This window comes from Canis lupus, chromosome 7, assembly GCF_003254725.2.
Source record: "Canis lupus dingo isolate Sandy chromosome 7, ASM325472v2, whole genome shotgun sequence".
Classification (NCBI taxonomy): Eukaryota; Metazoa; Chordata; class Mammalia; order Carnivora; family Canidae; genus Canis; species Canis lupus.
In genome coordinates this window covers 20,890,199-21,466,914 of record NC_064249.1, presented here as the reverse complement: position 1 = coordinate 21,466,914, position 576,716 = coordinate 20,890,199, and the positions used below count along the sequence as shown (strand labels likewise).

At 40.4% G+C, this 576,716-nt stretch overlaps 5 protein-coding genes and 2 long non-coding RNA genes across 44 annotated transcripts; 3 read left to right on the top strand and 4 right to left on the bottom strand.

Annotated features, from left to right (window-relative positions):
• Window positions 1–13,225: 13,225 nt before the first annotated feature.
• Window positions 13,226–69,635, bottom strand: SEC16B (SEC16 homolog B, endoplasmic reticulum export factor). Of its 5 annotated transcripts, XM_049112210.1 has the most exons (27): window positions 69,517–69,617; window positions 60,592–60,682; window positions 51,604–51,957; window positions 49,697–49,809; window positions 48,638–48,728; window positions 47,808–47,916; window positions 45,952–46,096; window positions 45,140–45,291; window positions 44,710–44,771; window positions 42,884–43,019; window positions 42,179–42,413; window positions 37,658–37,751; window positions 35,688–35,769; window positions 31,388–31,505; window positions 30,064–30,175; window positions 28,147–28,252; window positions 26,066–26,206; window positions 24,239–24,352; window positions 23,119–23,191; window positions 21,134–21,418; window positions 20,252–20,319; window positions 17,095–17,250; window positions 16,816–16,911; window positions 16,362–16,470; window positions 16,147–16,226; window positions 14,958–15,056; window positions 13,226–14,314 (listed from the first exon to the last, which is right to left on the bottom strand). In XM_049112210.1, exons 3-27 carry the CDS (start codon window positions 51,897–51,899, stop codon window positions 14,246–14,248), a joined length of 3,141 nt encoding a protein of 1,046 aa, XP_048968167.1. In that variant the 5' UTR covers window positions 51,900–51,957; window positions 60,592–60,682; window positions 69,517–69,617; the 3' UTR covers window positions 13,226–14,245. The 5 variants fall into 5 exon arrangements, with proteins under 5 accessions (XP_048968167.1, XP_048968168.1, XP_048968165.1 ...); XM_049112211.1 differs by lacking the exon at window positions 60,592–60,682 and having other exon boundaries at window positions 69,517–69,635; XM_049112208.1 differs by lacking the exons at window positions 60,592–60,682; window positions 69,517–69,617 and adding an exon at window positions 53,834–53,982.
• A 16,196-nt stretch (window positions 69,636–85,831) lies between these two features.
• On the bottom strand, window positions 85,832–132,668 carry LOC112648551 (quinone oxidoreductase-like protein 2). Of its 3 annotated transcripts, none has more exons than XM_049112207.1 (10): window positions 132,518–132,668; window positions 111,176–111,272; window positions 109,411–109,469; window positions 108,794–108,859; window positions 107,813–107,922; window positions 106,658–106,739; window positions 101,755–101,936; window positions 98,918–99,088; window positions 98,585–98,813; window positions 85,832–87,742 (listed from the first exon to the last, which is right to left on the bottom strand). In XM_049112207.1, the coding sequence occupies exons 3-10, from the start codon at window positions 109,465–109,467 to the stop codon at window positions 87,674–87,676; spliced, it is 966 nt and encodes a 321-aa protein (XP_048968164.1). In that variant the 5' UTR covers window positions 109,468–109,469; window positions 111,176–111,272; window positions 132,518–132,668; the 3' UTR covers window positions 85,832–87,673. The 3 variants fall into 3 exon arrangements, with proteins under 3 accessions (XP_048968164.1, XP_048968163.1, XP_025285985.1); XM_049112206.1 differs by lacking the exon at window positions 132,518–132,668 and adding an exon at window positions 113,456–113,722; XM_025430200.3 differs by lacking the exons at window positions 98,918–99,088; window positions 132,518–132,668 and adding an exon at window positions 113,456–113,715.
• A 28,748-nt stretch (window positions 132,669–161,416) lies between these two features.
• Window positions 161,417–509,209, top strand: RASAL2 (RAS protein activator like 2). 13 transcript variants are annotated; one of them, XM_025430191.3, is made up of 19 exons: window positions 161,417–161,655; window positions 324,645–324,772; window positions 342,476–342,602; window positions 421,810–421,916; window positions 448,079–448,188; window positions 468,050–468,203; window positions 470,354–470,452; window positions 471,015–471,569; window positions 474,399–474,543; window positions 480,205–480,349; window positions 481,026–481,262; window positions 482,953–483,154; window positions 485,263–485,462; window positions 486,244–487,105; window positions 494,543–494,677; window positions 496,342–496,544; window positions 497,931–498,018; window positions 501,021–501,051; window positions 503,415–509,209. In XM_025430191.3, the coding sequence occupies exons 1-19, from the start codon at window positions 161,454–161,456 to the stop codon at window positions 503,555–503,557; spliced, it is 3,873 nt and encodes a 1,290-aa protein (XP_025285976.1). In that variant the 5' UTR covers window positions 161,417–161,453; the 3' UTR covers window positions 503,558–509,209. The 13 variants fall into 13 exon arrangements, with proteins under 13 accessions (XP_025285976.1, XP_025285979.1, XP_025285977.1 ...); XM_025430195.3 differs by lacking the exon at window positions 161,417–161,655 and adding an exon at window positions 161,883–162,073; XM_025430189.3 differs by lacking the exon at window positions 161,417–161,655 and adding an exon at window positions 269,100–275,939 and having other exon boundaries at window positions 485,284–485,462.
• On the bottom strand, window positions 505,305–527,955 carry CLEC20A (C-type lectin domain containing 20A). The gene is made up of 12 exons (XM_049112975.1): window positions 527,744–527,955; window positions 526,104–526,215; window positions 524,931–524,975; window positions 523,350–523,715; window positions 521,766–521,831; window positions 519,159–519,524; window positions 517,795–517,970; window positions 516,329–516,555; window positions 515,693–516,092; window positions 512,755–513,040; window positions 511,784–511,869; window positions 505,305–509,956 (listed from the first exon to the last, which is right to left on the bottom strand). Exons 2-12 carry the CDS (start codon window positions 526,141–526,143, stop codon window positions 509,876–509,878), a joined length of 2,139 nt encoding a protein of 712 aa, XP_048968932.1. The 5' UTR covers window positions 526,144–526,215; window positions 527,744–527,955; the 3' UTR covers window positions 505,305–509,875.
• A 10,223-nt stretch (window positions 527,956–538,178) lies between these two features.
• LOC125755410 (uncharacterized) lies at window positions 538,179–540,908 on the bottom strand. Its single transcript, XR_007411897.1, has 2 exons — window positions 540,663–540,908; window positions 538,179–540,140 (listed from the first exon to the last, which is right to left on the bottom strand). It is a non-coding gene; the product is annotated as an uncharacterized LOC125755410 (long non-coding RNA).
• On the top strand, window positions 539,291–550,561 carry TEX35 (testis expressed 35). 18 transcript variants are annotated; one of them, XM_049112201.1, is made up of 9 exons: window positions 539,291–539,428; window positions 541,810–541,860; window positions 542,298–542,366; window positions 543,274–543,330; window positions 544,206–544,265; window positions 549,102–549,166; window positions 549,392–549,584; window positions 549,958–550,001; window positions 550,311–550,561. In XM_049112201.1, exons 1-9 carry the CDS (start codon window positions 539,423–539,425, stop codon window positions 550,375–550,377), a joined length of 612 nt encoding a protein of 203 aa, XP_048968158.1. In that variant the 5' UTR covers window positions 539,291–539,422; the 3' UTR covers window positions 550,378–550,561. The 18 variants fall into 18 exon arrangements, 16 of the variants coding, with proteins under 16 accessions (XP_048968158.1, XP_048968156.1, XP_048968150.1 ...); XM_049112199.1 differs by having other exon boundaries at window positions 541,810–541,914; XM_049112193.1 differs by having other exon boundaries at window positions 541,810–541,968.
• Window positions 550,562–556,851: 6,290 nt separating this feature from the next.
• On the top strand, window positions 556,852–560,628 carry LOC112648547 (uncharacterized). Of its 3 annotated transcripts, none has more exons than XR_007411894.1 (5): window positions 556,852–557,553; window positions 557,907–558,044; window positions 558,758–558,793; window positions 559,867–560,070; window positions 560,223–560,628. It is a non-coding gene; the product is annotated as an uncharacterized LOC112648547 (long non-coding RNA). The 3 variants fall into 3 exon arrangements; XR_003129119.3 differs by having other exon boundaries at window positions 556,854–557,553; window positions 558,754–558,793; window positions 560,490–560,628; XR_003129117.3 differs by having other exon boundaries at window positions 556,863–557,553; window positions 558,754–558,793.
• The last annotated feature ends 16,088 nt before the right edge of the window (window positions 560,629–576,716 follow it).

The following is a 576,716-nucleotide window of genomic DNA, read 5'->3' as shown; positions in this document are numbered from 1 at the left end:
CTTGATCTTTTCCCCGCATCTGTTCTTCCTGTGGTCTTCCCTATTTTCCTGCTGCTAAACCCAAAAACCTTCATTTTACTCCTTTGTTTCTCTCACACCCCATAGGTAACCCATCAGCAATTCTAATAGCTCAACCTTGAAAATATATCCAGAATTCCACCGCTTTCCACCACCATCTCTACAGCTATCACCTTCGTCCTACCACCATGATCTCTTGCCTGGTTTGTTGCAAGATTGAGCATCCTGTCTCCCACCTGTACTCTATTTTCCACCCACCACTCAGAGTGAACCTTGGAAAGTATTAGGTAGGGTCATGTCAGTCATTCCTCTGCTCAAAACCCATCAAGAGTTTTCCTCTCACTTGGAGTAGAGGTCAGAGACGTCCTATGCCACCTGCCTTCATCTGTTTCTCTGAGCTCTTCTCCTATTGCCCCCATCCCTTGCATCACCCCCAGCATGCTGGCTTCTTGACTGCTACTCACACACTAAATATGCTCTACCTCAGGACTCTTACACTTGGCATTTTCTTGGCCTGGATCTTGAGATGAGAGATTATTCTAAATTATCCAGGTGGGCCCAATGTAATCAAATACTCTTTTTTTTAAGAAGGAGACAAAGGGGCAGCCCCGGTGGCTCAGCGGTAGTGCCGCCTTCAGCCCAGGGCCTGATCCTGGAGATCTGGGATCGAGTCCACGTTGGGCTCCTTGCATGGAGACTACTTCTCCCTCTGCCTGTATCTCTGCACACCCCCTCTGTGTCATGAATAAATTAATAAAATCTTAAAAAAAAAAAAAAGGAGATGAAGAGAGAGATCTGATAGAGAAGAGGGGAAGGCCATGTAATAATGGAAGCAGAGGCCAGAATGATGTGGTCACAAGCCAAGAAAGCCAGGCAGCCCCCAGAAGCTGGAAGAGGCAAGGAACAGTCTCCTTTCCTCCAGAAGAAACCAGCCCTGCTAACACCTTGATTTTAGCCCCCTGAGACCCATCAGGCTTCCGGCCTCCAGACCTGTAAGATAATAAATTTGTTGGTTTGAGCCACTGAATTTATGGTCATTTCTTACAGCAGCAAGAGGAAACTCGCACAACTGGGGAACCATGAATGTCTGTCACAAGTAGAAAGGACACTGGAAATAGGGATTACCGGCTCTCCTTTTACTCTGAAAATTCTAAGAAACTAAAGGGACTCTAAAAAACAAAATCATTGTAGCTTCTCTGGCTTCTGGCTCCTTCCATGGCGAGATGGCAGAGGCAGAGGCCAGCTCTGTGCCAGTCCCTGTCTACTCGGTTGGGCCTCTTCTGTAGCAGGAGCTTTAGCAAACACTATCTCTAGACCTGACATAGAGCAATCATCTTATTTTTTAAGAGCATTAGCTTCCCTAGCATTTTCTTTCTTTCTTTTTTCCCTGATGGGAGGAGGAAAAAGAGAAGACTTCATGCCCTGAAGTAAAAATAATTACCTTCAGGACTTCAAGACCGCATTCCCACTGCTTATGCAGTTCTGATCAAAGTCACTCATGAATTAAGCACAAACTGTAGCCTTCTATTCACTCTTTCTTTAAATAATCTTTCTGCCTCTCCCCTTTGAGGAAAAAATTTAAAAACTGAAGACCAGCATTAACCATAATGATAATGTTTCACATTTATATTCTCGAAGAGCATTAGCATCATTAGGCAGTTAATGCGTATGACACTTCTCCCTGTGAGGCAGGTCAGTACTGTCATTCCCTCTCAGTGACAGAGATCTGGGGTATATGAGATTCAGCACTCGCTTGTACAGTGTCATCCATCCGTCACAGAGCCAGGGCTGGAAACCAGGTCAACAGAAACTCACATCTCCATCATGTGTAGAACCACGAGTGGCCAACAGCCTCCAGAAAAGATTGTGTTTTCAAAAAAAGAAAAAAAAGTTTCTCAATTAATAACATGATTTGAGTTGTGTGTTCCTAGGTTTTCGGAGATATAAGAATAATAGACACACAAGAGATGACAGTATAAAAACCAAGTGCTATGCTGTGTGGCATGGACAGTGAGAGCTTTGGGAATTTGGAGAAAGGACACATGATGTCTCCTGTGTCTGTGTCTGTGCAGAGCTTTCTTTTCCCATAGTTCACACCAACTAGAATCCTCATTGCTCAGAGAGGTGCTCTGCATTTGCAGTCGGGGTTCATATAGGACCCACCTAAAGGCAAAGCAGCAGCTACATCTGCAGCAGAAAAGAATGCATTAGAAATTAGTATCCTGGCCTCTGCTCCTCTGTCATAGTGACTGACCTGGATCTAAGAAATTGCCTGTGGGGCACCTGGGTGGCTCAGTCGGTTAAGCATCTGCTTTTGGCTCAGCTCATGATCTCAGGACCCTGGGATGGAGCCCCACATTGGGCTCCCTGCTCAGCGGGGAGTCTGCGTCGCCCTCTGCCCCTCCCTGCCTCATGCTCACTCTCTTTTTTACATGAATAAATAAAAACTTTATTTTAAAAAAAAAGAAATTGGGGATCCCTTGGTGGCTCAGTGGTTTGGCACCTGCCTTTGGCCCGGGGCGTGATCCTGGAGACCTGGGATCCAGTCCCACATCAAGGCTCCCTGCATGGAGCCTGCTTCTCCCTCTGCCTGTGTCTCTGCCTCTCTCTCTCTCTCTCTCTCTCTCTGTGTGTGTGTGTATGTGTCTCTCATGAATAAATAAATAAAATCTGAAAGAAAGAAAGAAGAAAGAAAGAAAGAAAGAAAGAAAGAAAGAAGAAAGAAAGAAAGAAAGAAAGAAAGAAAGAAAGAAAGAAAGAAAGAAAGAAAGAAAGAAAGAAAGAAAGAAAGAAAGAAAGAAAGAAAGAAGAAAGAAATCTCCTATAGTTTAGTGATGGCATCACTACCAGATTCCTGTGACCCAGCCTGGATCCCTGCTCCAAAGAGAAAAGACAGAGAGATACTTTAGTACTTGACTTGACTTATCATTTGCTGAAATGAGCCAATTTTTTAAGTAGCCCGGCAACTCACTTAAGGCCATGAGATGATTTCAGTGAATATTTTTTTCAAAGGGACAAAGACAAGTTAAACTAATGGTTCTAGACTTCTGGATTTCACAGAACAATTAAACTTCCCCTCCCTACAACCAAAAAAAAAAAAAAAAAAAAAGTCAGACACTCAGGAACTTTTGGTTTGGGCAAGTAAAGGCATTTTTTTTTTAATGCTATTGTCTATTACCATAACTTTATAAAAGAAAGGGCATTTCAATGTCAAATAATGTAGAAAGACCTAATCGCAGAAATGTAACAGAAAATTCATAAAGCTCTATGCAAATGCGCTACGTTGTGCTTGTTTTTCTCATTTCTTTGAAGGCTGGTGAAAACCTTGCACCGTTGGGGCCACAGCTCCAGGCCTGTGTTTGGGAATCTCTGCCTTAAGTGCTCCCTACGCCTCCGACAGTTCTTAGAGCTCTCATTTGCCACTTTGCCATTCATATGAAAATACGAGGAAAGCTGTGCTGTCTACTTCTTGAACCACTGTGATGGGTAAACTGTGCCTACAGAGGGTGGGCACTGAGGGGACGCTTCTTTTTTTCTTTTCTTCTCTTTCTTAAAGTACAGTTGGGGAAAACACACTTGCATCTATCTAGCTAGCCACTCATTCATTTCATTCATTCATTCATTCATCCATTCATCATTTATGGATCACCTCCTGAATGCCAGGGTCTTTTAGGAAATGGGGAAGCAAAGAGGAAGTTTCCAGCCCTACTGACACAGACATCATGAAACCAGGAGACAAAGTTGCAAAATGCAGCAACACAGCCAATCCCAGTGCCAGCGCCTCTTCTGGCAGAGTCAGAGATGAGGGGGGTTGGGGGCATGGGGAAGGAGGGACCATGTGCACACACAGGACCCACCAAAATTCCATTTCTATTGTGCACACCCTGGTAATGAGGCCGACAGCAGGCATCTCTTCAGATAAGGCAGACAATGATACATCCCACTGTTCTAATTCTGGAACCGCTATGCCACCTCATTAATATGTGAAAATGTGTTAAAAAGCTGCTGATAAACAGCTGCACAGAGGCAGAAATAGTGTCTCCCATCACATTTGCAAGCTTTATTGGCTCTCAAACATGGCATGAGAAACGAAGCTTTGCCTGCATGTATAAACTGGGTAATTTGCTGTAATACTCCACTTTATTGGTAGACATTTTGCCCTATCATGTCTCCCCAACCACAATTTCAGGACACTTCTGATTTACACAGCTCCGTTAACTGCCTCTTTCTTAGAAAGAACCATCATATCGACGGGTATAGTTGTTTTAAAATTCCAACTTATCAATAAAATGGAAGATTGACTAGTTTTCATGCATTGCACAATTTCTAATAACGGAATTTCTATTCACTCCAAGAGCATTTGATTAAGGAATTAGATGCAAGTTATATATAAATCAGCATGAGCCCTGAGTCAACTGAGGCCACGGAAAGTGCATCTCTCAGGCGGGAGGAGTAAACTTCTCATCCCAACCCAGGATGAGACCAGGAGTTAGCAAAGAGGCTGATCTGAAATGTTATAGCCAGAGCAGATTTTCATTTCTCACCACACTGCTCCCCAAGGCCGGGGCGAAAGCCCCAATCGACCTTACCTTAGGGATGGCTCTGCTCCATATTTCTCTAGCTACCCTTCCCACTGGAGGGAAAGTCCCAAGTTCAATTCCAATTACCTCCTTTCCCCACCCTCATCTCTCCTTTCACATGACAGATTGATGGTCTCCTCGGGTGCCTCCTGAATGCACCTGAAATGAGGGGTGGGGGGCAGCCACACTGAGCTGGCCCATGTGATTTCCACCATGTCCCTATTTAGACCAGGCCTGTTCAGGTGATTCTAATCACTGACCTCCCCACCACCTCCCCCGTCCCATGGAGGAATTACGGCCTATTGGGGACCTTCTCTTCTGGATAAATATTAAACTGCCAGCTGGCAGCTGCTCTTTTCCTTCTGGGTTGGGGATTATGTATTTGTGTAATTTTTATATTGTGTTTGTTTTCTTGGCAAATGGCTTACTTCTCATTATTGGGTGACATGGTGGGGAGAGGAAGGATGTAACTCTAGGGGCATGTTCTGCTTGTAAAAAGCAGATAATAAAAAGGTGGCTTTTTTTTAATGCACAGAGTGCGAAAGTATATAATTTAACTAAACGCAAAGAGCCTTGGATCCTGCAATTATCCAAGCAATATCCAAGCAGTGCTTGGAGCAGAGGAACTCAGAAATGGGATTTTCTTTTTAGAAGAATTTAGGCGATTCTTTTGACACATACATCTCCTTTCACTTAGCTCTCCTGGGTCCCCTCAGCACCCCCACCCCCTGGGAAGAGAGCAAAAACAGGCTCTGGGTCAGCATGTCCCACATCTAGAAAATGTGAATGTTTCCTGGCAGTGCCAAGAGTATGGGACCTTAGAATTGCAGATGCAGGAGGATTAAGTTAAAGCCCTTGGTATAAAATCTGACCTAATTAAGATACTACCGGGGCAAAGCATTCCAACAGCAATTACACAGGTTGTAAAGGGGTGAAGTAGCCTTCAAAACCAAGAAATGCTTCTGCCAAAATTATGCACCCCTGAGGATCAAATGAGCATTTGTAAATGCAGGATATCACTTGCCTTGACCTCAGGTGGGGGCACCTTCCTTCCATCAGCTGCCACAAAGGCTGCTTGCCTGGGGGTCTCTGCAAGGGGCGCCAGGCTCCCTCTTCCAAACATCTATCATCTCTCCCGTGGACAGCTTCTCAAAAGCTGCAATGATCCTCTCATTTGTGCCCCTGGCTTCTCCTACAAAACCATTCATTCATTCACAGATTTTTTTCTTTTTTACATTTACTATATACTGGGCCCTATCTCAGCTTCTAGTGATTAAGAGATGGATCATATTCAAACAGTAAGGTGACCCCCACACAGCAACCTCTAGGCCAGAAGTCATTTGGAGGTATTTTCTTAAACAGTTTTGAGGTTCTCATGATGGGAAATTATTCATTCAGGTCTATTTTGAATTTTGAGCCCTTATAAGGCATATGCATTATGCAAGGTGCAGGAAATCTAAAGATGAGTAAGTTACTCACCTGTCCCTGAGAAGTCTCAAGTCTAATGGAGAAAATAGACACAAGATAATGAGTAATATCCCTCTGTTGCAGATGGGAAACGGAGGAACAGAGATTCCCCCTGGCTGAGGCTGGGAACAAGGTTCAGTAGTCCTGTTGGGGTTTGCAAAACAGGCACAAGCATCTTAAACTAAGTAAACAAGAGGTAAGGGCCTTGGCTCTGGGGCCAGATGACCTAGGTTCAAATCCCAGCTCCTCCAAGAACTGTGTGATCTCAAGGAAGTTACTAACCTCTGAGGCTCTACTTCCTCCCCTAGGAAGTGAGGCTAATAAATCTACCTCTTCGAGTTGTTTTAAGGATTAAAGAAGAGGCACCAAGCACAATGCTTTCCCAGCTCCATCCTTGCTGTGCAACGTTACACACAAGTTATTGGAACTCTGTGCTTCATTTCTACAAAATACCCTCTTCATTGTATGTTAAGATAATTTAATGAAAAACACACGTAAACTTACACTCTTGTATCAATGCCTAGCATGAAATATTATTATTGATGTTTTTATTATTCCAAACACACCCCTAATGCAATACTAAAAAGCTTTCCATTTTATTTTTTAAGATTTTATTAATTTAGAGGGAGGGAGCGAGTCAGAGAGAGAGAGAGAGAGAGAGAGAACACAAGCAGGAGGAGCAGCCGGCAGAGGGAGAGGAAGAAGCAGGCTCCCCTGGAAAGGAGGGAGCCTCATGCGGGACTCCATCTTAGGACCCTGGGATCATGACCTGAGCTGAAGACAGACTGAGCCACCCAGGTGCCCCCCAAAAAGCTTTACATTTTAAATTATGTTTTCATATTCAAAGGAAAAGCTCATCGGCTTGGAAATCAGAACTTTAATTAAAGGGACTTAGGAAAATTGATCAGCCTCTCTGGGCTGGGTCTTTTCGTGATAAAGTTACCTCTTCCAGAACCTTCCCCATCACCTCCTCCCTGGGAGGCAGAATCAGGGTGCCACACACCAACAGCACCTGAGGCAACAATTATCCTGAGATATCCTTGGTCACTTAGCCACCCAACTCACCTGTGCATTCTGAGAGCTAGTACTTGACTTTCATTTATCTACCCCATGGGAAGTCCTGAATAAATGTTCGTCGGATGGGTGGATCAGAGTTTTCGACTACGAATTTTGGGGACGTTGAGAAATTCAATTAACTCATGTCAAGTCACCAGTTTAGCCAGTGGGTTGTGAGCCCAGAACTGAAAGTCTTCCTACGCTTGCTGCAATGCCTTCCCCAAGACTACAAAGTCAGCCTCTACAGAGTGTTAAGTCGGGAGTGATTGTTTCCTTCGCAAATAATTCTTTATTTTAGGCGGCAACACCAACTACCTTTAAATTGCAAACTACTCTAGTGCATTTAAAAACCGATTTAGCAAATGTCAGCGTATCTGTAACTTGTTGGCAATATACCTGTTCCACAAAGTACATGCAGCAGGATCCTGAATCAAGATATTAACTGACATAAGTTACCGGGATAGCAAACAGCATCTGTGGGCTAGGGGAAGGAAGGATAGGCGCTGTTGCCGACTGCTAAGAGAAGAAGCTGAAAACCTACATTAAAAAGTCATGACTTTTATATCCTTGGTCACTTAGCCTGGGTGGCTCAGTGGTTGAGCATCTGCCTTTTTCTCGGGTTGTGATCCTGGAGTCCTAGGATCGAGTCCTGCATGAGGCTCCCCACAGGGAAGCTGCTTCTCCCTGTGTCTCTGCCTCTCTCTCTGAGTCTCAAATAAATAAATAAATACATACATACATACATACATACATACATACATACATACATAAATCTGATGTCTCCTATTTTTAAAAAAAAGTCATGACTGGGAGGCCCTGCTTAATTCTTTACTTCTTGAGTATTTATTTAAATATCCAAAGAAATGGCAATGAAATCTTGAAGCCCAAAACTCGAATTATTTCTGTTCTAGGACGACAAAGTCTCCTTGTGATCCTAAATTATGATTATAGAACATAAGAACGGTGAAAAATTAAATCAAGAAACAGTCAGTGATCATCTTTTACATTCCCAAATGGGCTCCTAGAACTCAGAGACAAGTTTTAAAAGTCAAGACTTTAGATTTCCAAGAACCCAGTCTGCAAGAACATAAGAAATTAGCTAACATTTTCTAGCCAAATGCCTGTATTTATTGACACAGGATCTGTTACATCCTATTCTAGTAAGTGGGACTCCATGGGCATCTACATAGTACCAGCCACATGGATGATGTGTAATGAAGAAGCTTCTAAATAATCCTCTCTTGGGAGTAAACAATAATTGTGAAGAAGAGGAAATCAAAGGTGGGGGTGGAGCCTAGGTGAAGAGATAAATTGAGAAGGCATCTTCACGGGATGGTGCCCTGTATATGCCCACATGCAAAATCACACACATGCGCCACCTGGCACCCTTCTCTGTAGAGTTCCCCTGCAATACTCAGTCTTTTCCTGCTTCAGAATCCTGCAAAGGGCAGGAAGAAGCCAGAGGGGACTCTGCGTGGCAGTCTTGGCAAGTCTAAATCAGATTCTCTCTTTCAGATGCCAATGCTCCATGGTCCTTGTGATCACAGTGCACTATTTCTCTTGTTCCTTCAGACTTCCTGCACACCTACCCTAAGTGCCACTTTAAACTTTGGCAAAAAAAAAAAAAAAAAAAACCTTTGGCTAACAGGGTGCCTGGGTGGCTCAGCCGGTTGGGTGCCTGCCTTTAGCTCAGGTCATGGTCCTGGGATCGAGCCCCATGTGGGGCACCCTGCTCGACCAGGAGCCTGCTTCTCCCTCTCCTACTCCCCCTACTTGGGGCGCTCGCATGTGCACTCTCTCTCTCCCTGTCAAATAAATAAATAAAATCTTAAAAAAAAAAAAAAAAACCTAGCTAAGAGATTTGCTCTCGTATACACAAGCAGCGAACTGACCTTTGATCTTAGCCTACGAGAGGTGATACAATTTGAACATATTACATTTAAGCCCCTAAGTTATATCAATAGATGAAACCCCTACATTATTAAGGGATATCAAAGTACTAAGTTCTTTGAACATGTTTTTAAGTATAAAAGTTCTTACATTATGTAGTAATTTCTATGTCTATGTGTCTGTCTCCTTCAGTAGACAATGAGTAGTTTAAGTGTCAAAAGTATTTTTGTTGGGAAAGCAGTACAGTGCCTGAAACATCATTCAATTAATATTTGATGAATAATGGAGCAAATAAATGTATGTATGTGTGTCCAGGGACAATGTGGCTAAAAGCCCAGATTCGGAGCACTTGATTCAGACTACCTGGATTCTAACCCCAGTTCCCTACTTACCAACTGTGTGCCCTTGGACAAATTGCTTAATTTCTCTGGAGTTTCCAGATTCCCCACCTATAATATGTTACAATAATACTAGACACTTTGTGGGATCCATACCACAGTACCTGACGCAAAGTAAGTACCAATACTATTACTATTATTGAATTCAGGATGCCTGGCCATTGTAACTACCAGGAAACTCCAAGCTTTTAGGTAGTTATATCCCCAATTTTAGGCAAGAAAACCCCATTTTGTGAACCTTCGTTTCATAAGCTCAGACTGGATTTAATGGCCTTCCAGAATGTGAAAGAGCTCTGGGCACAGGTGGTAGGAAGCAGCTGTTCCCTATCTCTGCTGAGGACCAGCCGAGTGTCTTAAAGAGCCACATGAGTGATTTGGGCATAAAGTATTATGGATGATTTCCTAATGTTCAAGGGTGTGAAAGTCTGGGCTGCCTCAAGGGCAGCCATGGAATCCCCCTATCTTGGGATTCTTTTAAAATTGGATACTTAATCGGCTCTTAAGATAGATAAAGACCAGGGAAGCACCTCACTTGCAAGGAACAAGCATTAGGTCAGTCCAGTTGGGCTGCTGCTCACCTAGTTCCGGTGAAGAGCTATTACCTGGAGATTCATACAAAAAGGAAGAAAGTACGGAAAGCAGATTCCTCTACTTAGCGAGATTGTAATAAAACATTTTAATACGCTGTTAATCAAAATAACTTCACATCTCATTATGAAACCATTTCTGGAGGACCCCAAAAGGATGATGCCTTGTTCAAGTACTCACGAGAGCCGCCCGCGCTGGGGACCACGTTTAGCGGCCAACTCAGGTGAGTGCCCAGCATCCTGTGGTGTGCAGATCACCCTCTTTGCAATTTCCAGCTTACGATGGCAAAGAGGAGAAAAGTCTCTTCCCTTCCACTCAACCGGAGAACTTCTGTGAGTGCCCAGACCCTAATTACATACCTATTGTTCTCTTCAAGCAGTAGACTGTTTTGCATATTTCCTCTTGGGAAGAAAATATTCTGATTTTAGTGAAGAGGTGGATGCAGTCTCTTGCTCTCCGTCTTGGCTAACCAGAGGAAGAGAGCAAAAAGGAAAAAAAAAGATTTCCAGGGGGAAGAAACGCTTGCAGCCAGAGGCTTTGATCCCGAGCAACCTGAAGCTTGAGTTAAGGCTGAAAGGGGAGGATGTATAGGTGGCTGAGGAAGCCGGACTGGTTTGCAATTTTACAGCCATATAAGGGGATTAGACGGAAGCCTGGAATGGTGATATATGATAAAGACACGTAAATGGAATTTAATGGTTTGTTCTCTTCCAAATTACCGAACATTAAGTTTAAGTGTTTTCATATAAATATTAAATTATACGTATATTCCAGGATCTCAAGTTTGCACATCTCACCACTCAGTTTAAGGCAAATGTAGCATCTTTGTTCTCCGTTTCTTCCTCCAAGCTCACACCCCATTGAAGAGGAGGAGAAAACAAACTTGCCAACTGATAATGTCTCAGGCTCTTCTTTTTCAAGCAGTGTCTGTTGGTAAAGCCTTCCCTTAGAGAATTCGGCTTGTTCTCCCTCCCCACATGGCTCCCGGTGGTGGGAAAGCAGGCCTACGGCTGACAGGGCGCGGGTGGCTGCTCTGGCCCAGCCCCGATCTGGGTCTGCTGGGGCACAACTGACTCCCCGTGACCCTTAGGGACACTGCGCAGTCATTCCCTGCAGGCATCCACGTACACCAGGCTGCAGGGAGCTAGCAGCTCTGTCTCAGGCCAGGGCCATCCATAGCAGAGGCCAAGCTGCTATGACTCTCCAGCCACATTGGAGGTTGCCGGACCCACTGCTCCTCCAGGCCGGCTGGCCGAGTGGCCTTCCCTGAGGATGAGGGAGGGACCCCAAACCCCGTGCTCTCAGGTTCCCCATCCCAGCAGCTCTGCTCACAACCTGCTCTGCTCCCTCCAAGCTTTCACCTTCTAAAGAAGACCAAATGTTTCCTGCTCACAGCTGCACTCACTTTTGTTCACAACTGGCTTTTGCCAGCTGAAGCTGTAAAACCATCAGGACCTTTAGCAAACTCACCACCATCACCACCACTAAAAAAAGCTGATAAACAACCAAGAACTCTGAGTGACCGGTTCATCAGACCTTCCTGCACCCAGCTGAGGGCTATCTCCTGCCCAAGGAGCAACAGGATTTGTTTTAGCCAACCATATATAGATTAATGGATGTGCCTGACTTTGCAGAGCACGAGCTGTCAATCGAGAATTAGCATAAATATCATGACCTCCTCCCTTTCTAGTGCATAAAGCCCCCTGAGTTGCCCTCAGAAACATTGTTCACTGCTGCGTATCCCTTTGCCTAGGAAGTAACTCAGCTCAGTGCTGGCTCTGGTGATGCTTCAGTCACTGATTTTGCAGGAATTATTCCAATGGGAGGAGGAAGTGAGTACCCAGGCATCTGATTCTTTGCCTTCCTCTTTGGTCCTCACTCTCCTCTAAAGAGGTTCTTTTTATGGGGTTGACCTTCTCCTGTCATTGTTCCCAGGGGCACTAAGCCACATGACTTAGCATTGGTGGCAGATAGGATGCAGGAAGAAAAAGTAGCTTGGTAATAAGGACACCTATTGAAAAGTAGGGATTTTTTTTTTTTTAGATTTATTTATTTAGTAGTGCCTGTGAGCAGAGGGGGGAACAAAGGGAGGAGAGAGAATCTCAAGCAAACTTCCCACAGAGCACAGAGCCTGATGCACGGCTCAACCATGAGATCATGACCTGAGCCCAAACCAAGAGTCTGACGCTCAACTGACTGAGCCACCCAGGTGCCCCAAGAAGTAGTTTTAAATTACTGTTCCATTACCTATACTGTGAATGAAAGACCCAGAGTTTAATTTGGTAGGCACCAAGGCAGTCTATACTGTACCTATTAGGTTGTTTACTAATAATTTTTTAAGAACACTTGTATATATAGAGGCACCTGGGTGGCTCAGTCAGTGAAGCAGCTGCCTTGGGCTCAGGTCATGATCTCAGGGTCCTGGGATCAAGTCCTGAATCGGGCTCCCTGTCCAGTGGGGAGTCTGCTTCCCCCTCTCCAGCTGCTGCTCCCCCTGCTTGTGCTCCCTTGTGTACTCTCTCTCTCAGATAAATAAAATCTTAAAGAAAGAAAGAAAGAAAGAAAGAAAGAAAGAAAACCCCTCATCTAGCGGTAGCATGTAGCAGGTGCTTTTCTAAGACTTTGACTAATTCTTGGATGTCCCTATGTGGTAGGGACTATCATACTATCGTAATTAGCATCCTCATTTTATAGTTGAGGGAACTAAACCACAGGACAGTTACATAACCTTGCTCAAGGTTACGAGATGAACTGTGAATCCACTGAGATCCAAGTTGAAACCACTTGGTTCCTCTGAAACTCACACGCTGCCACCATCATGCCACCACTGGATGTCAGCGCACCAAATGGCAGGAGCAGCTGTCTTTTAGGGGAAGTAAGGAAACGGCATTTACCGAGGGCCTTCTTGGTCCAAAAAACACTTATGCATACATTTCCTAATTTAATCTGAGAGACGAATAAACTTTTCAGAGAACAGAAAATGCAGTATTTAGTTAATGGAGTGACTGATTTGCATCAGAGGCGCTTTTGTCCATATTTTCTAAATTGAAAAAATAACATTAGAGTAGACTTGGAAGTTAAGAGGATCAGTCCCCAGATTCTCCATTAACAAAGGGCTCTTTCCAGCTGCACGCACCTTATCACACAATGAAACCGTTATTAGAAGCACTTCAGGGAAGTGTGTTCAGTGTGCTCTCTCCCTCCGCAAAAATCAGCCAGAGACAAGCATTTGCTATAAAATCATCTGTTTTAATCGCCATCCACATCAGAACTGTAGTACATTAGAGTACAAAACCTGTATGTACAATTACAGATAGAAAAAAATGTTCTTTGTGAGGAGCAATTTGCAGCAAATCTGACAAACAGCAAGAGTCATCCCTATTTTGGGTTTGAAAAGAGAACTGGAAATTTCCAAGATGTCCCCCTCCTCCCTCTGGCTGCACTGACCCTCCAAACATCCATCTGCAAAAGCCTGAGGTAGGAAGGGTGGTATTAACACTATCAGGCACTCCTCCTCCTCTCTTAAGGAAGGGGTGAATTTTTAGGAAACATTTCCCATCATTTATTATACTGATGTTCCATCCATCTGCATCATTAGGTTCGGTAGTTACCATGACAATATGATGCCTACAGCAATCTAACTTGATAGCCAGATGCCAGAATGTGAAAAAATAGGACCAGCTAAGAAAGTGAGAGAAATATAATTAATCTGAAGCACATAAAAATGTGCACAAAACTAGGACCAAGAGGGAAACTGCTGAAATGTCACTGAGGAGGGAGTTCTGACGGGAAGCAATAATCAAGTTTCAGTATATAAACTTTGCTAACTAGAGCCGTGAATTGGTCTAGAACTAAGATTGAGGAATGTGTCAATGTTAGTCATGGAAATTGCTCTGGGCACCTCCCCCAAATAATTGCCTGCCACAGAGCCCAGTGGGTTATCATTGATTCCAGCTGAGGGGTTCTTAGGCTTGACTTTCCTGAGGATCTGAGGCTGTCACCCTGAATACTCCCACCATGGCATTCTGCTCCCCTCCAGTCTGCTGTTCTACCCAGCTTTTCCATCCAGCCCGTGTAGTACCATCCATCATTCTGAAGCTAATGTTAAGAGACTGGACTGGGCTGTGTCCTGGAAGACCCTGTCCTAGTAGAGGCAATAGGCCAGCATGACCCTTTTGGGGGGCCCAATATGGCAGAGGGGCTGCAGATCAAGGAAGGAGACCAGCCTGGGATGGGTGACCATTCTCATCATGTCTGGGTTGGATAGCGGCGCTGAGCTAGGCGATTCGGTCGGTTCAGGCTGGTAGCCATGGAGAGCTGGAACAGAACAAATGTTGCATGAGATTTTAGCCCCAAGAAGGACTCCATCTAGGGCTGGCTGGTTGGACTGAGTTAGGGCATCCTGAGTCTAGAACACTCAAGCTGCATTTGGCTTCCTGTGGTGATATTCTAATTATTTACTTTCACCCAACACCTTCACCTCTTAAATATGGCAAAAGAAATTCAATTTTATGAAGAGGAGAGGCCAAATGAGTACATGAGAGCAGTCAGTCTACCCCAAGTCACTGAAGAGCAGGAAGTTTAGCTTTTCTCAAAGTTTGCAATGATCCCCTCACCCCCAGGATGGAGTGATGGTATCTCCACACCATTGGTACCAACACTTATGTGTCTCTCAAAGACTCAAGACCTGTGAAAGGGCAAGAGTGGTATTAATAATAGTGACATTGAGCATTTTCTGTGTGTGAGGCCCTTCACACACATGCTCCCATTTAATCCTCACACCTACACTTTGAAGTAGCTACTGCCTACCCCACTTTCCAGATGTAGAAACTGAGTCTTACAGACAGTAAGTGATTGCTCGAGAGCCCACATACAGTAAGTGGCAAACTACGATTAAAACCTTGGATCGCCTTCATCCAAAATTTGTGCTCCTAACCTCTCTCCTTCAGGGATCCCTTACCTGGGGCACCTGAGATGGGTTGTAGAGAGGAACGCTTCCTTTCAAAGGGGTTGGGGGAAGCAGAACACCAGGGTTGAAATAAAGCTCAGAGGAAACAGCCTGTGATGGAAAATAATAGAAAAACCCTATTAATCACCACTTCTGATTCCAGAACATCAAGGGGTTCCCTGAGCATTAACTTTGGTCAAGGGATGCAGATGAAAAAGGTTTCCTGATAGACCTTGGGGAATTTAAGCAAACAAACATGATTCAAGTGGGCACCGCCAACCCCTGGGTCTGGGGTGGCGATGCAGAGGCAATGCAGAGGCAATGCCTAAAGCTCAGAAGAAGAAAAAGCCACAGTTATATTGGTAGCATCATAAAAAGTAATATCATATTCTCTGAAAGGCCTAAAATACTACAAGAGTGCTCTAACCCAACCATAAGAAAATAAAAATGTTTTCCTGGCAGTCGGCATGAAATCCATACCATGTGGACAATTCATCAAGAACTTTTTACAGTCCTTGCCAAAGACACTGGTGAACTCTGGGACAGGGAAAGAGGCAATTCTCTAGACTTCACCTGGAGAAGTCATTATGGGCTACATTATGTCTCCTTGAAACTTCCTATGTTGAAATTGTAACCCCAGTAGTACTCCTGAATGTATTTGGAGGTAGCGTCTTTAAGGAGGTAATTAAGGGGGCACCCAGCTGGCTCAATCAGTAGAGCATGTGACTCTTAATCTCGGGGTTGTAAGTTCAAGCCCCACATTGGGTGTAAAGATTACTTTAAAATAAAACCTTGAAAAAATTTTTTTAAATAAAGGGGTTATTAAGGTAAAATGAGGTCACTAGGGCCCTCAGTCATTATGACAGGTGTCTTCATAAGAAGAGGAAATTTGGACACAGGTGCACACAGAGGGAAAACCATGTGAAAACCATGGCCATCTGAGGAAAGGGGCCTCAGGAGAAACTAACCCTGCCAACCCCTGCCTCAGACGTCCAGCCTCCAGAGCTGTGAGGAAATAACTTTGTTTAAGCTGTAGACTGTGACATTTCGTCATGATGGCCCTGGCAGACTACTACAGAAGCTTTCTCCAGTTCCCCATGAGTCCCTCACAGGATGGCACCTCCAGCCCACAATGAATATTCAGTCCTGACACACACAGGCATCTGGTTGGGCCCCAGGCTCCAGCCTGTGGGCTGCTCACCTCAGGCCCAGACACGCCTCCACTCCCAGTGCCCTCGGCTGCTCCCCCACTGGACGCTGATCCTCCGACTTCACCCTCGCCTAGAAAGCAATGAGTCAGACAGAGCAGTTTCCACTGCTCAGGGCGGAGGAGGCTCCACTCCCAGAAGGCACCCCCAATACCTGAGGAGCAGAGGGAGCCCACAGACAGCCCAAAGGACATGAGGTTGGTGTTACCTGTGGCCCCAGACAAGGTGCTGGTGCCTGGCAGAGACTGGGGCGCTGGGAGAGAGGTCAGTGAGAGGCCGGGGCCAGCCTCAGGAGGAGAAGATGCTCTGGAGGTCTCCTGCATAGTGGAGAAAGACAGGCAGTGTTAGGGGTACTGACTGTTACCAAATGCCGGCTGCCCCTATTCCCACAGTGCCCACAACTGCAGCCTCAACCTCTGACCTTGCTGCTGGGTACTCACCCCGAAACTCCACTTGCCACCCCAAAACTCTAGTGCCACTCTTCTACTCAATAATCAACTACTGGCCTCCTAAAATTAATATTCTCCATCCTGATTTTTAAGACCCAGCTGGCCTTTGCCGATTGCCAGATGCCAGCTCAGGGTCTCAGAGGTTCTGAGGAAACTTCCTCCAAAGGGCCAACAAGTGAGGAAGAGTCCTTGCCCTCACACCCTCACGCTTACCTCAGAGTTGGGACTGTCGGATGAGTCTTCTCCAGAGCTAGATGCGTTGTTGGTGGGCTTCGAGCGAAACCAGCTAAACCAGCCAAACCCTGAACTCTGGAAGGGAAAGAAGGAGATTTAGGGCCTCCAGGTGTGCTTCTCCCACTGACTAGGAGACAGGCCCACTCCAGTATGATGGTGGAGAGTCAGAGGCCCAGCCAAAGCCCAGATTCCCAACCCTACCCACCCCACCACCACCATTTGGAAAGGGAACAGCGGCAACAGAACGAGACCCTCCACCTTTGTGTTCTCTTTCACATCTCCTAGCTTTCCTTTCTGTGTCGGGTTTTGGGAAGATTTTTTATCTGCCTCATCGGAGGACTCCTCCTCCTCCTCCTCCTTGACTGAAGAAGTGGAACTCTCAGAAGTATTTCGTGATCTGGGAATCAGTGGCTCCTGGAGTTAAAGAAAATAAGAACTAACGTTTTTATGGCACTTGACAGGTTATGAAGGCAAGTCACATGTTCTCTGTCACCAGCCCCACTCAGTTAATCTGTGGGATGGCCTTACAGGATCACATTTTACTGATGAGGAAAGAGGGCTTAGCTCTGCAAAATAATGTGCTGAAGGCCTCAAGACAAGGCCAGAACCCAATCCCAGTCCTTGTGTCATCCCTAATCTGATGGGCTTTTAGGCCAGTGTTAACTCCCCACGTTAGCATTCCAGAACTGTGCTGAAGCCTGGAGCAGAGGATGTGGAAGGCTCCTGGTGGAGAAGAGGTGAGATAGGAAACACCCCATAGGGATCCACACACCCAACCACCGACCCTAACTCATCCTAGAGCTCATTCCCAGAGAAATTGCTCACGATCAACTGCAAAATGCACCAGTGGGAAGCAAAATATGCCCATGGGCCTTAAGATTTGTGTGTGTGGTAAAATATATATAGCATAAAATTCACCAATTTAACCATCTTTAAGTGTATAATTCAGTGGCATTAGTACATTCACAATGTTGTATAACCACCACTAATCTCCATTTCCAGAACATTTAATTGACCTCAACAGAAACTCTCTGCCCACTAAACACTAACTCTTCATTTTTCCTCCTCAGAAACCCCTAGTAATCTCTAGTCTTTCTGTCCATGAACTTGCCTCTTTTAGGTACCTCCTATATGCAGAATCACACGATATTTGTGTGATGTAAATGTTAGTATATTTACATTTTATTATTTTTTTTAAAAAAAAAGCATAATCGGTACAACCTTTGGAAAATACTTTCCCAAAAAATTGAAAAAGCTTCAATTTTTGAGTCTAGCACTTAATATGTAGTAAATTCTATTCTAAGCACTTTATGTAGAGTGATTCATTTAATCCTTACAACAGTCCTGTGAGGTGGGTTATTATCATCCTATTTTACATATGAGAAAACTAAGACACAGACGGATTAAACAACCTGTCTGAGGCCACACAGCCAGTACATGGCAGAGCGAGGATCCAAACCTAAGCAGTCGGACTCTCCTTCTAGGAATTTTTCCTGGTTGCATAATTCAAGAAATAGACAAGGCTTGCGCGTCCATCACTAGAATGCCCACCACTGGGTTTTATACACGAGGGGAAGGGAAGGGAATTCACAGAGAGGAGGAAAGAGAGAAAAGGAAGAGAGACACACTTGAAATGTTTAACCATGTGGGAATGATGAACAAAACCTGGAGCTCCTCACTGTGGCCTAGAAAGCCCTGTGTGATCCGGCCTCTCTCTACGGCTCTGGCCTTGCTTCTCAGCCCACTCTCCCCACTTTCTACACACAATGGGTCCCTTGTTCTTTCCTCCCTGCACCAAGTCGGTCCCATTCAGGGCCTGTGCTCTTGCTATTCCCTCCACCTCGCACGCTCATTCCCCTGGCTCTTGTCTGCCCTCATTCTGACCTCTGATCAGGCCTCCCCAGGGGTGCCTTCCCTGGCCACCCCATCTAAAGTAAAACCTTGCATGCACACAGTTGTTTATTTGCCATCAACTCCACTGAACAGAAGGGCATGAGAGCAAGCTTGGTCTGGTTTTTGGGTGTCCCCAGGGATCATACTGGGGACATTCGTTGTAGGAACTCGGGATTTGTGAATGAATGAATGAATGGATGGATGGATGGATGGATGGATGGATGATGGTGCTTTCACACAATGGACTTTATCTATCAATATTAAAAATCATTTGTGGGGGCACCTGGGTGACTCTGCCTTCAGTTAAGCATCTGCCTTTGGCTCAGGTCGTAATTCCAGGCTCCTGGGATCGAGCCTCACGTTGGGCTCCCTGCTCAGTAGGGAGCCTGCTTCTTCACCCTCTGCCTCTGCCCTCTGCCCTCTGCCCTGTGCTCGCTCGCTCTCACTCTCTCAAATAAATAAAATAAAAAGAATTAATTTGAAAAATAAATGAAATAAAAATTAAAAATAACTAAAAATCATTTATGAATGATATGGAAAACCTCATTTAATAGTGTTAACAGGGATCCCTGGGTGGCGCAGCGGTTTAGCGCCTGCCTTTGGCCCAGGACGCGATCCTGGAGACCCGGGATTGAATCCCATGTCGGGCTCTCGGTGCATGGAGCCTGCTTCTCCCTCTGCCTATGTCTCTGCCTCTCTCTCTCTCTCTCTCTCTCTCTGTGTGTGTGTAACTATCATAAATAAATAAAAATTTTAAAAAATAATAATAATAATAGTGTTAACAAAATGAAATAAAATTTTATATATACATTTAGAAACATGAGTGATATGTGATTATTTATGATGCTTTTTCTTTTTTAAGTTTTTTATAACAATAATGTACTACTTTTTCAGTCAGAAAAAAAACAAGGAAAGCATGGAAGTTTTTGAGGTCTTGCAGCGCCTACTACTTGAGACATGTATACAAAGTGGCCACTATTTATGTGATCAAAGGTATACAATGCACCCTTCAAGCCAGGCAAAGCTCAAATACCCATTGTTGGCAGAAGGGTGCATCCATTGGGAAGCTAGCTAGCCGGATCAGTGAGACAGAGCCGCATCCTCCACGGCCTTCTAGCCTAACTGAGGAGAAAAGACACAGCTGCCATTGATCCTTCTTGAGAAAACAGTGAGGTAAAAATTACAATAAAGACATAAACATCCAGAGTCTCCCATGACAGGGAGGGGTGTGGTGGTGCCTGGTGCAAGGTGAGGAGTGGATGTGAGAGGTCTCTAAGGCCAAAAGGAAACTCAGCCTTGCCGCTCCTCGCCCCATGGACACTGGCTGGTAGGATTGAATATAAACAAGAACATGGCCCCCGTTCCCACCAAGATGTGGCATAGAAAGAAACGAGAAGAAACAAGGTGCAGTGTGGAAGGGACAGCTAGAGCCAGGTGGAGGAAGGCTAAGAAGTCTGGGCCACTGGAGAAAGCTTGAAGCATCAGAGTAGGCATTGGCATCTGCTGTGCTTTGTCCTCTCACCTGCGGTTTGGAAACGACCTTTTGACCATCAGGATGCTGGAAACTTCCTTGAGATACCGTGTTCTCTACTATGACACAAAACACAAACACAGTGATTGGAACTTGGGCTTTTTCCTTCTAACCTGAGGAAGGAAGGGGATGCAGTCAGCTTTTCTAATCGCAAAGTAGCTGGAGGTCCAAGCCCATGATCCCAAGTGGGTCACGTAAACGCCAAGTCCACATGCACAACCCTCTCGATCCCAGCCGCCCCAAGGCATGCTGGTCACCTGACCTCTACTTAGAACCAAGTCCATTCCTTCAGAATCCTGGAAACCAGGGCCACACGGATCTAGATCACAGGGATCCTCCTGACCTTCCCCTCCATTTGAGCCTCCTGTCCTGGACAGGACACTATCTTAGAAGGTCTAAGATCTAATCCTCTTGTTTGGTTGCCAGCACTCCCCTGGTATCACTCAGCCCTGCTCATCAGGGCCCTGACATCAAGCCCCTCTGTCTCCCATCACCTCATTTGGGGGCAGGACAGAAGAGTGGGTCTCTGCTAGCAACCCCTGACAGTGAGCTCTCAGGTGCAGTATGACAGCTTCACGTCCCTGTCATTCTCCTTCCTCTCTTCTAGGGACTCTGCATTGAGAGGAGGGACAGTAACTATTGTTGGCCTTGTTATGCTTTCCCAGTGGAGAGGCAGACCACAAAGGAAGGGAACAATGTCCCTCAGGAGCATGCAAAGTACCAGCCCCAGGGCTGCTGAATAGTAGGCCATCCGTGGGGCCCGCACCCACCATTCAGGGCTTATCGGCTCTGACCCCACCTCTCTCTTCTCCTTCCTCCCCTCAAAGCGCCCTCCCCCACCCCCAGGTTTCCAGCCTTCCTGATAGCTCTTACCAGGGGGTGGGTGCATCTGCTGGGTTTCCTCCCAGGTTCCTCCTCCAGGAGTTACTACCGCTGCCAGGCTACCACTGGTCCCGGCAACCGAGTAAAGAGGCACTGGGACACCCATCTGCCCCACACTTCCTCCTGCTGGGTGGGAGCCGGGCTGGTAGAGAAAGGGCTGTTGTGGGCTGGGCTGGGCTGGGCCCATCTGCTCCAGTGTTGGCCACAAGGCTGAGCGGTCCCCAAGGGCTTCTGAGTCGCTTGGATGTCCCGAAAGATCATGGTAGAAAGTGCTTTCTGAGGACATAGAGCAAAAGGAGGAACTGAGACCTGCAATGTGGCATCAGAAAGGACCCATCACACCAGGACCATTCCTGCCCATGCCCTCTTTGGAAAGAAGTCACAGAGATAGCCTGCTTGATGTGGCTGCCATGAGTGTGATGTAACATCTCTCACTGCTTATGACTTAGAGTTTACAAAATGATTTCCCTCACTACCGTGTATGATCTCCAAGCCTTAAACAAGCATATTGGGAGAAGAGATAGTATCACCTCATTTAACACCACACTCTTGCTTTTGGATAAGCTTTCTCATTTAAAGGATTTCCTGGGACGCCTGGGTGGCTCAGTCAGTGGTTGAGCATCTGCTTTTGGCTCAGGCCATGATCCCAGGGTTCTAGTCATCAGGCTCCTTGCAGGCAGCCTGCTTCTCCCTCCTCCTGTGTCTCTGCCTCTCTCTCTCTCTCTTTCATGAATAAAAAAATATTTTTAAAAAAGGATTTCCTAACGGATTGGGGTGTCTGAAACATAGACAGTTTCCAGTTAAAACCTGAATCAGACCACAGACATGATGGGCTTGCTTTTAAAGAGTCGGAGCATCGGCCCTGGAAGCGAGCGTGGCTGCATTCCTCCATGTGGCCGATGAGATGGACCGTGGTCTAGACATGGGCCGTGATCGGCCCAAGGTCACGGGGCTGGGGTGCTGCTGACCCACATGCTCAACTGGGTGACAAGAGACATAGCTGCTTCCTAGGAGAAACATCATTCAAAAACTCCCAGCCTGGTTCCCTTCCAGTCCTGACCTTCACAGGTTCCATGACAGAGCGGCAAAGCCGAGAAACAGAAACCAAGGCCTGCCTTCTTTGCCCTCCCCTTGCTCACCCGTGAAGGAAGTGCTAAAGGGTGGGAAAGGGCTAGAAGTAAAGAGATGAAGCCCTGTCCTGACCCCACCATAGGAGGGGGGTAGCTGGGCACAGAACCATCTGGGTTCAGTGGTAATACTTTCTCCCCAACCCAATGCCCAGAGGGAGCCTGAAGGGAAAGGAAGGATGTGTTGAAAACATCGTGAAATGGGGGAATCCCTGGGTGGCTCAGCGGTTTAGCGCCTGCCTTCAGTCCAGGGTGTGATCCTGGTGACCTGGGATCGAGTCCCGCATCAGGCTCCCTGCATAGAGCCTGCTTCTCCCTCTGCCTGTGTCTCTGGCTCTCTCTCTCTCTCTCTCTCTCTCTCTGCATCTCTCATGAATAAATAAATAAAATCTTAAAAAAAAAAAAAAAGAAAACATCGTGAAATGTATGGTGCCTGTGTGTAGCAACTGAATGCTCAAAACTCAAAAATGATAGCTCAAAATCAATCTTCCTATGTCCCCAACACCTACATGAAGTATGAACAATCCACCATCTGTGGCCTCAAGAAATACATTCAGCTGGGAAGAAGCTACTAGGGCTGGCGAAACCGTGAGATCACAACACGCTACAATGAGTATGAAAGCCTGAACGTGAGGCAGAAACTCCCATAATGAGGGAACTTCGACGGGTCAGGATGCCTGATGCGCGCCAGAGCTGTAGGGAGAGAAGGTGCCTGGACCAACCGATCAGATTTATATGGGCAAGGCCATGCTCCAGGGAGGGCAAGGTGAGTGTTTTCTCATTTCTGTGTCTCGTATGATCAGGTCCTGAGGGTCAGCCATTCACACGTCAGGTCATCGGCACAGGTACCTGCTGTTTCTCTGGCTCCCGAAGTGTCTGAGTGAGCAGAATGAGGATCCGCAGCATCTCCTGTTACCTTGTGCTATTCGAAATAAAGTAAAATCTCTTTAAGCCACACAAAGAAAAGCAAGAACAGGGAACAATGGTTTAAAAATTAAGCCCAAGGAGCACCTTGGTAGCTCAGTTGGTTAAGTGTTTGCCTTTGGCTCGGGTCATGATCCCAGAATCCTGGGATCGAAACCTGCATTGAGCTCCCTGCTCAGTGGAGAGTCTGCTTCTCCCTCTCCCCCTGCCTATGTGTGCTCTCCCTCTCTGTCTCTCATAAATAAGTAAAAATCTTAAAAAAAAAAAAAAAAAAAAAAAAAACACTAAGCCCAAAAGAAACTTCAGAGGGAGTGGTGAGTTAGGGGAGCCTCACCTGATTGCCGAGGGCTCTTGGGTGAGGCACAAGAGCAGGAGCCAGGCCTCAGCCCTGCTCAGAGCTGGCAGGGACCAGAAAACCAACGCCATCCATCGTCTCCCCAAGAAAGGGAAAGTGGGAGGGATCAAATTGTGGAGCCCAGGGTCCCATGTGCACGGGGCATGGTGGGAGTCAGGCCACCGGTGCCTTGGAAACCCCACCCTGTCCTGTCTTTAGAGACGGTGGCAAAAAGAGAATGGAGGTAGTAGCCCTGTTCCAAATATGTTACAATTACTGCCAGCAGCTTTTGCACTTGTCAGAACAAAAACGAAAGGCCTGGAAATCTTTTAAGCAATTGCCCTACATTACATGAAAGTGACACAGGTCCACTGTGATCCATTGTTCCTAACAGAGAGATGAAAGCTTTAATGGTCATAAAATGCATCTTCTAGGACCACAGAGAAGGGTGGCAAGGGAGATCGGCAAGAGGGCCCCAGGGCCTCACAGGCAGACACAGAAAACCATTTCCACCAGAGTCAGGGGAGCAGTGGCTGGGAGGCTGAGTGCCATCCCTTCCCAGGTCAACCTGTGCCTCGTGGGTGCAGGGGGACTTCACGGCCCACCACAGGGTTGGGGATTTGCCAAGGTCAGTGCCTGGCTACCGGGTCCTAGGGGAAGCAAAGAGAGAAACAAAGGTCTCAGCCCCTGGCCCGGATCCAGCCCACTCACCGCTAGCTCCTTGCACCGCCTGCGCAGCTTCACCAGCCAGTCTGGCTCCAGGTCCCTGTCTCCACGGCGTCTCTCTACAACCAAGGGGTCTGACAGCTTCAGTTTCTCTGCTAGCTGTGCCAGGTTTCCAGCCGGGTCAGGGGCGAAGGTAAGAGAGGAGAGAAGGAAAAAGAGACATGGGGAAAGAGGCAATAAGGGAATAAGAGAAGGACAGTGTTAACTCCTTTGCAAATTAGATTACAAAGGATAATTAATTGACGGGTAGCCATTCAGCAGTTACCTTCCCAAAATTGCAACATAAATAAGCAATTAATCCATCTTGGTGTTAGATGGTCAATAAGATATATAAGAAGAAACTCTCGTTACCCAGCTTTACGTCCCTGCAACTGTCTGCTCTAACAGTGCTTCCCAAACTTTGGTGCTCCCAGGAACCGCCTGGGCTATTGTTAAAATGCTAATTCTGATCCCAGAATTCTGAGTAGGGCCAGAGTCTGCATTTCATTTTTTTTTTTTTTTTTTTGCATTTCATTTTTATTTTGTTTTGTTTTGTTTTTTTTATTGGAGTTCAATTTGCCAACATATAGCATAACACCCAGTGCTCATCCCATCAAGTGCCCCCCAGTCACCCAGTCACCCCCACCCCCCACCCACCTCCCTTTCCACCACCCCTTGTTCATTTCCCAGAGTTAGGAGTCTCTCATGTTCTGTCTCCCTCTCTGATTTTCCCCACTCATTTTCTCTCCTTTCCCCTTTATTCCCTTTCACTATTTTTTATATTCCCCAAATGAATGAGACCATATAATGTTTGTCCTTCTCTGATTGACTTATTTCACTCAGCATAATACCCTCCAGTTCCATCCACGTTGAAGCAAATGGTGGGTATTTGTCGTTTCTAATGGCTGAGTAATATTCCATTGTATACATAGACCACAGCTTCTTTATCCATCATCTTTCGATGGACACCGAGGCTCCTTCCACAGTTTGGCTATTGTGGCCATTGCTGCTATGCACATTGGGGTGCAGGTGTCCCAGCATTTCACTGCATCCGTATCTTTGGGGTAAGTCTGCATTTCAAACCAGCTTCCAAGGGATGGTCGAGGACTACTTTGTCTTGCAAGATTCTACTCCATCATTAAGTCCCAAAATTCCCAGGCCCCCTATTCTGGGTCCCTGAGCTCGCTGTAACCGCCAGCCTGCGGGCGGACACTCCAGGGCCAGGGGGCCCAGCGCTACACATTGGTTGGCTACAGAATCCAACACTCATCTAAAGCAAAGCAAAAATTGACAGTAGGCTGCTGTTTTACTCTCCAGCTAATGGATTTTTCTTTAGTTAATTGGAACAACTATTTGCCTGATTGTTTTCTTCCCCAGGAACTAAAAGTTGATTTGTTTTTGTTTTCTTTTTAAAACGTATCCCACATGTGATAAAATATTCCATGCATTTAAAAGCATTTTAATAAGGATCATTTCCTGTTTTAATCACTAAACTATATTTTCTAAGTCCAGAGTTTATAATTAGAACGGTTCTCCGTAACGTGCAGTTTTACTGTCCCAGAAAAGCAGTTGCAAGAACAAGTTTCTGGCAGAGCACACGCCTGGTTTCCAGGCTCCCGATCCCACCACCCTCCGCCCATTGCCTGCTTCTTTGTGTGGTGTCAGGACTCTGCTTATCACACCTGGGCATGCATATGTGGTCAAAGACAGCCACGGGCTCCAATTTTCTAGCATGTTCAAAAGAGATGGGATGCAGAGTCTAAGCTGCTTTACAATAGCTTTCTCTGAACACCGAAGATAAAACACCTGCAGAGAACCCTTTGAGAAACTCACCTTGATGAGTTCCACTAATAGCACAGGGTGATCGCTCTCTTCCTGGCTGAGGAGGGCCGTGCCAATGGCTTCGCAGTAATGCAAGGCCTGGGACACGAGGCCATAATCTGCCAGACGGGAAGCATAAAGGAGCTTATATACCTGTGAAGAGGAACAGGGCCAGTGACTCGTCCACCCAGGCCAGGACAGGAGAGAAGCGTAGATAAGACTTCCTGGAAGTCAGCTGACTGCCAGCTTCCGCTAACTCTGCCATCCAAATATCAAGGAGGGCCTCGTGCCATCCTATCTGGGGCATTCTATCTGGCTATGGGCACAATTTCAAATCCAGCCTGCAGGTCCTGCATTGTTGAGAAAGGGATGAGAGTCACATCAGCGCAGTCTCCGTAGGAGACCCGGTCGCCATGGAAATGCGCAGACAACTTACTTCTTCCCAGGAAGCCCACCCATCTGGAAACCCTGGTGGGTGCAGACCCTAGGACCAGGCACCAGCGGGGGGACATATTCAAGAAGAAAGGACTCAGGCGCAGGGCCGGCAAGTATTCGCAGAAGCGTGCGTGGCAGAGCAAGACGGAGCATGAGGCTCTGGGAATCAGACAGGCCCGAGGTCAAATCCCAGCTCCACGCTGGTGTGCCACATTGGGCTGGTCACCACACCTGCCCATGCCTCAATTTCCTCACTATAATATGGGGCTAATAATACAATTTACCCCGGGTTGTTGTAAAGATTAAATTAGATAAACCACATAAAGGTCTTAGAACAAATGGTAGGTACGCAAGAGATGTGAGCCAGTACCATGGAGTTCCTCTGAGCTGCCGTTCGTTTGCACAATGGGGGTAATGGTGCCCACCTCAGGGGATGAGAAACAATCCTCTAAAAACACAAGAGCACAATGCCTGCACCTAAAGCACACTTACTAAAACTCGCTAATCTCCTTACCCTCAGCCCAGAGGTGACTGAAAGGTGGGATGACCAAAGAGGTGAGAGAGAGATGAGAAGACTATTCTGGAAGGAGCTGCTCTGGCACGGCTTTGCTGGGGAAGGACAGTCTTCGGTAAGACACTGGAAGAAGATACTAATGGGGTCACTTCCCTTATCATAACTAATTCAGTCATTTTCAAGGTTTGGTTTTGTGCCTTGTGCTGTGGGGTGTGAGTGTGTGTGACTGTATGTGTTGTGAGGTGTGAGGGTATATGTGGGGTGTGGAGTGTAAGTGTGTGTGTATGTGTGTTGTGGGGTGTGAGTGTGTGTGACTGTGTTGTGAGATGTGAGTGTGTATATGGGATGTGAGTGTGTGTGTTGTGTATGTGAATGTGTATGTATGTTATGGGGTGAGTGTGTGTGTTATGGGGTGTGAGTGTGTGTGACTATGTGTTGTGGGGTGTGTGTGTGACTATAAGTGTTGTGAGGTGTGAGTGTGTATGTGGGGTGTGGGGTGTGAGTGTGTGTGACTGTTGTGGGGTGTGAGTGTGTGTGACTGTAAGTGTTGTGAGGTGTGAGTGTGAGTGTGTGTGTGTTGTGGGGTGTGATTATGTATGTGAGTGTATGTGTTGTGGGTGTGTGTTGTGGGGTGTGAGTGTGTGTGTGGGGTGTAGAGTGTGACTGTGTGTGTTGTGGGGTGTGAGTGTGTGTGTTGTGGGGTGTGTGTGTGACTACGTGCTGTGTGGTGTGAGCGTGTGTGTTGCCGCGCACCCCGAGCAGAGCAGGCCCTGGAGAAGCCCGAGGGCCGCCGCGAGGACGCAGAGCAGAGACTGGAGCCCCGCGCGCCCCCTGCCGGCCGGAAGCCCCGCGGGGCGGGAAGAGGGCGAGGGCGGGGCGTCTGCGGGAGCCCCGCGGGCCGAGGGGACGCAGCGAGCAGGCCGCCCGCCCGCCCGGGCCAGGGGAGCAGAGCGGGGCCCAGGGCGCGCGCTTCCCGGGGCAGGCGAGGCCCGGGCCTGCAGCAGGGCGGCCGCTTAAAGGCAGCCCCCGGGCCCTAGCACCCCCGCAGCCCTGCGCCCGAGCTCAGGGGACCTGGCCCCGCCCTCCGTGCCAAAGAGCACCCCTGGAAACGCGGCGGCTGGCGGCCTCCCCTGGGTGCCGTTACCTGGAAAGAAGGGATGAAGGATTGGGGGCGGCCCAGCATCTGACAGTACTCGAAGATTTCCGTCCTCTGGATAGCCTCGGTGGTTGCAAATTTCAAAAACTCTTGACTACAACCAGGGAACAATAATAAAAGAAATTGAGGAGGGGGGCGGGGACATCCTGGCGGCGGCACCAGCTGCCCCATCCACGGTGGGGCTTCTGCCCTGGGCTGGTCCTTCTGCCCTGGTCTGCCGCCTGGAGAGACACTCGGGCCTCCTCCGGAGGGAATGCTTTGCCTCCTCTCGCTCCACCTCCTTGAGGCTGGGGATGGGACGGAACGGTGTCCTGCACCACCCGGGCTGGGGGCAGGGATGGCAGGAAGGCGGGTTCCTCCACCTTCTTTGCTGGAGGGTCCCCTAAGGCAAGCTGCTCCCCCTCCCACCTCGGCGGGGCACTGGGTGCTCCTCTTAAAGATGCTGAGAGCGAACCTAGTGCCCTGAAGGCCTAGACCGTGCACCTGCGCGAGGCCGCACCTGGCCTGAACAAAAGAGAAGAGGGAGTGATGCGGCACCCCAAGAGCCCCGATAAAGGAAGGCGTGGCCGGGAATGGGGCCAAAAATCAAATGACAGTCCCTATGCTGGCTGTCCATTCAGCCAAGGAGGAAGCGGGCTGAGCAACTGTGATCCAAGGGGCTGCCAGACCCCTCCACATGCCCCAACAAAAAGCTCCGTCTTTGAAATCAGGGTCACCCCTGGCTACCTCCAGAAATGCCCTTGGTCGATACAAGTATAAGAGGGAGACGGATTAACCCATAGACATTTACTGCCGCATTTGGCACAGATGGGATGTGACAAGCCAACTATATGCCATCAAAGGCCTCGATCGGAGAGAGCTGGCGGTAAGACTGTACGTTCCCCAGAGGTAGGCAGCTTGGCACAACAGTTAACAGGCTTCGGTGGGTGGGCGATGGGGTAACTGGGTGAAGGGTACTGGCTGTTATATGCAACTGATGAATCACTGAAATCTGCCTCTGAGACTAATGATGTACTATAGGTTGGCTAGTGGAATTTAACTAAAATAAACGAATGAATGAATGAATGAAATGTAAGGGCTTCTCAGCCTGATGGTCTGGGTTCCAAGTCCAGTGTGACCTCACACTAGCTGTGCTATCTTAGGTAAATTATTTAACCTCTCTGTGTCTTGGTTTCCCTCCTATACAAAGAGAAGATTTAAAACATACCTTATTGATAGGGTAAATTTGTATTGATTAAAGGAAATCGTGCAAATAAAATGACTGGCACCATGTAAGAGAGCCTAGGAAATCTTAACTATGACCAGGGTGTGGAGAAGAGAGATCCAAAACATGGAGGACTGCTAGGAAGCAAGCTGGTCTTTTTGTCCATATTATTTACTGCCTATGGGATTATTAAGATCCTTCTGCGTGAAAAGCCTAATGTGATGGCCAGCAAAGAATAAGTAACAGGTGGGACTTGGAGTAGCTTGTGCACCAAGCCAGTGTAGGGGTGTAAGGAGTAAACATAAACTTCTTCCAATTTCCAGTTCTGCCCAGGGCCGACTCTGAGACAGGCCCAGGGCTGCGTAACAGAGGCAAGCCGCCCTGACTGCTCAGACAAGTCAGAAGAGGTGACCTCTGGTCATGGAGCCAGGGTGCCACCCAGTGGTAAGAGGGGCACAATACACCCCAAAGGCACAGGAGCACAGTTCTGGGAGCAGGACTGGGGCCTGAGGCCCCCTGCTGGTGTGATGCAGCACCCACTGGGCACCTCCCTGCCCAGACCCCTGCAGAAAAGACCCAGAAGAGGGGAGAAGCTGTAGCTGAAATTCACACAGGAAGATGGAAAACGTGAAACCCAGCAAGGGCTAAACCAATCCCCTGGAAAACATCCTTCCCACTCCCATCCCCAGAAGACCACGTACCTGTGACTGCTGCCAAGCAAGGCCAGATGGTCAGTCTTCACGGTGTAGTGACCGAAGGGCACGTGAGCCACGAGGTAGCAGAAGTGAGCTGCCTCCACCAGTCCCTTCCCAGCTGCAGGAGGAGGAGAGCCAGCCTCAGTCATGGAGCATGCCGTGTGGGGACCCACTCTCTGGGCAGGATGAGAGAGAGATGGCACGGCAGGCTGGGGGCGGGGGGGGGGTTGCCCAGGGGAGAGTCCTCATGGGAGTCAAGGAGTGGAGGGCTCAGGAGTCAGAGGCCGTAAACCACAACCCCCCTCCCACCCACATTCTTGGCTTCAGACATTCCATTTCAGCTCTCTTTGGCCAGAATAGGTCACTAATTCCTGTTCCCCTCATGTATTTGTGATGAGGAATTTACTAAACATGTTAGTCCCTTCCTGGGAGTGAAAAGGAACAGGTGCATACACCTGAGCAAAGAAGTGGGCCATGGGGGAGTAGCAGATTTTAAATTCGGCTTCTTGGGGCACTAATGCTTCTCCTGCAGAAATCAAACATAGGAAACTTTTCCCAGAACTCACAAAAATCATCATAATTACCCACTGGCTCCCATTTCCAGAATGTTCTCCCATACATTTCCCATGACCTCAAAATTGAATTAAGTACTGCGTACGTTACCCAGCACAGTGCCTGGCACCTAAGAAGGACTAAACAAAACCTACCCCCATCTCTAATGGTGCCAAGCAGCGTGCCAGCCGACTTGGCCCACGACCCTACATACTGCTACTTCAGGTTTAACAGAGCGATATGTCACAAAGTTTATAAAGACTGTCATGATTTCTGGCTGTTCTTCCCCTGGACCAAATTTGAGAACCACCGATCTGGAACATCCAATAACCCCTAAGTGTTTGTAAGGCCACGTTCACTGAGAGAGAACACAAACCACACAATTCCCCAGGGTAGTTCGGGCAAAAATAGAGTTTCCTATCTGTCTGTGCTGGGTCACCGTGCAACCAACCATAATAGGCGGCGAGGTTCCCCATGTGTTAACTCCATCTTCAGGGCGATCTGACCAGGGATAGAAAGCCAGCTGCTGAGAGTTGCTTCCTACGGCAGCACAACCTGAATCTCGAATCTCAGGGGCCTGGCCTGCATTGGCCTGCAGCAAAAATGTTGGGAAATGGAGAGGCAAGAAAGATGCTCCTTTCCCTGGAGTTCCCCAAACACGGAGAGCACAGACCCAGGCAGGCCCTGCATAGCGCCTTAAAGCTTCGGGATAGATGTTTAAAGCTGGCCTGGAGATGCCCGAGAGGAGATGAGGGCAGCTGGGCTGGCTTCTGCTTACCCAGGGTGTCCCCCATGGTGATAATCGCACGCTGGTGCAGCTCCAGGTCCCCGCCCTGATTGGACAGAATCACAGCCAGGTGAGGCCTCCAGTCTCCCCACTGCTTGTCCCCACAGCACTGAAAGACAACAGGCAAAATGGGAGACAAATGATCATGATAGCACTGGCCAGGATGTAGGTGAAGAAAAGTGGTTGGTCTCCCAGATTGGAGTTCTGGGGATGTGCCCGTGCACTGCCCACAGTGCTGCCCTTCGTGGATTTTAAGATCTCCTTTTAAAGGGTCAGACTCCTTGCAGGATGGGTAGGGACACAGACACATGCTCATAGGGACATCCACAGGAATATCAGGGAAACAGGTAAATAAAATGACACTGTTGATCACTTCCTGATTTTCACATTTCTTCCTGGTTGCCCCACCCCATCCCAACAGCGAGGGACAAAACCCAGAAAAACACAACAAACCCTGATGTTTCGGTGGGAGAAGGGAGACAAGACATCCTTGACTCCTAGGAAGAATCCACTTAGCCCGTTAGGAGTCAGGGGAGCCCTAAGCCCCTTAATAACTTTCCAAATGGCTTGTGTTTTCTGGTTTTACAAAGGCCTTTCACACACGTCACCTTAGTTAACTTTCACAACAACCCTAGAAGTCGAGTTCCAATTGCCACCTGAAGAATGAGACAGGCCAGGTGGCCCAGCCCAGCACCCAGACCCCATTCATCTTGTTCCCCGGCTGAGGGCTATGCCTCCTCCCTCTGGTGACAATGCAGCGGCAGCAGAGCTCCACAAGCGGGCAGTAGGGTGCATACAGAGCCAAAAATACCCCACACAAAGGGTGGGGCTTGGGCCTCCCTTCTCTTGAATATAGGGGGATTTCAGGACAGAAAATATCATAAAAAACAACATAACATCACAGAAACAAACAGGCCCTGGATTCAACTGGAGTCCTGCCTCTCTTTAATTTTAAGATTTATTATTTATTTGAGAGAAAGAAAGAGAGCAAGTGTGCACAGGGGTGAGGCATTGTGGGTGGGGGGCAGAGGGAGAAGGAGAATCTCAAGCAGACTGCCTGCTGAACGCAGAGCCCCAAGTGAGGCTGGATCTCATGACCCCAAGAGCATGACCTGAGCCAAAATCAAGAATGGGCAACTCAACTGACTGAGCCACCCAGGCGCCCCTTGGAGTCCTGCTTCTCACTAGCTGTGTGACCTTGAGCAAGTTTCTCAAACCTTTTTTCCTCATGTCTTAAGTAGAGATCATCATTTCAACCTAACAGGGTTAGTATTGACAATAAAATAAGATAGCTAGGTAAAAGCACATAGCATAGTGCTTCGCACTTAGTTTGCTCTTTATAAATGACACATAGGTGCAAATACACACACACACACACACACACACACACACACACACACAGATGAAAACCCAGCCAAAGGAAAGAGGTGATTTGCAGACCAGTCAGTCCATCTTCCAGTTTGTTACATAGAATGGGTAGAGCAAGAGATTGACAATAATCACTAAGATTTGGAAGTCAGAACAATTCGTAACTATTTGGTCTTTGTAATTATCCCAAGGAACAAAGATGCTTTAACCAACTCCACTTAGTGGTTACTCTTTGTTTATCTGGGTGATGCAACATGAATGAGGGGGATGATGATAGTCAATCGCAAGAAGAGCAGTTCTCACTCACTGCACTCTGACCATGAACCATACCTGGTGCTAAATGTTTCTCCTGTGAACAATCACATGCATTGGGTACTATTATCATCCCCATGTAAGCAGGCCCTTTCTTGCTGGAGCGAAAAGAATGAGCAAAAGAAAAATCCTTGCTGAAAAGAACAAACACTTAGAAGTCATTCTTCTGTCTCTTCCCCCAGGTGATCTGAAAAAACCCACTGTAAAACAGATCTATGGAGAGAAAAAGTGTTCGAGAGACTAGCAAATACCTAACTAACTTCAGTGGGTCAAGCATGGTGGTTGATATGTGTTCAGATATTCTCCCTCCTGTAATTTTCACAATAACTCTATTGGTGAGCCATCAAAATGCCCACAAAGAGGAAAACCTGACATTCTGAGATAGGAAAACCTGACATTCTGAGATTAAGAAGGCCAAGTCCACAGAGCAGTAAGGAGCAGACTCTGGATTAACCCGTGATAGAAGCCCACATCTGTGTTTTCTGGTTGCCATGCTTTTCCCACTCATTCCAAGTAACTAAAGACTGGCCTTTTACTGGATGCCACAATGTGAGGAAACTCAAACACTAAGATCAAATACTTAGTGTTTGCACCAAGATGTGCATTGGCATATCACCTCTGACTTCTCAGTTTTCTCACCTAAAGCAGGGAGCATTTAGCTAACTCTACCATCGCAGGGAGACCCAATGGACCGTAAATTGATTACATCATTTCCTGCTTCATGACATGGTGCAATTTCATAGCTGTGCACAGCCATTCAGCTGAATTGTGAGCACTCTGTGTTCCCATATAGCCAGTGGGCTTTACGATGGGGCATGAAACTCATCATTTCTCTTTTCTTTTCTAAGAATTGTCCCCAAGCAAGAAGAACAAAAAAAGCAAAAATGTGGAGTCCATTTTCATTAAAACTAGGTGTCAGCAAAAACTCAACCTCGAAATATAAGAAAAAGCTGCCAGAAGTAGTAGAGATTGAAAAGAGGTGAGTTCAGGAGGAAGCAGAGAGAGAACTCCAGAAGGAAAAGATCCCACAGTCATCTCCGCTGGCCTGGGAAGAATCAAAGCCTACACAGATACCCACTGAACACTCTTAATCATGCAGAAAATGCCAGGTAGCCTGCAGCATGGCCCTGGCCCCTCCACATCACAAACCTACCACAAACAGCTGGCCCAGGGAAGACTTGACTCCTGTCAAGTAATATGCACAAAATCTGTACAAATTCATTATACAGATAAAAGAAGGGCAGTAACATGGAAAAATAAATGGAAGCTAGAAAGAATACTCGCTGGAAAACTGTTACCACAAAATGAATAAAGAAGTATCACCAAACATTTCATCATGAATTTAAGTAAAATAACGAAACAATTTCTTATGAAGCAAGGACCTAAAGCTGAGTTATAAGAGCCCAAGAAAGAGACTATGGACAACAGGAAGAGGTAAATGTGACCTTCAGAACTCAGGGAAGAAGTGGAAGAAAAGTCAAAGAAATCAAGACGAAAATGGCAAGAGCACAAAAATGAAGAGACATTGATGAAAAAACAGTAAGGGATACACAGGATGGAAATAAGAAAAGAAGGACAAGAAGAAAGAGAGGGAGGGAAGGAGGAAGGAAAGAAAACAAAAAAGTGTTTTTAATTAAAGAGAAAAAGACATATAATCTGCATTTGTATGTGTACATATTCATAGATATATGAAAGTGTACGTACATGGAATTCCTGAAAGAAAACCAGAACATGGAACAAAACAAATATTGAAGATAGATATAATTCAAGAAAACTTTCCTGAACTGCACAATATGAATGTAGATATCAAAAGAGCATGCTTTGCGCCAAGAAAAATGACTGTCCCAGACAGTCAACACTAAGAGACATCCCAGTAAAGTTATTGACTTCCAGGATAAAGAAGGATTCTTTGGGGCAAAAAGATCAAGTCTGTTTTCATAGGAAAACCATCAAACTGGTCTGGGACTTCTGAGCTCTATCCAACTCTAGACAGCATGTAAAATCGAATATATCCAGCTTTGCCAGCTCAGTGCACGGTGGTGGGAAAGAAGGGCAACCTAGCTCTGGGAAGCCTGGGAACGCTGGGCTCTCTCGCTATCCATGCATGCAAAGCAGGCAGCCGTGCTTTGGAATCAGACAGACCTGAGCCAGTCCTGGCTCCGCTTCTCCAAGCTCTGTGATCTCGGGTCATTTTACACCTTTGCACCTGTTTCCACATCTGCAAAATGGTGATAAGAATTCCTACCTCTGTGCATTAACTGAAACGATATGAAGCAAAGTGCTCAGCACAGGGCCAAGTGCACGATAAGTGATTAACAAACAATTATTATTTATTTTTAGTTTAAAGTCATCACCCCTTGGGACACCTGGGTGGCTCAGTTCGTTGAGAGTCTGACTCCTGATTTCAGGCAGGTCATGATCTCAAGGTGGTGAGATCGAGCCCTGCATCAGGCTCTGCACTCAGGGGGAGTCTGCTTAAGATTCTCTCTCTCTCTCTCCCCCACCCACCCCCCAAAAAAAGTTTAAAATAAAAATCGCTAAAGTCATCACCTCATTCCCAAGCGCTCCCCACCCTCTAATGCCCTAGGATGCTGGGGTATTGAAGGAGTACCGTGGCTGCTTGGGGGATCCTCCCCGACATGAACTGGAAGAGGGTCTGCAGGGGGTCGTTGGAAGCCAGCGTGCTGGTGAAGCTGCAGAGAGAGAGGTGACCGTTAATGGTGGCCAAGCCAAGAGGCCTTTTACCTCTTGCCAGTGGGGCAAAACTCCCATACATTTCTATTTGATTTCAGCAGCTTCTTTTGGAACATGGATTTCTCTTTGCTTGTCAGTTGTGCCTCTGCTACATCCCATTTCTGGGGGGCTTGGCAAGATCTTCATTCCACCATACACCCCACATTGAGCTCACTGTTGGGGGTTACTTCCTGATCTTTGGCACTGACACCCTAACTCTGGAGTAACCATTTCTCTAGGCTTTCTTTGTCATGGAAATGATACCCCAACATTTCATAGATCCCTGGAGAACCCCAGCATTTAACCCAAACCTCCCCTCTGTGGGGCCCCCTGCCCAGCAGATCACCCACTCTGACTTCTACTCCTTTGAAGCAGCCCCCTCGTGCCCTGCCCACAGCTCTCAGAGCTGGTTGCTCTGGCTCAAGACGAGCCTGGTTCTGCAGTGCTTTTCCTCACAAGCACTAAATAGCCATTTCCAGTAACCAAAGAGGCGTAGAACAGGGACCAGAAATGATCCTGCTGATGACAAACCGTGGGATATGCTTAACAAGGATATAATAAGCTCTATCGCTGATTTGAGATTTAAGCACACTCAGTAAGAGAGATTTTTCACAATTCACTGGGCCCCATCAAAAATCAATGGCCCAAGGCAAAAAACTATAGCAGAGATGTATGCTCTAACGTGGGGTTGTGGGATGTTCATTTCCAAAACCCAAAGGAAAATCATCCCTCAGAACACGGTCTTTTATTTAATAGCACCCTTGTCTTGGGAGCTCGGAGTGCTTTTCATAATAAAACTCCAGTGCTCCTCACCAGGCTGAGCATAATGAAATGCGCAGAGGCGCTCCTAGTCCTGCGAAGACTGAGGACTGGGGTAGAAAAGAGAATCCATGGATGCCAGGGTGCAGAAGGGGAGTGTGACAGCCTTGAAGGGAGGTGTGATCTTCCCAGCCAACTGCCCGACAGCCAATTTATGGCCAATTTAAACTTGAGTTAAAGCTGAGAGCTTCACAGCTTCACAGCTTCAACCAACACAGGAAGATGAACATTTTGAGGGACTGTCCTTCTCACTGTCTGATCCAAGCCTGCCTCTTACAGGAGGGCCCCCCAGCCCTCCTTACCTCCCCCCTACATCTGTCCCTGCTCTCCCATGGATCTGGCTACAGCCCAACGGGCTTACTCAGAAACCCTTCTCCAGCGCCCCTACACCCAGCTTCTCCACGTAATCCTTCTTGTTCCAAACCTCTGGCCATGTAGTCAACCTCCCATCCTGTGTCGTCCCCGTCTCGGTGTGCCAGCATCTCTGACCAAACATCCCTTCAATCTCATCATGTCCCTCTGCCCTAGATGAAGGCTGCTGCCTCCAATTCCCAGTCCTATGAAACTGTTCCTAGCACAGCTTCCTGTTTCCCCATATCCTTACCTTCCTCTCAGCACCCACATTCCCCACTGCAAGACTAAACAGTAGACAGCTCCTAACTAAGCCCCTGTCAGTTCACCAGAAGGGGTCACCTATTCCCTCACCTATGGAACTATCTAGAATAGCCTCTCCCAAAGAGAACTGCCAGATTGTAGAAACCTATGGAATTTTTGGAAACTCACACTCTGAGAAATATTATTAAAATGTTTATTTAGCAAGGCAGGTAGAAAGAATGTGTCTATGTCTAGGTTATAAGAACCTAGAGGAGGGATATCCTACATCTGGGTCAGAAAAGAGAAATTGGAAGGATGCTTGGTGTAAGGGTTTCCCTGATCATCCTGCATTTCTCCCCACCACCCCCTCCCTTGGGGGTTGGAGGAAAAGTCTCTGCTCCAATGGTCTCCTTTGTCAGCGCCCAGCTCACTCACCCACTCATAACCCAGCTGTAGGTCCTTGGGTCCATCTTGCTGGCAAGGAACAAAGCGTGGCCCCACAAGTGGTTCTTCATGGCCCACTCCAAGGCTTCCTGAAAACAAAAACATGTCACATTCAATACAACGGTGTTTGGGTACTGCTACCCCTGAGCCACAGAGGCTAGGCTTCCAGGGGACCCAGAGCCTCATCTGCGAGTGGAACAAAAAGCAGGGGGTAAATGGGCTCCAACTGGCACATATTTCTGAAATGTCCCTTCTCCAGCCCTCACTTAATCAAACCCATTATGCTATTAGCTGCCCCTCAAACAGTTTCCAGTTAGCCTTATCTCTTTAGCGGATATCACACGATGCTTTTATGAACCTAAACACCTCACCCCAAGGTCTGAGCCTCAAAATACAGGCAGCAAGATGATATTTGTGGGGGCACAGTTTCTTTTTTGCAACTGTGGCAGATATTGCTCGTTCCCCACCAAAACGTGCTCCCCTTCTTGACCTGCATTTTGCCACCTCCCTTGCACCTGCAAGTGGCTGAGTTCCGAGGCTGTGGAACAGGAATGGAAGTGATGTGTGCCACTTCCACAGTCTGGCTCGTAGAAACCCCTCGCCTAGTCCTCCACACCCTTTTCCCCATCTGGATGGTTGGATTGAAGATGCTCAGATGGTACAGCCTCCTCCATGCTGATTGCTTGAACTACTACTCCATGGAGGAGGCATGCCCCCCTGTTCCATTCACCCGCCCAGGACTCCCATGTGAATAGAAAGAAGCTGCTACTATGTTTAGGACAGTATGCATAGTGGTTAACCTGCTCCACCTAATAGTATAACTAATTGCTTGTTAACTATCAAGTGTTTGTTAACTACCAAATTCATATGCCAAATTAATAACACCATTAACTTGGTGAGATCAGTTAGAAGCTGCAAATTTTAACATAGACATACCAGACACACCCACACTCATCTTTTCATTCAATTTTCAGAATTATTTAGTAAGAGCTTAATTTATATTTGAGGTTTTGACCTGGTATTAATAATTTCCTTAGTCCTCAAAAATAATGTGATTTCTGGACAGGAAGTCACTAATGAGGTAACTCCACCTCCAGGTGCAAATTTCTTTGATCATCTCAGTATCTCCCACACTATCTTATTTCAAGAAAGAGAACAAATTTAAACAACCACCATTAGGAAGTTCAGCCTCACATCTGCTACAAGGAAAAATGACATTGAGTTACTCTTTTCATATGTTTCATATTTCACAACAGTATTTTTAAAGGGAATTACTAATAATTGGTTGGGAATCATGACTTTGTTCAAAAATTTGCATCTCCAAAAATATAATTTAAGAATAAGTGAAGAAATTGAGAAATTACATTGATATTAATCTCACACAGTGCCAGAAACAAGGCACCAGTCAAATATTGATAAAGATATGAGAGATATTTTGGTCTCCAGCTCATGAGCCACTCTCAACTCCCAGAATACTCTTTCTATCCCCTGCTTACCTTTGGGTCCAAGGAAACAAGTGGTGTAGGGGATGATTGGAGCCCGAGCTCAGACATCAGGCTGCTTTATTACTCAGTAACTTTCCTCATTTGCAAGTACATAAAACAAGACAGGGCAGCCTGGGTGGCTTGGTGGTTTAGCTGCTGCCTTCAGCCCAGGGTGTGATCCTGAAGACTCAGGATCAGGTCCCACGTAAGGCTCCCTGCATGGATCCTGCTTCTCCCTCTGCCTATGTCTCTGTCTCTCATGAATAAATAAATAAAAATCTTAAAAAAAAAAAAAAGAACTTAACCTACAGGGCCTCTGTGAAGATAAATGAGATGATACATGTAAGATGGTAAGGAAGTGCCTGATACATAGAAATTATTTTTTAAATATTTGCTTTTGTTATTGTTATGTTATTATTTAATCTTTCTTAAGGAAAGAGATTATTACTGATTTATCTCTGTGTCCCCCACTGGATCCAATGCCTTAGGAGTAGTGGCTGCACAATAAATGTTTACTGAACAAATAAATCATTGCTGAAATTGTAGGTCCCTACTATTTAGTGAACAGGAGATGGCTATCATATGATCCCATTGATCTTCACTGAGTTTCATGTCTTGTACTCATTCAAAATATAACATCACTGAGGTGCCTGAGTGGCTCAGTAGATCAAGTGCTTGACTTCAACTCAGATCATAATCTCAAGGTCCTGGGATCAAGCCCCACATTGGGCTCTCCACTCAGTGAGGAGTCTGCTTGTCCTTCTCCCTCTGTCCCTTCCCCACTCGTACTCCCTAAAATAAATAGATAAAATTTTTTAAAAATAAATAAAATATAACATCACATACAAATAAAATAAGATTAAAGATTCAAATGTAAAGGTGAAGCTACAAAAGTACTTGAACTTTATTTTCAAAATTTAATTTTGAAGTAGGAAAGCCTTTCTAAATATCACCCCAAAAAAGTAGTTTTATAGAGAAAGTCCTTAAAAAGTAAGGAGCTCCTACAAATCAATAAATTGGAGATAAAAAATCCAACATAAAAATGTAGAAAATCTATGACAAAAAAATTCACAGACTATAAGATATTAGATTTCACTTATAATAAGAGAAATGAAAATAACTACACTAAATTATATTTTTTTAACCTCTCAGATTGGCACATATTAAAAGCTTGGAAACACTAAGTTGGTGAGAGTGGAGAAATTGGCACTCTCAAATATTGCTGGTAGAGTAATTGGCACAACCTCTAAAAAGGTAATTTGTCACTATTTCTCACAATTCCAAGCCATATACCCTTTGACTCAACACTTCCACTTCCAGAAACTATTCTAGAAATCATAGGTATATTCTCTTATACAACAAAATGACATTGGTTGTTACTACAGTGTTACTTGTAATTGCAAAAGACTGTAAATCATCTATATGTCAATCTATCAAGGCTTAGTTAAATTAATTACATTTATCTTTAGGAATCTATGGAGCTGTAAAAAATAATGAAGGTAGTATTTACATGTTATAAGGAGCAGGGGTCAGGAAAATATAGCCTAAAGACCAAATTCAGCCCACTGCCTATTTTAGTATAGACCACCAACTAAGGATAACTTTTCCTGTTTTTAAAGGATTGGGGAAAAAAATTTTAAAAAAGAATATTTCATTATACACGAAAATTATATGTAATTCAAAATCTATGTCCATAAATAAAACACAGCCATATCCATTCATTTACATATCATCTGTGGCTGCTTTTACTCGACAATAGCAGAATTAAGCTGTTGCAACAGAGACTCTCTGACCTACAAAACCAAATACATTTACTGTCTGGGCACCTGTCTGGCTCAGTCTGAAGGACATCTGACTCTTGATCTCAGGGTTGTGAGCTCAAGCCCCACATTGGGTGTAGAGATTATTTAAATCAATAAAATTTAAAATATATATATAATATAATATATAATTTTATATATATATAACATATAATATATTAATATAATATATAATATATGTAATATATAAAATATAATATATAATATAATAGTATATGCAATATACTATTATATTATATATATCATGGGTGTAGAGACTACTTAAAATGATACCCAATGATATTTGTATATCAAATCATCACATCATACACACTAAATATCCCAGAATTTTTTCAAATACATCTCAAATAAATTTTTTGAATAAATAATATAAAGATTATTATTGTCTAATTTACATATCAAAAAATAAACAAGGCATCACTTCATCTGTTGAATTGAAGTATTCAATATTGGTAGGCATACATTAGCTATAGCTGGTGGGGACACTATTGGAAACAAACTTTCTGGTAGCTAATTTAGTGCATATGTAAAGAACTTTTACAAGTTTAACCCATAGTTCCATTCTAGGTATTTATCCTAAAAATTAAGAAGATAAGTCAAAGATTTATATAACAAGATGTTCAAAATGTATAATTTATAATGGGTGACAGCATTGTAGATAGCCTATATATTCAAAAACAGTGAATTAGATAAATAAAATATTATAATTCATATGGTGAAACATTTTTTAAATGGTACATTTTAATGCCATGGGAGTATTACATCATATAATCTTAAGTGAACAAATAGAAATAATTTTATATGTAATTTAATTTATTTGTAATATATATGCATGGAAAAATGCCAAAAGTAAATATATCAAGATATTAACAGATGTTATCTTTTTTAAGGATCTATTTATTTGAGAGACAGAGCACAAGTGGGAGGAGGGGCAGAAGGAGAAGCAGACTTTCCACTGAGCAGGGAGCTGGATGCAGGGCTCAATCCCAGGATCCTGAGATCATGACCTGAGCTGAAGGCAGATACTTAACTGACTGAGCCTCCCAGGTGACCCTAACAGATGTTATCTTTAAATGGCAAAACTATATAATTTTTTTCCTTGTACCTTTCTGAACGTCTCAAGTGCTATAAAATGGATGAATGTTACTCATTATAATTGGAGGTGGGAGCCTGGTTACTTCTTAAAAACAAGCCTGGAGGGGCCACACTTGCCTTCTTCCTTCCGTAGTAGAGCAGTTTAGTGAATTTCTCTACGATCTGTGCAGGTGTCTCCACGCTGGGGGGAACCTCCCCAGTGAGCAGGTTTGGGGTCCCTGAGCTCAGCACAGGCCAATCCTCATCGGTCAGGTTGATGAGGTTAGCCACCGGCGGCTGCCTCTTATACTTCTCCAGCTTCTTGCAGTCTTGCATCAGCAGCTCAGCGATGTCAGACCCCACCATGGACTGAAAGGCAAAGAGGGTCATCCTGAGGGAGAATCCTATTGCCCTCATGGTGGCAGCCCAGGCGCCGATGCACCTGCCTTCTCCGTGAGGAGGCCAACATGCAAACACAAGACCGTCCTTTCTTGAATTGTTGTTACTTCAAACTTCGGCTTCACTCTCATGATATGTTCTGCCTTCTGGGAGCCACAGAGATGACCAGAAATACACATACCTTTGTAGGTGTATCATGTGGTTCATACAGTAACCCCAAAACTGCACAATAACCCCAGGCCAGTGGAGAAGGACAGGGAAAAGGTTATCAATAGCAAATGGGGTTAACATCTGAGCAACTTTTTCCCTTAGGGACATCTGTTGCTTCTTTGACATTATCTTTTACGATCATGCCGTAAGCCGAATCTTCTCTATCCAGGGAAGACTTAAATTTCAATGCAGCCTGCACCTGCCCACCTGTCAGAGCCGTAATACTTTACCCCATTCTGCCGACAAAGGAGAACCAACAATTGCCACAGTAGAGCTGAATCTCTGCTCCTTTGTGTCTCTGATTTTCGGCTCTGAGCTGCTTTCTGCTGGCAAAATGTCATGATGTCCACCTTGTGTACATCCTCCCTAAGGAGAGATTTCAGGGAGCAAAGAGTGAATGGCATACTCTTTACCTGCACAGGACCACAGGCTCCTGCATTGTGAGGGTGCTAGCAGAAGCCGGGGGGCGGGGGGTGGCTGAGAGAGAAGCCTGAGTCTGTAGTTTCCTTGTAGAACAGGAAGGGACCTCAGAGAGTCTCTCATTCTCCCTCTCCCTTTTATAGATGAAGAAACTGAGGCCCAGGGATGGCATAGGGCAGTAGGCCAGAGACTTCGGAGTCAGACAACCCTGGGTTTAAATCCAGCCTGCCACTTCTCAGCTTATGTAAGGCTCTTATCCCATCTGAACCTCTGCTTTTCCCCCTAAAATAGGGATAATGAAAGAAAGAAAGACCCCACCACCATATAAAAGGAATTAGCAAATGTTATAGTGTATACTAAAGTGCTCGATAAATGGGTAATATTGTTTGCTCCAGGTCATGCAATAAATTAGGTCAGCCCCCTAGTGTCCACACCCCCAGCTTGGTGCTCTACCCCACATCCGAATGCCTGCATAAGAGATTCAATGCTCTTACTTGAAGAAACTGTCATAATACTATGGGTTTTTCTTGGAGGGGAAAGTTTCAGGATAAGAATAAGTTTATAGAGTAGCGATGATATACATACAGCTTTCTTACACTTAAAGCAGATGGAGAGGTGTTACATAAAGAGAGCCCTAAGGCTGAGGGAGGACTAACTGATCTGTCCACCATGGGACCTCTACTTAGTAGGATGCTCCGGCCAAGGACCGGGTCCTCTGACTCCCACCAGGACTCTCTCCAGGGTAACATGTCCTGAATATCCATCAGAAATGGGACTAGGACATTTCTATGACTTAGAATATTGAATCACTCAACTTGTATGTATGTATGCATGTATGTATATACACACATATATATAACAAATATGTATTGATGTTTATTATAATAATGTCATTTATTGTTCTCTTCCATTGTTACCAATTAAATAATACTGTTTGCTAAAAAGAAAAAGAAATGGGACTAGGAAATTAAAAGCGGAATCCCTGGGTGGCGCAGCGGTTTGGTGCCTGCCTTTGGCCCAGGGCGCGATCCTGGAGACCCAGGATTGAATCCCACGTCCGGCTCCCGGTGCATGGAGCCTGCTTCTCCCTCTGCCTGTGTCTCTGCCTCTCTCTCTCTCTCTCTCTCTCTCTCTCTCTCTCTCTCTCTCTCTGTGACTATCATAAATAAATAAAAATTTAAAAAAAAAATTAAAAGCAATACTAGCTCAATCCTGCAGAGGGCAGACTTGCACACCATCCAGGAACACACACCGCGCTATTTCTCCAGAAAATGGCAAGAATCATTTTCCCACTCTGATCCGCTTGTCTATAATTTTCCAGGCTGTGCACCACCTTTCTACCAGTATCTATTCAGTACTCAGAATACAAAAACCTCCTACTCTGTAGCTCCTGCAAAATAGAACTGTCTTCAGATTTTTAATCTTAATTTTTCTTTCTGCCCCTCGACTCTCCATTTGCTTGTCAAAAGAGATCAGGCCACATTTGTCTCTATCTTGTTGCACAGAGTATTCTACTCCACAGGGGATAGATATTTTCTTTCAAGGAAGCCAAGAGCAAATCCCCAAAATGCTGATCTGGGCAGGCAGATTTTGTAGATTCAAAAGCCCTCACTTGGCAGGTCTTAAGATAATTTACCTGATCAGGGGTCCTGAGAAAGTTCTCAGCTCCTCTTGCTCCTCAGAATAATTAAGAATAATCTGGAATGAAAAAATCAGATTTGGCGTTCGAGACCACGTCCACCCAATGCCCCTGTCAGTGAAGTCCAATATCAGAACCCGTGGCTGTGGTCCTGGGATGTGGCTCCGTGCTTTGTGGAGAACACAGGAGGTTTAAAGTGGGTTCTCCGGTTGCTGAAAGTGAGCCAATAGCATCTCAGAAGAAACTTAAATCTAGTATCACTTCTTTGAGAGAAGACTCCTACCCTTTCCTTCACAATACATGCCCCAATCCACGGAGTGCATGGCCCAGTTCCCCACAAGAGCATCCCATTCCCGGAGATGCCCAGGCTCAGGCAAAGCGAAACAAAGCCAAGTGCCAGCTTTCTGCAACACAGAATCTTGTTTACCTCCATGCTGTGCAGTTCAACTAGGGCCGTCTGTCCATCTCTGGGGGAGCTGGGACTCACATAGACCAGCTGACCTCCTGGCCCAAAACTCACAGGCACATGAGGGATGTAGAATTTCATGGGCTCCTTAGGACCTGCTGCCGAGACATTCTCTGACCAATAGACACAGGGGGACCTGTTAGCATTACTGCTACTACTTATCTTTAGAAGTACACCACAGACATGTTTCTACCCAAATTCCACCTGGGCAAGATAAGACTCTGGGTGGGTGGGGTAATTAAAAGAAGCCTACGCTCCAAGTCAGAGTTAAGCCTCTCAGAATATGTTAAAATACAAGGTAAGGATTCAATGGTTTGGTCCAAATGGTAAGGCACCAGGCCCAGAATCCCCCATGATGGCAAGAGACCGGGGATTCTGGCTCTCATAACCCCAGTACTCATGACATGTGTCCTACATCCAAACAAAACAACCTTGCTTTGTGGCCTGCCTTTGCTTTATCAAACTGACTCTGGTCTTCACTTTCTTCACCTGTTACATTAAAGTATTTCTGGATGTCTCCTCTCCCAGCCTGACCCTGATGGCTAGAAGCAGTGTTCCCTTCTAAGAATTGCCTATGATGCAATCTCTAGTACAAGAGAAAAGGTAAAAATAGAGCCAAAACGGCCTCTCTGCCCAGGAGACTTGCATAAGTAAATGAGGCAGGCAATGATCCACTCTTGGAAGTACAGAGGAAGGGTGACTTTCCAAGAGGTTGCCAACTAGCCCTCTTCTCACCAGACTTAACCAGTTGCTCAGATCACTTCAGTACCTACCAGCCTGAACTGGACTCCAAGCTGCTGGTGCCATGGGGTTGTACAGCTCAGAGGCATCTCCTATATACTGACTGAGCTCGTAGGTGCTGGAGGTGAGGCCAGACTCATGCTGCTGGAGAAGGTTGGACTCGTCGGCCAGTGGTGGCTGGAAGTTAAAGATAATGAAAACACACGGGAAGAATCAGAAGCACTTTCAGACAGATGGACCTCCCATGTGTTCCTTCAAAGCAACAAAATCAAAACTTTCAAATAAATACATCTAATGTGGATGTGTTGCAGGGAACAGAAGTGCGCATTTGATCAATGAATGATGGCCTAGTGAAAAGGGTGTAGGGGATCCCTGGGTGGCTCAGTGGTTTAGCGCCTGCCTATGGCCCAGGGTGTGATCCTGGAGACCCAGAATTCAGTCCCACGTCGGGCTCCCTGCATGGAGCCTGCTTCTGCTTCTCCCTCTGCCTGTGTCTCTGCCTCTCTCTCTCTCTCTCTCTCTCTCTCTCTGTGTCTCTCATGAATAAATAAATAAAATCATTTAAAAAAAAAAAAAGAAGAAGAAGAAAGAAAAGGGTATAGCACAGAGGTCAGGGGACCTGAATTCAAATCCCAGCTTTGTTGGGATACCCAGCTGGCTCAGTGAGTAGAGCATGTGACTCTTGATCTTGGGGTTATGAGTTCAAGCATCACTCTGGGTGTAGGGATGACTTAAAAATAAAATAAATCTTCAAATCCCAGCTCTGTCAATACCTGCTGTGACCTTGGAAAAATGATTTAAGCTGTCTGAGCTCAGGACTCCCATCTGTAATATAATCATATTCGTCGGGACTCCTGGATGGCTGAGCGGTTAAGCTCTACTTTCAACTCAGGGCGTGATCTTGGAGTTCAGGGATCAAGTTCCACATCAGGCTCCCTGAGAGGAGCCTGCTTCTCCCTCTCCCTCTGCCTATGTTTCTCTCTCTCTTTGTGTCTGTCATGAATAAATAAATAAAATCTTTGAAAAAATCATCATATTTGTCCTATAGATTTCAAGTACTTACTCATGTATTCATTCACCATTATTTAATGAGCACCTACTATGCTCCAGGCACTGTGCTTTCCCTGGGGACACAGGTGTACAAGAAATTCATGGAACTTATATCCCAGGAGGATGAAACAATAGATGCAAAGCTGTAAAGGGCTGTTCTCATGTCTGGCTGCTGTTCCTATGGGCATATGTTACATAGCATGTGCCCTGCCCTGTTAAGTGCTAGGTATACAGAAGAAAATGTTCTCAAAAAGCAGACAGATCTCATCATGGAAACAAAATTAATATAAGACTATCAAAAATCAAGAGCTTGTCTCAGCAGTATTTTTACCACTTTTCCATAAACCTGAAATTATTCTCAAATTAAAAATTTATTTTAAAAAATTTAAGAACTCCATTTTGTGGCCTGGCTGGTATACCCAGTAGGATTTCAGAGGAGAGAGTTGGAAGAGTCGAGAAAGGTTTCAACTCTGCTTTTCAGACCTGAATTGAAAGATTCCAGCAATTCCTCACTCCCTGAATAAACTAAATTGCCAGTCCCCTGGAGTACTGGTGACAGCCTCTCCTTTTGCTCAGCACCTCAGAGTGACTTGGGTGACACTTCCTGGTCCAGCCAATTTGACAAAAATGCAAAAGGGACAGATCGGGGCCCCAGACCCGTAGATTGAAACAGGAAGGCAGGAAAAGGGGGAGGCTCTGCAGAGAGGGGCAGATGGAACCTCTCAGACTGCTGGTCACCGGACACCCCCCTCCCAAGGGCCCCCTGCCCTGCCACAGCTTCGGTGTCAGTTGTGATGTACTGTCACAGCCCACCAGCCCCCATGTCACTTCAGATTACCTCATTCTTCTGGGTTCCAGTTAGCAGACTCTCCAGAATCATGTCCCCAGGCCTCTCCTGTCCAGTGTTAGAAGCAGGGCTGTCTTTATAAGGGTTCTGACTCTTGGATCTGAAGCAAAATGACAGGAGCAGGTAAGGGGGGTCCTGGGCGAGCCAGCAAAACTGAGCTGCTCTCTCCTGGAGGCTGTTCAGCTGTGAAGCATGGGCAGTGTAGGGTTGGCCTGTGTGCCACAGGGAAAAGCATTATCCTCCCTTTTCTCCCCCAATCTATTGATTCCAGAAAAACAGGAGCTCCTGGGTCCCCTAGCACAGCCACTAGAAGTAACTCCAAAGCCCGCAGAGAAGGGTTGGTCCCTGCAGCCTTACAGCCTGAACTGACTTGACATCAGAGCAGTTGGGTTGGCCAGTTGGTTGTACAAGGTAAAAGCACCAGGCCTAAGGGCACCAGGACAGATGTTTGTGCAAAAGACTCTTTTCTTCTCTCCTTATCCCAGGGGATGAGGGGGGAGGAAAGACTCCCCAGCCTCAGCCAGGACCCAACTGAACACTTCTGCAAGACCACGTTTGCTCTGAGGCCAACCTAGAATTAAGGCCTTCCTGTAGGGTGGACTTTATGCAACTTCAACAGGAACTCAGGTGATCCCAAGTCTGGGAGTCTCCTGTCAATGTTAAGACTCCACTTAAAGCTGGCTTGGGCCACTCTGGGCTACTCCACAACCAGCAGACAGCATTCTAGAGATAGAGACAAGCACTGGGATGCCATAAGACTTGCCCAACTTAGTCTGAGTTTGGCCGAGCCATGTTGAGCTGGCCTTTCCTTTCACACTTACGGACTATTCTGGTTTTCGTGCTGATGCTCACTGAGGTACTTTTGATCTCGGTGATCTTCCTGCCAGATATAAGGACTCTCTCGCCTTGGCACTGCACCCTCAGAGAAAACAAAATGAAGACAGTCACTTCCTATTCCTAAAAGTTTAGAAAGACAGCCGCCAGCTGTGAAGATGAGTTACTGGGATCCCTGGGTGGCGCAGTGGTTTGGCGCCTGCCTTTGGCCCAGGGCGCGATCCTGGAGACCCGGGATCGAATCCCACGTTGGGCTCCCGGTGCATGGAGCCTGCTTCTCCCTCTGCCTGTGTCTCTGCCTCTCTCTCTCTCTCTGTGTGTGTGTGTGACTATCATAAATAAATAAATAAATAAAAATTTAAAAAATAAATAAATAAATAAATGGAGATGAGTTACTGGAGCACCGTAGGTATAAAAACATATTTGCCAAATTGGATAAAATGAAGAAGTGAGAGCTAATGATGGAAGTCAACAGGATGCCCCTCAGTCCTCCCTGATCCAGGTAGCATGGCTCAGAACAATTGTATAACCATCGGGATCGTGTGTGTGTGTTTTCTGTGTTGAAACAGATTTCCCTTGGCTGGCAGGTCAGAAGCACCAGTAGCATATCCCTAAAGCCCTACTATTGGTAAAGGGTATAAATTCCTGTGAGTGCATATCTGCCACTGTCACGGTCGATGATGGTCAGACTCATCACACCCAATCACACCCTAGACAACTTCATTGTCAAGAATTGCCTTCACTGTTCCTTGGACAGAGACTATAATCTTGGCTATAAGGAGGAGTGGAAGAAAAAACTGTGATTGAAGTGCAAACTGTCCATAATACTGAAAACGTAATGGTAGATACAGCACTATCACTGACACGTACGAAGAAAAATGATTCCTTTCTATCTCTTCTCCTCAAGACATCTAGCAGTAGTATCTTTGCTGTGGCCTCACATGGCCAAGAAAGAAGCAAGTGAGGGGCTCTATGTCAGCCAAGCATGACTGCCAGGGTGAGGCCCTGAGCACCATCCCAAAAGCTCTTCGGAAATTATTCCGTACCTCTTTCTTCCTGTAGCTGCTGCGGGTGTCTATGGTAGTAATAATGTCCATAAGCATGTTCTTCCCTTAGGGTTGAAGAATGATAGCTTTGATATGGATCCTCAATGCCCGCCCTAAAATGCCAAAAAGAAAGCCAGCCAGTCAAGGATGGGTGTGGTAAGGTGAGAAACCAGTGGAGGACTTGACACCTTCATAAGAGACAACTGTCACCTCCGTCTAGAACCCGCTTTAAAACTACAGTTTCATTCTAGATCCTATAAACAGAAGATCCAGAATCAGAGCACCGGTAGGGCCATTGTTTCAGTATATGTGCTGCCGAAGCGAGCACAGGGCCTTTGTTTCAGAACAAGCCTGGGCTGTTGATAGCAACACCATAACCAGTGTCTCATTCTCCTTCCCTGTGATTCCCCTACTCCTCCAATACATCCAACAATACATGATGTTACCTTAGAAAACCCTGCCCTGATTTTTTTAAAAAGATGTTTTTATATGTTTATTTGTTTGAGAAAGCAAGAGAGAGAGTAGAGGGAAAAGAAGAAGGAGAGGGACAAGCAGACTCTGAGCTGAATGTGGAGCCCAATGCTGGGCTTGATCTCACCACCCTGAGACCATGACCTGAGATAAAATCAAGAGTCAGATGTTCAACCAAATGAGCCACCCTGTGCCCCTACCCTAATATTATCCTAGAATACCCTCTCCTGAAATGATGTGTAGGTACCAAATATGCCATTGTAATTCCCATGCATATTATGTACAGATGGAAGTGAGATAAAGAAGTCATGTTGGACTCTCTTGAATCTGATTGCCTTTATTGCCTTTGTCCTTAACATACCTTCCTTCGAGAATTCAACAATACAAAAAGATTGGGGAGAGGAATGTCATATTAGTCTCTTTATCAATTAGTAATTCCTTAGCATCTCATAGGAACCGATGCTTTACAATAACTGTCATAATTTCAACCCTAAATCTGTAGGCAGGCAAATTATCACCCCACCTGGAAAAGCTGAAGTGGAACGTAGATGACTTCCAATATTTCATAAAATATTAAATCTTCTGCTAACAATTAGAATTCAGGAACAGGAATTCCAGATTCCCCTAGAATTACCTCAGAGACCTCTTTGTTCTGTACTTAGAGACTGCAACGTTCTATCTGCTTTCTCTGTGGTTGATTTCATTTTTTAAAATGTTCCCATGTATTCATCCAACACATTTTTTTCTGTGTGTCTATTACACCCTAAGCACTGTTGCACACCCTAAGCACTGTTGCACCACCACCAACTGGTAGTGTCTATGCTCACAACACTCAGAATTTTTTAGAGGAGGGCAGCCCTGGTGGTGCAGTGGTTTAGTGCTGCCTACAGCCTGGGGTGTGATCCTGGGGACCCGGGATCGAGTCCCATGTCGGGCTCCCTGCATGGAGCCTGCTTCTCCCTCTACCTGTGTCTCTGCCTCTGTGTGTGTGTGTCTCTCATGAATAAATAAATAAAATCTTTTTTAAAAAAAAGACATTTAAAAAAAAAAAAGACCTTTTTAGAGGAATTCCCAGGACAAACCTTTCCGTAATCTATAAATATTACCTTTTTGCCATCCCAGAGTAAGAAGGGCTCATCTACTGCCTTGAATCCACGATTCTTTCTGCCCGCTGCCCTGGCCCCAGCACCCAGTCACGCTCTCATAGCCTCTTTAAGAAGCCCCACAAGGGGACAGAGAGGAGGGAAATACTATTGTTGGTCACCTCAATCCAATTTGGGAGAGGAAAGGGTTTATAACTAAGTCGATGTACTAGGGTAGAGAAGGAACTAGAAGAAAAAGAGCAGGAATAAAAGGAAAAGGAAGAAGGAAAGGAACAAGCTACAGAAGCACTTAAGTGAGGTGAGTTGGGTGAATTCCAGCTTCTAGAACCATACCTTGAATACAACTGGCTGGGATAACCACTTTTGTAATAGTCAGCCCCGGACACAGGCTGATGCCTTTCCCCAGGCCTGGACGCATAACGGGGCTGCTGGCGGTCTGTCCTGGGGTCCTGCTGTGGCAGGGGGCTCCTGTGGGGATCTTGCCACTGGTGATACCTCTCTCCATTGTGCCAAGAGTGAGGAATGGGCCAATGAATTCCGTCTCTCCGAAGCCCACGGTCTGGGTCCTTTGCTGGAGCCGTGGTCCTCCCCTGTGGCTGAGGTGGCCACTGGGGAGCCCAGAATTCCATCCCTGACCCTCAGAATTTCTCTCGTGTTTTTAGTGAGTTGTGTAGCTATTTTATCTTCCTGCAGACAAAAAAAAAGAAAAAAAATCACCATTTTAGGCCTATCTCCAAACATGATGATTGATTAGTTCTTGTGAAAAAAAAAGTACCTACGGTCCTCAAAATCTTTTATCTAAAACAACACACAGGCACTGTTAATAGAGCTATCTGGGGGAAAATGTCAAGCAGACACATGAAGTAAATAACAGGCTAGACAATTATATTGATGTTGCTCTAAAAATTAAAAAGTATATTTGAAGCAACAATAGATGTGAGAGGCAGGGGAGACACAGAACAATCAGATATAAAGCTCCAAAACACTATCGAAGAATTGCAATTAAATACGTGTTCGTTCATTTATCCCACCAGCAATTATTCACTCAACAATTACTGTGGAGGCGCTCTGCTGTCAGAGAAATAGGTGAGCTTAGAGCTATGCCAGAGTTTAAATCCTAACTCTGTCACTTATTAGCTAGTTAATTTTTTCAAGCCTAAATTTCCCTGAGAAACAGAACAGGGATGATAAGGACAAGTTTGCAGGATTACAGTCAGAGTCAGTGATAACTTGCAAAAAAAAAAAGTGCCCAATACACTGCCTGGTATATAGTAATTGCTCAATTTAATGGCAGTTAGTATTATCAGAGACAAGATCAGGGCAGTATGAATGGATGAAGACATTTCCTAAACAAAAAGAAGTTTAAATTGACCTTGAGAGACATCTTTTCTGAATCCTTAAATTATCCTCTTAGAAGAATGAGGCCCTATTATATGGCTATGCCTGCCCATCTTCCAAGGGGGTCAAGTTTGGGATTGTTCTCACGACAAACTAGACAGCCATGCCTCAGTAATCTTCCTGGCTAGAAATTTTAAAATCTGGAAGTCTCTCCCAGTGTCAAATTTATTTTCCCCTCTTATTCTTCAACATGAGAAATGCCTCTGAAGACATGATGCCCTCCAAGTTCCTCTGCCCTGTATCACAGAGGAGCACCTGCATCCAGCTGCCTCCAAAGAGAAAGCACACGTCAGACCTTACTGGTGACTTTGGGATTCTCTAATGTCAGGAGAAATATATTAGCTCAGTCAGACCCCATGTTTTTTCTCCTTTGGGAACTGTTTTAGGTTGAAAGATTTTGATAAAATACAGTTAACTTGCTCCCACTCCAGAAACTCCCAGCCTAATATAAAAAAAAACAAAATTATATCAGAACAAAAGGTCAAAGGGTATATGTTGAAATCAAGATACCACTCTGCTTGAATGCCATGGATCCAGGGTCCACAGCTATGAGCCAAGAGCTGTAAGCAGAACATACGAGAAGAGCAAGGCGCAGAAGTACCTTCCACCTCAAGATCAATTACAGCTCAGAAAAATTCGTACCTTCCTTCCTGTGTCAGCCCCCTCCCTTGAAAACAGTCAGGTACAATGAAAGCCTTTTCCAGCAAATCCCAGCAAAAGCCAAATGCTCCAACACAGTGAAGGGTGACATCGGTCTTTCCTGAAGGTCCACAAAACTCCTACCTTTCAGATGCAAGAAAGTTCAACAAGAAGAAAGCCTCTTTTGCCTTGTCCCCAGATGTTTTCACTAGACAGCCCTCCTTCAACCACAAAGACACAATACCCTATCTCTCCACTGAAATCACATTATTCTGTTGCTCACATATCAACTCCCATAGGTTAGACCTCAGGTTATAATTAAGGACACCAAATGTAAAGCACCCAAGATTCTCAAAGGGGAGGCATCACATCTACAGCAACAAGCCACACTTTCGCATTCATTTAAGTGACCCTCCCCAGCCCAGCAAGGGTGAAATTGCCTTTCCTAATGTGACAGTACAGCACAGCCAAGAGAAAGAAAGCAAGGGAGATAGCGTCCCCCCACACCTGCTCGGTGGCTTCCCACCTTCTTTCAGCACAGCTTCCTTCCGAGACTGTCTCTCTCCTCTTTAGAGAATGTCAAAGTCCATGTGCCACATCTACCAAGACCTACCCGGCCTTCAGACCTACAGCCAGTTAGTTACCTGTTCAACTGCCCAGCCTCCATGGAGCTGATTCACTAGGGCAAAGTCCAGCCCAACTACCTCCGTCTGGGACAGGCCTGACTTAGCGAATTTGCTCAGAACCTGCTGGAGGCTTGTGCTTCTATTTGCCTGGTCACTGACTGAGCCCGGTTTGCTTGTATCCAAATCCCAGAGCAAACAAGGAAAAAGACAGCAAGAGGAGGAAATCCAGAAAGCCTGAGGCGGCCTGGCCTCTGGGGTGTTGACTCAGGGCTCTGTCACTGCTGGCTCTAATGCTCACCCTCTAAAGGAGGAATAAGAGGGGTGCCTAGGTGGCTCAGTCAGTTAAATGTCTGCCTTCGGCTCAGGTCATAATCTCAACAGTCCTGGGATCGAGCCCCACATCAGGCTTCCCGCTCCTTTGGGAGTCTGCTTCTCCCTGTCCCTCTCTCTTCCCCTCCCCCACACGATCTCTCTCTCTCTCTCTCTCTCTCTCTCTCTCTCTCTCAAATAAATAAAATATTTTTAAAAAAATAAAAGAAGGGGCAGCCCTGGTGGCGCAGCAGTTTAGCGCTGCCTGCAGTCCGGGGTTTGATCCTGAGGACCCTGGATCAAGTCCCACGTCGGGCTCCCTGCATGGAGCCTGCTTCTTCCTCTGCCTGTGCCTCTGCCTCTCTCTCTCTCTCTCTGTGTCTCTATGAATAAATAAATAAAATCTTTAAAATAAATAAAAGAGGAAGACTAATACTTAGCTTCTTTTTTTTTATAAATTTTTATTTATTTATGATAGTCACACAGAGAGAGGGAGAGAGAGGCAGAGACACAGGCAGAGGGAGAAGCAGGCTCCATGCACCGGGAACCCAACGTGGGATTCGATCCCGGGTCTCCAGGATCGCACCCTGGGCCAAAGGCAGGCGCCAAACCACTGCACCACCCAGGGATCCCTAATACTTAGCTTCTGAGAGTCACTATGAGGATTAGATGTTGGTAAAGTGGCACATGATCTAGAAATATATATGCTCTATAAATAAGTATGATCCTTCCCTTTCAAAAAAGATGAGCTAATTCCACTGGTGGAGGCAGGCAAGCACTCACTGGTGGGTAGTAAACACCTGGTTTGTCTGGTTTGGGGTTTTCTCATTCATATTTTTCTTTGCTGGGGTTCTAGTTGTGGATCAATTGTAGCAACAGACGGAAGGCAAATTTAATGGCCAATACTGAACTGAAGGCACTGAGAAGTTTTCTATTACAAAAAGAAAATCATTGTTCACATTTAAGAAATACATTTCTTCAGGCAAACATAGAGAAGCTTATGTCCACTTTTGAATTACTATTTTAAAATTCAGCAAATCATCATGTTATATACCTTAAGTTTATATAACGTTATATTTCAACTATAGCTCAATAAAGTTCTGGAGTTGGGGGGATAAAATTCAGAGTTTGCTCTAAAAGGGCGCAAATCACTTATTTCTTTCAACAAACATTAATGAGGGCCTCTTAAGTGTCAGGGCTTGAGACATATAACTATGAAAGACACAGTCCTTGACTTCAAAGAGCGGAGCAAATTAACCTCTCATGTTGTTACTACTTGTTCCAGAGAAGACTGCATTAGGTGGGTCTAATGGTCAGAGAAGGTAATGTACCTAAACTATAAGATTTTGTCTCAGACCCTCTACAGACTCCTGGGGCCTGACAGCTGGGTGTAGAATTCTCTGACCGAGGTAATGGTTTCTTCCCCCTCGTGGTAAGCCATTGGCTGCACTGCTATTTTTAATCCTCCTGAGAAGAGGCAGTAGAAGGAGACACACATTACAGCAGGAATCAGAAGAGGGTTGATTATGACAGACCCAGTGGATCACAATAACATTCGTGAAAACCTGACGTAACTCTTGTGGCTTATGACATGATGCCAGTCTTGCCTAAACACCAGCTAGCTACATTACTGGAATGTTAACTCTGGAAGGGACCTTGAGGTTATTTTAGTGACTTCACTTCTAATGATAAAACTAATATCCCAAGGAATGAACTGATTTACCTAAGACCACAAGACTAACTGGAAGCTCCGTCAGGATTACAGTGGTATGCTGGAGTTACCTTGCACCGAGCTCTCAAGAGCTGGTTCTTAGGCATTCAGGAACTGTGTGCCAGTAGTTAAACCATCAGTAATCTGGAATCCACCATGGTGGGAGGATTTACACAGAGACTCTCAAATGCTACAAAGCAAGGAGATGGTGGTTGATTTCAAAGGGCCATGTTAGCAGCATAGTGAGGACAACCCCAAAGTCCTCCTTCCTGATTCAGTGTGCTTTCAACTACAGAATTACCATTCTGTTCCTAGCTTTCATTGCACATTTCTGGTTTAAACATCTAGCCCAGTTATTCCAAATGCTCCTTTTGTGACATCCCCAAGCATGTCTAATTATCTCAAGAGTTATTATGAAACTCTTCAAATGCTCACCAACCAAAATTAATTTTAATTAGCTTTAATTATTTTCTATCAACATATGGCATACAACAGTTATATGGGTCATGGAATGAAATAGATCGTGGTGGGATCTCACTGGTGCAAAGGTTTGGGATTTATCGATCTCTGCCTTTCCCGGCCCCACATACCTAAAGTTACTAAATCTTTCAACCTAGCAGCTCAGTTCCTCCTGGTTTCTAGCCAAATCTGTCCAACTTGACAGAATACATTAGCAACTCATCCCCACCAGGAAGTGGGATAAAATTAGTCCTGTCACCCCAAGTCCTGGTGGCAATACCCTTGCATGATCCCATAGGCTTTCTCATGCTGGAACGGCTACAGTCTTCACATTACCCCCTTCCCCAGGTGTCTGTCCTCGTGCCTGATTCCTGCTCTTCCTTCCAACTATCCACTGGAATTGGAGCCTGGGCTACTTGCTAATTTATGTGAATTTCCTTTCCTAATCTCTGTTCCCCGTCCAAATGCCAGGCCACTGATAGAAGTCCTGCCTCACATGGGTATAAGTACCCTGGTTTGACATCTGTCTAATGTAAGTATCATCAGTGCTAATAATGTAGTTAATTTCTCCCCACCGGACTAATGCTGAAGGATGCTGAAGGATGAACAACCACCTAGATCCAGGTCAGATTTGCCATGAAGCTGTGAGCACTATGATTTAGTGACTGCTTACTCTTGCAAGGGACAGCCCAGTGGCTAAGACATACCCCAGGCTTGACCCCATTCCTTTACTAAAAGTAAAAATTTAGAAAACAGACTGAGAGGCCCTATGTCAATATGTTAATAGTAATTATTTGTCAGGATCACAGGATTATGGATATTTTATTTCTCTCTTCTTCCTTGTCCATATTTCCTAACTTTCCTACCATTAACATGTTATTTTTAAAGAAAAAAATCAACTAACATTATTTTTAACCAATACTCTATCCAAATGTGTCATTGTCATGTCAGCAAAAATTATGTACCCATATGCAACAATTATGCTAAAATGGGATAGTAACTCTCTAAAGTGTCCAAGATTGGTTAACCATGCTCAGTCTACTCTTCTGGAAAGAAGATTACAGAAGTCATTCATTCACTAAACAAATGTTTATTAAACATTCACTACAGGGGCACCTTGGGTGGCTTAGTCTGTTAAACATCTGCCTTCAGCTCAGGTCATAATCCTGGGGTCCTGAGATCCCCCAAATTAGGCTCCCTGCTCAGTGGGGAGCCTGCTTCTTCCTCTCTCTCTCTCTGCCTGCTGCTCAGTCTGCTTGTGCTCTCTCTCTGTCAAGCAAATAAATAAAATCTTCAAAAAATAAATAAACATCTACTATATGCTCAGTTTTGTCACATGCATGGGAGATAAAGATAAATAACATATAATCATGCTGTATAGAATCTTTCATTCCAGTGGAGCAGTAGACATTCAAACATGGAGGAGAGGGGAGAAATAAAATATACATACAGAGACTCTGTGTGTGTGTGTGTATCATATATACACATATATGTATTTATGTTTATAAAATAGAATCGATATGAAATGATACTCTGTTAAATGTAGAAAATGAAGAAAGAGAAGTGGAGGACATTCCAAGCTTCCAGGCTGTAGAGAGGGGACCACTCTGCCTTTTTTGAGGAAATAATGATCTTGGAAGAGGAGCCAGTTTGGTGGGGAGACAATGCCTTCTGTGTTTGACTTGCTAACTAAGGGGCCTGTCGGCAAAGGTAAGAAGGTCAGGAAGTAGTAGACATTGAGAGTCTAGAGCTCAAGACAGGGGTCTGAGGAGGGAGGCAGGGTGATTGAAGCCACAGGCATGGGTAGTATTGCCTTAAAAATGCTGGGAATTAGAAGACAGTTCCTTGGAAGGAGCTCTGAGGCATTCCAACATCTTAGAGCTGGATACAGAAGAGGAGGCCATGAAGGAGAATAAGGAGGCGCTGGAAAGGTGGGCGGAGAGCCAGGGCTGGATGGTGTCCTAGGAGCCAGGTGAGGTGATGGCTTCAAACACAGGAGAGTTGTCAACAAGGCCAAACTTCAGGGAAATGTTGAGAAAGGCAACAAGTGGAAATGTTCTCCACATTAGTGAATTTAACAACCATGAAATTTGGTGATCATAACACGAACAGTTTCAATAGAACTATGGCCAAGGGAGTGAGGATTTTGACACAGAAGTCACTTATGCAGAGAATGGAAAGGAAAAGGAGACTGCCGGGAGAATCCCTCCAGCTAGAAGCCCAGATGTGAAGAACAGGGGCAATCGCTGGGGCTGCCACAGGGCCCTCGGCTTGGAAGAACCGGGTCAGTGCAGACAAGACAAAAGAGAGTTACATGCTGATTCCCGTGGAGATACAGAAAAGAAGCACAGTTCCTGAAGGCACAGATCCCCAAAGAGCCTGGTTAAATGGGATCTGGAGTAGAGGAGCACAAAGTGAACCTAGCTAAGAGGAGGAACCCCTCTTCCTTGAGAAAGGGGTAGGGAGGGGGAGATGGGCACAGATGGGGACACACTTATGCATAAAGGCACCAGCTATGGAGAATCCTCTATTGAACAGACTGCCACGTTCCACTGGCTAGAGAGCAGGGATTATTTGGTAAGAGTCTTGACTCCTATGTGGAAGGTGGGAGTGGGCTTTCACAGGCATGGGTGCTCAGAGGAAAAAGTGGGCTGGAAATGCAGCTGTTCCTGGACACCTAGATGAGCTTGAAGCTCCACAGGTGCCCTAACCAGCTGTACTTTCTTCCATGGGGCATTTGCAGTGCTCAGCACCGTGCCTGACACATGACACAGTCTCGGTAAAGATTTTTCTTACAGATGAGTGGATACCTTAAGTTGACAGCGTTCGATTCTAACCAGTAGTTTTCACATCCTGAGCATAGAACCAAGCATTGAGGTGGAGTTTCTAGAGAAAGGAAAAGAGAATGTTGGAGCAGTAAGTTCAAGGGACTGGCCAGAGAGTGGTTAAAGGGCATGTGGGACATAAATGAGACAGAAACAGGTGCAAATTATCTGCACACCTTGTTAAGCTGAGGTCTCTGCATATACTTAAGAGACACGCTCCAATGGGATGATGGGGGAAAAAAGAATATTAAATCACAATTAAAAAGAAAAAAAACACCTCCTAGTCACAGTGGGAATGAACGGATGACGCCCACACCTGCATTTCCAACCATATCTGAGACTCTGAGACATTGAGCCTCTTTTCGTCAGCAAGAATCTCCTGTCTCAGAACACGAGAGACTCCTAACTCTGGGAAACGAACGAGGGGTGGTGGAAGGGGAGGTGGGCGGGGGGTGGGGGTGAATGGGTGACGGGCACTGAGGGGGGCACTTGACGGGATGAGCACTGGGTGTTATGCTATATGTTGGCAAATTGAACTCCAATAAAAAAATAATAATAAATAAAGAATCTTCTGTCTTTGTTTCTGAGCATAAGTCAGGGGGTGAAGGTTTAGTGCAGAGCAGCCTCTGGACTCCAGCAAAGCCACCACTTGGAGTCAGCCTTGGAGATATGGGGCTCATGGCCTCGGCCAGTCGCTGGCTGCCAAGGCTATGACCCCTTCCTTCAGGTAAGTCGGGCGTCGGGCAAGATGCGGAGCAGCGTGTGCCAGTCAGAAGTACCAGTTATCAGGAAGTTCGTGTGCCAGGAAAACATGGTCTGAGGCCCAGAGACAATTAGACTGGCACAGACACCATAAGCCACCCTGCCAATCCGGGGACTGTTGCTCTCACCACAGCCTTAGAAGTGAAGGTTAGGGCACAAAGCAGATTTCCTACAGGGCCAAAGAACACTGTGTATGAACACTTTGAAATGCCACCTACCTGGCTGCCTGCAAACCTGCCCGTCCTGCATCCGCCTCTGCTGCCAAGAGCTAAGAAGTACATCACTCAAGAAAAAAAAAAAAGACTCCATTCTTCCTTATCAGCCCTGGGCTGGCAGAGGTGACCCACCTTCCCCTCACCTTACCCCCCTGCATTTTATCAATGCCCCCAAACCAGGATGAATGGGTGGCAGATGGATGCTGCTGTGACTTCTGACCTCACATCAAGTGCCAACAGGCAGGTGTGACTCACGCGCCACTAAACAAAACAAAGGGCTGTAATATCCTCAGAGCATCCTCTGAGCCAGCAAAGCTAATAGGACATAAATTCCCTAGAGGAGCAGGACAACTTATTTGACCCCAAAATAAGCCTACCTGGGAGTGAATCTCAGCTCCAGCTTCACTATCTGCTGGCTGCATGAACTCGGCAAGTTCTATGTTCTATTCTATGTCTCCTTTTCATCATCTGTAAGATGGAGATGATAATAGAAGTGACCTCACAGAGTTAATATAAGGGTATATAATTAGATAAGTACTTCCAAAGTGTTTGGCATATAGTAAATGCTCAATAAATGTTAACTGTTTCCCTGGAAACGCTAATACAGTGCCTAAGAACAGTTCTTCGCAACTCATCAGTAAGGGATTAACTGAGTATCCATTACTGCTGGGAAATCCACAGGTTCTTCATCCAGTGCTCCCCACTGAGCCAGGAGATCAAGGGAAAATAGAGAAATTATGTCAAATGCCACATAGGACAAAAAGAATGGATTGAGGTGAGATCATCAGAATTAGAAACTTTGATAAAGTACAGCCCTGTGCTTGTCACACCAAAGTACTTGCAGCCCCAGGGACAATGGAGGATGCCACAGGATAAGCACCAGCTTTTTTGTATATGCAATCTTAAAATGTATTTTAATTTTAGACACTAATATTGTATGATTGAATATTAAGGACTAAAATTCAAATTTGTATTAATTTTTACTATGAAGCATGAGACTTCAAAGAAATTTCATACTTGCAATGGGACAAATAGACACACACACACTCACATAGTCACACGCATGTACCCTGCACCCCCCAGATCACCCCTACCATTTGCTGGAAATGTTGAAGAGACTCATTCTGAACAAGAGCAGACGTTCAGACACATAACTGATGAGCTGGAAAGAAATCTCTAGAAAGCATCCATCCCTGCAAGTGAAGCAGTATCTAAGCCAAGGAGACTTAGGCCAAGTCCTCGCTTGCATTCAGCTCTTTGCATTTACAGACCTGTGCCATTCCGAACTCTCCTGCTGGCTTCAGATTCTCTATTACATAAGACTCTGTAGGGACCCAGGAGCTCAGCAACTCTCTCTCTGTTTACCTGGGGTAGGAAGTGTTGGCTGTCCAGTGAAGGTGAATCCTCAGGCTCCTCACAAAAAGACATCCCAATATTTTAGAGCCAACAAAAAACCCTGATGTATAACACACATGTGTGACTCAAACTCTCGAACTCTTTGAATAGGGGAAAGCAGTCATCATGGCATTCAGCAGCCTTCTCCTCCCCAGACTACATAGCCCCAGTCCTGTTGATACTTCCTTATAAAATTTCCTTCCCTCAATCATTTTGAGCAGCAAAGGCCCAGGGAAAAGAAAATAGGAACTGAAATTTGTATTTAGTTTTAATTATGCCATTTCCCATGCCATGTGCCTTGGCAGGGGCGGGGGAGTATATATGAATCATTTAATATCTAGAAGACCTCCTCATCTTTAAAGTGAAGTCTAGAAATTACCTCACAGGACTGTAATGTGGGTGAAATGAAATGATACACAGACAGACACCAGACACCAAAGTGCCTGTTAAATGGGGAAGTGGGTTTTTATTTTTTTTTAATATTTTTATTTATTTATTCATGAGAGAGTGAGAGAGAGGCAGAGGGAGAAGCAGGCTCCATGCAGGGAGCCCGACGTGGGACTTGATCCTGGGACTCTAGGATCAGGCCTGAGCCAAAGGCAGGCACCAAACCGCTGAGCCACCCAGGCATCCCGGAAGTGGGTTTTTAAAAAACCCACTTTGCCTTTCCTCTTTTAGGTTCCTTAGATTCTGTTAAAGGTGTGACAAGCCAAACTCATGAGTATGGTACAGAACAGCAGTGAAGAGTTCAGGCTTGGCGGTCAGAATTGGATCTAAGCCCCAGTACCACCATGACTAGCCGGGAGACTTCAAGCCAGTTGCTTAACCTCTCAGGAAGAGGGTTCTTATTTGTTAAATGACTGTATAATAATGGATATCCTCACAAGGTTGTTGTAGGAGAAATGAGATAATGTACTGTTCATGGTATGTCATACGTGCTCGATTAATATTTGATGAGTAAATGCATGCATACTTAGGAAAATCACTTAGCACAGCACCTACACATAGCAAGTGTTTGACAAATGCTTATTGTTGACATTGTTGTTTAAAAGAGCATAGCAGGGGGATCCCTGGGTGGCGCAGCGGTTTGGCACCTGCCTTTGGCCCAGGGCGCGATCCTAGAGACCCGGGATCAAATCCCACATCGGGCTTCCGGTGCATGGAGCCTGCTTCTTCCTCTGCCTGTGTCTCTGCCTCTCTCTCTCTGTGACTATCATTAAAAAAAAAAAAAAAAAAAAAAGCATAGCAGTAGACTTAGCTTCTGGGCTGTTCAGGGCATATGTTCTTACTGAGCTGAGCGTTCATCATTGCAGTTCCTATCTAGTGTTTAATCCTAGCTGCTCCTTATTATTGGCTTAGGATCTAATCTGAGGTTATTGGTTTCCATTTATTTTGCCATCTCTTTCATCATGGTTATCCATTACATTCAAGCTTGTCTTCCCCAGAGATGCCCATCCTTGGCTCATGGTCTTCACTACCCAGTGGCATCAGTAAAGAGTTTGTCCCTTTGGAGACAATAAAAAGCAAACCAGAAAGGGTAAGAGGTTTCAGCAAACTCACACAGTGTCATTATGTCATCAAGTGGAGGAAAATCAACCATAGGACTTCTGGTCAAAGCTTTGTTCAGAAAAGCACACTTGTTAGGAAGAGCCCTGTGGCACATTTAAGGCAAAAATGCAGTTATTTAAAAATCTATTCCATGAGAATACAATGGTTATAATCTTCAACGCAATCAGTCAGTGTAAATAGGGTCATTCAATCCAATATATATATGTGTGTGTGTATATATATTCATAAAAAATAAGAACTCAAAGATTAATTTCTGTATTTTCTCCTTGTCCCATTTGTTAGTCAATAAAGGTGCACAACATTTTGCTGGTTCTCCTCCTCTGCCCACTGTTCTGTGGACAGAAATAGCCTATGCTTATGCAGAGCGTCAGTAAACACACACATATTTTAGTGGCACTCATATCCCTGTTCTCTCAGTTTGGAATAAGTGACTGCAGATATAGCAAAGATCCCCAGGAGTGCTGTTCTAATGCTGAATTTAGCACATCAGGGCAATTTCCATAGAAGCCACTTACGATGCCAAAAAACAAAGTTTGAACTTCAGCTTCTGGAGGACATTGAAGGGTATGTCAACATGATGGAGAAGTTTCTTTTCTAAGCAGAGATGTCTGCAGGTATCACAAGGGAGATGGCCCAAAGTTCATTATTTTCTGGGAGGATCCCATAAACAAACGTTGGAGACTCTCGGCATGCTGAGTAAATACTTAAATGCCTTTCCCAACATTGCTTCTGTGATGTTGTTTCTGTACAAGCTTCCTAAGAACATTTCCTTTCTCACTAAAGATGCAATACTTTTTATGCCCCATGACATTGACATTATGCCACCATTACCTGGTACTGGTCCAAATGTCCCTTATTGAATGAATGATGTCATTAAGTGAAACTGGGGTATATAGCCTTACCCCAGAGTAAAAAAAAAAAATTATTCCCATCATTCAACAAATGATATGTTAGACAAATATTAATCCAGTATCTGTTGTAATAAATTTTTTTCCTATGTAAGCTAACTCTACATAGTTTCTCTAATAAAGCAGAAAGACTAGGGGCACCTGGGTGGCTCAGTGGGTTAAGCATCTGCCTTTGGCTCAGGTTATGATCCCAGCATCCTGGGATCAAGCCCTGTGTGGTCAGGCTCCCCGCTCAGGGGGGCTTCTGCTTCCCCCTCCCTCTGCTCTTGCACTCTTGCTCACTCTCCCTCTCTCTCTCTCTCTCAAATAAAAAATTAAATCTTTAAAAAAAAAAAAGGCAGAAAGACTACACAGAAAGAACCCCCCAAAAAAGTCCTTACTCCTACTTAATAACCAAGAAATGAGTGAGAAACTGACTATATTAGCCTAGAAGGAAGGGAAGGAGAGCAATAGAGAATGTGTTCCCCACAGAAGGATGGATAGGATAAGGGCTTGGGGGTAAAGTAGGGCCTGTGTATTCAGCATATCATCAGTGGGGTTTATGTGCAGGGTGGTCAGAGGTTAGAATACAAAGAGAAGTTGCTGAAGACTATGCCTGTGTCCCCCCACAATTCACATGTTCACATGTTGAAATCTAATCCCCAGTGTGGTAGTATTTGGAGATAGAGCCCTTGAGGTGATTAGGTCGCAGGATGGAGCTCTCTTGAATGGGATTAGAACTCTTTTTCTTTTTTAAGATTTTATTTTTTTGATTGAAGGAGAGGGAGAGAGCACAAGCAGGAGGAGCTGCAAGCAGAGGGAAAGGGAAAAGCAGACTCTCTGCTTAGCAGAGAGCCCCACTCAAGGCTCAATCCTAGGACCCTGGGATCATGACCTGAGCTGAAGGCAGACACTTCACTGACTGAGTCACCCAGGCGCCCCGGGATTAATACTCTTATGAAAGAAGCCTCAGAGAGCTCCCTCACCCCTTTTGCCATGTGAGGACACAGACACAAGGACACAGGTTATCTATGAACCAGGAAGCAGACCTTTACCAGACACCAAATCTGCCAGCACCTTGATCTTACACTTCCCAGCCTCCTAAACTGAGGAATAATTTTCCATTGTTTATAATCCAGCCAGTCTATGGAATTACGTCAGAGCAGCTCGGGCAGCCTCAGACAGCTGTGATAAGAGCTGAGACTGAAGGGATGTCCCAGCTGCCTCAGCCAGCCTCACAGAGCAGACTGTTGCCCCAGCTCTCCCCAACACCTGGATTGTTTGCACACACTAGGGTGAACATTGCTGTTTCTGCCCGCCCAGCATCCTATCCCCTGGCTTCTGGTAATAAATCATCAGTTTTTCTTTGATGAGCTTCCCTGCCTTCTCTGTTTCTATAGCATGTATGGGACTGACCCCCTCCCTCGTTCTAAGAATCAACACAGAATTCATACCTGGACGGTAACAGTCTCACAGCTCCCTGGCCACAGTAATTCATTTGGCAGTTAGCATGTGCCCAGGGACATGTCCAAGAAGCATCCTCTTCGAACTGATGCTTGGATGACTGAGAAAGAAGTGTGTTTCCCATTGAGTTGACTGAGATAATAGAATACCAACCTGGAGCTGCAGGCAGCCATCTGTCCACAATTCGTTCATTCAACAACAGTTATTGAATAACAATTATGTGCCTCATGCTGTTGTAGGCATTTGGGATACAGAAATAAGACATAATTCTGTTTCTTAGATTTTCACCACCAACCGGAAAGGCAAATAAAGTAAATTAACCACTTTAATAAAATGTGATAAATGTTACAAATATTAACATATAATCTGAGGACAGCCAGATAAGGCTTCCCGAGGTAGAGATGCTCACTGAACCTTGTTGGATAATCAGCACTTGACAGGGTGAACTGGGACATGGGGATGGTTCCAGAAGAGGAATTCACAAGTACAAAGGCACAGAGGGAATGTTCAGCTGGGCAAGCTCTGGTGGCCCACCATATTCAATCAGACTAGAGGGTAATTAATACCCATTCAGGGGAATGGGAGAGAGGAGTCCATATGGCCAAGCTGGGAATGAATCATGAAGATCTGGAATTTTTGCTGAATACCATGAGGAGCATTTTTTTTTTTTAATCCCACAAGTTGCCATGTAAAGAATGGTCTGGGGAGTGTCAGACTGAAGGCAGTATGAGCCTTCAAAAGCAGTTGCCAACACCTTCCTTGTTAAGGTCAATGCAAGCCAAACTAAAGTGCTGGCGGAAAGGCAGATATGAGCAGGCAATAGGCATCAGATTCAAGAGAGAACAAGGAAGCAAAATAAAGGAGATTTAGAGGGTAATTGGATTTACACAGCTCTGGCCTGGTCATGTCCCTGATCAAGACTGAACTGTATTTGACTAGAAGAAGCAGGTGTTGTGTGGAAAGGAAAGTTCAGGTGGCCACAGTAAGTTGAGTTGCCAGCAGGACGATGTACCAGAGATGTCTCAGGCAGTGAATTAGTCGGGAGCTCCTGAGGGAAGCCTGCAGGAACTCAAATTGGTGGTGGGTGGGATTTATTTGTTTATGCGTTGCTTCTTTCCTGAAGATTTCTATGTGCTTTGATTGAGGTGTTATCAGCACACAAGTCATAATTAAAATTATGGATGTGGATGAGATTGTCAAAGAAGAGCACAGACTTTAAAATTTTTTAAAAATAATAATAGCTTAAGGTAAAAGTCAGAGAAAGACAAGTTCATGAGGATTGAGAAGGCGTAAGTTAGAACAGCATCAAGAATGTCAAGAAAAGAGGAATTTAAGAACCAGAACAAGTAAACATAGGGGAAGAGAAGGAAAAATAAAATAAGATAAAAACAGAGAGGGAGAGGCACCTGTATGGCTCAGTGGTTGAGCATCTACCTTTGGCTCACGTCATGATACCCAGGTCCTGGGATTGAGTTCCGCATCAGGCTTCCCATACGTCTCCCTCTGCCTATGTCTCTGCCTCTCTCTGTGTCTCTCATGAATAAATAAATAAAATCATTTTTAAAAACAAAACAAAACAGAGAGGGAGGCAAACCATGAGAGACACTTAACCATAGAGAATAAACTGAGGGTTACTGGAGGGGAGGCAGGGGGGTGAAAGGCTAAATGGTGGATGGGCATTAAGGGCATATGTTATCATGAGCACTGGGTGTTATAGGTAAGTGATGAATCACTAAATTCTACTCCTGAAACTAATACTACAAGATATGTTAACGAACTTGAATTTAAATGAAATCTTGGAAGAAAAAAATAAAAGAAAGTCAAGAAAGGAGAGTGTGTCAAGAAAGAGGAAGAGGTAAAGAGAAAAAATATAGTAAGAGATCAAGTTATGTAAGAACTTGAAAGCATCCCCTGGATTCCATAGAGTTGGTGAAATGGGTCTCAAAAGGGATAGGACATAAGGAGAATCCATGAAGGGTTTTCATTGGCTGATTGGTTGGTTGGTTGGTTGGTTGGTTGGTTGGTTGGTTGGTTGACTGATATAAATGGCAGACACTACAGTGGAAATCCAGTTAGAGGAGAGACAGAAGAGATGGGGTAAAAAAGGGAATGAATGACTGATGGACATGGCCCCCCAGGACAAGGGGTATGGAGCTCATATCCTAAGAGAAGGGATTACTGAGGGGTCAGGAAGTACATTTATGCCATTCAGAAGGGAGAGGGCAGCATGGATGCTTGAGTGTCCATGTGGATAATTTTGTGAGCTAGGCTAAGCAAGGCTGATGGAAAAAAAATGCATACTAATTATATAAAAGGAATTGATTTTATCCGTCATTCTATTAAAAAGTATGTCAATGAAACTCCCACAATTTTTAAAGCCAAAAATTAATGAGCATGATAAGTTTCTTGCACACACTAGGATGAGAGGATGCAGCACTCAGTCACAAATGATGGGTATTTCTATTTTCTCTTTCTTCTTCTTCTTTTTAATGGTTATTTTCTATTCTATTTGAAGCCACAGCCTGGCTTATTTTTTACTCAGTTTAATTTCTTTCAAGCTGCAGCCTGAGAGTCACACCTATCTCAAGCAATTTTCATTTTCCTTAGTGTCTGACTTCTGTATCTTGTCCCTTGAAAACTTAGCAGCAGTTGGAAAGGTACTTGTTCTAATCAATAACCATTTGAAAATAGAAACTCAAGATATTTAAGATGAGTCTGTATGCAATTGCTACCTTTAGGACCTCTGTCTTGGAAGCAACCTTTTCTCCTCCAACATCATACTGTCCTTCAAGTTTCTGTTACAGAAAATCACAATCTGATGAAGACCGGTTGGTGATATGTGAGGTATGTTTCATAAAGAAAGTAACCCCCCTCTGCCCCTGCCATACTGCCCCATTCCCAAATGAGATATGGAACAAATTCAAGGCCGTGTGAAAATCTGTTCAGTAAGGGAAAAACTCACACTGGGTGAGGAATCAATTACTGAAGTGGCTATCCTTTCCAACCCATTCATTTTCTAGCACGTAAACCAAAGTGCCCAGAGTGCCGTCTGGTTCACTGGGATCAAGGCCAGGACCCGATTCCAGGTCTCCTGACTCCCCACCCCACTGTTCATTCATCCTTTCATAACATCTGCTTCTCCTGCTGGGCAGCAAACTCCACGGGGCCAGGAACCTCTTCCATATTATTCACTTAGATAGCCCAGCATAGAGGTGACAAGCAAAAATATCTGTTGGTTAGTTAACCACACTCAGGGTGGACCACTACTGGTCATTCATGAGGTGTCACACAGAGCTAAACATCAGAGTAAAAGGTCTCAACAGAAAGAAAGAGAAATCACCAACCCATAAACACATGGTTTATGAACTCGGAAACACCAGAGACTCCGGACATGCCTTCCAGGGTGGAAGCCTTGGGAACAGGGGCTGTAGAGCCACCTCTGGCTAAAGGATCCATGCCAGGGTTTCATTTGTCATTGGGTTGGCAGACACCACACCCCAAGTCAGAGCTTGAGAACACAGAAGTTTCCATGTTGCCTCCACGTCGGCTTTAACTAACCTGAATCCTCCTTAAAATATTTAAGAGGTTCTCTCCTCTCCCCCAGACACTGTAACTGCTGAGGCTCTTTTCATCTTCCCATAATCAAACCTGCCTAAAATTGTTATGTAAGTTGAAATCCCATGGTCCTTTTTGCACATTAGCAACACATGCCATCCCACGGGGGACAGCCCCCACGGCAGTATGCAGGCACTTTAAGGGGTGGGAACGTGGCATCAGCCACAGCTGAAGTTTGTTTTGTAAAACAAGACCCTGTGAGATTCTTCATTTTGCTGAAAAACCATGTGTCAGTTTGATGCCTTTCTACTCTGGTTGAGACCAAATGTTTCTCACCGAATCTGCTAGAAGAGTCTCTGGTGGGAATTGTATTCCCCTTTAGCATTCTTCAGTTTGACTTTGGTTTGGTTAATGGTGAAAATAAGTACTTACATCTCTTGCCCCTAACTCAGGAGCTGCTGCTGCTTCTGCTGCTGCTGCTATATCCCATCATGACTGCTGTTACTCACAGCTGGCAGACACTGTAAACCGTGATGCCACGTCAGCCGCCCAGAACCGTTCTGCCTGAGCAGCAGTTTCCCAACGGAACGATTCTCTGTGTGGATCCTGAGGCTGGAAACATGATCTGACCACCATAATGAGAAGGTCTTAATAAAAGAAGCCACTACTTCAGATTAGAGAGAGAAACCACACATACTCCTTTGTGTGTCTGATTATCAGGTTGACTGTATAAACAATCATGACAGCAAGTTAACAACTGACCAAAGAAGTCAGGGTTAGAAAGTGAAAGGGTAAGATTTAGAGACTTTGAATCCGTATGATAGATCTTAGTTCATTAAGAAATCATGAGCTTGGAGTGAGATGAGTTTCATTTCAAAAAAGTAAATTTAAAAAAAAAAAAAGTAAATTTCATTTCTAAAAAAATGAGAAAGTGAATGCTCACGAATAGGCAACTGCTTTGCTAGATTAGGAGACATTTATGTCATGGAATATTTGAATATCTAGTAAAAAATAATACATTAAGAGTTGTAGCAGTTCACTTGGAGGGGTTTCTATGGCATACTAACCAAGCCAAAATATATATATATTTAATATATAATATTTAATATATTAATATTTAATATATATAATATATATAATATGGGATAATATATTCCCTTTCATCGAAGAGATTTTGTAATAACCCCAAATGGGATAATATTATATATATAATATATAAATAATTATATGAGTATGTATCTACATAGACAAAAGTACAAAAGATACATATCAGGCAGTTAAAATACTTCCTCTGATTGAGGGAGAGAATGGGTAAGGGCAATGAATAAGGGCCACAAGTAACTTTTTTAAAGACTTCATGATAAGCAGCCTTGCTTATGTCACTCCTGTAAAACTATCTGTATGTGAATGATGTGTGTGCTTAAGGAGAAGTACATGTTAAGTTTAAAAAGTGTTCATTAGATGTCTTCAGGTGCTGGAATGCCCTCTGGCTTTAATTTCAATCTTCATCATTTTATGTATACTTCAATTTTTAAAAGATTTTATTTATTTATTTATTTGAGACAGAGAGAGAGAGCACACAAAGCGGGAGGAGGAGTGGAGGGAGAAGCAGGCTCCCCAATGAGCAGGGAGCCTGACTCGAGGCTGAATCCCAGGACTCCAGGATCATGACCTGAGCCAAAAGCAGACGCTTAGCCCACTAAGTCACCCAGGTGCCCAATGCTTCAATTTTTTTCAAGGAAGAACTTTTCATTTTTATAATCAGAAGAAACAATAAAGCTGTTTCTGTTGTATAAAAACAAATAGTATCTTGCCTGAACTATTATGAGGCTGAACTATTCAGCCCCTGTGCTGAATCTTAAATAGACTTGGGTTTTTATTTTCTCTGTGTGTCCCCCAAACACTCAAGAATTCTAAAGATATTCTTGTGCTTCTCTGGAACAGACAAGCCATGCCAAACAGAAATATAAAACACCTTTCTAACCCAGACCTCACACAGCCCTCCTCTCTTTGAGGTTGATGTCAGAGGTGGTGGCTCACTTCCTCACCCTTCTGTGATGTGTAGTGCAGAGGGAATTTCCAGAGCGCACGCACAGAGATATTGCCGAGAGTGCTGTGATCCATACTCTCAGGTGATGTGCATAGGGGTGGCCAGAAATCACTTAGGAACATGCCAGGAGAGAAAAAGAAAGAAGCTGGAATTGACCAACCAATCCCCACATTTCAGTAACAGAGCCAGAAAGTGGGAAAGGAGCATTTATTGATCAGTGACCAAGTAACCAACATATTTTACATAATTAAAACATGGAAAAGGTCGTGATGCATTCACTGTCCACCTTTTCTGAATTAAAATGAAGTGAGAATATATGAATATATTTAGATATTAAATTATCTTAATTATGTAAACAATAACACAGAGGTTTTTTTAACTGGAGAAATCATAGAAAATTCAAGATGTCCCATCACCACAAGGGCTGTGTAGCAAGTAGATATATGGATGAATCAGAAGGCATATATTGTTTGTGTTTATTTATAATCCTGGAACTGGGGAATCTCCTGATTTCAAACTTAAATGAGGAAAGCAAGCGATTTAGGTAAAATTGCTGAATTATAGAATTGTCTTAAAAACAACTTTTTTTTATAATTTAGAAGTTTTTATTTTTTTATTTTTTTTTAATATTTTATTTATTTATTCATGAGAGACACAGAGAGAGAGAGAGGCAGAGACACAGGCAGAGGGAGAAGCAGGCCCCATGCAGGGAGCCTGACATGGGACTGGATCCCGGGACTCCAGGATCACACCCTGGGCTAAAGGTGGCGCTAAACCTCTGAGCCACCAGGGCTGCCCCAAAAACAACTTTTTAAAAAGAAATGTTCTTTCACCTTCAAATACAAAAATCCACAGTAGAGTCCAAATTTTTTTAATCCTAGAAGGATTTTTAATTCCACCCATCATTTTAGACAGGAAAAGAGTCAGAAAGGTTAAATAACTTGCCCAAGGTCAAGTAGAAATTAGGTCTCTGATTCTCAGAGATCATTCCACAACATTATGCCATAAATATTAAGAATAGAGCCTGCCTAACATGACTTGTCATAACTAGAGAAGACACTCCTAATTACCATATTCTTGCTTCGTATGCAAACAGCACCTCCTTAGATTTATGCAAAGGATAGTTAAATACCAACTGCATTTGCCATCTTGTCTCACAATTTGTTTACTGTCTTTTATCTTGATAGTAATCTTTCAACTATATGAAATGAAGGATACATATAGATATCCATAAAAAGCAGAATGTAAATATAAGCCAAATGTGGAATGTCAGTAGTAAATGTTGTAAGAGATCAGGAGAGGGAGAGAAATGTAAGGTAATTTCAAGGCGGGGGGGGGGGGGAATCAGTGCTAAAAGAGATAGATGAGAATATTCAAAATATGAGCTTTCTTACTTGAGAATACTTCTATTGTTCAGGCTATTATTGCCATATTGGGCCTTAAGTGACACAGGACTCATGACCCTGATCTGAAGGCAATCCTACAGTCTCATTTTCCCCAACTTAAAAAATACACATTTTGAAAATGTGCAAAAAGCATACATCCATATATTCATAAACCTGCGGTTTCCTTGGCTCAGACATCTTGGGTAAATTGGGGAAGTTATATAGACCTATCTGTATGTAACTAAACAACAGAATAAAAGGTGGAAAAATGCAATGACTATTATGTCAAATGCATACCTTTTGGGTCTCCTAGGCACATTCTTTCAAATATCAGCAGCAGATTGGAGGTATTGGCTCTGACTTTGCTAAACCAAAATTCATGGCAGAAAACAAGTACAAATGTTTCTGCTTGAAAGAACTGTAAGCTCTGTCCCTTAAATTAAATTACTTATATACAGCAGACCAAAAATCTTATGTTTACCCACCACAAGACTGAGCCAAGTGATGGGAAAACATCTTGAACTCCCCAGGAGAGATTATGCAAAAAAGATTTTGAGCAGAGTTAGTATGTCACAACAGTTATGTGCATGGGCTCCAAAGCCACACCATCAAGCTGGGGTCCTGGCTTTGCCACTCTCTAGATCCATTGATGTCAGGGGAATCACTGAATCTCCCTTCCCTGGACCTCAGTTTCTGTATCTGTAAAATGAGGTTAGTAGTAAGTACCTCAGGGGTTGCTTTGAAGAGTACAGTTGAACTTTGAGGAACACAGAGGTTAGGGTGCCCACTCCTCAGCCCCCTGTGCATTCGAAAGTCCACGTATGACTTTTGACCCCTCAAAAACTTAACTACTAATAGCCTACCACTGACCAGAAGAAGCCTTACCAACAACTGTCAATTAACACATATTTTGTATGTTATATGTATTACTATACATATTCTTACAATAAAGTCAGCTAGAGAAAGAAAATGTTATTAAGAAAATCATAAAGTACATTTATAGCACTGACCTGTATTTATCCAAAAAAATCCACAGATAAGTGGATTTCAAACTCATGTTGTTCAAGGGTCAACTGCAATTGAATAATTATAGGTAAAGCACTTAGAAAAGTGCGGCAGTCTATGGTTTATAATAATATTTATTATTATTATTATTATTATTATTTAATTATTACTATTATTATTTATTCCATGCACTCTCCCCGCATGCCACTCTCCCTGTATCTCCGCTTGTTCACCAACTGAGAGATGCTCCCCTCTTTACAAATAAGAAAATGGAAGCTTAGAGAGAGTGAATAATGCACTCTGTGTCCCACAGCTAGCACTGATCAAACCAGACTGTTTCCACACCCTTCCAAGTCAGTATTCAAATTTATACAACATAGACCCACTCTTTTGTTTATTCATTCACTCATTCATTCATTGAGAGCTTACTGTGTGCCAGGCACCATACCTGATGTTGGGGATCTAGACATGAACTCAGCAGATCAGAAGGCAATTGCCTTCAGGGGCCTCTGGCTGGCTCAGTCGGTAGAGTGTGCAACTCGTTATCTTGGGGTCATGAGCTCGAGCCCCATGTTGGGTGTAGAGATTACTTAAAAACAAAATATTAAAAACAAAAAAACAGAGGTGCCTATTAGGTATCTGCCTTCAGCTCTGGTCATGATCCCAGGATTCTGGGATCAAGCCCCGCATGGGGCTCCCTGCTCACTGAGGAGTCTGTTTCTCCCTCTACTCCCCACTCGTGCTCTCCCTCACTCTCTCTCTCAAATAAGTAAATAAATAAAATCTTAAAACAAACAAACAATAAACAAAGAAGGGAACTGCCTTCATAAAGCCTGTATGCTTGTGAGGGAGACAGATAAGCAAACAAAAATAAATCTATCATGTAATATCAAAAGATGGTAAGTGCTATGAAGAAAATAAGAATGAGCAGAGGATGGAGTGTCAGGGTCAAAGTGGGAGGCTTATTTTAGATAGAAGAGGCAGGGGTACTTCCCTGAGAAGGTGAGATAAATCCAGTGAGGGGGAAAAGTGTGGAAGGCAGAGAGAACAGTAAGTGCAAATGTCTTGAGATAGCAATGAGGTTGGCCTAACAGAGGAGTGCGAAAGTTGGATGCTGGGGGGAGCTGATTTGGAGAGGAAAAGTGTGAAAGAGCCTCTCAAAGAGTAGAGAAGAGAATTAACTGGAGAAATAAGACAGCATTGCCCGGCAGCACTGTGAATCCACTTGAGCTGTGAGCTCATAAAATTAAGACCAGTAAGCCTGCTGTGCATTTTTCTCCAGCCACATTGGAGATTTGGTGCTTAGATGCAAACACGAGTAGGTGAGTAGTGTGTTAGCAGACCTGGGGGGCTGACAAGTAAAGGCAGAGAGGGGAAAGAGGCAACGGAGTTGAGCTTACTCCATGGACTCAGACAGCTGAGGTGGAAGGCAAGGCCTGAGAGCCGCGATGCACAGTGACAGGGTATGGGGATGATGGCCTGGTGGACCTAGTGAGACCTAACAATGGCTGGAGTGGGGTTCCAGAGGGAGCGAGCTGCAAGTCAGAAGGCTGCGGCCAGAGAGGGTTGCCAGAAATCGACAAGTACTAGTACTAGTATTAGGACAAGTACACTCATGAGGAACACAGAGCATTACTGAAAGACTAGTTGGCAGAGGTGGTAAAAGGCATTGTTGATCACTTGTACCAGTGGTCTCAAACCTGGCCATGTCCTAGAATGACCTAGGGAGCTCCTAAAATACACACAGACCTCTGATCCTCTAATTCTTCCTCCACTGGTTGGGAGGTGGGGGTGGCAGTGCCTGAGGTTTTTTAAAAGTTTCCCAAATTATTTTAAAGGGCAGCCAGGGCTGGGGCTCACTGATTTGAGCAGGCCAACCATCACGAGTGAGGACAGAGGTGTGGTGACGAGCATGGACGTGAGGCAGCAGGGTCCAGGCTGCACTGGAGGAGTGACCTCACACTGCTGGCTGCCCCAACAAACGTGAGAGGCTTATGGAAAATGGATGGCCTGTCCTTCAGAGCTGGTGGGGAGGTTTCAGGGATGAACAATGGTCCAGGAGTGGCCACGAGGAGAAGCGACATCTGCCCTACCATCAGGCCCTGGGACTTTTGAGGGGTATGTCCACATCCTGAGGAGGGAGCCGGGTATCAATCTGAGCAGAATGGTGAGAGGGACATTCAGAGAAGAGGTTGAGAACATAGTGGGAGGGTGTGGGGGTCAGAGGGTGGGAGATAAAGCCAAATAAGGATCTGTACAGAGCCATGTGGGGAAGGAGGCCCAGGAGTGTTGGATTGAGGGAATCACAAGGGTAATCACAAGATATGATGGGATTGGTAGCAAGGCCTTGTAGGGGAAGATGGGTAATTGTCTTTAATTAAAGCCTCCCTTTTGTATTATATTTAGACTCTTAGGTAGTGTATTAGTTTCCTAAGGCTGCTGTAACAAATTATCCCAAACTTGATGGCTTAAAATAATAGGAATTTATTTTTTCATAGCTCTGAAGTCTGAAATCAAAGTATCATCAGGGCCATGCTCCCTCTGAAGACTCTAGGGGAGAATCTGTCCTTGCCTTTTCCTAGGTTCTGGTGTCCCCCATAAACTCCTGGCAGCCTTTGACTCATGGCTGCATCACCCCAATTTCTGTGCCTGTCTTCACATGGGCATCCTCTTCTGTGTCCAAGTCTCTCTCTGCTTATAAGAATAGCAATCATTGGGTTAGGGCCATTCTAATCCAGTGTGACTTCTTCTTAACTTGATTACATTTACAGAGACCCTATCTCCAAATAAGGTCATAGTCATGGGGGGCAGCCCGGGTGGCTCAGCAGTTAGCACTGCCTTCAGCCCAGGGTGTGATCCTGGAGATCCAGGATCAAGTCCCACATCAGGCTCCCTGCATGGAGCCTGCTTCTCCCTCTGCCTGTGTCTGTGCCTCTCTCTCTCTCTCTCTCTCTCTCTCTCTCTCTGTGTGTGTGTGTGTGTCTCATGAATAAATAAATAAATAATTTTTTTAAAGGATCATAGTCATGGGTACTGAGGGCTAGGATTTCAACACACCTTTTTGTTGGGGGTACACAACTGAACCACAACCATTCATGGAGGTGATGTGACAGCTGAGGCAGTATCCTTACCCAAAGAATACGTGCTCTTGGGGCTGCTATTAAAGCCACTGGCACCTGGGTGACTCAATTGGTTAAGTAGCCAACTCTTGATTTCTGCACAAGCCATGGTCTCAGGGTCATGAGATCGAGCCCTGCATCAGGCTCCACACTCAAGTGGGATGTCTGCTTCAAGATTCTCTCTCTCCCTCTGCCCCTCCCCCTGCTCACTCGCTCTCTCTACCAAATAAATAACTCTTTAAATGCACTGAGAGCCTGTCACCACAAAAGAGGGCAAGCTATAGGCCTGCTTTAGAGACCTCAGTTCCAGGGCAGAAAAAGGGAAGTCTCACCAGGCACACATGTAGCTTGGTGGGCTGTCCTCAACTCTGTCTGAGTGAGAAAACAAAGCTGATTCAGTGGAAACCCATCCTTATAGTGGATAAGCAATTCAAAAAACTTTGTGTTTATGGCAGGTCAGCAGTATCCTGAACAAATGAATAGCACACATTTGATGAGAAGCTAAAATTGACAAGATAATGAAAGCCTAAAAGATTTCCTACCATCTCACTATTAGCATCAGGCAGTGAAATTGGAGAGATAAAGACAAAGGAAATAACCTCTGGTATGCTACAGAACCCAAATTTAGTAAGATGGATGATGTATATCAATCAATGATCAAGGACTAAGTACCTATTATTGCAACATTGACACAAGAAAAATAAAACGTGTGGCACCATCCTGCAAAGAACCTATCCACCAGTTAAGGATGTGAAAACACTAGAGCCACATATTAAAGACAAGTTCCAGTTAACTGTTAAATTGTATGGCATAGACAGGCTCAGTAATGCAGAAATCTCCAAATAGGAGAAATTAATGATTCCAGGGTTACTCAAATCGGGCTTTCTGGAGTTTGATAAGTATTTCCTTGGAATTTGTTTTGTGTACCCCAGGCACTGGGCTGGACCCAAAGTCTTCAATCCTCACTCTCTGAGGCAGTCAGCATCTCAGTTTTCCAGGGGAAGAAACCAAGGTCCTCACTAAAGCGACTTGCTCAAGGTCAGACAGCTTGTGTCAAGTTAGGGACTGAACCCAATCTTTTATCCTCAAGTCCATGGCTTTGTGTACAATGCATTGAAGGGTGAGTAGAGTTTGGATTGGCAAGGAAAAACAAGGAGAGTGTTTTATGTGTGGGAAATAGGATGAATATTTTATTATTACATTTGGCTAATTGGCTCCTGAGAGCCAGCCTGTATTCCCAGATGATGAGCTGCTGTCATTCCCCCAGCTCTTAAAATATCTGGGGCAGTGAGAAGAGGATCACAAGGCCTCCTTATGGTTATTTTTAACTTAAAAATAACCTTTAAAGAAAAGGAGAGGATAAAAATGAAAAAAAAAAAGTATCAGAAATTTTACAAGCTGAAGTCAAAAGGGAGCTGTTCAATGGGAACAGCTAGGTTATAGCCCCTGACTTCGAAGCTGCAGGGAGGCGTCCCTGGTGGGTCACGGTGGTTCCTGGCTCCATCAGCACTGAGAACGGTGGCCTGGAATCTACATCAGAAAGTAAACCCGAGACAGGAGCAAAGACTGAAGGCAGGAGATGTACAGGTGCTGGTGCTACTTCCCCAGACCTGCCTTCAAAAAAGACTTTGCCCTTGATTCTTTTTCAAAGAAGTAATGGAGAAAGAGATTCAATGCACCTCGTCCAGCTTCTACCACCAGCTTTTGCATATTTCAGGACAAAAGGAAAGCAATTATCCTCTGTAATGTGAAAGTGGCACCGATTGACATGTGACTGATGCTCTTATGAGAAATAAAAATATTCTGGGTATTGCTTTATGTTTTTTGAGACAAATGAGCCATAATATAAACCCCCTGCACAGCTTTCACATCAACTCAAAGACACAAGGAATGAAGAAACCCTAAGTGCCAACAAATATGTCTCCCAGGACCTCAAAGTGAGAGGTTCCTGCAAAGCATCCCACTGTGTCACGTGCCCAAAGCAGCATGTAAGAATACTGAGAAGGGTACTTTCCTACACTGGGTCCCAGGCGGGGAGGAAAGTGTCAGATAAAGGTCCTGAGACTAAGGAACTTATTTGCTAGTTGCATCTATGTATAAACCAAGACCCTGATCATAGCAAATGTTCACAAAATGCTGAACATCGTTGGAGGCTAAGACTAACAGATACCATGCAATGAGACAACGATGCAAATCCATGGGTCTCTAAGGCTACATTGTGTGCTATGGGAGTTTCTATGAGAACAAGATGAAAATGAGCTGGTTTCACAGAGGAAATGAGCCTTCAGTGGGGGTCCTGAATGGATATAACTTGCATGGAAAGGGAATGACGGGAGATTGGTGCAAAGAAATTCATTTCTTTGGGCGCTGTGTACGTGCACCAGACACACATGAGCAAAGCCCATCCTGGTCCCCACATTCACGGAGCTCATCATCTAACAATCCATCTCCTTAGAGGAGAGGACTGATAGATCATGACAAAGGCCGATGTTTATTTAGGGCCCATGATGTGCCAGGCTCTTGACTAAGTGCTTCACAAATATAACCTCATTTGACCTCACTGCAACTCAAGGATAGAGGGGTTACTATTACCATCATTTTGTGGACTGGAAGCTGAGCCCGCACAGCTAATTAGTGCTGAGGCCAAAATTCAAATCCAGAGCTGTCTTGGCTGTGGGCCTTTCTCCTTCCACTAGGACTTACAGGAAATGAGGTCAGGGGAGGTTGTATGGTGGAGTGCTTGGAAGCCAGGCAAAGTAGTTCATATTTGCCAAGAAGTTATTTGATGGGGCGCCTGGGTGGCTCAGATGCCTAAAGCGTCTGCCTTTGGCTCAGGTCACAATCCCGGGGTCCTGGGATTAAGCCCCACATCAGGCTCCCTGCCTAGCAGGGAGTCTGCTTCCCCCTCTCTCTCTGCTTCTGTCCCCTCCTTCTGCTGCTCCCCTTTGCTTGTGTGCTCTCTCTCTCTGTCTCTCTCTCTCAGATAAATAAAATCTTTTTTAAAAAAGAATGGTTATTTGTTATCAGTTCTCTCTTCCTGCTGTTCCTGGATCTCCTCTGCCAAAGTCAGATTCCCTAGGGATACACATGAGATCCAGAGGACCCTCCGGGCAAGACACACTCTCCCTCCAGCTCTCCATTGGCTTTCCGGCAGAGCCAACTGCAATGGCCGTCTTGAAAGGAAATTTTAGAATCGTTACTTTTCTCTCTCCCTTAAATTCTAAACCTATAGATGCTATTAAAAAAAAACAGTCCTCATGGTTTTTCTCACTCGGCACTGTACTCATCTTTTTTAGTTTTCCTAAGATCTGCAAGAACCCTCGAAGTCACCCAGAGACTGGAACACCCCAGGGTTTTTGTTTGTTCTCAATTCTTTTTTAAGATTTCATTGTTTAATCTCTACACCCAACATGGGGCTCAAACTCACAACCCCGAGACCAAGAGTCGCATACTCTACCAACTGAGCCAGGCAGGAACACCCCAGTTTTTAGGTGGCATCTTACTACCCAAAACATCCAAAGGAGAAAGATGCTTAAAGTTCTCCTTACCTATGATTTATCGTTACTTCTCCACCTTCAGAGAGGAAAAGGGGGTGAAAGAAGAGCAATCTGCCCACTGTCCCCTTCCCTCAAGGACGAGGGATTGTCCCTGCCCTCTGAGTTCTTCCTTTCTGAGCTGGGAAGCACTGCTCCCTAATGAGGCCCGATTCAGGAAGGACAAGGTGAAGGGCAACCCACCTAAAGGAAATGGAATTGGCAATGCAACAATAAAAGTGGAAATTCTCATGCCCATATGAATATGTTTACCAACTATAAAACACTTTCACAGACATCCCTTCAGCTGAATCTCTCACAATAGTTAGGCAGGTTTCAATGTTGATATTACCTTTTTTTTCTTTTTGCAGATTAGGAAACTGAGGTAAAAAAAAAAAAAAAAAAAAAGAAGTGACTCCCTGGGGTCAGAGAGGTAAGACTTGCAGCCAGGCCAGCTGAGCTCCAATTCTATGCTCTATCCTCTCTGGCACATCCACTCAGGAATCTTGATCTGGACAAGGACGCTAGATGGGTACAGGAAAACTTCATGGCCATGCTCTATGGTGCCATCCTCCAAGATCAGGGAGATTTACCCAGTTGTTTGGTTTTTTTTTTTTAAGATTTCATTTATTTATTTGAGAGAGAGGGCAGGAGTAGAGGGAGAGGGAGAAGCAGGCTCCCCGCTGAGCAGAGAAACCAACTCAGGGTTCCATCCTGAGACCATGACCTGAGCTGGAAGGAAGATGCTTAACCAACTGAGCCACCCAGGTGCCGCCCAAATTGTTTTAATTTCATTTTATAATCTCCTATGAATCCATCTTCCAATACACATCTTTCTCTTATGTTTGATTTTGATCCTAGCAATCTTTAAGAGTAGTAAGTTCCATATGTGTACTATTCCTATGTAACAAAGTGCTATTTTTACTTTGCCCTAAAACTATTTCTTTAAAATGATAAAGTTGTCCCTAGCTCTGGGATTTAATAAGTTCATATTTTTATCCTATGATTTTCATTATTTTAAAATTTTCAATCATCTTCCCCTCTCAGCCTGTGTCTTTCCAGAATGAAGAGCCCTAATTCTTTTATCATCCCTCACAAAAGAACCCTTTCTACCCTCTGGATCAATTTAGGTGTCCTTCTCTAGACCTTGTCTGCTTCTGTATGTCTTTGAGGTACATCAGATCATCGGGCGTGCATCACTTTGTCCATTATTCTATATAAAAGAGCACAATGACTTCAGCTAAAATAGAGTGTAGAAATATTTGAGAGATGCTTTTAAAAAAATCAAACCATTCCTTTGCTCCCTGTCAGCCCAACAAATGCTGAAAAAAGATACATTTTGCTTCAATTCTGAAATGAATTTGAACACACAGGTACTAGACAACCTCCCAATCTGTTAGGAGAACGACAATTCACAAAGTGCTTTCACATATATGATCTTATTTGACCATCACATGAACCATGCAAGGTAGAAAAAACATATCATGATCTTCATTTTTGACATGATAAGATTGTAAAGATGAGTCTAGCACAAAGTCAAACCGCTGGAATCAGAGCCTGAGTCACTGGTCCTCCGTTGAGAGAATGATGCTTTATCCACTGTGCAAGACAGCCTTCCTGATAACCTCTTGTGATTTATGTTAAATCACCAAACTATCCCTCTCAAACTAACTCTCTTTCAGTGGTCCACCATGCAGTCACGAAATACTCTACAGTCCTACTGAGAGGAAGGATGCTTGCAGTTGGTCTGGACCCTCTTCCCTTCTCTCTCCATGCTGCCTCTACAATCTCATCACAGGCACCAATAGTACCTCCACCCAAATGACACCCAAATTTGTATCTGAGAGGCCACACCTTTCTTCCGAACACTGAGCAGCTACATAAAATTGCATAGTTGACATCTGGATGTCTCAGTATGTACAAAACCTCATCTTCTGACCTTATCACATCCTCTGCCGCTGCCAAAACCCAATTCTCTTCTGATGTTTTTCCTCTCAAATACCTATCTGGGAAGCTAGGAATCATCTTGACATTTCCTCCCTCTGTCCTCCACCAATCCTGTCTATATCCAATCTAATACCAAGTTCTTCCACTTTTACCTTCTGCAGAGCTCTCTATCCTTCCATTTCTTTCCTTCCCCTTATCAGCACCTTAGTCCCAGATAGCCTCCTCTTCCATTTGGACTTTTATGGATTCTTAGCTGGTCTGTTCCTCTCCAATACTCTCTCCCCACCATAGCCAGGAGGATTCTTCCAAAATGCTGTGTTGGTCATGCCACTCCTACCCCACCCGTGCTTAGAGCACTTCATGGCATCACATTTTTTTAAGGTCAGGGCACAAACCCATAACTGGCTCACAGGTCTCTGCCCTATCTGGGCCTGCCGGCAGCCTCATCTCATAACACCTGCTTCCTTTTCTCCCATTCCAGCCCCACTCCCCTTCTGTCTGCCCCTCTCACTCACAGGCTTTCATTTGCCACATGGCTGGCCCTACAAGATTCTTCCCTGCCTACTTAAATTCCTAGAATTAAATGTTCTAGAAGCCTCCATCTTCAGACAGTCTCAAGGGTTTTTCCTCAGAGAAACCTTTCTTGACCTCCTTGAGTTACATTCCCTCATTATACTTTATAGGGCACTAATTTGACATGGCTTTGTGGTTTTTATTAATGTCTGTCTCCTCTACTAGATTTGTAAACTTCTGTTCACCATCATATATGCCCTGTGCTGTGCTAAGCTTGGCACATAGAGGCACAACCATGTTTATTACATCAAGGTGAATAAATGAATAAGACCACTAAGGAAATGGTTGCATAAATATACATCCTCATTATGGAACACTAAGCAGCTGTTAAAAAGAATGAGACATCTGGGCAGCCCCGGTAGTGCAGTGGTTCAGTGCCGCCTGCAGTCCAGGGTGTGATCCTGGAGACCTGAGATCGAGTCCCACATCAGTCTCCCTGCATGGAGCCTGCTTCTCCCTCTGCCTGTGTCTCTGCCTCTCTCTCTATCTCTCTCTCTCTCTGTGTGTCTCTAATAAATAAATAAAATCTTAAAAAAAAAAGAATGAGATATCTATATTTACTAATATGGAATGACGTTCATGGCATATTACTGATTAAAAGCCGTACATTACACAACACTGTGCATACTATGACCAGTTATTTTTTAAATCTATGTATGCCTTTATTTTAAAAACAACAACAGGGGCATCTGGGTGGCTCAGCCAGTTGAGCATCTGCCTTCAGCTCAGGTCATGATCCCAGGGTCCTGGGATCGAGTCCCACATTGGTCTCCCTGCTCAGCAGGGGCCTGTTTCTCCCTTTCCCTCTGCCCTTCCTCCCTGCTCATACTCTCTCTCTTTCTAATTAATTAATTAATTAAAACAAAAAAACCTCTGGGTGCACCTAGGTGGCACTTAGTCAACTAAGAGCATCTGCCTCTTAGTTTCGGCTCAGGTCATGATTTCAGGGTCATGAAATCAAGCCCCACATCAGGCTCCACATTCAGTGTGAAGTCTATTTGGGATTCTCCCTCCTTCTCCTGCTGCCCCTCCCTATCCCACACTTGAGCTCTCGCTCTCTCAAATAAATAGATAAATAAATTCTAAAAAGAAAAAAATTACCTCTGTATGTATGCATAGGTGTGTATGTGTTTAAAGGGCCTGCGAGACCAGTGGGAAACTGCTATAAGAGAATGAGAATAAGACAAGCTAGAGAAAAACAGAATAATTTCTATTCATAAACTGCTTGCTGCTTTGACATTTTTCATGTCATGATTTTAACAATACCATTTTTAAAAATGAGACAATTCACTAAAGTTTAGGAAACAGTTTCTAGTTACAGCAAAAAATAATAATAAAAACAATAATAATCACTTTGTATGTGATTCCTCAATAATAGCAAAGTTCCAGAAGCCAGCATACTTGCAGAACAGAGCTTCAATCCAGCAATAAGCTGTGGCAAAGATGCCAAAGGAAGAGAATAATGAGACATGCCAGCATTTGTTTGCTTAATTTGCTTCCCTTCACATGACTTTCATAAACAATAAATATTTTGAAAAATCACTGCTTAGTGGTTCACTTAAACAATCTGAGAAACAAAGTAAGTAAAGAAATAAGAGTGTACATTTTCCTGAGTTTAATTTTTTGGTGAATACAAGTGGTTATGTGAGGACACCTTTATTTCTCTTCACTTGCTAAATAACAAATCTTTTTGGTCTTTGCCATAGCTCCAAAGACAAAATAGCTTCCTAAAGCCACAACCTATGTGGCTTTAGGAGCAAGGGCAAATATACTGGCAATGTATAGACAAGATGAATCCATGGCTAATAGCACAAAACCTCACTCGGGTTGTTGAGAGAAGTGCTTGCAGGTGGACAGACCCATAGTTAGTGAAAAAGAAGAGGTAGGTGCGTGGGAGTGATTTCTCCAGCAGCCAGCCTGCAAGGAAGAGCTGGGGAGTCTGTGAATATAGAATAAGTGCTGTCACTTGGAGCCGCATTGATTCTTTTTTCAGACTAATGGCTCAGATGGTGGAAAAACCAAACGATGACTAAAATATGAGTCAAATGCTTTCAAATCAAATCATTCCAATGAAGCAGGAATATGGCAAGCAGAGAGCAGGTCATTAGAGGTTCTAACCAATACTTGTTAAAACCGATGAAATTCACTCACCTTAATGATTGCCTCTTTCAATCTAAGTCATTTTGACATTAGTGGGCTGAGGACAATCGATCTTTATTGCTAGTGACACCAACTGATCAGCTCTGAACAGAGGGAAAGGTAGCTCCTGGCTGTGCTTGTGCACTTGTCCCAATCCTGATTTGTCTCCCTTTTCTCCTGGGGTCTGTCCAGCATGTCTTCAATTATCCCAAAGGATGTCAGGAAATTTTAAAATTGGCCTCAGAGTTGGTGTCTCGATATTTTTGAAAACCAACTTTCATTTAAATACAAAATAGCTCATTTTAAGAAGAAGTAAGGTTGGGGGGAAGCATACGGAGAGGCTTATCATTAAATGGAACCTCAGGGCACACAGCTCCCAGAAGGTGTGGAAGAGGCGCAGCATGGGCTCTGACCCTCACAGAAGTACCACATGGCCCACAAGAGACCCAAGGGGGCTTTCCCCTCTCCCTCCTTCTGCTACTTTCTGAGTTTCAAATTCTTTCCCCCAAATGTTCACTCCTTATTTTACAATTCAATTTTTCCAGAAGCTTTTTTGGTGAGATCCTGAGAAGACAAGTGTTTCCAAATGGCCTGAGGTACTTCTCAGAAAACAAAGCCTCTTACCACATTTATTGGAATAAGACGTCATGAAGAATAAGTAAAAGTACACCTATCCCTGTAGATGTGTCAGGTATCTCTTTTATCACCATCCCACCACTCTTGTTTTTTGGGAATATCACTCACAGAGTAGGAGGAGTAGAGAACAAAGTTTGGCATCAACAAATGTAGAGGGCTTCACCCCATAGACCAGAGACTGTGAGCAGAGACTGGAGCTTATTTCAGCCTAAGCTGGACACTCTATTCACACTCTCTGTTCTCTTCCCTGAATGTATTCATTTAGGTGTGACGGTAATATGTTGTGGGTTTGGTGTTTTTTTTACATTTTTATTGTGGTAAAACATACATAAAATTTTTTAAATAACCATTTTAACCATTTTTCTTTTTTTTTATTTTTTTTAATTTTTATTTATTTATAATAGTCACACAGAGAGAGAGAGGCAGAGACACAGGCAGAGGGAGAAGCAGGCTCCATGCACCGGGAGCCCGACGTGGGACTCGATCCCGGGTCTCCAGGATCGCGCCCTGGGCCAAAGGCAGGCGCCAAACCGCTGCGCCACCCAGGGATCCCAACCATTTTTCTATGTATAGTTCAATGACATTAAGTACATTCACATTGTCATGCAACCATCACCACCATCCATCTCAAAAACTTTTGTCTTCCCAAACTGAAACTCTGTACTCACTAAATAATGACTCCCCATTTTTCGCCCACCCTACCCCCAGGCTCTGGCAACCACTATTCTACTTTGTATCTCTAGAAATTTGACTCTTCTCAGTACTTCCTGTGAGTGGAATCAAACCATATTCATCCTTTTGTGACTGGCTTATGTCACTTAGCATAGTGTCTTCAATGTTCATCCATGTTGTAGCATGGATCAGAATGTCCTTTCTTTTAAAGACCAGATAATATTCCATTGTTTAGCTATTCCACATTCGTTATACCCATTCCTCTGGGATGGACATTTGGCTTGTTACCAAGTAATGTATTCTTAACTTATTCCCACAATTTAGATTTGTATATAATTTAAAATTAATTCAATTTATTGAGTGTTTAATAAGGGTAACTCACTGTGCTAGGTATTGTGGGAGATACAAAGGTGAGTCAGACACAGTACCTACTCTCGAGGAACTTAACGCTACATTGGGAGAGGAGAAAAAGAAGGAAAAGTGACTAGCATTTGCTAATAGATTACCACACACCAGGTACTTTGCCCAATCACTGCATGTGTGGCTCATGGCAACATTATGAGGTAGATACTGTAATATCTACTTTCCAGTGAGAAAATGAAGGCTCGTGGAGCTTCGGTAACCACCTCTGAAGTGGTGAGACTGGGATTCAAACCCACATCTTAGATACAGAATCCTGTGTTCATTCTATTAGACCAGCTGCTCCTTTTGGTGCAACACAGAATGTGACAAATCCTGAGAGAAAAGCTACAGGAAGGTGGAAGGGAAGAATTGAGCACCCTCTTGAGGCAACAGGCCAGCCTTGGAGGACAGGAGGGCTTATGTTTGACAAAGTTAAGGAAGAAGAGGAAACCGCCTGAGCAGAGCAAAGGAGGATTGGCAGGAATCTCTGTAAGTGTGTACAGAGAGGCCGAGGTGTTGTGTGACATAAGGCTGCGAGACAGAGCAGGCACAATCAAGGGCATAAAGAAAGGCTAGCTCGAAGAGTCTGAACTCCACCATGTAGACAATGGGAAGCCATTGCAGGTTTTGAGTCAAAAAACAGTCACAGCTGTCCTTTGGGAAGGTCACCATGGCAACAATGTATAACAAAGATGGAGGAGTGGGGCAGTAGTTTAAAGCCAGTTAGGAAGCTACTGGAATTAGCAAATGAGACATAATTAGGCAGAATGGGAAAGAGGATATGGATGTGAGAGATTCTCTTAGAGGTTGGGATGACAGAACCTGGCCATTGATGCATTATGAACCGGATGACCATACAGCCTGCTTTGCCTGGGACCCTGGCTTCCCTGGTTTAATTACAAATAGCATCCTTTCACATTCAGACATCCAAGTTAGGACAATAAAGGATATGTCACACTAATTACAAGGAATAAGAAAACAGAATCAAAGGTGACTCTAAAAGACTTTGAACCTGGATTAATAAGGAAAGTGGTTAACACCTTTAGAAACACAGGAGGGAAATGAGGTTTTTTGGAAAGATGATAAATTTGGATTTGGACATGCTGAGTTTGCTGCTGAGGCGAGGATTCATTTAAGAGAGATAAGCACCTTGCCCGTGGATTTGCGCTGTATCACATGAAGGAAGGCATCATTGACCTAAAAAATTAAAAAAAAAAAAAAAGTGGTCACACTCGCATATTGCAATAAACATTTATTGGTAGTCTGAATCTTAAAATAGTTAAATATTAAGATGTGTCTCCAATGAACTATATACAGCTAACTATGCAATACTAACTAAATAATTAATCACCACAAACTCAAAGGAAAACAATAATATTTACGAATAACCCAACCTCAGAATTTTTCGGTCTAAAGTATAATTTTCAATGATGTCAGATAAATGGCAGCAGGTAAAAAGCCTCCAAGGCCTGTCCATAATCTTTTGCAATATTTCTTTGTCTTCTAGTTTTTGAAAGAATGCAGCCACTGCCAGAAAAATCAATAGTTTAATATTTTACAACTTTTATCTTTTTATTAAAATTGTCCTGTTTCCAATGTAACTGAAGTTGCAATCTATCTCAAATCCTATTTTTTAGAAGAATAATGTTATAAAACATAAATTAAGAAACAGCCGCAGTAATCAAGACAGTGTGATACTGGCAAAAGAATAGATAAACAGATCAATGGAACAGATTAGAGTCCAAAAATAGACCCACACAAATATAGGCAACTGATCCTTAACAAAAGAGCAAAGGGAATTCAGTGGAGAAAAGAAAGCCTTCTCAAGAAATGTTGCTAGAACTACCGGACCTCCATATGTAAAAAGAAGGAGAAGGAGAAGGAGAAGGAGAAGGAGAAGAAGAAGAAGAAGAAGAATCAAGACACTATACATCTTTCACAAAAGTTAACTTAAAATTAATCCTACACCTAAATGTAAAAGGCAAATCTATAAAACTTCCAGGGGAAAAAAGTCCAAGGCACCTTGGATCTGACACTGAGCACCAAAGCATGAACCATAAAAGAAAAATTGTTTAAGTTGGACATCATAAAATTACAAACTTCTGTCTGCGAAACACACTTGGGAAAATGAGAAGACCAGCTACAGCCTGGGAGAAAAAATCTTTGTAAAATGCTTGTCTAATCAAGAACTTGTATCTAAAATATACAAAGAATTCTTCAAACTCAACAATAAGATGGGTTCCCTAGCTGGTTCAGTCAATGAATGTGCAGCTCTTGATCTCAGAGTTGTAAGTTCGAGCCCCACGTTGGGTGTGGGAATGACTTCAAAATAAAATATTAAAAAAAAACCCTCAACAACAACAACAACAACAAAACAATTAAAAAGCAGCAAAAAATCTGAACAGACAACTCATCAATTAAAGACAGATGGTAAAAAGCACATGAAAAGATGTTAAATATCGTAGGTCATTAGAGCAATGCACAGTAGAACAAGATACCACCACACACCTATCAGAAGAGCTAAAATCCAGAGCACTGACAGCACAAGATGCTGGCAAGGATGTGGAACAATAGGAACTTTTCATTCATTGCTGGTGGGAATACAACATGGTACAACCACTCTGAAGGACCGGTTGGTAGCTTCTTACAAGGCTAAACATAATCTTACCATGGGATCCAGCAATCACATTCCTAGGTAATAGATTGAAAACTTATGTCCACACAAAAACCTGGACACAAATGTTTACAGCACCTTTATTCAAGATTGTCAAAGCTCGGGAGCAACTGAGATGAATGAGAATGAGTAAACAAACTATGGTACATCCAGGCAATGGGATATTATTCCATGATAAGAAGAAATGAGCTATCAAGCCACGAAAAAACATGGGAGAACCTTAAGTGCATACTGTTAAGTAAAAGAAGCCGGTCGGAAAAGGATACATACTATATGATTCCTACCATATGACATTCTGGAAAAGCCAAAGCTATAGAGACGGTAAGATCAGGGGCCTTCAAGGGTCAGGGTAGAGAGCAGGGGTGAAAACGTGGTGCCCAAGGGATCCTTTAGAGCACTGAAGCTATTCCGTATGATACTGTAATGATGGATACATGACATACATTTGTTTTGGTAAAACCTATACCACTATACAGTACAAAGAGGAAACCCTAATGTAAACTGTGGACTTAGAGTTAATAATTATGTATCACTATTGGTTTGTCAATTATAGCAAATGTACCACACCAGTGCAAGATGTTAACACTAGTGGAAACTGGGTGGTAGGAGAAGAAATACATGAGAATGCTCTTTACTTCCTGTTGAATTTTTCTGTAAACCTAAAACTGCTGAAAAAGTAAAGTCTCTTGATTCTTTTTTTTTAAGATTTTATTTATTCATGAGAGACACAGAGAGAGAGGCAGAGCCATAAGCAGAGGGAGAAGCAGGCTCCCTATGAGGAGCCCCATGTGGGACTTGATCCCAGGACCCCAAGATCACACCCTTAGCCAAAGGCAGATGCTCAACCACTGAGCCAACCAAGTGCCCCAAATCTCCAGATTCTTAATAAGTAATAAATGCAAAAAAATAAAATTGGAAAAAGAAAAGAATGGAGGAAAATAGAAGTGTCATTATTTGCATACAACATAATAATCTACGTAGAAAAACTAGTCAAAGCACAGGCAAGCAAATAAGAAAAGTCAGCAAGATTGTGAGGGATGAGATCAACTAACAAAAATTACTGACATTTCTCTGTATCGAATATAATCAACCAGGAAATATAACAGAAATAAAATAGTACTCTCCAAGGCAACATAAACAGTAAAGTACTTATAATTAACATAACTAAGAATGATCCACAAGACTTTATGGAGAAAAACTTTAAGATTTAAAAACTTGAAAAGATAAATATCAATATATCCCTGCTCACAAATGAAACAACCTAACATTGCAAAAATATCAATATCCTCCCCAAATTAATCTATAAAGTCAATGCAATTCCATTCTAAATTTCAGCCAGATATTTTTTAGGAACTAAATAAATCTATTCCAAAATTTATCTAAAAGGATAAAGATTCCCAAAGAGCTAAATCAAATTTAAAAAACAACTGTGGTAGAAGAGTGACCCTTCCAGATATTAAAATATACTTCAAAGCTACAAAGATAAAAACAGTATGATACTATTATAGGAACAGAAATCTGAACCAAGGAAATAGAAAAGAAAGCAGAGTGTATCTGGGAACCTGAAATAAGATGGAGGTAGCACCACATGAATCAATGGAGAAACAATGAACTACTGGTCCAGGAAAACTTGCTCACTACAAGGAGAAAAATAAAACTTGATTACCTGATTTATATCCAATACAGAGGTGAATTCAGATGGATTAAATCCTTAAGTGTGAAATAAAAGTATAAAGTTAGTAGAGAGGGGTGCCTGGGTGGCTCAGTCTGTTAGGCAGACTCTTGGTTTCAGCTCAGGTCATGATCTCAGGGTCCTGGGATCAAGCCCTGCGTTGGGCTCCATGCTCAGCAGGGAGCCTGCTTATGATTCTCTCTCCCTCTATCCCTCCCTCCACTCATGCACTCACTCTCTCCCTCTCTAAAATAAAGCAATATTTAAAATAGAGATTAAGGGGATCCCTGGGTGGTGCAGCGGTTTGGCGCCTGCCTTTGGCCCAGGGCGCGATCCTGGAGACCCGGGATTGAATCCCATGTCGGGCTCCCGGTGCATGGAGCCTGCTTCTCCCTCTGCCTGTGTCTCTGCCTCTCTCTCTCTCTCTCTGTGACTATCATAAAAAAAAAAATAAAAATTAAAAAAAAAAAAAAAAAAAAAGAAATGCACAATCTGGAGTCCCCACCCATCTTTACCGAATCATAATCTGCATCTTAACATGATCCCCAGGTGATTCACATGCCCAGTAAAATTTGAGAATTACAGATTATAAAGGAACTTCTGCAAACTAGAAAGGGACAGGAAGCCCTGTAGAAAACTGCATGAAGGGCTTAAGTTGCTAAACCTGAATGTTTACCAAATCTTACATTGATTAGAAATCAGGGAAATGCGAATTAAAATCACAAGATGCCACTTTATGCCTATTAGTTTGGAAAAAATTAGAAAGTAGGACAATGCTACATAGCAACAGGGTGGCAAAAAAAGAATCCACGTGCACTGCTGGCACAGGCATAAACTGGTCAAGTCAGCCTGGAGAGCAGTTTGCTGTCAAATTAAGTATGCATACATCCTGTGACCCAACAACCCTACTCCTGGGAAAATACTCCCAAAGCAACTTTGCACAAGTCCTGACTGTGAGCCTGTGAATTAGAGTGCTGATTATGGCGGCAGGGAATCAGGTCAACCCCAGAGTACATCACTAGGAAGCAGATCTGTAAACTACGGCAGGTGCACACCCCAGTCTCCAATGCAGCAGTGAGACGCAATGAACTGGATACAGCACCAGCAGCACAGGTGGATCTTAAAAAGACAGCACTGAGTGAGAAATGAAGAAACAGAATAAGGCCTACAGCACAACCCTATGCTGTTAAATCATTTGTGTAGCTTGAAAATCAATTAGCACACAAAAACATTATGTTTTACAAGGAAATATAAATCCAAGGGTATTTACCAAACACATCATAGAGAACAAGTTGGAGGGGAGGAAGAAGTGCAGAGGGTGCTAGTGGGCAGTGAGGATAAAGGGAAGAAGTCAATACAGACCTCCAGAAATACACACGCGTAAAAACAAAGGTCCAGCAATGCAAATGTGCTTTGAAATGAGGAATATGAATAACCAACCCTCCCCACTTGAAATCCTTCCCCAGAAAAGCATAGAAAAAGGTAACCAAATAAAAATAAACAGAGAAACCAATCAGTCAATCAAAGAAATCAATTCTCTGCAGCATGAAATCTCTGGTTTCAAAAACATCTATCTTGCGGGTCTTTGTACCTTACAGAGACCTTTCCAATCCATGTAAATTAGACACACTCCAAGGAGGTGAAAGAGGTCTGAGACACATGGTTTGAAACACGCGTCCCTGCCCTGTCGATCACAATCACTCAGAGGCACAGCTCCAGGTGACTCACAGCCGCATCTTTCCCTGTCAGGTAGAAGCCACTTGTTCCCAGAGATCTGTCACAGCCCAAAGACAGAAAACACTTGGAAAGCAACCATGATTCAAGATAGTGACACTTCTTTTACCCGGCATCCTAGAGAAATAAGGAATCTCCTAGATATAAATCTTCACATAAAAAAAGTTGTCCCTTTAAATGGTAGAGCTTACTTTTTAAACATTTTGCATGTAAATATTTATAAAAATGTAGCACACATTTACCTAACTTCTTTGGAGGGTAATATTGGTGGGAAGCATAAACTTTTTGTTCCATGATTTGGGAATCTCATAATTTTGAACATCCGTGATTCTCCCTCCTGCTTTTCAGGTGTTCTGTTATTTTTTTTTCTTTTTCTTTTTTTTTTTTTTTTTTTTGTTCTGTTATTTCTATGTCCATTTGCCACTTCCACTGTGACTGTAGATGCTTCTAAAAATAACCCAACTCTGTCCCCTTTCTACCTTGTGGTTTGTATCTGGGCTGGGAAAACAACCAGTGGCCCTAAGGACTGGATGTTTAATAAGTGTGATAAGGCTCTGAGTGAGAAACTGAGAAGGAAAGTGCAGGGCATTAGACCAGAGTCTTTTGAAAGCTAATTCAGATGCCTGGGGACATTTTGCTCCTGTTTTCTACAGGCTGTGCCACGGAGAGAGAAGCTGCTCCATACTGCTCCCCAGAGGCATCCAGAGACTGGTTTCCAGAACCCTCCCTCGCAGTGGGTGAAGCTATAATTAAATTTGTCTCTGGAGATATGCAACCCAGAATATGAGGACGGGTAAGGATATTGCTTTTGTTTTAGGTGCCGCTGCTGGAATTTTTAATTACCTTATCAAGCAGGAATAATCAGAGTAAGCTATGGCTCCCTAAATATATCGTGCTGATTCACGCCTCCTTAGAAACCAGTTCTTCCCCCTATCATAACCCTGTCCTGAGAGCTTCCCGACAAAACAAAGGAATTCCTTAAGTCTTAGTTTTTATTGACTGGCATCCAGAATGTACCCAGTGAATGTTGATAAATAAAACAAACTCATGAATGAATGAATATACCTGGGACTGAGTGGGATTGTTTTTAAAAGGTAAAAATGTTTTGTTAGTGATACACAGTCACAGTTGAATTATATTCATCACGTCACTGCTTGAATACCAGTTGATCTGAATCTTCTTTTAAAAGTCAGTCAAGGCAGTTTACCAAAAAAGAGATACAGATGACAAATAAGCATATGAAAAGATGCTCAAGATCATTATTCAATAGAGAAATGCAAATTAAACCCACAATCAGATACCCCTAGATACCTATTGGAATGGCAAAAATTAAGGAAAAGAATCTGTCAGTATGAAGTTCTGACAGATGCCCAACAACTAGACTCTAATATTGTTGGTGGAAATGCAAAGTAATACCACCTCTCTGATATGCAGTTGGTAGTTTATTAAAAGTTAAATGTAGGGATGCCTGGGTGGCTCAGCGGTTGAGCACCTTCCTTCGGCCCCGGGAGTGACCCCGGAGTCCCAGGATCAAGTCCCACATCAGGCTCCCTGCATGGAGCCTGTTTCTCCCTCTGCCTGTGTCTCTGCCTCTCTCTCTCTCTCTCTCATGAATAAATAAGTAAAATCTTTTTTAAAAATATAAATAAATAAAATAGAGCCTGGGACACCTGGGTGGCTCAGTCAGTTAAGCATCTGCCTTTGGCTCAGGTCACAATCTTGGAGTCCTGGGATCAAGTCTCAAGTGGAGCTCCCTGCTCAGCAGGGAGTCTGCTTCTCCCTCTGCCTCTGTCTGCCACTCCCCCTACTTGTGCTCTCTCTGTCAAATAAATAAATAAAATCTTAAAAAAAAAGAAAGAAAGAAAAGAAAATAGAGCTTAGTCAAAATGTATGCCCTAGGGGCACTTGGTTAGGCTCAGTAGGTTAAGTCCCACTCTTGATTTTGGCTCAGGTCATGATCTCAGGGTTGTGGGATGGAGCCCAGGTCAGGCTCTGCGCTCAGTGGGGAGTCTCCTTGGGATTCTCTGTCTCCCTCTGGCCCTCTCCCTGCTCGCTCTCTCAAATAAATAAATCTTTAGAAAAAAAAAAAAAATCTATGCCCTAATGCTTCACTGGAATCCCAGGGAGACAAGGGTGAGGGAGAAGGTGAAGTGAATCAAGGAAGGAGGTGTGTGTTACTGATCCTGAACTGGTCACAGCTCCGGGGGGACATACAGCTAGAGGACCTCTCCAGAGAGGCCATATAGAACCCACTGCGTGTCAACATACTCTATTAGAAGAAACAAAGGCAGCAATTTGTCTCCTGTCTTTCATTTGTCAAATCCTGTCCCATGCAGTAAACTCTATCTACAACTTCCCAGTTGCATTACCCAGACCTCCATATCCAATTTCTGGGGAAGCCAGTGCTTCCTTAAGATCAGAACTGTGCACCAGGTCTGCAGCAGCTCCCACCCGCTGAAAGGCACAGTGGAGGCCCTGCCTAGGATCGGACCTCCTGCCAGAGAAAGCACGCAACCACCAAGTGTTAGGAGATGAGTCTTAGGGAAAGGGTCTGGCTATATGACAGCAGGGATAAGTGGTGTGAGCCATCTGTAGAAAAGTGTGACAAGTGGCCAAGGCGTGGGGCAGGTGTCACTGGCAAGTATGGAGGACCCCAGAAAATAGGTATGGAATAGTGGATTCAAATTAATACATTACCTAAACTTAAAGAGTAACTTACTTTTTAAGAATATTCCACAGAATGGGATGCCTGGGTGACTCGGTGGTTGAATGTCTGCCTTCAGCTCAGGGTGTGATCCCAGGGTCCTGGGATTGAGTCCTGCATTGGTCTCCCCGCAGGGAGCCTGCTTCTCTCTCTGCCTGTGTCTCTGCCTCTCTCATGAATAAATAAATAAAGTCTTAAAAAAAAAAAAGAATATTCCACAGATACACTCACGAAACTTAAGTAAACAATTTCTATCTATCATATCTATTCACATAGTGACCTCACCTGACCTTTACATGATAAACAAGTTCAGATCTCTGAAGAGTAAGTAGTTTGTCTAGTTGAGACGTGTGTGAGCATCTCCCTACAGAAAGCAGACTTGGCACATCTGAATAAGGCCATCTCCTTGGACAGATCACGGGGCTCATTCCTGGCCTACCCATCATGGCACAGATGCAACACTTCAGGAAACAATAAATTCTAGTTAAAATTCAAAATCTAAAGACTGTCTCTCTAATCCTGCCCATGAAATGTTAACGTAAATGTGTTACATTTCATGCGAACTGAAAAAGCTCAACTCTGTATTTTATCATGGCCAGGTGTTTTGCTTTAAACAATATATTGTTTGCTATGTACTTTTATATGAGTTATCTTATTTGATCTTCACAAAGACCTCAGTAGACAGAGTGTATCACTGCCCCCATTACAGATGAGAAAACTAAGGCACATAGATGTGAGCAATTTGCCCATAGCCAGTCAAGTGTTAGGGCCAGGATCTGAACTCAAGTGGTCTGACCTGATAGCCCCCTATTCTTAATCAGTCATTCAACAGATACATGAGTACCTGCCAGCATCTGGAGACAAGGAGATGCATGGCCCCTGCCCACATGGAGTTTATGGTCTACGGGAATGACAAGCATTGAACAATGACAAGTAGGCAAAGAAAAAGCACTGAGTGCTATGGAAGTTCATACCTCATGTCTATTAGGTAGGTTATGGTACAAAGTATGTAGTCATACTATACTACTGATAATATCAACTATCAAGGTCAAATCTATAAGCCCATAGATTCAGGAGAAAATCAAGCTAGGAAGCACTGGTATCTCTGGTCATTATACGTCTATACTTGTTTACATATATACAGTGGTCATTTTCTGAGTCTAGGCAGGTTCTGATAGTTTTTTCTAATACGTTAACTGATTTACATGAAAAATATTACCCAGGTTAAGTGAAATTAACTATTTACATTCATTTAATCATCTTCATTTTATTTTTTTAAAGATTTTACTTACTTGAGAGAGAGAGAGAGAGAGAGAGCCAACTGGGAGAATGGGCAGAGAGAGAAGCAGGCTCCCCACTGATCAGAGAGCCCAACCTGGGGCTTGATTCCAGAACCCTGAGATTATGATCTAAGCTGAAGGCAGACATTTAACCGACTGAGCCACCCAGGTGCCCTTAGTCATCTTTAGTGTAAAAGAACAAAATATATAAATTCTGGTAGTGCTTGGAAAGTTCAAGGTTTTTGGTTGTTTTAACTGTAAGATAGCTCTTTCATATAGACAATTCTCTGATAGATGGACAAACTTTATACTCTAGAATAAGGTTTGTAAGAAGCAACTTCCTGGCTTGTTTGAGAAGAGTCCGATATAGCCATAAGGCGCCCAATCTGGTGTCGAACCCACCTGGCCTGGATTCCAGGTCTGTCACTTACTACATAATACCAAGCAGGTTTCTTAGCCTCTACGAGTCTTGATTTCTTCCTCTATAAAACATGATAAAAATGGTTCATACCTCAAGGGAGCATTATGAAGATGAAATAAGAAAATAGATGTCAGAGTGCCTAACCCTCAGTATGCACCTAAATGTATAGGAGCTGTCACTTCTACTACCTTCCTCTAAGTAGTTTACAAACTGGAAAAAGAGAGAGAGAGAGAGAGAAGAAATGGTCAACAGAGGGTATGTGAATGAGATGAAATCGTTAGGGAGAATGGTTTCAGAGGACCCAGTGACAGCAGGAAGGTCAGCAGGCTGGGAAGGACCAGAAAAACCCTACATTCCGAGCAGTCGATGGAAAGGAGCAGGGCAAACAGAAGCTGACAGGGAGTCAGTAATTAAATAGCTAATTCATGTTTAAGAGAAGAGAGAACTTCAACGTGAGTGATTAGAACAATAATCCAGGGGCGCCTGGGCGGCTCAGTGGTGGAGCGTCTGCCTTTGGCTCAGGGTATGATCCCAGGGTCCTAGGATCGAGTCCTACACTGGGCTTTCCGCAGGAAGCCTGCTTCTCCTTCTGCCTGTGTCTTGCCTCTCTCTGTGTGTCTCTCATGAATAAATAAATAAAATCTTAAAAAAAAAAAAAAAGAAGAAGAAGAAGAGGAGGAGGAGGAGGAGGAAGAAAGTAAACCAGGTTTGAGAATATGCCCCATCCTGGAGAAAAACATAAAAATGGAAGCCATGGTGAGCAAGGAAGTCTGGCACTGACAGCTCAGCTCCAGGCCCCACTAATCTGCATATGAATAAAACATCGCGCCCAAGGATAGCTGACTGGAGTTACCAAAACAGTTTTTTGAGCATTAAACAAATGAAACCAAAAAGAAAAAAAAGGACTTCACAGTGAATGCCTAACAGATTCACATTTACAACTATATTGCATATGCAATTACACTTTGGAGGAAGTTTAAGCCACATTAATGGGGCTGAAGGGGAATGAAGAAAGGGAGTGCATAGCCAACAAAATTAACTACGGTGACTAATGGATGAATTACAGTCCTATGATGCAGGGCATGATTTAGTGTTTTGTTCACAGAACCTCAGCTTAGATCATCTGGCTGTACTTTAAAGCATCTGTTTTCTAAAATCAAAGGTCAAGTTAAATGCTTCCTTCTAAGACTTGTATGTTATGGAGTTCAGAGTTCATACAAACACGGGTAAATTATTTTCTAAAGTTCCATCACGTCCTTCTGTTTAAGAAACCAATGACGGAGGTAGAGCCCTTGAAATCTAGCTCCTTTATGGCCGGTGCAAATTCAGTTTCCCAGGTGGCTCATGAGGCCTGAGGCAACAGCCACACAACCCTGAAGACAAGGAGAAATCCTGTCACCCTGCAGCCTGTGAGACCCCATAATTCTGCACCGTGTTTGTACCTTTTCAATCCATAAAAGGAGGATTTATGGAATCCAGAAAGAAACTATCCAGTAGCTTGACACCAGAGATGTCCTGGCGTTAGCCACATCATATCCCTTCAGAGTATCTCACCTTCTCCAGCTTAAAAACTGCTCCGATGTGTGGCTGAATGCGCCCTTGCTGGCAGTACTGAAGAGCCGAGGACAGGGTTCTGGAGAAGATGGGAAAGTTCTGCTCTTTGTATCGGCTCCAGTACAGCCCCATGGCTGAGACATTCTTCAGGAGCAGAAGGTTGGCGGGCACAGAAGCAATGGTTCCTCCAGCAAAACCCACCACCACGATCCTGCCCTCCCACGCCAGGCTGGGGCAAGAAAGGACAAGGAATAGAAATTATTTTAAAAATTAGCAATGTATAGTCACACTGATCAGAATGGCTACCATAAAAACAACAACAACAGAAAATACCAAGTGTTAATATGGAGGTTCCTCAGAAAATTAAAGAGAGGGCAGCCCGGGTGGCTCAGCAGTTTAGCGCCGCCTTCAGTCCAGGGCCTGATCCTGGGGCCACAGGATCGAGTCCCACGTCGGGTTTCCTGCAGGGAGCCTGCTTCTCCCTCTGCCTGTCTCTCTCTCTCTCTGAATAAATAAATAAAATCTTTTTTTAAAAAAAAAAAAGAAAGAAAATTAAAGAGAGCTACCAGGGGCACCTGGGTGGCTCAATAGATTAAGCATCCGACTCTTGGTTTCAGCTCAGGTCATGATCTCGTGGTGTTGGGACAGAGCCCCATATGGGATCAGGCTCCCTGCTCAGCGCAGAGTCTGCTCCAGATTCTTGTTCCCTTTCCCTCTGCTCCTCCTCCTGCTTGCCTAAGTGTACCCTCTCTCTTTCTCTCTCTAAAATAAATAAATAAAATCTTAAAAAAAAAAATAGAACTACCATATAATCCGGCAATACCATTCTGGGTCTAGATCCAAAATGACTGAAAACAAGGCCTTGAAGACATAGTTGCACTCCCGCATTCTCAGCAGCACTATCTACCATAGCCAAGAGGGAGAAGCAACCCAAACATCCACCAACTGATAGATGAATAAACAGAATGTGTTATATACATACAATAGAATATTGTTCAGCCTTAAAAAGGAAGGAAATCCTGTCTCATGCTATGACATGGATGAACTTTGGGGACATTGTGCTAAATGAAATAAGCAAGTTACAAACACTGTAAGATTTCGAACTTCAGAAGCAGGAATGAAGATAGACACTTTCATGAAGCATTATGTGCTTCACACAAAGACTTACTTTAGGACTCCTTAAGTTATGTGCTGCTCTAGAGAATTTTGAAGAATCTGTAAAAATTCATGCAAGTTTTCTGCAACCTACCATGAGAAGCACTATACAGTTTCACACTAAGTAAGAAGTTATAAAAATAAATTTTGTAGGGACTCCTGGGTGGCTCAGCGGTTTAGCACCTGCCTTCAGCCCAGGGTGTGATCCCGGAATCCCGGGATCGAGTCCCACATCGGGCTCCCTGCATGGAGCCTGCTTCTCCCTCTGCCTGTGTCTCTGACTCTCTCTCTCTCTGTGTCTCTCATGAATAAATAAATAAATAAAATCTTTTAAAAAAATCAAATAATTTTGTAAACATCTTTGATAAAGAATATGTGTATCTTTGTTTGGCTTTTGCCTTTTGCTTTTCTTCTTTAGAGAAAAACAAGAAGCCTTTGTGATAACACTATTACCTGTTACCCAGAAGGCAAGAAAAGCATGAGAGTTAGCAGTTCTCTGGCCTGGCTCCCCACTGAGTCAACACACTCCTTCCTTTGCTTCTCTGAGCACAGTACCACAATTCCACAGTACCACCCAGCACAGTACAGTGATGCTCAGTGGCCCTAGAGCCAACTGGGTCCCTTCCGTAGGAAAGCTGTTCTCTCTGCTTCTGTTTCTTCCACTTTAAACTGAGATAAACCACAAAATTGTGCTTGCCAGGATGACATGAGAAATGAAACTAGTATTATCAGAACACTCTGGAGTCCCTGGTTAAAAGCAGAATGAGAGGGGCTCAGTCAGTTGAGTGTCTGTCGTCGGCTAGCGTCATGATCTCAGGGTTCTGGGATCTAGCCCCACATTGGGCTCCCCGCTCAGCATGGAATCTGCTTATACCTCTCTCTCTGCCTCCCCCCCCACTTGTGCTTTCTCTGTCTCAAATAAATAAATAAAATCTTTAAAAAAAAAGACAGAATGAGAATTGGTGTGGATACGACAGATCCACTAAAACTCTAATGATTTTATTCTATTTTTTTTTTTTAATGATAGTCACAGAGAGAGAGAGAGAGAGAGGCAGAGACACAGGCAGAGGGAGAAGCAGGCTCCATGCAGGGAGCCCGACGTGGGATTCGATCCCGGGTCTCCAGGATCGCGCCCTGGGCCAAAGGCAGGCGCTAAACCGCTGCGCCACCCAGGGATGCCTCTAATGATTTTAAATAAAACAAATCAAGGAGATACCTACACTGCTGGCTGCCTCTGAAAGCAGTGAGATCAAGAGTCTGTACAAGAAAGAAAGAAAAGAAAAGAAAAGAAAAGAAAGAAAAGAAAAGAAAAGAAAAGAAAAGAAAAGAAAAGAAAAGAAAAGAAAAGAAAAGAAAAGAAAAGAAAAGAAAAGAAAAGAAAAGAAAAGAAAGGAAGGAAGGAAGGAAGGAAGGAAGGAGAAGAGAAAGAAAAGAAAGAAAAGAAAGAAAAGAAAGAAAAGAAAAGAAAAGAAAAGAAAAGAAAGAAAAGAAAAGAAAAGAAAGAAAAAAGAAAAGAAAAGAAAAGAAAAGAAAGAAAAGAAAAGAAAAGAAAAGAAAAGAAAGGAAAGAAAGAAAGAGTCTGTACTTTGGTGCATAGTGAACCAGGGCCTGCCACTCAGGTCATTCTAACATCTGAACAATGATCCTGAGAATCACCCACACTATATATATATATATATATATATATATAAAGTAGTTAATGGGAACCGCATAGCTGAATTTAACACGTGCATAATTTCTAAAGCATTCAGTATTGCCAACCAGAGAGTCTGCAGTCATTTTTTGGATATTTTCCAGCTGGATATCTTGTTTTTCTATATTTAAGCATTTCCTGATTTTCCCTCTGCTTCTATTCCTTTTCACCCTCCCACTCAGCTGTTCTCGTTGAAGCCAATGCCTACAAGAAAAGTGAGCAGCTAAAATGGAAGAGAAGTAAGACTAGAAGGAAGACAGGTCTGAAAAGGCTTTAGCAGAGCCCCAGGTCCAGCCCCCTCTGGAAAGACCATCACATGCACCTGCGGAGTGCCTCCAGGAAGACATCTCCTCCCACTGTGTCGATGACCACATTCACCCCAACACTGCCCACCAGCTTCCTCACAGCCTCCTTCAGGCCGCCCTGACTATAGTTCACGACGGATTGCGCGCCCTTCTGCATCACAAGCTGGCACTTCTCATCACTTCCGACGGCAGCTATCACCTGCATAGAGAACACAAAGCTTCTGGTGATCCAGGATATATGTACCAAGAGAGGCTCATCCTACCCACCCAGCTTTCAACCAAAGGGAATAACCAACAAAACCAGTGTGACCAAAAAAAACAAAAAAAACAAAAAACAAAACAAAACAAACAAAAAAAAACAGTGTGACCTTGCTGCCCTAGGACCAGCCCCAATCCTACACATCAGGGCCAACACACAGCACCATCACACTTGGCCCTCCACACCCACTGGCCATGGGATCCACATTTCCAGGAATCCTGGAACCCCAATGAGTCTAGCTAGGAGATGGTTCAGGAGATAATCAGAAAGTCTTTCCCAAAAATAGATTAAACCATCATTTATTGAGTACCTGCTATGAGTCAAGATAGCAAGATACAGCAGTGTGATGGTGGGGAAGTACAGATGGTGGCAGAAGTCCAAACGAGAGGTATCCAACCTAGTTTGAGATCTCAAAAGGCTTCCCAGAGGGTAAAACACAATTCAGTGGAAAGATCTTGAAGTTAGAAAGACCTGAGTTAAAATTCTGGCTCTGCTACTAACTAGCAGTGTCACCTACAACAAACTACTTAATAGGAACTAATTTACAAAAAGCTTACTATGTGCCAGGTACTATTGTAAATGCTTTGCATATATTAATAACTCTCTTAGTCTTAGTAGCCCAATGATACACACACTATTAGCATCCCCCATTTTAGAGATGAAGAAACTAAAGCAAAAGAAGTTAAGGAACCTGCCCAAGGTCACATAACTAATGGGAGGCCCAACATCACACAACTAATGAGAAACAGAACTGGGACCCAACCCCAGGTTGTCCATCTCCAGACTTCATACTTTTAACCTCTGTGCTGTCCACCAGCTTCCCTAAGCTCCAGTTACCTCGTCCGTAAAGCAAGATTTATTTTAAAAAAGCAAATGCAATACTGTCCGTAAAGCACTTGGAAAACAAAGTGTTAGATAAATTGAATTTATTGCTGCACATACACAATCATTTATTCTATTTAAGCCTCATAGAACATTATGGGGGAGGTATAATTACTCCCATTCTATAGATGGAGACACAGACCTAGAGGTTAAGTAATTAACTCAGGATTAGCCAGGAAGTAGGTGGTAGAAAACCATTCAAACCCAGTGGTGCTGCAGGACTCCAAAGCCCATGCTTTTCCATTCCATCACCCTGGGAGAAAACCATGCTTAACGCCTGGCAAGGATGACCATGGGCCAGACTGTGAGGCTGTGTGGGGTTTGGAAGCCTCCAGAAAAGCTTCAAACACGTAAGCACTGCCTAGAGGTGCCTTGTTACTGGATAGCACCCACCAGCCCGAGCAGTTTGGCCCCAAGGTGACATTGAGAACTTGCATTCAAACACACAGCACCATCAGTGCCCTTAGAAGATTGCAAACTCACCCATAACTATTTGAAACTGAAAGCCACCCTCAAGTACTCCCCAGAGGAACCCTCAAGTAGCTTCACACAGCACCACAGAGGGCAGACACCAGGCTAGGGTCAGGGACTTGACACCAATCTTGATTCTCACAAGGGCGCCATTGAGACCTGCCACAAACCATTGTATCCCCTGGTGCCTCACTTTCTTTATCTGTGAAATAGGGATAATAAACACATTACCCCTCTCCCAGGGGTTTGTCAGGATCAGGGGTATGATAATTGGCGTGGAGGCACTTTGAAAGCAATATGAAACGCTGCGAATAGAGGTTGTTCTCAAAATAACCTGTTCCAAGTGGGTGGCATGATGACACTTTTAAAGTTATTTTTATTATTTTGTTGTTGTTTGCTTTTGCTTAAAACCACTATGGTTGGGGTGCCTGGGTGGCTCAGTCGGTTGAGCATCTGCCTCCGGCTAGGGTCATGATCCCGGGGTCCTGGGATGGAGCTCTGCATCGGGCTCTCAGCTCAGCAGGAAGTCTGCTTCTCCCTCTCCCTCTGCCTGCTGCTCCCCTCTGCTTCTGCTCGCTCTCTTTCGCTCTCTCTCTCTGTCAAGTGAATGAATAAAATCTTAAAACACACACACACACACACACAAACCATTATGGCTACTCAAGAAAATACAGCTTGGATTAATTTTAATATCTGAATTGAAGTCAATTTTTCTCTCTACTTAACCTACTATCACTATTCAAAACAAATGGTGCAATTTTATCTTCCTAGGAATGGTAGTCAGCAGTTCTAGACAATGAGACTAATTTTGGTCTCCCCACTGAGAGGTGCTAAAAGCCCTTGCTTTGACATGAAATGTGTTAATATTCCATGGAGAGCTTCTTGATATCTAAAATTGCTTTCAGAACTCATATGCCCTTCCCAAAAAGAACTTAATGCAAAACAGGAGAGACACCACCTGAAGAAATTCCAGAGCAATCCAATTATCTCCAAACCTGGGTATCTCGGTGCCTTCTGGATATCCCAACTGCATGTTCCACAGAAACCTCACACTTAATACTTCCAAAACTGAGCTCACCATTTCCTCCTGTGTTCTCAACTGCAATAAATGGCAAATCCACAAGTTAACCTAGTTTGCTCCTACCCACTCAATGTCTAATAATAACAGGAATCCTTTTTAAGAGATTCTTACCAACATGCCATGCCCTCTAACAGGCATATTGCACGTGTAATTTCAATATTCCCACAACGACCCCATATGAGGAAAGGTTTATTGTACCAAAGAGGAAAGCGAAGCAATTAAGCTAGAGGCAGTGTTGGGATCTGAACCTAGGTCAGACTAGCTTCAAATTCCTTGTTCCTTCAACTGTATTAGGATCAAACTCTCTATTTTCTTCTACTTTAGTATCTCTCAATTCATCGCTTCCAGTGCTTTGGGTCAAGTATCATCACCACTGGACTGGCTTGGATTGCTCCAAGAGGCTGCCCTACTGCCTCCAGACTACCCCTGACTTTGCCCTATCCTGCATCCCCACTGCTACCAGAATGAACTTGGCAAAATGCAAACATGACCATGGTACTTCCTTGTTTAAAGTCCTTCATACCTCCTGATAGCTTCCACTAAGGGTTCAAATTCTTCAGTACCTCCTGATCTTGTCTCTGCTCACCTCCCTAGAGTCATCTTCCACCATTCTCCCACATACCCTTTGCTCCATAGACGCTACTTTGCAATTCCAGGGAATGCATCGTGTGAGATCCCATGTTTCTGATAATATGCCCTCCCACCACTGAAATGGCCTTCCCTTCCTTCCTTCCTCCATTCAACTGCTACCAGTCCTTCAGAAGTCAGCTTAAATGTCTGCTGTCTCTAAGAAATCCTCCTTATCTGACACCTACCACCTCAGAATGATGCCCTTGCAGAGACCTCGGTCTTTCTTTATTTATTCTTTCACTCAAGAAATAGTTTGGGTTTTTTGTTTTTGTTTTTGTTTTGTTTTTGTATATTTTTTTATTGGAGTTCGATTTGCCAACATATAGCATAACACCCAGTGCTGATGCGGGACTCGATCCCGGGACTGCAGGATCATGACCCAAGCTGATCATGCCTCAATAACTTTCTCCGGGGTGCCTGGGTGGCTGAGCGGTTGGGCATCTACCTTCAGCTTGGGGCATGATCCTGCAGTCCCAGGATCGAGTCCCACATCAGGCTCCCTGCGTGGAGCCTGTTTCTCCCTCTGCCTCTGTCTCTGCCTCTGTCTCTCTGTGTCTCTCCTGAATAAGTAAATAAAATCTTTTAAAAAGGATCCCTGGGTGGCTCAGCGGTTTGGCGCCTGCCTTTGGCCCAGGGCACAATCCTGGAGTCCCGGGATCGAGTCTCGCGTCAGGCTCCCCGCGTGGAGCCTGCTTCTCCCTCTGCCTGTCTCTAGAGGCCTCTCTCTCTCTCTCTCTCTCTGTGTGTGTGTGTGTGTGTATCATGAATAAATAAATCTTTAAAAAAAACTCTTTAAAAAAAAAAGAAAAGAAATAGTTATTGAGTGCCTACTATGGTTTAGGTACCATGCCAGCTGCTGGGACTACAGTAATGTGCCATGCAGACACTGTCCTTGCCTTCAGTGGGATTACAGTTGAGTAGGGGGGAGACATTAATCCAATCATGACACAGGTAAAAGATAAACCACACACTGAGGTTCGTACCACGAAAGAGAGATGTATAGCATGCTAGGAGACCACCTACAAACAACTGGGGAAGTGGGGGAGCAGGGGGATGGAGGAGAGATTAACATCTCCTATAGGATAAAGAATAATTCCCTGAAGAAATGACATCTGAGTTTGTTTGAAGTCCAGCAGGGGTTGCTGGGTGGCTCAGTGGCTGAGAGTCAGCCTTGAGCTCAGGATGTGATCCTGGGGTCCTGGGATCAAGTCCTGCATCAGGCTCTCCACAGGAAGTCTGCTTCTCTCTGTGTCTTCAAGAATAAATAAATAAAATCTTTAAAAAAAATTTTTTTTGAAGTGCAGGGGAAGACAGTTCAGAAGAGCATTACAGGGGAAGGGAACAGAATCTGCAGAGGCCATGAAGCAAGTCAGCTCTCACCAGGTTCTAGTAACTGGAAGGATGAGTGATCTACTCCCAGGTCCCCTCACCAGTCCGCAAGCAAATAAGATGGCAAGACCCTACTCTGGATTACTTTATATCTCAGTGCCTTACCTATGATATTTATGAATGAACAAATGAATATATTCTGTGTTTGAAAACTGGAGGTGTGGTGCTTTGTGGTTTTTTTTTAATGCAGACCCTACCATGCAAGTACCTTAGCCTGAAGAATATTCGTTGCCACATCAATCACTGCAAGGCCGGTGGCTCCAGCAGCTGCCGTCACTAAAACAGTTTCTCTGCCAGAGAAAGGTGGGCATTACTTCAGAAACCTTCAAAAATCATCCAATCATATGATTTCATGACCACTTTAAAGCAAGAAGAGAACTTAAAGGCCATTTCATTCAACATTTCATGGAGACCCATTCTCTAGACGTTAGGGCTGGTTTATGTCTGTGACTGCTTGATTGGTGAGAATTTGGTTGGGTTGAAGACTTCCTAAGAAAAATATTCCTTAATCCCTCTAGGGAACCTCTTCATCATGCCAGGAGCAACCCTTCTTTTGAGCTACCACTCCAATGTCTGCTTCAGAAATTGCGTCCTAAAATCATTCTCATACTAAACATTGCTGCATCTTTGATGGTGGTGATCAAGGAATGGCCACAGTTCAACTAAAGTCACTTATCTGGAGCAATTCCGAGTCTCTCTGAAAAGGGCAAAAGGCATATATTTCAGGTGAAGTAGGAAATCACTGCACCTTTGAGTTTGAAATACCACCGGTAGGCACACCCAGTCACGCCTCACAAGAACAAATACCATAGGATTCCACAAAACTAGATGGAAACAAGTTTACATAAACCAACTCTCTCACATGTAAGAGTTTCTAGGAGGTGATCTCCAGAGTGGCCAGGTTTGAAAGAGGTATTTCTCCAAATTCATATTGGCCAATTTCACAGTCCACCATTCCATCTCAGACAAAAAGATAACCCCGCTGTCACCAGACCCATCTGGTCATTACCTTCCTTTGGCCTTTCCTCACCCAAGCTGAACAAGAGCTAAAGGTCAGGGAGGGGAGGTGCACCTGTGTGGCTCAATAGGTTAAGCATCTGCCTTCGGCTCAGGTTATGATCTCAGGTCCCAGGATCCAGTGCTGTATCAGGCTCCCTGCTCAGCGGGAGTCTCTTCTTCCTTTCCCAAGCCCCATCCCCCCACGTTCATATTTTTTCTCTCTCTCAAATAAAGAAATAAAATCGTTAAAAAAGTTAAAAAATAAAGGTCAGGGAGGGGAAAGGTGGGGGCAAGGTCTTGCTGGGCACTTCTGATATCAGAAAGAGATACCATCTAGCTCTGACTGGTCTACACAGCCTCTTACCCAGGCTGAGTGCATGCCCGATGCTCCAGAGCCAAAAGAGCAGTGCCATAGGATACAGGCAGGGTAGCGGCTTCTCGGAGGGAGACTCCTTCTGGAATCTGCCACAGTGTCTATAAAAAGAGATAAGAGTAACTTAGAGATTAAGCACATGTAACCTGTTCCTAAAAGCTGCTCAGTAGGGGCACCTGGGTGGCTCAGTGGTTGAGCGTCTGCCTTTGGCTCAGGTTGTGATCCTGAATAAGTAAATAAAATCTTTAAAAGAAAAGGAAAGAAAAGAAAAAAGCTGCTCAGTAAATATTACGATCTGATTGAGTGACTGATACACCAATGAACCAAACCTGTCAGGAACCAAAAGCCACCGGAAGTCAAAACCAAGCAAGCTGTGACAGAGTTCAAAACTTGGGTGTATGGGTCTTCACAAATCCCAAGGCTAGTATCTGGCTCAGGAAGGAATCAAGTTTCAGAGAATGGAACCCATTCAGAGATGGTTCTATGGACATTTTACCTCAATAAAACTGTGGGAAAAACTGCGTACTCTTCACCACTAGGGGCCGCCATTCACATCCTGAGCAACCCTAGCCCACCACCCTGGCTGGCTCCATTCCCAGGACTCTCTCTTTCACAAGCTGCACGTCCGGGAGAAACCTATTATATCCAGCTCAATGCCCCAAACCAGTTTTTCTACCAAAACTACCTATACTCCAATGGGACAGCCAGTCAGTTGCTCCAGGACTCAGAAAACAAAATGCCCTTCTTCGTCACACCGCTCCACACAAACAAAGCTCTGTGCAGGGTTGTCACACGGATACAGAAAAGGGTTTAGCATTTGAAAGAAGTGTTGGCTGAGGAACAAATACAAAGACAACAAATACAAAGAAGGGGGAGAGAAGGGTAACAAGGAATGAGAGCTAGGTGGAGATTAAAGAAAAGAAATGAGGAAAAAAAAAATCTCCAAGCATCAATATTGAGAGCTAGGGATACCTTTTGGTCAATGATGCATTCTTCAGCCATACCATTAAAGCCACTCACGCCAATAACTCGATCTCCCTGAAGAGAAAATACCATTAAGGGCTTGTTCAAATGCATGGCCTTGCCTTCAAGCAGACCTCTTCCCAAATTGATCAAAAAAAAAAAGAAAGAAAATCTTTCTCTCTGACCCCATAAGACATAGGTTTGCCGTAATCACTTATTCAGAGTTAATGTTTGGTAAATAATTCAACCATTTTCTCAATACCCCCACCGGGATGCCAAGATGTTATGAGCACATTCTGGACAGGACAGAGTATGGAAAAAGCTGAAGTAAATTAGAATCCCAGAATTTTTTTCACAAGAGGCTGAAATTTGAGAATTTTCTATCCTCTCAGTGACTGAAGACTAAGGTACTGCCTTCTTTAGTAATAAAAGGTTTTACGAAGCCAGGAACTTCCACTGGCTTCCTTCCTCCAATTCAGAATTCATTTCTTCCCCCTTCATCTCGGTTTCCCCTCTGGTGTCTGTTGGCAAAGGCCAAGAGAAGTGAGATCCTTTGGCTATAGATGAGGTTAGCACATGTCTCATAGCTACACACACATCAATTCCTTAGATTTCAACTCATTTACCTCTTTCACTGTGCTGACATCTGCGCCTGTCTCCAATACAATCCCAGAGAACTCCATTCCTAAAACAAATGGTTTAAACACTAGGTTATCTAGAAAGCCCAGCTCCACAGAGACAGTAAAAGCCTGATCAACAGGCCGTTCTATCCGTTTTCTAGAGCTGAGACGGTTTTAGTGTCCCCCTACCGCTCAAGGAAGAACATCCTACCTAAAACACAGGAAAGGGAACTTAAGATTTATTTTTCTTTAATATTTTATTTATTTATTCATGACACAGAATGAGAGAGAGAGAGACAGAGACACAGGCAGAGGGAGAAGCAGTCTCCATGCAGGGAGCCTAACGTGGGACTCTATCCCGGGTCTCCAGGATCATGCCCCGGGCTGAAGGCGGCGCTAAACCGCTGGACCATGGGTGCTGCCCGGAACTTAAGATTTAATGATCACAACCTGAAAAGCTATGGCAGTCCCATTCTTACCAAGACACAACTGAAAATTTCAAGAATGGGCAAAAACAGAATCACAGATACACAAGTAAGTTTGATCCTGCTCACTGGGGCCTTGGGCGCTTTACAGTACCCCAATTACAACATTCATCATATTACATTTATCTGTTTCTGTGTCTCCTCTTGTGGACTATGAGGCCCTCAAGGGGATGAACTATATTTATCCATAAAGTTCTTGGTTCAATTTGGATGAACTGATGTCCGCTCTTTACTATTCACCTCCAAAATTTCTGAATTTAACGATCATACATTTCCCACTTGAGCTGCCAGAGGAATAACTCAATTGAGTATGACATTTCCCCCCATCCAGCATGTCAGCAAATACAGAGGGAAATGGTTCCAAATGTTGAGACACAACCAAACACCCTGAGGCCAAAACACAGCAACTATTTTGCAATCAGTGTATCCTTAATAGTATATGTCTGTATAAAATATACATGTACTATATACACAACAGGCTATACTTATATCTCTTTAACTAAATTCCAGTAACAAAAAGCAGTCATTTGTCCGCATACTTGAGATCTAAATGTAATCAGATTGGGCATAATTAAAATCAGACAGTGGACTGCTAGAAATGTATAAACTCTTTTTCTTCTTTCTGATCTTCTAATATTCGGTTTCTTTAGGAATGTGTTTGTGAGGACTGAGAGTTTTAGCTGCAAACAGATGTTTATGACCCTTCAGTGAAAAAACAAAACTGAGGCACTAACAAGGTATGAAAGGGGATGACAAGGGCCGAGGATTCTGATCAGAATTCTGCTGAACACAATATGTAAAAATTCATTTGTTCATTTATGCATCATTAAAGTTTTTGTTGAAGGCAGCTCGGGTGGCTCAGCGGTTTAGCGCCGCCTTCAGCCCAGGGCGTGATCCTGGGAACCTGGGATCGAGTCCCACATCAGGCTCCCTGCATGGAGCTTGCTTCTCCCTCTGCCTGTGTCTCTGCCTCTGTGTGTGTGTGTGTGTATGTGTGTGTGTGTCATGAATAAATAAATAAAATATTTTAAAAAAATAAAATAAAGTTTTTGTTGAGCATCTACTAGGAGCCAGGCACAATGCTAAGATAGGGGATAAAACTAGGAGCGAGACAGTCATAGAACCTTCCCTCAAGGGGCTCACAATCTAGTGCTTCTAATTAGCGGCGAGGCTGACAGAGCCGAAGCATCACTGCCAGCAGGCAAGCATCACCAGTGATGAAGCACACGGTTCTGAAAACTCTGTAGCTTCTTTCCCAACCAGTCATTTGGCCCCTTCATACTCACCAGGTGTGAAAGGAAGTTGGGGTTTTTCCTGATACTGACCACGGCAGACCAAAATATCAGCAAAATTAACTCCACAAAAATGGACATCAACCCTGACCTGCAAAGGAAACATAAGAGCAGAAAGTGCCTGGGTGCTTTCTCTTTTACTTCAGGCTTCAGCTCAGGTGGTCATCCCAGGGTGCCAGGATCAAGTTCCACGGTGAGTTCCCTATTGAGTGGGGAACCTGCTTCTCCCTCTCCCTCTGCAGCTCTGCTCTGCTGTCTCTCTCAAATAAATAAGTACAATCCTTAATTAAAAAATAAAAAGGAAACAGCAACAAAGCAGAGTTCGTGTCTGTGGGACGAAGTTCATTCAACTGTACCAAAATATTTCCTGAATGTTATATGCCAAACACTGAATTAAGTGCCAGTGTGTAATCATGAAGCAAAATGGACAAGGTTCTTGCCTTCATGGAGCTAAGACTATGGGAGAGACAGACATCAGATTACGGCCGTACCACCTGAACACACCCGATCTCATCCAATCTCGAAAGCTAAGCATGGGTAGGCCTGGTTAGTACTTGGATGGGATTAGTCAGACATCAGCCAAGTAACTGTGATGCTTTGTGTGTTAAATTACAACTCTTACACAAAATGTTAGAGAGAAATACATGGTGCTATGAAAGTGCATAATAGGGTCATCTGGCCTTTTGTTATGATGGCATGTGCAAAAGTCCTGTGATAGGCACAAAAGAAAAACCAGCGAGCTTAGAGCACAAAGAGGTGAAAGAGATAGGGCTACAGAGCAGAGACCACACCATCCAGTGGTGTGTAGTCTTTACTGAGGCTCTGCGTCTTCACAATAGGAACAGTGGGAAGCCATTAAAGGGTTTTAAGCAGAGGGGTAACGTGACCAGCTATTTTCTAGGGATCAGCTACCATCCTGGAGGCCAGTTGTAGGTCTCAAGCTTCTGTGTTTCATGCCCATGCCGGAGCAGAGGCAGGCTTGCACAGTGTAGCCAGCACTTTTTCTAGACCCTGGAAGCCAGTGGTTCTGAAGGTCTGGTTCCCAGACCACTGGCTTCAGTGTCACCTGGGAGTTTCCCTAGCCATTCAGATTTTCAGGCGTCACCCCAATCTATGGAATCACTCCGGGGACAAAGCTCAGCAATCTGTTCTAACGAGCCCCAGGTGATTGTGACACAGGCTGAAGAGGGAGAACAGGGCCGAGAAACAGGAGAAAACGAAGGCTGAGAGAGAGAATCACTGACATTCATTTATTTGTTTGCTTACATTCCCAATTTAGTACAGAGGAAGCCATGTTGGTGAGAAGATATTTCTATGGACAAAATGCATCCATTCAGCGATGTTTTGAGTGTCTGCCATGTGCCAGGCACCGTTCCAGAGCATGAGGATTTGATGGTGAGTAAACTCACAGGGACCCAACTCTCCTGAGCTAATTCCTACGAGGCAGTGCCTGGGCAAACACCAGAACCAAGAAGCCCAGCCTTCAACCTGTGCACCCTGTGTGCAGGACACATCGGTTGCTGACATGTGTGGCGCACACAGGTCCTCAAGCCGCTCCACCTCGATTCGAGGATAATTCAAGAATGACCCTCCTTCAGCACACGAATCCCAGGAAGCAGACCGGCTGCCATCATATGCCCGCTCAAATAATCCATTTCACAACAGGGTCCCTGCAAGCGAAGTGACACTTCAGGACTGAAGCTGCATGGCTCCCTCTCACCAGGGATCCCTGACACGGAGGCTCACTGCTTGCCTGGCCTTGTCAGAGGTTCTCATTCTCCATTCGAGGTGACACTGTGTCACCAGAGGGGTTACCCGGCAGGGCCAAAGTGACCTCCACATTTCACTGGAAATGGCCACGATCCTAAATAACCCCACCCCAAATCCCTGCACTACACCAAAGGAGGGCACCAGGCACATACTCAGAATTACGGGACAGACGTGACCAGACTGGTCTGGGAGAGGAGGGAGGACAGATCATTAAATGCTGACACCGAAGCGGAAGCCAAGGATGGGGTCCATTTATGTGTACTGAACCAATACCCTGCAAGTGCTTATGCAAAGTCGCGTGCGACTCAGAATTGTCTGTTTCTAAGGCAACAGCTCTGGGGCTTGGGCAAGAGGCCTGGGGGGCAAAGGAGGCCGCTGCGCTCGGGGCTCCCGGGCGCCCCCTAGCCGAGCACTCGGGAACTCCGAGCAGGACGCGGCCTCCCGGGTGGGGTGTGCGTGGCGGCCGCGGGCAGGGTGACCGCGAGCCCCGGGGCCCCCCCCTACCTCGTGAGGCCGGACAGGCCGGGGGCCCACCTCCTCGACGGCCAGGGGCTGCTTGGGCTCCACGCAGAGTGCGGCGCGGTAGTGACGGCCGCGGCCCGGGCCCGCGCTCCTGCAACACAGCGAGGGGCGCGTCCCTGGGGGAGCCCCGGCCGCCCTTGGGGCTCGGGGGCAGTCGGGGCCGCACCTGCGGAGCCACGCCCGAGGGAGGCGCCGGCCCCAAGCCGCCGCCGCCATGGTCCGGAGCGGGGAGTCACGCGAGGGCTGCCCCGAGGAGGCCCGGCCCCCGGGACCGCGGAAGAGCGTGCAGGAGCGCGGGGCGGGGCGCGGGGCCGGCGGTGGCGCCCGCTGCGGGGGAGAGAAGGCAAATCAAAGGAACAGACCGGCCGGGGTGGAGCGCTCTTGACAGTTTACTAGCAACTTAGGAGACTTTTTTTTTTAATATTTTATTTATTTATTCATGAGAGAAACAGAGAGAGAGAGAGAGGCAGAGGGAGAAGCAGGCTCCATGCAGGGAGCCCGACGTGGGACTCGATCCCGGGACCCCAAGATCACGCCCTGGGCCGAAGGCAGGCACTAAACCGCTGAGCCACCCAGGGATCCCCCAGGAGACTTTTAAAACCAGGGTTGGTGGGGATGTCTGGGTGGCCCAGCAGTTTAGCGCCGCCTTCAGCCCGTGGTGTGATCCTGGAGACCCAGGATCGAATCCCACGTCGGGCTCCCGGTGCATGGAGCCTGCTTCTCCCTCCTGCCTGTGTCTCTGCCTCTCTCTGTGTGTGTCTCTCATGAATAAATAAATAAAATCTTTAAAAAATAAATAAATAAAAATAAAACCACGGTTGGTGACAGTCAAATAGCACTTCTTGGGTCCTCTGCGCTGCGAAATCCTAAATGTTCGGGTTAAAGGCCGCAAGGACTGCATCAACACCTTACCGGAGCTCAGTTCTTCTTGTTACTAATTTTTCTCACATTTGCAGGACTATTTACACTAAAATTATTTGGTTACTAGTAATCCACGGTTGAGGGATCCCTGGGTAGCGCAGTGGTTTAGCGCCTCCCTTTGGCCCAGGGCGCGATCCTGGAGACCCGGGATCGAATCCCACGTAGGGCTCCTGGTGCATGGAGCCTGCTTCTCCCTCTGCCTGTGTCTCTGTCTGTCTCTCTCTCTCTCTCTCTCTCTCTGTGACTATCATAAATAAATAAAGATTTTTAAAAAAATAAAAATAAATTAATCCACGGTTGAATGATCTTACACAGATCCAAAGAATACTTTCAATTAAAGGCAGGCCCAAAGCTGGTGGTTTTTATATTCCTGATGCCTCTGTTATGCCTGGTACATAGTAGATGCTCAGTAATGGACTCAGTCACTACTTAATTCCTTGGTGAACACGTATACTCTGGAAAAACACAACCATGTGATCTGTGAAACATTATAAAACTGGGTAGATTTCTGTTGTAACAGTAACCAAATGTTTACATGTTAGCAAGGTAAAAGAAGCTCTTAATCCGAGGAGGAAGAGTAGTATATCATTTGATAGATGGCTTTTAAACACAACTTGATGTCTTTAAAAGACATCTGGTCAAAAAACATAGCCTCTCGGGTTCAAGTCCAGCTCTACCACCTATCTGTGTGGCTTTGGCATTACAACTGATGGCTGTGAGCCCCAGTTTCCTCCTCTCTACATGAAAACATGGGACAGGATAAATCCAGAATTGCCCAATTCTTTCAACCTTTTGGTAGAAAATAGCCCAAGATGGCAAATGACCTGGAAGGAATGATCAGGAGTGGAATAAAGGGAAATTAGAAAGCGAAAATGAAGTAGCAATGTACTCCTGAATTCTGGTCTAGAAGTTTGGGTAAGAGAGGAATCCAAAGGGCAGGGATCCCTGGGTGGCGCAGCGGTTTGGCGCCTGCCTTTGGCCCAGGGCGCGATCCTGGAGACCTGGGATCGAATCCCACATCGGGCTCCCGGTGCTTGGAGCCTGCTTCTCCCTCTGCCTGTGTCTCTGCCTCTCTCTTTCTCTCCGTGTGACTATCATGAATAAATAAATTAAAAAAAAAAAAAAAAAAAAAAAACAAAGGGCAACTGGTTGGCTCAGTTGGTTAAGTGTCTGCCTTCTTTCAGCTCAGGTCATGATCCTGGAGTCCTGGGACTGAGCCCTACATCGGGCTCCCTGCTCTATAAGGAGCCTGCTTCTCTGCCTCTGCTTGCACCTCCTCCTGCTTATGCTCTCTCTCTCTGTGTCAAATAAATAAATAAAATATTTTTTAAGAAATTAAAAAGTAAGGGATGCCTGGGTGGCTCAGCAGTTGGGTGGCTGCCTTCCACTCAGGTTGTAATCCCAGGATCAAGTCTGTATCCGGCTCCTGCAAAGAGCCTGCTTCTCCCTCTGCCTATATGTCTCTGCCTCTCTATGTCTCTCATGAATAAATAAATTAATAAATCTTTTTTAAAAATAAAAAATAAAAAGGGAGAGGAAATCAAGAATCAGGTCCCCACCACAGGTGTGCAGTAGAGGTCCCTGCCAGAGAATTTGAAAAGTCATTTTAGCCCTTGACACTTTCAGGAGGGAACTCAGACCTAAGAGGAGCAAGGACTAGAGAGCAAGAAGATGAAAAAACTTTATTTCCAATGAATGCTTTGTGAACTCTTAGTCATGAAGCACATAAAATCAAACCAGGAATCAAAATGAACATTCTGGTTGCCAAATAACAGTGAGCAACAATAAACCTCAAGTTTATGAAGTGTGAAACAAGGATTGATTGTTCTGAGGATGAAATGAGTTGCTACATATGGAAAATGTTTTATAAAATATTAGGTATTTGTACAAGATATAAAGCAAGCAATTTTTAATTGAACTCCTTGAAAGTAGCAACCATTTCTTAATCTCTTTTATGTTTGAAGGGCTCTGCACATACAATACTTTTAGGCATTTAATACATGTTTATCTAACGAATTGTTAAATGAGCACTCAATTATCTCATCAATTTTCCAGATAATTGGAAGTATCTTTAAGCATCAGGTCTTTTATTTTTGATTAAGTATTTTTATGGAAATTCTTTCTATTGTGGTTTTCATAATATCCTTGTCACTCTCAGGGAGTATGAAAATCAGTGAGTTTGGGGGAAATCTATCAATACGGCATTCTACATTTCTAATGATATCTGAAAAAAATAGTAAAAGTCTCTTTAAGAAGAATCTTGGAGGGAGATGAAAGTGTCTTCACTAAATGAGGTGATTTAAGCATTTACATGCAAAACCACTTCCACATTTCCAAAGAGTTTCAAAGGTAAGTGACAAGGCATTCAATAGTAGTTGCTATAGTAGCAAAAGAAATATTTAGCCTATCCATGGATTGATCGAAGTGCTGCCACCACACTGCACTGTCTAGTTATTGTTATCATTTCTGGTTATTTTGTCTTAATTGAGGGCCAAGGGGCAGAGTGGACAGGAAAAATAAAATTGGAGCCCTGGGGAAGACTCAGGCCAAGCAGCCATATCTCAACTGATCTGTCCTCTGAAAAGAATAAGAAAGAATCCAGAGCTGCCCTGCAAACCAGTTCAAGGGGCTCCTAGGAAGTAAAAGAGTAATATATGACTCTTCCTTCTGGTACCACTCACATGAAGAGATAATATTTAACGTCCAGAAGCTGCTGGAGGGCTGAGGGTGGAGAAGCAAAGTCAGAGGTGAATACACAAGCAGCTATATTTTTACAGAACAATGGACAAATAATCTATGAGCAATATTAGCACTATACAGGATTATACCGAAAATGTAAAGGTATCCCCACCATTATAATGCTTTATCCAATAGTTTGTCAGCTCCTCGGGAATAGAGACTGTGTCCCAGTTTAGTATTGCCATTATAGATAGAAATTATTACTTTTGAGTTTAGTATTGCCATTATAGATGATAGAAATTATTACTTTCTGCCACAGTAATGTCCTCCAAGATTCCCGAGGTGTGGCAGATTAGTTTGCCTTTTCACTGAATTCCCCCAGATTGCTCTTTCTGATCGCTGCAGTTGGGGTTAACTTTTATCAACCTCAGGCATGAACCACATAGTATGTATTGACCTTCCACTCTATTCCAAAAACTGTGTAAGCTGTGCTATGTCACTTATTTGCTCCAATATTCATGGAATCATAGAATTTCAGAGCTGGGATTGATCTCAAGATAATCTAATCAAACTGCTTTACTTACAAGCCAGAAAGCTGAGGCTCAGAAAGAGACTGGCCCGAGGTCACAGTGCAGGGTTAATGGCAAGAGTAGCATTAAGATCTGGCTTTCCTGGGGTGTCTGGGTGACTCAGTCAGTTAAGCACCTGCCTTCCGCTCAGGTCATGATCTCAGAGTCCTGGAATTGGGCTCCCTGCTCAGTGGGGAGTCTGCTTCTCCCTCTCCCTCTACACCCTCTCCTCTGCTCCTGTGCACTCTCTTTCTCTCTCTCAAATAAATAAATAAAACCTTTAGAAAAAGAAAGAAAAAGGATCCAGCTTTCCTGATTTCCTGCTTGTTTCTCTTTCTACCAAGCTCTTTGGCATTCACTCAACACTAGACACCATAATAATACTATTTCACATTTTCACAGAGCTTCATAGGTTGCAAATCACTGTCACCCAGATTGGTTCATCCTGCCATTGTTAAGTGTAATAATAATTATCATTACAACTAGCGCTTATTGGTAACATTACAAACCAGTCAATAAGTGCTTTTGCATGATTTCATTAGTCCTGCAATCATCCTGCTACTGGTATACTATTATTTTCACTCTTTCATGGATCAGGAATGTAGGCTTAAGGAGGTGAAGTCAGTAACTTGCCCAAGGCCACAGTTAGGAAATGGAGCCAGTTAGGGAAGCCTCCGGATTGCCCGATGCCCGAGCCACGACACCGGTATCTGGGTACCAGCCGCCCACTGTGCCTCCCCACACATCCCCCTCCAGAGCAAACAAAGAAGCTTTTGTAGTGTACGTTTTAAAGCCATGCTTTGCTGGTGGTTTTAAGCTTAATTTTATAGGAATTTTACAGTAGTTCTAGCCTAGAAAAGAGAGGAACTCCCTGAAGGAGAGAATATAGAGACAGCAGCCTCCAGGGATGTGTGCAGTTGAGAGACAGGAGCAGGCAAGGAACACATGATTAGGAGTTACTACCCTATTCCAGGTAGCCATAAGCTTGAAAATGGATGGTTTTCATTTAGATTTGAAATATCATATGTGAGATGAAGACTGTGATTATGTGAAGTAGTTTTCACACACACACACACACACACACACACACACACACACACACACGATTTTAATGAAACAATGTGCTGACCGGGTTGCCTGGTTACCAGCCATCACTTCAGCAGGTACCAGCAGGCATTTGGGCAAAATTCCTGGCACCCTGACGGGCCAATTTGGAAGCAGTGGTGGCCCGAACAAATAGCTGCCATGGCCCCCAAAACTAATCACCAGTATTTGATGCAGGGATCTATTTTCCATCTTAAACTATAATTATGGAACCAGTTTACAAGTTCCCAAGCATTCTGGCAACTTTATGAAGCTTTTCCAACCCCTCCTCCCCGAGGGAGAACAAATTCTTCCCTTCCGTGTGTTTTCCCAGAGAATGTCGTATAAACCTGTATTAGCTTGCTAATTTCTTTATTCAGGTAGTATTTATCTGTCTTTCTATCCCAGCAGCTGAGCTGTGAGCATCATGGATAGGTCTGATGCTAGCATAGCAAAGCAAAAAGAATTGGGGCCTTGAAATCACACGTACTTATGTGTGATTCCGACTTAGCTGCTTACTTATGATGACTTTGGGAAAGTTATTTATCCTCTCTGGGCTTCCATATCCTCATATGGGAGGCAAGAACAGTAATCCCCACCTCAGGTGGTGGTTGAGAATTAAGCAAGGGAAGGGAGTACATGGCAGCACTCAGTAGATGGCAGCTCCCACTACGAAGACAGTCCCAGCCCTTGAACCTCTCACCATCTAATGGAGCGAGGCACATTTAATTAGGCATCAAAGATGCCTGTGATATGTCCTGTGACAGTGGGCTGCAAAGGGGCTGGGGCAGCACAGGGGAAGGTCAACCTACCCCAGCTGGAGAGCATCATTTCAAGAGAGCCTCCCAGAGAAAAGAAGAGGAAGAAATCAGCAGACAGAAGGCACAGCTAAACAAGTCCCAAGCAAAGGCGCACAGGAGAGAGAATGTGGCATGTTCAAGACACTGTAAATGGTCAGCTATGACTAAAATTATGGCTTGAGCTAGAGAATGTGGAGAGACCAGGCTGGAGAAGCAGGTAGTATGTAACAAGGGCATATAGGTTTCCAGCTTCACCACTTCTCAGCTGTATATCCTCCTCCAAGCATCTTCTTTCTGAGTCTCAGTTTCTCCATTTGTAAAGTGATTGTGATTACTATTCTATGTAAAGTGCCTGGCACAGAATATACATTTTTAAAAAGATTTTATTTATTTATTCAAGAGAGACATCGAAGGAGAGGCAGAAACAGGCAGAGGAAGAAGCAGGCTCCCTGTGGGGAGCCGGATGTGGGACCAATCCCAGGACCCTGGAATCATTATCTGAGCCAAAGGCAGACGCTCAACCACTGAGCCCCCCAGGTGCCCCTACATTTTTTAAAAAGTAGCAAGTAGGGATCCCTGGGTGGCTCAGCGGTTTAGCACCTGCCTTTGGCCCAGGGCGCGATCCTAGAGTCCCAGGATCGAGTCCCAGGTTGGGCTCCTGGCATAGAGCCTGCTTCTCCCTCCTCCTGTGTCTCCTCTGCCTCTCTCTCTATGTCTATCATAAATAAATAAGTTAATTAATTAATTAATCAATCTTAAAAAAAGTAGCAAGTATTACTTATCTCTGTTTATCTAGGATGGGCTTGGTTAGGACACACTCATAGGACACACTCATTTTGATTGAATCGATGAAAGGATGAATGATTGGGTGAATTCATTCACTTTACACATATTTAATAGATACCATCCATGTGCCAGACACTGTTCTAGTCACTGGGGATACAGCAGTGAGCATAACATACAAAAAATCTCCGCCCTGGTGGGACTCCCAGTTCATCCATGAAGAAGGAAAAGGATGCCACTTGTGTCTGTGATGGGCCAGGCTACTTCAGAGTCCTGATGACCCAGGTAGCTCTGGGGTTATCTATCCGATGAAAAGCCGATCAACTGACAAAGCAAGTTTCCAAGAGGTCTGGACGTGAGCCCCACCTCTTAACAATAAGAAGGCTTGAGCCCCTCCCTTAATGCTTCTCACTTATCAGCCCCCAACTTCCTGCCGTGATCCAGAGGAACTGGTGAGTTGTGTTGTTGGCAGGAAGAAATGTCGAGAAGGGCTCAGTTCATTCTTGGGTTCTCGGTCTAAAGTGGTGGCAAGAGGAAATAGGAAAGCAGCACGCACACAAAAAGGCTACCGAGAGGGAGATTGGCCTCTGAGAGCTGCCAAGTGATAAGGGAGATAAGGGAGATTTGCCCAACTCAGCAGCCTTGCGCTGCGTGGAGGTTTTATTTCAATAGCAGGATAATCATATTTCACATGTGTGTATCTCTTTACAGAAAGGGTTGGCCTGGGGGTGGATCTCATTTAATCCTCAGAAGGACTACAAGGTAGGAATTAACCCTATTTGATCCCATCTGGCTGCTTTAAATTAACTCTTCCCTCGCCACCGCCTCCCGCCCTGGGGTATAGAACCATACCAAGTTTCAGTTAGAGACCGAAACAAGGAAGACTTTCCTTCATCCCTCTTCCCTCTCCAGCTAACACTCTATTCATCTCCACGCACCGCCCCCCCCCCCCCACCGCAGCCCCATTGCTCTTCTTCCCTTCACTCACTCTCCCCTGGGATCTTCCCCTAAGTGCCCTGAAGTTGTTCTCGGTACCATCACTACCGATGTCCATATGTCCAGTCCAATCAGTCCAATGGATGCCAGTCCGTCCACACCATCACGAGCCTCTAGCAGCATTTGGAGCCAGTCTCTGCCAGTTTCCTCCTATTGAGCCCACTCCTTCTCAGCCTTGCCCTTGCTACCAATGTTTTTTTCTACCAGCCCTCTCTCTCTACATGAACTCACTTTTCATCTTCAAAATCCTGCTGGAGGGACGCCTGGGTGGCTCAGCGGTTGAAGCTGCCTTCCGCACAGGGCATGATCCTGAAGTCATGGGATTGAGTCCCACATCGGGCTCCCCACATGGAGCCTGCTTCTCCCTATGCCTGTGTCTCTGCCTCTCTCTTTCTGTGTCTCTCATGAATGAATAAATAAAATATTTTTTTAAAAAATCCTGCTGGAGCTTCCAATCCATGGGACCTCCCTAACCACAGTGTCCCCACCTCTCACCTTTTTCTTGCTCTTCTCCCCCTCCTCTTGCCTTCTTGGCCACTCTTCCATGGCTTCGGGAAAGCACGGAACATGTTGTGTTGGGACTATTTGTGTGTCCATGTTCCCCAGATTAGGAACAAGTTCAGGATGGATTCAGTGACTTCTCCATGTTTACATTCTTGGTGCCTGGCTCCGGGCCTGGCACATGAGAGATACTTGGGTTTGGAGGTGTTTTGCAAATTCTCAAGAGTCAAACAGCTAGGGAGCTCCTGGCTGGCTCAGCTGGTAAAGCATGCCACTCTTGATTTCAGGGTTATGAGTTCAAGCCCCATGTTGGGCGTGGAGCCTCCTCTAAAAAAATAAAAATAATTTTAAAAAATGGAAAAGAGCCAAATATGTGATAGACCCTCGTCTTCTTACTTTAAAGGAGTCAGTCTCTCTCCCTCAGCACAGAAAAGAACCCCATTGCAAGTATTTAATCCTAAGTGCTTCAACCAGCAAATTATAGAAATCAATAGGCAAGATGGCAGGAAGGATTTCCTTCTTCCCCACAAACAGTGCCTTGCTACCAGGTGTGGAAGGATTGTTTGGTGTTTGTAGCCTTCCTTTTGCAAACTCCAGGATAAGAGAAGAAGGAAGAAAAAAAAAAGAAAACCACCTCCCATTTCTTCCTCCCAGTGGACAGTCACTGCCATCACTTCCTTTTGAGCCAGGAGGCAGGAAGTCTACCCTGGCTCAGGAGACTCCTGATTGGAGGGGTTAGAGAAGGACTTTGCAGCTGGGCCGGCTCTGAATAGGACCACTACCATCCTGAAATAATCCTCCAGAGGAAACTTTCATAAGGTAGCCACAGATACACCTGGAAGGAAGGAAACGCCCCTCTGCACCAGGAATAAACAAGCTTTCTAGGGAGAGGCTCTGAAATCAGACAATGTGTGCATGGCCAATTACAAGCTCAAGTTCCACCCAAATACACACAATCAAAGGCTTTATAAGGCCATCATTACAAGCACGAGGCCCTCCTGCTGTTTGGGCAACATTTTAGTGCTGCAGTGAAGCAAGATAAATGTCATCAAAGCAACAAGGTAAAGACAGACCCATTCGGCAGTGCTTTGTTTTGACCCGATGAGTCACTTCGCCTTGTCATTTCTAACCCTGGGAGGGGGAGAAGGAAATGGAGAGGAAAGAGGGGACTGTGTTGTGCATGTAATTTGTTTCCCCATTTCAGACGGCTTTCTAATGAGCTTTCTCATTAAGGGCTCTGCGAGCCTATGCTTAAAGTTTTCCAGACAAGCAAATGAACAGGAGAGAAATCAGATGGTGTCAGGCCAGCACCTAATGTTTTGTTTTAAAGATAAAATAATGGGGGTGGGGGTGTGAAAGACAACATTGCTATTTTGGAGAAGAGAGATTTGAGAACTCTTGTGTCCAAGATCATTTGAAAATGAATGACACGGTTTTATCCAATTCCTCATGAAAAATACTAATGTTCATCAATTATTAGAATATTAGAGTGGATCTGTGATAGCATTTCTCTATCAACTGGTTCCCATGGAGAGTCGTAATTGTCCTGTGCTATCCTAGCCCTGGGTTCATGTTTCTGGCACGGTACTCATTACACTGCATCAGAGGTAATGTCCCCTCTAAGCCCCGACCCTGGTGGGGTCAGCACTCAGGCTTTCCTAGCTTCCTTTATATTTCCACAGCCTAACACAGTGTCCAGACACATAGGAGACACTCAATAAATGTGGTTTTACCATTTAACTGAATTCATTAGGTGCTATTAGTACATGAAAAAGCACATAAAATAATGAGACTTGAGTATTAGATTGCAAATCATCAGAGTGATTTATCACCTTTCAAAGTTCAACAAACATTTTAATGTGCTAACAATCCCTAATTAAAGCAGCAGCCTTTAATTGGGAAATTATTAAGCAGGAGGAAATACTGATGGGGACTCAGATACAATTTTTCAAAAAATAGTCTACTGGGGAGCGCCTGGGTGGTTCAATCAGTGAAATGTTTGCTTCGGCCCAGGTCATGATCCCAGGGTCCTGGGACCAAGGCCTGAGTCCAGCTCCCTGCTCAGCGGAGAACCTGCTTCTCCCTCTCCCCCTACTCCTCCCCCTGCTTGTGCTGGCTTATGCACTTTCTCTCTCTCTCTCTCTCTCTCTCTCTCTCTCTCTTCTCTCTCTCTCAAATCAATAAAATCTTTTTTTTAATCAATAAAATCTTTATAAAAAATTGTCTACTGGATTTCTGAGCATCAATTAGCTCTTTTTACAATGGAGAAAAGGATGAGGTTGTTGCTTTATCTTTCTAGCATATTGGCTTAACAGGACAGAACACACAAAAGTAAATTCTAGCAGTTGCCTATGCTTGAACCAGTTGTCCAGCAATCCTTCTCTCTGCTTGTATGGCATAAGGAATACCTCACTTGTGTTGATTCCAGGGACTTTCACAAATATACGGGAACAGTCAAACATAGAGTTGGCCCTGGAACATGTGCTCAATAGAAACCAGGTGCCCATGGCCAGCAAAGGCACAAGAAGAAAAGAGGGGCGTCCTTTCTCTTGATTGGAGAATAGACATCAAGAGAAAGTAACAGTCCTTTTTAAAACATTTACTCAATGGTCCAGCTAAAAATGCTGCTTGCTGCTCTTGTGTGTCCCAGACCGTACTTTATACCAGATCTAGGCCACCTCTGAGTCTCTCTCTTTCTCACTGAGGTCCACACTTGACCTGTGAGCAAGGATCACGGGATCCATCCCTATAAGCAAAAGAATGACATTGGGTGTCCTCAGACTGCATATCTGGAACATTTTCTCTAATGGGCATCACCTAGTTGATATTTTGCAGTGTGATCTGAAGACTGTGCATCAGATCCTTAAAAATGCTGATTAAGAGGATCGGTCTCCCCGATGGCTTGGCATCCTGGTGTCTCTAGTGTTATCAGCTCCCACCATGATTCTGCTTCCTGCTGAAGTTCAAGAGCCTCTGGTCCTGGCTGCTGACCTAGTGGTGCCTTGGATCGCTAGAGGGCACCCTGGAACAACATTTTTCCCAGGCTGTGGGCTCTCAGCTTCTGCCAACCGACCAGGGCTGCACATAGTTCTGGGTTACAATTTCCAAGCCCATCCTGGAAGCACAGTTTCCTTTAAGAAACTTTTCCCAATTGCCACATCACCAAATACATTGACCATGCATTTCCACGGCGGGACTGTAACAAACACAACATGTAAAGAAAAATGCGACTTCAAGTCATCCTATGTTTACTCATTAAATATTTAAAATTGGGCAGCCCGGGGGAGGGGGGGGGGTGAGGGAAGCTCAGCAGTTTAGCACCGCCTTCAGCCCAGGGTGGCGTGATCCTGGAGACCCAGGATCGAATCCCACGTCGGACTCCCTGCATGGAGCCTGCTTCTCCCTCTGCCTGTGTCTCTGCCTCTCTCTCTGTCTGTGTCTCTCGTGAATAAATAAATAAAATATAAAAATAAATAAATATTTAAAATTGTGTACCACACTGGGTACTAAAGAAGGGATTGATAAAAGAAGACATTCTTTCTACTCTCGAGAAAAATGTGGGAAAGATAAGGCATACATATGAAATCACTTAAGATATAACTAATATTAAATTAATTTTCAGGGACGCCTGGGTGGCTCAGCGGTTGAGCACCTGCCTTTGGCTCAGGGTGTGATCCCGGAGTCCCGGAATCGAGTCCCATATCGGGCTCCCTGCATGGAGCCTGCTTCTCTCTCTGCCTGTGTCTCTGCCTCTCTCTCCATCTCTCATGAATAATAAAATCTTTTTTAAAAATTAATTAACTAATTTTCAAATTAAAAAATATATAACCAATAACTAACTCTGAGACAAGTGTCAGTCTAGACACAAACAAATTGCTCCATGAGGGGCCCTAAGCTGACTGGGATAACTGGGGAAAACCAAGAATCTTTGGGAAGGAATTGAGGAAAAGGTGGGATGAGAAAGAAGGAAGAAGGGAGGGCAGGCCAGCTCAACTGCACCATGTCTGTCTAATTCAGGGCCTTTCCTTGTGTCTCAGCAGGGACTTAACTCAAATAAACATGGTAAATGCAAACATGGGAAGGACCACTGGACCTTCTGTTGTCATACTGGCATAATGCCCATGTGTTCAACAAACACTTGTAGAGCACTACCGTGTGCCAGGCACTGGCCGTGCCCTGGGAAAACAACGGTGGGCAAGACAGATGACTTCGTGCTGCCTTCGGGTGTTTACAATCCAGTTAGGAGAGACAGACAAACGTGTAATTACAAAGTAGTGTGTAAGTAATCAGTTAAGTAGGAGGTCTGTGGAAGCTCATAGAGAAACCTCATCCAGAGTGGGGGGGCGGGGGGGTGAAGGACGGCTCCCCTGGGGTAGAAATGTTCAATACAAGTTTGCAAAAACTTGCCGATGAGTTAGGAGCAGCAAGAAGAGGCGTGTTTGGAAGTTGGGGAAGAGAGGAAGCAGACCACATTTGAGGAACTGAAAGAAATTCAGTGGAACTGGTGGAGTGGTGGGGTAAGGGGGCGGGGTGAGGTGGGGCACAGGGCAAGCAGGGCCAGCTCCCGTAGAGCCTTGTAAATCCTCTTGGGACATCCCTCAGGGTTACCCTAAGGACTCTGGGGAGCAATTGAAAGGTTGTGAGCAGGCTTAGTGCTGTGACCAGCTCTGCCTCTGCCAGCCAGGGTCAGGGCTACCTCAGTATATTAATAAGCCAGCAAAGCCGGAGGTATCCGCCTCTTTCTTCAATTGGAACTTTCTCGTTTCCTTCCTCCATCCTCAATCACTGGCTTCCCAGGAAACGCTTTAAACACAGAGGTCTCTTTTTAAGTGGGCCTCACATGCCAGCTGACAAAGGAGGCAGAAAAGCCCCAGAGATGTGGCTGTCACAAACCCATCGGTCCCTCTGGCGTGCACTAGGATCCTCACAAAAGGCAATTTCTGGCAAAGAGGGGAGGGGGCAGGGCCACCCCTGGATGGAGAGGAGGAGCCACCTGAACCCCTTGCCCCTAGGTTGGAGGCCCTCAGCACCGCCACCAAACCAGTTCAAGGCAATCCAGAGGGGAAGCTACAGACCTGTGAACTGATGCACAAAACTGACAGGAACAGTCCAAAGAGAGGCCTTATCTAGCCGGGTAACTGCTGTTTTATTGCTCTTATTACTGACTTACTTTCACTTGGCCCACACATCAAACCGCAGGCTTCTGAATCAGGCCTCCCATCCTTATCTACCTGGTAGCCGAGAGGCAGGTGAAGGCAATAAACCCACAGGCCCAAAAGAAGCAGAATACTAATGCAGCTGATTGAGCCTTCCAATTAAAGCCGAGCTCCACGACTCCACGACTGTTTGCCTAGAGCTTCATCAGAGAGGCACTCCTTTTCTTTGCTACGAGCTCCACCCTCGGCAGGTCCCAGGCGCCCTGAGCCCTCTCCTCATGTCCTAAAATGGAGGCCTTGTGGAGAACAGGCCTTCGAGTAACACAGTTCCTCAATTCCGGCCTCCGCGGAGACAGCAGGCCTCATGCCCAGTTTCCTTTGCTTCAGAGCAAGGAAGGGTCTATGTGCAGCGCCTGGAGCCTTGGGCACAAAAATAGAATATTTGAGCGTTTCGATTTTCCTTTCCTGACAGTGGACACGCTCAGGAAGAGGCACTTCAACGAGATTGTTTTTTTTTTTTTTTTTTTCTGTGTTTTTCAAAAAACACATTCAATGGGAAGGAGCAAAGTTGTGGAGAGAAGACTTGTCAGCCTTATCCTTTTCCTTCCCCAGACAGGCTCAGGTGAGGCGGACCTTCCCCCTTCACTGCCTTCTCTGCTGCCACCCGCTTCCTCTCCCGCCCCCTAGCTTCCAGACTCTTTGCACGGCCCCCCACTAAGTCCTATAAGCACCCCCTCACTTCGGTTGTTGGGCTCATAACTGAGACTTCCCACACAGTGATACGAAGAGACATATGATTCAAGCATCCCCATTCCAGAAATATTATTATAGTCTCAGGAAAAAAATAGGGGCCTGCTCAATGTCTGTCACCTGAAATAAACTCCCTGTTCCTTCCCTATTGCTCCTGCAGATGCTCAGTTCTAAAGATCAGTCCCGTTTATTTGGCCACCCTCGAGGCTCCTAACCCCAGCTAGTGGCTGAGGGAGAGGGAGGAGGGAAGGGGCCCTCTGAAGTTGGTCACCTCAGGGTATGTGGAGCACATGCCTGTCACGTGGATGTAAAATGTGCCGCTAACCTCTGCGGCTCCCTAGAGAATCCACAGTTTGTGTCTCTTTGCAGAGCTCAGAACAGCCTGTATGTTCTCCTCTCTCTGTTGTGTGCCTGGCGCTTCCCCAATGAGATATCTCCTGGAAAAGCTTTTCCGGTGAGGGGTGGGGAGCTTTTGTTCTCTGGGAAATGTGGTGCCGCTAATTAAGAGCATTGTCCCAGGACGGGGGAGGTTCTAGAGACTGCTTCCAACTGGGGGTGAGTGCTGCTCTGCTGTCTCTAACCACTGTTGGGATGTTCTTGATCTTTCTGCCCGGCGGCGGGGCTAACCGTTCTGAGGGGAGATTGTGACACAGCCCAATAAAATAAAAATAGATCTGTGAAGTGCGATCTCTCTCTTTTTTCTTAACATTTTCTCTGTGGTAAATGGAGATTCTATTACTAACTCATTTCAGAGAAGGACTCTCCAACAGTTTGGCTTTTGACCCCTACCCACCTCATAGGAGCTGGAGGTCACAGGACTAATGACATATTCTGTTTCACCCCCATTTCTCATGTAACAACACAGAGGCCTGCAGCTAAAGTGAAATTTCTAGCAGCTATTTAAAAAAAAAGTTTTAATTGAAATATAGTTAACTCCAGCAACTATTTTTGATTTAGCTGTTGGTTGTCAGCATAGAAGTAGTTCAACAGCTCTGAGTTCTTGATTTGAAAACCGGGAGTAGCATATTTTATGGTATCCTACCCTGCACTGCAAAGTTTAAAAATATCACATAAGCTCTGATTGTCCTCACAGTGGCAAATACAATTAGGATCAAACTCTGTGGAGGCAGCACTCTGCAAGGTAGATCACATTCCTGGTTTGCTCTCTCAGGATTTGAGAATCTTCATACATTAAGTACTACAAATATTTATCAAGCATTTACTATGTACGAAGTAGTGTTTTGAGTGCTTGGGCTGTACTAGGAAACAAACAGATTCCTGCCCTCATGGGGCTTATTGATATTCTCCCTAGAGAAGGTAATAAACAAAATACAATAAATAGATTATGTGATATATTGAAAGGTGATAAGTGCTTTGGGAGAAAAAAACTGGATCAGAGTAAAGAGCACTGGGGAGAGTTGGGGTGAGGGGCTGTGATAGGGTGGCCACGGTATTCAGAAGCTGGCCATTGAGAAGGTGATTGTTGGACAACTCAGAGGAGGTGATAGAGTTAGCCCTGTGGATGTCTATGGAAGAGAGGAGAGCCAGTGCAAAGGACCTGAAGTGAGACCATGCCTAGAACAGCAGAGGCCACCGTGGCTAAAGTAGGATAGTATAGGAGGAGAGGGCAGACAAGTGGCAGGTTCTAGGTCCAAAGAGCCCCAAATGCCATGCTAAATTGATTTTGCCTTTTACTCTGAATGAAAGGAGGAGTAAACCACAGGAAGTTTTTGAGGCAAGGAATGAAATGTTAGGCTTAACATTTTAACAGATTCACCCTGGCTGCTATATAGGAATAAAAGACTATATCAGAGGGATGTCTGGGTGGTTCCGTGGTTGAGTGTCTGCCTTAGGCTCAGGGTGTGGTCCCAGAGTCCAGGGATCAAGTTCAGCATCAGGCTCTCCTGGAGGAGCCTGCTTCTCCCTCTTCTGTGTCTCTCATAAATAAATAAAAATCTTTAAAAAAAAAAAAAAAAAGACTATATTAGTGGGACCCCTGGATGGCTCAGTTAGTTGGTTAAACATCTGCCTTCGGCTCAGGTCATGATTCCCTGCTCCCCCCTCCCAACCCCCACCCCCTTCCTGGGATAGAACCTGCTCCCTGCTCAGTGGGGAGTCTGATTCTCCCTCTTCCTCTGACCCCACCCCCTTCATGTTCTCTCTCTCTCAAATAAATAAATAAATAAACAATCTTTTTTTAGAAAAAGACTATATTAGAGTATCAGCAAAAGTGATGAGCCCTAAGTATAGAAATATATATATTTTTTTCTCTGAATATATTTTGAAAGTAGAGACAACAAGATTTGCTGATAGATGGGACATGGGGTATGAGAATAAAAGTTAAGTCAAGGATGAGGCCAAGGCCTGTGGCCTAAGCGGCTGGCAGAAGGAACTAAGCATTACCTGAGAAAGGAAAGGCTTTACCAGGGTTACCGGGGGCCCATTTGATGTAAATAACATTTTCTGTGGTTCTCCTCCAAGCGTGCTCATCACAATCACATGGTGGCAACTTCGCCAATTATACTTACCCCAAGCCCCAAAGATTCAACCTTAGTAGATTTGGAGTGAGGTCCAAGAGTCTATATTTGATGTACACTTTGAGAATCACAGAATTGTAAAGTAGTATTTGGTGCCAGGATGCCCAGGTGGCTCAATGGTTGGGTGCCTGCCTTCAGCCCAGGGCCTGATCCTGGAGACCCCGGAATCAAGTCCCGCATCGGGCTCCCTGCATGGAGCCTGCTTCTCCCTCTGCCTGTGTCTCTACCTCTCTCTCTGTGTGTCTCTAATGAATGAATAAATAAAATCTTAAAAATAATAATAATATTTGCTGCAGTTCTGCATTTAATTTGGAACTTCAGAATAAACAAGTAAAAGGGTTCATAGACCATTTTCTCATTGGCTGGGATGAACTAGGTACCACAGGTCGGTCCTTCCTTTTAAAATTTATTCAGGATGACTTCCTTTCGGCCGGAACCGCTATCTTCCAGTAATTCGCCAAAATGACCAACACAAAGGGAAAGAGGAGAGGTACCTGCTGTATGTTCTCTAGGCCTTTTAGAAAACATAAGAGTTGTTCCTTTGGCCACATACATGCAAATCTATAAGAAAGGTGATATTGTGGACATCAAGGGAATGGGCACTGTTCAAAAAGGAATGCCCCACAAATGTTACCATGGCAAAACTGGAAGAGTCTACAGTGTTACTCAGCATGCTGTTGGCATTGTTGTAAACAAACAAGTTAAGGACAAGATTCTTGCCAAGAGAATTAATGTCCACATTGAGCATATTAAACACTCAAAGAGCTGAGATAGCTTCCTGAAGCGTGTGAAGGAAAATGATCAGAAAAAGAAGGAAGCCAAAGAGAAAGGTACTTGGGTCCAACTGAAGCACCAGCCTGCCCCACCCAGAGAAGCACACTCTGTGAGAACCAACGGAAAGGAGCCTGAACTGCTGGGACCCATTCCCTATGAATTCATGGCATGATAACTGTAAAGAAAATAAAAGACCTCAGGATTGTTAAAATATATATATATATATTCAGGATGAACTACATAGAGTTTATGAAACAGTTAAAGCTTAAGCACAGAAAAATGATAAATGATATGGGATGAAAACCAGGTCCAGCTCCAATCTCTGTCACTAGAGAATTGGTTATGGGACAGTCGTGTCTTGAATAGGTTCCTCTGATGCTCTCCTCATGGGGGATATATAAACAGGAAGCCAAGCACCATCCATCCTGCAGTGACCATGAGGAGACACAGGAAGGTAAGCCTCCAGTGTGGCAAAAAAAAACTGGAAGGCAAAAAGTATCTCCAGGGAGGTTTAAGGGATGATTAATAAGGGGCATTTTAATTGCACTACTGGGCATCTACCCCAAAGATACAGATGTAGTGAAACAATGGAACACCTGCACCCCAATGTTCATAGCGGCAATGTCCATAATAGCCAAACTGTGGAAGGAGCCACGATGTGTTTTGACAGATGAATGGATAAAGAAGATGTGATACACATACGCGCACACACACACACACACACACACACAATGGACTATTACTCAGCCATCAGAAAGGACGAACACCTACCATTTGCTTCAACATGGATGGAACTGGTGGGTATTATGCTGAGTAAAATAAGTCAATCAGGGAAGTCAATGGTCTCACTTATATGAGGAATATAACAAATAGTGAAAGGGACTCTAAGGGAAAGGAGGGAGACTGGGGAAAACTGGAGAGGAAGACAAATCATGAGAGATTCCTAACTCTGGGAAACAAACAGAGTTGCAGAAGGGGAGGAGGATGGGGGGATGAGGTGACTGGGTGGTGGGCACTAAGGAGGGCACATGATGAGATGCGCACTGGGTGTTCTATATGTTGGCAAATTGAATTTAAATAAAACATTTTTAAAAAATAAAGGGGCATTTTGATATCGTCCGTCCCCTCAGGCACTATCTATAAACACTAATGGCAAAGGTTACAGATCCCAGTTTCTAGATTTAAAAACTGGGGACTCAGGCGGCCAAGTTCACATGCTTACACTTAACCAACAATCCAATGATAAACTGGGCCTCCAAGCGACAAATCAAAGGCCAGCTTTGCAGGTTCCCAGGGCTGTCAGCCTTTCCTCGTCATAATCGGTTCCACCAAGAGTTGGAATCCCTCAATGAAAGGAAAAGTTGCATAATGAAGCAGCATTCAACGGGGACCTTCTATTCAGCCTGACGCCCAGTCCTCCTGGATCATTTTCTCCAGCTCTTTATTCCTGTGCGGTGGGGGTGGGAACACTGGAGACAAAACGGCAGCTACTTACTCAATTTTGCTGCTCCCAGCGTGTCTGACTCACACCTGCTGACAGGAATGAGGCTCAGCGTCTTCATTCCCCGCGGAGCTGGAGGTGGATTTTAACTTGCCCTTGCCTTCCCCCAGGAAGACTGTCAGCTCGGTTCTGGTTTCAAAACAAAAAAAACAAAAACAAAAGGAAAGAAACAAAGCGACTCCACAAACCTTTATTACTCAGCAGGTCACTAGAGGCGGAGAGGGAGCAGCTCGGTCCTTAGTCTCACGTGGAGGAACCAGTGCTGGCAGTTGAAAGGCCACCTTTTGACTTGTAAAACAGCAGCTAAATTGGCCACAGAGGCGCTTTCTTATGCAACGAGGAATGAGGGGCTCCCCTTTCTGTATTCAACTTTCACGCTGAAAATATTCTTTTCACTGGGGGGAATGTCCATTTGGTGACATTTATTGCGGAGGACTGCTCATCGTTGGGTGCAATTGAGCATTCATTTGACCTGAAAAATAATGCTCACGTCCGAGCAGAGTACAGAACAAATGACTGTGACTCGCTATTCTTAGCGCCAGTAGCTGCGATTGCGGGTTGCTACTTTGTTTTCCCATCAGTGCAGATAGGCTGGTACTTAGGCTTAGCGGGCCCCCCCGCCCCAGACAGTCTGGAGGACTCCCAGCCGCTGCTAAGACGGCTGGCCCAGGAGTTAGGGCTGCGCAGGTCGGTCTTGCAGAGAGCAGAGGTGCCTGTCACGTGCGGATGAAACTCCTAACCTGGTTTTCCTTAGTATGTTGCTCTAGGACACTGAGACCATTTGGCAAAGGGGCACTGCCTGTGGGATCTGTTCAGATTTAGCCGATCCTGGAAACTAACTTTCTCTGGATCCAGGACTCAGGTAATTTCCCCACTGCATTGGAATATTTGACCTTTACTTGCACACTCCTTAAGTGGCTAGTGATTGTGCTTTTTTGCCTCTCTCCTAGAGTTGCTTTGGGATATTGAGAAGGGGGGCACAATTCAAGAGCAAATTGCTCTGATTAATCGTATATTTATAGTTCAGTCTATCAAGGTCATTTCCCTAGATGCTAGCCTTTCTTTATGAAGACAGAAATACTGTGTCAGTGTCTGTCTATCCCTAGGAGAGGCGGGAGGCCAATGAGGAAGGCAAGCAGTTATGAGTGGGATGAATATTTATTTATTTACATGTATGTGTATATTTGACAGCTTGGTGCCACACGTGTATCTGGTTCGGCTTTTTCTCACTCTGAAACTTCTCATAGGTCACCTCAGCTCCCCTCAGCTAGACTATTTTTTGGGGAAACAAACCTACCCCATTAAACAATTTTATTCTCTTTCTGTCTCACCCCTGACCGAACTAAGCATCTGGTGGCACTACTTTTTAAAAATTGACTTTTATGGGCACTTGGGTGGCTCAGTTGGTTAAGCGTCTGCCTTCAGCTCAGGTCATAATCTCAGGGTCCTGAAATCATGCCCCACTTTGGGCTCCCTGCTCAGTGGGGAGTCTGCTTCTCCCTCTCCCTCTCCCTCTCTCTCTCTGATCCGCCCCACCCACTCTAGCTAGTGCTCTCTCTCTCACTCCCTCAAATAAATAAATAAAATATTTAAATAAATAAAAATAAAAATCGACTTCAAAATCACACAAGCTTGTGATGCTTGAGAACTAAAGCCTACTTCTATGACTCTGAAAGGAAAGACACCCACAGAACACAGCCCTCTCCTTGAGGGAGATTACAGGTGTCTATGACACTCTGAGAATGGAGGGCCTAGGAGACTTAAATTACTGGAAAACAAGTTAAAACAGTTACCTTCATGTTTCCTTGTTTTAACAGGCACATTTATGTAAAGAAGACATTACCTCAGAATCAGTCATGCCGCCTTCAGGAACCTTGAGGTGTCCTGTTCGATTCCAACATCCCTTCTCAAGGGAGTATAATTCCCTGAGTGCTTGGGTAGAAATAGAATGACCTCATTTCCAAAAAGCTCCAAGAGACCAGCGACCATATCAGTGTACTTTTTATGCATAGTGCTTAGAGTAATGTATTTAATATTTACTTTGGGGTTAGCCTTAAGAATTTTGGTGACAAGTTTAGATACAAACATTTCCTTCATCTATTCACTTCATACATGTTTAGTAGCTCTATAGAACTAAATGTTATCGTACCTGCCTTCAAAAGTAACAACAGCCTTCTTTTTGAATGCTTGCTGTGTGCCAGGCACCATTTGAAATATTTTAGTAACTTTTCTTATTCAGTCTTGTTTATAACAGTTCCATAAGATAGATCTTATTATGACCTCCAGGTCAGATGACAAAACTGAGGCACAAGTTAGCCAGTTGTCTAACATCCTAAAACTAGGAGGTTGCAGAGTCTAAGTTGGAATTCAGGCAGTCTTGCTCCAGAGCCTGAATTCTGAACCATTGTACTTGACTGCCATGGCCTCAAGTGCCTTGGGTCCAAAGAGAAAAAACAGACAATGTACTATGATTGAAAGAAGTGTAAGTATTTGATATATTGATCCAGGCTACTTAGGACCATGACATGCATTTTTCAACCAAATTCCCAGCTTTGTTATGAGTCTAAAAACCATGCCTGGAAAGTACATCAGCCTAATCCACATTAGGTAGAAACATGCAGGCATACAGGTTGTTGCAGGACAGATGTCCCAGGGGAGTAGTTATATTGAGACCAAGGACAGAGTTCTAACAGAGAATCCAGTATCAGTTCATCAAGGCCAGATACAAGACTGTGTGGGAGACATGGAAGCAAGAAGAGTTGGTGACAGATGGCCAGGTCACAAGAGGCCAGGCATGCCGTGCCAAGAAGTTAGGGTTTTATCTTGAAGGATTTGCACTTTAGAGAGATCACTCTGGCTGCAGGATGGAGAGTAGATTAGAGAAAGACAAGACTGAAGTCAGACAGTCAGATCCGGAGATTTTTGCAGTCATCCTGGTCAGAGGAGGTGGGGGCTTGGAAATGGAAATAAGTAAATGGATTCCAGAGATATTTAAAGGTGTAATTGTCAGACTTGATTGGAAATGGGACACAAATAAGGGAGAAGAAGTTGAGAATGACACCCACATTTCTGCCTTAGGCAACTGGTTGGATGGTAGGACCATTTGCTGGCACAGGGAACCCAGCAGGAAGAACAGGTTGGGATGGAAAACCAGGTGAGTTTGGAGAAGTTGAGTTTGAAGAGCATGAAGTGCCTATAGAATATCTAAGTGGAAATGTTTGGAAGATAGATTGATATGCTATTTAAATATGAAGCTCAGAAGGGAGATTCAGGACAGAATTATAAATCTGGGAGTCACAGGCAAAAAGATGGTAACTAAACCCAAGGGAAAGGATGGGGCCACCTAAGACAAGTGTGTATATTGGGAAAGATAGAGGCCCCAGGGCAGAATCCCAAGGAAAAAGGACAGCCAGTGGAAGAGGAGCTTAAAAAGAAGAAAGTACAGCAAAATAGGTAAAAAGAAAATCTGGGGGAGGGGGGGATCCCTGGGTGGCTCAGCAGTTTAGCGCCTGCCTTCTGCCCAGGGTGTGATCCTGGAGTCCCGGGATCCAGTCCTACATTGGCCTCCCTGCATGGAGCCTGCTTCTCCCTCTGCCTGTCTCTGCTTCTCTCTCTCTCTGTATCTCTCATGAATAAACAAACAAAAAAATCTTTTAAAAACAAAGAAAAGCTAGCTGAACAAAGGGAACAGTTCAAGAGATAGTGAATAATAGTGCTAAACATTAAGAAGTGAGAAAATGAATGGAGTAAGCAGCGTCCCTAGGATTTTGCAGTTAGGAGGTCACTGGTGTCCTTGGTATCTTCACTGAGAGAAGTATTGATGGCATAAACTGAGATGTGGTGGGGTGAGGAGCAGGAAGTAACAAAATCATTAGACCAAGTGTATATAATTCCTTAAGACCTGTGGCTGAGAAGGGGAAGAGAGAGAAGGGGCAGGGGTTCTTTTGTTTTTATTCATTACACAGAGACGAGCATTTCAATATTGATGAATGGATTTAGTAGATTTTCCTCACTGTAGGTGAGGAAAAGGCAGACAATGAAGCAATAGTGCAAGATTCTTGAGAAAGTGGGAGGGTTTGGAATGCAAACCCCAGCTTCTACCCAGGAGGATGGGATAAGCTTGGTGAGGGGTCAGGGCTTAGAAATGGTGGTGGGGGATCCCTGGGTGGTGCAGCGGTTTGGCGCCTGCCTTTGGCCCAGGGCACGATCCTGGAGACCCAGGATCGAATCCCACGTCGGGCTCCCTGCATGGAGCCTGCTTCTCCCTCTGCCTATGTCTCTGCCTCTCTCTCTTTCTCTGTGTGACTATCATAAATAAATAAAAATTAAAAAAAAAAAAAAAAAAAAGAAATGGTGGTGGGAAGTTGAGTTGGTTATCATTGGGTAGCTTGTATTTTCCCCATCAGCAGATCTTGAGTCATTTGTTAGGAGTAAAGGAGAAGTGACATGTGTGGGTGGGAGGGATGGTGGCAGATTTGTGGAGAGCAGAGTCCATGTGAGAGAGCTGCTTTGGAGAATGGAAGAGAACATGTCACAAGGGTCCCACCTGGGTTGGGAGTAAAGTCAGAGGGCCTCTCTGATTGTGATGTCACTTTTAGCCCGATTTTCTGCTTTGAAGGAGACCAAGGAGCTTGCCTGGGAAATACATTATCCTACTCTGCAATTAAGTTTGAAGCATGGGTAGACATGTCAGCTACTTGACTAGTCTTGGAACAAATAAATATTTCTTAGAATTACTATTCATTAATTGTTCATTAATGATTCACTTTAAGTGTTGTGTTTATAGTGGATATGCAGATTCCACAAATTTCATCTTTTCATTAGATTTTAACATCATAACATTGGAATAACTGATGCAAAGAGTTGATATTGCCTGATAGCTAAGAGCACAGGCTCGAGAGTCAATGAAACTTGGGGTTCCTGATTAGGCTACCTGCCAGCCATGTGTCCTAAAGCAAGACTATCTCTTGTGTGTAAAATGAGGATGAGGGCAGCCCCTGTGGCTCACCGGTTTAGGGCCGCCTTCAGCCCAGGGCATGATCCTGGAGACCCAGGATTGAGTCCCACCTCAGGCTCCCTGCATGGGGCCTGCTTCTCCCTCTGCCTGTGCCTCTGCCTCTCTCTCTCTCTCTCTCTCTCTCATGAATAAATAAATAAAGTCTTTAAAAAATATTTTAAAAAATAAAATGAGGATGATAAGAAAACTTATCTCTTAGAGTTGTTAGAGGAGATAATGTATTTGGTGGGATAATATTGATATATTAACTTTTAAGTTATTAACAAATTTCCTTCCTGGAACTGTTCCTTGTGATCTAATCCATGAAGTAGAGTTGGGAACAGGAGAGTGAGGACCAGAGAGGAAAAAGTAGAGAAAGGGTGTTTTCCTAGTTTGAAAATCCCTAAATCAGGCAGCCCTGGTGGCACAGTGGTTTAGCGCTGCCTGCAGCCCGGGGTGTGAATCTGGAGACTCAGGATCGAGTCCCACGTCAGGCTTCCTGCATGGAGCCTGCTTCTTCCTCTGCCTGTGTCTCTGCCTCTCTCTCTCTCTCTCTCTCTCTCTCTCTGAATAAATAAATCTTTAAAAAAGAAAATCCCTAAACCATTTAATAAGATTATTCCAGGCAGGGATCCTGGGAAGCTCAGTTGGTTAAGCATCTGCCTTTGGCTCAGGGTGTCATCCTGGGGTCCTGGGATCAAGCCCAATATCAGGCTTCCTGCTCAATGAGGAGTCTGCTTTTCCCTCTCCCTCTGCCCTTCTCCCCACTCATGCTCTCTTATTTGCATATTTTCTCTTTCTCTGATAAATAAATAAAATCTTTAAAAAAAATTATTCCAGGCAATACTTCTGAAGCCAATAGCAAGAGAGATTGTCTCTGGGGCAAGTGATTTTTTCCCCAAGGAGTAGAAAAGATTCCCTCTTTCCTGGAAGTAAGGAAAAGGAGCTGAGAGAGAAGGATGTGAAGGGTGAAGATTGTCACTGAAGAGAAGTCTAGACTTATCAGAACCAATCCTGTAGGACTGAGGGCCAACTCAGCAAAGAGGACAGTCTACTAGTTATCTATGCTCTGTAACAATTTGCCCCCCCAAATTTGCAATCAGATGAAGCAAACAGTTATTATTTCATAGTTTCTGAGTGCCAGAAACCTGGAGGGGCTTAACTGAGTGATTTTAGCTCAGAGTCTCTCATGAGATTGCAGTTGGCTCACTGCCATCATCTGAAGACTTGAACGGAGCTAGAGAATCTACTTCCAAGTTCACTTACATGGGTGTTAGCAGGAAACCTGTTTCTCAGCATGTGTACCTCTCCATGTGCTCACGACATGGCAGCTGGCTTTCCCCAGAGTAAGGAATCTGAAAGAGAAGAGGAGAGAAATCAAAACAGAAGCCACAGGGTCTTTTATTACTTAATCTTGGATGTATAACATCATCACTTCTTCCCTATTCTTCCACAGTATTATGTTCCTGGTACAACGTGGGAGGGGACTGTATAAGAACATGACTCCTAGATGAGGATCACTGGGGATTATTTTGGAGTCTGACTATCAGAGACACAGTGAGGGTTTTGCTGAAGCAGCCAGACATGAGTGGGAGCAGACCACCTAACCTTCCCGGAACTTTGTTCCTCATCTATGACTCTGTCAGTTCAACTTCCCCTTGGCATCATTTGAGTACTTCTCTTTAACATCAGACTTCCCATAACACAGGGCTTTCCATTAGAAGTGATGGCCATGGGACACCTGGGTGGCTCAGTGGTTGAGCGTCTGCCTTTGGCTCAGGACGTGATCCCAGAGTCCTGGGATCGAGGCCCATATCGGGCTCCTTGCATGGCTCCTGCTTCCCCTGTCTCTGCCTCTCTCTGTGTCTCTCATGAATAAATAAATAAAATCTTTAAAAAAAAAAAAAAAAAGAAGAGGTGATGGCCATGATGCTCTGTGATTTCACTTGTTCCTGCTTTCACTGTCTACATGACCCCCACCTTGCAATGAGCCCCAAGAAGGAATTATCCATGAGCAGGTGTATTCAAGAAATTCCCTTCTTCTCTGGGACTGTAGTTAAACATACTTGAACTTGGGGGCACCTGGGTAGCGCAGTTGGTTGAGCATCCAATTCTTGGTTTCGGCTTGGGTTGTGGTCTCAGTGTCATGGGATTGATCCCCAGTGGGGGCTTCGTGTTCAACACAAAGTCTGCTTGGGACTCTCCCTTCCTCTCCCTCTGCCCTTCTCATTCATGCTCTCTCTCTCAAATAAATAAATAAATCTTAAGAAACCCCCCCCCCAAAAAAAACCCACAAACCACACTCTAACTTCATAATGAGAGCTAATTTTCAAAGGTGTGTATTTGTCAGACCCCCATGAAGTGACTCACTTGCCTTTCAGATGAGGAGATTAGGGTCTAGAGAAGTTAAATGACTTGGTGAAGGTAATAACAATCGGTGGTAAAACCAAGATTTGAAACCTATCAACCTGGTTCTAAATTCATGATCTCATCTTCTATTCTATGTATTCAGCACAGAGCCCAGCATTAGTAAGTGTTCCATAAATGTTGGTCAGTATTATTACTTTTCCTCAGGGGAAGAAAAGATATCTTCTGAATTCAAGAACCTGAAGGATTGGGACACCTGGGTGGCTCAGTGGTTGAGCATCTGCCTTTGGCTCAGGGCATGATCCCAGAGTCCTAGGATGGAGTCCCACATCCGGCTTCCTGCATGGAGCCTGCTTCTCCCTCTGCTTGTGTCTCTGCCTGCCTCTCTCTGTGTTTCTCATGAATAAATAAGTAAAATCTTAAAAAAAAAAAAAAAAAAAAAGAACCTGAAGAATTGGTGCAGTCCTTTTAAAAGGTAAAGGTTATGTTTTTATTACATTTTTTGTTCCTCTCATTGGCAACCCAACAAAGGGTATAAAAAGTTGTATTTATCAAATAGCCATTTTGATCCCTGTGCCCATTGAAATTGCTCAGTGGTGGCTCTAATGTGGCTATAATTCCCATTTGTTTTACCTTCTGTTTATATGGCTTTAATAATCCCAAGTCATTCTTTCTCCTTTTTTTTTTTTTTTCAAGTCACTCTTTCAAGCATTAGTATCAAGAGCTGCCAATTCTGTTGCCTCAACTGTAGCCAGTACCGCTGCCTTCCTTGAGGGGTCTGAAATGAGTAGGGTGTCTTCTGGGTTTGAAGTTGGCCTCCACACCAAATTTGAGCTGTGTGACCTTGGGCAAGGTACTTTGCCTTGCTGAGCTGCTGTTTCCTCTTTGGAAAATGGGACTGTTGGGAGAATTCAATGAGATAAGATATGTGAAACACTTAGCACAGTGCTTATCACAGAGGAGACTATCTTAGTTAAATGCCATTCTCTCTTTCTTTCTCCCAGTAGGGTTTAATTTCTCTAGTCATTGTGGTCCCAAATCATTTTGATTATGCCAGCTTATGGCATCTAAAATTTATCAGATGATATTTAAAAGCATAAGAGTGCCTAGAGATACCTCTATTTGTTTTTTGTCTTGTTTATACTCAAACCTGATCTCTCCCAATATATTCCCTGAGAGCAGAAGCTATTTCTTATTCATATTTATATTTCTGTCCCCTGTTGTGCCTAGTAAAATGGCTGGCACATGGTAATATTTAATACATACCTGCTGACCTAAATTGAAATCAGAGTGTTTGAAAGGGCTTGGAACTAAAACAAAATAGGAAATGCTTGAAATGAAAGGTGGGTCTTGGGAGAGAGGAATCTGTATTTCCAGAAACATTTCGTGTGCTCTGTATAGATTTTCTTTTTTGTTTGTTTAATTTTTATTTATTTATGATAGTCACACAGAGAGAGAGAGAGAGGCAGAGACATAGGCAGAGGGAGAAGCAGGCTCCATGCACTGGGAACCCGACGTGGGATTCGATCCCGGGTCTCCAGGATCGCGCCCTGGGCCAAAGGCAGGCGCTAAACCGCTGCGCCACCCAGGGATCCCCCTCTGTATAGATTTTCATGTTATATATCATGCAGTATCCTCCATGTACATCTTCAAATCAATTAAATAACATCTTAAGTCTTTAAAGGGAGAATGGTGGCAGAAATAGAGATTCATCTTTTGAAAATATTTAATATTTTATTTCACAAGCTGAAATGATGTGAACACCTAGTACCGGAGAAATTATAGCATTAATCATATTAATGATTTAACTGGTTTCCCAGAGTAAGTATTTCAGTTCTATTATTGCTTAAGGAGAATTCTTAGAGAGAAAAATGTGCCTAGAGGAAGTCAATTTATATTCTCCATTCAACTAAAAGGACGCTTGATAATAGATACCCGATTATATGAATGAGACAAGGAGCCCAAGGCTTTCTCTTCTCCATTGTCTAGTTATACCTGAATAACAAAATATCAGCCTTGGATCAACCCAACAATCTGATTCTTCTGTGCCCACATCTGTCACTTGGCAGCCTGGGGTTGCTGCCTCCTGTTTGGGTATGCAGGGTCCTGGTTCTTTTTAACCCTCACCCCACCCCCACCCCCCTCCTCTCCGGCTCACTGATACTATCCTTCCTTCAATGATGTGTCCTGTCCGAGGAATGCCCGATTAAAATTATTTAGCTTTCCTAGGTATCTCCCATGTATATAGGACATATACATGTTATTTGTTTGGTTTTCTCCTGTTTCAGAAAGAAAGAAAAGAAAAGAAAAGAAAGAAAAGAAAAGAAAGAAAAAAAAGAAAAAAAAGGAAAAGAAAAGAAAAGAAAAGAAAAGAAAAAAGAAAAGAAATGCCTGGTCACGACAGAGCTCTTGCAACCTTTTGGGACAGGCTGGGGTGCTCTCCACACCTTCCAGTATTGTACAGAAACACTGACTTTTTAGAAGGGCTGAATCAGGAGAGAGCAAAAACAAAATGATTTTTCTCTTTCTTCAGGTTATATTATTGAGTTGGGTCCACTGTCCCAGCCTTCTCCCTCCTTCATAGCAATTTTCTTCCTCCCAAGATTCCTACTGTCCATCTCTGCAGTCTGGTCTCTACAGTGGTGGGAGAGAGTGAGACAGAGCTCAGGGAGTGGGGGAAGAGATCAGTCAATGCACATTACTCAGTAATAATGTTTTCTGAGTGAAAAGTTTATTGGTTTGTTTTTAGGCACAGTCAAAATGTTCCCATATCAAAACAGCCACTTCAAGGCAGCCACATCAAGATGTTCCTGGCATCAAAATGACTGTGTCAAAGCTGTGTGTCAGCAAATTGACTATAACAAAACAGCCTGTATCAAAATGGCTGTATCCTACATTGGCACAGGACTTGCCATCAAAGGAACGCTTTCTAGAATGTCAGTGCTGTTTATAGTAGGATAAGATGAAAAGTTGTTTCTTTCCATCGATGCTCCCACTTTCAGTTGGGAGCCGGACTTCACCACATGGAACTGGAAGACAAAGAGGCACCACTCTTTATTCCTAGTGACCAGTGCCTTCTGTGAAAAAACAGTAGGCACAAATCCCCAAAGATGATCCTGCTTTCATCATGGAAATTGTGAAACTTCCATACTAATTTTATAATCATGCCTTTACACTTTGTTCTCATCACAAAAATCTTTTTGGAATTATCTACTAAGAATTAGCCAAAAAATGTATGCCAATGTGAAATGAAGGCAGACTGGAGCCACTTGTTCACTGTCTACCACGACTATGTTCAATCACAAGCCAGGAAGACCCATACCACATGCAAATGCCTGGAACTACTGTTCCTTCTGACCCCCAATTAGGTTACAAAACCTTACCTGGAACATTTGTTATTGTTTTAAGATTTATTTTTAAGGTTTTATTTATTTATTTATTTATTTATTTATTTATTTATTTATTTGAGAGATAGACAGACAGAGCAAGAACTGGTGGGGGGCAGAGGGAGAGGGAAAAGCAGACTCCCCGCTGAGCAGGGAGCCTGACATGGCACTCCATCACAGAACCCTGAGTTCATGACCTAAGCCTAAGGCAGATGCCCAACCGGCTGAGCCACCCAGATGCTCCAAGATTTTATTTTATTTTAATTTATTTTATTAAGATTTTATTCATTCATTCATGATAGACATAGAGAGAGAAAGAGAGGCAGAGACACAGGCAGAGGGAGAAGCAGGCTCCATGCCGGAAGCCCGAGGTGGGACTCACTCCTGGGACTCCAGGATCATGCCCTGGGCCAAAGGCAGCTGCTAAACCGCTGCCCAGGGATCCCCAAGATTTAATTTTTTAAATCATATCTATACCCAACGTGGGGCTCAAACTCACAACCCCAACATCGAGTTACATGCCATACCAACTGAGCCAGCCAGGCACCCCCTGGAAGGTTTGATATTAGAAGGTTTCTTGACCTATCTCTTTAGACTCAGAAAGTTTTTGGACTGGGCGGAATCTTGCATGGGATTTGTTATATAGACTGAGCAAGGCTCTGTCCCTAACTTAACCATCACACCTCTTCCTTGACTTTTGAGGTATCATACTCTCTTGGCTTCACCTTGCCTCACTGACTGATCCTTCCCAGTCTTTTCTGTCTTCATTTCCCTATCTGACCTCTAAATGTTGGAGTGCTTCAGTGCTCAGTCCTGGGCTCTCTTCTCTAAGAATAACTTTCTCCCTAGGAGAGCTCATTCAATTCTGTGACTTTAAATAGCATCTGTGTGCTGATTGCTCCAAATATATATTTCCAGCCCTAACCTTTCCCAGGATTCCAGATTCATATATCCAATATCCTTATTTGAGAGTCTATGAGAAGAAAAAAAAAAAAACAGTATGAGTATCTCAATTTATAGGTCCAAAATGGAACACTAGATTTCCCTACCCAAGTCTGCTCTTCTTCTAGTCTTTTCCGTCTTGGTGTCAAATGAACTACATAGCTGCCTAAGCCACAAACACAGAAGTTATCCCTGATTCCTTTTCTCACCATATATATATAAAACCTATCAGCAAATACTATTAAAAAGATAGACCTCAATTTATGATGGTTCGACTTAAGGTTTTCCAACTTTACAATGGTGTGAAAGTGGCACGGATTCAGTAGGATCCATACTTTGAACTTTGAATTTTGATCTTTCCTAGGTTAGTGATATGTGGTATTAAACTCTCTCATGATGTTGGGCAGCAGCAGTGAGCTACAGCTCCCAGTCAGCCATGGGATCATGAGGGTCAACAACCAGTATGCTTACAACCATTCTGTACCCATACATCTATTCTGTTTTTCACTTTTAGTACAGTATTCAATAAATGACATAAGATAGTCAACACTTTATTATAAGATAGACTTTGTGTTAAATGTTTTGCCCTATAGTTGGACAATGTAAGTGTTCTGAGCACACTTATGATAGCCTGGGCTAAGCTATGATGTTTGGTTAGTTAGGTGTATCAAATGCATTTTCTACTTATAATATTTTTAACTTTTAGGTTTACTGGAATGTAACCCTATTGCAAGTAGAGGTAAGTCTATAATTCCACCTCCAAAACATATCTGGACTATATTGCCTTCCTTTGCCCTCCACTGTCACAATCCTAATCTAAGCCACCACCGTCTCTTACCAGGACTATTGCAATGGCCTCTTAGCTATTCCCTCTCTTCCTTTTCTGGCTCCTTCTCATCTCTTAGGTCTCAGATAACACGTCAAGGTTCACAGAGGACTTCCCAAACAATCCTATTGGGAATACCTTTCTTTCCCCTGTTCTCCATCAACTCACCATGATGACTTTCTTCGTAGAACTTATAACAATGTATAATTATCTGTTTCCTTCCTATTGACCATGTCCCCTGCTAGAATATAAGCTCCATGGGAGCAGGGAGTTGAACTTTTTCTTCTCCACTATGTTTCCAGGGTTTATCACAGTGCCTGACCCACAGTAGGCTCTTGACAAATATTTGGTGGAAAGAATGAGTTCAAGTCTTTTTAAAGGAGAAAATTTCATTGGGGTTCCAGAAATTTAGGAACCATCAATATTTACTGTTGCTCAAAAATATCTCATTGAGAATGAATACATATACATGTATCAAATATGAGGAATGTTGTTTTAAAGGCATTAAGTTAAGACTATTTTAAGGTCTAGTTACAAAATAATTATGTAAAGTCTACTGCTTGGTTTGTCTCAACCTGAACACCAGGATGGTGACTATCTGTGTTTGTTGGTACCACCTGGTTCAGTTACTGATCATTAGCAGTAGCTAAAAGTGTTCTTTTCATAAGTTTTATAAAAAATTTAGTTGGGAAGAAATAATCACATGGATTAGAATGAACAATATTGAATGTTTAGTTACTTGACACAAAAATGACACAAAAACATATGTACACTATACATAGAAATGTAGTTGAGAAATTAGAAAATATTATTTTACAAACTGGCCCAAGAGTTTTCTTTAGATAAGTAAGGAGTTGTCCTGGTTTAGAATAATATCTTAAGAGATGCCTAAGGCATGAAAGTAGAGGCTCTGTATGGGTTGGAAAGAAATGGCAAAAAGATCACAAAATCATTCCACATAAAAAATTGGGAGATACAAAAGGAAAAGAGAAAAAGTAAATGAGGAGGAAGAATGGAAAAGATTAGGCAAAGTGTAAGGGGGCTTAACTTTGGGTTGGTGGAAATAAAGGAAGGAAATCGTTTTCAATTTTAAACTGGCTACTGAAGAGTGTTATGTACTTGCCAAGTAGCTCCCCTATATGGCGCACGTTATCTTTGAATCTCCAGGAAGAGTCTTTTACACACAGCTGCCTCTCATGAATTTAAGGTGGGAAATTTAGGAAGAGAAGCTGTAACCCACCCTTGGGTCAGGGCCAAATGAACATAAAGGAACAGCTGCAAGATTCAGAGTGCAGAATGGGAATTCTACAGAAGCCAGAAATCAAACTCTGGGGTTACCAAGAGAATGGAGAGCTCAGAAAAACTACAGGGAGTTTGGGGAGAGCATTGGTTTTCCCATAAGATGTGGGATGGGGTTTCAGATAGGTTTATAGAAACCTCAAGGTGATATCCCTTTTTTTAAAGATTTTATTTATTTATTTATTCATGAGAGACACAGAAAGAGAGGCAGAGATACAGGCAGAAGGAGAAGCAGGCTCCACGCAGGGAGCCTGATGTGGGACTCAATTCGGGGACTCCAGGATCACACCATGAGCCGAAGGCAGACACTTAACCACTGAGCCACCTAGGCATCCCAAGGTGATATCACTTAACAAATCCAGGAGCTCCTGACTATGTGATTCAGCTCATAAATATTAATCACTCTTTACCATGGTATTAGTGAAAACCCTCATTAGGGGTGATAGGTACTGCACATTCCTATTTGGATCCTCTCCTTTCATTATCCTATCTTGCTTTACTTGTTTCTATTTTCCCCTATGGTCCAATACTCCAATCTAGACCGTAATAGCCATACTGATAGGTCACTTTTTTTTTTTATTCCTAGAACTGGTTAGCCAGAGCAAAAAATTAAATTTATGAACTCTATATGGTGAAAGAAGTCTAGTGAAAACTAAATTTTAAGCAATAATAGAAAACCAAAAAGTTTTTATAAAGAGCATATTCAATTCAACTAAGTCATTTATTCATTGAACTCAACAAATACTTATGTGCCAGATACTCTACTAGGTTGTTAAACTTTAAATATGACTAAAACCCAAATACTTCTCTTGATAAGTTCACAGTCCTGTGGGGATATATAAACAGATAATTACAATGCAGTGTGGTAAGCATAAGATACAGTAATGATCCCAGTATTTATGAGCTCATTGAAGAGAGACACCTAGTGAAGCCTGCCAGAGGAGTCAGGATTAGGGATGGTGCTTTTTTTTTTTTTTTTTTTTTAATTTTTATTTATTTATGATAGTCACAGAGAGAGAGAGAGAGGCAGAGACACAGGCAGAGGGAGAAGCAGGCTCCATGCACCGGGAGCCTGATGTGGGATTCGATCCCGGGTCTCCAGGATCGCGCCCTGGGCCAAAGGCAGGCGCCAAACCGCTGCGCCACCCAGGGATCCCCTAGGGATGGTGCTTTGAATGAGCTGACAGCTGAGCTAGATCTCAAAGGATATAGAGTTAGTCAGGTAGAGATGGTTTGGGGTTGGAGTAGAAGAGGTGAATGAAAGTAAAGATGGACCTTCTAGAAAGGATACCATTGGCAAAGGCACAGAAGGAAAAAATGCATAAGCTACATAGGGAACTCCAAGCAGTGTTGGGTCGCTAGAGACAAGATTAAGCTGTAAATGAAGTTAGAGAAAAAGCTAAGGGCTAGACAATGGTGGGCTCTGAATGCTATGTTATAAAGGGTAGACCATGCTGTCTGCAATGGACAGAAACTAGCAGGATTTTAGGCAGAACAGTGACATGACAAGAGTGTCAAGTATATTACTTCAGTGACTTAGAAAAAGATTGTAGTGGCATCTGTGGTTGTACCTATGTTTGAGGCAGACAAAGCAAAAGAAATTTATTAGCAAATTACTGTTTTTTTTTTTTTAAAGATTTTATTTATTTATTCATAGACACCGAGAGAGAAAGGCAGAGACACAGGCAGAGGGAGAAGCAGGCTCCCTGCAGGGAGCCCGACGTGGGACTCTATCCCGGGTCTCCAGGATCACGCCCCAGGCTGCAGGCGGCGCCAAACCGCTGCACCACCAGGGCTGCCCCAGAACATGCAACTCTTGATCTCGCATTGTAGGTTTGTGCACCTACAATGTAGAGATTACTTAAAAATAAAATCTTTATTTTTTTAAAAAAGATTTTATTTCTTTATTTGACAGAGAGAAAACCAGAGCCAAGTAAGGGGAGCAGCAGGCAGAGGGAGAGGGAGAAGCAGGCTCCCCACTGAGCAGGGAGCCAGACTTGGGCAGGCCTCCATCCCAGGACCCTGAGATCATGACCTGAACTGAAGGCAGATGCTTAACTGAGCCACCCAGGGGCCCCCAAAATAAAACCTTTAAAAATATATAAAATAGGGGATCCCTGGATGGCTCAGTGGTTTAGTGCCTGCCTTCGGCCTGGGGCGTGATCCTGGAGGCCCGGGATCAGGTCCCACATCGGGCTCCCTGCATGGAGCCTGCTTCTCTCTCTGCCTGTGTCTCTGCCTCTCTCTCTCTGTGCCTCTCATGAATAAATAAATAAAATATTTTTAAAAAATAAAATAAAAAATATATAAAATAAAGTATGTGAAAGACTTCATGCCAAGAATAGGGAGGGCAATTTTGAAAAAGAAAAAGAAGAAAAGGTAGGGATTAACATAGGAATTAACACAGTGTGGTACTAGAGCATCAACAGATAAATGGACCAATTGGATAAGACAGAAAGCAACACATATGAGAGAACTTGGTATATGATAGAAGTGAAAGTATAAAGCAAAGGGAACAAGCTGGACTATTCAATAAATGATGTTGGGTCAACTGGCTATCCATATGAGGAAAAATTAGATCTTTCTTACCATACATATAAATAAATATAAGTTGAGTAAAGACTTCAATGTGAAAGGCAGAATAATAAAAGTTTTCAGAAGATAATACAGGAGAATATATTCATTACTTCCAAGTAGGGAAGGGTTTCTTAAGACATGAAAAACTTATACCATAAACTAAAAAGATGATAAATTAAAATTAAAAATTCAGAAAGAATGCAATAAACAATGTTGAAAGATAAGACAGAAAGTATTTGCAATTCAAATAACTGAAAAAAATTAGGGCATGGCGTATATGGAGAGAGAACTTTAAAAAATCATTAAAAAGGGTGCCTGGGTGGCTCAGTCAGTTAAGTGGCTGCCTTTGCCTCAGGTCATGATCCCTGGGTCTTGGGATCAAGCCCCACATCGGGCTCCCTGCTCAGTAGGAAGCCTGCTTCTCCCTCTCTCTCTGCCTGCTGCTCTTCCTGCTTATGCTCTCTCTGTCATATGAATAAACACAATCTTTTTAAAAAGTCAATAAGAAAAAGACAAAAATGCAATAGAAAAAAATCATCAAGGAATGTGAATAGGTAATTTATAGAAGTGAAACCCAAAATGCCAATAGCATATGAAAAGATGCCTAACCTCTCTAGAGGAAAATGCAAAATGTAAAATTGGATTGCGTTTCATACATATAAAAATGGCAAAATTTAAAAATCTGATAATGCTAAAATTGCCAAGAATGTGAAGAAACTCTCATACTCTGCCGATGGAACAGTAGATTGGCACAACAATTATGGAAAGCAATTTGCCGATATCTTGTAGCATGGAATAAGTGTGCACTTTACTATACAGTAATTCAATTTCTGGACATGTATCTAGAGAAACACACATATGCACGGGAAAATTGTTTCAAGGATGGTCACTGTTTTTGTTTGTAGTCATAAAATATTGGAAACAACCACCAATAGTGGAATGTGTAAATTAATACTGAACTATTTATATGATGCAAAAGGTGGACTAGACCACAAGCAGTAACAGATAAATCTTAAAAACACAATACTGTGGGCAGTCTTGGTGGCTCAGTGGTGCAGCGCCGCCTTTCGCACAAGGTGTGATCCTGGAGACCAAGGATCGAGTCCTACATTGGGCTCCCTGTATGGAGTCTGCTTTTCTCCCTCTGCCTGTGTCTCTGCCTCTCTCTCTCTCTGTGTCTGTCATGAATAAATAAATAAAATCTTAAACAACAACAATACAATACTGAATGCAAAAAGAAATTCCAGGATATATTATGTATATGACAATGTCAAGAAGACAAATCAAACACAGAAAAACTCACTGAAGGATTTGCCTACACTCATGTGCATGCATGGGAAAGATACATACCAACATTAGAACAGTCACAGTATAGTATTGGTAGCCAGGAGAGAAAGGGATTGGATGCGGTATAAAGAGGACTTCAACTGTATTTACAACACTCTCTCTTTTTAAAAGATCTGAATCAAAAATAGTAACTGGGAAGTGAAGAGGTCGTGGAGACAGTGAGTATATCTACTTTTTCAAAAAGTTCACATGGACAAAGGAAGAAAAAGACTTGATGGTAACTTGAGGAGGCTGCTGAGTTGGGAGGCCCTTCCCAACATTTTTATTATGACAAATTTTTAAACATACAGATAAGTTGAAAGAATTGTACAGTGAACATCTATGTATTTACCACCTACATTCTACAAAGAGGATTTTGTTATATTTGGTTTATTGTGTATCTATCTATCCGTCTACCAACCCATCTTATTTTTGGGGTGCATTTTATTTGCAATGGAGTAATGGTTCCAGATGGCTCAGTGGAAAGTTGCAGACATTGGTGTACTTCATGAGTGGGGAGCTTTCTTTTTCTTTCTTTTTTAAGATTTATTTATTTATTCATGAGAGATACAGAGAAAGAGAGAGGCAGAGACAAGCAGAGGGAGAAGCAGGCTCTTTGCAGGAGCCTCACGTGGGACTTGATCGGGAATCCTGGGATCACGACCTGAGCCAAAGGCAGACACTCAACTGCTGAACCACCCAGGTGTCCCAGTGGGAAGCTTTCTGATTAGATGTGAGAGATTAACATGTAGGTTGAGGAGAGGAGCCAGTGTTGAAAAATTGTGGTTGGAAAAAAAAGAGAGAGAAAAATTATTGCTGTAAGCCTTGAAATTGGTGAGAGAGTTTGGCTTTTGAAAAAGGTGAGGGATTGCTGATCCTTGAGACTGAGGAAAGGATGGCGAATGGGGTAGGGATTTTGAAGGAGGTTCAGTGGCCTCCATTTTTCTCCTTGAAAGAGAAGGCAGAAATATTTGTTAGGGGGATGCCTGGGTGGCTCAGCAGTTGAGCCTTTGCCTTTGGCTCAAGGCTTCCAAATGCAGGGAGCCTGCTTCTCCTTCTGCTTATGTCTCTGCCTCTCTCTTGGTGTCTCTCATGAATAAATAAATAAAATCTTTAAAAAAAGAGAGAGAGAGATGGGATCCCTGGGTGGTGCAGCGGTTTAGCGCCTGCCTTTGGCCCAGGGCGCGATCCTGGAGACCCGGGATCGAATCCCACGTCGGGCTCCCAGTGCATGGAGCCTGCTTCTCCCTCTGCCTATATCTCTGCCTCTCTCTCTCTCTCTCTCTCTCTGTGTGACTATCATAAATAAATAAAAAATAATTAAAAAAAATTAAAAAAAAAGAGAGAGAAACATTTGTTAGGAATGAGAACTGGGAGTTGACTAGGTCTTTTGGAGAGAAACAAAGATTAGGTATATTTACTGAACAGAACAAGAGAGGGAAGGACCAAAGACCAGCTAAGGGAATGACACAGTATCTGAGTGGCCAGCTGAGCTTGAATCTGTAGCAGCATAAGAGTCTACTAAAGTATGTGACTTTCTCAGCCGTTTGAGAAGGAGGAGCAGAAGAAGGCAGATTGTGGGAATGATCCAGAGTTGATGCAGCAGGACAGGGAGCAAGGGAATGGAAGAGACTGGTGTTAAGCTTTTGGATGGGCAATCATTGTCCCAGGCAGGGCTTGGAACTGAGTTGAGGAGTAAGACAAAGAGATCAATAAATCTGAATTCTCATGAAATGGAGAAATGGTCCCTTTGCTGAGTCACAAACTTGGAAAGAAACTTTGTTCTAACTAGGCTTGTTACTACGATTCAAACACAGAGACATAGCTCAGAAGACATGGTTTAGGAATTGTCCTGTTGCAGTCCTCACCACATCTCTATTTTTTTTTTTTTTTAAGATTTTATTTTTAAGTAATTTCCACATCCAGTGTGGGGCTTGAACCCATAATCCCGAGGTCAAGAGTCACATGCTCTACCTACTAAGCCAGTCAAGTGCCCCACATCTCCCTATTTTGACCGAATCCAATCAGGGCACCAAAAACATATGCCAAAATTCAATATTTGAAGCCCATCTCTCTCTCACCCCCGTAATCCTTAGTCACTGGTTGAAAGGGAAATGCTTCTAGCCACCTATCTTCTCTTTTATCCTTCTCCCGTTAACGGTTTAGTACTTTCTCACTTCTTCAGCTTATCACTATGAACCCCCTCTTTCTCACCTCTTGTGTCTGTCACTGTTAATCATCCTTTCCACTGAGCCATCTGGAACCATTACTCCATTGCAAATAAAACATTCTGCATTCTTAATATTTCTTCTTGGAAGTGTACTCTCCACTTCTTGCCTTGAATTAAGGAGCCTTCTTCAAGGCTAGGATTTGCCTTGCAAATTCCCCTGGTTGAAGCTGTTTATTCCCTTTCTTCTGCTGTGCTGTAGAGGGAGTGGGGAAGCAGGGGCTGGCATTTGGCTGACCCCCCAAATGTTACTTCCAGAACATCACTCTTTCAGTCTCTTATAAAGGCTCAACCTTCTCTTAAGGATGAAGTCTGCCCTCTCCTCCTTCCTGCCACTAACTAACCTCCTCATTGCTCCTTTTCATTCTCCAAAACCTTTGAGACTAAATTCACAGTTATCCTCTTTATACCATCTCCTACTACCATCCTAGGAGTTCAATAACTTAGCTTCTTATTTTTGTTACTCCTTAACCCTAGTGATCTTGTCCTCCACTCTACTTCAGTTATCTACTTCCCAGGACCACCTTCCATTACGCGTCATCACTCAGACATTGCACCTCAGCAATCTTAAATTCCAGTATCCCATTTTCTGACTACTAGCTTCTAAACTTCTAGCTCCTCCCTTGTTGTTCTGCTGAAGATGTCCTATTAGAGATCAATGGGGAAATGACCAAAACAAATTTCCAGATTTCTTATTCTTTTTTTTTTTTTAAGATTTTATTTATTTATTTGAGAGATAGAGAGAGAGAGAACATTAGTGGGTGGAGGGGAAGAGGGAGAACCAGATGCTCTGCTGAGCTGGGATGTCCTGAGACATCCAGGAGCCTCAATTTCTTTCTTTCTTTTTTTTTTTTTTTTAAGATTTTATTTATTTATTCATAGAGACACAGGAGAGAGAGAAAGAGGCAGAGACATAGGCAGAGGGAGAAGCAGGCTCCATGCAGAGAGCCTGACGTGGGATTCGATCCAGGGTCTCCAGGATCACTCCCTGGGCTGCAGGTGGCCCCAAACGGCTGTGCCGCGGGGCTGCCCGAGCCCCAATTTGTTATTCTTAATACTAGCACTCATCCCTGATCAGTAATGGTGAGACATGGGATGCCTGGGTGGCTCAGCAGTTGAGCATCTACGTTTGACTCAGGGCATGATCCTGGAGTCCCAGGATCAAGTCCCACATCGGGCTTCCTGCCTGGAGCCTGCTTCTACCTCTGCCTGTGTCTCTGCCTCTTTCTCTCTCTCTCTCACTGTCTCTGTCTCTCATGAATAAATAAATAAAATCTTTAAAAAAATAATGGTGAGACATTCAGGTGCTAATATGGTCATTTTCATACATGTTTAGATGACAGGCAACTGGGGATATATTTTGATCTTTCTTGTCTTTGCTCACAGGAGTCTTTTTTTTTTTTTGTTAAGGTTTTATTATTCATGAGAGACAGACAGAGAGAGAGAGAGAGAGAGAGAGAGATTGAGAGGGAGAAGCAGGCTCCATGCAGGGATCCTGATATGGGACTTGATCCCAGGAATCCACGATCACGCCCTGAGCCGAAGGCAGCCGCTTAACTGCGGAGCCACCCAAGCATCCCACTCACAGGAGTCTTAAATAGACTTTGGCTATTATAATTGATGCCTTGATTATACCAGAGGCAAAATGAAAATGGGCCAGTATAGCCTCCACATGTTGACCAATTGTAATCTTGCTCTCAGGGTAGCATGAGAACAGTGGAATCATTTTAAAAATCTCTCCTCTAGACTCATTTGGCCTTTTTTTTTTCTTTTGCATCTTTTGAGGACTCTTCAGAACCACAAAACTAAGGAAGTGATCATTTTCTTTGGCTAGGGTAAAGTAAGTTGGTGTTTCTATAGTTACCAGAGAAACACAGAAATTAATTTGCTAAAGATTATCCCCTTCATAGATTGTGTTCGTTAATAGATGGTTGGTGCTGTGTACTCCAGACAGAGCTGGATTATTCAAAAGATGTGGTGTTTAGAGCTCTGGAAGAAGTAGGAGCACAAAGAAACACATACAACATTTTTAAGAGTTTGATGTTTGCCATTTCTAAAACAAGTTCTGTACTGGTCATCACTGAAAAAAAATCAGAACTTTGCTGCTCTAACAGTTTGCAAAAAATATATTTTTTTAATTACATGGGGAGAGAGGGGAACCTTATTATTTTCAGTGCTTAGGACCTCTAAAGGTTTTAATTAGGCACTGATGTCAGGCGCCCTTGTGGTTCCATCTGAGTGTTTTTATTCTTTTTGCATTCCTGTAGCTGAATGCTGAGGTGAGATCATTATTTTGGAGGAGTGTTTGCCAAGAAGAAACGACTGGTGGACGTCTTTTTGTCTCTGGTCTGTTCCATTGCTTTCCCAAATGATACTGTTATTGGTCGGTACAATAGTGAATTTCTCCTAGGGGATGTGGGGTCAGGTATAAAAAGCACTCACAAAATCCAGGAAGATTCCTAAGCATTTCTTGTACTGTTGAATGCCTAAGATCAAACATCTTCTAATTTATGCCACTATCAAATGTTGCTGGAGGAGAGTGAGTGCTCCTTATGTTCTCTACATCAACCTCAGTTTCCCCATTTAGAATACTCTCTTTCTACCTGACCTGCTTCCAATCTTGACTCATGCCCTAGCTTAGTTTCCCATCCAACTTCTTTGTACCCAGAATGCAGTAAAACAAATGGCAGCCACCCAACCACTTGAGGCTTGCTGTCCTATGTTCCTCAACAAAGAGACTGAGAAAGTAAAGAAACAGTTTCTTTCAAATCCAGACCTCTTCTAGGGAATAGGGAATATATTTTCCTTTATTGCATTAGATTTTGTTTAAGACTCAGGATGCAGGATGCTCTCTTGATGAGGGACAGACAAGGTTGAAAAGGGGAACATACTGAGCAATGAGGAACAGCTGAGAGCTACAAAGATAGGGCTGTGCTCATATATAAATAGAAATGTTGCTGTTACCCTGATGAATCAGACCAGATGTTTCTCTGATGTCTCTGTTTGGTCCTTTGGTTTAAAAAAAAAAAAAAAAAGTATAATTTTGCTAAAATTATATGTGGGGCCAGGAATGTGGCACAAATGCTTTAAGCTTAAATAATATGTAAAAGAATAAAATTACTTTAGCAAGGAAACCTTTATCAACAAGAAAATTATCCATTTAGAGAAGGACAGAAAAGAGCAGGAAGCAAACAATCTGTTGGTGGGGTTGATGCATTGGGATTCAGGAGCTCTGAATTCCGATCTTTTCTCTGTCACTTGTTGTGTGACCTTGGGCAAGCCATATCATTTTCCTGGATCTAAGTATTTTTATCTTTTTTTTTTTAATGGGGGGCAGGGGAGAATGGGGGTTGCATGTCTGGGATGATTGAATTGATTTTTTTAAGTGTCTTTTGCAGCCCCAAACATTTATGAACCCAGCCAGATTTTCTTTTTCGTTTAATTTTTTGCTTCCTGGCTTCTGGCTTAATCGAAGGGTTGATATGTGAAAGACACTGTGGGGGATGAACATGAATAATGCAAGCCCTCTGCCCTCTAGATGCTTATGACCTAATAGCAGATATTAGAGTTACATGGAGGACTATACCATAATATATACATGAGTGGTTCCAGCAGACAGATAAGAACAAATGCCATGGGAACTCAGGGGGGCGCGGAGATCATCACCAGCTTGCAGGCTAGAAATGATTTGCTGGAGGATGACACTGGCATTTACTGGGGAGGTGGGGGAAGGGGAGCTTGAAGGTTGGCAAGTTTTTAGCAGCCAGAGATGAAGGAAAGGACATTCCTCATATAAGAAACGAAGAAAGGCAAGGAGCAAGGAAAGTGCTGGATGTATTTGGGGAAGAGTGGGCCATTTGTGTGGGCTAGACATAGGCAATGCGGCAGGTAGCAATGGTGGCTTGGGACCATATTTGATAGGCCCTTTTAATCTTGGTGGAACATACATTTTACTTAATAGGTAGCAGGGAGCTCTTTTTTGAGCTTGGATGTGACCTGGTCTGCACTGTGCTTTAGGATAATTCATTTACTGCAGAGTGTAGGATAAACTAGAGGTGGAAAGGCCTCAGGGGAAGGAGGACAGCTGAAGAGCTAATGCTTTTAGCACGGTGAAAAGCTAGCCAGGCCTGAGCTAGAATGGTGTCACTAGGAACAGAAGGCAGGGGTTGGATTTGTGTTAGTGTGGAGGAGAAGACTGAGAGGTATCTCCGTGTTTAAGCAAGTCTGAGGCAGAACCTACTAGTTCCACTGACATAAAAAGGAAATCCAAGAAAGGAAGGGTGTTTGGACAGAGGACAGGGGGAAAGAGCACTTTCTATACACTGAGTCTGAAGTACAGGAAGCGTATCTTAGTGGAGGTGTTCAACATTTACAGATTCCTGACTAGACCTCAGTATTGTGGATGGGCTTGGGGATGGAGAACTTAAAGTCAACATTATCCAAGTGAGAGTTGAAACCACAGAAGTGAATAGATGACCAGGGAAGTGGAGACTTAGGGAGGATCAAAATAAAGACAGGGACAACAGAATCTTGAGAAATGTCTAAATTCTTCCCTTAACGATGAACTGGGCATGGTCAGTGTTATAGAGTATAATCAGAAGAGTGCTGCATCACTGTGTCCAAGGGGAAAGAGAATATTGAAGGGGAGCAGCTGGTGAACCATACTTTAAATGTTGCATTACTGCTTGGGGGATTAGCTGCTTAGAAGTGGTGTCTAGAGAGCCTAAAAGGGATTGCCTTTAAGAAAATAGTTAAGAGCATCTGTGATGAGGGAACCTCTTAATGTGTGTGTGTTTTCTGACAGGTGAACAGAGGAGAAAATTGGACACGTACCTGGTCCTCAGTTTGTGATAGCCAAGATTCTAAATCCTCGCTCTCCTTAATATGGGCGTCTTTCAAATTTATTGAAAATTCACATTATGCTACTTTGCTTTTATGAAAGACCTACATTAGTACCTGTTTTCACCAACTCGAGGAAATCGGAAGAGGATTTTCACTGTATGAAAAACGGAGAAGAGCAAAAATAATGTTCAGCGATTGCAGTGAGCCGCTTGATATACAGGCAGTGTGCATCCTGATCAGAGTGGCACTCCCAATCTCCTTCCCCTGGAACTACACTCAGCATCTCAGCATCAAGCCACCATAGCTTTGAACTGTGTCTGTGAGCATCTGTGCTTATCTTCATTTATTTCATGCATCCGTTAGCAAGATGGGTCCTAATAAGCCATCAGAAAAGTCTAAGAGAGCTTATTTTTTGGGTCTGGGAATGCTCAAAAATTTTTCCAAATATATCAGTGGTAAGTGCTTCTTTGCTTTATGTCATTTCAGTTTATGAAAGTAGATAGAAACTCCCTATCTACTTTAGGATAGGGACAGGAAACCTGTACTGGTAATAATGTACTCAGAACCCAAGGCCTCTTTCTTTCTTTTGAAAATCTCAGCCTCTGTTTTTCAGCTTATTACTTGGGACATTTATTTATTTCTCTTCCGTAGTTCCCCAATTTTTTTAGTTCCCACTTTGTCCTGGGGCTTGGGTTTGATTCTTGGAATTGAATTCCAAAGACAATAAATATGTAGATCACCTCTGAGAGCTCAGTGTCTGAAACTCTAGAGGGAGGAAAAAGAGGAGGGGGTAGGGCAGGCTGGGAAATGAGACTTTAGCTCTATTGTAGTTCACACACAAAGGCCTGTTTGCAAACTACAATGTAAACTAAGACTTTATCAGCCAAGGATTTATGTTCACATTAAGATCTGGGATTACACCAGGGAGATACCACTGGTAGAAATCTAAGTAGGATTAACTGCTTCCCTGCAATGCAAATTGGCTTGTCACTTGTGTTTGTTTGTTCTCCAATATTTTTCTTAAGTGATAATAATTTGCTTTTTTAAAAAAAGAGTATTTGAGAGTGAGAGCGAGCGAGAGGGAGCAACAGAGAGCACAAGCAGCAGGGAGGAACAGAGGGAGAGAGAGAAACAGACTCCTGGCTGAGCAGGGAAGCCTGACACTGGGCTGAATCTCAGGACCCCAAGGTTGTGACCTGAGCCAAAGGCAGGCGCTTAACTGACTGAGCCACCCAGGTGCCCCTTAAGTGATAATAATTTACAAAAACTGTGGATATTTGCTTTTGTCTCCACAATTGTTAGTACAACTCTATCCACCCAAGGGGGGAAAAAAACCCCCAAACCTTAAGGAATCCATATCCATCAATGAAAAATTTAGACTAGGGTTTTAATCTATTGACCAGCCTTTTTACTTTAGGTAGGTTGCTTAATAGAATTCTATGCTTCCATTTTTTTTCATTGGCTCAATGGTGATTTAAAAATTCCTGGTTCTGCTTATCTCAGAGAACTATTGTTCAGGTCGTGAACTATTTTGTCTTTAAGTTATAAACATTAGATAAATTCCAGACATACTATTACTTAGGCAATTACTTAGGCAGCTAGTCTGGGGGCAGGATGGGGAGATGAAGGAGGGACTGGGGATTTGGAGAGTCTAGATGAAGAAAGTAGGATTACTGAGAGATTTTTCTTCAGCTTAACAATGGATGACGTCATCAAGCCAATAAGCTTGAGAAAAAAAACCTCTGTGAATGTTTCATACACCACTCCTCACGCTGCTTTGAGATAATTGCTTGGCTAAATAAATACCTTACATACTGACTAATAAAGAATGCTCAAACTTGTACACCTGATGCCCATTATCCACTTGCTCTCTGACTTCTGTAACCATGACTTCAGCAGTAATTTAGTATAAATAAAAATGCTCTAGCTCTGTTTAGTGCTGGGCCCTGTATCTCCTAGCTTCAATACCTTCCCATGTCCACTCAAGCACTGAAGAATATGAGGATTTAGACCTGGAAGTCTGACCATGCAGTCAGATAGTCAGAAATCGAGGCTTTAGATACCAGAAACGATTGCTCCAATGCATCACCACACCATGCACCACCACGCTTAATCACAAAAGGTTTGTGAGGGAACAAAGTTGAAATAGGCAATACCATTGAGACACTGCAGACCTATCTGTCCTGATGGTTGATTTGTCAGGTAACCTGGCTGCTCCTCAGTGTCCTCAACCATTCAACAAAAAGGCAGAATGAGGTTATCTTGAAGGTCACTACCTGCTTTGAAATACTATTTCCCTAAACAGTTTGGGGAAAATTATAAAATGCATCCTTAGAGCTCTTGATAACCCCAAACAACATACCAGGATACCACAAGACCAGAAAACAAAAATATCCCCTTGCGGACCAGTCTCTTCGCAAAGTAAGACGAAAAGAGGAAGGGAGGAAATGCCCTCCAAAGTGGTAACAAAAAAGCGCACCGTATACTTGTGCAACTCCTGCAGCATTTTAAGCAGCATGTTCAAGAAACATTGGTGGAGACCTACTATGTGCAGGGCCCTGTTGAAGTCACTACTTTTCGGCTTAAAAATTATCATCACTTTGCCAGCAAACTCTATAACCTGAACTAGCGAATGCCGCCTTGGGTGGGCAAAAAAGTTAAAGCCAAGGTCAAGGGAGACAGTTTCCAAATAGGCCAAAAATAAAACACTTGTGACATCATTAGAGGAAAAAAAGCCAACATAAATTGCACCAAGATCAAAGGCAAAAAAAAAAAAAAAAAAGAAAGAAAAAAGAAAAAAAAAACATGTTTGGTTAATACTGGGCTCTTGAGCATTTCTTGCGCTCGCGAGGCCCGTCTATCCATCCACACCACACTTCGTAACCCTGCTATTCTAGACCGATGACAAGTCCAGCTGCGGCGCAGGGATCCCGCAGGCCAGACCCCGCCGCCAACTCCGGCCTCGGGGCAGGAAGGAGGCGTTTCCCCGAGGGCAGCTGTAACATAAAGCAGCCTCTCTCCCGTCTTCCGCCAGTGAGAGAGCGATGTCGGTGCAAATAAATAAATGAATACATGAATAACGACCTGAAGGGGAAAGGGGTGGAGAGCGGGGAAGGGAAGCTCTTTTCTTTTTAAATTTCCCGCACCCCTCCTCCTCCCCGCCTCCCCGCGCCGTCCCCACTTCCAGCGGCCGCTCGGGAGCCGCGAACCGCGCGCGGCGGGGCGGCGGGCTAGAGGGTCTCGGAAAGTGGGCGGGGCTGGCCCGATGAATAGTTCGGAGTCCGATTCTTCCTGCCTTCGGTGGCAGTTCCTCCTCCGCGTCGTTACTCGACTGCACACGCGGCCGGGCCCTCGGCCCTCGATTGCTCCGGCCTATCACCCTGGGATGCCGCCTGCCGCCGCCACCGCCGCGGCTGCCGGGCTTGTGGGATCGGTGGCGGAGCCGGAGCCGGAGCCGGAGCCGGAGCCGCAGCCGCAGCCGCAGCCGCGGCGGGACCCGCGCGTCCCGAGAGTTAGGGGGGCGGGCCGGCTCGTTCCTGGGGTGGGGGCCGAGGACTGGCGGGCGAGACCCCGGGGCCACCGCCCCCCTTCCCTGAGGGAGCCGGACGCTCGGAGGCGCGGCGGCGGCGGCGGCGGCGGCGGCGGCGGCGGGAGCCGGTCGGAGGGGGCGGCCCCTGGCGGCGACGCCCCCAGCCCTGCCCCGCCCGGCCGCACTCCATCCCCGGCCCCAGCCCGGTCCGGCCGCGGGGGACGCCGGCGGCGCTGAGCTAGGCGGCTCCGCGGGGGGGGGGGCAGGCGGGCGCGCCGCCCGTCCCGGGGGGGACCCACACCTGAGCCCCGGACCCGGACCCGGACCCACCCCCGGCCCGGGCCACGCTGGATCCGCCTCCCGGCCCGGGTCCCGCCCGCCGGCTGCAGGTGGGCTGCGGCGCCCGAGCCGCGGGCAGTGGGCGGCGGGGAAGGAGGTGAGCCGCTCGGGTCGTTGCCCCGCCGCCGCGCGCTCCTCCTCCCCTTCCCGCAGGCCGGGCGCGGAGCCGCGCGCCCGCCCCGCCGCCGCCTCACCCGCCGCCTCACCCGCCGCCTCACCCGCCGCCGCTCCCGCCGCCGCCCCCGCCGCCGCCGCCGCGTCCCTCCCGGGCACCATGGAGCTCTCCCCGTCGTCCGGAGGAGCCGCCGAGGCGCTGTCCTGGCCGGACATGTTCCCGGCGCTGGAGTCCGACTCGCCGATACCGCCGGAGGAGCTGGAAGCGGTTCTCCCCGTCGGCGGGGCCGTGGCCGGGGGCATGCTGGATCGGATCCTTCTGGAGTCGGTGTGCCAGCAGCAGAGCTGGGTCCGGGTGTACGGTAAGGACCGCAGGCCGTCGGAGGGCTGGCGTCGGCGCTCCGGCCGATCCCGCCCCCGCCCCCAGGCCCCCCCGGGCCCCCGGTCCCCCGACCCCGGCCGTCCCGGGTCGTGCCCCGCACCCCCTCCCTTTCTGTCCCGGCGTGCGCGTCCGCCAAGTTTCTCCAGAGTAGCGCTTGAGCGGAGGCGTCCTGCCGTACGGTCTTTGGACCTTTTCGGACGCCCGCAGGACGTTTTCAGGTGCCGTCCAACCACGCAGACCTCAGAGTCAGGCGCTAAGCTGGAGGGGGCACTGTCACCCGGTTTCAAGGAGGTCGGACGGGGACGCCCCGTGAAATCAAGCGAGCCGAGTTTTCATGTCTTTCTCCTTGAGTGAGGCGAGGCTGCAAACCGAGCTACTACGGAATAGCTTAGCAGTGGGTAAGACGGCAAAATAAACATAGAATGACCGAAAATATTAATTTGGTGGGAACAGACTGGCCCGTAACCTCTTTCCGAGACTCACTCTCCCAAAGGCCACCAGTTAGTCGGTCCAAGGGGTGCGGGATGGTGTCAGATGGCACTATTGTTTCTGGTTCTCGTTTTGTGAAAGCGACCGGGCTGCGGCTGCGACTCAGCAAGTTAAAAGTGATGAACACACTGAAACTTTCCCTTTCTGCATTCCTAGTAACCACCTCTTTAATTAAAACTGAATGATGAGATTCTATTAGGGTGAGCCTTGTGGCAGCCTTGAAGCCGGTGCTGGTTTTCAGAACTCCTAGCCCAAGGATTTATAGCTTGGAATTCAGGGATCGAGCTGTGGCTTTCCAAAATATCGAAACAGTCAAGATGTTTATCACTTAGCTCACGTGGGCACAAGACATTAGCCATGTCGCTGACTCCAAGAGGGCAAATTTGAAGCACCTGGGATCAAAGACGACGTTAAGATGTTATCCTCCAGTCATGTGCATTGAAGCCTATAGTGATCAGTACATTATGCCTTTTTCCTTCATCCTTCTGAAGAAGGTATGTGATTACTATTCAAGAGGGACCAAGACTTAGAAGTTCTCTCTCTGGATGGTTTTTGGTTGATTTCAAGACTTCAGGTCCATCATTAGGAGAAAGATCACAGAAAGAGGAGTCCAGAGACTTGAGTTTTTGTCTTGGTTCTGCCAGTAAGTGGCTATGTGATTTGGGGTAGATCAGGTCACTTTTTTTTTGAACCTCTGATTCTTCATCTGTAAAACGAATGAATTGGATTAAATAATCTCTTAATGGCCCTTTCAATTGTAAAAATCCTGTAGTTCTTACAACCACTTCTTAAGGATTTATGTATGTACCACTTTATATTTTGCTCGGTGCTTATACATGGTCTTTGATGTTGTTCTAAGTAACTGAAAGAATTAAAGCAAAGAAGTAGGAGATGATGTAAGGTCATCCAGTTCATTCTCAGCAGATTAAAAACTTGAGTGCCTGATTTCCCATCCACCTGCTGATCCCATTTATCCGATAGCTTATAACAAAGGTTGACAAGAACCTGAAAATGAACTCGAATTGGAGTATATTGTAGTTAGAATGTTTTTCCATCCTATCCTCCTCTTTATCATTACACACTTCTCTGGCACATTGCTTTTTACATAAAGTCAGAGATAGGGTCGTGTTACTGTGAGAATATGTATTTATGATAATTTGGTATTTCAGTGTCCAAAAGTATTCTGTCTGGGTATTCCAGACCTTGCGTAATTTTTTTTTAAAGATATTTATTTATTTATTATTTACTTACTTACTTATTTATTTATTTATTTATGATAGACATGCAGAGAGAAGGAGAGACCTAGGCTGAGGGAGAAGCAGGCTCTGAGGGGAGCCTGATGTGGGGCTCGATTCCAGGACCCCGGGATCTGAGCCAAAGGCAGATGCTCAACCACTGGGCCACCCAGGCCCCCCCCCCCCCCCAAGACCTAACATAAATCATTGTTCTTTGCATGAAACCCATAAAAATAGGTGCATGTTTTTGTTGCTCATTTTTAGGGGTAGATTTGTGAGTGGTGTGTGGTGTGTATGCATATATATACATACAGATATGTGTATATTTTTAAGTATATATAAATATGCATACATATATTCTCTACTCACATGTACTATGCATGTCAGTGTCAAGTTGCAGACTTTCCACAGCATTGTAACTTTTTTGCTTTTCCTATCAATTAACCAGATGTTTTAATTTACTGTTTAGTGTACTTATACTTTCCTTCCTCTAAGGCAGTTCATCCTGGATACTACTTTGTTGTCTTTAGTTTAATGTAAATACTCCAAAACTATCTGAATGATTCTTGGCTTCTCTGTGTCCTTAGCTAGTTTTTAAGTTGCCTATTGCATAACTCTTTGAAAAGCTTTTGAAATAAAAATAATAGAATGTGGAAAATCGATTTGGAAAACACTAGTTCATTTTGGTTTTTTTTTTTGTTTACTTGTTTATTTTGTGTGTTCACAATCTTGATTGTTTTGGAACACTTAGGTTCTTCTACACAATTTAAGGAGACTTTGATGAGTGTCGGCTAATGTTTTTAAAGGAAATTCAGAAACTGGGAATCTAGTCTAGAGTATACAACTGGGGATTGAGAACTGGAGTTTTCATTCTCTCTTTGCCACAAATTGGTTGTCTAACTTTGGGTAAGTAATTTTAACTCTGTGGCTCTAGGTTTCTACATAAAATGTAAAATCTGGACTAATTGGCATCTGTGGTCCATTTTAGCTTTAGAGTTGTCTGATTCTGTGGCCTGCCCTATTATTTTACCTATTACTTGGCCTACCAATTCCAGTCTGACTCTTGGGGACAAGCATCAAGAAAGCCTCTCCCCCCTTTTGTTTTTCTTAAAGATTTTTATTTATTTATTCAAGAGAGACACAGAGAAAGAGGCAGAGGCAGAGACAGAGGGAGAAGCAGGCTCCATGCAGGGAGCCCGACGTGGGACTCGATCCTGGGTTTCCAGGATCACGCCCTGGGCTGAAGGCTCGCTAAACCGCTGAGCCACCCCGGCTGCCCAAGAAAGCCCTTAATGAGTTTAAATCATGATTATCAGGGGCTTCTGAGGAGCACTTTTATCAAAAGGTCAGTGAACTTAGTTGTGAAAGCAGGAATGTTGAAGGCAGATGTATATTTGTTTGGAATGTTTTGACAAGATAGGAAGGTGGAGAAAATGGGGATCTTGTTTAGGTGAAGCTTATTCAGTTTTGAGCACTAACCTGAAATAGCCATGTGGACTTTAAAAGGGTACAAAGTAAGAGCTGTATTAAGTGCTCCTGGCTTCTGGCTATGGTACACATTCTCTACAATATGTTTGAAATCAACATGCAAACATGCAAAAAAAAAATCAAAATGGCACTAACACCCCTCCCCCCCCAACCTGAATATCTTAACAGAAACTTTTGGAAATAATATTTTGTTAGTTCGCCTCATGAAATTTGAAGACTAGGCACTGTTTTGAGTTTGCTATCGACTGTTTTGTTGATAATACCTGTATTCAGAGTTTTGTATATTGCCAGGATTAGAAAACTTTTTTTTGGAATCTGTCAGAGCTTTAAAATAGGTAGATGTATATTTAGAAGACAAATGCATCTCTTTGAGACATAGCTAAAAGAAAATATTTATGCTGCCCTGTCCTTCATTTTCTTTTAGTTGTAAAATGTTCCATTTGTTTTATTACAGTTTTATAATAAGTTGTGCCTGTGCCCTGTCAAGACTATAAAATATTTGATACCAGGAAGTCTCTCTTGTTTGTCTTTGTATTCCTATCTTGCCACCCCCTTCATTGTCACCATGTCTAGCAGATTGGTACCTTGCTCATAGTCAGTGTCTGTTGGATGTTGATACATGTGTCCTTTGACCATCCAGATCTCAACCTGACTGATTGTATGGGTGGCAGAGTAGCTTAAACAAAGGCATGCCACAAACAGCTAAATATGGATGCAGAATCCAAGAGCATCAAATGCAGAACATTTTTCAGATATTTATAGCCTCAAAGCAAAGTCAATTGGCTGAAAAAGCGCAGCAGCCTAGCAAAAGGAAACGGGAGCGGCAAAGCCAGCCTCACTGTCTGTGCTTTCTGGTAAACAATGAGAACATTAAAATTAACTACTTTACCATGAATGGATGGCGAGTGCAGGACACTGTTTGGGAGAAATTGAAGATCCCAGTCTCTAGTAGGGCCTACATTGGAGCTTTGCACCCATCAGCATAACAGGTCTGCAAGGGCATGCACAGATGTGCTCTTGTATAGCTAGAGGGGAAATACAGTTATCGCACTAAAGTGCTCACCAAGAAATCATATGGTTTTGATTTTAATAGTATAAGCAGGACTTATCTAAAATATTCACTTAATAAAATAAATAACATCCACATTATTGCTTACCATTAAGCTAGTGTATAACTCACTGTTTATTGATGACTGATAGGGAGCTGCTGGAAATTTTCTAAAGGCTGGTACAATTTCAGCAAGCAGAACAGAAAGAATCATACTGCATCATATGCCATATAATTCTAGACATGTGATAATGAGAATTTGGTAAAAATTTCTCATGAACCTAGAAATGAATTGATATAGGGGGCGGTTTCCCCTGTTTGTATTAAATAGTTTTGCTTATGTTTCATGAATAAAGACAAAGATGAGATATATTTCATTGCATTTTTAGATAATATGCCTCTATATTTGCTTAAAACACTGCAACCAGTAACAAGTTCAGGAAATTGTTTCATTTTGGTCCAGTATGAATTAGATGTGACTAATTCACTGGCCTTATACGAAATGTTCTTAACATAATTAACTTTGCATATTCTCAGTGAATCACTCATTCTTACATGTCTTAAATATGTACCCCAGGCATGACTCCCTTTTTGTATTAATGTGTGGATGAAAGTTGTTTTAAGTTTTGTGCTCTAGCTAATTGATTGCTTGAAGAAAATCAGTGAATGTGTACCCAATATATCCCAAAACATGTTCACGTTGCTTAAGTGTCTTAATTTCCTCAAATACTATTAATTGAACTTTTATTATTATTATAATTATATAATAATTGTATTATAATTATTATTAAATTATATTAGCAATTCTTGGGATCTTTTAAATTTTTATTTTTATTTATGATAGTCACACACAGAGAGAGAGAGAGGCAGAGACATAGGCAGAGGGAGAAGCAGGCTCCATGCACCGGGAGCCCGACGTGGGATTTGATCCCACGTCTCCAGGATTGCGCCCTGGACCAAAGAAAGGCAGGCGCTAAACTGCTGCACCACCCAGGGATCCCCAATTCTTGGGATCTTAAGCTTGAGTTCAGTACTTAGATTGTGGCATTACCTTTGAATGTTGAAATGTTAATTTCCCAATACATTTTATGTACATTAGTAGACAGTTCGCTGAAACGAGAGATAACTATCAAAAGAATGGCTAGGCATATACTGTTTATTTTAAATTGTGGTGTTGATTTCCAATAGCCATCCCTTTTTTTCTTTTGAGAGAAAATTTGTATATCTCATTTAAATTTTCTGTTCTTTTAGTGTTTATAGACATGGACAATTTCCTTTATCATATCAGTATTTTTCTACCCTCTATTATGTTGCTTTATTGCTATTTCATTTTCAAAGATTGAAAATATTTTTGAAGAATAGAACTATACATCCATAGTCTCTTTTCCATAACCATTTGGACTAGAGTGTTTCAGAATCCAATTTTTTTTTTTTTATTTTAGAAAATGTGCTATGTATACAGTGACATAAGCCCCTTAGTGGGATCTGGAGCAACATCCAGGAATCAATCATGCTAATATTCCTACAGTTCAGTAAAAATCCACACAAAGTATGGTATAAGGCTATATATAGTGGTGTGTCATTGAAGGTCAGATTTTACTGCTGAAGAAGTTATGAAGAAAGTGTTTTCACAGCTTTTTGGACTTAGGAATTACAGGTATGGAATTGAGGGTATGTACAAATTTTCTGAACTAAATAATGCAAAGTTCTAGACTACACCTGTTTGAGAATAGTTCACTTAACAGGAGTGCCTTTATCTTTTCTACATTGTAAAAATCAGTGCCTGTACTTTAAAAAATGATGTACAATCGTGTGTCATTATGTTGAATGAAATAAATTTCTCGGATTTTCTAAGGAAGAAAAGGAATTCACATGACAAAGCAAGTAGGTTTTACTAAGATTACTAAGGAAGCGGTGGCAAGGCAGTGGTTTCTAATGCTTTCTTTCATTAGAAAGAAGGATGAGGTAAGTTGAAGCAGAGGATTTATGTAATTGTTCTTTGCAGTTGCTCTCTTCAGTAGCACAGAGTGATTTGACCACCTTTTAAAGTAGGTGAACCACAAAAAAGCATTCAACTAATGCCCGAGTTAATCCAGAAAAAATTCAGTTGTCTGCTCCCTTGTCCCTCCCTATTGGAATAACTTTTAAGTAACAAGAGAGGTGTTTGGTCTTGTTACCAGGAGGAGGAGTTTAAAGTGTACTGAGGGCACTACCGAAATTGCTTCACTCTGTCTTGGCAGAGGGATAATTGCTCTCTGATGTTGGTAAAAACACCTTTCTTCCTAAAAGCTATCAAGTGCTTCGTAAGACCTGTAGGTAAAGAACCCATTATAGATTTAATGTAGCTTATTTTCTAATGAAGAAGGCAGCCATCAAAAAGTACCTGATATGCAAGTGGTAGAAAAAAAAAGATACGCCAAGGTTCAGGTAATAAGTAGGGTTAGTGGGTCTACTGTAAACAATAGAAAAAAAATGGAATCCTTGAAGGCATGACAAAACTTCATCTGCTAGACTGTGATACAGAAGTTGTCATCTTCCTTATCTCGACAGCAGATTTGGATGTTAGAGTCTAAGTTTTGACTTCCCTTACCAAGTGTTGGTTACATTAGTTAGTTGCCTGATTCTCCTCTGCTCATAAGAGTCCAATTTAGATCCTGATTGCATTCTTATGCCTCCATAAATTGTCAATACTTAGATTGTGGCATTACCTTCGAATGTTGAAATGTTAATTTCCCAATACATTTATGTACATTAGGAGTAGACAGTTGTTCGCTGAAACAAGAGATAACTATCAAAAGAATGCCTAGGCATATACTGTTTATTTTAAATTGTATTGATTTCCAATAGCCACCCGTTTTTTTCCTTTGAGAGAAAATTTGTATATCTCATTTAAATTTTCTGTTCTGCGCCTGGGTGGCTTAGTGGGTTAAGCATCTGCCTTTGGCTCGGGACATGTTCTCAGAGTCCTGGGATCAAGCCCCACATCGGGCTCCCTGCTCAAGGGCTAGTCTGCTTGTCCTTTCCCCTCTGTTCCTCTCCCTGTTTTCTCTTCCTCTCTCTCAAATAAATAAAACTTAAAAAAAATTTTTCTATTCTGTTAGTGTTTATAGACATGGACAATTTCCTTTATCATATCTTAGTATTTTTCTATCCTCTATTATGTTGGTTTATTGCTATTTCAGTGTTCAAGTTCTGTTCACATTGTATCGTTGTCAGGCTTTCTAAAAGTACTCCTTACTGGACCCCTGAGTCCAAAAGGTTGGTAATACTTGCAGATACTGTTTGGGAGAGCAAAAATTTACAAAGGAAAACATTTTAACAAAAGGCAAGAAAGCAAAATTCAGAAGGATGCTGTGGAAAGTTAAGAAGAAACATTTATTTATTTATTTATTTATTTATTTATTTATTTATTTATTTATTTTTATTACAAAGAAACTTTAAAGTTGATAGTCCTAAATATTTTCAGAACAATCCTTTAAGTTACCTCATTAAGGAAACTGGATCAGGAAGTTTAGCTTATTCCCAAAATTGGAGAACAAATTCCACAGTTTGCCAGGATTAGAACTCTAACCTCAGATTCCTCAGCCTCCTGTTTTAGCTTCTAGATCTTACTGCGTGCCCTTAGGGAGATGGCCTTTCAAAGCTTAAGGTCAGGAAAGCTGGACAGTGAGAAATACCAGATTGTTAGTTTCACAGTCTTGAAGGGAAATGCTGGAAGTACCATTACCTAGGTAACAGAAAACAAAAATGGACAAAACATTCAGAAAGTAGGGGGATGAAATAATCTTATAGTGTGATTCTTAAGAGGTAGAGTAGAAGACAGATTAGATATTTTTCATCTCTAAATTTTTTATCCATAAATCCTCTATTTTGTAATTGGAAGTAATGTTTTAAGGAAATTTAAATGTTTCATTTGTGATGCTTAGAAACCTGGATGATACCTAATAAGTTTCTACCTTCTCTTTTAATTTCTAACCTCTCTGATTCACGTTATAAATTAATGCCTTGGGATCCCTGGGTGGCGCAGTGGTTTAGTGCCTGCCTTTGGCCCGGCGCATGATCCTGGAGACCCAGGATCGAATCCCACGTCGGGCTCCCTGCATGGAGCCTGCTTCTCCCTCTGCCTGTGTCTCTGCCTCTCTCTCTCTCTCTCTCTCTGTGTGACTATCATGAATAAATAAATAAATAAAATCTTTTAAAAAAATAAATTAATGCCTTTTTTCTTACTATGAATATAATAGTGCTTAATGTAAAGAATTTGAATTATAGGAAAATCCAAAGAAAATTAAAGTCACTTGTAATTACACTTCTGAGAGATAACTATTCTTTTAATATTTTGTTATATTTTTATCCCTGTCTTTTCTGTGTAAAAATGTACTTCTTTGTATGTATTTGCTATCATATTGCATATATTTTACATCTTTCTTTTCTTTCTTTTCTTTTCTTTTCTTTTCTTTTCTCTTTTCTTTTTTTTCTTTTCTTTTCTTCTTTTTTTAAAAGATTTATTTATTCATGAAAGACAGAGAGAGAGAGCAGAGACATAGGCTGAGGGAGAAACAGGCTCCCTGCAGGGAGCCCAATGCAGGGGGAGAAGGGGGACTGGATCCCAGGACCCTGGGATCATGCCCTGAGCCTAAGGCAGATGCTCAACCACTGAGCCACCCAGGAGTCCCTAAATTCTGCCTTATTTCTAACAGTGTGTTTTCTTAGTTGTTAAAAATGTTGAAAACTTTTCAAATATATTTTTATTTATAAATTTAAGTAAAAAAATAGGTAGACATTTGCATCTTTCAATATTCAAAAGATATAAGAGGATATTCCATGAGGTCTCTCTCACCCCCTCCTCCTTACCCCTCACTTACTTACCATCTGGCTCGCAATCATTGTTCACTCCACACAATCAATAAATGTTTGAAATTCTTGTGTATCTTTCCATACCTATTCCCTGCCCAGAAAAACAGATAAATAGATAGGTATATAAAAATTCTACCAAGAGTGGGATCCAAAAAATTTCGTTCATAAAAATGCAAGGTCATGTTTTTTTTTGAAGTTAATGAATGGACTGGAGCAGGCCTGCAAAGGAAGTTGGCTGGGAGTCCTGGGGGTCTGGAGCCAGTTGTTAATTGCTTTATATCTGAATTGATATTATCATAGTTTTTACTCTGTGTATGCTTTTTTCTCCTTTTTAACACAAATGATAACCCGTTATAAGAATTTATCTGCACCTTGTGTTATTTCTGCCTCATACCCTCTCTCTATACACACTTATTAAAATATTTTTGACATAGTTTCCTGTCAGTTTGTAAAGCAGTTCTTCATTCTTTTTGTGACTGAATGAATCATAATTTATTTAACCAGTCCCCAAGTTTTGCTGGTATAAGTGATAATACAGTGAATAATCTTGAATATAAGCCATTTTGCTTGTGTATAAATATTTTTGTAAGAAAAAGTCATAGAATTGCTAGGTCAAAGATATATGTACTTATAATTTTGAAAGATATTCACAAGTTGCTCTTGTTATAGGTTGTAACTATTTATATTTCACCAGCAGTGTATCAGGATGCCTGTCTCTATACATAGGGAATTATCAAGAATTTTTGAATATGTGACAATCTAAATGATGAAAATAGTTTAATTTTTCATATCTCTTACATTGAATGCCTTACAGAGCCATTTAAATATGTCCTTGTCTGTGAATTGTACATATTTTTGCCCATTTTTATTGGGTTGTTGGATCTTTTTCCTAGTGATTTGTAGAACTCCTTATTAAATAAGAAGGCTTTTACCTGTATTGAGTTGCCAGTATCTTCATTTGTCTTTTCTTTGCCTCTCTACAAGAAATTCTTTTCATACAGTTGAATGTATCAGTCTTGTTTTTTTATGGCTTTTGGACTTTATGCTATAGTTAGCATGGCCTTTCCTATTCTGAGGTTATAAAATAATTCTTCCATGGTTTGTCAAGTACTTTTTTGTTTTCATTTTTTACATTTATTTAATTAAAAAAATATTTTTATTTATTTATTCATGAGAGACACAGAGAGGCAGAGACATAGGCAGAGGGAGAAGCAGGCTCCCTGCAGGGAGCCCAGTGCAGGACACATTCCAGGACCCCAGGATCATGACCTGAGCCAAAGGCAGTGGACCTGAGCCTAAAGCAGATGCTCATCACTGAGCCACCCAGGCATCCCCACTTTTTACATTTAAATCTTTGATCCATTTGGAATTCATCTTGCTATAAGGTTTGAGATATAGATACAATTTCATTTTTAGAAAGATGGTTTTCCAGTTGTCCTAACACTATTTGTTGAATAATCCATCTTTTCTCCACTGATTCAAGATGACTTCTCTATCGTCTAATAGACTACCATTTATATTTTGGTTTCTTTCAGGATTTCCTACTCTGTTCTAATGGTCTGTCTATACTGATGTGTCAGTATCACACTGTTTTATTACTCAACTTTTATAATATAAAAATATAATTTATTAATGAGTCTAATTTAACACAACTTATTTAACCATTATCCTATTTTAGACATTAACATTTTCCTAAATTTTTATATTCATAGTCTGATTGTCTTTGTGCACAAATCTTTGAATTGAACTTCTGTTTTTCTTAGGCTGAATTCCTAGAAGAGTGTGTTTTTTAAAGGCCTGAGACTTGGTGCCAAATTGGTGTGACCTTCCTAGAGAGCAATTCTACCACAAATATGTGAAATTATGGCTCATAATTTAAATCCTACTTTATATATTGCTACTTTCAGCACATTGAAGTATTTTTATATAGATTTCATGTGGTGCCTTAAGCATTATTTAGCACGTATTAAAAGTCCTCAGAGTAATGCTAATAACACTGCCCTTCAAAAATGGAGTTGCTGGGCGGCCCCTGTGGTTTGGTGGTTTAGCACCGCCTTCAGCCGAGGGCCTGATCCTAGAGACCCAGGATCGAGTCCCACGTCAGGCTCCCTGCAATGGAGCCTGCTTCTCCCTCTGCCTGTCTCTGCCTCTCTCTCTCTCTCTCTCTGTGTCTCTCATGAATAAATAAATAAAATCTTTAAACCCCCCCCCCCCCCCCCAAAAAACCCACGAAAACAAAAATGGAGTTGTTTTTCTAATGGTATTCTTTTTCATTAATGGTGTATTTCCAAATGAAGGAGGGAAGGACATGAGTATAGATAGAGTCAAAGCAATTGGTCTGCTAGAGGGTCAAATCCATGACCATGGCTTTATTTATATGCTACGTTAGAATCCAGCTGAAATAACCTGACATATAGATATATAATGGTTCAAATAACTCTAAGAACGTAGTTGGTGGCTTTCATCTCAGCTGTTGGTGTCCTCCTTCTACTCTTTGTTTCTTAGAGTATTAAGAAGGAAGTGACATTCATGAAAATTCTTTTGAACATGATTTGAATATAGGGTCATTTAGTCTTAGCTGGATGAACAACTACGTTGTATGTCTTATATAGTACTTATATAATTAGTGTCTAATTCAAGGAGTGGCAACAAGAACTAACATTAAGGACAAAATTAACTGAAAATCTTTTCTTCAGAAAAAAAAAGAGTAGAAAAATTAGTCTCTGCAAAATCATAGTTTATAAAGACCATTAATTAACCATTAACCAAATTTTCTTTTCTCCTTCCTTCCTTCCTTTCTTTCTTTCTTTCTTTCTTTCTTTCTTTCTTTCTTTCTTTCTTTCTTTCTTTCTTTCTTCTTTCTTTCTTTTCTTTCTTTCTTGACTTTTCTAGAGCAGATTTAGATTCACAGTAAAATTGAGAGGAAGGGGGCAGTCCCCGTGGTGCAGAGGTTTGGCGCCTACTGCAGCCTGGGGTGTGATCCTGGAGACCCGGAATCAAGTCCCACGTCGGGCTCCCTGCATGGAGCCTCCTTCTCCCTCTGCCTGTGTCTCTGCCTCTTTCTCCGTGTCTATGAATGAATAAATAAAATCTTTAAAAAAAAAATTGAGAGGAAGGTATGGACATTTCCTGTATATTCCTTGTCCCCACATCTGCATAGCCTTCCCTATTATCAACATCTCTGACCAGAGTGGCACATTTTTTACAGTTGATGAACCTATGTTAACGCATCATTTGTAGTTCATATTAGGGTTCCCTCTTGGTGTATACATTATGTGGGTTTGGACAAATGAGTGGTATGTACCCACTATTTTAGCATCATACAGAGTATTCCCTCCCTCCCTCCTTTCCTTCCTTCCTTCAATTTTATTTTATTATTTTGTTTTATTTATTTTTAAAAAATATTTTATTTATTCATTCATGAGAGGCACAGACACTGGCAGAGGGAGAAGCAGGCTCCATGCACGGAGCCCGACGTGGGACTTAGTCTTGGGTCTCCAGGATCACACCCGGGGCCAAAGCCAGTGCTAAACTACTGAGCCACCCGGGCTGCCCATCTTCAATTTTATTTTTTAATTCATCTCTATACCAACATGGGACTCAAACTCAACCACAAGATCAAGAATTGCATGCTCCACCCACTGAGCTGCCAGGTGCCCTTCCTACAGAATATTTTCATTGCCCTTTATCCTCTGCTCTGTTTATTCACCTCTCCATATCCCCTACCCCCTAACCCATGGCAGCCACTTACATTTCTGCCTCCTTGGTTTTGCCTTTTCCAGAATTCTATATAGTTGGATTCATATCCACATTTTTTTTTAATAAACTTTTTTTTTAAGATTTTATTGGTTTATTCATGAGAAACACACACACACACACACACACACACACACACACACACACAGAGGCAGAGACACAGGCAGAAGGAGAAGCAGGCTCCATGCAAGGAGCCCGACGTGGGACTTGATCCTGGGACTCCAGGATCATGCCCTGGGCCGAAGGCAGGTGCCAAACCACTGAGCCAACCAGGGATCCTCTTTATCCACATTTTCTTTTATCAGCTAGCTGTTTCATTTAGCATGAATTATATATAATGAATAATATGATTATTATATAATTATAAGCTTGCCTAACTAAGTCGGAAAGGAGCAAATAGGAACAAAGTAGTTTACATTTTAAAATGATATAGAACAATTTGAGTGTGAAACTAGGAATCTATATCCAGTTAATATTGTGGAGGCTCTTAGGAAATTGTATTTGAATTAAATTTGAGCAGGATATAATATATATTTATTTTGCTTCTGTGATTCCCTTAGGCTTCACTACATACAATTCTTAGTAAATTTCAAGAATGCCTCTGAGTGAGGAACCCAAGGCCTTTCTACTGCATGTTCCTATTTTGAAATGGGTTTGAAATGGGCTTGTTTTGCTCAGGTGGTTGGTGACTAGTTTGTAGCAATAAACAGACCTTGAAGAAGATAGCCAGGACAATAGCTACTAACAAAATACATGTTTCAGTATCTAAGAGAAGACCTTATCTTTCATATTTTCTGGTTTCATAAAGACTTCATAGTTTTCCTTTTTATAGAAATGAAGGTTTACATGCTTTTTTTTTTTTTTTTTTAAAGATTTCATTCATTCATGAGAGACACAGAAAGAGAGGGAGGCAGAGACATAGGCAGAGAGAGAAGCAGGCTCTATGCAGGGAGCCTAATATAGGACTCGATCCCAGGACTCCAGGATCTTGCCCTGTGCTGAAGGCAGGCGCTCAACCACTGAGCCACCCAGGTGTCCCTATATGCTTATTTATTAATCTAGCTTGATAACATGGTTAAGAAAGAACAGTATCATCCTGTGGTGATTTCCTATTGATATGGAAAGGTAATCCAGAAGATTTGACATGGCCATTTTTCTTACTGTTTTAAGTCAGAAAGTCCTAAGAGGAGATTTTTAGTTACTTGCATCCCAGATTGTGTTTTTGGTATATACCTTGATTGTCAGGCCAGAGTGTCACCTTGAAGAGGTATTATTATATCTATTGGCCAATAATCTTTCTTTTTCTGAAGCTTACCTAGCAATGATGTTTCTCTTATGTAATTGGTAATGTTATTCCATTTACCTATAAGCATATTATATAAAATTCTGTTTTTACAAAATTGCTTTTTTTCCCTGTAATCTCAAATATCCTGTTTTTCTTTCAACAAATTTATGAAACATGGTAAGTAGTTTTTTGGGGAAGAAATCATGAAATCAAGTAGGATTAGAATCTGGGTAAGGTTGAATCTGAGTTCCAATCCAGTCCCCCCCCCCCCTTTTTTTGAAAGATTACCCTATCTCTTTTGTCTAAGCTCATAGTTACTGTTTCTAATTTAATATATTTGTGTTAAAATGTATCACAAACTGTTTAAAGTAGCATTTTAACTCTTTTCTAAATTGTTTTAGATTTTGCAGTTGTTCTTAATATATCTCTGCTCTTTCAGAGTCATATAGTTAAGAATGGATATCAAGTTCTTGAGTGGTGAACTGCAGCAATAAAAGTGAAAATGTTGAGTGGAATAACCAATAGATCCTTTTTCTTTGTGTGTGGTAAAATATACATACTAAATTTCATTTTAACCATTTGTAAGTGTACAATTCAAATATAATCCTGGGGCACCTGGATGGTTCAGGGACTCTTGATCTTGGGGTTGTAAGTTTGAGCCCCATGTTGGGTATTGTAAAAAAATTTTTTAAAAATGCAGTCACAATGTTGTGTAATCCTCACACTGTCTATACTCAAGTTTTTTTCATTACCCCCAACAAATACTATGTACCTAGTAAACAATAACTGTCCCTTTCCCCTCCTACTAGTTCATGGTAACCTCTGTTCTACCTCCTGTCTCTATAAATTTGCCTATTGTGGGTACTTCATACAAGTAGACTCATACAATATTTGTTCTTCTATGTCTGGCTTATTTCACTAAACCTGTCTTCAAGGTGGCATATATCATCTTCTTGTAGCTTATATCAAAATTTCATTCTTTTAATGGCCAAATAATATTTGTTTGTTTATCCATTCATCTGTTGATGGATACTGAGTCATTTCCATCTCTTGGTTATTGTGAATAATGCTTCTATGAACTCTGGTGTACCAGTATCTCATTGAGAACTTAATTTCAGTTCTTTTGGATATATACCTAGGAGTAGAATTGCTGGATCTTGTGATAGTTCTGTTTAACCTTTTGAGAAATGGCCAAACCTTCCATATATCTGTACCTTTTTTTGTTTTCCTACTGTAATGCACAAGGGTTCCCATGTCTCCACATTCTTGCTCACACTTATTTATTGTTATTTTCCATTCCTTTTGATATAGCCATCCTAGTAGGTGTGAAGTGGTGTCTCATTGTGGTTTTGATTTTCATTTTCCTCATGATTAGTGGTGGTAGATATCTTTTCATGTGCTTATTGGCCATTTTTATATTTTATTTAGAAAACTGTCTTTTCAAATCCTTGTTTTAAATTAGTTCTTAGTAGATATATTTGTATTTTTTAAATTGTCAGTGATAGTGTTAATTATCCTATGTATTAAACTTAACTCTAGTAACACTGCCAATCATGACTATAATTGTAGCAACAACAATAGTGACAAAGTAAAACTTCTTGGGTGCTTATTATGAGCCAGGCACAGTTCTGGGTGTTTTATGCCTATGAATTTATTTAATCTTCATGAATACACAATGAAGTAAATGCTGTTATTATCCTTATTTTGTAGATGAGGAATCAGAAGCATAAAGATGTAAAGGAACTTGCTCATGGTGTATAGCAAGTAAATGGCTGATGTAGGATTTTTTTTTTTTAAAGATTTTTATTTACTTATTCATTCATGATAGACACACACAGGCAGAGACACAGGCAGAGGGAGAAGCAGGCTCCTTGCAGGGAGCCCGATGCGGCTCGATCCTGGGTCGCTAGGATCAAGCCCTGAGCTGAAGGTGGCGCTAAACCGCTGAGCCACCCAGGCTGCCCTGATGTAGGATTTGAATCCAGGTGGTTTGCTATTGAGTTATATTCTTAATTGCTATATAATTTGGCTTCTCATCTATAAAAATTCAAAACTGTTACTACAAGGAGCATAAAGTGTGGTGTTTTTTAATTTGAACCTTGAACCTGTAGTTTATCTATATGTTTTATATACCACCATAACTGTAAACCAATGACATTTGATTGGCTAGCTGTGCTTTGGATGTTATGATGTTACTGAATTTTTTTGTAGAGTTGTCCAAGTTCTATTAATCGTAGATAACATAAGAAAGCTGTGTGTGGGTGAGTAGTGTGATATTTCTTTCTTTTCCTTTTCTTTTTAGAGACAGGAAGAAAGCACATGAGCGAGGTGGGGGGGGAGGGGGCGGAAAAGAGAATTCTAAACAAGCGCAGAGTCCAATGTGGGGCTTGATTTCATGACCCTGAGATCATGACCTGAGCTGAAATCAAGAGTTGGATCCTTACTGAACCATCCAGGCGTCCCATGATATTTCTGTATTTAAAAAAAGATTAAACAAGTCCGTTAGCTATCTAAAATTTATGTATTTTTAGCAGTAATACAAAATAGGAAAATTGCGTGTTTGTTTTTTGAAGAAAAGCATGCCTTTTTAGGCTTGTCTGTTTAACCAAGCCACTGAGAATGCCAAAATTTAAGAGACCACATTGTCTTAAGAACCACGAGTTAGGGCAGCCCCAGTGGCCCAGCAGTTTAGTGCCGCCTTCGGCCTGCGGGTGTGATCCCGGAGACCCGGGATCAAGTCTCATGTCGGGCTCCCTGCATGGAGCCTGCTTCTCCCTCTGCCTGTGTCTCTGCCTGCCTGCTTCTCTCTCTCTCTCTCTCTCTCTCTCTGTCTCATGAATAAAAAAAAAAAAAAAGAAGAAGAAGAACCACGAGTTGTGTTCATCGGGGTCATAGCCTTATTAATTCCAGGATGTAAATTTCAGGTGGCTTTCCAATTTAATATTAATTCTAAAAAGAGGATCCACCTTTATAGAGCCAGGCAAAGCCAAACATTGATCAGAGTTTGGCCAGATAGCATATATTTTAGGATATTTATAGAATTCACATGTTCTTCTGTAAAAGCCCAGGACCCGTGGCCTCTTGGTAGGTCTTACCTGCTTTCCTCTTAGTTCCTCTTCAGTCTGGCTTTCCTTGTAGTATATATGCTTTATGATTATTATAATTATAATACTTTTTTAAAGATTTTATTTATTTATTCATGAGAGACACAGAGAGAGAGAGAGGTAGAGGAACAGACACAGGCAGAGGGAGAAGCAGGCTCCATGCAGGGAGCCTTATGAGGGACTGGATCCCGGGTCTCCAGGATCACACCCTGGGCTGAAGGCGGCGTTAAACCGCTGAGCCACCTGGGCTACCCTATGCTTTATAATTAAACCTATCCTGAGGCTTGTATTTCAAGGACTCAGAAACTTAGAGGATGATTCATACATGGTAAAATGTGTGAATTGGTTCTGAAATTTAACTTATTTCCTGCTAATAAATTATAATTTTTCAAAATCTGTGATTCTTTTGAGCTATGGACAATGTAGCAAGGGGAAGTGAGGTATAATCTTAAGTTCTGATCAGTTCATTTTTTTTTTAAAGGATTTTATTTATTTATTTATTTGACACAGAGAGCTCACAAGTAGGCAGAGTGGCAAGCAGAGGGAGAGAGAGAAGCAGGCACCATGGAGCAGGGAGCCTAATGCAGTGCTTGATCCCAGGACTCTGGGATCATGACCTGAGCCAAAGGCAGATGCTTCACTGACTGAGCCACACAGGCACTCCTGTCAGTTCACCTTTTGATGAACATTTGGATTGTTGCCATTTTTTTGACTATTAGAAATAAAGCTTCTGTGAACATTTGTGTACAAGTCTTTGTATAGATGTATGCTTTTATTTTTCTTGGGAAAATACTTAAGAGTGGAACAACTGGGTCATATGGTAGGCATATGTTTAACATTTTAAGGAACTGTTAAACTGTTTTCCTAAATACTTATACTATTTTACTAGGTACAGTATGCAGAGTGTGACAGTTCGAATTTCACTGCCTTACCAACACTTGGTATGGTCAGTCTTAAATTTTAGCCCTTCTAAAAAGTATGTAGTGATACCAGTTGTGGTTTTAATTTGCATTTTTTTCTGATGACTAATGATTTTTCTGATGACTAATAATCTTTTCATGTGTTTATCAGACATTATTTTAGTTAGATGTAAAATCTTTTGTGCATTTTATTTTTTATTTTTTTAAAAAGATTTTATTTATTCATGAGAGACACAGAGAGAGAGGCAGAGACATAGGTAGAGGGAGAAGCAGGCTCCATGCAGGGAACCTGATGTGGGACTCAATCCTGGGACTCCAGGATCATGCTGTGAGCCAAAGGCAGATGCTTAACTACTGAGCCACGCAGGTATCCCTCTTTGTCCATTTGAAAATTGGGCTTGTCTTATTGAGTTACATGAATTCTTTATATATTCTGGATATAAAATCATTGATCATGTATGTGATTTAGAGTTGTTTTTCCCTGGTCTGTGACTTGTCTTACCATACTCTTAACAGTGTCATCAAAGAATACAAGTTCTTAATTTTGATGATGTTGATTTTTTTTTTTCCTTTTATGAGTTGTGCTTTTGGTATTTGATATCAGAAATCTTTATCTCAGGGTCATGAGTTTGAGCCCCACGTTGAGTGTTGTAGAGTTACTTAAAAAAAAAGAAGAAAAATATTTGTGTGGCCCAAGATCACAAAGATTTTCTCCTATGTTTCTTTCTAAAGGTTTTATAATTTGAGGTCTGTGACTTATTTTTATTTTTTGTGTGTATATGATGCAAAATATTGAAATTTGTGAACAAATATGGACATCTATTCTAGAACCATTTTTTGGAAAGAGCATTCTTTCTGCACTCAGATGCCTTTCCATCTTTGTTGAAAATCAAATATATGTATGGGTCTATATCCGAACTCAATTATATTCTGTTGTTGTCTATGTTGACTCATGAGCATACTATTTTGATTACTATAATTTTATAATAAGTTTTGAGATCAGATATAAATCCTCTAACTTTGTTTTTCTTTTTAAAAATTATTTTGGTCAGGGCTTCTGAGTGGCTGAGTCAATTAAGTATCTGTCTATTCTGTTTAGGTAGTGATCTCAGGTTGCATTATTATCCTTCTCCCTATTCCTCTGCTGGCCCCCCGCCTCCCCTACTACCACTTGTGCAGGTGCGCTCTCTCTCTCTCAAATAAATGAAGATATAAAATCTTAAAAAAAGAAAAATGTTTCTGACTAGGCCATTTGAATGCCCATATAAATTTTAGACTGAGCCTGCTGGGGGATTTGATTGATGTTGTGTTGAATCTATAGATCACTTGGGAGAAATACCTTAGCATTATCAAGTCGTTCAATTTAGTACATCTCTCTCTCTATTTTGTCATTAATTTCTCTCTACAGAGTTTTCAGTATATAGTCTTGCATATTTTTTCTTAGATTTACCCCTAAGTATTTCATAATACTGATGATATTATAGATTGTATAATTTAAAAATTTTAATTCAGTTATTTGTAGCTAGTATACAGAACTATAATAGATTTTTGCATTTCATTTTATATTCTACAGACCTGCTAATAAACTCGTTTGTTATTTCTAGTGAAATTTTTTGTAGATTAAATTGGCTTTTCTGTATATTGTTTGCATATAAAGACGGTTTTACTTTTTTTTTCCAATTAGGATGCCTTTTATTTTTTTCTTGCCTGATTACATTGGCTAGAACTTCCAGGATGATGGTTAATTGAAGTAATGAGAGGAGACATCCTTTCTTATTTTAGGAGAAAATTTTCAGGGGTCCCTGGCTTGTCAGTCAGTAGAGCATGCAACTCTTGATCTCCAGGTAGTTCAAGACCCAGAATGGGTGTAGAGTTTACTTAAAAGAAAAAAAAAAGAGAAAAATTTCAGTCTTTTTACCATTTAAGTGTGATGTTAGCTTTAGTTTTTTTGTTTTTGTTTTTGTTTTGTTTTTCTGTAGATGCCCTTTATCGATTTGAAGACATTTTCTTCTATTCCTAGTTTCTTGAGAGGGTTTTTTTTTTTTTTTTTTTTAAGATTTTATTTATTCATTCATGACAGCACACAGAGAGAGGCAGAGACATAGGCAGAGGGAGAAGCAGGCTCCTCACAGGGAGCATGATGTGGGACTGGATCCCTCAACTGGGATCATGCCCTGAGCCAAAGGCAGACGCTCAACTGCTGAGCCACCGAGGCGTCCCAGTTACATTGATTTAAAAAAATTTTGTTTTTCTTTGTTAGAGATAACATGAGAGCGAGAGACTATCAGCTGGTGGTGGGGGGGTGTGGTATAGAGGGAGAGGGAGAAGCCCGAAGCCTGATACGGGGCTCAATCCCAGGACCCTGTGATCATGACTTGAGCTGAAGGCAGATGCTTAACCAACTGAACCACCCAGGCACCCCAAATTACATTGTTTTTTGAAACCAGCTTGCCATTCTGGCATAAATTCTACTTCTCATGTGTTGTTATCTTTTTATAGGTTTGATTTGCTAAAAGGTATGTTAAATAATTTTCCATCTACATTCATTCAAGAATATTGGTTTATGATTTTCTTTTGATATCTCTCTGGCTTTGGTTTCAGAGTGTGCTGAAATCATAGGATGCATTGTAAGTTATTCTTTTTATCTTTAATTTTCTGCAAGTTTGTATAGAATTGGTATTATTCTTTGTACATTTGGTACACTTTATCAGAGAAAATTTTGTGGGAAGATTATTCACTTCAAATCTAATTTCTTTAATAGATATAAGGCCATTTATGTTACTTATTTCTTTTTTATTGTCTGTGTTTTTGTAGGATTGTGTTAGCTTTGTCTCAGTTGTCAAATGTATCAGCATAAAATTGTTCATAGTATTTCCTTATCATTTTAATGTCTGTAGAATCTCTAACAATGTTACTTCTCTCATTCCTGATATTTTAAATTTGTGTCTTACCTATTTTATCCCCTATCCGTCTGGTTTAGGTTTATCAATTTTATTGATCTCAGAATCTGCTTTTGGTTTCATTGTCTTTTTAAATTTCTTTTCTTCTGTGTACTTTGGGTTTCATTTGTTATTCCTTTGCTAGTTTTTTTTTTTTTAAGATTTTATTTTTTTATTCGTGAGACACGCAGGGGGGGGGGGGGCAGAGACACAGGCAGAGGAAGAAGCAAGCTCTATGCAGGGAGCCCGACGTGGGACTTGATCCCAGGACTCCAGGATTACACCCTGGGTTGAAGTCAGGCACTCAACCCCTGAGCCACCCAGGCATCCCTAAAGGTAGACTCTCAACCACTGAGTCACCCAGGTGCCCCTCAAGGAGATTTAAGTAATATAAGAAAATAATAATTTTAGTTGCTTCAGGTAGAAGGGTGAATCTAGTCCTTGTTAATCCATCTTGGCTGATAGCAGATGTCCTTCTGTATCTCATTTGGGCCTGAATAAAAATGGGTCTAAGAGCAAGTCAGTAATAGTATTCTCTTTCTATAATTTCAAATCTAATGTTTGTACATCCTCAGATATGTATGATCTTGAGCTCTGACAAGTTGGGTTTCTTTAGTGCCTTTTATTTAAAGTCAGTACTCCAAGAAGGTCAACACATCTCTTTCCTGTCACTCACATACTCAATACAACAAAAAAATCTTCATATGCTACTTTAAATTCCTCTAAATGAGCAGCCCCGATGGCACAGTGGTTTGGCGCCGCCTGCGGCCCAGAGTGTGATCCTGGAGACCCTGGATCGAGTCCTGCGTCGGGCTCCCTGCATGGAGCCTGCTTCTCCCTCTGCCTGTGTCTATGCATCTCTCTCTCTCTGTGTCTCTCATGAATAAATAAATAAAATCTTTAAAAAAAATAAAAAAAATATAAATCCCTCTAAATGTGCCACAACTATTAATGACATAAGCCCTGACTATAAATTTCACAGCACATCTCTTCCTGTAAACAGTGGAGTGGAAGTTTGGAATGCTTATTTGACCTGAATAAATCACTGAAATATTTTCTTCCCTTCTTTGAAGGTGCTGATTTTTGGCAAGCAAAGTAAATTTTTCTAGGTTTACACTAAACTTCCTAAGCTTCTTATTAGCAAGTAATTAGCTACTAAATCATGCTAACTATTAGGTTTTAAAACAGCCAGTTTTGCTAAGTATATAATGGTAAGCAGGGATGTGGGGAGCTGGTGAAGGGGATGTACTTGGCTCCCAGACTACATGTTGTAGTGCAGGCTGGGGAATGAGGTCTATCCTTGTAGGTTCACCATAGATGTATAGACTGAAAACAAATTGACTTAGGAACAAATATGTATGTTGGCATGTCTAACCTAAGGCAAAATTACCATTTTTTAAATATTTATTTATCTGAGAGAGATAGAACATGTGCATGAGCAAGCACAGGGGGAGGGGCAGATGGAGAAGAGAATCTTAAGCAGACTGTCTAAGTGTGGAGCCTAACCTGGGACTTGAACTCAGGACAACCTGAGCCAAAACCAAGGGTCAGAAGCTTAGCCAACTGTGCCACCCAGGCACCCTGAAGACAAAATTATTATTATTATTATTTTAAAGATTTTATTTATTTATTTGTGAGAGACACTGAGAGAGAGAGAGAGAGAGAGAGAGAGGCAGGCAGAGACATAGGCAGAGGGAGAAGCACACTCCCTTCGGGGAGCCTGATGTGGGACTTGATCCCTGAACTCCAGGATCACGCCTTGAGCTGAAAGCAGAGCTTAACCACTGAGCCATCCAGGTGTCCCGTGAAGACAAAATTATTATCATTATCATTATTATTATTATATTATTTTTATTTATTCATAGAGACACAGCTAGAGAGAGAGGCAGAGACACAGGCAGAGGGAGAAGCAGGCACCATGCAGGGAGCCCGATGTGGGACTCGATCCCGGGTCTCCAGGATCACGCCCTGGGCTGCAGGCAGCGCTAAACCACTGCGCCACCGGGGCTGCCCGAAGACAAAATTATTTATGGGCCCTATTATTCTAATAGGGATTATAGTTTAGTCAAGGAAGTAATTATTAATCAAACATAGAATAAATATAAAATTACAGTGAAAGTACATAGTGTCTGTTCTAGTGTGTATAACTAATCTAATTTAGTTTGGTAGAATAGAGAAGACTTTCTTGAGGAAGTGACTGAGATCTAAACGATGAATGGGAGATAACTAGGTGAAGGGTATTAGGAGTGGGGGAAGTCCCAGGTGGAGAGGACTGCATGTGCAAGGACCTGATCCTAGTGAGCTTAGGAAGTTTGAGAAACTGAATAAAGACCAGACTGACTGGATCTCAATTAGTGAGAGGGCACATCGTATAAGATGAGGCTTATACCATGACACATGAGAAGTAACTATGTGTCAAGGATTTGGGTCTGGAAGATGATGCCTGGTCCATTTGCTTTAGGAAAAAATCACTCTGGCTATAGTATAGCCAGAGAGATCAGTCAGGTTATTGTATTTTGGGCAAGAGATGGTGATAATTTAGGCTAGGGAGATGATAGTGGAGAAGAGAGAAGTAGACAGACTTGGGAGATATTTAGGAGATTAAAATGGATAAGATTGGGTGAAGGATTAGTTTTGGGACACTTGATATGGGGAGAGATGGGGAGATGTGTCAAGGGTAACTTCTAGTTTAATGGTGAAGAAAGATTGGAGGGATGTTGGTATTTACTAAGATAATGTTTTTTTTTTTTTTTTTTTTTTTTTTCCCCTAGTGAACTGGAACCATTTTTTTTCTTTCAGAGAAATATGTATTTTATTTAGGGATGTTTCCAAATCCTTGTATCCTTTAGGACCCAGCATAAATATGATTTCTTTCTTGAAGTCTTTCCTGACATTTCCTTCTTTCCTTTCCATCTACTTTCCTCTATATAGCTAGGAATAACTTTTGTCTTCTTTGAGTTTCTCTTAAACTTTGTTTATATTTCTGTTATGGAACTTTTCTTCATTTAACTTGTATTCTATTTATTTGTGTATGTTTCCTTATTGACAGCTGCTGATTGAAGGGGAGTTTTGTTCATTTTGATATTTTCATAACAGTAACTGTCTCTTAAATGAACATATACTCTGGCCTTATGAAGGTGTGGATTCCATGAGGGAGTATACTGTTTCAGTAAAAAGTCTTGTGTTTATTAGGGTATCAACATACAAGAAGAATTCACTAGGGTAATATAATGATAGGTCTTTTATTACTCCATTATTTCAATCATTAACTATTATTAAACTTTTAAAAAATAATTACTTCAGTTAAATAATACTATTGAAAAATATGAATACTTAGGCTGAAAGTTTCTTAAAACAGGTTGTTAATTTTTATAATTATTGATTTAATTCATAAATCTGCAGTTGAGCTAAACATAGGCTAATACAATGCCTAACATTTGTGTAGGACTTAATAACAGTTCAAAACATTCACACATAATATGTCTCAATCTGATCTCATAACAGTCCTATTAGCAGTAAGATAAGTATTATTGTTCTCATTTTGCAGAACTATGCCATATATTGGAGGATACTTTTGAAGACCTTGGAATGAGACTATTTTGTGTTTTTAAAGATCAAAATATTCCCTTTGACTTTCCTTATAGAGTTAAAACTAGAAGTCTTTGAGAAATAAAGTAACTGTTACTGTTTGAATCATAATCTTTTTGAAGATTTGACCAGAGTAGATTTATGGGCTAATATCTCAATCAAGTTCAGTTTCTGAGATGAACTCAACTCTAACCCATTCTGATTAAGTATTGTATGATGTTTTCATATGTTAGTTAAAAAGGGCCTTAAATTTGTCTTGCAAGTAACTAGTAAACCTGCATTTTATTTTATTTTTAATTTAATTTAATTTTTAAAAAAGGTTTTATTTATTCATGAGAGACACAGAGAAGCAGAGACATAGGCAGATGGAGAAGCAGGCTCCCCTGGGGACCCTGATGTGGGACTCAATCCCAGGACCCTGGGATCATGACCTATGCCAGAGGCAGATGCTGAACCACTGAGCCACCCAGATGCCCGTAAACCTGCATTTTAAAATAGATTTACTTATATTTAAAATAAAATATAACTTCAGTGAAAGAAATAGCAAAATCTTTTAAATAAAGCCCAGTTAAGATTTGGAATATGATAATATTCTTTCAAATTCTTTTAATGTGTTACAGAGAATCAAAGCAGGATCCCAGCAACCGCCTTTTCTTTGTGTTCCCCCCCCCCCATGTTTTTACAAATCATCTGTTTTATAATACATTTTCAAGTTTTTCTAGCTGAGTGTCATTAGACTTACTAGTCTCTAGTTTCTAAGATCTATCCCTAACTGCTTTTTGAATATCAGTACGATATTTTCTTTTTTAAAGATTTTATTCATCCATTCATGAAAGACACAGGGAGAGAGAGAGAGGCAGAGACACAGGCAGTGGGAGAAGCAGGCTCCATGCAGGGAGCCCGACATGGGGACTCGATCCTGGGTCTCCAGAATCACGACCTGGGCCGAAGGCGATGCCAAACTGCTGAGCAACCCAGGCTGCCCCCTGTACGATATTTTCTTGATAGAAAATCACCTTTGGAAGTTTTGTGAATACATTTTTTAATCTTTTTCCAATTTCTTCTTAATGTTCCTTTATAAAAAAATGTATTTTGTTCACTAAAGGATTAAAAATATATATTGTGCAGCTATTGGAAATTTGTGATATCCACTTCCCTTCATGTTCCTCATAACAATTTTGTGAAATAAATCGAGATAAGGAAACTGGATCTAAAACAGATTGTGACTTTGCTCATAGTTAGAGACCCCAATCTAGGGTTGAATTTATTATCTCCTAATAGGAATCAAGTAGTTTTGCTTTGTCATTGTTACTTGTTGTCATTATACTCTTTTTTTCCCCCTAAACCCTAAAGCTTTCTCCACTTTGTTCATGATTCTCTGTACATAGCTTAAAACAAATAATAACAAACAAAAAACTCAGCCAGGGCACCCTGAGTCTTCTAAAAGAGCATGGAATCTATGTAGCTGATTCCTGTTGCTACTGCTGAAAAAAAAATCAATGACTAAATGTGCCACCAGTCTGAGACTCATGAAATGTTGAACTGAATGGGATTGAAATGTTAGGTGAAGTGTGAAAACATTAGTGTGCTTTATCAGCAATCCTATTTTTGTCTGGTATAAGAAAAAAATAGATCAGTATGGGACTGTTCATCAGTTTTCTAAAACTGACGTCAGAGTTGAAAAAATTGAGTATTTTGGAAGGCACTTTAAGTCAAAAAGAAAATGATGCTGTCTGCTTTAACTGTGCTTAAGTCAAAAATGGAGAAAATAAAATTGACATGGCCATTTGCTTAAATAATATTTTGGGTCCTCGGGAACGAAGGAATGCAGTAAAAATGATTGGATGTCAAAAGTGACCTGAGAAGTCATTTTTCTGTTTACATCCTAGCATGTCATCTTAATGTGTATCCAGAAACAGAATGAATCAAAATGACTGATTCATGAACTGACTGTACTATTTGTTGGAGACAGGTATATTTGTGGTGCATGAAAAACCATTATTGGAGAACTAGGATTTTTTTTTTAAAGATTTTATTTATTTATTCATGAGAGACACAGAGAGAAAGAGAGCATGTGGCAGAGACACAGGCAGAGGGAGAAAAGCAGGCCCCATCCAGGGAGCCCGACATGGGACTCCATCCCGGGTCTCCAGGATCAGGCCCTGGGCTGAAGGCGGCACTAAACCACTGAGCCACCCAGGCTGCCCATAACTAGGATTTTTATAACCAGTAAAGTTTTATTTATTTTTTGGTGTATCTTATATAAAATTATAGCTGGGATAAGTGTAATTTTTACATGAGGGAAGAGTTAATGAAGAGATTTGTCGGATTTTATAGTCTAGCTATTGATCATAAAATGAATCTATAATATTTTCTTTTTCTTTGTTCACACATTACTCTGGACCATTTAATTGCACAGTATTCAAAAATTTATTTTTATTTTTAGATCTTATTTGAGTTGACCAGAGACTAGTGGTAATAAATACCAAATATGGTATAGTCTGTGGATAGAGAATGCTAGAGTTTTCTAACATATGATATTGGTGTCAAATTCAATATGTCAACTAGTGTTATTAAAAATGAGATTTTTAGACCATGCATAAGAATCACTGGAAATGCTTTTTAAAATGCAGATCACTGGACCCTTCCTACCCCCATTTCCCACCAGTCAAAATCTCCAGGAGCTGTGGCCAAGGTATATATTTTAACAAGCACCCAGGTAATTTTGTTGCACATTAAATTTGAAGGTTTCTTTTACAGAGGATTCAATGTGATATATATACATATACATATATATATATATGTATATATATAAAATATAGGATCTCTCTATATATATTGATTTTTTTGTTTAAAATGGTTAAATGAGGAGATCTTTGAAGGCTGGGAAGAACAAGATTATTTTCATTTTAAGAACCAAATATGCTGTACATCTTATGTAGTGATGTGTGTCAATTATTTCTTGATAAAACTGGAAATAAAGTTTGTTGCCTGGGGGCAAAAAGAATCAAATAGCTTTTAAGAGGTTTAAAACAAAGCAAACATATAATTTCAGCATTAAGTTAATTCATCAGTTTCTCCTAAGGATGCAAGTTGGATTTCAACTTTTATAATTCAGGCCTTTGAACATCTGATGTTTGCTTAAGCAAAGTAGAACATACTACTACTGTAAGTCTTCTAAAGACTACATTTCGTTTTCTATTGGGCTGAAGAAATACAAATAAGCTGAACATTCAACGTGCCTTCTGGTCCCCTCTTCACTATACCCTCTCATAACCCAGTGTTCTTCCACCTGTCTGTTTTTCCAAAATTGGCCTTGATGTAAAATATAAAAAGACAAAGGAGGGAAAATATGAGGTTTTTCATTCAATACTGTATGAAATTTGGTATTATGATATGTTTCTGTCAGGATTTTCAAATTCCCTGGACTCCCTCAAAATACCCAGAACCCCAGAAAAAATGGAAGTGGATCAGCTCAGGTTATACCCCATGGGTACTCCTGAGGTACTTCCTGGGCACTCAAGGAGGGCTTGGGGTATAAAATTTGCATATAAAATTTGCAAGTCACTGAAAGAAGAGGTCGTTAATATTTATTAAATTATGAGTAGAGAGAAAGGAAAGTCTGAAGTGCTGTCAAGGCTGTTCAATCTTTAGATCAATGGTTCTTAAGCTGGGTTCATTTTGATCCCCTGGGGACATTTGGCCGTGTCTGGAGACTTTTTTGATTGTCACATCTGGGGTGGAGGGAGTGGAGCCTAGTGTCTAGTGGTTGAAGTCAGAGCCTTGTTACACATTCTGCAGTGCCCAAGATCGCCCCTACAGCAAGGAATTGTCCTGTTCCAAATGTCAGTAACTGCCTAGGTTGAGAAACCCTGCCTCAGTGAAACAAGTTTTCTTTTTTATTTTCTTTTTTAAAGATTTATTTATTTATGATAGACATAGAGAGAGAGAGGCAGAGACACAGGAGGAGGGAGAAGCAGGCTCCATGCAGGGAGCCTCACGCGGGACTTGATCCCGGGACTCCAGGATTGCGACCTGGGCCAAAGGCAGGCACCAAACTGCTGAGCCACCCAGGGATCCCCGAAACAAGTTTTCTGAAATGTGATTTGGTTTATAGAGCATATTCTCTCCACATAAGAGTTCAGTGGACAAGAGGCAAATGTTTTTTTTTTTTTAATTTTTATTTATTTATGATAGTCATACAGAGAGAGAGAGAGAGAGGCAAAGACATAGGCAGAGGGAGAAGCAGGCTCCATGCACCGGGAGCCCGATGTGGGATTCAATCCCGGGTCTCCAGGATCGCGCCCTGGGCCAAAGGCAGGCGCCAAACTGCGCCACCCAGGGATCCCGAGGCAAATGTTTTTATAAATGAGTACCTGGGTAGATTGTCATGATATTATGGTTAGATGAATCTTTCATTAGGGTGTTTATTTTGCAGATATTTTGTTTAAACATAAGTTTTCTGGGCAGTCTGGGTGACTCAGTGGTTTAGCACCACCTTTGGCCCAGGGCCTGATCCTGGAGACCCGAGATTGAGTCCCATGTCAGGCTCCCTGCATGGAGCCTGCTTCTCCCTCTGTCTGTGTCTCTGCCTCTCTCTGTCTCTTATTAATAAATAAATAAATAAAATATATAAAAAAAAGTTTTCTTTCAACAGTTTCAGCAAAATCTTTAAAAAGAAAATGGGTCATTTCTATTTTATTTTTGGTAGCCTGTTAGATGTGTGCACTGTAAGACAATAGCCTGTCTCTCTCTTTTTTAAAGATTTACTTTGTTGGAGAGAGAGAGGGAGCAGGACCAAGTGGACACCAGGGAGAGGCAGAGGCAGAGAGAGAGGGAGAGAGGCGGACTCCCCGCTTAGGGAGCATGACTTGAGGCTCAATCCCATGACCCTGAGATCATGACCAGAGCCGACCAGAGCTGAAATCAGTCAGATGCCACCAGTTCCCCTAGCCTCACTTTTAGAATTACCCTCTTCAGGCACCTGGGTGATGCATTTGCTAAAGTGACTCTTGTTTTCAGCTCAGGCCATGGTCTCCCTGAGCAGGGCTTTTCACTCAGCACAGAGTCTTTTTTTTTTTTTTTGTTAAATTTATTTATGATAGTCACACAGAGAGAGAGAGAGAGAGAGAGAGAGAGAGAGGCAGAGACAGAAGCAGGCTCCATGCACCAGGAGCCTGATGTGGGACTCGATCCTGGGTCTCCAGGATCACACCCTGGGCTAAAGGCAGGCGCTAAACCACTGTGCCACCCAGGGATCCCCAAGCACAGAGTCTGCTTAAGATTCTCTCTCTCCTTCTGCCCATCTCTCCATGCTCACTTGTGTGTACACTTTCTCTTTTCTCTCTCTCTCTCAAATAAATAAATATATCTTTAAAAAAATGTTTCCAAAAAAAAAAAAAAGAATTCTCTCTCCCCTTTGGGAGTGGTTCTCTTATTTTATGACCAGCTTTTATCAGCTGATTTTACTTTTTAAGAAATTTTAATCATTTTTATTGAAGTGAGTTGACTTTTTTTAAAGTGGAAATATTTCTAGTTGTGGAATCTCTTTTCTATATAAACTTATTTCTATTCATGCACCATCATTTTATTTTATTTATTTATTTTATATTTTATTTTATATTTATTTATTTTATATTTATTTATTTATTTTTTTATTTTATTTATGACGGAGAGAGAGAGAGAGAGAGGCAGGCAGAGACACAGGCAGAGGGGGAAGCAGGCTCCATGCGAAAAGCCTGATATGGGACTTGATCCCAGAACCCTGGGATCATGACCGGAGCCAAAGGCAGACACTTAACACACTGAGCCACTCAGGCGCCCCAGGGATGATATCTCTTTATAAACAATGTAGAATATATACTTATTAACCTCCATCAGGAATCTAAGAACTAGGCATGGAGTTTCTCATAAATCTTATAGAAAATTCAGCACTTCCACATTTTCTATGGATGCAGAAAACAACAGCTAGCTATTATAATTTTAGCCAGTTTTATGGTCAGTTACAGTGGTTAACACAGGTTTTACCTAATTTTCTTTCAGCCTTAAAATGGTGGAGAATGATTTTATTAAGTAGAAATAGAAGATACATGAAAAACAATAATTTTGCATGCAATAGAATGCATTATCATCCTGTTTGATGTTATATTTGCTAGTTCAGTATATATAGGCGATTACTTTTGAATTCATACTGTATGGAAACTGCTACCTCTGTCTGGTTACTATGATTTGTAAGATAAGTTCCCAAAGAACTATTTATATTATGATAGACCATTTATTCCTAGGGTATTGCCATGATGAACTCAATCCCTTCCTTGTCTTTAGAAATAAAATGTGGAGGGCACCTGGGTAGCTCAGTTGGTTAAGCATCTGACTTTTGATTTTGGCTTAGATCATGATCTCAAGTGTCCTGGAATCAAGCCCTGAGTTGGGCTCCATGCTCAGCAGGGAGTCTGCTTGAGGATTCTTTCTCCCTCTATTCTTCCCCTGGTCATGTGCTCTTTCGCTCTCTAATATAAGTAAATAAATCTTTGGGGAAAAAAGAAATAAAATGTAGGGCACCTGGGTGGTTCATTCGATTAAGCATTCAATTCTTAATCTCAGTTCAGGCCTTGATCTCAGGGTTGTGAGTTCAAGTTCTGCATTAGGCTCCACACCCAGTGTGGAGCCTACTTAAAAAGAAAAAAAATGAAAGAAAAAACCCATAAGTTTGGAGTACAAAACTAGAAACATGATTTTTTTTAAAAACTCTGTTCTATATGAACAAACTAGTACAAAATTAGATGGTCAGTTGACTTATTTCACTTAGCATAATGTCTTCAAGGTTCATCCTTATTGTAGCATGTATCAAAATGTCCTTCCTTTTTAAAATGGAATGATATTCCAGTATACGTTTAGATTACATTTATTTCTCCATTTATGTCAGTGGACACTTGGGTTGCTTCTGCTTTTTGACTATTATGAATAATGCTGCTGTGCACACTGGTGTATACATATCTGAGTCCTTGCATTTAGTTCATTTGGGTATCTACCCAGAAGTGGAATTGTTGAATAATATATTAATTTTGTATTTAATTTTTTGAGGAACCTCCATACTGTTTTCCACCATTTTACATTCTTACAACAAAGCACAGGGATTCCGGTTTCTCCATAACCTTGCCAACACTTGTTATTTCTGTTCTTTTGATAATAGCCTTCTATTGGGTGTGAAGTGTTATCTCATTGTGGTTTTAATACCATAAGTTTTTATTTTTATTTTTATTTTTTTATTATTTTTTAATACATAATGAAAAATGTCTGCAGATATCTCATTTTGTTTTGCTTTTGAGATTAAGAAGTTCAACTATTTTTCACAAGAATATATATGAACTTTCCCATATTCTGATAATGTATGTGATATTTTAACCAGCTTAAAATTGGATTGCCTTAGGTTTCCTGCTCACTCATACTTAGTAGCTGGCACTGTTGAACAGATGCAGAACAAATAATTGAAGAATATGTTCTGTGCTTTAGTGGTTATTTTCCAATTCCTCCTCCTCAAACTCTCCCAGCATACATATATCTGCATCTTCTTCACTGGGGGTATCATCTTACTCAAAAGCTGTAATTCTAGTTCTATTACTAAACAAATGATTTTTCTCACATCTCTCCTAGTGCAAAATTTTGCTGTGACTAATTATTCTTTTCAAACATCCCATGAGTTTCAGTTCTTAGAGACTATATTGTCTTGTGAATCAGAGTCACGAAGATATTGGGCTGGGTCAAGTGTAATCTCTCTACTATAGCAAAAATATTACACCATATTTAATATTTTCTATCATAGTAGTTTGCTATTAAAAGCTATGTGAGAGGGACGCCTTGGTGGCTCCATGGTTGAGCGTCTACCTTTGGCTTGGGTTATGATCCCAGGATCGAGTCATGCAGCGGGCTCCCCATAGGGGGCCTGCTTCTCCCTTTGTGTCTCTCTCTGCCTCTTTCTATGTCTCTCATGAAGAAATAAATAAAATCTTAAAAAAAAAAAAAAGCTATGTGAGGAAAGTATTCTAGCACTAGATTGGAAAGTAGGGATGTACATTTTTGATTGAGAGAAATATGTTGAACAATTTAGGTATTCTTTTTTGTTTTTTAAGAATTTGTTTTAAATAATCTCTACACCTAATGTCGGACTCCAACCCACAACCCTGAGATCAAGAGTCACACACTCCACCAATTGAGCCAGCTAGGTGCCCCAAGAAGGTGTTCTTGAACAGTAGAGACTTCATTGTTCATAAATTATATGGTGGTGATGAGAGAAATTGTATTGCTGATATAGTTGTACATTTTGTAGCCAGTTGGGAGATACTTGAACACCTATTAAAGGAGCAGGGTTTGGTGCTAGGTATTGTAGGGGATACAGATAATTATAATAACCTAATATTTTGTAGTGTATACTGTGTACAAGACACTTAAGACATTTAGAATTTATAACTCATGTAAGTTTTACAACAGCTGCTTGCTGTTATCTTTTTTTGCAGATGAGAAACCTGAGGCATAGGGAAGGTAAATATTTTTGTCAAGGTCACAAAGCAAATGGTGGAGGTTGGAAATGAATCCAGGTAATATGACTCCAGAGCCTCTGCTTTTGCACTTGTTATGCTAGAAAGTAAAAGACATGGTTCCTGCCCTCAAATAACCTATAGTCTAGTCGAGGTTGATAAGTCTCAACTAATAAATAATAAAATATATTTATTTATATATTTCAAGGTTGTATATTATATATTACAAGGTTGTAAACTGTAAATAAATGCTGTAAGTGGGAAGATGGGTATAATTTAGTTGACCAGTTGGGTATAGCAATACAGAGTCAGAATTCTAGACTTCAGCAGTATTGTTGCATAATAATATCAAGCAGTTGGGATGGGCTATGCACTGTGCATATGCACTCTATGAGTAGGATTGAAAGAAACACCATTCTTTTAGGCAGTTTATTTTTTTAAATTAATTTTATTTTATTTATTTTTTTATTTTTATTTTTATTTTTTTTAAAGATTTTGTTTAGTTATTCATGAGAGACACAGAGAGAGAGAGAGAGGCAGAGACACAGGCAGAGGGAGAAGCAGGCTCCATGCAGGGAGCCTGACATGGGACTCGATCCCGGGTCTCCAGGATCACGCCCCGGGCTGAAGGCGGCACTAAACCACTGAGCCACCCGGGCTGCCCTAAATTAAATTAATTTTAATTTAATTTTATCTTATCTAGATTCCACACAGGGCTTGAACTCACAACTCTGAGATCAAGACCTGACCTGAGACAAGAGCCAGATGCTTAACTTACTTAGCCAACCAGGCATCCCAGTATTTTTTGTTCATTTTAAAAGAATTTAGTCATGTATATATAGTTACATTGAATACTTTATTAAAATTCTCTGGTTTGTTTTAATTTATTTATTTTAAAAAAGACTTTATTCGTTTGAGAGAGAGAGTGAACATGAGTGGGGGTAGGAGCAGAGGGAGAGGAAGAGAGACAGACAGGCTGACTCCCCACTGAGCACAGAGCCCGACTCAACTTGCTGCTTGACTTGGGGTTCGATCCCAGGACCCTGAGATCATGACCTGAGCTGAAGTCAGATGCTTAACCAACTGAACTACCTAGGCACCCCTGTTTTTAGTTTATTTAAATAAAAATGCAGGAAAGCTTTAAGAGTATGTATATTTTATAACTTAGCTGCCTTTTTAAGAGATTTCTACTTCTAGTACCCCTTGAAAATTGTTCTTTATAACTCATGGGAGATGATGGGAAGCTGGGAAAGAAGGGAACAGTTGGATTCATTCAATCCCGTAAGTGACTTTTGTTAATGTTGTTTGAATGCTTCAGATCTATGCTCAGAAACGGTGTGTCATGCATTACACAGCATGCTGTCATGTGCAGTCGGCCTCCTCATGACTGTCTGAGTAAAACTGACTCAGTGGTTTGATGGAGGCCTGACCTTCAGTACAAGGGAAGCAAACATCCACTTGGAGCAGCTAGGAGAATAAGATGGTTTCTTATTCTTTGGTCTTCATTGTATAGCTTCTTTTCCCTTCTGTCATATTGTGACCCACAGATTATAATTTAAGTCCACTCTTCTTTGATTAATTTTATTATTTCCAGAATGTGTCATGGATAGGACACATTCTGAAGATAGGACACATGGTTTGAAGATAGAGACTTACCAAAGGCTATTCATGTTTTTTTTTTTCTTTTTTCTTTTTGCTATTCATGTTTTTTTAATTTTTTAATTTTTATTTTTTTTTCTATTCATGTTTTAAAAGCAATTTTATTCTAACAATCACTGTTATCCAGTACTTAATGATAGTATATTTAAGTTCAATATTTTCTCATGGCTTTGAATTATTCTTAAATTTTAGTGAGATATACAGCCTCTTAAAAATGATGCAGCATGAAAAAAATGCTTTCTTTTCTGAAATGGAAGCATTTACAATCACAAGGAAGTGGCAGTCTCCCTTTTCCTATGGGAATAGCAAGAACAGCATTAACTTTTTCCATCCCCTAAATAGTAAGTAAAAATGATCTAGCATTCCTTTGTGTCATTGATAGTGCTGCTCTGCTTTTTAAAATTTCTAGGATAGAAATTTGGGAAGAACACATCTTTCTGGAACTTGAGATACATATGTGATAGAAAAGAACTCAAACTTACAGAGGAAATGGAATGAACATTTTGTAACTTTGTGTTTTTTAGGCTGGAGATACATTCCTACAGTAGTGTTCTTTGTATAAAAAGCGGTTTGTTAGTGTGTTTGTTTTCCTCAGTACTTAGTGTAGAATCTAGACTTTTCATGCCTGTACTCCCCTAGTCCATAGATACATTTCTCCTTCAGTCTTTGACCAGGACAGTTACACATAAATTAAATTGGATTCTGTCATTATTACTTTGTTTATAAAGAATAGAAGTTTGAAGTGCTTCTGGTTGGCTCAGTCAGTAGAGCATGCAGCTCTTGATCTTGGGATCATGAGTTTGAGCCCCATGTTGGGGGTAGAGTTTATTTAAAAAAAAAAAAAGAGAGAAATGTGCAAAGAGGGACACCTGGGTAGCTTAAGTCGGTTAAGCATTTGTCTTCAGCTCAGGTCATGGTCCCGGAGTCCTGGGATTGAGTCTTATGTTGTGCTCTCTGCTCAGTGAGGAGTCTGCTTCACCCTCTGTGCTCTACCCCCACTCTCAAATAAGTATTTATTTATTTGACAGAGTGCACTCACAAGCAGGGGGAGCTGCAGGCAGAAGAAGTGCCAATTTCTAACCTGAAAGTGATTAGTCATGAATGTTAATATAAATTACTACATAAGTTACCTTCATATATGCAGATCATTATTGAAGTAAGATGTCATGTAGGACACTTAAGATTTTTTTTTTTCCAGGGAAGCCTGGGTGGCTCAGTGGTTGATCCTCTGTTGCCTTTGGCTCAGGGTGTGATCCTGGGGTCCTCACAGGCAGCCTGCTTCTCCCTCTCCTTGTGTCTTGCTTCTCTCTTTGTGTGTCTCATGAATAAATAAATAAAATCTAAAAAAAAAAAAAAAAGTTTTTTTACAGAAGGATCAAATACTTCATTATTGTATTTAAACATGTATTTTTTTTCTGTTTATCTTGTTGGTGCTATGACATGATTTTTGTAGATTTATTCATTTCACATTACATGAAATGTGTGTAAACAAGCAAAGTTTGCTTATTGGAATTGTTAATTCCAGAAATAAATGAACAGCAGGTATTTTGTAGTCACAGTTAAATCCACAAATATTTATTTTCTACTATATGCAGTGTGCTGGGTGGGATACAAAGAAATATAAAGCATGGCTCTTTTCTTCAGAAGGAAGTAGAGTACAAGCATTTGAAAAGTAAATAATTTTTTTTTAAAGATTTTATTTATTTATTCATGAGAGACACAGAGAGAGGCAGAGACATAGGCAGAGGGAGAAGTAGGCTCCATGCAGGGAGCCTGATGTGTGACTCGATCCCAGGACCCCAGGATCATGCCCTGAGCCGAAGTCAGATGCTTAACTGCTGAGCCACCCAGGCTTCCCTGGAAAGTCAGTAATTTCTAATTGAATGGATACACAAGAAACTGTTGATGACCATAAGCTGTGGCAAATAGATCTAAGGTTTGGATGTAGGAGACTATAGCTTTTTGTACTCTGAAATTTTTGCAGTGAGCTTATTTTATTTTCACAATATAAATAAATGCTTAAAAAAGAGAAAGTAAATAATAACTTTAAGTAATAGTTCAATACTTTAGTAGAAGCCAGTGATGAACTGATGCATACATGTTTAAAGTGGGGGAGAGGGCAGCGGGTGGCTCAGGGGTTTAGCGATGCCTTCAGACCAGGGCGTGATCCTGGAGTCCCGGGATCGGGTCCCACGTCAGGCTCCCTGCATGGAGCCTGTTTCTCCTTCTGCCTGTGTCTCTGCCTTTCTGTCTCTGTGTCTCTCATGAGTCAATAAATAAAATCTTAAAAAAAAAAAAGTGGGGGAGAAATCTCTTTAGGTACTTAACTTGGAGATAGAATTTGAACAGCCAAATGGATTTTGCTTGAGGTTTGGAGGATGAGTGGTATAACATGATTTGTACATCTTTTATGTTGCTTTCATTCATCTCTTGCAATTTGGAAATTTAATGGATATATTTACAAAAGTGATTGGGGCAGGGAAATGAAATTCACAAGATAAGTAAGAGTACAATTTGGTGTGTATTAGAGCACAGTCCACTGTCTACTGTCATCCTTTACTATATCCCTCTCTTCTCCCCTTGCTCCTTAGTAAACTTGCATGAGGAATTAGCCCAGTTGATCTTAAATGGCATGACACTGCACACCTGTTGTCTGCCTTTCCATGATTACTTCATGAGTAAACCTGGCACCTTATTAATAGCAGGACAGACTTGAATGTGGCATGTGTGAGAGGAGATTATTTGCTTTTCTTAACCTTAAGAAAGTGTCACCAGAATATGCTTCCTATTTTTTTTTTTTTTTTTTTTTACAGGGTGGGGCGTATTGGTGGGACGGGTAGTAATTTAAATAGTTCTATAACTTACAACTTTGGAAACTTGTCTTATGTAGAATTAGGCATTTTAATCTGTTAGGGTTTCTATAAAAATTCTGGGTGGGGCTCTTGTCCTGCTATGAAAGCCTATTCATAGGACTCAGGGGAAAGAGAAAGTAGGAGAAATCCCCCTGAGGGTTAGATAAATCATCCCAGTTGGAAGTCCAAGTAGAGCCTGGGTTCTGTCTGAGTCTGGCAAAAGCTCTTATTTAACTTACTTTACTCAACATCTAGAGGGTACTTACTGTATTTTCAGTTCATTATGTTCCTTATCAGTGATTATCAAATCAGGGTGAGGTGTGAGAGGATCGTGTGGCAGGGCCTTTTCTAAATAAATAAACTACCTTAATCTCCAAGATTCTGATGAGTGTTGAGGAAGGAAAAAGGTTGAGGCAGATGTTCATGAGAAACAATGTCAGGAATTTAATAATTGAGATTTCTTAAATCTTTATCTATTGCTATGTAACAAACCACCTCCAAAACTTAGTAGTTTAAAGCAACAGTGACCATTTTTTATCTCACACGGCTTTGTAGGCTAGAGATTCAGGAACCAGTGAGCAGGGTTGTTTTGGCTCAGTGTGTTAATGTTGTAGTCAAGATGTTGGCCAGGTTGTAGTCATATGAAGGCTTGTTTGGGCAGGAAGATGCCTCACTCATCTGACTGTTGTTAGGAGCCTTTACACCCTCACTGGCTGTTGGCAGGAAGCCTTTGTCCCTTGCCATGTGGACTTCTGTGCAAACCCTTCGAATGTTCTCAGTACATGGCTGCTAGTTTATCCTGCAGTGACTAATCCAAATGAGGGGGAGCCATGAGGAAGCTGCAGTGCCTTTTATGACCTAGTCTTGGAAGTCATATACTGTCACTTATGCCCTGTTCTTTTTCTTAGACGGAAGTCACTAAGTCAACCCACCCTTAAGGAGAGGGGATTTTGGTTTTGTGTTCTAATGGAAGGAATACTAAACAATTTATGGACATATTTAAAAACTAACACAGGGTATACAAAAGAAAATTGATTTCTTTTTTCTCATAATTGGCATTTAAAAATATTTTGAGAGGTTGTCTGGGTGACAGAGTTGGTTAAGCATCCCACTCCTGTTTCTGGCTCAGATCATGATCTCAGGGTCCTCCATCCAATGCCTTCTTCCCTTGGCTCTGTGCTCAGCAGGGAGGCTGCTTGGCTATTCTCTCTCTCTCTTTAAGATGAATAAATAAATCTTAAAAAAATATTTTGAGTCCTTCCATTGCAAGTATTATGGATATAAGTTAAAGAGCTTGTCTTCTGGAATTTTGTAATCCTGGTTGAGAAAGTTAGGCAAGTATGTAAACAGCAAGAAGCCAAAATAGAATATATATTTCCAGAGTACTTGGGCATTGCTTTTTCAAATTAACTTTGCCTCAGTATTGTTCCAGTTTATTAACCTTAATTGGAAAATGTTAAAAATCTTGGCTCTTCATTAAAAAAAAAAATGCCATTTTTGAGTACATATTACCTGATCTCCTTGGAGTAAACTCAGAAATTCTGTAATTTAACTACTTAATTTACCTGTAATACCAAATATATAAAGTACAGAAGAAAAATAGCCACATTTTAAATATATCTTATGAAATCTTTGAGTCTTAGGAGAAATAACTGTTGTTCCTTTAATGATCCTAGTTAGCTAATTGGTAATATAAAAGAAATACAGATACCAAATGAGGGTTCAGATACAGAGTTAATTATCCATACTGTCAGTTTATAGATCTTTATATAGACTATAGTCCTTTTTGTAGCTTTGTATTTAATTAAGCATTTCCTCCTAGTAAAATGGTTTCTCTTTAAACAGAGAGGCAATATAGTGCAGCAGAAAGATTGTGGGTTTGGGATTTGACAATGTTGGGCTTGAATCTTTGTTATATATTACCTATTTGACCTTGGACTAGCTATTCAATCTCTGCATCTGTTTTCCTCATATAAGAATAATATCTCTGAGGTTTATTGTGAAGATTAAATGGAAATCATGTGAAAGCTTGCCCAGCGTTTCTTAGATACTCAGTAAATCATAGTTACCTTAATTTTACTCCTGTCCCTTAAAGAATGGAAAGATAAAGGCAGTTAGGAAAGGTTTCCTTGAGGAGATAAATTTAAACTAGGGATCCAGCTCTCTCCAGGCAGTGGAAATAATGCTCAAAGCTATAGGTGAAAACAAGCTTGACAGTTTTAATTACTAATCAAAGCTTTGTGCCTGCACATAGTGGGAATGAAATTGCAGAGGTGGGTAGGAGCCAGATCTTAAGGCTCTTTGAGGTTGTGGTAAGCATGTTTTTGTATTTAATTTCGAGTTTAGTGGAAACCATTGGAGAGTTTAAATCTACTAGATCCCTAACACTAATTTCCCCAATTTTTTTTTTTAATTTCCCAAATTTTGAGACAGCAGGCTGCAGTTAATCCCAGAGAAGGGATTAATTTTTCTTTTATTATTCAGAACCTGAGAATTAAATGTTTATTACTTGGTTTCAAGATTTTTTTTTCTTTTTTCAAAATCCAATGAATATACTTTTGTAGAGGAGATCCATGTAGATCTATGATCATTTCTCAGTAAGAATTTTAAAATAACTACAGGGATGGAGAGAAACCTCCCTTCCTCTCCATTCTGTTTCTGCTCTAAGAAATAAAGTTCTTTTTCCCTCTCTCCTGTTTCTTCCAATTACTGCATTTTAAAGGAAGTTAGGAACTGAACTTTGATGTGAGTTCTGCTGTTCTCCCTCTGTTGTTTTTCTGTGGAGTTTTTACTGTTGGCTAAGCAGATTTTCTGGAATACTTTTAAGGCACCTACCCTTCAATCCCCTTTTTTCTCTTCATGCTAATAATGTTTTATTGCTCAGTCTCTGTCATCTGGGATAAAAGTAGGGAATCATATTGGGGATTAATTTATTGACCTTTTTAAATTTTTTTTTTAATTTTTTTAAATTTTTATTTATTTATGATAGTCACAGAGAGAGAGAGAGAGAGAGAGAGGCAGAGACACAGGCAGAGGGAGAAGCAGGCTTCATGCACCGGGAGCCTGATGTGGGATTCGATCCCGGGTCTCCAGGATCGCGCCCTGGGCCAAAGGCAGGCGCCAAACCGCTGCGCCACCCAGGGATCCCTCCGACCTTTTTAAATTTTTAAATGACTTTAAAAGTATGGGAATTTTATTTCACATAATAATAAAATGTGTACTGACAAGGAAGAGCTTTTCAGAAGAGTCAACCCTAGATGCTGACTGACATTTTAAAATACTCAATACTCAATTATTTTGACTTTCAAAATAATCAACATCACAGTTAAGGATTTTGTGAAATGATTTGTGGCCAAAGATGATGACTGTGACTTGGATGATTTGATTAAACCAATACCAAATACTTTTTGAACTACATAAAAATACATAGTGTGTCTAGAGTAAGTACCAGTTTCATTCACCATTTCTGCTCGTGTGGATTGCCAAAGACATTGTGGAAACAGATGCTCACTTCTCTCCCCCCTGCACTTTCTAGAAGCACTTAGGAGAAGGTATGTTTTCCTACTTTCTGTTAGCTATGGAGAAAGAAGAGGATGAAGATGACTGTTATATTGGAGATTATAATGGAGATGAGGTTATATGAAAATCTTTTCTTGATGCTTCTGGTAAGATCATAGCATCCAACTACTCTCATAGATTTGATGATAGTACTTTCCTCAGAGTTCTTTCAAGGATCAAATTAGTTAACATATATAAAGTACTTAGAACCTGACACCTAGCAAATGCTGTGTAAGTGTTAGCTATTTTTAATATCTATTAGAAATATGACAACAGTGGTTGGGTGATTTGTTTATAATTTTAAGATTAGTTTTGTCTATGGAACACAAGCATTTTCCATTGGACATTTTGAAAAAGAAAATTGAAGTTCCTTAGTGTTAATAGATATATAATAGATACACACACATATAAAATAGATACAAATGAGAGAAGATTACTGGGTAGAAGAGGTAAATGAAAGTGATAGAAGTGGGGATCCCTGGGTGGCGCAGTGGTTTGGCGCCTGCCTTTGGCCCAGGGCGCGATCCTGGAGACCCCGGATCGAATCCCACGTCAGGCTCCCGGTGCATGGAGCCTGCTTCTCCCTCTGCCTATGTCTCTGCCTCTCTCTCTCTCTCTCTCTCTCTCTGTGACTATCATAAATAAATAAAATTAAAAAAAAAAAAAAAAGAAAGTGATAGAAGTGGTAATAATAAGCCAGTGATTCATACTTAACACAAGAAATAGAAGTTTCTGTTGTTTTTCTGCTATTGATATTAGGGAGTAGATTTTAAGAAAATATCAAGTGGAACATGACTTTTGGAAGTTTGTCATTCTTTAGTAGTATCCATTTTCTATTTAGATTTCTTTTGTTTCCTGAGGGGAATAGAACTTTTTTCTTTAGAGGACCATGTTTGTGAAAAATTGAGCTTAGAATTTTTGCTCAAATTGTGATTTTTAGATGAACCAGACTAAGTCTAATAGATTATTATTAGCCATTATCTGATTACGTCTGCTTTTTTACTGGACTCTTTCCTGATATATGCACTGCTTCTGACTTAAAAAATAGAAATCCAGAATGATAACAAGAGCTTTTGAATTTTTTTTAAAAAAGATTTATTTATTTTAGAGGGGGTGCGAGGATGGGAGCAGGGGGAGAGGCAGACGTAGGAAGAGGGGGATAGAATCTCCTGTGGACTCCCTGCTGAGCTTGGAGCTTGATGTGGGGCTTGATCTAGGGACTCCAAGATCATGACCTGAGCCAAAACCAAGAGTCAAATGCTCAATGGGCTGAGCCACCCAGGTGCCCCAGAAGTTTTTGAAGTTTTTTAACAGTAACTCTTTACCATTGTTCCATTCTTCATTCTAATTATCAGTTTGGCACAGAGTTTTAGACAAAATTCTCTTTAGTTTTTTCCAAGTAGGATTGTTGCCTGTGATAGAGGAAAAAAATACAGATACGTTATTATGGTACTGTACTATTCACTAAATCATTGAGCTCTACATCGTATTATAATTGTCATATAAAGCTACCAGTTGTCATAAGTTTTTAAATTTTTCTTTAAATTTTTTATTTTTTGAAGTTTATTATTTTCATTTTTAGTAATCTCTATACCCAGTGTGGGGCTTGAACTCATAACCCCAAGATCATGAGTTGTATGCTCTTCTGACTGAACCAGCCAGGCTTCCCAGTTTTTTTTTTTAAATGTGTATTTTTTTCAGGGTGATTTTCTTTGCAGTAAATTAAAGTAATGGTAAAATAGTCTTAGAGGCTTTTTATTACCTTTTATGGGAATGACATATATAGATTTTGGTATTCATGATCAAAAAGTAGAGGAGTACCTTTTACTGAGCTACTCTGTGTCAAAGCCTGAGCACTTTGTATGTGCACTTGCATTTACATTGCTATACATAACATTTTAAAAAATATACCCTATGTAAAGTTGGTATTTTTACTGCCATTGTACAATGCTGAAAGTAGTTAAAGAGCTTGTCACCTTATCAGTAAATGCCAGGATTGAATCCAGTTCTGCATTATTCTAAAACCTCTGAAAGCTAATTAAAGTTTAAAACTTAAGTAGCTGGAGCCTTTCTTCAGGCTAGATCAGTGCTGCTTAACCTCTTCTCCATTAACTTCCCCCTTCCTGCCAACCCCACCCACTAGTCCCTGCCCTTTTTAAAAATACATTTTACTTTTTAGAGCACTTTTAGGTTTATAGAAAAATTGTGTGGAAAGTAGAGTTCTCATTTACCCTCCACCTCCTAAAACATGTACAATTTCTTCTATCATTAGTGTGGTGCATTTGTTATAATTGAAGAACCAATATTGATACATTATTACTAACAAGTTTAAGTTTCCTTTTGTTATATAGTTTATGGGTTTTGACAGATGTATAATGTCATGTATTTACCATTATACAAAATAGTTTCACCCCTCTAAAAATGCCCAGTGTTCAATCTCTTTATCCCTCCTCCCATCTCCTCTCCCCCCGATTGATGGCAATTATTGGTCTTTTAATTGTCTCTATAGTTTTGCCTTTTTCAGAATATTGTTTGGAATCATGTAATATGTAGCCTTTTCAGACTGGCTGCTTTCACTTAGCAAATTGCATTTGCTAGTTCTAGTTCCTCCATGTCCTTTAGTGGCTTGATAGCTTATTTCTTTTTATTGTTGAATAACACTCCACTGTGTGGATGTAGCACAGTTTGTTTATACATTTACCTATTGAAGGACATCTTATTTGCATTTAATTTTTGGCAGTTATGAATTTCTGAGATCTCATATGTTGGACTGGAAAAAAATCTTTTTTTTTTTTTTAAGATTTTTTATTTTATTTATTCATAGAGACACAGAGAGAGGCAGAGGCAGAGACACAGGCAGAGGGAGAAGCAGGCCCCATACAGGGAGCCTGACGTGGGACTCGATCCTAGGTCTCCAGGATCACGCCCTGGGCTGCAGGGTGCACTAAACCGCTGAGCCACCTGGGCTGCCCTGGAAAAAAAAATCTTAGGAAGTCTTTCAGATCCCATTGTGAAATTTTAGTGTCAGATATAATGTACATTTATTTATGTGCTGTGGCCCAATGGAGGACCATCAATTATTTTAATAGCTTTTTTTTTTTTTTTTTTGTCTTCCAGGAAACATTCTTAGGTGACTTTTTTTTTTTTTTTTTTATCACTGTGATTGCAGTTTAGTTATTGTGTCAGTATTTCAGGTAGCAGCAAAGAGAAAGGGGGAAGGGCCTAAAGACCCATCTTTAAGTTGAGTCAATTACAAAAAGGCAAGTTTCCCAGGAAGTCCTTCACATTTCTACTTGGTCTCATTAGCCAGAACTTAGGTATGTGGCCACATCTAGGTATAATGGAAACTAGAAAACTAAACTAGGTGCTTTGATGCTCCAAATAAAATTAGAGTTCAATTATTTAAAAAAAAATTGTTTGAGTATAGTTGACATACTTGGTTTTAGGTGTACAACATAGTCATTTGACAAGCTTATGGGGTCTCCATTATTAAGGAAGGAAGGGAGAGCACATATTGGGTGGGAAAGTAGCATACTCTGTTGTATTGAGGAAAAGAATAGTTTTTGTTTCTACTGAGATACAATAGGTAACTGAAGGGATCCCTGGGTGGCGCAGCGGTTTGGCGCCTGCCTTTGGCCCAGGGCGCGATCCTGGAGACCCGGGATCGAATCCCACATCGGGCTCCCGGTGCATGGAGCCTGCTTCTCCCTTTGCCTGTGTCTCTGCCTCTCTCTCTCTCTCACTGTGTGCCTATCATAAATTAAAAAAAAAAAAAAAAAAAAATAGGTAACTGAAAATTTAGTTCATATTTCCAATTTTAGTCATCTATTAGCAAGACCTGTGTGATGAATTCCTTATTGGAAAGAACATGGACAGTTGCCATGGATAAAAAGATACTTCTGGGAAATAAGACAGATTATACTTTGATTTTTCACTATGGAGGAGACTAATTTTACTCCTCATACTCAAGCCCTTCAGTCCTCATGGGGTTCTGAAATTATCCTTTGCAAATTGATGTAGGTGTAGCCTTGTAAGCTTATTTAGCTTTTTAATGCTTACCAGTTCTTTTCAGATTGCATTCTTTGTTTTCTGATGTTCAAAAAGAAAATGAAAGAAAAAAAAAAACTTGGGATATATAAATTATTCCATGAGACACTAAAAAAATACTAGTTGGGTCCATTTTTGCTTGTAATCATGTTGTTTTCAAAGCTGTTGCAAGTTTTATAGCCGAGATACTTGGGAAACATGTTCCTGTCTCATTCTATTATTCTTAGATGATTGAGCTGGAAATGTTTATGCAGTTTTTATAATGGTGACTTATTGGCTGAGTATGTGTGCCTGCTGCTGTCTTTGGCATTTGAATAATGAATTAACTTGTAGGTGGCCATGGGAAGGGAATGTTATGAATGGATTTTGCCTACGCGTTTTTGGTAGCAAATTATATTTGCTACAAGGTTGCTGTGCCATACCTTTATTTCTTCAACTATTATAAAGCTATTAATTTTCACAGTGATGGATGGCAGTAACCTTTCCCACACCAACCTAGTCTCAGCATGGTGTCTGTCAGGCTAATCTGTGGGTGGAGATGTCTATATAAAGGCTTGGTATGAATGCCAAAGTTATTTAATAGCATAAAATGCTTCCTTTTAGCAGTAGCCTTTGGCTATTTCCACCATTTTAAGATTGGTTCATTGATTTCATACAACTTGGATTATTTATAAAGTTGCAAATTACAGCTGTAATTAAATCTCCCTTTAAATTTTGTATGTGAAAGTAGATATTTATGTTAACTCAAATTATTTTATTTTGAACTTTATATTTTATGATTGGATATTTTAATTGTCTTTATCTTCCATTCAACTCTCCTTACATTAGTTTATATGAGAAGTAAACCATTAAAATATAAATGAACGCACAGACCGTTTTTGACAAATAAATGAGATTATACAAGGCTTTCCTTGGTGGTCTGAGATGCAGTAATAAAAAGAACTAGGTTATATGCATATGTACATCCAGAGAGCTCACCTTACTGAGTGACTTATTCCTGAAGTGATGTGGATTTCATTGTTCAGCTCTACCGCAAAATGTTGAGTTATCATAAGCATCTACGCTGAAGCAGCTGATTTCTCTAGTGTTCAGTTGTTGTTGTTTTTTTTTACTCATTTTTTAAAAAAGGGTCCATGTTTTTCATTGTTTACTGCTAACTAGCTTAGATTTTAGAAATTTGGAGTTGTTCATAGCCGCCTAAGACTGTTACCCTACACTTACATGAATATCAGTGTGTCAGTATGTGGATTTATTTAGGTAATCTTGGAGATTGCCTTTGTAATTCTGCAAATTATGTTTTCTTTTACTGTAATTTTCCACTTACATTCTCTTTCTCTGATCTGGGGGAAAAACAACCCTCAGCTACTGTGACAGGTTCTTGTTCGCTCTCTGTTTCAAACCCACCTCCTTTTTCCCCCTTTCCTTCCCTTCCTTCCTTCTTTCAAATATACATGATTAGAAGTGTTTCATCACGGAGGGTTCTGCCAATGTGAATGATCTAAACCAGTGTGAAATGTCCTTATTGAGCTACATTGTTCTAAGACCTAAGCTGTCTCTAAACTATGCATTAATTTACGTGTTAGGTACGCAAGAAGCCTTTCAGAGGTTCCTTATGAGACTAAGATAGGAAGTATTTATGTTCTTAGGTATTTTTTGAGTATCTCCTGTATGCAGGGGAACATACTAAGTGCTTGTAGGAGTTTTAACCTCTTAAAGAGCATGCCAAAATCTGCTTAAGTAAAAGGTGTTGTAAGGCAGATTTTTTGTTTGTTTGTTTCTGGTTGTTGTGTACATCGTCAATATAAGAAAATCTAAAATTGTGATTTTAATTCATTTTTTTCCCCTTCATGTCAATATTCCCATCACTGCCTCTTCTACCACGGCAACCTTTCCTTCTCTCTTAATTTTCTGTTATTTGCTTTATAGTGTTTGTGGCCTTTGCCTTTTCCCATAATTTACTTTAGTTATTAATTTATGTTTTTGTCAAACTTTTTGTGTATCCAGTTGGAGAGAGATTCCATGTTCTCTCTGTGAACCACATTGGAACAACATAGTCACTTTATTTATTTTTAAAGATTTTATTTATTTGAGAGAGAGAGAGAACTCATACCTAGGAGCAGGGGCTAGCAGTAGGGGTAGAGAGAAAAGGAGAAGCAGATTCTCCACTGAGCACAGAGCCTGCCGTGACCTCTATCTCCAGACCCTGAGATCATGACCTGAGCCAAAGTCAGACTTGACCAACGAACCTCCCAGGCACTCCAACATAGTCATAAAAAGGATGCTTTTCTTTGGGATCAAAACTGTCCTGTATTTTAGTTAAATACTTTTCCAATCATCTTTCCTTCCACCACCCTCCTAAATAGAAGGCAGATTTGATCAAATAGTGCAGTCTGAATGACTTTCTGTTGCACTTAGGATAAATTACATTTAACATGCAAATAAGATCACTCTGATACTTCATTATCTCTTGCCTGACCATTGGTTATCCTCCCTCATTAGCTAATGGAAACAATTTGACTAGGAATGGCTGTTACTGGACTGGATTTGGAAACTGCTACAACCCCAAAAGTATAAGCATTGTGAGTTCATGTTTTGTTTTGGTTTCTGCTTTAGATGGTTCAACTTGTAGTTTTCCCAATTTTTTTTTTTTTTTTAGTTTTCCCATTTTTAAAAGTATTGTCCTATTTTAGGAGAGTTACAAATGATAAATTAACCCCTTATCAGGGCTTTAGAGCTTGCTCCTCAAACTTCCTCTTCTATAGATTTTTCAGGATTTTGTAAAAATTAAAAGCCGTGTTTTGTTGTCTGCTTACATTAAGAAATTACAGCATATTGGACTTAACTGTTGTGTGTTTTAAGCCAAAATAAGAATCCACTGGTATCTTCTCCATAAAGGATAAAATATTACCTGTTGTTACATTGATGGGACATTAGGGATTACATTCAAATATTGTGGTATAGAAACACCGAATACTTCTTTTTTTTTTTTTTTTAAACACCGAATACTTCTAAAACTTGTTGCTTCTGTTGGGATTGTGTGCAGTTCAAAATTCTATACTCTTCCTCCTCATTTTTTTAAACTCTGGTTTAGGATCTCTCAATTCATAGATGTATTACATTTACCCGAACTTTTGGGAATGGGGGAAAGGGGAAGAGAAAGAGAAATATGGTTTGTAAGAATCTGTGAGCAGGGAAGAGAGATACCTTCTTCATTGGAAATTGTTGTCATTTGTGGATGTTGCAAGCACAGTTGGCTTAGAGATAATATTAAATGTAGATCTCTATAGGTCGAGGATTCTTGCTATATATATAATGTATGAAGAAGTAAATGTAAAATTATAGATTTTTCAGGGTCCTTAGTACAGTTCAGTTTTTATATTTCAAAGAAGGAAATTTAGGTCCAGAGAAGATAAATACCTTGACCAAAGTTCGTGTAAGAAAAGCCAGTGCAGTGATCCATATCTCCTGAGTACAGTTCCAATGTTCTTGCTGTAGTAGTGCAATGAACACTGTTTTGAATGAGCTCAATATTTATAAAGACCTGTAGCTTTCTGATTTTTTTTAAATGTGGGTTTTGTATCCAGGTTTTAAAATATGTGAAGTTTATGTGTAAAGCTTTAAAGCTGTGCCTTATGATGATGGTTTTTTTTTTTTTTTTTTTTTTTTTTTTTAAAGAGTGAGAAGGGGTGGAGGAAGGTACAGACGGAGAGGGAGAAAGAGCCCAATGTGGGACTTGATCTCACGACCCTGAGATCATGACCTGAGGTGAAATCAAGAGTCTGAGGCTTAACCAACGGAGCCATCCAGGTGCCTCATTGTAATGATGCTTTTTGAAGATTATATTTTAGTTAGTGTTTTTTTATTTGCTTGCTTTTTAGAGTTGTGGGGGCTGAATAAAAGGCCATTTGTACATTATCTGTTTTATGAGTGAATCACTGTCCCCAGTTCCTGGCACAGAGTTTCTGGGACCCTTGAAGTTTCCTGAGAGGTAGGAAAGTCTTTTTTATAATGAGCCCCTTTTAATGTCACCTCTGGTTTTACAGAGGTGACTTAGGGTGGAGCCCCTGGTTGGCTTCAGGATGGGGCTGGCCACCAGAAAGACCAAGTGATTAGAAAATAGGAAGTTTTAGCTCCACCCACTTTAGGAGTTCTTGAATAATGAGATTGGGTGAGCTTCCAGATTGGTAAACCTGTGGAGGTGCTAGGAGGGTGGTGTGCCTGGGAAGGGCTTAGAAGCACTTTCCTCACTTCCAATACCTTGCCCTTTGTGTCTCTTCCATTTGACTATTCCTGAGTTGTATCCTCTGTAATAAACCATTAAATGTAAGTAAAGTTGGTTTCCTGAGTTCAGTGAGTTGTTCTAGCGTGAGGAAGGGGTTGTAGGAACTTCTAATTTATAGCCAATTGGTCAGAAGTATGGATGACTTCTTCTAGACTTGTGACTAGTACTTGAAATGGAAACAGTCCTGTGGGGTCTGTGCTAAGTCTGAGTTGTTAGTGTTAGAATTGAATTGGATGGGGCACATGGGTGGCTTAGTGGTTGAGCATTTGCCTTTGGCTCAGGTCATGATCTGCGTCCTGGAATTGAGTCCTGCATTGGGCTCTCCGTGAGGAGCCTGCTTCTCCCTCTGCCTATGTTTCGGCCTCTCTGTCTCTCATGAATAGATTAAAAAAAAAAAAAAAAAGGAATTGAATTGGATACCTGGTTGGTGTTGGGGAAAAGAAACCATGCATTTGGTGTCAGGAATAAAAACTCCACACATCAGCAATTGGACCAACTTGTCAGTTAGGTGAACTGATCACCTTGGAAACTGACCTTTCATATCCTATCAAACCCTAAGCTGACATCTGACTATAACCACGTGAGACATCTTCTCAAATTCTTGACACACACATGCTGTGAGACTAATAAATGATTATTGTTTTTTTTTTAAGCCTTTAAATTTTGAAATACTTTGTTATGCAGTCATAGAAACTGATACATATCTCTTTAAAGAGAAAACTGTTTTGATAGAAAATTTCAAATATAAAAAAGTAGAGAAAATAGTATCATAAGTCCTATGTAACCATCAATCAGCTTCAACAGTAATCAGCTCACGGCCAGTATTGTTTCATTTATACCTGTTCACTTCCCACTTTACAGATTACTTTGAGGCAAATCCCAGACATCTTATCATCATCATCATACTATACATTGTAAATATTTCAGTATTTCTAAAAGATAAACATTCTTTATAATATCATTTATATCCTTCCAAGTTAATAATTTTTAAAAAATTTCTAATATCCAATCAGCATTCACATTTCCCCTATCTTATAATTTCATTTTACATTTAGTTTATTTGAATGGGATCCATATGTGTTCCATATATTTCAGTTGTTATGTTTGTTTAATTGGTAGGTTCTTCTTATATCTCTTTCCTCCTTATGCTCCCCTTTGCATAGGTTTCATTGAAGAAACCATTGGTTTTCCTTTACAGTTTAACTATAGTCTGGGTTTTTCTTATTGCATCACTGTTGTGTTATTAACATCTTGCCCCTACTCTTCCTTTATGTTTGTACGTAGAACCGTAGGCTTGATCTTATTTAGATATTTTTTGCAAGACTTTTTTTTTTTTTAATTTTTATTTATTTATGATAGTCACACACACACACACACACACAGAGGCAGAGACACAGGCAGAGGGAGAAGCAGGCTCCATGCACCTGGAGCCCGACGTGGGACTCGATCCCAGGTCTCCAGGATCGCACCCTGGGCCAAAGGCAGGCGCTAAACTGCTGCGCCACCCAGGGATCCCAAGACTTTTTTTTTTTTAAATAGCTCTGTTGAGGCATAATGTAGATACTATAAAATGTTATTAAGTATTAAGTGAACAATTCAATGAATGTGTATTTACCATTACACAACTAGTACAACAATCTGATTTTAGAACATTTCCATCACCCTAAAAAGAAAACTTGTACCCATTTATAATCATTCCTCATTTCTGCCTGAGGCCTACACAACCACTGATTTACTTCTGTCTCTATAGATTGGCCTTTTTTGACATTTCATATAAATAGAGTTATACAATGAGTGTTTTTGTCTGTTTTTCACTGCACATGTTTTTGAGGTTTGTCCATTTATATCATGTATCAGTAATTCTTTTTTATTGCTGAATAGTATCCCATTATACAGATATACCACCTTTTGTTTGACCTTTCAGCCAAAGTATTGATATACTTTTTTGACTAATAAGAATAATGCTGCTTAGCAGAGCCAGTATTGATTCCTGGTTTGTAGAATCCCATTTCCCTCCAATGTACCTTCAGGTTAATTCAATTTTGAATAAAGGTTAGAGATCAAATATCAATGAGTGAATATATTCCTCACCCTAAATTGGTGAGTTAACAATAAAAGGAAGAAGGTAGGTACAGTTATAAGCTGTTCAGTCTATCTCAGTTTGGCATAGGATTGAGTTTGGGTGCAGTCCTTTTTTGTAATTAGAAAATGGTCAGTAAACTGAAAATTCTAAAATCTGAAAAAACAAGAATGTTGCTTCATATAACTCAATAGCAAAAACCAAACTGATTAAAAAAATGTACAGAGGAACCAAATAGACATTTTCTTTTTTTTTTTTAAAGACTTTATTTATTTATTCATGAGAGACACACAGAGAGAGGCAGAGACACAGGCAGAGGGAGAAGCAGGCTCCACGCAGGGAGCCCGATGTGGGACTAGATCCCGGGTCTCCAGGATCTCGCCCTGGGCCAAAGGCAGATGCTCAACCACTGAGCCACCCAGGCATCCCGAAATAGACATTTTCTAAAGAAGACATCCGAATGGCCAATAGGTACTTGAAAAGGTGCTTAACATCAGGGAAATGCAAATCAAAACCGCAATGAGATATCACCTCACGCTTATTAATGACTGTTATCAAAAAGACAAGAAATAAAGGGTGCTGGCAAGGATGTAGAGAAAAGAGAATCCTTGTACACTTGGTGGGAATGTAAATTGGTGTCTTCCAGCCACTGTGGAAGACAGTATGGAGGATCCTCAAAAAATGGAACTACCATAAGATCCAGCAGTCTCAGATCTGAATATATATATATTAAAAGGAAATGAAATTTGGATCATGAAGAGATATTTACACTCCCCTGTTCACAACAGCATTATTCGCAATAGCCAAGACACGGAAACAACTTCTTAATGTGATATGTGTGTAATGTATAGTATACATACTGTGGAATTATTCAGCAATGAAAAAGAACATGAATGTGACATGTGGCAACATGTTTGTGACAATATGAATGAATGGACTGTGGGGGCATTATGCTAAGTGAAAAAAAGTTGACAGAGAAAGACAGGTATTGTATGATCTCACTTTTATATGGAGTAAAAAATAAACTGAAGATAGAGAATAGATGGGTGGTTGCCAGAGGTGAGGTGAGGGAGGGGTGTTTGGGGGTGGGTGTGGGTGAAGGGTAATCAAAAGGTAAAAACTTTACTTGTAAGATAAATAAGTTCTGGGATGTCATGTGTAGCATGGTGACTGTAGTTAGCATTGTATGTCTGGAAGTTGCTAAGAGAGTAATCTTAAAAGTTCTTGTTACGAGAAACAGTTTTGTAATTGTATGAGGTTACTGTTGTTACCATGGTAATTTAGCAGTGTTATATTGTACATCTGTGCCAATTATATCTCAGTAAAAAAATAATATTGCTGTGATCTTTTGTATACAAGTTTTTGTGCAGACCTATGTTTTCAGTTCTTTTGTATAGCTACCTAGGAGTGGAATTGCTGGTAATGTTACTATTTCATAATTAACTTTTTAAGTCTGCCAAACTTTTTTCCCATTACATTCCCATCAGTAATGTATGAAGGTTCCAATTTCTCCATATCCTCAGCAGTACTTGTTAATGTGTGACCTTTTGATTAGAGTTATTCTAGTGGGTGAGATATGATACAATATTGTTTTACATTGCATTTCCCTAATGACTAATGATGTTGAGCATCTTTAGTTATGCTTAGTGGCCATTTGTGTATCTTCTTTGGAGAAATGTTGTAAGACCACTTCCTAAGTTATGGTGTGCTTCCATCAGGAAACATACTGTAAGATGGTCTCTCTTTTGGGGATGTTATCAGCCATTTTGTAGATCCATAATCCATCCATCCATTCATTCATTGATTTTGATTCTGTCCTTCCTTCTTCATTTATTAGCTCAAATACTTTGCCTGTCCCTGTGGCACAACAGTTCTTTTAGTTGTCTAATCCTTATTCTATAACTAAAAACTGACCACATAGCTATTTAAATGAATGAAAATAAGATAAAAATTTAGTTATTAGTATACTGACTACATTTCAAGTGCTTAGTAGTTACATACGGCTAGTGGTTACAATATTGGACAGCATAGAGAACATTTCCATCACTGCAGAAGTTTTTACTCGACATTGCCATTTTGTAGTATGTTTTCAGAAAGGACTCAGGGGAACAGTATTCCCTGGGTTCTTGCATATTCATGAAAGTATGTGCCAATATACTTTAAGGCCAGTTTGTGTTATTATACATGTCTTGTAGCTGTTGGTGTCATTTCCTTATTTGCTTACATTTTGAGGTTCACAGGAATACTTTATCTAGTTTTGTTATAAATATTGTTCGTAAATGATAACTTAGGCATCCTAGTTGTTCTGTTTTTATGGAGGAATTTAAGGAAATTTAGAAGTATGCAGCCTTCATTACAAGCTTCCCAGAATCTCTTCACATTGATTTTAATCGTCCCTGTTAGTGAGGATTTTAAGAAGTTAGAGCTAGAAGGAACTGGGAAATCATTTACTCTGTAAAGCTCATTTTATCTATTGTATTTGTTTATTTTTAAAGGTCTTAGGGGAGTGGGGGTGACTGAGTGAGGGGCACTGAGGTGGGCACTTGACAGGATGAGCACTGGGTGTTTTTCTATATGTTGGCAAATGGAACACCAATAAAAAAAAAAAGTAAAGGTTTTATATATTTATTTGAGAGAGCACAAGCAGGGGTGAGGAGGGGGAAAGGGAGAGGCAGACTCCCCACTGAACAAGGAGCTGGATATGGGAGCTTGATCCCAGGACCCTGAGATCATGATCTGAGCTGAAGGCAGATGCTTAACTGACAGAGCCACCCAGGTGCCCCATATAGTTCATTTTACTTTGTATTTCCCTTAATGAGTAATGATGTTGAGCATCTTTAGATGTGCTTAGTGGCCATTTGACAAAGAATCTAAAACTTGGATAAATTGTGTTGTTATAAGCAGAGTCCTATCCATGCCCCAGTTTGCTTGACTCTCATCCAGTGCCTGTCCCCACATCTGTAGCACTCAGACAAAGGATAAGATATAAGGAGAGATAGGATGACTTGCAAAGACAAAATGAATGCTTGGGTTTAATTGACTTATAAAGTCAAATGAAGTGAGAGAAAGGGAAGCAAAGTGAGTAATTCAAACAGTTATAAAGAATCAGATATAAGATAGGAATATATATAGTGTGTGTATAAATATAATTTTTAAAGACTTTAAAAAAAGATTTTATTTATTTATTCATGAGAGACACAGAGAGAAAGGCAGAGACACAGGCAGAGGGAAAAGCAGGCTCCCAGTGGGAAGCCTGATGCAGGACTTGGATCTTAGAACCCCAGGATCATGACCTGAGCCGCAGTCAGACACACTCAACCACTGAGCCACTCAGGTGCCCCTTTTAAAGACTTTTTTAAAGAGTGGTTCTAAGTTGACAAAAAATTGAGAGGGAGGTGTAGAGATCTCTCATATACCACCTACTCCCACACATGCATAGCTTCCCCCATTATCAACATCCTTCAACCAGAATGGTACATTTTTACCAAGGACAAATCTACATTGACACTTCATAATTGCTCAAAGTGTACAGTCTACCTTAAGATTCATTTTTGGTGGTATACATTCTGTGGGTTCGGAGGAATGTATAATGATATAAATCATTTATTATAATATCATACAGGATATTTTTACTGCCCTAAAAATTCTGTGATCTGTCTATTCATCCCTTTCCTACACTACAACCACTGCTCTTTTTACAGTCTCCATAATTTTGCCTTTTCCAGAATGTCACACAGTTGGATTTATATAGTATAGAGCCTTTCCAGATTGGCTTCTTTCACTTAGTAATATGCATTTAAGGTTCTTCCATGTCTTTTCATGGGTTGATGGTTTGTTTCTTTTTATTTATTTATTTATTTATTTATTTATTTAAATTATTATTTTTTAAAAGATTTTATTTATTTATTCATGAGAGACAGAGAGAGAGGCAGAGACACAAGCAGAGGGAGAAGCAGGCTCCATGCAGGGAACCTGACGTGGGACTCGATCCCGGGTCCCCAGGATCAGGCCCTGGGCCAAAGGCAGATGCTTAACCGCTGAGCTACCCAGGCTGCCCCAGTTTCTTTCTTTTTATTATTATTATTTTAAAAAATATTTTATTTATTTATTCATGAGAGACACGTGGAGAGAGGGAGGCAGAGACACAGGCAGAGGGAGAAGCAGGCTCCACGCAGGGAGCCCGATGTGGGACTTGATCCCTGGTCTCCAGGATCACACCCTGGGCCGAAGGCGGCGCTAAACCGCTGAGCCACCCGGGCCACCCAATTTGTTTCTTTTTAGTGACAAATAACATTTTATTGTTTGAATGTGCCACAATTTATTTTTCCACTCACAGAAGGACATCTTGGACACTCTCAAGTTTTGGCAGTTAAGCTGCTTAAGGTTTTTGCGTGAACATAACTTTTCAGCTCTTTTGGGTAAATGCTAAGGAGTGCAGTTGCTGGCTTAATAGAGTATGCTTAGTTTTGTAAGAAAGCACCAAACTGTCTTCCAAAGTGGCTGTACATTGTACATTCTCACCAGCAATGTATATGTATGAGAGTCCCTTTTGCTCCACATCCTTGCCAGCATTTGGTGGTGTTGGAGTTGCAGATTTTGGCTATTCTAATAGGTGTGTAGTGGTATCTCCTTGTTTTAATATGTATTTCCCAGATGTGGGGAAATGATATGGGGCATCTTTTCACACGCTTATTTGCCATCCATATACTTTGGTATATGTGGTGAGGTGTCTTTTAAGGTCTTTGGTCCTTTTTTTTTTAAAGATTTATTTATTTGAGAGAGAGTGTATGCACTGGGGGAGGAGCAGAGGGAGGAGGAGAGAATCCTCAACCAGACTCCCTGCAGAGCATGGATCCTGAGGCAGGGTCCTGATCCCATCCATCACCTTGCTCATGACTGGAGTGAAATCAAGAGCTGGATGCTTAACCCACTGAGCCACCCAGGCTCTCCAGCCTTTTTTTTCTCCCCAGGTTTTTTATTGTTGAGTTTTAAAGAGGTCTTTGTATATTTCAGATAACAACCCTTTGTCAGATGTGTCTTTTGCAAATATTTTCTCACAGTCTGTGGTTTACCTTCTAATTCTCTTAATAATTGTCTTTCACAAAGCAGAAGTTTTTAATTTTAATGAAATCTAGCTTATGAATTTTTTCTTTCATAGATTATGTCTTTGGTGTTGTGCCTAAAAAGGCATCACCATTCCAAGGTCATCTATATTTTCTTCTATGTTATTTCCTCAGAGTTTTATAGTTTTGTGTTTTATATTTAAATCTATTACCTATTTTGAGTTAATTTTTGTGAAGGATGTAAGGTCTGTGTCTGGATTCGTTTTTGCTTGTGGATGCCTAGTTGTTCCAGCATCTTTTATTGAAGAGACTATTTTTTTCTTCATTATATTGCCTTTGTTCCTTTGTCAAAAGTCAGTTGAGTATATATATATTTATTTATAAAAATTTTTTTCAGTTGACTATATTTATGTAGGTCTATTTGTAGGCTATTTATTTATTTATTTATTTGCTTTCTAATTCTATTTTATTGACCTGTTTGTCTATTCTTTTTCCAGTGCCACACTCCCATGATTATTGTAGCTTACAGTGAATCTTGAAGTCAGGTATCATCAGTCGTGCAGAATCAGTCTACTTCAGTATTATGTTGACTCATTCTGGTGTTTTGCCTTTCTATTTAAATTTAGGATCAGTTCACCGATATCCATGAAATAACTTCCTGGATATATTTAAAACATATTTATTTATTTTTTAAAAATTTATTTATTCATTCATGAGAGACAGAGAAAGAGAGAGGCAGAGACATAGGCAGAGGGAGAAGCAGGCTCCATGCAGGGAGCCTGATGTTGGACTTGATTCTGGGTCTCCAGGATCGTGCCCTGAGCCAAAGGTAGATGCTTAACCACTGAGCTGCCCAGGCTTCCCTAAAATATTTTTATTTTTATATTTATTTTTTTTTCCTAAAATATTTTTAAAGTTAGGTAGAAAATTACTTGTCCACTAAAATGGACTGAGAAAAGCTTCTTTGCAAAGGGAAGAGTAAGTTTTCCGGGAAACGTCATAGGGTGTGTTAAGATTTGGGAATTCTGTTACCACTTCTTCCCTTCTAGATCAGTTGTGTGTTTACTGTGCCATTTTATAATATCATCATTTATAATTAATGAGAATTAACCAGCTTTTTTATTTAAGATTTTATTTTTAAGTAATCTTTATGCCCAACATGGGGCTTGAACTCTGAGATCAAGAGTCATATGCTCCACTGACTTAGCTAGCCAGGCGCCTGAATTAATCAATCAGTGTTTTCAAGTGGAAACAGAACTAATTTAGATTCTTTTTTTTTTTTTTCTAATTTAGATTCTTAACTATTGTCAGGAGTAGATACGTAATTACTGGGAAATATATGTGTTTTATATAGAAGATATGATTAAATATTTAGAAAACAAAAAATCGATTGAAGGAAACCTATTAAAATTACTAAAAAAGTTCACTAAAGTGTTGGAAAATGAGATAAAAATATACATAAACATCATATACTTAAGATTGTAAATCTTCTAAAAGCAAAATCTATACTATACTTCTCTTTTAAATCCCTCATTATTGCCCAGAATGCCCAGTATTATTGCCAAAATAAAAAAATTTAAAATGCCATTGGTATATGATTAAGATAAAAAAATAACTATCTCTGGTCCTGGGTGGCTTAGTCAGTTAAGCATCTGACTTCGACTCAGGTCCTAGATTGAGCCCTATGTCTTCAGGCTCCCTGCTCACCAGAAAGTCTGCTTCTCTCCCTCTCTGCTCTCTCTGCCCTTCCCCCTGCTCCTGTGTTCTCTCTCATATAAATTAATAAAATCTTAAAAAAGAAAAAAATATCTCTAGTAGAGCTGTAAGGTTAGTGAAAGGATGACTGGCTGTTTTGCAGATGCCCTTTAATGATAGGCTTAGTGGTAAATAATACTGAGGTACTTAAGAACCATTTAGTTTTGATTAGGAAAGTCAGTGGTTTTTGAGTAGGGAGATGATAGAAATTCTTAAGATTGATCCTTCAGTGTATATCAGATAAATCAGGGCAGATCCTAAAGACATGGGCATCTGGAAAATCTCTGTAATAGGGCCTATGAGCTTGAGTGGCAGCTCTCTAAAAAGGGAGGATATGGTTAAGAAATTGAAAAAAAATAACCCTTATATTAAAATAATTTTAGATTTATGTAAGAGTTGTAAAAATAGTACACTGAGCTCCCATATTTCTTTTTCCCAGCTTCCCCTAGTGTTAACATCTTACATAACCATAGATCAAAATGAGGAAATTAACATCAGTACAGTTCTATTAACTGAACTACAGACTATTTAGATTTCACCAGTTTTACACAAATATCTTGTTTTTCAAGATCCAATCCAGGAAACCATGTTGCATTTCACTGTCATACCTCCTTGGTGTCTCCTAATCTATGATGCTTTCTCAGCCTTGCTTTGTTTTTTTCTGACCTTGATACTTTTGAAGAGTACTGGTTGGATACTCTATAGAATAGCAGTTTGGGTTGGGTTGATGTCTTCTCATGATTAAACTGGACTTATGCATTTTGGAGAAGAATACTACAGATGTGTGGAGAGCTCCTCTCACTGTGTCATATCAAGCTCCACCTCCTGGAAAGAGCTGTATCAAACACAAGTTAAACCTACTACATAATTGATCAGTATTTGAGGGGGATGTTTTGAGGCTGTGCTGATTAGATAAACATTTTGAGAGAAGTCTTGTTTTAAATAATTATAAAGCATAAAAGAAAGGAAAAGAAACTCTCAGATTTTGAGCCTAGGTGGTTATATGGTTAAAAGAAATAGCCATTCACTTTGATTCTGTCATTAATTCAGTTTTCTACACTAAATTCTGGTTCTGTAAACTATAAACAAGGATTTAGACAAATCATCTCCATATAGTATCAGGAAACAGGTCCTTGATTCCAGAGGTCGTTAGGCTATTTCAGGGCATACATGCTATTCTGATGTTAACAGTACAATTCTGAGTCATGGTCATCAGGTTACATGCTTTGTCTTCCAACAATTTTCTTAATTATAATTTATATATATTTCCTCTACTAACCTTACCCCTTATTTTTAAAATTTTGAGGAAGTTCACCCCCCCCCCCCAAGACTAAAGCTCATTCAGTGCATGATAAACCAGAAGAAATAAAAAAAAGAATTGGAAATGTGGTGGTGATATCCTATTGTTATAATTTACATGTTACTTTAAAAAAAAAAAAATCTGTTACTGTCTTCCAGGGGATTTTTTTAGTCCGTTCTCAAGCAGCCTCCTACATCTTTTGTAACACAGGAGACAGATCTTGCTGGTTCACTGTCATCTTGGCAGCCGTATTCTTTAGAGAAAATGCTGAATATATTGGACTTCCTCTCTCAGTTCTACTTCAAGCCCCCATGAATGGCTTTCCCACTGATGTCTATCTTTCAACAGACTGTGGGTGTAACCTACAGGACTTTGTTGAGAATATTGTACCTCTGTTCTGTGCAAGGAGCAATTTATTTAGGTCCTGTTACATTTGTATTTAAATTGTTACAGAGATTCTTGGAACCAACATCCCTTTCCTTTCTGGTAATTAGTAATCTGCCAGTTGAGTTCATAGTTTCCAGAAACCTGTTGTAAAGTAGTGTTTGTTTTTCTCCCCCATAAACCTTATATTTCTTGCCTTGTTTAATGATTACTAGGTATTTAATTGTAAAGAGCATTTTAAGAAGTTCTGTTCAGGTAATATTTACTTCACAGCCAGGAGTTCCTAATTACTACCTTGTAATAGAAACTTGCAGCCCCCCAATTTTTAGCTAGAAGTTAAAAATAGTTTTATTTGAGGCAGATAAAATGCTGGACTGGAGCCACCAAATTATTCACATTTGCTTCTGAAAGTACCTACATAAATACAAAGAAATCAGGCTATTGATTTAGGAAAAATAATAATATCAATTATTGTTTGTTTTGAGAATTTTCCCTCATTTACCTTTAATTTTCATTTTGTACATTATAAAAGTTATTCATCTTTAGGTAAGCATTAATTGTGATTTCTACCCTCTTCCCTTTCTCATTATATCAATTATTTCTAGAATGCATATGAGTAAAGTTACTTTAGTGGATTCTTTGTAAACAATAAATTTAGAATATATATGAGTGTTAGGAATTTTGATGGTTATAATAGTTGTGGGTGAGATTAGGGGATGAATATGTATAGGTTTTGTATTTTGTTGTCATAATGTCAGCTGTGCTCAGATACATTATTTTTTTTTTTTTGAAAGAAATATACATGAAATGAGAGTGGCTATAAATTAGTAGTGTCAGCTAAGTGTTCCTTAATGCCGCTCAACAGTTTTGTGTAGAAGAATAAGTGATGGATATTTAAATGGGTAGCATTTAACAGCCTGTTGAATGGGTAGGGAAGAGAAAAAGAGCTGAAAGGATCAAACATTATTAGACTTTCTGATAAAAATGATGCTTAAAAAAAGGTCATTGTTATAAACCTGATTCAGTGATGGGTAATACTAAGTAAAATAAAATGTAGTGTTAGAACAGGTTGAAAATGTGATTTTACATATATATAAGATACTTGGCAGTGTCATTTTGTGAATATCTAGGCCAGTGTAGTATTTCGTCTATAAATCAGCAATTCTACTTAGCCTAAATATCTATTCATAAATACCTACTGTTCTTATAATATGGGTAGCCTCCTCTGTATATATAAAATGATAGTACATATTTGGTGGGTCTTAACTTTCATAAAAACCTATTTTTGAACATTATATTGACTTCCTGAACTCCTATATGTGGAATTGAGTCTTTCATATTCGATTTCCTGAGACTTGATAATTTTGAACGATTGCGTTATGGCGTTTCTTGCCCCAGATCATTGACAATGTTTTTTTAGCTTATCAGTTGGGCTGATAGTGCTCTAAATATTTTCACTGTGTCCTGTCTCATGAAGGGAACCTCCCAGGTATCCTAAATAGCCAGGTGCTTCTCTGGATCACTGCATTACCATAGTTTGGAATTTGTTTGCTTATAGTGGTGGCTGTCTACCTGGGATTCCCCTGTTCCTTTCTGTTACCCTTCTGCCATTTTACCACCCAGGTTTTGTTCTTGCAGGGGAGTGAGGCTTGATTAATGGAAGCACTGTAGGCCTATAGGAAGGAGAAATACCTGGTTCAAATTCTCAGGGGAACAGAGGGTTGAGATGCCTGCTGCTCCCTGGGTTGTTGGTCTGGGGTACGAGTGGTGTTCAGGAAATAGGTAGTGCCCTCAAAGTCTTAACTAGGGATTTGATTATGTCATTTAGTACTCTGTGAACATATCCACCATTGTAACATATATGTCTGTTTTTAGGTTTGTATACTTTCAGCCTTCAAATTTATCTCTGAAAAGGCATATATAAAAGAGGATTGCCAATACTAAGTGATGTTTTACTTCAAAGTTTATTATTGCTACAGGTTTATATATAAGGTTCAAAAGTAAAGGAGTCATCATAAAATATATGTAAAGTTTATTATTGGTACAGGATTTTTTTTTTTGGTACAGGATTTTATATAAGGTTCAAAAATAAACAAGTCACCATAAAAGAATGGTGTTCAATGATGAATGGTTTTAGTCCTACACATTTAATGTGAAGATCACTGATGTTTAAAAAATACTTTTTTGCTAGGATTGCTTTTTGTCTTCTGCAGATTCCCAAGTGGTGTGTGTGTATGTATGTATGTATGTGTGTGTATATATACATATATATATATTATATATATATCATACATATATTATATATATATAATATATATATACATATCTCCAGCAGATTAGTGGCCAGTAAACATTTTATTTGGCTGCTTTGTTAGCTTGCATGATGTGTACCAGGTTAGATAGGCAGGTATATGCTTGGTTGGAAAACCACCTTATTCTCTATTTTTTTTTTTTTAAACTCACTACGTATACTTCGTTTTATTTTTTTTTTCTTTTTTTTTTTTTAATTTTTATTTATTTTTGATAGTCACACAGAGAGAGAGAGAGAGAGAGGCAGAGACATAGGCAGAGGGAGAAGCAGGCTCCATGCACCAGGAGCCCGATATGGGATTCGATCCCGGGTCTCCAGGATCGCGCCCTGGGCCAAAGGCAGGCGCTAAACCGCTGCGCCACCCAGGGATCCCGTATACTTCGTTTTAATTGCAGGGCTTCTGTTGGCATTTGGGTTTACAACCCTGCTGTAGAACAGAAGGTAGGATATTATAGCCTAGTGAAGGAGTGGATTTTGGAATTAGACCAACTTGGATTCAAAACCCTGTTCTGTTTCCTACCTTGCGTATGTCCTTGGACAGAGTTACCAAGTTTTATTTACCTAATTTGTAAAATGGGGAAAATTGTATTATTTTTAAGGATTAAATGAAATAATTTACATGTAACATCTAGCACATAGTAGGTACCCCATAAATGTTAGTGATTTTTATTGTAAGAGTCAACAAAAGGACCTTAGTATCATGGCATCTTTCTCAAAATATTTATAGCACCTGTTACTTTGATCCTCCATGTGTTCTCTCCTTATAATTCAAGTCCTTGAGTTGCTTTTTGTGTAAATATGTAAGTGGATTTTCCCTTAAAATTTACTTGATGCTTCTTTTAATAGGTATCAACTTCATTCTAATATTTCTGAGATCATAGGGCATGTGACAACATGCAAGTGTTAAAAAGTAATAGAAATGTTTCTTGATGACTTCTAAATTCTGAGTCTTAAATTCAGACTATAGGACAAAGCTTTTTTGAGCTCTATATTGGCAAAGTATAGTCTTTAAAAAGTCTTAATTATACTGGAACCAATAAGATAAAATATAATTTGAAATTTGGAATATAAAAAGAGAAGACTTAATTTAAAAATTATTCTTTGACTCTAAAATATAGTTTTAAAAGAGTGAAAGTTTAAGGCTGTGCTATTTGGTGTTTCAAACTAAATTGTGCAGATGGGTATTACACTAGATATCTTGAGTTTTTAAAAAAATTCTTTATCATTCATATTTTAATCTTTCTAATTTACTGTACATATCATTGCTTCAGGAAACATTACTCAGGAGATGATGACACCATAGCATCCATATTGATGATGTCTGTCTATTATGTATATACATCCTCTAACTAGGCCAGTCACATAATACAGGAGGGTAGACCTGGCATATCTTATTTCAGAGTAGTGCCAAGACTTTGTCTTGGCTGACCAGACAGTCTGCTTATAGCCTACTAGTTTTCAGATACCCTGGAAAGTAAAATTAAAGTGTGATGCAGGGAAATCCAAACAAACTGATTTACATATGCATATACTCTTTTTTTCCAAAATGTTCTCACTTATCAGACAATTATTGAAAATTAAGAAAATCTCCCCCCCCTTTTTTGCTCTTCTGCATATATTCCATAAAATACCATTTTATTTTATTATATTATTTATTTATTTAAAAGCTTTTATTTATTTATTTCTTTATGAGAGAGAGACAGAGACATAGGCAGAGGGAGAAGCAGGCTCCATGCAGGGAACCTGATGTGGAACTTGATTCTGGGATCACGACTTGAGCCAAAGGCAGATAGATGCTGAACCACTGAGCCACCCAGATGCCCCCATAAAATACCATTAAATTTTTTTAAAATTTAAATTCCAGTTAAGGTACAGTGTAATATTAGTTTCAGGTGTACAATATAGTGATTCAGTGCTTCCATACAACACCCAGTGCTCATCGCAAGTACACTCCTTAATCTCCCATAAAATGCTGTTTTGGATGAGTATGTCCAAAGCAAAAATCAAAATGATTAGAACTTTTAAATTTCCAGTCATTCTCTGGGAAAATTTTTCTGTGGTATTGAAAACTACTACTATTACAGTACAGAACTTTTGCAGAGGAAAAAAGAAGCATAATAACTTAAAACAATAAAGTAATAAAATTATTACTTTATAAACTAGTCCAGAGAATAGATTTTCTTTTAATAACAATTCATGAAATGAGATCAGGATCAGAATGGTAATAAAGGGATCGCATTTATATTATGCTTATTGGATAAACATTTACTAATCCCATCTAATGAAGAAAAGGTCAGATAGTGAAAAGCCTGACTTATGGAACATTTTGAAAGAAGATAATGTACAGAATTGGCCCTAACTAGAGAAAGAAAGTTTAGGGTAATAGCCAGGCTTCTTTTTTAAGAGAGAGAACTTAAACTGGGTGAGACTTCATTGTATTAATAAGCATGTTCATCACTCTGAAATCAGTTCCCAAAAGAATTTGACACTGCTGACTGTGTGTTCTTTTGGATATAATAAATTTTACATACTCTGATTGCTTCTCTGGCCTCTTTTTCCTTTTTTGTTCCACACAGGTGAGAGTTGCCTCAAGTGTCTGTTCTGCAGTTTTGTTTTGTTTTTTTCTTTCTCTTTTCATCCACAAAGGTCTCAGAGACATTATTTTTTTGTTCTCAAATAATTTAAAAAGTTGAGATATGATTCACATACCATAAAATTCACCTTTTAAAAATGTACAGTTAGGTGGTTTTTCATATTATATAGTAACTTGTGCAACCAATACTATTATCTAATTCCAGAATATTCGTCACCCCCCCAGTGCATTAATAGTCACTGCCCATTTTCCCTTTCCTTAGTCTCTAGCAACCACTAATTCACTTTCTGTCTTTATGTACATTTCGTAAATATGGAAACATATATTTAGATGTTGGTGATTGGCTTATTTCACTCAACATAATGCTTTCAGGGTTCTTCCATGTTATTTATATAGCGTGAATCAGTGCTTTATTCTATCTTATGACTGAATAATATTCCATTATATGAATATGTCATCTTTATCAGCCGATGGACATCTGGTTGTTTATACTTTTTGAGTATTATGAATAATGCTGATATGAACATTCATGAACAATTTTGTTGACCTGTTTTCAGTTTTCTTGGATATATGCCTAGGAGTGAAGTCTTTGGGTCATATGCTAACTTTATGCTTAATTTTTTGGGGAAGTGCCAAAACGTACCATTTTACATTCTCACCAGCAGTGACTGAAGATTCATTCATGACAATCTTGTCAATAATTGTTACTGTCTTCCTTCTTAATTATACCCATTGTAGTGAGTATGAAGTGGCATCTTTTTGTGGTTTTGGTTTGTATATTTCCTTTGTGACTAATGATACTGAATATCTTTCTATATGCTTATAAGACATTGTATAACTTCTTTGAGAAATGTCTGTTCAAGGCCTTTGCCCAATTTTTAGTTGACTGTTGATTTGTAAGAATTTTTAAATATATTCCAAATACTATATCTTATCAGATATATGATTTGCAAATATTTTCTCCCATTCTCAGGTTGTCTTTTCACTTTATTGATGATGTCTTTTGACACACAAAAATTTTAGATTTTGATGAAGTCATGTTTATTTTTTCCTATTTTTGTGTCATATCAGAGAAACTTGTCTAATCCAGTGTCACACAGAATTATGCCTGTTGTCTTCTAAAAGTTTACTAGTTTTAGTATCAAAAGTTATCAAGAAAGCAAAAATATTTTCTTTTTTTTAAATAAAGTGGTTTATTTATTTTTTTTTAAGATTTTATTATTTATTCATAAGAGAGAGAGAGAGAGAGAGGCACAGACACAGCCAGAGGGAGAAGCAGGCTCCATTCAGAGAGCCTGATGTGGGACTTGATCCAGAGTCTCCAGGATCATGCCCTGGGCTGCAGGCGGCGCTAAACCGCTGCGCCACTGGGGCTGCCCTTCATCAGTCTTTTATATAATACTTAGTGTTTATTATATCACGTGCCCTCCTTAATATCCATCACCCAGTTACCCTATCACCACATTCCCCTCCAGCAACCCTCTGTTTGTTTCCTATGATTAAGCATCTCTTATGATTTGTCTCCCTCTCTGATTTCGTCTTGTTTTATTTTTTCCTCTCTTCTCCTAAGATCCTCTATTTTGTTTCTTAAATTCCATATGAGTGAGATCATATAACTGTCTTTCTCTGATTGACTTACTTCACTTAGCATAATCCATGTCATTGCAAATGGCAAGATTTCATTTTTTCTGAAAAAATGTATTATTAATAATGTAGTATTCCATTGTGTATATATACCACATCTTTTATATATATATATATATATATATATACCACATCTTCTTTATCCATTTATCAATGGACATCTGGGCTCTTTCCATAGTTTGGCTGTTGTGGACGTTGCTTCTAGCACCATTTTTTGAAAAGACTATTTTTTTCCACATTGAGTTGTCTTGACACTCATGTCAGAATCATTTGTTAATAGAAGTGTGGATTTATTTCTGTTTTCTTCATATATAAACATATGGGGGGGGGTATATGTGTGCGTGGTATTTAGACCATATTCCTCTTACTTGTTCTAAATAGTTTCCTAAAAATAAACTGTCATTAAATTTGTTGATGCCATTTTCCTCTATGAGTACAGGATTTTATTTTTCTTTTTAAAGGGAACGAAATATATATTGGTGGTTATTGAATATGGTACCAAAGGCTTGTTCTTTGGCAATCATGCGGTTGATTATTTATTTTGGTGGAGTAATAATGTTGTCAATTTTCAGTTATTTTTCCTATTTCATGAAACCAAAGTTTTAAATTTTTTTCAGAGCTCAGACTTTTGTTCTTTGAATATTTCATATTTATGTGTGTGTGTGTGTGTGCGCGTGTGTATATATATAAAATTATTTAGGAATAGTAAACATGGTGATTAAGTTTTTCATCAAGTTAGCCTTAAGGGCAGAACTATGTTATATTCATCTTTATATTCCTAATAATTGATATTCAATGAATATTTGATTTTTTTAGAACTGAAAGGGACCTTATAAACTAAAGTAGACATGCCTAATGAAGAAGCTGAGTTCCTCTCCTGCCTTGCTTACCTAGTATCTTAACCACAACAAACATCAACTTACTGCTTGGCCTGATGCACTTTAAAGGCTTAGTTGTAAATGAATGTGAGAGTGGGACTGCATACTTTGCCTCCCCTTTACATGTGTACACATATGTGCAGACTCACAAACAGGCTGTCAGACCCATGGTACCCATCTCCATTGCAGGGGCCAACAGACCCAACTTCCCATTAAGTATTCCCTGATCTCACCAAAGGCAAATTCATCTGTTTTCAGCTTCCTGAAAGTAAAACAAAAAAAATCTGGTTTCCTGAAGGTGCTAGAAACAAGGACTTAGGAGGAATTTTTTTTCATGGCTCATGTGCTTGTGATCAATTTCAGTGTTGCAAAGTGTGAAAATAATAGCTGTGTGACAATACCAATGTGATCATATTATGAGTTTTAAATTAATGCACTTCAACAAATTTTAGTTATGTTATCCAAATAGCAATGATTTTAAGGTGAGAGTTTCTCCTGAGATGACATATTCTTATGGAATTAAAATCAGTAGGTACCTAATATGATCCAGATTTGTCCAAAAGTTTTATATAGTCTTAAAAGATATAGAGGTAGATTATCCCATTATTAGTATATTTATTCACAGAGGAAACAAAATTTAAAAAATTAGTGGATGGGGATCCCTGGGTGGCGCAGCGGTTTAGCGCCTGCCTTTGGCCCAGGGCGCGATCCTGGAGACCTGGGATCGAATCCCACGTCGGGCTCCCGGTGCATGGAGCCTGCTTCTCCCTCTGCCTATGTCTCTGCCTCTCTCTCTCTCTGTGTGACTATCATAAATAAATGAAAAAAACAAAAACATTAAAAAAAATTAGTGTATGGAGGTCACTTTTTATTTTAAATTAGAGTTTTAGTCATTTACATGGATTTTTACAGTGTTTTATTACAGGTCTTTTTAGCTTCTGTTCAGAGGAAGGCATTTCTAGTTGTCATTCAAAACAAATCAAAAACTTTCCTGGTCAGTACAGTCCAGAATCCCTTCTTCCCCGTATCTGGCAAAATATTTACCAACTTTAGTGTATTCTTTAGGCTTTTAGTAATGTGCATAACTAATTTAAAATGTGCATCAGCCAGTAGTTATTGGTGTTTTATGCTGTCTTTAAATACAATGACATCATAACAGTGGACTTTATCCCTGCCCAGAAAACTTGAAATTTAAATTAGATAGATGAAGCAATTACAGGATGAGAGAATCAGGGTTTATATTTTCTATTTGACTGTTGTATGTCATAATAATGTACATGATTTTGCTCTGCTTTTTCTTGTTATTTGTTGATACTTGTACGATAAAGGATAGAAATAACTTCCAGTCTAATAGATGGATGAACCAATTTTTCAGAGGATGAATCAAGATAATAGATTTTTGGTAACTTGGGAGTATCTTGAAATCAGTGGTTTTCATAATTCAATTTTTAAAAAAGTAGTCTGAGGGAAGGATATAAAAACAGCTACTTTTAGAGGGGAAAACAAGTTTTTAACTACGTCTAAGATCACTTTAAAAAATAACAGTTCATCTTGGATTTACAGTGTGTTTTCAATGTTAACTAAACAACCAGATTTTCTGTCAACTTTGGAGACTGCTAAGGGTTAGCTTGATTCATGGCACAAGCAGATGGCATCCTGCTTCTGGCAAAATGGGCAGAAAATTCCTTAAGCACCCACCTGCATATGTTCTAGTTTTCATAAAGTCTTGTGCACTTTTTATTTTTCATTTTTTCAAATATTTTATTTTTTCCAAAGATTTTATTTATTCATGAGAGACCCAGAGAGAGAGGCAGAGACACAGGCAGAGGGAGAAGCAGGCTCCATGCAGGGAGCCCAACATGGGACTCAATCCCGGGTCTCTAGGATCACGCTCTGGGCCGAAGGCAGGCGCCAAACGATGAGCCACCCAGGGATCCCAGATAAAATCTTTTAAGAAAAAAAGTTTTCACAGCTGATATATGAGAGGGCATTTCTGTTTTGAGTATGATGATATTCTCCACTACGATTTTCATGTCTCATTTTAAAATTTAGGATTGTGGTATGCTTTATCTTTAATGTGGCCTGCATGGTTTCAACAATAGTACTGCTAATTCTGGAGGCAAGTTGAAATGTATGTTGGGCCCTGTATTTTTGCCATTTTTGCTTGAAAGTTCAACCTCACAGCAGTCAGTGGCACTATCTATACCATAACTTGAGAGTGGGTAGCAGATCACATTTTATAGTCATTCTTTTATTTTTAATGTCCTTTCTAGTAATTTTTATTACTGCTGTCTAATAGGTGGAGTTTTGTCAAGTGTTGTATAGCTTATATATGGAAACCGACGTCCTTAAGTATATTTTTTAACATGTATGATATTGTCGAAGTTAACTTCAGCTCTATAAATTTATTCTTTTAACTACAAAACTATTTTCCATTTAACATTTAAGAATTCTGAGACAACAAAGAAAAATCAATGAAGCTATCCTTAGTTTTCATCTTTTTTTATAGGCCAGGAATAGATCAATAGGAAATATAATCTTTCACCTTAAAATTATTTGCAACATTGATACACACAGTTGCCTACCTGCCCTTTAAAAATGTGCCATTTATCAATTTTTTGACATTTTTATGACTTTTCCCCCCTTAGCTATTGAATATCTAGTGAAAAAAAATCTAGTATCTATTCTGTATATTTGAATATCTTTTAGTCTTTTTAACTGTAGTAGTTGCTTTTTCTTCCCTTTATGATTGGCAAGTTCTGTTTATAGTTTAGAAAAACCCGAGGGTAGCTTTGGTGACAATTCTTATTAGAAGATTTTTTTTTTGGTGAAGTGTTCATTTATTTTTATGTATCTTTTAGATAAGGGCTTGCTTGATATTTTTTTTTTTTTTTTTTTTTTAGCAGGTTCATATACTTGGATGAAGTCACTTTTAAAAGGTGTTTCTTTAAATAATTACAATTGACACTAACTGCCTTCCTTTTTGGGTGTTTAATGAGGATGCTAACTACTGAATAGGTCTAAGAACTGATCTTTATCTTTTACCCTTAGAGGAGGTACATTCCAGTGGATATGCTGAAGGCTTATTGGTCCTTTCTTATGTCACAGCTATCAATTGAAGATTTCTTTCTGTAATTCTCAAGTTTGTGCCTTTTCCCGATCATTCAATTTATTATTGAAATAGCCTTTTAGAGTTTGCAGCCATATGCTGAATTCTGAATGTAGAAAGCAGTTGCAATTCTGCTTTCAACCTTTAAAATGCGGGCTATAGTATTTAATTATGGGACGGAACAGTTTTAAAAATGGGGATGGAGTTAGGTGGGTGGGCCTTTCCAAAAAGCAACTTGTAAAAATTACTAGAGGGTTTATGCTTGCCAGAGTGCTGCCTTCTTAACATTCCACTTTATATTTTAAAGAAATACACATCATGGAAGAATGGAAGGTTTAAAATAGATTAGCAGTTTGGCTAAGTGATTATGAATACGTTTGTTTCCACTCTTAAAATCTTTAATGTATGACTTTTCCCTTACCATCCTCCTCACCTGATTTTTTTAGATTTGTCTTTTTTTGTTTAAACTATTCCTCATTTCTGAATAAATTGAAAATAGGCAATACTGTGTGTTGCTTAGTTGCTAAGAAAGATTCTAAGACATTTGAAAGTAGATTCTTGGCCTACATTTTATAGGGAATAAAATGTTGACCAGAGAACTAAACATTTATGAAGTAGACTAAAGGATTTCCTTTCTCTATTTTAAAAGAGAAAAAGATACAGTAAATTGCCCCAGTAACTAGCAAAGTTGATATAGAGACATTCTGTGGTCTTTCCCTAGAAGAAGTATGTTAAGTATACATATATAGTATACACATGTTTTGGTAGGAGCATAAAGGAGGAAGCTCCTAAGTTAAATCTAACAGCTGCTATTGTGGGAAGAGCTAAGTCATAGTTAATTCTGCCATTGCAAAAAAATACATAATCAGAAAAGGGAATGTCTAATTAGAAACACACTTCTTAGAAGGATTAAAATATTTTTAATATTCATTCACATGTGCAACTATTTAAAATTTTCTCTCCTGGTTTACAGCATACTTTTCAAGGGGAGTTCTTTGGTGGTTCTCTTCCTTACAGTTGGTCATTCTGTGTTCCTGTTTTAAGCTGATTTTGTTGGTTGTTTTCTTGGAAAAAGACATGCTACTAGTCATTCATATTTCATGCTCTTTTCATATATCTTATTTATTCAGGAATTCTGATCTACATTTAGTTCTTTTTCAGACCTTCAGGTTTCAGATGTTATTCATGCATCAGCATTTGTTTACAATTAAACACACACACAGTTATATGCATGCACGTATGTATGCACATACATACCAGCCTGAGTGTTTTTCTGTTTAAAATTATCAGCTCTTTTTTTAGTTTTGTTAATTTAAGTGCTTATTGTTTCTAATTTTTTATGACACTTTATCTTGGCTGCTTGGGGTAGTGGATTCATTTTGGCTGAATTTCTTGGCACATACTCTTGTTTAGCATAATTTTACTTGTTTTTTATGTCCTTAATAAGTTAATGTTCAATTAATTATTACTTAATCAGCAGTCAGTAAATTTTTTTTTAAGATTGTATTTATTCATGAGAGACATACAGAGAAAGAGAGGCAGAGACACAGGCAGGAGAAGCAGGCTCCATGCAAGGAGCCCGACGTGGGACTCAATCCCAGGTCTCCAGGAACAGGCCCTGGTCTGAAGGCAGTGCCAAACCGCCGAGCCACCCAAGCTGCCCCAGCAGTCAGTAAATTTATATACCACTCTGCAGCAATAGTTTCTGAGAGTATGGGGTTATTTTTATCTGGGTATTATATGTGTGGAGTATCCAATTTTTAATCCTGAAGATATGAGTTGAGAAGATGAGGGATGAAACATAGGCCTTTTAAAGTAATCCAACCTATCAGCAAGCACATTGTTCTGTTCACTCTTTCACATTGGTACTGGTTTTGTGTTGAGAGGCATCATTACCATGGAACTCAGGCAGTTTAATTGGTAACTAACTTTCTGTCCACAAAGTAAAGGCTAAGGAAACATTAATAAAACCTGCAAACCTCTTGTATTATTTGAGCAGCTTTCTCTGCGGAATGAAAATAATAGTTGATACCTGAGTAGCTTGCCTAAAATATTGTCCTGGGAAATTTAGACTTGAATCTGGGTTTGAAGGAAACAGGACTATTTGAAAATGTTGCGTTGTCTACTCACGCAATATTGTACCAGTGTAGTTAGGATGAACGGGTTTGTTGTAGATGAGATCTTAGAGAATAGGTTATGAACAGTTTCTGTGGTAAAAGTTCTTTACCCAGTTTAATGTAAGCTATTTTAATCAAATCATAAGCTTTTTGAATCAGATGGCCCCTTTGGAGATGCTTTATGAAGTTTTGGCCTCATGGGGAGGGGGAGTTTTCAGAGTGAAGTGCTAGGAGCAGTAACACTCCTGAGTGTTAATTGCTCTCTGTTTTCAAGGGAGTGTGAATAACCATGTCCATAATTTTGCTGTCTTACTTGATACTATTATTCAGTGCTTTTAAAAAGGATTTATTATGTCTCATAGTTTTGAATAATAAGAAGTTAGTAGGCATATACATTTTATATGTTCCTGCATGGTCTTAGTCATATTCTTTTTTTTTTTTTTTAAGATTTTTAATTTATTTATTCATGAGAGACACAGAGAGAAAGGCAGAGACACAGGCAGAGAAAGAAGCAGGCTCCCTGCAAGGAGCCTGATGTGGGACTGGATCCCGGACTCTGGGATCAGGTCCTGAGCCAAAGGCAGATGCTCAACCACTGTGCCACCCATGCATCCTTCTTAGTCATATTCTATTTCACGTATTTGCCTTACCAACATGAGCAACATTCTTTTTCTTTTTCCCTTTCCCTTTCTTTTCCTCTCTTTCCTATTCTTCTCTTTCTTCCATTCATTTGTGACAATCTTTTGTTCAAACCTTGAACTTGAGTAAGGCTTCACTGAATTTTAAACTATTATTGACCATTCCTGTTTGGAGATGTTGTAAATGAAAAATTGATAGTAGATGAAAGAGATGTCTCTTTCATGTATTTGCAAGTCCTTTTGCCATTTTAATTTTTCCATTCAGTTTCACAAAATCAATTATACCTATGAATTGACCAAGGTGAGAGCATGCCCAGGGGTCAAGGTAAAAGGAATGCCACATCTGACTATGGCCTAGATAACTTATAGAAATAGTTGGGATCTGAGAGAGAAGCTGACTCTAACCCTAGCCTTTATCATAATGAGATAGATAAAATATACCCTACAGAGGTGCTTGGGTGTCTCAGTCAGTTAAACATCTGACTCTTGATTTAGGGCTTTGAGCTCAGAATCATGAGATCAAGCCCTGCCTTGGGCTCAGCTCCTTGTTGATTTGGAGCCTCCTTAAGATTCTCTCCCTCTCTCCCTCTGCCTCCCCCCCACTCCTGTCCCACTCATGCTATCTTTATCCCGCTCAAAAACAACAACAAAAACTCTACAGATTAATCCCACATGCTACCATTTAACATTATTAAAAGCTGTTAAAAAAAAAAAAAACCTTTGCAGGTTTTCCATTTAAATGTAGTATTACTATTTCTAGATTAGTGATTTTTAACCCTATAAGACACATGGTCCACTTTTACAGAATATTTTGTGGTGTTCTCTTTATCTTGAGACAAAATTTATACACACACACATATACCTATTAGGTAGTGATTAAATATATCTATATATTTATATAGTATACATTTATAGATTTATCTCACATGTAAGTTAAAAGTAGTTATAATGCCCTAAGCAATAAAAATGAAGAATAAGGAAAATAATTTAGAGTAAAATAATATGTACTTCAATATGTAAATGCTCAAGTGTGACTGCACTTAAGACACGATAAGGTACTTGATGCTTGGCATCTGTATATAGAATCATCATGATTGCAGCATTCTCAAATGCAGATTGATAAAGATGTGTTTCATTGGCAGTTAAAATACTACAAGTAGTATTGCCATTGAACATGATTTTTCAGAAAGGTAAGCAACCATGGTGAAGTTCTAAACAAAAGAGTACAATCTTTATCTATTTACTTGAGAATCACATTCCTAGAAATTCAGTGTATGTTAAAATTTTGCAAAAATACCTTTTGTTTATGCGTAGAACAGATTGAAGTTTTAGGCTTACATAATTATGAATTGGTTTTAACCCACATGAATTAAAAGGAGTCTGATAGGACATCCTTTACTGCATGGGAATATCCATGTATTCTAAGAATGTCTAACAATATATGTCTCGTTCTTTATCCTTCTCTCCCCAGGACTGGGGGGAAGAGAACTGTAAAGTTCAGTGGCAACCTTACTGTGGTAACTGAAACACCCTTACCGATTTCCAAAGTACCTCCTTTGGGTGCATAGCCCCTTTTTTGAACCACTGCCCTAAGGGAAAGGTCAATGGGAAAGGAATTCTAACAATCTAATATGTCTCTAGTAAGGCATTTGCAGTCCGTTTTTGATATTCCTGTTTCTGGAAATAGTTATCTTTACCATGAGTTACATAGAATAAATGAAAAGTCCATCATTACTTTGAAATATAGCATTTGCCTTGGCTGAAAGTATATAAATCTGCTATTCTTTTTTAGGCAGTGTCCTAATCTAGAGTTTGTGTACTCCCCGAAATTATACAATTTGTGTGTATTTCCTTTTTGGGCAGATGGTCCATAGTTTTAAGTAAATCTTTAAAGGTCATCCTTGGGGGGCAGTCCGGGTGGCTCATTGGTTTAGCGCCACCTTCAGCCCAGGGCCTGATCCTGGAGACCCAGGATCGAGTCTCACATCGGGCTCCCTGCATGGAGCCTGCTTCTCCCTCTGCCTGTGTCTCGCCTCTGTGTGTGTGTGTGTGTGTGTGTGTGTGTGTGTGTGTGTGTCTTATGAATAAATAAATAAAATCTTAAAAAAAAAAAAAAGGTCATCCTTGGGGTCATCCCCAAGGTCAGGATAGAGTCTAACAAACGTGGAAGGAGTCCATTCTACTACTGTGAACCTTGGGACACAGTGTAACTCCCTGAGGTTGACCGTGAGTATAGTACCTTTATTCTTACCACTACTTCTTTCCTTTTTGACCAGAAGTATGGATTAAAATGCTATAATTGAGGAAATCCATTTTTGAAAATTTAGCTCTCTTGAAACTATGGCATTAAAACTCAGAAGAAAAGCTAACATATTGTCATTGAGTCTTAATCCTGCCACATTCCAGGAGAGGAATTTTAATTATTGTGTAAAGCTTTCCAGGGTATCGGTTATGACAAAGAAACTTTTTTTTTTTAGTATTTTATATTGTGATCAAGTCTAAACATTTAAAAGAAGGAAATTTTAAAAAACAACTCTTTTACTCTCAACTTTCCCTTCCAATTACTTCCATATGGGTGACCGTAGCTCAGAGCCTATGGAAATTACTTTTAAGAGAAAGAGAGTCAGTGCATTGGGACAAATATTACTTAGTTAATTCAGCCTCTTCTTTTTGCTTGTTACTTCAGGAAATTTCAAGAAAAATCTTTGCCTCTTAATAAACAAGGGTGATATGAAAAAAAAGCATTAGTGAATATATATTTTTTTCTCCTCTTGGAAAATGTCAGCAACATTCTTTGACTATCTATCTATCTATTTATTTTTATTTTTAATTTTTTTGACTTCTCTTTAAATGCTTAATTTAGGTTATAGAGTATGTTCTACTCCTGTTTCTTATTTGTGTCTATTTTTCTATGCCCTATTTGGGAGTTGGTTTTAAGATTCTTTCTTCTAATATTCTTCATATTCACCATCTAAAATTAATGTTTACCTGATAATACGGTTTCCACTCTATGAAGCTGAAAAAATCCAAAAGTATTTATCAGTTTTTACTGAGACAAATGGTATCCTTTCCTAACACATATAATTTGAATGATGCCCATATATATATAGGCTTTCAAGTGAGAATATCATGGAGAAAGAAGAGTTAATAGAGACTTCTCTTATCAGAGTGGTACCTGAGTTGTGAATTCCATAGGTTAGATGAAGCTAAACTGTTTCTAGACCAAATTCCCTAAATGATTAGATTGCATTGGAACGAGTTATAATTAGGTCAGTCAAGAAGGCCTAAACAGATAATAAATGAGAGGCTAATTAGTTTCCTGCTCTTGCCTCTAGATTTAAGCAGTGTAAAGAGTTCATGCATGAACCCTTTGACTTTGGCATTTACTTTCCAAGGACAATTGCAGGCAGCAGCTAGTTCCTTCTTGAGCTAAATTCAGCTGCTTCCTGAGCTTGCTTTAAAAAAATAACCATCCTTGCCAGATTTCAGCTTCTGAGTTGCCTGTTTTCAAATCAGTAAAAATTATTGTCAAATCCTGATTGTTGTATATTGCTCTTACCTCGAGTCCCAGGAAGCTTTAAGGAAAATTTTACTGTTCTGTGGAGGTTTTGACACTTCTGTAATGAAGATAACTGAGACCGTGAGAATCACGTGGCATGTTGTTGAGAATAAGGAGGTTCAAGATTTTAGAGCTAATGTCACTGACTTGACTTTGGGAGAACACAATTTTAATTTTTCAGTTTTCTTCTTAATAAAATTGAAGAGAATGATCTTTGGTCCCTTTAACTTCTGTGATTTTAACCTGTATTTTTTTTCTTCGAGTTAAGTTATAGAAATGAATAATTATTCCCATTTAATCCCATCCATTTAACTTTGAAAATTTTTATTAACTTTTTTTGAGGAAAAGTCGTAAATGAGTCCGGAAAGCATTTTAACACGTACAAGGATATGTGATAACAGGGAAACCAACTTCCTACTCTGGACCTCCCGTTTCTTAGGCCTGTCTCCCAGAGCTATCACTATTGCATTTGTAGCCATCCAGAAATATTCTGTGGGTGTACATGAGCACAAATGCATGAATGTGTGTGTCCTCTTTTTACCAGCTAAACATATTTATTTTTACCGTATTTATTATATTTTGTATTTATATTGAGTATTGGCATTCTTTAAAAAAGTATTTTTTTAAAGTAATCTCTATACTCAAGTGGGGCTTGAACTCATGACGTTGAGACCAAGAGTTGTAAGCTCCATCGACTGAGCCAGCCTGGTGCCATTAGTATTGGCATCCTTTTGAAATAAATTACACGTGAATAATAATAGCTATAATTGTTTAATTATAACTAAATTATTTAATTAATGCAGTTTATTTTGCTAGACCATTATTACACTTTGATCCTTGTTAGAACGTAATTCTCTGTAGCAGTAGGAATGCAATGTGATATCATTTCTGAATTTTCACTTTTATTTATTTTTTAAAGTTTTTTTTTTTTTTTTTTATATTCAGAGAGAGATAGAGAGAGATACTGAGAGGCAGAGACACAGGCAGAGGGAGAAGCGGGCTCCATGCAGGGAACCCGACGCGCGGGACTCAATCCTGAGTCTCCAGGATCAGACCCCAGGCTGCAGGCGGCACTAAACCGCTGCGCCACCGGGGGTGCGCTGAATTTTCACTTTTAAACAACGTAATGATGGTGATAGCACATTAAATTTTATTTATTTTTTTTAAAGATTTTATTTATTAGGGAGAAAGAGAGATAGAGAGAACATGAGCAGGAGGAGAGGAAGAAGCTGAGCAGGGAGCCTGATGTGGCGCTTGATCCCAGGACCCCAGGATTGTGACCTGAGTGAAAACAGACGCTTAACTAACTGAGCCACCTAGGTGCCCCAGTACATTATATTTTATAATGTTTTTTTTCCCCCCACATAGTTCAAATGTGTTAAAACCTTCTATTTCATATGGCATAGAAAGTGAGATGACACTGTTAATATCTAAAAACAATCTAAGTCCAAGAAACTTGTCAGAGCTAGTTATGTGGTCGTGGTCTCTTTGCTTCTTAATCCATTGTTTTGTCTAGACAGTAATATAGGTAGCTAATAGTTTCTCAATACACCATCTTTTTACCTTTCAGCACGATGTCCTTTCACATATGTTATTTTCCCCTACTGGCATTTAGTCCAGTTATCCATTTGGATGAACATATTTTAATATGATTCACAAAATACTTTAAAATTTTTAATTCTCTCATAAATATATTCATGCTATTTAACCAGGATTGGCAAAAACATAGATGCCACTACTCCCTGGGGCTTCTGCGCTCCTGGCTGATATTTCATTAATACTCCTTCATAGCTCTCTTTTCCCTGAGCTTAGATTCAACTTCAGGATCTTTCTTCATGTGTGCTTTAGATAGCCAATACCAACTCATCAGAGTTAGTAACCATATAATAAAATGGTTAAACCATATATATTAAATGCCATTTTAAAGATGTATTTAGAAGATTCTGTCAGTGTAGACCTTTATAGAGAAGTCAATCTAAATTTTGCTATCTTGGGGCAGCCCCGGTGGCTTGGTGGTTTGGCGCCTGCCTTTGGCCCAGGGCATGATCCTGGAGTCCCTGCATTGAGTCCCGCATTGGATTTCCTGCGTGGAGCCTGCTTCTCCCTCTGCCTGTGTCTCTGCTTCTCTCTCTCTCTCTCTCTTTCTCTCTCTGTCTGTGTCTCTCATGAATAAATAAATATTTTTTTTAAAAAAAATTTGCTATCTCCAGAATCTTCTTCATCTGACTATTTCCTTCAGTTTTTAAAGGAACAGTAATCTGTGTAGTTGAGAGAACAGTGTCATGAATACAGGGTGTGAAACTGCCTGAGATTTCTTCTTTTTTAAATACGATCTTAAGTTTTCATAATACTTTATCCAGATCCGTGTTGTTTGGGATTCTGTAATTATGCTGTGAGCTTGAATTACATCTGATGTTACATATATCTTGAAGTTCCTTTTGTAGTAATTTGTGTATACCATTCACTCAGTCATTCACCTACTGTGTGCCAGAGACCATACTATATGTTGAGGTTATAATGGTGAGCAGGAATAAACAAGGTCCCTGCTCTTGGGGCATGAAGTTGAGTTACACAGACAATGAATGTATAAATATAAACTGGTAATTGCTGTCCAGGAAAGGAACATGACCTTCTCAGAGAGATGGTGAAAGCCTTCTCTGAAAAAAGGATATTTGACACTGGGACAACATTCCATTCTGAGGGAACAGCATGAGAAAGGGCCCTGTGGATTGAAGAATAGTGTATTAGGAAAACTAAAGAAAGCAAATAACGTTGGGTGTGGAGGGTAAATGGAGGAGTGGTGTAAAATGATTCCAGAGAGGTAGGCAGGGAACAGGCCTACAGCTATAGTTTAACTAATTTAAATGACCACAGGGCATTATTATTATTTTTTTATTTTTTATTTTATTTTTATTTTATTTTATTTTATTTTTTAATTTTTATTTATTTATGATAGAGAGAGAGAGAGAGAGAGGCGCAGAGACACAGGCAGAGGGAGAAGCAGGCTCCATGCACCGGGAGCCCGAGTGGGATTCGATCCTGGGTCTCCAGGATCGCGCCCTGGGCCAAAGGCAGGCGCCAAACCGCTGCGCCACCCAGGGATCCCTATTTTTTTTTTTTTAATAATTTTTTTAAAAAATTTATTTATGATAGTCACAGAGAGAGAGAGAGAGAGAGAGAGAGAGGCAGAGAGAGAGAGAGAGAGGCAGAGACACAGGCAGAGGGAGAAGCAGGCTCCATGCACCGGGAGCCCGATGTGGGACTCGATCCCGGGTCTCTAGGATCGCGCCCTGGGCCAAAGGCAGGCGCCAAACCGCTGCGCCTCCCAGGGATCCCGACCACAGGGCATTATTAATTTTAAATTAATTAATTTCTGGAATTAATAATAATGTCATATACTACAATTATGTTTTAGACCAGAAAAACATGTCCAGCTTTGATGTTCATTATTTCCATAAAGTTTCTTTTTTTTTTTTTTTAATTTTTTTTTATTTATTTATGATAGTCACAGAGAGAGAGAGAGGCAGAGACACAGGCAGAGGGAGAAGCAGGCTCCATGCACCGGGAGCCCGATGTGGGATTCGATCCTGGGTCTCCAGGATCGCGCCCTAGGCCAAAGGCAGGCGCCAAACCGCTGCGCCACCCAGGGATCCCTATTTCCATAAAGTTTCAAATTATTCATAGTCAGACTTGAGTTTCACATTGAAGGGTTTTATTATCTTTCTTGTGATTACAGTTTTCAAGTTTTGTGTTTAGTGTTGCTTATTAAATTGAGTTTTGGCTTTAAGAGAATTAGTGATCTTAAGACTCGTGTTAGTGGTAAGAAATGAATTTGGGGGCTTTTCAACATACGAGGGCAAACATTTAGAAATTAGATTACAATAAAAAATTTAACTTCAATACAGGTGATAAATCAACATCAGAGGGCATATAGGACTAAGTGGGAAAGTGGGTACTAATCACTTAAAGAATGTAAAAATAACTATTTTAATAATTTATTTCACTTGTGTGATGTTTGCAATGGGAAATAAAGACCTGATATCTCTTTATAAGCTAAAATGAAATACCACTGAAATCATTATTTAGCAAAGGGAGGGAAAATGGCAGTTTTCTAGACGATTCATAAACGTTTTTTACTCTAAGACACTTTGGAGGCCTTATTTGCAAGTCAGTTTATTATGCATAAAAATGTAGGCAAGTGATTTTGCTCAAATTTCTGAAGCCTTCAGTAAAACGAATTTGTGAAAGCCTCAAACACAAGTCCCAGAAGTAGAGATTATAGTCCTATTCTCTTGCCCTTCTCATTTAGGATAATGTCACATTTATGTGTGTGTGTGTGTGTGTGTGTGTGTGTGTATACACACACATACATATACATACATACATGCACATACATACTGTTTTCATGTACTTTTTTAAAAAAGGATTTTATTTATTTATTCATAAGAGACAGAGAGAGAGAGAGGCAGAGGCACAGGCAGAGGGAGAAGCAGGCTCCATTCAGGGAACCCGACAGGTCTCCAGGATCCCACCCTGGGCTGAATGTGGCGCTAAACCGCTGAGCCACTAGGTCTGCCCTGTTTTCATGTACTTTTTTTTTCTTTCTTTCTTTCTTTCTTTTTTTTTTTTTTCGTGTACTTTCAATGAGAGAGAAAAAGCTCTTGAACATAAGAATGAGTTTTGGGATTGTTTTGCCACACCTCATCTAAATTTCCTTTTTTTCCGATGGAAGCCAAAATATTGGTTCAGCTGTCAGAAGAAATGGTGAACAGGTGGTCACCTAAGAGTTCTTTAGATGCTTAATTTTAGTTACTAAATTGATTCTTTTTACAACTTTACTCTTTATGGTACTTCCCTCACAGATCTGTGGTTATCTGAATCCTTCCATGTCACTATTCAAAAAGTTGCACTTATATGAAGTTTAGTGGTGACTGACAACTTGAACAGAGGTGATCATAATTAAAAGGGAACATGGAAGATAGGAAAAAACTGCAAAATAAATTGTTCTCATTAACAATTATATAGACTATTATATAGAATATTGTGCTAATTTTTTCTACGTATAAATTCTAAAGGACTCAACAACTACTGAAATCAAATTCAGTTGCCTTAATATGCTTTTATATTATTGATCTCATGGCTTATAGAGGTTTCATATAGCCTGACTCTATCTGTAATACCATAACAATATTGGTATCTATAACATACTAAGTATCTTCTGTGTATATGGCATTTTGCTAGGAGTTTTACTTAAATTATTTGAAATTCCTACAACAAATTTGCAGGGTTGATGTTATTATTCCTGTTTGAGAAATGTGGAAATTGAGCTTATGATGTGTTGGTGAATGTTTTTAACAACTGGCTTCTTGGTTTAAAAAAAAAAAAAGGTTTCTAATTTGTAGCATTTGATCATTCTATGATATAAATGCTCTCATAAAGCTGCCAACTGACTTCAGATGAAGTTAGTGGAGGGGACTGGGGGGAAAGTTGGCTCTCCAGCAGCAGTAAGAGCCAGCTCTAGCATACTACTTTCTGAGACTCTTCAAAACTTTGCATTGAAAAAGCCAAAATTCACTCCGATCAATTCACTTATAAACAATGTGTCCTTTTTATAATACTCTTTTTCCTTTCTGGATAAAAAATAGAAGGGTACTGCCTTTTTATCTTGAGAAGGACAGAAAGCTGGAAGAGACAGAGCGTGGACGAGCAGGTAAAGAAGGAGTGAGGGAAGGAGGAAAAAGGAGCTTTAAGGTTGAGAATTGAGAGCAACCAATTCAAACCATGTTGGAGCTGGGGGAAGAAGCATGTAAGTCTTACGAAAGTGATAACTCCTGTTTTATCAAAATAGGCATTCTGGGGTTTTGTCACTCTCAAAAGACACAGCAAACAGAAGTGATAATAATGGCTACCACGTCTTAAGTGGGATTGTGTTTAGACAGCCCCCTTCCTGTCACTGATCTATTCTTGCCATTCTTAGTCACACCAGCTTCAACCAGTGACCACATCACTGGGTACAAAAACAGTCGAACAAAGTAGCTAATGTGGATAATAAGTAAAAATCTCTTATTCATATGATACAGAAAATAACCATAGTTTTTTTGGGGACAAAAAAAAAAGCCAAATATGCTGTTGTGCATTCAGCATTTACAAAATTGCTTATCGTTATAAATAACAGGGAGAGAGAAAACTTCATCTGGAATGAGTGTCCATTCACTTGAATTTTTCAGACTGATTATGAAATATTTATCAATCTGGATGCTCTGCCTACAGTAAAATCTTCTTATATGTAGCTTTGAGATGTTTAAGGTGCCAGATAAAGTTTTTCCATACCTACCTTTCTACCTTTCTTTCTTTTCTTTTGTTTTCTTTCTGTTTTTAGTTTTTCTGTGTGTTTATAACCAATCACATAAAAGCCACATATTTTACTGAAATGGTCTGAGTTATCTTAATGGTATATAGCTTTTTTTAATAAAGCATATAAAATCTAAGTTGAGCCGAGTAGCAGCAGTGCTCAACAAGAAAGACAACACGTTAATTTTATAAATCTTTCCTTTCCTCACTCTTGCAAAATTATCTGGTACCAAGAACGTGACATTGGAAGGAGGGCACCATTGCTACTCTAACCACAAATTTTAATTAGTTTTACACCTGGAAGTATCTAAAATGTTTATGCACAGAAAAATATTAAAGTAATCCAGAACAGGGACTTCATAAGAAAGTATAGTTGACTCTGTTACAAATAACCATAACTCATAACAAGAGATACCAATTGGAACTAGAAAAAAAAAAACCACTGAAATTTAATTCTGCTGGCAAATTTTCATATCAGATAAGAAATAGATACATATTCCCTTTTAAGTTGTTGGATTTCATAATATAGAGTTATTCATAGTATTTCCTTATTTTTTTAGTGTGTAGACTATAGTGATATCCCCATTTCATTTCTGATATTAGTAATCTCTATCTTTTTTCTTGATTATCTGAGTAGATAATTGAAATTTTATTAATTTCTTCAAAGAACCAGCTTTTTGTATTACCAATATTTTTATGACTTCTTTAAATAAACTTCTGATACAGTAGTTTTAGATTTATAGAATTGTAGAGATATCGCAGAGTTCCCTTATATTCCATACCCATTTTTTCCTATTCTTAACCTCTTACATTTCTAATGCACATTTGTGACAATTAATGAACCAGTTAGTATTGATACATTAACTGGAGTTCATACTTTGTTCATATTTCCTTAGTTTTTACCTAATACACCATTTCTAAGGGTTCTAGGATCCTGTCCAGGATACCACCATTACATTTAGTTGCCGTATCACCTTAGGTACTTCTTAGCTGTGACATTTTCTCAGACTTTCCTTGCTTTTGATGACCCTAAGGGTTTTAAGGAGTAATGGTCAGGTGCTTCACTTGGGATTTGTATATATTGTTTTTCCCATGCTTAGACTGGGCTTAGGGTTTTTTTTTTTTTTTTTTTTTTTGAGATAGACACATTCATAAAGTGCCATTTTCATTTTAGTATGTCAAGGGTACATACTATCAATGTAACAGCTTTTTAAGTTTTATTGAGGCATAATTGACAAAAACTGTTTATTTAAGATACACTTGATTTTTTAATTTATTTATTTATTTATTTTTTAAAGATTTTTTATTTATTTATTCATAGAGACACACAGAGAGAGAGAGAGAGAGAGGCAGAGACACAGGCAGAGGGAGAAGCAGGCTCCATGAAGGGAGTCTGACGTGGGACTCTATCCAACGTCTCCAGGATCCCACCCTAGGCTGCAGGCGGCGCTAAATCGCTGCGCCACTGGGGCTGCCCCACTTGATTTTTTATTGAAGTATAATAGAAATACAATGATAGTTTCAGATGTACAACATTATGATTTTGACATTTATATATATTGCCAAATGATCACTACATTTAGCCTGTTTACTGTTACCATGCACATTTACAACATTTTTATCTTGTGATGAGAGATGAGAGAGAGGAAGAGAGACTCTTACATACTTCACATTGGGCACAGAGCCCCACATGGGACTCAATCTCATGACTCTGAGATCACAACCTGAACTGAAACCAAGTCGGACATTTAACTGACTGCACCACCCTGGTGTGCCCCTCCTCTTTAGTTTTTTAGAAGAGTTTTAGAAAGATAAATATTAAATCTTTGAATATTTGGTAGAATTCACCAGTGAAACTATCTAGTCCTGGACTTCTGTTTACTGGGAGTTTTTTGATTACAGATTCAATATCCTTATTAGTAATCAGTTTATTCAGATTTTCTATTTACTTGGGATTCAGCTTTGGAAGATTACATTTCTAAAAATTTATCTGTTTGTTTTAGGCTGTCCAATTTTTGGCATATAATTTTTCATAGTGGTTTAGTGATTCTTTGCATTTCTTTGTTATTAGTTGTAATTTCTCTTTTTTTTCATTTACGGTTTTATTTTTTTGTGTGCCCTCTTTTTTTCTTAGGGAGTATAATTAAAGGTTTGTCGATTTTGTTCATCTTTTCAAAGAACAACTTCGTAGTTTCACTGGTCTTTCTACTGTTTTGTCAGTCTTGTTTCAGTTATTTCCACTCTGATCTTTACTATTTCCTTTCTTCTGCCAATTTTGAGCATTGTTTGTTCTTCTTTTTCTACTTTCTTTAGGTTTAAATTAAAGTTAGATTGTTTACTTGAGATTTTTCTTATTTCTCAAGGTAGGTCTGCATTGCTATGAACTTGCCTGTAGAACTTCTTTTGCTGCATCTCAGAGATTTTGGTATGCTTCATTTCCATTTTCATTTGTCTCAAGGTATTTTTTTTGTTTCTTGTTTGATTTCTGTCATTTACCGATTAGTCATTTCATAGTATATTGTTTAAACTTCATATATTTGTGATATTTCCAGTTTTCTTGTAGTTCATTTCTGATTTCATATCATTGTGGTCTGAAAAGTTGCTTAATATGATTTCAGTCTTCTTAAATTTATTAAGACTTGTTTAGTGGCCTAACAAATGATCTGTCCTGGAGGATTGAGAATAATGTATATTTATATATCTATTAATTAATCTGGTTTATATTTCCATTTTAATTTACTTGTGGATGATCTATCTATTGATAGATGTGGGGACTAAAATTCTTGCTATTATTGTATTGTCAATTTCTCCCTTTAGGTCTGCTAGTATTTGCTTTATATATTTATGTGCTTCTGTGTTTGGTGCATAAATATCTACAAATGTTATATCTTTGTTGGATTGACCCTTTTATCATTATATAATACCCATCTTTGTTTTTTTATTACAATCATTGTTTTAAAGTCTACTTTGTCTGATATGAGTATAGCTAGTATAGTAATCCTGATTTCTTTCAGTTTCCATTTGCATGCACCATCTTCTCTTATTCCTTCACTTTCAGTCTGTGTATATCATTGTACCTGTTTTAAGTCTCTTGTATTGTAGATGAGTCTTGTTTTTATCCATTCAGTCATTCTGTGTTTGAATTAGAGAATTTAGCCCATTTACATTTATTTTTTTATTTTTATTTTTATTTTTTAAGATTTTGTTCATTTATTAATGAGAGATACAGAGAGAGAGAGAGAGAGAGGCAGAGACACAGGCAGAGGGAGAAGCAGGCTCCATGCAGGGAGCCTGGGTCTCCAGGATCAGGCCCCGGGCTGAAGGTGGTGCTAAACCACTGAGCCACCCAGGCTGCCTTAGTCCATTTACATTTAAAGTAATTATGCAAAAAAAAAGTAATTATGCATAGATATGTACTTATTGCCATTTTAATTGTTTTTCTTGTCTCTTTAGTGGTTTCTTGCTGTTTCTTTCTTTTCTTAGTTTCTTCCTTTGTGGTTTGATGACTTATGTAGTGTTATGCTTAGGTTTGACTTTTATTATCTTTTGTGTATCTACCATTTGTTTTTGCCTTGTGATTACCGTGACGTTCATATATAACAGCTTATATATGGTTTATACAGTATATATATATGGTCAATCCTTGAACAATACAGGGCTTAAAAGTGCAGAACCCTTGAGGGGCATATATAACTTTTGACTCCCCTCAATCTTAACTGTTAATAGCATACTTTTGGCTGGAAGCCTTACCACTAAAGTAAACAATTGATTAACACATATTTTATATATTACATGTATTATGTACTGTATTTGTACAATAAAGTAATCTAGAGAAATTAACATGGTTTTGAGAAAATCATAAGGAAGAGGAAATACATTTAAAATACTGCACTGTATTTATCAGAAAAAAATGTACTCATAGGTGAATCCATGCAGTTCAAACCTCTGTTCTTCAAATGTAACTGTGTAACAATGTACTTTATGTTGATAGCAGGTTAAGTTTGAAGGCATTCTAAAAATCTACATTTTACTCCTTACCTACTCACACATTTTATGTTCTTGATTATCACATTTTATATTTTATTTTGGGTATTCCCTTAGTAATTATTGTAGCTATAATTATTTTTGCTACTTTGCTTTCCTAAAAAATATTTTATTTATTTATTCATGAGCAACAGAGAGAGAGAGAGGTAGAGACACAAGCCGAGGGAGAAGCAGGCTCCATGCAGGGAGCCCGTCATGGGACTAGATCCCGGGTCTAGGATCACGCCCTGGGCTGAAGGCAGCGCCAAACCGCTGAGTCACCCGGGCTGCCCACTACTTTGCTTTTTTAACCTTCATAATAGTTTTATAAGCGATTAGTCTCTTTGCTATATATTTACTTTTATCAGTGGGACTTGTCTTTTAGTGTCTTTTCCACTGAAAGCAGTCTGTTTTGTTGTATGTCTGGTTTAGTGGTGATGAACTCCTTTAGCTTTTGTTTGCTTGGAAAGCTATCTTTCCTTCATTTCTGAACGATACTTTGCCAGTTAAAGCATTCTTGGTGAGATATTTTTTTTTTCCTTTTAGCACTTTGAAAGATGTCCCTCTCTTTTGGCTTGTAAATTTTGCTGAGAAATCTGCTGGTAGTCTTATGGAAATTTTTTTAATATGAAACAAGTTATTTTTCTCTTGCTACATTTAAGATTCTCTTTTTATCCTTACCTTTTGACATTTTTATTACAGTATTTCTTTGTGTGAGTCTCTTTGGGTTTATCTTTTTCGGAACTTTCTGGGCTTTGAGGATTTTTTTTTTTTTAAGATTTTATTTCTTTATGTGAGAGTACAAGAAAGAGCAAGAGAGAGCATGAGCTGGGGTAGCAGCAGATGGAGATGGAGAGACAGACTCCCTGCTGAGGGGGGAGCCTGACATGGGGCTCTGATCCCAGTACCTTGGGATCATGACCTGAGCCAAAGGCAGATGCTTAACTGACTGAGCTGCCCAGGTGCCCCAAGGACTTGAGGATCTTGATATCAGTTTCCTTTCCCAAGTTAGGGAACTTTTCAGTCATTATTACTTCAAATAAGTTTTCTGCCTCTTTCTCTTCCTTTTCTGGGACCCCCATAATACAAATGATGTTCCACTTAATGTTATCCTATAGGTTTGTTGAACTGTCTTCTTTCTCATCTGCTCTTTTTGGGTGGGTTCCACTACCCTGTCTTCTAGTTCACTGATTCTGTCTTCTGCTTCATTTAATCTGCTGTTGAACCTCTTCAGTGTATATTTTGTTCTTCAGTTCTGAGACTTCTGTTTGGTACTTCCTGTTTTCTGTTTCTTTGTTGAGGCTCTTGCTGTGTTCATTCAGTTTTCTCCTAAGTTCATTGAGCATCTTTGTTACTTATAACTCTTTATCAGGTAAATTACTTATTTTCGTTTTTTAAGGCCCCCCCGCCCCCCCCGGCCCTGAGATTTTATCTTGTTCTATCATTTGGGACATATTTCTCTGTCTCCTCATTTTACTTGAATCTCTATGTTTGTTTCTATGTGGTAGGCAAAAAAGTTATCTCCCAGTCTTGCATGAGTGGCCTTAAGTAGAAATGAACCATATCATTTAATCTTGTCCTAACTCCTAGTTGTCTCTTGAGCCTTTGTGATTGTATAAACAGTCTGATTTTTTTTCTTGATGGTCTCAGTTGTTGAGGGTGTGTCAAGACTTGTTCCAGAGGGAAGGATCTCAGCACCTAGTTTCAGGCTGATTGGAAACTAGACCTCTAGGCAGCAGCTTTTGAAGTATGCAATACATATAGCCCTGTGGGACTGCAGTCATAGGCCCTGCTGGCCTCTAGACAATCTGGAGGTATCTTCTTAGTGACATTTGAGAAATTTGAGGCTCTAGACAAATGCATGAGCTTCTGTCTGTGAGGTACCAATGAACTGTAGTGAGGCCATGTGAGAAATCAAAGATAATATCCCCTGGCCTGTTTTCCATGAGATCTGCTAGTATACCTAGGTATACTGGGTAGTGCTATACCTTAAGCCTGCCCAGGTATACCTTCAGCCTGCTTCAGGCTGAAGCTCCAGGTTAAGTAAATAGGCCTTTTGTACAGGAATGCTAAGTTTGTGTTTAAGTACTGTCTGTAGTGCCTGGGGATTGTAGCCTGCCAAAAACTCTCTCTCTCATTTTTTCACACCAGTAGAGCCCAGAAACTAAATTTGCATTTGCCACTGGAGCCAGGCATTCAAGGGATATCCTTTGTTTGGGTGGGATGGGCCAGCCAGCTTTAGTGGGCCACGGTGGAATGGTGTGTGGGGGCATGGTGCTCCACCCAGCCGGAAACAACTTGATGTTTAGATAGAGTATACATTGTAAAACCAAACTAACATATCCACCACCGTGCAGTTATCTTTGTGTGTGTGTGTTGAGAACATACGAGATCTACCTTCTTAGCAAATTTCAAGTATACAAAACAGTTTTTTGTTTTTTTTAACCTTTATTTCTTTTTAGTACTCTATCCAGTGTGGGGCTTGAGCCCACAACTCTGACATCAAAAGTAGCATGCTTTTCTAACTGAGCCAGCCAGGTGCCCCCGAGAACAGTATTATTAACCATAGTAACTATACTGTATTTTTGATCTCCAGAACTAATTCATCTTGTATAATTGAACCTTTGTACTTGTTGACTAGTATCTCATTTCCCCCAATCCTTGATCCTTGGCAACCACCATTCTACTCTGTGTTTCTATGAATTTGACTATTTCAGATTTCATATATGAGAGATCATTCAATATTTGACTTTCTGAGTCTTTTTTTTTTTTTATTCATGAGAGACACACAGAGAGAGGCAGAGACACAGTTAGAAGGAGAAGCAGGCTTCATGCAGGGAGCCTGATGTGGTACTCGATCCTGGGACCAGGATCATAACCTGGCAGACACTCAACCACTGAGCCAACTAGGCATCCCACTGTTTTGTTGTTGTTGTTGTTGTTTGTTTTTTTACATAATGTCTTCTAGGTTTGTCCATATTGCAAGATTTCGTTCTCTTTTAAGGTTGGATAATATTCCACTGTATATGTGTCTCACATTTTCTTTATCCATTTATCATTGACATTTAGGTTGATTCTATATCTTGGCTATTGTGAATAATGCTGCATTGAACATGGGGGTGCAGATATCTCTTCATGATCCAGATTTCATTTCCTTTTGATACATACCCAAAGGTGAGATTGCTGGATCATATGGTAGTTCTATTTTTCATTTTTTTGAGGAACCTTCAGTCTGTATTCCATATGGTTGTACCAATTTACATGCCCACCATCTGTGCACAAGGATTCCCTTTTTTCTACATCCTTACCAATGCTTGTCATCTCTTGGTTTTTGTTTTTGTTTTTTTTTTTTTTTTTTGATAATAGCCTTTTTAACAGGGGTAGGTGAAGTCTGGGATACCATTGTGGTTTTGATTTGTATTTCCCTGATGATTAGTGATGTTGAACACCCTTTTATATATCTTTTGGCCTTTTCTGTGTCTTCTTTTGAGAAATGTGTATTCAGGGTCTTTGCCCATTTTTTATTTTTTTATTTTTTAAATTTTTATTTATTCATGAGAGACAGAGAGAGAGAGAGAGAGAGAGAGAGAGGGGCAGAGACACAGGCAGAGGGAGAAGCAGGCTCCATGCAGGATGCCCAACGTGGGACTCGATCCGGAGACTCCAGGATCACGCCCTGGGCCAATTCAGGCGCCAAACCAATGAGCCACCCAGGGATCCCCCTTTGCCCATTTTTTTATATTAGGTTATTTGAAGTTGGTGTTCCTTATGCATTTTGGATATTAACACCTTAGCAGATTTAGTTAGCAAATATTTTCTCCCATGTATAGGCTGCCTTTTCACTCTGTTGTTTCTTTGGTGTGTGAAAGCTTTTTAATATGCTATAATCCAGTTGATCAGTATTTTTGGTTTTGTTGCCTATGCTTTTGATGTCATATCCCCAAATTCATTACACTGACCAATGGGTCAAGAAGTTCTTTTGCTGTTTTCATCTGGTACTGTTACTATTTCAAGTCTTAGGAAAGAAAATGATGTAACATTTTTGGTGCTGACCTTGGTTACCTGACTGAGGTAGTGTTTTTTTAAGTTTCTCCTTCATAATTACTTTTTTCCTTTATTTTTTATACTGTTCTGTACTGTTAAAGGAAGTCCAGTGGTCATTACACTTAAGGAATGATGAGTTATGTTCTATCTCCTTGAAGATGGAATAGCTACATAAATTATTTGAAATTTTTGTGCATAGGAGATTTGTTATTTCCTACTTGTTCATCACCCCTCCCCCTCATTTATTTATCACTATAAATTCATGGATATTTATTCATTCTTGGGTTATAATTCAGTAATACTTTATATAATTTGTTCTCCACATTTTTTCTAACTTTGGCCATAGAGAGCTCTTTCAATTAGCTTCTTGTCCTTTTGACATACCTCATCATTGTGCTTCTGTCTGAACACTTTACTTTCTGGCACTACAAGATGCTCCAGACCCATCTAATATATTTCCTACCCCTGTCCTAAAATTAGCCATTTCCCCAAAGAGCCCCATTTCTTTTATTGGAGAATGGTATTAGAACTCAAGATTTGAGCACTGTGTGTGTTTATTTATATTGGGACGCTGTTGCTTCGAGGCCCTCTTAGTGGATAGAGCAAGGAAATAGATACATATATACTAACCTGTGTATATGCACATTAATAAATATTTTAAATGTGACCATGTGTATCTATATACACTTATAAGAAACATGAGTTCATGCTGATGTCTCCAACTCCCTTTTTACCTCATAAATCACTCTCCTTCTATGGCTTATCTGTAAACTCTGACTCCAACCATGAGAAACCTTGCTCCCACAATCTGATGACCACTCGTTCAGTTCCAATATACATGTATAGAGATCTCAGAATTGTTAATCTAGATCCTTATGGGAAGCAACTTTATCTGCTAAAGTATGGTGTAATTTCTTTTAGTGTTACAGACTTCACTAATTTCCAAAGTTACTTAGGGTAACATCTGTCTCCTCTCCAACTTCAGTGAGATTGTTTCACACATTCATATTAGAGATAGATTGTTTTTGTCACATTCTGCATTTAATCCTGGGATCCCCCAACTGCCTAAGTGGTTTATTTTTGATATGTATCCTTTAAGATGCACTCACTTACACTGTTTACTGATGCAGGTTTTGACAAATGTAGTGTCATGTATTGACCTTTACAGTATTATGCAGAAGAGTTCTGCTTAAATTTCCTGTACTTTAGCTGCTCAACATCCCCGTTGCCTCAATTTTCAGGCAACTATTGATCTGTTAAGCATCACTATACTTTTGTTTTCCAGAATATCATACAATTGAAATAATAGATTATGTAGAATTCTCAAAGTGGTTTTGTTCACTTAATGTACATATAAAATTCATGTCTGTGTGTGGCTTGATTGCTCATCCCTTTCTTTTGTTGAATAGCCACTGTTGAAAGACTTCTGGTGGTTTCTAGTTTTTGGTGATTACACATAAGGCTGCTTTGAACATCCATGTGCAGGTTTTGTATGGACATAAGTTTTTAAATAATTTTGTAAAGACCTAGGGACATGATTGCTGGGTTGTGTGACTATGTAAAATTATGTTTAGTTTTGTAAGATATTGCCAAGGTTTATTTCAAAGCATTTGTACAATTTTGCATTCTTACCAGCAGTGAGTGAGAGTTCTTGTTGCTCTGCATCCTCACCAGCAATTGGTATCATCAGTTTTTTGGATTTTAATTATTCTAATAGGTGTGTAGTGATATCTTACTGTTTTCTTTTGAATTTCTTTAATTGAAGATGTTGGTCATTTTTTCTTATGCATATTTAATATTTGTATGTTTTTTTTTGGTGAGGTGTCTGTTCAGATCCTTTGCCCACTTAATTGAGTTATTTTCTTACTGTTGGGTTTTAAAGGTTGTTATGTATTTTGAGTACAAGCCTTTCTATCAGATATGTCCTCTATAAATATTTCTTCCAGGTATCTAGGTTCTCTTTTTTGTTTGCAGTGTCTTTTGCAAAGCAGTTTTTAATAAAGTCCTACTTAACAGTTTTTTTCTTTTCATCGAACCTGGTCATGTAGAATTTTTCTTACGTTTGCTCATAGAAATTTTATAGTTTTGCATTGGCATTTTTAGTTAATTTTGGTGAAAGATATTAAACCTCTAAGTTCATTGTTTTACATGTAGACATCCAGTGTTCCAGCATCGTTTGTTGAAAAACTGTCCTCCCTTGAATTGTCTTTTTAGCTTTTATTAAAGATTGGTTAATTATATATGTGTGGGTCTGTTTCCAGGCTCTCTATTGTGTTTTGTTGATATGTTTGTCTATTCTTTTGCCAGTAAGATGCTGTCTTGATTTCTGTAGCTTTATAATAAGTCTTAAGACCTGGCAGTATATGTTCCTATATGTTTGTTCTTTTTTCAGTATTATGTTGGATATTCTTAATCCTTTTTATATTACATACAAACTTTAGAAATAGTTTGTTGGTATCCACAAAGTAATTTGCTAAGAATTTTACTGGAATTGGATTGAATATGTAAATCAAGTTTGGAGAATAAACACTCTTCTAATAATGAATCTTCCAGTTCATTAGCATGGAATAACTTTCCTTTTATTTAGATCTTTGATTTCTTTCATTGGTATTGCAGTTTTTGCATACAGATTCTGTACATATTTTGTTAGATTTATACCTATTTTTTAGGTGGAGGGGAGATGCTATTGTAAATAGTATTTTTAAAGAAATTTCCAATTTCAGTTGATCATTGATGATAGAAGGGGAAATAATCAGCTTTTGTTTATTAACTTTGTATCCTGTGACCTTGGTATACCTGCTTATTGGTTTGAATTTTTTTGTGAATTCTACATTTTTCTTCACATTCATGTCATTTGTAAACAAAGGCAGTTTTATTTCTATCTTTACACTAGTTAAAACTTACAGTAGGATGTTGAGTAGGAATAGTGAGAAAGCTCATCCTTGCGTTATTTCCCATCTTAAGGCAAAAGTCTCAGTTTTTCACATTAGATAGGATGTTAGCTATAAGTTTTTTTGTAGATGTTCTTTCTGAAGTTGAATAAGTTTGCTGAGAGTTTGTTTTTTATTATTTATTTATTTAAAAGATTTTATGTATTCATGAGAGAGAGAGAGAGGCAGAGACGCAGGCAGAGGGAGAAGCAGGCTCCATGCAGGGAGCCTCATGCAGGACTCAATCCTGGGTCTCCAGGATCATGCCCTGGGCTGAAGGTAGCACTAAACCACTGAGCCAACCAGGCTGCCTGAGAGTTTGTTTTTTTTTTTTTTTTTTTTTTTGAGAGTTTGTTTTTTAATTCATGTATGAGTATTGGATATTTTTTCAAATCTTTCTTTTCTTTTTGTCCTTGGATGATCTGATTGTATAATTTTTCTTCTCATCCTGTTTATATGGTAGGTTTCATTAAATAATTTTTAGATGCTGAACTAATTTTGCATGTCTGGAATCCCATTTGTTTATGGTGTACAGTTGTTTTTATACATTGTTGGATTTGACTTGCTAATATTATGTTGAAGATTTTTATGTCTATGTTTATGAGAGAGATTGTTTTTTCATTCTGGTAATGTCTGATTTTGGAATTGATGTAATGCTGGCTTTATAGAATCAGTTAAAAGTTCCTTTGCTTTTGTTTTACTAAAGAGATTATGGAGAATTAGTGTTACTTGTTCCTTGTATGTGTGGTAAAATTCAACATTAAAACCATCTGGGCCTGATTTTCTGTTTTTGGAAGATTCTTAATTATTTATTCAATTTCCTTTATATCATAAGGCTATTAAGATTATCTATTGTGTTTTGTGTGAGTTTTGGTAAGTTATGTCTTTCAAGAAATGTTTTATATGTTACCATTTTTGTGGGCAAAGAGTTGTTTGTAATATTTATTATTCATGTGATCAGCAGTTACGACTTCTCTCTTTTTTTCCTGATATTAATAATCTCTGTGTTTTGTCTCATTTTTGGTTATCCTGAATAGAGATTTATTGCTTTTGTTGCTTTCAAAGGACTAGTTTTTGGTTTTGTTGATTTTCACCCCCATTTTTCTCCTGTTCTCAATTCCATTGATTTCTGTTCTATTTTTATTTTTCTTTGCTTCTTTTAGGCCTTCATAAGGTCTAGTGACAGTGAATTCACTCAGCATTTGTTTTGTTTTTGTTTTTTTTTTTTTCCCCACAAATGTCCTTTTTTTGGGCCTTCATTTTTAATAGGTTTTTTGCTAAACATAGAATTTAATATAACAGTTTTTTCTTCTGTGCATAAAAATGTTGTTCCATCATCTTGAAGCTTGATTTTTTCTGATGAGTAATCAGTAGTCATTCTCATATTTGTTCTTCTTCCTGTTATGTCCCCAAACTCTCTGGCTAACTTTATTATTTTTCTCCTCATAAGTGTTTTTTAGCAGTTAAATTATTATATGTCTTGGTGTGTGTGTGTGTGTGTGTGTGTGTGTGTGTTTGGATTTATCCTGCTTTGGGTTTCTTGTTGGTTTTATGGATTTTAGTAAAAAATTTAAAAAATTTCAGTCTATTTCTTCAACTTTATTTCTGTTCTCTCTCTTTTTATTCTTTCCTTCAGGAATTGCTTGATATGGTTCCACAGACTACTGGTCATTATCTTCAACTTCTGTTTTTTATTTTTTTTTTATTTTTATTTTTTTTAACTTCTGTTTTTTAATTTGTATGTTTTGAGTTGCTGTGTCTTCATGTTCACTGATATTTTTTTAATGAAATGTTATCTGCTCTTCTATTACATAAAGTTTTCATTTCAGATACTGTTTTTTCCAGTTCCATAAATTTCATTTGGTTCTTTAAAACATATCTTCCATTTCTTTCTTTGTTATCATCTCTTTCTTTAAGTCCTTAAACATTTACAATAACTTTATATTGTCTTGGCTCCTCAGTTTACCTCCTCTTATCATTTCTGGCATATTATCTACTGATTAATTTCCCTACTGTTTTGCTTCACATTTTCCTACTTCATATTATGGGTAGCCTTTTTTGATTGGATATTGGACATTGTGATCTTTACGTTGTTGATTTTTTGCTTTTGTTGTCTTTAATTATGATTGAGATTACATTTCTTGAGAATCAGCTGTTAATTTTGAGGCTTGATTTAAAGTTGTATATGGGTGGGTCTAAAATAGCCTTTTTTCTTGGTCTAACTAAATTCTACCAGTGTATTACTTTTTGAAGATATGTACAAATGCTTTAGGTATTAAACAAGGTTTCTTCTTTTGTTTGAGGGATTTCAAATATCCTCTAGTCCTGAGTGAGCTGTGAAGATTTTCCAGCTTATAGCTCTTTTTTTTTTTTTATTTTTTTATTTTTTTTATTTTTTTAATTTATTTATGATAGGCACACAGTGAGAGAGAGAGAGGCAGAGACACAGGCAGAGGGAGAAGCAGGCTCCATGCACCGGGAGCCCGATGTGGGATTCGATCCCGGGTCTCCAGGATCGCGCCCTGGGTCAAAGGCAGGCGCCAAACCGCTGCGCCACCCAGGGATCCCCAGCTTATAGCTCTTTAGCAGCTTTCTTGCTAGTAGTTGTGAAATTTAATCCTATGGATATACAACTTAATTATGCAACCAGTAACTCTAACAGATCCCCATGCAGATTTCTGGATCTCTTTGTGTAATTTCCTTTTCTCTAGTACTTTACCCTGCAAATTCCATCAGCCTCAGTTCCCTTGAACTTCCACTTCTGTCTTCTCATATTCAGTGAGACCATTGTGTTCTGCTTGTGTTCCTCTCCATGTGCCAATAATTAGAAAGTATCTCTAGCTTAAAATCCAGGATTATCGTAAGGTTTATCTGTTATGTTTTCCTTCTACTAGGGATTGCAGTCCTGTGCTTCCTGTTTTCTGATATCTGAAAAACTTGTGTCAAATGTTTTGTCTGGTTTTCTTGTTTACAGCAGAATAGTAAGCTCAGTATCAGTTACTTGGTCATGGCAGGAAATGAATGACTATAGTTTCATTTTTTAGGAGAATATTAATTATGTTACCAAAAAGTCTGCCACTAAAATAATTTGAATTCACACATTGTTTAAAATATTTCCTACCACAAAGCATTTTTAAATAAAACCTAGGAATAGTAAAATCCTCTAACAACTTTCTGATTCTGTTTTTAATTCAACAAACGTTTATAGATTATTACCATTTAATAGGAGGTAAATTATACTTTGTGTTTATGAATATATGTATATTAGCCCAATTTTGAACTAAATTATATTGTTCTTGGATGAACAATTACAGATGCCATGAAAAGTACCTAATTTCTCATATTTATAACCCTCAAAGTTGAGTGCTGTCCCTTAGATGTTTCTTTTATTTTGATTCAGTGATTCCTAGTTGAGAACATTAAGTTTGCTTAATAATGTGGTGCCTCATTCATTAGACACCCATTATAAAATTAAGACCCATACGGCATTTAGAAGCATCTAAGATAAAGACAAGTAACCATGGCAATTATCATCATCTAGCCCTATACAGGGCTCCATCCCAAGACCCTGAGATCATGACCTGAGGCGAAATCAAAAGTTGGTTGCTCAACAGACTGAGTGAGCCATCCAGGCACTCCTCAAATATTGATTTATATTACCTTTGTAATATCTGGAGCAGTTAAACAGATACCAACTACATCATTGTCAACCATGAGTTACTCTAAGCAAACATTCATAATAATCTCCAAAACCACTGTTGTATGGCTACAGTATTATGGCATACGTCAGGGGACGTTCAGCAATAGCCATAATTATAGTTCTTACATTCCTTGGTATATATACCCAAAATATTTTTAATAAAAATTGTTATGTGAGGATAAAATAACTAATTGCTGGTCCAGTAGTGGAGTTAGTTTGAAAATAAGGATTGTGGAACTTTGTGGGAACTTTGTGGTATGAATATTGGCATATGTCTGTCACTTTTTGAGTCAGAAAGAAGTAAAGATCATAGTCAACCAGAGAATTTATCCTGAGTTCTTGGTCTCAAGGTCATACTTCTTAACAATATCAAGAATTTAATTAATGTATTTTCATAGAAACTTTAGTATTTTCACTTTTCAACAAAGATCAAAATATCTGTTGTACTATAAGTTATATTTAGTTTATAAATGGCATGAATATGTAATAATCAGTAATGAAGCCAATAAAAGAAACAATTCTATCTGTGAGTATAATCTATACCATTTGTCTCAAGTGTGGTATATACATAAGATAATCCTCTGGGGTTCAAGTTATAAATGTGCTAATATATTATTTGCACTTCTATTAATATATTTTTATTCCCTTCTATTAAAATATTTCTAGCACAAAATATATAAATATATTTTTATTTCATTATTTTAATTTTTAAATGAATTTATATCTTATAATGTATATCACATTAGTACAATAGTCTATGAATATACCTTGTAAATAAATATACCTAGATAGAGATGTATGCTCTGGATTTTTTTTACTGATGGTATGTGTTAGGAAAAAAATGTGTGAAACTATTATTCTATATTGTTGACCAGAGTTCTCAACTGGGGGCAGTATCTAGAAGCATTTTTGATGGTCATGACTAGGGAGGTGAAGGTATGCTTCTCATACCTAGTGGATAGAGGCCAGGGATACTGGTAATTGTCATTCAGGTCACAGGACACTTCTCCCCAGAACATATCCTAAGAAGCTCAAAAAATCACATCTAAAATGAATTTGAGAAACCTTGCTACACAGACTGTATTTCCTATTCTTTGTTAGACAGAAAGCAAAGAAGTAAGTCTAGCTTCTGTTTCTTTTATTTTTCATCTCACTATAGACTACTTGGTTTTCCTGTGTGTGTATCTATATTTTCTAATAATTCAAGAATAGGTACCAAAAGAATTGGAGGTGCTTATGAACATCCAGAATTTTGTAAAGCCAAAATATATTTTGAATAATTAGAGGAAAAGAGGTAACAAAATATATGAAACCCTGCATAGTAGTATCTTAAATATGTGTATGACTTCATACTTCTGAGATTACCTAAATATGTTTATTAAGTTCTACCTATGTATTTGTGTCCTACCAAACCTTTTGATATTTTATAAGTTAGTTAAATTGGTATCCTGACTGACTGTAATCTAAAAAGAAAGCAGCTACTGATAAGATTGATTATTGGTAGAAAAGAATCCATCATCAGCTAGAATGAACTGTTTTGCAAAGTAGAGAGACTATATGATCTAATGATTTTGGAGAAAGATTGAACTTGAGTTTTTATTTCTGAGTTTATGTGTCTTTGGTACAAGATCCTATGCATATTCAAATTTGTTTGGGTTTCAACCCTGGGGAGGCGGGGGGGGGGGGTGGTGGTGGTGGTGGTGGTGGGGAACCCTATTTAAATCAGGAATAAGCATTCACTGTGAATTTTCCATGTTAGAGCATATGTTTTTAGATAGTGAAGACCTGCTCTTATTTGAGTTTAAATCTGAATCAAACATGTCTTATTTCTATATGTACTTGTATGCTTTAAATAAAGATAATTCCAAAGAAGTACAAAAGTCTACTTCACAAAAGTGACAAGGATTAATGACTTCAAGTATTAGAAAAATTAAGTAGAACAATATTCTATCACCAGCTTCTACTTTTGATAATGTGCCAAAGAATGTGAACCAGCTGCTCCTCCCTCTACTGAAATGTTTAAGAACTTTGGTCAGCATAGCTGAATTGTTAGCTAGATCCTTTAATTAAAATAGATCATCTAATTGATACATGAAGTTCTTCTTAAAGTCAGGGGATAAGCCTCTCAGAGTTCCCAGCAGATCCAAAAAGAAGCTTAAAATAGGGAACAATACATAAAACTAACTAAAATACAAAGGAAAATGCATTAGTGCAATAGAAGGATGAAGGAAGAAGAAAATTTAAAAACATATAAATTGCAATTAAAAGTGTTTATAGCATCTTTCTCTTTCTTTCTTTCTTTCTTTCTTTCTTTCTTTCTTTCTTTCTTTCTTTTCTTCTTTCTTTCTTTCTTCTTTCTTTCTTTCTTTCTTTCTTTCTTCTTTCTTTCTTTCTTTTTCTTCTTTCTTCTTTCTTTCTTTCTTTCTTTCTTTCTTTTTCTTTCTTTCTTTCTTCTTCTTCTTTCTTTCTTTCTTTCTTTCTTTCTTTCTTTCTTTCTTCTTTCTTCTTTCTTCTTCTTATTCTTTCTTTCTTTCTTCTTTCTTTCTTTCTTTCTCTTTCTTTCTTTCTTTCTTTCTTTCTTTCTTTCTTTCTTCTTTCTTTCTTCTTTCTTTCTTTTCTTTCTTTTTCTCCTTCCTTCCTTCCTTCCTTCCTCCTTCCTTCCTTCCTTCCTTCCTTCCTTCCTTCCTTCTTTCTTTCTCTCTCTCTCTCTCTCTTTCTTTCTTTCTTTCTTTCTTTCTTTCTTTCTTTCTTTCTTTCTTTCTTTTTCGATTTTATTTATTTGAGAGAAAGAGAAAGTGAGAGACAGAACATAAGCAGAGGGGTGAGGCAGAGGAAGGAGAAGCAGACACCCTGCTAAGCGAGCGGGATGTGGGGCTCTATCCTAGGAACTTGGGATCATGACCTGAGCCTAGGGCAGACTCTTAACCGACTGAGCCACCCAGGGGCCCCTACAGAATGCTTTCATATTTTTATGTCTCTTCCAAGTCAGTATGAGATAAGTTTAGGACAGCTGTTATGAAATAACATATATCCATTCATTCTGTAATGAAGTGGATTTAGTATTTTCTTTAAATAATAAAACCAATACTTCAGAGATAGATGGATAGATATAGATTATATTTACCTAGCTTAAGCAACCAATCAATAAGTGACAAATTTAACTTCCAAAGCTAATAATGAAAATGGGAAGGAATTTAGAGGCCTGCAGTGACTAAGTAGGCAAATGGATGTGTAATTTTCAGTACTTGCCTCTCTGAGGCTGCACAGCTATTTCTTTTGCATTCCATCTCCTAGAGACTGGTTTAGGAGAGGAAGAAGTACAGAAGTCTGAAGTCCTAGGATGCTGGCACTGCCCTTGGGGAAAGTTCAGATCTTGCATCACTTCTTGGGTATGCACACATTTCCAGTTCCCACAGAGAAGCTGATCCCTGGCAGAAGGCAAATAGACACAGTGAGACTGAGTCACAACTTGAGAATCAGGGAAATTATTTTTTAAAGGAATAAAGGCTCTTAGTAGGATCAAATTTCTGTATCTGAACAGGAAGCAGTGAAAAAATATATTTAAATCTGGATCACTTTTGAGGGAATCTGTTCCAACAATTTCAGATTGCTCTGCCATGACATAAATCAGTGTAGATTCATCTTGGAATTACTGTTATTGGTTCTCCTTCACAAACATTGACTGATAATCCTTCATTGCATTTTAACTCGACCTGACAGCTCTATATTATACCCTTTATATATGGTTAATAGGATAAACACAGGTCATGTATTAAGCGAATGTTAAGACCACAGTAAATGCCACAAATCTTTTCTGTCTTTTTTTCTGATAAAAAGTTCATTTGCTGGAAAAATCTTACAACAGTAAAATAAATTACTTTTGTTTATAATTTTATGAGTCCTCTATATTGAAAAGAATGAAAATTAATTAATCAGTACTGTCCTGAAAAGCAGAGGACATGATTTTATGACATTATGCTTCATAAAACTTAATTCTATTTGGAAATTCTTTAACTCGCTTTGTTTCTTTAAAGTTTTTCTTCTCTCTCAGTAGCTAACAGAGGTATTTGATATACCATTTCTCTACTTAGATTGACGTGGCCTTTCTGAGAGGGATCTACTCTCTTTCCTTATAACTAACGACCTATATTGCCTCAAACATGCATGTGTCTTAATAGTTTCTGCATCAACTAAATTTGTATTTCTAGAAAAAAAAACTTGTTAACAACTAAAACAGTATTTCATGCTTCTTTCTTGTCCTTTTCCCATTTTACATTATTCTTGTTTTCCCTTCTTTAATACTTCTCTCAATCCATATACTTGAGGAAATAAGTAACTACTAGGTTCAAGGAAAACAACTGCCTGCAGTGAATTATATGACTGTTTTCTCTCCCTGCTCTGCCCTCCTTTCCCTACAGTGTATGTTTTGATGTGATTTCCATGGTATCAGAGATAATGTTAAGCAGGTGCTATTAGTCTGAGGTTAGGTACTTTTATTCTAGATCTTTCTCAGATTTTATTAATTAATTTAACAAGTATTTATTAAGTGCCCCTCCTTGTCAAGCAGTGGGATCACTATGGATAATAGAAACAGGCATGGAGGTTATAGCCTTATGGGTAAAACAGGTATTGATTAATAGTCTCACAAGGAAATGTCCAAATACAAGTGTAATTGTAATAGAGAGATGCATGAGTCTGTGAAGGCCTGTAATAGGGGAGTCAGGAGTCAGGACAGGCTTCCTCCAGGAGGTTATACTTGAACTGCAATCAGAAGCTTGAGTAGGCAGGTGATAAGGGGAGGAAGATCCTTCTAGAAAGTGGGAGCAATGTGAATAAGAACCCTGTGGTGGGTAGGAAAGTGGCTAATATGAAGGACTGATGAAAGGATTTAAGTTTGTCTTTAAGAGGGAAGCTGAAGGGGTGGGGTATGGGACCCCAGGGTATGTCAAGGAATTATGGCTGGTTTTGTGTTGCCTTTTATAAGAGTAGTGGGAAACCATTGAAAGGTTTTATTTATTTATTTATTTATTTATTTATTTATTTATTTATTTACATTGTTTTTTAAAATAATTTTTTTATTTATTTATGATAGTCACAGAGAGAGAGAGAGAGAGAGAGAGAGGCAGAGACACAGGCAGAGGGAGAAGCAGGCTCCGTGCACCGGGAGCCTGACGATCCCGGGTCTCCAGGATCATGCCTGGGCCAAAGGCAGGCGCTAAACCGCTGTGCCACCCAGGGATCCCCAAGAAGAGATTTAAAAAAAAATATTTTATTTATTTATTCATGAGAGACAGAGACACAGGCAGATAGAGAAGCAGTTCCCCTCAAGGAGCCTGATGTGGGACTCGATCCCAGATCCCAGGATCAGGACCTGAGCCAAAGGCAGATACTCAACCTCTAAGCCATCTAGGCATTCCTGAAAGGTTTTAAACAGTATGCCATAAATTTGTATTTCAAGAAGATTCTTCTGACTATAGTAAGAATAATGGTTTACATAGGGCCATCGTAGAGGTAGGTAGATGAATTTGGGAGGCTGTTGTAATCCAGGTGAGAAGTAATAAATAGTAGGTTAATTTAGGGGAAATGGCAAGAAGTAGATAGATTAAATAATACTTAGGAGAAAAAAATCAAGAAGACTTACAAATTGTATATTGTGCGGTAAAGGAGGAAGATGAATGAGGTTTGGGACTTGTATAACTAAATGGATGTAGTGCCCTTTATTAAGATAAGGAACACTGGAATGAGAACAAATTTTAAAGAAAAGACCATGGGTTAGGTTTTATACATTTTGAAACTGAGATCACAAAATGTCAAATTGACTATATGAGTATGTTGCTCAGTGGAAACAAGGTCTGGACTGGAGGTATAAGTTGATATGGTAACAGGGAATGATGAGGTGCGTGGTGAGAATATGGGGAGAGGATGCTAAGGACCCAGCTTTGAAAAACTCCCAACATTTAGACTAGATAGCGAAGGTATGATCAGAGAGGTTAGAGGAAACCAGAGTTTTTATTTTATTTTATTTTATTTTATTTTATTTTATTTTATTTATTTATTTATTTATTTATTTATTTATTTATTTATTTATTTTTTTAAATTTATTTATTCATGATAGTCACACGGAGAGAGAGAGAGGCAGAGACACAAGCAGGCTCCAAGCACCGGGAGCCCGATGTGGGATTCGATCCCGAGTCTCCAGGATCACGCCCTGGGCCAAAGGCAGGCGCCAAACCGCTGTGCCACCCAGGGATCCCCAGAGTTTTTATTTTAAAAAAGACTTTAATGATGGCATTAGCGATCAGTGTTTTTTATTTTAAAATGCCTTCTTATTTTAAAGGATGGTTGATTCCAATATTGTCTGTTAAAAATAATCATTTGACCTTTCTAGACATATTTTTATCTCTTCAACAAGAAGTGGATATGTGTATGTCAGGTGTGTCTTTTACTTCTACTACTTAGAAGGGAGGTAGTTTTTGCCACAGGAAGTGTTTCATCAGGAAGCAGATGTGCTCCAGTGATAGGAGATGGGAAAGGGATGTTTTGTTATTAATTACTTAGCTCTGTATAAACAAAGACGTTGTATTTTTGAAAGATGTCTTCTTCTAGTTGGTAGAAGTGGCTCCTATTCTTAAAGCATTTCATGAATCGATCTAAGAAGGAATGTACTCTCTTGTTCAGTATCAGGACTCCAGAACTCTTTAATTGAGCATATGTCATGTCTTCTAAAGCATATGGGATATATAGAATAGGATTTCAGTATAGAAAAGGTATGTCTTAAGATAGGAAGTGATGGAAGACTATTTGTAAACTGAGAAAGCTCAAGTTCTTCCTTTTCATCTTTACTTCCCTTAGTTGAGGTAAATCTAAAAGGACATTTTAATGAGAAAATGATAGCATATTTTAAACTTTAAAAAAACAAAGACTTTTAGCATTTAAATAACACTGCAATAACTGGTCTTAATGTCACACTTATGCTCTTTAACGTTTTCAACTGTGTTCTTGGGAATGATAATTTGGAAAATGCTAATTTAAGGAAGTTATAGAATCCTGAACTGGGATTGGGATACACATGGGTTTGTTTGTTTGTTGTTTGTTTTGCTGTTAACTAAGTAATTATTGACAAATCTCTTCACTCTGACCTTTTCTGATTATGTCAAAGAGTTAGTTAAGTTGATCTGTGATGACTTTTCTAATTCCCTGTTCTCTAATTCAGAATCTGTGGATTAATGTTAAGGTTTTCATTTTTGCTGCTTGTAGGTTTTATGTATATGTATATATATTTGTATAAAGTTCTATATATATGTTGTATAAAGTTTTATATGTATATATATATACTTTCAAAAGGAGCAAAATACACATTCTCATTGTAAAGTTTATTATTACAGAAATTAGTATAAAAATGAAAATCTCTGGTAATAACAAAAATAACAATAGATTTTATTGTTAAAAAAGAAAATGACTGAAAGAAAATAGAAATAAAGGAGACAAGAATATATGATGGGGAAAAGACAGTCTCTTCATAAATGGTGCTGGGGAAAACTGGACAGCTAAATGCAAAAGAATGAAACTGGACCACTTTCTTACACCATACACAAAAATAAACTCAAAATGGATTAAAGACCTAAATATGATGGCTGAAGCCATAAAACTCCTAGGAAAAAAAATAAAAACATAAGCACTAATCTGTTGGGCATTGACCTTAGCAACATCTTTCTAAATACATCTTCTCAGGCAAGATAAACAAAAGCAAAAATAAACGATTGAGATTACTCCAAAATAAAAAGCTTTTGCACAGCAAAAAAACCACTAACAAAATAACAAGACAGCCTACTGAATGGGAGAAGATATTTGCAAATGATATATCCAATAAGGGATTAATATCCAAAATGTACAAAGAACTTATACGACTCAGCCCCCAACCCACAAATAATCCTTTTTTTTAACCCACAAATAATCCCGTTATAAATGGGCATAGGACCTGAAGAGACATTTTTCCGAAGAAGAAATGCAGCTGATCAACAGCACATGAAAAGATGCTCAACAACACCAGTCATCAGGGAAATGCAAATCAAAACCACAGTGAGATAGCACCTTCCACCTGTCAGAATGGTTATACTCAAAAACATAAGAAATAATGAGTGTTGGCAAATATGTGGAGAAAAAAGAACTCTTATGCATAGTGGGAATGCAAATTGGGGCAGCCAATGTGGAAAACAGTATGGAGGTCCTCAAAAAGTTAAAAATAGAAATACCATATGATCCAGTAATTCTACTACTGAGTATCTACATAAAGAAAATAAAAATACCAATTTGAAAAAATATATGCACTTCTATGTTTATTACAGCATTATTTATAATAGCCAAGATTTGGAAGCAACACAAGTATCCACTGATAGATGAATGGATAAAGAAGAAATGGTGTGTGTGTGTGTGTGTAAGTGTGTGTGTATAAAAAGGAATATTAGTCATAAAAAAGAATGAGAGATTGTCACATGCAACAACATGGATGGACCTAGAGTTATCACACCAAGTTAAAAAAGTAGAGAAAGATAAATACTTTATGATTTCACTTATGTGTATAATTTAAGAAACAAGTGAACAGAAAGAAAGACAAAAAAACCAGACTCTCCAATATGTAGAACAGACTAGTGGTTGCCAGAGTGGAGAGGGTTGGGGGGATTCATAAAATAGATAAAGGAGATTAAGAGTATACTTACTTGATGAGCACTGAATAATGCATAGAATTGTTGAGTTATTGCACACCTAAAACTAATATAACACTGTTAATTACACTTCAATTAAAAATAAAAAAGAGCCACTTCTCCTCTGCTGCTAATCTGCTTTCCAGTGGTAATGTCTCCTGTAGATTTTTTAACCTTCTTTTTACAGTTGACTCTTGAACAATGCAGGGGCTAGGGGCAATGACCCCTGTGTAGTCAAAAATCCACATATAATTTTTGACTATCCCAAAGCTTAACTAGTGATATCCTACTGTTGACCCAGAAACTTTACCGATAACCTATTTGGTATATGTGTTGTATACTGTGTACAGTATAATTCAATACAATACTTTTTTACAATAAAAATAAGCTACGGAAAAGAAAACGTTATTAAGAAAATCACAAGGAAGGGAAAATGCATTTGCAGTACTGTATGTATATTAAAAAAACCCTATGTAAAAGTGGACCTGTGGTCAACTGTATATGAAAGGGGAGAGGAAATACAGTCGGTTCTGTTAGCATGCTCGTTTTCAAAACCAGAACTTGTACCATGTGCTTGGTATTAAGGAACAATTTGAGTATTGAGTAAATTTTGTGTTTGCTTATGTCCCATTCGTCTGAGAGACACTCTATAAACACGGAAAAGTATATTTAGTTAAACTATAACATATAGGAAATACTCAGAAAGCATACATTTCAACCCGCTAGAAGCTACCTCCATTTCTCTACTGGGTTTATGAGCCACATCCATCCACCCAGGGTACTGCGGCTCTCTTTCAGATTTCAGATAACCCTCCTTCCACTACTTCAGAGAAAGCAGAAGCTGCAACCCTTTTGACGCCCACTTCCATAGGCAAACAAAGTTTTTTTTTCAAAGTAACCTGGCAGATTTATTTTAGAATTTAGGTGTTTCTTAACGAGTTAGCATGTATAAAATGGCCTATAGTTTTAGTTTCCTTTCCTTCTTATGTGTCATTGTTGCAGTTTCTGTGTGTGGCTCCCCAACCCCATCTTCCCCATGAGCCCTGTAGTTCTATTGTGCAATTTTGTATAGTGTGGGGATTTTTAGGAATGCATGTCACATTATAGTAGAATTGACTATAATAATAGAATCTCGAGATCAAGAGAATCTCAGAAGTTAGTTTTATCTTTAAGCCTTAGACTTGTTAAAAATCCTCTTACTACATACTCCTCTAACACCTTGTATACTTTTCCCTTTTTAATGTAAGCATTTCCTGATCAACTGGCAGTTCCAAGAGGATAGGGATGAGTGTCTGTCCTGTTCTTTTTTTTTTTTTCCTGTAGTCTGATACAGTGACTGATACATGGTAGATGCTCAATTACAATTTAAAATACTATTCTATACAGCTATAAGTACTTGTATATTTATTTAGAGAATTCATGTTGCTTTTGACTTAGAAACCAGAAGCGTTCTTAAAGCTGTGCTTTAAATATTTCATATTATTATTGTGAAAATTTTAAAGTAGTTCATTGAAATTTGAGGTGGCAGAAATGTTATTGTACTGACACTTCAATCAGCAGCCAATTGTTATAGTAGGATTTATAATGAATGTAGTAGTTCAGTGGTACTAGTGTCATTGTTTCTAATTTTAAGAAACTATAAATCCTGTAAATATTATCTTAAAAATTCATGAATTCGTCATTATATTTTGAGAAAATTCGAAAATGTAGAGTGGCAGGTTATTGTCTTAAATTCAGATGAAAGATAAAACTGGAAAAATAAATAACATAAGTTATTTATTAGGCATAACATTAGGCTTTCGTAATGATAAAAGTTATTTGAAGCATTTGACTCAAGCTTTAGCAGCCATGAGAGAGATGAGTCTTTTCCTTTATTTCTTTAACTATCCTTCTTAGAGACTGTCACTTCCTCAGTCTGTAGCTATTTTGCTTTCTGATTTCTCTTGGGTCTTTTTCTGTATTTATTATTTTCCAGTTCCATGTTCCTTAAATAGGGAAGTTTTTCGTAAGAAGGTTTGTGGTACTTCCTCAAAAGAATTGAGCTGATGATTTAGAAAATGTGATAATTATTTTTACCTTACCTATTTAGTATATAAAAGAATTTTCTCATTTAACATTGAGTCTCTGAGTTTCAGTGTTGATTACAGGGCTCAAGTTCTACTGTGCAACTTTATTATAGCTTTAAAAAAAAGATTTTATTTATTTATTTGAGAGAGTGAGAGAGAGAGAACACATGACTGGGGGAGGGGGAGAAACTGATTCTCCACTGAACAGGGAGCCTGACCCTGCATGAGGCTCAATCCCAGGACCCCAGGATTATGTCTTGAGCTGAAGACAGACGCTTAACTGACTGAGCCACCCAGGTGGCCCCTCAAAATTATAGTCTTAGTTTAATTTTCCATTGAGGTATCTCAATAGGAGATGATCTTGATTAACTCCCCTCTCCCATAAAACCTGTGGATCTAGGGATGCCTGGGTAGCTCAGCAGTTAAGCGTCTGCCTTTTGCCCAGGGCGTGATCCTGGAGATTTATTCTCATGAATAAATAAATAAAATCTTAAAAAACCTGTGGAACTAGATTTTTTTTATATTGGTTACAAGATACTCTGAAGTGGTCTTTGTATTATAGACCCAAAGGAAATAATTGCAAAATTAAAAAAAATTGTTTAATATTTTATTTCAGTGTAATTTCAAGCCTATAGAAAATTTGCTGAAGTGCAAAGAATGCTTATATATCCTTTACCTACATTTAATAATTATGTATTTTGCCCCATTTGCTTTATCATATTTATCTACTTTTCTATGCATAGTTTTTTCTTGAATCATTTAAGAGTAAGTTGGAAACATCATGCTCCTATGTCCCTAAATACTTCTGTATGAATTTCCTAAGAATAAGAACATTCTCTTTTGTAATCGTAAAATTATCTAAAATCAGGAAATTTAATGTTGATATGATTCTATTATCCATAATCCATATTCTATTTTGTCAGTTCCAATAATGTTCTTTATAGCTGTTTTTTTTTTCTTTTCCCAGTTTAGGCTCCCATCCACAATCATGCATTGCTTTTAATGGTTTCTCTGTAGTCTCCTTTGAATTACAACAGTTTCATAGCTTTTCTTTGATTTTCTTGACCTTGACATTTTTGAAGCAAGGACAGTTATTTTATAGATCTGTGATTTGAGGTTTTCTGATATTTCTTGTGATTAGATTAGATTTAGGTTATGTATTTTTAGAATAATACACAAGTATGTATCTTTCACAGTTCAATATTAGGAGGTACATAAAGTTAGTTCCAGTATTAGTATATATGTATGTATGTATGTATTCATTCATTCATCCATCCATTTATTCTCTTCCATGTGTTTTTTATCCTTTCCTCACGCATAAAATACACAGAAAGTAGTTTCAGAATCACCAACCTGTAACACTGGCTAAGCAAACTACTAACTAAAAGTTCAGTATTGCTTACGATTTTTTAAGGTAAAATTTAATTATGGGAAAATGCATAAATCTTTTTTTTTTTTTTTTTTACGAGTTTATTTTGAGAGAGTGAGCTCATGTATGCACAGAAGCAGGAGGAGGGGCAGAGGCAGAGGAAGGGAGAGAATCTCAAGCCCACTCCGTGCTGAGCCAGTACTGGGGAAGATCTCACAATTCTGAGATCCTGACCTGAGCCAAAATCAAGTCAGTTGCCTAACTGAGCTACCATGGTGCCCCTCAAAATGCATAAATCTTAAGTACGTGGATAGCTTTTTATAAATACATAAACCCATATTCCTATCTCTATCAAGACTTAGAAAGTTTTCATCACCCCAGAAAGCTTCCTGGTGCCTCTTTCCTGTTAATAGCGTCCTCTACCACTGACAACTGTTTTTCTGAAATTTTTCCCCATCATAGATTAGTTTATCTGGTTTTAAAATTCTGTAGAAATGGAATCATACAGTATGTACTCTTCTATGTCCAGTTCCTTTTGTTGGCATAGTATCTGGGATATTCATACACATTTTTTTTTTAGTTGTTGTTGTTAATAGTTCATTCTTTTTCTGGCTGAGTAGTACATCATTGTATGAAAATACCACAATTTAGTTTATTCATTCTACTGTGATGGGCATTTGGGTTGTTTCCAGTTTTTGTCTGTTCTAAATAAAGCTGCTGTGAACATTGAAGTATAAGTATGTGTATTTTAATTTCTCTTGAGTAAATATGCCTGTGAGTGAAGTGGAACTGCAGGGTCTTGGGTAGATGTAGGTTTTTTTGTTTTTTTTTTTTAAGATTTTATTTTATTTATTCATGAGAGACACAGAAAGAGAGAGAGAGAGAGAGAGAGAGAGAGAGAGAGAGAGAGAAAGGCAGAGACACAGGCAGAGGGAGAAGCAGGCTCCATGCAGTGAGCCTGATGTGGGACTCGATCCCAGGACACTGGGATCACGCCTTGAGCTGAAGGCAGATGCTCAACCGCTGAGCCACCAAGGTGTCCCTAAGATGTCAGTTTATAAGGAAAATGTTAAATTTGTTTCATAGTAGTTGAACCATTTTATGTTCCCATTACCAATTATGAGTTTTCTGGTTGCTCCACTTCCTCACCAACACCTGTACTGTTTGTTAGGTCTTTAAATGTTAGCCATGCTATTGGATGTGATTGATATTTCATTATACATTTAACTTGTATTTCTCTAATTACTAATGAGGTTGATTATTTTTTCATATGCTTATTGACCATTCATATAGATTTCTTTGTGAAGGGTTTGTCCAACTTTTTTTGCCTATTTTTTAAATATTAGGTTTCTTTCTTTTTTTCTTTTTACTAATTGTAGTTCTTTATATATTGTAGTACAAAGCAGAAGATAATTGAATTGTGAATATTTTCTCCCATTTTGTGACTTATTGATTTTATAATGTCTTCTACTGAACAGACACTTTTGGTTTTTGTGCAGTTTTATTTATTTATTTATTTATTTATTTATTTATTTATTTATTTATTTTTAATTTATTTTTTATTGGTGTTCAATTTACTAACATACAGAATAACCCCCAGTGCCCGTCACCCATTCACTCCCACCCCCCGCCCTGTGCAGTTTTATTTGTTTATATTTTCCTATCATGGTTATTGCATTTTTGTATTCTAAGAAATCTTCTACCCTCAGTTCACAAACATAGTCTATGGTTTATTTTCTAAGCATTATAGTTTTATATTTTACATTTAGGTTTATTTTCATCACAGATAAATTTTGTAGATGGTGCGATGTGCCATTAATAGAGATTAGAACTTAATGTTTATTGTTTTTGTCTGTGCAGAGTCAGATTTCTGGGGTTTTTTTCTTTTTGCTTTTTTTAAAGAGAAAATTTTGTGATTGTAAGACACTCTACTTTGATGTGTATTGCTTTTGGGAAAGCCAAATACTTCAGCATTTCTTTAATATAGACATGTATAAATTTGGAGCCTATAAAAACAAACAAAAATGGGATTATTTCCTTATGATAATGGAAATAACTAAAACACTTTAATATGTTTAAAAGAATAGATAAGGTACTATAAATTTCCTATTTCTATAGTAGTAACGAGACTGTGAGAATGGTTTTTCATTGTACGTGTTCTACAACTATGTTTTTACTTTTCCAGATGAAATTATTTTTTCTAAAACTTGTAAAGTGATTTGATTATCATGTTGTATCTCTTTTATTGGTGGCCTAAAGTCTGTCAGGCTTTCCATTTGAAACCCCTGTTTTTAGGGTTTTATGAGCAGACATTTGAAGAAAAAAATTAACCAGCTGGCAACTTGGCATTCATGATCTTGTTTCACTATAAGGTACTTTGCTTTAAGAAGATTTTAAATAGTCAGCTCTTTTTTTTTTTTTTTTAAATTGTAAGCAGCACAAAGAAGAGGCAAGGAATTTCTTTGTTTAAACAGATAGGGAATGTATTTCCAGACAGCTTATCCCAATTAGATTTACAAAGGAAACTTTCCCTTTTAGAAGTCATTTAGTATATATGTTCCTGTGTTCTGGTTCCCACAAGATATTGCCTCAAGACTTTGCTTTTCCTTTGCTGCAGTTCATAGTAAATATCCTCTGTCCCCGTTTTCTTTTCTGTCCATTTATGCTTTTAAAATTCTCCCTACTATATTTATCTACATTTAAGATGGCTTTAAATTTTGGCATTTTTTTGGCCATCTTGACTTGTCCTTGCACTGTCTGCTTGAGTAAAACAGTGTATGACTTTACCTATTGGTTGAAAAACAGTATTAATTTTGAGTGAAGTGGTGGTGTAAATAGCAATGATTTTCTTGAAATTAAATTTCTAAACTACATATTTTTAGAAACTATTCTGAAGAGTTGTCACTTCAAGGGCAGGCTTAGGCAAGTTTTCTTTCTTCTTCCGTAAAATGTGGATGTCAGCCTGACTACTTTCACAATCTGTTTTTAACCCACTATCATTTGCATGGTGAACACTTAACTGCTATTGGTCTACAAAGGTGTTTGTGGGTTTTTTTTGCCGTTTTTATTTCACTTCTTATTTTCTTTAAAATCATTTCCTGAAAACTTAGCACAGAAATGTAACCTACAGCAGGAAGCGAGATGATCTTCTGGAAATCTTTGCTTTTGTTGCACTCTGAAGATTCTTTGCTGCAGGCAAGAGAGTTTTGGGTGCTGCTAAAATTTCGGAGATCTGGGAAAATGGGGTAATAACATGACACCAGCTCTTAAGCAGCAACATCTGCTGTGGTTCAAAGCCACACAAAGAAAGCTGCTTAAGCAGTTGAATATTTTGGACTGCACGGACAAGTGTGGTTCAACTGCAAAGACTGCAGAGTAGAGGAAACTTAAAGTTAAGAGAAGTTGGTAAAAAATGGAGTCGTGGAAGATGAGCATCTTTAAGAGACAGACATCACCTTGTCCTCCAAGCTATCGAAGATCTTTGTCAGAACCTGCTTATGCAAAATCAGAGATAGGAATAAGCTTAAAGAGTTATCCATGGCGTGGTCCAGTGAAAATCAAGAGGAAGAAAAATGAACATGCTGTTTCCAGTCTAGGAAAGCCACTGGGTGCTTATCGGTGGCAAACACATCCCAGCTGTAGGTGGAAAGGGGGCAAAAGGGAGAGGTTACAGACTAATAAAAGAGACTTGGATGAACGGCAACAAAAGGTCCTGCCAGAGATGGTTGGTAGTAATGCTTCTTCCTCTGCTATTGAGGTCCTTGGAGCACCAACAGAGAAGCTGAACCTGGTCAACACCCGGTCACTTCGGGTTCCATTCACCAGATCTATTTCAGAGCCAGAACCTCGCTGCAGTATCAGATTTGTTAGATCATGGCCGACTACAGGAAGGTCAGAGGAGTCTGAACAGCAGGGATATTTCATCCGTGGCATTTTCTCTACTCTTTCCAATGGCTTCTCCAGGATGCTGAGTCTGAAAGGAGAATCAACCAATGAGCCAGTAAGAGAAGGTATATTGTGATGAATAAGGGGATAAAGAAGGGATGGCTCAATTTTAGTTACTATTGGAATTTTAATTATTTCTGTTTTATAATAAGATAAACCATTCTATTTGATCATTATAAAATGAATTTGTACAGTTTTTATTTTTTTATTTTTTATTTTTTTAAATTTTTATTTTTTTTTTATGATAGTCACAGAGAGAGAGAGAGAGAGGAGAGAGAGGCAGAGACACAGGCAGAGGGAGAAGCAGGCTCCATGCGCCGGGAGCCTGATGTGGGATTCGATCCCGGGTCTCCAGGATCGTGCCCTGGGCCAAAGGCAGGCGCTAAACCGCTGCGCCACCCAGGGATCCCACTTTGTACAGTTTTTAAAGTGATAAACACTGCTTCAGAAATCCTTTTTCAATGAATGATAGTAAATAATAGTAAAGAATACATTGTTTAAATTAAGGAATTTTTCCCCTTTATGTTATATTCTTGAATTCTACTTTGGAGCCTATGTAAAAGTGTTTTGTATCATTTTGTTTCATTTTGTTTTTTAACCCTTATCTCCACTGATATACTTTTGCAAGTTAAATGAGATTTAGAGGAGATATAATCAAATAATTTCCTCATGAGAAAGTTGAGAATTAGAAAATAGAATTATTATATTCTCATAAAAATAAATATTATTAGAACTATTTAGAGCAGAATTGTATTGAGAGCTTTAAATTGGTTAGAATTTTCATTTGCTTGTGTCATAAAACTACACAATTTGAAGATGAAAGCAAGAGATACAAATCTTTTTTTTTGATACAAATCTTGAATGTGTTCAGATGATAAAATAGAAGCTTATGTTTGATTCATTTTTTTTTTAAACCTCATGTGGGACTTATTTAAACTTAAAAATCTTTTATATTGATGGTAGCACTGTTAAATACAAAAAAAGAACTCTTAAAGTTTTATGTGATTGCCTTGGAAATGATTGACCTTATCTGCTAAACTATTTCAGTTATGTGTTACGACCATGTTTGTTTGTTTGTTATTTTTGGAAACTTCAGCACTAAAACTGATAATATCTCCATCCAGTTGAGGTCATTTTTGAGCAAGCTCTTACTATTAGAATATTTCAGCTTATCTTTACTGTAAGGTTGACCACATCAGGAAAAGTTTAAACTCTTCAGAAAATTATGGGAGTTGTTGAAGAATTATGCTGTTGGAGTACAGTTTAATTTCTTTTAAAATGAAGATGGAGAATGCAAAGGCTGACCTATCAGTGAAAAATTAAATAGTTTTCCAAATATATGTGTGCCAGTAATTCGGCATTCCTTTTAAACTTTATCCTCCCTAGATTTTCCTTTGCTCAGTGAGTTTTAATGATACTATTAAGTGTATCTATTTTCTTCTTACCCTTGACTTATAAATAATTACCAAGAGCAAAATCTTTTTAATATGCCTGCATTAACATTCTGTTGAAATTTCTGGAAGATGATGTTGTTGGATTTCCTTGGATGCCAGTGTGTGTGCTTCCTTATCAGATGATGACAGGATGATGTAAAGGAGTAGTAATTTCCAAGGAAATTAAGAGTTTGAAATAAATTCTTAAGATCAGTGCCTCTCAATAGTTAATATGTGTGCATTTGATAAAAGAAAGCTATAGGGTTTTGGGGGTTTGGGTTTTTTTAAAAAAAATGTTTGTGTTCATAAAGTTTTTGGGCTTTTGTACTTAACTTTCAGTTTCTAGTATATTTGCATATTTGCCAAGCTATTGGCTGCCTAGTATGAATGATGTGCTCAAAGACTGTCCCTACTTTTTACACATTTATGGTTTACTTAAGAAGATACAAAATAGTCTATATTTACTGTATTCCTAATATATTTCCTAATATTCTTTATTGCTTATAAGCATATAATAACTATATATTTGGAAGCATAAACAGTTTAAGGTGCTATGAGAAGGGATTTCAAGTCCAGTAATTAAAGAATAGTACACATTATTCTTTCCAGTCAAATCAGCAATTTTTATTAAATCCTGTGATCCTCCCCTAAGTGCTTCACCAGTGAAGATTCAAGCTCTTAAAACTGAAATACTGTTTAATACAAAGATTGGAGCTCATTCTTGTCTGGAGATATTTTCTCTGTGAGCAGTAGCACATGCCCAGCAGAGTCCATGTCTGTACTTTTCAAACCTTCTGGAGGTGTAAACTTTCTTGCATTTCCATTCCCCACAATAGAAGGAATACAATTGGCTCAGAACACCTGAATTCTACTTCCATCTGTGCCACTTATCATCTGTGAAGTTTCATCTCTGAATCTCTCTTTACACTTTATAGAATAATAATTCCTTCTTCACAAGTGATAAATGAAATTTGAAAATGCTATGTACATTATAGTTTACATAACATTTATTCATAGGTGCCATGTGAATAAAAAGTGTTCTTATCAGAGTTGCTACTATACTATTGTAGCAAGATATGGAATATTAATCCATAGGTGTCTTTAAGACTGTGTTAAGAAAATTAATATATTTCTTAATTTGAAGCCCACTAGTGTTTGTTACTTTTCTTTCTCAGTATGACTGCAAGATACAAGAGGCATTAAGTAATGTAGTATGCATTTAAAGCATATAAAACAATGTTTGGCAAATGGCATTTGTTCAATATATATTAGATCTTGTTTCTGTTAGGAAAACGAACTTAAATTGATAGAGACCTTTTTTTTTTTTTAAACTAGGAAGGAAAAGGAGATACCTGATTGTTGAGTGTTGTAATTAACAAATATAAGTAAATTGCAATGTTCTTAAATTCTGTGTACCCTCATTTGTTCTGAGCGTGTGTATGTTCTGAGCATAAACAAGTTTCTTGTGTCACAGCTGACCATAATTACCCTCATGCTTAAAGCAGTGAAATATATCATGCTCAGGGTCCCTAAACAATTTAAGAGGGAAAAACTCAAAGGCTTCACTACTATTCCAGTTGTGGAGATATTCATTTATCTGATGTAGGTCAGATAATATATAGGTCAAATGACATGATATAAAAAATATGATATACTTTTTATAGCTAAAAGTAATTCCAGCTGCTGTGGGGCCCATGTCTAAGCACTGAGTCAACATGTTTGCAATAGTGGAAGTAAATTGAAACACCTGATAAATGAGGAGTAACAAACCTATCACAGCATATCAAATCAACAAAATGTCATAGGGCCTATTAGTTGCCACTCACTAGCTATGTGAAACTTAGAAAAATATATATATATTTTTAAAGATTTTGTTAATTTATTCATGAGAGACACAGGCAGAGGGAGAAGCAGGCTTCCGCAAGAAGCCCGATGCGGAACTCGATCCTGGATCTTGGGATCACACCCTGAGCCCAAAGCAGATGCTCAACTGCTGAACTACCCAGTCATCCCGAAACTTAGAAAAAACATTATGTAATGGTAAACATACATGGGGTGTAAACTCTATGTTACTGGGAGGCAATTTGATTCCTAAATTATCATTCTTCCTCAGGTAGGCTTAACAAAGAAAAAAGGAAAAAAAAAAAAGAAAAGATAGTAGGGAAGAAAATTAAATATACCCTATGTAGCTCACTTTTTTAAAAAAATATTTTATTTATTTATTTACGATAGACATAGAGAGAAAGAGAGGCAGAGACACAGGCAGAGGGAGAAGCAGGCTCCATGCCGGGAGCCTGACGCGGGACTTGATTTCGGGACTCCTGGATCATGCCCTGGGCCAAAGGCAGGCGCCAAACCACTGAGCCACCCAGGGATCCCCTGTAGCTCACTTTCTGGTTACAGTTTATGTCTGCTTAAAATGACATTATAATATCATAGTGGTAAGAATATTCTCTCCCCAGTGTTAGTTTTTAAAGACCTCTAGCTTGGGAATTAGAAGACAATTTTTTTTTCCTACATAGTTTTCTTTTAGCATGCTCATTCAATTTTTAAGCAAAATTTTTTATGAAAAATCCTATTGGAAAGGGCCTCATACATTAATTCAACAAGAGTTTGTTGAATTCCTAAGACGCAGTTCTTAGTGCTGGGAATAAGCACATTATTTTATTAAGTAACTAGCAGCTTCCTCACTTATTCTAGGAAATCATTAACCAATTTAGAAAAAAAAAAGTACTTTAAGTTCCTAAGATGTACATCTAATAAATATTGATGAGGATTAATTAGTATAAGAACTTATATAATGCCTCAGATCTTCTCTATAATTGGACCTTCTCTTTTTCTACATTGTCATTAAAAAAGATGTCTGCAAAATACAGAAAAATATGTTCCCTTTATACCGTTTTTCCTAAGGGTCACTGCATTTCTGTGATTGAGTGTAACACCTACCTAGCTAGGATATTAGTTATTAATTAGCTATTTATAGTTGCAGGATTAATATTTGCACATTACATATTAATATGTACCAAATTATTTTTTTCACATGACTTCAGCATAGGTTTAAAATATTCAGGGCAGCCCTGGTGGCTCAGCAGTTTAGCGCTGCCTTCAGCCCAGGGCGTGATCCTGGAGACCCGGGATCGAGTCCCACGTCAGGTTCCCTTTGTGGAGCCTGCTTCTCCCTCTGCCTGTGTCTCTGCCTCTTTATCTCTCTGTCTCTCTATCTCTCTGTCTCTGTGTGTCTCTCATGAATAAATAAAATCTTTTAAAAAAATATTCTGAGTGTCTCTATGCTTAAAAGTGTTTCCTGGAATTTCTCTTATTTCACAGATTTTTCTATTTCTGTAAGCAATAAGTTTTTTTTTTTCACCCTGCAAAATGAAATAAACTTTTCTCCAATCATAGAAGTAAAAAAATCATTGCATAAATTTTTAAGAGAAAAATGTAAGGAAGACCATTAAAATGAATTATAATCCTTAGTAGCAAACTAAGGATTTTAATCTTAATTGTAATTAAAATTTCTAAATTTATTTTCAGGTACCAAACAGGTAGATGATAGTTAATGTAATATACTGCTTAGTCTTTATGTTGGTGTTATATCTGAGATTAAATTCTGGCTCTCTTTTTAGCTGTGAAGTAGATATAACTACCTAATTCTGTTTTCTTTATAAGAAAATAATATTGTCCATCAATAGATGAATGGATAAAGAAAATGTAATATATATCTTTACACTGGACCATTAAACGAAATCTTGCCTTGTGCAGCAACATAGGTGGAGCTCGAAAGTATAATGTTAAGCAAAATAATTCAACCAGAGAAAGACAATCACTTATGTGGAATTTATTTATTTATTTATTTATTTATTTATTTATTTATTTATTTATTTATTTATTTATGATAGTCACAGAGAGAGAGAGGCAGAGACACAGGCAGAGGGAGAAGCAGGCTCCATGCACCGGGAGCCCGACGTGGGATTCGATCCTGGGTCTCCAGGATCGCGCCCTGGGCCAAAGGCAGGCGCCAAACCGCTGCGCCACCCAGGGATCCCACTTATGTGGAATTTAAAAAACAAAACAAATGAGCAAAGGGGGAAAAAGGGAGAGAGAGACAAACCAAGAAACAGACTCTTATAGAGAATGAACTGGTGGTTACCAGAAGAGAGGTGGCTGGTGGGAATAGGTGAAATAGGTGATAGGAATTAAAGAGTGTACTATATCATGATGAGCACTGAGTAATGTATAGAATTGTTGAATCATTATATTTTCTAGCTGAAACTAACAACATTGTATGTTAACTATACTAGAATAAAAATTTAACACAATAAAAATATAGAGCTGTAATATAGATGCTGTAGTTGTAACAAGGATTAAATGAGATAGCCTGTGCCAATTGCTTTGCCTAACTTATAGTGAGAGCTCAATTACTAGTAGCTTTAGGGGCACTTGGATGGTTCAGTCGCTTAAGCACTTGACTGACTCAGGTCATGATCTCAGGGACCTGAGATTGAACCCCACCTTGGGCTCCATGCTCAGCAGGGAGTCTGCTCATCCCTCTCCCTCAGTCCTCCCCCCCCCACTCATGCTCTCTCTGTCTCTCTCAAATAAATAAATAAATAAAATCTTTTTTAAAAATAGCATTTTTAAAATAAAAATAAAGCTATCTGTTCATGAGAATACATCTTGGAATTTTCTTGGAGTAGGCCCAAGAAATGTTATAATCTTTTTTTTTTTTTTAAGATTTTATTTATTTATTCATGAGAAACACAGAGAGAGGCAGAGACATAGGCAGAGGGAGAAGCAGGCTACCCATGGAGAGACTTGGGGGACTTAGGGACTAAGTCTACAGGCTACCCATGGAGAGGCAATCCATGGGGGACTTAGGGACTCGATCCTGAGACTCTGGGATCATGCCCTGAGCATGACACTAACCACTGAACCACCCAAGCGTCCCTACAATCTTAATTATACATTTATAAATCATTTCTCTTTTTAAAGATTTATTTATTCATTTTAGAACAACAGGGAAAGGGAGAGAGAGAAATCTCAAGCAGACTCTGCGCTGAGCATGGAGCCTGATGTGGGGCTTGATCTTATGACTCTGAGATCATGACGCCAGCCAAAATCCAGTCAGATGCTTAACCAACTGAGCCACCAAGTGCCCCAATCATTTCATTTCTTTTGTTTTGTTTTTTAAGATTTTATCTTAAAGTAATCTCTATACCCAGTATGGGACTCAAACTCAAAATCACAGGGTCAAGAGTTGCATGCTCCACTGACTGAGCCAGCCAGGCACCCCTATAAATCATTTCTTAAGATAACAGTTTTGTCTAAGTGGTACTTTCTAAATGTGTTCTCAAATTCTGGGAGTACTTCATTTTAGCTTCTTATTTACTAACTGCTTAGTTAGTAGAAGAACCATTGCAATTTTTTTTTTAATAATATGTAGACTTCCCAACCAAGAGCTATGTGTGTATGTACACTTCCATTTGTTTATGACTTCTTTAATTTTTTCATCAGGATTTTGAAAATGTTTTTAAGAAAAATTAACTGTCACATGTTTTATACTTGTGATTGATCTCTGTTTTTATTGCATACTTTACAGTTAATTTTAAAGATGATGGCCGGCCTGGGTGGCTCAGCAGTTGGGTATCTGCTTTTGGCTCAGGGCATGATCCTGGAGTCCCCGAGATGAAGTCCTTCATCTGGCTCCCTGCATGTTGCCTGCTTCTCCCTCTGCCTATGTCTCTGCCTCTCTCTATGTGTCTCTCATGAATAAATAAATAAAATCTTAACAATTTTTTTTAAAGATAATAAAGTATGTTGGTTTTTATACTGAGCTCTAGTTTATTACTGATTATTTATCTGATATTTAAAATCAGCATCCCTTATTTTAGAAGCAGAATATTTTAGAGCAAAGAAGATCATTCTTTGGGGACATGAAGACCTGTTTCCAAACTCTGTATGTCATCAATAATAGTATTACAGCAAATTTCAGTATAACAATATTGGTTCATGTCATGATTTGATTTTTCTTATCAAAAAAATATTGATGCTTATTGTAGTATTACAAATAAGGCAAACGCATGAGTTAGTTAATTTAAAAATTAGACCATGTATGACCCATTAATAACAATGGGTCAGAATGAAGAATGATAATTAAAATAATTAAAAATATTTTTAAAATCTGGCTGTGCAAGATTAGTGATGTCATTAGTGATGTGACCTTGGGCAAAATATTTTCTCTCTCTGAGCCTAGTTTTCTCATTTATAATGAAGAAATATACATACTTCGTAGGTTGTCCTGAGGTTTAAATGAAATGGGCTGTGTAAAGTCCATAGCACAGTGCTTGTCAAGTGGTAAGAGCTCAGTGAAAGTTAACGCCCAGTGATGTAACTAGAGCCAGCTTGCAGACGCCAGTCTGTTAATGTGTATCTATTCTCAATTGCCATGTAGTGACATTACATTGATACCCTCAAATTAACCATGGTGGGACTATTAATACCTCAGAAACATTGCAAATCAAAAGCTGGTGATGGTGGTGGGTGGCAGCGTTTCAGAAGTGGTAGCTATTAAAGTTTTAGCAACATACCACTGGTAACATTATTATTTAAAATTTTAGAGTTAACCAGTATTAGAAAAAATATGATTTTGACTCTAGGTTTAAATATATTTATCACATTAAGAAATTTTATATTTAATGTTTTAGAGTATTAAAGTTGAATACTGAGTTGTATCAAATTGAGATCTATTGAGATGTATTTTTTTTAAAGATTTTATTTATTTATTTGATAGAATGAGAGAGAGCACAGGCAGAGGGAGAGGGAGAAGCAGGCTCCTTGCAGAGCAGGGAGTCCAATGTTGGGGTCGATCTCAGGACCCTGAGATCATAACCTGTGCCAAAGTCAGATGCTTAACTGGCTGAGCCACCCAGGTGCTAAAGATCTTTTTTTTTTTTTTTTAATCACTTTTTTCTATTATTCTACTAGCATTGAGATATATGGGATAATCTATGTATGGTGGACAATTATTTTAAGGTGTTTTTTGCTGAAATATGCTAGCAGTTTTTGTTAAAATCATTTTTTGTTTTGTTTTGGTTTAAATCATCTGTGACTATAATCCTACTTCTCAGATTACAGAGTAATATTTTTGGATCCTACTATCAAGTGATTTTGAGATAAAAACTGTATATTGCTTTTTTTTAGCCCATTGAATAAAATATAATCCTTTTCTAAATTTTAGAATATAAATCATGCTTTAGAAATAAACTCTAGTGGGGACACCTGGGTTATTCAGTCAGTTGAACATTTGGCTCTTGGTCTTAGCTCAGGTCTTGATCTTAGGTAGTGAGTTCGGGCTCCATGCTGAGCTTTATCCTTGGCTTGAAGACTACTAAAAGATAAAAATAATTATGTCTAGTGAATTCATTCATGGTACTTTTATTATTTAGTAATTTTACTTTGAATTGATTAAAATTTTTGCATTCACTATTATTGATAACTTTTTCTGCTTGTTTCATTTTGGTACTTTATGTTTTAAAAATTATTTTAACCTGGATTTTTAGTTTATTAATATGTGCTAAGTAATTTTGTTACCTCCAGTGTTAATGAAACTAGTAATCCAATGAACATAAAAATTCAAACTAATTATTAGGTATAATTGATTTAAAAAAATTTTTTAGGTTACTTTACCTCATTGAATTTGCACCAAAGGTTCCAATGAAGCTATTCTTGAAAGTAAAATTTTCTTGTTTTTTGTCTCATGCTTCAATGATCAGATTTCACTCTTTCCATGTGGTTTTGCAATTTCTGAGCAATCTGACAAATAAAATGAAAAAAATATGTGCTTATGTGCGAAGACTTTCCTTAATAAATAACTGGCTAGCTTGACTTCTTTAGCTAAAACAAAGATATTTACTTATATTCACCAAGTCATTAAGTTGAGAAGTAAAACATATGAGAGCCAGTATCCTAAGTATTAAAAATTTCTTAGCCAGTTTATTTATCTGAAATATCCTGAAATGTCGATTTCCTAAAAAAGATTATTAACTGTTATCCCATGTTCTGGCTGCCAGTATCTTTTTTCATGCTAGATTTCTTGAAATTTGAGTTGTTGAGCTTTTTATTACCAAACCCTGAGATAATCAGAAGATGTTCTTTGTTGAGATGTTAAGTGCAAAGGATCCAGCCTAGTGTGGTCAATGGTAATTAATGGTGACATCAAAGAGTAGTTTTTCTAGACTATGCCTAAAGTCTTGAGTGCTGAGCCATCTCTAACCTAGGATGGAATTTATTTCTTCATAGGTCAGTAATCTGGTGGTTCACTTAGGGGCATGATGCCATAAATATTTAACTATCTCTCCGTGTTAGAATTTGCTATTAATCTTCGTTTCTAAAATGAGAGATTCTAATGTTAGGGTCTAGGCTAAAAACCAGTAGAATTCTCAGTTTCTAAAACTTGCCTTGTTGTCCAAGTAATATTTTTTGATGTATGTTGCAACTAGGTCATTTTTTTTTACTACTCAGTTTACAACATGGTGAGGAAGCAAATATGTAAGCAAATACATAACACAAATAATCCCTGACAACATGTCATTTGGGATAGGTTTGGATTAATAAAAGTCTCCCAAGGTAAGGAAAGGCATTAGGGGTATTTTACACAGGGAACAATGGTAAGTGTTAGGAGTACACCTAGGGAATGGTGAGAAGTTCACAAAGTGAAAAACATAGATGGGAACGTGAGTAGATGTGACTACAAAGGAAAATGAGTTAGTGTTTGAAGAGTTCTATGCTGAGTACTAAGTTAAGGCTTTTGAATTTCAAAAGTAACAGATTTAATGTAGGAGATAAGTTTTATTTTTTGGAGGACAATTTATGTTAGCATGGATGGTGGACTGATGATGAAGAGATACAATTAAATTGTGTCAGTTTAAGTGATACATAATAGAAGCTTGAATTAAAGAAGTGTCAACAGTAAATGAAGGTAGAAATTACAGTAAGAAGGCATTTCTGAGGTAGATGGGTAGAATTTCTAGAATATTGCAGAAGGCAAATAGGGATCCAGAATAATAAGGTTAATAATTTGGAAAATGGTGATATCCTTACCTGATTTTGAGAATAAAGAAGGTAGAGCAAGATCAAAGGGGAAGGCGGTGAACACGTAGTTAGTAATTTGTATATGCTTGGTTTCACAACCTCTGAGTATTTAATATGCATTTATCTGGTTTACTTTTCTGAATAATCCTATGAGGGTAGTTGGAATGATTCTCCTTTTGAAAGTAAGGAATTAGAGAATCAGAAAGGTTCAGTTACTTCTCTAAGACTACATAGCTAGTAAGTGGTAGGTCCCAGGTCTCTGACTTCAAGCCCCTGTTCTTACCTCTCCATTTTGTGACCCTCTTTGAGAAAATGATGCCTCAGAAGTTTTCAAGAACCTGGGAGCATCTGTCCATTGAGCACTGAGAAATGGGGCAGCAGTTCAAGAGCAAAGATCAGTTTCCATATGAAGATTTACATTTGGGAATCAGAAGCACAGGGATGCTGAAGCCACAGGAGTGGGTGAGATCACTTAAGGCAGGGGCTGTGAGGGTCGTGAGAGTGTCCAGGCTAGCACTCTGACCTTGGCACATCTGGCCATCTTAGTTGAGGCTAACCAGAGTCTCTTAGCAGAGCTGCTCAATGTTTATGATGAGGAGTTTACCCATTGTGGTAGCAGGCTTACAATTCTTTTTTTATGCACACACACACCTTAGTTATTTTTATTTAGTGGCTTTATTGAGATATAATTTACATACCATAAAGTTTATTCACTTGAAGTATACTGCTCAACTGAACTTTTATTTTTTATTTTTTTACGATTTTATTTATTTATTCATGAGAGACACAGAGAGGCAGATACACAGGCAGAGGGAGAGCAGTCTCCATGCAGGGAGCCGGACATAGGACTTTTTATTTTTATTTTTATTTATTTATAATAGTCACAGAGAGAGAGAGAGAGAGAGAGAGAGAGAGAGAGAGAGAGAGAGAGGCAGAGACATAGGCAGAGGGAGAAGCAGGTTCCATGCACCGGGAGCCCGACGTGGGACTCAATCCCGGGTCTCCAGGATCGCGCCCTGGGCCAAAGGCAGGCGCTAAACCGCTGCGCCATCCAGGGATCCCTCCGACATGGGACTTGATCCTGGGTCCCCAGGATCATGCCCTGGACTGAAGGTGGCGCTAAACCACTGAGCCACCCAGGCTGCACTCAACTGAACTTTTAAATTGTGGTAACATATATATACCTTAAAATTTACCATTTTAATCTTTTTAAAGTGTAGAGTTTCAGTAGAATTAAGTACATTCACATTCTGTACAACCATCACTGCCATCCATCTCGGAGTATTTCATCTTCCCAAACTGAAACTCTGTGCCCATTACAAGGTTGTAATATAATGTAACTCCCCATTCTTCCTTCTCCCCAGCCCCTAGTAACTAGTGTACTTCCTGTCTATAAGAATTTGACTACTTGAGATATATCATGGATGTGGAATCACAGTGTTTTCACTTTTGTACAATTTAATTGTTTTTAGTATATACAAAGAGTTGTGTAACCACACTGCAATAAATTTTATAACATGAGAAAAAAACTGTGTTTATTAGTAGTCACTTTTCAGTCACCCATGGCCCTGCCCCAACCATAGGAACCACTATTGTGCTTTCTGCCTCTACAGATGTGTCTGTAGAGTTCATGTAATGGAATCCTGTAACATGTGGTCTTTTATATGTGGCCTCCTATTAGTACATTGTTTTCCAGGTTCATCCGTGTTATAGCATCTGTCAGTACTTCATTTCCTTTTATGGCCAAATAATAGTCTATGGACATAACACATTTCGTTTATATATTCATCAGTTGGTAGACATTGGCTTGTTTTACTTTTTGGCTATAATGAATTAGACTTCTATGAACATTCACGAACGGGTTTTTACATGGACCCGTGTTTCATTTCTCTTGGGTATCTACCTTTGTATTTTGTAAAGGATCTGTCCTTCATCTAAAATAAGGATATGGTGTTCTGAGACATGCAATTTGCCATTGATTATCTAAACGTTGCAGTCTTGCTATTTGATTCATGTTTTATATCTGTTCATTTAATGTTTCTTTAAGGTATTTATAAGATTTCAGTCTTAATTTGAATACTTTCAGTAATTAACAATTTCCTACATCTGTGCTGTTAGTTTAGTGTGATCTAGTGTTTCCTGCTGGTTGTTTGATTAATGAACATGGCGATTTGTCTTCATTGCCAGGATGATTATCATAGTTTTATTTGTCCGAGGAAGTTTTTACTCAATTTCTCACGCTCAAGACTGGTATATCTTTGAGAGGAGCAAAGAGAAGAGTAAGATGAGTAATAACTCTGAATCTATGATTATGAAACCTTATCCATATGAGTATACAGGTTCTTAGTGACTGAGCTTGAGTCAGTAAACCACAGGCATTTTTTCCTGCCATCTCATGTGAATTTTCTTATTGAGATATCCTTAGTTTGTGTCTTAGTTTCCAATATATGGATTTGATGATGATTGTTTATTTATATGCTTTTACAAAACAGAAATCCTGTATTCTATCCCTTTTTTTTTTTTTTTTGGATATTGTCACCAAAATATCAAAATAGTTTGAGGCTTTAAGGGATACCAATTCAATTATAACTTAGCACAGTATATAACCATAACCTTGGCCAAAATAAAGAGTATTTTGAATGCTATGTGTGTGGTTTGTTGTTCTGAAGAAAAGTGGTATCTTGTGGTTAGAACATATGAGTTGCTGTCAGCATTTGTGGGTTTATTCCCAGATCTAAGCTTTTTTAGAAGAGAGAGCTCATGCCTGGTATATGTTTAGTACAGTGTTTTATATACTATAGATCTACAGTAAATACTAGTGATGATTTTATTTTATTCTATTGGCAGAATATATACAACAAATTACTGACAGTAAATGTAAAATAGTGATTACAGGTCTGTGGGTATTTAGTGATTCCATTTTTAAGCTTTCTTTGAGAAAAGGATGATTAACATTCCCAAGTAGTAGTGATGGAATTTTAAGCAACTTATAATGAACATTTTTTATTCAAAGTATTTAGACATTGTTCTCTATCCAAGGGACTACTGAAAACTCTACCTAATGCAACTCACCAATTTCACAGTAGAACTTGCAAGAATCTTAGAGTAAGGAACATTTTTAAGATTGTGTGATGATTCTAATGTATGAAGATTAGGCATTGATGTTTTAGTATTAATGTTTTATTTACCTCCATCCTCTCGACAGCATCCTAAACCAGGAGTTTTAATCAATAAGCCTTTTTGTAATATTACTGGTCCTTGAGTTGGATGGAGGTGTTCTGCTTTTGAAATAAGGTAATAAAGGTCCCTTTCTAGTTAATTAAAAACAGATGGATGGCATTTAAAAGTCGTTTTCAACTTAAAAATTTAAAAATATTTCTTAACATTTTGATACCTGGCTTAGTCTATAATAAAATATAAAGTAATTCAGATTTATAGATTTGATTATTTTATATTTAATAGTAACTTGTTGAGTTGCTTTTTTTGCCAATGAATTAACTTTAGGGCATAGCTTTTCTTTTTTCTTTTTCTTCTTCTTCTAAGTTCTTTTTTCAAATTCCAGTTAACATACAGTATAATGCCAGTTTCATGTGTAGCATTCAGTGATTCACCACTAATATACACCACTCAGGCTCATCACAACATATAAGGCATGGCTTTTCAAACAATGTTTTATGAATAACTGTTGTCCACAGTGAACAGGGGTTGGTTGCTAGTAGATATTATGATTGTAACTGATTTATTAATCCTTTCTAGTCTTTATTACAATTTACTGGAACGACCTTTATGCTTCAGATATTGCTGTTAGTCTCTAATTTGAGATTGTATGCCTTTGAATAATGCATTCTTGTTCCTGTCCTCTATTGAATTCTAAAAGTATCATTTTATTCAGCCAAAGGGAACTTAATATTTTCTTCAGCCTAGTGTTCATTACATTTTTTTAAAACAATGAGAAATCTTCATTTAAACTATTAATAGGACCATTAGGACCATTTTTGTTATTTTTAGTCCATTTTCTTTGTCAGTATTAGATTACTTCAAATATTAGACACAAAGGAACCTTTGATCCAAGAGTAAATAGTATTGGAAAAATACCACTTAAAGTAAATAATTTAAAACAGTTGCCAGAATTTCATACTAAATAATATATATGTGTGTGGGGGGGGGGTGGGAGGAGAGGAGGTAGTCAATGATTGAGAATTGATCTTGAAAAAGTATGGAGTAAGAATTTATGGAAATTTTTTATTTAAAACATAATTTGGGTTATAATTGCAATTGTAACTCTACACTAATTATTAAAATAAACCCAGAACTAGAAGTGAAATTTTGTTTGGAATATTTTTTTCTGAACGAAATTGTGCAATTGTGGAATGACATCTTTTTTCACATTTTATTTTCTCTGTGCAATTATTTTATTATTATAGATATGTGTGTGAGTGTGTGTATATATAACAAAATCATTAGAAGACTCTATTAGTTTTTTCAAGGCTCCTTTTTAAAATTTATACCTAGGGATCCCTGGGTGGCGCAGCGATTTAGTGCCTGCCTTTGGCCCAGGGCGCGATCCTGAAGACCCGGGATCGAATCCCACGTCGGGCTCCCAGTGCGTGAAGCCTGCTTCTCCCTCTACCTATGTCTCTGCCTCTCTCTCTCTTTCTCTCTCTCTGTCTCTCTGTGTGACTATCATAAATAAATAAATAAAAATAAAATAAAATTTATACCTATTTCAGTATATTTGGAAACCAGGCCCTTCTGTTATATCCCGTTACTGCGTTGTTTTAACTTAGCAACAGTTTTTTTTTTTTTTTTGAAGCAACAGTTTTAAAATAAAAGTGTAAGACATAAAGCACAAGGTAGAATTCTGGGGAAAGAAAAAATAGTTTACAATTCATAAATAAAATAGGATGAATTTATGAATATATCTGAATATTTCAATTTTGATAATATGCTTCGTTGTGGAGTGCTATTTTTTTAGTATGTATATATCCTAAATGAATTATTAGTGTAAATTGTGTCTACACTTGGAGTAAAATACAGAGTGCTGAGTTAACTATATTAAAGAATGAAATGCTTTCTGTCTATAGATACCAAAACTCTGAGCTATGTTATAAAATAAGCAATAAAAGCAATAAAAGTACTGCATATTTTGGGGGTTCTTTGTAGTTACTAGACCCTTTCACATGTGGTATTTGATAATAAGTACATTGTGGAGAAAGTAATAAGTTTATTTTACATATGGGAAGAAACACTTTGTATGTGGGGATAAATATGTTTTTTGAAGGAAGCTCTTTCCCCCTTTTAATGCAGCTTTGAATTTAGAAGTGAGAGATGGGAGATCCTGAGAGTTAGACCTGAATCTTCTAGTAATTTACTATCTCTATTCTTCAATCTTTAACTAGAATAAGTTGAGCCTTGATCATGGTAAGATTCAGTAACTTTTACTGAATACCTCCCCTTCTTCTGCCAGAGGATTACAATGGGATAAGTGAGCAGAGGGTGGCAAACAACCTACCAATATTAGTGCACTATCTTGGATGACTTTACTATCTTGGATGACTTTACTTACTCTTCATTGGCTGTTATTTTTTTTTTTTTTTAAGATTTTATTTATTTATTCATGAGAGACACAGAGAGAGACCGAGAGACATAGAGGGAGAAGCAGGCTCCATGCAGGGAGCCCGATGTGGGACTGGATCCTGGGACTGCAGGACCACGCCCTGGGCCGAAGGCAGATGCTTAACTGCTGAGCTACCCAGGCATCCCTTGGCTAACTGTTAAATGCAGACGATAATGGTACAGATGAATTTTACTTCCCTCCCCAAACACATATGTATATGCAGAGAAGTACTGTAGAGGCTGTAGTTGGACTGCTTAGTCTGTAAAGTTCTTTCCAAATAAATGGAGTTTCTGTGTTCTCTTTCTATGTTGTTTATTTGAGCTCTCTCCTCAATTCAGCTGATCAGTCAGTCACTCAGGGAGCACTATCCAGAGCATCAGGATTGAGAACTGGCTTATTTGAACCACAGCTTTGTTTCTTGATTTGCTCACAGTATTTTTGAGTATATTACTTTGTATAGTTTCCTTAGTGATTGCTATTACAGTATTCATATGTGACATCACACATTACTGGTGTCATATTTTACCATTTTGAGTGAGTGAAGTATAGAAATCTTTTCTTCCATTTAGGTCCCTCTACCCTTCCCACTTTAAAATATCATTGTCTTAAGTATCAGATGGTATTGTAATTTTTACTTCAATCAAAAAATATTTATAAAGCTTACGAGGAGAATAGATTATTATATGTCCTCATATTCTGCTTTTCCATTTTTTCTTCCTTCCTGATTCTCTAAAATTCTTTTGTCATTTTCTGTTAGAAGAACTCCCCTTTGTTATTAAGGGTACATCTGTTAGTGAAAAATCGTTTTATTTTATTTTTTTAAAAGATTTTATTTATTTATTCATGAGAGATACACACACACACACACACACACACACACACACACAGAGTGAGAGAGAGGCAGAGACACAGGCAGAGGGAGAAGCAGGCTCCATGTGGGGAGCCCGATGTGGGACTCAATCCGGGGATCATGACCTGAGCCAAGGCAGCCGCTCAACTGCTGAGCCACCCAGGTGTTCCGAAAAATCATTTTAGTTTTTCTTCAACTAAGAATGTTTTTATTTCCTCTTAATTTCTGAAGACTAGTTTTACCAGGTATAGAATTTGCAGTTGACAGTTTTTTTCCTTTTAGCACTTGAAAAATGTTTCAATTCCGTCAGGGCTTCAGTGGTTTCAGATAAGAAATCCACTGACATTTGAGTTGGTGTTCCTCAGTAGGTAGTATCTCTCTGATTGCTTTTGAGATTTATTCTTTGTCTAGTTCTCAGAAGTTTAATTATGATATGTCTTATCATGGATTTCTTTGGGTCTGTCCTATTTGGGTTCACTCAGCTTCACAAAGGCTAGGGTCTTTTACTGACCCTTCTGGGAGGACTTCAGCCATGATTTTTTCAGATATTCTTTTATCCCTGGTTTTTGTTTTTTTAAAGATTTTATTTATTTATTTGAGAGAGAGAGCTAGACCATGAGTGGGGAGAGGGAGAAGCAGGATCCCCGCTGAGCAGAGACCTCGATGTGGAGCTAGATACCAGAACCCTGGGATCATGACCTGAGCCAAGGCAGATGCTTAACCAACTGAACCACCCAGGTACTCCCTATCCTGTTCTGTTTCTCCTCTACTGGGACTCCAGTGATATGAACGTTGATCTTTTAATATTGTCCTGCAGATATTTGTTCTTTTGAAATTTATTTTTTCAGGCTGTTTTATCTCTGTAGCTCATTTTTGAGTACATTTTTAGTACATTCTGTTGCTCTGTGCTCAGGTTTGCTGAATCTGTCTTCTTTCATCTCTATTCTACTGTGTTGTTCCAGTGAGCTTTTTATTAGTTATTTTATTTTTCAGTTCTATAATTTACCTGTAATTCTTTATTATAACTTCTATTTCTTTGCTGTATTCTTCTGTTTTCCTCATTTGTTCCATGAGAATTTCCAATTGATTGTGAAGCCCTTTATGATGGCTGCTTTAAATTCCTTTTCAGACAATTTAAACATCTGATTCATGTCAGTTGATTGTCACATTTAAATTGTAATATTCCTGTTTTTAGTATGATATGGAAGATTTTTTTTAATTGAATATTGAACATTTAGCTGTTAGGAAAATCTGGGTCCTATTTAAGTTTTTATTTATTTTATTAGACAAAATTTAAAATATCTTGTTTTAGCAGGTAGTCACCCTATTTAGGTTAGCATGTAGCTACAGGCTTTCTGTTAAATGATATGGTTCCACTGACAATTTGTTTAAAATCTATTGCAATGCTGTTGAGTCTCCTTGGTTTATCTGGGTCTCCTGACAGTCCCTGCTGGTGCTGGGTGAGGGATTGAAATGAGCTTCCTCAGAATAAGCCATCTGTAGGAGGGAGAGAGTTGTTTCCAGCCCTAGGGACAAAGGGGGTTTCTAGGCTGGGCTGCTATGGTAGGATTCTCCTGCCTGTGGGAGATGGAGAATGGTTCCCAGGCTGGGCCCATGTTGTGGTGGGATACTTTTCTAGTGCCCTACTTAGCTACCTAGTATGTCTCATCATGGGAGGGTAGTGTTTTTCTTGGGTGCTCAATTTGTACTTCCTATCAATATGCCCTCACTGGTGCTGTTAGGCTTGCCTAGTGTTGTCAAAGGAATGAGCCTACGTAGGCCACTTTCTGTTTCTAGGTTTGGGGCAATGCCTGGGTCACCTTCTCTTAAAGAAGAGTTATAAGATGTCCTGCCACTGTGTTCTTCCAGTCCTAGGGCCCTCAGCATGTCAGCCTTATTTACATTTTCAGAGTTCTGTGGCTTCCTTTTGACGTTTGGAAGTTTATAGTGATACTTATCAGGGAGCAGTAGGAAGAATTGAGCCTGCACTGTCTGGCCTGGCCCAAAACTCTTTCTTAATCCTTTGTTACTCATATATTCTTTAGAGAGACTAGCTTGCCATCATCCAGATAAATTTTCTGCAGATTAAATGGTATAATTCTTCTGTATCCTTACTTATCACAAATTTACATGGGATCTGAGCCCTTTTCCACCATAGATCTCAGTAGTTTTATGAAATTCTCTCTCATTGGGAAGAGTAGCAGTTTAGCTCTGCAGTTATTTTGCCCTCATACAGTATTCAGCAGTGATCAACAAAGATTCAGGAATCAGGAATTCAGGAATGTGTAGTGTTTAAGTGGGGATTGATTTTTATAAGGTGTCAGTTAACTAATGAACATTTTGTGTTTGATAAATTTTAATTTTTTTTTTAAGATTTTATTTATTTATTCATGAGAGACACAGAGAGAAAGGCAGAGACACAGGCAGAGGGAGAAGCAGGCTCCATGCAGAAGCCTGACATGGGACTCGATCCTGGGACTCCAGGATCACGCTCTGGGCCAAAGGCAGGCACTAAACTGCTGAGCCACCCAGGGATTCCCTAAACTTTAATTTCTATGTGAAAATTTATAACTGTGAGGCCTACAGTGAATATTATGTAAGTAAAAACCTTACATAAATATTAGATACTTATATCTTTGTGCTTTTTAAGTTGTTACATTATTGAAAGTCCTCTAATCAAACTACACTTCAGTAAAATAAAGAGAAAATAAAACATGTCCCTAATATTAAAGTGACCTTGTAATTTATAATCTAAATAGGCTTGTGAAGATCAAAAAGGTACCACTAACAATTACTTAGGGACAGCAGGTATAATCTAAGACAAGTGGTCATTCTACTTAGACCAAATTGCCAGTAAGTACAAAATCTAGTTTAATGAAATATCACGTCTTTTGACTCTTCTGAGTAGTTCAGATGTAGCATATGATTGTGGACTATAGAGTTAAACTCCTTTGGTTCAAATGGTAACTTTACTCACAGTTTGACTGTGATCAGTTTACTAAAATATGAGAGTAGTGATAGTACCAACCTCACAGGGCTGCTATGTTGCTTAAATGAGATTATGCATGTGAAGTCCTTCAAACAGCAGTAGTTAGCACTTTGTAAGCATCATGTTTGTTGGTGCTTTCATAATGTTAATTTGTAGAATTCTAGGATCAGAAAAGACCAGGGTTAAAAATGAGGTCTGGTAGCTTTAATATGAGATTAAGAGTCACTATGAGGTTCTTTTTCTGTTTTGCTCCTGATTCTCTTGGAATCTTTGGGAAACTGCTTAACCTTTTTGTGTCTAAATCTTGCCATCCAAAGCTAGAACAGTCTTGCCATCCGCTCATTTCATGGAAGATGATAAAGAAAAGTTTTGAAAATGCTATGAAATCTTTGGGAGAAAGGTGCTGTATATGAATTGATTGCTTTATTTGTCTGTATTGACATTAACTTGCTTATTAAATATGTATACAGTTTTTTTATGTATACAGTTTTTAATCAGCTTAACTAGTAATTCAAAGCTACTATATATGTATAATGTGGGAGTGTTGATATTTCTGTTAGAACATTTCCTTTTGTGTTTTCTTCATCATTTAAAAAGTGTAGATCCGGGCAGCCCCGGTGGCGCAGCGGTTTAGCGCTGCCTGAAGCCCGGGGTGTGATCCTGGGGACTCCGGATCGAGTCCCACGTCGGGCTCCCTGCATGGAGCCTGCTTCTCCCTCTGCTTGTCTCTGCCTCTCTCTCTCAATCTGTGTGTCTCTCATGAATAAATAAATAAAATCTTAAAAAAAAAAGTAGATCCTTGTTGCCACATTATAATAGAAAACTATGAAAAAAAAAGAAAACTATGTAAAAATCAGTATGTATAAGTTATAGATACTGACTGAATAATTCCTTATTTTTCTACTTGGTTTTAATTAAAATATAGTTTTGACTCTTTTAAAGAAACAAAAAAGGATGAAAGTGGCGACAAGGAATGGTTGAATAATTATAATAACAGTAAAATAAGGGCTAAAAAGTATGTTAAGAGAACATTTAGCTTCTGCTGCCACAGAATTGTATTTTAATGAATTTAGTTCGATTAATTATTGATCAAATAATATTGATCAACAAATGGCTGTTGTGTGCATAAAAAAATAAGACAGTTCCTTTCCTCAGATGCTTATAGTCTAATAGGAAAATAAAAATAACTTTTTCATTATCATTCGTGGTATAGCTCATCTTTTCAAAGTTGGTTGGAAATAGAAGTAGTATATGAAATAAAATCTTGTGCAAGAGTTTGACTATTTTAAATTAGCTAGCTTTATCTAAATTTTTTTATAAGGTTCAAAGAGTCAAATGGTCAGATCAGAAAGCATATACATAAAAGTTTCAAATTTGCCAAATTGATTTCTCATTGGGATCCAGATCCATGCTAATTTTACTTTTTTTTTTTTTAATTTTTATTTATTTATGATAGTCACAGAGAGAGAGAGAGATGCAGAGACACAGGCAGAGGGAGAAGCAGGCTCCATGCACCCGGAGCCCGATGTGGGATTCGATCCCGGGTCTCCAGGATCGCGCCCTGGGCCAAGGGCAGATGCTCAACCACTGAGCCACCCAGGCGTCCCCAACAGGTCCTTTCCTGAAGGGAGAACTGTGGGGTACATTTCCATGTTCATCACAAGTCACTCCTTGAGCCACTGGATCCAGTCCATATATATTGAGGGAGCCTTTTCTCCACGATTCTGGTGGGCCTCTCCTTCTGGGGGAATCCTCAAGAGCTGGTCTAGGCTGTTTACTTGGTGACACAATCCAGCTGCGTCACCCAGGGATCCCAGATCCATGCTAATTTTAAAAAAGATTTTATTTATTTAGAGAGAGCACACAAGTTGGGGTGAGGGGCAGAGGAAGACAATCTCAAGCCAACTCTGGAGCTGATAGGGCTTCCATCTCATGACCCGGAGATCATGACCAGAGCCAAAATCCAGAGTCAAATGTTTAACTGACTGAGCTGCCCAGGTGCCCTGAAGAAAAAAAAAATTATTATTATTTTTAAAGATTTTATTTATTTATTCATGAGAGACACAGAGAGAGAGAGAGTGAGAGAGAGGCACAGACACAGTCAGAGAGAGAAGCAGGCTCCATGCAGGGAGCTCGATGTGGGACTCGAACTCGATCCCGGGACTCCAGGATCATGCCCTGGGCTGAAGGTAGTGCCAAACCACTGAGCCACTGGGGCTGCCCCCCAAAAATATTATTAAAATGTCTATGTTACCCAAAGCAATCTATACATTTAATGCAATCCCTTTCAAAATACCAGTAGTATTTTTTTATAGAGTTAGAACAAACAATCCTAAAGTTTGTATGGAACCAGATGACCCCAAATAGCCAAAGCAATCTTGAAAAAGAAAAGCAAAGTTAGAGGCATCACAATCCTAAACTTTCTAGTTAAGTTATAAAGCTGTAGTGATCAAGACAGTATGGCACTGGCACAAAAATAGAACATAGATCCACGGAACAAAATAGAAATCCCAGAAATGGACCCATAACTATATAGTCCATTAATCTTTGATGAAGCAGGAAAGAATATCCAGTGGAAAAAAGACGGTCTCTTTAACAAATAATATTGGGAAAACTGGACAGCAACATGCAAAAGAATGAGACTGGACCACTTTCTTACACCATACACAAAAATAACTTCAAAATGGATGAAAGAGTTGGGGAAAGGGGCAGAGGGATAAGGAGAAACAGACTCTCCACTGAACAGGGAGCCCGACATGGGGCTCGATCCCAGGACCCTGGGATCTTGACCTGAGCCAAAGGCAGCCACTTAACTGACTGAGCGACCCAGGCACCCCCAGCAGTTATCTCTGACAAAAACCAATTTTTAATAAACCTAAGGTTGAAATCATATCAAGCATATTTTTTATTACATTTTTGTGAAAGTAGAAATCAGAATGGAAAGACTGGAAAATTTGCAGATATGTGGGGATTAAACATGCCCTTGAACAATCGGTGGGTCAAAGAAGAGATCAAAATGTCTTTAATCAAACAAAAATGGGAACACAACAAAACTTATGAGATGCAGCAAAAGCAGTTCTAAGGGGGAAGTTTAAACCAGTAAATGACTACTTCAAAAAATAAGTCACAAACAACCTAAGTTTATACTTGAAGGAACTGGAAAAAGAAGAACAAAAAGCCCAAAGTTAGTAGAAGAAAGAAAATGAGAAGGATTTAAATAGAAATAAATGAAATAAAGAATAAGAAGAATTGAAGAGACCAATGGAACTCAGAGCTGGTTCTTTGAAAAGATAAACAAAAATGACAAACCTTTACGTAGACTGATCAAGAAACAAAGAGAAGTCTCAAATTCAGAAATGAAAGGAATGTTACAGTTAACCACAGAAATACGAAGGATCATAAGAGATGTGCTCAGATACATCCTAACAAATTGAAAAACTTATAAGAAATGGATAAATTCCTAGAAAACATAGAATCTATGAAGTTTGAATCATGATGAAATAGAAAATCTGAACAGAGCAGTTACTAAAGAGATTGATTAGTGATTGAAAATCTTCCAACAAATAGAAGTCCAGTACACGGCTTCACTCGTGAATTCTACCAAACATTCAAAGTATTAATACCAGTCCTTCTCAAACTCATCTAAAAAGTAGGAGGGAACTCTTCCAAACCCGTTTTACATTGACATCAAGACCAGACAAGCATGCCAAAAGAAAATAAAATTACAGGCTGATGAACATAGATGTGAAAATCCTCAACAAAATATCATAAAACAAAATTTAACAATATATTGAAAGGATCATACATTATGATCAAGTAGAATTTATTTCTGGCATACAAGGATAGTTCAGCATGCCCAAGTCTGTAAAGTTAGTTCATTCACATTAATAAAATGAAGGATTAAAATCATATGATTATCTCAATAGATGCAGAAAATGTATTGACAATTCAGTACTCTTACATAAAAAGTCTCAACAGCCTAGGTATAGAAGCATTGTGCCTCAACATAATAAAGACTATATAACTGCCCTGAAGCTAACATACTCAATAGTGAAAAGCTAAATTATCTTCCTGTGAGATCGGGAGCAGGATAAGGAAGCCTACCTTTATTACTGTTATTTAACATAATACTAGAAATCGTAGCCAGAGCAATTAGGCAAGAAAAATAACTATTAAGTATCCAAATTAGGAAGAAGTAAAATTGTCCTCGCAGATGATATGATCTTATATCTAGAAAACCTTGAAGACATCATCAAAAAACTGCTAGAACCAATAAATTTCAGTAATGTTCCCAGATACAAATGGATACAAATAGATATACAGAAATCAGCTGCATTTTTATATGATAACAATGAACTAATAGAGATATTAAGAAAATAATCTCATTTACAATAGCATGAAAAAGAAACATACTTAGGAATAAATTTAATCAAGGAGATAGAAGATCTGTATAGTGAAAAATATAAGACATTGATGATAGAAGTTGAAGAAGGTACAAATAGATTGAATGTTATTTTATGTTCTGGATCCAAAGAATTAATATTGTTAAAATGTCCAAGTCACTCAAAATGACTACAAATTCAGTACAATCCATATCAAAATTCTAATGCATTTTTCACATAAATAGGAAAAGAATCCTAAAATTCATATGGAGTCCAAGAGACTCCATGTATCCTAAGCAATCTTAAAAAGAGTGCCCAAACTGGAAGAATCACACTTTCTGTTCAAACTATATTAGAAAGCTATAGTAATCAAAATAATACAGTATTGGCATAAAAACAGAGACAGATCAATGGAGCAGAATGGAGAACCCAGAAATAAACTTATGCATACATGACCATTTAAATTTCAACTAAGGAACCAAGAAAAATAATGGGGAAATGATAGCCTCTTCAATAAATGTTGTTGGGATAACTGGATCCTCACATGTGAAAGAATGAAACTGAACCCCTATCTTACACCATACATAAAAATCAACTTGAAATTGGTTAAGACTTGAACATTAGATTTGAAACTGTAAAACTTTTAGTAGAATAACAGAGGGGAAGCTCCTTGACATTTGTCTTGATTTTTTTTGGATTTGACGCCAAAAGCAACAAACGGGAAAATTTAAAAATGGGATTACATCAAACTAAAATGCTGCTCCACAAAAGAAATCATCAGTAAAGTGAAGACACAGACTATGGAATGGGAGAAAATACTTGCAAGTAATTATCCAATAAAGTATTACTATCCAAAATATACAAGGAACTCATAGAATTTGGTAGCAAAAAATCCCATTAAAAAGTGGTCAAAAGGGGATCCCTGCGTGGCTCAGCTGTTTAGCGCCTGCCTTTGGCCCAGGGCGCGTTCCTGGAGTCCCGGGATCGAGTCCCACGTCGGACTCCCGGCATGGAGCCTGCTTCTCCCTCTGCCTGTGTCTCTGCCTCTCTCTCTTTCTCTCTCTCTCTCATGAATAAATAAATTTAAAAAATTAATTAAATTTAAAAAAAGTGGTCAAAAGATTTGAATAGACATTTTTCCAGAGAAAACATATAAATGGCCAAGAGTTGTATGAAAAAGTGTTAAATATCACTAATATTCAGGAAGCTGTAAATCAAAACTAAAATGAGATAATCAAGGGCTCCTGGTGGCTTAGCCAGTTAAGAGTCCAACTCTTGATTTCAGCTCAGGTCATAATCTTAGGGTTGTGGGATTGAGCCCTGCATCAGACTCCGTGTTCAGCATGGAATCTGCTTGTCCCTCTCCCGCTGCTCCTTATTCCCACTTGTGCTCTTTCGCCAATAAATAAATCTTTAAAAAATAAATAAAATGAGATAGTCACCTCTCTCCTGTTATGATGGCTAGTATCAAAAAGGCAAGAGATAACAAATGCTGATGTGATTAGAAGGGGACCTTTTACACTGTCTATGGGAATATAAACTTGTATAGCCACTATGGAAAACAGTATGTAGGTTACTGAAGAATTTAAAAATAGAACTACCATATGATCCAACAATCTCACTTCTGGATATATAACCCAATGAAATACATACACCTGTACTCCCATGTTCATTGCATCTATTATTTATAATAGCAAGGATATGGGAACAACATAAATACTTGCTACAGATGAATGGATAAAGGAATAAATATATATTTAATATGTATAAGTATATATACATATAAAATATATGTAAAAATTGATTTATAAAATATGTATAATGGAATATTCTTCAACTTTAATAAAAGAAGGAAATTTGCCATTTACAATATGGATAAACATGGAGGGAATTATGTTAAATGAAATAAACCAGACAGAGAAAGACAAATGCTGCATGGTATCACTTATTATATTTGGAATCTAATTAAAAAAACAAAGTTGAACTCACAGAATCACAGAGTAGAATTATGGTTGCTAAAGTTTGGAGTTGAGGGAAATAGATTGATAAAACTGTATAAACTTCCAGTTATAATATAAATAAGGCCTGAGGATCTAATGTGTATAACATGGTAACTTCGGTTGATCATACTATATTGTATAATTGAAAGTTTCTAAGAGAATAGAATTCACAAAGTTCTTATTTTAAAAAGGTAAATATGTGAGGTGTTAGATATGTTAATCAACTTGGTGGAATCCTTTCACCGTGACACATATATCAAATTATCATGTTGTACACTTTAAATATATTAGTTTTGTCAGTTGTATTGATTAAAGTGGGAAAAATTCCACAATGAGATATCACTTCATACATATTAGAATGGCTAGATTAAAAAAGAAGTCAGATAGTAATAATTATTGAAGAGGATATAGAGAATCAGAACCTTCATACATTGCTAGTAGAAATGTAAAATGGTAAAGGTGTTTTTGCAAAATGACCTGGCAGTTCATTAAACATAGAATAACCATGTAACTCAACAGTTGCATTTCTAGATAACTACCAAAGATAAATGGTATGACCAAACATTGGTCAACATAAAGAAAAACTTGTACATAGATGTTTATAACAGCATTATTCATAGGAGCGAAAGGTTGGAAACACCTCAAGTGTGTGTTAACTGATGCATGGGGAACCTAAGGGGTATGTCCATACAGTGGTGTACTTAATGCTACAACATGAATTTTTAAAATGTTATGGAGACTGAAAACCTACAGATTATGATTCCATTCATAGCAAATATTTAGAATAAGGACATACATGGAGGTAGAATGTAGATTAGTTGTTTCTTAGGGCTGAGGGGGATGATATTGAGAGTGATAGTTAAAGCATCACTAAACTCTTCTGAGGTGATGAAAGTGTTCTAAAATTAACAAAGATCATGATTGCACAGATTTGTGAATATATTATAAACCATTGGATTGTACACTTTATTTTTATTTATTTTTTTAAAGATTTTATTTATTCATGAGAGACACAAAGAGAGAGAGAGGCAGAGACACAGGCAGAGAGAGAAGCAGGCTCCACGCAGGGAACCCGACGTGGGACTTGATCCCAGGTCTCCAGGATCACGCCCTGGCCCAAAGGCGGTGCTAAACCGCTGAGCCACCTGGGCTGCCTGCATTGTACACTTTAAATGGGTGGATTTTATTCTGTTTGAATTATATTTCAACAAAGCTGTTATAAAAGAAATGTCCATCTTCCCGAGTAAATTACAACATGTTTTGATGTCACAGGTAGTGTTTGTTTTATAACCATTATATTGCTTTTTAGGCTTTATAATATAGAGTACAGCCCTAAATAGCCTTAGCAGTTTGAGTTACTAAAGAAAAATATCTTCTATTTTAGACTTAGTGATCTTACAAATTGTCTAAATTGTGAGGCTTCTTTTGTCATCATAAAAGATTATTTATTATTTTTATTATTTTAAAAATAAATTTGATAATAGTTGTTTTAGCACACTCAGAGATCCAAGAACATTTGCTGTCATTTGTCTTGTCTGTACATGTTTCTAGTTTTATCTTCCCCTACAATCTTCTGTTAGTTTTAGAGTTCTCATTAAAACTTCTGCTTAGTCGAAATCAAGTTGTGTTTAACAGTGACATGAGAAAACATCATTTGTCAGGTAGAAATTTAAACCTTAATATGAAAGATTATATGATAGTAAACCTAAGAAAGATATAAAAGATAACTATTCTTTAGAAAAGGGTATAATAGGAAAGTTTGCTTTTTTTTTTCTCCCCAGTTTTGGGGAAAGATGAAATATAATCATAGATATTATGATTTTAGAGTCCTTTTTCTTCATCTTATTTTTTATTAAGGTGATTTAATTATGGTTTAATCACAGTATATTCATTTAAAGACAACAATGAAGTTTGCCATATCAATGGACACTTCCTTTCTTTAACAATTTCTCTTTGACATTCGACTGCTGTTTGACAGCATTTTACCCACAGTAGAACTTCTTTTAAAATTGGGGTCAGTCCTTTCAAACCCTGCCGTTGCTTTATCAACTACGTTCGTGGAATATTCTAAATCCTTTGGAGTCATTTCAATAATCTTCATGGCATCTTTGCTAGGAGAAGATTCCATCTCGAGAAAACACCTTCTCTGCTCATCCCCAAGACGCAGATCCTCCTCCTTTCACGTTTGATCATGAGATTGCAGCAGTGTAGTCCCATCTTCAGGCGCCCCTTTCAAGTCTAGTTCTCTTGTTATTTCTATGACATCCACAGTTACTGCCTCCTCTGAAGTCCTAAATTTGTGAGAGTTCAAATCAACTTGTCCTGAATTCATGTTATTATGGATATTTTTACCTTTTCCCATGCATCACAAGAATTCTTAATGGCATCTAGAATGGTAAATCCTTTCCAGAAGGTTTTCAATTTACTTTGCACAGATTCATTAGAGAAATCACTATCTGTAGCAGCTACAGTCTTATGAAATACATTTTTTAAAGAATAAGACTTTAAGTTCAGAATTACTCTGTGATCTGTGGGCTGCAGAATGAACGTTGTGTTAGCGGCATAAAAACTACATGAATCTTGTTAAGCATCCTCATGAGGGCCCTTGGGGGATCAGGTGCATTGTCCATGAGCAGTCCTAATTTGAAAGGAATCTTCTTTCCTGAGCAGGAGATCTCAATAGTGGGATCAAAATATTCAGGCAACCATGTTGTATTGTAAACGGATGTGCTGTCATCCAGGCTTTGTTGTTTTGTTTTTAGAGCACAGGCAGAGTAGATTTAGCTTGATTCTTATGGGCCCTGAGGTTTTGGGGATGATAAATGAGCACTGGCTGCAACTTCATGTCACCAGCTGCATCAGCCCCTGACAAGAGAGTGAGCCTGTCCTTGGAAGCTTTGAAGCCAGGACTGACTTCTCCTCTCTAGCTATGAAAGCGCTAAAGGGCATCTTCGTCCAATAGGGAAGGAGTCAATCTCCCTAACCTCTACAAGTAATATCCCACATTTCTCTTTGCTCTGTGCCTCAGAGCACATGGCTTTTTCCATTTACCCTGTTACATCAGGCTGCAGTCCATTTTTCCCACCTTCCTTCTCTCCCCTTGCATATAATGGAAAGTATGGAATTGTAGTATTGAATAGCTTCTTATCTGCTCCAAACTTCATTTGTCCCATCTGGTTTTGCTTTATTTCCTTTTGACTAGATTTGACATTGTGAAAGCACCGTCATTTACAATGAAACTAGTTTTTAATTGATGAAATTATGCACTTTTATAAAAAGATGAAATGCTTCCATTGAATTAATTTTTCTTGTTAGTGTTTTTTAAAGTGTCCATATGACAATGAGGTAGAGAAAAGTATTAAATTAGTGAAGCACTAGTAAAATTTTGAAGCAAAAGAAGGTTTAAAAGATAGTTCTCAGTGGCAGTAATTAGAGAAGCAGATCACGACTGCTGTCTTCTAATTGACTAAGTTGAATTTGCTAGGGCAGGTATGTTTCTTTATCCAGTAGACCACGATCATGAGATATAACTAAACATACTTTGCTTATAATAAATCACACTTAATTTTGTTTCATATAGACGCTCACATGGCAAGGCAATATTTGTTACTTTTGGAATTTTTTCAGGACTTATATAAAGCCCACACTGGTTTTCTAAAGTAAAAGAAACAAGAAAGACCCTTAACATTTTATATCTCTCTTCTATATTTTGAGGGGCTTGTAATTGACTCTTATATACACTATTTTATTCTTCACCTTACTGTTTATTAAAAGAAAAATTTGCACAACTGTGCAAGTCATTCTTTTTCACTGAGATTCTGACATTTTTATGGGTTAGAACAATAATATGTATTTTTCAAACGTATCAAGCAATGTATAAACTTCTTAAAATATACTCAGTACTAGTAACTTGAATTAAGTAAGCGTCTAACACAGTCTTTACTCAAAGGAGTTTGTAATAAAAGATAGTATTTCAAAAAATATATAAAAATGGCTAAATAGAGATACTCTTTCTCTGCCCTGTAATCCTGGCATTGTAACTATCTGAATGTGAGGTAATATAAAGAGCAAAGCCACAAGGTGTGGCTTTCCATTCATTTAGCTCAGCTCCCTGCTGCTGCTAGCATCATGAGACAGCTCTTGGGACTCTCTGATTGCAGTGTCTGTGAGTTCTTTGTATTTTCCTTGTCAGTTTGCAACTTACATTTTGAGAAATAATTGCATAAAATATTTATCTCCTAAATAGAAAAATAAAAACTCTGGAACTGCCTAAAATCTCAATGGTACATGTAATTAATCTAAAATATTCCACAAATAAAGTTGATGTAAAGATCATATAAATAGGTCTAACTCTGGAAAGAAAGATATTAGAGAAGAGCTTAGCCACAGGCCTTTTGTAGCAACTTGACTCTAAGTACCACCTTTTAGTATATGTGCTGCCGAAGCGAGCACATAAGTACCACCTTTTAAAAGAGACTTGTATAAAGGATTATAAATGTGTTTGACTTTTAACAATAATACAGTTAATCTTAATACCTCACAGCCTGTATTTCTGTGTTGTAGTTTTTCTAGCTAGCATAAACAAGTTTACATACTAAACTCCTATGTTAGTTCAAAGCTAATATTAAGTAAGGAAAACTAACTTTTCCAGGAAAGGCACATGAGGAAAAAATTATATTCTGTGTTACTAAAAGAGTACTCCATAACACAGAGGAACATTACTGTAGGGCTTCATCAGATGTGTTTATGTGCATTGCATTTTAAAAATCTCAAATGTGAAGTTTCATTAAAGGACTCCAGCCTGGCCTTTTGAGAGTCTCACCATTATTAGGCCTATGTAAATTCTTAATCCTCTTTTTTGCTGTCATTAGGTTGAGAATATAAAAATGAATAATTGAATGATTGAGGAACATTCCTGAGTATATTATTTGGAGGAATTATTGGGGCAAAATCAGTGTCCTTTCACTGTTGGAAACAGTGACTAAAAAAGAGAGAAAGTGGGCAGGCTCCTGGTATTGTTTAGAAGGTCGCGCTCCTGGGCTTTGTACAACTGCAGGGTATTTAAAGTTCCTGGTATCCTTGGAGACACAAACTGTTTTGTGATACCAATTGGTGCTTGTGTTTCAATGATGTCATACAATTTACAGATCCACACAATGGATCTCTTGTTTGGGGACCTACAGAGGAGTTCTGACAGTTTTGGAAAAGCACCTGAATACCCATAGGAATTGAGGCTTAATTGTGTGTGTGGGGTGTGTGTGTGGGGTGTGTGTGTGTGTGTGTGGTGTGTGACAGTGAGAGAGATTTCTCTCAGGCTTTAATTTTAAGAAGCAGGGACGACTTTACTCTCTCTATTGCTTGAGTTTGTATTCAACTTTTTTTTTTTTTTAAAGCAAAATATATCACCCAAATTTCTCATTGTTTTTGCATTCTTATAATTGCATTTGGGAAGTGTGTACACATTTTTGTACTAATTGAAACTTGTAGAAAAATAGATGAGGATTAATTTCTTTTCTCAAGTTTAGCCATCAGCTGTGCAGTTGTAAGAGGCTTATAGAGCTGGGAGTATTTGAACTAATTGGTTAGATTAAAGCAGTGCCATTACAAAGATTATTTTCTTATTATTTTTTCTTCTTCTCCTCCTCCTTCTCCTTCTTCTTCTTCTTTTCTTCTTCTTCCCCCCTCTTTTAAAAAAAAATATGTGAAGCGATTAGTAGACTGACCTAAAAGATGTACATTAAGTTGCCAAACCAGTTTAAAGAATGTGTTTCTGCCCTTATATTCACTTACCTTGTTTCTGTGGTCCAAAGGTTTCTGTTTATTGGCTCTTCCTTTGTTCAAGTTTGTGTCAAGAATGATGTGTGGATTCATGGCACAGTGGTGTTCCAGACCCTTACCAATGGAAATTTCCTTTTATTAGAGCAAGCCTGTGCATTTTTTCCCCCAGAGTATTTTCAAGGAATGGTTTATTTATGTACATCATACAATTCTGAAGATTATTAATAGTTTAAACCAGGTTTTTTTCCTCTGCTATTTTATTACAATATTTTTAGCATCAATAGTTTTGAACTGGAATAAGAAACTAACCCATATTTCAGATGTGGCAAGTATAAAGAATAATAATAAAAAAAAGGCTTAATATATGCTAGGCCCTGTTCTAAATTTTGGATGTTTCTCATGTAATCCTTATCACATCCCTGTGAGGTAAAGACCATAGTACTCCCATTTTAAAGATGAGGAAGCTGGGGCCCCAAGCGGTTAAGTATTTTAATTACAGTCTGCTGGTAAACAATAGAGCAGCATTCCTTTTCAGGCAGTCTGACTCCAGATTTTGTGTTCTTAACATGATGCCTCTCAGTAACAATAATAATGAGAGCTGACATTTATTGAGCACTTCCCTGTGTGCCAGAAATTGAGAAATTGTTCTTATCTTTTTCTAGTATGTTAGTTCAATCAAATAATCTAACGTGGGACATGGATCCTGCCGTGACTCTGAATCTTACTCTGCCAAATTCCTTTGCTTGGGTAACCTCTAAGAGATCTTTGTAAACAGTTTGTGTGTGCTTAAAATCAGGATGGAGTTATGTTAAGCAGCTCTGTGTAAATAGGGCAGTATGTACCAGGGCCCTGAGTTAGTATCACCTTCCTGCATGTTCAGGTACTGTATTACTTATCTTAGGGGGGGAATTAAAACCTTAGAGGGTCATACGAGAAGTGTAAGTTTCAACCTGATGTTCCAAGTACTACTTAGATATTTATAAAACAAACAGAAAGCCTTAACATTTCTTATTCCTAGGGTTTTTAAGTAGGCTTGAACTAGTTAAAAATAGGTAGTTCCCTAGTAACAGGTGATTCTCTAACTAATAATAGAAGAAGTTAAGCATCTGTGAACTCAAAGTTAGCATTTCTATGCCACCCACTTTATATATCATGATAGAGAAGTTGAATTATGAATGTGTTGAAGGGCTTTAAACTTTGTTTCTTCCTTTGTGTGTGAGCTTGATATTGATCAGCTTGTTTGGAGCCTTCTTTAACCATTTTCTCATTTTGGTAGGATTTAGCTGTATATTTTTAAAGTAAATAACGTCATTTAAAAATGTAATCTTAAGTCATCGTAATAGATGCATATAATTACAAGTGTGTACTACAAGAATTGAAATGAAAAAGAGCAGTTATATTCTCTACCAATGCCTCAGCTGGTTACTGTTCCATAGAGGCAAATACTTATAACTCCTTTAGAGGTTTTCTGTACTATGTATCTTCATGTTTTTAAATAACTCATACAGTCACACCTACACATATGCACACATGAAACTATAGATGGGCTTATATAATTTCAAACATTCTGTTTGAAATGGTCTTTCACTTTTAATCTAATTTAAAATTTTTTTTCTACACACACGCACACACACACACACACACACACACACACACACACACACAAACCCATGATCTTATTCCCTTTCATAATTGAGAAAGTGGAGTCACAGGTTAAATCATTTGCCCCAAATCATGGAAATAGTAAGTAGCAGATTTGAATCTAGTCATCTGACTACACAGCTAAAGTCATGTTTCATGTAAGTCAAATTCATTCAAAATGAGACCACATGATTTTCTCCCCCTTTCAGTGCCCAGATGGTTAATCATTATGCCAAACTTTTTGCTTAGTATATGTGAGGCACTTTATTAAGTATTTGATGTATATTGTTTCATTAAACTTCACAAAAATCCCTGAGAGCAGGTGTTTTGTCTTCCCTTTTCTAAAGATGAAGAAATTAAAGTTCGCTAAGGTTGAGTAATTTATCCAAGGCCACACAACTTATAAATGGTAGAAATGGAGTCTTTATAATTTTTTGGGGGGCATCTGGCTGGCTCAGTTGGTATAGCATGTGACTCTTGATCTTGGGGTTGTGTGGTTAAGTCCCATGTTGGGCATAGGGCTTACTTTAAAAAAAAAGGATAATTTCTATTGAAATACAGTGTACACAGAAGAGCAAAGTACACAAATCCTGTAGCTTCATGTATAGCATGACAAATTTGCACAAAGGCTACATATTTGAGTAACTTGCACCCTGCTGAAAAGAGAGAATGTTTATAGCATCCCAGAAGTCGACCTTATATGCCCTTTCCCAGTCATGTGCATCCTAAGAGTAATTGTGTTGCTGGCTTTAATATTGTAGATAAGCTTTACCTATTTTTGAGCCTTATATAAGAAATGATCCATCTTTTGTCTGACTTACTTCGTTTGATATTGTATTTGCGAGCTTCATACATATTGTTCCATGTAGTTGTAGCACTTTCACTTTCATTGGTAGATAATACTCCATTTTATGAATTACCACAATTAACCATTCTACTATTGGTGGGCATTTCGGATCGTTTCTACCTTTTGACTGTTATGAATAATGTCACTGTGTGCAATCTTACACATGTCTTTTGGTGAAAATGTGTCCTTATTTCTGTTGGGTATATATCTAGGAGTAGAATTGCCAGATATATATATGTCTGGTTTTTGTAAATATTATCAAACAATTTTCCAAAGTGATCGTACCAATTCACATTCCCACCTGCAATTTTTTTTTTTTTTTTTAAGATTTTATTTATTTACTCATGAGAGACACACGGAGAGAGAGGCAGAGACACAGGCAGAGGGAGAAGCAGGCTCCATGCAGGGAGCCCGACATGGGACTCCTCTCTAGGATCACGCCCTGGGCTGAAGGCGGCTCTAAACTCCTGAGCCACCTGGGCTGCCCTCCCCCCTGCAATTGTTTTACATCCTCACCAACACCTAGTATCTTTTCATTTTAGGCATTCTGGTAGGTATGTAGTAGTAATTTCTCATTGTGGTTTCATTTATTTATTTATCTGTTCATTCATTCATTCATTCATTCATTCATTCATTTAGATTTTATTTATTTATCCGTGAGAGACACAGAGAGAAAGAGAGGCAGAGACACAGGCAAAGGGAAGAGCAAGCTCCATGCAGGGAGCCCAATGTGGGACTTGATCCCGGGTGTCCAGGATCATGCCCTGGGCCGAAGGCAGTGCCAAACCGCTAAGCCACCGGGGCTGCCCATCTTTGTGGTTTTAATTTGCATTTTCCTGATGATTAATGAAGTCAAGCACCATTTTACATGTTAAATGGATATTTGGAATTTTTTTTTAAAGATTTTATTTATTTATTTGAGAGAGAATGAGAGAGAGTATGAGTGGGGAGCAGGGAAAGGCTAGAAGCTTCTCGAATTGGGGCTCCATCATAAGATCCTGAGGTCATGATGTGAGCCAAAGGCAGACACTTTATTGGCTGCACCACCCAGTTGCCCTGGATATTCTTTACTATGAAGTGACTGTTCAGGTCTTTTGCCCATTGTTTGACTGGATTGTCTGCCTTTTTCTGAACAGAATATATTGGTTTTCCTCACCCCATCTTCTTTTTTCTGAGGCAAGAACTTTGTCTCTTCTAATTTTTTATTCTGGAATTTACATATCTCCTTAATTCTAAATAACATGAATATACTGCTGCTTAGATGGGGTCATTCGGGTGTCACCCTAACCTGATAGAAGTGGCGCGTTTATAAGAAGAGGAAGAGATATACCTCTTGATCTCCATCATGTGAGGACATAGCAAGAAGGCAGCCATAAAGTCCAGAGGAGAGTTCTTACCAAGAACCAAATTAGCTTGCATTTGATCTTAGATTTCTCAGCCTCCAGACCTGTGGGAAAATAAATTTCTGTTGCTTAAGCCACCTAATCTGTGGCATTTTGTTGTGGCAGCTCATAGAGACTAAGACACTCGCCAAAATTTGAGGCCTTGAATATCAAAAACATTTTTTTTTTAAATCAAAAACATTTTTATTTTATTCACACACTTGATTGTTTGGCTCTGTGAATACTTAGGTTGTGAATAATTTTCTTTTGGAATTTTGAAGTATTACTCCATTGTCTTCTAAATTCCTGGGTTGCATTTAAGAAGTCTAGATTCATTCTTGTTCCTGAGCTTTTGCATGTAAACTGTTTTTTCTTAGTGATGTATTTTGGTAGACATCTGTTTTTTCTAATATTTTTATGTTGAACCTCCTACATTAGTTTCTCAAGTTTCTCTTCTTTTTTCTTTTCCATCTCTTTCTGTCCCCCCCCCCCCCGCCCCGGGATATTTTCTGAACTTTATCTTCTAACTGTACTATTAGGTTTTATTTTCATTTCTGCTGTTATGTTTTTAACATACAAAAGCTCTTTTTCTATAATTGCTGCTTTTTTTTATAAAGAGCATCCTGTTTTTGTTTAATGGGCACCATTTCTTCTCATACCTCTTGGAGGATAAAGATGGTTGGTAGTATTTTTTTCTCCTGGTATCATTTGTATCTCCTGCAAATTGCCTTTTCCTGTTTGTTTTGATCTCTGTTTTCTCATCGGTAGACTTTTCTCTGATCTCTGATTTCTTTGTTTGCTCCAGATTAAGAATGGGATATGAGAGATGTGCCTAGAAGATCTGAGTGTAGAGTTGAAGCTTGTCTACTGAAGGCTTTTCTATAAGGTGATCTATATGGGCTGTTTGTTGGGAGAATCCCTTTTGGTACTTTTCCCTTGAGCTGATGCGATACCCATAGAATGCTCTTCTAATTTCCACCTGGAGGGCAAAAGTCTGCCACTTCTGTGAGTCAGTGGAAGGAGGGGGGTAGGGGGAACATAAAGAGAATTTTGCAGGAAGCACTTCTTAGCATTTTATGTTCTTCTCAAGTGTGACAATCATCCTTTAGTTCACCCTTGATTTTACCTTGTAAGAGAGGAAACCTCCATTCTTTTTACCTGAGTGGTTGGGGAGTGACATTTGCCTATAGAATTAATTGGACAGAAGATCTTGGAACACTGACTGATTTTTAAATCAGCTTATCCAGGTTTCATTTTAGATCATCCCTCCTCCCCATGGAGAGATACCTAGTACTGGCCTATCCATAAACTTTTTGAAGATTCTGTGGTGTCAATTGGGTTGATTTTTCAGCTTTCCTCACTCTTAGAATAGGATTCAATTTTCTCAGGCCTGGTAGAAAAATTAACACTGGAACATTTTCTTTATAGCTTCTAAAATTTGATTTAAATTTTCTGTTTCTTTCTATCCATGTGGAGTTTTAGCTCTCTCTGTCTCTACCTGTAAATATAAACTCATCTTTAGTTTTAGTGTAGTTTTGAAAAGAAATGAAATTATATATGTTCAGTCTTCCATTTTAACCTTAGTAGCTACTATGTATTTCTTGAAATAAAATTTGAATAAGGCATTTGTAGACTCCGTGAAGCAATTCTAGGTTCTTTTGTAGGCCAAGGTTAGAGGTCTTAGACCTGGAAAGACAGATCTAGCTTTGACTTAATTTTTCCCCCCTAATTGGACCTAAGCTAAATTCACCAGCTTACTCTTCAAACTTGGTCTTCTTCCAGAATTCCTAATCTCAGGAAATGAAAACCTCATTGACCTCTTGACAAAAATGTGCATCAGTTCTGTTTAAAATTCTTCAGGGACTTCTTTTGCTTCCTGGGATCCAGACCAACAAACATCCTTAACCTGCTTCTCACATCTGTGTGACCTTGGTGCAGACTGTCTCACCAGCTTCCTAGCTTCTGCCCTCACTCTTTGCTCCTATGTGGTATGCTGGAGAGGCCTCCTTTTTAGGCATCCAGGAGCAGAACCAATTTCTTCCTCAAAGACTTTTGGGCCTGTGATTTCATTCGCCTGAAATGCTAATACTTGAATTCCCCTCGCTCACTGACCATCCTCCTAGCTGCCATAATGCTGCAGACTTAAGTCCATTGCTCTTATTATATGCTCTTACAACACCCTCTACTGCTTCTTTTAGTGTTTATCATAATCGTTTAAGTTAACCGTATTCTAATTGTACAGTTTTTGACTACTAAATTAAAGCTCTTTGAGTTCAGTAACTAGGTCTGTCCTGCTCACTGTTATTTTCCCAGGTGAAGTTCAGTGCTGTATACACAATAAATAAACACTCAATGAATTAAAAACAAAAGACAACAAGGAACTTTACTGATATGCTAGAAAAAATTCTAGATTACTTATCAGAAGACCTAAATTATAAGATAATTTTGCTAGGTGCATCACTTTGAGCAAGTAATTTTCTTGAAGTGTGGTTTACTAGTCTTTAACATTTTTCAACTCTAATTTGTTTCCCAAAGGACTTCCCTCTTCTGTGCATTTCTTTTTGTGTTGACCTTTTTTTTTTTTAATTTCTATTTGACACTTATCATCAATTGCTTCCCTCTATTCATTCTTTTCTTTTTACTGTCTGTACTATATATGTATTTCTTGATGTGAACTCTCATGGTTCAAATATTTGCTACAATGACTTGGAAATTTTTAACCTGAAATAGACCATCCAAACTGAAGTATCATTGAAAGAAACTTGCACGTGCATTCTGGCCAAAAACATTAGGTTGCACGTGAATCCGGGTAAGAGAATGTAGAGTAGACTACCATCCTATATCAGTTGTTTTCCCAACAGGATTGTATTTTGTGATCACGTTGTTTAAAGGTTTCATGCAATCAAAATATCTTTTAAGATAATGGAAAAACCTGTGAAAAGTAGGTGAGCAAGGAGGATTAGTAAACCTCTTACAGTAGGAGAAATGATGGAGATGATAAAGCCTAATGAGAGACAAAAGATAGACATGACATAAGCTTTGCTGTGCATATGTCTTCATGTACTGTGCATATACATGTGATTCTTACCTGTTTGTGAGAAACAATAAAATTATGAAAGTGGTGTTAGTTTTAGAAAGCTTTGTTAATTTTATTTTGTTGTTGTATTTGCATTCCCTATGCATTTTAACAGATTGTTTGTTTACCTACAGTACATATTTGCAGTATATGAGCAAAATGTAATTTGTATCTGATACTGTATATTGTGCATAAACATACCCACTAACAAGTTCACCAAATATTAATTAATTTGCTAATTTATTTTTAATTTAGAAGTTTTTGGTGGATTGCTTATAGGTGTATACTATTGTAATATTGTATATATGAAATATTAAGAATACTTAGTAATATTTGGAGAAATTAATTGCAAGTTTTAGATGAGCTTGAACGAAATTATTCTTTTTTTTACCTAAAATCAGAATAGTGTCCTGTTACATGTAAATTTGCCATCCAACACGTTTGCAGGCATGGATTAAATTTAGATAAGAGGCATGTCAGTTCTGTTTGTATTGGATGTATTGGAGAAAAAATGCTAAATGCTTCCTTGTACTGCTTCATAGTCTCATACTGTAGGTATTTGTTCCCTCCTACTGATTTGAGGTCAGTGGTTTTTGATAAAAAGAAAGGTTTTTCACTTCTTATGTAAGTCAGCTAAGTTGCATCAGGGCTGAACTGACTGAATTGGGTTGTAGACTTAGCAGAGAATGACTGATAGGATTCTGTAGAGAAGCCTGTATTATCTCCTTGATAGTTTTCACTGTATACTCAGTGATTTGTGACTCAAATGGGTCACAATTCAGAAGAGATGCATATTTAGTTCTGGAATTCTATTTCAGTTGATACTGTGGAGAGAGGTAGAGCTATTAAAAATTTTTTAATGCTGCCAAACTCTTGATAGATTTTATTTTAATGCAGTCTGCCTTCTTTTACTCCCTTAGATAGAGAGATACTGTTACAGTATTGGCTCAACAACCAATTGCTGAAACCTCAGAAACTGATCTCTCAATAGTTTTAAACTATTTATTACTCTTTTTTTCCTTCTCTGCTAAGAATCACATTCCTTTTAAGGCTCTAATTCTTTCCCCACAGCAGCTGCCCCTAAAGTAAAGTGATGAGATTCAATTAAAAAAGAGGCAAGCATAGGGGTGCACTAATATAGGAAAAGATACTAAATATAATAGAAGGAAATGAGTATTTCATGGTGTTTGAGATTTTCTTAGCATAGTTCATTTTTCTACCACTAACAACAATAAGTGACACAAAAAGGATCTTGAGTTGTGATCATTTATATAAGATCATGGTTATGTTTTAAGGAACAAATTAGTGTTTTCTTACACTTTTCTTAAATTTGCACAATATTTCACTGTTTAGGGAAAACTTGCACATAGACCTTTTTTTTTCCTTCTAAGGATTAATATATATGTGAATTATTTGGGGTATTTTATATTTTCTGTTTAGATGAGAGTATGAACTATAGATGTAAGTGGTCCTGTTGCGGTTGAAGTACAAGCTGTGATTGATTGCCATCTGTCATCTGAATGTGGTCTCATTCACAATATTCCATTCAGTTACCCAAGCCAGAGTTGCTTAAGCAGTACTTGGCCCCGTGTGGGAGTTATGAGACTTACTCCTTCTAATGCGTGTCTGAAAAGCAGAAGAAAAACCATGTCATCTGCTCTGCTGCTCTTGCATGGCACATGTGATCAGATGCAGTGATGTGGAAGGGAAAAGCAAGAGGGAACCATCATAGGAATTCCTTCCCATCCTGGTTATCTTCTTTAAAATACTTAGGTAATAGGACTGCCTGGTGGCTCAGTGCGTGATCTTGGGTCCAGGGATCAAGACCTACATCGGGTTCCCTTGCAAGGAGCCTGCTTCTTCCTCTGCCTGTCTCTGCCCCTCTCTGTCTCTCTCTCTCTCTCTCATGAATAAATAAATGAAATCTTAAAAAAAAAAAAAACTTAGGTAATAGCATCCAATTAAAATTAGTTCTTCTAAAAAAAGAAGTGTTACCTTTATCAAACATCTCTTGTCTACTATAAAGGTTATGCCTTCAAGGAACTTATTACATTGTTATCAGGTAATTGCCCTGCAGTAGAGCAGAGGTAGAGGCCTTGGGTTTAGGCCCTGGTGCTGCTGAGATTGAGAGGCAGGAAGCAAATGGACCCTCTGCAAATCTCAGTCTAAAGGAAACTACTCACCAGAAAGAACTGTCACACGATATCTCCTACTTGCCTTCCTTTTCTCTTAAAAAGGGTGACGGGAAGCAGGGGGATTTTCTGACTAGATACCAGTGATCAAGTAGCATGGTAACTAAGCTTCCATAGTTGGGAAGGAAACTAAAATGGTTAGCTAAGGATAAAAGACATGTTATAAATTCATTTCAGTAAATAGTTATGGTCTCATAGTGAATTTATGATAAAGACTAAAATGTATTTCAATAAAGGCAAACATTCCTGACCTAGTAATGATTTTATACCTTAAAATATGTTGAATCATTTATTACTTAGTATCTTTATTACTCATCAAGGTGAGTGTGACCATTTTTAAATCTACTAGGGCCATCAATTTCTATGCACTGTAATGTAATTTGCCAACCCAAGGGTTCATTGCATGTCAGAACAAAGCAGAGTTCATAACTAGTAATTTTAGTGTTTGGGTAGTTATTTTAAGAAAACTTTTGTTTGCTTATTCTGCAAATAGGTATTTTCTGACATTTTAACAGAATATGGAGGGTGGAAGTGTTATGAGGGGATAAAATAAAGAAAATTAAACTTTATTTTAATATCCTGGTTGGTTTTGTCTTTCAATGCTATAAGAATTAAAGAGGGGGACTTAAAATATATTGATGCAGTAATTGATGGCAGCCACATGAAGTCTTGAGCAGACAGCATTATCACATTTACAAAATTATTTGGTCATATATCTAATGTCAGGGGGCTGTTACTGAGCAGCATGCTATACTTATAGACATTATGATTAAGAATCATCCGTTGCAGCAGAAATTGCCTGTAGAAGATAGCCAAGAATATACCACATTTGTAAAGTTGTATGACTGGGCAAGGATTTTATTCTTTATTAGAAAAATAAAGAACTATCTCTTAACACTATAGCTTGTTCGTTGGGCAGTGAATATAAATGGTATTTGAACTTAAACTTCTATTAAAACTGTTTTGAGCATTTTGGTGATGAGAAAAATAGTCCTTTGTGTAGTTTGGGAAATTGACACGTTCTTAGCTAGTTTGAGTAGCATAGCTCTGTTGTAAAGTTATTTAGATGTATTTTTGCTTCTGTAAGAAAGTGGTCACTCCAGTTCCGAGACTTTATAAAATATGTTTATACTTTGACTTTTAATTCTAACCAAATTCAGAATGAAAATGAATCTGATAGTTGAAATTTAAATGGTGGGAAGAACTTGCCGTTAATAAGCTGAGTTGGCTCTGGCATGGAAATAAACACAGACACATGAAAATACAGATCTTTCTAAGTAGTTCAGACCTCTACAGTTTACAAGAACTGCATGCTAGAAATGTGTTTCTCTTTAAATATATTAAAATCTCACCTGTATAAATAGATTTCCCAAAGCTGTGTTTTGTTTTTGCTTTTTTAGATTAGTTCTGAGAATCATTGAAAGGGTTATTAAGATGATTAGGGTGTTAACTGGAAGACTCTCTATTGAATACTCTGTAAAGCTTGCTTTGGATGACAGTAGGTTTAGAATTTTACCAATTCCATTTAGTTTATAATGCTGGAATGTTACAAGAACATGTGGCTGGTAAATGATGTGATTCAAAAGCAACTCAAATGAACTTCTAAGGGATTGTATCATACAAAAGTAAAATTTCCCACAGCAATTTTTTCTTTGACAGTCTACATATTTGGGTCATGCGCTTGTTCTTTTCCATTCTCCTACCCCTATTTCTGTACCAATCGGATCCCTTTATTACTTTCCTACTCTAAGTCTTTTGAAATTCTTTTCTAAGTCTGGAAGAGACAAGATGCTGCTTACCCTCTAAAAGAAAAGTTACAGTGAGACTAGTTATAGAATATACTTGATAGAATTTCCAGCTCTATTGTACCATTTTGTTCATCTTTGTCAAGAGATGTGACAGGTCATGAAGCTTCCTTCTCTGGTTACAAGGAAGGGTTATGAGGAAGGGTTATATACAAGTAAATTGTTGTCGCTGTTGTTTCCTTGCCAGGTAGTTACTTAATTTATATTAGTGCTTGTGGGGGCCCAGGTTTGACTTTTAGATTGACAAGTAGACTAATCTGGTATTTTGAATGCTATTTTGAAATGATTTGGATATAATGGGTTACATTGAATCCTTCTAATTCGTTTCAAATTCAAAAGCTTCCCTTTAGGTTTTCTTTATTCCTGTTTTGAAAAACTTTGTTGTGGACTTCCCTGCTAAATTCCTATTTCAAAATTAGGGTCACATGACCCCTTTCTTTTTATTTCACTGTTACCAGTCTACAAACCTAATTATCCCTTGCAAGGCTATATTAGTCTCCTATTCATTATATAAGACCTATGGTTTTTTTTTTCCCTGCTTACTTCATCCTTAGCAAGCTGTTGCCAGGTTTCCTTAGAATCCCCATTGGCTTCCTATTTTCTAATCAGTGGTTTTTAAAGTATGGTCTGTGGAACCCTAGAACCCAAGGATCCCCCTGATTTGTTACAGATTGTAAGTATTTTCACGATACACTGGTCCTTAAAAAAAAACACAACACACTATTGACCTTTGCACTGATGATGGAAAATCAATTACGAGTAGAATCACTGAGGCAGTAGTAGGAATCTAGGCAGTGGCTCCAAACTGTCAGTAGTCATTGCATCGCCCTCTGCCACATACTGTAGGGGAAAATAGCTAGTTCTCAGAAAACCCTTGAGAACTCAGTCAAAGTGCTTAATTTTTATTATATCTCCACCCTGGAATTCACATCTCTTAACATTCTGTCTGGTGATATGGGAAGCGCCCATGAGCTGCATACTGAAGTATGATGGTTATCATAACAGGAAACATTTTGTGCAAATTGAGTTGCAAACTGAACTTGCCACTTGTTTTCAGAAAACACCATTTTTACTTGAAACAACAACTGAAAAACTATAGTTCTTCAGTCTTGATTATTTGGCAGATATTTTCTGGGAAAACAAAGACATAAACCTCTCATTTAAGGAGAAAAAAACCAACAGTACTTATTGCTAATGATAAAATTCAAGACAAAAAATGCTTCATAGCTTCCTAATAAAGACTTCTGCAAGAAGTCAAGACTTTTCTGAAGATTAATGAATGTGATTTTTTGTTATTACATAATGAAAAATGCCATAATTTGGAAGATCTGCAAAACTAAACGAACCAATGTTTTGGAAACAATCAATGCATGATGTTAAAAACTCATGCATATGGATAAAAAAATCCATTCACAGGGTAAGATACACTTATGATTTTTTTAATGTAACAGAGTATGAAAAGTTCATTGCTATCGTGTCAGAGTCCACAATTTACTACTTTTAAGAAGTACCCTCTTGTCAGGCTTTGGTGTATAGTATTTAAAAAAAGGTGATCCACAATTATCTAAAAATGCTGTTAAAATACTCTTCCCTTCTACTTGCATACCTGTGTGAGTCTAGAGTTTCTTCATCTACTTCAACCAAAACAATGTGAGGCAATACATAGAATGCTGAAACAAATATAAGGACCCAGCAGTCTTCGATGAAGCCAGACTTTAAAAAAGAGATTTGCAAAACTTAAAACAGTGTGACTCCTCTCATTTTTGTTTGTTCGTTTTGGAAAATAGTTACATTTCATTAAAAATGTTATATATATTAATAATGAAATAGTTTTCTCATTATTATCATTAAATGACTAAATATTTAAAAATGTCTATTTTAATTTATAATATTGATATAGTCCATACAAATAAAAATTCTTTTTTTAAATTTAAAAAAAATTTTTTAAATTTATTTATGATAGTCACACACACACACACAGAGGCAGAGACATAGGCAGAGGGAGAAGCAGGCTCCATGCACCGGGAGCCCGACGTGGGATTCGATCCCGGGTCTCCAGGATCGCGCCCTGGGCCAAAGGCAGGCGCTAAACCGCTGCGCCACCCAGGGTTCCCCAAATAAAAATTCTTTGAAGCCCTCAATAATTTTAAGAATTTAAAGGGATCCTGAGATCAAAAGAATTTGAGAATTACTAGTCTGCATGATAACAGCCAGTCTTAGAGAAGTGCTTTCCCTTTTTTTTTTTTTTTAATATTTTATTTATTTATTCATGCGAGACACAGAGCGAGAGGCAGAGACATAGGCAGAGGGAGAGCAGGCTCCATGCAGGGAACCTGACGTGGGGCTCGATCCCGGGTCTCCAGGATTACGCCCTGAGCTGAAGGCAGGCACTAAACCGCTGAGCCACCCAGGTTGCCCAAGAAGGCTTTCCAAGGGATCCAATGAGTAATGTTGGATGCTTTTTAAAATTTCTAAAATTATTCCATTTTTGTAATAAAGACAGCATCTAGTGCCCTTACTAGCTTTATAGGACTGGAACAAGGCAAAGCTATTTTTTTTTTCCTGGTTTTGCTATTATTTGTATTTGTAATTCTATGTTATCTTTTTCTCTAGTGAATTTTAGACACTAAATATAACTGTAAATCAGAAATTTGAAGTATGTTACAAGAGCCAAGAGGGAGGGGGGAGGAGAAGAGAGTGAGAGATTGATCGATTGATTGACTGACTGACTGACTGATGGGTAATATTGGTAAGATGAGCCTGTCCTGTGGTAATATAATATAGTCTTAGTACTAGACTTTACAAGTCTACCGTTAAATCTTCACATAAATGTGGAAATGAGGATGTGATAGAATGAATTAAATCTATAGGTTATTTTAGAATTTTTTTTATCTTGTTATTTAAAATGCCTTTTAAATCTTAATCCAGAAGTATTTAGAAGAACCCCCCCAATAACTTATTTTAGTTTCTTTTTTTTTTTTTTAAGATTTTATTTATTTATTCATGAGAGACACACAGAGAGAGAGGCAGAGACACAGGCAGAGGGAGAAGAAGGCTCCATGCACGGAGCCCAATGTGGGACTCTATCCCAGGACTCCAGGATCATGCCCTGGGCCGAAGGTGGCGCTAAACCACTGAGCTACCCAGGAATCCCCTTTAATTTCTGTTTTATTTTCTTCCTTGGTATACATTCTTACAAAGTGATCAAAAAGTGGGTATTAGATAATATATGTGAAACTGTAACCAGTTGATGAGATTGGCTGATTAATCTCATCATTTAGGCAGAACATTTTTTTTTAATACAGTGGCATTACCTCTTCATTCTTACTTTAGCAGTGGGGAGGAATAATTTGGGATCCTAGCATTGCTGTGTGAGACATTGTCTTGTTTCACAATACCATGAAGAAACCACAACGAAGCCCAGGTTGGAGGAAGGGAGAACATGAAACACTGACAATTTAGGAGAATTACTCAGGATGACACAGGGAAGGGAATTTAGGCTTTCTTAAGTTCAGTGCTGATACGGATTTCTATTTGGTCAGGAAACATGAGTATATATAGTATCCTATATTCTAATTTTTATGGACAGAGCCTATCAGTGTCTTCTTGCTTAGTATAGATCCTAAGATTACCGTTCAAATGAAATTATAGTGGGCAGCTTAGGTCACCCATGGCTAACTTACGTAAGCAGGTTAGTCATTTGAATGAAAACTTGTCTAGGCCACAAAACCACCACATTTCCACATAAAGTAGGTGCATCCCTCTGTTGAAGTGGAGTTGGTATTTGATTCTAAAAATAGGCCTGCATTGTGGTAAAAATCTAACCCATTTGTTTGTCCAAATCATGTGAAGAAAATCAGCTTTGACATGACTTTTAAGTACAGGCAAGAAACTTCTATATGTGTCAAAAGGGATTAGAAGTTAGCTCCTTTCAAGCTTTTTGTGATAATTTCAGGAAATTTTAAAGTCTAAAGAAAACTTTAAAATAATTTTAGATGCTCTCTTAGAATACCAGGGAAGAATTGGGGGTGGGGAAGAGAGTTTGTGCAATGGAGAAGCTATAGATGTACTGCTGCGCACAGTGCCGCAGAGACAGACACAGAGCAGGAGGGGGAGAAAGGAAAAGCGGTGAAATAAGAATTAATAGCATGTCCAGCCAAGCCCCAGTAACACTGATTCTGTGACTGAGTTATTTGGAGGGTAGTTGAATGATCCCCTCAATCTGCAGAGCAATAAGTTTAAATAGATGTTTAGAGAGCAAAGGAAGTTAAGCCAGAAGGAACACTGAAGGTAATATTGGTCGCACAAGGCTTTGCAAAAAGAGACCTACACCTAGGTGCCCTAGTTACTGACTTGTTTATTTCCAATGAAACCTCAGCTATAGCTTTGCATATTTGGGTGATTGTAGTATAAAATATCTAGGACAGGGCAGCCCGGGTTGCTCAGCGGTTTAGCGCCGCCTTCGGCCCAGAGCGGGATCTTGGAGACTTGGGCTCTCTGCATGGAGCCTTCTCCTTCTCCTGCCTGTGTCTTGGCCTCTCTCTCTCTCTCTCTCTGACTCTCACGAATAAATAAATAAAATCTTAAAAAAATATATCTAGGACATTATTTGTATTTCCTTGAAGCCAGTACCAGGAATGCCTATTCTCTTGTAGAAAGTAATAGTAACAAAAACACTCATATAAGAGATAAAATGTGCTTACTTATGATTTACAACCCTTCTGCCCTCATAGGTGTTTGTGTTCTAATTTCTCCAGTTTGAGATGCTCCTCTAGCATAATAACTAAATAGTAATAAATAATGTATTTAAAATGATCTCTTCAGGATATTTTCGACAGGAATTAGTCCTTCATGGCTAAAGAACTTTTCATATTCGCTTGTCATAAAAGCCTTATTTAGTAGATCTAATGGGTAGTTTTGATGAAGATGTGTTCCAAAGTGTATGGCGGCCCAAAAGAGTCAACAGTTCACATAAAAAAAAAAAAAAATACAAAGGAGCAAAGTCAGAGTAACCAGTTGGTATTTAAGAGGGAAATGAGACATTCGAGAAGAGTTAGACATTTAGCTCTGCTGTGTACCTCTGCCTCTAAGAGACCTGATAGTAATGTGTTCAGAGCTCTCCTTGAGGAAATTGCTTTCGGGGTTTTTAAGATCTTACTGGCCTCTAGTGGTAATATCATGCTATCATTTAAAGAGTTTTAATTTTTACGTGTGACTAGAAATAAAGCTATTTTGAAGACACTGGCTGATGACAACTTCATTCTCTCTGTTTAGGGTCAGCAGTATTCTCAGTGTACATGCCACGTTGTCTTCTTCCTGAGGATGAGAGGCTCTATCTTTTGTTCTTGTTTCTGAGTCATCCTCACCTCTTTATTTGGAATGTTAGTTTAGCTGTGAAGCAGGCTCCCATTGTTTTAGTACTTGGACAAGTGGGGGTGACTGTGTCTGGTGTGGGCTACCAGTTCTTCCCTAGTGTATCAGCCTTCTTTTCTGCAGACGAAAGGGCCAATTTCCCCTTCTGTGTACAACAGTTTATTTTGTTAAAAGGAAGTTTTCAATTTAGCATTTAGGTTCATGTTTAAAACTCCTTATTTAATTCTATTTTGAACAATCTTATATTTGAAATACCGATCTACTAAGTAAGCATGATAATGTTTCTCACTTTTGTTTTTCCTGTTTATCACTCAGATGTGAAGGGGCCACCTACCCATCGTCTGTCTTGTGGACAGTCGCCCTACACAGAGACGACAACATGGGAGCGGAAGTATTGCATCCTCACCGACAGCCAGTTGGTGTTGCTCAACAAGGAGAAGGAGGTAAGATGGCTATTACTAAGGAAAGCTACTTCTCTTTCTGACCAGATTCCTGAAATCTAGTTTTTATTTGCATTTTGATATGTGACACTTACAGAAATGGAAGCTGTATCAATGATAAATTATAAGTACAGGTATGCCTCCTTCTATGCCTCCTTCTATTGAGCTTCACTTTATTACACTTGGCAGATACCATGTTTTAACAAACTGAGGGTTTGTGGCAACCCTGTGTGAAACAAATCTGTCAGCACCTTTTCTCCAACAGGGTATGCTCATTTTTTGTCTCTCTGTCACATTTTGGTAATTATCACTTCAAACTTCCTCATTATTATTAAATTTGTTATGGTCATCTATGATCAGTGATCTTTGATGTTACTTTATAATCGTTTTGAGGCACATGAACTGCAACCATCTAAAATGGTGAATTTAATTGATAAATGTATATGTTCTGACTGCTCCCCTGACGGTTGTTCCCTTTTCTCTCCCTCTTCTCTGGCCTCTCTGAGAGTCCCTAAAACACAACAATATTGAAATAGGCCAATTAATAACCCTACAATGGCCTCTGAATGTCCAAGTGAGAGGAGAACTCTCACATCTCTCACTTTAAATGAAAAGCTGGAAGTGATTAAGCTTAGTGAGGAAAGCATGTTAAATGTCAACTGAGGCTGAAAGCTAGGCCTCTTGCACCAAACACTTGCACCAAACCAACATACGAATGCAAAGGAAAAGTTCTCGAAGGTAACTAAAAGCGTTAGCCCAGTGAACATAGGAGTGATAAGGAAGTGAAACAGCCTTATTGCTGAGACAGAGCAAGTCTCAGTGGTCTGGTAGAGGATCAAACCAGCCACAACATCTTCTTCAGCCAGAGCCTATTCCAGAGCAAGGCCCTCACTCTCTTCAATTCTATGAAGGCTGAGAGAGGTGAGGAAGCTGCAGAAGAAAACTGGAAGCCAGCAGAGGTTGGTTCATGACGTTTAAAGAACGAAAGAAGCCACCTTCATCAACACAAAAGAGCAAGCTGAAGCAGCAAGTGCTGATGCAGAAGCTGTAGCAAGTTCTCCAGCACATCTAGGTAAGATCATTCCTGAAGGTGGCTATGCAACACAACAGATTTTCAGGGTAGACAAAATTGTCTTCTATTGGATGAAGATGCCCTCTAGCGCTTTCATAGCTAGAGAGGAGAAGTCAGTTGGCTTCAAAGCTTCCAAGGACAGGCTCACTGTTGTCAGGCACTGATGTAGCTGGTGACTTGAAGTTGCAGCCAGGGCTCATTTATCATTCTCAAAACCTCAGGGTCCATAAGAATCATGCTAAATCTACTCTGCCTATGCTCTAGAAACAAAACTGCAAAGCCTGGATGACAGCACATCCGTTTACAACGTGGTTGCCTGAATATTTTAATCCCACTATTGAGATCTCCTGCTCAGGAAAGAAGATTCCTTTCAAAATAGGACTGCTTGTTGACAATGCTCCTGATCCCCCAAGGGCCCTTATGAGGATACTTACAAGATTCATGTTTTGTTTTGTTTTTTTCTTTAAATATTTTATTTATTTATTCATGAGAGACAGAGAGAGAGAGAGAGGCAGAGACACAGGCAGAGGGAGAAGCAAACTCCATGCAGGGAGCCTGACATGGGACTCGATCCTGGGTCTCCAGGATTGTGCCCTGGGCTGAAGGCAGCGCTAAACTGCTGAGCCACCCGGGCTGCCCAGATTCATGTTGTTTTTTATGCCTGCTAACACAACGTCCATTCTGCAGCCCACGGATCACAGGGTAATTTTGATCTTCAGGTCTTCCCGCCTCCTCCTTTTTTTTTTTTTTTTTTTTTTTTAAGATTTCATTTATTTATTAGAGATCACAAGCAGAGGGAGAGGGAGAAGCAGGCACCTCACTGAGCAGGGAGCCCAATGTGGGGCTCAATCCCAAGACTTTAGCCAAAGGCAGACGCTTAACTGACTGAGCCCCACCCAGTTGTCCCTCAAGTCTTATTCTTTAAGAAATGCATTTCATGAGTGGCTCAGTCCTTAAGCAACCAACTCTTGATTTTAGCCCAGGTCATAATCTCACAGTTGTGAGATCCAGCCCCGTGTTGGGTTCTATATTAAAGCCTACTTAAGATTTTTCTCCGCCTTCCTTTGTCCCTTCCCCCACCTGTGTGCAAGATCATGCTCTCTCTCACTCTCTCTCTCTCTCAAAAAAAAAAAAAAAAAAAAAAGGAAAAATACATTTCATAAGGCTATAGCTGCCAAAGATGAATCTGTGCAAAGTAAATTGAAAACCTTCTGAAAGAGATTTACCATTCTAGATGCCATTAAGAATTCTTGTGATGCATGGATGGGAACAGGTCAGAATGTCTACATTAAAAGGAGCTTGAGAGCTTGAGGACAAAGTTGATTCGAACTCTCATGGAGAACTCTGAGGGATTCAGGACTTCAGAGAAGGCAGTAACTGTGGATGTCATAGAAATAACAAGAGAACTAGACTTGAAAGGGGAGCCTGAAGATGGAACTGCATTGCTGCAATCTCATGATCAAATGTGAATGGATGAGGAGCTGCTTCTTAGGGATGAGCAGAGAAGGTGGTTTCTCGAGATGGAATCTTCTCCTAGCAAAGATGCCATGAAGATTATTGAAATGACTCCAAAGGATTTAGAATATTCCTTGAACGTAGTTGATAAAGCAACGGCAGAGTTTGAAAGGACTGACCCCAATTTTATTTTATTTTATTTTATATTATTTTATTTTATTTATTTTATTTTATTTTATTTTTTTTTATTTATGTTAGTCACAGAGAGAGAGAGAGGCAGAGACACAGGCAGAGGGAGAAGCAGGCTCCATGCACCGGGAGCCCGACGTGGGATTCGATCCTGGGTCTCCAGGATCGCGCCCTGGGCCAAAGGCAGGCGCTAAACCGCTGCGCCACCCAGGGATCCCTGACCCCAATTTTAAAAGAAGTTCTGCTGTGGGTAAAATGCTATCAAACAGCATCAAATGCCACAGAGAGATTGTTAAAGAAAGGAAGAGTCCATTATATTGGCAAACTTCATTGTTGTCTTGCTTTAAGAAATTGCCACAGCCACTCCATCCTTCAGCAACCATTACCCTGATCGGTCAGCAGCCATCAACATCCAGGCAAGACTCTCCACCAGCAAAAAGAGTATAACTTGCTGAAAGCTCAGATGATGACTAGCATTATTTGGTAATAAAGTATCTTAAAATTAAGGTATGTACTTTTTTTAGATATAATGCTAATGCACATTAAATAGATTACAGTATAAATATAAACATAACTCATATGTAGTGGGAAACCAAAAAATTCATTTGACTCATTTTGCTGCAGTGTTCTAGAACTGAACCTGAAATGTCTCTGAGGTATGCCTATAAGTCTAAAGGGCTGCTCGTGTCCTGATGATATCCAGTTGTCTTGAAGGAGGGAGTTCAACAAGATAGGGTTGGATTTTCACTAAGGAATGTGACATGGATTATTGAGTTGAGTAATTTGGAATGAGAACAGATTGCATTGGGTAGACCTGGCTCCAAAAATTGCCCAGAAGGGTTATGGGAAGTTATATCAGTGTAACTGCTAGCAAGTAATAAATGGCACTCTCCAGGGATTAATTGAAGAGGTTTAATGCATGGACTATTTACAGAGACATGGGCAGCAGAAGGGACCCACCAAAGACTGTGAAGCACTATAAACTAGTAACAGCAGAAAGCTTATTATCCCCCTAGACTTTCAGGGCAAAGGAAGGGAATAGTACTTCTGGAAACCAGAGAATGGGTTGCTTGAGAGGACTGTATGACAATTGATGTGACGCCCCATAAAAGAGCACAGCTTCTACTCAAACAGAGATGGCCAGCAGGGAGGAAGCAAAGGAGGAGAAACACTCCAGCTCTCTTCCTGCCTTCTGATGTCTTGCCAGCTGTTACCTGCTAGCCAAACTTAGCTTGAAGCCAGAGGAAAAAAGATTTCTGTTAATGTATTTTGTGAGATTTGCTTTCTGAAACACACAGCAAGGGAGAGGAAGGCAGAGAGTACATCTGGAGAGGCTGACTGAATGTAATTAGTGCAGGCATCGAGTTCTAGGTAGACTTTTGTCCTTCTACATGAAAAAACCCTTGAACTTATCATATACTATTTACTACTTTACTCCAAGTATGACGGTGTCAGAGTCCTTCCACATCCAAATAACTCATTTGCTTATTGGTGATGTATCAGATACTTGATATCATTCTGATTTGGTAGGTCCATGACACTGTTTTACTTCCCACCTCCAGAACATACAAAAGTCAGTGAGTATCATCTTGACAAAGAAAAGAGATAGTGGGAGGGAAGGAGAAGAAAAGATCTGGTTTAACAAAGGACAAACATTAATTGCCAAAAGTAAATACCTAAAAAGCTATATATAGAATATCGGTGTAGTAAGTCATCCTTCCTGAGAAGTGAACAGAAATACAGTTCTCAGCTCAGAGCTGTTTATCCCTAGCTCCCTTTTCTCTTCCCTCCTTCTCTCTGTCCCTTTTCTTTCCCAACCCTCTTCTTATTCAGCAGTCTTTAATATAGTAAAGCCAAGGTAATAACAACAGAAGAATTTTAGTTTCTGTTAATAGACAGGTCTTACTTGCGAGGGCCCAGCTTGTGTGCTCTCTGTGGTGCTTATTCTTTTTCTCCAGCCATGGAAAATCTGCCTTACTTTTGTTACCATCTCCCTACCCATGACCCTTTTCCAGTATTTTAATATTAAGTTTTATTTCATTAAAATAATGTAATAAAGGTCAGCGTTTTCTGCGGTAGTCTAGCACATGTTCCTGTGTTTATCTTAAGTGAACACATAATAAAAATTGGTAGAGTGAGTATTAGTATAGAAGATTTCTAGGTATCTTACTTTGGATAAACACATAATTGAAAAGGTTCATTTTAACCAAGCTGCTTTGTCAGCAGTCATTTATCAAAGGTATTAGTAAGGAGTGATATGAATAGATCATTTGCTATCTTTCTGACCTTACTTTTTATTTAATTTAGTATTGTAAGAAATTAAGTAGTGTCAGGATAGAGAGCAGAAGGTCAAGAAACATGCCTTATCTAGAACTAAGGTGAAATCCACTGATTAAAGATTATTGATCAATTGAGGATTCCAAGCCTGCCCCCCCCACACACTTTGTCTCATAAATTACCTGTTCATGAGGAATAATTTTCTAAAACAGTATCTTATGTGCTTTATTTCTTTTTATGCCATCATCCTGAGTAGCCCTGGACAAATGAGAGCTCCTCATTTCCCATACTCTGTATATGGCTCTGTAAATCCTCTTTTCTGCCTGCATCTTCTGCTCCTCTTTTACCACTGTTTAAAACTCTATCATTAGGGGGATCCCTAGGTGGCTCAGCGGTTTGGCGCCTGCCTTTGGGCCAGGGCACGATCCTGGAGTCCCAGGATCGAGTCCCGCATTGGGCTCCCGGCATAGGAGCCTGCTTCTCCCTCTGCCTGTGTCTCTGCCTCTCTCTCTCTCTCTCTCTCTCTCTCTTTCTCATAAATAAATAGATAAATAAATAAATAAATAAATAAATCTTAAAAAAAATAAAACTTTATCACTATACCCTCTGCAATTCACAGTCTATCATCAGCAAAATCAGCTGTTTCTTCCAGCTGTTCTTTGTAGGCATCCCTTAACTTCTTGGTTTCAAGAGAACCTGTATTTTCCCTGAGAATATCATCTTCTGTGAGGTCCTGTCAAGTCATGGCTGTTTTTCTTTTCTTTTTTTTTTTTTAATTTTTATTTATTTATGATAGTTATCACAGAGAGAGAGAGAGGCAGAGACACAGGCAGAGGGAGAAGCAGGCTCCATGCACCGGGAGCCCGACGTGGGACTCGATCCCGGGTCTCCAGGATCGCGCCCTGGGCCAAAGGCAGGCGCCAAACTGCTGCGCCACCCAGGGATCCCCATGGCTGTTTTTCTTCCACAGCCTTCATACCATGCTGCTTTTGGAAGGTGCTCTTCCTCTTTCACGACTGCTTCTTGCCCTCCTCCATTTTTCCTAGAAGTCCAAATACTTCCAACCCCTAATCATTCTTCTTCATTTTCTGTTGATTTGAGCTTCTGGCTCATTATCATTAGTTTCAACACTACCCCAGCCTTACTTTGTTATGATTCTAAGATCTGCAGAGATGCTTCTTCCAACACACTGGGTCTCAGGTCCTTGACCTCTTTCTTCCCAGATCTTTTCTTCTAACCTGTCTCATCGCTGCAACTTCTTCATATTCTTAATTGCATTCATTGTATACTCTCCTCATCATCTTCTTACTAGCTCGTCCCTTGTTCCAACAATCCTTCAGAGACCAATGGTCCATTGATACTATTACCTTTTCTACCCCATATACCTCTGATAGCCTCTCTTCCCTCTTCACTCAGCCTGAATTCCATGGTCAGCCATTCTAATTACTCCCTTGCATACTATTTCCTTGCCCTTCTTATGCATTATCACTCTCACTTGGCAATGTGATAGCTCAGTTAAATCCTGTCCCTTATCTGTCCTGCCCTCCATCCATGCAGCATAATATGTCTGCAGAAAATCACTCCATCGTGCTGATGGTCTTTAAACTAGTGACTGTAAACCTCATGTGAGCCCCTAATGCTACTTAGCAATCACAAAACATTTTCCTAGCTTGATTATTGCCCAACTCTCCTGAACTAGTACTTCTCAATCTACGTGTGGAAAGGACCAGTTTTTTTCTCTACCCAGCTGTGAACAAAATATGATAAAATGAATAGATAAGAAAAATGAAATTTCAAAAAGACATAAAAACACAAGTCCCAATTTTTAATTAGATTTAACCAAAATGAAATTACAATTCAATAAATATACACAGAATAATCATAACATAGGAAAAGAAGAAGTAAAGAAAATTGTACATGTTCATGGAAAGTGTGCTGTACAATGAAACAGACCTATTGATCACACGAGGCATACTTCTCAATTTCTGTACTGTTAAATTATATATTGCAGGCCAATAACATTTGCAGAACAACATAAGTCCTTGGACCACACTTTGAGTGGTACAGTCCAAAATGATTTCAAAATGACTTTTTTTCAGGCCTCCTGGGTGGTTCAGGCAGTTAAGTCTGCTCAGGTCATGATCTCAGGGTCCTGCAATTGGGCCCCACATTGGGCTCTCTGCTCAGTGGGGAGTCTGCTTCTTCCTCTCCCTCTTCCTCTGGGCACACACTCTCTCTCTGTCTCTCTCTCTCTTTCAAATAAATAAAATCTTTTAAAAAATTATAAAATGACTTTTTTTTCTACTTCTCCTCTATTCTAATCCTTTATCTATTACTCTTGTATAGCTGGTTATTTTGATGCTTATTTCTTTTTTTGTTTGTTTGTTTGTTTGTTTGTTTGTTTTTTGATGCTTATTTCAATGAGAAAACTCAAGCACCCAGAAGAGAACTTCTGATACTTCATTACCAACCATGTACAATGTCTACCCATCCCCAAGCAAGCGTTTCCCTATACTCTGTTTTGTCTCTTTTAACTATAGTTGACCTGTCTACAATCCAGTGATCAGCTCCTCCGTGTGTGCACATTCCATTACTTCTCACCTATTCAAGGATGTATCACTAGCAATTCTCCCCTGCTTCTTTTACATCTTTAATTTTTTGCTCTCTACTGGATCATTCCCCATCAGCATGCTATAATTTTTCCCATTTTAAATGAAGAGATAAGCCTGGATTAATCTCACTTCTATCAACAATTACCATTTCTTTCTCTGCTTCCTTTAACAGCAAAAAGTCTTGAAAACTTTTAAATCCATTGTCTATAATTCTTCTCCTCTCATTCTTTCTTAAACCCGCTCCACCAGATTCTTACACCATTCTGACAGAATTGTTCTGACCTCTACCTCACTAAATCCAAGGGTCAGTTCTCCATTCTTATCCTACTTAATCTGTTAGCAACATTTAATACAGTCGATGGCTCCTTCCTTCTACAACTACTTTCTTTTGGCTTAGACCTCGTGCACTCTTAGTTTTCCTCCTGCTTTTCTGGAGTCATCCTTCCTTCTGAGTCACCTTTGCAGGTTTCTCTTCTCTTTTTTTTTTTTTTTTTTTTTTAATTTTTATTTATGATAGTCACAGAGAGAGAGAGAGAGAGAGAGAGAGGCAGAGACACAGGCAGAGGGAGAAGCAGGCTCCATGCACAGGGAGCCTGACGTGGGATTCGATCCCGGGTCTCCAGGATCGCGCCCTGGGCCAAAGGCAGGCGCTAAACCGCTGCGCCACCCAGGGATCCCGGTTTCTCTTCTCTTTAAATCTGACCAGGGGAGTGCCACAGAGTTCAGTCCTCAGGCCTCACTTCTTTAGAATCTCATCCAGTCTTAGGACTTTCAGTACCCTCTAATGCTGTGGTTCCTAGTTTTATGTCTCGGGTCTATACCTCTCTCTCATCTCCAGACCTGTATATCCATCTGCCCATTACATCTCTACTTGGATATATAATAAACATCTCCAACATGCCTCACGCTGAACCCCTAATTTTTCCAATCCTGCCAGAGGCCATCCCCACCTCCATTAATGATAACTCCATTCTTCCAAGTTTTGAAGGCCAGAAACTTCCCCAGCTTTACTCTGTCCCAGCCATTCTGGCATTGTTAGGACTCTTGAACACATCAGCATGTTCCTTTCCTGCCTCAAGGCCTAAGCCTTACCTTTTTCCTCAAATATTTGCATGACTCACTTTCTCACTTCCTTCAACTCTTTGTAAGCAAAGAGAGCGCACCCTGACCAACCTATGTTAAATTGCAACTTCTCCTCATATCTCTATCCCAAACTTTGATCTAATTACTTGGCTCTGATTTTTTTTTTCCCTCATAGTGTTTGCCACCTTCTGAAATGCTTTATAATTTATTTGTTATGTTTATTGTCTCCCTTCCCCTATGAGAATGTAAGGTTTAGGGCAGGGATTTTGTCTATTTTGTTCAATGCTATATTCCTCAGTGCTTAGAACAGTTCCCAACACCTAAATAAATTCTCAATAAATATTTGTCCAATAATTTTTTTAGAAGGTAAATTATAGACTCTGATTCTGAATATCCATTTCATTAATGTAAATTTGAGAGATGAACCTTTTTTTCTATCTTTTCGTTTTATGTTATAAATCTTCCCAGAATATGAGACTTAATTCCATATATTTTCTAAAAACTAGATGATAATAAAGGAGAAAAATAATCCATAGATGCTTTTCCATTGTTGAATATTGATTCATTTTTATTTATTTATCGAACACCTATAATGTGTGTAGTATTGTGGTTGCAAAGATGTAGTCTTATGGGGACACATTGAGGTAAATTAAAAGCTGTAATCATTTGGAACTTGACAGAGGTGATGACTGTATAACATTATGAATGTACTAAATGTCTCTGAATTATTCATTTTAAAATGGTTAATTTTAGGTTAAATGAATTTTGCCTCAATAATTTTTTTTTCAAAAATTATAATATAACCATAAGGGGAAGATTAACTGACATATTGCCTGGGTGGGTTGTGATGTGAAATGAAGAACGCCAAGAAAGATTTTACAGAGAAATTTATGATTGAGCCATGTCTTTAGGGACAAAAAGAAGCTCAGCTGGAAGAAAAGTAGGGGAGGATATTCCAAGTATGTATAATGATACAAAGTCGAGAAACATCTCTTTGGCAAACTGCAAAATGTTCAGAATTCTTGGAATAAAGTTTGCAAGAGGAAAAAAAATATAGCCGATAGCTGGCAAGAACCAAATAATAAAGTGCCTTTGAAGGCCATGCTAAAGAATTTGGATGTTTTTCTGGATGTGATTTAGACCATGGAAAGGTATTTAACAGGGCAGTAACATCATCAGATTTGCTTCTTAGAAAAGTAACTCTGTTGATCATGTGGAAAATTGAGTGAAAGGGATTGGAAGGAAGTACATGAGTTAAGATGACTATAGTAGACCTGGTAAGGGATGATGAAGGGATGATGAGGGTACAAAGCAGATACAGAGACAGTTTAATGCCCTGAGACAGGTATATTCTACCGTTAAGTTGGAAAAACTGGATTAAGTCTCTCTGATAAGAAATTGTAAAGTCATTGCTGTACCTGCTTCTTAAATGATAAGCTTAATATATTGTTAATTTCATTACAGGAAAAGATTAGAAACCCACTTTTTTTGTGGAAGGACCAGAGTATGCTGTCACTTTTCTACCTTTCACCCACATTATCATGAAGAGTATAACACTTACTCTTGAATTTTGCATTGAAAATATAGAATTCATTGAAAGAAAGGAGTTTAAGGAATTTCCTTCTAAAATTACCTAAAAATGCTGTTTTAAACCTTAATCAACTAATCACCAGGTTGTTTACTGCTGTCTTCAAAAGATAATTAAGAGGTTCTATAAGGATTTAAATGAAGCCTTAGCCAGGCACTGCTGGAATGTAGGAGGATTATATTAGCCTAGTATCACTCATGTATTCAGTGTGTGGGATCTTTTAGTGCTCTCTCCTAACTCTGCATGTTTCCTGTCAGAAATGGGAACAAGTCTGCTTGGGGGATATACATGAGAAGGGTGTTAAATACACCACTTACCAATTTGAGAATATAACAGAAGGGTAGGTCTGGGCAGAATGCTGAAAGAAGTCTGCCAGGAGTATCACCTTGAGAAATGACTCATTGGTTCAGTAAATTGCTTCATGCAAATTGTGCCAAATAGACATTGCTTATGTGTGTTATGAAATATACTTCCCCGCCCGAATGCCAGCAAAGGCCCCAGCTGGCTTGGCACCAGCCCAGTTCAAAGAGGGTGTAGGAGGCCATTTGAATTCCATTTTGCTCGCAAGAGATAAGACCAAGTAAACGAGAGATTAGGAGTGGAGGGAAATGGCAGAGAGACAATCATGAACCCTTCAAGGTACAGCCAGCATAAAAATACAAAAAAAAAAGAAGCTAAATATGTGAGTTTCTTTCTCTTGGCAATAATAACCCATTAGGAAGGATAACCGTGGCTCCATTTTTCTCCATTCAGACTCTACTTTCTGTAGTTGGAATTTTGAAAGCTGGATGGTAGCATATAAGCAGCAAGGTACTAATAATGCAATTTAAAAATATCTTAGAATATTTTTATTGCTTTTGGAAAGCATTACTCTCATTCAAATATGTTGATGAAAATAGCATTTAGGCTTTGTGCAAACAGCCAAAAATCAACTATTATTTATCCTGGGGTAAACTACTCATGGCATATTTCATTCAGAACCATTTTCAGGCTTTTCAGCAGATACATAGTGTGCCCCTGTGAGTGAATTTACTAGCTAGGAGTTACAAAGAATAAAACACAGTTCCTTCCCCTTTCTCTCCCCCATACCAAACTTAGTTGTGGAAATAAGACAAATACTTTTTAAATGGCATTTGATAAATAGCTAAAGTAGAGAAAGAAATTCATTTATTCTAAAGGACCGTAATCTGTGTCATTAAGATGCTATTGGCAATGGGTCATTACCAAAGGAAGCTTAAGAAAGGAAGGGATTTGATCAAAGCTATATGTTATGAATATTAATCTGTAGACTGGGAAGAGGGAGAGATAGGAAGGAGACAGACTAATGAAGAGACGACCATTCATCTGATCTAAAAACTGAAATAGTTTCCCAGTGCTTCCTGAATTATGTATGACCTGGTATTAAAACCCTCCCAATGCAATCATAATATATTTTTGGGGTTTTAGGTTTTACTACCCTTCTAGAGGCTCTAGCTAAATTGGCCTACTCCCTGTTCCAAAACAAAAGTTGTGTGTTTACCACTTCTTGGCCGATGGTATATTTTTTCCTTTGCCTAACATAGCCCCCATCTCTAGCTACCAAATATTCCTTATTTGTGGATTGGGTCTATTTTTTAAGGTTTGGGGATTGACTAGTAAGGTATAAGCTGTTGACTTACATGGAATTAGTTGTACAAACGAATAATTATAATTCAGTGTAATAAGTGTAGTGACAGAGAAAGATCCGTTATTGGAGGAAACTCAAGAAGGTATACCGTAACCTTCCCTTAGGGGATTAGTAGGAGGAGAAGATTTCTGGAAGAGGTAATGCCTGTCCTAAGCTTTAAGATGAATTAGCAATTTACTGGCAGGTATAGATGAGAAAAGAAAGTGAGGAAAGATATTTCAGGCTGAGAGAACCAACTAGAACCAACTAATAAGCAAAGCACTGAACTACAAAATAGGGAATATTTTAGGGAAATGAAAGCAATTTGGTATTCCTAGAATGTAAAATCTGAATGAAGCCGGACACTCAGACAGTAGCGAGATTGTGGAAAACCTGGTATATTCTGAATTAGGGAGCTTGCACTTACTCTGTTAGATAGTAGTTTTAAAACACTCTTGTAGCAGAACCTTTTCTTTGTGGAAAAGCTTATACAAAAGCCCTGTATAACAGATAAACTCAGAATTATGCTCTGGTTGAAGCAGAGAGCTACCTCCTCACTGTCAGATACTTCTATACACAAACATCTGGTTAGTCCTTTGAAAGCCACTGCTGGAGGTGAAGGAGAACAATTGAAGGGCTTTAAGCCTCAGGATGACATGATCAAATTTGCATTTTGGAGATATTCTGATAACAATATAAAGGATAGATTTAAGAGGCAGAATATCATCAATGAAGAGACTGTATTAGTAGTTAGGATAAGAGATAATATGAGAGTTTTGGCACCAGCTATGATGGAGTAAATGGTATAAGACTAGCCCTCCCATTTGCAAAACAAACAAACCAAAAAACCCATAAAACTAGAGATTTTAGTATATATATATTATATATATAGATTATATATATAGATTTTATTTTATTTTTATTTTATTATTATTTTTTAAAGATTTTATTCACTTATTCATGAGAGACACAGAGAGAGAGGCAGAGACACAGGCAGAGGGAGAAGCAGGCTCCACGCAGGGACCCTGACGTGGGACTCGATCCCGGTTCTCCAGGATCAGGCCCTGGGCTGAAGGCAGCGCTAAACCGCTGAGCCACCCGGGCTGCCCTAGAGATTTTAGTATATATATTATATATAATGGTTTCAGGCATTGGACAATACACAGCTAAAGACAGTGATCAACCCCATTGCCCTGGCTGTCTGCTGTATACCATTTCCCAAATATGGTCCTCCATCTGAAGTCCAAGCAGAGTGCAGTAGTCCCACGAAACTGAGGAGGCAGGGAGCAGAATTCTGCAAGTGAAGGTGCTAGAATCTGCTGGAAAGAATACTGGCACGTCTTTGGCCAAGGGCCAGACTACACTTGGTCAGGGCAAGTCTACCCAGGTTTTCCAGAGAGCAACTGATATGTTAAGAACAAAATAGAGATACTAGTGATTGTACTAAACAATGAGAGACTTGCCTCTGCCAGTGAAAGACCTTTTTAAAGCCTTATCACCCCAGGCATCCAGCTGAGAGACCAGAAAGATCATGACTCAGAAATGAAGAAGTTTAAGATTTAGTAAAACTAAGTGATTTTACTTAAGTCTCTGCATTCATACCTCCACACCACTTAGTACTGGTGGTCAGGGATTAATAAACAAATAATTAAAGCTGGAGGTACTGAGAATAGATCAATGGTTCTCAGCTTTGCTTGCACATTAGAGTGACACGGGAAGTCTTGAGTTTTCAGTACCCAGACTGCACTCCAGCCCCTGAACTCAGAATGTCTAGGAGTGGTCTACGTGTCTGTTTTTTTTTTTTTTTTAATTTTTATTTATTTATGATAGTCACACAGAGAAAGAAAGAGAGAGGCAGAGACACAGGCAGAGGGAGAAGCAGGCTCCATGCACTGGGAGCCCGATGTGGGATTCGATACCGGGTCTCCAGGATCGCGCCCCGGGCCAAAGGCAGGCGCCAAACCGCTGCGCCACCCAAGGGTCCCTACGTGTCTGTTTTTTAAAGCTCCCTTCGGTGATTATAATTTACAGCCAAGGTTGAGTGCTTCTGTTATGGATGACACTTTGAGAAGCTTAGCCAGGATAGGAAGGAAAAAAAAAAACCACACCTTAGGGCAGCAATTCTCAACTCTAGTAAGCATAGGAATCAATTGCAGGTGTGTTAAAACATGCATATCTGAGCTGCACCCCTGGAGTTTCTGATTCAGTAGATTCAGGGTAGGGTCTGAGGATGTGTATTTCTAACAAGCTTCCAGATGATGCTGATGCTGGGGCCTGGATGCCCACTTGTTTTGAGAGCCACTACTTAAGGAGATAAGGAAGCTGGAGGAAGTTTTTTTTTTTTTTTTTTTTTTTTTTTTAAGGATTAAAAGGTCCTAATGATATAGTAGACCTGAACATTTTTAAAGTATTCTTTAGGAACTGCTTTCTTTTCTTTTTTTTTTTAAGTAGGATCCACATCCAACATGAGTCTTGAACTCATGACCCCCAAGATCAGAGCCCATGCTCTACATACCAACTGAGCCAACTAGGTGCCCCAGGACTGCTTTCTTTTGCTTAGTGTGATCTTGGTTTCCTGTACTTGACTATCCATGTCTTCTGTATGTACTGAGATGGAAATCGAAATGAGTTTCTATGTAATTCTAAATAAAATGAAAGAAGATTTTGCAGACAATACAGAGGTATATGTTATATATATAATGTTTTCTAAGTAACCTGATTTATTTGTGCCATTTTGCTCTTTATTGTCATGGATGGTTTGGAACTAACAGAGGACTAGGAGTCAGAGATTCAGTTTGACTTTGTTACTAACATATTTTAGATACCTGAGAAGCCATTACTTACTATGTTCTTTCCACATCTAAACTGGAATGAATTAAGGGACGCCTGGGTGGCTCAGTAGGTTAAGCGTCAGACTCTTGGTTTTGACTCAGGTCATGATCTCGCCATCTTGGGATCAAGTCCTGTGTTGGGCTCCACGCTCAGCATAGAGTCTGATTCAGCTTTTCTCTCCCTCTCCCACGCTCTCTGCCCCTCCCTCTGCTCTCTCTCTCACACACAGTCTCTCTCTAAAATAAATAAATATTTAAGATGGAATGAATTAAAGCATTTGACACCTCCTCCTCCCTCCTCTGAAGAAAAAGGAGGACTCAGAAACACAGTATAAGGACAAAAAAGTTAAAAGAAAAAGAAAAATTCCCCTCATGTTTTAAGACTGGGAAGATATGTAATATTTAAGGACTTAGTATAAATGTGAACTAATAAACTAAATTAAGGCAATCAGAAAGGACAAAATTGCTTTTCTAAAATTGACTTTCTAAAAACTGATCCTCTGGCTATGTTCTAAGATTTGTGAACTCCAAATTAGTTCATTTGAAGATACTTGGAATATGATCCCTCTAATTTTCAGAGCAGGTCAGTAGGTTTAAAAATTATTTCAGGTAAGAATCAATCAATAGTGTTGTGAAAGTAAAATATTCTTTTTTTTTTTTTTTTGAAAGTAAAATATTCTTAAGAAACGCTGGTTTAGAATAAAGGTCAACACTATTCTCCCTTATAGCTTGAGTCAGAGATTCAGTGCCCTAACCTTTAAAATGATAGTTTGAATAAAACCTTTGATCATATATTAAGTTTCAGGAGTGGGAAACAAAGAATCTACATTAAAACTTTGACAAAGGGACGCCTGGGTGGCTCAGTGGTTGAGTGTGTCTGCCTTTGGTCCTGGGATTGAGTCCCACATCAGGCTCCCTGCATGGAGCCTGCTTCTCCCTCTACCTGTGTCTCTGCCTTTCTCTGTGTCTCTCATGAATGAATAAATAAATAAATAAATAAAAAATAAAAATAAATAAATAAATGAATAAATAAATATTTTGACTAAATAAATAAAATTTTGACAAAATAGTTGTGTGAGTGAATTTTAGGCCCAAGTAAGAAGTTTGATATATTTTATTTTTATCTTCGTTAGATATGTTAGACACAAAGTATATGATAATAGAAGCCATTTCTTCCTTTTTACTGGATATGGTCAGTATAAATTTCCACAGAAAAGATCATAATAGGTTATCTCTTCCTAAAGTATAAAAAATAACCACTGTCTTTTTTCTGTGTGGTGTAGGCTCTCATTATATCAGATAATAGGCATTTTTAGAGCTATCACAAAAATGGTTGTGTTTATTTAGGTTCATCTGTTTGTTCAAAGATTGAAACTAATTTTTTTTTACAAAACTTACCCCCATTCTATCCTACTTTGAAGGCAGGTAGAGAATACATTTTTGCCTTTCTTACTAGGAAGGAATTATCTAACTTCTTGGTACTAGTCTTTTAATTATTTAAGTAAAGATAATATAATTTCTATTCTGATGATTTAGCTTACTGTTCGTAAAATCTTAAATTACAGAGTACTCTTGGAAGAGTTCATGTCTTTATTGATGCTATTATTCGATCTCCCTTAATTTTTAGAATTTTATCTTTCTTCATTCTGCCTTGTAGTTTCTCAATGTGCTAGTAGTAACCATAGTTACAGTAATGAGAAAATGGGGACTTTTTGGTCCTATAAAAAGTGTACAAACTTTCAGATTGTACGAGGACATAAGGACTTTGCTCTTTATATTCTCTGTAACATAGAGTTTCCCTTGCTATCATCCCCTTGATCCCAGTCAAAGGAGTTGCATTACTGAGGCAAGGCAGGAAGCATATACAGTTAAGCCTGTATCTATCCCAATTTTATTGGATTAATGTCATATGTGTTCCCTGTAATCTTTGGAGAAATAAATTATTCCTTGTCTGTAAAAAGGGGATGGGAAAAAAAAATAAAATAAAAAGGGGATGGGAATAGTAATGGCTTGCTCATCATGTCACACATGTAAATTCCTTAGCCTTGTACAAAGTCAGCACTCAGTGCTAATCATTATTATTGAAATTTGTTGAAATTTCAGTACTGGAGCTAGAGGAATGGAAACTATGTTTAATTACTGACAAATTCTGCCAAACTATATAAGTTATTACCCATACTATTGTTAATTCTGAAAAAGGTTACTGGTAAAATATCTTTGTAAAAAGTCTGTGCTCTTTACCACTAAACTAAAATGATTTGATCTTTTAGTATGTTACCAAAAAAAAAAAAAAAAAAAAGGAACTTAGGGTCATCCCATTACTTTACAATGATAACTTGTAAGTTTTAAGATAGTTATTGGTGTTAGAGATCTTTTGTACCATTCATAGTTGTTTTTCTATATATACAAGCAACACTTGCTATGTTCCACTGAAATATGTTTTATTAACTATCTCTAAGTGCTTAACTGTAAAATTGAAAAAAAATTGGGTGATTTTACTACTCTTAACTAACAAAACCTTCTTTAAATTGAGTTTTGGGGCTAAGTCTCTTTGGTTGGCTTTTATTTCCATTTACCTTATTGGGCATTGGCTAGAATTGGAGCATGTGGACTAGTTACTGGTGTATAAGAATCTTTTATTTGTGTGGGTGTTTTATTTGGTTTTCATAGCTCCCAAAGCAGGCACACACCTGGATATGACTTGTCTGTACTGCAGGTAAGCTAATTTATATGCTCACCTTTCTTGATTTTACAGGTTTCTTTTTAAAGAAAAACTTCCTGACAAGGGGTTGGTAATATCTTACCATTGTAAATACCTGATTTCTATGTTTCATCTACTTTGCTCTAATGATTACAAACTCCTGTCTTTATTAACTAAAAATATTATTCAGTCAGAAGGTAGTTATGGCAAGTTCACTATTAAGTTTCATCTCCTTTTTCTTTTGGTTCACTAGATACCTGTGGAGGGAGGACAGGAGCAGCAGACAGATTCCACCAAAGGGCGATGCCTGAGGAGAACCGTCAGTGTCCCTTCCGAGGGCCAGTTTCCTGAGTACCCACCAGAGGGCGCCACCAAACTGGGTATGCTAATAAAAGGAAAAAATTCCTAACTTTTATCTGGTAATTTATGGGCTTGTTATTGTGTGTTAGAATAACACAAAACATCCTGCTTTTCCTGTTAAGTAAGTGCATTGAAATATTATATGTTAACATAGAGTTAGTAGTCATAGAAAGTTCTGTTCTTTACAATCAAGTGGCCACAAAGTTATTTTGCAGAAAGAAAATTTATCTGAGTGCTAGTACCTTTGCTATACAGTCCTAAGTCATGTGTTGTTTCTGAGTTTATTCCTTGGCTTTAAATTTTGAAAGAGCTTTAAGTGATCTTGTTGAAGCACTAAGATTTGTGGGGGAGCCAGTATTGTGTAGAAACTTGGTATTGAATAGTTTGTGTCCTGTTCACACAGCTACTGATGTTGCCTTATGTAATGTTGGATCAGGCTAATTTGGATGAGCTAATTTTGCATGTCCCACATAAGTTATATTCCTGGTTGGAGTGGGTGACAGAAGGGAGAAATGGGAAAAAAAAAAAAAAACCCATTCGAGTTATACACCATAGGAATTAATGTCAATATCAAAACAACTCTCCCCGTTTGCTACCAAGTCTGTTCCATTTGATGTTTTGTGTGCTTACCAGTGGATATTTAGGTTATTAGACAGGTCAGGTAATTTTAAAGAAACATAATTAAGATTAAATAAATAATTTGAAAAGTAGGGAGTGCTTTGGTATTTTCATTGTTGTATTAATATTTGCTTAGTGAACCTAGTCATTAAATCATAGACATTTGATAGGTAAATAATAGGAAATCATTTATAGTCTCTGTATTGTTTAATATGGATCTTTCTGTACTTTTGGTTGTATTTTTGAAAATCAGGGTTTGGTTTTTTTGGGGGGGGTCCCCCCCATTTCTTCATTTCATTTTCTAAATGGAACTCAGAACTCGTGGTCAGAATCTGGATTCTTTATTTATTATTATTATTTTTTATCCTGTAACAATTGTTGCTAATTTCTAGAAATTGGACAAACATTTTTCTCCAAGGAGTCATACTTGGAGAAAATCAAGATTTCCTCTCATCTTATTTCCACTGTACTTCTTTATTTTTTTAAAAAGATTTTATTTTATTTTTTTTTAAGATTTTATTTATATATTCATGAGAGACACAGAGAGAGAGGCAGAGACGTAGGCAGAGGGGCAGGCTCCATGCGAGGAGCCCAATGTGGGACTCAATTCCAGGACCCCAAGATCGTGACCTGAGCCAAAGGCAGACACTCAACCACTGAGCCACCCAGGTTCCCCCCCCCCCCACTGTACTTCTTTAGCATGTGTTCAAACCAGTTTAGGTGAGCCTAAATTATGTTGCAAACCTGTCTGGGTGTAACCATTTTAGCCTATTTATATATTTCACATAGAAGTTCTTTGTGGCTTGGACTGGCCCAGAGTCACCTTCTTTCACCTCTTTTGCTGTCATTATTTGTAATGTTATGTTGATGACTCTCTTTGCCACTTCTCCAGGAACTTTTGACCCACAAAAGTCACTTAATTTTGAGGATATGTAATCATAGTCTGGAAGAATTATTGCCATTTTATAGAAGAGAGAACTACATAGTAATTCTTTAAAAATCTCCACCATTCCAGGTACTGGTCCCAAAGATAAACTAAGATGAGTGGCCATGTTATCTAGTCCAGAGCCAACCTTCTGCCCCTGTCTTTGACTACAAGTATGGTAGCCATCTAGATTCATGGGGTCCATGACCATTTTTGGAGTGGTTGTCTTAAATTAGCACTGGAAGCTGTCATTCATAAGTACCAGAGGGAAAAAGACTGCTTTTAGAGCCATTCTTCCTTACATGACAGTCTAATGTTGAATTAGATAATTATTCTGTTTTTTTTTTTTTTTTTTTTTTTTTTTTGTCTCCTAGTGGTTTGTCTTTAGGCAAAATTTTCTATTGTCAAATATTTAATTGAGTAATTGCTGTATATGTAACATTCTATCTCAATACCTAAGAATGAAAAAGGATATAAGATTAGATTTCTGCCTTTGGAAGATTCTTATGTAGTTAGGAAGATAGATAGCTTATTGATGACTAATTATAGTATGTGTTATTACTGTGGTATATTATGTTGTGTGGCTTTTATTTTTAATTTTTTAAAAACCTTTCACTTATGTAACAAATAGTTATTGAGTGACAACTATGTGCCAGTTGCTATTCTAGGCACTCAAGATATAACAGTGAAAAAAAAATAAACAAAAATCTGTCCCTTTGTAGAGCTTACATTCTATTGAGAGTAACAGACAATAAGCAAGAGTAAGAAGTGAAATATATACTGTGCTAATGGTGATAAGTACAAAGAAAAAATAAAGTAGGGAATGGAGATAGGACGTGTCAAGGAAGTGTAATTTTAGCTAAGGTAACCACGGCATGCCTCTTGTTAAGTGACATTTGAGTAAAGATCTGATAAAATAATGACCGTAAGGCATGTGGATACTTGAGGTTGAGGTATTCCAATCAAAGGAACAGTTAGTATAAATGTGGAAATATGCTTGGGGTGTTCTAAGAACAGCATACATGCCAGTGAGGCTGGCATGGAATGAACAAGGGGGAGAGCATCATTGAGCTCTTTGGCAAGCAGATCAAGATGGTGTTATAGGTCATCATAAGGGCTTTGGTTTCTGCTTTGTGAGATGGGGAGCCACTGACTTCTCTGGTAAAAGTAGGGATGCAAGAATGAGAGTTCAGAGACCAGTTTGGATGCTATTGCAATAATCTAGATGGGAGATGCTAGGACTTGGGCCACAGTGGTAGTAGCGGAAGGGCTGAGAAGTGACCAGATTCTGGATTTGAAGGTAGAGCCAACAGAATTTGCTTATTGGCTTGGATATGGGGTGTAAGAAACAGAAGAATGAGGTCTTTTGGTTAGAGCAGCTAGGGGAATTAAGTTCATGGAAAAGACTGGGAGAAGCACATTTGAAAGTGGAATTGACCAGGAGCTTAATTTTGGACATACAGAGTTTGAAGATCTTTAATAAGACACCCAAGTAGGAATATGCAAGTATGGAAATCAAGAGAAAAGTACAGACTGGAGATAGAAATTGGAGGCCTCAGGGATGCCTGGGTTGCTCAGCGGTTTAGCACCTGCCTTAGGCTCAGGGCATGATCCTGGAGTTCCGGGATCGAGTTCCACATCAGGCTCCCTGCATGGAGCCTGCTTCTCTCTCTGCCTGTGTCTCTGCCTCTCTCTCTCTCTCTCTCTCTGTCTCTCATGAATAAATAAATAAAATAAAAATCTTAAAAAAAAAAAAAGAAAGAAATTGGAGGCCTTTAGCAAATAGATGGTATTCAAAGCCATGAAGTTAAATGAAACCCCCAGGGAAATGTGTGTAGGTAGAAGATGAAGCACTGGAACAACATTTAGAGGTTAGGAAAATAATGAAGCATTGGCAAAGAGAAGAAGAATAAAAATCCATAATTTTGTTTCCAAATAAGACAGATGAGTCAAGTGTGTATGGGGCAACCCTTTCTGATCTTGCACAGTTGTTGTACTTCGAGCTCTGGATTCTCTTTGTTCTCCAGTAGAGGAACCCCAAACACTGATCAGTCTTTGCAGAGGTAAAAATCATAGTATACACTTTGATTTCAGGTGAGGCAGTCACCTACAGAGAAATGCCCACTCATGAAAAACATGCCCCTTTTACTGTACTTAAGAGAATTTATAACAGAAAGGAGCTCTGTGACTGTAAAGGATACGTGAAGAACTTTTATAGTGGTTGCCAATTTAACTGTACCTCAGAGATTTTGAACTGGTTAAAGAGCCTTGGCACGTAAGAAGATGGGAAGGTGTATATTTGTGCCTCAACACATTGTTTAACATGAGCAAATTTACACTGATGAGAACCTAATAAATGTCAGAAACTTAGGGAAAGGAAGTATGTATGAGGTATGACGCAGCAGAGTGGGTATTAGTTAAGCATAGAATGTACTTCTTGCTCAGTCCTTCTCAGACTCTTGCATTTAGCAGTTTAAGATTACCCATTATTATTATGCATACGGTGGCATTTGACATAGATTTTGAGACACCAAATTCTTTTCTACTGAAAACGAGATGTTTTCTTAAGGCATATGAACCTCATCTCTAGAGCACCCATCTCCAGATTTAGTAAACCTAGAAAAAACTACCTACCCTTGGTGACAGTATCCAGATTTTAATTTATTCATGAAAGACTTTCCAAATTCAAACCATGCAAGCATGATTTGCTCGAATATTCAAAAGGAAAATAGTTCTTCAGATATTACTTTATTTGCATACTAACAATATTGGGCAGTGTATAAATTGACCGCATGGACTAGAACTAGTAAAGATTAATTTTCAATGGAGATATAACCTACGTGGATTCAGCCTAAAGAAAAAAAAAGCCTGGGTGGCTCAATTGGTTCGGTATCCACCTTGATTTCAGCTTGAGGTCATGATCTCAGGGTCATGGGATTGAGCCCCACATCGGGCTTTACGCTCAGGGTGGAGTCTGCTGGTCTACTTGTCCCTCTCCCCTTGCTCCTCCTCCTGCTCGTGCACTCTTTCTCTCTCTCAAATACATACATACATACATAGAATCTTAAAAAAAAAAAAAAAGTCATCAAATACCTTCCAAGAACACTGTGAAATAGGGAGAAAGGGGGAAGCTGAACAGTGGACAGCATTTTCGTGAAGTGTGCATTTACAGAAGAAACTGTATCTACTACTGCATCTTGTTTATGCCTGGCTGGTGGATAGCACACAGGAGAATCAGGAACTCTTGTCTATTCTGTTTGTTGCATTACTCTGACCTGTCAGGAAGGTTCATGGTCACATGCTCGGATGGGCAAAGCAAAATTGGAGCCTGAAATGAGTAATAAGAGTACTTGTTTGTAGATATCATCATAAACATGATAAACATAACATAAACGTAACCAAAATTATCTTTCTAATTAATTAGAAAATGCCAACTATCCAACTTTGAAGAAAATTATTATTAAAGCAGGATATCCTCTCCAAGGCATTTATAAAATTATTATAAAAGTTAACTCTTTTGGGCGCCTGGTTGAGCATCTGCCTTCAGCTCAAGTTGTGATCCTGGGGTCCTGGGATCAAGTCCCACATCAGGCTCCCACAGGGAGCCTACTTCTCTCTCTGCCTATGTCTCTGCCTCTCTCTGTGTGTCTCTCCTGAATAAATAAAATCTCAAAAAGAAAAGTTAACTCTTTTAATCAAAATAAGTAGAGGATACTGATTATTCAAACCTTAGCCTTAACCCTGACCTTCTTTCTTTATTAAAGTAGCCTCAGTTCTAACTTTATGTATAAACTAATGATGAGTCTCTTTTTACTCCCAAAACATTATTAGGAGTACCTAGATAATTTATGAGGGATTTTCAAGGTGCTAGAATCTTCGATGAATATATAGAGTAGTAATAATAATATTGAAAATAGGGGACATGTGAATAACGAAGATTTAATATTATAAAAAACCTATTCTTCCACTTTTCAAAGTAATAGAATTAAAAATGTCGGTAAATAGTTCCTGTGTATGATATAGTACTCAATATTTAGATTGGCTAATATTAAGCATATATGCAAAATATAATGCATAATATTTATTATATAATATGTATATATATAAAACCAATAGAAGCAAGTCTTGTGCTTTAGGGTAATATAAATAGGCTAATACTAAGTTTTATATATATTATATGTATATAATATATAATATTATGACATAATATAATGAATTTATAATACATATTTATATGTATATAAAACCAATAGAGGCAGAGCTTGTACTTCAGGGTAATACATATTTAAGTGATCAAAACAGTTATGAAAAAGAATCAGTAGCCTGATAGTTTTAGCTCAGGAAGTTAGAGCTCAATGGATAATGGCAGCTCTTGTTTGTTTTTTGTTTTTGAAATAGCCTAATAAACTAAGACTATATCACCAATATCTAGTAAGTAAGCTCATGCTAAGATAGCTGCATAATATCTAGCCTTTATGCTTGAATTCTTTAATTTCTAGATCTCAGTGATACGTAAGTTATTTGAAGAAAGGTCAAAAAAAAAAGGTCAAATGAGCTCAAGAATTATAAAAAATACTATGGGTAATTAAGATGGAAGACCCTTGAATAATGTCCCTTGAAGCTTTTGGTTGGGTAGTTTTGAGTTTTCTTAAAAATTATGAGCCTGTATATATTATTTCTTTGAAGTCTATAAGACTCTGTAAGATACACAGGTAATGCTGATGATAATATTCTAGAAGAATGGACTTGACTCTAGGTTAAAATAACCATGTACAGTCATTTCTATAATGTGGCATATGTGATTCTAAAAATCACATCACCATGCAAAACTGCACAATAAAAATCACAGGTCTTAGGGGAAAAGGGGATCAGAGGTACTGTACTAAAAAACTTGGTCGATGACACATTAGAAAGAATAGGAACAAAATAAAAATGGTAGCACATTTTTACATGTGTTAAATGGTTGCAAAATACATGAATACTATAATAAATATAGTACTTTCACTTGAAAAAAATCTGGGAAATTTACTTGTGGTAGTGAGAATCAGAGTAGTTTGGAAGTTGACTATGAAGTGATGGAAAGAAAGTTTTTTGGAAATTGAATAGAATGCTGTTATACAAGATGTGGATGAGCGTGGCCTGTAGCACATGTGGTCAAGTGAGGTAGCTGGTAGATGGTTGAAGTATGTATGTGAGCATTTTTGTTGTGTATTCATTCATGGCTTGCTTCCACTGGGTGTGGTGTTCTTCATTCACCTGTGTTGTTCACAGAGGAAATCATGCATAAACAAACAAAAAATTCACAGAATTACAGATTGTGCCCTGTTTTGTCTGTTGTGGTGTGTAATGTTCATATTTTCAAAAGCATTATAACAGAACTGGCTTGCCTCCCAACCCGATTTAATCAGGTTTGTCCATTGGAAAGAAGTAGCTTGTATTTGTTAGCCAACTGAATTCCAAAATATCAATTACTTTTGAACACAATCCTAAATTTTTTGGAAGTTATTTAGAACTCAAAACTAGTACGAATAAAATAAAAACTAATAGTTAAGTTCTCAATCTAACTTACTAAAGCCAATTTTTATTTTACTCCTAATGAGCTAGATTTAGGTCAGCAGGACAGTTTTTTTCTCTGAGGAAATCAGTTCTCAGTTTTAAGTCAAGGTGACAGATCACAGTTCCTTCCAACTTGTAAATGCAAGTTTGGGTTCCTGATTTGTTCTTTTATCTTCCTCCACATCCTCATCCCCACAGAGCAGAGATTTGTTCATTTCTGTGAAGGTGGTTTCCAGGGCAGTGCTAATTGAAATTGCCTAACAACTCTGGGTGGGCGCAAGTCATTGATATGTAGTAATTTCATAAAATTTCCAGCAGATGGCAGTAAAGTTCCTAAATGAAGGATTCCTTTTCTGATTTGTATAGATCCTTTGTATTAGGCTATTGTCAGGGTGGTTATAAAGCCAGAAGACTAGGGGAAGGAGAATCCGTGAAGGCAGTCAACATTGAGCAGTGCACCAGCTGCTTGCTAGGTTTATTACAAAATTCAAAATTGTATCCTCTGTCTTAATATTTAAGTTAGTCTCTAACGAAGTTTTTTTTCTTAACACACTAAATATAAGTATGTTCTGTGCTTCAGTCTTGACTATATATTTTGTGGTAATCTGGAATTCCAGGCTAGAATTTTCAAATTTGGTTCCATATCACAAGAAGCCTCTCAAACATGCAGCTCGGTACAGCCCAGCCTGTACCTTCAAGCTCTGCGGAGATCTGTGCCCAAGAGCTCGAGAGTCGGATCCTCTAAAATGTGATGCCCAAGTGAGGAGCCTCTTTAGACTAATCCTAATGCAATATCAATCATAGCACACCACTGTGGTGTTTGGAGAATTGAGTAGGAAGGAGGACTGAGTCACAGAAGCAATCTGGAATGGTTTTTAGATTCTTAGACTTCTGGGGAGAAAAAAGGTGGTTTGAACATAAGCATCTAATTATATTCCTTCCAGAAATCGGACTATAACTCTAGAGTGAAGAGATTTTCTTTTAAAGACATGGTCCTTGAAGGATAAGAAGAATGGGAAGGAAGAGAGCAACCAGACAAAATAATAACAATAAAACATCGAAAGCTGAAAAGCAGACGGAATGTGGTAAATAACCTAGCTGACTTGAGAAAGCCAAGTCTTAGTCTGGCAATTAAGAAAGCTAAGAAACAAACCTGATTTTTACTATAGAATCTTTAAATAGCTCAGGAATTGCTAGTATCAGATCAAATGGTAGTAGATCCCTAGGTCTTCCCCTATTCCCCATTTCACTGAACAATTGCTCTTCCTACCCTTGCTTCTATCCTAATATAAAACTGCAGGCTAATTCCTGGGTTTGAGGGGTGGGTGTGGGGGATCCAAAGGATGTGGGGGATCTAAGAGTCTCTAGATTGGAGCATACCAGGCAAAACTGAGAGCTCGGAGCACTTCACCATATACAAGGAAATCAAGTGAATGCCTACAGATGGAATAATGAAACCCTTCCACCTGTCTTTCCTCACTTGTCTTTACCCTTCAGGCAGGAGATCAGAAGAGTACTATTTGGGGTATTTAACCAGCCCAAGAGGAAAGATCTCAAGATACTGACATTCCCAAGACTAGTAGACAGCTGAAGAAAAGCCTCCAACCAGAGAGAAAAACCAAAACAAACAAAAAGAGAAAAGAAACTTGGAGGAACAGAGACAGGGAACAGAAAACTTAAAAGCATTGCTATCAGACAGATAAAATATTATATACATGAGACCAAAACTGAATGTTATATAAAACCAAAGAACTGCTATATATTTTTTAAAAAATTTGTAACAAATAAAACTCAATAGAAGGGTTAGAAGATGAAAATGAGAAAATATCCCAGAACATAGAGGAAAAAAAGTAGGAGGCCGATCTAGGAAGTCCAACATCAAAACAATGAGTTCCAGAAAAAGAAAAACAAGGGAAGGAAATCATTAGCAAAATAATTCAAGAAAATTTCCCATAAGTAAAGATAGGAGTTTCCAGATTGAAAGAGCTTACTGAATGCCTATGGCAAGACATAGTTTTGGGAAATTTGAATTTTAATTTGTCTTTGGTGACATGGAGACAGTCTTACAAAATTCCAAAGAAAGAATAAACATTATATTCTAAGGATCAGAAACCAGAATAGCATGAGACTTCATATCAGCAATATCAAAAGCTAGAAAACAATGAGAAGTGCCCTCAAACTCCTTTTTTTCAAACTCCTGAAGGAAAGTTACTTCAAATTTAAAATTCTGTTTATCTATAAGCCATTAATCACACATGAGAATAAAATAGACATTTTCAGACATGCAAGATTTTTTTTAAAAGATTTTATTTATTTATTCATGACAGAAAGAGAGAGAGAGAGGCAGAGACACAGGCAGAGGGAGAAGCAGGCTCCATGCCGGGAGCCCGATGCGGGACTTGATCCCGGGTCTCCAGGATCACGCCCTGGGCCAAAGGCAGGCGCTGAACCGCTGAGCCACCCAGGGATCCCCAACATGCAAGATTTAAACAAAAATATTATCTCCTACACATCATTTCTCCTAAAGCGAATGAAATATATTCTTCACCAAGAGAGAAGTAGGATGTGGATTATAGGATAGGAGATCCAACACAGGGGAGAAGACAAAGGGACACCTCAGGAGAACACTATAGAGAGAATGGAGTTAAACAACTGTATACCAGATTTAAATGAGGACAGCCAGTTCAGATTGCAGCAGATTGCAGTTCAGAAGTCTTCTCTAAGAAGACAAAATTAATATAATGGAATGAACTTAAACAACGAATTTAGGATTGAAGCAAATTTGGGTTGAATTAACAACAAGCGCACAGAAATTTAAATGAATAATCAGGCAACAACTACAGGAAAAAACAAAATGTAGTTCAGGACATAGAGAATGGTTGTATAGCACCTTCTACATATTAGGCACTTTGTATATATTAACTTTTTAATCTTTGTAAATCTACAAGGTACTGATTTAAATATAAGGAAGCTGAGACATAGCGAGGTTGAGTAACTTGTCTAAATACCTAGGCAGCTAATAAATGGCAAAGATAGGATTTGAACCCAGGCAGTCTACCTGCAGAATCTCTCTTCTTGACCATGGTGCTGTATTATACATAGAATTCACTTTGGGGCTGCACTCTACATAGCGTACGTAGTCAAAATATTGTTTATCCTTACCAAAATTACTATAAGACTAAATAGGGACTGTGAGGGAGTAGGAAGTGTCTTTATACCTTCTAGGGTAGTCATGGAGGGGAAAAGAATCAAATTTTCATTTTGATTGGAAAAGTGGAAAGGCCAAAAGACAATGTCTAAAATGAGTGGGAAGTCAAAAGATAATGTCTAAAAATGGGAAAAATTGTAAGTAAAACTGTATTATTTAAGATTTGATGGTAACTACCAAAAGAATTGGCTAAGATAGATCAAAGTTGTTGTTCCTGGAGAAGGAACAGTATTAGAAGAGGAGGTCGGGGGGTTGTCATTTGTATTAACAAGTCTTGTAAAATGAGTAGACTCTGAACTATGTGTATATGCTGTCTTATTAACACAAAAACTTAAAAAACAGGGAAAGGCATACAGTTTAATGAAAGGAAAGTAATATGTCATTTAAACAGAAGGAAAAGATGCTATACCTCAATTATATTGAATATAGTCAATATGCTTTTGTTGAAACTACAAGGAGCTGCCAATTTTTACCTAAGAGATTAGCAAATATAAAAGTATTTGTTTTGGAAGGATAGGAGGAAACAAGCATTCTTGTCCACTAATGCCAAATTGTTTCTGTAGAGGGCAGCCTCTGCAGGATGCATTTTGCGAAAGATAACCATCCTTTTTACTCTAGAAGCAGTCTAACCTCTAATGTACACCTACTCATATAGTCATTGCATTGTTTATAATAATACAAGAGCAGACCCAACTGAAATATCCATCCATAGATTATTTATTTATTTTTATTTTTATTTTTTTAAGAAAGTCTTTCTTTCTTTTTTTAGATTTTTATTTATTTACTCATGAGAGATACAGAGAGAGAGGGGCAGAGACACAACACAGGCAGAGGGAGAAGCAGGCTCTATGCAGGGAGCCTGATGTGGGACTTGATCCTGGGACTCCAGGTTCACACCCTGAGGCAAAGGCCGTCCCTCAACCACTGAGCCACCCAGGAGTCCCCCACTGAGCCACCCAGGAGTCCCTCCACAGATTATTTAAATGAATTACGTTAAATCTGCATAACGAACTACTATGTATGCACCTATGGAGAAGAAAGAAGCTCAGTGTGTAAGTAATTTGAAACAGTTTACAAGACACATTGTTAAGGAGTTGGGAGCAGGGAACAAGTGCAGATGTGTGTGTATATCACACTATGATTTGTGTAAAAAATGCCAAATGCATATATGTGTGTGTGAGTGCACATTTGTGTGTGTATGTAACTTTAGAACCATATAGAAGAAGCCTTTGGCAGTGGTCGCTTCGGAGGAGAAAACTGGGGACCTACTGGGAGGTAGGGAGATGAATTCGTCATCATCTCACCCTTTTTTAACCTTTTAACTTTTTATCCAATGAATGGGCTAGTATTCTTAAATAGTAATAATGGCAGGAATACTTTCAACTTTAATAAAGATAGAAGGAAAGAAGAAACGTACCTGTTCTACAGGGACATTTCAGTTGTTTATGTTGAATTTCAAACAGGGAAAACAGTAAATTCAAATCTTAGACAATTAAGTGGAAGGGAATGTTATTTTTTTTTTTAAGATTTTATTTATTTATTCATGAGAGACACACACACAGAGAGAGGCAGAGACACAGGCAGAGGGAGAAGCAGGCTCCATGCAAGGAGCCCAATGTGGGACTCGATCCTGTGTCTCCAGGATCACACCCTGGGCTGCAGGCGGCGCTAAACCGCTGCGCCACCGGGGCTGCCCGGGAATGTTATTTTGATGTCAACAAAGGAATTTCACATTACTAAAATACACTGCTTTAAAATTAGCTGGGTTTCATCTCACTCTCCAGTCATGAATTTGTAGCAGGACATTAAGTTGACCATTAAAACAGCTTAGTTTTTATTTATCTGCAGGAAAGAAGAGAAGAGAAAGAAGAGAAATTGACTCTGACTAAAAAAGACTAGAAACCCTATCATTTTTATGTTAGGTGATTATAATATAATGGGTTATAAAGGTATCTCTACTAGATTTTTCAGGAATATTAAAAAGGATATTTTCTTCTTTTTACCTCTTTGTTAATAAGACACCTGAAATCATGCTGGGGAACAAGTTTTCTGTGGATCAGAAATGCTGTGCCTATGATTTAATGTATAGTTTTTGTTTATATTTCTTTGGACAAATTCAAAACTCAAAGACCATGATAGTCAAATACAGAAGAATTTGTTCTACATAGATCACCTGTAGAGATCCTTTCCTCATATGAGAAGGTTGAGAACGTAGTTTTTCTACCTTAGTTAGGAATATTTTCATTATGTTTCTTGTAACATCAGCTAATGAAAATTCATATGAGAAGGTTGGAAAACATAGTTTTTCTACCTTAGTTAGGAATATTTTTATTATGTTTCTTGTAACATCTGCTAATGAAAATTCAGAGACCGTTAGTAAGAAAAATTGCTTGTGAGTAATTTTATTGTTTTTCTTTTCATAGTTTTCCGTAGTATTACTGATGAGCCTAACAAAATAATCATCTTCTAGCTCTTAACCTGGTTCTAACTTCCCACTTCAGATTACAGATTTGTAGGTCACTACCTCCATAAAAACTAAATAAATAAAATATGAAGTAGGGTTATTGGACTACTATTGCATTTCAAACCACCATTTTCTGAATCCGGACTTCTTTCTGATGTTCTATTGTTAGCCTCATGTGCAGAGGCTTTCTTTCTTTTTTCCCCTTCTAAATATTGGGAAAATTACGTTTTAGTATGTCCTCAGTATTGGGGGTTTGTGTGATAATCCCATTTATCCTGGACTTGGCATTCTTTTTCTTCATTCTAGTAATCAGAATTCACTAGCATTTACATACGATAAACGGCTCTTTTTGTCCTTCTAATACTGAATGTATGTTGTTAATGTTTTCAGCAAGTTGTTGGTAGATATCTTCTTTACTAGGTTGGAACATCTTAGATGTCAAGACTGCTTCTTGTTCATATCAATTATCCCCGCAGCCACCAGTAAGTTGTTTTGTGCTTTCTTATAGGCTTGGGGTATGTGTGTTGAGTGAATAAGTGAGACGCATTAGTAAAAGCCTTGCTTGAGTTTTTTCAGATGAAACACTTCAAAGTGAAAAATCATCTTAGATGTGGGAAGTACTTTTCTTTCCTGTGGGGAAAACCGCATCCACTTCAGAGAAATATTTTCTGAATGCAATTAGACGTACTAAATATCATTGTGCAGCCACAAGAACTCACAACAGTTACAGCGGCAACTTGGTTCTGATAAGTATGAAGTTGGTAACTGCCATTAGCTTGTCTCAGTGTAGGGTGTGTCTGTTTGCTAGTGTCCGTTGTGAACTCTTACACCATGCTGCTTGTGACATCATGGTTGTATTAGTGAGCAAGGTATCTGTGCTTATTTTTAAGATTATTAGTAGTAAATAGCTTGTAGTCGATACCTTGTTTCTATACAGAACAGTAATAGAAAATCAATTCCTTTAATGAAAGAAAATGACCTTTTTATGCTGCATTTGAGCTTGGTAGCATAAACGTGTGGTATTGTTGGAGTTTGGTTATTAAATGATTAATTAGCATATTAAAATCACACGAGTGGACTTAGCAGCTAATTCACAGACAGAGGGTTTATTACTTTAAGAAAGAAAATTCACGCCCCGACTAGAGCACTCTGTACTTTCTGGAAGGACTGCCTGTATCAGAGGCACATGTGGGGCAGTAGAAATGGCACAAGCTTGGAAGTTGCCCTAACATGGAGTCAGATTCCATCTCTTCTCATCATTAACTCTAAGCCTCAGCTTCCCTATCAGATGGGATTTTTATTATGATTTGAAAGAGTCCTGCAGGACTAACAACATAAATTTTGATTTGAGACAAACTTCAGTTCTCTCTGATTCTTATAAAATCATGGAACCAGTGAGATAATAGAGTAGGTATTGTATTTCTCAGTTTGCTTGGATGGGTTTAAGTCAACCCAATAAAGAAATTTGAGGTGTGACATGTTAGGAAACATCCTGCCTCTGTAACTGTCTCATGACTTGCCTTGTTTCTTTTTTAACTTGCACAATTTGGCAAATTCCTTTCTTCTAAAAGTATAATCATAATTCACCATTCTGTTATATAATAGAGATAGAAAGATGGGGATATGGAGTTGTTTATAATGCATCTTGAGACTTATTTTTGAGACTTCATCTAGGCCCTTGGCTGCCATGGAGCCTTTTCCAAAAGGAAAATATCTGATTCAAATACTTTGAGCAAAATTAACTAAACATTGCTTACTTCAGTTGGTCTTCACTTGTGCTCTCTCTCCCTGCACCACCCCCATTTTTTGGTAGTCCAGGATTGGCTAAGCTGTTTACCAAAGCCTTTTTAGTTTATGTTTCAAACAGAAGGATTTATGAATCAGATTGGTGGAAAATCTCATTGGGTTTGTGTCCAAAACAGACTAGAGCTGCCTCCAGGGATGAAGGATGTTTTGTTAAGACCTCAACACCCAGCTGTCATCTGATTTCTACAGTAGCAATACTGAAGAAGAGAAACTCCCGAGTTTCTTAGTAAGGTGTTGTGTTTACTAGATTGTTTTGATTACTTACTTTTCTATGAAATTTACAGCCTATTTTCTTTCCTTTTATATTCAGAAATTTGAATGTTAACTTTTCCCCCCATTTTAATATTTAATATAGCACAACAGGAAATTCCCATCTCATTCATTTTTTCTGTCTGCTTATAAAATAATTTGTATTTTGTCCGTGTTTTGCCTGTCCTTTCTAACTCTAGAGAGTAGAGAATAACAGGAAAAATTCAAGGTAGAGAAGAGGAAAAAGAACATGAATTCCTAAGGTAGGAAGGAAGTAAAAGATCGAAGTAGAAAGATAGAGAGCCAGTAATAAAAAAATATTATTATTTTATCTCAGTTCATTTTTTCACTTAAAGGCCTTTCCATTTTTCCCCTCTCACTTTAATCAGCGTAGTGCCATCAGAGTCAAAAACATATTTAAACAAATCTTCTGTAATTAATTTTCAAAAGTAGGAATTGTAGAGAACTATTAAGATGTACATTTTGGGAGCCAGATGAGCTGGAGAGAAAGCCAGGGAAATATTTCATTGACTGTGACTGAAAAGAAGTGGAGACAGAAAAATACATTTAAAATAACAGAATATCATCGGCAGTGCACCTAACAATTAGATAAAAATAGCCTTGGAGTAGCCACTGCAAGCTAGAAAGTTCTAGGTAAGCCTTCCAAAAAAGAAACTGCAGGCACAATGGGAGTGAGGAAGAAACTTGGCCTCTTCTAATAAGGTTTGACATCAGTGATACAGCATAGGAAAGATGAGCTTTTACAACTAAATGTGTTACTTTGGTTAAAATTAGAATACACTTTTATTTTTGTAATCTTTTCCAAGGCTTACAAGGGTTAGCAATAAATTTAACTGCTCTCTTGTATTTATGCCCACATAACACATTCAGGTATAGGACTTGTCTTGGTTCAGGCTGCTGTAGCAGAATACCATAGACTGCGTGGCTTAAACAGCAAGCATTTATTTCTCACAGTTCTAGAGGCTGGCAAGTCCAAGGTGTGTCTACTGAGGGCTCTCTTTTGGGTTGCAGACTGCTGACTTCTTGTACCTCACATGGCAGAAAGAGGGCATGGGTGCTCTCTGGGGTCTCTCTATAGAAGGGTATTAATCCTATAACATTCCAAGTGCAATGATTTCTAAACTGAAATTGTATTCCAAGCTCAAGTATCTGTCAAGTAATAGAAGGGGTGAATCGAGAAGGATGAGAAGACAAAGAGAATCCCCAGAATATTGGTGAAGGGAGGTCTCAGGGTGACAGTCATGTGCTAGCTGAGGGAGCAGCCATTGATGAATGAAATTCTGTTAAACTTCATGTATCATTTAGAGAACTTAACAAAAAACAAACAAGCATGTGTGGCACTAATACCACTCAAAAAATATGAAGTACAATTAAACATTGAACAAGAAAGCACAGTGTATTTTCAGTCTTTTCCGATTCATCATATTTTAAATTTCATGTTTACATGTCTGGGTATAATGTAGGATTTAAAATGTGTATCATAAAAGTAAGAGATTTTGAAGGTTTATAGAGGATAATTATGCAACAACTGATGTTACAGAATAAAGGGTGGTCTATACTAATCACATTTTGTAAATTCAAGCCTAGAACTTCTATAAGGATAATACCATATTTTTAAAATCAGTGTTGTGGCCTGATTTCTCTTGCCAATTACATGGAAACCATTGTATTTATTTCCTGACGTGATATCTCCAATTCCCATGCGTAGATATCCCTGTTCTTATTTCTCTGGATGGCCTCCTGAGAGGTGTAATAGAGAATGTGATTCTGCCTTTAGTCACCAATGATTCTTTCCTTAGCCAATTCATTAATCTCTTTTTTATCTTTCATTTTCTGTCACTCATAAACTATCGCTCAAATATTAGGCTTCCCTAAAACATAGCTATTTTTTCACTTATTGTTGTAGCGTGACAATATGAAATTTGAAGACCAGCGTGTTAAATACATTATTTCATTTTAAATCAGTTCAAAAACCAAAGCCATTTGCTCTCTAAATTTACTGTATCCTGGGGCAGATTTATCTGTTAATAGTAACCACTATCGAAAGTAGGTTAAAGAATGGTATGGCCATATAATCATAACTCTTGAATATGCTGAAAACTAAGTTCTTTGTTTTTATTGGAATTCATTGCTACTGTCACTGAAACAAATCTCTCAGAGGATTTTCAAATTTTTTATTGGTAGTGAAATTTTTTTGTCTTTAGCTTCAACAGTAATAAATTTAGATATCCTATTTTATTGCCAAGAGAAAATATGTTATCCCTTGTGATAGAAAAAATTGGCTTGTTTCAAAGCAAATGGTAAATCTTTGCATGTGGTGTTTGTGTTGCTGAACTGCACTGTGGATTTTTTTTGTAGGATCACTGTTTTGGAATTGGTCAGGAATTGATTACATGTTTCATGCTATAATTCTAGCACCTTTTATACTATTTGATTATGCCTTTTCTGGAAGAATATTTAATTCATTTCTTATAGTATAGAACTTATACATATATGTGTGTGTGTATATGTGTATATATATGTATATATATATTTATATATATGTGTGTCTGTATGTATATATATGTACACAAGAGAAAAAGAATAGCCATAGAACTGAGAAAAGTGGTCCCTTATTCTCTTGAATTGGATTTTAAGATTGATTGGATTTTTCCTGAGAACACACAATCTGGGACCAAGTGACTGAGAGTATCTCCTCCTTTCCTCACTATTCTCTTCTGTCTTCTATCTCCCATATCCTAGGACCCAGATGTTCAGAAAACATTCACACATTATCGCTTGAAATTATCATTCTCAAGTCAGGAGCTCGTCTCAGGTTGCAAGTAATAGAGCTGTGTCCAATTGCTGAAATAAATGAAAAAACACAAGTGGAATGAAATTCAGTATATTGTTCTAATAGACATATGTTTCATGATATCTGGATTTATACACACTGAAGAAAAGAGTCATAGCTGATGATAAACCTAATCCAGAGCAATATACAAACTCTTTTATAAAATTAATAATATTATAGAAAATTTAGAAAAATACAGAAAGCTGGAAGAAGGAAAATAATAAGCCCAAATGCCACTTAAGATAAATTTGGAGAAATAGTTTAGTTTAGTATACCATTGTGGTTAAGAGAAGGCACTCCAGAGCTAACTGAAGTATGGATTCTGGCTCTACCACTTTGTGACCTTGGGCATGTTACTCACTCAGACCTATCTGTGTCTCCATTTGCTCATATGTAACATGGACAAAACAGCATTTACTTTTTAGGTTGTCTTCTTTAGAACTCTTCTTCCTAGGAAACTGATGTTAGAATTTTCTAATTTTTTCCTTTTCTTTTTTTGATACTTCATGACTTATCTCTTAGTGTTCTACTAGATTTTTAACTTGGTTTAGTTAGTTAAGGGAATAATGGAAATTGAGTGAAATTGAATGAACCTGGTATGCAGTAGTATTTTGAATTGTGTAGTGTGTGTATAAGTTGTTGTGTTAGTGGTATGCTAAAGATGACTGTACCATAACATCTATGCTTTTTCCAAGTGGATTTTATGGAAACGGTAGCCCACAGTTGTGAATTTTCTTTAAGACCAAAAACAAATGCATAATGACTTTTTTATAGAAACAAGATAATGCAGTATATGAGAAAGGTAGTGCTTTAATTCATATTGACATGTCAGTGGATTAGCTTCATAGGAAATCAACAAGCCTCACAGATAATTGTGTATATATTTTGAAGCCACTAAAGAAAATAACTTTCTGAAGGCTTTATTAAAGTACAATCTATGCTTGCTTTTTAAATGAGGAGAGACAATATCACAGGCTTGTCTTTGGCTCTCTGAGCACATTCAGAGATATTATCCATTAATATCCTATTCTATCCCCAAATGCTTTCAGTTGCTTTTTGTTGTTTCTTAATGAATTTTTTCCATAGAAATAGAAGTATTGCTTTTGTGCTTGTAGCATATTCTTACTCACATGATGAAAGAGAATTAGAAAAAGATTTGTTTGTATTTTTCCACTTAAGTTTTAGCTTATTTTTCTTTGAAATATGGTCCTATTCATATGATCACCTCAGTATTAAGAAGTTGACTGATCTTTGATTTTGCTCACTCCCTATTATGCTAGTTGCCATTTCAGACAAGGAAATGCAGTGTACTAAATTGTCGTAGCTGGAAAAGCAAGGTAAAGCTCTACTGCTTAGCCAGAGTTTGGGAAATATTACAATGGCTAGCATAATTGTCACTTCTTGGAATGCGCGTTTTCTAAACACTTAGAAGTACTTTGCTAGACCCTACAACTAACAGATCTTCAGGTCTTTTTTTTTTTTTTTCTTTTTAAGATTTTATTTGTTTATTTATGAGAGACGGGGGGCGGGGGCAGAGAGAGAGAGGCAGGCAGAGACACAGGCAGAGGGAGAAGCAGGTTCCATGCAGGGAGCCTGATGTGGGGCTTGATCCTGGGACTCCAGGATCATGCCCTTGGCTGAAGGCAGGTGCCAAACTGCTGAGCCACCCAGGGATCCCCTTCAAGTCTTTATAATACTTTTTTATCAAAAGAAAAGTGTGTATGTATGTGTGCTCATTTTGGTCCCATCATATATAAATAAACTTAAATAAAAATTAGAATTTCAGAAGCATTTCTGAAAAAGTGGGTGACTTTAGTGTTTGTTATTCCAATTATAGACAATGATGTCTTTTTCTAATATGAACTCTGAAAAGAATGTGGGAAGACCACAGTATCAGAATGCCACTCTGGTTTATGGGGAGACCTTAATAGAAATTGTGTTTATGAAAAAAAATAAAAAAAAATAAATAAATAAAAAAAAATAAAAAATAAAAAAAAATAAAAAAAAAAAAAAAGAAATTGTGTTTATGGTTAGAAGCAGCTGTTTCTGATCACCTGCTGTTCAAAAGAGGAAGCACACAGACAGCCTGGTGTATACCTCAGCTTGTCTGCTGCTGAAATGTGTTTGTGCTTGAAAGAGGAGAAGTAGGTATTAAGAGTGTTTTTGTTTTTTTTAAATTTATTTTTGGCAAGGAATAAAACTGATGTGCAAGTCATTTTTAATTATATGCAGTTAGCTTATTTTTTGTGTTCTTTGATTTTCAGAAAATTAGGCATTTGTGGAAAATTGTGCAGTTAGGATGTCTAAATGGTTGTCACATTGACTTCTATACCTGTACAAAAGTCAGAATTTCATAATTACTTTTGTAAAGGGTAGGGGGAACATATGCTGTCTCTATCCATTAAAAGTCATGAAGTGGGGATGCCTGGGTGGCTCACCTGTTGAGCATCTATCTGCCTTTGGCTCAGGGTGTGGTCCTGGGGTCCCAGGATCAAGTCTTGCATCGGGGTCCCTGCACAGAACCTGCTTCTCCCTCTGCCTGTGTCTCTGCCTCTCTCTCTGTGTATCTCTCATAAATAAATAAATAAAAATCTTTTTAAAAATTTCATAAAGTGTACTACTTAGTTGATTCATAACTGGAAAAATATTATCCTAGCCTTTTTAGAAAAAAAATTGTTGATACTGAATTTGGAAATTCACATACATATAACCTTCAAGAGTCCACTTATTTGTTTATTCAACAAATATTTATTAAGTACTTATTCTGTGGCAGATCCTATACTCTGCACTGATACATCAGTGAACAAAGCAGGTATAGTCCCTCCCACCATGGAGTTTGTATGCACCAGGATGAGGAGCAGATAGACATCCAGTACATGAATAACTAAATTGTAGTTGTGTTAAGTTTCAAAAAGGACAAGAACAGAGTGCTATGTTAGTGTGTAACAGGAGGACCATAGTCTGTCAAGGTGACCAAGCATTGAAAATGAATGATTCTCTCATTTATGTTTGAATTATAATATCATGGAATTCCAGAACTGGAAAAGATCTTGAAAATTACCTAGTCTCACCCTTCATTCAGTCTTTGCATCTTTTTAAATATTCATTTAATCATTGCTGATATTTGACCATTATTGGCCAACAAAAATGGCATTTTCATGTAGTTCAACTTAATACACTATTTATTAAATATGATGTTGGATCATGGCTACATAAGATGGATTAGTCAAGACAACCCTACCCAACTCTCTACAGACAAGGAATTTGAAACTAAATAATCACAACATAGTGATTATTTGCAGAAATAAAATGGTTTAAGTGACCTGACATATTCATAATGAACATGCTGGATACTGAGTTGAGTATTCTAGTTCTGAGAGTTGATACCAGTTCAGAGCTTCTTCGTGGACATGAATTTTAGCCACTGTCTAAACTGAGTGGATGGCTAAAGGATGAAACATTTACTCATGCTTCTCTAGCTTCTTGGAGAACTCCCTAGTGTTGTAGATTAAGATTTTATCAGTCTCTTCAGTCTTTGCCATAGAAGCTGTGTTTCCCTTCCCTAGTAGCACAACACGCAGCTGTGGGTTCATAGAAGGGAAAAATGACGCCCCAGAATCAACTTTCACATATCAGGATTCCACCTGGTCCAAGTAGGTCCTAAATGGGTAAATAATGAAATGACTGCCTTCCCTTGTTATATAATTCTTTAGCCTTCAGTTAGCTGTTTGAAACCATACAAGCCTGAGACTTATTCCTTTATGTTCTTGTTTCACCACATGACATATACAGGGCTAGGCTCTGGCATCAGAAAACAGGTGTGCTGTGATCCCTGTCCTCAAGATATTCCAAAGTACTCTTGACTCTAGATACTCATGAAAGGTTTGATAAGTGAAATATATTTTTTATCCATCTATCCATTTTTGTCCATCATTTATTAAGTACCTGCTACTGCCAGACATCGTTCTGAGTGTGTGGACAAGCTGAAAATAAGACAGAGCCTCCCCCCCCACCCCCGCCCGTGTTTCCCCACTGTCCCTTCATCTCCTTCACATTCTGATGGGAAAAAGGGCATTAAACATCAGCACCTAATAGAATGTTAGGTAATGGTGAGGGCTCTGAAGAGAAAAATTAGTACAGGGTATTAAAAAAAAATGCAGAGGAGAATGTAATCAACTTTGGGTAGGAAATAAAATAATTTTAAGTCTGGGTTTTGCAGGATAAATAAGAGAGGACCAGGGGACTTCAGACAGAAGCAGCAATACCAAGGCATAAGACAAGGAGTTAAAAATAGCGCAGAAAAGATTGCAAAAAAGATTTAGTGTAAAAATGAATAAAGTATGGTGTGTAGGCCTCTTTGAGGTGTGTTGAATAATGAAATAACATATGGGTTTAAGAAAAGTTGTTTCTGGTTCAACAGTGGTTCTCAGATTTAAGCAGGTATTAGAACTCCAGGTAGTAAAAGTGCTTTTTGCAGAACATAATAAACCATTGTTATAATTAACCTGCATATATCTGACAATGTCATTATGATCTGAATTTGGAACTATTCTAGGCTTCTTTAATGTTAGTTAACAGTAATAGATTCTAACATTTTAGAATATATTTAAGAAGAAAAACTCACACTTGAGAAAATTGTATATGTGAACCTTTTCTGTCATTTGGGAAAAGGTTGCTGTTACCTTGTTTTCTCATCAGAACTTTAGCATTGTTCAGTAGCATAGTTTGAGAACTACAGCCCTACAGTATATTCAGCAAATGGATATTCACCTGTGTGGGAAGAGTTAGAGAGTCACTGTCTCTTATAGCAGGGAGCCCTTGCAGAAAGCTGTTTCCAGGATCTCTGACTTACCTTTCTTTTTTTTTTTTTAATTTTTATTTATTATTTATGATAGTCACAGAGAGAGAGAGGCAGAGACATAGGCAGAGGGAGAAGCAGGCTCCATGCACTGGGAGCCCGACGTGGGATTCGATCCCGGGTCTCCAGGATCGCGCCCTGGGCCAAAGGCAGGCACCAAACCGCTGCGCCACCCAGGGATCCCTGACTTACCTTTCTTGACCTGAAATCTCTCTTCCCTGTAACTAGACTAACTTGTCCTTAGTTCTAACTCTTGGGTAGAATTATGGAAATCATGATCTATTTCTTAAAATTATTCATAACAAGGAAAAATAATCTCAGTGTGCTTTGCACAATTTTAAGGGATTATAAATGATATACTTGATAAAGCTGTATTACCCCTGGAGGAAGAGCGTAGGTGTTGTTGGTGTGTTGTTTCATATAGGGCAAGGTGGGATCTGTGGTCTGAAAGTCCTCCTAGTCAGACTCATAGTTTGTTCCTTTCTGTATAACTTTTGTTTATGCCTTTCTCTCTCTGTGCTTCTTACCTGCGTAGCACTAGGGTTTGAAGTAGAAATAGGAAACCAGAAGTAAAGGCAGAAGAAAATGCAATAATGTTAGAACGTAAATGATTTTTCGAGGAAGATGAGACTAAATAACCAAAACCAAATTAGATGGTGTTAAAGGAAACTTTAAATTTAAATCTTTGAGACTTGGGTGGGGAGGTAGGAAGGAAAAAGAATATACATATATTCACAAACACATATGTATGTATGCATACCTGTGTGTATATATGTGTATCTAAATAGTGTAAGAGATGTATCACATATAGAATATATACAGACATATAGTTAGATGGAGCGTATGTCTTTCCTTGAGCTGTTTGATAAGTGGTAGATAATATTGATACTGTGTTCTTTTCATGTCTGTCCTGTTCCCTCTGTCTGCAGTGGCAGGTGGGATCTGCTCAAGGATTCAAACTGTGAATTTTTTAATTGATCATTTGTGACCTGCTAACCTCAGCAACTGAGCAGCTGCATAATGTGTTAGGTCATCATACCAATAATGAAGATTACATCATTGACCTATCTTCCATTTTTGGAACATAGGGAGAAAAAAACCCTTAGAAATATGTTTGGTTTTAAAACAAGTTGAAATGATAGCTAAGAACAATGATGTTATCTATAATTTCATCACATGTAGTTGACTTAATGAGTCAAGAGCCACTCAGTTTATAAAATTAAATTTTTCTTTATTTTTAAAATGAAGTTCTAGCTTAAGAGCTGAATGAAGGATTTTAGGGATATACAATTTTCCTTTTCCAAATTTGAAATATTTCTGCTGTAAGAAAGTAATTTATAGAGTGAATTTATTAATATATTAATATGTGTATTAGCAGATATATACTTCTATATACACCACATTAGTTGTAAGATATTTACCTACTTTTTGTACTTTGAAAAGTTTGTTTTAATTCAGCATAATATTCAAAATAAGAATCTCTGAAATGTGTATTTTTCATTTCCCTAAAATATGACAGATTTTAAAACAGACCACTTTAAAAAAAAAAGTCCCTTCTTAAAATGCGGAGATGCATGCATCCCTCCTACTTCCTCTTGGGACAGAAAAAAATGAATTTTCTAGCTTTGTAAATCCATTGCTTCTCCTGAAGTAGATTGTCTGCACCCAGTGCTATGCAAAAAACGTGCAGTGAGTAAGGAAGGGTGGCTATTGTTGAGTGCTCTGTAGCAAAAGAACTGGGAAAAAGAAAAAAAAGGCTTGAGTTTGACTGGCGTTGGCTCTGGCTTTTCTGCATTCCAAACTGTCTGAGGCACAGAGCGAGAGCAAAAAGAGAGCAGAGCGCCAGCCAGAGCAAGCATGGGCGAGGACGGTATACAAGTGTTTTGAGTTTCTGACTGGCATGCCGGAAGGATCATGTTAGCAACACCCAGAAACTTCGCAGAATGCAGACCCCAGGTAAGCGATCCTTGAATCTGCCTGAGTCTGAATTTAAGCTTGTACATATTTAAAGGGAATGTGGCAGTTTATTTTTATTATACAAATGCAATGACTGCTAACCTTTGTGATTATTGGCTTTAAAGAAGTAGGTTGGTTTTCATTCCTGTCAGTTCACAGGAATATTGTGTGGAGGCTATCGGCATTCCAGTACAAAACCCAGCACAAGAAGAGCCATTTGAGAAACTCAGATAAATTAAAAGGGAAGCAATCATAGCAAAATATTAACAATGCAGCATTTACTTGTTCTTTTAATAATTTGAAGTAGATTCTTATTCTGAAGATAAGAATTCCAAAATTCTTTATGAAATATTAAGATGACCGGGAATGGATGTTGCTCATTTCTCTTTGAGGGAGACAAAATATATTGACCATCAATAAGAATTTAATAGCCTTGCTTGAGTCTCAGAAACACATAAATAAATCCATGTCATTCAGAAAGTTCAACAGGTTGGATCTGTACACAACAGTAGAGCATTTGGATGAGAACTTTGCTTGTTCTTTCTGCCTGAGGTAGACTTTTAATAACCTTTGCCAACAGATGACAGCTTAGAGACTTTAACCAATTAGCTCATTGAAAATTGCATCTGAAAGATATTTTAGGGATCATTTATAAGCCAGTCTCTCCCATTTTTTCTTTTTTTTTTTTAAGATTTTATTTATTTATTCATGAGATACAGAGAGAGACAGAGATATAGGCAGAGAGAGAAGCAGGCTCCCTGTGGGGAGCTCAATGTGGAACTCAATCCCAGGACCCCAGGATCATGACCTGAGCCAAAGCAGATGATCAACCTTTGAGCCACCTAAGTGCCTGAGTCTCTCCATTTTCAATGAGAACATTGAGGACTAGATCACACAGAAACAGAATTGAAATGAAAATCTAGATCTCCTGATTTTCAGTTTACTGTTGTTTTCATGGTACCAGTTATATTCAGGCTTTATATTTTATCTATACTATATCTGTTGGCCTCAAATACCATGAATTATTGCATAAATAGATCAAATGCATTATAAACCTAGATTAAAATCTTATGGGAAGGAGATACTGAGGGCTGGATATCATCAAATCAGTATTAATACTACATTCTCAATCAAAACCGAAAATATATAACAAAGTATCAGAAGAAAAAAATGGTGTTCAATTAAGGAGAATGGCTATAGCTTGCTACTTTTATATAAACAATTACATAGCTGTGGCATATTCTGAGTATTTGTATATGAAATTAAAATTCTTTTAAATTGATTTTAATTTCTCCTAAAGATTTTAGGACTTAGCAATTTTCTATATACTTTCAGTAAATCTTGTATCTAATTTCATTACTTGTATCTATTTATGGGAAGCAAAAAATTGTTCTGTATTCACTGCCTTCTCTATGTTTATTTTTTATTTATATGAGATAACGTTTTTAAATTATCCAACCATTTGGACCACTTGCTTACTTATCCAAGCTCCAGCTCTTTTTTCTCTACATTTGTAAGGGTCCTCTGTTACTCCTTCTCATGAATTATGTGTTAGAGGAGAACTTAACTGGAAGAGCTCAAGAGCCACCACAGACAGTGGACATCTGTCTTCATACATTTTCATTTAGTCTCTAAAAAAGGTTGCTGCCCTTTTCGTTTTTGTGCAGACCATTGTGGGGTTGAGAGAGGCCACACTATTCTAGTGAGCTAAATAGTAGAGATAGCCGCTGTCAAAAGGATCTGTCATGGCTCTTTACAGCTCCTGGGAACAAGTTAGCTCGATGTGGCTTATAAGCACAGTGAAGGGATGTGGCCCTTTTGTGTTAAAGCTTGACCTGCTCATTCCAGTTTTCAACTGGGCCTGTGTACTGATTTACAAGTCTGTGTGGGATGAGCAGTAAGTTGTAAGGAATAGTTTCATTACTGCTCTTGGCTATCAGAAACCAAATTACAAAGTGCATTCTCCACCCAGTAGGAAACAAGAGACTGTTTGTCTTAGTGCAGAATCCATTATTTAAGCACACTGTTTACAAGAGGACTTGATGACTGTGAGAATGAGGGCATAATGCTCTATCCAATTAACAGTGTTCATGTGTATTACACATGGCTTGGGTTTTTCTCTTGTCTTTTATCCTTCATGGAATGTGTGAAGGGACTGCCATATGTGTGTGTGCACACATTATGTTATGTGTGTATGATTGATTGATGGATGGATGGATGGATGGATGGATAAATGGGTAATTATTAGGATGGGCATTTGGCCTGAGTATATTTCTCTATATCAGAAACAGCCAGAGGTCATTAATCTAGTGCTGGTATTTTACTAAACTAACTTAAAAGAAGCTATTTTATTAACCAAACTAACCTTTATAAAACTCATTACCGTACCTTAGAGAAAATATTAGAAGGAAACACTCCTTTTCTTCTCCTGAATACAGTTATAAGATTATACAGGTTTATACTTTCTGTGTTAGAGAAAAGCAATAATAAGCAATTTTGTGACTAAAGACAATATTTAAATGGGAATAGAAGGGGTTGAGTGAAATGAGTGATATAAAAACTCCCCTATGGGAATGAAATCATTCTTCTTTGACCAGTGTTTTCTGGAGCCAGACCCCTTTTCTCTCTTCCTGGTTTTTCATTGATATTAATTTCTTTCAAATGTCTTTTCATGAAATATATATATACATTTCTCTCTATATAGAAATACAGTTTTTATACTAAAATTTCAAAGAAAGTACAGAGCTCTGCAATATAGCTATGATATTTGTCTAACAAAAGGTTGGCTGTAGTTGATTAAAACTTATCTCTTTCGCAGGAATTGCTACTTCTGCTTTCTCACTGCAGTTTCTTGAATATAATTTTATGTTTTGTATCCCAGTTAAAACCGTAAGAATAACATCTTTTCAAACAAAAGTGAAGACAAAAAACAGACCAAGAGCAAGAACTTGAAGCTAGACATCTAAAATGCTCTGAGTTGTCAAATTAATTCCTTACTTGTAAAAGTTACCTGATTATTCACTCAAAACTCTGGGAATCTTTTTATGTACATAAGACGGATGTATTTCCCCCTTCTGCTTCATTCTTGACCTTCACTGGCCTCTAGAGAGAAAAAGTGTTACAGTCTGCCTTTGTTCCTTCTGTTCTCTTCTGTTCTTTCATGCTCTCTAGTGGTTGTTTGTGGCGGTTCTTGTTCTTAATTTCCAGTAAATCAGTTTTAGTAAAGGAGCAGGTGATTATTGTGAAATAAAGTTCACCAGATTCTTATACTTGAGTTGCATAAACTTCCTTAAAATATCTAGTTCTTAGCACAGAGAAGGGGAAAAAATGATTGTGTTCTGTTGTTTACTCATGAACAACGATTCAAAAAAAATGAGTCATGACTTAGCAATATGACTCCTTATGGCTGTCTCTCCCTTCCTTCCTTCCTTCCTTCCTTCCTTCCTTCCTTCCTTCCTTCCTTCCTTCCTTCCTTCCTTTCTTTCTTTCTTTCTTTCTTTCTTTCTTTCTTTCTTCTTTCTTTTTCTTTCTTTCTTTCTTCTCTCTCTCTCTCTCTCTCTCTCTTTTTAAGTGCTGATTGGGATTCAGTCTACCAGATTCCACATTTAATTATGGGTATGATCTCAGCTTGTGTTTAGAAGCCTTAAGCATTGCCAGTGAGAATACCTTCTTTGTATGTACTTGACAAGTAGGAGAGATTTACTGAATCAGTCATTAAAATTCGGATGGTCTTTATCTTCTGGTGTCCTCCTTGCCCCTACTCAGACTTTACCATTCAGTTGAATTAGGAGTACTATGAAGTTAAAAACCAGAGAGGGAGCCAGTGAGGAGTTATCAATAATCTGACTCTGTAGAGACTCCATATTTTTGTCATTCTCAGGTTTACTGTATTTTAGGAGTAAGTGAATTACTGAAGCAGCAACTTGAAAAGTTCTTTTAAGTTAGTGCAGTCCTATTATTTGAGGAAGAAAAAGCTACCTGGTCTTCTTGCTCTTTTCTTTTCTTTTCTTTTCTTTTCTTTTCTTTTCTTTTCTTTTCTTTTCTTTTCTTTTCTTTTCTTTTCTTTTTTCTTTCTTCTTTTTTTTTTTCTTGCTCTTATGTCAGGTTTTCTAAAGTAAGCAACTTAAGCTGCCAGGATCAAGTAAGTGTCATTCAGGATCAGGTGTCACATAGGACAGCTAACCTGTTGGACGAGTTGCTAACTCTGAAGTCTTGCATCTAATTCTAAGACTGTGGAGTATGTTTGAAAATTTTTTAACAGTACTGTTGCATAGTTAACTATTCATAGATAGTAACTTTAGTTAATATGAAGACTAGAGAAACTGGATATTCTTCCACTCTTTTTTTTTTTTTTTTTTTTTTAAATTTTATTTATTTATGATAGTCACAGAGAGAGAGAGAGAGAGAGAGGCAGAGACACAGGCAGAGGGAGAAGCAGGCTCCATGCACCGGGAGCCTGACGTGGGATTCGATCCTGGGTCTCCAGGATCGCGCCCTGGGCCAAAGGCAGGCGCCAAACCGCTGCGCCACCCAGGGATCCCTCTTCCACTCTTTTAATATTCTGGTTCATAACTTTTTTGTTAAATTATACTTCAAATGGACAGTGTATACCTGATTTGATTTCTTACCTGTTGAGTCAGATAGGAGAAAGAAAGATGTTTGAGTCTCACTTCAGTACCTCCTTTTGCCAGAAACACGTAGCATATAAAATAATTTATTTCCCTTTTTTATTTTTTAAGAAAAAGAATGATGTGTCAAAGTGAGTGTAAGAAGAGCCGCAAAAAAATCTAGCCTGTGTGACTGTATAGAAAGAAATGGGTTTGTCCATTCAAAGAAGAGGACAAGGTGTGATAAGTCTCTTACAGGGAATGATAATCATATTTTGTGTACCAAGAGCTTGTTGTAAAGAGCCTATTTGTAAGAGTTGGCTCAGCATGGTTATATAGTATATCTTACTAGCATTTTCTCAAAGTCTGAGAAATAATCATTCAAAGAAAAGGTAATAGATTAATTTCTATTTATGTGGTTAAAGTAATGACATCACATAGTATTTGGTCTGATTTTTGTGAGTCTCCATTACATGGTTGAAATTTAAGAAGGTTTTTAGTGGATTAAAAATCTTTATTTTATATTCTATAGAATTTGCTTATATACACCATGAGATTTTCCTTGAAGGATTTTGCCTCCACTTGAACAAAGTTCAGTGAAAAAGCACAGTGGTTTCCTGAAACAATAAATGTCACTCTATTTTACCAGTGCTATCATTTTAATTGTAAATATTTACATTGCCACTATTGCTTAAATTTTGGAATATGTTTATGGTAATTTTATTTTTAGTCATTTCCTTCCCATACAAATGCAGCACTCAGTTTGTTTTTTGTTTTTGTTTTTTTAAGATTTATTTATTCATGAGAGAGAGAGAGAGAGAGAGAGGCAGAGACATAGGCAGAGGGAAAAGCAGGTTCCTCACAGGGAGCCCGATGTGGGACTCGATCCCAGATCCTGGGATCACTCCCTGAGCTGAAGGCAGATGCTCATCTGTTGAGCCACCCAGGCGTCCCAGCACTCAGTATTTATATTTGATTGATGGTCAACCTTTAAAGGTAAATTTTCAAAAAAGTAGTTTATTTTTTTCAATTGGACCTGGTGTCTGGTGTCAACCATTTTTATTAAGAAAACCAAAAACATGATGTAAAGAAAAAAATCCTAGGAATTACTGCTGTCATTATAAGAATGAAAACCAGCCTCCCTTAGAAACATTTTTAGCTTATACAAACCCAAAAGGTATTATGCAGAAGGAATTTATTGTAATGACAAAGGCAGCAGTCTAGTGGAACTAAATTTGTTTGTCCTTTGTGCCTCAGTAAAATTGTGTAGGTCAACCCCCGATGACACCACTTTATTTCAGGGTTGTTTTTGGGGGAGCAAAGGGAGAGCTGGGTGTTTGTTTTGCTTTTATTTTTTTAAAGATTTTATTTATTTTAAAGAGAGAGTACAAGCAGGGGGAGGGCCAGAGGGAGAGAATCCTAAGCAAACTCCACAATCTTGAGATCATGACCTGAGCTGAAATCAAGAGTTGGAAGCTTAATGAGTGAGCCACCCAGGCACCCTTGTTTTGTTTCTAAATGGAAGGATATTTAAAACCAGAACCCTGGCTTTGTCTGGTCTTTTTTTTTTTTTTTTTTTTGTCTGGTCTTTTAAAAGGAAAATCCAGCCAATTATTTACCAATTGTTGTTTTTCTCCCCCAGAAACATATATTCTTGTGAGCAAACTGCAAAATGTATTTGACAATGAAATTTTAATTAACAAGAAATAGTGAGCTTCAAGGATATGACTATTTTATTGCTACAAAGGGTAGTAATTTATGACAGTTTCCCACTAGGTTTCTCCCAGTGTCAGAAATTATAAATCCATTTTCATTTTGCTTAGTTCTTGAATTAAATATTTAAAGACAGACTTTTTATTTCACTTTTCCCCTGTCAAACCCATGTTACAGGAGAATAGAAACTGTATTAAGACTCTTCAGATTTAATCCAGATGTTGCTTATGTTTTCCTCTGACAGTCTGAAAAGAGAAGTTTTTATTTCATTTCATTTTTTTGAGAAGAGTTGACATACAATATTACATTAGATTCAGGTATACAACATAGTGATTCAACTTCTCTATGTATTATACTATGCTCCCCACAAGTGTAACTATCTTCTCTCACCACACAAGCTATTACAGTATCATTGACTCTATTTCCTATCCTGTGCCTTTTATTTCTTCTGTGAGACTTATTCATTCACTAACTGGAAGCCTGCATCTCCCACTCCCCTTCATTCACCCATTTTGCCCATACTCCCTTCTCCCCTCTGCTCTGGTAACCATCCGTTTGTCCCCTGGATTTATAGATATGATTCTGCTTTTCATTTGTTTATTCATTTGTTTTGTTTGAAATGAGAAATTTAAAAATTTTATTATCCAGTTATTCTATATAACAAACTCCTACACATCAGTGAGAGAAAGGTAAGACTTGAATGCCTAATTTACAAAAAGAAGCAATCCAGATAGCCATTCAGTATATGGAAAGGTACTTGGTTTTATTATTATCAGGGAAATGCAAATTTAAACCAAAATGGAATTATATACCCCTCAGAATGTCTAAAATGAGAAAAATAGAAAATGCCAAATGTTGACAAGAATCTAAAACAAAAGGAATTTTTATACTGCTGATGGAAGTATAAATTTATATAACTACTTTGGAGCACTATTTGACAATATCTAGTAGAGTCGAACAATGCTCCATGACTCAGCAGTTCCACACTTATTTACGTGCCAATAGAATGCATAAATAGGCTCACCAAAAAACCTGTACAAAAATGTTCATAATAGCACCCTTTGAAACAGCTAAAAATCAGAAACTGCCCAAATGTTCATCAGCAGTAGAATGGATAGAATGGTTTGCTTACACAATGGAATTCTCTACAGCATTGACAAAGAACAAACTACTGCTTCATGCAACAGAATAAATCTCACAAATGTATGTAGAGCATGAAAAGTTAGTCTCAAAAGAATATATACACTGTGTGATTCTATTTATATAAAGTTCAAACTCATCAGAAGGTGATAGAAGTCAGGATGGTGATTATCTGTATGGGGTAATGACTGGAAAGAGTATATAAAGGAAGCATTTGGCTGCTGGCAATGTTCTGTTCTGTCTTTGCTTAATCCCGATGCTGGTTATTGGGATGAGTTCCATTTAAGAAAATTTATTAACCTGTATACTCATTATTTATATACTTTTCTGAGTGTATCTTCTACTTCAGCAAAGGGTTTAAGATATTTCTGTAATTTCTCCATTTTGATTTGAAAAAAAAAAAAATCCAAAAACAAAACAAAAAAAACTAAACAAACTTCTAAGATGCTAATATTCTTTGAATGTCCTTTTTATTTATGAAGGGGATGAAGAATGATGCCATGCTTGTTTTCATATTGAAAGTTGTCTGGTCTATGTGTGCAGTAAAGGACTTTACATTTGGGTCATTAAAGGATTAGATGGGGAAGGCATCTGAGAGACCAAGCTTGCATGTAGATCTTCAAAATAAATTTGCATTATGCAAATCATAGGTTTTTTTCAGGCTCTGAGTGCACCATATAAAATGCTAATTTTCATATGTCATACCTCAGTTTTAAAAATATTTTATAATAAAAGAGGAGGATAGTGGAGTAGGAGGATCGTGAGTTTATATAACGTAACTCACTCTGAAAAGGACCTGAACACTAGCAGAATAGCTTTTCCACAGCTATAGAATAAAGAGAAGCCATGTTGTGTTTGGAGGAGGGGTGGAAACACAGTCAGGAACCAAATCCCTGGCACAGTGACCTACAAGTTGAGGCCATATCACAGACATAGAATGTCTTCCTTGAGAAGTGATGGGATTAAGCCCCATATCAGGCACCCCCAACCCTGAGAATCTGCAACAGGAAGATGAGCTCCCACAGTGTTTGCCTTTGAAAATTAGTGAACCTTAACTCCAGAAGAGCCAGAAGGCTATAGGAAACTGAGACTCTGCTCTTAGAGGGCCAGCAAATTGTATTACATGGTTCAAGACCCAGCACAGAGATGGCAGTTGGAATAGCACCTAGGTTATACATGAAGATTTATTGACTGATTTTAGGGCATGTGCTGGAGGTAAGGGATCTATAGGAACTTTCTCCAAGAATAGGAATGCTGGTAAGCACTGTTTATCTTGTCCCCATTTAGCCTAGTTGGCTGGATGGTAGTAGGAGTCACTTTTGACACTCTTCATCTTCTTTGTTAGTACCACTTGACCTTCTCTGACATTTCCTGTGAACCCGCCCCACCCACCCTTCCTGTCCTGGCAGATGCCCCTCCAAAGTGACTCCAACTCTGCCACACCTAGCAGGCTGCCTCACTTAGGACCAGTGTCCACCCAAAGTGACTGCCTTTCTACCATACCCAGTGGGCAGCTTCAGCCAGAACTGATATTCCTCCACTATTACTCCTACCAAGGGGGGTGGAGGCTAACCCCACCCACCAGCACACTTGAAACATGTACAGCTGGCTGAGAGGCCTGCACACCAACACACCCACAGCTGTCCTGGCCCAATCACAACAAGAGGGCTCATACAGCCCACACATGGGACACCCCTGGAATTCCTGGTTCTGATGATCAGGGAGTAGGATGCTTTCTATATAAGGCCACTAGTTTTAAGACCAGGAGACATAGCTCCTGACATAGCTATGACATCCAGACATAGCTGGTCTACCTAATACATAGAATCAAACAGAATCAGCTAAAATAAAAAGACAGAGGAATATGTTCCAAAGGAAAGAAAAAGACAACACCTCAGAAAAATAAGTAAATAAAACTGAGGTCAGCAATCTATCTAATAATGGGTTCAAAGTAAAGATTCTTACTGAAATTGAGAGAAGAGTGGATGAACTCAGTGAGAACTTCATCAAAGAGAGAAAAAAATGTTTAAAAATAACTAATCAGAGCTGAGGAATAAAATAACTGAAATGAAAAATAAACTTGAGGGAATCTGCAGCAGATTAGAGGATGCAAAAAAAAAAAACAGATTGGCAATCTGGAAGTCAGAGTAGTGGAGATCACTGAAGCTGAACAACAACAACAAAAAAAGAATTTAAAAAATGAGGATCGGTTAAAGGACCACTGGGAGACAGAATCAAACATAAAAACATTTGCCTTGTAGGGTTCCCAGAAGGAGAAAAACAGAAAACTTATCTGAAGAAATAGTAACTGACAACTTCCCTAACCTGGAAGAAAAGAGACATCCAGGTCCAAGAAGCACAAAGAATCCCAAACAAGATGAACCCAAGGAGGTTCAAGCTAATATAAATAATGATGAAAGTGTTGAAAATTAAAGAGAGAATCTTAAAAGCAGCAAGATAAAAGCAAATTGTTATGTACAAGAGAATCTTAAAAGCAACAAGAGAAAAGCAAATAGTTACTCACAAGTCTGTAAGACTATCACCCGATTTTTCAACAGAAACTTTCTAGGCCAGAAGCACATAGCTGCCAACCAGGAATATGCCCCCAGCCAGGGTATCGTTCAGAATTAAAGGAGAGAGAAAGAATTTCCCAGACAAACAAAAGTTAAAGAAGTTCATCACCACTAAACTGGCCTTACAAGAAATGCAAAAGAGACTTCTTTAAGCAAAAAAGAAATGGCCATAACTAGAAATAAGAAAATTATCAAAGCAGATTTCAGCTACAGTAAAGGTAATAAGTAGACCAGACTTATAAAGCTAATATGAAAGTTAAAATGTTAAATGACAAAAGTACTAACATCAATTATATCTACTAAAATTAGTTAAGGGAATGCAAAACAAGAAATGTATGATATAGCGTGCATAAAACATGGAGGGGAGGAATAAAAATGTGGTACTTCTAGAATGTGTTCAAACTTAAGCAACCATCAACTTAACATAGACTGCTGTATATATACATAGAATGTTACATATGAACCTCATGGTAACCACAAATCAAAAGCCTATAATGATATGCAAAAAAACAAAAAGAATAGAATCTAAACATAATACTAAATAAAGTCATACAATCACAAGAGGAGAGGGCAAGAGAAGACAGGAACAGAGAAGTACTATATTATGTAATGGTAAAGGGATCAATCCAAAAAGAGGATGTAGCAGTTATAAATATGCACTTAACATTGGAGCACATAAATATGTGAAGCAAATATTAACATATACTCTATAGGGGGAAATTGAGAGTAATACAGTAACAGTAGGGGACTTCACCCCACTTACATCAATGAATAGATCATTGAGACAGAAAATCAATAAGGGAATAGTGGTTTTGAACAACACATTAGACTAGACGGACTTAACAGATACATACAAATCATTTCATCCAAAAATAATAGAGTACAAATGCTCAAGTGCACATAGAACATTTTCCAGGATGGATCACATGTTAGGCCACAAAACATGTCTCAATATATTTAAGAAGATTGAAATAATGTTAAGCCTTTTCTGTAAACATGATGGTATGAAACTAGAAATCAGAAGAAAAAAATTGGGAAAACCCCACAGATATATGGAGGCTAAACAACTAGTTGGCCAACAAGGAAGTCAAAGCAGAAATTTTAAAAAATAAATAACTGAGGTTTGGATTTCTAATAAAGCTGTGTTGGCTCCATTTGTTACTGGCTTATTATCTGAATTGTTGACTGGAGACAAATGAAAATGAAACATAACAGTTCAAAAAATTTGGAATGTAGGAAAGGAAGTTTTTTTTAAATTTTTTTTTTAAGATTTTATTTATTTATTCATGAGAGACAGAGAGAGAGAGAGAGAGAGAGGCAGAGACACAGGCAGAGGGAGAAGCAGGCTCCAGGCAGGGAGCTGGACGTGGGAATCGATCCTGGGTCTCCAGGATCACACCCTGTGCTGAAGGCGGTGCTAAACTGCTGAGCCACCCGGGCTGCCCAGAAAGAAAGTTCTAAGAGGGAAGTTGATAGTCTACCTCAAGAAAATAGATCTCAAACAATCTAACCTTATACCTAAAGAAACTAGAAAAAGAACAAGGCTCAAGTTAGTAGAAGGAAGGAAATAATAAAGTTCAGAAATAAATGAAATAGAGACTGAAACAATTAGAAAAGACTAATGAAACTAAGAGCTGATTCTTTATTTTTTTTTATAAAGATTTTATTTATCTATTCATGAGAGACAGAGAGAGAGAGGCAGAGACACAGGCAGAGGGAGAAGCAGGCTCCATGCAGGGAGCCTGACGTGGGACTCGATCCCGGGTCTCCAGGATCTTGCCCTGGGCTGAAAGCTGTGCTAAACCGCTGAGCCACCTGGGCTGCCCGAGCTGATTCTTTAAAAACAAAATTGATAAACCTTTAGTCAGAATCATCAAGAAAAAGGAGCTGAATCAAATAAATAAAATCACAGATGAAAGAGGACAAATTAGAACTGACACCACACAAAGACAAATGATTAGAAGAGACTACTGTGAAAAATTACATGCCAACAAACAGGACAACCAAGAAGAAATGGATAAATATCTCGAAACATACAATCTCCCCAGAGTGAGTCAGGAAGAAATAGAAAATCTGCAGATAGATTACTAATAACAAAATTGAATCAGTAATCAAAAAATTTCCAACAAACAAAAGTCCAGGACCAGATGGCTTCACAGGTGAATTCTACAAAACATTTAAAGAAGAGTTAATATTTATCCTTCTCAAACTATTACAAAAAATAGAAGATGAAGGCAGGCTTCCAGATTCATTCACAAGGCCAGCATTATCCAGATACCCACACCAGGCATTGACCAAAAAAAAAAAAAAAAAAAAAAAAAAAATTTTAGGGCCAGTATCTCTGGTGCAAAAATCTTCAACAAAATATTAGCAAGCCGAATTCAGCAATACATTAAAAGGATCATCCACGGGCAGCCCCAGGTGGCTCAGGGGTTTAGCGCTGCTTTCAGCCCGGGGTATGATCCTGGAGACCGGGATCGAGTCCCACATCGGGCTCCCTGCATGAAGCCTGCTTCTCCCTCTTCTTAGGTCTCTGCCTCTTTCTCTCTCCCTCTGTGTCTCTCATGAATAAATAAATAAAATCTTTAGAAAAAAAAAGGGGGGGGGATCATTCACTAGGATCAAGTGGGATTCATTCCAGAGATTCAAGGATCATTCAGTATCCACAGGTCAATCTACATGATATTCTACATTAACAAAAACAAAGATAAAAATAATAGGATCATCTCCATAGACACAGAAAACACATTTGACAAAATTCAACATATATTCATGATAAAAACTGTGGGTTTTTATCATGAACCCCAAAGTGGGTTTAGAGGAAACATACTTCAACATAATAAAGGCCGTATATGACAAACCCACAGTTGGCATTATACTTAGTGAAAAGCTGGAAGTTTTTACTCTGAGATCAGGTACAAGACAAGAATGTCCATTATCTCTTCTTTATGTTGTAGATACTGGAAGTCCTACCCACAAAAAGCAAACAAGAAACAGAAATAAAAGACAGCCAAACTGATAAGAAAGAAGTAAAACTGCCACTATTTGTAGATGATATGATGCTACAGCAAACCCTGAAGACTGCACCCCAAAAAACTATTGGCATTAATAAATGAATTCAGTAAAGTTGCAGGGTACAAAATTTATGGACAGAAATCTGTTGAATTTCTTTTTTTTTTTTTTTTTTTTTTAAATCTGTTGAATTTCTATATACTAATGGACTACTTGAAAGAGAAATTAGGGAGACAATTCTACTTAAAATTGCATCATTAAGAATAAAAGACCCAGGAATAAATTTAACCATGTAGTTGCAAGACCTGTACTCTGAAAACTATCAGACTTTGATGAAAGAAATTGAAATGTCAGAAACAAATGGAAGGATAGTCCATGTTTGTAGATTGGAAGAATTAACAGTATAAAAATGTCTGTACTGCCCAAACCAATCTATAGATTCACTGCAATCCCCATCAGAATACCAATAGTATTGTTCATAGAACAAAAACAAACAATCCTTGAATAGCCAAAGCAATCTGGAGAAAGAAAAACAAAGGTGAAAGTATCATACTCCCAGATTTCAAATTATACTACAAAGCTATAGTAATCAAAACAGTATGGTACTGGCATAAAAAGTAGACATGTGACATGTAGATCATTGGAACAGGATAGGGAGCCCAGAAATAAACCCACACTTAATGGTCAGTTAATCTATGACAAAGGAGTCAAGAACACCCATGGGGAAAACACAGTCTCTTTGGTAAATGGTGTTGGGGAAACTCCATGCAAAAGCTACATGTCAAAGCATGACACTGGGCCATTTTCTTACACCATTTACAAAAATGAAGTCAAAGTGGATCTAAAATCTAAATGTAAGACCTGAAGCCATAAAAATCCTAGAAGAAAACACAAGCAGTAAACTCTTGGACGGCAGTCTTAATACTTTTGCAGATCTGTCTCTTCAAGCAAGGGAAACAAAAGCAAAGATATATAGTTGGGACTACATCAAACTGAAAAACCTTTTACACAGCAAAGGAAATCATCAACAATACTGAAAAGAGGGGCACTTGGCTGGTTCAGTCAGTAGAACATGGAACTCTTGATCTCGGGATTGTAAGTTTGAGTCCCACATTGAGTATAGAGATCACTTAAAAAAAAAAAATCTTTGAAAAGATACAAAAAGGACATCTAACTGGGTGAGAGAAGTTACTTACAAATGAAACATTGATAAGGGGTTAATATTCAAAATTTGTAAAGAATTTACACAACTCCCCCCCATAAAAATCAAATAATCTAATTTAAAAATGAATAGAAGACCCGAAGAGACATTTTTTCAAAGAAAATAGGCACATGAAAAGATGCCCAGAAAGACTGATCAGAGGAATGCAAATCATAACCACAGTGAGATAATACTTCACACCAGTTAGAATGGCTGGTATCAAAAACAAAGAAATAATGTTTTGGCAGGAATGTGGAGAAAAGGGAACCCACGTGACTGTCAGTGGGAATATAAATTGGTGCAGCTGCTATGGAAATACAGTAAGTATAGAGTTTCCTTAAATAAATAAAAATAGACATATACTATCCAGCAATTCTACCTCTGCATATTTACGCCAAAAAAGTGAAAACACTAATTTAAAAGGGTATTTACGGGCAGCCCAGGTAGCTCAGCGGTTTAGCACCACCTTCGGCCCAGGGCCTAATCCTGGAGACCCGGGATTGAGTCCCACGTAGGGCTCCCTGCATGGAGCCTGCTTCTCCCTCTGCCTGTGTCTCTGCCTCTGTGTGTGTGTGTTTCTCATGAGTAAATAAAATCTTTTAAAAAGAATAAAAGGGTATATACGCCCCTATGTTTATTGCAGCATTATTTACAGTTGCCAAGATAGGGAAGCAGTTTAAGTGTCCATCCATGCATGCATGGATAAAGAAGATGTGGTATATATATGGGAATATGACTCCATAAGAAAGAATGAAATCTTGCCATTCACTTAGGGGGTATTATGCTAAGTGAAGTAAGTCAAATGGAGAGAAAAATAAAGTATGATTTCACTTGTATGCATAATTTATAAAGGAAAATAAAGGACAAAACAGAAAAAGACCTCACAAATACAAGAACCAAACTATTTGTTGGTTATCAGAGGGGAGAGTTGGGGTGAAGGCAAAATAGGTGGAAGGGCTTAGGAGGTACAAACTTCCAGTCATAAAATAAATAAGTCATGATGATGAAAAGTACAGCATAGGGAATATAGTCAATATGATCGCATTGTGTGGTGACAGGTAGTAACTGCACCTACCGTGGTTGAGCATCTTATAATGCATAGAATTGTCAAATCACTATGTTGTACATCTGAAAATATAAAATTGTATGTCAACTATACTTAAGTTAAAAATAAATTATAGGGCAGCCCGGGTGGCTCAGCGGTTTAGCGCTGCCTTCGGCCCAGGGCATGATTCTGGGGACCTGGGATCAAGTCCCATGTCGGGCTCCCTGCATGGAGTCTGCTTCTCCCTCTGCCCGTGTCTCTGCCTCTCTCTCTCTCTCTCTCTCTCTCTCGAATAAATAAATAAAATATTTAGAAATAAATAAATAAAAATAAATTATAAAATTTCTTATAGTAACATGTTTTATATTACTGTATTATAAATATATATGTGTACTCATGCCAATTACATTAATTTTATGTATAGTTGCTAATGAGTTTATGAAACAGATTTAACAAGTTTTCCAGTCTTTAGTACCATTTAAAATATCTTTTTAAAGGATATAAATCTAAATCTAAATCTAAATATAAATATAAAATATCTTTTTAAAGGATACATGATTACTTTTTATATTAGAAGAAAAGTAAAACTATTTTTTAAAAAAATTTTATTTATTAGAATGAGAGAGGGCACATGTAGGGGGAGAGGCGAGGGAGAAGCAGACTCCCCACTGAGCAGGGAACCCAACATGGGGCTTGATCACAGGATCCTGGGATCATGACCTGAGCTGAAGACAGACGCTTAACTGACTGAACCACACAGACACCCTGGAAATAAAATACTTTAAAACAGTTTTTTAATCATTGTGAAATGTAGAAGTATCCAACACAATAAATGGAATTTACTTAGTAATAAATGTTAATTTCTTTTTTTTTTTTTTGCAAAAAGACAAACACCAGGAACTCCTGAACACGTGTTTCTTCTCTTGTCAGATAAGATGCTTCCCTCTATCCTATCCTTCCAGTTCTATACTGTTAAAATGCACGTTTTTAGCTCTATTTCTGGATTCATTTATAAGCAGTCTTCTCCAGAGAATGTGATAGTATGTGGAATCTGAGTGACATAGAAAAAAGACATATATAGGTTTTTGACTCTAAAACTAAGAGTCTTGGGATCCCTGGGTGGCGCAGCGGTTTGGCGCCTGCCTTTGGCCCAGGGCGCAATCCTGGTAGACCCAGGATCGAATCCCACATCGGGCTCCCGGTGCATGGAGCCTGCTTCTCCCTCTGCCTGTGTCTCTGCGCCTCTCTCTCTCTCTGTGACTATCATAAATAAATAAAAATTTAAAAAAAAATTAAAAAAAAGAATTTTAAAAAAAATAAAAAATAAATAAACCTAAGAGTCTTAAGATCTTCTTTGTGGGACATCATATGTAAAATGAATTCGTATGTTTCCTGAGGTCAAACTAATCATATTTGAAGACCAAAGAAATTAATTAGATAAAGGTTCAAGTTCATTGCTACCCTGATTATATATAATTTTATAATCTATTAAAATAATAAAACGTATCATTTGGGTCTATTTCAAATAAAATCTTAATTTAAAAAATATATAATAATAGTGGCTGCTGCTTGTAAAAAATTTAAAACAAGCCTAGATATAAAATCTCTTCCTTCTGTTCCACTCCAGGAATTCTGTTATTTTCTGCACATGTAACTGCAATTAACAATTAGTATTTATCCTTCTAAATTCTTTGTGTATGTGTACGTGTGTGAGAGAGAATAACACCTGAGTACAGATACTTTTTTCTGTTTTTTATTTTCAGTGGAATCAAACAACACATGTTGTAGTTTGATTTGCATTTTTCACTCTAGAACATACTGTAGACTCTTTGTTTCTGGTAAGGGTGGGCAAGGTTTTCTGAATAATCCACTGAAAGCAACTAAGTAGGATAAACATCTATATTTTAAATCTATCTTCTTAAAAGCATCAAAAAGACACTTCTAAATAACACAAAGATCAAAGAAATCGTGATGGAAGTTAGAAAATATTTTCAACAGAATGATGATAGAAATATTACATATTGAAACTTGTATGATAAGTTAGAAAAATAGCACCATAGTAAAGAAAACAGAAGGTAGGAAAGAGGGATAAGAATAGGAATTAAATCAAACATGCAGTAGAGAAAATCAGTAGTTCATTGAAAAGACCTAAAATTGACAAACCTGGCAAAACTGATCAAGAAAAACATAATTATTATCAGGAATGGAAGAGGGTACATTGCTATTGATCTTATATACAATAAAAATATTTATAAGGCATTATGAACAACTTTATGAAAATGAATTTCAAATTCAGTTAAAATAGTAAAACTTGTAGGAAAATACAACTTACTGAAACTGACACAAGAATAGAATACCCTAATACTCCTATAACTATTACAGAAATTGAATCTGTGATAAGATCTTATCCACAAAAAAAATAATCTAAGCCCAGAAGACTGCCTAAGTAGTCTAGCAAACATTTAAGAAAGATATAATTTCAAAGTACACAGATTCTTTCTAAAAAACAAGACTATAAACATCATCTAATTTTATAAGATTTGCATCACTTTTATGCCACCTGGCAACAACATTACATAAAAGGACAGTCTTATTCATTAGTGTAAATGACAAAATCCTAATCAAAATATTGGCAAATGGAATAATACCTTGTGATAAATTTGGGTTTATAATACCAATGCCAAGTTCATTTAATATTTAAAAAGTAGTTTACTATTAACAGACCAAAGAAGGAAAAACCTTTAAATCCTCTCAACTGATGCAAAAACCACATTTGATAAAACTTAGCAATCATTCATAAGATCTCATAACAGAACGGGAATAGAAAAAGAATTTCACAACCCTGATAAAGGATAGCTACAACACCAGTCAACAAACATCATAACTTAGTGGTTAAAAGCCTTCAAGTTGAATATCAAGGCCAGGATGCCCACTATTGCCACTGCTATTTCACATATACTGGATATCCCAGTTAGTATAGTAAGGCAAGAAAATATATCAGGCTTGGGAAGGCACAAAATATTTATAAGGTTGCTGATAATGTAACTGTTTAGGAAAACAAAAAAGACTGAGTTTAGCAAGATTGCTGGTTACAAGACCCACAAAGATCAATTGTATCTCTATATACTAGCAACAAATGGAAAGTGAATTAAAAACAAAAAAGATACTATTTACAGTGACATAAAATGACATTACCTAGGAGTAAATTTACAAAAGATGTGCAAAACATCTAAAAGTTCAAGTGTGTATCTTTATTTTAAAAAATTAAAGAACCATCAAAGGGAGGCTGTACCATGTTTCTGCAATAAAAATACTGGTTTGTAGCATATAAGTTTCCTGGCACATTCCTTTATGCATTCAATGAAGTTCTGGTAAAAATTTCAGAAGAGGTTTTTAATTTTACAAATGGATTATAAAATTTATATGGCTATGCAAAGGCCTAAGGGTAACTAAAAGCTTTAAAAGAAATAAAGTTGGGAGGACTTGCTGTGTCAGCTATCAAGACTTTTAGAAAGCTATAACAATAACAGTTGAAACAAAGTGGGATAGGTGTTAGAAATAGACCAATGGAACAGAATAGAATTCAGAAACAGATCTGTGCATATATGTAAATATTATTTATGATAAAATTAGAACTGTAGTGGGGAAATCATGGTCTTTTCAGTAAATGGTACTGGATCAACTAGATATCTGTATGGAAAAAGAAATGAAATAGATCCCATCTTTACATCTTACACAAAAAACAATTCCATGTAGATTATAGACCTAAATGTAAAAAAAAAAGTAACACTTAATTGTATTATAATATCTTTATAGCTTTAGAATAGAGAAATAATTTTTAAATAGAGAAATAATTTTTAAATCGAAAAAAGCACTAAATATAAAGAAGAAAAAAGTAATACATTTTAGTATATTAAGGACTGTATTCATCAAAAGACCCTACTGAGAGAACAAAAAGTCAAGTTACATAAACCAGCAAAGAAATTGTAGCAGAATAAATTAAGCACTCTTACAAATTAATAAGAAAAAGCCCAGTAGAAAAATGGGCAAAACGCTTGGTTAGGCACTTCACACAAAAGAAGATGACCAAATGGCCATATACATTTGAAGAGGTGCACAGCCTGATTAATAATCAAAGGAACTCAGGTTAAAACTATGACAGAACACCCACCAAACAACCTCTAGGTTGGCTGAAATTTAAAATCTGATGAAACCAAAGTTGTCAAGGATTTAGAGCAATGGTAACTCATAGGTTGTTAGGGGGAGTGAAAATTTATACAGAAGTTTTTTTAGAAAACAATTTGGCATTATCTAGTAGAACTGAAAATAATGCTAACTCAACATGAATACATGCTTATGTACATGGTGATACATATACAAGAATAAACAGATTTCTGTAATAGCCTCAAACTGGATACAATCTGGGGGAAAAAAGTCAATAGATCCCCCTCCCTTTTTTTAAGTGATACAGTGGCTACTGGGTGGCGCATTTGGTTAAGCAGACTCTTAGTTTCTGCTCAGGTCATGAGCAGAGGTCTCAGGGTTGTCCTTAATAAGATTGGTTCTTAGAAACAGTATCAAAGGTAGTTTGCATTTCATATTTTGATAGACACTGTTAAATAGCCTTACAAATTTGTTCAGGATGTCTTTTTTTGCTATTTGAAGCTTTTGATTTTTATGATTTTTTTCAGTTTGTCTTTCTTTTCCATTGTAGTTTTTGGCTCTTGCGAGATGCTTAGAAAGGCCTTTCACAATTTAGGATTAGGTTCTTTATCTGGAATTTTTTTTTGGTTTTGTGAAATGAGATTTTTTTCAACTGTATAGTTAGTTGTCTCAGCACCTTATACTGAATATTCTTTCTACACTGATTTGAAAGATCTTCTTTATTATGAGCTAAATGTCTACATGTCTTTCTCTGGATTATTTTTCTGTTCCAGAGATCTGTTTTTCAATTCCTACATCAGTATTACAATGTTTTAATGACTGTGGGTTTTAATGTGTTTCTCTTAGTGATATCGCAAATTCCCTTTAACTAGTTCTTTCTTTCAAAATGTGTTTCTTCTTTTTATCTCATGCATTTAGTTTTCCATGTGAACTATAGAATCAGGCTGTCCCCCCACTTACAGCCAAAAAAAAGAAAAATGTGTATTGGCATTTCAAATGTAATTACAGTAAACATGTAGATTATTTGTAGGAGAATTAGCTTTCATATACATTTCTAAGTTTTAGTTGTTTTTAACTTTATATGAGGAGCAAATATTATATATATATTCTTTCAGGACTTTTTTTCCCCTTAAATATTACTAACATCTTTTCATATTGTTGCTATAGTTCATTTATTTGAATACTGTATAATTTTTACATTGTGTGAACATACCAAAAAAATTTAAAGTTTAGATTGAGTTTGATATTGGGATTTAGTCAATCATTGAATGGTATTTGGTTTGTTAACAGAATATTACTATTGGTATCAATGCTGCTGTGAACATTCTTGTATATATTTTCTTTTATCCATTTATGGGAGTTCCTCTTTGCTAAGGAGTGGAATTTCTGGGCCTTAGAAGGTTGTATATGGTCAATTTTAGCAAATAATGCCAAACTATTTTCCTACCAATAATGTATATGAAACCCTGAGGAATCCACATTCTGCCCAATATTTGGTATTGTCAGAATTTTACATTTTTGTTATGTAATGAAAACTGTTGACTTGCATAACCAGATTACCAGTGATACTGAACATTTTTTTCATAAGTCTAAGGCTATATGTGTTAATACTCTTGTGAAATTATTTTTATCTCTTGCCCATTCTTCTATTGATTTGTGCTGTTTCTGTTAATATATACGAGTTCTTTTTATGTTTCTTGGCATCGTAAAGATGTTTATTTAAAATTTTTCCTTTTATAAAAGAACCATAAAACATAGACACCAGATGATTTAATTGAGGCAAAGTCTCCAAATTAATGGATGATCTTGACCAAAAATATAGGCTTTATGATTTTTAGTTTTCTTCACAGTACATTCTTCATATTTTTTTGATAGTAACCCCTGAGCAGTTGTATTATGAATATATTATCAATTTTTTAAAAGTTTATTAATTTTTAGTAATCTCTACACCCAAAGTGGAGCTTGAACTCACAACCATGAGATGAAGAGTCGCATGCTCTTCCAGCTGAACCAGCCAAGTGCATCTATATTCTCAATTTGTAACTAGTTTTTAACTTTCCTTTTTAAAGGTGATTGGATGAGTAGAGGTTTATAATTTTATATAGATAAAACTATCAATATTTTATAGTCAATATTTCTTGGTTTTTATTTACAAAATCATTTCCTACACCAGTGTCTTAAGATATTTCTTTTTTTTATTTTATTTTTTATTTTTTATTTTTTTATTAGGAGTTTAAAATTTTTTCTTCTTGACATTTAAGTCCTTAATCCACCAGGAACTGATTTTTATACTTTTAGGCTTTTTTCATATGTTGATAACCTTTTCTTGCTATATGTATTGAACAACCCTTCTTTTTCCCCATGGATCTTACAGCACCCAGTCATATATAAGGTTTCATATTTTTTTCTGCATTTGTCTTAAATTTTTCTTATTAAACTTATAGTCTATAGTTTCATTGCTTTTTTTAATGGCTCTTTTTTCTCATTAATTTTTTAAATTGGTAATTGCTGGTATATAGGGAAACTAATTTCTGTACATTTATCTTTATTTTAATTATCTTACTAAATCCTGTTGTTTTTTAATTGATTCTCTTGTCCCCTGTTGCCATCCTCACCTAGGAATGTATCTTATTTTCTGCAAATATTTATCATTTGTTTTTTTCTTTCAGATATCTATCTCCTCTTTTTCAGATATCCCTGTATCACATATCTATATATTGCTTGTTTTATCTAACCACATTGACTAGAACATTTTACATATATAACAGTCCTTGGTGAACCTACATCCTGTTGAAAAATCAGAGTCTTTATGTTGTTCCTACCATTAATAAAAGCACTTTTATTGTTTTAAATTTGTATATAACATGGCTGTTGCTTTCTGGTCTATATCCTTTATTAAGTTAAGAAAGTTTCAATCTGGGCAGCCCGGGTGGCTCAGCAATTTAGCGCCTGTCTTCAGCCCAGGGCCTGATCCTGGAGACCTGGGATCGAGTCCCACGCCAGGCTCCCTGCATGGAGCCTGCTTGTCCCTCTGCCTGTGTTTCTGCCTCTCTCTCTCTCTCTCTCTCTCATGAGTAAATAAATAAAATCTTTAAAAAAAGTTTCCATCTATTTAAAATATTCTAAGATTACTTATCAGAAGGGGTACTGGACATTATCATTTGCCTTTTCAGGATCTCTTGCTATGATCATTGGGTTTTTATCTTTCAACTATCATAATAATATTGTATTAAAGATGTTTTTTCAAGGTCGCTTGGGTGGCTCATTCGGTTAATGGTCTGCCTATGGCTTAGTTCATCATCTCAGGGTCCTGGAATCAAGTCCCGTATCTGTCTCCCTGCTGCATGGGGAGTCTGCTTCTCCCTCTCCTTCTGCCCTCCCTCCACTTATGTTCTCTCTCTCTCCCCTTCTCTCTTTCTCACACCCACACAAGTAATTAAAATCTTTTAAAAAAATTAAAAAGATATGTATTCACTTCCCCCAAGTGCCAGATGTAAAGTCAAGAAACTTAAATCCAGCAGTCATTGGTAATACAAACATTATTCTTTCTAGTAATCTCTAAAACCCTTAGAATATTTAAGTGTTTTGTTATCCAGCATACTGACTTTATGCTTATCATTTTACTCTGCCTATCCAATGATATTTTACAAAACATCACTATTAAATTTCCTGAAATTTAAAGTTCTTTATTTATTATCTGCAGAAAAATCCAGAGTTTCTCTCCATGCTGACTAAATGCACCACTGCTGAAACAGTGGATACATTTAAGAAAAGCAAGACGGTGACTTATCACCATAGGTTCTAGACCATTGCCAAAAAATTATGTCCTTAGGTGAACTGTGAATGACTTTTATAAATGGCACTAGGTCTTTGATAAACCTTTGACTCCCTTACCATTGTTGAAGTAACTTCTCTGTCTTAATGGCAGCCTCTGCTGTCCTGGGCCACCAGATCTTAGCAGCACATGGGATTATAATGAGGGAAAGAAACTGAAAAAAGAGAGATTTGTGTTTGTAATTTGTGTTACTTTTCTTAAAGATAGCCCCACAGATTGAACAGGCTTCAGGTCCTACAACCCCTGAAATCTTCTCTGAGTATAAGCCAAGAGGAGGGGAAGCAGGGTGGTTTTGTTTTCCCAAGTCCTTACCCCCAACTGTGCTCTATCACTGCTAGAAAGCTGCTCTCTAATAATACCATGGGGAGCCAATGGTTATTTTTGGTTACTTTCAGTAATGAAACAGCCCATTGAGTCTAGTTCAGTTTAAAATTCTATCTCTTATCCAAATTAACTCCCCTACCACTACCCCAACTTAGAGTGGGAGATGCCCAGCTGGTTCTTTCCCTTTCCCTTCCTTTTCTTTCTTCCTTCCTTTCTTTCTTTCTTTCTTTCTTTCTTTCTTTCTTTCTTTCTTTCTTTCTTTCTTCTTCTTTCTTTCAAGATTTTATTTATTTATTTATTTATTTATTTATTTATTTATTTATTTATTTATTTATTTATTCATGGGAGACAGAGAGGCAGAGACACAGGCAGAGGGAGAAGCAGGCTCCATGCAAGGAGCCTGATTCAGGACTTGATCCCAGGATCCCAGGATCATGACCCAAGCCGAAGGCAGATGCTCAACCACTGAGCCACCCAGGCGCCCCTTCCCTTCCTTTTCTGAGTCTGATTCCTCTGGTGTTGGAGCTGGCTGGGAAAGTGGACCAGACAAAAGGGACACAGGTTTTTACTTAGTTGAACATAAGACCACAAGGCTCCAGGCTGCTCCTCTGCTGTATCATGGTCAGTGTATTATTCTGCTAAGGTTGCTGTACGAAGTACTAAACCAAGTGTCTTTAACAACAGAAATTCGTTGTCTCACAGTTCTGGAGCCTGGGCGTCCAAGATTAAGGTTTCCACAGTGTCCTTCCTCCTGAGGGCTGTGAGAAGAGAATCAGTACCGGGCCTCTGGCATAGCTTCCGGTGATTTGCTGGCCATCTTTAACATTCTTTCACTTGTGGAAGCATCACCCTGATCTCTGCCTTTATCTTCACACAGTATTCTCCCTGTTTGAGTGCTTCTGCATTGAAACTTCCTGATTTTCTAAGGATACCAATAATACTGGATTGGGATTCACTCAATTACCTCTTCTTAACCAGTGACAACTGTAATGCCCCGTGTCCAAATAATGTCACATTCTGAGGTCCTAAGGAGAAGCCCTTTAGCATGTGAATTTTGGGGAGACACAATTCACCATCATTCTTGTCCTCCTGTCTCTTGCCTTTCTCCAGTTAATGCACTGCCTCGGCTTTCTAACGTCAAATGAATTTCTAGTCAGACATCCCCAGTCTTTGTCAGTGATCTTTGGTGCTTCCTTATTAGGTGGTGGAGGAAGGATAGGTGGGAAAAGCACTCCTTTCCAGAACAGCGCTAACTTTTTTAGAAGGTAATCTTCGAATCCTCCTTTCCTTGCTAACAAAGACTGAAAACTCCAGGTAGCAGCAAGAGGCTTCTACTAGTAAGCCCTGAGGAGGAATCTGGTGCCGGTTGTTTTCCACCTTCCTTGAAATGTAAGGATACCTAATCCACTTTGAGTTTATTTAAAATTTAGGGGCAATAAATATCTTGTTCGATTCTTTTTGGAAGAAAGGGAGAGGAAGAATCATATCAGCCTGTGTACAAATCTACTGCAGTGAGTAGATTGTCCAGACAACTATAACATAAAATTGCTTCAGGTAATGGAGTATTCCATTACCCTTTTACATTGTGCCTGTACTTTTTTCTTTTAATGTACTCTTGACTAGGGATCAGCTTAGTTTAAATGAGAAAGACCTTAGGGATACTTTGTCTCCTTAAATCTGGATAGGTATTCAAATCTGACAATTGTTGATAGGGCTGAGGACATCCCTCAGTAAATAGAGCATTTTTAAATGGCTTTGTCAATAAATAGGTATCCACAAAATAAGTCCAGTATACTTAAATGCTTCTGTGAATGTGAATTAAATAGTGGTTAATTCTGGTTAATAAAATACTGGTATCTTCTGTTTTTTTTTTTTTTTTAAAGATTTTATTTATTTATTCAAGAGAGATACAGAGAGAGAGGCAGAGACATAGGCAGAGGGAGAAGCAGGCTCCTTAAGGGGAACCCAATGTGGGACTCGATCCCAGGACTCTAGGATCATACCCTGAGCCAAAGGCAGACGCTCAACCACCGAGCCACCCAGGTGTCCCTCTGTTAAGTGTTAAATTGATACGGACTAAAGATGCAAATCTGTTTTAATTTGTATGCTGACTCTGATAGCTCAATAGTAACTGACAGAATTCTTAAAGCCTTACTTCAGTTCTGAAGGAAGAATGTGGTCATCATCCCAGGATATTTACTAAGGCCACTTAAGCCCCATATTTGCTCTCTCTCCAGAGTGCGTACATCCCAGCATAATGCAGAAGACAGTCCATTGTGGGTGAGAAGAAAATATAAGAGCTTTGAGTCCTTTACTTTTTTATCCAAAAATAAGAAAAACTGCACTTCATTTGTATTTACTACATGGTTGGAGATCACGCACATAACTTACGAATAAATGTACATATATTAGACATGTGAAATTACATTTTTTTACTGATAAAGGTAAACTATCAGAGAAGTATAGACCACGAGCTTCTTGAGAATAAGTCTTTTTTCTGATTCATCTTTATATTTCACATATTTTATATGTTCCATTTTTGTGTGAATAAACTTCCCAGGTAGATAACATTATAGCAGTTCTGTCATTTAAACTCATTTAAGATCAACTGGAGCATATTTTATTTATCTGTTGATTCGACTGTTTTGTTCCAATTTATTCTTATGCTAAAGCTCAGTTTGCAATATATTCAAATACTAACGGGGCACCTGGGTGACTCAGTCACTGGGGAGCCAGCTCTTGATTTTGGCTCAGGTCATGATCTCTGGGTCTTGGGCCTGAACCCTCAGGGGCCTCCCCACTCAGCAGGGAGTCTGCTTTAGGATTCTCTCTCCCTCTGCTCCTCCCCCTATTTTCTCTCTCTCTCTCCCCGCCCCCAAATAAATAAAGTACTAACCAAAAGGAAATTAAAGAGTTGATAGTGTTTGTTTTTTCAATCAGAGATGTTTTTCTGGGCACATTTACAAATAGTGTTCTAACAACCTAGGTAAAAGTAAATGTATTGAAAGTTTTTGGTACTTGGTTATGGTTTTTTTTTTTTTTTTTTTTTTGGTTATGGTTTTTAATAGAAAAAAAATAGGTGTGAAACCACTTGATTTTTTTTTCTTTTGAGTTGCTGAAAACATTTCTGTACTACCATATACATTCTCCATAGTTACCAGTACTCATTAACTTCTGTCAGGTACCACATGTCCAAAGTTAAGTTTTCTCTTAAAACCAACTTATTTTCTTCCACAAATGTGTTACATTCTGTAACTTAAAAGACATTTACTTAACAGATAAAAATTGACAGTTTCCATTGTAAAATTGGCAGTAGTAAATTAGTCAAGTACAGTATCAAGCAGTCTCATTAAAATGCCCATTGGGGGGAAAAAATGCCCATTGGGTCAAACAACTAGGTCAAATATCCTGAGCAGGCATGAGAAAATATTTTTATTTATTCATTCATTTAACAAATAATGAGCACTTGCTGTTTGCCAAGCATTACACTAATTAATGTTCAGTGAAATCCTTTTGTTAAGAGATATTTATAAAAAGCAATCAAGGGGACCCTGGTGGCTCAGTGGTTGAGTGTCTGCCTTTGGTTCAAGCCATGATCCTAGGGTCCTGGGGTCAAGTCCCACATCAGCCTCCCCATAGACAACCTGCTTCTCTCTCTGCCTATGTCTCTGCCTCTCTCTGTGTGTCTCTCATGAATAAATAAATAAAATATTTTAAAATATATATATATATAAAACAGTCAAGCTATCAGAATCATTTATTGGTAGAAAGGAATGAAACAAATTCAAGCTGATCTTTTCATCCCTTCACATTAGAGACTGTGGGGGTCTGTCCTCCTGTTTCTGTACGGATCTTTGGATTTGTGCACAATTTGTTTAACCCTGTTGCAGTATCTTAGATCATTGAGCAAATAAAAGAATTTTACTTTCCACTTAATGACTGTTCACTTTCACCCTTCTAACCTCTTTTATAATACCTAAAAATTTTATAGAAAGAAACTCTAATATAGAATGTAGTTAAGAATGTCAGCTCTAGAGTAGAAGTATCTATGTCCTAATTCTCGACTCCCAACCTCTTACTGGCTGTATGACTTTGTGGCTTCTCTAAACCTTAGTTTTCCCAGATGTAAAATAGGAAAAACGTTACTACTACCTCACAGGGTTGTTCTATGTAGTAAACAGGATTAAACATGTAAAGCACTTCATTTATTACCTAGTACATTGTACATGCACAATACATTTGATCTTTTATTTTTCTTGATACAAATGTTCAAATTATTGCTGGTTGTAGGGACAGATTAGAGGAGATATTATTCTAATGGCTTTTAGTGTACTTACACAGTAGTTAAAATCTTACACGTGTAAGTGTATGCATCTGTCTGCCCACTACTCAATAAATATTCAGTAACTTCAGTTGCTTGATATTGTATAAGATGCTAAATTAATAGATTCCAAGAATTGCATATACTTTGAGTCACATTAGTTGTAAAGTTCAACTTTAAGAAAAATAATTCTTTTAAGAATTATTATACATTGGGGTGCCTGGGTGGCTCAGTTGGTAAAGCAGCTGCCTTCAGCTCAGGTCATGATCCCAGCATCCTGAGATTGAACCAGGCTTCAGGCTCCCTGTCAATGGGGAGTCTGCTTCTCCCTCTGCCCCCCCACCCCACCCCCCGCCTTGTGTTTCTCTCTCTCACTCTCTCTCTCAAATAAATAATCTTTTTAAAAAAAGAATAATTATACATTAGCCACTTTTCTGGATCTTTTTGAGAAGGAATTACCTATTCATTAACTACAATAGTCATTTATTTACATTTTTTTTTCCTTGAAAGAATAGCTTTAGTGTTAAGGAATCTGATTATCTTTAATTCTAGATGGTCATTAACTTCCCTAAACAGAATTGCCATTAGTCTTTGATTGGCACATTACTTTTGAGCATCTGTTTTATAATAGTGTTACTACTTTACCTTTTTTTTCCCCCTAACTACTTTACATTTTGATACCTCTTTTCAGCAGAGGACATCAAAGTACCTTCTGTTATATATTTTAAATAGTCATATTAACAGGAATGCTTCTAATAATAATAACCTTCTTACTCAATGGCTTCACATATCAGAAGTATTGCTTCCTAAATCAGAATGAAAGAAAATTTACCTTAGCTTTATTAGTTTTTTCACCCCTAATCATGTAACTTAACATGGCAAGTGAAAACAATGTATGAGTGCATTTATATATAAAGGTAATATGTATATATATTATATATAATATATATAGCTCAAAAATTATATATTATAAAAATACATATTTTAATGTATTATAAAATAGATAAAAATTTTTATAATACATAAATTTTTTATGTATTATAAAAATATATATTACAAAAATTATAACATGTCATATACATATATATGGTACTATTTAAAGTGTTAAACTGTAATTTTCATAGGATTTAACTCTTTTTATATTTCAGTAAAATATTCTCCTCACTAAAATATAAAGGCAAAGCATAGTTTGGCATTTACTTTAAGCTTTTTTGAGCCCAAAGTTTGGATATATCCAAAGGAATATCAAGATGGAAATGCAGTCGACCACTTTACTTGCCCTTTAATTACCCCTCTTGAAAACTGGTTATTCTTACTTTCAGTCCTTTATCACAATAGTATATTGAATCCTAATAAGTTTAGTAGTAATCCTTCAAAAATTTGATAGACATTATTTTAATATGATAGACTATTCCTTTGAATTATACTTCTAATCACTACTTGTGATATCTTAGTGACTGTTCCTTGAAGGCAATTTGTTTTCAAATAAAGGACTTCATATGATACTGAAATAGGATTCATATAGTAGATTTTGTACTTAGAGGAATATTTAATTTTATTCTTAAAATATCAACCAATATCAGTGGTAAATTTCCTGATTTTGATAATTGTTTTGGGTTATATAAGAGAATGTACTTTGTTTTGGAAAATACAGACTGAAGATATTGTCAGGAAAGGGCATAATGTCTCCAACTTTCTCAAATGGTTTGGGGAAATGCATATTTTATATATATATATATATATACACACACATATACATATATACATACACACACACACACACAGGAAATGACTAAGCAAACGTAGCAAAATGAAAAGAGCTGAGAATCTGGATAAAAGATATATAGGCATTTCTTGTACTCTTTTCTTCCCCCATTTTTATGAATGTGAAACCATATCAAAATATAAAATTACCCCCAAAAATCCATCGACTTTACCAGTTTTAGTTATCAAATTAGGAAAAGATTTATTGTCATATGTTACCTGCTGTTGTTCATTCCTGAGTATCTAGTATTAATCTTTTCTTGTGTGTAAGAATAATATAGCAAGAGTAAAGAGACTGAGTCAGTAGTTTTGGTTTCTTAAAGAAGGATAGAAATCCCAGATGAATTAGGATGAAAACCGGTGCTTGTAAAATTGGAAAATAACTCTGTTCTGCTGTAGCATTTTAAAATTCTCAGTATAGAAGAAGCAAATTATACAATACATCTTATTTGGATATCCTTTTAAAGTATAAAACTTGTATGCAAAAACTTGTGCAAGAATGTTTATAGCAGCATCACAAGGATACCTTGTCGTATTGCTCTTCACTTTGTTATAATTTGCAGATACTGTGCATTTTAACAAATTGAGGGGCTGTGGCAATCCCTGCCTTAAGCACGTTTGTTGGTGTCATTTTCCAATAGCATTTGCTTACTTTGCGCCTCTTGTCACATTCTGGTAATTCTTGGAATATTTCAGGCTTTTTCATTGTTATTATGTTTGTTTTACTGACCTATAATCCATGATCTTTGATGTTACTATAGTCATTGTTTTGGGGCACCACATATTGCACCCGTATAATATGGCAAACTTAATAAATGTTTTGTGTGTTATGACTGTACCACCGACCCACCATTCCTTCCCTTTTGTCTTTTCCCTGGGCCTCCCTATTCTCTGAGACAAAGCAACTTCGAAATTAGGCCAATTAATACCCCTTCATGACCTCTAAGTGTTCAAGTGAGAGGAAGAATTACCTGCCTCTCACTTTAAATCAAAAGCCAGGGGGATCCCTGGGTGGCTCAGCAGTTTAGTGCCTGCCTTCAGCCCAGGGTGTGATCCTGCAGTTCCAGGATCGAGTCCCGCATAGGGCTCCTTCCATGGAGCCTGCTTCTCCTTCTACTGCTCTCTCTCGCTCTCTCTCTTTCTCTCTCTCTCTCTGTCTCTCATGAATAAATAAATAAAATCTTGAAAAAAATAAAATCAATCAAAAGCCAGAAATTATTAAGCCTAGTGAGAAGGGCATGTTGAAAGCCAATATAGGCCAAAAGCTAAGGTTCTCGCACCAAAGTTAGCCACGTTGTGAATACAAAGGAAAAGTTCTTGAAGGAAATTAAAAGTGCTATTCCAGTGAGCACACAAATGATAAGACAGTGAAACAGCCTTATTGCAAATATGGAGAAAGTTTTAGGGGTCGGTATTGAAGATCAAACAGCCACAGCTTTCGCCTAAGCAAAAGACTTACCCAGAGCAAGGCCCTCACTCTCCCACTGAAGATGCTGTGAAGATTGTTGAAATGACAACAAAGGATTTAGAATATTACATAAACTTGTTGAAATAGCAGTGGCAGGATTTGAGAGGATTGACTCCAATTTTCAAAGAAGTTCTATTTTGGTAAAATGCTATCAAGTAACATTGCATAGTACAGAGAAATTGACATGAAAGAGCCTATTGATGCAGCAAGTTTTACTGTTGTCTTATTTAAGAAATTGCCACAGCCACCCTAACCTTCAGCAGCCACCGCCCTGATCAGTCAGCAGCCAAAACTGTTGAGGAAAGACCCTCCTCTAACAAAAGCTTACAATTCACTAAAAGTTCAGATGATGCCTTGCCTTATTTAGCAATAAAGTATTTTTTAATTAAGGAATATACATTGTTTTTTAAGATGTAATGCCATTGCACCCTTAATAGATTATAGTATACTTTAAATATAACTTTTATATGCAGTGGGAAACTAAAACATTAATGTGACTTGCTTTATTGGAATACTCACTTTATTGCAGTGGTCTAGAGCCAAATCCACAATGTATCTCAGGTATGCCTGTATTTGTAATATTGCAAAGTGTAGATAACCCAAATGTCCTTCAGTGGAATACTAGTTGGCCATTAAAAAGAATGAAGTATAACATGGATAAAACTAAGTTAAATCAGGTACAAAAGGCCACATATTATATGATTTCATGTATATGAAATGTCTAGAACAGGAAAATTCATAAAGATAAAACTTAGATTAGCAGTTGCTATGAACTCAGCAGATGGGAGGAAGGGAGAACGAGTGCTCATGGGTGCAAGGTTTCTTTCTGAGGTGATGAAAATATTCTGATATTCTGGATTTAAATTATAGTGATGTTCATATAACTTTGTGAATATATTTTAAACTACTTTAAAAGGATGAATTTTATGGTATGGGAGTTCTATTTCAATAAAGGCCATGTAAAAAAATATATGTAAGTCTAACAAAGCACTTCTTCCTCAAAGTCTTCCTGTCTAATTAAGGAAAAGAGCCAAAGACCTTCCAGCTTTGCATGATCTGGCTTTTTTTTTTTTTTTTTTAGGATTTTTATTTATTAATGAGAGACAGAGAAAGAAAGAGGCAGAGACACAGGCAGAGAGAGAAGCAGGCTCCACTCAAGGAGCTCAATGCGGGACTCAATCCCGGGACTCCAGGATCACACCCCGGGCTGAAGGCAGGCACAAAACCGCTGAGCCACCCAGGGATCCCCATGATCTGGCTTCTTGTTGCTTCACCGATCTCATCCCTTTTGGCCCCCCAAGTCAATACAATTTAGCGGCAGTGATCTGACTATTGCTGCTTCCAGGCCTTTTTAGCTTTTTTTTTCCCCTCTTCCCCCAAACCCAGCTACCCTTGACTCAAAAGTCAATCACCCAGAGATGCCTTCCCTAGCCAACCTCTAAAATTGTAAAGCTCTTCAACATTACCCACACCCCTTCCTTGCTTTATTCTTATCTTTGGCACTATTCATCCTAACACAATATATATTTTACTTTTTAATTTCATGTATTATTTTCTCTTCCCTCAAAATGTAAGTTCCACCAGGGCAGAGATTTTGTCTCTTTTATTCACAACTGCATCCCAGGGCTTAGAACAGTGCTTGGCACATACTGTCACTAATGTTATTGAATGAATGAACAAAAATCAGAAATATAAGTAACTGAAGAGGGGGCTACATTTTTTTATACCCTTTTTTCAACTGAAATTTAAGTTTTCTCTAGGACTATGAGATTAAGGAAGTGGGAGGAAAGAAATAATTGGGCTTTTACACTTTATTTAAAAGTAAAATAATAAAGACAATCACACAGTTCTTAAAATAAAAAGAAAACTTTATTTGTTCCAGGCAAATAATTGTTTATTTCTCATGAAGGTCTGGCAGAGATCCACAAATTAAGTACTCAGAAAATGTTGACTGATTTGACAGTGGTGGGCCTAAATCAGGGGTTAGTAAACTATGGCCCACAGCATTCATTCATTCATTCAAACAATAAGGTTGTATTGGAATATAGCCATACCCATTTATTTACATGCTGTCTACGACTATTTTCATGCTACCGTGGTAGAGTTAAAATAGTTGTGACAGGGACACCTGGGTGGCTCAATGGTTGAGTGTCTGCCTTTGGCTCAGGTCATGATCCCGAGGTCCAGGGATCAAGTCCCACATCAGGCCCCCCCTGGGGAGCCTGCTTCTCCCTCTGCCTATATATCTGCCTCCTGCTCTATCTCTCATGAATAAATAAATAAAATCTTAAAAAAAAATAAGTTGTGGCAGCAACTATATGGCCCACAAAGCCTAAAATATTTACTGACCCTCTTATAGAAAAGTTGCTGACCTCTGCTTATCAGCCCTTGTAGGATACAGCACAGTAGAGGAGAGAATTTGGTCAAACATTCAGACATTCAAATTTTATTTGCCTTACTACATGTTACCTTAGACAAGTTTTCTGGTCTTTGATTTTCTCATCTGTAAAAGGAAGATAGTACCTATCCCACTTGGTGGTTGTTTAAGAATTTTAAATGAGATGTTGTATGTAAAGCACTTAGTGAAGTACCTAAAAAACAGTAAGTTGCAGCCCAATAAATGTCATGTACACACAAATATATTACACATACACATATACACAAGAAATGTAAATGCCCTCAGTCACCAAGCATTTTCCAGATACTTAGCACTATTTTAGGAAAATAATGAATAAAAATAAAATCAACAAATGTCAATAATAAATACTTACTACACATGAGGAACATAGTTACCACCAGAATGTATGGGATTTGGTCATTTGTTGAGAAGATCATAGTCAAGCATTATTCCTAACGTCCTATTCACAGTATTGTGGTGCCCTTGACTCATATCTTGGCAAAATGTATAACCTACTATATAGAATGTTTACGTCTTCACGTAAGTTTTATTGCTTTTTAAGGAAAATTTTACATAAGGAGGATTAATTCATGCTATGTTCTGGTTATAAGTAAGGAAAAATTGTGTGATGCCTTTTATGACAAAATTTCAATCCAGTCTTGGGGTGCCTCGTTGGGTAACTCTCTGTTTAGAGAAACCAGTGTTCTAGTACTGGATTATTCTGAGGATATCTTTATGCCTATACTGCCTTTTCTTTAGTAAAATCAATAAAGTGAAAGATTTATATTTTTCATTTACCAGGTTTCATTTTTTTGTTGTTGATTTGGAGACTAATGGTATGGATCCCCATCAAGAATATATGGAATTCTTTAGTATTTCTCTTTGGTATATAGAATCACAGTCTCACTTTCACTAATCATTTAATAAACATTTATTAATCATCTACTGTGTGCTAGGCATTAAAACATTTTTTTTAGATTAGTAGAGCACAGTTTTGCCTTTAAAATACATAAGGTATAGTAGAAGAAATCAGTATGTAAACGAATAATTTCAATAAGGTAATAGGAGCAATAGCAATGAAAGTATGGATAAGAAAGCTATTAACTCTGCCTTAAGGTGTCAAGGAAAACTTGGAGAGTAATATTGGAGCCGAATCTCAGTGAATCAGTTTAATATTGTCAAATATACATGGTAGAAATAATGATACCTCACTAGTCAATCAACAAAATTTTTGACCATCTACTGTGTGCCAGATAATACTGTAGACAGTGGGGATAGACCAATGAACAAAATAGATGAATTGTGTAGATTACTTTGTTGTAGAACAAGCAAAGGCATTGGAAGTGAGGTGGATAGTATAGCTAAGCCAAGGAGAGTCTGGGGGAGCTTCTATCAGGAAAGAAGCAGGAGCCACATCACACTAAGAAGTTTCAGTTTGATGCTCTAGGGCAATGGTTTCAACCTGGGAGCTCCAGAGATACTGGTGTATCATAAGGTTCTTACAAAGGGATTATCAATTCATGTTTAGATACTAAGCAAGTGTAGACTGTGGATTTTGACAAAATGTTTTTTATATACGTCACTACCTTTCAGTTTTATGTAATTATTTTGAATAATAAATTATGGATTTATTTAAACATGATGAATTCAAAATACCTTTTTATTTTTTACATTTTCTGTCTTCTCAATTGATAATATTTCTAGAATTACTTTTAAGTTGCTGTGTGTCAAAATGACAAATTTAAAAAAAAGATCATAAAATATTGAGCCTGATATTTCCTGAAGCTATTAAAACTTTTACAGTAGCTAAACAAAACTTCAGTAAATATTAAATGAAGACCTTCTAAGTGCCAGATACTGTTCTAGCCATGGTCTGTGTCCTCACGAAACTTAGAGTTAACTGGAGTCCATATGAAGAACAATGAAGTCAACATGGATAGGAGTGTCTGGATTCAGGATATTTTGAGTTTATAACTCTTAAGCAGTGAGAATTCTCTCACTAAAGGCAGACTGCTAGAATCAAAAGAAAGTAGATCATTGGGAACACAGCTAATGTGGTGCTAATGCAGGGGAAAATTCAGCTTTTTAAGAGTGTTGTTTTCTCATAGCAAACCTAATCAATCTCCAGAGAACAGGGATATTAGTGATTTATGGGTCTCTGAAAATACCTCTACAGTTTGATTTCTCTCTACCTATTAATGAGGTGTAAGCCTGTGAAATAATCTTAAATCCAAGCATGTAATATATAATATAATTCATGTTTAAAAATCCATCTGTTTCGGACTCCTTCACAATTGACAGTGTAAGTGACAGGAGTTGAAGGACAGTCATTACCTTCATTGGTGGATCTTTGAACCTTCAGCCCAACTAGCTCACTTCTCTGACTTCTTTCAGATTTCAGCCTTCTGTCCTATTCTCCCTCTCTCCCTCTTCTACCCCCATCCCTCCTCCCGCCCCTTTTCTTTCTCGCTAAGAAAGACAGCTATTGACTAGAAGCCCAGAGTTGCCCCCAAGTTCCGACCACCAGCTCGAATTCTTATGAAGTGGACTTGTAATATCCTTAATGTTGCTGTTGGCAGTCAGTTACAGATTCCATTATTGTCGATCAATGCCGTCGCCATGCGAGGTGGGGGGAGGAATGGAGGAGGAGGAGAAGAAAGGAGGGATGAGAGCTTCCTATTCACAGATTTATCAACCTGCCTTTGCTTGCAGGAAATCTTCGCAAAGGGGGCTGAGATGCTGTTGAAATAGCTAAAGCAGGAAGGGGCTAGGGGGCTGCAGTTCTCTCTGGGTGACTGAAAGGAAATTTGAAAACCTTTCTTCTCGGAACAAAACAAAATGCTGAATTTGTTCTTTTGCCTTTGTTTTTGTTTGATGATATGCTTTACTTAACTGATTAGCTATTGTGCTGTCTGGTTATCTAAGCTGCTTCAGTGTAGGAACCTGTTTCTTTTTCTTTGAGTATCGTTCTTTATTTTCCTTTGCTTTCTCCTGTCATTAAACACAAATCATTATTCAATTTTATCCTGGCTTCTCTTTCAGGCTGAAGCTTAACACTAAGAGACAGAAGGACAAATCTCCCTTCCCTCCTCTTCTGTCACCCTCTTTTAACCCTCTGTTTCCTTCCCCCTCCCCCCCGTTGTGTTAGATTGATGTCACAGAGACAGAATTCAGAGTGGAGGGAGGATCACATTTGCTCTTTCATCATTACAGCCTAGCCAGCAATTTAAGTGTTGGACCCCCAAGAATTTAGTCTTTGTATCTTTCTTTTCCCATTCCATCATTCAGTAATTGTGTTCTGTATGGAAAAGTTTTCTGGCTGGAGAATGAGTCTCCTTTCCCCCGGTGATGTGGCCGAGTGGCTGGATAGTAGCACGGAAGAGGAGAAGAGCCTTCTGTCATTTCTGGGTACGGTAGGGCTCCGCTTGTTCTTTTAACCGTTTCTTGTCTGAACTTCTCTTACTTTGGGGGAGTAAGACCCCCAAATTCTCTAAAATCCACTTTTGTATTTTTAAAACGGGGTAGAGGAATTAAGAGGATATGTTTAAGTTGTTTGCTTTTCAAGGTTTGTTTATGTATAGAGAAAGAGGGTCACCAACATTGCCTGTGAGAAATAAGAGACAGTTTGCTTTGCTTTAACAAAGAGTTCTAGCTCTGGGCAAAGCTTACTATGTCATCCGGTCAGCTGTTCATGGTATTCAGACAACTTCTACCAGCCAAAATATATTATTGTTTTACTATACCTCTTAGTACAATGATAATAAGGCTTGCCTTGTAAGAGTGGCAATAGGCTTTGTGTGCAAGAAAAGCCAACATATGGATTGAGAAGTAGCTTTTCTGCAAGGTGTGAAATATTTGTAATGTTCATATAGAAGATTTCTACTGAGTATATAAAATAGGACACATAGACCAGCTGTCATTTAAACTTCCCATTTATGGATGTTTTCTAATAGATTTCTGAAGAAAGCAACTATTGATCATGGAATTATTGATATAATAAATTCATAAGAAAGTTAGGTTATAAATCCATTTGTGTCATCAGTGCAATAGGAGAGCTTGATACACAAATCCTATTTGTGAACACTTTTGTTAGATTAATAATTGCCTTGAAATTATTTTTTATAAATTTGATTTGTCTTATATTTCACTAAATACAGATATACCTTTATTATAAGTGGGCACAATTTATGGTCTTCTAATTTATTCTTCATGAGTATTACCTATAACCTAAGAATAATCTTCTACCATTCTAAAGGGCATCTATCTTTAAAATTTTTTAAATTATATTTAGCATGACTTTGTTTTGTTTTATTTAATTCAATTATGTTGTCAATCTAAACGTTCTATAAATGATTTCTTTTTTTCATGCAGTTTAGGTATAAAGGGTCATCCTAATCAGATCTTTTCTAATTCTGTAAAGACTCAGGTATATATATTTTGATATCAATGCTGCTGTTAATTTGTTTATCATAGCCTCACTTACCTTGGGTATTTGGGTGACTTTAAGAAATATGTGTACCTCTTATCCTCATTTCTCTAAAGCCTATCCTATTCTACTTGCTTCCCATTCCTCTCCCCTCCACATACACCGAGAAACATCAGTGAAGAAAAGCAAATACAAATATCCCTAAGTAAAACCAACCACTTAAACCCTATTGCATCATGGGAAAGGAAGGTAGAGTCATCACTAAACATCTTTCCCTTGCTCTTGCATGATATTTTTCTGTATTCTAATTATCTAGCCTTAAGATTAATTTACTTCTTTTTTTGGCTATTTACCTCCATTATGTCTAAAAAGAAATCAGTCAAATACATAGAGTTGGGCAAATAAAAGGTGACTACAATTTATGCCCTATCCCCACTCCCATCCTCTGTTTAGGAGAGTTAATGAATTCCTCTTTATTCACAAATGGAGGTGATAAAGACACACGATGTTAGAACATGCTTAGAAGAAAAATGCGAATTCCTATAAATTATCCAACTAATAGAAGGAAACCTTAGCATTTGTAATAGATAAAACACAGGGAAGTCAGTCATGATGCTGCTCAAGGGCCACAATAAGTTTAGTTGCTGAGAGAGTAGACAGCTATGTAACTCCTGCTCTTATTTGGGAGGTTTCCAGACCATGGGTAGCAAACACTTCTGTCTGTGGATAAACAGGAATTTACTAAGTTCTTCCAGAGGAACTAGGAGGAAAACTATCCTAGATATAGCTTATAATAGCTTGAGGATTAAGCAAAGCTTTTATGTCATTTGCTAATATAATTACCATTAATTACAACATGCTTTTCCCAGTGAAGATGCCAAAAGAAAAATAAGAAACCTGAATCTACTTTATGGTGAATCTAGGATGAATGGAACCAAAAGAGTCATGTCAGAGAACCTATTAAACTATGCTTTCTTTTCCTAAGGAAAGGTTTCTCTCAAAGAGGAGACGAAAGGAAAGTACTTTGTGTTGGTTGGGCTTTACTACTTCACTTTTGAACAATAGCCACTTAACTAATGTTCAGGCCTTCCCGTTGATTTAGTGCAATGCTGGTTTGATGCAACTTCATAAAACTGTGCTGTACATTATTCTACTCAAAAACCTTCCATGGCTCCCTTCTCACCTATCAGATGAAGTCAAGACATCTTATGCGGAACTTATTCTGGCCCTTCTGTTTGACATTCCAATATTCTTTTGAGGGAGGGGCAAAGAAGCCCTTCCCTCCACCAAATGGATTAACTTTCTATATCTTACACACAAACATTGCCCTTTGCTACCTTCGCACACGTTATTTCTTCTGTCAGCAGTGTGCCTTCATCCAAATTGAACTTTCGTAACCTTGCCCCTATTTTGGATCTTGCTCATGAACAAAATATTGTGCTAGGTACTATGGCTAGATACAAAGAGGTATAAGATAAAGCTGTTTGTGAGAAATGTAGAATTTGGTTGGGGAGAAAAACACGAACTGTGTACAGTTAAGTGAGACAGACTTAACAATAATTCAAGACAACAACGGAGAAAATAAAGTAGTACTTGATTGTGAAATGATTTATCTAGGCAAAAATTGCCTTGGAAATTTGAAGAAGGGAGGTATCATTTTCAATTAGGAACACTGAAAATTGCTTTACAGATAGGATTTAATCTGAATCTTAAAAGATAGAGTAGATTTTTATAGAAATGTAGTTTTCTGTATGGAAGGAGTGTCATGAGGAATATTAAATTATGTTCATGTCTAATGAAAAAAACTGATTTGAAAGGAATGGGAAGTTCATGTAAAGTAGTGATAAGAGACAATATGTGAAGGATGTTTGGTGGCTGGCTGGGTAGGACCTTTCATGACAATCTATTGAGTAACAGCTTTATCTGGAAAGCAGTTGGAAAGAATTAAAGATTATTGAGTAAGAAAAAAATGTGACTAAAATAATTTCTTAGGAAGACATATGTGAAAATGTCTAAACAGGGGGACAAGACCCGAAGCAGTTAAACCTTTTTGAAAGCTATTAGAGAGAAGTCCAGATATGGACTAAGTGCTTCTATTTTAACACTTAACTCCCTATGGTATTATTAGTGGTTTCCTTATTTGTTATTAAAACTAGATTGTGAATGCCTTCAAAACAGGGGCCCAGTCCTCTGTCTTTTCAGCACCCAGTACACTCCAGGTGGAGAGGAATATTTATGTACCGAATATCAAAAACTGAGATGAAAAGATGGCGAGATTTCAAAGACTGTATCAACAGAATTGCTGACAGATTGGCAGAATGGGAGAGAAAATAAAGACTATTTTGAATTTGGGAAGATGGTGGTGCTATTAACAGAAATTGAAAAGTTGGGAAAGGGAGTCAGTTTTTGAGGGAAGAAGATGAGTTCTGTTTAGATCTATTGAGTTTGAGGTGGCTAGTACATATTCAGATAGAAATATAGTTCTAATTATTGGACATGAAGTCACAGGTAGAGAGCGACATTTGGGAACCATCTAGAGAAGAAAGATAGTTCAAGCTTAGCATCTGTGAGTGACCTACTATTGAGAAACTGTCAAGAAAAAAACCGAGGTCAGGAACTGAACCTTGAAGAACACTAGTTGGGAGAGTGGGGTGGGGGTGGGGTAGAGAGGAAGAGGAGATCCAGAGGGAATGATCATAAAGGTAGGTGGAAAGCCAGGATGATATGGTGTGTGGTACAAGTGCTAAGGTAGAAAAAGGCCAGCAATGTCAGTGGTTATAAAAGACAAAAAGAAGTCAGAAATGACCACTGGATTTGGTAATTAGGAGACTTTTTTTTTTTAATTAGGAGACTTTTGGTAACTTGTGAAATTATCAGTTCTATTTCATTCATTAGAGTTGAAGGAAGAGAAGTTAGATTTTATAATATTGAGAAAGACAGCAGATGATGAGACAGTGAAAGCTACAGGCTACATCTCTTACCTGGAGAAATCTGTGACTAATAAAAAGGAAAAGTGCCTTTTTTAAAAATTGGGGAGACTTGTACGTATTTTTGGTAGAGAGCAAGATATTGAACCTATTAAAATATATTAAAATAACTAAGGGCACAAAATCGTTTATGAGTTTGAAAGTGAGTGTGGCATTTAAGAGCACAGAGTTAACCTTTTGAAAGGAGAAACTCATACAGGAATCAAAGTTGCTTGTAGGGATTTAGCAGTGGAAAATAGGGAAGATGAAGGAGATAACTGCTATGGTATTAATCTTATGGCATTTAACTCACCCAGTCTTGCATTGCAGTTAGTTAATTGTGTACCCACCTAGCACTCCCCTGTTTCTGAAAGGTAGGGATTTTCCCTTAATAATTTGGCATCTTCTAGAATAACACTGAAGAGGTACTTAGTAAATAAATTTTTTTGAATGAATAAATGTTATTCAGATACTCAAAAGTTTGAGATTCAGCCATTTTCACAATTACCCAAATTACTCTGTCAGAGCTACCCTTTTTCTACACTGTTCTCTATTCTCAGATCTGCAAGTACCATTTAAGGGACGTTGGTAGCATTTGCAATGATTTCAGTAGGTTGTAATTGTGTTTTCCAAATTCTAGAATAAGCAGGAAAATACTCAAATATTTTGTACTACTTTGCATTTTCTAAACTAAATTTAAGTGATTTTTTCATTAAGTGAAGTTATTTAAGTGATATAATCATTCTATAAAAGAAGATTATAATTTTGGTAAAACCTAAATATTTTTAAGCTTCTAAATGACCCTACTTACTACAGTTAATTATTTGGTATTGGTAGCTATTACCTGATTCCTAAAATCACACCTAACCTCAAGGGGAAAGCATATTCAAAATTTAAAACTCTCATCTCTGGAAAAATGGCAGATATCCTGAAAACACAGAAACAACTAGAAATGTCATATTAATGAAACAAATATTTTTAGACTGCCTAGTTGACCTCTTCTTAGGAAAGAAAGGAAATCCCCTGGAAGAGAAAAAATAAATATCCAGGTAGTAAATTGTCCTGGGGGTATTTGCCAATCTTAGAATTCCAGAATGTTAAGTTTTATTTTATTTTATTTTTTTTAATTTTTTTTTTTTTTTTTTTTTTTTACTTATGATAGTCACACACAGAGAGAGAGAGAGGCAGAGACACAGGCAGAGAGAGAAACAGGCTCCATGCACCGGGAGCCCGACGTGGGATTCGATCCCGAGTCTCCAGGATCGTGCCCTGGGCCAAAGGCAGGCGCCAAACCGCTGCGCCACCCAGGGATCCCCAGAATGTTAAGTTTTAATAGCCACAAGATAGGACATGAGCCTAGGGGCCAAAGTGAAAAATTAGAATGGAAAGTCTCAGGGCACCTAGCTAGCTCAGTCGGAGAAGCATGCAAGTCTTTATCTCTGGGTCCTGAGTTTGAGCCCCACACTGGGTGTGGATATTGCTTAAATAAATAAAACTTAAAAAAAAAAAAAAAAAAAAAAAAGAACCAAAATCCTCATCCCATTGTTCCTTATACAACTAGATCTCTTGATGACTGAAAATAAGAAAAGAATCTGCTCATTCACGAATCTTACTTATCTTAGACTGGACTACTGGTCAGGGAGGGAAGAGGGTAAAAATCCCTGGGAATTTATAACCACAGTTCTGATAAGGTAAAAGTAAAATTGTGTACAACAATATTGATGTTAGATAGGAAGGGGATAATTGGAACTGAAGTTTTTTAAGATCATTGAATTATTCAAGAGAAGGATAGAAATCAAGATTAGCATTAGGCTTTAAATATATGTGTTAAAATGGTAAGGACAGCTATTAAAAGAATGAAAATAGAGTGCATGATTTCAAAAGCAGTAGAGAAGAAAATGAATTTTTAAAACTTGATCAATCTGAGCAGACAGAAAATCAGGAAAAAAGCATTTTAAAATGTGAATAGAAAAACATAGTAAGATAATAGAAATAAAATCTAACTATATCAGAAAACACAATATTGAAAATGTTAAAAGGTAAAGATAGCCAGACTCCATTTCTTTACTAATGTTGCAAATGAAAAAGACATAAAGACAGACCCAGAAGGATTAAAAGTAAAAAGTTTAGGAAAAGATATCTTTGGCAAATAAAAGCTAGCATCTCCATGAAAACAAGATAAAATGGAGCTTTATGTCAAAAACCATTAGTAGGAATAAAGGAGGTCACTACATAAAGATAAAATGTAGAAATTGCTAGAAAGATACAACAATCTTACATTGTATCCAGTAACAGTCTCAAAATTTATAAGGCAAAAATGGACAGAAATATAAGGAGAAACTGATAAATCCTATCCACAAAAAAATTTTTTTTTTTTTTGTGATAGTCACAGAGAGAGAGAGAGAGAGAGAGAGAGAGAGAGAGGCAGAGACACAGGCAGAGGGAGAAGCAGGCTCCATGCACTGGGAACCCGATGTGGGATTCGATCCCAGGTCTCCAGGATCATGCCCTGGGCCAAAGGCAGGCGCTAAACCGCTGCACCACCCAGGGATCCCCTATCCACAAAAATTTGAGAAGACATTCCTTTCAGGAAAATTTTTGAAAGAACTTTTTTTTTTCTCTTTTTCTAAGGAAATCCTCTAAATAAAGGATGTAAGACTTTAAATACCAATGTTCCCACCTGTTAGACTCAATAGGAATTCAACTGCCATGCTTAGGGGTTAGCATGACTCTTAGGATTTTTTTGCTGCTTTTTTAATTTAGATATCAGGATGTCAATTTATTCATTTCTGATGAAAAACCGAATTGTCACTGATTAGAAACACTAATGCAAGTGTAATCCAACATTTATTCTTTTTCAGAAGTCAAGCTACATAAGAAATCAAACCATAATAAGTGGTTGATTTTAAGATACTGATTCAATTTCTTTCATGGTTATAAGTTACAAGCCTGCTTATATTCTTCCATAGTCAATTTAATAAATTACATCTTTCTGTAAAATATCCATCTTCTTAGGGAAACTGGGTGGCTCAGTCTGTTTAGTGTCCAACTCTTGATTTTGGCTCAGGTCATGATGCCAGAGTTGTGAGCCTGTATGGAGCTCTGTGCTGGGCAAGGAGCCTGCTAAGATTCTTTTCTTTTAAGATTAAGATTCTTTCTCTCCCACTCCTTCTCCCCCCGCCCCCCCATAAAATAAAATTTTCCTAAAAGGTATGTGCAAATAAAAAATTTAAGAAAACCAAGCTGAACAGATATCTACGGAAAATGGAAATGAATAAGAAGATATGAAGACTTAAACCTTATTACATTTACATGTGCTTCTTAAGAACCTGGAAATTTGTGAGATCTCAAAAAGGATGTTGCATGGAAGGAAAAACCTCAAAACTTTTTAAAAAAATTTTTATTTACTTATTCATGAGAGACACAGAGAGTGAGAGAGAGAGGCAGAAACACAGGCAGAGGGAGAAGCAGGCTCCATGCAGGGATCCCGACGTGGGACTTGATCCTAGGTCTCCAGGATCACACCCTGGGCTGAAGGCAGGCGCTAAACCACTGAGCCACTCAGGGATCCCATAAAACCTCGAAACTTTTAAACCTAAGCTATCATGAAGCTTCTTTATAAAAATTTCAATTATATCTGAAGATTCAAATTAATAAACATAAAAAAAGTTATTCTTAAGCTTAACTTAATGGGTTCACTTTAATTCCATATGTTATTTAGAAATAACTAGAACATTTATTAATAATTTTACTACATATTAAATTCAACCATGTGAAATTGTATACAAAATACTTCACCACTTAAACATAACAAAAAATGGTAATTCTCTATGAGCCAGTGTGTTTATTAAAGGAGGATAAAAAAGGTGTTCAGACTATGCTGAACTATTTTTTAGGTGTTAAAATTTGTAATCATTATCTTTTATTCTGTTTTAATACTCCCTGCAAACAAGCAAGAATTGGTGCAGATGGTTTATGAGAACATTGTAGGAGACAAATTTAAAATGGAGAGAATTCTATTTACTAAAATTTGTTTTATTTAAAAATTGAGGCAGAGATCACTATTATTGAAATCTTGCATTATTCAAACTTTATTCAAAGACAGCAGTTGCAGAACACTGTACTGAGCAGGAATGCAGTTTGTTACCTGAAACTGAAGAACATATAATCAAGTAATTTCAACTTCTACGAATGTATTAATTGGAAATCAAAAAAATGTCAATAATGAGAACTGGTTTTATGGAAGTAGATGAACTAACATTGCTATTGAAGGTCATCTAAGATCTGGCAGATAGATGGAAACCATTAGCAAACATGCAGGGGAATGAATATGGCCAGTTTGAGATCAAAGATCATCTGTCTAAGGCAATTTGTTGGAGAGTGTTGACAGAAGAGTGACTGTGAAAGGTGGGGCCAGGTGGTTTTTTTCCCCATGCCTGACTGTCTAAAGATCTCTAGGAAGGTAATTACACCAAGAAAGTAATGTTTTAGGGAGACTAATCTGTTAATGGAGAGCAGGATAGCTTTCAGCAGAGAAAGAAGTCAGAGAGATCAGTTAGGACAACCTTGCCATGATCTGCATGAGAAGATAAAGTCCGGGACTAGGGTGATGGATAAAGGGGACTAAATAAAGCCAACAGACATTTTGAAAAGAGACTTAGCAGTGTTGGTGGCCTAATGAGTACAAATCAACATCACAGGCTTCTGCTTTTTCTGATACTTTCACTAAGAAGCGATGTCCAATGTAAACACTTTTTGTTTTTGTACAGTGCTGTATGTATACTTGGTCCTCAGTATGAGTAAGTTCTTGTCCTTATATTAGAGGCCAAATATTTGTGCTTTCAATACTTCTCAATACTGAAAGTATTGAGAACTAGTCTTTTTTAAAAAATTAATTTAAATTCAGTGAATTAACATATAGTGTATTATTAGTTTCAGAGGTTAGAGTTCAATGGTTCATCAGTTGCATATAACACCCACGGCTTATTACATCACATGCCCTCCTTAATGCCCATCCCCTGGTTATCTATCCTCCTCACCCACCTCCCCTCCAGCATCCTCAGTTTGTTTCCTATGGTTAAGAGTCTCTTATGGTTTGTCTCCCTCTCTGATTTCATTTTGTTTAATTTTTCCCTCCCTGCCCCTATAATCCTCTGTTTTGTTTCTTAAATATCACAAACCACTCTTAAAAGACCCTGGTGTAATCAAGGACCAAATATATTTTTTTAAGATTTTAAAAATGAATACTGAAATCACAGTATGAATAAATCAAAGATTATACCTACAATTATATATGAAATGTACCAATAATGAGAACATGTTACATTGGTTATAGAAAAGCTTAAAGTTCTTACAACTCTGTAAAGTTAGAAGATATAGTACCTTCCAGAGTTGAACATAAAATATTTTTCATCAAAATGAAGCTGTGAGATTAAGAAAGTTTTACAAATAACTGGTTTGAAATGCTCAAAAACGTCATTTAATGCTGAACAATGTTTTCATATTTAAAGATTATTCTTTGTAAAACCTAAGATCTTAATGCTATTTATCTATCTTTGTCTCATAGAATTGGCCTAAGTAGTTATCTCTCGTGTACTGAAGATTACTTTAGGAGGATAGAAAGACAGGATTTTGTTTTATTTATTTTTTAATACTTTATTCTTTTAGGGCAGTTTTAGGTTCATAGCAAAATTAAAAGACTTCTCATATATCCTTATCCCCACACATACACGCCCTCCCCCATTCCAATATCCTCAACCAGAATAGTACATTGGTTACAGTTGATGAATCTGCATTGACACATTATAATCACCCAAAGTCCATAGTTTACATTAGGGTTTATTTTTAAAAAATATTTATTTATTCATGAGAGACCCAGAGAGGCAGAGACAGCAGAAGGAGAAGCAGGCTCCCCACAGGGAGCCCGATGCAGGGCTCCATCCCAGGACCCCTGAGCCAAAGGCAGATGCTCAACCACTGAGCCACCCAGATGCCCCAGGGTTCATTTTTGATATTGTAACATCCTTGGACAAATGTCTAATGACATGCATCCATCACTACAGTATCATACAGAGATTGTTCACTGCCTTAAAAGTTACTTACAGGGATCCCTGGGTGGCGCAGCAGTTTGGCGCCTGCCTTTGGCCCAGGGTGTGATCCTGGAGACCCAGGATCGAATCCCACATTGGGCTCCCGGTGCATGGAGCCTGCTTCTCCCTCTGCCTATGTCTCTGCCCCCTCCCCCCCCCTCTCTCTGTGACTATCATTAAAAAAAAAAAAAAAAAAAAAAAAAGTTACTTACAAATAACTGGTTTAACTTACAAAAAACTGGTTTTTAAAAATCATCTGTGCTCCATCTACTCCACCCCCCCACAAAGGTAGGTTATTTTTTGGAGGGCTTTTAATTTTTAATTTAAGGAATCAGTAGTAGTTATTTTTTATAGGTTGTTTCCTGTTTCAGGAAATGCAATCTTTGATGGGCTTTTTTTGCAACAAATTATCCCTTAAAGAGTGTGATTTCTTTTTTTTAAATTGTACATGCATGATGAGAAATGTTAACTAGAGTTAGTGTAGTGATCATTTCACAGTGTATACGAATACTGAGTTATTATGTTGTACATCTGAAATCAGTATCATCTGTATGTCAGTTACCCCTCAATTTAAAAAAAGAATTTCAAGGGCACCTGGATGTCTCAGTTGGTAGTGCATCTGACACTTGATCCCAGGGTTGTAAGTTCCAGTCCCACATTGGGCATGGAGCCTAGTGTTTTTTGTTGTTGTTTTTTAAGATTTTATTTATTGATTGACTGATTTGAGAGAGGGAAAGTGTGTATGAGTGAGGTGAGGGGCAGAGGGAGAGAGAACCTCAGACTCTGTGTGTTAAACACGGAGCTGGACTCCAGGCCTGATCCCAGGACCTGAGCCGAAATCAAGAGTCAGACACTAAACAGACTGAGCCACCCAGGCACTCCTGGAACCAAGTTAAAAAAAAATTTTTTTTTTTAAGTAAAAAAAAACTTATTAGATTTACCTAGAGAGGTTTTTTTTTTTAATGCTTATGAGTAGGCTATCCCCTCCCCTCCCTCAGAGGTTGTGATTCAAACACAGGCACCTGTGTTTGATTAAAAGCTCCACAGCTGATTTCAATTCATAGCCAGGTTGGCAAATCACTGGTTAAGTGGACTGCAATGTGATAACACATTTTTTTTAATTTAAGGATAATTAACGTACATTGTCATATTAGCTTCAGCGATTCTATGCATTACTCAGTGCTCAGCACAATAATATAATGCTAAGTGATTTAATTCTCTTTAAAATACGAAGTGTGCATATTGTTAAAGTTCTTTGAGGGTTTTTTTAGGAAGAAGAAAATAGGAGTCTCCATGATTATTTATTTCTTTTCCATTACAGCCCATTATATAAAACAGTAGGAGAACAGGATAGCATGCATGATAATTAAAAGTACAGACTCTAGAACCAGACCGTGTGAGTTCCAGTCCTGATTCTGCCCTTTACCAGCTGTGCAAACATGGACAGAGTAATAGAACCTCTTTTTCTTTCCTTATCTATAAATAAAGGTGATAGTCCCTGTTCCAGAGAATTGATGTGACAATGGAAGAGATAACTCCTATAAAACACTTAGCATGTAATAATCATAAATGGTAGTTTGGTGTTGCAGGTATCCTCGTTATTATGTTTTTATCATTATTATTAAGATTCCTGGTGGTTATCACTAAGAACCAGAGATACACTTTGTATTAGAAACTTAAGTTACCATGTAAACATCCCTGAGCTGTTTTTTTAGCCTTTCTGGTCGAGACTGCTATTTGTACAAAACCTGTTCTCTGCTATCCCATCCAATGTCATCATATGAAGAAATGGAATACTTGTGGGTGTCCAGACTCCTTGAACAGAGAGAAATCCATTTTCCTATTATAATAGTAAGAAGAAAATCTTAAAATAATAGAGAATAAATTTGCTGAAGTAAGGAAAAGGTGGGGAGACTGAATGGCTTTACTTTCTGAAAATTCACCACATTTGTGTACTTAGCACCAATTTGTTCAGATTGAAGTAAGTGTTGAGGGCATGCCAACTTGAAAGGTCTGCTTGTTTGAGTGAGGTACTACAGTCTCAGTGATACCAATTGGATATATTAAAGTGACTCTGGGGATTTGTATTTCAGAGCAGCTAAATGGTAGTGACTGTCAGTACATAAGCTTTCAAGCTGTAAAAACAAGAGACAGCAGAAAATGTCCTACTGGAAAGCAGGTAGATGAAGTCCATAAAACGCCCAGGCACTATGGTATTGGCAACTATATAAATGCAGTCAGTAATTTTCTTCTCTTCATTCTTGTCACTTTTCCTTTACAAAATGGTTCTCTACCCAGATCTTTAAGATCCCATTGCCTTGAGGAGTCCAACAGCAAAACATACAATCCCATTTTCATGAAGCCTTTTCTCTTTCACCTTTTGCCATTTGTTTTTGAGGTCCTTTTTTACTGAATCCGTACACATCTATTGCCTAATACTGCTCTTTCTTCCCATTCAGTTCCTTAAATGTCTTCTCTGCTCCTGTGGAAAAGGAATTCTCCTAATTTAGAATTTATAGCATAAAGAGTTAAGTTATTTGCTTATTTTATTCATTAATAACTTGAGCCACTGATATCCTGTCTTATTTATTGTCATCATTTACACAATGTAAAGGCAAACAGATGAGAGTGAAGCAGGCTGATTCACAGCAGCACCCTGAGATTTCACTGACATGAATGGGTGCATGAACACAGTTTGGTGTGTATTCAATTTTCTGTCATGCTTTGTTGGAATGTTATTGATTTTTAAAAAGGTTTTTGAAGTGAACTGAAGAATTCCCCTTTTAAGAATATTAGAACACTTGTTTCCTAAATATAATACAAAAATATTAAAGGGGCTTCTGAATAATTGCAATTGGCAGAGCATTCACGTTCATTCATGTTTTATAATTCTGTACACAGAATTACTAGGAATTGGCTTGGGTTGCCATTCATGGGAAGTATTCAGGCATACTATATATGCCACACTGCACTCATGAGCATATAATGGTTTTCTGATCTGTCGTAACTAGAAAATTTTGCTATAAGAAGGATATTTTGGTTCTTTACATCATTGTCCTCCAATTTAAAACTTTGTCTTTCTACATTTTGTTCTTTTGTATTGAATTTCTGAAATTACTTTCACATTGGTAAGTAGTATTTTTTTCTTTGAAACTTGGCCCCCACATTCATCCAAGAAATTAATAATTGTTACTACCTAAAGGGCTGCCCCAAGGATTAAGAAAGATAAATTCCACATCCAACACTTAGCACAAAGCAAAGACTCAGTAATCACTAAAATTATCATAAAAATACTTCTGCCTCAAAGTAGTGCCTAAATAACTTTTATAGTACATCTTTTTTTTTTATCTCTAGAGAAAGTATTTTGTATCATTCCTTAATGATGGTAACTCATCCTAAGAGTGGCAGACCTTATCAGAATTAATGACATTTGAGTCCTGTTATTTATGTTAAGCATGTTAAGCATGCATATATGACATGATGGTATATAAACTTCAGCTAAATGTGCTTGAACAAAAATAAATGCACTTGATGCTTATCAATATTTGGCCATAATGATAACAGGCATAACAGATACCTTTCTCATTTAAGATATTTTCAGAGGTTTTTGGAACCTAACCCTCAGTTAATATGATAAGTATATTAACCTTTACTCTCTTTCCAAACATAATAATATTCCAGAATTATTTTAGTCACAGTCATTATTCAAAATCCTGAAAAGAAAATAATTAAGAAAGTGACAGTATATTCCCATAAGGTTTCTGTGTGATTTGTACCTTTTGGTGAAGTATGTTTGACCAGGTAGTTTTTCACGTCAGAGTGAAAAGCTCAAGTCTTGACGCATAGGTCTACAGAGCTTATGTGGCCTGAGCACACTTACCCCAGTCTCGGACTTTCTGCTACTCTTTGTTCTACTCACACCAGTTGTACTGGCCTCCATGCTGCACCTGACCCTAGAAGCTTCATATTGGCTTCCCTCTGCCTGTAGCGTTCTTCCCTAATAAATACGAGGATGACTTCCACAGCTCATCTTCTCAAGCAACTACCCATTCACTATGATTACCATAGTGGAATTACTACAACTCTTCATCTCTTTTACACTGTCCTATTTTTTTGTCCTCCTTGAAATATCTTTTGACATTTGCTTCCTGATAAGTGAATTAAGGCCATGAACAATACAACTATAAGGTTCTAAAGGCATAGGTTGACTTCTATCTGTTGAAGAAGACAAGCACATCCTCCACCAAAAGTGTTTTTGTCCCTATACCTCCAGCTGCCAATTTCTTTGCCACACTTTCCAAAGAAGGCACATCAATGGAGAGAAAAATATGTATTACATAGAATAAATGACGTTATGATACCAGACTTTGGATTTAGAGAGCCCCTTTCTTCCAAAAAGCTAATTTTACATCAAAGCATATAAATTCATTCATCTTGCCTTCATCTCTGGTTGGTCTGAACATCCCAGTTTATTAATGAAGACCAGAGCAGAAAAGGTGAGATGGCTTACACAAGATCACAGAGATAGTTGATAGAGATGCTAAGAAAAGCACCCAGATGTTCTCTTTGTTCAGTATATGTTCCACATGGAGCTGTATTGCCGGTTATCTTTTATTAAGAGAAGTGGTCACCTCATCTTGGTGCATATCCAATGGTAAAGGAAATGAAATAAATTTAAAACTTAATCATTTCTTTATATTTTAAAACTTTTTTTGCCTTTCTATCTGAAGATGAAAAATATTTTTAGAGGATGAGAAAGTGAACAGGACAGTTTCAGACCTTTACTGAAACAATATTATAAGTCTCTATCTCAGTCTTAGAGGGCTAGCATATTTTAAAATGACTGTAATTAAATATTATAACTATGAAAGGAACAATTTTTACAGCGGGTGAAAATAATGCGGTATATGTAGCATGAGTGGGAGCAGGGAAGAGAGCTGTCTAATTTTGGTCTACTGGAACCAGTATAGATTTTCTTTCTAACTCAGCAGAAATGTGGCTTTAAGAGCATAGTAGCAGCTTTCCTTTCAGCCTGGAGATTTAAAGTTAAAGGTAGCTGGACCAGTTTAATATGCAGGCTTGCCTGTGACTAATCCAACGAGCTGTTAATTCGGTCCTTGCTGATGCTGCTACCTGGTTGTACGTGGCAATTGGTGCTTGGGGTATATATCCTCTCAGCTTTGAAATGGTTCTGAATCTTCTGAAAATGAGAGAACTTGGGTATTAGAGGGCCTTTTGTGCATCAGCAGATAAGTTACATTGTTGTGGGAGCTGAGAAAGAAGTGTAGACCTCTCATCATTTGTTGATTTAGCTTATTCCCTCTTTCCCCTCTTAGTGGCAGTTCAAGAAAAATTTAATTTCTTCTTTTTGAACCCAGTGGTATTCTTTAAGCTATACCAGAGTTGTGATTTTTTTTTCATGATGCAGAAAGAGAATCTAAAAGAGGAAGAAGTACAACAAATAACATATTTGTTAGAGTTTAAAATATGGCTGCTCATTTTAGCCAATATAATTTTACATTGTTAAAAGCCTGGAAGTGTATTTATTTAGTGAGTTCATATGCCTGAAAACTAAAATTAGATATTTGAAAGAAAATGAGGAAATAAGTTTCCATTTTTTTCCTTATCCAGAACATTGCAAATTAAGGAAAACTGTTTACTGGATCATTTTATTCTTGCTAATGGAACTTATTTTCTCCTAGTTTGGTTTCTCCATCAATTATTCAGAGATTAAACTATGTTATACTGTAATATTCGATCTCATGTATCTTCTAATTATAGGTCATTATCAGAAGAAGGATGAGATTTTCATCTATCTTCACCAGCCCATCTCCCTACCAGCCTGCCCCCCATATAGTAGAAATGCCTAACTTGGATAATCACTCTTTAAAGTCACCTTCCAAAAAAGTCTGAAGGTCTTGTTGTTCAGTGTGCTTTGCAAAGCTGACTTGTTTAAAATTGGGGCTTTGTGCCATTGCCTTGAATTTTAACTAATTATACTGCCATTTTTTTAGAAGTCGTGTGTGCCTACTTCAGAAAATGGCTTTGTACATTAAGGCTCATTTAACCACTGATGGTTAGAGAGAAGTTGAGAGACAGTTATTGGTTGTAATTTTTAAAAGTGATAGCGTGGGACTTCCTTGTACTGCAGGCGTATAAGACGCTATGTTGGCAACCTCTCAGTCATTAGGAATGTTGCAATTTGGCTTATGTTTTACGGGTCAAGATGTCACACAGAGGATCTGTTTAGTCATGGAAAGAAAATCAGTGTCCAGCGTGCAAAGGTAGTAATAGGGTAAGCACTTCCAATCGGATTTTCATAGGAGGGATTGATTTGTGTTCATTCCTAGGTCTGTGTAAAATGGTGTCCTTTTGGCACTAGCTGAATATAAATTTCAGTAAATGTTTTTTCTTGCTGCAGATTAGTGCACTACAGTGAAATTTTCTGTAACTGAGGGGAGGCAGTGGTTGGGCGTCTGCTAATAGCCTGAAAGTAACTAATGAGGATGTGCAGTCGGAACGATTGATTGAATAGCTGCAGTCCTGTGTGTTTCTTTCTCGCTTGCTCTCTGCAAGCTGTAGAGAGGGAGGGGGAAGAGCAAGACACAGGGAGGGAGCGAGAGAAAAAACGCTTTCTGTTAAGTGGAAGTAGCACGGATCCCAGGGGCCAGGAGGCCAGAAATGGAAGTTTAAACTGCATCTATCTTTTAAAGGGAGAGCAGCAGGAATCAAAATGTCAGTCTCCGGAGTCACGATTTACTCCTTATTTTTTAAGATCTGGAAGATAATACAGAGTACTTTTTTTAGGATGTGTTTTTTTCCTTGTCCATGTTGAGATTATCTAATGTTATCTGAGAAGCTGGATTCCTATATGTCTGTCAGTTGAAGTGGAGATGGGAAGCAGTTGTGATAAAGGTATAATATGTGTATATCTATCATCTGTGTGTGCGTGTGTATGTGCATATATATATATGCATATATTTATATCACTATGAAAAAATTGTCTAAATGTAACCTTAATGTAGTGTATAGTAACTAAATTAGAAAATACCACCTCATCTGCAGAATCCGAAGCTTGTTAGGTCAGTTTGAACAGGTTTAGGATTCCAGAGTAAGATCTTAGTAAGGTCATCTTGCCAGCACAAGGAGAAGCTGATCTATTTTTATATCTGCATAGGCATATATGTTATTTTATCCTAGCCGCTTTCGGTTGTCTCGTGGCCCTTTGGTTGCAGTCTGGTGAATCATCTTATCTGCACGGAACTGAACTTTGACCTTCGTGCAGACACCAGCAAATCATGTGCAACACTAGACTGTATGCTGTTCACAAGAATATCAAAAATTTCTTTGGATTCTATTAACTCCTATATTGCTGACAAACTGAGAAGTAGGTCCATACATTGTGAGATGCAGATAGTAAGTGAATTTATAGATATTAAGTATAGCCCAGAAAATTTACTTTCTCTATGTGCCCAGATAGAATTATAATCTGTCATGCTAAAGCAGATTTCTTAAGTGTGACCGGGTCTCCCTTGTCCCTTGATCATGTGGAGATAGAACGTGATGTACCTTTAAACCAAACTGATTATTTTTGTGGTGGGGGGGGGGGGAATCCCACTAATTTACAGTTTAGTCAAAGATCCTAAATTTTGGTGTCTTTATGACATTTTTTTTTCTTCTTTTGCAGAGGTGCCGGCAGAAAGGTCCCCACGCAGACGGAGTATCTCAGGGACCAGTACATCAGAGAAACCCAACTCCATGGACACTGTAAATACCTCACCCTTCAAAGTACCAGTAAGTACTCCTCTTCTCCGAAAGATATTTTATTTTTCTCTCCTTTCTTCTTGGAGTTAGAGACAGTTACTAAGGAATCAAAACATTTTGCTCAAGAATTTCTTTATAATACTGAAGTTAAAAGGACAGAGTTATCAACTTACATAGATTAACTGTGGTTAACCTCCACTACTTTCAGTAGCAGGTTTATTAGATTTTAGCGAATAATTATTTTTACTTATGGGAGATTTCTAAAATGTATTAAAAAATATGTTAAATTCAAAGTCTTCTGAACTATAGAGTGCAAATCTTTGCAGGATGCCCTTTTATCAAGTTACTAAAGAAAACCTGTCACCGTTCCATAAAGATGCTGTTAGATTTTTTTTTCTTAACAAGTGGGAGGAGTTTTTTGGGATTTTGTGTTATTTTTCTTGGGCTAGAGTATAATCAGTGAATGATGGGACTCATATAAACAGTAAATGGTGGGACTCATAAAGTTGCATGGCAGATTATCAGAGACAATTGTGAGTTCTAATCCTGAGACCTGGCCTGTGCTTTGCTTAAGCCATCTTTTAGATAACCATCTAAGTGCTTAAGAAATGCCCTGGAAGAAATAGCCCAGTTTAAAATATTCCTTAAACTGATGAGGCAGTACTAAGAAATCAGTATTAAATCTTAAATGCTGAAATCAGGAGGCTCTAAGTGATCAGGTCAGCTAATCACCAGTTGCAGTCCTAGTTTGGACCTTTTTGATATAAGTCTGAGTAACCCAGATTTTGATTCATCCATTTTCTATGTTTATTGACTTAAGAAAGAGACTAAGTGTATCGTTTTATTAAAATGTATTGTTTTTAAACTTGAAAAGAATTACTGCCATGAGGTTGGTCATTATTGTAGGTACAGAGGAAATCAGTATAGAGTAGAAGTAGACTTTTCTATTGGAGAAAAAAAAAGACTTATTTTCTTTTAATTCTGTAAGTTAATATGTTGTATTCTTTATTTATGTATTCCAATACATTTTTTTAAGTTTGGGTGACTTTTTTAAGTTGAACTGATATTTTGAGATATATAAGTTGGCATTCATTTGTAAATTAACCAAAGTGAATGTTTTATGTTTATGTTTATTAACGCTGAGAACAAGATATTTCCCCTTATTGTATTTCAATGATCTATAGAGTTCATGGATATCTATCTGTTACTATGACACCTTTCGAATGTTACCAATTCTCTCATTTTTAAAGATCAGAAGCAAGATTGTATTAATATTCTAACCAAATTGTGACAGGAATTATAAAATATCAGACTTCATCTCTTTTCCTGAATTCTTTGTTCCATAGGCATGGCTTCTCACTTAAATGTTGGGTTGTTTGTTGTTTGTTTGTTTGTTTTTTAATGAATGAAAAAAGGCATTGTTTTTCCTCCTTCCTCCCCTTCTTGTTTTCCTGATGAAACAAATCAAATATAGTAAAACTGACCATACATATACAGTGTTTGGTGAAAAGAATTGAGTTAGAATTTGAAATATTGATACCATCATGCTAGAATAAATTTATACATATTTTTAAAGTCAATAACTGAAGAAAGAGATACCTCTATAATATAAAACATTCAGGTACTTATATTGAATCTTAAGTTCATGGCTGGAATTTTAAAATTTAAATTAATTAGGAACAACAATTTTCATTTATATTTAAACAGTTGATAGCTGATTTAAGGTTTACCTTCCTAATAAAACTAGTTATTCTTGAGTAAAAGTAATAAACCAATGATGCATATACATGACCACTAGCACTGCTTACAAACCATGTACTTAGTTGTCATTTTTCTGACAATCTCAGCCACCTCATGGATTTAGAAATATTGAAGGAAAGAGGGGCCACTGACTGGCAGCCTACAGTGACAAAGCCCATGCACCTAGCTGTGTAGGAGAGTTTAACCAGTCCTTATCTACACAGTTATTTGAAAAATAACTATCAGAACACACTGGTTGTAATTTTTCAAAAGATGACAGTGAGTCAAGAAAGGAGTCAAAAAACAATCCAAGTCACTCAGGATAAAGGCAAATAGCCCAATATTTATCAGTAGTCCTTAAGAATACTGTTGTATTACAGGATGGATGGTATATAGTACAGTAATTGACATTGATAATAATGATCCTGAATCATTAAGAAGTGGAATTATATTGTGCTGAGCTTCTCTTTAAAGTGTAACTGTGTAATATTGTATGATATATATCCACTGAGAATATTTTAAATCTTGAAAATATGTGATGCTTATAAAACTTGTTATCCAGAAAAATCTGGTTTGTGAATACCTTATTCCATGATAATGCTGTATAAATAATTTATATTCTTTTACAAGAAACCAAAATATGCTGGCTAGATGAGGTACTGCAGTACCTCATATATCTGTGAAAGTACACAGTATGTTTTAAATTTCCATAGAATACCGATAGTTAATGTGATTTACTTAAATGTAATGCCAATAAGAATTATGTCTAGTTTTCAGATCAACACAAAATATTTTTGTGGTTGATATCACAACAGAGTCTCTGAATATGGAAAAGCAGAACAAAAAGGAACCAAACTTTGAGATACTTAACTAAATTATATAGTGTTTTATGTTATTAACATGATTGTTTCCATAGAAATGATCCGTGTTAACTTTATGAAGGAGCAGAAGTGACTTTTAAGGACAAGTTCTTGTGGTTCTAGGATTCAGGGGTCTTTACTGTGGTGAACCACAAGTTCACTACTTATCAAGTAGACTCTCCAAAGGGCTTGTTCTTCCCAGCTCCATTTTCGGGCAAATACTGAAGAGCAGATAAAGAAGTTTTTAGCAAGCCTCGACTGAAATTATTGACAGTAACACACTTACTGAATGCTTACTTTGGGCCAAGTATTAGTGATTCACCAATTATTGAAACTTTCTTGGCACCAGGTTCTGGGGAAACAGAAATGAACACAACAGAATTTTCCATTCCCAGAGCATTTCTAGTCTAGTAGCAAGAGACAGAAAAACAACCAGATTCACAAGGAGGTAGATAAGCGTGGTGACACTGGTTTTTAACAATGCATTGTATAAGCTAAGGCTTTGCCGGGGAGCCAGTATTTGAGCTGTTCCAAAGGCTGAATGAAAATAATTGACAGGCAGAAGAGTATTCCAGGCTGAGGCAATAGCATTTTAGAAAGACACACTTCACAAAGTGACTGAGGCGTCCGGGGAATGTAGAAAGGGTTCAGTGAGGCACAAGCCAAAAAGCATGTAGGCAAAAATAGCAAGAGAGAAGGATGGGGAGGTAGGTTGGGGCAAGACTGTGAATGTTTTTTGCCTAGCTTAACTAAATTTGGCAAGTGTTAGAGGTTTGTTTTTTGAAATATTTATCTTGGCTCAAAAACTAAACCAAAAAAGAGCTAGTCTCATGGATTCTCCAAAAGGGCCTTCTTCTCACCTCCATTTGTATAAATACTAGTATTGGTAAGTTAACTTGGCTTTTCCCTAAGTCACTTTTTCCTCTTGCTATCAATATTGCAACTCAGGGCTATAGGTCAAGGACTGCCTGCCATTCAATAGAGGGCCATCCCAGCACCCACCCACTAGTTCTAGAGTAGTGGTTAGCTTGAGGGAGATCCAGGAGAAGCAGGCATGTAAGAGTCGCTTGTATCCCGCTGGCTGCTGCTGGATATGGCAGGAAGGAGCCAAGGAGTAACTATAGCAGTGAACCCAAATCAGGGAAGCCCAAAACCTTTGTATATCTTTCTCAACTCCCAAAATGTATATTTTTAAAAACTTCAAGTGGATAACCAGTACAACATTATATTCACATATATTTCTTAGTCTAAGCCACCTTTACATCAGTGGTAAACAGCAGAGTCAATACATTTAAAAATAAAGATAAACATAAGAGGGAACTTACATGGCCCAACATATAGGTAAGGCAAGGTCCTGGTTTTTAGGGATGTCTCAGTATATTTGTACTTTTGTCTATTCATAGCTGTAAGGAAAAGCAGAGAGATCTGCAGGGTAGTTTTTCTGTTTCTTGTATTGATTCCATATTTCTTTACCTTAATTCCAGTTGCAACTCTTTGTGGGTTGTGTCCCTCATTAGACATTATGTAAGTATCTTGTCTTTGTTAACTACTTCAGTGCCCAACACAGTACTTTGCACACAGTAAGCACTCAACAAAAAATTGTTAAATGGATAAGATATGCATGAATTATTGAATGACCAGAATGAAGTGAGTATCTCGCATTTACTCTCTTGGTATTACTGATGGTATCTCACTCTAGTGGATTACTAAACCATTTAATAATCACTAGGCAATCATTTGGAGTAAATGAGTGTACCTGTGCAGAAAAGTTACATTTTTTCTTCAGCCTAGAGATTTTAATATGTATTTGGAATTCGGGGCTATGGTATTTTATGTATATAGTATATATATGCTGTCGCTACTTACATTGTGAAGTGAAACTAGATAGAATTTTTTATTTAATGATTTGTTTCTGTGGATATTTCTTTGAGTCTTTTAGGTGCCATACAAATGTATAAGTTCACAATGTTTTTGCAGATTTGAGTTTTGACTATTAGCTTCTTCAAGAACCATTTTAGTCATTTGAATAGTTTTAGCCTCTTTTTAAAGATGCTATTTTTCTTTCTTTTTTTTTTTTTAGTATCTTGCTAGACCTTTTACATTTGTCATATTTGTGTTTTCCTCTAATTAAAACATCCATTATATGTCTTATACATTGTTAAAACTAGATTCAAATGATATTATGGGGGTGATTAGGAAGGAATGAGTAAACTAATGAAAGTTATCCAGGTACTTAAATTTAATTCAGAAAGGGAAAATGATCACGCCTTGTAATTGTATATATTTCGTTCACATTGCCTGAGTTTTTGAAACATGCTTCTTTCTTTAATGTTCTATTTATAAAGTGACTATTGATATTTATGATTTTTATATCACTTCTCCTTAGACGATGCCATTAATTTGGCTTTGGCTAAAAGAAAGCTGCTTGTGTTCCGGGCCAGGTGCTTGGCTTAGTGTTCTCATTTCCATAACACAATGGTCTGAGTTGGCCTTCCATGTAAATGTAACACAATGCAGTCGCAGCTGCTTCGTTTGTATTAGCTTTGAGCTTGGCTCTGAAAGAATTCAGGCACTAAAATATATGCCAAGACAACCAGAAAGCATAGTTGAACTAAGGCAGTAGCTGACTATTCCTTTGTAACCCTTCTCGTTCCTGTCACAGTGACACCTGAGCATTCCCAATCAGATATATAGTAGATAGAAAAGACTGTCAAAAGATGAAAATTTTGCATAGTTTTTAGAAGAGGTAAAGCTTTGGAAGAATAAATGTAGACTAAGTTAAATTTTTATGTAAAAAGAAATATTACACCCTTTCTTAAGTATTGAGATGTGAGGCTCAGTTGGGTATTGGTCTCTGTTTTGAATAGAATCCTCAATGAGAGCAATAAGATCCTCAATAAGATTTTTGTTTTTCCAACTTAAACAAAGAGACAAAGTTTCATAACCACTTGGTAAAGATCAAATACCACTGGTTTTGACAATAATCATATTTGATTATTGGTATTATACCAATAATGGTTTTCAGTGGTTTTCAACTCTGGCTATACCTAAATATTACCTAAGGAACGTCCCCCAAAACAAACACACATACAAGACTAATAATGCCTGGGCTCTACCTCAAACCGGTTAAATCAAAATCTCTAGACTAGAACCCAGTATTCTGTATTTTTAAAAAACCTTCCCAGGTGATTCTAATACGTACCCAGGGTTGAGAGCTATTTGTCCAAATGATTTGTTAGTATATTTGGAACCCATTTTAGTCCCATGTCTTCCCTGCAGACATCACTGCTTTCTTTTGTACCTTCAAGTCTGGCATAAGAAACTAATAAGCGATATTTTTTTCTGTGGCCTGTCATAGCTCACAAATGCTGCATTGTATATTAGTTGTCCTTCCAAGTGTTTGACACCGTCAGTTCAGATGACAAGTCTACATTTACAAAATACTTTATTGTGGCATAGTGACCTTTGATGAGCCTAAGAATCTAGTTTTAGGCGTGAAATAATCAATTTGAATTTATAGCATCCAAGGTGCAATACCATTTTAATTTTTGTATTCCTCATTGCATTTGCATTCCTGGACACTAAGTTCTATCCTCTGCTACTTAACGATTCTATATCCAACTTTTCTTCTCTTTACTGACCATCTGTGTAGAGTTAAAGTCAAAAGTAGGATCACCCTGCAGTGGTACTTCTTTTTAATAGAGAGTGTATTTATATTCATGTATGTATGAATATATATGAATTATATTCATATTATATGTCTATCAAAATAGTACTACCAGAGTAAAAATAATATAATAAACATAAGAATGTCAGAAAAGGAAAATTATAGTCTGAAGATGTTAAATATTAACTATACCTTTAAATCATTTTGTAATCAGAAGAGGTGTAATTTTTAAGTTTTTAAATAATAAATATCCTAGGAAATATAAAATTTGAAGTAGAGAAAAAAGGAATAAGGTTAGATACAACCCCTTAAGAGAGGTAGAAAGGAGATAACAAATACCTGGAAGAAAAGAGAACAGGCATGGCAGGGAATATTGCCCAGGTTCTCAATTTGAAAGAATAAAAGAATGAGGGAAACTCTCCTCGATTTATAGTTATTCATAAAATAGGTTTGCAGTAGTGCTGACTAGTGAAGATGCCAGTGGTATCTTGCCCAGGAGAAGAGGGCTATTTCAGAGAGAGAATGAGAGGAACTCACATAGCTCATTCTTATGGATAGTATACTATAAGCCCCTCTTCCTCAAAGCAAAGATATTTTTCTTCTGCCTTAATGGGGAGTGGAGGCTTAACACCTTTCATTTTACAATTAGAAATAAATGTTTTGAAGGGCTAATGCCCACTAAAGGAAATGTAACTAACCTCTAAGCACAGCTCTAAGCACACCTCTAAGCATGATATCAGATGCTTTCCTCTTTCACAGAAGTTAAGAAGCTAGAGATATGGAAATGAAACTTTGCTAACTTCTCAATTTTGCTAGTGTTAGCTGAACAGGAAGGTATTTTTGTACATCTCAGCTATACCTATACTCAGCAGGTTCCGAGCATTGCTGGTAAATAATAACACTTTGAATGCCTTCCTATTATCAGGCCCATTAATTCTATAACCAAGGCCAGGACCATTCCACAGGATTTTTAAATGTTTGTTTCATATTAAGCACCTACTAATTTCATGTTAAAAGAACTTCATTCCTAGGTTATTATTTGATTATAATATCACTACAAAATTTTTTGTCAGACTGTTGTAGCTATTAAAAGAAAGGCTCCAAAAGGATTTGAATCGATACATCTTCAAAGAAGATAAACAAATGGCCAATACGCACATGAAAAGATGCTCAGCATCATTTGTCATTAGGGAAATGCAGATCAAAACCACAGTGAGATACCACTTCATACATACTAGAATGACTATGATCAAAGAGAGAACACAGTAAGTGTTGACAAGGATGTGGAAAAATTAGAACCCTCCTATATTGCTGAAGGGAATTTAAAATGGCACGGTCACTTTGTAAACAGTTTGACAGTTCCTCAAAATTAAACATAGACTTACCATATGACCTAGTAATTCTACTTCTAAGTATATATACGAGAAAATTGAAAACACATGTTTATACAAAATCTTGTGCGTGAATGTTCATGGGAGCATTATCTGTAACAGCCAAAAAGTGGACACAACCCAAAGTCTATCAACTAAAGAAGGATGGATATACAAAATGTGGTGTCTCTATTGTTCATCCATAAAAAGGAGTGAAGTACTGACACGCTACAACATGGTAGACCCTTACAAACAATATGCTAAGTGAATGAAACCAGAAACAACAGGCCATATATTGTATGATTCTGTTATTATGAAATGTCCAGAATAGGCAAATCCACAGAGAGAGAAACTACATTAATGGTTGCCAAGGGTTGAGGAGAGAATGTGACTGCTAATTTGTATGGGATACCTTTGGGGGGGTGATGAAAATATTCTGGAATTAGACTGTGGTGACTGTTATACAACGTTTTGAATAGACAACAACCACTAACATGTACACTTTAAAAAAGTGAGTTTGAAAAAAAAAGTGAGTTTGGTGATGCATGAATTATATTTCAATAAAACTGTTTAGAAAATTTAGGAAAAAAGCATAGACAGTATCTGAATGCTTCTTAATACTGATTACAAGTTAAAATGATAATATTTTTGTTATATTGGATTAAATGAAATATATTTTGGGGAGGAAAAAAGACAACAAAATGCATTTCGTTATATATTGGCTACTTATTTTCTATAAGTTTTTTTTAGACACTCATTAGTGATACTTTGCATATTTGCATTTTTATGCAAACTACCATAATTTTGCCTGCTATAAGGAAGCTTATATAGCTTCATACATTTTTACTCAAGAATATAGAAATAGGAAGCATGACATTTAGTTTTAAAAGAAAAAAAAATTATAGCATATGTGAATAATTTTTAATTTTTGCACATTTTTACATCTTAAGAGTTATTCATACCTTATATAGTACACTTTATATATAATCTCTTCCATAAATTGAGTTGTCTATTAAATAAACTGACTTTTTTCATTTTGTATATAGTCCACCTTTGCCTCCATATTCTTACATGTGATGTTTTAGATGTGGCCTTATTTAATGGATTAATGCTGAGATCTTCATACTAGAAGGACCTTTTCCATGACATTTTATATAGCAATGAAATTTATGATCAACAAAGCAGAAAAGAGAAAGCGATGTTTTGTTGGAGAATCTTCTTCTAAACAGTCTTCTGTGTTCTACTAACACTTAGTTCTGCTGTCTGATCGTAATGTAAATCCAGCTTGCCCCAAACTATGTTCACTTATGTCTTTCCCCCAAACCATTTCCCCCCTGAATTTCTGTGTAGTATTACAGATTTCTTCAGTTCCCAGAACAGTAGTATTTTCTTTCCTCCCAAATTCAGTTACCAGATCGTCTCTTCTCCTCTCTTCAAATTCATCCATTCCACTGCTCGCCAGCCCCGCTACCATTTACCTCAATGGCCAGTGCTTGTTTTCTTCCCCTGAACCACTTACCAGGACCTGCTTCATGAGCATGAGACCAGTCCAGTGCACAGGCCCTACATTCAGAAGGACCCTATGGATGGAATTTAACATTCTGTGGTTTTCATCCTAAGATTCTTATCGACCCACCTTTGGATTTGTCTTCTGTGAGTGAGGTCCAGTGGGACAGTGGAGTGTGTGCTGGGACTCAGAGCCAAGGCCTGGCTCAGCCTCCTGTTGCCTCCCTGGGATGGACTCCATACTGCCACTTCCCCACCCCCAGAATCCCAACCAGCCTCTCCCATCTGCCTCACCCAGCCCCTAGCTGTCACTCTCTGACCCTGGCATAGGCCTTTGTACAAGCATAAAAAAAGATAGAGGTTAGCCTGCACACCCTGTGACATCCCGAGGCAGTACTTGGCAGAGCTATCCTTGCTCCTCCTTGTCAGTTTAACTGGTGTCTGGCAGTTAGCCAAAGGCCACCACTCAGTTGGGGCAAGCCTCTTTCCCATCCCTAAGCTAGATACCTAGTGAATTGCAGAGTCAGCCGTGGGAAGGAAAGAAGCCTGGCTCAACTTCCCTACCCTGGGCCTGGGCCTGGCACATGGGTTTACTGGCTGAAGAAGGGCAACCTAGCAACCAGTGGGGCCACCCATATACTGAGTTGTGGGCAGGGGCCCTGGGCATCTGTGAAGGTCTGCACTTGCCCTGGTACCTGAGGGAGCATGACACTAAATAGCAAATGAAAAACACCAGAGCAGGGCAGCCCAGGTGGCTCAGTGGTTTAGCGCCGCCTTCGGCCCGGGGTGTGATCCTGGAGACCCAGCATCGAGTGCCCCTTTGGGTTCCCTGTGTGGAGCCTGCTCCTCCCTCTGCCTGTGTCTCTGCCTCTCTCTCTCTCTCTCTCTCTCTCTCTCTCTCTCTCTCTGTGTGTGTTCTCATGAATAAATAAAATCTTAAAAAGAAAGAGAAAGAAAGAAAGAAAGAAAGAAAGAAAGAAAGAAAGAAAGAAAGAAAGAAAGAAGAAAAACACCAGAGCAGATGGAGAGAGAGACAGCCCAAGAAAAGGAAGTTTGCAATTTTAGTACTTTTTAATTTAATTTTATTTATTTATTCATGATAGACACAGAGAGAGAGAGAGAGAGAGAGGCAGAGACACAGGCAGAGGGAGCAGGCCCCATGCAGGGAGCCCGACGTGGGACTGGATCCCGGGTCCCCAGGACCAGGCCCTCGGCTGAAGGTGGCGCTAAACCACTGAGCCACCGGGGCTGCCCGATTTTAGTACTTTAATGGTCCTGAGTTCCTGCCTTTAGAACAATGGCCCTTGTATTTTGCACTGAGCCCCTCAAAATATGTAGGCAGTTCCATCTCGTACAGTGGAGACTTTAACTTATCTCCTAGCCTCCAGCACCTCTGTCCCCACGTTAGCCTTTGCACTGTTGCTTTAACCCTGATCATTACTTGACTCTCCCTTGCTCAGGGTTATGTAGTAGTTCTCTATGGTCTTGTGCCCATGGACATGACCAAATTATATACATTTTATTTGGCTTGCACAGTGAGTTCTTTGCACTCTCCTCTTTCTCTTCCTTCTTTCTTCTTCTCATTTAAATGTTTCCAGAGCTAGCTTTTCCATCAAAAAGCATCAGTTACCTGCTGAAATCTTTTGAGTTTGACTCATGTTTTATAGGATGATAAAAACCAAAGTTCACTTGGCTCAGAGAACCTTTCATTGTCAAATTTTTGGCTGCCCTTCCAGTTCTGTTTCATAATAGCCAATATCCCCATTCCCACCCCCAGATCTCTCAGCCTCCAAACTTAGAGGGTGCTCCACCTTAGTGCTCCATATTTACCAAACTTAAGAGTTCCCCAAACAAGTTTTCTCAGGTATCTTTGCACATTTCTGCCTAAAAAGGCCACCTTCTATGCTTCCTAAAAGTATTCTCATCCTTTAAAATTCAGTTCCAGTGTCTCACTACCTCTTCTAGGCAACATTAGCCTTGACCTTCTCTATCTTTCCATAGAGGTGTGCATTTATTGGTTATAGTACTTACTGTAGGGTCATCATTTGCATGGTTGCCTTCCCTGGTATGTAATATTCTAGGTGGCGGTCTCCAGAATAGGATGTATGTATCTCAGAGGGTACTAAATATGATCCATATGAGTTGCAGAAAGAAAATATTTCATTTAAAAAATTTTACTCTTTAAATTTTTGTTATCGAATGTTTTATAATCCTACATTAGAACAATTCTTGTATTTTATAAGTAAACAATTTTAGGAATGTATACTAACAATATTTTACTCATTTGATACATAGTCCAAACAATTTAGAAACCACTGTTCTAGAAGATCAGGATTGTATCTTACTAATCCTAGAATTCCAGGTTTGACCTTTTCTTTTTCTTGACCTGTTTATGAAAATTCACTCATGATTACCCAGAGTATGCCCATTGCAAAGATATTAACCTCTTAAGCCGGAACATCTCCCTCTTAGTTGATGGTTTAAAATTAATCAGTGTTGTGCAATGTTTTTTTTTAAGGGTCTGCATTAATCTCTTAAGTAAAATAGAATTAAAGGAGGAATGTAGTGAGTAGAAGGAAATGATTTTCTATGGAAGTCCTGTGAGATTAATGATAGAGTAATTCATGGGGACTATCTTAGTTGGCTTCTTACTCAAGGAGTAATTGGATGTATAGGAATGTGGTCTGCTCTCAGCTTTTTGAAAGTTAAATGAGAAAAAGATAATCGCTCTAGCAGAAGTGAAGGTCAAAACCTGATGCTCTGTCCTTAAGCTAACTGGGCCCCATATCTTATGCAGTCAATGAGACCATTGTCACTCAAGAGCTCTTCTCCATTAAAATCAGGTGCTCACAGTTGGAAAAGGCTCTGCACTCTTCCAACCATATGATCTACAGCCTGTGTTACCTGCTTTTGAATTTTGCCAGAGTATCAGTACAAAGATTTTATATTATTAGCATTTAGGAGCTTGTACATAAAAACAGGCAAAGGAGTGATAAGAGCTGTATTTTTTTTTTTTTTAAGAGCTGTATTTTTTAAATGTATGTTCAGGTAGTGTCTCACATGTGTGACCAAGAGCAAATTGTTTGACCTACTCTAAAGCCTATGATGCCTCTTTTATGCTAATGAAATACTATACAGATATTTTAAGATCCTTGGAGATTTGGAAGGGGGGAGGTACTATATACTAAGGATCAATATGTTAATATTTGGGGCCTAAATTTATGATGAAAAAAAAAATACTTCCAGCATTAGAAACAGTACAGTTAGGAAATAGCCTTTAGAAGTATACCTAATAAAATCCTTTCCATGATGTGTTTCTCCTTCACTTCCCCATTTTCTATATTTTTTTAAAAAGTCATCCTGATAGATATTAGTAAAGAATAATTATATTGTTTTATTTGTATCTTTTGCTTACCACCATTTCCATAATAATGAGTTTTAGGTGCATTTTGTTTCAACAGAGGCAGTAAGAATTTTATTTTTTTAAATTACTACTAGGCTCTAAAGCCACCCCCCTCCCCCAATCTGTGATGCTTTTATTCTTAGAGTCCTAGAAATGAGAGATGGAAAACTTCAATTAAATTCATCTAGTCCATCTCCCCTGACAATGAAAAAGTGTCTCTCACATTATATTATCTGATGCTTTTTCGGGCTTCCCTGATAACCTCTGGGACATTGTCCAATAGACTAATAGACCTCACTTCGGGAGAATGTTCTCTTTCTTAGTTTTGACCCATCATTTCTCATTATTTTATCCCTTAAAGCCATTTTTCTTATATTCGTATTCTGTGAACTTAAGATCAGTAGTCTCTGCCAGTCACAAGAAAATCAACATATATCTCATTAGCAGGAACTGAGGTGGTCTACAGAAGTGAATATTCCAGATACTAAACTTTTCCCCTTTAAACACAGATTTAGCTTAACTTTAATAATTTTAAGGAGTTTTCCCCCTTGAATGTATTAGATATTTTCACTACTTTTCTTGAATGTATTGGACTTTTCTTAATAATTCAGGTTAATCATTAGCATTCTGCAAGTATATTATTAAGTAATCTACTGTATGCTAAGCATTGAAGAAATACAAAGATGAATTCAGTAATGTTTGCCTTCAGGAGTTAAGTCTCAGCAGGGTATATAAAATAGGAGTTAAGACTCAGTAGGAGATATGGCATAGGAATAGAACTAATCATTGGTCAAGACAGAGGAAAACAGTAATATAAACAAAAGAGTTTAGATAATCACAGGCGAGAGACTATATAACTCCTATTAGAGAAATCAGGAATAGTTTCCTGAGGAGTTGGCATTTGAAACAAATAGTGTAGGGACAAGTGAGTAGTGGCCATTTCGAAAAAAAGATAAAATGAGATGTGTATTTCACACCTCACATAAGGGTGAACTCCAAATGGATTAGAGATCTAAATGTAAAATAAAAAATAAACCATACAAGTACTACAAGGAAGCATCGATAGCCTTAATGTAGGAAAAAACTTTCCGTAATGGTTACTGACAAGCCAGAGGCAAGAATGTTTTTAAAAATTGTGTGGTGGGGCAGCCCGGGTGGCTCAGTGGTTTGGCGCTGCCTTCAGCCCGGGGCATCATCGAGTCCCAAGTTGGACTCCTTGCATGGAGCCTGCTTCTCCCTCTGCCTGTGTCTCTGCCATTCTCTCTCTCTCTCTCTCAATCTCATGAATAAATAAAAAAATATTTTAAAAAATTGTGTGGTGGAGTGCCTGGGTGACTCAGTCGGCTGAGTTTCAGTTTGGGGTTGTGGGATCAGCCCCACATCAGGTTCATACTCTGTGCGGAGTCTGCTAGGGATTCTCTCTCTTTCCCCCTCCCTCTGCTGCTTCCCCGACTCACGCACGCACATGCGTGTGCACACTTTCTCTCTCCAGCCTGTAAAATAACTCTTTTTAAAAAATTATGTGGCAAAAAAAACATCATAACAAAGTTAAAGACAATCAGCTGAGAGAAAACATTCACAACATATGAAGGACCATTAAAATTTGAGGGACAAATGACCAAAACCCAATAGAAAAACTGGGGAAAAGTTTGAATAGTAGTTTCCAAATGCTATAAAAATTGTCCTAAACAGATAGAAAGAATGTTCAAACCCACTTATAATCAGAGAAATGCAAGTTAGAACAATATTTTGATACTATCTCACCTTTTAGACTAGCAAAAACTATATAGTATGACAAATATTGTTGGTGAGGTCATAGGAAACAGACAGTCTCATACATTGCTGATGGGAATACAAACTAGTACAATCCTTCTAGAGGAGATTTCGGCACAGCTACCTACATGCTTACCATTTGACCCAGCAATCTCACTTCTAACCGTGTACCCTGCAGGTGTACCTCCAGCAGTATGAAAATACAGATGCACAAGATATTCTTTGCAGCACTGTTTATAAATTGCAAAATATTGGGAACAATCTAAATGCCCACTTGTAAGAAAATAATTATATAAACTATGTGTGGAAGAAAGGTAGAATAATGGCCCCCAAGATGTCCACATCTTACACAGAATCTGTAAATATGCTATTTTACATGGCAAAAGAGACTTTTGCAGAAGGGATTAAGGCTAAAGACCTTGAGGTGAGAAGAGTACCATCGATTATCTAGGTGGGTTCAATCTAATCACAAGGCCTTAAAACAGAACCTTTCAGAAAGATGTGACATTGCTAGCCTTGAAGATAGAGGAAGGGAATCATAAACCAAGAAGTGTGGGTGGCTTTTGGAGATGGAAGAGGCTCAAAACAGATTCTCTCCTATGGCCTTTAGAAAGGAATATAGCCCTACAGACACCTTGATTTTAGCCAGGTGAGACCTATGGACTTTTGACCCACAGAACTGTAAGATAACAAGATTTGTACTGTTTGAGCCACCTTATTGTGGTAATTTGTTATTGTGGCAATAGAAAATTAATATGGTGGAAAAACTGGTGAAATTAGAATTGGATCTGTAATTTGTTGGTATGCTACCCTATGTTAATTTTCTCATTTTCATAATTTTACTATGGTTATGTAAGATGTTAACATTAAGGGAAGCTGTGCAAGAGAAAACTCTCCACTATTTTTCTGAATTTTCTGTAAAATCTAAAATTACATAGAAAGGAAAAAAACAGGGATTCCTTCTCAAGTTCCCTCCACCACTCCATCTCTCATCTCATCTTATCCTTTTAAAAAGTTGCCATGTCTCCATGCTATTTGTTTGTGAATTTCCAACGAAGCTTTTAATTCTGTGACTCCCAAACCATATGTCCACGTAAAGACTTGTTCACCCATTTTTTTTTTGAGCAGATTTATTCCTAAGATCCAAACTGGAAACAACCCAAATGTCCATCAGTTGCCAAATGGGTAAACATATTTTGGTATATCCATATGTGGAATCAAAAGGAATGGTGGACTACTGATACATGCAATAGCATGGATCAATTCCCAAAGCAGTGTGCTAAGTGATAAAAGACTCCATTCTGCATAATTCTATTTCTATAACAGTATGTAAAAGATAAAACTGTAGGGACAAAGCAGGTTAGTGGTTACTAGGGGCTGAGGTAGGAGGAGTGGATTGACTGTAAAGTGGCATAAAGGAATGTTTGGGTGATAGAAATCCGTATCTCAGCAGTAGCATATATACTTGTTAACACTCATCAGACTGTAAACCTAAATATAGTGAATTTTCCTTTCATAAATTATACCTCAATAGACTCAATGTTTTTTTTAAAAAAAGATACATTTATAACATATAAAAGTTGAAAGTAAAAGGTTTGAAAAAATTTAACAGGAAGGTAATAACCAAAAAAAATCTGATATAACAATGTTCTATCAAATGAAAATGAATCTCTAAAGACAAAGAATATTCTGGGGGGGGGGGTAGATTCCTGGGTGGCTAAGTGGTTTGGCGCCTGCCTTAGGCCCAGGGCATGGTCCTGGAGCCCCGGGATCGAGTCCCACATTGGGCTCCCTGCACGGAGCCTGCTTCTCCCTCTGCCTCTCTCTCTCTCTCACTCTCTCTCTCTCTTTCTTTCTCTGTGTCTCTCATGAATAAATAAATAAAATCTTAAAAAAAAAAAGAATATTCTTAGGGGTAGAAAAGGTATTTGCCCTCCCAAACAAATCTTAATATATCAGTATGTCATACATATCATAATAATTTTAATAGCATGTATATATAATACATATACATATTTTACTTTTATACTTTAATATCTAATAATATATCAATTATTATTAGTAAGTTCGATAATGTGAGTTCGATCTGATTAATGGATATGTGGTTAATGTATTAATGTATGTGCTTTTATATGTTTTAAAGTTTCATAATGTTTTACTTTGTTAAATAAAAGGGAATCATGAGATGTTTGTCAAAAATGCAGATCACTGCTCAACACCCAAAGATTCTGATTCATCAGCTCTGAGCTAGAAAAACAATCGTAATTTATTATAGGACCTTTTCTTTTTCCCTTTGATGCTTTAATTTGCAAAACAAAAACAAAAACAAACAAAAATCCCCACTAGGGGGGATGTTACCCACAATGAAACTGCTTGTTAACTAGAGAGCACTTTGCAACGATTTCTTTTGTTGTTATCCTTGTTACCTAGAGTTTCCCTTTGTATTTGGACTTCCCAAACTGGAAGATAAACTAAGGAAATGAAATATGATGACTGCAAAGTGGAGTTTAACATTTTCAGTTACCCTTCCTTTTCCTTCTTTCTTGTTAATTGTCCACAACTGAATTCTAGTGAACATTTTCAGAACATCTGTAAGTTCCTAAAGTATATTAAAAGATAAGGAAAGGAATCATTTATATAGGACATCACCCTTCTCATAACTGCAATCCATAATTCCATGAACTGCTAAAACACACAAATACACAGAAATGAGTCTACTAATTAGGGGAAAACTTAAGAAGCCAGGATGAGAACAATTCTCACCTGGGTCCTTTCTAGTAGACAAGGTAGCATTTTCTTATTGTGAGGCATGTAATATTTTAAGGAACTGCTCGTAAAGTTACTTAAATCATCTGGATTTCCTTAATCCCTGGTGCAGCCTTTGATAAGAAAAAGTCTCACACTGGATGGCAGCAGGCTTGGGTTGCAGATCATGGTGTTTTTGTGTAAAAGGTGATGACATGCTTTTCCGTCTCCACTCCCCCCCCCCACCCCCACCCCGTCTTAAGGGACCAGAGGCAGCCCAAGGACAAGGGCAAGTCGGCGGCTCTCGTTACCATCATGGAGGCTTCTGAGAGTGGTTGCATAGCAGCAGTTTTATTTCAGTTACCAGACATGCCCTGATAGCCAAGTTCAGTCTTCGGGGGTTACTCTGGTTTGTAGGTGGAGAACAACTTTTATTGCTCTCTTAACATATACCAAGCTCCAGAAAAAGGCAACATTTGGCTTTTCCTTTCCCTGGCAGTTGCTAAATTTAAGCCTTATTTTGACAGAAAAGAGGGAGTACCAACTAATTAAAGTAAGTCCTTTTAGTTGTATCATTTGCTATATGACAATGGAGTTGCTTAAATGATAAGCTCTCTACTGTTTTTCAGAACAGTAGCTGGTAGCAACAGTATTTCCAAGGAGTATTGGATGAGGTAGGATTTGTTATGAGGGTTTTGTTAGTGTCTTTTTAGATGAGGTTGGTGTCAGAAGGAGGAAATCAGTTTATTTATAGTCTTTTCCTTTGTTTCTGTTGATGCTATTGGATTTTTAAGTCAGCTCATGGGAGTATCATTCACATAAGACGTAGTTATAGCTTGATGTGAAAGCAGTATATTCCTCTCAATATCCATCTCTTTGTAAATTTTATATTTGAATTTTTTTTTCTGACAGTGACCACTGAATCAGTGGTCATATAAAAGTAATTTCAATATAAAAGTAATTTCAATAGAGTTTTTATTTTACTTCAGTTTAATTATATAGATAGGAGGCTTAGGGGCAAATTTTTCTGTCACATGTCACTTTAGTGGGTGTTTTGGGTTTTTCCCCCTCATATTTTCGAATTGTCATAGTGCATTTCTTTCTTTTTTGTGGTATATAATTCTGTAATAAGAGATGTGTAGAAGTTAAGTGCAGCACACATGGAGAAAATGTGTTATATTATAGGGCCTAGAAGTATTTTGAAGAGAAATGAGAACATGGGGAATCGGTGTAGTATAGTGGTTAAAAAGCAAAGGTTCCAGAGTCCGGCTGCCTGGGCATAAAGTTACACTCTGCCACTTAGCAGCTGTGTGACTTGGGAAAAGTCAGACATGTTCTATCCCAGCTGTTGACAGGTGATCTACTGTTGATTTTAAAAATGAACTGTTCACATAGTGCATATTCTTGCTCAAAACCATATTAAATCAGTACACATTTCTACTCTTTAGCTATAAGTTATTTCTCTCAGAAAAGCAAATGCTTTCTCATTTGTGACTACTTTGGATGGTCTTGTCTCTCACTTTTGCTTTCTTTAGAAATCAGAGTAAAAGGTAAAGTCCTCACAATGGCATGCAGGATCTGTCCACTCACCCCACTGCTGAGACATTTCCCACAACCCTTCCCATTGCTTTCTCCACTCCAGCCACACTGACCTCCTGGCTCTTTCTGAAACATACCAGGAGTTCTTCTACCTAAAGCCTTTGCCCAGCCCATTCGTGTTGCCTGGAATGCTTTTCCCTTCTGATATCTGCAGGCTAACTCACCTCCTTCAAGTCTTTAGTCAGTGTAATATTTCTCCAAAAGGCCTATCATGATGACCATTTTATATTCTCAGCTCTTTACATGACCCTATTTTTCTATAGCACTTGTCTTTTACTAATTTATTGTGTTCTTTGTGTATTGTCTGTCTCCTACTAGTATATGAAACTTAATGAAGGCAAAGATATGTGTTTGTTTTGTTCACTGATACATGTCAAGTGCCTCAAGTATCTGGCCAATAAAGGGTGCTCAATAAATACATGAATGAATGAACTTTTTTTTTTTTTTTAGGTACTTTCAATATCCTGGGTTTAAATTCTGACTCCTCATTTCCCAACTGGGTTACCTGAAGCAAGTTGCTGAATACTTATTTTGTAGCATTGTTGCATCAATTAAACAGTATTGCATATTGGAAAGCTCCTAGCCAGTGCTTCATATCCAGAAAACCTTCAGTAAATTCAGTCAGTCAACAAATGTTAATCGAGTACTTATGATGTACCAAGTATTCCTGTAGGTACTAGCATATATCACTGAACAAAAGAGCCAAAAATCCCTGCTATTTGTGGAACTTATTTCTTCCCTTCCTTTGATGTGGTTGTTTCTAAGGGGAAAAACTGTGATTCTGCCTCATCTATTCAGTGGTCTCTCACCCGAAATTCACATTCACTTAATACTTACAGGGACCCATTTTTCCATTATTTTAAAAGTACTTTTCCATTCAGTTAATTTATTCTTTGGAATGGCCCCAGGAAGACGATTTTTTATTCCTCATTTTACAGGTGGGAAATCTGAAACTTGGAAATTAGGACTTGTCCAGGGTCATTCAATAGGAGAAATTGGAGCCAGGATTTGAAGCCACACATTCTGATTCAGAGTTGCCTGCTCTTTCTACACTACAACAATGGCTTTTATTCATTTCACAGTCCATTTTATTTCCGTCCTACAGACATTTATTGAGCCCCTACAAAATGCCTGATACCAGACCTGCCCTGGGAAGTTAAAGGTTGCTTCATCCCTGCCCTGAATTCAGAGTTTAGAGGGAAGGCTGTTGGCACATAAGTGGGCATGCAGCATGCTGAATGTAAGACTGACTGTATTTACTTGGAATACTTGGAAGCACAGAGGAGGGCCACCTCATCTAGAGCAAGGTGTAGGTCATGTCAAAAAACATGCTAGAAGAGATCATGCCTCAGCTGAGTCTCAAAGGATGACTTAGCCAGGGAAAAGGAAGGGAATATGAACAGCAGCAGAGATGCATGGTGAACATAGAGAATGTCAGGCTTTCAGAGTTGCTAGAGAGTAAAGTGTACAGCAGGGAATGGCCAGGAATCAGACTAGAATATTTAGTAGGTACCAAATGATACCGTATCTTTCAGGAAGAACTCTTACCAGGCCCCCTCTCTTAGGTACTTTTATATTAGTTATCCATCCTTGGTCCAGTAATCTATAGTCAAGGCAGAAGAATTGCTTGGTGCAAAGGATTGTGATCTCTTCATAAGGAATTGCTCAGAAGAAGCAGGGCAAGTGGGCATGCCATACACTGTGAGGGGGTAATGTTACTGAGAAACTGGCTCACTGCATAGTTGGTCTGGGACAGAGGCATAGCAGAAGCTAAGACTTGCTTGGATATAATGAGTTTTTAGTGGCATCATCTGTTTAGTTATGTGGGAGGAGACCACATGGCTAAATAGACTGATGCCAGAGCAACCTTTATAGCCTGAGCTAAACAGTATTCTCAGGTGAGAACCATGTTTCAATTTTATCAAGGAAATAAAAGCAGAATTTTGTTGTGGATTCTACCACCTCTATGAAATATTACTACTCTGGGCTATCTTAAACTTTCCCTTATCTGTATTCCCAGAACAACCATAGTTTCACATAGATATTGAGTGCTTACTAAAGTTTAGACACTGTGGTAGATGTTAAAATAGAATAAAACATTATATCTTACATCTTCCCTCAAAAGTTTAAGGGCCAATGGGAGCAATAAGTATGCATTAATAAGTGGGCAACCACCTTCCCAACCTTATTTTTTGCTACTTCTAATTATATATCAGCCATACTACATCTACTTAAGGGATGCCCAGTGTATTCTTATCTCCATGACATTCTCAAGCTGTGTTCCATACAATACCTCTGCTCCTCAGCACCCCCAAACCCAAATCCTGTCTACCCATTGGGACCTAGCATATTCATTCCACTTCTGCCATAGAACTTCCTCTTATTTCTCCAGATGATGTAACCTCATCTTTCTCTGAAATCCTGAAATTTGTATGTACCTTTCTAAAATAATACCACATTATCAATCTGAGATGCACATTTTTTTCACATTTTAACATCCCTTTAAGTTACTCTTTTAAGATAACTCTGCCATCAATATTCTCAAAAAGATACAGGATGATATTTTGTGGAAAAATATGTACAGCAACTACTCCAAGTCAAAAAGTAGTTCAGAAGAAAGAAGTATTAGGAATACCTTAACCATATTTTCTTTTTATGTAATCACGATATATGACAAAACCTGCCTAAGTAAGTCTATAAAACTTTTTTAATACAAAATAAAAATGTTAAGTGATAAAGCATTGTGCTATAGTTTTATTGGCAGCTTTTTTCATAGTGTACATAAAATAATAGTATTATTTACAATCAGTGGTGTCCTAGAGTCAACGAAAAATGATATTTTGTGGTTAAATATGCCATACATTAAGACCACTTACCTCCCTGATTGTGTCATATATACTTATAATTAGTCTCCATATCCCATATTAAACTATAAGCTCCTTGGGGGCAGAGTTTGTGTTTGTTTTGTCTTTGATTCTCTTGCAATACCTGATGCTTTACAACAAATAGACATAAAACAAATATTTATAAAATAAATGGATTAAAATAAGAAAGTATTATTTAGGGATGCCTGGGTGGCTCAGCGGTTTGGTGCCTGCCTTCAGCCCAGGGTGTGATCCTGGAGACCCGGGATCCAGTCCCACGTCAGGCTCCCTGCATGGAGCCTGCTTCTCTCTCTCTGCCTGTGTCTCTGCCTCTCTGTATCTTTCATTAATAAATAAATAAATAAATAAATAAATAAATAAATAAATAAATAATCTTTTTTTTAAAAAAAGTATTATATAGTAAGAGCCACAAAAAGTGGCTATATGAGTGAACATCCACCAGTACATTCTGTTAACTGTGTTTTTTTTGAAATACATTTATATATGGTATATGAGCAAGTCCTTGGGCCAAATCTCAACTTAAGCCAGTGGTTTTTAAACCAACCATAAACAATCCTAATAGAATTCTATAAACTTATGTCTGGGTGAGCAAATGTGAGCAAATGTGGTGACTCATCCTGATTGAATCATAATAAGTAGTAAATAAAGCCTTTGCCTTGGAGAACAAATGGCAGTGACTTTCCCTAGCAATGCTAAAATTGTACAGGAGACCAGACAAATGCCTGTCTCTAAGAAATACAGTACTTTAGGGGAGCCCGGTTGACTCAGTTGGTAGAACATTACAACTCTTGATCTCGGGATTGTAGGTTCAAGTCCCACATTGGGTATAGAGATTACTTAAAAATAAAATCTTGGGGCAGCTGGGTGGCTCAGTTGGTTACGCTTCTGTCTTTGGCTCAGGTCAGGATCTCTGGGTCCTGGGATTAAGCCCTATATTGGGGTTCCTGCTTAGTAAGGGGTCTGCCTCTCCTTCTCTCTACCCTTCCTGCCCACTGCTCATGCTCTCTCTCTCTTAAATAAGTAAATAAAATCTTAAAAAATAAAATAAAACCATAAAATCTTTAAAAAAAAAAAAGGAAATGTGGGTATTATACTAACTAAAATAAGTCAGTCAAAGAAAGACAAATACCATATGATTTCACTCATTTGTAGAATTTAAGAAATAAAACAGATGAACACAGGGCAAGGGAAGGAAAAATAAGATAAAAGCAGAAAGGTAGGCAAACCGTAAGAGACTCTTAACTCTAGGAAACAAGTAGTGTTGCTGGAGGGGAGGTGGGTTGGGGGATGGAGTAACTGAGGAATTGGGCACTAAGGAGGGCACATGATATACACATGATCAGAGCACTGAGTGTTGTATACAACTAGTGAATCACTAAATTCTACCCCTGAAAGTAATAACACACTATATGTTAACTAAGTTGAACTTAAAATAAAAAATTTAAAAAATAGAAACAAAAAGAAATGTAGTACTTTAAAAAAAAAAAAAAAAGAAGTTTTGTTTTCTTCTCTCCAGTCAGTTTCTATGCACCTATAATAAAAACAGCCTAGGGAATTATGTCTGTGGTATTTTCTAGGATTTTTAGCTTTATTCTTTGGGCTACAGAAATAAGGTCTTTTTTTTTTTTTTTAAGTCATCTAAATAGTTTTACTTCTGATTCAAATAAGTTTGTTTCCATTTTTCCAAATGGAGAGAGCAATGCCTGTGTGTTTGCAAAATACTTGGCATGGGTAAGCACACTGTGACAGTCTACATTAGTGTTCACCAGATATTCCCAGTTTTCTTTCTGGATACATGATACAATTGTATACCCTTTTCCCATGGAATTTAGGTGTGATCATGTGATTTTGTCCAGTGAGATGAGACAAGAAATGACATGAAGCTTTAAGAACTAGTACATAACTTGCCACATTTCCTTTCTCCTGCTGAAGCAACTAATAGATGCACAGAGGAGGAGCCTCCTTTGGCCTAAGTCCCTGAGTGAGAGTAGCATAGGGCCAAGCCCCCATCTCCCTTAGTTGATCTGCTCACAGATAGATATGTACTAAGATGGTGAGATAAATATAACCCAGTGTATCTTGATTAATATAGTCTTCACCCAGAACAGTGGGCTTTGGTGATTAGTAAAAGAATATAAAAGATTTGACATGCTGATCTTGGACTCAGCATTTCTTTTTCTTCTTTATGGAAATGTTTATTGTATGTAGCTTTTACAAGATAATATTTATCTCAAGATGATTAGAAGGTCATTTTCTCAGCATCAAAATACTTTGAATTTTAACTTTTTCTAAGACATTTTGTATATTTACGTAAGCTGCCCTTTCATCTGCCAACAGTAGAATTGTTACTTGAAAGCAGTGGCCATCATCATTCATGTATGCATTTATTCCATTATTCTACACACTTTTATTGGGTGCTCATTGTTTACCAGGTGCAAAGACTAGGAAATGTTTATAGGAACTTTAGGTAGTTTGATGGAGGTGGTAGGAGGCAAGCAGAGGCCAAAAACTATAAACTACTTTGTTCTGAAATCTAGATGTTCAGTGGTTTCATAAATGATTATCTATTTTGGGATAGTTTAGCTACATTTATTTTTTTAAATAAATTAATTTTTTATTGGTGTTCAATTTACCAACATACAGAATAACACCCAGGGCTCATCCCGTCAAGTGCCCCCCTCATGCCCGTCACCCATTCACTCCCACCCCCCACCCTCCTCCCCTTCCACCACCCCTAGTTCGTTTTCCAGAGTTAGGAGTCTTTATGTTCTGTCTCCCTTTCTGATATTTCCCACACATTTCTTCTCCTTTCCCTTATATTCCCTTTCACTATTATTTATATTCCCTAAATGAATGAGAACATATAATGTTTGTCCTTCTCCGATTGACTTACTTCACTCAGCATAATACCCTCCAGTTCCATCCACGTCCAAGCAAATGGTGGGTATTTGTCGCTTCTAATGGCTGAGTAATATTCCATTGTATACATAAACCACAGCTTCTTTATCCATTCATCTTTCGATGGACACCGAGGCTCCTTCCACAGTTTGGCTATCGTGGCCATTGCTGCTATAAACATCGGGGTGCAGGTGTCCCGGCGTTTCATTGCATCTGTATCTTTGGGGTAAATCCCCAACAGTGCAATTGCTGGGTCGTAGGGCAGGTATATTTTTAACTGTTTGAGGAACCTCCACACAGTTTTCCAGAGTGGCTGCACCAGTTCTCATTCCCACCAACAGTGTAAGAGGGTTCCCTTTTCTCCGCATCCTCTCGAACATTTGTGGTTTCCTGCCTTGTTAATTTTCCCCATTCTCACTGGTGTGAGGTGGTATCTCATTGTGGTTTTGATTTGTATTTCCCTGATGGCAAGTGATGCGGAGCATTTTCTCATGTGCGTGTTGGCCATGTCTATGTCTTCCTCTGTGAGATTTCTCTTCATGTCTTTTGCCCATTTCATGATTGGATTGTTTGTTTCTTTGGTGTTGAGTTTAATAAGTTCTTTATAGATCTTGGAAACTAGCCCTTTATCTGATCTGTCATTTGCAAATATCTTCTCCCATTCTGTAGGTTGTCTTTGAGTTTTGTTGACTCTTCACAACTTTTGCTGTGCAAAAGCTTCTTATCTTGATGAAGTCCCAATAGTTCATTTTTGCTTTTGTTTCTTATGCCTTCGTGGATGTATCTTGCAAGAAGTTACTGTGGCTGAGTTCAAAAAGGGTGTTGCCTGTGTTCTCCTCTAGGATTTTGATGGAATCTTGTCTCACATTTAGATCTTTCATCCATTTTGAGTTTATCTTTGTGTATGGTGAAAGAGAGTGGTCTAGTTTCATTCTTCTGCATGTGGATGTCCAATTTTCCCAGCACCATTTATTGAAGAGACTGTCTTTCTTCCAATGGATAGTCTTTCCTCCTTTATCGAATATTAGTTGCCCATAAAGTTCAGGGTCCACTTCTGGGTTCTCTATTCTGTTCCATTGATCTATGTGTCTGTTTTTGTGCCAGTACCACACTGTCTTGTAGTTTAGCTACATTTAAAACAAGTTTACAAATAACATACCCAAGGTGACAAAGACCAAACTTTAACACTTTTGAGACTACCAACACATTACCTTATACTAGTTACCTAATTCTTTTTTTTTTTTTTGGTTTGAGAGGTTTTGCTGGGGGTGGGGGGGTAGTTCTTAGAATAAAACTTCTCTTATTTAAGAAATAAGTGTTATCAAAAAGTTTAATTATACCAGTTATCCTAGAAGAAAAAAATTTTTCATCACATTAACAGGTGGTTTCAAGCAACTGTTATTTATAAATTTTTTTAAAAGATTTTATTTATTTATTCATGAGAGACACAGAGAGAGAAAGGGAAAGACACAGGCAGAGGGAGAAGCAGGCCCCATGCAGGGAACCTGATGTGGGATTTGATCTGGGGACCATGAGATCATTCCCTGAGCTGAAGGCAGACGCCCAACCACTGAGCCACCCAGGTGTCCCATTATTTATCAATTAAAACATTAAAAGCTGGATTCTTTTTCTGGTATTCATTATAAAAATTGTAGTATTTTTTTCAGAGGTAGTACAGAAGAGTAAGGAGACATCAAGGTGCTCTTTTGGTTTTCTCTCCCGTCACCTTCTGCCTTTTCATCCTAGGGGTTCTTCAGCAAGCGCCTGAAAGGCTCCATCAAGAGGACCAAAAGCCAATCAAAGCTTGACAGAAACACGAGCTTTCGGCTACCATCCCTTCGTAATGCAGATGACAGGTAGGAAGTTAACTTGCTTAAAACAGGAGGCGGTTTTGGTTTTGTTTTTGTTTTAAACAGGGAAAGCAAGTCTTCAGTGGGTTTTGATAAGGCATTTTTGGTCATCTCTAACTTTGTATCAGTGATTATTGGAAAGATCCAATACTAAATTCACTTTTTTTTGTCTTGCTGGTATTGAGGCAAGGTACAGAGTATTGGCTCAGATGCCCTGGCAGTTTAAGAATCCTATAATATTGGAAAGTAAGAACTAATTTAAGTCCTGTTTCTATCGAATTAAATTCTAATGGTCACAGATGTATCTTTCTGTTGTAGAAGGACTATAGAATGATGATGACAATAGCAAACATGTTTTGAGCACTACACTAGGTGCTCTATATACATTACCTTGTTTAATGTTTATAGTAACCCTATAAGATAAATATTATTATTACCACTTTGTAGATGAAGAATCCAAGGCACAGAGAGATTAAACAATCTTGCCCAAGATCATACAGCTTAGTAAATAGCAAAAATGGTATTGGAACTTGAGCAATTTGGCTTAAGTCCATGCAGTTCACAGCTACATAGTTCTCTGTTGTACAGCATGTGGAATCAGCTGTATTGGTTTGCAGTCACATCTAGAAGACATGTATGAAAAGGAAGATTTTGATTATTAGGGCTGTCAGCTTGCATACCCGCCAGATGCATAGCTCATTAAGGAGAGTAACCTAAAATTGTTGGATGTGTGCTAGAACACATTTTTAATACTTCATATTTCCACATTGGTCAAAATTTAGGAAATGGCACTTGCTGTTTTCTGACACATTGCCGCCATCACTAGCGTTTACTGAGTGCTTACTATTTGCCAACTATTTTTAAGGTAGTCTTTCATGTAATACAACTCTAGATACTGTTATTACCCTCATTTTGCAGATGAGGAACTAAGATAAAAGAAATTGAGAAGCTTGCCCAAGGTCACACAGCTAGTAGGTAGTAGAGCTTGGATTTGAACTCCTGTCTGCCTTTCATATTTGATACTCTTATTTATCCTGGATTTTTTTTTCTTTCAAAGTTCATTATTTTTAGCTATCTATGTAACAAACAGAGATTACAGTCTCTGTAATGGCAGATTATAGATTTGCCAGGCAGAGAATTACTCTCCTTTTTTGTAGATTAAGTAACTTGTCTCCCATACTTAGTTGATGAGAAACAGTATACTGCTTTATCAGCGATTCTTATCCTTGAACCACTTTAGAGGTGCTCTGTGAAATTTGCAAGTCAGTCCAATTTGCTGTGTAGTCATATCGTTAATTATCTCTTTTATACCTCTTTGTTTTAATCATAAAAAAGCTGATTTTTTTCATATATTTTCCTTATATTCCTATTATTCTACAATTTTCATCATTCTAAGAATTAAAAGCATTTTATAAATAAGTCAATAAAATGTAATGATACATTTTTTCAGAATATTGGTTTTTAAGAATTAGGATATTGTACAACTACTGAAACACTCCAACTTTCTTAAACTGTGCATCATCATGTATATGTTTGAGTGACAGGGAAATATTTTTTATAGGTGTACTTTATTTTTTAAACTTGCACTAAATATCACTTTCATAATTTCAAAATGCTCCCTCCTATTCCATTTTGCTTTAGGTAGCCTAAAGGAATGCTTAGATTTTTTTTTTTTAATTTTTTTTTTAATTTTTATTTATTTATGATAGTCACAGAGAGAGAGAGAGGCAGAGACACAGACAGAGGGAGAAGCAGGCTCCATGCACCGGGAGCCCGACGTGGGATTCGATCCCGGGTCTCCAGGATCGCGCCCTGGGCCAAAGGCAGGCGCCAAACCGCTGCGCCACCCAGGGATCCCGAATGCTTAGATTGAACTACCAAGAGGTTGTATTCTCCTGGAGTCTCCTATATTGCTTTTATATAGCTAGTGTACTTTTAGTCTTTTCAGTGACCTAAATTTAGTATATGTGCCTTCCATGCAGTTCTGCTTCAATCAGTAGTAGTATATTTGTGTCTCAAATATAGCATAATAAAAAGGTACCAGTAAATCTCAAATATTTATATTTTTCAAATCCATTTGAATTATAGAAGTTTCCTATACAGAAAATTTTCAGGGCAGCCCCGGTGGCACAGCGGTTTAGCGCTGCCTGCAGCCCAAGGTGTGATCCTGGAGACCGGGGATCGAGTCCCACATCAGGCTCCTTGCATGGAGCCTGCTTCTCCCTCTGCCTGTGTCTCTGCATCTCTCTCTCTCTCTCTCTCTGTCTCTCATGAAAAAATAAATAAAATCTTTAAAATAAAAATTTTTTTTTCAAAAACTATTCTTCCCATAAATGGATATACTCACTAGAGTTTGGATGTATTATATTTGTTTGGTTATTTTTTCTCCAGGTTTGTCTAGCCAATGATCTACTAGCCATAAACTCTGCTATAAAGCTGTGGTGGAATTTGGTACTGGTGTTGCTTTTTGGGTCAATTTATAATGATCCTTAAACTCAGAATTTCCTTTATGAAATTGTGGGGGCACAGGCATAAGAAGTGAAGTTTTGCCAATTAATATTTCTAAAAAACCAAATTTCTTGATGTACAGTAACATCTATGATGTGTGATGGTTAGATACACACCAGAAAGCTATGTGCTACAAAGGAATGAGGAGAACTAAAAACATGGCCCCAACCTCAGAAGAGTCCAACAAAAGAAGTTAATGTCCAGGGAGAAATGGTACAAGTGAGGTGAGATGACTTGCTCTTGGATGACCAGGAACAACCTTACAGCTCAGTGGCCTATGAGTGCAACAGGTATTATATGAACATAGAAAGAGACACAGGAAGAGAGCAATAATGAGCAAAAGCAGATTCTAGATGATTATGGAGCTTGAAGAGAAATACTGAATAATTGATAGTATGTAAGGCAGAAAAGTAGGAAATAAAATTGGAAAGGTAAAGTTCCAGTTTTGAAGTTGGTAGGGAAAAAAGCTACTGCTTTTTTGTCTTAAAAATTGCTGAGTATAAAAAACAGAAATATGATCCATCTTTGATGAAACAAGGAGAAAGCTGAATGATAGATTACTTAAAATTAGGGGATCAGATGTAGTTGCCTACAGAATGAAATTCTGAAAAGAATTCTATCACTTCAGATTCAGATCAGCTAGTAGTTAATAGTAATGGCTTACACAGTCAAAATTATTTCTTCCTCACTTAAAAAAGAAAAAAGAAATCTGAAGGTGGGCAGTCCAGGCCTGGCTAAAGGAGCACAGTTCTTTTTGAGCTTTTCCCTCTGCCATCCTTAGGGTCTTAAAGGATCTCTTTACAGATAGAGTGGAGCTACTAAAGATTCAGCCATAGCACCCATGTTTCAGGTATCATAAAATGGTGCCTGTCTTCCAGCTAAGTGTTTTTCCTTTAAAGCCATTTTCCTGAAACCCCATCCAGTGACTTCTGTTGTGTCTCATTGCCACCTCTTTCTGCAAGAGAGGCTGGGAAATGTTGTACCTGGGTACATCATTTCCCCCCATAATGCAAGAGTCTGTTATTAAGGAAGGTGGGAGGGTTAGACATTAGAAGGACAACTAGCAATCTCTAACAAAAGAATGAGGTTGATTTATCTACCTACCTCTAGAACTCTGGAATGATTCAACACCACACAGCTCTTGAAGGCCAGCAGTCAGGTTTACATTTATCACATAGCAAATTTGAGAAACGGAACCAACCCACATAAAAAGACCTACAGATAGCAACATTTGTGTTGGCCTATTACAGTCCTCTCTAGTAATTCCACTCATAAGTATATCCAAGAGAAATGAAAACATATGTCATCACAAAAACTTATACATGAATATTCATAGCAGCATTATTCATATTAGCCAAAAAGTGGTAATGACCAACTGATTAATGGATATACAAAACATGATATATCAATACAATGCATTACAGTTGTCCCTTGAACTCAACACAGGGGTTAGGTATGCTAACCTAAGTGTGTGTTGAAAATCCACATATAATTTTTAGACTCCCCAAAAACCTAACTGCTAATAGCCCATTGTTGACAAGAATCTTTATGGGTAACATAAACAGTCAATTAATGTATGTTATGTATATTACAGACTGTATTCTTACAGTACAATTAGCTAGAGAAAAGAAAATGTTTTTAAAATCCTAAGGAAGAGAAAATATATTTATAGTACCATACTGTATTTACTGAAAAAAATCCACTAATAAGTATGTGCACCTGCACAGCTCAAACCTGGGTTGTTCAAGGCCAAATGTATTATTCAGCCATAAAAAGGAATGAAGTACTAATACATGCTACAACATGGATCAATCTTGAAAACTTTATACTGAGTGGAAAAGCCCACCACAAAAGACCTATATTGTATGATTCCATTCATATGAAATGTCCAGAATAAGCAAATCTATAGAAACAGTAGATTAATGGTTGCCAGAGGCTGGGTATATAAGATAGGGGAAGTGATGAATGAGGAATGACTGCAAGTGGGCATGAGGCTTCTTTTTAGAGCAATGAAAATGTTTTAAGCTTAGATTGTGATGATAATTGCACAAATCTGAATATACTGAAAACTGTATACTTTAAATGGATAGATTTTATGGGGTGTGAATCATGTCTCAACCTCAATAAAAAAGTTAAATTATTAAAAAAAAAAAAAACCAGCTGGCCCGGAAATACTATAGAGTGAAGCTCATTAGTCTATAAGCTCTATTCCATTGCACAAAACTTCCCTCGTGTTTTCCAGTGCTTTACTATGAAATATAAACAGATAATCAAGAATCTCCAGATATTGGAGGAGAGTCTCTATCATGAAGGAGAGCAAACCAAATAAATAGGAGGGGGAAAATAAACAACCCAGGAGAAATAGAAACACCACACAGGGCCAAAACAACTTTAAAGCAAAATATTTTCAAAAGATAAGATTGTACATGTATGGAACAATAACAAGAAGATACAAGAAAAGGAACATCAAAGAAACAAGAAAGAGAGCTTAGAAATTAAAAATATAAAAGCTTGAGTCAAATCACTCTCCCAGAAAGTGGAACAAAAATTGAGAAAATCAACCCAGAAGATTTTAGGAAAAGAGAACACAGAAAAACTTCGGAGAGGAAATTGTCAAAGAAACAACACAAGAAAATGTCTCAAAACAAGAAAACATAAATGTCCAGGTTGGAAAGGCCATCAAATTCCCAGCACAGTGAATGAAAAAAGACAAAAGCACCTCCTCCCCAACGCACACACACACACACACCAATTTACATCATCAAGAAATATCAGATAACTGAGGCTTAAAAAAAACTCTTAAAAGCTTCTAGAAAGAAAAAATAGGTTACATACCAGAGTAGTGGGAAGATCACATTATAATTCTCAATAGAAATACTGAAAACTGGAAGTCAGTGGAGAAATGTCTTTAAAATTCTGAGTGAAAATTATTTTCAACCTAATATTCCATATACAGGGATGTCCTTGAATGTCATACTAAGGAGTTTGGATTTTATCATAGCAATAGGGAGCCTTTAAACACTTTTGAGCAAGGAAATGACCTAATCAGAATTGTGCATATATAGATTAATACAGGAATGGAAAATTTCAAATGACTTGGTTTGCAGAGACTAAGTTTGGGAAACCGGTTAGCAAAAAGCTATTGTAAGAAATAATGAAGGCTATAAGAAGGATAGTGACACTGGGAATGAAGAGGCAGAGACAAGATAGGAGGAACATTTTAGAGGCAAAATCAATAGGATGTCACAAAGTCATCATAGTTCCAAAGCCATCTAATCAGATAAAAGCCAGTAAAGTGATTTCCTGGAATCAATGTTGGCAACATTTTCAAATTAAAGCCATGTCATGAGAGAGGGTGTTGGGACAGGAGAAGACTGAAATATATACCTTTAATTCAAATGCATTTTTAAAAAGTTTTAGGGGATCCCTGGGCGGCGCAGTGGTTTGGCGCCTGCCTTTGGCCCAGGGCACGATCCTGGAGACCCGGGATCGAATCCCACGTCGGGCTCCCGGTGCATGGAGCCTGCTTCTCCCTCTGCCTATGTCTCTGCCTCTCTCTCTATCTCTCTCTCTCTATCATAAATAAATAAAAATTAAAAAAAATAAATAAAAAATAAAATAAAAAGTTTTAAACACTAGGAAATGGACATACTACATTGTCAGGCATTCTAAGATTCCAACTGTCTGTCAGGTTGCACCCTTTCTCTGGAAGCGCTACTGAAATTTACCAGTATCTTGAGGTAAAGATAACACATGGAGAACTTTCTTAACTCCTTTAAACATCCCTCAAGTAAAAACCTTTGCAGTGATGTCCTCAATTCTGAGGCTTACTGACAAAGCATGGTTTTAAAGCAGTCTGCTTGTTCACCGTCAGGAGATACCTAAAAGTTAAGTGTGGTGTTCATTTGTAGGGAGGATTTGGGTACAATATACTGAGCTTGTTGAGCTTCTAATTAGAACTGATTTTTTAACTTTTTCCTTTGAATTTATATACTCACAAGAAATTGTAAAAATAGTACATAGAGTCTTATAAAACCCTCCCCCAGCTTCCTCTGATAGCTGTATCCTATACCCATGTTATAATATCAAAACCACATAATTGATTTTGGTATAATTCTGTTAATTGGACTACAAATGCTACTCGATTTTCACAAGCTCTCATCTCTGTGTGTTTATAGTTCTATGCAATTTAATTCTATGTATAGATTTGTATAGTCACCACCACAATCAAGATATAGAATTGTTCCATTACCAGAAAAGAACTCCCTCTGCCCCTTCACGGTCATACCTGCCTCCCCACAACCATCCCTGCCCTCTCGCAACCACTAATTTTCCATCTCTATAGTTTTGCTATTTCAAGAATATTATATAAATGGAATCATATGGCAAATAACCAATTAAGATTACCCTTTTTTTAGTGCATAGAATGCCCTTGAAATCCACCCAGTTGTTGCATCTATCATTAGTTTATTCCTTGTTATCGCTAAGTAGTATTCCACTGTATGGATATTCCAGAGTTGTGAAATCATTGACTCACTGAAGAACATTTGCGTACACATGAAGAAAAGTTACATGTGCATAAGTTTTCACTTCTCTAGTATAAGTGCACGTAAGTGCAGTTGCTGGGTTGGATGGTAAACACATGTTTAGGTATGTAAGAAACTGCCAAGCTCTTCCAGAATATCGGTACCTATTTTATATTCCCACCAGCTGCATGTACGGTGTTTTTTATGTCCCAAGAGATTTTCACCTGTGTTTTCTTCTAGACATTTCATGATTTTTATCTTTATATTTAGGTCACTAGTCTATTTATTTAATCTTTTGTTGATTTAAATAAAAAGGTCTTGACTCAGAACTTACTGGTATTCAGTCCAAGATATCAAAATTGCAAACTTGCCCCAGCCACGCCAGTTACAGGAAGTCTGCCTTCCTTTGGAGTAGGAAATATTGTAAACCACCTACTTCTCTCCTCATCTGCTCTTCCCTTCCAGTTTGCTAACCATGGTTTTAGAAGGTTGCCAGAAGGTTCTGGGCAAGAGGAGACAGAAAGAAGAGAAAAGGGGATAAGAAAGTTCTAGTACTATCTTAGCATCCCATAATGCTGTCTGAGCCTGGCTGACAGCCTGTTAAAACTGCCTGTTCCATCATAGGATAACAAGTGTCTCATCTCTGAGCAGCTATCATCTGTGGTTTCATTGAGGTTAGTGTGTACATGTCTGTCCCAGGTGTTCACTAGCAACTTCTTTCACAATTTCTCGAAAGGAATTCTTGTTCTTCTGGTCTCTTCACCCTTCTAGTCCTCTGGTCCACAGGAAATATCCACACACCCTTTGCCCTGACAAACTCTGGGAGTCAAGCTAATCTAAAAGCATCAACCCTCTTAGGTTCAAACTCTAGGAGTGCAAGCTAATCTAAAAGTATCAACCCTCTTCGGTTCTGCCACCAACAATTCATCATTTCTCATCATTTAAATTTTCCAGATAGACTCAAACTTCACCCTGTATGCATCATCTGCCCATTTCCCTGGTGGGAAGCAGGAAGATGAGCCTCACAGCTTTCTCCAGAAGTTCTCTCTCACAAAACCCTTTCCCTTCTCCGTTCTCTGACCACTTTTTCAAAAAAAAAAGATTTTGTTTATTTATTTAAGAGAGAGAGAGAGCACGTAAAGCTGGGAGGAGGGGCAGAGAGAGAGGAGAAGCAGACTCCTCGCTGAGCAGGGAGCCTGGACCCTAAGATCATGACCTAAGCCAAAGGCAGATGCTTAGCTGACTGAGCCAACCAGGCGCCCCCTGACCACTTTTTATAGTCTTGTTCTGAGAGGTTGAATGTAATAGAACTGGCTCTAAAACATTTCTTTGTAAGGTCTACAGTTTGTTGGGAACTTGGCTTCAATATACGAATCTGTTTTCTCTTAATGTCTCAATTGAAACTTCAATTTTAATATCTCATCACATATGTATATCATACTTTTATTAATCTGTAGTCTTTAGCATAACATACAAAGTGCAACATGGCCCCATCCATGCCTAACTCCCAGCACTGTCTTCTCTCACTCCTAGGACAAGTCTGTCATTTACTTACCACGCTGTTCTGGATTTCTGTGCTTTTGATCTTGCTGCCCTTTCTATCCCAAATACCATTTCCTATTCCTACCTCCTGTCCTTTGTCGTAATTTATAACATATCTAATTCATACTCCTGCAACAATATCCAAATCAGAAGTCCTGTGCCTTTGGACTTTGCCTTGTTCTTCCTATACATCATCCTAAACTAAACACCTACCCCATGTACCCACTAATGGCCAAACTTATGGGAGTATTATTACAGGACTACTTTCTACTGAATTTATCTTTTCATATTTCTGCTTACTGCAGCAGATTGGAAGCTCCTCAAGAGTATAAACAGCCTTTGTATCCTCATTCTCTAGCACAATGCCTGTCCTGTTAAGGAACTTCATGTTTGTTACCCTGAAACAGAAGAGTCCAAACAAATTCTAGATAATAAAGGAGACTGATCTTTTTCAATATGGTATACTTGGATAGAATGACAGTTTCTCAGAAATTATTGGACTTCAGGTTATTAATTAATCAATATAATCTAGCTATAGATTATAGTTTCTCTTACCAGTGTTTACTGCTGCTGTAATCCCTTAGTTTTATGAATTAAAATCCAATCCAGTTGTATCATGATAGCATTTTATAATTCATTTGAATGCTTTATCTTCATAGAAAAAGTTGTTTTTGTACATTTATTCCTTCTACATCTTCTTCCAGCAAAGAATATTTTGAAGAATAACTGTCTTCATTTCAACCAAATGAATACTTTACATAAAATGAACTTACATATGTCATATCGCTGTGAAAAAGCCCCATGTCAGCAATGACAGCCCCATTGGTATGGTGCTATAGTTTATGAGATGTTTGTGAAATCATAGATCATTATATTTGATTCTCACAATAACTATGTGAGGTATAGGAAGAGAAATCATTATCTACATTTTACAAATGAGGTAACTAAGGTTCAGAAAGAATAAATTAGGGGCATCTGATTTATTCTGTGCTCAGTGTTTGAGCATCTGCCTTTGGCTCAGGTTGTGATCCTGGGGTCCTGGGATCGAGTTCCGCATTGGGCTCCCCATAGGGAGTCTGTTTCTCCCTCTACTAATGTCTCTGTGTATCTCATGAATAAATAAAATCTTCTAAAAAGAAAAGAAAAAAAGAAAGAAATTATTTGCTCCTCATCACAGATGGCCAGTTTGCTTGAGATGACATAAATATATAGGGCTCTAGGCTCCAAGTTGGGTGCCTTTTCCATTATACTCTCCATTGCCTGTGTTGATAGGAATCCTGACCTGCTGTGGAAATGATTGAAAAGGAAGGAAAAAGGAACAGTAAAAATCACACATATATACACACAGAGAAACATACTCAAAACAACAACTCTTACAGAACTCTTACCACAGAATAGAATGTGGTAATAATGAATGTGTCAATTTGTGGTCATCATATTTCTATAATTTGTTGAAATGTGCTTTGTACTTTTGTACTCCTTTCATCTCTCCTCTCCCCAAATCCAAATGGATTGTGTGAAAAATTAAAAGCACTAAAAGAAAATGTATAGCTGATTTCTTATGATCTTGGAGTGGGAGAATCCTTTCTAAGCATAAACTGGGGGAAGTAATTATGTATATGACAGGAAAAGTACTGATTAGCATACAAAGCATTTATATACCAGTAAAATTCAACAATTAGGGAAAAGTTTTAAGAACATAAAATAACAGCTTATAAGAAAATAAAAGGAAACTGAAATTAAAATGTTTCAACATCAAGATGCCTGGGTGGCTCAGCAGTTGAGCACCTACTCAGGTGTGATCCTGGAGTCCCGGGATCGAGTCCCGCGTCGGGCTCCCCGCATGGAGCCTGCTTCTCCCACTGCCTGTGTCTCTGCCTCTCTCTCTCTCTGTCTCTCTCATGAATAAGTAAATAAAATATTTTATTTTTAAAGATTTATTTATTTATTTATTTATTTATTTATTTATTTATGATAGACATAGAGAGGCAGAGACACAGGAGGAGGGAGAAGCAGGCTCCATGCCAGGAGCCCGACGCAGGACTCGATCCCGGGGCTCCAGGATCGTGCCCTGGGCCAAAGGCAGACGCTAAACCACTGAGCCACCCAGGGATTCCCAAATCTTTTTTTAAAAAATAATAAATTAATAAAATGTTTCAACTTCAAAAAAAAGTCTCAACCTTATAATTAAAGAAATGCATACTAAAGCAATAATGAAATACGATTTTTAAAAAGATTTTATTTGAGAGAGAGTGAGTGAGAGAAAAAGAGCAGAGAGAGAGGCAGAGGGAAAGGGAGAAGCAGACTCCCCACTGAGCAAGGAGCCCTATATGGGGCTCCATCCAAGAACTCCAGGATCATGACCCGAGCGAAAGGCCGATGCTTTACCAACTAAGCCTCGCAGGCACTCAATGAAATGCCATTTTTCACCAGTTATCCTGTCAAAAGTTTTTAAAATTCAGCCATATCCCATTTTGGTGATAGCGTTTAGAAACATACACCATTGGTAGGAGTTTAAATTGATGCCATGTTTTATGCAGGGTAATTTAGCAATATCAGAATTTTAAATGTATGTGCTTTTTTTTTAATATTTCTTTTTTTTTTAAGATTTTATTTATTCATGAGGACACACACAGAGAGAGAGAGAGAGGCAGAGACACAGGCAGAGGGACAATCAGGCTCCATGCAGGGAGCCTGATGTGGAACTCGATCCCGGGACTCCAGGATCATGCCCTGGGCCGAAGGCAGTGGCTAAACTGCTGAGCCACCCAGGGATACCCTGTATGTGCTCTTTTTTTTTTTTTCCTAAGATTTACTTATTTATTCAGATTGAGAGAGAGAGAGGCAGAGACACAGGCAGAGGGAGAAGCAGGCTCCATGCAGAGAGCCCGACGTGGGACTCGATCCTGGGTCTCCAGGATCACACCCCAGGCTGCAGGTGGCGCTAAACCGCTGAGCCACCGGGGCTGCCCTGTATGTGCTCTTTGATCTAGTAGATTGACATCTAGAAATTCAAACCATAAATACATGCACATGTGCACAAAGATATGTATAGTAAGATACTTTTTGAAACTGGGTGGTAATCACAAAAAAAAAAGAAAAAGAAAAGAAGAAAAAACTTAGAAGGTCATCAGGGACTGATTAAACCACTAGAGGCCCACACTAAGGAATACTATGTGGTTATTAAAAAGAGGCAAATTATACCTGTGTGTTCGAATATAGACAGAAGTCCAAACTATACCCTTAAGGAAAAGAGGTATGGTGGGATCCCATGTGTGTGCACATATATGCGTGCGTGCATGTGTGTGTGTGTGTGTGTGTGTGTGTGTGTATGTAATGTATATGGGTATATTTGGTTGTCTATGTATAAAAATTTCCAGGAGGGGTCACAAATATGGATACAGGAGATGTATACATACAGGAGATGGGGGAAGGTACTTCTGTTTATATTCTTCACCATCTATCCTTCTGGGCTCTAGGAATTTATTATCCATGAGCATTTATTTCTTTATTATTCAAGGGGAAGAAAGTGATTAATTAGGGGGAAAAAAAACCTTCAAGCCCATTTCTACCTCATGTCTCCCTCTGGCTATTTCCCAGTTGCCACCTCTTCACTGTCAAGACTCCATGAGTTAGTCTCCACTTTCTCACATCCCATTCATTATCTCTGCCCACTGCAGTTTCATCTTTGTCCTCATTGCTTCGCTGAAATCACTCTTACTGAAGTCTCAATTATCTCCCATAATATCCAGTGGCTACTATTAATATTTTAACACACTGATCTGCAGTAATGGACAGTCCAGGCTTCCTGAGAGCTCTCTTCCCTGGGCTTTTAGGATACTCCAGTCTTCTGGTTTTCCTTCAGTCTTCAGTCTCTTTTGTCAGTTTTGTAGGTTTAGATGTTAACATTCCTGGGTTTTCTTAATCTGAATGTTGTCTTGCAGTAGTTACAATTTAATCTTAATCTGAATGTTGTCTTGCAGTAGTTACAGTTGTCTTAGTCTAGTCAGGCTGCTACAGCAGAATACCATAGACTAGGTAGCTTATAGTAAACAGAAATTTATTTCTCACAGTTCCAGAGGCTGGGAAGTTCAAGATCAAATCTTGGGCAGATTCAGTATCTGGTCAGGACCTGCTTTCTCATTCAAAAGTCCCAACTTTTCACTGTGTCCTCACCTGGGGAAATGGGCAATGGATCTCTCCTGGGTCTATTTTTAAGGGTACAAATCTCATTCATGAGGGCTCTCCCCTCATTATGTATTCACTTCCCATAGGTCACATCTCCAAATACTGTCACCTTAGAGTTTAGCATTTCAACATAAATTTGGAGGCAGGGGGTGGGGCTGGATACAAACATTCAGTCTACAGTAAACATCTACTCATAGAAGCCTGGAATTTATCTTGTACAAAACCTGATTTCATTTCCACCCTTACCTCAACAAGTGTTGCCTTTCATTTCCCATCTCTGAAAAAGACATCATCATCTTTCTGCCCAATGGCTCATTGTTGGCTGTACTCTCTCCAATTCCTCCAACATTCTGTCATTAACACCTATTTACCTTCTAATCATTTCTCAAATCCATTCACTTCCTTCTTCTCCTGGTAATCTGTAGTTCATGATCTTGACCAATTACTGCCATAATCTGTGAATTTAGTCTCTAAGTGTTCCATTTCTTCTCTCCCCTCTCTGTGTGCCCTTCTTTTCTCCACATCTTAGCCAAAGTACTCTTACTAAGGCACACGTCTGATCATGTCATTCTGTCTCCACCCGAAACCTTTCCATGTCTATCCACTGGTCTTTGATCAAATTGAAACACCCACATTATGGCAAGTCCCATCATGGTATCTCTTAAAGCTTACTATTCCTCACCCCTCTTCTCTCAGCCCTACACTCACTTGAACTGCACTAGAGCCACAGCGCTGAATTCTCTTCAGTTCCTCAAACACCCCAGAATTGTACACTTTCACCACAGGCCTTCTCACAGGCTAGACATTCCCTCTAGACCTGAACCACCATGTCTGCCTGGAGCTAAGGTGAGGTCACAAGTTCACATTTTTTCCTCCAAGAAAGTTTCTTTGAAACCTAAATGCTCACAGAGCCTCTTTTACATCCTTTTTCGTAGGCCTTATCTCATTGTATTATAATGGTAACCAGATTATAAACAGTGTATGACTACAAGGACCATGTCTTTCTTCTTCACCACTGTATTCCTTGCATCTACCTCTAGTACACTGCCTGACATATAACGTGCACCAAGTAATTGAATGGATAGGTAAGTTCATACATATATATTCAACCAAAGGAGAAAGTAATGGGAAAGCAAATAGTCATGAGTTTAAGAATGAGTAAGAAGTAGATGTCATTGAATACTACCAGTTTTTCCACATTTATTCTCCTTTCACCCATACTTAATTTATGGCACTAATGAGACCAAAAGTCTAACCTAATTTGGAGAAAGAGAAAAGTTATTCATCTTTCCAATCACTCTTTAACTAGTAAGTATGTTAGTTGAGTTGTTTGTGAGTGTAGGTTTGGTTGCTTTTGTTTGTTTCACGTTTTCTTTAAATGCCAATTAGTTAGTATACAGTGTAATATTAGTTTCAGGAGCAGAATTTAGTGAATCATCACTTACATACAACAACCAGTGCTCATCCTAACAAGTGCTCTCCTTAATACCCATCTCTCCTTAATAGCCCATCCCCCCACCCACCTCTCCTCTAGTGACCCTCAGTTCTCTGTGGTTAAGAGTCTGTTTTATGGTTTGCCTCCCTCTCTTTTTTCCCCCATGTTCATTTGTTTCATTTCTTAAATTCCATATATGAGTAAAATCATATGGTACTTGTCTTTCTCTGACTTTTTCACTTAGCATAATAGTCTGGCTCTGTCCACGTTGTTGCAAATGGCAAGATTTTTTTTTATGCTGAGTAATATTCCATTGTGCATATATACCACAACTTTTTCATCCATTTATCAATTGATGGACTTTGGGGCTCTTTCCATAATTTGGCTATTGTTGATAATGCTGCTATAAGTAGGGGTGCATGTATCCCTTCAAGTCAGTACTTTTGTATCCTTTGAGTAAATACTTAGCAGTGCTATTGTTGGATCATAGGGTAGTTCTATTTTTAACTTTTTGGGGCACCTCCATGCTGTTGTCCAGATTAGCTGCACCAGTTTGCATTCCCAACAGTGTAAAAAGGTTCCCTTTTCTCCACATTGTTTCATGGGGCTTTAAAAATTCAATATAGTTGTGTTTACATTTAATTTAATAGGCACTAGTATATCTTATTCCATTTGCAATTTAAGGACAAAAAAAAGTAATAGGTATATTACAATACAGTACAGTTTCTGTAAAGAGATTGTTCCTATTGTCTGTCATAATGGACGTTAGTTGAGTTTTCTTGCCCTCCTAAATATGTTTTAATATTTATAATCTTGTCTTCCTTTGGTGTCTTTCCTTCATTGCATGTATACATGTATATGTACCAAAATAGGTTAAATGTCATTTTTGTCTATGATGATAAATTTCCTTACCATGAGTTTGTTCATTGTAAGCGACAACTCAGGCTGACAAATAACCTCTTTTACCATTAGCAGTTGGGCTCATTAGACCATCCTGTCTGGAGGCTGAAAGCAGAGAGAGGGAAGATCAGCAATATATGTCATGTTTCCATAAATAGCTTTCTGTGTGAGTGGTTGTGTGGTATATTTTTTTAAAGCTAACATAAAAATCAGTGAGTAATTCAAGCAGTAGGGACTGGCTTTAACTGTAGCAGATAAACCAGTACAGCTAGTGCTGTCAGGATCCTCAGGACATTCTTTTGAGTCCACAAGTAGAATTCTGGTGAATGAGTTCTAATTTCTGTTGTTGTGGTTGTTGTTGTTGTTGTTGTTGTTCTTGTTTAACTCAAGAAAGGAAACCTTTCAAATTATAGTAGAGGGAAAGACCTGTTTTTTCAAAAGATCTACTAGGTTGAAAAGCAATAAAATGTAGGGAGCAGGTAAAGCCACAGTTTTCCCAAAGTGAGGTCACAGAAGCAATTTTTAAGAACTTACTAGACCTTAGGCATGTTTATTGGTAGAGTATTAATTAGGATAGTGAATTTTGTTACTTACTACCTGGAAAATTCTCAAAACAGGGTAGAGTGCCTTAGAAATACATACTGGTAAATACAAGCATATATTGCCGCACCCACCTTATGGCTGAGCTGTTTCTTCAAGAATTCAGTGAAGCAGTCTGGAATCATAACTGCCAAGCCCAGCAGAAATTCACCTGCACTGAAGTGCAGGATTTTGTGTGGCAATAAGCATTTTTAATTAAAAGTTTCCCGGATGATTTGGAACTGATTCTGTAAACACGTGGCAGATTGAGCTAGCACATCCAAGCACCACTGGCACTTTGGGGGAAATATGGCTTTTTTAAAAATTGAATGTAAGCTGAGAAAAATCCAGCTGTGTTTTACTTAACATCATACTAATCAGAGTTCTTTGACTCCTTTTTTTTTTTCTTTTATCAGTGTATCCAGTAGTATGTGTATTGGCTCCCCATCCCCCAACCCTTCACTTTTGTCTTTTAAGACTGATTTCAGATAGGGATATGGGTTAAAGTAATGGAATACTTATTCACTGTAGTGAGTAACAGAAGGCTTCTCTTGCCTTGTAGTTTATCTCTTAAATAGGTCAGAAGCAGCAGGTAATCTTCATCAGCGAAGCAATTAGATTTTTAACCCTTACCTATCATGTTGCTAGAGGCCTTGGAGTTTACATAGCAATCAAGGTTGTTTGCTGATGTTAAAACAAAAATGTAAAGGATATGGTGCTCCTTAATTGGAAGCAAAATTGCTTCTGGAAAGCAGTTTCCCAATTAAACCAAGAAATAATTATATTGGAGCCCTGATTTATTCTCACATTGCATTTGGGATAATGGGGGTTGGGGGAAGAGGTGCAGGAGTTGGGAAGAGAACCCTGGCTAGGAGTCAAGGGATTCACAAAGTCCACTTTCAAGGCTTGGTTCCCTGATGAGGGCCATTGTGAGACTGGAGTGAGAAAAATGGCTTTAAATTCAAATTATTCTCTCAGTATATCCACATTCTACTTTACATTAGAGAACTAAACTGTAGTGCCATACAGAGCTATTAACTCTCTAGTTAGCAGATCTAAGAAAAATCAATTCACATGAAGGTACAGGAGAAGATAAACATGAATTAGAGGGGACTTGAGTTACTAATACTATTTCATAGAAATATTTGCCCTGATAATACCTCCCCCCCAACTTTAAGCCATTCCCAGACTGCTTGATCTTCCTGTTTACTGTAATCCTGCTTCTCTGGGAATTACTTCTGTCTTCCCAGAGACTTTCTTCCCAATACAGGAAGGGCTTGCTTATTTATTCAGTAGTGATGTTGAACATACTAGTGACTTTGGTGTTAAGTTCATGGGTGTGAGGGTGTAAGTGTGTACTCACACGTACATAAATGTTGAACAATAGGAGACTCCGAACTATGTATTAATAATTGAAATTTCAATAACTAGGAGGGGTTTTAAATTCTAATTCCAGATGTCTTGGTTGTAATATCTGTTGATGGCTGTATTGGGAAGTCAGACATGAATATCAAAATGAAATTTGTTTGAAATGAATATCAAAATGAAATTTGTTCAAAATGAAATTACACTGGAAAAAGAATTTTATCCAACTTTCTCTTTAAAAAACATCATGTAGTCCGGATAAGTTAATAGAAAATAATACCTAGGAACGCTAAACTAGGGCAAACACTGTGAAGGAAATGATGTGAGAGAAAGACTGTTCTTGCAAGTGGGATATAGCAAATACTTCCTAGTGGAGGGCAGGGAATCACAGAGGGGCAAGCTAAAGCTCAGGTTTGTCCCTGAGTTAAAGATTCTCCTCCACCCACAAAGTTGCCCCTGGTTTTTTCCTACATCCTTTGACTTTGAGGAACTGTTCATGGAAATGAGTGGAGACCTCGCCATTCCTTCCTTTCTGTCTTAAAATGGTCACTTTCACAGAACAAGCTCCTGAGTCCTTCAAACCACAGCTTCTCCCTGCTGCCTCCCAGCCCTACTCTCCTTATAGGTAGAGCACCATGGCAACAGGCCCAGCCCAGAGCCAAGAACCTTGTTTGTGTTACCTGAGGGGCTGGATGCAGCCTGAGGGAGAGAAGAAGGAATATTACCTATCCTGCAGCCTCTATTTGTGTTTCTGTTCCACTTCCGGTGGAGCCGTGAAATGACACCTGGAAAACGTTTATCTGAAGATGTTACCGGTCACTGGAGGCAGCAGGGAATCTCTCTTCTGTTGGTTCTTGTCTTCTAAGCAGGGAGCTGTGCTCTGAGATAGTACAGAAAGGGACTTGCTACACCGTGACATGTGGCACCGCTATGATTTGGGGTTGCACTGCCAGGTGGCTGTACGATTGCTTCATGTAGGTAGGCATTTATTTTTGTTTAAAATAAAATCCATTTGTTTTGGAATGTCTTCCTTGCAAATGTTCAAAATACAAGTAAGCCTTTTGTCATCCCTCCTTCTATTTCAAATATGCCTTAATCTTTCCTGTTGGGAGGCTCATTCCCAGAGTACAAGAGGTTTTCCCTTCCAAACAACTCCTTCTGGGAAATTTGGGCTGGAATTACTGTTTTATATGTGTTTTATAAACATTACAGTATCCTGTTAACTGGCTCCCTATGAACATACTGCGAAAGAATATATGGAAATTATATATTAAAGTAAAAATTTTTTGGCCTTTAGTTGTTTAGAGTTGATGTGCTGTGTTTGCAGTATATAACATGTCATTGTCTTACCCAATAGAACAAAAGAAAATAAATGTTAGCTTGTTATGTTTCTATGTACAAAATATTAAGTGGCTTTTGTCCCTTTTGTACATGTTCTATGTTATCCATGGGAAATATAAATATTGGCTTTTTTGACCGTAGAAAGGCTGCTGGATATCAGAACACATGTTTTTCAGTGTAAACATTAAATGGTAGTTGTTTTTTTATGTGTGTGAAAAGAAGAATGGACTCAAATTCTTACTATACAGAGTCTGATGAAACAATGTTAGGATGGAAAGAAGATGGAAAGAGAAGCCTTTAGTGCTAGTGTATCTCGTTGCTTTATAATTTAACTGAGAGCCATTCTGACATTAATGTTAACGTAGTCGTTTCAAGGAAATAAATGAAGCTCCTTATTTAATGTGTTTTACAAAAACAAATGTCTTTACCCAGGGCATTTCTTTTTATCTCTATTACTGGGTACTTCTACTTGAAACATGTGTATTTAACTCTGGGTGTTTTAGTCAATAAATTCTATAATTATGGAGTAAAACTACTTGACTATCCAGTTCTGGATCCAAGAATATTTTACTTTATATTGACTTCATTAATTTTTCCAAAGGATAGGCAGCAAGGGACCAGCGCCTGTCATGACCGGAGTCATTCCCAACATTCTTTTTTTAAACAACTAAGAAATAGAATCAGTCAGTGTGCCTGAATGGTGTTGACAAAGATTTGTTCTTCTAGATGAGAGCTTGAACATTTCTTTTGAGGGTGGGAGGTTTCTTCAAGGCATTTTATTCTTTATTCATGTTTATACAGTAGAGCATGGATATGACCAAATGCTTGCCAGAAGAGAATTCCACATTGAGATGGAAATCAGATCTTTTGAAAGGCAGAGTCTTGTGCTGAAAAGTTTGGCTTTGACTCTGTGTGTGACTGTGTTTTTTTTTTTTTGTGTGTGTGTGTGTGTGTGACTGTGTTTATTCTGCCAAAGCAGAAAGAAACAGAATGAGGGTTCAGGAACTACTATTTTGTCAAGGATAGAAGAGGTTCACGCTATAACAGGCACACAAAAAAAGAAAGAAACAAAATATGTCTTTTGATAATACCTTTGCATGAAAATAGAATATATAAACTACCTTGAAGAGTATGTATTTCCTCATCTTCAAGACAGGAATGAGGATAAAAACAATGTCTGTAGTGGAGCTTTTTGAATTCCCTTGAGACTGGTAAAATTCTAATATGTTTTTGTGTTGTGCTGAAAAAAAAAGTATGTATATGTGTATACACATACAAATATGTGGTTTATATGTGCCAAGTGAATATGAATATGGTTATATTATTATTATTATTATTATTATTGATTAACTATGAATTTGTCCCTTATTTACTTTTCTCTTAGGCATTTATACATTTGTTGTTAGCCTCCAGTGCATTAGTCCTTCATTTTCTTGTTGGCCAAGTAGTTACATTGTCTTAAAATATCTTTTCCTACTTTTAGGACTCGCGGTCTGCCTAAACTAAAAGAGTCACGTTCCCATGAGTCATTGCTGAGCCCTTGTAGTGCAGTGGAATGTCTGGATCTTGGCAGAGGAGAGCCTGTGTCAGTGAAGCCACTCCATAGCAGCATCCTTGGACAAGACTTCTGCTTTGAGGTAAAAAGCATGGAAAGAAGGAAGAATGATTAGACAATGTCAGATTTTCTGTCCAGTAATTTTATGATTTCATTACGATGGCATTGATGATTTGATCATCTTAAGTGGCTTTTTGTTGCTGAAAATTGCCTACTTATAGGTAAAAAGTTGGAAATCTATTAATCTAAATATATTGCTCGTTAACATTATTAATGATGGCTTCTCACTCCTTTTGGCCTAATCTGCTTTCAAAATAAATGAATTCTTCTTATATCCTCAGCAGAGGTTTACAAGCTTAACGATAACTTACCAAGTTAGTATTTTAATTTTTTAGTTTTTTTTTTTAAGATTTTATTTATTTATTCATGAGACACAGAGAGAGAGAGGCAGAGACATAGGCAGAGGGAGAAGCAGGCTCCATGCGGGGAGCCCAATGTGGAACTTGATCCCAGGACTCCAGGATCAGGCCCTGGGCTGAAGGCGGCGCTAAACCGCTGATCCACCCAGGCTGCCCAATTTTTTAGTTTTGATAAAGGTATCACTCACTGTATTTTCTCCTAAAAACCTAAGCCCTCAATTTTAATGATCTTTGAGGAGACTCACCGAAACCATAATTTTTCTAACTACAACCTGAGCAGTTCAAGATCTGAGACCATGTCTTATTTATTTTTGTAATTCCCTGCACACAGCCCAGTCCTTGGCACATTGCAGGTACCTAATTACTTGAATGAATGAAATTGCTCTTCACCAGCAAATTATGACTATCACTCTTTATAAGGTAATTTCTCCCTCTCAAACTAAATGAATACAATTCACAATTGGCAGTTGGCCATTTGCAATTTAAAGTTACATAAATACATATAAAATTGCTAGGGTTAGGATTTAGTTAATTAACATGAACTTACTAAGTGGTAAATATGAATCCCATGGTATATGTGTAGAAGTTGAAAGGTGTTTGATTTCTGTTCTTATGTATTCTTATGGACTAACCCTGTCCAACAGAAATATGTTAGCCAAATATATAATATAAAATTTTATTAGACCCAAATATCATTTTGACATTAACTAATATAAAATTATCAACAAGTTTTTTTATATCCCTTTTTTAAAGGTAAGTCTTCAAAAGCTGATGTGTATTTTATATTTACAATATATCTCGTTTTGGACTAGCCACATTTCAGGTGCTCACTAGCCAAATGTGGCTAGTAGCTACCATATTGAATAGTACACATAATCTGATCTGATTCACTAGATTATATAACCTTAGATTGAGTTAATATGTGAGCACACTTCAGCTATTGGAACAGGTCATTTATTGGTGTTCTTTTTTTGCAAAAGTTATTTGAATTTGTGGAACTCAATTCAAAAGGCTTTATACCGGGCCCAGTGTTAGGTGCTAGGTATATAAACAGCATAGTTCATTTTTAAAGGAGAGTGATAATAGTGGTCAGTGACCGGAAATTAACAAGCTGTTTGCCTAGTGGAGGAGAAATGGGTTCCAAAGATAGTAATTCAGTAATTCTTTTCACTTTCATAGAGTACCCTTTCTGTAATGTTATTGTGAAGGCAGTCCCAAGAAATTTGACAAGCTGTTTTAGAGGCTCTCAGTTATTTTTTTATTAACTCACTGAATTGAGCATATTCGTTTGCAAGTATTTTAAGATGTGGCCTGGAAGGTTTTTAATTTTGATCTTTCCACAGTGAAGGCTAGTTTTAGATTCCTGACCTGAATTCTCAATGGCTTCTGTTCTCAAACCTGGAAATGAGTATGGATATTCCCTACAAAAGAGAACAAAAGCAGATATAGAATATAGATATCACAGAACTACCAAATGTCATTTTGGTTTTGTGTGTTATGATTTGGGTTCATGGCATATTCCTTTTTTTTTTTTTTTTTTTTTTTTTTTTAAGATTTTATTATTAGAGAATGAGCATGAGCGGGGACAACTGCAGAGGGAGAGGGAGAAGCAGGCTCCCCATGGAGCAGGGAGCCCAATGTGGGGCTCGATCCCAGGACTCTGGGATCATGACCTGAGCTAAAAGCAGTCACTTAATCGACTGAGCCACTCAGGTGTCCTCATAGCATATTCTTAACTCTTAAATGATAGAATTACAAAGATAGAGCCCCCAAGCCCTATTCCTTTTCCTTATCTCTAATCTTTATGTTGAAGGTTACGTACTTAAGTGGAAGTAAATGCTTCAGCTGTAACTCTGCTTCAGAGAGAGATAAGTGGATGGAGAACCTTCGTAGGACAGTTCAACCAAATAAGGTAATAGTGGTTTTGAATATCTAAAAAATGTAGAACTCTGTGAGCAGTAAGTTAATAGAGGGTAAATGCAGCAATCATACCTTAATTTTTATAGTGCTTTTAAAACACATTTACATGTTAACGCCATTTTATACTCAAAATAATCTTGTTGCACATATTCCTGTGATTTTACCTCTGTGGGTAAAAAGACTCAAAAGTTACATGACATGCCCTGGTCAGAAGCTGGTGCCCAACGGAAATGGGACCAGAACACTAGTTTCTTAACTACTTATCTCTTCTTTTATTTGTAGAAACTAAGCTAGTTGCCACTAGGCTGGCTATATTAGAACTTACATTACAGGATGATATTTTTGTAACCCAAATAAATTGAGTGTATGAAGCTAGATTCTGATATCTTCTTGTTTAGAGCTTGCTATTACACTGAACAAAGAGATAGCAATCTCCTTCATTATTTAATGACTACCCTTAATAAAGTGCCTGAGTAGCATCACCTACTTTAAAAGAAAAATACTGTTTTTCTGGGATTTCAATTTTCCAACTCGACTTTGTTGCTTTTTTATAGGACAATTGCAGACGAGCTGAAAACGTTCTTCGTTTATGGATCATTGAAGCCAAGGACCTTGCCCCCAAAAAGAAATATTTCTGTGAACTGTGCCTTGATGATACCCTCTTTGCTCGTACAACCAGCAAGACCAAAGCAGATAATATTTTCTGGGGTGAACATTTTGAATTTTACAGCCTTCCACCTCTTCATAGCATCACAGTTCACATTTATAAAGATGTGGAAAAAAAGAAAAAAAAAGACAAGAATAATTATGTAGGGCTAGTCAACATTCCCACTGCCAGTGTGACTGGGCGCCAATTTGTAGAAAAGTGGTATCCAGTGAGTACCCCTACACCCAACAAAGGAAAGACCGGAGGACCTTCTATTCGGATTAAATCACGTTTCCAAACTATCACCATTCTGCCTATGGAGCAATACAAAGAATTTGCAGAATTTGTCACCAGCAACTATACCATGCTGTGTTCTGTCCTTGAACCAGTAATTAGTGTGAGAAATAAAGAGGAGTTGGCCTGTGCCCTAGTGCACATTCTTCAAAGTACTGGCAGAGCCAAGGTAAGTGGAAAAGGAGGGTTGCATTGTTCTGAATCTCTTCCCTACCTTTTGTGAAGAAGCAAACTTCCTGTGTTTCATGTAGAGATCCAAATTGGATAAGTATACTTTCTATGCTTTTTTGGTCAAAAAAAAAAAAATTTAGGAAGGAAGCCTATTAGTAGTTCTCAGATCCAGAAAAGGTGAGGATTATAAAACAAAGAAATAACATGGAGAAACCAACAGATATTTATTTGAAGTCTGTTCACCTGAAACATAGATACCAGGACTAGCTCTTTATCATCGGACAGAATAAATGGTAGGATTGGGCTGCTAATCCCACAGTGTGTTCAAGATTATTATTATTTTTTTAAGATTTTATTTATTTATTCATGAGAGACACAGAGAGGCAGAGATGGGAGAAGCACTCTCCATGCAAGGATCCCAATGCAGACCTGGATCCTAGGACTCTGGGAGCATGACCTGATCATCCCCAAGGCAGATGCTTAGCCACTGAGCCATCCAGGTGTTCCTGTTCAAGATTATTTTTAGTTCCAGAATGTGCTGTATGATGATTATACTCCTTCCTATATTTTAAGTTAATCTGATGACTCTAGTCCCTAGTCACAGAAGGAGATATTCCAGAAGCATGGTGGGCATTGGCAAGAGTCTTATGGAATTAAAATACCAAGTGATATTAATTAGTAGCTGTTTCATGATATTTTTATCTCATTTTATCCTGGATAGAAGTAAAAATTCAGGAAGATGGAAAAAGAAATATGCTTAATTATATGAAGAAAACCAACTCATAGTCTTTGATCATCCTAAACTATGATAATTACTATCTCTATGAGGTGTATTGACTAGGCTGAGTCTTCATTATATTGTATGCAAATGAATCATGGTAAAACCATATTTTAGATCAAGAGGAATTCACAAGTGGAATAATTTATTTAGAACCAAATTAAGTGCTTTTAAGATTTCTTGATACAAATCAGAATATATCAGTATATTTAATATGTAGTCCTTTACCTAACTGCCATCCTGATTATCATTTTTGTAGTTGAATATTTTGATAATTATTTTGAGTTTTCTAGTGTTACAAATGCATACAAGTTTGGGGTGAGATGCCATTGAAATTTTGAATTTTGTCTTTGAAATTGTACGGATATGTTCATTCTGCTCTTCCATTGCTTAAAGTTTAAGATAAATAAATAGATATACATAGAGAGAGAGAAAGAAATACATATCTATCTCTATAGGATATTTTTTTAACAACTTTTGGGGTAAACAACAGTTTACATGCAACACACCCATTTTAAGTGGAAAAAAAAAGTTTCGACATATTATGGACCCGTGGAAACCACAATAGTCAAGATATAAAATGTTACCATAATCTCCATAAGTTTGCTCCTATTCCTTAGCATATGAGTTATAGTAATGATTCCTATATCTATAACTCTTACTTTTTGGGTAACTAAATCCAATTAATGTTCAAAATGCTTAATTTTAAAGTAAAAGTAAATCAGCATATTTCCTTTGTTTTTGCTTTATAACTTTCCAAATATGTGATGTTACTACATTTAAAATGAACAACAATAGATGTTGAATTTTACATCAAGTTAATCTTTAAGATTGTTGAGAAAGGAACCAGCTGTTTCTTAAGGGCTTTATTTTTCCTTATGCCTTTATTCTGGGTGGATCAATGGATGGATAGATGGAGATGATATATAGATAGATAGATAGATAGATAGATAGATAGATAGATAGATAGATAGATAATCAACCTAGAAAATGATTCATGTATTAAGTTTAAGAATTTCCACCTTGGGATCCCTGGGTGGCTCAGCGGTTGAGCACCTGCCTTTGGCCCAGGGCATGATCCTGGAGACCCGGGATCGAGTCCCACGTCGGGCTCCCTGCATGGAGCCTGCTTCTCCCTCCTCCTGTGTCTCTGCCCCTCTCTCTCTCCCTCTGTGTGTCTCTCATGAATAAATAAATAAAATCTTTAAAAAAAAAAAAAAAAGAATTTCCACCTTGACACCATGGACCAGTTTATTACATATTGAACACCTAATAAGTAGCAGAAACTGTTAAATATTGAAAATCTAGAAATGACTAAGAATAGACACTGTCTTCAGCCTCATGGGGTTTACAGTCTTCTGGGGAAAACAGATAATAATCAAGTACTTACAGAAATAAATGTGTGATTACAGTGAGAAATGCAGAGGAAAAAAAAATCTATGGCACAATTAGAGAGGGGAATAGGAGACCTGACTGATGCTGGTTAGAGAAGGCTTCACTGAGGAAATGATGTACAAACTAGGAACCCAAGGATTTGAGGAATGAACTCCATGACATTGAGGGCAAGAGCAAGAGGGGTGGTGAAGCAGAACTGAGAACCGCATTTGCAGAAGCTTTATGGTAAAGAGACAGCATCATGTGTTACAAAGGGTTTGGTGTATTTGAAGGTCTAAGAAGAAGCTCCTTGAAGCTGGAATGGGATGCAGAGAGAATGGTATACAAGGAGGCTGGGAAAGTAGACAGAAACCAGAACATATAGGGACTCATGGGCCCATGCAAAAGAAGTATTGTCTTTATCAAAAGTGCAATGGAAAACCTTTGGAGGAATTTTAAACTTAGGGCTGATGATACCTAAGCTTTTTTTTTTTTTTTTTTTTTTATTTTATTTTTTGATACCTAAGCTTTTAATCCTGACCTTTTTCTTTCAAATAAGTCAGGCAACATTGGTTTTAAAGCAGCATTCCGAGAATGTCTGATATTTCATCGGTTTCTCATAGTGTATATTATTTATTCATTTGCTTTGTGCCTGACTGAACATTTTTCTACCAGGATTTTCTGACCGACTTGGTGATGTCTGAGGTGGATCGCTGTGGAGAGCATGACGTCTTGATCTTCAGAGAGAACACCATTGCTACCAAATCCATTGAGGAATACCTCAAGTTGGTGGGACAACAGTATCTTCATGACGCATTGGGTATGGAGAAGAAAAACATTGTGTTCTTTGCCTTTTGATTTTGTTATTTCACCCTCATAGGACAAACAAATTGAGCTCAAATTCAGTATGTTACTTAGTTTTAGCTGACTAGAGTGTTAAAATTTGAGTTTCACCAGTAAGTCTCCATAGTACTCACCTGTGGTACTACTGCTTTATAACACATTGATTTATCCAATATGTACAGAAAGAAAGCCCATCAGCATATGCAGCTACCCACAAACCCTCAAGTTTGTGACACTAAGATACACAATATGAGTGGATGTCACTACTAGATCTGAGGGTACCTGCTTCCCCCAAAGTGTTGATTATTTACATTATGATATAAATATATTACCTAATCTTGAGTGTTAACATTTGTTTTCATGCATCAGAAGTTTAAAAAAAAACAAAAAACAAACAAAAAAAAACTCTTGTCAATTCTCACAACTCCAAATTTCTGCCTTCAAGATCTCAAGAATTTTTAATAATTACTACATTTTACCCAATCAGTAGTTCTTACTGACTAGGCCACTCACCTAGAATTCCAGATTTGGTCATGAAATTCAAGCAGTTACCACTAGCATAAGGCACTGTGCTGGGCGACTTACTCATGGTAAAGCAGATGTGAGTTTCTTGAAGAACAGAGTCATTTCTTTTACCCTCATTTCCCCAGTACTTCCTGCAGAATGTAAAAGGTTAATAAAAAGGATAAAGAGAAACAGGTAAAATTAATTTTAATGACATTATAGTTAACCCAGTATACCCAAATATTTAACAGGTTACCAAAATAAAAATTATTTGTGAGGTATTCAACTTTTTTTCATACCAACTCTTTAAAATTTGGTGTGTATTTTGCATTTGTTACACATTCTAGTTTGCACTAGCCGCATTTCAAATACCCAATAGTCACATGTGACAATCAAGAGTAGACAGTAAGTTATGTTGAATAAATGGAGAGATTTTTGCCCTTAACAAGTTTATAAGATAGGGAGATAAGAAAGATAAGGATACCCCTATAACCTAACCCCTATAACCCTTCTAGAGAGAGAGAGAGAGATCCTGTGCTTTTTCAGAGATTTAAATAAGTTAATTCTGGCTGATGGAATTATGAAATTTCCCGTGTAACATACAGAAACTATGTGTGTAACTTGAAAAGTAGAAAGGTTATATAAAAACAGATATTGGGGGCGCCTGGGTGGCTCAGTCGGTTAAGCGTATACCTTCAGCTCAGGTCATGATCTCAGGGTCCTGGGATCGAGCCCTGCTCCCTCCTTAGTGGAAAGCCTGCTTCTCCCTTTCCCTTTGCCCTCTGCCCCCTCTTGCATACTCTATCTTTTCAAATAAATTAATAAAATCTAATGGGAATTTATAAGAATAGTGAAGATGGATTTCATTAATATTGGGACAGATAGGGATCCCTGGGTGGCTCAGTGGTTTAGTGCCTGCCTTTGGCCCAGGGCGCGATCCAGGAGTCCCAGGATTGAGTCCCACGTTGGGCTCCCAGGATGGAGCCTGCTTCTCTCTCCTCCTCTCTCTCTCTCTCTCTCTCTCTCTCTCTATCATAAATAAATAAATAAATCTTTTTTAAAAATATTGGGACAGATACAGAGAGGTTCGTGGCCTCACCTAAAGAGCTTAATTACAGCCATATCCTAAAGTGTATCTCATGACTTTAAGGATTTGTACTGCCTTCTAAAAGGTAATGATGAAGCATTTCTAACCATAGTCTCCATTCTGTGGACATAGGGGCAAATACATGTTGACCACCTACTTCTTAAAAATCAAAATCTATGTTCTGCCACTCAATAAACAGAATTTCCAAAGTGAAAAGTCGATGCAGGTGCTTTGATAGGGCAGGGAATAATTAAATAGCTGATGCACTAAATAAGACATGAAAATTCACTGAACATGAGAAGCAATTCTAATAACCCCACAAAGATATCTATTACCATATTTATAACCCAAGAGCAAGGACCAGGGTAGGGAAAATGGCTGCTGCTTCCAAAAGCTTAAACAAAATTAATTAGTAAGCTGCTTCAGGACAGAGTATCTACTGTCTTCTTCCCATTTAACTCCCCACATTTCTAGTTAGCCCTAATAGTCTAGATGCTCACTGGCTGATTTTTCTCCTACATTTTATTTTTATGACAGTAACTCTCTTTGCAAACAACTTAGTGTATCTGAGAGTCAGTGTAAATTCAGACTTATTTTATATGATTTGAGATAGTAATGTGATTTTTCAAATAGTCACCCTTAAGAACTGCAGCATTTTCAGTTACCTGAAAAAGATTGTTATTTTCATATAAACTGTACTTAGTGTGGCAGGAGCCTCTAATACTACAATTGGGGAAGGTTTTATAATAAGTATTATATAAAAAGGCTTCACAGTGAAGTCTCAGTAAACCAAAAAATTAAATTAATAAGGACATCCAAGCACTCAGAATAATTAAAGTATAGTTGTATTTCATTCACTGCGGGCAAAAAATAAAGATGCTGTTTCCAGGCTGCCTGAAGAATTCTCAGAGAAAATTTAATTAAAAGTTGCCAGTCATGTTGACAATATTCATTTACCTTGATTAAAGCATTATTATTTACTGCACAGACCCCACCTCACTTAGACTTGACTTAAAGCTTCCATGTGGCGCAACTGCGGGACTTAGTTAAGCATCTGCCTTCAGCTCAAGTCATGATCTCAGGGTCCTGGGATTGAGCCCCACGGTGGGCTCTCTACTCAGCCGGGTGCCTGCTTCTCCCTCTTCCCCTTCCTCATGCTCTTTCTCTCCTCACTATGTCTGTCAAATAAATAAATAAAATTAAAAAAAAAAAAAAAAGCTTCCACCTGTTAACCCCTTTTACATTTCTGGCTGAAATCAGCTTATATGTTAATGTTCTGGAAATATCATCAGTGAAATCTAGAAAAGGCCTTTAAAATGCTTGATTTCCATCATTGGTGACAGAGGCAAATTTTTTTTTAGCAATAATCTGACCAGATCTGTTGACTTATTTCTACACACCTAATTTGAATGTGAGATAGTAATGAGTTAATGATTTACATAGAAGACACACCATAGAACACACTATGTGCAAACTCAAATTTAAACAACGTAGCAAAAAAATTTTTTTTAATTAATTAATTAATTAAAATAAACAACGTAGCAAGTACCCTTTGGCTCAGATCTTTTTCAAAGGCAAGAGAGCAAATGCAAATGGATTACTGAATCTGTTTCAATTTTTAATCAGGTAAGCAGCTTTGAGGTACAAATCTGTAAAAGGTTCACCTTTACTATAGTTCTTTTCACATTATCAGACAGGTTATAGTTTCAAAAGTGAAATTTTTTTTCAATTTTAGAGGATTTCAAATACATCATAATCAAGTAAAAAAAGTCTTTGGACAATTTACTTCTGGACTCTTACATTATTTATTTGACTCTCTTCTTAAAAAATACAAAACAATTCTGAAAATTAACCAGTTATTTACTAACCTTAATATTGTTTCCCTAGACTAGATAAAGCCTCATGGAAGTCACTAAACAGAATATTAATGATAGGGACGCCTGGATGGCTCAGCAGTTGGGTGCCTGCCTTCAGCTTAGGTCGTGATCTTGGGATCTGGGATCGAGTTCCGCCATCAGGCTTCCTGCGAGGAGCCTGCTTCTCCCTCTGCCTATGTCTCTACCTCTCTCTCTCAGTCTGTATCTCTCATGAATAAATAAATAAATCTAAAAAAAAAGAATATTAATGATACAAATTTAGAGATGGGCCAACTTTTATATGGAATATTTGACATTGATGAGTTAGTTTTAAATTTAGCTACTCTTTAAATGAGGTAAATTATGTGGAAGCACATAGTGTAGGGGACATTGAGAACACTTCAAATACAAATCCTCTGGGAACTGGTAAATATTTTTGTTGGGGTCACTTCACTTTATGAAAAATCATTTTTCAGTTGCATAGTTGTACATATCTGTACTTATTGTATGGATCCCTCACCAAGTGCAAGGTGCCACATTAGATACTTTTATATTCACACATCATTTCTGATCCTCACTGCAGCTGTGTAGGGTGGGAGTTATTAACACCATCTTACAAATAAGGCAGCTGAAACTCAGATTATTTAAGTGACTTTTCAAGGCCCCTCGGTGGTCGAGTGATTTGATCCTAGATCTGTCTGGCTTCAAAACCTTTACTTTTTCCATGCACTAATTTCCAATTCTCCAAGCAATTTTCCTCCAAATTATTGCCTGCTTACCTCACTACTAACCTTTTTTTTTTTTTAATAAATTTTTATTTATGTATGATAGTCTCACAGAGAGAGAGAGAGGCAGAGACACAGGCAGAGGGAGAAGCAGGCTCCATGCACCGGGAGCCCGACGTGGGATTCGATCCCGGGTCTTCCAGGATCGCGCCCTGGGCCAAAGGCAGGCGCCAAACCGCTGCGCCACCCAGGGATCCCACTACTAACCTTTTAACAAAAAATGTTCCTCATGTTGCTGCTGCTGCTACTGAATTTTGGAGAAATTTTTGTTCACTTCCATGAAATTTATTAGAACTAGCCTGAACCTCGAGAGATAGAAGCAGAGTTGAAAGGATCTTTGCAAAATCTACTTCTCTGTCATTAGACCTACAAAAACCCAAGAATACATACTATCATCTCTGATAAGTATTTACTGAGCATCTACAGTGCTTTAGGAGCTATTCGACATGAATAGAAGTTGACCCCTGACCTCCAAGGGTGTTCATCCTAGAGATGTGAACATGAGACATACGAACAAATACGCATAAAACAGTATGAAACATGGAACACAGGAACATACACAAGGTGTAGTGTACAGTGGGGGATAAACCAGTAAGGTAAGGATTTGTTTTTTCAAGGAATACTAGACTTATCTCTATAGAAGATGGGATATAAAAACAGTGCTTCTAAGTTAAATTTTTTTGGAAAAGCATATACAGATTATATAAAGAACTATTCTTGGGCAGCTCTGGTGGCTCAGCGGTTAAGCACCGCCTTGGCCCAGGGCCTGATCCTGGAGGCCCAGGATCGAGTCCCATGTCCGGCTTCCTGCATAGAGCCTGCTTCTCCCTCTGCCTGTGTCTCTGCCTCTCTGTGTGTGTGTCTCTCATGAATAAATAAAATCTTAAAAAAAAAAAAACTGTTCTTATATGACTTTGTGCTATGTTGAATTACTGTCTCTTTCACAAGAAGTAAGCCTAGAGACCCTTACTCGAATCTATGTTCAGCACCAGCTTAGGTGGGCTATTCAACCAAGCTTGGGTTCTTTTTTCTTCTAAAATAATATCATTCACCCTAGTAGAAGGGCCATATAACAAAGAATGAATTCCTGCTAATAAAGTATATTTGTGGTTTTAGATAATAGATTTAAGGTTGTATCATTGTTTTAAGTATTATTATTATTTTTATAAATACCGTAATGGTGATGTTAGTGATTACACTTTTTCCACTTCCAGGATGAGGAAATAAACATGATATGAGGGATGTGCTATCGCTTGGGTTCTAAAGGAATAACAATCCTTTGTGCCCTCCATGTCAGGTCTCAGAAAGAAATTCCCATTATACATTTTAGGACAGAAATCCTAAATCCTTTTATTCTATTCAGGAGGACACTATTCATGGTTATACTAACTGTCATCTTCAAACAGGGGAGTTCATCAAAGCTTTGTACGAGTCAGATGAGAACTGTGAAGTGGATCCCAGCAAGTGTTCCTCTAGTGAACTGATAGACCATCAGAGCAACCTGAAGATGTGCTGTGAGCTGGCTTTCTGCAAGATCATCAACTCTTACTGGTGAGCAGGTGTCAATGCTTCAGCCCCTGCTTATGGAACTTAAAGTTTTCCATGTAAAAGTCATCACAATGTTAACTGTAGCATTCCCCAACCAAAGGAAGGGCTTAGGGGAAAGTTGGAAGATTTCCCTAATAGAGTCCTCTCTAAAATCCAAGTCTCCATTGTAAGCAGCAGGACCTGTGAACTGACTATCTACGTAAATATAATATTTCCCCAGAATATTAGCACCACATCCTCTAATACCAAAAGTACTTTAATGGCTTTCTGGAATACTTACTAGCATTAAACAGTTGTGTTAATGATTTTTGCATTGCTCCAACCCTAGCAATTGGTGAGCTTTTGGAAGAGTTTTGATGAATACTCTTTAGAGAGATTATGATAAGCTCTCTTAAACCAGATGGTTTAATCAGGAGCCTCATGCCATTTTCCTACTTTGCAAAAGTAAATTTACACTAATCCCTAAGTTTTGTAGCTTTGGGTTCCCAGTTTCCATCTGGACTTTCGTCAATTTTCCACCAACTCTGAGCCATGAATCAGGCAGGATTCTCTCCTCTAGGCTCTCCTCCTCTTAGCCTGGCTCTAAAGCAGAGGTGTGGTGGGTCAGAGTGGGATCACTTGTGTTTCCTTTGGTTATGGTATTTTTATATTTAGAGGTTTGGTAATTTTTCTTTCCCAGTGTTTTCCCTCGTGAGTTGAAAGAAGTGTTTGCATCGTGGAAGCAGCAGTGCCTGAACCGTGGCAAACAGGACATCAGCGAGCGGCTCATCAGTGCCTCATTGTTTCTCCGTTTCCTGTGCCCTGCCATCATGTCTCCCAGTCTCTTCAACCTTATGCAAGAGTACCCTGATGACCGTACATCTCGCACCCTGACTCTGATTGCCAAGGTCATTCAGAACCTGGCTAACTTTGCCAAGTAGGTGTCACTACCATAAGCACTTTTTAAAAACACCATTTAAAAAATATGTGACACCTAAAATTTGGATGGGGCTGGGGAGCCTCATTACCCATGTTACAAGATTTTCATTGTAGTGGTATTAAAAATAAAGAAAAAAGAAACAGCTTAAATATTCACTTTATAAAGGAATCCATTAAGTCACCTGTGGTAGGTGCATTCAGTAGAATTTTTGCAGCCACCCCAGTGATCACAAAAAATATCCAATAATATGGAAAATGAGGAAGATATAATTATACTAAATGAAAAGTGCTGTTAACTTTAGCAGAAAAAAAAAAAAAACTTTAGCAGAAAAAAAAAAAACTTTAGCAGAAAAGAAGGATACTAGAAGATACATACGCTATTATTCCAGAAATATGTTAATACAAAAACCTAAGTATAAAAACCACCTGCAAACTCAGTGTTTACATTATCTAAAACAATTGGCCTGGCCCCTTCAAAAAAAGTCAATGCCATGAAAAATTGAAAAGATAGAGAGGGACTGTTCTAGGTTTTGAAACACTGCAATGCTTGAATCTTAACTGGATTTGAATTGGAAAAAAATCTATAAAAGTCATTTTGGAGACAATTAAATGTGAAATATATAAGATTTATGGATAATGCTTTTAAAAAGTTTTAGTGTGATAATGGCATGAGTTTATGTAAGAGATTCCTTATTCTGGAGAAATAGGTGCTAATGTATTTAGAGTTTATGTCTGCAACTTAGTTTAAAATGGTTCAGCAAAAAAAATAAAAAATAAAAAGTGTGTGGAGAGAGAAAGTGAAAGCAAACTTGGTAAAATGTTACCAGTTGGTTAATGTAGATGAATGCATATGGTTGTTTGTTGTATATTCTTTCAACTTTTCTATACATTTAAAATTTTTTGAAAGGAAGTTAGCAGACCTTTGGGGAGAAAATGCACTCAAATGCAAACAGTGGATATGTTTGAATGGCAGAGTGTATCCACTCTCACCTTTCTTTTGCCACTTTTCATTGTTTCTAAAAAGACAGAATTCTCTATTAGCAATGTATTGAAGGAAAAAATTAGAACTTGAATTTAGAACTTGAATGAGACATTGTTTTCTGGTATAAATAGTGGCATTTTAGAAGTGCACTATTTTAACTTTTTGTATCCTATTTATGAGATAACACAGAAATAGACATATTTATCCATATTTGAGTTAATTCCAGTAAAAATTATTTCTAGTTATTTTGGAAGAAGTTTTCTGGGCTTAAGCAAGGCCCCGAAGGTACCTAGAATTTAGATAGACAAAGAAGAGAAGTTCTTCTCTAGCGAAAATAAATAGCATGAGCAAAGACTTGGAGAAGCAGATATATTTGGGAGACTCTGAAGAAGCTAGCAATATTGAAGGTTTATACTGATGAGCATTTGGTAGGCAAATGAAGGTTATTTACAGAGAGCCTTAAATACCAGGAAAAAAAAAAAAAAGATTTAGCTATAGCCCACAGAGAATAGAAAGCTATGCAGAGTGTTTGAGTTTTACATCAGTATTAAGAAAGTATGTTTTAGTCTTTATCACTTAAGAGATTATAAATTAGTCACTTACCTCCCTAACATAAAAATAAAAAATTTAAAGCTCATTGTAAAGTCAACTCAAACATCTCTTTTCCTGAATATGTCCTTTCCCATTTTCTCTCCCTTTGTTTCAGGTTTGGTAACAAAGAAGAATATATGGCATTCATGAATGATTTTTTAGAACATGAATGGGGTGGAATGAAGCGCTTTCTTTTGGAAATCTCTAATCCGGACACCATCTCAAACACCCCAGGCTTTGATGGTTACATTGATCTGGGCCGAGAGCTTTCAGTCTTGCATTCCTTACTATGGGAAGTAGTTTCCCAGCTTGATAAGGTAAAGTAGGCTGGAAGCATAATGGGAGATTGGGAGTTAGAGAACCTTAATATACCTGAATTCTGAAGAGTATCCACAGAGTGACAGCATTCATGCTTTCTGTTGATCAAAAGCAACCTTTTGTGCTAGAAGCCTGGGAGTAAATAGTTACCAATTCTGAGTAAAATATGGTTTCCCTACAAACCAAGAAATTCTAGAAAGCCATGAAGTTATTAACCTATATTTTTAAGTAATTCACTGAATTAATGGCATATATATTTCTATAAATAATCATATGTTTAGAACGTTATATAGGACATTGTATAAAACATGTCTAAAAACTTGCCTAGAAACTAACATCAAACATTGCTAAACGCAGATTTATTCATGTATAGCAGGATGAGATGATGAAACCTCATCTAATAATTGTAACAAAAGTGTGAACTTAGAAAAATGCTGAGACTATCATGTTTAATTTGTTTTACTCCTGAGACTTTTTTTGTTATATAAGTCGGAGAGTTCAATATAACTATTAGTACTACTGAGTTACACGGGACCTGAAAATTCTGATGTTTTCTTTCTCTACAGTTGTGAATTTTAAAAGCGGAAAATACTTTTAATCATTTATTTTCTGAGTATAAGCTAAAAATTATATACTATATTAATAACTAAATATATACCATGCCAATCATTTTCTTCCCTCTGGAATTTTTCAAAGAGAAATAGAGTTGTAAAGTCTTAGACTTTAGCTAGGTTTACCACAATAATTATTTATTGATATTTTTGTTTGCTACAGGTACTTCATAAATAGATGTGGTGGTATGTTAGAATAACTTCAAAAGACAAAGGTTTTTTTTGTGATTAGAATGTATTTGTTTCCCTCCATTTTCCTATTATCCTTAACAATGTTGTACCAATAAAATGGGGATAGTAAAACCTATTAATAAAGACCACTTTCCTGAGGCAATGTAAGTGGTAGGGTGTCCTACCACTTGTAAAATAATAAACTGTTTTGTGCTCTTGAGCACCCCTTCTTCACTTGTAGCATTGCTAGCTAGATTTGGAGTTGGAGCTATGCTGAGCATACATTCCTTGAATGTGAATCAGGGTTCAAGAAAGTTGAGCAAGTAAAGGCTCTTCTTTGGGTAGCATTAGCGCAACTACTCTACCCGTCTGAGCAGAGTTGAATAGTCTCGGTTGTGGAGAAGACACAGGGGACCCAGACGCAGCTGTGTAAAACTGCCCTAGAGTTAAGGGGTCCCATAAGACTCCATGAAAATAAGAATTCCCCAAAGAAAAAAATGATTGAGATGGATAAAGCCAATACTAAAAAGTGACCGTCGAGTAACCGCATCAATGGGATGCAGATATGGAAATCTTATAAAATAGGCCTGGTTAATTTAGGGTCAAAATCTTTTTAACAGGCATTGCTATGTAAACATGCCTTCTCCTTGTAAATCTGTGTTTGGTCCTGGGAACCAGGAGTAAACCTTAGACACATCTCGTTGAGAGTTTATCTGATTTTGCTGCTTAAAACAAGATTGTCTTACTAATGCAAACCCAGTTGACAGTAGGTCAGAGTTCCCAAAAGTAAATGGGATAGTGGATGGCAATATCACCTGTGTGCCCTGCAGTGCTCCGGACCCCTGAATGCAACACCTTCTTGTATGTTGGCATGCATTTCTTTTCTCACACGATGCCTTTTCTTTGGAAGTTTCATCACACTAGCCAATCCTCTGGTCTTGAAGTCCTTTGGTTAGAAGGTGTTTGGTTCTTCCCCTACCCTCCCTTCCCTTGATCTACTAGCCTCCCAAAGATTTAGTTTGCTTTGCATGCCTATTTTAGTTGGAATGGCAATAGTTTGGTTGTTTTGAGCATGTCTTTTAATTTTTATTTGCATAATCCTAATTTCTATTTCCTTTCTTTCCTCAATGTCTGCTGCACCTTGTTTCGCCTCCTCCATTCATCTCGACGCCATGGTTCTGCTGCTCCATAACAATGCATTATGAACCTGCCACTCCCATATGCAAACACCTACCCTTCCCTCCAACCTACACCCCTCCATCAATGGGCATCGTTTTCCCAAAAACAATCGTTGGTGGATGTCGCAATGCTTATTATCCAATTAGGGTGAAAATTCCTTCCTACAGGCGACCGTGGCAAAATTGGGACCGCTCCCTCGAGTTCTTGCTGATATTACCAAGTCTCTAACTAATCCTACACCAATACAACAGCAGCTGAGACGCTTCACTGAGCATAACTCCAGTCCAAATGTCAGTGGAAGCCTCTCCTCTGGGCTGCAGAAAATATTTGAAGACCCCACTGACAGGTATGTAAGAGAGAATCGAAACTAGCATCTCAGAGAGAGAATGCTTAGAGATTTGGCAGAAATCTATTTAAGTCATTTGTTGAATTTATAACCTAAAAGTCATGATCAATTGGAAAGAATCATCTGACCGGAGATAAATCCAATTGTTTGTCATAATAGAACACAAGATCTAGGATACTGATTTTCTAGAATGTTATTGTAGAATTATAATAAACATTAAAAAAAAATAAAACCTAGGTCCAGCTTAAGGGAAGATTAAGGGCTCTATGATATTTATATTTTCATTTATTGTAGAACTCAAAATTCTGGAGAACCTCAGTTAACATCATTTTATAGCTGGCTATGTCAGCTGGATAGGTCGATACAATGTTGATGCCTAGACTGACTCTCTTTTTTGGATTGGCAAGACTTGGGCCTTTAACAAGGACCTTTTGGTTGAACATGTGGCACTGTTCCCTCCTCTTGAAGGTTTAGACAGAACCAATTAACAGTGAGTTGGAATACCTCAGAAGGGTTTAGGACCTAGCTAGGAAATGATTGGAATTCTAGTAAAAATCAAAGACAATGATGGAGGGGTATACAGTGTTATTCCCCACCTTTGGAGAGAAACTAAAAATGTTGTATTTTTAGGAATTGTAATGATGAAATTTGAGTTTAGAAACCGACATAAGTATCTACATTGGGCCTCTGAGCCTTCAGAAATGTTGATATCCCTGGGTTGAGAAATCCTAACTATTTTGAATTTATCTCAAGAGTAATTAAGGGTCCTCTTTTTCCACAGTGATTTGCATAAACTAAAATCTCCAAGCCAGGACAACACAGATGGCTATTTCAGAGGGAAAACGTTATTGCTGGTTCAGCAGGCCTCCTCCCAGAGCATGACCTATTCTGAAAAGGATGAAAAGGAAAGTAGCCTTCCTAACGGTCGGAGCATCTCCCTCATGGACCTTCAAGACACTCACGCTGCTCAAGTAGAGCATGCATCTATCATGCTCGATGTGCCTATGCGCTTAACTGGAAGCCAGCTTTCCATAACCCAGGTGGCCAGTATCAAACAACTGCGGGAAACCCAGAGCACTCCCCAGAGTGCACCCCAAGTGCGAAGGCCCTTGCACCCAGCCTTGAACCAGCCAGGCAGCCTCCAGCCCCTGTCATTCCAGAACCCTGTCTATCACCTCAATAACCCAATCCCAGCAATGCCAAAGGCCTCTGTGGATTCTAGTTTGGAGAATCTAAGCACTGCCAGTTCCAGAAGCCAAAGTAACAGTGAAGATTTCAAACTCAGTGGGCCCAGCAATAGCAGCATGGAAGATTTCACTAAACGTAGCACGCAGAGCGAGGATTTCTCCAGGCGGCACACTGTACCAGACAGACACATACCTCTTGCTCTGCCGCGGCAGAATAGTACCGGGCAGGCCCAGATCCGGAAAATGGACCAGGCTGGGTTAGGTGCCCGAGCCAAAGCCCCGCCGTCCTTGCCACACAGTGCTTCCTTACGTAGCACGGGGAGCATGTCGGTGGCCTCTGCGGCCCTGGTGGCTGAACCTGTGCAGAATGGGAGCCGGTCCCGGCAGCAGTCCTCTTCCTCCAGAGAGAGCCCCGTTCCCAAAGTGAGAGCGATCCAGAGACAACAGACACAGCAGGTAGGGATGGGGGCAGGGGCGGGAGGGGTCTGGCCTCCATTGATCCACCTGTGTCCCTGCTTCTTTATATATAAAAATATATATATTAGGAAATCCAATTGCTAGCAAGGTTCCTACAGAAAAATATTTTATTTTAAATGGGAAGAAGAAATGAAATGTTTGGGAGGCTTCTGGCTAGGGGAGGCAGAAGAAAGAAAGAAGCTTGACTTATTACCCTCAGGAGACTAACAACCAGGCCGAAGGCTTTTCCTTCTCTTCAAGCAGCTGAGCTGCCACCTCGCTTTGCGCTAAGAACAGATCAGTGTTGAATGAATAATTAGAACACATGAATAATAATTATGAAACCTGTAGGCCAGATCAACTAGAATGTATTTAGGGAATCTGGACATTAATCTGCCTTAATTTTTTTTACCTTAACATTTCCAGAATAAGCTTTCTCATTCTGAGCCAAGGGCTTAATGTAACTGCTCTCTACTTCATCCCCCACCTCCTTCTGGAAATAACAAGTCTCATGTGCCTTTTCCTGGAAATGGCTAGAAAAATAGCACCTGAGCACCTATAAAGGCAAAGTGAAGGAGACAGGTAAAAAGATAGAAACACAGGTCATTGACAAATATTCTCATTTACAAATCCCTTATATTTCTATTTGCATGGGTAAGCCCAGCCAGGGTCACAACCAGTCTTAAGATTTCCAGATTTTTCTTCATGACAAAAGTTTTCCCAAGGATTTAATCATTTTCTTCCCTACATACTACATTTTGAGGCACCAATACCTATTTTACTTTTTGAAACAATCTAATAACCTGAGGAATACATGTATATGTATATGTATACATTTAATATCTTTCAACTAATGATTTTTCTCCTTTGTGTTTGCTGACCTTTTCTTGAAACCTAATCATACTAGGGAGCTTTGTGATTGAAAGAGTTCTATGACAGATCCTTTTGTCAGCAAAACCACTAGTCAGAGAAGACTACAATAAAACCCCAGTGCATCTTTTTAATATATTTGCTTTTTATAGGTAGGCATTTACTGATTTGGCTGCTTCTGCCTCCGCTCTGCTGTGATCAGAGGCCTTGCCCCATATCTAATAGTTACTGTTTAAAAAAAAAAAAAAAATTAGGACACTGACAGAATCCTGGGATGTGGAGGTAGAGGAAGAGATGAAAAGCTCAACTAACTTAGACCCTTTCCCACAGCCCACTTCCTGGGCAGAACCTCCTCTACTTGGTCGTTCTTTCCAGAGAAATTCCTTCAGTCTTAAATTTTTCATTTTCATTTTATTTATATTTTCCCAAATATCCCCAATTCATTTTATTTTTTTTTTAAAGATTTATTTGTTTGTTAGAATGAGAGAGGGAGATGGGATGTGAGTGTGAGTGGGAGAAGGGCAGAGGGAGAGGGCAAGTCCTTGAGCAGACTCTCTGCTGAGGATGGAGCTCAACAAAGGGCTCAATCCCAGGATGCTGAGACCATAACCTGAGCTGAAACCAAGAGTCGGCTGCTTAACCCATGGAGCTACCCAGGCACTCCCCCAATTCATTTGATTTAATAAGGAAAGGCAAGATTACATATAATGAAATCTTTCATATGTGTGTCATTTTATGTCATATATATATACATTTAATTCATGTGTCAGAAGATGATCATTCAGTCATTCACACTTTATTGTGATCATTTTCACACGTTGCTTTTATGCTAGCTTCCAATTGAGATCAACTACTTTCAGAGAATTGAAGTGTTTATTGGGAGGAGAAAAGAAAGATAAGTAATTTTGGAGATGGAGTGCTGTGTGGAGGCAGAAATCCACTTGGGGGGCTAAGGGGGGCTAAGTGTAGCCTGGGGTCCATGAAGATGGGACAGGGAGTAGAGAAGAATATCAGATTGGCATAGATGGACAGGATAGTAGAAAGGGCACTCCGTCCTACTCTTCAGAAGCTGACTGGGGCCCAGCCTTGGACAGAAAAGAGGAATGGTAACCCATTCCCCTGTGTCATGAAGTTCTCAGTTCCCAGGGCCTGTGACTCAAATTGATGGCTTATAAGTATTATAAATTACATAGCCTTCTGCGTGATCATCTGGAACCAACTGTCATTTATAACATTTAGGTAGGAAAATATAGCACCCATCACACAAGCAGTACATATTTCTATGGGTGAATAGAAGACTGTCTCGATAGACAGGAGGGAAGAAATACATACAGTCTCCAAACAACCAGTTTAAAAATGTTTTGTGCCACACCATCAATGAATTGAGTCCATCTATATTACATTGGCATGAATTGAGGACAAACACAGTGAGATGGCCTAGTGCAGCTTTAAATATTCATCTTTGTTCCTACCTTTGCTGGTAGTGCCACCATCATATCAGTTAAAGCATAAATCATGTATTTTTATTGCTCAAGTTTCTGGTTTTTCTACATTGGCTTTTTCTATGCAGATGGCTTATTCTTTTAAACTTATGTTGTTATTTTTTATTCCTTATCTTTTGGTTTCTTGCTTTTCTCCTCTCCCATGAAGCCTCTGAATTTCTACATAATCAGCACATTTTTGGCAAATTCCTTTACATATTGTAATTGCAAATTGTGTTGGGGAATTCTTCTGTCCCCAAAACTAGAGGATTTCTTTGTGGGGATTGTTCTGTAGGCGTCTGTAATTATCAGTGGCTTTGTCCTATTGCAAATTCCATCTGTATCTCAGCACAAAGGAGTGCCCGTTGTTGGCAGCATTACTGGCTTCAGTCTTCGTATATGTATACGTACTGAGTAGGAAGGAAATAAAATCCTAGCGAAACAATCTAGAGAGAAGAGAGTTTGTTTTTTGTTTATGTTTTTGTTTTTGCTTTCAGGAAACTGCCTTCAAATTCTTTTACCCTTTTCAGCCTCTTTTTGGATTTTTCCCCCCTCATTTTCCTCTCCATTTTGGTTTTTGTGCAGCATGTACTGTTTGTGTGTAATAGTACTTAAGCTGTATGTGTTCAGATAGAGCATGTTATGTAACCTTAAAAATTCAAACTTGAAGAGGCTTTTAAAATAAATTCAATTTTGGCAGACCCGTTGGAAGGATACTGCTATTTTCACATGTAGATGTGTTGAACTCTCTCCTACCTAAGCTCTTCAGGAACCCTCAGAGTTGACTGCTTTAGCCAGCCCTTTCTTTGGTGTTGACAGCAGAAGTGCTCTTTGTGATGAGAACCGGACTGTCTTAGACTTTGGAAAAGCTGAAAGCAACAAGCTTTATTTATGTCTAGTAAAGCCTAGCGAGGAAGAGGAAGCTGGCTGCTTCTCCATTGTCCTCAGTGTAGCCAGGCTATGCGTGGATTACAGGATCAGACAAACTGCTGTCTCTGGCCCTTTCACCCTAAAGCATTAGTATTTTTCCCAGAGAAACCCTACACACCTTTATCTCAAAGAGAGACATTCCTGGTAGGAATTCCTACTGCTTTTCTTTTTGTCTTTTTCATCTTTCCTTTTCTTTAATGATCCACCTTTGAAAGCCAGTGGATCTAAATAGGCTGTATTTATTCCTAAGGCTGTAGCTAAGCAAAGTGGAATTTGAAGCACTTACCAACCTCTTTTCCCAATCTCTTTGTACACTAGAGATAATAAATTTTGCTGTTTATAATAATGCCTAAATAACTAATAATAGTAAAAACCAGAGATAATAAATTTTGCTGTTTTTGCCAGCTTGTAAGGGAGATGGAATAATCATTGAAGAAAAGCCTTTGATGTACTTCCAAAGGATTAGAGAAAAAACGTATGATGTCTTTCTCATAGTAATGCATTATACTCTAGTACTGAATATTCTAAAGAGAACCAGAGTATTAATAAATGAATAATATTTTATTGAGCATCTGTTGTGCAATTACATTGTCACTACCATTCAAAAATAGACTGTATCGAGACGCCTGGGTGGCTCAGCGGTTTAGTGCCTGCCTTCAGCCCAGGGTGTGATCTTGGAGTCCTGGGATCGAGTCCCAGGATGAGTCCCACATTGGGCTCCTTGCATGGAATCTGCTTCTTCTTCTGCCTATGTCTGTGCCTCTCTCTGTGTGTCTCTCATGAATAAGTAAATAAAATCTTTAAAAATAAAAATAGACTGTATGATATGATGCCATGCATCAAGGATTGACGATCTAGTTGGGAAGTAAGACCAGCACACATGAGACCAATAGAAAAAAATGTAAGGGACAATATATAGTTTATAAAATAAAGAAACCCAAAAAATCGCCTCTATTTTGATAATTTTTTATTTGCTCAATGTTATTTTTCTGTTCTTTATACTTTTGTAAAGGTTTTACCATGAATACAAGGAAAAGTTAGTATTTTTTCAACAGCTGTTGACCACCTACTATATGCCATGCAGAGTGCTCAGATATATTAGGAAGTGGTTGAAAATCAGATTCAACCAGTAAAATAAGAGTGGACCTGAATGCCCAATTCTATCGTACAGTCCCTTCTAATTCGTTAGACATTGTTCATCATTCTGAGGATATGGTACCCACTACCATCACCAGTGGAATGACCCAGCTCTGGGTTTTACAGCTTTTCACTTAGCAGTCAAAGCCTAGATTGTGCTTGTTGTAGTCGACATTGTTCTCTTAATATGTTTCTGAGGGCTAAGATCTCTCCTCCATGTGTTCTCAGGAGCAACCATAGTGTACAGTGCATTTATAGGCACTCAAATAGCTACCCCATGACAGATCATAGGGAAAGAAAGTTCATTGAAGCAACATATCAGAGGAACTTCTAGACATCCATTAATAATTGCTTATGTGTGCTTCAGGCGTGTTGCCACTTACTGATATCTGTAATCTACTAGCAAATCAGCCAAACCAGGTTCTGCTTCACACCTTTAAGAAACACTGCATAAAGAAGAAAGCTATTGAATTAGCTGCCTTGAAATAATAAATTCCAAACAGTAAAAGTTATCAGTTTTAGTACCTGCTTTATCTCAACCCACTATTGAATAGAAAATCCTGGTTTCACAGAAAAGCAGTTTTTTTGTGCCCTATGTGCTAAAGTGATAAGATTATAAAATTTAAAAAGCATTGGTCTCCTTTAAATATTGGCCTTTTATTAATTTTTTAAAACTCAAAACCACATTCTTTTCTCTTTCAGATGTACATCAAATAAAAACCTAAACCTCTTGTGAAACTGTTTTTCTCTGCCAATGCTGAAGCAGTTTTTTGCTCTCTGCTTTTAAAATCCAGTAGGGGGAGAACGTGTGTGTGTGTGTGTGTGTGTGTGTGTGTGTGTGTGTGTGTGTGTAAAGTACCTTGCTGTTTACAAATGCTTTTACAAGCTGACTCATTTGTTTCTCATAATAACTTCCGATGTGGGTAATTACTACCTTCCATTTATAATTGATACTGTATCCTATAGGCCAGTATTTCCAAAGTTTGATTCTCAAAATTATTTAAGTATACAAGATGTTCATTTAATTAATCATATAATTATTTTAACACATAATAGAAAATATATAACCATTAATATTAAAATATGTATAAATATATAATATATATAACCTCAAACTCATGATTTTACTGATGTTATTGCTTAGCATAAGGACTCAGCTAACTGGAAAAAGTTGTTTTAAAGAGATAATAAATAATCAGTGATAATATGGTTATTAAAGAAATAATAAAATGGTACACAAATGAATGAAGTATACAACACACCTAGATACCAGAGTGGAGATGGAGATAGACTTTTAAGAACTAAAGATCTTGAAATTTAAGACATGTTTATGTCTTGACACAGTGGAGGAAATGACTTTAAAAGAGGAACTTCTAGACATCCATTAATAATTGCTTATGTGTGCTTCAGGTGTGATGCCATTTATTGCTATCTGTAATCTGTTAGCAAATCAGCCAAACCAGGTTCTGCTTCACACCCTTAAGAAACACCATTCTATGACTTGTATACGTGTGTTTTGTAGAGTTTCTCTCAACCTATCTTTGATAACCTTTTAGTGTCTGCAGCCAATATTTTTCATCTTGTCTTTTTAAATCGCAAAGTCATCAAAAAAAATCCCTTCTTCTAAAATAGCTGTCTATTTAGAGTTTAACTGGATCCTATTCCAGAATGACATAAAGTAATCTTAAGGTAGATAGCTCTGCATGGAAGAGAAAATTCCCTCCAATTATGAGATTACACAGTATTGGTCCTCAAAATAGAAATCTATTTTAATTCTAAGAAGGTTACCTCACATACAATGCTATGATCTCTCCTACCTTCTCTCTCTCTCTCCCTCCCAACCTCTTTCATTCTCTCTCTCAAGCACACAAGAGAAAAATAATTTGTTTTATATTTCTAGCATTGTTTTTAGAGAAAGCATTAATGTTCATAGCTTAATATAAATTATAATATCCAGTACCAGTTTTCTAGACATAAATATGATAACATCCAAGCTCTGTACTTTCCAAAGAACTTTAACCTACATTATCTCAACTCAGTCCCTAAAACTCTATGAGATATCAGGATAAGTGTTACCAGTGATGGTAGTGATATCCCTAATTGGTAGTTTAAGAAAAGAGTATTGAAGAGATTAGGGACAGTTTAAGTGGCATCGTTGCTACTTTTTTTTTTTTTTTTTCTTTAAAGTATTTATTAGAGAGCATGAGCTGGGAGATGGGTCACAGGAGAGGGAGAAGCAGACTCCCCACTGAGCAGGAAGCCCGACTCAGGGCTCCATCCCAGGACTTGAGATCATGACCTGAGTCAAAGGCAGTTGCTCAACCAACTGAGCCACCCAGGCATCCCAGGGTTGCTACTTAAAATATTCTTACCACTCAGTATATCAGTATTGGAAAACGGTAACTTATCTGACTATTCTAACTGGATCAAAATATCCCTTAAACTAATGCAATATCTATTGTTTTGATCCTATATTCATGAAGAAACTGGTCTAAAATAGAGATTTCAGAGTGGCCTTAATCCATCAAGAAGTCAGCACTTCTCTTTTTTCTCTTTGTCTAAATGATTGATGTGAAAATTGAGGATTTGGCATTCTGATAAATAAATGGATACCTCATGAGTTTGTTTAGCATTAATCAGTTTGTTGGTTCCTGATCATCTCTGTCTTACACAGCCATTTCCTCAGCTGAGCAGTAAACCATCGTGTCACACCTTTTCTCTCATTCTTATCATTGTAATTTCACTGGTGATTGGACCACTGGACTAGTGAACAATTTTAAGGCCTTTGCTTTCTTTTCTTAGATGTGATGCATAGGAATTTCTATTCAGAATAGTATATTCTTACACAAGCAGATATTCTCATTCCTGCCCACCCCTAACCCCATCTTTAATAAAATATTAGTTAGAACTGAGAGCATTTATTAGGTCACAGTTTTGTCCTCCAAGAGTAACTCCCTTTGCAAAACCTAACTAGTGAATGAGTTGTTTGGGGAAATGCTAATGAATGTTTCTGTTTTAGGTGCAGTCACCTGTGGACTCTGCCACCATGTCCCCAGTAGAGAGGACAGCAGCCTGGGTGTTGAACAATGGACAGTATGAAGAGGATGTGGAAGAGACTGAGCAAAATCCAGATGAATCCAAGCATGCTGAGAAGGTAGAACTAGCCTGTTTTTGTTCACTTTTGCCCCCACAGTGATAGGCCACCAGAAAGACTGTCTTGCCAATAATATGACGTCTTTCCCCTCCCCAGTTTCCGCTCCACCTCTTATTTTATCCAGCATCCACACACCTGTATATTTCAAGTCAGTAGTGTCTCTGTATGAAAATAGAAAATGTTGGTCAGGCTGGAGTGGAAGGGTTAATTTTCTTTTATATGTTATCTTAAATTGGAGAACATTCTGCTATTAATTTCCAGTCATTGAAGGGGAATGTTTAGTGTATCTGTAAGCTGGTTGTTAGTCTTCAACCAAGGCCAAAATTACCCTTGGACCAGACTTCCTTCCCAGGTCCTATTTAATGATTTTTGACTCCCCCTCCCCTCTTACTTGCTTTTTCTACATAAAGAGCTCCTAGCCCTATATTGATTTGTAAACAGATATTATCTATTATTTCGGTTTTGTTTTAAAGAAAAGTTGACATGGAGAAAAAGGATTATCAAATAAGAACTTTGCCATCATGGATGGCATTCTCTCATTTAATTAACAACCATACAACTAGTTCTGCTTACTTATCAGCTTGATCCTAAAATATGCTTATTGATGCATTCTACCTTTTTAAACTGTCATGAAAACTGTCATCTTTGACCTATTGGCTTAACGAGTGTAGTTTAGTATCATGATGTGGGTAAGCAGAAGCTAACTGCCTGATTGTCAATGAAATGGGATAGTCTGTGAAAATAGTTGCATTTTACAAAGCACCATACAGATTTATCATGAACTAGTAATAAATTTAAGTAGACCATCTGTAAGAAAGCTTTTCCTTCTCACCTCACCTCACCTCACCAGAAATGTGACATTCCAAGGCACTCATACCCCAACTATTGCAGTATTAGGACAAGAAAGGGCTGTGTAGCCATTGGAATTACATAAAGCTTTTGTGAGAATTTATTATAGAAAGCTTTGGTTTATGTATATTTATATAAAACTTTAGTGAGAAAAACATACATGTTCCAGTAAGCAGTCCCAGATTAAGCAGATGAACCACGTCATGAAAAGGGGCCAAGAGACAGTTATTAATCAGCCCTGGAATATATTTAGGGCTTTTGCTTAGTGCTTGTGACCTGAATGTTTTACACATTTATAATTGAGGAGAAAGCAGCAATAGCTTACTTTGCCATCAGATTCTATTTATTTACCTGATAGCATAACATTATAGAAATGTTGCTTCTTCTCTAAAGGGCTGATTCTAGTAGAATGAAGGAATGACAGTCTGATGTCAGACATCCTACAGTACAGGTGACGATACAGAAATCTCTGGTAGACAACTGGCTTAAGTTATTTGTCAGGTTCCTAAGTACTTGATCTTTTTTTTTTCCTGCCCCAATTTGATACAGATTGTGGCTTACAGCAACTGGTAGTTTAATGTGGAAAGAGGTACACATAAATAATATAGATTCGAAATGCCAAGTTCAGATTTAAAATGTGATTTTAGGGGGAGGGAGGACAGAACTCCTTTACCATTCATGCCTTTCGATCATTTTTAAGAATATTAGCAGCACATAGAACAGCAGCCCAGACAGCATCCGACCACATTGATTTCCAAAACCAATGTAACTCCAGTTTTTCCCTCCTTGTCTTTGATGCCTCTCTTCTGCTCTAGTATGAGCAGGAAATTACTAAACTGAAGGAGCGCCTGAGAGTGTCCAGCCGGCGCCTTGAGGAATATGAGCGCCGCTTGCTGGTGCAGGAGCAGCAGATGCAGAAGCTGCTGCTGGAATACAAGGCCAGGCTGGAGGACAGCGAGGAGCGCCTGCGCAGGCAGCAGGAGGAGAAGGACAGCCAGATGAAAAGCATCATCAGCAGGTCAGACCATCACCTGTGGTGGATGGGGGCCAGTTAGGACACAAAGGGATCGAAAGATGATCCAAAGAATCCTGAAGTAGTGGCAGCAAAAGCCACTTCAGTTCTACATTAGCTCTGTGGTACTTCGTGTGGATATGGTGAATGACTGTATCTCTTAAAATTTTCTAAATGTGACACCTTCATACCCTTCCTTGAAGATGGAGGTAGCCTTTTTCTCTTTCATCATAATAATTTGAAAAAGTAAAAATGTTGCAAATCACTTGATAGGTCTTAGTATTCAATGTCCAAGAGTCAGTTTATTTCTCATGAGTCTAGAGACATGGAAGGACATTATCAACGGATATCTTTAGGGCCAGAGAGAGAGTGCCAAGGATGTCAAGGGAGATTAAGGGAGGGGTCAGTTATACCAAACACTTGCATAACACTTAACTGTGGGCCAGGCACTTTACAAATAATAATTGGTTTGATCTAAATAAAAATGCTTTATGCCAACCTTGGAGGCAGGAATTATTTTCATTTTACAAATAAAGAAACAGGTTCCAAAGCCATGAAGTCACCTGCCCAAGGTCACTTAGTGGAGCAACCAGGGTTTGAAGGCAGGCATTCAGGCTCCAGAGCCCATGCTCATAACCACTGTGCTTCACTATTGTCAAATGCTATACAGAGAGGTCAAGCAAAATAAAGACAGAAAAGGTTTGTTGTTTCAGAAATATGGAGAGAGTTAGCAGTCTTCGAGCCATTTCATGGAGTTCAGTGTCGGTGGGTTAAGATGTGAACAGTGCCTGAGAAAGAAAGCAGGCCTACTAAGTGTAGCACATTCTGAGAAACTCAGCTATGCAGGGAGAGAAGGGACAGCTGTCACAAGGCAACTTGAGATTTTTTTTTTAAGAGTTTATTTATTCATGAGAGACATGGAAAGACAGAGGCAGAGACACAGGCAGAGGGAGAAGCAAGCTCCATGCAGGGAGCCCAATGCAGGACTCAATCCCAGGATGACCTGGGCCAAAGGCAGGCGCTCAACCACTAGCCACCCAGGTGTCCCAGGGAACTTGAGATTAAGAGAGAGTTATTTGTTTCCTTCTAGTTGGCTTGGTAGTTTACAATGAAATAAGCTGGGCCGGGGTTAGAATCTGACAGAGGAGAGGGAGGAAATGACTATGGGGATTCTGTCCCAGAGGAGATAAAAATGCATGGGATCTGGTCTCAGGCAGAGAGGTCAGCCTTGGATGTCTCCTTCCAAGGTGGGAAAGAAGAAAGCAACCATGATTATGGACCTCTCGTTGGGAAGGAATGGAAATGTGGACTCTGCCAAGTTGGGTTTCTTGTCCCCTACATCAGCTGGCCTCTTTTTGACATCCTCACTGTCTCCTTGCTGCCACGTTCTAGGCTGATGGCTGTGGAAGAGGAACTGAAGAAGGATCATGCTGAGATGCAAGCAGTTATTGATGCAAAGCAAAAAATAATCGATGCACAGGTGAGCAGGCCTTGAATCTGGTAGAAAGCACTTGTTCATAATAACTGTTCAATTTCCTGACTTCTGACCTTTGGAAATGCCAAGGCATGTACTGCAAAATGGGTCATTGGAAAGTTCGCAGCATTACCTTTTGAAGATTAAAAGAGTTTCTATGTGACCTGTATTAATTTTCCTTTCTTTTACTGGTGACAAGTCTGTTAACCCAGCAAAGTACTAGCGTGCTCAGTGCAGTTGCTTGACAAATCTCAACCTAGTGCATGATGGGGTTTCCTTCTTTCCTTACGGAAAGGAGGGCATTCTCTAGGTACCTGTGAAAAGTACACCGCATGTGTCTGGCTTGTGACCTCCACTGACCATTGCTTGGCTGTGATGTTCACGGTCTTGTTAGTCACGTTCACTGTGCCGTCGACCTCTAGCCCCACATACTAGGGAAAAACAGGGTTGTGGAAGGTACCTTTCCTTGCTGTTCTTTTGGTTCAGGGTTTGATGGTGATGCCTGGGATTTGCGTGGCTGCCCTTCTTTATTGGCACTGTGCTTAGAGAGCCTCTTAGCCCTGATGAAATCAGAACCTGGGCCCCTGCTCACCATAGCTTATAGCTTATACCTCTGACACTAATGGTGGGGTGCCTGCCAAGAGCACCTCACAGGGACACATCAGCGATCAGAGCAAAATCCAGGAAGCAGGAGACATCGCCAATTTGGGTTTCATTTTATCATTGCAAAATATGGTTGTATTTTTTAGAACAAAACAAATAACAAAAGGCAGGTGCAGTTTTGATAGAGTGGCTGGTCTAGTCACCAAATATATCCCCTTCCTGAAGACAACCAGCCCATACGGGTTTACATTTCTCATCTTTAAAGACCTTATCATATTCCTAAACTATGAAATAAAACTGGGAGCAAGAACTTTATGTTCTACTCTCCTCTCTGCATATCAGCCAGGGGACCGTCTATGTCGGAGCTCCCAGGATTCTTAAGCATGCACTTAACACCCCCTGTCTAGTTTCCTGACAGGGTTAATGTGGGATGGGGTTTATTTTTCAGAGGAGTTGGGAGTGAGGCTGAAAGCAGAGCGGTGGAAGGAGGCTTCCTGGGCCCCGTGCTCCACAGACACACCCAGCGTGGAAGCCAGTGTGAGCTGTGACGCTCTCATCAGCGTCGCTCCTGGAATATTTTCGACTCTGTAGTTTCTGGATATTTGGACCTCATAAGAATCAGAAGAAAGGTCTGCTGTAATTATCTGACTTGGTCCTTTTTTTAAACCTTTCTAGGTGTCCCCAGGGTGGGTGAAGAAGGGGTAGTGGAGGTAAGGCTGTCTTGCCATACATACTGTAAAAATTCACCCCAGAGCCTTTGGAGATATAGCCTGGATACAGAAAGCAATTTAGTCAGGAAAACCACTGTTAATAAGTTTCCACTTCGTGGATTTTCAGTGTGACAAAATAATGCAGGAAGAGTTCTATTAATAACCACACTGGGAGAGATTTTGGTTCTGATGAGATAAAGCAGACCATTTTTATAATTCCAGCTGGTCTAAAACTGTGTCAATCTTAAGTAGAGGAAGCTTGAGTGTGTCACAATTGTGGATCTGTGCATAGAGCATTTCCCTTTTCTCAGTTGCTTGTCAAGACAGCCTCATTAGCTTCTGACGATTTCTACCCACTCCCACTCCCTGTCTTGACATTGAGGGCAAGACAACCGTGTGTGAAGCAGGAGTCAGGCATGGCTGGTGAAAACAAGGAAGGAAATAGGATCTATCAGGCCTCAAAAGCTCTGGAAAGTGAGGACCTTCTCTCATTTAACCAGGAGGCTGTCGCTGCTCAGGGATGGGTGAAATGTGATCCTCAGATCATTAGTCAGTGTCAGCTGGTGGTCTGGCTAAACTAGACATTTTGGGTCCATACCTCAAGACAGTGGTTTTCAAATGCTTGGATTCCGTGGACTATGTTGGTCAAAACAGAAGAGCCTTCCATAGATCACTTTCCAGCTGCTTATACTGACCATTACCAGCAAGGACCACTGTCAGCTCATGGATGAAATCACACTGAAGCTAGCCAACTGTAGTAAATTACCTTTTCAAACAAGCATTACTATACTGCATGCTTTCTACCAGAGGCCCACCATGGGTCCCTGAGAATACTTGGAGAATCCACTAGATCATATTTTGAAACCCAGTGTACCATGTGTATAGCACAAATCATAAACACGAAAGCTAATTTTTAAAAAAAGATTATAACCTCCAATTCCAGCTATTGTCTTACTGATACATTAAAATCTTATTATAGCAAAAGACTTTGAACATCTTTGGGCATCCTTTGTAATGAATGACTTTTTATATCAGGTCCTTTCCTTTGTAGGGATAAATCTTACATCATAAGTGTCTGATGGAGCAGAGCAGCCCTTCTGGCATCATTTAATAGAATGTGCATAAGTTTGGGGTGAAAGCTTCTCAGTGAGATAGCCCATACTTTTAGGTCTCTGGCATCTTCCTTGGTGCCACTGGTAGTGGAAAATATTTCTGAAACAAATACAGTTGCTTTCCTTATATTAGAGTTGAGCCCAACATTTCCCAAAGCACTAAAGGTCCGGTGCCCAATGAACTGGTTCTCATCTGTGTCAGCAGTCCTATGTCCCTATGGGCAAGACTCGTCCCTGAAGTCAGCCTCTAGATCTCCTGGAGTTTATGCTATGAGGCCTGGCCTCGGTCAGCCACTTTCTAACTGGCACTACAGGAGGATGAACATTTCACGGGTCAGGGCAGAACCACCTGACTTGAACCTTGTAGCACAGCCGTGGGGATCCTGGTGATGGAATTAAGGAAACATTTCTTAAGCATCAAACCAGGGACTGTGCCACTTTCACCACCACCACCCCCCCCCCCCCCCCCCCCAGGATCTCTCCATGTGACTCAGATGGAGAACAGAGAAGGGTTCCTCCTATGAGAAGCAAGCAGCTGCCTAGTTACTGTTGCAAGTGATATCTCCGCTGTGTTAAATTACAGGTCATAAATGGAGATGAGATTATTCAAACAGGCAAGTAAACCCGGTCCATTCTCTAGCTGAGCAGTTCCCAGCCCTGGCCCGATACACTGGCCTCCTACACATTCCAGCTCCTGCACTCTCCACACTGGAAATCCTTCCTGTCAGGCGTGGATTGCTTTGCCTCTCAACCCAGGCAGAATCAAAATGTCAGAGCATCTTTTGCCAACTGAACTTGACTTTCAAAAGTCCCTATTTGATTATTTTTCTATTACTTTTTGTTTTATTTTTGAGAAGTTGGCAGTGGGGGGAATTACAAAAGGGGATTTGTCCACTTGGAAACTTTCAGCTGTTCAGCAGGGGGGTTATTTGGCTTCAGCTGTTACTCTTATAGGAAATAAATCATTGCAATCATTCTTAGCCTTCTTTTTTGACCCTTTAAGAATCAAACAACTTTTTACAAATGCCAAAAAAAATTTTTTTTGGATAAACCTACATTCCTTTGTGTTGGGCCTTTATAATTTATCCTAATACTGAAATTTCTTTTTTTAATCATTTTAAGATATTACCAGTTACTCTGTTCAGAGACTATTCTTAACCGGGGGGGGGGGGGGGGGGGGGGTGGGCAGGGGGAGAAACATCATCATTGGCCCCTACTCCTTGTCTCCTGAGAACCACTGCCCAGTCCTTACCTACCAGCTTTTTAAAGATCCATACTTGTTATCCCAGTAAACTCCATTGGCTATCATTTTTTTAATTACTATTTTTAAGCCTCAGAGATCTTTCTTTCGTTGAATTTTGCCAACCTTTAAAATGAGTTACCATCCCAAAATAAAAAGTATCTTATACTAGATGAATGCTTGCCAAGTAATGCTGATTTTATGTATGTTACCACCTGGGACCTCCATCAGGGAAAAGGAGGACATTTTTTTTTTAATGCTAATAACAAGAGGTTTTTCTCATACTTTTGAAACTGCTAGCCCTGCTGCTCCATCCCACTCCCAAAGTAGGAGATTAAAGGGGAGCATTACTTGATGCTCTTGTCTGTTATACTTTTGCCTCCAGCATCCCCCAGGTCAGTAGAGGGCAGTGGTCCTCACTTGGTCCCCCTTTCAGCCCCCCTCCTGGCCATGCGTTTCCCAACAGAGTGTCCCGACATAGCCCTGGGTGCCTGCTGTCCCTTAGGAAAAAGCAGCATCCAACCCTCAGCCCTTTCTGTCCTCTCTGCACCTCACCTTGACCGGCCTTACCACGCTTTTCGCAGGGTAAATTCAGACACTCCCAGAGAAGGAAGGCTCCTTTTGGCTTTGGGGGTTGTTCCTCAGGTGTTTTTTTCTTTTTAATTTCACGGATGTAGGTGAAGACCACCCCTCTCAATGTTAGCCTCTTTCCTGAAAAGTGACAACAGCATGTTGGAAAGGAATGATCTCCCTACCTGCTGAAACTAAGATTAGGGTTTCTCCTAATCTTTGTGACACTGATAATATTTTGACGGAATGATTTTTTTCTCAAAGTCAGATGAGCCTACTTTCCTTAAAATTGCCATATTTTGGCGGGGGATGGCCCTTTTTTCCGTCTTGGTTTTTTTTTTTTTTTTTTTTTTGGTGTGTGTGTTTATTCAGCAATCTTTGGTACCAAAATAATGGTTCTAAGGCATTTTTTCCCCCGAGAGACTCAAAAGTAAATTGAAAACAATCTCCTTATTGGGTAGCTTTCCTGGAGTAACTGAGCTGGAATGAGTCTAGGAGCTTGTGTTCTCTGTTTGTTTTCATGTGTTATGTTTATGGCATCCCCCTTCGGCCACATCTCCCTTCCCATATTCAAATGACCCCTTGGTCTGAGCTTCTGGCTGCTTTTTCCCCTCTTGCTGTTGCATCCTCACTTTGTTGGTGACTATAAACTGCCACCATGTATTGTTTTAATTTTGAGCACAATGTGAATTATTTCCAAATGTGACTGATGTGCCCTCTTTAGGGGCTGAGAACCCATAGAGCACATGCACTTTTCCTCTGTGAAATGAAACCTCTGGTGCTTCTTTCTTTGCCACCTGATTTCTATGTTTTAATTTTAACCCAAAGCACTTAATACTATTAGGCAGCTTGACACCCTTGTTGCAGTCTGAAGTAACACACGGTGTCTTTTTCACATTGTCCTAGTATCCAAAGGGATAATTAATAACTGGTCCTGCTGTGCTGAAAGGAAAAAAAGAGAGAGAAAATAAACACAGACAGACCCATTGGGCTCAGGGGAAGCTAAACCTGAGTAGTGTGCAGAAAGAGGCAGAGACGTTCCATTTGTCTGGGAAGCATCATGCGTACTGCTGTTTGATAGAAAGCATTAGAACAGTCATCCAGTGGAGAATTACCATGTGATTTCCCGCACATAGCCTGCATAAAGCCCTGCTTGGTGTGTTGCAGGAAAAACGAATCGTGTCCCTGGATTCGGCCAACACCAGACTGATGAGCGCACTGACCCAAGTGAAGGAGCGGTACAGCATGCAGGTCCGCAATGGCATCTCCCCCACCAACCCCACCAAGCTTTCCATCACGGAGAATGGTGAATTCAAAAACAGCAGCTGCTGACGGGCCCTGTGAACACACAGACTGTGGGAAGAGACAGAAGGAAACGTCCCCATTCTCCTGTCTGCAGCCCTCTCCCCAACCCCACCAGGTTTACAGAACTTGGCTACTTCAGAACAGCAGAGTGGCGAGAAAGTCTCGAATGAAGAAAGGAACCTTGTCTTTCAGGGCATAAGGCTAAGACTTCTAAGGTCAATGCTTCCCCCCACCCCCCATGTCTCTATGTACATAGGGAACTTAGTTCTGGGCCATGTACAGAAAATACCACTGTAATATACCAAAAGGAAGTTAATAATGTAGATTACCTTTTTAATTATTACTATTTTTATTATCGTTTTCCTCTTGTTAAAGCACTGCAGTTGTTAGAGGAGGAAAAGGTAGGAAGAATGTGTGAGTGAGAAGTGAGCCCAGGGGCTCAGTAGGTCGAGGCCACATGTCTATCTGATAGAAGCACATGGAGTGCAATAGGACATCGTCAGAATGAATTTTTCAGGGATTCATCTGCCAGTCTAAAAACCCCGCTCTGGCCCCCTTGCCCTTTAGGAGAACATGCAGACACCAAGAACCAAACAAAACATTTGATCCCATTGATCAGCCAAGACTGGTTCTGAATGGACAGCTAATCTGATTTGAGGATACACTGTTTCAGAAGACACAGATAAGAGCTGGTGCATCAAAACTGGACTCTAGGAGTGGTTTCTATTGAACTCCTGTTAATGTTTATTTCCTTCTGTCTAGAGCAGATGGGAATTGCCCATTTTAGGTAGGGGGCTTTTTTTTAACCCCAGTTGTAATAAAGGGTGTTCTTTTTCCTCTTTAGAGTTTACAGAACTATAAATATTTGTGTCTCTGCATACCATCTTCATCTTCACACACCCGCTGCCCTTTCCTCCCCCATGGTGGGAGCAGTCTTCACCAACAGGGTTTTACTCTCCCCTGGAGAGGTTGTCCAAATATGCTGTCCATAAGCCATCCAAAATAAACACCCTTTCTTCCACATAGAAAAGGGCTAATCATACCATAGCAGGAATCTCTGAATATTTCCTATTTACAAAAAAAAAAACAAAAAACAAACAAAAAAAACTTTTCTATTTGTAACTTCTAATTTTTGTTTGGGATAAAGATTTCATCCATTGTACTAGCAAATCTCTGGGCAGGGTACTTTTATCTCAGTCTTTAGCTTTTAAATGGCTTCTTCTCCTAATTCCCTCACAAAAATTTGGAAAGGAAATCCAGATCTGAAGAAGCATGGCTCTCTCAAAAGTCATGATTACTCTTCCAAAAAAAGAAAACTGAAAGTGCAGGGGCCATGCATTCCAGTTGTTACTCCCATGCTCTTCGTAGATTTGGCAATAATGACTCAGTTTCACCAACTGTCATCTTTGGCTTTATTGTAGGACAGAAACAGTTGTGGAAGCTAATTTACTTCCTTTATTCCAGAGGTGTGAAATGTCATCTTGAAAGCAAACTTGATTATCAGAAATATAGAATGTTACGTGTTAAAACAGACATTATATATACAAATATATATACATATATACTCACACATATGTACATACAACTGCACAAATAGGAAAAGTTCATGCCTTCTCTGCTGTCAGATATAATGTTAAAAGGGTTTTGAATCTCTTTAAGCAAGATCTAAGCAGTTCTTTGTCCTGAGAAAGCAACATTTCTCAAATGAGTTAATGGTGTTTATTTTAAATTATAAACTTTAAGGAAATTCAGAAAAAAAAAAAAAAAAAAGGAAAGGAAAGGAAAAAGGGAGAGGAGGAAAAAGAAAAAGACCTGAGGGAGCCCTAAACATAGAGTGAGTGTTTCTACATAATAGAATATTGTAAGGAAACGAGAACATTGATCCTGTCCTCCTTGGGTGAAGCCCAGACTTGGCATCTGTGTGAACAGCCTCTCTTTCATGGCGCCTGGACCTCTTGAGTGCTGCCCCCTCTCGGGTGGATCTCTGTATTGGACTCTGCATCATACAAGCTCCCAACGGCCCCCAACCCACAACCTTTTGAAACACTTCCTACATAATCTTCTCGTTCTGCCAGTCAGAGATGTGAAACAGGCTGCTCATCGTGCTTACCTGGTTTTTGTGCCCTCCTATTTTGGCACTTGGTTATTTTCTTGGCCCTTTGTGGTGGTTTTACAAATTCTTACCTCTTCCCTCTAAGCTTAGGGCACATCATGGTCAAGATCACTTACTTTAATAGGAAAACCACCCTACAAATGCTAAAGTTGCGTCCTTTGTTGGCCTGGGAGTATAAACATAGATGGCCTCCTTTAGAGCGATTCCCAGCTCCAGCCACCTTTAATCCATTCTCTGCAAAAGCCTTCCATTGTGCAGTAGAAGCCTGGTAAAACAGTTGGTTTCGGCGGCCTTAAAAGTATGTAACTTGGCTGATGTCCTCCATTCAGGTTTGGAAGCTCTGAAGTTATGGTTATGGGTTACAGAGGCCTGATAAGCTTACCTATACTGGGAGGTTGGGGGAGACACAAAAATATCAAATGTGCTTTTGATGGCTGCATAGATCTTGTTGACATTGTGGGAGCTCTTTAGAGGGCTGCCTTCTTTGGAAGACTGAATGCCCAAAATGTTTGGAAACATTATGTTAATCTTGAATGCAGAGAAAAGAGTAAGAAAATCAAGTTAGAAGTAAGCTAGAAGTTCAGATTTGTTGACATATATTAGATTATCCTTTGAGCCTTGTTCCTATCCAAATATTTTTCTGAGTATTTCTTTAGAGAAGCTGCAATCTATACAACTTATTCTGAAAGATTTTTTTAAGTGTGGAAGACTGCAGCAAACAGCTGATCATTTTTATGGAGGTATTGCTTAATTTGGCTTCTCTTCAGCCCAAATAACTACATAGGGTATGTTCTGTGGAGCAGAGGGCATAATGGAAGAAAGGCAGGTGGATTAAGATAGCCATGGCTTGGACTCTCCCTTCCACCCACATATCACCATACTGCAGGCTGCAGCCTGGACCGCAATCAAACAGAATTTGGGGTTCAGGGGTAGTGCTTGTCAAGTGCTTGTCTAAGCTGATGGCCAGACTTAGCTGTTAACAAAGACAATGTGGATGGGATCTAGGAATTAAGGAAAGAGCTTTCATTCTCGCTTTTTGTATCACTGAGCAACAGGCTTTCTGGGCCAAAGCAGCAGAAAGAGTGACATTTCCATCAGGTCCTCATGTTCCCAGAGTCTCTATAGTATATACAGTGTAGGAGATGACACATAGTAACTAAAACAAGCCCTTGAGCATCTCCCATGTTCCAGGTGCTCTCACCAAGGTGCCATCGGAGTCCAGGGTGGCCTGTCCATAAGGAGAATGTGATAGACTGGGCTCATTGTGCTCTTAGAACTTCTTGTGTTCACTCAGTATCAAGTTGGTCACAGGTCGCTTTCTCTGGTCTGCTGCCACCTTTCCCTATGATGGTGTTGGACAGTGAAAGAAAAAGCAGGAGTGTCTGTCTCTGACTGCTGTATGACCTTGAGAATTAGCTGGACTTTAAAGCTTTCCAGATCTTATTCGACCTCAGCCTTCGTTTATGGATCTGTGGTTCTTCTGGCTCCAAGCTCTGACTATGTCCTCAGAGGTAGGAAGCAGTTCTTTTTCAGAAACCACAGAGCAAGACAGTAGCCATCAAGTGAGTTTGCATTAGTATTTGCTTTGACTTCTACCTTGATTAAATTCTAGTTATCTCCAGTTCGGAGTTCCTGAGAAGGCTGGTTGTGGGACAACTTGAGGAAGGAATCCTCTTTGGGATACCTTTAGTCGCATGTGACCTTGAGCTGAGTCTGGACACCAGACTAGACTTATTGCTGAGCCTGGCCCAGCAGCTCCTGAGTCCGTGCCACTGCTTCAGTGTATTGTCAATGACCCCCATGGGGGCCACCTTCTCCTGCAGATTGTGGAAACCTTTAAAAGGGTCTTCTCCATTCCCCCTCCCCTTCTCAAGTCATGTGTGAAATCTGCTGCTTGCCCCAACAGTAAATAGTTGCCTTCCCACCCTCTACCTGAGGGCCAAGAATTTGGGATACTTTGTTTCTATCAATGTGTCAATTGGAAGAACCTATTTTACTAGTCTTACAAAAGCGAGATGTGTTGGTGTGTCGAATTTTTAATTAGAACCCCTTTCCATGTTCCAGTGATTGTTATTAGTTCTAGAAGCATTATCTTATTGTCGTGACCCAGTTATGAATTCCCTTGAGGTTAGGAAGGACAAAAGTGATGAAATTTGCATGAGACAGAATACCTTATGAAGATTGAAAGAACGTGAGGAAGATACATGATCCAAACAGGGACTAATGCACAGCAGCCTTCTCAATAGCCCAAAGGTTCAAGGAAATGGGATTTATATCGTTTGTCAGATCTTAAAATACATAGATTAGTGGAAAGGTAGTCTCTGTAGACAACACATGTGCACCCACATAAAACACAATTCCTAGGGCCTCCTTTTTCTGAATGCTAATCCATCTTGCAGAACAGTGATTTCCAGACTTTCTTGAGCTTTTTAGATTTTATGCTCTTACTTGTTAGATGTTATGACCATGGTCTGTTCCTCTTTAAAATGTACCATATGTGTTATATGTTATATGTATATATAAGTTAAAGTGACTTGAAATTGATTTGGTCTGACATTGTCTCAAGAATCCTAGATAGGATCACTGATGCCATGCGGGTCATAGAAAGAAAGCTGAATGTCACTGATCTGAGAGTAGGATCCAGAAAGAAGGAGCTTTGGTTCCTGGGCAGTTAATCCTCAGGTGTTTGAGTAAGCAAGCTGGCAAGACTTGGCAAACACAGCAAGCCACCCCAGGAAAGCAAAGTGGCCGTTTTGCCTGTGTCTCAGCCTGCATTTTTCATTTCCTACTCCTGTCTCATTTTTCCTTCAAATGCCCTCCTTTTTCACTAGGAAATGTTTTAGTTTGGGACCTAAAACCAGATTTATCTGTTGTTGTAAAAGATTTCCAAGGAAGCTGTGGTTTAGGGGCCTCCATCCTCTGTGGGAGGGGGTTCAAATGTTCATGTATAAATACTGTATTTTTGTCATTTTTAAACTCCCAAGGGAGAAATTTCAGTTCCCAGTTCACCAAAAGGTTAAATACTAATTGACTCAATAACCACTATCCTGCAGAAAAGTGGAAATAATTAGTAAAGGTTACATTTTGACTGGTGCTTAGATATTTCTTAGTTACATTAAAATTAACCCAGGCGGACAGCAGCACACTAACCTAAATCACACCTGTGAGGAATTTACCTGCTAAATTTGATTTTGTTTTTCATCTCCAGGGCCTTAATAAGAATGTGTTAACACACATGACTATTTTACAATAATAGCTCTAAATAATTTATTTTTTATTTCAAGAAAGAGAAATACACCTTAGAAAAACAAAACCCAAGATTTTATTTTATTTTTAAAGCCATATTTTTGTGCTGGTAGCACTTAGATTGTTCCGTATGTGAGATCCATATCTGCATTTCATTACCTGGGTTTGTTCTAAAGAAGATTTATTTTTGTTCTGTGAATAATTTTTGATGGTTCTTGTACATGTACAGATATAGATACGTTTGAGGTCTTTTATTGATATTACTACAAAGAATACAAATAAACTTTAACTTTAAACATTTCAGACTAAAGTTGCTACTGTATTTGACATATTTACCACCTTACTTCTAGCATGTATCTGGGTGATTAGAACACAGGAGAAAAACCAGAAAGGAAATGTATGCAGGAACATTCTTCTGAGGTTTTATATATAATTTTTCCTAATTGACAGGTGAAAAATATTTAGCTGTAGTAGGACAGGTAGCTCGCATTAGTATGTTGTACTGTGACAATGCCCTCAGAGAGCTCCTCATTCTGGAGACCTTGAAATCTCTTCAGTAGTTAATGGCTCATAGGGGAAGTGCCCTTCACTTCTTTGGAAGTGTGGCCTCTCTTAATTCCCCAGGTAGATTAATGGGGTTTGTTTCAGGATTCTTGTTGCTTTCATTGGGGGTTTTTTGTTCTGGTTTGCTTGTCATTCTCCAGGTTACTGTTCACAGATGCCTCCATGTGCTTCTGTTTACCTATCTCGTTCCATAAGATCCAGGAATGCCAGGTTTTTCTCCTCCCAGATAGTTTTCTTTTGTGCTGGGCGCGGATCTGAACTTCTGTCAGTTAGCCTCTATCTGGAGTTATTACTAAAAGCCTGGAACAAATGTAGAGTCTGATCTACTAGGAATTTAAAGACTAAAATTGACTCCAAATCCAGAGAAGACAGAAGCAGACTCCAGATCAGTCGACGTGGGCTATTTTTTGTTTACTTCGAAGCCAACCCATTTCAATCTGAATTGCTCACGACCTAATGTAAGCTTTAAGACTTCTTGGATCTGAAACATCAAAAAGAAAGAAACCACCATTGTGATCTTGTGACCTCCTAGTCTCAGCTGCCTGCCTTTTGTCCTTAGCACCTTCCCTAGTGGGAAAGCGCATAAATGAGTTTTGTTAGAATACTCTGACTGCCACCGTGCAGCACCACCCCCACCGCACACACACACAGCCCCAGGGTCGAGGGGCAGGGGAGTCTGGTGACAAAAGGAACAAAAACAAATGGCTTAACCGGTGCTCCTCAATCCTGTTTCTCAGAATCACTATCAAACTTTGAAATCAGAAAAGAGGGCGGATGCCTCTTGAGCTCTGACCAATTAACTATCTCTCTATGGATTGGGGTTGAGCTCTTTTTTCCACTTCCCTAGGGGCTTCTCCCTGCAGTTGGAGGATGAGCTCTGAGCTCTGTGTGTGTGCCACAGTGTTTCTCTGGCCCTGGCCCTGGGGTAAGTTGGCTGCAGGTGTTTCCTCACCTCCTGTTTGGAATTTAAAATGCTGCTAAAACTAGTAATATATGCTCTACCTTCCTGCACACACACACACACACACACACACACACACACACACACATTGTCCCCACCTTTTCCATCCTGTAAATCTGTGGAGTAGAAATCCTCTCCATTAGTAGGGAATAGATACGTCCTCACAAAGATGGAAAACCCTGTTTTGACTCCCCCATTTCCCATTATTGGCTTTACCTTAAACCAGAAGGAAGATGGTTTCTGGTTTGGCTCCCCCAACCACCCCAAAAAAAAAGGGTCCTTGACTTTTGAAAACCTAATACTCAGCACTACAGTCTTATTACTTGAACTTCTGCTAAAAAAAAAAAAAAAAAAAAAAAAAAAAGGTCAGATACTGAATTGCATCAGTTCCACCTGTTCTTTCAATAGCAAAATGCACCGAAGTTTCCAATTCCTCTCCCCAGGCCCCAGCAGGCCAGTGCACGTACGTACGTGGGTGAGCATGCATGTACGTGCGCGTGCGCGCGCACACACACACACACACACACGCTACTGTTCTTTCCAGACACTTGAGTTTGTGAGATTTTAGAATAAGTTGCCTGGGTGCTATTTCTTTGGCCTGTGAGTAAGTGGCAGTAAGCTACCAGATAAATGCCAGTCTGTTTTCTTGTCTGTAACATTATGATTGGACCTATATAAGGAACTCTCCAGCTCTGACATCTTATGATTATTATCTGGCATGACGGCAAAATGTGCCCTTCGGCCACATTTCAAAATCAGTTTGAGACTTCTGTTGCAATATTTAGGAACAATTCTTTCTCTTTACAACGTCCCATCTTATAATCTTCTAAAAGAACAGGGTGGTGGTTGGGAGCCTGGAACAAATGTATATTCAGAAAAATAATAATGTTGAAAGTAACAGCTGATGTTTGCATTTACCGAGCACTTACTACATGCTAATTTTTGCTAAGCACTTTACATGGAATATTTCATTTAATCATAATACTAACCATGTGAGTTAGGTTTTCTTGGCTCTAATTCATGAGGAAACCGATAGAAAGACTAGGTTACTTGCTCAAGGTCACAGAACGAATAAATAGAATGGCAAGACCCTAATTCAGGTCCTTCTGACTATGCTGTCTTGATTTAAAAAAAAAAAAAAAATTAGGAACAAAACGTTAGAATTAGAAAAAGATCTGAAAGTCTCAGCAACACACCAGCCTGTTACCATGAGCCAGAGTGACGGCAATAGGAACAGATGAGCTAATTTTCCAAAGCTTTTTCTCTAGGTATACTGGTTCCCACAGTATTGCCCTGCATTGTCAAGTCATCTGACCGGTCAACATCAGAAGTGGTCTGAAGTCTCACCTCACTCAAAAATTGCTCTTTCATATCCTGTGGGTCCAGCAGAGCTGGGATGGTAAAATCTGCTTTCAGGATTCCAAAGAGTTGCCCTGAAAAAGCAAGTGCTGTCAGGTTCAGTGAAAATGATCCTATCACCATTTGGAAACTTTAAGGTCTTAGCACTCAGGCTTGCCCCCAGTGGCTACAACAGATGCTACTTGGTGACTTAGGATTTCCAAAAGGAGGAAGCAAGCAGCTGCTGAGCAGGAGAATGCTCAGCCACAGTCGGCCCAGCCAGCCAGCGCGGACAGGAAAGAGCCTCCCGAAGGCTGTGGGCAGTGCCAGCTCCGCCCCACACCCTGGCCACCCGCAGGCCATTATTTTCTGTCTCTTCTGTATTTTCCTCCTCCTTTTAACCTATTAAGTAGATACTCCACATCACGCTGGAAATATTCACTTCTCCCTGGACCCACATTTTAAAGGCCAACTTTAAAAAAAAAATAAATAAATAAAAAAAATAAAAAAAATAAAGGCCAACTTTACCCCAGAAAACTCTAAGTAGGTTCCCTGAGCCTATAAACAAGCTCAGCCTTGGGCCGCGAGCCACTGTACTCATCGCAGGGAAGCAGCCTTTGCTGGGACTCCTTCGTATAGCACTTCAGAGTTGATAGGGCACCTTTGCAGCAGTACGTCGGGGCTCGCCACAACCCTACGGTGTGGGCAGGGTAGTTTATACCACCCTCCTCGTGCAGAGGAGAAAGAGGAGATGCTGAGGTGAGGGGATTTCTCCCCAAGCTTTCGCAGTTGTCGGGGAGCCAACTCCAGGCTCCTCGGCCTTGTCCCTGCTCCTGTGCCCCTCCCGACGTTTATGCCGTTCCACGCGAGGATCTGGAGCGCCCTGCGCTGTGGAGGGGCTGCCCTGCCCAACTTTAACTGCTCCCCTGTCAGGAGTGGGAGCCCGGGAGCCCGGGAGCCCGGTCACCAGGAGGCCTTACCTGATGTGGGAGTTGGGCCGGTTTCTGTAGACTCCGGGTGTTCGGTCGAGCTCAAATGTTGGGCCCGAGTGGCGGTGGCTGAACTTCCCGTGTCGCCACCGGTCCCTTCGGTGGTCACAGCTGCAGGAGTCCCTGCACACAGCCGGGAGCAAGGTGGTCTGAGACTGGGGACAGCCCCCACGCGAGGGGACGGGCGTGGGCAGCCCCTGCTCTGCACACTGGGGCTGCAGGAGCCAGCCTGTCGGGGAAGCTCGGTCGGGCCAAACCTCGTCACCCGCCCCGTGAGCTACCACCCTGTGGTCCTCACAGTGACACTCCCTCACCTCAGGATTCTTGGCCCCTGGGCGACACGATGAGACTTCTTCCCAGGAGAGAGTGTTTTCTCTCAGGAGGCCCTACCGCACGGGGCCCGATGCCCTGATGTCTGCCAGCTTCGCACAGCCCCCACCGTGGCAGCCAGGGACCCCCGACGCTCCCATCAAGAGGTGGCACTCCAAAACCCAGGCAGCCTCCCCTCAGCGCCTGCCGTGCCCCCTGTGGCCGCCCGTCTCTCCAAGCGCAGCAACCCCGCGTACCCCTGGCGGCTCCCTTCCCCGCCTCAAGTTCAGTCCCCAAAATCCCATTGGTGCCCCACAGGTGTCACTTTTTTTCCTTCCAAATATGGAAATAGCCATATTGCTTTTGTGGTATGTATTGTAAAATACTTAAACAAAACTACCACGTCCCCTGACCTAGGGACAGCGGCCGTTCACAGTTTGCTCTAGAATATTCTTCACGGGCAGCCCTGATGGCCCAGCGAGCAGTTTAGCCCCGCCTTCAGCCCAGGGCGTGATCCTGGAGACCCGGGATCGAGTCCCACGTCAGGCTCCCTGCATGGAGCCTGCTCCTCCCTCTGCCTGTGTCTCTGCCTCTCTCTCTCTCTCTCTCTTTGTGTCTCTTATGGATAAATAAAATCTTTATGTGTGTGTATATATATATATAATATTCTTCACACACATGAGTTTTTTCATTTGAATGAGTAAAGATCTACCTCATTCTCTCTAAAGGCCGCCCAGTATTTCATGGAATGTACCCTAACTTATTAAAACCCATCTGCCAGCTTTCTAGTAGACATTAGATTGCCTCCTGTTCTCACTGTCAGAAGCAACGCTGCGATAAACGGCCCTGGGAGTGGAGGACGCAGAAGTGTGCGTGCACCTTGTACTCTTGCTTCTTAATGAAGTTCCCCATCTCAGAACTGACAGGCTGCCAGAAGGGTAGCACCACTTTACTGTCCCATCCAGTGTCTGGGATCGCTGATTTTCCCACATTCTCCTCAGCATTCTCACCCCCTTAAGTCTTTGCCAAACTAGTAGGTAAAAATATTATTTTAAGGGACACCTGGGTGGCTGTCGGTTAAGCATCTGATTTGATTTCAGCTCAGGTCATGATCTTCAGAGTCTTGAGATGGAGCCCACGGTGGGCATGGAGCTTGCTGAAGAGTCTCTGTCTCCCTCTCCCTCTGGCCCTGCCCCCCCCCCAAAAAATTTATTTTGTAAATGCAACGTGCTTTTAGTTTGTATTTCTGTAATTCAATGAACAAAGCTGAGCATTTTTAAATATGTGTATTTATACTTCCTCAATTACTGTCACTTGTAAACGATGTAAAGCCACTTGCCTGGCGTCCCCGTCACACTGCTGGCCTGCTGCCCTCGGCCTGAGTCCCGCGTCCTGCCCGGTGCAACAGCCTCTCCGCTCACCTGCCCTTCCTGCCTCTCTGCTCCTGGTCGGCCTCCCCTCCAAACGCCCTCTTCTCACCCCCCCACCCCCCCCCCCCCGCAAAGCACTGTCCATTTCTTTAGTGAGATGAATAAATTTATAAAACCCAGAAACACAGAACAGGAGAAACACTCATAGCCTCCTCACCTGAATAGAACCTGAATGAACATTTTCACATATTTCCTTCCAGCCTTTTCTTCTAAGCAGGGGAGGGGGGGGCTGGTTCCTGTCAGTATTGGCGTGAATGGTGAGCCGTGCCTTTTCACACACAGCGGCCCTTCCTTATAACCACCAGGCCTCTGAACCACAGCGCTGAGCGCTTGGCTCCCTTGCTGAAATCAGCCTTGACGCCTCTATGGACCACAGGGTCACATCCTCCAGACTCTGCCCCTCCACCCCTCTTCCCTTGCCACTCCCTTCCCAAATCTGTGGCCAATACTCTGGTCACATCAGACCGCTTGTCCTCCCCAAACCGCACACTTGCTCTTCTACTTGTCTTTGCCTATGCTGTTCCCTCTGCCGGGGGAAAATGTGCTGGTGTTGCTGCCTGAAATCCTCCACGGAAGTTTTGTCCAATGACCACCACCTTTCCAGGCGGAGTGAACGGGTCGCCATCCTGCCAGGGCTCTCGGTTCACACTTCTGGCTCAGCCCACAGCACGCTGTTGTCTTAGTCCCTGTTAGGCTAAGCTCTTTTAGAGACAGGAAACGGGCCGTGCTCATCTTGATATCCACACTTCAGGGCCTTTTGCAAAACCAGTCCTCAGGAAGTGATTGTTGAATGAAATCATCCACCAATGTGTAAATCACTATTCCAGGCCCAGAAAGACACAAAGAGGCATACGATTAGCCCCTGCCCTGTGCGATGCCTCAATCTCAATAATTCATAATCTGATCTTTCATAATCATTTATAATCGATAAAGTGAGACGAGACCAGCCCTGCCTTTTGAGTAAGGACAGAGGCAGGAGATAGAATCACTAAACATTTCACTAATGAATTGACATTACAATGGTACTAACTGCCAGACGCCGGGCACTGAAAACTACTTCACGACACTGATATTTTTCTTGACTTTAAAAATGAGAAAAACGAAATTCTGAGAAGTTAGGAAACTTGCCCGGGGCCACGCAGTAAGTAGCGGAGTAACTTGGTCATCAAACTCCCACAGCCAAAACAGACCGCTTCTCCGAGACCGCGCCCTAAATCCTCCGGCGGCGTGAGGGCGAGCTGGCGCCGGCTGCACAGGCTCCCCGGCCAGTGTCCCGGGCTGCAGCCGGGCAGGGAAGCTGTGGCCCAGCACACGACCCGACCCGCGGCCTCAGTGCCCCCAGGGCGAGCGGGCGCTGGGGCCCGGCCGGCGTGGCGTCCCCAGGCCCAGCGAGCCGGTGGGCCCCTGTTTCCGCCCGGCCAGCTGCCAGCGGTCTTCCCCGCCCTGCCGCCGCGCATGAGCCCGAGGGCCTCGAGGTGCTCTCTCCGGTCCCCGGGGAGCCGCCGGGAGGCTGGAGGTGCCACCTTCCAGGGGGTAGCTGAGAGGTGGAGCGGGGGGGGGGGGCGCCTCCTGCAGAGTCGCGGGCCTGCCCTGGGTAACGGGGCCCAGGGACACGGGGACAGGGGCAAGGCTGGAAGCGGAGGTCAGAGCAGCCCCGGGCCCCGCGTGAGGACAGGGAGGAGGGTGTCCGGGGGACCAGCTGGGCTCGGCCACAGGACAGTTACCTGCAGGCTCCGGGCCCTTCCCCGCGGGGCTAGGGGTCCCCAAGACACGCGGCCTGGGCTGGGTTGGGGGGGCTGAGCTCGGCGGCAGGAACCAGGGCTCACGAGGGGGCCCCTGTGCCCAGGACCCTGGCAAGGCCAGGGCCCCGGGACAAGGACGCCGACAGGTGGTGGCCAGCGGCCGAGGCGGGACGCGCAGAGCGGTGACCTGGCCGGCGGGGCATCAGCAGCGGGGAACCGGCGCGGCCTCCTCGGCTCCCGGGCCCGGCCGTGGCCTGGGGTTCTCCCAGGCCTGGCCCTGCCCACCCAGTGCCCACTGGGGTGAGCCGGGCCTGGGGCAGCCAGGCAGGGGCCAGGCTAGACCTTAGATGGGAAGCAGATGACAGAGGTCACCAGCTTCTGAACCAAATCTGCCCACAGGCCCAGGCCCAGACCCTGGTGCTGTTGCCTTCAGGATGAGGCCACGTTCCTTTTTTTTTTTTTTTTTTTTAAGATTCCATCCATTCATTCTTGAGAGACACAGAGAGAGGCAGAGACAGAGAAGCAGGCTCCCCGCAGGGAGCCTGACACGGGACCGATCCCAGGACCCCAGGACCACCACCCAAGCCAAAGGCAGACACCCAACCACTGAGCCACCCAGGTGCTGTGAGGCCCCATTCCCTTACAGCTCACAGGAGGTTCCCTTGCCGATCCGGGTGTCCCCACTCAGGGTCAAGCACCCATCCCACCTACAGTTCTGACCTGTAATCCCCCACTCCCCTTTGCAAACTCCTCCTCATGGTCCTAAACAAGCACAGAATCACCTCCTCCAGGAAATCCAGATCATCACAGGGACTGGGACACTCCGATGTCCCTACCATGCCTGTGCCTTTACACACAACACCAACTGGCAGGGTCTTGGGCTCCTTGAGAGTGGCCCCTGATTTTTCTTTGGGCCCCCAGAATATATATGAAGCCCTTGTGTGACTATGAGCAAGTCCTCTAACTTCTCTGTGTCCTCAGAAAAGGCAATAATGCCTTTGTCAGACTTGGGAACCTGGAAGGAAGCCAGGAGAAGTGTGTTTTATCCTCAGTTACCCTGCTTAGCTTCAGAACTCTTGGGAAGCAAAATGAGGTAATAGCTGCAAAGATGTTTCAGGAATTTAAAAATGCTATAGGAATGTAATCACTGTCGTTGCCAACATGTCCTCCCACTTAGTCCCAACAACGCATCCCACATCTCTCCATCCAGAAGAGCCCGAAATCACAAGGGATTTGACAAGCACCTCTCTGGGGTTTCCCTCTCTGGATGCCAAACCCTCCAAGGACTCTCTGATGAGGTCTCGGGAACACTGCCCAGCGTCTCCCCCTCTGTCTCCCAGGCCAGCCCTCATCACCACACAGGGGGCCACACAGCCTCTCTGGAGCCTCTTGACTCTGGGGCTGCAAGTTAGTGGTCCAATCTAAGGGGTGGGGTTGACGGTGACGGAGTCCCCTTCTCCACCCCAAGCTGGTCCTGCAGGGGGCCGGCGGCTGGGCTGGGCAATCCTCTTCTGGGGGGATCCGATGGGGCCCACCACATGCTACAGCACCTTGCAGACCCTGGATGGAGGCCCTGGCACCCAGCTGAGAACAGGTCCAAAGCACCTACATGGAATAGGAAGCAGGGATATACTTGGCCTGAGCGTGGGCTCCATAGTCACATCTGAGGAGGGACCGATAAAGGATGGATAAAGAGCAGCGGACTCCCGGTGCCCGATGGAGGGGTCTGCAAGGAAATACGGAGAGTGGTGAGGGCAGGGCTGACATGGGACAAAGCGCCCCCAGGTCTGTGTCACCTAAGGCCTCAGCGGCCGCCCAGCCCAACCCCTTCCACACACCTGCGTGTGCCAATCACAGGTGGGGCCTTGCGTGGTCTTTAATCCTCGAGGGAGCCCTGCCTGGGAGGAGCCATCCTTCCTGCTTTACAGATTAGGATCACAGTTCTCATCAAATCCAAAACGTGAAAAGAAACAGCCAAGAACAGGCAAATCCACAGAGACAGGAAGTGCATTAGCAGCTGCTGGGCTGAGGGTGGGGCAACATGGGGAGTGACCCCTCAAGGGTAAGGAGTTCCATTTTGGGGTGATAAAAATGTCCTAAAGTTAGATAGCAGTGATGCTTGCACACCCCTGTAATGCCTAAAATGCACTGGGTCAGACACTTCGAAGGGGTGATTTTTAAGGTATGTGGACTCAATAAGATACATCTCAATAAAGCTATTGCCAAAAAATAGAAAGAAAGAAGGCTAGCAAGGAAGGAAGGAGAGAAGCAAGAGGAAAGAGAGAAAGAGGAGAGAGAGTGGACTGAAGGAAGGGAAAAAAAGAAAGAGACAAAGAGAAGAGAGAAGGAAAGGGCAAGGCAGGATGCGGCCTTATGCAGAGGACATGCTATACCCAGGACCCAGAATAACCAGCAGGCCTCTGGCTCCCATGACTTACAGTGAAGCAGTGACCAGAGCTATATCTGCTGGGTGCTTCCTGGGTGCCAGGCGTCTAACTGGCTCCTTTACATACATTCGCATTCAGGCTCTGAAGCCCTCCTAGCAGGTGGGTATCACCAATACCATTTTGTTAAGTATATGTTCCAGAAGAGGAAGAAGAGGCTCAGAGATGCCCTGTACCCTATTTCTAGCGAGTGATAGACTGATTCCCAAGTGCTGCTTCAAACCCCCGCATCACCCCTGAACTGACCGCCGTTGCTAACAGCTAATGCCCTAAGATTCGATGGGGCCCATTCCATTCTTTAAAGCTCCCTCCGAATTAAGAGAAAGCCTGTTCCCCTTACCCGAGAGTCTGGGAGTCCAGGAGTGCTTCCCTGGGTCTAACCTCGGTGCCTCCCGCTGCCCGGTCACCCCAGGTCCCGTCCCAGTCTAGCATCGTGAGCCTGGGGCCCGCGGGGACCGGCTGTCACGTACCGTAGAAGCAGATGAAGGGTTTCAGGGAAGAGCAGTCCAGGGAATAAACCCGGGGGGAGTAGCGCGCGTAGGTGCGGAGCCCCGCGCACAGTCCGGTCCCCAACTGGGGCACCTGGAGCCAGGCGGGGATGCTGGACCCCAGGTCGCTGGACCAGCTCAGGGCCCCGGAGGCCGCGTTGAAGTAGAGGCCAATCCAGGCCTCGGTCTCACTTGTGATGGATTTCAGGGCCTCCTTGGCTGCCGGGTCCGCCACCAGCTGCAGGTCGGCCAGGTCCGTGTGGTGCCTGCGACAGTACAGCAGCGCCGCCCGCCACGTCACCTCGTGGTCAAACCGCGTGAAGGTTTGTTGGCCGATGTGCACCGCGGCTGGGGACCAAGAACAGGAGCCCGCAGGCTGAGGCCCTGGACCTCTGGAGGCCCGGCCTCATCGCCGCCCTGGCACTGAGCGCTGGTCGGCTCGGCCCTCGCCCCGGGCCCTGGGCGCCAGGTCCCATGGGACCCCTGATCCTCGAGGACCAGATACCCCCTGGGAGAACACAGGGGCTGTCGTGGCAGCAGCCGGGAGCAAGGGCATTAGGAAAAGCAGGGGGGAGGAGCTCTCCTCGTGGCCAAAGACCTTATAAGCGGAGTCTATGTCTCAGTTCCATCATCTGGGCCATGGGGAGAACGGTATCCCCCAAGTGAATGCCCCCTAAGTGAATTTAAAGACTTAAATGAAACCACGTAAATGAATGGTTTCACCAGCGCGTGCAAATAATTAGCACTTAATTAAATGGTAGTTAAACTTTGTGGGGACGTGATGAGGAAGACAGGATAATCCTGGTTTAGAGGCAGCCTCATTTGTGATTTCCAGGAGCTGTGCCTCTGGTGCTGGTTCCCAGGAGGCTCCCGGGCTGGGACAGAATAGAGTATGTGATTTTCCTCCTAGCAGGGGAGCCAGGGAGAAAAGAAGAACCTGGTGAGGGCCAGACGTGCCAGACCCGAGGCAGGGTGGGCCCATCCCCCGGGGCCCTGACTCCCAGGGGCGCTCAGACAGCCCAGGACTGTGCCCGAGGCTGGCCTGGGCCAACCCTCACTGCCGCCCACCCTGCCCCTCCCCACTCCTGTCTCATCTGTAGCACACGGGCCCACATATCTGATTCCAAACAACGGAGGTTGGGAAAGGATGTGGATCGAGATCCCGGGGGACCCATTCCTGAGAGCTGCTGAAGGAACCACCTTTATTTGCAGAACAGAGCTGCATCCTCAGATTCAAATAGGGCCTCCCAAACTCTCACGTGCACCCATTCATCTAAGCCCGTCAAGATTTGCCTGATATTTCCCTAAGCTTCCTTATCTAAACTGATTTTTTAAAGATTTGTTTGTTTATTCATGAGAGACACAGAGAGAGAGGCAGAGACACAGGCAGAGGGAGAGGCAGGCACCTCGCAGGGAGCCCGATGCGGGACTTGATCCCGGATCCTGGGATCAGGCCCTGAGCCAAAGGCAGACACTCAACCGCTGAGCCACCCGGGCGTCCCTCTAAACTGATTTTTTAAAGCTACCTTCTATTAAGCAACAAGTAGTCCTTGCCCCGAGCTGTGCTGTGGCATGCGTCACCTGTTCAAATCCTCACTCTCACCCTGAGAGGCAGGGGTTATTAACCTCATTTTACAGGTGGGGAGAGGAGGCTCGGGTCAGGGATGACTCGCCCGAACTCATGCCATATAAACGGCAAGACGAGGTTCAGACAAGGTCCGCCTGCCCTGGAAGCCCGGGCACCTTCTCTCCACAGCCCCATGGTCCATAGCAGGCAGAAAACCAACTCTAGAAAGCAGGTGGAGGGAGGAGTTTCTATTTCCTTTGTCATGAATTCTTTACACCAGATGCAGCCCAGGCCATAAACATCATTGTCTGGTTGACGACCTTGGGCAAGTCCCCTCCCTGTCCGAATAATAAAATAATAAATAATAATCAGAATACTCTCTCTCTCAAATAAATAAATGAAACCTTTAAAAAAAAGTTGAGGGGGGCAGCCCGGGTGGCTCAGTGGTTTAGCACCACCTGTGGCGCAGGGCGTGATCCTGGGGACCCAGGGTTGAGTGCCACATGGGGCTCCCTGCATGGAGCCTGCTTCTCCCTCTGCCTGTGTCTCTCTCTCTCTCTCTCTGTGTCTCTCATGAATAAATAAATAAAATCTTTTTAAAAAATTAAAAAATAAAAAAGGTTGGCAGGGGGTGGGCAGTGCCTGAGTGGCTCAGACAGTTAAGCATCTGACTCCAACTCAGGTCATGATCTCTGATCTCAGGTCCTAGGACGGAATCCCCACGTCGGGCTCCACGCTCGACGAGAAGTCTGCTCTCCCTCTTCCCTCCTTCCACTCATTCTCTCTCTCTTTGTCTTTCTCTCTCTTTTTCCCTCAAATAAATAAAATCTTTAAAAAGTAATAATAATCTGAATAATAAAACCGGATTGATTCTCTCCATGGAGTTCAGCCTGGGGCTGGCAGAGCCGGGGGATGCCTCAACCAGACAAGGGTCGGGGGAGCAGATGGGCCGCAGGTGGATGACGCTGCTGGCTGGTCCAGGTGGACAAGTCAAAAGGAAGGCAAAGCTCCTAGGTGTGCACCTGGCTTTGGAGAGGTGGTCAGGCTGGGAGCAGGCTCCGTGAAGATGCGGTGCCCCACAGCAGGGTCTGTAAAAGAGAAACAGACCACGCGTTATCGGGGGAGGTGAGGGTGGGGGGGACAAGGCTACCCAGGATCCTCTGCAGACACGGGGAACCACCCCGCTGAAGCCAGGAGAGGCCTAGCTGGAGGGCAGACAGGCTCATCCATATCTATAACATTTATTCAAGAAATACATACAAAAAGAAAGTGGGAGCGTCCCTATTTGTGGCAGACCCTACTCTAGGCCCTGGGAAAATAGCAGAAATAAGACAAGCAGGATTCTCTTGAAGAGAATACGAGAAAGAGCGGGCCTGGCAAAGTGGCAGGAAGGAGACCCGAGGCAGAGCCCCGGCCAAGGCCGTAAGTGGGAAGGGGTAGGCTGCGTGTGCAGAGCCGAAAGCAGCCAGTGTGGCCAGGGACCGGGACAGGGGGTGAAGCCAGAGGTCAAGCAGGGCCTGGTTGGCCTCAGAAGGGATGCGATCCTAAGTGCTAAGGGAACCTATTGAATATGTTCAAGCAAAGTGACCTGATTTGCATTTTTTACAGCTCACTCTGAGTTGAGAACTGACTATAGAGGCAAGACAGATGCCACCCCCCATCCCCACCCCCCAGAGGCCGTGGTGGTGGGAGAAGGAGAGAAGTGGGCAGAGTCAGGGCTAGGCCCGTTGGAGCCCAACAACACCTGAGGGAGGAGGGGAGAGCCTGCCCTCCCTTTGAGAGGACTCCCAGCCCCGCGCACTCACACTCCTGAACATCTCCCTGCGGGCCTGGGAATTCCAGGGTCACACCTCACCACCATGGGCTACGTTTCAAGGCCCCGTGACAGGCAAAGCATAGCGTGGTGGGGAGCTGGGGACGCGTCAGGCTGGTGCCCCATGCCCCTATTTGAGGGCTTAGGGTGCCATAGAGCTGGGGCTGGGCTTTGGCTGACAGAGAAAAGCAGAAAATGGCACTTTTGACCAGAAAAGTCTGGTCTATATGCATCTGCCTATAGCACCTTCCTAACAAGGGTCAGTGGCCTGGGCTGCGGGAGCAGAGAGGGGCCAGCAAGGGGCAGGATGGGGGCGGGATGGGCTGCCTTGAGCACCAGGGGTTTCCTGCAGGGAGGCCGGGAGGGGTTGGCTCCCATCCCGCGGCTTCCCAGGAGCCCTGCCGCCAGGGGACGTGCAGCCAGCCCCGCGCTCTGTGAGAAGGAAGAGACGGGAGTCTGCTCTCACTGCTGCACACAGGCAACCTGTCTTTCCTTTTTCCTCCCTTTCTTTTTCTTCTCCCAAATCCCTAACTGGGCAGAGGAGACCTGTGGAACAAGCCAGATTTCATTTTCTCTCTACCCTGAATTACACCTGTTTGTCTGGCGGAGCCTGGGGAATGAGAGAGGAGATAGAAACGAAGGCTGCAGAGAGGAATATACCAATGGGGGTGAGGGCACCAGTCAATTGTCCTCTGAAGGACTTGAGAGTGTTCTCCACCCACCGCCACCCCCCACTCGCTGTTGAGAAGCCACCTCGGGGCAAGCCCAGGCCCAGAAGAGGACCTGAACACACCGTAGTAGCAGATGAAGGGCTTCCGCTCTGTGCACGAGCTGGCCCCCAGGCTGGGGAAAATGGAGATGGAGTAGAGGGTGGCACAGACCCCCTCCTGGAAGACGGGCAGCGAGCTCCACACCGGGGCCGTGAAGGTGGACCCGCTGGACCAGCTCAGGCCACGAAGGCGCGTGTTGAAGAAGAGGCCGATCCACGCCTCGGTGCTGCTCGTGAGGGAGTAGAGGGTCCTCATGCTGCTCACGCTGTTCATGCTCTGCAGATCGGCCAGGTCCGTGTGGTGCAGCCGGCAGTGCTGCAGGGCCTCAGACCAGCTCAGCTCCACCTCCACCCTCGAGAAGTTCTTGCCATTGCTCATCAGCTGCCGGGCTGGACACGAGAGGCCGTCACTGCACGGCTGACCCTCCCACCCCTGGCCCCCAAAGAGCTTTCAGCCTCACCACGGGCAGCCTTTCCAGCCTCTTCTTTCCCCCTCCACCCGTACCATGGGCTCTGCACTCACACGACGCTCTGCCTCCGGGCCTTTGCACAAGCTGCCCTCTTGGCCTGGAAGGACTGGCTACTCCCCACGCCCTGCTCCCCCAATCCCTCATTCCTCCATGCCCTCATCTCCCCCTTCCCTTTGCCCAACTAACTGCCTCCCCCTCCGCCCCATCCTGGGTGGGCGGCCCTCCCGTTGGCTGCAGTGGCCCTTTGTTAGCGCTTAATAATAAAGCCAGTGTTTCCCGAGCACTCGCGGTGTGCCTGTTGCTCATTGAATCCTTCCAACAACTCCCTGGGACAGACATCACCATGTCTGCTTCACACATGAGGAAATCTAGTCACAGAGAGGTAAGTGACTTGGCCAAGGCCGCCCGGTGGGAAGGGATGAAGCCAGGACTCCAGGACCGTGGGTGGAGTTCCCAGGTCCAGACCCTTGATCATAGCACAGCCTGGCCCTGGGGTAGGCGGGGCTCGTGACTGGGGCTGCACGTCAGAAACCCCAGGGGAGCTAGCTATCCAAATGCACTGATGTCCAGGCCCAGCCTACAGCAAGGATCTGAATTTGTCCAGATTGCATCAGAATTTTGTAAAAGCCCCCAGGGGAAAAAGGACCGTTTTGCTTGTCTGTCTCCACCACCAGGCGCAAGCGATTTGGGAGCAAAGAACGAACTTCATTCATCATTATATCCAGTGTCCAGCACATCAGAAGGACTCAATGTGTTGAAAATGAATGAAGGAAGGAAGGAAGGATGAATGAATGAACTAATGAGCAAGCAGTCAAACCCCTCCTGGGAGCCAACCCCAAGCCCCAGGGTCTCCACATTGACTTCCTTCTTTCTTGACCCCATGCCTTTGTAGGCGCCCCCAGACAGGGCTGGTCAAGGGCGACTCTGCCCTGCCAGGCCCTGCCTGTGTGGAGAGGTGGAGGGGCATGAAGAGCCTGGTGCTGGGGGAGGGGGGGTGTCCCAGGCCTTAGGGGGTCAGCCTCAAGCCAGATGCCCTAGGAGAGGGAAACAAGACTGGCCGGCATGCAGGCCATCGGGAGGACAGGGCGGGGGCTGACGAGCACTTGCCCAACAGGGGGAAGCTCCTCACACCCACCAGAGTCGAAGATGCTGCCCGCGGCGGAGAGAAGTTGGAGGAGCCCTGCGTCAGAGAAGGGGAAGGGGAAAACATAATGGCCCTTTCTTATGAGTGCGCTTCACTTCGGCGTGCTTTATCCTATTCTGTTCAATTTTTTACAATCACTGACCGTGGTCTGCTCAATTGATTTTAGGGTCCGGTGGGTCACAACTCACAGCTTGCCAAACACTGGCTGTAAACACTGTCCCCGTGTGCCCAGCGCCAGACACTGTGTCCGGGTGGGGCTGTCACCCGGAGACCACCTGCTGGCGCACTCCCCCGGGGGCCCCCAGCTCTGCCCGCATCTCCGGCCCCATGCCCATCTCCCTCCAGCATGACCCAGGGGGCAGTGCTGGCCCCTCTGGCTCTCCTCCTTGGTGTCCAGCCACACCACAAAGCCTGTCATTCCTCGGATCCAAGCCTTCTTGAACTTTCCACTTCTTTCCACACCCACTGCTGCCCCGGCCTAAGCCCCGATCCTCCCTCTGGGACTGGCGGCCCTGGCCCCAACGGGTCCCTCTGCTCCCCCGGGCGGCCACAACGCGCGTCCTGGGGCCCCGCAGGTCCCGCGGCTCCCCCCCCCCCCACCACCGCCAGCCCTGGAGTCTGGGGCCTGCGCTCCTGCTCGGGGCGCACCAGGCTCCTTCCCCGCCGGCCTTCAGCCCCCCTCAGGCCCGGCAACCCCCGCAGATCCTCCCTCCCCGCCTCATGCCATTCCTTGCCCTGCTCCTTCCTGTCCCCTGCTTATCCCCTCACTGCGGTGGTCGCATCGTCTGGGAACCTTGTTTGCAGGCTTCTTGCCACGCATCTGGCGCCCGGCCTCTGGCCGCTAGAGGCCGGGACCCTTTCCAAGCGCACCTCTAGGCGCTTAGCAAGTACTTGCTGGCTGGGTGCTAGGGGGAGCCGAGCGGGAGGGAAATCGCACGCAGAGCAGCAGAGCCTGGGCGCCTGGGTGGCTCAGTGGTTGAGCGTCTGCCTTGGGCTCAAGTTGTGATCTCGGGGACCTGGGATCTCTTCCTCTTTGCCCCCCAACCTCAAACTCTGGGAACCCTCAGGGAAAGGGGCCCCTTCCCTGGGCGCGCGGAGCCCAGCGCCTCCAGCCTCGGGCCCAGCGACAGGTGCGACAGGTGCGACAGGTGCGGGCAGCCTTACCTGCGGCACAGAGGGTGGGTGGCAGGCCCGCGATCAGCATGACGGCAGCGGGCAGGAAGCGGGGACACTCTCGCTGGCTTCTTGTTCCTCACCCTCCGCTCTCCTCCTCTTCCTACCCAAAGTGACAGATTTGACTAAGCAAATACTTACTGAGCACACCACAAGCCAGCCCCTGTGGGAGGTGTGGGGGAGGCCCCCCGGAATGAAGCTTCCTCTCCTGCAGGTTGCAGGGCCTGGGTAGATGATGATGAGCAGAGAGAGGGGCGCGGAGGGGGAGGGAACTGGCGGGTGCGGGCCAGGCTTTGCTGGACAACCAGGACACTCGGGAGTGGCCTTCGGGTCCCCACTTTACAGATGGGAATGTTGTGACTGGGAGAAGGACAGCAGCTGAATCTCAGGTCATGGGAAAGCATGAAGTGGAGGTGATGGGCCCCCCAGCAAGTCTTACTTCAGGGACATCAGAGGCCCCCCACCTTGGTCTGGGCTCTGGCTGTCTGATTAGGCACAGACCAGAGACCAAGGTGCTTTTTCTAGGGAACCAAGAAGGGCTCTCTCTCTTTCTTTCTTTCTTTCTTTCTCTGCCCCCCCCCCCCCCTCCTTCCTCCATCTCAACATCCTGTTTATGCCCAGAGCTCTCTCCACTCCCTTAAGGGCTAAACTTTTGGAAACCAGAGTCTGGAAGATTCTTTTCTGCTCTCCACCCTTCACACCCTCCCCAGAGGGAAGTGCCAACAGCCCCTCTGATGGAAAGGGCAAAGGGAAAGAGGAAAAAATCATTAATGCTTCACCCCTAATGTTCCGCCACAGTATTCTCTTGTGCAGCGATGGCCTCAGATGGCTTCATCACAGTGGCCGGATGGACACACTTGTGCCAGGGCCTCTCCCGGGACAAAAGGGAGCCTGACAAGGCTGGCCAAGACAATACCAGGCCCGCCGGGCCCCTCCTCCTGGGCAGCTCGGCCACCCACCCGGGGGGCGTCAGGTCTCCTGATGTAAGGGCCCGGCTGGGCACCCCGGGCACCTCCTGGGGAGGTACGGTGAGAGTGTGGGGGCCTCTGTCCCCTAGGAGTCAGGCCTAGCGACTCCCTGAGGCCGCTCCTGGCGCTCCAGGTGGAAATTTCGCTGGCTGCTCTGGTTCCTCTGAGACCGGGAGCTCCTTGAGAGCAGGGGCTGTGCCTTGCAGGCACCAAGACTCCTCAGGAACAGGTACTGCAAATTCCCTCAATAGAGAGGCCGCGTTACCTTTTGTCACCTTAGGACATTGCTGTTCTTTTTCTCTTTGGATTCCTGCTCCTACCCAGGACTCTGACAGAGACCCTGAATCCTGAATGAATGAGGAGGCTTCGTCTGGGCACGGTGGGTTGTGATGAGGGGAGGGACGACAGCCCTGCTCCCCAGGACAGGAGTTCCACTCGACCGGGGTCAAGGCAAAAGGAACAGAGAGACCAGGAAGCAGCAGGCTTCCCGAGAGACCCAGGGACAGACCCTTGCATTGCACGAGCTGCAGGAAGCAAAGGGGCTCATGAAACTCCCCCTAGCTTCTTACCCTCTTCCCCAAAGTAGGAATGCATTTCTGCCCAGACATAATACACCCTTGGGTGCAAGTCTATCACCTTCACTTTCCCACAATCAATACGTACCTTTTCTCCCAAACCAACTGGATCTGCATCCCCAAAGTGGAAGCCACATTGCCCACGCTTGCTGTCTTACTTGGACAGGGACTCAGCCCCCCGGAGAGCAGGCAGGTGTTCTCCTGCAGAGTGAGCTGCTAACGACTGTCTAGGGTCTTTGTTAGAGACGCGTTTGTGGCCACAATGCCCCAGCCAAGAACAACTCAAGTGGTTTTCTCTAAGCCCTGATTCCTGTGAGATAATAGAAAAATATATATATTGGTCTCTGCTGTCTCTTGGCACCCAGCTTGTAGAAGCCTTATAATTTCCTGGGTGATAAGAGTGACTTTTATTCTGATGAGGTGGCTCTAGGTGGGCTCCTGGGTGGAATGGGGAGTTGGTCACCAGGAAGTGCAAGCCACGATGAGAAGCTTGGAACTGTCAGCTCCATGCCCTCTCCAGAGTCCATGATTGGTCATGCCTACATAATGAAAGCTCCATAAAAATCCCAAAAGTATAGGGTTCAGAGAGCTTCTGGGTTGGTGAACCCATGGAGATTGGGTAGAGTGGCGGGCTTGGAGGGGGCACAGAAGCTCTGCCCTTTCCCCCAGCCCTTGCCCTGTGCATCTCTTCCATCTGGCTGTTCCTGAGTTACTCCTTTTGTAATAAGCCAGTGATCTACCAAGTAAAAGGTTTCTCTTTCTCTGAGCCACTCTAGCAAATTAACTGAACCTGAGGAGGGGTCGTGGGAACCTCCAATCTATAGCCAGTTGGTCAGAAGTACAGACCACAACCTGGACTTGCGGCTGGCATCTGAAGCAGGGGCTGGGGGGTGGAAGTCTTCCAGGACTGAGCCCTTTACCTGTGGGATGGGATGCTATTTCCAGGTGTACAGTGTCCGAGCTGAGATAAATTGTAGGACCCCAGCTGGTGTCACATGATTGCTTGCTGGAGGAACTCCTCCCCCTCCCCCAACATATATCTGGTATCAGAAGTGTTGTGACTGCGGTGGTGGCATCAGAGTGAAGGAGACACACAGGAGGACTGGGGTGGTTTTCCGCAACAATTCCTGACCAGGATCGTTAATTCCTTGACAAGGAGGGTAATGATGGCTCTCTTAACAATGGTACTGTGAGGACTGAACGGAATGATCTTTGCAGATTCTGGTGTGTGATCAAATTGTACTTCTTGATTGTCTCTAAGTCACCCTAAGTGTTTTAAGGTATACGCACAATAAAAAGCATCTAAGCATTTAAGCATACCGTTTGATCGATTTTGGAGCATGTATACACCAGTAGAACCCCTGCCACAGTTGGGTTCTAGAACATTACCAACACCCCAGAACGTTCCCTCCTGTCCTTGGCTGCAACCCCTGCCCCACTCCAGCTCCAGGCAACCACCCACCTGCTTACTGTCCTATAGATTTGTTTCTAGAATTTTGTTTGAATGGAAATGCCCTCAGTACAGTGCCTGTTAGGTTCACCCATTCTTTATGGCTGAGTGCTGCTCCGTTGTAGGAACACAGAGGCTGTGTATTCGCTCTCCCGCTGGCAGTGTGGTGTCCAGTTTGGGGTCATTATGCACGAAGCTTCTGTGAACACTCATAAACAAGTCTTGTGTGGATATATGTTCTCTCTCTCACTTTTTCTTTTTCTTTTTCTTTTTTTTTTTTTGATAGATCCTGCCGCAGGTTTCTTTGTACAAATAGCACAGGAGGACACCAGCCCCACGCAGACAGAAGTCCAGGGTCCCGCCCGTCCTCCTGTCCTCATGCTGGCAGATAGGAGCCTCTACACTGGAGCCTTTGCGGGGGCCTGGGAACCTTTGGGAGCCTGAGCCACAGCAGGGGCTGGAGCTGGAGTCACAGCTGCAGTCTGGCCCTTGGGCTGAGTCTTGGCCTTGGCCTTTGGCCGGCAGAGCCTGAGACCCTTGGCAACGAACGCTGTGAGAGCATGTTTCCCAAGCTTGGGGTGAGCAATGTAGGCAAGTCGATTGAGCTTGTGGCTCCTGCTCTTTGGGATCTTGGGCTTAACTTCCTTTAGCTTGATGAGGCCCTTGGTAGGCCTCGGCACCTACACTCATGGCCTTGCCATTGTTAGCCTACACCTTCTTCAGGCACTTCTTATTGTACTTCTTGGCAACGCGCATGTGCCTCGGGAACCTGGATTTGGCTCTTAAAGAGATTCATATCTTTGTGCCTGGGGTTTCTTGATGCCATTTCTGGGCCATTTTCATGACTGGTTGTGTGTGGTGTGATTCTTGGACTTGGACTTGGACTTAGCCATGCCCGCTCCAAAGCCCACAGCTCCCAAAGCTCCTCGGGCTGGAAGAGAAAGAGAAAGACTGGGTATTATGTTCTTATTTATTCGGGACAGGTGCCTAGGGGTGAGACTGCTGAGCAGCTTGGTAAGATCCATAAGTGGGTGCTATTAAGAAACGACTAACTCTCTTCCAGAGTGGCTGTGTCATTCCCACTCCTGCCACAACACAAGAGAGTTCCAGTTACTTTGCTACCACGGCCACATTAAATCAACTTAATTTGGATTCTCAGCTCTCACCCTGCTTGGTAAGGAAGAAATTTAGCCTTGTCTATTTTCGGGGCTGTTCCCACAACACATCACACACACACACACACACATACACACACATGTGGGCACACACATGCACACACACAGTGGGAAAAGAGTGAGCCTGGGCCTTATGCTGTCTACACTGCTTACCACTGAGATCCCCCATTTTCTTGGATTATTTGATGTCAGCCCACCCCACCAAGGCTGACCCACCCCAGCAACTGAGCGTGTTCCCAGAGTCTGAGCCCCACACGGCTGTTCCTCTCCGAGGTCCTTCTGGCTGGGGCACTAGAAGAAAAGCACAGATTAAGAGCTAAAAATATTAGTCTGCCATATATATAAAGCACTCTGCACCACCCCAGACCCATAGACGATGCTCAGTTAATGTTGTTTCCTTTCCCTTAGGAGAGAGGAAGGTTGTCCTCTCCCCTGTGGAGGTGCATCTGGAGCCGAAGGCGCGGACAGACTCAGCACAGAGACAGCACATCTGGCCGGGTTGAGAACCATCTGCAGTGGCCACTTGACTCCAAGCCCCTGCTGTCCATCCTGCAGAGCCATGAGCAGTAGCCCACTTGAGAAAGGGACATCTCTTAAGTGCACTTGCTTGCCACTGGCCACATTCCCCACCCTGAAAGTGGGGCTCTGGGGTGAGAGGTTCTTGACCTTGATTCCTGCTCACCGTTATGAACCATGTATTCAGGTTGCAACCCAGATCTGCTCTGACCATCTGCTGCTGCAAACAGAAGTCTCAGTGCCTGGCAAACAGGCAGCTGGTACACATATTTATTGAGTAAAGGAATGAATGAAAAATAAAATAAAATTGCTGTTGGTGATTTTATGGGTGTGGACATGACTAGAGAAGTGTACTTTGTGGGGCCATTTCTGCTTGGGGGAAACATTCTGCTACAGCTAGCCTGTCTGATGCCTGCACACCTGGGAAAAGCAGTGGTTCACCTCGAGGAGGTCACTGGAGCCTTCTTCAGATGCCTGGATCCTTTGGAGAGAACCACCCCAGTCTTTTGCTCTCAAGCACCCCTATGGACTGGCCCCCAGGTAACGGACATCCAGTCCTGCTTCCTTTATCCTGAAGAAACATTTTTCCTGATGCCTAAGAGGAAGATGAACCCTTGGACTCTAAACTACCACTGAATGTATTTTCATTTATTTTCCCGTGGCTAAATGCTGTTTTAATAACTAATCTTTTTTAAAAAACCAATATTCTACTTTATTCCTTTAAAAGTAAATATTACAGCCAATAAACACATGAAAAAACCTGTTCAACATCACTAATAATTAGGGAAATGTAAATAAAAACTGTAGTGAATACCAATATACATTCATGAGGTTGGCTACTATAAAAAAAAAAAAAGCAACAAATGTTGGCAAGGATATGGAGAAAAGGGAACACTTGTGCTCTGTTGAGGCTCCTCAAAAACTTAAAAACAGAAGCACCGTATGATCCAGCAATCCCACTTTTGGGTATACACACAAAAGAATTTGACTATTTTTCTTTTCTTTAACCTGTTATGTGTATTATCTCCAATTTTGCTCATATTATCTCTTGGGTTACTGAATTCTTGTTTCATGTCACTGTGTGTGTATGCATGAAGGCTTTTTGGTTTGTTCTGTTTTGTATCCTTTTTTTCAACAATTATTTCACCCTTTTTTAGTAGGTGCCATGACTTCAAAGATTCATTATTGATTTCCTTTTTTTGTTAAGATTTTATTTATTTATTTATTTATTCATGAGAGACACAGAGAGAGAAAGAGGCAGAGACATAGGCAGAGGGAGAAGCAGGCTCCATGCAGGGAGCCCGACATGGGACTCGATCCCAGGACCGTGAGATCATGCCCTGAGCCGAAGGCAGATGCTCAACTGCTGAGCCACCCAGGCATCCCTATTGATTTCCTTTCAATCTTTTATTTACTTCATTTTAACAATGCAGTGAAGGGTTCCAGCAGTAGCGAGTTATTGGAGTACACGTACATGCACCTGGGCAGATCTATGTCTGCTAAATCTCCCCCACCCTCACCCCGATACACTCCTGGGTTTGGTCCAGAGTCTCCCGAGGGGTGGCAGGGGGACTTGAAATAAAAAACAGGAATCACTAATATCTCTGCTAAGTGCTGCTTCCTGCCCAGAGAGATTCTGGCCATGGTATAAGGAGTGGAGGGCTTTGTCCTCATGAATGAGGGGACATTGGAGCAGCTACAGTGTGCAAGCAGCATGTGCCACATCCTTTACATACTTTGTCTTATTTAATTCTAAGAGATAAAATTAAAGACTCCCTGAGGTAGGTACTTTAGTACCCCATTTTCCGGAGAGGAAACGAGTTCAGGGTGCATAAGAAACTCATATAACTAGTATGGAGAGGACGTGGGGTTGAAGCCAGGTCTGCATAGTCCTACAGGCTTGTATTTCCCGAGGTTGCCATTTGAGGCCTCACCTCAGGGCAACTGAATCTGATGGAGGCAGAGATGGAGTCACCACATCCGTGTTGTGCATGATACTCTCCTATATGCAGGCAGGCCTCACATCTACTCCTTTCTCTCTTTAACCCCAGTTTTACAAATGTCAAGTGGGAAATGCTGACATGGGCTGCAATGGTTGAGACAAGACACATCTCCACTCCCAAGGCAGAGGCGGTGGTGGGTCCTCGCCCATCGGCCGAGGTGGTCTGGGGAGGAGGTTAGCCACCCTGGCTGTGTAGCCAGGCTGCCTGGGGTCATGACTCCCCCACCAGCTGTGTGACGTCAGAAAAATGATTTAATGTTGGAGTTAAACAGCTTCCTCGACTGTAAAATGGAAACAACAGTAATGCCTGCTGAGGATCGTTATGTGGATGAAATAAAATCAACACACTCCAAGTGTTTGGTTAAGACACTAGTTATCATTCTATAGTGATTCCCCATCTCTGCAGGTGAACCCTCAGCTCTAGCTCAACCCACAAGGGAAAACAGTGGCAGGGGGGCCAGGAAATCACTGAACCAGAGAGTCCAGGTCCATGAGCCCAAAGCTCATCTTCAGGGTAACCCTTCCCAGTGGGACAGCCCAGTGTTTATGCCTGTGCACCCCATTCTTCCGCAAGGAGGCAAGGCCTTGAGCCTGTGGCCAATCTGCACAGCTGTTGACCATTGACCAAGCTGTTTGACAGGCCTAGGAGACGCAGGGGACCACAGGGGCTGGGCAGGGGCTGGGCAGGGGCTCGTAGCTGGGTTTGCATACTTGAGGGCAGGTCTGAGAAGGAGCTCAGAAGGCGATCAAGACAGAGTGTTGCCATGTAGCCATGGCTGAGAGCTGCTGGGGGAATCTGAAAACAAAACAAAACACGAAATTCCCCCCTGAAAGAATGCAGGATGAAAGGTAAGGACTAATACCCTCCTATTTGATGATTTCCAGGGGCCAAAGCAATTATGGGTGAGCAGAGGAGGTATGGCTTCATTGGATGGGTCAATCCACAAAGCTGAGCAGAAAGAGAGAGACCTGAGCCTTTCTGGAAGACTTTGCCTTGATATCACCAGGCATGGTGGTGGCATGAGAGAAAGCTCTCCAAAGAGAAAGGGAGGAAGGCAGGCTCCACTATTAGAACAGCCAGAGGCTAGGGTCTGGGTGGGAGGCGCCTGAGAACCCAGGACCTCCTGCTAGACCGGTCCTGGAAGGAAGTTCAGGAGGGAAGGGCCAAAGGCGAGCCAGAGGTCAGTAAAGGCAGACAATGAACTGTGCTCCAGGTGAAGTGACTCGTCAGGAAGGCAGGAGAGACAGGTCATGTGATGCTTAACTTTATGTGTCAGCTTGACTGGGCCAGGGGTGCCCGGATATTTGGCTGAACATTATTCTGGGGGTAGAGGGAATGTGGGGATGTTTTCAGAAGAGATTAGTATTTGAATTGGTAGACTGAATAAAACTGATCGTCCTCCCTCACGTGGGTGGGCCCCAGCCCACCTGTCGAAGGCCTAGGTCTAGTCACATAGACGATGCAGGTGTTTTCAACATCACTTCATTATCTCAAGGCTCTATCCTTGGAGCAGCCTCTGGGAGCAGGAAAGGCAACTGGAAAGAAATCTTCCCTCTCTGCCTGTCTTCGAGCTAGGACATCACTCTTCTGTACTTGGGATGGAACTTACACCATTGGCCTGGATGGAGACAGCAGACCGTGTGACTTCTCTGCCTTGTGATCCCGTGAACCAATTCCTTAAAATGACTCTTGGTAGATGGATAGATTGGCAGATTTCCTACCAATTTGGTTTCTCTGGAGAACTCTAATATAGGTAACCAAGTGGAAGACAAAATAGAAGGTCCAAAGAATGCCCCGGTGAGGGGTAGGATTCCGGCAGGGTGCAGCAGGAAGGAGGGCAGGGCAGGGCAGCCTGCCAAGTGGAATCAGTAAGAAGAATCTCATTGATACCAGAGCGGCACAGCAAAGCCTCCTTCATGTGGCTTTCGGGGTCTCCAGTTTCTAATTCTCTGTGTCCTGAGAGCTGAGGGAGATCCAGGACAAAGCCTCAGAGCTGTTAGGTTTATGAATACCCATTCCTTCCTGAAGCAGGAACCCACAGGGCCTCTGAGAATGCATTACCTGCACACAGTCTGACATGGTGAAATATGAGCTTGACCCACACAGCTCCGAGGACACCTTGTTCTACACTATTGGGGAGCGTACAGATTTTAGTCCTGTCCAAAGTGCTATATATAGTGCCAAGGCCACAGAGAGGTGACCTGGGGCCAGATGGAGCAGAGAAAGCTGATTTGGTATGCGGTGCCCCTGCTAGGGCAGGCTGGGCACTCTGTCTCCTGGAAGGAGGACCCACTGATGCGTGGAGACTGGAGAACACCGTCTAGGGCCCAGCATGGAGGGGGGTGGGTTTCTAACCCTCCTGGGAGCTTCCCTGGTGTAATCTGAAACCAGCCCCTGTGCTCAGAGCTGAGAGAGATGAAGGAGGAGGCAGCCATGCAGGGTGGCAGGTGCCAGATTTAATAAGCAAAAGGGACATACCAGGCTTGTCTTGGGAGCAGCATCAAGATGAATGGGTCCCTGCCCCTGAGCCAAACCTGAAAAGCTTATAAAGAGGGCTTCACAGGGTCTAATCACTTACGCCATGCAGGGATTTTCAACACCATATCACCATCTCAAAGCTCTACCCTTGGGGCAGCCTCTGGGAGCAGGAAAGGTAAGCAGAACCCACATTCCAAGGACAGGGGAAGGGGAGAGGAGTGGCCAAGTGCTGGGGCCCAGCTGGCAGGTGAATCGGTGGTCACGACTTTTGGATGAGCTTCCCCAACAGGGTGGCCCCACTGATAAGTAGAGGGAGCGTGTCATCTTCAGAGGTGCAGACAGGTGTTGGTGTTGGGAAAGTCAGGCATGTGGGTAACGTGGCCCTGCCTGGGTCCTTCACTCAGTTTTTGGAAAAGAATCTGACTTTAGAAGAACCAGGGTACTGGGCAGTTCACGAGGCCAGGAATGGGGTCCAGAGGAGCATGGCAGGGAACCAGCTCCGAGAACTGAGTTGTGCCTCTCCTCTGGGCTCCCTCAGCTCCTGGGCCTACTGACCATGTTGTAAGTGAATTCCTGTGATGCTCTGCTAGCGCCGTCACTGAGGGGCTCCCAGGGGCCAGCGCCCTGTCTTAGTTATCTCTGTGCCCCTGACCCAGAGTGCTTGGCACGTAGTGAGTGCTCAGTGAGTGCATGCTGAAGGGGGGCGGCTCAGGGTGGAGCCCCCTTGCAGAGTGAACCAGATGCTCAGAACCCGCCTGGCCCAGCGCCTGGATGAGCAGAGTCTGTGAGGGAGGTGTGGGGCTTCCACAGTCCCCCGGATGGGTTGTGGTGGGTGTTGCTTTTAGAGATGTGAGAGGGAAAGGAATCACTTTGTTTCCATTGATAATTAGATAAGAATAAATGAACGCTTGTGTTTTAGGGGGCTCAGGAAATAAGTGTGGCTTGCTTTAGGGCTTGATGCCCTGCAAGTTGTCTTCCCTTGTGCCATGATTTTCATGCGAGTTTTGCCACCCAGAAGAGTGATGTCACTTCACACCTCCCTCCCTCAGCTTCAAGTGGGTGTTCAGGGCCCCAGAATATTCGTCTGTCACTTGGCCCAGGAGCACCCCAGATCCCCATGGTGAGAGGAGCTGGAGCTACAGACAGCCTGCAGGAAGATGATGGGCGGGCTTGCAGATTTTTCTTGGGCAGCTGAATAAGGTTTCTGGAGAAAGCACTCCCTGCAGAACCAACATACAGTGTGACAAACTGTCAGCCCCTTGAGAGGAAAAGGCCGGCCTCCCTCTGTGTCTGGATGCTATAAAAAGTATCTGTCTGTTGTTTAGCTACAAAAAAAAAAAAAAAAAAAAAAAAGAAAGAAAGAAAGAAAGAAAGATCGATCAGGTAAAAGTCCTCATTGTAGAAAATCATGTAGGACTTGCTTTCACACCTCTTTTCTCATGGCCACTAAGTAAAATTACCAACCTTGAGAATCTATGGGATGTCACCAGATAAAAGTACTAAACATTTCCATAGGCAGTGTCCCTGGAGTCACCAGCCAGGAGTTACTACCCATGTGAGTGAGTTCCCAAAGATCTGCAGTTAGCAGGACACTACCAGTCCAGGTTAGTTGCCAAGAGAACCCACATTAGCTGGTTTAATCACTGGGAGGGTAAGTAAAAGGGTCAAACACTCAGCTTCCAGGAGCAGTGATTAGACCCGCCTCGGAGAACTGGCTGCTTCAGTCCCCGTGCCTTGATTCCACCTGCACAGCGGATGAGATGCCTGGGCCTGGGCATTTCCTCACAGCGGGACTGGGAGGTGCTGGCAAAGGCGAGACCATCTGCTAGGGTCCTGGTGCTACTCAGAGGACTTAGAACAGCAAGAGAAGCTTCAGAGCAGACCCACATTCTGGCACTCACAGGAGAGGGGCAGATCTGCAGAATGGACCTGGGGTAGACTGGGATTATGCTGTTGTAAACCTTAGACAAATGGGGTCATTATTACAATCTCTGTGTCATCATGCTAGCCTGATGGCCAGTCAGGTGACAGGAGATGGGTCCTTAACCTGAATGCTGCCAGTTCACATTAGTTAGGACCGTTAATCCCCACTCCAGTGTCCCATGTAGCCTTCCCTTTTGATCTTGTCAGCTTCCTCCCTTTGCATAAAAAACCAGAAGAACACTAACTCAAGTTTTCTTACAAGGGGACTTGGTAGAATGGAATAGGAAGGATGAGCTGTAGCAGGAAGATGTGGCTCCCTGAACCTATTTCCTCTTGTTCCTGGGAGAAACTCAGCCATATGTCCCAGCCTCCTTTGGTTATGTGTGGCCTTGTGGTTGTGTTCTTGCCAAAAAAGTGGGAGCAAGAGCAACGCAGGCTGCTCCCAAGACGGGCCCACAGAACCCTGCCATTTGTGATCCTCCATGTATACCACGCGAATCATAGGCCAAAGAAACCAACCCAAAGAGGCCACTCTGCCGCTCAGGTGTATGGCTTCAGTGGTAGATGGAATTTGGAGGTGTCAGAGGTCAAAAGAAGGCTTTTAGGGTCTGGGATAGCAACAGTAGAGAATCTCTGAGCAGGGACATCAAAATAGGCAGGAGTATAATTGCCATCCTCTATTTGGACTCCGTCCAAAGAGAGTAAAGGGACACCAGCCAAGTAAGGAGGCCCCAGGAGCCATATCTAGCAGGAGCAGGGGAGCCTCTGATTGTGGTGGCTCTTACTTTATCTCACAGAGCAGACTGTTCTGTAACAGGTTCCTCCGGGGCCTGGAAGGCCCTGACAAACATGTCCCTGTCATGGTGAACGCATAGGTGAAAAAAGCCTACAATCCCTCTTTTTACTTATTAGCTGTATTGAATTATCTGATTTACAATGACCTGTTCAGAATTATACACACACACACACATATATATATATATTTTAAATGATTTTATTTATTTACTCAAGAGATAAAATGGGCACAAGTCAGGGGAGGGGCAAGAGAGGGAGAAGCAGACTCCTCGCTGAGCAGCAAGCCCAACGTGGGGCTCGATCCCAGGACCCGGGATCATGACCTGAGCCAAAGTCAGATATTTCACCGACTGAGCCACCCAGGTGACTCCAGAATATAATATTTTCTCCCTGAAATAGAGGTACTAGAAGTTCAGGATAGAAACTAGATGTGATTTTTTTTCATAGAAACAATAGGATTATGATTCTAGCCAAGGTCTGACACAATATTTATAAAAATGATCAGAAATGGCATAGTCACCAATGTGTCAATGAGAAAAGATAGCTCCCCCAGCACAGCGTAGAGCTTTCTGAGGCGTCTGTAAACCAATCAAGTAGGACAATGCAGTAACCAATCACAGTAAAACTCTAAAAATTTTATGTGAGAGATCCCCTGGGGCCAGGAGCCGGAGGGCCCATCTGGCTGAAGGCAGCGCCCAGACACTACAGCTCGGCGGCAGGATGTTTTCAAGTGAATTTTCCAGGTCATCTGTGTTGAACCATGTCAGTCCAAGGTTGACTGGAGACCACAGCTGTCAGGATTCCGGGCACCTTTATGAAATGTTCTGTCCTCATCAACGGGCTTTGGAACACTGGGTCACCCCGGAATCACAAGAGGCCAAACTTGGAGGCCCAGGGCCATTTTTAAGCTCCCCTTCCCCACCCGCCTCCCGTACAACATTGTCTTCATGAACCCGACAAACCAGGGCCTTTGTAAAGAAAAGGAAATCCTAAAGGACACCAACTTGGAGAAAAGAGACTGTGGCAGCTGCTTCTCTCTGCCCTTTCCACCAAACTCCCCTGGGATGTCTGTGGGCCTTGGGCTGCTTGCCTTTGTCCCGGTGGCTTGTGCCATGAAGGGGGTCGGGGGTGGAAAGGTACCTCTGGCATCCTTCAGGGAAGAACAGCCTATGGTGTGCATATAACCAAGTTCTACCCCAGCAGTATCGGGTGTCACAGAGCTGCATCGAGGTCGTGCCTCATGCCATCGCCGGATCTCAAAGGAGAAGAACGTGACATGAGATTCATTTATTCAGGTTCGTCACATGGATTTCCTCAGCCCTTCCAGAACACACTGATGACAACACTGATGTATTTGGACTCCTAATTAGTAGATGCTGTGAGGAGGCCCACTCCTGGAGCTGTGGGTCAGTTTATCCCCCGTCCAAATGATGGTAATTATACATGTATAATTTGTAATGCAGTTTTTGAAAAAAAGATTGTATTTATCTATTCATGAGAGACACAGAGAGAGAGAGAGGCAGAGACACAGGCAGAGGGAGAAGCAGGCTCCCTGGGGAGAGCCTGATGTGGGACTTGATCCCGGGACTCTGGGATCACGCCTTGAGCCAAAGGCAGATGCTCAACCGCTGAGCCCCCCAGGCTCAGTTTTGCAAGGAGTTTTGCAGTTTCACAAGGAGACCCTGATTTCTTTTCCACCCCGTTTCCTGATACGCAGGCCAGCGGGCCCGTGCGGTATGCTTGGCTCGAAGGAGGCTCGTTTTAGCAACTGCTCAGCCAAGCAAAGGAGACTTGGCTGCAGGTCCAGGGGGATCTCAAGCCAAAACAAAGAGGAGACGGGGCCCACTTCCACAGGGTTGGTAAATGTCGAGATGGAGTCTGTTGTCTTCCCTGCAGCTCCCTGCTCCAGCCTGCAGGGTGTCTGGGAAGCTGTGGAGAGCAGGTCCTCCTGCCCTGTGGCCAGCCCATCTGGGAGGACCAAGTACAGCGGTCAGGGGACCTGGAAGTCCTGCCCTCATCACCCCTGGGGAGGGATGGGCGCTCGCATGTGCAATCGGTCGGGTGCAGGCACCTGCAGTTTGCATCCCTTCCTGGACTCCTGGGCTGTCTGTCCTCAGAATCCCACAACGGCCTTCTTGACAGCAGCTAGTACATGAAATGAGAGGGACGTAGAATGCCCAAGAATACCAAGAAAAGAGAAATTAGGCTCACCAGCCAAATTCCAACTGATTTTAGGTCCCACGGGAGGCCATGATCCTTTGACTCTTTAGGCATAAATTACAGCCCCCCTCAGAATGGCCTCAGTACCCTCCCCACCCCCAGACTCTTCTGATTATCAGCTTTGCTTCTTGCTCCAACCCTCTTGCAGGCTGATAGAGGAATCAAGAGAAGCCATGGGGGTGGTGCAGCGGAGGGAGGGGACAGGGCCAGCCGGGCATTTGGAACAGGGTGTCTGAAGCCATCCTGCTAAGGTTGGCACCCCCCACCCCCCACGGTGCAGAGAACTCCAGGTTAGCACAGGGTACACACAATTTGAACCAGAAGGACTTCGTGGTGTTTCAACCCAAAACGGCTCTGGACCCAAGGAAGGGTCTGTTCCTATGGGGAAATCACGACAGAGGAACTCGGTGGGGACTCAGGGGAGAACCAGCTGTTTGGGGCAGACACCTTCTGGTAGGTCAGTCCTCCTGGGGGAAGAGACAGCAATTCTTGCTTCCGGGGAGGTGTGCCTCTCACTGAGGCCATGCCAGGCCAGGTCCTCCTCACCAGGGCGATTTCGCAGGACAGTGCCTCTCCTCCTTGTGAGAGGGAAACCTCGTGGCCTTGGAACCTGCCCTGTCCCTCATCTCTGTGGCCGAGTCCCCCTCAGCTCGAAGCTGTGGTGACACTCCCGGCCAGCATGTGGGACCTGGGCATTGTGACCTCAGCTGTTCCGCACACAGACAGGTGGTCATCCTGCCCTCACCTTGGCGTGTAATCTGCGTAGGACAGTGGCCTGGTCCCAGGGGCCCATTGTAGGGAGGTTGGGAAGTTAAAGAACACTCTGGCCTCCTCCATCATGTCGGCCAAGAGGGCAGAACCGAAGAAAAGCCTGGTAAAGGAGAAACATTGCTGGGCAGTGTGGGGCCTCTCTGAGCTCCTGCTGAACGGAGATGTGAGGTGGGGGGGGGGGTACAGAGAGCTCTCTCGGGAGTCCTCGGGTTTTCTTTCTCTGTTCTGAGCATGAAGTGGCCTCTCAGGCTGGAAGGAGGGTGGGATTCATCCCTGGTCTCGGGGTGGGAAGGACAGAGGCCTTTGCTGACTCCCTTTGGGGCACAGAGCAAGGTAATGCCCCCGCCACCTCTGGCCACCCCCAGAGCCACTGCCCCCCGGCCGGGCCCGTGCCAGGCCCGCGTCAAAGGGCACGTCGGTGGCACACCGCCCCTTGTTAGATGACGTTCAGTCGTGCCCCCGATTTGCAGACGAGGAGGTGGGGCTCAGAGCGAGTAAATGACTCCCCTGGGACCCAGCGAGTAGGGAGCTGAGGTTAGACGAGTCCGTCTCTCTCCAAAGCCCACGCTCTGAAGTAATGCCCCCATGGCTTCCGTAGAGTCTCTCCAAGTGCTTGCCCAGCTCAGGCCCCCCAGCAGGGGGTGCCCCCCCCCAGCAGACGGGGCAGGTGCATGCTCAGAAAAGGAAGAGGAGCTGACAAGGTTTGGGTTGTCCGGAGCCAGGTGGGGGGAGGCGGTGGGCCTGAGCTCAGGCCAGGTGGCCAGGCGGGGGGCAACCCCCCAGGCCTGATGCCTGACAGGCGACTGCCCCCCTCCCTCCACAGAGCAAGAACTACAAGGCAGTGTGCCTGGAATTGAAGCCAGAGCCGACCAAAGTAAGAAGCTTTTTTGAGGCCACGCCGGCAGCCAGGCCCGACCCCCGTGGGGAGGTGACGTGGAGTCAGGGCGCATTCGCCGCTTCCCTTGGCCAAGACCCGTCCCAGGTGCTGAGGGACTCGCAGCGGAGGCGGCCGGGCGGGCTCCCCGCTCTCGCAGAGCTTCACGCTAGCGGCCAATCGGCCACAGAAATAAGCCAGGAGCACTCAGTAGCGTCACCTGCGAGGCAGAGGATTGAGCTAGGGAGGTAGGGCCTGGGCTCAGCCACAGCTGAAGCCCGGACGCCGCCGCTCAGGAGGGCAGAGGAGGCCCTTCGGCCGGGCCGGGGCCAGGGGGCAGTGGCGGGAGCTGCCCAAACCCCGGGGGGTGGATCTCCCCGCCTGGTCCACCCAGGCTTGTGATGCCCAATGTTCTGTGCCTCTGCTCTAACCAACAGACGTATGACTACAAAGGAGCGAAGCAAGATGGGCCATTTACCAAACCAGGAGGGACACATGAGCTAAGGGTATGTGTGCCAGCCCGGGCGGCAGGGGTGGCCCAGCGCGGCGGAGAGGCTGTGGCTTCGCTCCAGGTCCCATGACTTTGCTCCCTCTGTGCCTTTTTGTTTTGTTTGAACTCTTTATTTTGAAGTAATTTCAGACTTACCGAGAATTTTCGAAAAAAATCGTGCCGTGAGTTCTAGTATACCCTTCATTCAGATTTCCCAAATGTTGGCATTTGATCGTGGTTCTCTCTATTTCTCCTTTTAGAGATAGATAGATAGATAGATAGATTCACACACACATACATATGACATATGTTTCCTAAATCTGAGAGCACATTTCTCTCAAATTTCAGTGTATACTGCTTAAAAACAAGAACAGTCTCTTATGTAACCACAGTACAATGATCGAAATATCAAAATCAGGGCATGAGCATTGATTTGGTACTTACTCTGTTTTTACCAATTGTTCCACTAATGTCTTTCATAACAAAAGAGAAAAACAACAGTTTTGATGTGGGATCCTATCCAGGACCACACGTTGTCTCTAGGTTCCATGTCTCTTCAGTTTCCTTTTGTCTGGCATAGCTCTTGAGACTTTGTTTTTGGTGGACATTGTCATTTTTGAGGGTTATAGGTCGTATCTTTTGTAGGCTGACCCTTCATTTGGGTGGTCTGATGCCTTTCCTGTGATTAGACTTGGCTCTGCATTTTTGGGGGTCACATCACAGAAGCAAAGGTGCATCCTACCTGGAGGCACATGACATCTCCATGTCCCACCCTCCCATTTTCTTAACAGCATCCTTCCCCATCTAGCAGGAGGCATCTCTCTGTTCTTCCTTATTTGCAATGCCCCACGATCTTCCCTTCCTTTTGAGAGTTTTCCTTCCACTCAAGACCTTTCCTTACTCCTTCTATTTTATTTCCTCAGAATGAACTCAGGGAAGTGAGGGAAGAGCTCAAGGAAAAAATGGACGAGATCAAACAGGTAATGGGATGAGAGTTCTCAGGTGGAAGAGGATAGCACCCAGGAAAATGCAGTGCCTAACTCTGAATAGTGAAGGGAATCAGGAATTGCATGGAAAAAGCATCAACCTGACTCAGCCTGACCTCCTCCAGTGTTTCAGTGCTGGGCAGCTTAGGGTTATCTATTTCTTATTTGATGCTTTAACCCAGGTTTTGAATGCTAAGAACTCTGTAAGGTGTCACGTGGTAGGTTGAGGAGCTATAATGTTAGTGACAGGGTGAGAGGGACTGATCAGAATGTAGGAGCAGTCACGGACCAATTCCATCCTCCCACTCCCCTTGCTAGAGCATGCTACAGAGCAGGACCCCTCTTCTTGATTCTTGGATGGAACCACCTATGGCTACTTATGAAGAAAGGGAGTCCTTAAGCAAGAAGGTGCAATGAAAGCTATGGTCTGAGCTCCACCTGGAAGGCTTGCAGTAGCTAGATATAAGACTTGCCAAGGCTGGTGCTGGGGGCAGCTTAATGGTATATGAACCCTAGTCCTTTTGAAGACTCCTTGGGAAGAAAGTGGCTTTGATAGGCCACTACAAGTCCATTCCCTGAGCTTTATCCAGCTGCTGCCCTGTTGTTTTAAAATGCCAACAGAGGCAGCCCGGGTGGCTCAGCAGTTTAGCCCTGCCTTCAGCCCAGGGCCTGATCCTGGAGACCCAGGATCGAGTCCCACATCCAGCTCCCTGCATGGAGCCTGCTTCTCTCTCTGCCTATGTCTCTGCCTCTCTCTCTCTTTCTGTGTGTCTCTCATGAATAAATAAATAAAATCTTAAAAAAAAATAAAATGCCAACAGAGATGACTCCACATTCAATAATATGTGCTTGCCTTTCTTTTTCATTAGATAAAGGGCGTAATGGACAAGGATTTTGATAAACTCCAGGAATTTGTGGAGATTATGAAGGTAAGCATTTCCTTTTTTTTTTTTTTAATTTTTTATTTATTTATGATAGTCAGAGAGAGAGAGAGAGAGAGAGGCAGAGACATAGGCAGAGGGAGAAGCAGGCTCCGGGCACCGGGAGCCCGACGTGGGATTCGATCCCGGGTCTCCAGGATCGCGCCCTGGGCCAAAGGCAGGCGCCAAACTGCTGCGCCACCCAGGGATCCCGAAGGTAAGCATTTCCTGAGTGCTTCCCATGGGCCAGTACCATACTAGAAATTATGGAAGGAGATGCCAGACCCTGCCCTGAAGCTACTTATAATCTTATAATCTTGGGTTGAAGACCCAAACTCTATGGCAAGAAATAAATAACAAGTACCAAGCTATATGATAATTGGAGTTAATTGGGAGTTTGGAGAAATAAGGAAGGAATGGGGGCTGGGGTAACCAGACAAATCCTTACAAAGAAAGTGAATCTTAAGGTGAGCTTTGAAGGCCATATTGGAAGCTTAATGCAATTTTTTTTTTTTTTTTTTGCTTAATGCAAATCTAACCAAAAGCCTAGTAAGATTAGTTTTTGAACTCAACAATTACTAAGAGGACCATCTAGACTCTAGAATAGTGGTTCTCAAACTTTGATGTGTTTTGGAATTTTCTGGAGCATAAATAAAGAAAATAGATCCCAGGTCCTATTTGGAGGGGGCTTAGACCCTTGGATTTTTTTTCACACTCCCCAGATGAAAATGTGAGAACAACTGGTGTAGGAGCATAAATGGGCAAAGGCAGATATCCTTACATTTTTAAGAGTTATAAGGAGGTACTACCCCCACCAGATATATCAAAATCATACAAAATCATACAATAATCTTCCTCAGATAAGCAGCCAAATGAACAAAACCAATATAGATAACCCTGTAACAACCTTTCCACCAGGGATGCCTGTGAGGATTTAAAAAGTCTGTATACCCAGGTCCTGGTCCCGATGAACTGAATAAAAATTTCTAGGGTGGGCCACAATTGCTTAAAACTCTAAAAGTGATTCTGATGCTTTCCCCTAGATAAGAACAAGATTCTAAATACTCTAGAAGTGGTTATTAACCTTGGCTACACATTGCAATCACCTGTACTGTGGCTTTGACCCAGGCTGCACCCCATAACAATTAAATCAGAACCTTTGAAATGAGGGCCAAGCATTAGTAATGTTTAAAGATCACCAGGTGATTCTGTTGCACACTCAAGTTTGAGAACCACAGCCCCATAACATTTAAGATAATAAAGATGATTTTTTAAATGTGAGAAGAAAAGGATTATGTATTCATTTAAGAACATTGATTATATGAAGAAAAATAATTCAGTTAACATTGTAAAAACTGAAATAGTCCATAAAGTGAATTTATTTATTTATTTTTTAATTTTTATTTGTTTATGATAGTCAGAGAGAGAGAGAGAGAGAGGCAGAGACACAGGCAGAGGGAGAAGCAGGCTCCATACACCAGGAGCCCGACGTGGGATTCGATCCTGGGTCTCCAGGATCACGCCCTGGGCCAAAGGCAGGCGCTAAACCGCTGCGCCACCCAGGGATCCCCATAAAGTGAATTTAAATAATAAAACCAATAAGGATAAATTACATATAAATATTTAACTGGATTGTCTAAATATAAATACAACAGAAGAAATCACAAAGGAAATATTGATATATTTAACAATGTAAAAAAATTAAGAATCATAACAAGAAAGCACCATGTACAGAATTAGAAAGCAAACACAATTTGGGGGAAATAATTTTCTACAAATATGATAAACATTGATAAAAGTTTATCTGTGACATGTAAAGGTCATACAAATCAATAAGAGCCAAATAGGAAAATGGGCAAAGAGTATGAACAATCCACAAAAGAGAATACAACTAAAAAGTAATATATATATATATATATATATATATATATATATATATATATATATTTAGATTTTGTTTATTCATGAGAGACACAGAGAGAGAGAGAGATAGAGAGGCAGAGACACAGGCAGAGGGAGAAGCAGGATCCATGCAGGGAACCTGACGTGGGACTCAATCCCCGGTCTCCAGGATCACGCCTTGGGCTGAAGGCAGGCACCAAACTGCTGAGCCACCCAGGGATCCCCCACAATAAATGTATTTAAAAGGTTTACCTCATGAATAATCAGTTAAATGCCGAATGAAAACAATACTTAGGGTATTGTTACATTCAAATCAGTGAACTTTTTTTTTTTAACATTTTATTTATTTGAGAGAGAGAGAGTGCTCATGCAATAGTGTGGGGTGGGGGGTTGGGGGGGAAGAGAAAGAGAGAGAATCCCAAGCAGACGCCCCACTGAGCATGGAGCCTGACAACAGGGTTCCATCCCACCACCCTGAGATCATGACCTGAGCTGAAATCAAGAGTTAGACACTTAACCAACTGAGCCACCCAGGAGATCAAATAAATGATCTTTTAATTTATGACAATTATAACACAAGGCAGGAATGCTCTTATACTGCTGATCGGAGTATAGATTTGTACAAAACTGGAAAGGAATTAGACAATAGGTATAAAAACTATCAAATCCCTTGACTTATTAATTTCACTTCTCACAATTTAACCTATGAGAATAACCAGAAATATTAGCACAGATATATGTAAAAAGGATGTCCATCACAGGATTATAATAGCAAAAATTTGGAAATCACAATTTTCAACAAAAGAATAACCAAATAAATTAGGGTGTCTCCATAGGATGAAAACTAGGACCCATCGGAAATAATGTTTAGAAAGAATTCTTATAGGTGCACCTGGCTGGCTTAGTCAGTAGAATATATGACTCTTGATCTCAGGGTTCTGACTTTGAGCCCCATGTTGGGCATCAAACCCACTTTAAAATAAAAGCAATGCCATGGTTGAGTCAGATGTTAGCATTAAAGGGAAACTGAGTAAAAGGCATATGGGAACTCTTTGTCCTGTCTTTGCAACTCTCAGTGGATCCCAAATTATTTCAAAATAAAAATCTTATTTATATAAAAGAATGCCTATAATGACAAGTAAAAAAATCAAGATACAAGTATTCTATACAGTTTGATCTCAGTTAAGTGAAAAAAAAAATAGCTAAGTAAATATTTAAAAGAAAGCCTGGAAAGAAATATACCAAAAAGGTTACTAGCAGTTATTGCCAGGTGATGATATTAATTTGTTTTTTTATAGTCCTTTGTATTGTCCAAATTTTCTACAAAGGGCATGTATTATTTCTATATTAAAATGCAAATACAGTCAGTGTTTTGTTAGGGGGCAGGACTGGGGATCAAAAGGCACAAAGGAGGCTATTTTGGGTACAGGAACGGCTTGCACGCAGCATGGAAGCAGGATGAACGTCAAGTGTATCACAGTCAGTGGGGAGATCAGTCATAAAAGTGGGATCATCTGGGGAAACTGTGAGAAATAAAATAGGATGGGCACAAAGGCAGTAGATAATGAAGGCTTTTGAAAGACAGGCCGACAGGTTGGGACTTGGTTGTGTAAGCAGTTAAGAGGCCTCTGGAGATTCTTAATCAAAGAACATGCTAGAAGCAGCACTTCAGAAAGGCTGAGCGGGCGGCTGTTTGGTGGCCAAGGCAAGGGGGTTGCAGGAGAGCAGGGGTAGGGCTGTCTGGAGCAAGATACAGGCAAGAAGCCACACCCCCACTCAAGATGAGGAACATTGGAGCAGGTGTAGGAGCAGAAGGAAAATAGAAAATCTGAAAGATGCGTGGAAGGAAAAATAATATTCTTGGTGACTGATTCAACATAAGGAATGAAGGAGAAGCAAGCATCCGTGACCCCAAAAGCAATCCAGATGGGTAGAAGAAAATGGTGACCGTGACAAGGACAAACAATTGGTTTAGAAAAGGAAATAAGGAGATCACTTTGGGACATGAGTTTGAAGTAATAGACTTCTAAGAATAGGGGACATTTTGACTCTGATGTTTTGAATCCAGGGACCGTTTCCACTTCAAGGATATTTTTACTCCATTTATGAGTACTGATATTTTATTCAAAATGTATAGCACCTAAAAACGCTTTTCAAGAAGGTATTTTTTTGAAATCCTCTCCACCCAGGCAGTATGATTCCTTGATCAATTTTCTACCACAGATCAGGAAACTGTAGCCAAGTCTTTCATTTTTTATTAAAATGATTTTTGAAGCAAATTAGTTTTCATTTACATTTGATAATGTTCAAGCCAACCCTGTGTTTGTCGTAACCAATTCTGTTGGTAATGACATCTGCTGTCCTAGACATGGTTTTGTGACCACTGTTTCTGTTCCAGTTTTTCCAGATCAAATTTTCCAGATCTAAATTGGCCAAGAAGATTTTACTGTTCTTTCAGTTCTTAGTAAATAATAAACGTGAGGTGCTATTTGAGCCACTCCTTCTTTGTTTCTGTTTACCATTCCTGCCAGAAATTGGGTTAAAGAAGAAGCAAACCCACATGTGCAGGATCTGGGGGCAGGGATCAAATCATAGGAGTCAAGTGTCTTTGCCGGGTGGGTCACAAGATTTGTTTTATCATTTTATAGGCATTGAGCCAAGGCAGATAATGGTCTCATCCCAGTGTGGGACCAGATAAAAGATTTCTGGTCCTCTGACTCCTCTGGAGACTTTGGATGAACCCCCGATGACCTTGTCTGTGCTTTGGCCTCATGGTTTAAAGGGGGAGGAGAAAGGAAGAGGAGGTCTGTACCCAAGGCCAGGAAGGATTCTTGGGGAAGTAAGATGGATGCTGAGGTGACCTCTAAGTAGTTGACAGACCAGAGGAAAGGATTTCCAAAGCCCTCCAAGATGATAGTTCTAGCTTTGATTTTTCACTTGAAGGAAATGCAGAAGGATATGGACGAGAAGATGGATGTTTTAATAAATATACAGAAGAACAGCAAGCTGTAAGTGTAACCTGCGCCCATCTCTCCTCATCCCTAAAGAATCTCCTCCCTTCACTTTGCTAAGTGTCCTCGGGTCCGGAGGACTCTCAGACTCTTCAAGGTCCTGTCTTGGTTTCTGTTACCCCAATGGCTTAGAGTTAAGGCCTTCCCTGGCCGCCCACGCTATGGTTATCTCCTTGTCCTGTTGGACTGTCTCCCCAACTCTGCTCCTCCCTGACTCCCCAGTCCCCTTAGAAGAGGGCCAAAGGAACAGCAGGAACTCAGACTGATAGGAAAAACAGACACAGACCCCCAGCTCCGGCTCAAGAAAATGGATGGAGCAGATGGAACACCACTCTCTCTTCACAAGAAGATCATGGCCCTACAAAAGACAAAGAAGGACCCTCTGGATTCCCTTCATCAATGCGGGACCTGCTGCGTAAGTGAAGCCTTACCTCCCCCCTACTCTGGTGCTGCCCCCCAGGCTCCTGCTCCTCTCTGACAGCCCCTGCCCCCTTCCCTGCACCGGGCCCTCTCACCCCCTTACCTCTTGCTGGAAAGGGATGGGTTCCACCCCTCCGCTGGCCCTGGATGCCTCCCTAGCCTGGAGCCCCCTCTGGGATCCTGCCTTCTAGGCCCAGGGAGATTCCTAAGCCATGACCAAGTAAGACCCAGCCCTGGATGTGCCTGGTCCCAAGTGCTACTGTATTGTTTGTCCTTTCCTATAGCAAGACCCGATGAGGTGCCCAGCAGGCTGGCCATCTTGGACCAGGGAAAAATGATCTTTCTTGTGCCGTTTCTGTCCTCCACAGGAAAAATGTTTGTTGAGTGCCCTAAAGAACAACTACAATCAGGGGTAGGTAGATCCACACACAAAGTCCTTGTCTCTGCTGGTGGGGGTGGGGTGGGGGGGCATCATCCCAGAGGCAGTGTGCTCAGGCTCCATTTGCATCAACCCCCTCCCCTGTGGTCACGCAGACTCTGCCCCCCACCTCCCACCTCATCCATTCAGTCATGGAGGACATGGCACCAGGCAGGAGGACTGGGGGGCCCCAACCGGAAGGCTGCCATCCAGAGGCTCCCTTGGAGGGAGTGTGGGGGGGTGGCTGCCTCCCTGGCAGCTGAGCTGACCTGGCCTGGGGTTCCTGCCTTTCTCACCCTCTAGCAGCAGAAAACTTCCATGCCACACCTGGCCACCCTTTTCATCCTTGGCCTCTGGAGCTGCTTTCTGATTTATCTGTGCCTCAAGCCCTACGCGGGGGAGGACGACATGCTCCCAAGCTAGCACACCAGCAGCTCCGGCTCTTCCTCCCTCTGCTCCTTGAGCTGCACAGTAAAGGCTTGTGGCCCTCTGACCTACCACCCTGCCCCAGGCCTGCCCCCACCCGGAGATTAAAATCATCACTTAAAGCCAAAGCGAGTATCACTGTTTTGAATATCAGCCCAAACTTCAGAGTGGGAGAGTGTCACCTTTTTGTTGTTGTTGTTCTAAATCGGCATGTTTCAGCCACCAAGCCCCTTCCTGCTTCCTGCTGGATTAGTGGGAAATTCTCTCTTGGTCATTCTCGGGGTCATCCCCCTTCCCCTCCGACCTCCCTCCAGTCACCTGATTCTGCAAAGATCCCGGTCAAAAGCGAGGGGAGGCCCCAAGGAGAACAGCTGCCATTCTGTGTGGTTGTAGCAGAGACCCCCACTGCCCTATGCACCTGTTCTGTGTTCTTAGCTCCTGCACTGTGTGTGTGGTGGGGAGACCCAAGAGTCGGCTGAGTGGGAGACCCCCAGGCCCAGGGTTTAGCCTGTACCACTTCCCTCTGAGGTCTTGTTGCAGAAAAGAACTCAGGTCCTTGCTGCTCATAGCAACTTGGTTCCCTTCGTGGGCTCTGGGGATCCACCCTCCCGATGGTTTCCTGTCCCCCCACACCACAACCAGAAGGAGACCTCCCTTCAGAGACCTTACACCTTTAACAAAGGTACAGACGAGCCGGTGACCTCCAAGTGCTCCCCACTGTGTGTCCTGTCCCAAATCCCCCATCGGCCACTAGCTTGAAATGAGAACAAAGATACAGAGAAAACAGGGATCCCTGGGTGGCGCAGCAGGTTAGCGCCTGCCTTTGGCCCAGGGCGCGATCCTGGAGACCCGGGATAGAATCCCACATCGGGCTCTCAGTGCATGGAGCCTGCTTCTCCCTCTGCCTGTGTCTCTGCCTCTCTCTCTCTCTCTCTCTCTGTGACTATCATAAATTTAAAAAAAAAAAAAAAAAGATACAGAGAAAACAGTATCTTAATAAACTCTCCTGTCATGTGTGTGATTCTTTGGGTTTAGTTTTAATGAGGAGGAATCGATAGGATCCACATTTTATTTCACACCAGCTTTCTTGTTTCATCTCTTTACTAAGTTGGCTGCTTGGACTTTTAGCTAGTGAATCATCGATCAAGTTCTTTTTGTTTGTTTAGTTTTTTTTATCGATCAAGTTCTTAATGGCCACATAGTAAGGAGCCAGCATTGGGCTTCTGATATACACTTAACAAACAAAAAGCAAAACGAAACATAGGCCTTGTCCTCAAGGAGCTTATAGCTCTAAAGGAGACGTGCTAAATGCATTTACTAAAAATATGGACCATATACAAGTAAGTTCAATAATCATAGCGTGTGCGGAAAGAAAAATGATTTAGAAATGGAAAAAAGAAGGGTGGGTGTAGACTGTGTTCATTCCTGTTGCTGCCATACAGATGACCACACGTTTAATGGCTTATGACAACCCAAGATGGGTCACAAATGAGTCTCACCAGGCTAAAATCAAGGTGTTGGTAGGCCCCCATTCCTTCTGCAGGCTCTAGGGGAGAATCTATCTTTTTCAGCTTCTAGAGGCTGTCTTTATCCCTGGGCTCATGGCCCCTTCCATGTTCAAAGCCAGCAATGGCGAGCCGTTCTGCACCACCCTGACCCTGATTCTTCTTCACCTCCTCCTTCCACGTGTACGGCCCCTTGTGATTACATGGGGCCCACCTGGATAAGCCAGGTCAGCTGATGAGCAACCGTACTTGCCCTTTGCTATGTAATGCAACATATTCACAGGTTCTGGGAATTAGAACATGCACATCTTTGGGGGCTGCTCCTCTGCCTACCATAGGGGACTCCCCAGACTCTGTCCCTTGACTTCCAAACCTTCAAACGCTTGGGGACACTGCAATGTGTAGTTCTAGGCTGTTGTAATAGACCCACAAATGCTCTGATACTCTTTCAAGAGGAGCTGAATTCCTCTCCTCTCAATCGAGGGCAAGACACTGACTTGCTTCTAATGAGAATACAGCAGAAGTGATGGTGTGTGACCTCCAGGACTAAATCCTAAAAGACAGGTGGCTTCATCTTGCTGTCTCGGATGCTCTGTCTGGGTGAAGCTCGCTGCCATGTAGTGATGACATCTGAGTGATCCTATGGAAAGGGCTAAAGGCAAGGCACTGAAGCCACCCACCGAGAGCCACGTGAAGCATCATCTGGCAGCCCTACGAGAGCCTTCAGGTGACAGCAGCCCCCGCTGAAATTTTGACTGCAACCTTCTGAAAATCCTAGGAGCCAGAACCACCCAGCTAGGCTCCTTCCAAACTCCTGACCCACAGGAACTGTGGGATGATAAATGCTTGTTTTAAGTTGCTAGGTTTTGAGGTCATTTGTTACGCAGCAATAGATAAGGTATGTGCATACTTCCTGTTTGTTTGTTTTTTTAAAGACTTCAAAAATTGAGCCACAAGATATGTGGTTATATGCAGAGATGTACACTTTGATGAATTTTGGTATAGGTACACATCACTGAGATTATTCTAGAACATTTCCAGCACCTCTTTCCCACCCACACCTACTCTGCTCCCCGGTTACTGCTATTCTAATCTCTATCCTGATGCATTATTTTGCCTGTTTTTGAACTTGGTGGAATCACATATATATTTTTGGGTCTCATTTCTCTTGCTCAAAATTACGTCTGTGTAAATTCATGCATATAGTTGCGTGCATAGCAATTGTTTATTTTGTAATTGCTGTGTAGTTTCCATTTTGTGAATACACCATAATTTATTCATTCTCCCACTGGTGGCCGAGATGATTCTTTAAACAGGCTAAGTAAAAGCAATGTCCCCTGTTGCCCTCTGTGCATTTTGCCCTGTCCTTAAACACCTTCCCTGATCCCTGGTGCCCTGCAGGTCACTTTACATCCTCCTTTCTCCCTCAGCAAGAAATATTTGCTTTATTAGACTGTGGAAAACCCCAAGTCTTAGTTTAAGCCCTGATGTCTCACCAAAGCTCAGATCTGTCTGTCCAGGCCCTGGTCATCATGTCAAACTCAGTACAGCCAAAACCAGACTCCCCATCTCTGCACCCAGATCCCTTCTCTGCCTGACTTCCCAACAGGCGTCCTTATCCTTGCTCAGTGTCCTGGCAGCCGGGGCCCAGGAGGATCTCTAGACAAGGGCCGGATCTCGCTCCCCTCCAGGCTTTCCTTCAATCCCTCTGTCTGCCTATCTACCTAGCACGCTGCCTCGACATCCCAGGGGGAAATCTCATGTGCCTTCGAGCTCAGAGCCCCTGCCCCGAGAAGGCAGGCCCATGGCCTCTTCTCCTAAAGCCCCTTCGGCTTAGGATTTCTGAGAGTATGGGCAAAGTACTGAGTACAGGCTGAGAGTAGAATGTTCTTTCCTCTTTACCCTGCTCTCTATCACTTCCTCCATGATCTATGTTTGATGGCACTCAGGACCTTTTCTGGAAGAGCTGAGGATGACAGAAGAGTATGGGTTGCTTCAAGGCAGAGACCACACAGCATTGGTTTGTTATCCACAACCCCTGCCTCCTGACGGATGTGTGGATGTGTGGCTAGCATTCCCAGGTTCTGACATGGGTACCACTTAGTCGTTCAAGTTTTACACTTTCTCTCTCTCCCATCCTCCCATACCAAGTGAGTACCAATTCCCAAGCAATCTTTATAACACTTCCCGTGTCCATTCCCCAATCCTCTAATTCCCACATTTATGCTAACCCAGGCTCTTAGCATCTGGATCCTAAACCACCTACAGTACCTTCTGACCCACTCCCCTTGACTCCAGTAGTTTCTTCCAATCTGGAATTCATTTTGTACACACCACTTCCAGCTACTCGGTCCTTAACCACTGCTTTTGACTCCAACTGTTCCTTTCTGAAAAACCTCCCATACCCATTGCTCATGGGATAACGTCAAAATCCAAACTCCGTTCAAGACCTTGCGTTTCTGAGCTAATCTTAGATGTTTGAAGTTTTTCCCCCCTTTTCCGACATCTACACGTTGGTAAATGTACACTCCAGGGTCCCACGTGTGCCCTGCACATCCCCACACCCTTGTCTTTGCTCACCCATCCTCCCATCTCCACAAAGCCCCCATCGTCCCAGCTGGACTGCTCTCTCCTCCCACACAGCTCCTCCAGGACTCGTGACCAGGCTGCTCAGCCATTCAGAGACATTTCCCACCTCCTTACTAAGTCAGCCTGTGTGTGTCTTCCCTTCCCACGCAGCCTGTCAGTTTCTAGAGCCAACGCTTACATTGTCTTCATCCTCAGCATGGAGTTCAGAGCCCTGCATGTGGTAGGTTCTTAGGAGGTGTTTTGGTTTTTGTTTTTTTTTTTTAAGATTTTATTTATTCATGAAAGACACAGAGAGAGAGGCAGAGACACAGGCAGAGGGAGAAGCAGGCTCCATGCGGAGAACCCGATGTAGGACTCGATCCCAGAACCCCGGGATCACGACCTAAGTCAAAGGCAGGTGCTCAGCCGCTGAGTCACCCAGGCGCCCAGGAAGTGTTTGTTGCCTAAACTTTTGCTGCAGACGCTGAGCTGGCTCTCTTACCCCCTGCCTCCTTCCAGGACTTGCAGCCTTGGCACCATGCCCCAGGGGTCCCCCTGTGCCGGGGGTGGAGGGGGAATCTCCTCCCACAGGGGTCCCTCCAAGACCCAGCAGGCTCAGGGGAGGGGCTGAGAAAATCCTTCGGACAATGCAGACTTCCATCCCAGATCCTGTCTGGAAATCTGCTTATGTGACTGTGTCCTGGGTGCAGATTGGCTCACGGGATGAGGAAAGTTCCCTCGTGAGACCTGATTTGGGGGCCGAATTCCTCTCACTGCATGTTTAAACCTAAGCAGGACTAAAGCAAGGTCATCAGGAAACAGGGCTGCTGGGACCAGCTGAGGCTGGTCCTGGGGGCCAATGATCAGCCCTGAGGCCCGGCGGCCTTGGCCTCTGCGTCCACGTCCTCTGACTCTCCCAAGCTCCCTGTGCCCCAGCTCCACGTCATCCAGTGCAGAGGCAGCAGAAGGACAACCGTGCAAGCTGAGGGGACACGCTTGCCTGGCTGTCAAACAGCTGTCACGTCTGCCCTTGGGAATGGACCGTCCGGGAGCCGAAGCCCATCATTCCTGCTGACGCCGCAGGCGGGCCGGCTTTGCTGTAAGCCTGCCCCTTCTCCGCAGGTCTCAATGTCACCTCACCCAGAGTGTCATCGCACTTGGTCTCCTCTCCCAACGATGCTACCCTGTCCTGTGTACTGAGCCTCTCGGGGGGCATCTCCCCAACCGGGCTCCCCCTCTGCGCCGCAGGTGCCAGGTGATCACACCGAGGTGGATCTCCAACTCCGCTTGCCCAGGAGTCTTTCCCTGGGAGTTGGGAATTTGGTGAGACTGCCCTGGCCCCCAGAACTGAGGGCTACTGACTGGGGGGCTGGAGACAGAGCTGCCACCACCGGCCAAAGAGGCAGCAAAGGCTGGTTTGTAGAAAAAAATGGGACGCCTGGGAGGCTCAGGGGTTGAGCGCCTGCCTTCGGCTCAGGGCGTGAGCCCAGTCCCGGGATCGAGTCCCGTATCGAGCTCCTGCAAGGAGCCTGCTTCTCCCTTTGCTATGTCTCTGCCTCTCTCTCTATATCATTCTCGTGAATAAATAAATAAAATCTTTTTTTTTTTTTTAAACCAATTTGCAGAGAAAGAAGAAAGAAGCAGAGAAGCTGAGAGAAGTGGAGAGCTGCATGGTTCCCGAGGAGGGCGCCAGAGCCACTTTCTAGGCCCGGGCCCTGCTGGCTCCTGCCTTAGCTTTGTGACAGTCCCCAGACTCTGGGCCTGTGGTGCCCTATTGCTGTCAGAGTAGAGCAGCTCCCCATTAGTGTTGAATCAGGCTCCCCAATGTTAGAAGGAATCAGAGATCATCCGAGCCAGTCTCTTCCACTTACTGAGGGGACTCTCAGGCCCAGAGGGGTGCAGCGAGGGCGCCCCCCCTTGAACATACAGTCAGTGTGTAACCAAGCCAGGAGCAGACCCCAGCTGTCCGACCTCGGCCCAGTTCCCCTTGCTCCCTTTGCCCTGTGGCTCTCTGGGACCCCCTCCACTCCCAAGGGTGACAGGATGAGGAAGGAGGAGCACAGCTCTCGGGGTCCACTGGACCTGGGTAGGAATCAGTGGTGTGGCCGCAGGTCAGTCACTTCCCTCCTCTCTGAGACTCTGGGATGGAGCAATGAAAATGCTAATTAATAGGGGGTATGGTGGGAGGGAAATGAGAGTATATGTAAAGGAGTTAATTTTTTTTAAGATTTTATTTATTCATGAGAGACACACACAGAGTGAGGCAGAGACACAGGCAGAGGCAGAAGCAGGCTCCATGCAGGGAGCCCGATGTGGGACTCGATCCTGGGACTCCAGGATCATGCCCTGGGCTGAAGGCAGATTCTGAACCACTGAGCCACCCAGGTGCCCCTGAGGAGGGAGTTACTTTTTAAAATGAAAACTCATGATGATGACGACAGTGAGGTCAGAATTGCTTCTCCTCAGTTAAAAGGTGTTCGGTTCTGTACGGACTCCAGGGGCAGCCAGACCTGCAACGAGAGGAATGTGGATCTCCGTTCATTTAACAAACAAATGACCTATAGCTGTCTTGAGCGGAGACAGGATGTGTATATTAGGAAATCAAACAGCAGGAAAATATAAGACCGGTATGGGATGGGGACAGGCTCTTCCAGAGCACAGAACAGGCCACCGCATTGTAACACAGCCTCTCAGCCTTGTAACCTCAGTATCTGGTTCCCACAGAGTGAGGTCGATGGGCTCACCCAATCCACCCACAGATTACAGGTGCCACAGCCCCAGGCCCTGATCTGACAGAGACACATGTGGCTGAGTCACAATGAGGCAATGAGGTGGTCAGGCTGGCCTGGGAGGAGGCTGTGTCATCCATTCCCATCCCCCCATGGAGCCTGGCACAATCCTGATTCCCGCATCCCTTTTCCTAGGTCATTCTCCTGGGCCGGAGGCCACAGCTGGTCCTGAAGGTGGACAAGGCCGTGGACAAGGCTGGCCTCAGGCCTCGACCACCATGGATGGGAGCCCAGACCAATCTCTCTCAGGCTCAACAGGTCTGTCTATACCCATTTCCATGCCAATAGACTATCCACCTGCTTTCCTAAGTGGTCTACCCTGACCGGCTCCAGAGGCTCCTGGCCACTGGCCTCCCTGCACCCCCTTCAGTATTTCTTTCTTTTAAAAAAAAGATTATTTATTTATTTATTCATAAGAGGCACAGAGAGAGAGGCAGAGACACAGGCAGAGGGAGAAGCAGGTTCCTTGTGGGGAACCCGATGTGGGACTTGATCCCAAGACCCCAGGATCACACCCTAATCCGAAGGCAGACACTTAACCACTGAGCCACCCAGGCATCCCACCCTCTTCAGTATTTCAGGTGATTTTTCCTCCTCTATGTGTGATCAAGGTGACTCTTTGCTACTTCTATGTTAAAACAAACACAACAAAGCAAGTTCCGTCTTCAGAATGGAGATGGAAGAATGACTGGAAGCCGGACCCTGATCCCAGCAGTAGAAGACGGAAGGCAGGAAGTGTGCCCTTGCAGGTGATGGAGCAATGTTTAGTGGTGGTTCTGCTCGTGTGACACTTCAACATGAATATCAGCTTTTTAAAGTGGTGACCAAGAAAGTTTTGGTTTGGTTTCATTTTTTATGGTGATGAATTTGTGGGGAGATGAGCACCTCCGCTGTGAGTCTATTTAGCATGACGCTCCTGAGGAGCAATCTGGTGACACGTATCAAATGGCTTAAAAGACAGGAAAAAATTATGAATGGATGCCAAGACTTAGCTCATGGACACACATCACAGAGTCATTTATAAGATATATTTAAAATGGGAAACAATGGAAATGGACACCAATTGGTTAAATTATGGCGCACCCATAAAGTGGAATGTGCTACTGACATTAAGAAGAAGAATAATATTGTTGAAATATATTCAATACCATCAAGAGATATTAATGATATGATGGCAAATGAAAAACAGCATATTATGAAACAGTATTAGTATAATCTCATTTTTGGTAAAAGCGTGTGTGGGGCTGTGTGTGTGTGGGTACACACATGTGTTTAGAGGTGTACATGAACTGAAAAGCCTTAGAAGGGACATAAGAATAACAGCACAGAATCATTCTCTGAACAGAAGGATTATGACAACTTTTTCTGTCATTCTTTGTGCTTACCTATGATTTCTAGTTGTTTCCACAATGAACTTGTATTATTTGTATAATAAAAAATAACTTTTTTTTTTTTAAGGAAGAGGGGGCTGGCCCAAGAATGACTCTCTAGAAAGGAGGTAAAGTCAATCGAGACCACCTAAAATCTCTTCTGATGGAAAGTACCTTAGACCCTTCTATTCCTTCTATTTCCTAGGAGTGACTAGGGAAGTCACGCCACAGGACCTTTGCACTTACACATGTTCACTCCCACTTCCTCAACTATCCACATGCCCAGCTTCCTCACCTCAAAATTACCTTCTCAGGGACACTTTCCTTGTTATTCCTTATAAAAAACAATATCCCCAGCCTCAGCATTCCTTATGGTCCATACTCTGCTTTATTTTTCTCTCCAGCACACTTATCCCCAACTTATATCATATATATCCTACTTGTTTGTTGTCTTCTACTAGGGTATGATCTCCTTGAGAACAGAGTTTTGTTTTGCTCCAACTCACATGTGCTCTATCTCTAATAAACAAATGGATAGAATAGTGGAGTCTTGGGCTATATCCCAGACCTACCGAATTAGGGTCTGCATCTGCACAAGATTTCCCAGGTGACTCCACACCCACTGCCTTCTGAGAAGCAGTGCTCTGTGCTTTGCTATTAGGTGTATGGAAAATATGGGGCCTGGGTCTGGCCAAGGGGCTGCTTATAGTCTGGGTTAGTCTAGTTTTGGGTTTTGTACCCCTGGGGGTTGTTCCCCTGCCCGCTGCTCCCCGACCCAGGAGCAGTTCAGTATCTGCTGTTGCAATCCTGGGGAGGTGCTGAAAAGGGTCTGGTGCAGATAACAAAGCATTTGGTTTCTCTCTTCAGCTACCCCCTAGACCCCTGGGGGAGAGCCAGGGTTTCATGTGGATTAGTGAACCCTCAGCACCAGCCTCTGCCCAGGAGCCAGTCCCATTGTGGACAGGGTTGCTTCTCTTTCTTGGAGGAAACCGCCCAGTTCACTTAAGGAAAAGGAGACTTGTGCCTTTCAAACACATGTGACAGAGCCCATTGCCATAGGAGATGGGGCCCTGAGCCAAGACTAGAAGCTCTTCAGACTTGACTCTTAGGCCAGGGAGATGGTCAAAACAAAAACAAAACCTACTTTCAATTAAATTGTTAATGCCTGGGAGCCCACCCTGACGCTCATTTCTATCACTAGGAGCCACCTTCAGCTAGACATTCACTCAACAGTAGGCCTGAAATAAAACCAGAAATCCTCACTCCTAGCCTTGCCCCGGCACATTGAAAACAGGAATATGCATAAAAAGCCGTCTGCAGAAGTCGACTATTGGAAACGCACCAGCAGAGGGCGCGAGAGCCCCACCAGTCCCTGCCCACTGACCTCTCCAGGAGGAGCTGCAAGGTCTCTGGAAAGGAAATCAGACAAGATGGGCTGGTGCGGGGGTGGGGGGTGGGGGGTGAGGGGTGTATCCAGACCCTAGGCCTCACCCTGGATTCATCTTTGTAATTTGGTGGGACCCCAAGATGACTGACTCCTCTGATTTGTGCCTACAGGAAAGCCAGGGAACCCATGTAAGGAATCAATTCCAAAAGGCCTCCTCAAAATCCAGTGTTTGAAACTCATAAGAAGTGACATCCATCCATCCCTTTATTTATTTACCCAGCACTTTGTTGAGCACCTGCAGTGACCCAGGCATGGGGCTAGACCACGCATTTTCCCAGAAAGTGGTGCTGTAACAATAGTTAGATTTGAGACTAGCCCTCAAAAGCCTTTTAAGTCTTTAGAGAAAATAGAATTAGTGAGACTATTTTCTGTTCTAGAGTAGAGAAAAGGAATGGAGGAAGGACACTATGGAAGAGAAGAATTGGAGAGATGAGCAGGAATAAGAGGACCTTGGGGAAGAAGTAAAGTTGGGTTTCAACCCCTGCTCAGTGATAAAATATTAAACCTTAAAAAGTTTGTCTCTGGCATCCTCCCATTTCCTTTTCTAGACCCTGACTTGGGTCTAGACCCTCATCTCCCCCAGAGCCCCAGGACTGCACGGGGCTCGCCCAGAACCCCTCTCTGCAGCATGTCCGAGGCTGGCCCGTCCATCGTGGCTGCCATGCTCCAGAGTTTTCTATTCTGCACTCCTGCCCACTCTCCCTCACCTGCGGCTGCCCTTCTCAGCTCAGTGCCTGTGGGACAGCAACCCATTAAACTAATGTACCCCATGTGTCAGGCTGGCCCTCTCAGGGATGTGCGCATCTTCTAAAGAGCACCCAATTCATCTTTCATTGATAAGTTCCCAGACAGTGGGCTGGAGGGTCAGGACAATTTCAGGCTGTTTATTCAGGGGTGGTATTTTGGAGAGCCAGGCCTGCCACCACGGGGTTCCCACATGATCCCTTAGAGGAGCTGGGAGGAGGGACCTCTGGGGGTGAGAGGCTGGTACAGAAAGGTCAAGAAAGGCAAGTCAAGGATTCACAGGTCAGGGATAAGTATCTCTGAGCGGTTTTGAGTGTGTGTGAAGTGACTTTATGTGTGATTCTGTGTGCTTGGATGAGGCCAGAGGGAGAAGGTCAGTTCGCAGGGAAGGATGGGCCACAGGGCTGGATGCAGGAAAACTGCTGAGGCAGGAGAAAGGGCCTCAGGAGGTCTTGTCATGGCATCTACAGGCCTGCTGGCCCAGGGCCACCACCCGGGAAGCCCTCCTTGCCCGGGCTCTGCAGCATCAGGCGCCCACAGCTCAGAACAGGACAGGACAGGGGGCTGTGCCCACTGCCCATACGCAGCTCCCTGCTGCTGGGGAGGGCCACTGAGCAGGCCCGGTCTCGGCTGTGCGGGGAACTCAGGTGGAGGGCTGCGGCTTTCCTAGAGAGCCTGCAGGCGGGGAGTAAGTGAGACTCAAGGGGCCCTGGGGGACAGTTGTGACAAGGCCATTGCACAGGCCACAGAGCGGGCGGGACCGTGGCACTTCACACTAAACTTGGCCTTTAAGTTGAATCTTGGGCGTCATGCACGTTGTTTCCCCACCTTACCTCCCTCCGAGGCCTGCCAGGGGGTCCCAGGTGAGAAGCTCACCTGCTTGTTATTTCTCTGCAAGGGCCCTGTGGCTGTGCAGCAGGTGGGGCGAGGAGGGAGGAAACCAATTTGTTCACCAGGCGTTGGTGGGATAACAGGACAGTCTAGGCACCTGTGCACGTGGCATTTAAAGCTGCGGTTGCTCTGCCCCATTCGCTATACCTTTGCTAATGCCGCTCCCATCTCAGGGAATGTGCCCCAGCCCAATCCCTCCAAGTCCCAGCCATCCATGGTGACAGAGGGCAAACCAGCAGTTCCCTTTAGGGAGAGAATAACAGGGAAGAGGCTCAGGGGAGGGTTCTAGAGTGCTGGCAGTTCCCCCATTTATTGATCTGGGTGGCGTGATATGGGTGTGTGGTGTGATAGGGGTGTGTGCTGGGCATAAAAAAGTATTCCTCAAACTGCAAATGTAAGATTGTGCAGCTGCTTTGGAAAATAGTTTGTCAGTTCCTCAAAATTTAACATGGGGTTAGTACATGGCCCAGAAATTCCACTCCTAGGTACCCCACCCCAAGGAATTGAAAACATGCCCAGACAAAAACGTGCACATGAATGTTCATAGCAGCATTATTCATAATGGTTAAAAGAGGAAAACAACCCAAATACCCATCACCTGGTGATGAGTGGATAAACAAGGTGTGGTCTCTCTGTGCAATGGAATATTATTCACTCATAAAAAGAGACGAAGTACTGCCCCACGCTACAATGTGGATGAACCTGGAAAACAGTGAGAGTAACCAGCCACAAAACAGGCTACACATTGTATGATTTCATGTATATGAAAAGTCCAGAAGAGGCAAATCTTACAGAAAGAGAAAATAGATTAGTGATTGGCGAGGGCTGAGAGAGGGAAAAATGGATATGGGATTTCTTTAGAGAGGTGATGGAAGTGTTCTGGAATCAGACAATGGCAGTGGTTGTCCGGCTCTGTGATTATAAATGATCAAATTGTATGTTTTAATGGGATGAATTTTACAATATGTATACCTTAATACTAATTTTTAAAATTTACTATAATGGCAGCCCGGGTGGCTCAGCGGTTTAGCACCGCCTTCAGCCCAGGGCGTGATCCTGGAGACCCTGGATCTTGGAGACATCGGGCTCCCTGCATGGAGCCTGCTTCTCCCTCTGCCTGGGTCTCTGCCTCTCTCTCTCTCTCTCTGTGGGTCTCTCATGAATAAATAAAATCTTTAAAAAAATAAAATAAAATTTACTATAAAAGGGAAAGTGCCACTACTATGTTGCTGTTCTGCCTCCTGATTAAAAAAAAAAAAAAAATCCCAGCCACTGTCCCAGCCAAAATGCTGCCTTCTCTATGAAGGCATTTCTCTGAGCTCCTTGGCATTCACTGCCAACACCCTCCTTCCTACTTATTGCTTTTGGATCCTGGCCACTCAGAGTGTGGCCCATGGACCAAGCATCACTGCATCATTTAGGAGCTAGTTAGACCTCGGCCCCCCAGGCCTACTGACTCAGACTCTGCGTTTTGATGAGGTACCCAGGTAATTTGTACGCATATTAAAGTTTGAGAAGCCCTCCCCCCCCAACACACACACCTGCTGCCAACAAAAGAGATGTTAAGGGGATCCCTGGGTGGCGCAGCGGTTTAGCGCCTGCCTTTGGCCCGGGCCACGATCCTGGAGACCAGGGATCAAGTCCCACATCGGGGTCCCTGCATGGAGCCTGCTTCTCCCTCTGCCTGTGTCTCTGCCTCTCTCTCTCTCTCTCTGTGACTATCATAAATAAATAAATTAAAAAAAAAAAAGATGTTAAGCTCCTCAAGACTGTCTTTGTTTATCTCTACCGAGTCTATGATCATAAATATTTGTTGATTCAGAGGTCAAACATGTTCATCCCCAAAGAATGCTGAGCGGCCTTCCAACTACAGCTAATACCTGCTCTGACTTAAGACTTTAAGACTTTAAGACCAGGATCAACTAAAATTTGAGGTAATAGGTAAACTCCTGACATTCAGAGTGAGATCTCCAAATACCATTTCCCACTAAAAGCAATCAGGGCTCTTCGGACAAACGGCTGATTCTAGATCTGGGCAGAAAGTGTGCAAGAGGCTTACACAAAATGTAGGAGACTTCTTGGGTCATGTCTAAGAATTCAGGAGCCAGGTGGAAGAGACTCTCACTGGCCAAAATGTGGTCACGTGAGCATCAATGACAATGCCAACTACAATGAATCGAAACACACCAAATGTATCAAAAGCCACAAATTAATAGTAATATTCAAAGCAAAACAAAACTTTTTTTCACTGTTGCAGGATGCTAGGAAAGCAACTCATTATTTTGAAAATGGTAGAGGAAGAAAATCAGGCAATTATCCTGGGTATCAAATAATAGATAATAGCGTTAGCCATCATTTCTCCTTCACTTATAGGCTAGAGTTCTTCTATGAAGGAGAAATGATGGAATCAGATATCACTATTTTGAAATATTTAATGAACCAAAAGATTCAGGCATTGGTTGTCTGTAGCATCTAGTATCACGGGAAGTGACAACAGGACGTCATGTGCCTCCTGTTGGAAGAACAGAGCACCACTGAAACCAAAGCTGAACCTGATTATGCTCTAAATCCTGTACCAATTTACAGGAAAAATAGGAACAGAGGGCTTGTTAAATGACATCATAGGGAGATCATCAGATCTAGATTGTGGACACGTCTACAGGATAAACAACCCTGTGTCTTCAACAAACAAACTACAAGGGGAAAAAAAAGACATTACCTATAGATTAAAACAGACTAAAAGTTACATCAACCAATTTCCACATGTGAACCTCACTTGGACCTTGTTTCAAACTATTTTTTAAATGTTTATTATTGAAGTATAGTAAATCTACGATGTTATATTCGTTTCAGGTGTACAACATAGTGCCTCGAGAATTCTCTTAGTGCTCATCACCAGTGTTGTCACCATCTGTCACCATACATCATTATTACAACATTATTAACTACATTCCCCATGATGTATCTTTTCATCTCTGTGGCTTATTTATTTTATAACTGGAGGTTTGTACCTCTTAATCCTCTTCCCTTATTTTGCCCACCTCTGTCCCCTCTGGCAACTACCACTTTGTTTTCTGTATTTCAAGACTCTATTTATGTTTATTTGTTTTGATTTTTAGATCCCACAAATAAGTGGAATCACATGGTATTTGTTTCCCTGTCTGACTTACTCCGCTTAGCATACTATTCTCTAGGCCTATCCAGATTGTCACAAATGGCAAGGTGTCACTCTTTTTTATGGCTGAATAATATCCAAACTATTTTTTAAATCCATTCATGACAATCTCAAGATATCAGGGAAATTTGAACAGTAGGAATTATTGTTAATTTGGCTTGATGTATAATAGAATTGTGCTGTTGAAACAAAAAGAATTATTTTTGAGTGATGTACCAAACTTTTACAGAAGAAACGGTATCACATCTGGGATTTGCTTCAAACTACAAACAGAAGCTGGGCAGATTGATGGGTGTGGGGTCAGCTTGGCTATTGCTGTGGTTGGGGGATGGCCAGGTGTGTGATAGTCCATGATGCTATTCTGTCTACTTTTATGTGTGTTCCAAAGTTCTAAAATTAAAAAAGCTAAAACAGGAGATATATAACTAAGTGTCGATCTAGAAAAAATATAGTACAAGCGAAAAAAAAAATGGATTTTAGGTCAAAGATCCAAAATTGTATAAGAACAATAAGATGGTCTTCCTTGTCTCATTTTCAACTTACTTTCCCATAATTAGATTTTTTTTATAATGTAATAATCTACCTTCAGAGGTGTTCTACAAACTCCAACTCACATCCAGAGAAAGCAGCAGAAAATTAAAAGTTGTACAAACTCAAGGAGAAAGAATTGGATACAGAAATAATTATGGAAGATTTGGGGTCAGGAAGGAGACTTGCTGAATTCACACCAGATTTCACACCAGTGAAATTCAGAATTCCACTGACCGAAAGCCTGAGCCAGGCTGCAGATGTGTTCACCATGGACTTGGGGATGGAAATAGTGTCTCAGTTTAGCAACATTCTCCCTAACAGAATCAAATGTTAGAGACTGGTCTCTCCCATGGCTGCACATTCAAATCCCTGGGGGAGGGCAGCCCGGGTGGCTCAGTGGTTTAGCGCCACCTTCAGTCCAGGGTGTGATCCTGGAGACCCGGAGTCGAGTCCCATGTCGGGCTTCCTGCATGGAGCCTGTTTCTCCCTCTGCTTGTCTCTCGCTCTCTCTCTGTCTCTCATGAATAAATAAAATCTTAAAAAAAAATCCCTGGGGGAGCTATGGAAACCAGCCCCTCTCCCCTTCCCAGTTAAAGTGAGTCCTCTGCAAGAGGCCAGGCTCCACAGGTGATGCCCCAGATGCAGCCAGGGTTGAGGCTCTTGGTGTCTGGGCAGGCAGGCTTGGGATTTCAGCTGGTCTGGGCACATCTAACCACAGCTGGGAAATGGTGGCAGTCACTGCTGGTTGAATGACGAAGAGAGTTGACAAGTGAAACACTGGGTGTCAACTTCATTCTGTTTGCTGTGAGTCACTTGAGGTCATTTGGAGCCACTGTCCAACCTGAGTCACTTCTCCCTGGGTCTCTGGGGTGTGGAACTGAGGAGGCCAAAGCGTGGCCCCCCGGGGCTCAGTCCTGGGCTCGTGTGGCTGCAGGTTTCAGCAGCACACATACTGTCCCCAGGGTAGACAGCTGCTGGGCAGAAGCCAGCGGGATAAAGCTGGGAGGAAAAGGCTGCAGGGGTGCACGTGGGTCGGCCTCCCACCGTGTGCTGGGCCGTGAGTCAACTCGGAGTGACACCCAGCAGGCAGTGGGCAGCGCCAAGCCGGGATTCCATCTCCAAGGCGACCGGCAGCAACCAGGCGACCCACGGGCCAAATCACTCCCAGCAGAATCTGAGCCCAGCGCTAAATAGTGGCTTTGGTCAGCGCCACCACAGAGATTCAATTGGCTAACTGACAGGAAGCCCAGAGATTTCAAATAAATGTGTCAGGAGCCACTGATTCCTGGCATTTGAAGTGGGGTGGGGGAGGGCAGTTTCTAAGCAATCAGGACACATTGTGGGGAAATGTGATTCAAGTTTCCAAAACGCCCTTCTCAGGCATTACTAGACACTGAGCGAGGCCCCTCACTGCGACCACCTGGCCCATCTGCAGTGGGATGGGCAGTTCCTTAGTCAGCTCAGGCGCTGCTTGGCCTCCTTGCTGGTCTAGCAGGAGATCACCACTTTTAGGCCCATTTGGCCCAGAGGGAAGGCTCCTACCCCACACATATGATTTGTGACTAAGCTGACCTTCTACTATACCCTTCTTCTGCTCCAGGTGTGACTCCATCACCCTTTACCCCAGCCCCACCCGAGTTTGCCAGCCCAGCATTGCTCATGCATCCCTAGCCTGGGGTCCTTCTCTCTTGGCCACTCAAGAGCTCCCCTTCTCAGGCAGCTCTGCTGGCTGCCAGTTGGCCTTCATGGGACCTTCGCCTCTCTGACTGGGGCCATAAAGGCCCTGGTATCACTTACCTGCTGCCAGGCAACAATAAGGCAGGGATTTGTAAGCAACCAAGCAAGCAAGCAATGAGAAGTTTAAGACCCTCAAAGAACTTCAAGCAAGCCATCTTTGGTCCATGTGAGGCCAAAGGAAGGCAAAGTGATGTGGCGTGAGGACTGTGCAGTCAGGAGAGTTTCTTGGAGGAGGCTAGACTTAAACCAGGTAAGGAGGACAGGCTGGATATTAGTTAGATACTAAAAAGTGATAGGACTGAGCAGCCAACATATGGTGATGGGAAAAAAGTCAGGAGTGAATGGGCTCTGAGAATCCTTGTGGGCAGGCAAGAGTACCCACAACATATAACCACCAACCTTGACCCACCAGAGTGTGGACATCCTGGCTGTGCCAGCTGTGACCCTCTAGTTGCTGGATTCGGATCTAGGGTCTCCTGGAAAAGGACCAGGGTAATGATATGCAGGTGGCATTTGTATTGGGGGCTGGGGCTCAGGGGCTTACCAACCAGGATGGAAGCAGCTGGGTATTTCAAGACCCCTGAGGACCATGAGTAGTGTGCACTGTCTGAAGCTGTGCCCAGCCTGTGTGTGGGGCAGTGGCCACAAGATGTAAGCCCAGTGGCTCAGACATTCTAATGGGCTACGTTAGCCACACACTTGTCTGTAGGAGCACACAGTTGTGAGTCAGGAGCACCCATTTTCCCTCCTTCTTGGAAAGAATTATGTTCCAGCATAGCACAGAGGGCCCAGAGGGCATCCACTGCTGTTGAGAATGCTAAGATGTCTCTACCCTGGCCCAGCCAACACCCGAACACAGCCCAGGCTCCTCCCGAGAGATGCTGTTAGCCTTGCAGCCGCATTTCTGACTCAGAGGTTTGCAATCCCCTTGGGAGTCAGACTTCAGCCTCAGTCTGGTGAAGTCGGGAGAACTCCCAGGGACAAGGAGACTAGGAGGTTTGATGACTTGTCAAACCTCATTCAGAGCCAGAAAAATCTGAAGATTGTCCCTGGAACATGGTGGTTGCTGTTAGAACCTGTGCCATTGGGTCTGGCTTTCAGGGAAAGAAGCCCTCCCCTTTACAGAGGGCACGAACATTCAGAAGCAGCAGTGAGGACCTGGCAGGGGTCACACAGCAAGACTGGGACATGCCAGGAATCCTAACTTCAGGGATGGGGAGGAGAAGAATCTCAACCCTGCTAGTGGGCAGCAGAGCGAGACAGCAGCTGGGAGCTCAGCACAGCCCGGGGAGGGACAATCGTCAGAGGCAGCCGCAGGCACGGACCAGCTGGTGCCAGCCAGGAGGGGACGTACCGAGAGGACGTGAAGACCCTCGCAAACACTGTCAGTGGGAGGCCGGGAACCACGCTGGGGACACCAGCAGGCCCCAAGGCGAGCCACGGCCACATCACTGCTGAGACTGCGGCCCGCACGGTGGTCTCTTGGCGCCGCTGCCAGAGCTGCGAATCCATTCTCTTCTGTTGCTGTCCCTTCTCCCTCACAGGTCGGAGCCCGCAGGTGCCGGGGCCAGGAGAGAACACCTGGAAGCTCTGCAGGGTGCGGAGAAAGAGCACCTGGCACCTTCAACTCCAGGGACCTGATGGATCCTGCCTCCCACCAAGATCACATGGGGGAAGGGGGTGAGTTCGCCCCAGAGAGGACAGGTGCTGGAAGCTGGGAGCAGCCAAAACACAAACGGCAACAAATGCCCACCATACACCAGAGAAGCAGCCTCATGGATGGCAACAGTGGCATCAGCTAGTCAGGTCTTTAAACTTAGAGAATATCCAGATGATAACATCACCTACGGATGAATGAAGAGCAAAAGACTTTGTGTGGCTACATTCTCCTACTCCACATGGGGCCACATTCGAAGCACACATTTACAAGTGCAACACCTGGGGGGGTTGGCTGGGGAGGTCCTCTCTACGCGGACACTTGAAAATGACTCAAATCTCCTCCTCCATGGAGTTTGCTTCACTGATGGTGCAGTTTCTACTTCATGCAGACAGAGAGGACGGTGTGAACAACCAATGGAGACCTCATCAGAGGTCTGGTCAGGCCCTACCAGATGCGGCGACAGGCCCATGAACACCCTGAAATTGTGTAGAAAACGCTGCATGTGTGCACACGTAGTTTTTCTGGAGCCAGGTCAGAGCTTTCATGGGACCCTCAGATGAAAACAAACACTGTTCTAGAATAATGCTTCCTCAACCCTTTCCTGATGCCCCTGAGGCCTGATGGGATACTCTGAGAGATCAATTTCCATCCCACCCATTCAAGTCAGGCATATAATCCTACCTTCTCGGTCAACACTCTGGACCCACAGGCTCTCTCCCTGCCACCAGAAGCCAGAGTCCTACACCAGACTTGGGTGTTGAAAAGTGGTCTCATCTGAACACATCCAGACAGAACTCTTGATTCGTGTCACACCCCCCTTCTTTGCCCAGTCTTCCCTATCACAGTTAATGATGATCTTCTTTTCTAGGAAGAGGGAGAACTGTTACGCTCTGGGTTCAAATCCCAGCTTTTCTGCTTGCTGGCTGTGTGACTTTATGCAAACTGATTAAACTCTCTGTGCCTCAGTGCCTTCTTCTTCAATAATACCTAGTTCATAGTAGTGCGGTGAGATCTAAATAGCTTTAAAATATGTCAAGGGTTTTGAAGAGTGTCTGGTTAACAATGAATATTAGCAATTGCCATTCTTCCGGTTGCTCTGGACAAATCCTAAGAATGAGCCTTTCTTCCTTCTCCTTGCACATCACACCCCAATCCACGAGAGATTCCAGTCCATTCCACGGTCGGACACATACCACACACCTGGCCTCCTCTCCCCATGTCCATGACTGCTGGCCTCGTCCAAGCCACAGTGGCACTCCTGCTGACCTCCTAAACTGTCGCCTTGCTTCTGTTATTCCCATCCTCCCCACAAATGACAGTCGGGAGGATCTTCTACAAAAGTAAATCAGACCAGAGCCCCCCTTTTCAGACTCAGAACATACCCGACACACTCCTTATTTCAGCGGACAAGTCCTTACCTGCTCTGGCCCTTGCCCACCTCTCACGCCTCACCTCCTCCCACTTCCCCTTCCTCCCTTGGCTCCCCTCTGCTTAGAATAAGGCCAGAGTAGAGGAGGTGCCCCTGGGGCTGTTTGCCTAGGATGCGGAGGGGAATTCCTCTGAGATGACGGGTGGGCACAGAATAAGTACTGGAGAAAGCCATGCACGTAGCTGGTGTGGGGAAGGGTGCACGCACGCGTGCACACACACATTTCTTGGCCAAGACCTGGGTTTCTACAGAGGGTGCTCAGGGCAGCATCTAAACCGGGGCAGGGAGGTCTCCACAGGCCAAGGCAGCCTCAGGCCCGGGGATGCAGGGGCGAGCCGGGGGGGCGGGGGGCTCTGCCCCGGTTGCCCACCGTCCTCCTCCCACATCAGCCAGACGCAGGCAGGTGGATCCAGGTGTTTATCACCTGCGGGGAAGCAGCATTCCCCGGGCGAGGAGATGAACCGCACGACACCGTCCACTTCTCCAAAGCCTCCCCTCCCCTCTCTGCGCCTTTCTCTGCTCCCACAGCCAAGGCGAGTGACCGGCGGAAAATACCCCTTGGGTTTCCGAGGGCGGAGGGAGGGGGTGGGGGACCCGGCGGAGCGCGGCGCCGGGCCGCGGAGGGGGCGGGGCCGCGGAGGGGGCGGGGCCGCGGAGGGGGCGGGGCCGCGGAGGGGGCGGGGCCGCGGAGGGGGCGGGGCCGCGGGGGGGCGGGGCCGCGGGGGGGCGGGGCCGCGACGGGGGCGGGGCCGCGGCGGCCACGGAGGCGGCGGCTCGGTGAGTGAACGAGCGCCTCTCCGCCGTATTTAGCCCAGGACTTTGGCCAAGACACAGAGGCTAACAGGCCCGCAGACGTCTTGATTCTGCCGCGGGCGGTAAAAGTCCACTGGCCCAGAACGAGCACACTTGGGGAAATTCAAAGCGCTACTGAAATAGTAGACGTTACCGTCTTCGTCGGCCCTGTGGGCATCACTACCATTGCGGTTTCTTCTTTTGCGAAAAGTGGATTCGTTCTTGGCACAGAATGATCGCAACCTTATACCGAGCATGCTCGGCGCCAGGCATCGCTCTTAATTGTCTGGGTGCACGGCCCGCCGCGGGGGGGGGGGGGGGGGGGGGGGGGGGGCGGGGCGTGCAGTTCCCGCTGCGCCCACTGGGTGGCGCCGGCGCCGCGCCTTGTCCGGAGCTTGGTGCTGGCGGCGCCGGGCTGTGCTGATCTGGGGAGTCCCACCTGCCACCGACTGAGGACGCAGGTGTCCAGCCCGGACCCGGACAGAGGCCTTCCCTTTGGGAGAGACTTTTTGGGGATTCGCATCTCACAGAGCAGGCCTCAAGGTCATGGGCTTGGCCACAGACAACTGGAATGGGGCGTAAGAATGTGGGGGGGTGGGGAGGGCCAGGGTGGGGGCGGGGAGGAGGAGCCCTGCAGAGTGAAGAGAGGAGGCACAGGTGATGAGCCCTCAAGGCCAAGCGTGTGCAGCATTCTTTGATAGTTAACCAGGGGCGCCCGGGTGGCTCAGTAGGTTAAGTACCTGCGTTCAGCTCAGGTCATGATCCCAGGGTCCTGGGATGGAGCCCACGTCGGCCTCCCTGTTCAGTGGGAACCCTGCATCTCCCTTTCCCCCTGCTTGTGCTCTCTGTCTCTCTGTCAAATAAATAAATAAAATCTTTAAAAAAAAAATAGTTAACCAGTCTGCTGCATCCTGATCTTGAGGTTCTTGTGCAGATGTTGGAGGACAAATAGGAAGTGTGGGAGAGGCTCTCCAGGGTGAGTAGAGCTAAGTGGGTAGATGGGGGTGGAGAGGTTCCTCGGGTCTGCTGGACATCCCTCCCCACCATCTCCTGTCCCACCTTAGGTGTCTTTACTTGCCATTTTCTCCACAGCTCCCAGAGTCCTGTGGCAAATGGTCCTCTTCTGACTTGACCCTTCCTCCACACATGGGCAATGAACCATTTGCCCAGTTTGACTTTGGTTTTCTGCTTGCAAGAAGAGAAACCCATGAGGCCACGGCACTGGAGCTTCCTATGAACACCAGTCAGCCAGCAAGCAAGTGGACCTGGAACAAGCCCCTGAGGATTTATGGACATCTCTAGTGTATACCCCTTAGGGCGCAAAGCCACCTTCTGCTTCTTTGGCACATGGCACAACAGCCGGGGTGCTCCCCTGTGCACAGCAGGGAGCTGATAAGTGCTTATTGTCTGCAGGTGTATTAGGGAGCTGGCGAGCCACATCAGAATAACCCGTCCAGGGTATTCCCATCAAATGCAGATTCCACCTTCTGTTCCTAAAGATTCTAATTCAGGAAGATGAGGATGGGGCCTGGGAATCTGCATTTTTAACAAGCCCTCCCACCCCCCTTCACCCAGAGGGATTCTGAGGCATAGTGGACACTGGACCACACTTGGACAAATGTTGGCCCAGGCTGTTAGGTTCTACTGTGGGACTGCGAGAAGTGTGGAGTCCACAGTCCCCTGTGCCTTTCAGAGCCTTGCCCCTGGCTGGTGGGGCTTCAGCCCCTCTGCCCCTTCAGCACCCCCCCCCCGCCCCCCCCCACACACACCTGATTTTGCCTGTTTGTTCATGTTTCCTGACCTCACCGGAAGGTAGAGCCCTACTCTTTCAGAAGGTAAGCTCTTCGTGAGCATCAACCTGAGCTTTTAGGACTTCAAACCCTAAGTGCAGCGTGGGATGAATTCTGTGAGAAATGAAATTTTCATTCTGTGGCCTTTCTTTGAGAACCTGCATTTTGCACCCACTTCGTTTTCTTTCAAATGGAGGAGTTTTGATCTGAGCCTAAACCACAGCCACCCCTCCCACCCTCAGTTCTCCGAGCCTCCTGAACCCCAGATATTGGGGCCGTCGATCACAATTTCTGATTTTTAGACTCTGCATGGACTTGGAGGGGGGCAGCGCAGATTTCTTTGTTTCTTTCTTGTGGAAAATAAATGAGAAAATGCCCGCATTTCTTTTGCTACTGGAGGAATGTGAAGTAAGCACATTTCTTCGGGGCTTATTTTTCCTCAACCCCCCTCTCATCACGCAAATAGAAGGCTCTCTGACAAAGAAATTATACCGAGAGGCCTCGGTTGGGTATTAATATTGCATTTTTAAGAGTCCTATTTTATAATTGCTCTGATAATAGCAGGGATGATGTTGGTGGGAGTGAGTCAACAGCACCTTCCCTGCTGGTGTCTGCCCTCTAATAACCCCATGGGACAGGGACGTGGCACCACGAAGGGATCATCACGGCACATTAATAAGGTGGGAGCCTGAGTGCTGGCGCCGGGGATGCTTTAGAGACAGAAAACAGGAGCTGGGCCAGACAGGCCTGTTGTTTTGTGCTCTGAGAGAGAAGCGAGAAGTGGAAAATGATCTCCTTACTTTCCCCAGCAAATGTAGGGCCTTGCTCAGAATTTCCTCCGACTTGGTCTGGGAGACACTGGCTGCTTGACCACGTGGAGTCAGGTCAAAGGAGAAACCATCCCTGGGGGTTCAGGAAAATGCATTTTTGCCCAGGACTGTGAGGGCACCAGTGATCTTCGTGAGGGTGACAGAACTTGGGAGAGGGTCATAACTCAGTTCCCTGGGCATCTAGAACCCTCTAGAAGGCTGGTGAGAGGGGGAGGGGTGTCCCTTGCAGGCACTTTCTAAAAGCTATACTTCGAAGTTAAATTTGGTAATGTTTTTACCAATGTTGAATGAGGCTTCAGGGAAGAGTGCGTTTCCTTCTTCGTTGGCAGGATGCTAAACTTGCTGGAATCCTCTCTGCTATCACTCCAGAAACAGCTGTTCAGTTGTATTTGCTAAGCACAGAGAGAGAACGTGCTGTGCAACAGCCACAGGCAGCCGGGGGACCTCACCCCAGGACCACACAATGGGACAAGCACACCCAGATCTTCCAGGTAGCCACTGGGCTCCAGGACAGTGAGTCTACAAGATTTGTTTTGGCCACCCAAGTCCTGTGACCTGTTTCCACTTCTTTTAATTTCCCAGAATCCATGGGAGATCTGTCCGTGTGATTGCTTGCTTAGGGATGAGGAACACGGGGCCGCAGCAGGCCAACGGCCTGGCCCTAAGTCCCAATGCCCTGCTGAGTGTGGTACCACCATCCGGCCTCCTGGGTGTCTGTAACGTTGGTGGGCGAGGGCTTCAGCAGGTGCGTCTGCAGGGCAGGACAGAAGACAGGCTCAGGGACCAAGCGCGTTGTTGGGATTCACAGGCCAAGTCATTTCCACTGGATCACAGCTTCTGTGGTTGAAAAGCCAGGAATGGCGATTCCAGCTTTTTCACTGAAGACCCCAGAAACCGGCATCCCCACCTCCTTTGCTTTAATTCTGGAGCTGCATAAGCCAATTATCATTTCATGCCTGACACTAAACAATCAACTCTACAGTTATAAACACACACGCATTACAAGGGACAAGCCCTAGCCCCCAGGGAAGACAAGTATCTACAGGATGGCAGCACAGAGCCTGGGGATTTACCCCCCAAGTCACCAGCAGGGCTTCCCACGATGGCATTGCAGGGAAGGAGGGAACCAAAATGCTCCCTCTCGGCTTTGTTTCTTGTCATGACACCACGCAAATGACCCAGGGGACGATTCTGGGCCAAACCTGAAAGGCCAGGAGGAAAGCGCCAGTGTGGTGCTGGCACAATTCAGAGCAGCCTGTTTCAGACAAAACATTTCACTTCCAAAACATCTGAAACCCTCTTGGCCCTGGAGTGTGGTACAGCTCATCTGAACATTTTAGAAACCATTTTAGTGCACACGGCGGAGGCAAGGAGTGGTGTTCTTTAAGGAGCGTGTCTTCCTTTAGGGGGACCATACCAAAATAAGATGGGCAGAAAACGGAGGTCTTGCCAGAAGGTTCTCCAGACAAAAACTTAAAGAAGAAAAGGTCCCAGAAAACACATGATGACACTGACAATAACAAAGAAAAAGGCCATCATAAATTCTAATTAAAATATAACAGATATTTTATATCTGTCTCTACTCTGTTGGAGACCTGGTTCAGGTCCTACCGCCTCCAGGGAGGCTCTTGTCGCATGCAAGCATCTAAGCTCTTTCCTGCCTGTGACTTGATCTAAAGTTTTTGTAATGTGTGGAATATACCGCAGTGTTCAAAACAATCCATTCTTATGTTCGATTGAACTTTACTCTCCAACACCCGGTTTGAGGTCAGGGACTACATCTTCTGTGAAAAGAATGATAATGCCTAGTAAGCACTACCTTTAAATCCAGGTGAGAGATCCCTTTCAAAGGATAATCCCATATCCTCCCTTATAGAACATTCTCCAGGTAGCCAGGACCTCTTCCCTTGGGTGTGTGCATCTTCCCTGGGTGGACCATGTTGCCAGTCCATGGAATGGCCACCGGGCAGCCACTTGTAGGAGGTCTACTTAGATGCAGAGCTGGGCTTCCACATGCCTGTATGTGAGAGCATGACCCCAGAACCTTTCTTCTTCCCTAGGAAGAAAAAGGGGCTGGGCTGCAGTCTGGGCACCAGGAACCACCTCCCCATGCCACCACATTCTAGTATGGAGTCTCAAGGAGGCCAAGAATTCTACATGAGAACTGGATTTTCCAGCTTCCGTTGCTCTGAGGAGCTTAAAAGGCAGTGAGACAGGTGTGCTGTTGGGCAGGGGTGGCCTGGCTTGGAGTGGGGGGGCGGCCAGGAGGAGTCTCCCATCATAAGGAATGTGGGCTTCCAGTGGATCTTTCTCTGGGTCCCACACACGTTGGAGACAGCCTGAGTACGTGCCAGCTAACTCAGGCCCTGAACACTATTTAACTCTCATCTTGTTATTGCTAGAACCTATCTGGAGCCAAGAAGTGAGTCACCAAAATAATGGAAAGCCTAGCTTAAAAACAAACCCATGGGGTGGGGAGGCACCTGAGTGGCTCAGTCAGTTAAGTGTCTGATTCTTGATCTCAGCTCAGGTCTTGATATCAGGGTCGTGACTTCAAGCCCCACATTGGACTCCATGCTGGTCATGGAGCCTACTTAAAAAATACAACCAACCAACCAAAACCATGGGGGGCTTTCTAAATAAGTAGTTATGAAAAAGAAAGTGGAAACTGCAGGTCCCCGTAATGAATTCAAAGATTGTTCCAAGATGGAAATAAATGAGGGAGTTTAAGGCAAAGGGGGTGGCTAGGAGGGAAAGGCAGCTGACATTGAACTGAGAATATACCAGGGCTCCATCTCAAAAACAAATGTGCGTGACGTGGAGCAACCGTTATGTCTGCTGCTACAGTGATTTAACTTCATCCTTTTAGACATCACTAATTAGAATGTGGATCAGTGTATACGGTTACCTTGGACTGACGCTCTCTTCGAAGAGATTTATTGAGAAAACTCAGAGGACGAACAAGAGTACAAGGGGAATGTTAGGTTTAATTAAGCAATCTGCTCTTGCAAGGACTCCAGCACAG

Bases quoted from the DNA above. Each gene is read 5' to 3' on its own strand.
- SEC16B (XM_049112211.1), bottom strand. From the start codon at position 51,899: ATGGAATTCTGGGCTCCCCAGTGGCCACCTCAGCCACAGGGGAGGACC. The intron at 26,207-28,146 runs GTAACGGCACCC...TCCTCTTCACAG, and splicing joins CCTTCATCCCTTCTTTCCAG to GTATATAAGCTCCTTTATGC. The intron at 21,419-23,118 runs GTACCTGTGCCG...CTATGTCCTCAG, and splicing joins GGGAGCCAGAGAAACAGCAG to AAAGCACTTTCTACCATGAT.
- LOC112648551 (XM_049112206.1), bottom strand. From the start codon at position 113,689: ATGGCGGCGGCGGCTTGGGGCCGGCGCCTCCCTCGGGCGTGGCTCCGC. The intron at 111,273-113,455 runs GTAGGGGGGGGC...TTTCCTTTGCAG, and splicing joins GGCCTGTCCGGCCTCACGAG to GTCAGGGTTGATGTCCATTT. The intron at 108,860-109,410 runs GTAAATGAGTTG...TTTTCTCTTCAG, and splicing joins ATGTCAGCACAGTGAAAGAG to GGAGATCGAGTTATTGGCGT.
- RASAL2 (XM_025430187.3), top strand. From the start codon at position 275,342: ATGGAGTCGTGGAAGATGAGCATCTTTAAGAGACAGACATCACCTTGT. The intron at 342,603-421,809 runs GTATGCTAATAA...CTTCTTTTGCAG, and splicing joins AGAGGGCGCCACCAAACTGG to AGGTGCCGGCAGAAAGGTCC. The intron at 483,155-485,262 runs GTAAAGTAGGCT...TTATCCAATTAG, and splicing joins TAGTTTCCCAGCTTGATAAG to GGTGAAAATTCCTTCCTACA.
- CLEC20A (XM_049112975.1), bottom strand. From the start codon at position 526,143: ATGCTGATCGCGGGCCTGCCACCCACCCTCTGTGCCGCAG. The intron at 519,525-521,765 runs GTGCACACCTAG...CTTGGTCCCCAG, and splicing joins GACCACCTCTCCAAAGCCAG to CCGCGGTGCACATCGGCCAA. The intron at 517,971-519,158 runs GTACGTGACAGC...ATTTCCTTGCAG, and splicing joins ACCCTTCATCTGCTTCTACG to ACCCCTCCATCGGGCACCGG.
- TEX35 (XM_049112190.1), top strand. From the start codon at position 541,054: ATGTCGGCCAAGAGGGCAGAACCGAAGAAAAGCCTG. The intron at 542,367-543,273 runs GTATGTGTGCCA...TTATTTCCTCAG, and splicing joins GAGGGACACATGAGCTAAGG to AATGAACTCAGGGAAGTGAG. The intron at 550,002-550,310 runs GTAGGTAGATCC...CTCACCCTCTAG, and splicing joins AAGAACAACTACAATCAGGG to CAGCAGAAAACTTCCATGCC.